Below are 494,725 nucleotides of genomic sequence, written 5' to 3' on the forward strand. Positions count from 1 at the left end.
CACCGATAATCTGCAGCAAAGTACAATACAGGTAAATGAGTTTCTACAACACATTTTCCTAATATATATATTTTTTCAATTCCTCACCAATTTCAAAATCTTAGATTTTAATCTGTAAATGGAAATAATTCTGTATAAGCCAAGTACTTATCATTGTTAAAGGGTAACTAAACTTTTAATTTTTTTTCGACATGTCAGAAGTTTTGATCGGTGGGGGTCCGAGTACTGAGACCCCCACCGGTTGCTAAAACAAAGCGTCAAACGCTTGGGTGATCACTGTGCCGCTTCGTTTCTGAGGAACGCCCGAGCGGTGTACAGACTCAGACGGTCTTTTTAACCCATACGCTGCTCCAAGGAAAGCCAATCAAAAACGAAGCGGCACAGTTCTGATCTAAATGCGCTTCTGACGCTTCGTTTTATCGATCGGTAGGTGTCTGAGCTAGGACCCCCACCAATCAAAACTTCTGACATGTCAGAGGTCTTACTTTTCTTTTATTCTCTGCATTTATTTAGCAACTGATGCATGCAAAATAGACAGCACTGATGTCGACCGTGTGCGGTCTGGTTTTTTCACGTACCCATAAAATTCAATGTGTGAGTCTGACCTCAAAAACGGAGCAGACTAGGACATACGCAACTGACACACGCTTCATGAAAAAACACGGTGTGACTAGCCCTATTGAATAGCATTGATTAGCGTGCAGTCACTTATTTAAATGGACAGCACAAAGGTGTGAAATACGTGCGTGTAAATAAGACCTAAGAGCAGGTTTTCAGCTTTCAAAAATAATGTTTTTTTTCCTGACAGCAAGGAATGAAAACCGAAATAATAGAAAGTTGCATAGCTTTCCATTACTCAATGACTCATTTTTATGTACGGACTGACAGCTTTTTTCCAGTGAACATACAATGCTTACATTTTTATTTTTATGTTATACCTGATATTTGACCAAACTACAATGACCCGCTATAAAATCACACGGCAGACACAAACGACGGTACATTTTATTTTTCAAGGACGAGACAATACTTAGAGAGTTAAGGCCACATTCTGTCTTTCCTCAGGGTGGCTGCAGTTGCAGTATAAAGTAAATTATGACCTGAATCATTGCCAAATGTAATTCAAGGGTAATGTCAAATCACAGGAGACATATTCTAAAGAACCGCACAAGCTAATAATTATTAAAGATGACAAACTACTGTATGACGGTTTCCAGAAATAATGCAAAAGTCAGACGATTCAGACCATTGTACACAGCCAATCCGGGGCAATTATTGGCTTTAGCAAGTCGCAACTAAGCCGGATACAAAAAAACTATCTTATTCTCAGTGGGATATGTTATCTGGAGGAGAAAGAGTCTTTGCAGAGTTGCATATAAGATGAGTTTTAATGTTCTACTCTGCACACAGGAATCGTTCAACATTATGATGACTAAAAACACACACGGCCAATAACAAATCGTATACAACTAGTTCAGCTGTCTTACTGCAATGGTGTGCATTTCCCTTCCTCAAGCACAGGGATTCCAGCAAGCTTGCAGTATTTAATATTATAATACCTTTAGTGTAACACACTGCACCAGTCACAAATTGCAATAAATATCTAAAAACACAATATTATTCTTATTTAAAAAAAAAAAAAAGGCTCTGTACTATGACTTACTAAATGTTTCTTAGCGAACAAAACAGACTTTTTTTTGTTATGTGCTAAATACACTAATCCCTTCTTCTAATACTCTCACCGGGCAGCTGCTGGTAGGGAAGTGCAATTTTAATTTGCTGCTGAGTTACAAATGACAGAAGAGCAAGTCACGCATACTAACATTCTGCAGAATTATTAGCAAGGTACCAGACTGCAGTATACACAATCTTTTTTAACTATTCAACTTGCAGCAGACTAACACAGTCAATCCATACCAATTACCTGTGAGCCCTTATTGGTCAGAATATTTTTTGCACTGTAATGTTATGCGAGATGGATTTTTAGGTTGCATTTAAAGGGGATGTCCGGCATTAAATAGGAAATTTCACTGTTAAATCAGTTAATACAATTTTTTTTTTAGATATATATATATATATGGATCAGTCTAAAAATGTTTCCTGTTTCTACACTAGATACTGCGGTTATATAATTCTTATGGCACCCCCTAGTGTCCTTTTGACTCCTTTTTAGAATGTCTACCTAATGTGTCCAGTGCAGGCGGAAACACATGCCCAGTAGCTCAGTCCCAACCCTCTTGTGCATGGATGGCAGTGATTTCTGCGACTATGCTGTTAAGAAACGGCACACTGAAAGCAGCTTTTTTAACTAGCACTTGACACATTAGGTAGACGTTCTGAGAAAGGAGTCAAAAGAACAAGAGCGCCGTAGCAAGTAACAGTCATATCAAAACAAAGGACCATTTTTTAAAAAAAATGATTCCAATGGAAAAAAATTGTTATGTCTTCTTGAGTTAACAGACATTCAATATTCAATAGTGGTACAACCACTTTAAAAGATTGAAGTACAGTACGACCTGTGTCAGCAAATCCCAGAGTACAGCACAGAATGCAGGATGTGTTTAGCCTCATATTTTGATATTAATAAAGGGGTATACAAATATGCCTGTTTAGTGATCGCAGACAGCCAATAGGGTAATTGACATAGTTGAGAAGGTTGAAAACAGACTGAACGGGTGCGAAGCAGCGGAATAGTACGCCATAATGGTGTTTTAGTAGTGCGTTCAGAATACAATGGCATATGCAAGCATTTAGCACAGGTAAGGAACAATAGGAAATGTTTTTACATGTGGCACTGCCCTATGTTTCTCCACAGAACCAGTTCTGGGAAGAAAAAATATTTACTGGGTAATAAAGGACAACTATTATTATTTTCCTATGTGGCAATGCTTTTGCACCATACAGAACTTCAAACAAACATACAAGGAGAAAAGAACCTTTTAGTAACCTTAATAATGCTAAAAAGAATCTTAATCTTACTTCTATGCTGAGTGATGAAGTTACAGGTCAAAAGCCTGAAGACAGAATCTAATGACAACTTTTTATTTTCTAATATCTGTCATGTGCAACGTGGTCATGGATTCAAATCACCAACTATAATATCATCAACTCCCTCCTGGTTTAACCCCTTGATACCGAAGGTATTTTAAACCTTAATGACCAAGCCATTATTTAAGTTTTTCCATCGTCGCATTCAAAGAGCCGTAGCTTTTTTTATTTTTGCATCGACATAGCTGTAGAAGGACTTTTGCGGGACAAGTTGTATTTTTTTTAATAGCACCATTTTGGGATACATATAATTTATTGATTAAAACTTTTTATTGACTTTATTAGTGGGGTAGTGTAAAAAAACCAGAAACTTCACCATTCTTGAGTCTTAAATTTACGCCGTTTACCGTGTGGTATAAATACCATAATAACTTTATTCAGCGGGTCGTTACGATTACGGCGATACCATATTTATATAGTTTTTTTTTATGTTTTACTACTTTTACACAGTAAAACCAACCACTTTTTCAAAATTATTTGTTTTTGTGTCGCCATATTTTAGGAGTCATAACTTTTTTATATTTCCGCTGATGCAGCTGTATGAGGGCTTTTATTTTGCGGGACGACTTGTAGATTTTATTGGTACCATTTTGGAGTACAGGCAACTTTTTGATCACTTTTTATTAAAAAAAAAATACTGGCATAGTTTTTTATTTTATTTTTTTACGGCGTTCACCGTGCGGGTTAAATAATGTCATTATATTAACACCTTAATAAGAAATCACACATGAACCATTATTAGCGAAAAAGAGACAATATTTTATTGAAAGACAATATAATTAAAAAGAAGTACATTGGCAGTAACATTACCCATAGAAAAAGGATCCCCACATAGGTCGGGTCCCACAGCAGAAAGGTACAATTAAGGAGGCAGACAGACCAGAACTATGGGTTGATCTGATCTGTCTGCCTCCTTAATTGTACCGTTCTGCTGTCTGGTTTTTTATATTACTTTGCTTTGGATGGTTCCTATCCATATTCATCGTATTACTTATGTACCAGTCTTTGCATGCACTATATGCACTTTACTATAGAGGCTGTGGGACCCGACCTATGTGGGGATCCTTTTTCTATGGGTAAAGTTACTGCCAATGTACTTCTTTTTAATTATATTGTCTTTCAATAAAATATTGTCTCTTTTTTGCTAATAATGGTTCATGTGCGAGTTCACTTGAGTTGCTATATGCATGTATTAGCCCAACTTAGTCGGTGTAATGTAATTATATTATAGGTGGGGTCATTACGGATGCGGCAATACCAAATATGTGTGACTATTTTTTAAGGGGAAAAAGTGGATTCTTAACTTTTTTTTTGCTTGAGACATTTATTTACTTATTTCAAACCTTTGCAACTTTTTTTTTTTTTAGTCCCACTAGGAGACTTTACTGTATGATCTTTTGATCGATTTTATTATACACTGCAATACTCTTGTATTGCATTGTATTATTGCCTGACAGTGTAAAACAGACAGGCATCTGTTAGGCCATGCCTCTGGCATGACCGGACATGCATTTATTAAAGGCAGGCCTGGGGGCCTTTGTTAGGCCCCCGGCTGCCATAGAAACCATTGACACACCGCGATTGCATCGCAGGATGCCAGTGGGGTGAAAGAGGGAACCCCTCTTTCTAAAACCACTCAGATGTGGCGCTCGTTATTGGGCGCCACATCTGAGGGGTTAAATATGATCGGAGATCGTTGCCCTGAAGCCCGAGGCTATTCGCAGCAGCCCGGGTTTCAGGAGCTTCGCACCCGATGCGGGAAAAGTTCTTCTGAAGTGCCGCCGTGATAAGGCAGCGCTTTAGAAGAACTGCCCCAAACGGCCGCCGTAAAAAGGCTATACGGCGGTCGTTAAAGGGTTAAAAAGTGGCAAAGATATGCATATTAATGGGCCTGTAAGTGATCATAGCTCATCGATTTTAAAATTTTTACATTATAGGGCATTTTTTTAATTTGTTATGATCAGTTCCCTTGAACCCTTTCATGATCAAGGGCCATTGATACCACTTTGAATATCACAACTATTTTTACTTAGTTTTTTTTTACAAGACTTATGAGGCTTTCATTTTCTAGATTAGTTTACGTGTGTGCGTGTACGTACGTACGTACGTACGTACGTACGTACGTACGTACGTACGTACACACTGTAGAGCTCTGAATCAATTAGTCCTCTTCTCTCTCAGTCACCCTGGATCGCTGTGAGGGGAGAGTGAAGAGGGTTATATACACACTAGCGTGAAAAAAATGGCAGTCAGCAACAAATCAACGGTCAGTATTTCATGGCTGTTTTGCATCTATGTGTCTCAAAATTTGAAATAGATTTCCCGGCCATCTGACCGTCTATTAACCGGCATTGACATTAGTTTTCCCATGGACGTTAAAAATATGGATGAATTTTATTCGTTAGGTTTTTTTTGTCCCAACCCTCTGAAAACACCACAGTGCCCATGTAGATAGTGACGCAATACTACTGTAGATAGTGCCGCATTGCCCACATAGATAGTACCAGTGCCCACAGATAGTGTCCACTGTAAATAGTGCCAGTGCCCACATAGTGCCACAGTTCTCGCTGTAGATAATACCTACATAGTGCCACACACAGGTAGCGCCACAATGTCCCCTGTAGATAGTTCCAATATAATGCCACAGTACCCATGAAGATCATGCCACACCCCCCTGTATATAGAACCCCCTGGAGATAGCACCACACCCCCTGTAAATAGCGTAACCGCCCCTGTAGATCGCAACATCCCCCCCCTGTGTTTAGCAATATCCCCGCTGCACATAGCACCACCCCCCCCCTACCGTAAATCACACCCCCTTTCTGTAACTAGCACCACTGTAGCTCCATGTGGGAGTGGAATCCCTCTGGCCGAAGATTCTGCTCCTACAGAAAGCCCCTGATGTCTCTGTCCATATAAGGACAGTGAAGTCAGGGGTTAACTCTAAAAGCGAAATCCCCTGCCAGGGCGGGGATTGCGCTCCAGGAGTAGCCCCTGACGTCACTGCCATATATGGATAGTGACACCAGGGGCTTCTCAAGTAGCGGAATCCCCGGCACAGAGCGATCTGACACCAGGGATTCCGCTCCTAGAGAGAACTGCTGACGTCGTTGTCCATATATGGATAGTGACACCAGGGGCTTCTCCAGTAACGAAATCCCCAGACAGAGCGTCGGCCGGGGATTCCGCTCCTAAAGAGAGCTACTAACGTCACTGTCCAAATGGAAAGTGACATCAGGGGCACTCTCTAGAAGTGGAATTCCCAGCCAGTGCAATCTGACACTGGGAATTCCGCTCCTAGAGTCAGTTCAGGTGGCGCTATCTACAGTGGGGGGTTGCGGTCTGCAGGGGGGCTGGCTCTATCTACAGCGGGGATGGAGAAACGGCGGGGGCTCGCTCTAGGAGGGGAATCCTTGGCCAGAGAGCTGTATGGGGATTCCAATGCTGGAGGGAGCTTAGGTGGCGCTATCTACGAAGGGTTTTGTGCTGCCTACAGGGGGTTGTGGGTGGCACCATCTACAGTGGGGGTTGTATTCCGGGGCCCTCATATCCCCGGCCGACATGTGAGTGCAGTGCTGCTCACACTGAAGCAGCACTGCACTCATTAAACCAGTTCCAACCTGTGAACGTTTATACACGTGCTAACTGCACGGGGCAGCGGAAGTTAGAACGTATATAGCCGTATGGCAGTCGTGAAGGGGTTAAAGTACAGAAGAATGGCAATTAAATTGTTACTTCCTTTTGATATGGCTGTTCCACTGAATATGCTTCCATTTAATTAGCTGTTATCAAAGGCAAAACCATAAAGTAAATTCACTTATGACAAAGTGAAAATAGAATGCTAGTAATCTTGTGAATTTATTAAAAAGGAAAAACTAAAATACTGAATTGACATAAGTATTCAGACCCTTTACTCGGTGCTTAGTTGAAGCACCTTTGGCAGCAATAACAGCCTCCAGTCTTCTTGTGTATGATGCCACAAGGACTGCAAACCTGGATTAGGGTATTTTCTGCCATTCTTCACTGCAGATCCTCTCAAGCTCTGGCAGGTTGGATGGGGACTGTCGGTAGGCAGACATTTTCAGGTCTATCCAGAGATATTCGATTGGGTTCGAGTCAGGGATCTGGCTAAGCCACTCAAGGACATTCACAGAGTTGTCCCTAAGCCACTCCTATGTTGTTTTTGCTGTGTGTTTAGGATCATGGTCTTGTTGGAAGGTGAACCTTCGGCCCAGTCTGATGTTCGAGCACTAAGGATTAAGATTTTGATCCACTCATCTTTCCCTCAACCCTGACCAGTCTCTCAATCCCACCTGCTGAAAAACACCCCCACTGTGAAGCTGCCACCACCATGCTTCACTGTAGGGATGATATTGAACAGGTGATGAGAAGTGCCTGGTTTCGTCTAGACAGGACGTTAGGAATTGAGGCCAAAAATGAAAATCTTGGGTTTCTTAAGACCATACAATCTTGTTTCTCAGTGTCTGAGAATCCTTTAGGTGCCCTCTTGCAAACTCCAGGTGGGCTTACATGTGTATTTTACTGAGGAGAGGCTTCTTTCTGGCCACTCTGCCATAAAGCCCAAATTCTGTTTTCACTTTGTTATTATGGGGTATTGAGTGCAGGATGATGGGGGAAAAACATGATTATTTTACTTTATTTTAGCACAAGGCCTCAACATAACAAAATGTGAAAAAAGTGAAAGGGTCGGAAGACATTCCGGATATCTATCTATCTATAGAGATATCTATCTAGAGAAAAAAACCAAGAAAAAGCAGCACCGTTCCTTCTGTATAGGGTGCAAAAAAATTCCCATTCGGACACTCGACCAGTGTCCCAAATAACCAGCACACTCCGAAATATGAGACAGCACTCCAGTTGTAGTGAAAAATAGGATCACTTTAATCACCCCTTGCGACGTTTCAGCCCTACTCCATGGGGCCTTTCTCAAGCAAGGGAAAGGCCCCATGGAGTAGGGCTGAAACGTCGCAAGGGGTGATTAAAGTGATCCTATTTTTCACTACAACTGGAGTGTTGTCTCGTATTTCAGAGTGTGCTATCTATATAGAGATATCTATCTATCTATCTATCTATATATATCTATATAAAAATATATATATACACAGTTTATATAAAAAGTCTACACAACCCTGTTAAAATGCCACAGTCCACTGAATAAAGTTATTGTCTTATTTATACCACACGGTAAAGAGCGTAAATTTAGGATGCAAAAAACTGTGGTGAAATTGCGGGGTTTTTTTTCTATTCCCTCCCAAAAAAAAGTTAATAAAAGTTAATCAATAAGATCTATGTACCCCAAAATTGTGCTATTAAAAATTACAACTTGTCCCGCAAAAAACAAAACCATATACAGCTATGTCGACGCAAAAGTAAAAAAAGTTCTAGCTCTCTGAATGAGACGATGGAAAAACTTAAAAAATGGCTTGGTCATTAAGGTCTAAAATAGGCTGGTCATTAAGGGGTTAAACTCATGTTAAATAGCAGTCAGTAAACACTTGTCATTATTTAAAGTGACTGAGTAACCCCATATAAAGTTCAGCTGTTCTATTAGGATTTTCCTGACATTTTCTTTGTTGCATGTGACAGCAAAAGCAGTGGTCCGTAAAGAGCTTACAACATATCAAAGTGATCTGATTGTGGAAAGGCATCAGTCAGGAGAAGGGTACCAAATAATTTCCAAGGCATTAGATATACCATGGAACACAGCGAAGACGGTCATCAAGAAGTGGATTAAATTTGGCACAACAGTGACATTACCAATAACTGGACATCCGCCAAAACTCAATGAAAAGACAAGATGAAAATTGGTCCGGGAGGCTACCAAGAGGCCTACCGCAACATTAAAGGAGCTGCAGGACTTTCTGGCAGGTACTGGTTGTGTAGTGCATCTGACAACAATCTCCCGCATTCTGCATATGTCTGTGCTGTGGGGTAGGATGGCAAGACGGTTGTCTTTTCTAACAAAGAAAAACATCCAAGCCCAGCTATGTTTTTCAAAGACCTACATCTAGTCTGCAAAATGCATGTGGGAAAAAGTGTTATGGTCTGATGAGATGAAGGTTGGACTTTTTGGCCATAATTCCAAAAGGTATGTTTGGGGCAAAGCCAACACTGCACATCACCAAAAGAAAACCATACCCACAGTGAAGCATGGTGGATGCAGCATTATGCTTTGGGGCTGTTTTTCTGCTGCTGGAACTGGGGCTTTACTCAAGGTCGAGGGAATTCTGAACAATTCCAAATACCAGTCAATATGGGCACAAAACCTGCAGGCCACTGCTAAAAAGGGCTGTACACAGGCGATGTCGTCGCTAAAAGACAGATTTGGAACGCTTTTGCAAGGAAGAGTGGGCAACAATTGCCAAGTCAAGATGTGCCATGCGGATAGACTTCTACCCAAAAAGCCTGAATGTTGTCATAAAGTCAAAGGGTAATTCAACAAAGTATTAGTTTAACCTCTTCCCGCTCCTGGACGTACTATTAGGTCATGGTAACTATAGCGTTCGCGCTCCCTGACCTAATAATACGTCGCGGGAGTAACGGCCGTTTCGGCCGTCCTCCCGACACATACAGGAGCTGTGACAGCTGCTGTCTTGTTCAGCAGCTGTCACAGCTCTTACAGCGGGGACCGATCGCTGTGTCCCCGCTGATTAACCCCTTAAAAGACGCGTTCTATAGAGAACGCAGCTTTTTAGGGGTTAAGCGGCCATCGCCGGCCTGCTACACGATAACGGCCGGCGATGGTGACTATGGCAACCGGACACCAAACAATGGCGTCCGGCTATGCCATAGACGGAAGCCTAGTGGGTCCTGACAACGTCAGGACCCACTATGCTTGCTGTCAGTGAGTAGCTGACAGTTCTAATACACTGCACTACGCATGTAGTGCAGTGTATTAGAATAGCGATCAGGGCCTCCTGCCCTCAAGTCCCCTAGTGGGACAAAGTGATAAAGTTAAAAAAAAGTCAAAAAAAAGGTGTAAAAATAAGAAAATAAAAGTTTTATAAGTATTAAAAGTAAAAATACCCCTTTTTACCTTATCAGTCATTTATTATTAATAAAAACATATAAACAAACAAATAAACTATACATAATAATGAGTATCGCCGCGTCCGTAACGGCCTGAACTACAAAATTATTTCGTTATTTATCCCGCACGGTGAACGCCGTAAAAGAAAATAATAAACCGTACCACAATCACAATTGTTTGGTCACTTCACCTCCCAAAAAATGGAATAGAGAGATCAAAAAGTCTTATGTACCGAAAAATGGTACTGATCGAAACTACAGTTTGTTACGCAAAAAATAAGTCCTCGCACGGCTTTATTGATTGAAAAATAAGAAAGTTCTGGCGCTTAGAATAAGGTAACACAAAAAGTGAATGATTTTTTACAAAACGTATTTTATTGTGCAAACGCCATAAGACATAAAAAAAAACTATAAACATCTGGTATCGCCGTAATCGTATCGCCCCGCAGAATAAAGTGAATGTGTCATTTATAGCGCACGGTGAACGCTGTAAAAAAAATAGAATAAAAAAACAATAGTAGAATTGCTGTCTTTTAGTCACCACGCCACCTAAAAATAGAATAAAAACTGATCAAAAAGCCGCATGCACCCCAAGAAAATAACAATGGATTCCTCAAGGGGTCTAGTTTCCAAATTGGGGTCACTATTTGGGGGTTTCCAATGTTTTGGCACCACAAGACCTCTTCAAACCGGACATGGTGCCTAATAAAAAAAGAGGCCTCAAAATCCACTAGGTGCTCCTTTGCTTCGGAGGCCGCTTCTTCAGTCCATTACCGCACTAGGGCCACATGTGGGATATTTCTCAAAACTGCAGAATCTGGGCAATACGTATTACGTTGCGTTTCTTTGATAAATCCTTTTGTGTTGTAAAAAAAATGGTATAAAGAGGATTTTCTGACAAAAAAAAAATGTCAACTTCACCTCTACTTTGCTCTAAATTTCTGTGAAACACCTAAAGGGTTCATAAACTTTCTAAATGCTGTTGTGAATACTTTGAGGGGTCTAGTTTCTAAAATGGGGTGTTTGATAGGGTTTTCTAATATATGGGCCCCTCAAAGCAACTTCAGAACTGAACTGTGACCTAAAAAAATTAATAAATTAGGCAATACTTCGCTTCTTACATTATACTGATAATGAGCCGTGCCCACCCCGAGATGACCCCAGTTTTGACCGTTTGTATAAACGGAGACCCCTATTAGAACATTTCAGTGCCCGGTTTTCCCAAGCATACACCCCTTGAGAAGTGTATTTCTATTGATGAGTCCCTAGTACATTTTAAAGGGAGGGTTCAATTCCGCGAGTACCTGCCGGGTAAGAGGGCAAGGTATGGCGTGAAGTTGTCTAAGCTGTGCGAGAGTGCATCAGGGTATACCTACAGGTTTAGGATATATGAAGGAAAGGCCACACCCAAACCAGACTGCATCCTGGACTACAATAGGTACATGGGAGGGATGGACTTGTAAGATCAAACCCTGAAGCCCTACAGCGCCATGCGGTGTGGTATAAGAAGCTGGCCGGGCACATCATACAGATGGCATTATACAATGCGTACGTGCTACGTTGATGTGCAGGCCAGACGGGAACTTTCCTGGAATTTCAAGAGGTGATTATCAAGAACCTAATCTTTAGGGACCAAGAAGGGGGGGCACCAAGTACTTCCAGGAGAAGTTCCCAAAACTGGCGAGAAGGGAAAAAGTCAAAAGAGGTGCAAAGTCTGCTATAAGAGGGCGATAAGGGATGACACAATATATCATATAATGTGACACGTGTCCCGAATAACCAGAGCTCTGTATGAAAGAGTGTTTTAAAATTTATCATACATCCCTTGGTTTATAATTTACCCCAATTTTACTTACCCTGATGCACTCCGCACAGCTTATCCCCCCTCGTCTTTCCCCTCTGAGCCCTGCTGTGTGCCCAGGCAGCTGATAACAGCCAAATGTAGGGTATTGCCATACCCGGGAGAACCCACATTACAGTTTATGGGGTGTAGGTCTGCGGTCAAAATGCTCACTACATCTCTAGATGAATGCCTTAAGGGTGTAGCTTTTAAAACGGGGTCACTTCTTGCGGGTTTCAACTGTACTGGTACCTCCGGTGCTTCTGCATACATGACTTCGCACGAGAAAATCCCCAGTGGGCCAAATGGTGGTCCTTTCCTTCTGAGCCCTCCCATGGGCCCAAACGGCAGTTTATCACCACAAATGGGGTATTGCCGCACTCATTACAAATTGCGCAACAGAATGGGGTATTTTGTTTCTTGTGAAAATAAGAAATTTTCACCCAAAACTACCTATTTGAAAAAAATAATTTTGTTTTCATTCCCAGCCCAATTCAAATAAGTTCTGTGAAGAAACTATGGGGTCTAAATAGTCACATTAACCATAAATGAATTCCTTGAGGGGTGTAGTTTCCAAAATGGGGTCACTTCTGGCGGGTTTCCATTGCTTTGATACCTCTGAGGCTCTTCAAATGCGACATGGCACGCGAAAACCAATCCAGCAAAATCTGGACTCCAACAAACACATAGCGCTCCTTTCCTTCTGAGCCCTCCCATGGGCCCAAACGGCAGTTTATCACCACAAATGTGGTATTGCCACACTAAGGACAAATTGGGCAACAAAATGGGGTATTTTGTTCCATGTGAAAATAAGAAATTTTGATCACAAATGACATTTTATTGGAAAAAATGACATTTTTTTCATTTCACAGCCCAATTCAAATACATGCTGTGAAAAAACTGTGTGGTCAAAATGGTAACAGCAACCATAAATGAATTCCTTGAGGGGTGTAGTTTCCAAAATGGGGTCACTATTGAGGGATTCCTACTGTTTTGGCACCTCAACACCTCTTCAAACCTGGCATGCTGCCTAAAATATATTCTAATAAAAAAAAGAGGACTCAAAATGCACTAGGTGCTTCTTTGCTTCTAGGGCTTGTGTTTTATTCCACGAGCGCAGTAGATACACATGTGGGACATTTCTAAAAACTGCAGAATCTGGACAATACATATTTTGTAGTGTTTCTCTGGTAAAACCTTCTTTCTTACAGAAAAAAAAAATGAATAAAATTTAAATTCAGCAAGAAAAATGAAATTTGCAAATTTCACCTCCACTTTGCTTTAATTCCTGTGAAATGCCTGAAGGGTTAAAAAACTTTCTAAATGCTGTTTTGAATACTTTGGGGGGTCTAGTTTTTAAAATGGGGTGTTTTATCAGGGTTTCTAATATATAGGCCCCTCAAAGCCACTTCAGAACTCAAGAGGTACCTTAAAAAAAGGCTTTTGAAATTTTCTTAAAAATATGAGAAATTGCTGTTTATGTTCTAAGCCTTGTAACGCCCAAGAAAAATAAAAGAATGTTCAAAAAACGATGCCAATCCAAAGTAGACATATGGGAAATGTGAACTAGTAACTATTTTGGGTGGTATAACCGTCTGTTTTACAAGCAGATGCATTTCAATTCTGAAAAATGCTATTTTTTCAAAATTTTCTCTAAATTTTGCAATTTTTCACCAATAAACACTGAATATATCGACCAAATTTTACCATGAACATGAAGCCCAATGTGTCAAGAGAAAACAATGTCAGAATCGCTTGGGTAGGTTTAAGCATTCCGACGTTATTACCACATAAAGTGAAATATGTCAGATTTGAAAAATGGGCTCTGAGCTTTAAGGCCAAAACTAGGCTGCGTCCTTAACCCCTTAAGGACGCAGCCTAGTTTTGGCCTTAAAGTTAATGTGTTGCCAGCAAAACATGTTTTCACATTTTTTTCACGAGTCAGGAAATATTATAAATTGGATTCAATTTATAATATTTCCCAGCACTGGTCACTAGATTGAGCAATTCCCAAAATTGCAGCATTGCATGTGGTAAAGCAACCGCATTGCTTTATGCTGCAAAATTGGGAAAAAATCCCTCGCTCTAGTGAGCTCTCAGATTCCCCCCTCCTTTATCCTGGCTAGTGCCGGGATAAACGAGGGGTTTGAACGGTCTAACCTCCTACACTGTGTCGCCATTTTTTGAGCTAACACACAGTGTAGAAGGTTTACATACACTAGTAAAACACACTGAAACACGAACATACATAGAAATCACTTACCTGCTCCAGTCGCCGCCGCTCCCTCCGGTTCGTCCGCTCCGTCTGCTGCCGCTGCTCCATGTGCACAAGTCCGGAAGCCGCGACCGGAAGTAGTAATTTTACTGCCCGGCTGCGACTTCCGGTCCACAGGAAAATGGCGCCGGACGGCGCGCATTTCAAATCGGACTGTGTGGGAGCGGCGCATGCGCCGTTCCCACACACACGGCGTACACCAAAGTGGATGGAACGGGCCCCGTTCGCAGTCCCTATGGGACTGGAGCTGCCGTATTCCAGGTCTGTATGTGTCGTTAATCGACACATACAGAAATGGGAAAAAAAATGGCAGCCCCCATAGGGAAGAAAAAGTGTAAAAATAGAAAAAGTAACACACAAACACACAAATAAATATAAACGTTAATAAAACCCTAACATACAACTGATATAAAAAAAAATAAAATGTTGGTGACACTGTTCCTTTAAGGCTCAGAGCCCATTTTTCAAATCTGACATATTTCACTTTATGTGGTAATAACGTCGCAATGCTTAAACCTACCCAAGCGATTCTGAGATTGTTTTCTCTTGACACATTGGGCTTCATGTTCGTGGTAAAATTTTGTCGATATATTCAGTGTTTATTGGTGAAAAATTGCAAAATTTAGAGAAAATTTTGAAAAAATAGCATTTTTCAGAATTGAAATGCATCTGCTTGTAAAACAGACGGTTATACCACCCAAAATAGTTACTAGTTCACATTTCCCATATTTCTACTTTGGATTGGCATCGTTTTTTGAACATTTTTATTTTTCTTGGAAGTTACAAGGCTTAGAACATAAACAGCAATTTCTCATATTTTTAAGAAAATTTCAAAAGCCTTTTTTTAAGGTACCTCTTGAGTTCTGAAGTGGCTTTGAGGGGCCTATATATTAGAAACCCTGATAAAACACCCCATTTTAAAAACTAGACCCCCCAAAGTATTCAAAACAGCATTCAGGCATACAGCTGTCAGGCAAACAGCATACAGCCTTCAGGCATTTCACAGGAATTAAAGCAAAGTGGAGGTGAAATTTGCAAATTTCATTTTTCTTGCTGAATTTCAATTTTATTCATTTTTTTTTCTGTAACACAGAAGGTTTTACCAGAGAAACACTACTAAATATGTATTGTCCAGATTCTGCAGTTTTTAGAAATGTCCCACATGTGGCTCTATTGTGCTCGTGGAATAAAACACAAGCCCTAGAAGCAAAGAAGCACCTAGTGCATTTTGAGTCCTCTTTTTTATTAGAATATATTTTAGGCAGCATGCCAGGTTTGAAAAGGTGTTGAGGTGCCAAAACAGTGGGAATCCCCCAAAAGTGACCCCATTTTGGAAACTACACCCCTCAAGGAATTCATTTATGGTTGTGGTTACCATTTTGACTACACAGTTTTTTCACAGCACGTATTTGAATTGGGCTGTGAAATGAAAAAAATGTCATTTTTTCCAATAAAATGTCATTTGTGATCAAAATTTCTTATTTTCACAGGGAACAAAATACCCCATTTTGTTGCCCAATTTGTCCTTAGTGCAGCAATACCCCATATGTGGTGATAAACTGCCGTTTGGGCTCATGGGAGGCCTCAGAAGGGAAGGAGCGCTGTGTGTTCTTGGGAGTGCAGATTTTGCTGGATTGGTTTTCGGGTGCCATGTCGCATTTGCAGAGCCCCAGAGTTATCAAAGCAATGGAAACCCACCAGAAGTGACCCCATTTTGGAAACTACACCCCTCAAGGAATTCATTTATGGGTAATGTGACCATTTAGACCCCATAGTTTCTTCACAGAACTTATTTGAATTGGGCTGGGAATGAAAAAAATATTTATTTTTTCCAATAATATGTCATTTTAGCGCAAAAATTCTTATTTTCACAAGAAATAAAATACTCCATTTTGTTGGCCAATTTGTCCTGAGTGCGGCAATACCCCATTTGTGGTGATAAACTGCCGTTTGGGCCCATGGGAGGGCTCTGAAGGAAAGGACCACCATTTGGCCTACTGGGGATTTTCTAGTGCGAAGTCATGTATGCAGAAGTCCCTGAGGTACCAGAACAGGTGAAACCCCCAAGATGTGACCCCGTTTTAAAAACTACACCCTTAAGGCATTCATCTAGAGGTGTAGTGAGCATTTTGACCGGAGACCTACACCCCATAAACTGTAATGTGGGTTCTCCCGGGTATGGCAATACCCTACATGTGGCTGTTATCAGCTGCCCGGGCACATAGCAGGGCTCAGAGGGGAAAGACGAGGGGGGATAAGCTGAGCGGAGTGCATCAGGGTAAGTAAAATTGGGGTAAAATATAAACCAAGGGATGTATGATAAATTTTAAAACACTTTCATACAGAGCTCTGGTTATTCGGGACACGTGTCACATTGATATATTGTGTCATCCCCTATAGCAGACTTTGCACCTCTTTTGACTTTTTCCCTTCTTGCCAGTTTGAGGAACTTCTCCTGGAAAGTGTTGCCGCCCTAGTACGATGCGTGTGGCCTCGCTTCCAGAAGTACTGGGTGCCCCCCCTTCTTGGTCCCTAAAGATTAGGTTCTTGATAATCACCTCTTGAAATTCCAGGAAAGTTCCCGTCTGGCCTGCACATCGATGTAGCACGTACGCAATGTACAATGCCATCTGTATGATGTGCCCGGCCAGCTTCTTATACCACACCGCATGGCGCTGTATGGCTTCAGGATTTGATCTGACAAGTCCATCCCTCCCATGTACCTATTGTAGTCCAGGATTGCAGTCTGGTTTGGGGGTGGCCTTTCCTTCATATATCCTAAATCTGTAGGTATACCCTGATGCACTCTCGCACAGCTTAGACAACTTCACGCCATACCTTGCCCTCTTACCCGGCAGGTACTGGCGGAATTGAACCCTCCCTTTATAATGTACCAGGGACTCATCAATAGAAATACACTTTTCGGGGGTGTATGCGTTGGAAAACCGGGCTCTGAAACGGTCTAATAGGGGTCTCCGTTTATACAAACGGTCAAAACTGGGGTCATCTCGGGGTGGGCACGGCTCATTATCAGTATAATGTAAGAAGCAAAGTATTGCCTCATTTATTTATTTTTTTAGGTCACAGTTCAGTTCTGAAGTTGCTTTGAGGGGCCCATATATTAGAAACCCCTATCAAACACCCCATTTTAGAATCTAGACCCCTCAAAGTATTCACAACAGCATGTAGAAAGTTTATGAACCCTTTAGGTGTTTCACAGAAATTTAGAGCAAAGTAGAGGTGAAGTTGACATTTTTTTTTTTGTCAGAAAATCCTCTTTATTCCATTTTTTTTTACAACACAATTGGATTTATCAGAGAAACGCAACTTAATACTTATTGCCCAGATTCTGCAGTTTTGAGAAATATCCCACATGTGGCCCTAGTGCAGTAATGGACTGAAGTATCGGCCTCCGAAGCAAAGGAGCACCTAGCGGATTTTGAGGTCTCTTTTTTATTAGGCACCATGTCCGGTTTGAAGAAGACTTGTGGTGCCAAAACATTGGAAACCCCCCAAAAGTGACCCCAATTTGGAAACTAGACCCATTGAGAAATCCATTACAGTTTCCTTGGGGTGCATGCGGCTTTTTGATCGGTTTTTATTCTATTTTTAGGTGGCGCGGTGACTAAAAAACAGCAATTCTACTATTGTTTTTTTATTCTATTTTTGTTACAGCGTTCACCATGCGCTATAAAATGACACATTCACTTTATTCTGCGGGGCGATACGATTACGGCGATACCAGATGTTTATAGTATTTTTTATGTCTTATGGTGTTTGCACAATAAAATAAGTTTTGTAAACAATCATTCACTTTTTGTGTTACCTTATTCTAAGAGCCAGAACTTTTTTATTTTTCAATCAATAAAGCCGTGCGAGGACTTATTTTTTGCGTAACGAACTGTAGTTTCAATCAGGACCATTTTTCGGTACATGCGACTTTTTGATCTCTTTTTTATTCCATTTTTTGGGAGGTGAAGTGACCAAACAATTGTGATTGTGGTACGGTTCATTATTATTTTTTTTTACAGCGTTCACCGTGCAGGACAAATAACGAAATAGTTTTGTAGTTCAGGTCGTTACGGACGCGGCGATACCAATTATGTATAGTTTATTTGTTTGTTTATATATTTTTATTAATAATAAAGGACTGATAAGGGAAAAAGGGGGATTTTTACTTTTAATACTTTTAAAACGTTTATTTTCTTATTTTTACACATTTTTTTACTGTATTACTTTGTCCCACTAGGGGACTTGGGGGCAGGAGGCCCTGATCGCTATTCTAATACACTGCACTACATGCGTAGTGCAGTGTATTAGAACGGTCAGCTAGTCACGGACAGCAAGCATAGTGGGTCCTGACGCTGTCAGGACCCACTAGGCTTCCGTCTATGGCATAGCCGGACGCCATTGTTTGGTGTCCGGTTGCCATAGTCACCATCGCCGGCCGCTATCGTGTAGCAGGCCGGCGATGGCAGCTTAACCCCTAAAAAGCCGCGATCTCTATAGAACGCGGCTTTTAAGGGGTTAATCAGCGGGGACATAGCGATCGGTCCCCGCTGTAGGAGCTGTGACAGCTGCTGAACAAGACAGCAGCTGTCACAGCTCCTGTATGTGTCGGGAGGATGGCCGAAACGGCCGTTACTCCCGAGACGTACTATTAGGTCATGGAGCGCGAACGATACAGCTGCCATGACGTAATAGTACGTCAAGGAGCGGGAAGGGGTTAAGGGGTTAAGAGTGTGCATATTTATGCAGACACATTATTTTTGTTCTTTATTTTCCCACCCTAAAAGATTTCCGTTTGTTTTTCAATACAATTGTACAGCTTAGAGGTGAAAAAAGTTCTGAAATGATTCATCTTGGACTGATTTTGTAACATGACAAAAACCTGGATTATAACAGGCTTTTGTAGACATATATGTATATAAATATACCTATATATATATATAAATATATATATATATATATATATATATATATATATATATATATATACACACACACACACACCTCAACATTGAAATTGCAATACCAAGGAAGAGTTTGGAATTGTGGAAATCACAGGCATGTTAATGATATGCAAATGATAAAAAAAAATGGAAACAAAGTATTCCAAACATCTTGATTTATTCAGTATCAAGTAGAAGTGCCACGCGCAGAAAGATTGGCTGCTGGAAGCTCAACTTGCAAATGCCGACCCGGATGTGCTTTATGGGAGACAAGTCCAGAGACACTGCATGCAATGGTAGCAAGTTTAGGCCACGCAGGCTGCTCAGAGTAGAAGGAGCAACATGCGGCCTGGGGTTATCCTGTTGAAAAACAGCTTCTGGGAAACTTTGGCGAAATGGCCGCACCACATGTTCCACGACCAAATCAATGTAACACCGAGCTGCTGGTGTACCTGAAATTAAAACTAGAGGGGTCCGGCTAACGAACATTATGTCACCCCACACCATAATCTCGGGAGTAGTACCGGTGTGACGGTCCCTTGTAAAGACCTTTTCATGGTGCTGCCCACGTGGTCTCCAGACCAATCTCTGGCTATCGTTGCGTCAGAGACAAAAGCGTGACCCATCGCTTAAAAGGATAACCCTGCATTCCAGCCTCCTTTGCTGTCTTGCTGTGCATTATGATAGCCTTTAAATGCGATGGCATATGGTCAATAGAAAACCCGTAGCTGGATGTCTGGCTTGTAGCATAATGTTGTGCAAATGCCTTTTGATAGTTTGTGTTGACACTGGTTGCCCTCCTAGGTTTGGGATAAGACATCCAATTTTACTTGTATTACGGAATGGATCATTATGCGCCATTCTTCCAATTAGACGATCCGTCCATGCAGAGGTTCGCCTCTGAGCACTTCTTGCTGTCATTTCTGTTTGTTGTTCACCCAACCTCCAGGACACGCAACGTTGAACATTGCGGTCATCTTGGCCTAGGTGGGTAGCGATCGGCCAGATTGATAAACCAAGGTCTCTCAGTTCAAGAATTCCGTCCCTCTCAGTTTGCGAAAAGTGGCGATAACTGTAACGTCAACGAAAAGGAGGCATCACACAATCATCCCACAACACTTGATCTGAATTTTGAGGTTTCATGAGGCTAAAAAAACATTGCTTTCAATCTGGCTTTTATGCCCCTCCCACATGCTACAGATTGGAGCTATGTGCTTGAAAATTTGATCCTTTACAGATCTTAGTGACCCCTGCTACTTCTTCGATTTGCATAACCTTACGGCTTGCCCTTCTTGGTGTTGCAACTTTAATGTTGAGGTATATATATATATATATATATATATATATATATATATATATATATATATATATATATATATCCCCTATACAGTGACGTGAAAACATAAGACATGCTTTAATTTGCAAATATTGAGGCCGAACGCAACATTGCAAGTCTGGAGGAATAAATAGAATCATGACAGTGATAAAGCATGAAAAGGCTTTATAATTTCATTAGCAGACAGCATTTTTTAAGATAATTTAATGCATCCTCGGCACATTCATATCATATACGAATTGTTAATTTCACATTTCAATGTAGCAATGACTTTTTAATTAATGTTCAATTATCATTTTTTATGTTACATGCTACTGCTGAGTGGAAGGTTCCATGCAGAAATAGGAAAGATAGAGATAGATGCCTATCCTATAATTTAATATCCCGAAAATTAATCCTATTGACCTGAAGCATTCAATCCATACAGAAATATAGCCATAGGCTGCTTGCTGACCTTCTTTACAGGATATCGGTCTTGTGTCATGTAAGGATAAGAATAAGCAGCATTTCATCTAAACATGGATTGACTATTGAAGTAAAAATGACCATTGAGTGAAATAATTTTATTAGCAAATGGCAGTCATCTGTGATAAGCTGCGAAATATGAGGATCTTATGATGAAATATGGGATTCCCTGCCTCATCTCAATGAAAAGGAATTGTCAAATGACAAGTCAAACCAATAAATGTATATATTATATTCCATAAAATTACAGAAAGAAAATAGATTTCAATCTAATGGTTTAAAGTAGAAATTGAATTTGCCTTTACATATCATAATGCATAAAGATATAGCAAAACAAATTCAATCTTATCTGTTTTCCAGGTTCTCTATTTTTATGTCACGGTCTTGGAAGAAATGGTCGAGATGTAATAAGAAATGTCTAGAGAAGACTTAGTGGAAGGTTTTTAAGACAAAAGTAGTAAAGCATGGAGAATTTGTTTTCTTCCTGAATATAGACCGCTGCCATGCAAACCCATGACGTCACATCCATCTGGAATGTTGCGTTAACACAGATCATGCCCTCTAAACTTCCTCCACCCCCTAGGGCAGTAAGTCTAAATAAGGTAAAATAAATATATAACTAAAAATAAAATAAAAAAATATATATATTTAAAAATTTAATTAAAAAATATAAGATTGAGAGGTTATGTATATACTTGGTCTCATGTATATATTAGGTCTTATAAAATGTGAATTTTAATATCAGGCAGGAAAACCTTGAGAAAGGATTATACAGCCTCTTACACAGATTTTCATCAGGTCTAAGAGATCTATTTAAAGAGGCTCTGTCACCAGATTTTGCAACCCCTATCTGCTATTGCAGCAGATCGGCGCTGCAATGTAGATTACAGTAACGTTTTTATTTTTTTAAAACGAGCATTTTTGGCCAAGTTATGACCATTTTTGTAGTTTTGAAAATGAGGCTTGCAAAAGTCCAAGTGGGTGTGTTTAAGGGTATGTTCACACGCTGAGAGGCAGTTACGTGTGAAAAGACAGACTGTTAACAGCTGCCTCGTTTCACACGTAAAAGCTCCTCCTCGTAATTTACGAGGCGTCTGAGACGCTCGTAAACCTTGAGCCGTGCTTCATTGATTTCAATGAAGAACGGCTCAAATTACGTGGCAAAGAAGTGCCCTGCACTTCTTTGCCGAGGCAGTATATTTACGCGTCGTCGTTTGACAGCTGTCAAACGACGACGCGTAAATTACAGGTCGTCTGCACAGTACGTCGGCAAACCCATTCAAATGAATGGGCAGATGTTTGCCGACGTATTGCAGCCCTATTTTCAGACGTAAAACGAGGCATTATACGCCTCGTATACGTCTGAAATTTGGCCGTGTGAACATACCCTAAAAGTAAAAAGTCCAAGTGGGCGTGTATTATGTGCGTACATCGGGGCGTTTTTACTACTTTTACTAGCTGGGCGTTCTGACGAGAAGTATCATCCACTTCTCTACACAACGCCCAGCTTCTGGCAGATCACGCTGTGACGTCACTCACAGGTCCTGCATCGTGTCAGACGAGCGAGGACACATCGGCACCAGAGGCTTCAGTTGATTCTGCAGCAGCATCGGCGTTAGCAGGTAAGTCGATGTAGCTACTTACCTGCAAACGCTGATGCTGCTGCAGAATCAACTGTAGCCTCTGGTGCCGGTGTCCTCGCTCGTCTGACACGATGCAGGACCTGTGAGTGACGTCACAGCGTGATCTGCCAGAAGCTGGGCGTTCTGAAGAGAAGTGGATGATACTTCTCGTCAGAACGCCCAGCTAGTAAAAGTAGTAAAAACGCCCCGATGTACGCACATAATACACGCCCACTTGGACTTTTAAACACACCCACTTGGACTTTTGCAAGCCTCATTTGCATAACTACAAAAATGGTCATAACTTGGCCAAAAATGCTCGTTTTTAAAAAATAAAAACGTTACTGTAATCTACATTGCAGCGCCTATCTGCTGCAATAGCAGATAGGGGTTGAAAAATCTGGTGACAGAGCCTCTTTAAGGGCTTATTCAGACGAACGGGATATACGTCCGTGCAACGCGCGTGATTTTCACGCACGTCGCACGGACCTATATTAGTCTATGGGGCCGTGTAGACATGTGCGTGATTTTTACGCAGCGTTGGTCCGCTGCGTAAAAGTCATGACATGTCCGTTCTTTGAGCGTTTTTCGCGCATCACGCACCCATTGAAGTCAATGGGTGCGTGAAAACCACGCATGCCACATGGAAGCACTTCCGTGCGAACAGCATGATTTGCGCAACAGCTGTGAAAAGGATGAATGTAAACAGAAAAGCACCACGTGCTTTTCGGTTTACAAACATCCAAACAGAGTGTCATAATGATGGCGGCTGCGCGAAAAGCACACAGCCGCGCATCATATGCTGAGGCCACACGGAGCTGTTAAGTGCCTTTTCCGCAGGCAAAACGCCGCGTTTTTTGCGTGCGCAAAAAGCACACGCTCGGGTGAACCCAGCCTAAGAATGTATGCAGTTTGTACTGTGAAATCTGGTGACAGAACCTCTATAAAGCGGCAGAAGTGCTTGGGTGAGCGATGAGCGGATTCGTTTCTGATCAGCTTTTTTCAGAAAGCCGGTGTACGGGTCCGTAGACTTTCTTTCTATTGAGTCCGTACACCAACTGCTCGACTTTCCAAGAACATTCGGTCAGAAACCAAGTGGGTAAGCGCTCACCTGAGCACTTCTGCCGCTTTACTCTAGTGAACAGTGGGGGTCTCAGTGCTCGGATCCCCACCAATCAAAACTTCTGTCATGTCACTTGACATGTCAGAAGTTTGTTGAAAGTTTAGTTACCCTTTAATTTTACTGCTAGTCACTCCGGTCGAGGCTGCCATTGGGTCACATGATCACCACTCTGACTCCCTGAATCCTACAGCACTTGCTGAAGGGACCTGAAGTCAGTCTCTCAATGCAAGCCTTTAAGAGCCTCAATGTGAGTCTGATAGACTTGCATTGAGAGACTGTCTTCCTGTTCTTAAAGAAGGTTCTGTAAGATTTTGGTGTTAAAAGTGGGCATCACGTGACAACGGCTGGCCAGAATGAAGCAGCTATCAACTAAAGTGCCCTGTACGCCAATACACCTCACTACCTTTCATTTCATCACAATTTCAAACAGGGGACAGGGGGTGGTTTAGACGTAGTGCTTTTTTAATTCTCTCCCTATTAGTTTTAAAGAGGCTCTGTCACCACATTATAAGTGCCCTATCTCCTACATAAGGAGATGGGCGCTGTAATGTAGGTGACAGTAATGCCTTTTATTTAACAAACCGATCTTTTTTCACAAAGTTAGGAGCGATTTTGGTTTATGCTAATGAGTTTCTTAATGCCCAAGTGGGCGTATTTTTACTTTCGACCAAGTGGGCGTTGTACAGAGGAGTGTATGACGCTAACCTATCAGCATCATGCACTCCTCTCCATTCATTTACACTGCACTAGCGATATAGTTATATCACTATGTGCAGCTACATACACAAACCCTAACATTACTACAGTGTCCTGATAATGAATACACATGACCATCCAGCCTGGACGTCATGTGTACTCAGAATCCTGACACTTCTGACTCTTTTCTTTGAGATTTCCAGCAATGGAAACGAAATCTCGCGAGATTACGGAGCTTAACGAGATTTCGTTTCCATTGCTGGAAATCTCAAAGAAAAGAGTCAGAAGTGTCAGGATTCTGAGTACACATGACGTCCAGGCTGGATTTCATGTGTATTCATTATCAGGACACTGTAGTAATGTTAGGGCTTGTGTATGTAGCTGCACATAGTGATATAACTATATCGCTAGTGCAATGTAAATGAATGGAGAGGAGTGCATGATGCTGATTGGTCATCATCATACACTCCTCTGTACAACGCCCACTTGGTCGAAAGTAAAAATATACGCCCACTTGGGCATTAAGCAACTCATTAGCATAAACCAAAATCGCTCCTAACGTTGTGAAAATAGATCGTTTTTTTAAATAAAAAGCATTACTGTCACCTACATTACAGCGCCGATCTCTTTATATAGGAGATAGGGCACTTATAATGTGGTGACAGTCTCTTTAAGCTTAAAGAGAACCTGTCACCTCTCCAGACCTTTATCCCTTATGAAATAATAATTGTAGAACATATATTTTCCTAAAACTCTGCGTTGTAACGGTCCTCTCGTATTCCTTCTAGAAATGTATGAATAAATTGACAACTGGGTGTTACTATTCCCCTTGTCAAAGGGGCATGTCCCTACACAGTCTAAGGGCTTATTCAGACGAACGGGATATACGTCCGTGCAACGCGCGTGATTTTCACGCGCGTCGCACGGACCTGTATTAGTCTATGGGGCCGTGCAGACATGTGCGTGATTTTTACGCACCGTTGGTCCGCTGCGTCAAAGTCACGACATGTCCGTTCTTTGAGCGTTTTTCGCGCATCACGCACGCATTGAAGTCAATGGTGCGTGAAAACCACACATGCCACACGGAAGCACTTCCATGCGACCAGCGTGATTAGCCCAACAGCTGTGAAAAGAATGAATGAAAACAGAAAAGCACCACGTGGGTCGGTTGTTATGAGGAATTTTAGCATAGGGAACAATAGCATTGTTGTATACCTTAGCATTAGGAGTTTCCGGTGCGGTTGTCACGGACTCTAGTGTGGTTTGGGGTCAAAACTATTGTTATGCCCATGTTTAAATGCCGATTCCGGATTGATATCTTTATAATATACTGAGTCATAGAGGGTTCACAACCGAATCAGGACTCAGTATTTATTGTTTAATACGCTTTTAATACACACGGTGGGGTTTTTCACGGTGGTGATTGTACCCCTGTTTTTAGAGAGTTATAAAATAAAGTTATATTTTACTCATTTATCACTTCAGTGAATCTGTTTACAAACATCCAAACGGAGTGTCAATGATGGCGGCTGCGCGAAAAGCACGCAGACGCGCATCATACGGGGCTGACACACGCAGCTGTCAAGTGCCTTTTGCGCGCGCAAACGCACACGCTCGTGTGAATCCGGCCTTAACTCTGTCAGCACTTATTGGCCATTTTGAGTCAATGAAGGGCCCCCACCCCACAACTGGTAACCCCCAATTATCACATTATTAATACATTTCTAGGAGGAATAACAGAGGAACGGCACAACAAGAAAATGTGCTCCAAAATTGCTATTTTATAGGGAATACAATTATTTACTTAAACAGACATATCAGGAGAGAAGACAGGCCTTAAAAAAAATTTTGCAACCCTTCTTTGGATTCGTTCTATTTTATCAATGTCTTTTTATACCGTCTCCAGAACTGAATATAGTATTCCAAATGTAGTTTTACTACAGCTCTATGTGGGGTAACAATTTCCCTCTTTCTGCTGGTTATTCATCTAGCTATGTTACGAAGCATTCTACTAGCTTTACCTACTGCCCGGCCACAATTTTGACTAATGTTACAGAAATTAGTACCCCTAAATCCTTCTATTCTAAAGATCTGGCTAACTATTGTTTTACCAGTTTTCCAGTAAAGCTAACTAATTTTCCGTGTTACCATACCTTACCTACCAGACCTTCTCCTAGGTCACTTACAAACAAATTAAAAATAATATGGCCTAGAACAGAGCCTTGTGGTACCCCACTTACAACTAGTCTCCCTTCAGAATGAACACTATTAACAACAAAATTCTTATAACAATCTTTTAGCCAACTGCTAATCCACTAAACTATCCAGTGATTAAAGTGGTTTGCCACTAAAGCCCTAAACTGTATTGTTGTTTACACATTTAAAATTTCAGACATTACACCAGCTACTCAGAAGAAGGCACCCCGCTGCCTGTGTATGGGCTATATCCACTCCAAAACCGCGGTTGTCGTGTCATTGGGTACAAGATGGCAGCATTCACATGACAGCTATCTTGGCCGTCTGTGGACACATTCTCATCTGCACATGTGCTGAACGGTTACTGAAAGCATTTAGCACATTCGCAGATGCATACAGCAGAATCTTCTGTATCTGCACATGCACTGAATGCTTTCAGTTGCCGTTAAAAGTCTACAAAGAAAAGGATGTGTTCAGGGACAGCAGAGAGAGCGATCAAATGGGTAAGTCACAGATACGGCGACTGTGTCTCTGGAGTGTTTACATAGTGCATACATGGGGAGCCTGGGGGCCTTCTGCTAAGCAGCTGGGGTAATTCTCATGAGGTCAACACTTGTATGTGCACAACAATACACTTTACGGTCTTTAAAAAAATATTTTTATAAAGTAGCCAACCCCTTTATGTCCAATTTTCAATAACTTAAGGTGCTTATGGGGAAGTGTAACAAAGGTTATACTGAAATCCAGACAGGCAATATCCACGGCGCCACTTTTATCCAACACTATTCTGACATAGTCAAAGAAATCAATGAGATTAGTTTGACATGATCTACCCTCAAGTAAAGCCTTGCTTTTTTGGGTTCAACAAGTGGTTAGCTTTTAGGTGGTCAATTATGAGCGTTTCCATTATTTTCACAACAGATGTTAAGCTAACTGGAATATAGTTAACTGGTTTCCTTTCTACTACTCCTCTTACCCATGGATACAACACATTCTCCAATCATCTGGAACATCATCTGTTAGATGGGACTGGTTAAACCAATCAGTAAGGGATATAGAAATCACAATTTGGGGTTCTAGAAGAACTCTGAGGTGGATGCCATATGGACCCATTTTCTTATTTAACCCGTTAGTGACCGCCCCATAATATTTTTACGGCGGCCACTAACGGGCTTTATTCCGATGCAGTAGCCTTTTTACGGTGCTGCATAGGAATAAATAAACAGAGCAGGGAGCCGTTAAATCTTCCTGCTCTCAGCAACCAGAGGTAGCTGAGGGCTGGGGGCATCCATGCTCTAATGGGTGAGATCGATATCAGTATTAATCTCACCCGTTTAACCCCTCAGATTCGGCGCTCAATAGCGAGCGCCGCATCTGAGTGGTTTTGGAGAGAGGGAGGGAGCTCCCTCTCTCCCACCGGCACCTGGCGATAAGATCGCCGAGTGTCTGTCTCTGATAGCAGCGGGGGGCCTAATAAAGGCCTTCAGGCCTGCCTGTAGTGTATGCCTAAAAAGTAAAAAAATAAAATAAACTGAAAATAAAAATGAAAAACCCACTTTAAAAAAAATAAAGTAAAAAAGTTACACATCTTTGGTATCGCTGCGTCAGTAACGACCCCAACTATAAAGATATTGAATCATTTAAGCCACACGGCGAACGTTGTAAAAAATTAAATTAAAAAAATGCAAAAATTGCAGTTTTCATTGAATCCTGCCTTAAAAAAAGTGTGATAAAATGTGATCAAAAAGTCGCATCTACTCCAAAATGGTACCAATAAAAACTACAAGTTGTCCTGCAAAAAAAAAGCCCTCATACAACTGCATCGGCGAAATAATTTTGAAGAATAGGTGTGTAAAAGTAGTAAAACATAAAAAAATCTATCTAAATTTGGTATTGTTGCAATCGCAACAACACGCAGAATAAAGTTAGTGTTATTTATATCACAGTAAACAGCGTAAATTTAGGACACAAAAAAGTGTGGAGAAATTGCAATTATTTTCTTCAGGTTTGAAGAGGTGTTGAGGTGCCAAAACAGTAGGAATCCCCCAAAAGTGACCTCATTTCGGAAACTATACACTATATTTTTTATGTTTTTCAATCGTCGCATTCCAAGAACTATAACTCTTTTATTTTTGCGTCGACATAGCTGTATAAGGTCTTGTTTTTTGCGGGACAAGTTGTATTTTTTAATAGAACCATTTTGAGGGACATATTTATTGATTAACTTTTATTAACTTTTTTTTGGGGGGGGGGGGAATAGAAAAAAATCTGAAATTTCGCCACTTTTTTGCGTCCTAAATATACGCCGTTTACCGTGTGGTATAAATAACAATACGTTTATTCAGCGGGTTGTTACGATTGCAACGATACCAAATTTGTATAGTTTTTGTATGTTTTACTACTTTTACACAGTAAAAACGCTTTTTTTTCAAAATTATTTGTTTTTGCGTCTCCATATTTGAAGAGCCATAACGTTTTTAACGACTTGTAGTTTTTCTTGGTACCATTTTGGAGTAGATGCGACTTTTTGATCACTTTTTAATCACATTTTTTTAAAGTCAGGATTCACAGAAAACAGCAATTTTTCTGTCGTTTTTTACGGCGTTCACCGCGCGGGTTAAGTAATGTAATAGATTTATAGTCGGGGTCGTTACGGACGCGGCAATACCAAATATGTGTAACTTTTTACTTTATTTTGGTTTTTTAATAGTAAAGCAGTTTGTAAGGGGAAAAAGTTGTTTTTTCATTTTTTTTCCACATTTTTTTTTTATTAACTTTATTAAACTTTTTTTAAACTTTTTTTTTTACTTTTTCACTAGTCCCACTAGGGGACTTTAATATGAGATTCTGCGATCGCTATTATAATACACTGCAATACTTCTGTATTGCAGTGTATTATGCCTGTCCGTTTAAAACGGACAGGCATCTGCTAGGTCATGCCTGCGGCATGATCTAGCAGGCATTCATTACTGGCAGACCTGGGGGCCTTTATTAGGCTGCCATTAGAGACACTGACACTCGGCGATCGTATCGCCGGGTGTCGGTGGGAGAGAGAGGGAGCTCCCTCCCTCTCTCCAAAACCACTCAGATGCAGTGCGCGCTATTGCGCACCGCATCTGAGGGGTTAAACGGGTGAGATCGATCTCACCCGGCAGAGCAGGGATGCCCACAGCCCTCAGCTGCCTCTAGCAGCTGAGAGCAGGGAGATTTGACAGCTCCCTGCTGTTTACTTATTCTGATGCCGAAACGTAAAAAGTCTATGGCATCGGAATAAGGCCCGTTAGTGACCGACGTAAAAACACCATGGGCCAGTCACTAACGGGTTAACTGTAGAAAAACCAAAACATGTGATGGCCGTGATACAAAAGGCTAGGAACATTCAGGACCATGAACAATTCAATCTTCATCTTGTCTCTTACACTAGACCTGACAGAGGCATTATTGCTATAACCACCTCAGGGTTTTAAAACCTAAACATGCAATAAGGCACCTGCATAATCCTTTTTATTAAATATCAGAGTCTTATTACAAAGTGCTTCTTAACTATTAGAGTAAATATTGCTTTCAGACCTAACATTTTACCAAAACTTCATTCAAATCAAGTTTTAATGATACAAATTTCCCTTCAGACAGCAATGTAAAGGTCAGAGCAAAAATCACTTACTTTTATCATTAAGGCCGTGTTTCTTTAACTACTAAAAGAAGCATTTGGGGAAATGGTTCATTTAGTTTGCGGTGCCAGCATTGTGCACTCATCTGTGGTTGGTGCAGTGAAAGTTATGTGCCATTTGTGCTCTTCAATTTAAATTGATGTGAAAAGAAAACCTAATAATATGACTGGGAGTTGAAAATAATCCATGCTTGTAAACAAGGGGTCTCTGGTTCTTTTAAATTGCAACTCACCAGCTGGATTGAAATTTGCCACAAAAAAACGCAATAAGGATGAATTCTTTAAAAAATATATAAAAGTCTCACGATTTCTTCAAGCTTAGAGGGAGAAGACCCCAAACCTTCTCACAGGAATGATGAGCCTATTAGAGTGTCCCCCACCCCCCAGTGTGGGAAGCAACTGGTTACTGAAATCAATGGGCAGTCTGTGTACAGCCAAATGCTGGTTCCTGTAGGAAAGCTGTGACTGTCTGCTCCGGAGAGTCCCAAATGGACATATGCTTTCAAAGGGTCTTTGGAAAGGAGTTGTGTAAAATAGACAAGCTTGGCCAATTTCTAATTAAAAATGCTCATATGCCATGAAAGGGGTTTTCCCACGAACCTTCGTAAAAAATAAAAAAAAAGCTATTACTTTGCTAACCGGATGAATATAATTTATAGGTACATATTTGCTACCATTACAGTCCCAGCCATGTGGATTTGAATAAATCTCATCCACATGCTGCTGAACATTTTCCAGGTGGAAATAAGAGCATGCTGTGAATATTTAAATCCGTATCATGTACATTCTGCTCTGTATGTTCACTGCGGATTTCACCCTTTTTAATGTAGGTGTGAAATTTGCACCAAAATCCGCACATAACACTTACAGATTTTGCTGCAGAAATATTGCGGAAATGGTGCGGAATATCTGCAGCATTTTCGTCCTGTGTCTATCCAGCCCGACGCTAACTTTTTATTGGTCCGGAAGATTAACTTTTTCTATTGGACTGTCAGACTAGGAAGAGTCGGAGTTGGCCGAGTGCTCTACTGCGCATGCACAGCTTTTACTATAAATTATTGCTAGTTCAAGGAAATGGCAAATGCACAAATTAATACAGTATGTTCAGGAGAAGAAAAGCCAGGCACTATTTGAATCTATGATCGGCCATAGATGTAATAGCGATTCATGGTTGTATCCAACCTACACAAAGAACTTTCCACACAAATAAGGTATGCTAATTGCTTTCAGATGCTACAATTTTTTTATTTATTTTACTTGAATAAATCATATTTGCATTGCCTACAAATTTAAATGGGACCATGTTCATGCGAGTACCCCTTTGGACAATTTTTTTTTGCCATTTACTAATAACATGTTTGTTTTAATTCTTCAGTTTTACTCACCTGGAAATAGCGCTGTGAGGAGAGAGAGAGAGCATGTAAACAGTGGCGGCTGCTGAAAATCTCCTCCCTCTCGCATCATGAAAGTAGCAGTAGCGTGATGTAAACACATGACCTCTACATCCAAAACTTCCCCTGCATGGGCAAGCGCAGTTACATAGCAGCGCTTACTTGGAGGACTTACTGCAAACATGTACTATATGTTCGACCAGTCATTTGAATGGGTGCCACGTAATACCACATTTCTTCAGTTGTGGCCATTTGCAGCTTTCACCTGCAATAAACGCAGATTGCCAGAAGGAATGACCCTTTAAACACGGTTTTTAACTAACATGTATGGATTCATATTTATTTATATCATAATAACTATTGTTAGTTTCGATAAGTGATAGAGAACAGTCAAGTGAATGTGACTGAGGCATAGCCGACTAAGGACGAGCTGTTGTGCCGGTGTAAATAATATAGGGGAGGCACCAGCCATGGCCCCTTAATTCTGCTCATCAGTGGAGGTCCGCCCCACCAATATTTAAGTCCCGCAAAAACCCTTTAAAATTCCTTTAGTGTGGAATTAGCAGGTTTAAGATATTGCAGAATAAGCAAGATTTTTCGGTTATTTAATTGGGCATAAAACTTAAAGTAAATATGACTAACCAAATACTACTTCACAAAGGTTTTCTGACATTTCATTTGAGTTTGAAACAAATGCTGAAAGTAGGTACATTTTGTGCAGGATTCATTTTTATGTATGTAACATTTTTGGTTAGTAGCAAATTCAGGGTTATCATTGCATTACTAGTAAAGCATATTAAATGTTGAAGGTTCCTGGTACATTTAGCTGTGTCTTACCTGGTCATATTTGCACCAATCAAGACTTAAAATCTCTGCTTGGTGACCGGGGATAACTAATTTAGATACAGGTGTTTTCACATCCCAGATCCTCACGGTCTGGTCTCCTAAAAGCAGAATGAGATCATAAGGTAAGATTTATAGTACAGTTTAAAACTTACAAGATTTAGGTCTCATGCACGCAGCCATATGACGGTTCCGTTTTGTATGAAGTCATAATTGACCTCCATAGGAGTTCACGGGGCAGTTATTGAACATCCTTATGCCTCCAATTCCTTAGACTTTTTTTTCTCATGGATTCATTAAGTATTCTCTAGCAGCATAGGTGAATATTAAAACATAACTTATATTAATCCTTTTCTAAAATATTGGACATATGAAAAAACTTACCAAAAAAGTAGTTCAAATAATCTACAAACCATCACGACAAAAATAGCACAAACCAAATCAGAATTATCTGTTTAATAATACCCACTGCTAAATATCTGGATCCATAGTATAAAATCAAATCAGTCACATGCATGTATATGAAGAGAATGGAATGGTTTTACCAAACTAGCTCCTACTGTGTACATGTCAACAAGGGCTCAGGTAACTCCTACTGGTAATCCAGTAAAGAGCACAGGTTACTCCTACTCATAAGGCCTAACCTCGTTAGGGACCTCCATAGCATATTCTGCTGGAAAGAATAGCGTAGCATTCTGCACTATTCTTTCCGGTAAATCCACGGATGACCCCGACAGAAACCAGATGTAACCCATTAAAGTCAATGGGTACCGCCGTGTGGAACCTGCGCTTCCAGCATTTTTGTTGTTCTGCTTCTCTGACAGACAAGAGCAACGGAATGCCGAACGCAGATATGAACAGGGCCTAATCCAAGTGGTGTGAGGACACGCCCACTGTCCATACCATGCCATATTGAAGTGGATGATCATGTCATGTATGCTTATATGTAGCTACCGCCACTACAAGAGCGACCCCGTACAAAACCTGCTCCTATCCTAATTGCGCATCAGGTATATTTTTGGAATTTTGATAACTGATCGTTATATCTGATGGTATGATGTATGCTTAGGATACATTTTTGTTGATGATCCTATCCTAATGTTAATCTGAACTGTCCATACTCATCCAAGCATTTGTTGCAGGACTCATCAGGGGACTCACAGAGTTAAAAGCAGTCCCAGCTGAAGAATCTTGGCTGAGTGGGTTACAACATTGTCGTTCCCACAGTATTTGGTTGGATGGTGCATGTTGTATGGAAGACTGGCACCCAACGATGCTTTGTCATTTTCTATTTTAGAAGAACCATTGTGACGCTTTATTCTCATGACGTGCATGCTGGAGCTTACACTGTGGATAGGCGATAAATGCTAATTGTGGGAAAACCCTTCAAGTATCACCTTTGTGGTTGCCCATTCTCTGGTAAGATTCAGAGATTGTTCTTTCTACATATTTAATACCACCTATGCAGGTTGCTTTATAGAGAACTCCTTGTGACCTACAGAATTCCACCCTTGAGGAACAGTTGTGGCGCAGCCTTAGGCATTGTCCCCATAAAATTCCCTTTTTGAGGGGGGCTGGTGTTCCATCTAAAGGGGAAATTCGTAGCGGTGGGTTTTCTGTAGACTTCTGTCTTAAATTCCCCAGAATCTGATGAGCCGATTAACACATCCAGGAACAGTAATGAATGATGAAACATCTCATATGTCAATTTCAGGCCAATTATGTTGCTTTTATGGTAGTTCTAGAACTGTTCAAATTCAGTCTTTGCGCCCTGCCAGAAGACAAAGATGTCATCTATGTACCGTGGCCACAGCTCCACCCTCTCCATCAAAGGTAAATGGGTCATTAGGAGTTACCTGAGCCCTTGCTGACCTGTACACAGTAGGAGCACATTTGGAGAAAAACATCCCATTCTTTTTATATACCTGCATGTGACTGGTCTCATCCTATAGAAAATTTTAATTCTGGTGATTGCAGTTAATTCATACCTCATTATCAGGGATATGCTGCATAATATGCTGCTATATATTCTATATGCATCCAACAGAAAACTGGCATTCTCTATTGCACACCTTGTGTACAGAGCTTTTTTTTTTTTGCTGTACAGTAGTACGGAAGCCCTTGTACATCAGTACGGAAGCCCTGTAGTACAAGTACAAACTAATGTTGCAGTTGATACACAATTTTTCACCACTTACAGCATTCAACAACGACCCAGAAAAAAAAAAATAGAGAATAAAGCTGCATAATGTTTTGCCAAAGGAATTGTGTAAAAAAGGTTGACATGAGGTCCTCGCTTTTAAAGTAAATAATAATGCCAATATAGTGTTCGATATATTCTCTTCAACTCAGCATCAAGCTGATTTTTTTTTTAGCAAGTTCAATAAATACCATATCAAGGTCCAGTTATGTTCAAAATTTTTCTAGTTTTTTCCAGAGACCCTCTTTGTAGCTGCCTTCCTCTCTTGATGAAAGAAGACCATCTTAAGAGTTACACCCTCTATCAACTCAGAATTTCCTAATAGTGTACTTAATTTTTTTTATATCTTATTTAAAGCTATTAACCCCTTAATGACCAGCCTATTTTAGGCCCTAATGACTAAGCAATTTTTTTTTTGTTTTTCTTTAGTCGCATTCAAAGAGCGATAACTTTTTTTTTTTTCCGTCTACATAGTTGTATGAGGACTTGTTATTTTGCGGGAGTAGTTGTACTTTTTAACGGCACCATTTTTGGGTACATATTTTATTATTAATTTTTATAAACTTTTTTTTGGGGGGGGGGAATAGAAAAAAAAACCCTGAAATTTCGTCATTGTTCTATGCGTTTTAAATTCACACCGTTCCATGTGCGGCGTAAATAACACGTAACCTTTATTCTATGGGTTGGTACGATTATGACGATACTACATATGTATAGTTTTTTTTTATATTTTGCACAATAAAAACACCTGAACTAAAATTATTTATTTTTGCATCGTCGCTTTCCAAGAGTCGTAATGTTTTTATTTTTCCGTCAATGTAGTGATATGAGGGCTTGTTTTATGCGGGATAAGACGTAGGTTTGATTGTTACCGTTTTGGGGGTACATGAGTTATTGATTAACTTTTATTATAACTTTTTGGGGGAGCAATGGAAAAAAATTGTATATTAGGGCATATGCGGGCCCTGGCTGCCATGGCACCCCATCGGGGGCCTGCAATTGAATTTGCGGGCCAGCGATGGGTGAAAGGAGCTCCAACCCTCTGTAAACAAGTTAAATGTTGCGGTCGTTATTGACAGCAGCATTTAACGGGCTAAATGGCCGATCGCGGTCGTTGGAGCAGGAGCCCGGCTGTCATTAGACAGCCGAGCCCCGGCTCCAGCCTGCACGGGACACCCGTGCAGGACTTACACTGGGCCGCAATGAAAAGGCGACAGCCTTGCCTAAGGCCACTTAGTGACCGACGTGAAAAGGCGTATTGGTGGTTACTAAGGGGTTAAGTGCTGGCTATCATGAACACAACGGTTTTAAAATAAAAGCAAATTTCCATTTCTAGTAAGATCCTGAGGCTGAAGAAGATCAAATAGTAGATTCTTATCTACATCTTGTGGCAGGATCTATAAAAATGATATAGACTTGTAGGATGATATTCTGATAAATTGGTGTTTCTGTGCGTTTAGAAAGATTTGAAGACCACAGGCGATATACAAGGAATATGAAAAACATTATGTCAAAAAATTACTCATATTAGAGAATCATTTTCAGGCACTGTTCATGCTGGCATCAAGGTTTCTGTTTCCCCTGATGAATAGATCAGCCTGGTTAGCTCCACTATTCTGCATTGTAAATCAATGTGAAGATCAACATCACTTTCACATATGAAATAACAGCAGAGAAGCACAAACTGTTAAGTCAATCACAGGCAGGACTTGCTCACAATTTCAAAACGATAAGATAGTTAAAAGATTGAAGAACATTTCAATATCTAATGGCTGGAGATTACTTTTGTATTAGGTCAGGGTATTTGTTATCTGAAGTGGTCTCTGAACAACATTCTTCAGATTCTGAGAAACTGATTTCTCAATCCAATTTACTTTGAAAGCCTTCTTAATTTGATGAAAGACTTATTCATCACATGAAAAACATGTTGTAAACAGAGAGAAATTCACCTGCAGCTGTATAAGAAAATAGACAATTATTTTCTCCATTTCAAAGAACAAATATTTATACACATAGATACATATATCTGTGTGCATACTAATCCTTCTCAATGAATTAGAATATAAAAAAAGTTAATTTCAGTAATTCAATTCAAAAAGTGAAACTCATATGTAATATAGATTCATTACACAGAAAGATCTATTTCCAGCATTTTTTTTTTATGTTGATGATTATGGCTAACAGTTATTGAAAACCCAAAATTTAGTGTCTCAGAAAATGTTAATATTAAATAAGCCTAATTTCACAAATGATTTTTAATACCGAAATGTTGGCCTACTGAAAAGTATGTCCAGTATATGCCCTCAATACTTGGTCAGGGCTCCTTTTGCATGAATTACTGCATCAATGCGGCATGGCATGGAGGCGATCAGCCTGGGGCGCTGCTGAGGTGTTATGGAAGCCCAGGTTGCTTTGGTAGCGGCCTTCAGCTAGTCTGCATTGTTGGGTCTGGTGTCCCTCATCTTCCTCTTGACAATACCCCATAGATTCTCTATGGGGTTTAGGTCAGACGCGTTTGCTGGCCAATCAAGCACAGTGATAATGTGGTTATTAAACAAGGTATTGGTACTTTTGGCAGTGTGGGCAGGTGCCAAGTCCCGCTGGAAAATTAAATCAGCATCTCCGTAAAGCTTGTCAGCAGAGGGAAGCATGAAGTGCTCTAAAATTTCCTGCTAGACGGCTGCGCTGACTCTGGACTTGATATAACACAGTGGACCAACACCAGCAGATGACATGGCTCCCCAAACCATCACTGACTGTGGAAACTTCACACTGGACCGCAAGCAACTTGGATTGATGCCTCTCCACTCTTCCTCCAGACTCTGGGACCGAGATTTCCAAATGAAATGCGAAATTTACATTCATCTGAAAACAGGACTTTGGACCACTGATAAGTGTGTTGGTCCATTGTGTTATATCAAGTCCAGAGTCAAGGCAGCGGTCTATCGGGAAATCATATTTCTGACAATGCGGAACCTGGACAACCCTTTTAAATGGTCTCTTCACTGGAACCCCTAGGAAAATGCTCATAATCCACATAGCATATCCCTCCTCCACCAAACTTTACAGTTATAATAATGCTGTCAAGCAGGTAACGTTCTCCTGGCATTCACCAAACTTCGACTCCATCAGACTAGATAGAGAAGCGTGATTCATCATTTTGCAGAACATGTTTCCACTGTCCCAGAGTCCAGTGGCAGTGATCTTTACACCACTCCTGATGCTTGGCATTGTGCTTGGTGATGTAAGGCTTGCATGCAGCTGCTCAGCCATAGAAACCCATGCCAAGAAGCTACCGGCGTAAAGTTTTTGTGCTAATGTTAATGCCAGACGAGGTTTGTAACTCTGCAGTTATTGTCCGAGCAAAGCGTTGGCGACTTTTATACACTATGCGCCTCATCACTCTCTAACATTACGTGGTCTGCCACCTTGTGGCTGTTCTGCTGTGGTTCTTAAATGCTGCCACTTAATAATATCACTCACAGTTGATCATGAAATATCTAGAAGGGAAGAACTGACTTGTTGCAATGGTGGAATCCTATTACAGTACCACACTCAAATTCAGTCAGCGCTTTAGAAAGCCCTATTCTTTCACAAATGTTTGTAAAGACAAACTGCATGGGTAGGTGGTTTATTTTATACACCTGTGGCAATGAACTGAATGAAACACCTGAATTCAATATTTAAGAAGTGTGTCCCAACACTTTTTTCCATATACTGTAGAAAGAAAAAAGGGTTTAAGTAGAATCAAAATGTGGCAAACTTGAGGTGCAAAGTCATGGGATCTGTCTCCTTCTTGGTATACAGTAGAAAAGGCAGAACTTACAGATAGCTGGAAACATTTTTTTATTCACTCGTGTTCCCATGCGACATTTCAGCCCACCAACTAGGGTCTTTTATACACATTCATACAATTAGCATCTATACATAAATTATGTAAAAAAGGAAAAAATGCAAACAGGCTCACCACGCTTTTCTTGTTGGACCTGTATTCCTTCAGACTCAGGAGTGCAGGGAAATAAGCTTGTCGGCCTCCAAGAACAATCCGTAAAGGTAAAAGAGTCATCCAGCACCTCTTTGTATAAATAGAATCCTCTATTTGCAAAGGAAGCAAAGGCATGGTCTTCTGACGCTTCCGCGTTTCAGACACAACTGTTCTTAAGCCTCATGCACACGACCGTAGCCATGTGCACGGCCATGATTTTCAGGTCAGCCGGCCGCAGAGTCACCCCCAAATCGCAGGCAGTGTACATGGCCGCATCTATTATTTTCTATAAGCCTGGACGTCATAAGACATGTCCGTTCTTTCTGCTGTCCAGGCTCCTGGGCCATGCACGGACCGCGGAAACCACGGTCATGTGAATGGGCCCATAGAAATTAATGGGGCCGCAATTCTCCCGTGGATTTTCGGGGGAATTGCAGCCGCAAAAGCACGTTCATGTGCATGGGGCCTAAGTCATAGCATACGTCAGTAAATAATCGTGCACAATTTAAAAAAACCAAAACGACCAATCCTGAGGACTTCTTATAACGTGTCTCTATATAAAGTACCAAAAACAATGACTGGCGCGCTTTCAACGTGCTTATACACATCATATAACATCAAATATAAGTTTCAATAAATATATAATAAATCACTCCTCCAATTCAAGCCTTTAGGAAATCTTGTGTCCAGTTCAACTATTCAGAATGCCTTCTTATTCAGGAGAGGTCTCCTCCTCTAAGCCATAGAAGCATAAATGTTCAATACTGCCATTGTGTACTTCTAGTAAGTGTTTGGAGAAAATAGAAGATGGCAACGACACTCCTCCAACTTCCTCTTTATAGTGCATGCCAGACCAGGAGAATGGTCCCAATCGTCCCCCAAATAGACAGTAGAAAAAAAAAAAGGTAGGCATTACTCAAAGGGTAAGGATAAATTACCAGTGGTTTAGTCCAGGGTGCGATGTTTGTGTTAAGCGTTTATCATGCTTGATAAAGGCTTAATACAAGCTGAAACGTGTTTGGCCGCACCCGATACATTTGTAGATTTTTTGTAGATATCTGAAATATGCGCTGCAATGCGTGTTTTGAGTTTGTGGATCGTAAATCCTGCATAGTTAATAAACGGCTCTATTTTTAATGTTTTACCACCAGAGGACTTGAAATTGTACGTGTTCCTTGCAAAATGACATGTGTTGTATCAGCTGACACGCATTTAAAAACGACTTTTAGAGAAAGTCAAAATTTATTCATAGAGACAGTGGTGAATAAACCAAGAGATAGCACGTCTCCCAGTGTTTTAACTCTCTTGGCAACTCAGCGGCAGTCATTACCTATTATTTGTGTTAGAATTGGTTTCTGCTGTAACATAGGTAAATACTTGTTAATAATAGTTTTTATTTCTTTGAAGATTTGACTAGGAGATGTTGAAAATAAGGGGAATATTGCCCTAGACATGTCATTATTGGTCATTTTATTATACAAAAAAAGATTTAGATTTTCTCTCTCTCACGTAGTTTGATCCTGTATTTAGCATCAATTGGTTCAAGTGCGGCCAAACACTTCCAAGAACAACATTGAACATTTATGCTTCTATGGCTTTAAGCTAGTAAAACGGCCGGGGCATATTGGATAGCCCAGCTGGAAATGAGGTTTGCAAAAGACAAACTAGATGAGTGATTATATATTTATTGAAACGTATATTTGATGTTATAGGATATGTGTATAAGCAGTTTGAAAGCACATCAGTCATTGTATTTTGTACTAATAAAGAGAAAAGCCCATTTGTTTTTTAAATTGTGCAGTAAGCTTTACTGACGTATGCTATAGCTAGCGTCAGAAGACTGCGCCGTTGCTTCCTCTATACTGTTAAATGAGTTGCCAATGAAGGATTCTATTTAAAACACGGGGACGCTGGATGACACTTTTTCTTTTACCTATATAGATAAACACGAGTGCTTAACCCCTTCCCGCCGCAGCCATTTTTCAGATTTTCATTTTAGTTTTTAACTCTCCACTTTCCAAAAGCCATAACTTTATAATTTTCCGTCTATATAGTCCTATGAGGGCTTGATTTTTGCGGGACGAGTTGTAGTTTTTTGTAGCCCCATTTATTGTGCCATATAATGTACTAGGAAATAGGAAAAAAAATCTTTGTGGGGTACAAAATGAAAAAAACTGTAGTTTTTACGGAATTCACGGTGCAATTAAAACATGTTAACTTTATTCTGTGGGTCAATACGATTACGGTGATACCAAATATATATAGGTTTTTCTATATTTTACTACTTTTACAAGTAAAAACCTAAGTGTAAAAAATAACATTTATTTTGTGTCGCCAAATTCTGAGCGCCACAACTTTTTTATTGCTTCGTCGATTAAGTGGTATGAGGGCTAATTCTTGCAGGATAAGCTGTGGTTTTTAATTATACCATTTTTTGGGGTACATGCAACATTTTGATCACTTATTTAATTTTTTGTGGGAGATTAGGTGATCACAAAATAGAGATTCTAGAGTTTATATATTTTTTTTTTACGGCGTTCACCGTGAAAGTTAAATAATTAAATATTGTAATAGTTCAGACTTTTATGGACGTGGCAATACCAATTGTTTTTTTATTATTTACTATGCTCTAGGGGGAAAATGGGAAAAGGGTTATTTTTTTTATTTATTTTTTTAACTTTTACATTAAAAAAACAAAAAACCTTTATTTTACTAATTTTGACTTTTTTTTTTTATTAGTCCCCCTAGGGCACTTCAACTAGCGATCGTTAGATCGCTTGCACAATATACTGCAATACTAATGTATTGCAGTACATCGTGAATCTGACAGGCATCTATTAAGACCAGGCAGCCATAGCAACCATCGCCTCCCCGCGATGAGGTGTTAGAGTGGGTCGCCCCCTCTTTCTAACGATTTAAATGCTGCGGTCGCTATTGACCACAGCATTTAAAGAGTGGGATCGCGCTGGAGCGCGATGCCGCTCGTTACTCTGAAGTGTTGGCTGTAACAAACAGCCGACAGCGGCAAAGTATGCACAGCAGCCCCAGTTACAGGGGAAATCAGCCCTCTCATAGTGACGATTGTCACTAATAGGGCTGTGCTGGGTCTAGTTAGACCCAGCAGCAGTCTGTCAGTAACGGCACCCTGCGATCATGTGACCAGTCACATGATCACCGGGAGGAATAGAGACAGCGGCGCAGCCACTGCCTCTATTCCTATACACAGCGTTCATTCAGAAGCTAAAGCGAAAGCTGCTTCTATCTTCTCCTCAGGGCCCCCGGCAGTCACTGACAGCCAGAGAAACGATATTCAGCTGCCCGATCGCTCGGGAGGCAAGTTAAAACCCGAGCCGTAAAACGTCTATGGCTCGGGTTTTAAAGACCCGGACCGCTGGCTGTGTTTTTACGGAAACCAGTTAAAGAGACTTGTCGACAGGTTTATGGTACCCTATCTGAGGGCTGCATAAAGTAGTGCTGGAGACACTGATTTCAGCTGTGTGCCACTTAATTTATAATATTCAGTATTTTTCATAAAATCCCTATTTATCTCCTGCAGCGCAAGCCGAGCCAGTCGTCCTCCCAATGAGTTGCTTGTGCTCAGGAGTCCTTGATATTCATGAGCAGAGGCTTCCTGATTCACAACTTTCTCCCTATGCAAAGTATGGGGAGAAAGCTGCCAATCTGCAGCAGGAGGGCCAGGGGAGCCGCAGGTCATGTAATCGTCTTTAACTGCAGGAGATAAACAGGAATTTTATAAAAAACCACTAATTACAAATTAAGTCACACACTGCTGGAATCAGGATCTCTGTCACTACAGTACTTTATGCTGCTCTCAGCTAGGGCAGCATAAACCTGGTGACCGATTCCATTTAAGTTCTAGATAGAGTGCAAATGAAGAAACATGATTGAATTTAAGTATTTAAAATAACTAGTTTAGGCTCCGTTCACATCTGCGTCGGAGGCGGTGTTATATTTGTCAGACAGACCGCATGCAGCGCTATTTTGTCCAGCACAAATACAGAAACTATGATGGACACTAAACAGAACCTATCAAATTCAATTGATTCCGTGCGGCGCCATTGGCTTTCGTCATGGATGCTGCACTTTTTTTCTGTTTCTATGACGGAACAGAAAAGCGAAAAAGAAGGGCAGATGTAACAGAGCATTAGGCTGCACTTCTGCATCCCACCCTTCAATTTTTTATTTTTGAAACAAAAAAACTGGTAAAACTAACTTAAATCCGCATGGTTTACCAGGCATCATAAATGGCACATTAAGAAATGTAGCAAAAATTTAATATCGTCGCCAGAAAAAAAAGTACATAGTAGCCATAGTAAAAGCAGAAGGAAAACATATTAGAGAAAACCAAACAGGAACCAGTATTCGATACTCACACTCTAATCAAGTTCTTTCTGGTAGACTACAGAGCATTGTCATCATTTAGAACTTTTGTCCACATTGCAGAGCTGGTTTCTTTAAGGGCTTTCTTTTGAACATGTCCTAGATTCCAGGTAAAGAAACTGTGACTGAAGTCACAAGTCAGAATGTGTATTACAAAGCACCATTACCGAATATATTTTATGTGCAATGTACACCTTCAAGTTTTCCGTTATACCTAGCACAAGCCAGTGTGTTTTTAGCACTGTACATGTTTATAGTCAAAAGCAGGAGTAGAGCTTACAGAGAGAAGAATATAATTAATAGCCTTATGGGTCTCTCCGTTTTTTGGATTCAATCCAAAAACTGCATCCAGATGCAATGTGTAAAGTAGCAAAAGGTGAAGTGACACGCATTTTACAATAACAATTGCTTGAGGAAACAGAGAAAAAAATAATAGGGGGAATAGAGCAAGCATAGAATGCCTTGGCTTGGAAGCGGAGGGAGCTAATTGTGCCTACTGAGTTCTAACTCATTATAGCCTACCATTGTCAAATATCCTGCTTACCATCCAGTGCAAGCTTGATCTCTCGCCCCTGTAACTATTGAGGGACCTTCTGGCTCCTGGACATTGCCACAGAGAAGATCAAGACGGGCTATCTCCAGCTTCTGCTGCTTCTCTGGGGCCGGGGCCGCCTTATTGGTCCTAGAGTAGCCCAGAATCACAGCGCTCGGCAGCCGGCGGGCTACAATTTCAGCCTGTATCCTATAGATGGTAAGATACTGTACGACCCACCCCCCGAGGTCCCTGTGATATAGCTGCTGAAGCGGTCAGAAGGCCTGATGACGCCCTACTGAGTGTGAATCTCATGTGACAAGACGTAATTTTCCCGTGCCTTGGGTGTTCTGCAATATAGCTCCAGCTGGAACAGCGCATCCCTGCAGACTAAGTAAAAGGCTGCAAAGACACTTTGCAACTCCCCTCAGTAGGCGTTGCCTCCTGCAAAACTGACGCTGTCCAATCAGAGCGGACAGCCTCGCAGTGATGCAGAAGATCTGTTCTGAGTAAGGGCAGGTATGTGGTTTTAAAAAAAAAAGCCACGACAGGTCCTCTTTAAACGGTCTCAGTTTTTCCGCGATTTAAGATCTCACAGGTTTAATGTTCAGGTATATTCACATATGAGATGCATATGAAGAGAGGCTTTGCTGGTTACGTAGACTCTGAATTGGTTTGGCTCATAACTTTACCTCTAATGCTAGAGGAATCTTTGTTTTCATGTAAAATTCTGTAGCATTTCAACCCATAGAAGTGGTCACTGGTAAGGTTGACCATTTTGTTATTATTTACGCACTTCTTCATGGTACTCCAATGATTATATTTGGTGCCTCCATGCCTCCCCCTTCCAATGTAGTCTCTTACAACTTTACGATGACATACTCCGGTGTAAATACGGTTTGGTTAGGTGATTTTAATGCCACCTAGGATAAGTTCTTTAATCGCATGTCTTCTGCCTCAGCTATATCGGCCCTCTCCAAGTCTACTCCGTCTCACACCTTTACAAGGGGTTTGGCATTGAAGAATGTGTGGAAACATCTAAAATCGAGACACTAACACTTACTTCAAATGACTCAATGTCTCGCATGTATTTATTCTTAGCAGGCCGTTCTATTCTCCCTCTGGCTACTGCTGCTTCTTACATATCCCATTCTATTTCGTATCATTCACCCAAACGGTGATGATTTCCTGGGGTACTCAGCCTCTTCATCTCACGCGGAAATTTAACACCTTCTGGCTCTCAGTTCTCCCTTCCCCCACCGTATTTTATAGATCAGTGGTCCTCCTTTTTCCTCAACAAAGGTCTAGATTGTCCTAAAGTGGACTGCTGGGATGCTTTCAGACCTTACACGATCTAAAAGAAGCCTGGCATGTAAGTAGGATACTTTAGAACATGGCACTTTGTAGACCGAACTGAATTACATAAAAGAGTGCAAACTGGCTTGGCAATCAAAGCGGAAGGCTTAAAGGCTTACTCCAATCGTATGGCTGATGAAGCTAAACGTAGCAAATTTTTCCTTATGCAGGAATACTATGAGCTCTGAGACCCGCGTGGCACGCTTTTAGCTCTCCTGTTAGCTCACAGAGTCCCCAGGATATACGCCTTCAAGACCATGGAGACATTGCAAAGTCATTTGGTGAATTTTAAAATTCCCTTTAAATGACCACCTCACAGAACACATCTCGTGACGCTTGGACATATTTGGATTCCCTCTCCTTACCTGCTGTTTCATAATAAGTGAGGTTTCTTTAGCTCTGTCCTCCCTACAAAAACCATAAGCCTCCAGGAACCGACTGATTATCGGATACGTTTTATAAAACCACCTCTTAGTCAGTCTGCGATGCTGGCTACCTCCTATTTTTCATGAATGAGGGCAGAATTGTAGTTATCCCTAAACCATTTAAAAGATCTCATTCAATATCTCCCTCGTACAAGTAGATTCTGGTAGGCGTGCTTGACAAAGACCCTATAGGGGTTGAAAAGTTGACCGTTTTTATGCTTGGTGAATAAATCTGCCTTTTTGGACATCTGAGTGCTGCAGTTTTTCTTTCTACTGCTGTAAAACAATAATACTGGGCTTCACAGCTATCTCACTTACCATGGTGCCTCCATCAGGAAAGAAATAGTACCTTGGAATTGCTCATTTACCCATACTCTGGAAGATATAACTGCCTGTCTCATCTCCTGTTCTGTGAATGACGGAGAAACAGTAGCTCCATTAAAGATCATCTTATCCTCATTTTCTCTGTGAACTGCTAAATCTCCCATTTGCCTCTAGATGGAAAGCTAAAGGGGTGTTCTTCATGAGAAATATTTTTGTGGGAGGGGTGTTTCAATTGTTCCAACAAGTCAATTAGAACTTTTTTTCACCAACAATTTTCATTCACGATATATCCAGCTTAGAAATGTGATCCAAACCCAATTCCCTGGGGACCAATTGGAGGAAGCCACCATTCCCATCCCCAGATATCTTGTAACGGCCCCTGGGCAATAAACAATTTCCATCATGTGACTCTCGCCTTAAGCGAGTCTCTCTTCTGGCTAGGTCTCGCTGGAAGACGGATGTTTAAAGTCTTACAGAAGAGTGGTCACTGTCCCCTGCTTCCCAAAAGCAGGTGTCCCCAGTGAGTGTATGTCGCAGATTCATATTCTGCACCAAGCCTATATGACCACTAGCAGGATTAGCAAATTTAGAGAGATCTCTGGCACCTCTTTCCATTTATTGTGGTTCAATCTTGTCCTCAGGGGGGTACTGGGAGACAATTTCTTCATGATGCAATGGGAGTCACAGTACAGGCTGACACCAAGATTTGTCTCTTGTTCACAGATTCTGATTTATTCCCTTCTTTTGCTGACCGTGTCTTCCTTTGTGAGACCTTAAACCACGCTAGTAAAATGGTGGCTACGTTCTGGAGACGCACACTCCCTGCTGTTAGTGACTGGATACATTCAATTAATCACACTTTAACGTAGATAGCATGTTTTCTTATTTCTTTTATTTCAAGCATAATGCACTACACAAAGTTGTTTGTTCGCTAGTTTTGTGGAGCACATATTAAGGCTGCAGTGAGTTTGACCCTGGTTTAATAGGACAGGGCACAAACTGCCAAGAATTATATCAAACTAATTGGATGTATGTTTTCCATATGACAAACTTTATTATCTCTGTAAATATTCTATGGACTTTAACGCTAACAGGCTGTGTGCAATCTATGTACCAACATCTTACTTTGTTTTAAAATTCAATAAACTTTTTGTTGATTTAAAAAAATAATTAAAAATATATAATCACAAAGGCCACTAATAGTGAGGCTGCACTGCAAAAAAAACCAAAAAAACAACTTGCTGAAAGCCATATGTAAGGCTGTGCTCACATCTGCGTCAAAAGCTCCGTTGGTGTCCGTCATGCAACATATCTGATGCTTCCGGTATTTTCGTTGTTCTATTCCTATGACGGAGCAGAACAGAAACCCTGACGCAGATGTGAACAGACTCTAATATATGTGGATTCTGTGACAGCTTTACCATGATTACAGTTTTCCAAAACCCTGACTGCAATTATTGAAACCACATATGAATAAATAAGAGGTTTTTGTTGTGGTTTTACAAAAGTGGTTTGTTGCAGTCTGGTAGTGGCGAGGCTCCCAGTCTACTAAATATACCATAAAGTTTGCCGCAGAGCCTCGTTGTGACACTGAAGGGGGATGTCCGATTGTACAATCTCTATTTGTTAATAGTGCCCACTGACAATAAGTTGATTGCAAAGTGTTCAATGCTGGCAACCCCAGCGGTCAGCTGTAATCTGTAGAAAAACCTGGCAGTAAGTGTTCCATTTTACTGCAGTGCCACCACGGGAGAAAGTAAACATTACAAAGCACCCATTCAAATCACTGGGTTGTCTGTGTAATGCAGGAAAGGTACTCCAGAGTGAGAGACTCTTTTTGTGACAGCTGTCTGCTCTGACTAATAGATGAGAATCCTGGCCAGGGCACCCTTTCTCTATGAAAGCAGCTCCGTCAGATCACCTATGCTACCGTGTCTGAGGGCAGAATACGATACAGGGGAAGAAGCTAAGCTCGGGAAATATCAGGTTATTTTTATTCCATTCAAATTTTTTTAACATAAAAAGATGTATACATACTGCCAGGACTCCTGGAGAAAGTCTGATTCCTGCTTCTGCCGCCCTCACATGCCCTTTGGTTAGATAGAGCTTTAAAAAATACACAAGACTCAAAGTTATGAGCCCGGAGTATTCATGAGGGGTGCCCCTCTTTGTGGGGACTGACAGGAGTGCGGTGTACACTTGTATACACAGCAGCCTGTCTATCACCAGCCTTAAAGAGGCTCTGTCACCAGATTCTCAAATCCCTATCTCCTATTGCATGTGATCGGCGCTGCAATGTAGATAACAGTAAAGTTTTTTTTTGTTTTTTTTTTAAACGTTCGTTTTTGGCAAAGTTATGAGCTATTTTATATATATATATATATATATATATATATATATATATATATATATATGCAAATGAGCTTTGAAATGGACAACTGGGCGCGTTTTTTTTCGTATGTCCAACTGGGCGTGTATTGTGTTTTTAACTGGGCGTGTTTACTTGTTTTACTAACTGGGCGTTGTGAATAGAAGTGTATGATGCTGACGAATCAGTGACCAATCAGCATCATACACTCCTCTCCATTCATTTACACAGCAGCATCACGTTCTTACTAGAACGATGTGCAGCCACATACACAAGTGTCCTGATAATGAATACACATGACCTCCAGCCTGGACGTCATGTGTACTCAGAATCCTGACACTTCTGAATCTTTTCTGTGAGATTATAGCAAGCCACGCGTAATCTCGCGAGATTACAAGGTAAACGAGATTTCGTTTCCCTTGCTGGAAATCTCACAGAAAAGATTCAGAAGTGTCAGGATTCTGAGTACACATGACGTCCAGGCTGGAGGTCATGTGTATTCATTATCAGGACACTTGTGTATGTGGCTGCACATCGTTCTAGTAAGAACGTGATGCTGCTGTGTAAATGAATGGAGAGGAGTGTATGATGCTGATTGGTCACTGATTCGTCAGCATCATACACTTCTATTCACAACGCCCAGTTAGTAAAACAAGTAAACACGCCCAGTTAAAAACACAATACACGCCCAGTTGGACATACGGAAAAAAACACGCCCAGTTGTCCATTTAAAACCTCATTTGCGCATATATATATATATATATATATATATATATATATATATATATAAATAAAATAGCTCATAACTTGGCCAAAAATGAACGTTTTTCAAAAAAACAAAAAAACTTTACTGTTATCTACATTGCCGCGCCGATCACATGCAGTAGGAGATAGGGATTTGAGAATCTGGTGACAGAGCCTCTTTAAGGACGTCATCATAGAGATAAATAATTCTGAATAAGAAATGTAGACCCAAAGCAGTAGATTTTTAATTTAGGTTTATTTGCAAAGTTTGTATGAATACTTATATGGAAATTTCCTAAAATGCAATTCCCTTATGAATAACGATTATTGGTATAGCTCTCTTTACAAGAAGTAGTTTTCGGATAACACAACAGATCTAGGGAATCCAAATTTCCCACTGCTGCCAAGAGAAGCAGAATATTGCAGTCTGTACTCTTCCTATCGAGCTGCAGACACAGGCTGTCATAAACCACCCATGTCTACGGACAAGCTAATTAACAAAATCATAGGGTACCTAATTTTACTGAAGCTTTCTTGCTCTATTATAATCAAACTTGTAACCAGAACAATTACGATAATAGAATTATATTAGGGAATTGTTATGCAGCTTCCATGTATTTTTATCGTATATTCCCCTATATTTCCCCAGAAAGAGAAGAACACATGCGCATGTCATGCGTTTATATATTTTTGACTTGAGATAACACAATGTCAAAGGTGGCAGAGGAAATCTCTTATTTTTATATCTACCAAAAAAAAAGGAAATATTTTGAATGTTCCATAATGAGCAGATGAAAGACTAATGGTAGACTCTTGTAAATGACTGTGAGTATTGTATAATGTCAACAACCACACTCATGCATATTTATCTATCCTTAAAACTTGATTGTTCTATTATTTCCACTGTGAAAATAATGTCTTGCTAATCATAACTTCTTTTCGCCCTGTTATTTTTGCATACGTTCACTGCAGCTGTTCAAGCACGCTTCTGAACAAAACGGTTTTGAATTACTCAAAGTGCGCCACACGGGTGGGTGGAAAAAAAAAAAAAAAAAAAAAAAAAAAGAGTGCTGGAGAGAAAAGAACGACAATCAGTAACTGAAACGTGTAGCTTGTTTTAGAAGGTGTGCAGGAATCTTTACAATATACATGAATTGCCACATTCAGCATTCACTAAATACCTGTGGTTACTTAAAGAGGCTCTGTCACCACATTATAAGTGCCCTATCTCCTATATAAGAAGATGGGCGCTATAATGTAGGTGACAGCAGTTCTTTTTATTTAGAAAAAACGATCTATTTTTACCAATTTAGGAGCGAATTTTAGCTTTATGCTAAGGAGTTTCTTGATGCCCAAGTGGGCGTGTTTTACTTTAGACCAAGTGGGCGTTGTACAGAGGAGTGTATGACGCTGACCAATCAGCGACATGAACTTCTCTACATTCATTTACACTGCACTAGCGATATAGTTATATCGTTATGTGCAGCCACATACACAAACACTAACATTACTGTAGTGTCCTGATAATGAATATACATTACCTCCAGCCAGGACGTGATGTGTATTCAGAATCCTGACACGTCTGAATCTTTTCTGTGAGATTTCCATCAAGGCAAACGTAAACTTGTTTACATCGTAATCTCGCAAGATTATGTTTGCCTTGCTGGAAATCTCACAGAGACGCTACAGAAGTGGTCAGGATTCTGAATACACATGACGTCCTGGCTGGAGGTAATGTATATTCATTATCAGGACACTGCAGTAATGTTATAGTGTGTTGTGTTTATGTGGCTGCACATAGCGATATAGCTATATCGCTAGTGCAGTGTAAATGAACGGAGAGAAGCGTATGACGCCGATTAGTCAGCGTCATATACTCCTCTGTACAACGCACACTTGGTCTAAAGTAAAAACACGCCCATTTGGGCATTAATAAACTCATTAGCATAAAGCTAAAAATCGCTCATAAAGTGGTAAAAATAGATCGTTTTTCTAAATAAAAAGCACTGCTGTCACCTACATTATAGCGCCCATCTCCTTATGTAGGAGATAAGGCACTTATAATGTGGTGACAGAGCCTCTTTAAGCTCCGGTCACAATGAAAATCGAGGTGATCGCTTGTTATCGCTGGGGAAAGCTGCAACCAACCATACATGTCTACAAATAATTAGCCATCCATATAATACATGGATAGTCGGTCCACCACAGCGGGAGCCATACTAAGTGGCTCCCTGCTCTAACTCATAGAAAGTGGTTCCGAACGTCCATATGCTTTAATAGGACATGTGTAAAGGGTTAGCAAAAAACTCATCTGCACTTTTTTCATCATCTTTCTTGCAGGTTAAAGCAGACCATTTATGACTTGCATAAAACCACACCTAAAAAGATGATAAATGTACTCCTGATCATTCCCATTCTAAAAAAAGTGGGAAATTAACAATAGACAAATATCCAGTAGACACATTACCGTGTTACTTGTGTGCTGTATAATATGGACGTTTTAAAAGTAAGTTTGCCAATTCAGATTTAACGTTTCATAGTACCATCTTGTACTAGCAGTAATTTTTCATATTATATTATAACAATGTACTGTACATGTTAGTGTAATAAATCCTAGTGTCTCCTTACATGCAGGTTGTTCTAGTGATGCTTATTTCCTGCATTCCAATAAATAACAGTCTTGATTTGAACTATTATAATTACTGCAGTCAAATGTTCCTAGTGTAACAAGTCCAGTCATTCATAAACTGCATATTTTAAATGACTACAACTTATTACCTTTTGATAACACAATTAACAGTATTATGGTTAACATACTGGATCGATCATATACAGTTCCAAGAAGAGAAAAAAAAAGTCATACTTATAGACAAACACAATATAACTAAACTAATAACACAAACAGTTGTGATGTTCGTGTCTTTTTTGAGCACATTGAGTAAGGATCCACAATGCAGGGAGAAAAAGTGAACCTTTATGTTAATGACTTCTCTAAGAACTAATTGGCAAAATGTGTTTTAGTTAAGGAGATGAGACTTAAGTACGTGTTTCATAGGTGCTTTGTCCATTAAATAAAGACACACAATGCCTGGTTACTGACAAATCTGTTCTTCTCAAGAAAGATTTGTTAGTATAAACCATGCCTCGAGGCAAACAACTTTCAGGAGACCTTAGAAGACGTGTTATAGAGATGCATGAAGCTGGGAAAGGCTACAAAAGCATTGATAAACGCCTGGGTATTGTCACAGCTGGGGGTTTAAACACCCACTAGGCCACTTCGCCGTAGCAGAGAAGCAGCTGGCCAAACAACAGTCAATAACAGTCTCTCAGATATGGGTACCTGGGTAGAAGTTCCGGCAGGTACTCTGAGTAGCAGACACGTGGTGAAGCAGGCACAGGTGATACTGGGCGTAGATGAAGTTGGACGTGGTAGAGGACACCAGACGCGGCACACACGACTCCCACAATAGGCTTAAACTCAGGAACAAACACAGCAACAGGATACGTGAAACAGGATACGGGAACACTAGGAGCAGGATACAACTAAGGGACCATTAACCGAACAAAGGAATACAAACAACGCTTAAGCAAGGTGAGGAAGGGCGGAGTCCTTTTTAAATTCTAGGGTGTTAATGGGTTGATTGGGAAACTTTAGACAGGTGCTCGCACACCCAACAGGACACGGGAGAGCACTGCAGCCATCTGTGTCGACGTCTTTGAGGGTGCCGCCAACATTTAGATACAGTCCTGCGGTCGCAGCTGCTGGCATGTGGGACATGCCGGCGGTCAGGGACCGCGGGCATAACAGGTATACATCAATACAGTGTTAGACAAATTGTCTACAAATTCAGTATTGTTCCTACTCTCCCTAGAAAGTGAATGAGGTGAGAAAGAAAGCAAGGGTAACAGCAAAAAGCTTACTGTAGACGCTACAAACTGCAAAAAAAAAAACTGTTTATATGTCCACTATTAGGAAATCACTCAAGAATGGCGTTCATGGAAGGACACCACGAAAGAAGCTGCTGCTGTGCAAAAAAAACATTGCGGGCACCTTCACAAGTTTGCCAGAGACCACCTAGATATTCCACATTGCTGCTGGGAAAACGTTCAATGAACTGATAAGACAAAAGTTAAACTTTTTAGCACAAATGCTAAATGCTATGTTTTGAGGAAAAAGAACATTGCACACCAACACTAAATCTCATCCCAACTGTGAAGCATGGTGGAGGTAACAATGGTTTTGGCCTGCTTTGTGGCCCCAGGGCCTTGTTGCCTTGCGATCATTGGGGGAAAAATTAATTCAAAGGTGTATCAAAACATTTTACAGGAGAACATAAAAGCGGCAGTCCATGACCTCAAGCTAAAGAGACATTGGGTGATGCAATAAGACAATAACCCAAAGCACACAAGTAAATCAACTAATGAATGGTTGAAAAAGAAGATTTGTGTTTTTAAATGGCTAAATCAGAGCCCTGACCTTAATCCTATTGAGATGATGTGGCATGACCCGAAGAGGACTGTGTACACACGGCATCCCAGAAATATTGATGAACTGAAACACATTTACAAGGAATGGTCCAAAATCCACCCTCAATGTTGTGGAAATCTTATTTGCAGCAACAGAAAAAGTTTGGTGAAGGTGATTTCTGCTAAAGAGGGATCTGCAGGTTATTAAATTAAAGTGTTATATTCAATAGGTGTGTTATTAGATTAGTTAGATTGTGTTAGTCTATAATTGAATGTTTCGTAGCAATCAGAGCACATTTTATTAGTAATTAATGCAGAAATCCGGGTAATTCCATAGGGTTCACTTACTTTTTCTGGCAACTATATGTGCTAATCAGCAGTTTTAAATAGATAATTTTGGTGAGGAACACAAGTGACAAAAGCATCCAGATTGGAAGTGTTTCGTTTACTGCCTCCAATTCTTCTTCACATTATTTAACTCAAGAAAGACTCCTGCCAGAGGCACAACACTAAGCATGCTGGAGATAGTACACCATTTGCTGATATTGTAACTTTAGATTAAAGTACCCTCAAGCCTACGGAGTGCTTAGACTACTAATATTGTAAGTGATGATGTGTAAAAGTGTAAAGAGGTGTCTGGCAGGGCAATTTCAATAGTCGCAATAATTAAAGAAGTAAATGGAGGAACAGCTCTTTCAGACGCTATAAAGTTGGATTCAATAGAATTTAATTACCTATGTATATTAATTTCATCAACATTTTACAACAATATTTTACGAACGTTAATACTCAAACATAATATACTCTTACATGGAGAAACTTTGTAACATTCGTGACAAAAACATTGAATCATCATAGATTGTCTACATTCTTGTCCTGTCCTCCATGTGAACATGAAATGCTTAGAGTATGCAAACCCAAACAGGCACTTCAAAGGTTAGTAGAATGATTTGCAGAATGTAGGCTAGCATTTGTTGAATAGATTGGCTGCAAAATTTTAATTTTTTAAAATCCACAGCATGCCCTGTCCTGTCTCTTGCTCATTTCATCACAATTTGTTCGCATTGACTTCAATGGGAAAAAAGCACATACATTTCCTCATTCAGTTTTTCATAGAAATAGTTCTAGTTACATTTCTTAAAGCCCTTTCGCATGAGCAGACGATCGGCCAAAGTCCTTTGTTAGGCCCCATGCACATGACCGTAGATTTTCGTCTGTAATTACGGACCCAATCTATTGTATGGCCGACGGATACCTTCCCATGTATTTACGGGCAGGTGTCTGAGCCATAGAAACCTTCTATAAAAAATAGGATGGGTCCTATTTTTTTAAAATTTTACACACAGTTATCCCAAACTTTATAAATCGGAGCATGGTTCGCATATGACTGTCCGCAGCCGGCCGTGTCCGTAATTACGGGCACAGTCGTACTCAACACACAGTTTTACCACTTTTTTTCTGATGCACTAGGGGCTTTCTTTTCTTTAACCCCTTAACACAGAAGGACGTATATAAGCAGCCCAAACAGGGGGCACTTCCAACACCAGGACATATGTCCTAGAAGGGCCGGCATCCGCACCCGGCAAACTTGGGCAAGTGCTAGGGCCCACTGATTTTTGTGGGGGCCCAGCCGGCCGCTGGGTGCTTTACATTGCCCAGGTGCAATTTTACTTTACATGGCGGTGGCGTACTGGCCCATCGGAGGACCGGCAGATCCTCTGGTGGGCCCAGGCGCCGAGCTGCATCGCCACTCAGACACCCAAGGGATATCAGCGTCCCGGTGCAGGTGACGTAATCACATCACCGTGACTGGATTATGTCACTGCGCCGGGTCACAGAAAGGAGACACAATTGGCTCATCGTGGGAATAGGTAAGGGGAGTTTTGGGGGTTTATCGGCGCAAAGGGGGTCTAGCTTCTATATGGGGGTATAAAGGGGGCCCAACTAATATATGGGGGCACAAACGACAACTACTATTCAGTGGGGTCAAAAAGAGGGAAATTGCAACTGTATGTGAGAAGATAGAATACTGTGTAAGGAGTACAAAGGGGGCACACTAAAACTGAAACAAAAAAAAATTCTTAAAAAGGTCACCCTTTTTAGTGTGTAGGTGCCCTGTAAGGAACAGTATAGGTGGTATAGGTAGAAGAAGTTTATCAACATCTCGTTTACCTAAAATACCTCCAGTAACTCGGTCAAGTCTACAGATACCAGGTCATCTGGAAATCACAACCTCCACGTAATAGCTACATCAAGATTCACACAGCGCAAAAAGTATTTTTCACACATACTAATTGAACATATAGTAGTTATGTCGCTTTTTCACATAGGGAGAGGTCACAATATAAAATAATCTTACAATGCCAATAAAATGATCACCCTTCAAAATACCCTTCTGGTGGAAATGTACCAGCATATTACAATAAAGGGCTCAGCTAGTAATGTTGCCAAACAGCATATAAATATGGTCTACTTTCCATCATATCTGTGAAGCAGGAACTTTACTACAAGTTACATCTGCTATAAAAACAACCACCACAATCATGAACACGTCATTAAGAAGCTTGAACAACCAAGCAGAAGATATGAGATTATGGAGAAACAGAATGGCTGCTGAAGAACACCATTTGTTAACACTGCTACAGGATAGAATGGCCTTTCCAATGCATTTCCATGAAATATCCTTCAGCCACATGTCTAATTATGCCAAATGGAAAGAGCATGAGGCAAGCAGAAGTTTACAAAAAACTACTGAAAGATTTGCGCCAACAATTTTGCTAGGAAGAACGATGGCGTGAAGTATTGTGATTACTAAAAGTGATTCGATGAACGGCTAAAAATAATCTGCCACTCAGAGGCTCATCGGATACCATATTCACAGAACATAATGGTATTTTTCTCCAGTTACTGTAACGGTTTTATGAATTTAATCTGGTTCTGAAGGAACACATGCTAAAGAAGGAACCAATATGCATTATCTGGGCAAGGATATGCAAAACAATTAAAAAAATAAATAAATAGACGGGAAAAGAGCTGACTGTTAAAATTCAGACACGGCCCTGCACCTAGTTTCTTTTTTTTTGGGCAATATATTTATATATGGCCTCAGATGATATAATTGCCCACAGGGTGCTCATCGACCAAAACAGCACAAATTCTTAAATATTCAAAAAGGTAAAAAATATTGAGGAACTCACCGAAATTAGCAAAAACGTTTATTAAACAATCATGAACTGTTCGATGTGAAACAAGCCTACAGCCGGTTTGCTAGGTCTCACTGTTTCTCAAAGATATGCAAAACAAGTTTCTATAATTGATCGCAGAGGGAGTGATTGAAATAATCATACAAAAGGTGAAACAAGCTAAACTGCACACCAGACATCTCCAAACAAGAGCAGTTGTCACTTGTGCGGTAATATGTGGACATTAATGATATTAGCAAAGCAGTAGAGGTCAAGGAAAGCTTTCTAGAATTTGTACATGTCACAGACACAACTGGAAGAAGTCCTGAAAGTGTTATTTTGGAAAGATTGACAGAAAAACAATTGATTATGTGTGTCAGACATTCGATGTTTGTGCTATGAGAAGGTTGCCAATATGAGGGGACAATACACAGGAGTGCAGGCCATGGTTTTGGAAAAAGGTCCCCATGCCTTCTTTGTACCATGTTCTCCACGTAATTGGAAACTTGTAATTGCCTATGCTGCAGAAAGTTCCAGCCAAGAAAAACATTTTTATGACCTTTTGAATCGCATTTATACATTTTTCTTTGGAGCAACTAAGAGGTGGGAAGTGCCCTCACATCATTTGTCACAACTGACACTAAAGGCTATGTCTCAGACACTTTGGTGTGCTAGTCTTGAATCAGTGAGAGCAATTTTATTACAGTTCCCCAAGCTTGTCGAAGCTTTAGAAGTATTTTTGAATGGTACTAAAGATTCCAGTGAAACATACAGCGAGGCAAAGATGATATTGGCTTCCATATGAACATTTCCTTTTGTTGTCTCGTTATGTGTATGGTATGATATTCTTCTGCAGGTTAACCAAATTAGCCTCGCTGTCCAAACAAAAACTATTAACCTTTGACGTTATTCCACTTGTTGAATCTGTTACTACTACTTTTACAGAATATTTCCTTTTTCAAACTAGCAGAAGGTAAATCTGCATGTAATTGTGAGAAGCTTGATTTAACAATTAAATAACCAATACACAGAATTAGAAAAAAAAAACTCGACAATGAAGTGATAAAGATTGTCAAGTGCCAGCAGGCAAGTGGATCATCATTTTTAAATGCAAGGACAGAATTTGAGGAGACCTTCTTCAATCTTCTGCTTAAAACCATACTTGAGGAAATAGAAACAAGATTAAGTTTTTTGCAAAGATTCAATGCCAAGTTTGGATTTCTACATGACCTCAAGAAAGCAGCCACTGGCTTGCTTGTACCAAAAACGAACAAAAAGGGAGCATATAGACTAGGATATATTTTGTATTATAGAATATATCCTATTTATTATAGACAAACTAAGATAAAAACACAATTTTAGAATGTATAAAAAAGAGGATATCAACATAGGGATGCACGATGCATCGAAACTTCGATACTGTGCATCCCCGAACGGTTCGATACCGTTATTTAATGTATTTCGATACTTAGCTGTGCGGCTGCACAGCTCTGTATAGTAAGACATGAATGTATGAGAGCGGGGCTGCGGCTGTGTAAAACAGTCATTGCCGCGCTCCTGAGTCCTGACAAGTGTGCGCCGTCAGGATGATGCGATGCGGCCAGCACTGCACTAATGAGCGGCTACACTTAAAACCGAACATGGCGGGCGCACTGCAAAACACCCCAATGTTCTGTCTTCAGTGCCTGAACCGCCACTCATTAGTGCAGCGCCGGCCGCATCACCTCTGCAGCCACGCTCTATAACGGCGAAGTTCAGAGAAACCTCATCTCCGCCGCTATTCCCCTGAATGCTGTGATCAAAGCGGACTGTAGCATTCAAGAGGAATGAGAAGTGGAATCCCTGAGACGCGATTGAGGGACATACTATATACGGGCAGACAGCCCAGGGTCCATTGAAGGACCCCAGGGCTGTCTTACCATATTTCCTGTTAGGGCATACTTTGGTATGTCCTAACAACTGCCTGTGTACTATCCGTACACAGGATAATGTACTAGCATATATCTGATATATGCCAGTACATTAAAGTTTAAAGATAAAGTAAAAACAAAGTAATATTAAAAAAAAAAAATACACTATTTTTACAATAAACATTAAAATAAGTCTCAATACATAAAATATACATATATCCGTTATTGGCGCGGCCGTAATAACAATTATTTTGCGTCATTTATGATGTGTACGCTTTTAAAAAAAAAAAAAAAAAAAAAACTGCTTTCTTTCACTTATTATTGTGAGGCACGAGATGTAATTAATTTAAAATCCATGTGCCTCACATTAATAGTAATTAACCCCATCATGTACCTTACACATTAACCCATTATGACTGAGAAACATGATGGGGTTAATTACTTTTAATGTGAGGCACATTCAAAAATTCAATAACACCTAGCGCCTCACATCAGAAAATGGATTTTATTTTTTTATTACTTTTGGCAAACGATCATTTTGGTATCAAAATCGCAATACTACACGAAGTATCGGTATCAAAGTCCAAATTCTGGTATCGTGACATCCCTATATCAACACCATATATATAGACAACGCCTGATTATTTCACGAATGAGTATACTAGTATGTATTACTATTTAACTACATTTCATGGAAATAGCATGGCAACAAAAAAGGGTGTTATGGATACATGTAAATGTGTGAAGCTTAATATATGCAACAGAAGAGATATATTGAATCAAGATCTGTGGATCAAATATGGATCCCAAATAGTAAGAAAGGTAAGGATATCAGGTATGAAAACCAATTAGAAAACATTTAGATGTAAATGTACACACATATAGGACCATATCCTTGCCAAAAGAAAAGTAAACTCTTACTCACATGAAAAGTAATGCAGTGACTGGCGCGTATATACACTAAATTCAGCAAAAAACCTATGGGATCAAAATGCTCACTATACCACTAGATAAATTATTTTTAGGGCTTTAATTTCCCAAATGGGGTCACTTCTGGGGGATATCCACTGATTTGGTCCCGCAGGGGCTTTGCAAATGACATCCGAAAACCAATCCCGCAAACTTGAGCTCCAAAAGCCAAATAGCGCTCCTTCCCTTCTGAGCCCTGCCGTGTGTCCAAACAGCCGTTTATTACCACATGTGGGGTATTGCCGTAATCAGGAGAAATTGCTTTACAAATCATGGGGTGCTTTTTCTTCTTTATTCCTTGTAAAAATAATAATTTCTAAGTTTTATTGGAAAAAAATTTAGATTTTCATTTTTACGGACGAATTCCACTAAATTCAGCAAAAAACATTTGCGGTTAAAATGCTCTACACCCCTTGATAAATTCCTTGAGGGGTGTAGTTTGTCAAATGGTGTCTTTTTAGGGATGTTTCCACTATTTTAGCCTCACAAGACCTCTTCAAACCGGACATGGTGCCTAAAATATATTCTAATAAAAAGGAGGCCCCGCTAGGTGCTTCTTTGCTTATGAGGCTTGTGCTTCAGTCCATTATCACACTAGGGCCACATGTGGGATATTTCTAAAAACTGCAGAATCTGGGCAATAAATATTGAGTTGTGTTTCTCTGGTAAAAACCTTTTGTGTTACAGAATTTTTTTTATTAAAATGGATTTTCTAACAAAAAAAGAAATTGGTCAATTTCCCCTCTACTTTGGTTTAATTCCTGTGAAACACCTAAAGGGTTAAGAAACTTTCTAAATGCTGTTTTGAAAACTTTGAGGGGTGCTGTTTTTAAAATTGGGTGACTTATGGGGGTTTTTAATATATAAGGCCCTCAAAGTCACTTCAGAAGTGAACTCGTCCCTATAAAAATAGGTTTTGGAAATTTTCTTGAAAATGTGAGAAATTGCTGCTAAAGTTCTAAGACTTGTAATGTCCTAGAAAAAAAAAAAAGGATGTTCAAAAAACTATGCCAACATAAAGTAGACATATGGGAAATGTTAATTCGTAACTATTTTGTGTAGTATTGCTATCCGTTTTACAAGCAGATACATTTAAATTTAGAAAAATGCTAATTTTTGCAAATTTTCTTTAAACTTTGGTGTTTTTCACAAACAAATACTGAACTTATTGATCAAATTTTTCCACTAACATAAAGTACAGTATGTCACGAGAAAAGAATCTCAGAATCGCTTGGATAGGTAAAAGCATTCCCAAGTTATTACCACATAAAGTGACACGTCAGATTTGAATAAATTGGCTGCGTCCACAAGGCCAAAACCGGCTCAGTCCTGAAGGGGTTAAACACGGCCACACTTGTCCATGGGTTATGTCTGGCATTGCAGCACAGCCTCATTCAAGTGAATGGAGATTAGCTGCAATACCAGACACAGCCAATGGTGAATGGCGGTATTTCTAGAAAAAAACAACACTTTTTTTCTACTCTTGGACAACCCCTTTAACACGATCTTGATTCTGTACCCATTTTCGCTCTTAATTCAACTCTAAAATGTTTGATTAAGTAAAAGTTTCAGTCAACTATCTTACAAAACCAAAATGAAACATTCTTCATAACTATACTAAAACTACTTATAAATCAAGAGAACCGGCAAAAATATTAAGGTATCCAAAAGATATGGATAAAATGTATATTTAAAATCTCTTATGCATATTGCATGGTATGCATTTACAGTGGTAAAGGAAATGAACGCGGAAGCGTGTTCTTGACTTTCTGCCACTTTGATTTTCAGGTAGTAAAGCGGGATACTGCACAAACAGCACAATGACTCACAGAATCCAGACATCAAGCCCCTGTTATTTATGTCATTTCTTTAATCACATTTTCCAGATGACCGGAGTTTCTTTGTTAGCTAGACATTGATCAGGTCCTCTACTGCTGAAACACATCCTCTCTGGCTCCTGGCTTATCTTATCAGCTCTGAAATTACCTGTGACATCAGTCTATGAATGGCTTCAAATAAAAAAAAATATTTAAGAAAAAACCCTCAACTAGCATTTCATAGTCTTTAATTACCTCAATAATAAAACTGGTATTAACCAACAAATGTGCCTAGTTAGAAAATGGATTTTCACAAAAGGTGCGAAACTTAAATGTTATATCTAAAATAACAGAAAGTAAAGAAAACTCTGTCCATGTTTATTAAAGAACATCTGCTACTTGTTTAAACATAGCACAATTGTAATTTGAAAATATCGTAGAGACCGAAAAGTATTAAGGCTCTGTTCGACTGCATTCGGCTTTTCGGTTTTTCTGCTCCGCTATAGGAGCAGAACAAAGAAATATTAGGGCCATTGGATCCATCACATGATGGAAACCCACGTCGCCCAATGGAACCTATTGACTTTGACTTTAAAGTCCAGTCCCTCGACAACATTTTAAATATGATGGTGTATATGGAGTAATAATATCTGATGCCCTCTAGTTGTGCCCCAATGCCGTGGATCGGCCGTTTTAGGGTTCCCTCTGAGATGTCCCAAAACGGCCACAGACTACAGGTCTAAGACACTCCCACTGTTTTCGGATTTGCCAGAGCTGCTCATAAGAGCAGTTCTGTTCACAGATTGGACAGAGGGAGTGTCTTAGAAGCACTGTGGCCATTTTGAGACAACACAGAGGGGATCCTAAAACTGTGGATCCATGGTAGAGGGGCACAACTAGAGGGCATCAGGTATGATATAAATATACCCCATCACATTTATAAGTTTGTGCTGAAACCTGAGAGGTTTCCGGCAATCTGTCCATCGTGGATGAAATCTGCGATGGAGGCCCCTAACGGCACAGAGGTAAACAAAGCCTAATTGGCTCTGAAACCCCAAAATGGCAATACAAAATTAAAAATAAAGACTAATATCATAATTTAATCTTAGATTACACTTGGGCAACATGCTTATTAAACAGTTTGTCTCATAAGGACACTGCCCTATTAGGGAAAATGGAGGTCAATAAAGGGGTGTCTCTGAGTCCGAACAAAAATTTGCTCTGTAAGAGTGGCTGCCGAATTTGGTGGACTCGACCTAGCCATCAATTGCCCAGCCCATCAATGTTACTTTATCCCTGCAGCAGAGGAAATGTTTGGCACATACATTTTCCCCCAGAAATTACAGGGGATTGCCATGGGTTAGAGGAGCCATACCAACAGAGATCATCTGGCATGAATTTGAAAAGGTGTTGTTCTTAATGAGACAGCCCACCAAGAAAATGAAGAAATAACTTAACTGCCATAGTTTACCAGAGATATTAATATTTCCCCTAGAACACCAGGGATAGTGATTATTAATCACTAAAATCACAAAACTACACTAGACCACCATGGTGATTAATAATTACCCTAAAAACACCTACCCTACACCATCAGGAATATTAATATCACAAGTAATGTTAATCACAACATGATCATAGACCAGCAGGGATATCAGTATGAATCCAAAAAACCACCCTAGATCACCAGTACAATTATGTCCCTAAATCCTTTTTGCCAACTAGTATTTGATAACCCCTAAAATTAAACCTTAAACCTCCAATAAACTTCATGAGGACAAATTAGCATACTTTGTTTTAATGGACATTTTTTCAACTTCCTATTGAAGCTGAATGAAAAAGTTCTAACTAAATCATAGAGCAGACCAGAGTTAACGCAGGGGCTATATGTGTAAGGTATATGTCGGATATTAGCCACGTTACAGAAAAAAATTATACCACACAATAAATTTTTTAAGCTGGCCCACTGTGTAGAAAAGTAGTCTACTGCGCTTTCCTATACAATAAAAGAAAAAAGGGGGGGGGGGTGCCGACGCATACCATCCTGATGAAGAAAAAAAAAACACTTTTGGCCGCCGTCGCGTAAATTGTGGCCTATGGCTACGTTTAGCGTCTGTGCCAGGAGCTTTTCTGGCATAGTACATGTTCAAATAGCGTGATGTAAACAGTCTTAACAGGAGTGAAGGTGGTAGAATAAAATAGGCCAGGATTTGTCGCTCTGTATGGTGACGGATTATTTGCTAATGGCTCCCCCGTTTGTTACCGTTGTGAAAAGGGTTCAGTTTGTTTGATTTTTGATGGAATCAATAGCGCAGTCGACTGCACTTTGATTCTGTCAAAAAAACTGAAACCTTTCCCAACGGTAACAAACGGAAACCATTAGCAAAGTATCAGTCACCTTTGAGATCAATGGTGAAGCAGGTTTCAGTTGAGGGGTTCCTCTGACGGAAAGCTCCGACAGAACCCCTCAACGGAAGCCAACACTGACGTGAATAGGCCCTAAATCTGTGGGTCTGGACTCCAGATTGATCTATTGTAGTAAGCGGTTAGACAAATTTGTGCAGCCGCTGCTGAGCATTGCCTAGACTGGATACAATTGTGTCCACTTTTCAATTTGCAGTCTATGAAAGTGCTTACTCATTCACTGGTAGCAAACATGTATCCTGAAAATGATGAGGAATTGGAACACAAAGTACATTAAAAAGTTGTAGAACTTTTCATTTATACAATAAAGGCTATGTAAAGATTTGAAGGAATTCTTTTTTTTTAAAAATCAATGTTTTATTGCATTTTAACCCCTTCCAGCCGCAGCCCTTTTTCAGATTTTCGTTTTTTCCTCCCCACCTTCCAAAAGCCATAACGTCTTTTTTTTCCCGTCGATATAGTCTTGATTTTTGCGGGACGAGTTGTAATTTTTCGTAGCACCATTTATTTTGCCATATAATGTACTAGGAAACGGGAAAAAACTTATTTGTGGGGTAGAAAATGAAAAAAACAGCGATTCCTCCATGGTTTTATGAGCGCCGTTTTTACATAATTCACTGTGCAATTAAAACAACATGTTAACTTTATTCTCTGGGTCAATACCATTACGGCGATACCAAATATATATATGTTTTTTTCTATATTTTACAAGTAAAAACCTAAGTGTAAAAAAGAAAATTTATTTTGTGTCGCCAAATTCCGAGAGCCATAACTTTTTTATTTTTTCGTCGATTAAGTGGTATAAGGGCTTATTTTTTGCGGGATAAGCTGTAGTTTTTAATAATACCATTTTGGTGTAAATGCGACGGTTTGATCACTTTTTATTTAATTTTTTGTGAGAGATGGTGACCAAAAAATAGAGATTCTGGCATTCACAATTTATTTTTTCTACGGCGTTCACCGTGCGGGTTAAATAATTATATATTGTAATAGTTCAGACTTTTACGGACACGGCGATACCAATTATGTCTATTTATTTTTTTACTATGCTCTTGGGGGAAAATGGGAAAAGGGGGGTTTTTTGAACTTTTAATATTTTTTTTTATACACAGAAGGCAGCTGAGGGCTGGGGGCATCCCTCCTCTGCCGTGGGAGATCGATATAAGTATCGATCTCACCCGTTTAACCCCTCAGATGCGGTGCTCAATAGCGTGCACCGCATCTGAGTGGTTTTGGAGAGAGGGAGGGAGCTCCCTCTCTCTCCCACCGACACCCGGCGATACGATCGCCGAGTGTCTGTGTCTCTAATGGCAGCCGGGGGCCTAATAAAGGCCCCCAGGTCTGCCTGGAGCGAATGCCTGCTAGATCATGCCGGAGGCATGACCTAGCAGATGCCTGTCCGTTTTAAACGGACAGGCAGCAATACACTGCAATACAAAAGTATTGCAGTGTATTATAAAAACGATCGGAGGATCGCATATTAAAGTCCCCTAGTGGTACTAGTAAAAAAAGTTAGAAAAAAAAGCTTAATAAAGTTAATTAAAAAATTTTTTTTTATGAAAAAAACATTTTCTCCCCTTACAAAGTGCTTTACTATTAAAAAAACAACAAAGTAAAAAAGTTAAACATATTAGGTATTCTCGCGTCCGTAACGACCCCAACTATAAAGCTATTACATAATTTAACCCGCTCGGTGAACGCCGTAAAAAAAATAAAAAACAATGGAAAAATTGCTGTTTTCTGTGAATCCTGCCTTAAAAAAAAATGTGATAAAAAGTGATCAAAAAGTCGCATCTACTCCAAAATGGTACGAATAAAAACTACAAGTCGTCCCGCAAAAAAAAAAGCCATCATACAACTGTATCGTCGGAAAAATAAAAAAATTATTGCTCTTCAAATATGGAGACACAAAAACAAATAATTTGGAAAAAAAAGTGTTTTTACTGTGTAAAAGTAGTAAAACATACAAAATCGATACAAATTTGGTATCGTTGCAATCGTAACAACTTGCGAAATAAAGTTAGTGTTATTTATACCACAAGGTAAACGATGTAGATTCAGGACACAAAAAAAAAAGTGCCGAAATTTCTGGGCTTTTTTCTATTCCCCCCCCCCCCAAAAAAGTTAATAAAAGTTGATCAATAAATTATACGCACCCCAAAATGGTGCTATTACAAAATACAACTTGTCCCGCAAAAAACAAGACCTTATACAGCTATGTCGACGCAAAAATACAAAAGTTATAGCTCTTGGAATGTGACGATGGAAAAACGAAAAAAAAAATACCGTAGCTTGGTCATGAAGGTTTCAAATAGGCTGGTCATTAAGGGGTTAAACGTGGTAAACACGGGAGATATCTGCTATATACACACCTTTGAGGACTTATTTTTAATATAATAATTAGATCAGTGTGCTTAGTTTAACTTCTTAATTACGGTAGTTTTTATTACAAATTAAATTGAACTTTGTTAGATACAGCTGTTCTGTATTCTCCATGCATAACAGGTGTATCTAGCACTAAACCCTGTACCGGTCAGGTCCGCGGACCTGATGGGTTCAGTGAGAGCGGGTCATAACTTAGATGTGATAGAGACACACAGACACTGAACCCGTCAAAGCCCACAAAGGTTTACATAGCCTTTAATGCCAAGTTAAACCTTTTATTTGCCACACATACAAATCCTGAAAATCTTATTAACATTCATTGTATGCTTTGTCCTGTCTCCTCTAACTGTGCGCTCTAGAACTCTCGGTCCGAAGGCAACAAACTCACCTTTATTCATGACTTATTACTTTCTAACTCTCAACCTCCTGGCTCTTACAGATTCATTGCTTCAACAGTCTGACCCAGCTTACCCTGCTGCCTAATCTTATGGTGGCTTCCACCTCTCTCATGCCCCCAGGCCTGAGATTAGGCAGAGTGGAGGAGTAGGCATACTTCATCCACAAGGTCATTCCAGGCACCCTCACTCACATCCCCTCCTTTGAAGTCCACAACCATTTTCCCTCTGAGTGGCAGTTGTCTTACACCCCCCCCCCCCCCACCCACTTGTTCACCAGTCAGTTCATGGATCACTTTGCTGCCTGGGTTCTACATTCTCATCCTCCAATACCCTTTGACATCTCGTTATGGGCGACTTTACCATCCCCATTGATAACCCAATCTCCTCATTTGCCTCACAGTGTCTACCTTTAACCTCCTCCCTAAGCCTGTCACAATTTACTAATTCGCCTACACATAAAAACAAAAATTCACTTGATCTGGTCTTCCTCCGGCTCTGCTCAGTTTCTGACTTTATAAACTTTACTCTCCCGCTCTCTGATCAGAATTTTCTATTTTTTGCTATCAAAAATTCTCTGCTTCCTCGGGACATGCCTTCCCATCAGACATACAGAAATCGACATGCTATCAACACTCGGCAACTCAGTCTGCAGTTGCCGCTCTCTTCCTTCTCTTGTCCCAATCTGACTGCCAAACATTGCAATGAAACGCTCAAAAATGCCTTTGGTGAAACAGCCCCCCCCGTACACGCCGAAACTCCTGACACAGACGACAACAACTTTGGCACACGCCTCAATCTCGCTTTCTTCAGCGGTGCTCCAGTAGTGACATATGTCTGTGGAGAAAATCGCGCATGTCAGCAGATTTTCTCCATTACAAATTAATGCTTAAAACTTACAACTCTGCCCTTCACCATGCCAGGCAAGCCTATTTAACCTCTCATATCTCCACACTATCTAATAATCCAAAATGACTGATAATTTTCACTCCTTCCTTAGTCCTGAAGTGCAGATGCCTATCATGGAGCTCAGTGCTGAAGACCTAGCCACTTATTTTAAAGACAAAATTGACAACGACCGGTATGAGATTATCTACCAATCTCCAAGCAGCATTGATTCCCTTCCCTCCCGCACTACTACATCTTCACTTTCAGCATTTGACCCAATAACAGAAGTAGTGGTCTTAAGGCTCCTTCTCGCCCTACTACCTGCATCATTGGTGCTATTCCGTCACACCTCTTCCAGTCTCTTTAAGCGGCTGTCACTAGTCACCTAACTAAAATAATTAACTTCTCTAGTTCTTCTGGGACCTTTCCCTTTTTTTTTTTTTTTTTTTTAAACATGCCATTATCATCCTTTGACCCGTCATGCGCGGAGACCCTTCATCTCTAAACTCCTGGAACGCTTGTTCTACTCTTGCCTAATCTGCTATAGCTCTGCTACCTCCCTTCTCGACCCCTTACAATCTGGTTTTCGCACTCTACACTCTACAGAGACTGCTCTTACTAAAGTCCCAAATGATCTACTGACGGCTAAATCTATTAGTAACTACTCTCTATTTTTCTGGATCTTTCTGCGGTGTTTGATACTGTAGACCACCAACTCCTACTCAAAATGCTTCGGTCTATAAGATCATTGCTCTCAGTTTTCTTCTTCTCGCTCTGACCGCTCATTTGGTGTATCATTTGCGGTTTCTACTTCCTCTTCCCATTGCTGTTGGGGTTCCTCAGGGATTAGTCCTAGATTCTCTCCCCTCTACACAGTCCCTATTGGACAAACAATCAGCAGATTTGGCTTCCAGTACCATCTCTACACCGATTGCCCGCTGTCTCTAACATCATGTCCTTTCTCGATCTGAAAACTGAATCTTTCAAAAACTATTGTTGTGTTTTCAACACCTACTAACCACCTTAACCTGATGTCTCCACTTCAGTGTGTCGTACTAGCATAACTCCAAGGCAGCTCGTACGCTGTCAGGGATTGTGTGTGACTCAGATCTTCCCTTTACTCCTTATATTCAATCACTTGAACACTTATTTAACCAGCACTTCAAAAAGATCTCAAGAGCCAAAACTGCTCGATGATTGGCTCGTGTAAAAGGGACTTTCGTTTTTGTGAGTAGGGACCGGACTCTTCTTGTTTGAATTGTTACTTTCTTCCCTATGTAATGTCTGATATTGTCTGTTCATGTTCTCTCTGAATTGTAAAGTGATGTGCAACATACTGGGTGTTTAAAAAACAAAAATTATTATTATTTTCATTTCAGGCTGCAATTGCTGGGCCCTATCACTTGTGTTGAGTGGAAAGTTCTGTGGACTTCTGTAATACTGGTCCACTAGGCAGCTGAACAGGGTGGTATAGGGTGAATGTGAAGAAGTAGCATTCTTTTTTCATAAAAATTATGTACATATTTTGTTTCCATCAGAGAGAAAAGAGACAAAAATATCCTGGTGTTAACAAAACATCTAAAAAGGCCCTACACACAGCCGTATTTATAAAAAGCAAACTATATTTCGGTTACAAAATCACTGAAGCATTATTGTCGCCTGAAACAAAAGTAGCAATTATCTATTAATTACAATATGCTGAGGCCGTGTCAAAGTGGTTTGTACCTTAGAAAGCCATAAAGATCAGTAACCTAGAAACAGACAACTTAAATTAGGGATTACATCCAATTAGTCCCCAAGTACTACAAAGAGATCTTGTCTGGGTGGCAGCATGCCTGCTCCCTGTGTGTTCATGCGCTACATTTTCAGTTCTACATAAAATACCACGTCCTCCTCTAGTCTTGTTTATTATTAGCACCGCCATCTAGATAAAAGCACAGTTCATGGTGGCGACCTTTTCACCAGTTTCTGTGTCTATGGTGAGAAGTGTAATTTTATTTAACAAGAATTGCCAGATGGCAACAAAGGCCCGTTTTTTCACCCAACTACCGAATTCAGGTACAACTTTGTAATAATCTTTATTAAATGAACCAAAAAGACGAACCACATATAAAGTTAAAATTACGATGTAATCCGGCAAAGTACGCTCAATACTACAACTATATCTTAGTATAGTGGTAGCCGTAGGCAGACAGATAATTACTGCTCAGTTTCGATTAAGGTGCATTTTATCTATCTATTAAGTCTGCCTTTCAACACCGACCGCCTGAGGATTGATTATATTGCACTAAAAATTTAGAGAAATCTAAGGCTTAATTCACATCTGCCTGGGGGCTCCGTTCATGGGTTCCGTCTGACCTTTTCCATCAGGGGAATCCATGAACGGAACCCAAACTGAAACGATAGCTTTCAATTTATCTTGCGCTAACGCTTGCGTATTCTGGCTAGTACAGAGGAAAATCTCACCAAAACCAGGAGCACGAAAACGCGCCGATTTACGCATCAAAACATAAAAACTGCACCGAAAAAAAGCGCTATCTGGTGCATTTTTTACCTGCGAAATGCCTGCGTATTGCTGTGGTTTTGGTGCGTATTTTTAGCAGCAAAATATGCAACGTGTGCACGTAGCTTAAAGAGGCTCTGTCACCAGATTATCAAATCCCTATCTCCTATTGCATGTGATCGGCGCTGCAATGTAGATAACAGTAACGTTTTTTTTTTTTTGTTTTTTTTTTAAACGATCATTTTTGGCCAAGTTATGAGCAATTTTATATTTATGCAAATGAGCCTTTCTAATGGACAACTGGGCGTGTATTGTGTTTGTAACATCTGGGCGTGTTTACTTGTTTTACTAGCTGGGCGTTGTGAATAGAAGTGGATGATGCTGACATAAGATGCTGACAAACACTTCTATTCACAACGCCCAGCTATCCTGGTGCCTTGGCAATTACAGTAGGGACTATGGACTGTTTGGTTTCGGAGTTTAGGGGTGCAGGCTTCTTTGTGTGAATGGCTGGTGCAGATTATTCCTCACTTTCTCTTGCATAAAAGGGTTTCAAACATTCTGCATTATTCGTTACATTAATGTAGATATTTTACAAGGAGATCTGCATTTCCAAGAATAGAAACCAAAAGTCTTTCCTCCACCTGTGGAAATTGAACAACCGTGCTCAATACAGTCCACCTATTTAACACTGTTGTTACCAAACATTGAATGACTATAAATCCAGGTTGCTACTGCAAGGCATCAATACTATATCAGCTACATTGCCAACATACATTATATGGCATAGCAGACATCACAGCGCGTCGTAATTTTCCCTGACATTCTAACATTGCCTTCATTTTCTTCCCTAACAAACCAGTCATTCCAATCGTTGTCTCCAATAGAAAATAAAGGCAAGTGACTAAATGTGGAGTCCCTAAGGAACGAATGGTGTATCAAAAAAGGCTTGCAGTTGTGGCAGTGACTACAAATGTCCTATGTATGAAGTCCCTTTGAGTGTCCCTGCCAACAGTATAGCTTTGACAAGAAAAAAATAAAAAACAAGAGATGGCAGAAGTAGGCTTTTTACACCGACACAATACCTCTCACAGTCACTACGTCCCTTATCAGTTCACATTATTTCCTTTTCAATCCTTCTACAATCTACAGCCTTATATCCCTTCCAATTTACTTATGCTACTGTATCATCCTATTTCTTTTTTGGTCCAACTTTTTTTTTAATTTTTTTACGCCACTTCTTCCCATGTAGGAAAGCTGAAAGTGTTAAAGATAATATAGGAAGTATTTAATGAAGGGAAAAAAAACACAAAACTGGCTTTTTGCACGACCTCGGAACTTGACAAAGTTCAAGTGAAGGTAAATCTCGATCCAGAGAGTGGGAAAGCATCAGTGAGAGTGTCTTTGTCAAGTTCCGAGGTCACGCAAGAGCCTGTTGTTTTTTCTGCATAAAATACTCCCTATGTTGTTTCCAGCTTGGATCCATCCAACAAACGGCTTTCCAGTGCACGCAGCAACTCTGGCAGCCATCAAATGGTTAATATAGCTGTTGTGAGCAGCTTTAACTCATCGATAATCTACCTTTTCCACTGTCTAGAAATATCATCCAAGGAAGTGCTCGGTCCTTTCTTCTTTTTTAGCATTTCATTACGGACATTATTAATAGTAATATTACCTTGCTGACAAGACCAGGGCAAGTTATATAGTACACCTTAGTACATTTATGTCATATTGTTAGGATGTTTTATATAGTACACCATTACCAGTCTGCAAATTGCTACAAGATTTGGTTTTACTAAAGTGAAAACTCTCTTCATTTAAAAATATAAGACTACCACCTGGTGGACAAATTTAATAATACACAGTGATCGAACGGGACAGAATTTTATGATGTTTCACTCCTTACAACTCTAAAGAAATTGTTGCTTGTGTGTAGAACTACGTTTATGAATGAACCACAATATATTCTACACCTACCTCAGCTTACCTGATGCAGATGCGAAACAGCCTGGTATATGAGGAGACCAGATTGTGCTGTACACTATATTTTCATGACCTAGGAAGGTGCACAGAGATTTTCCAACAGAAGGATCCCACTACAAGCAAAAATAATAAGAGCTTAGGCATAAAAAAGTAGGTAGCTTAGATACAAAAAGGCAGATGTGAAAGAGACAATAGTGGGTGAAGACTGTAAGGAGGTTGAAACCTTGTGGGTGGAATTACAAAGGGAGGTAAAAACTGAAAATATTACTTTTGGTGTAATCTATAGACCCCCCAATATAACTGAGGAGATAGAAGGTCAGCTATATAAACAGATGGAGCGGGCTGCATAGGTGGGTATTGTAGTGATAATGGGAGATTTGAATTACCGGGATATTTATTGGAGTCATGGTTCGGCTTCAACTGGAGACATTTCCTCCACATGTTGCAGGAATTTGGTAACCGTGATCACTATATAGTTACATTTTACCTATACTGTAAAAAACAAACACAGGCTGGGAGGGTTAAAAACACTTAATCTTAATTTTAAGAAAGCCAATTTCCCCAGGATGAGGGCTGCAATTCAGGATATAGACTGAGAAGAACTAATGTCAAATAATGGGACAAATGATAAATGGGAGATTTTCAAATCTACTTTGGGTAATTATAGTGCCAGATTTATTCCTATAGGTAACAAGTATAAACGACTAAAATGAAACCCCACATGGCTTACACCTTCTGTGAAAAGGGTAATACATGACAAAAAAAAAAAGTACAGCAGTAGCCTTTGTAAATTATAAAGAGCTTAATAAAATCTGTAAAAAGGTAATAAAATCAGCAAAAATACAAAATGAAAGGCAGGTGGCCAAGAATAGTAAAACAAATCCCCAAAAATTATTCAAGTATATAAAGGTTAAATACGCTCGTGTAAATAAGGCCTTCGTGTTTGGGCATCCACTTGGCAAATGAAGTTTAATGTAGATAAATGTAAAGTTATGCATCTGGGTACCAACAACCTGCATGCATCCTATGTCCTAGGGGGAGCTACACTGTGGGAGTCACTTGTTGAGAAGGATCTGGGTGTACTTGTAGATCATAAACTAAATTTCAGCATGCAATGTCAATCAGCTGCTTCAAAGGCCAGCAAGATATTGTCGTGTATTAAAAGAGGCATGGACTCACGGGACAGGGATGTAATATTACCACTTTACAAAGCATTAGTGAGGCCTCATCTAGAATATGCAGTTCAGTTCTGGGATCCAGTTCATAGAAAGGATGCCCTGGAGTTGGAAAAAATACAAAGAAGAGCATCGAAGCTAATAAGGGGCATGGAGAATCTAAGTTATGAGGAAAGATTAAAAGAATTAAACCTATTTAGCTTTGAGAAAAGACGACTAAGGGGGGACATGATTAACTTATATAAATATATTAATGGCACATACAAAAAATATGGTGAAATCCTGTTCCATGTAAAACCCCCTCAAAAAACAAGGGGGAAAAAAAGGTTCAACTTGCAGAGGTGACAAGCCTTCTTTACAGTGAGAACTGTGAATCTATGGAGTCTACCGCAGGAGCTGGTCACAGCAGGGACAGTAGATGGCTTTAAAAAAGGCTTAGATAATTTCCTAGAACAAAAAAATATTAGCTCCTATGTGTAGAAATGTTTACCTTCCCTTTTCCCATCCCTTGGTTGAACTTGGACATGTCTTTTTTCAACTGCACTAACTATGTAACTATGTGCTGCCGACAACAAGCGTTTGCACGTTCATCGGCTGATCGTTGCCCTGTTTACACAAAGCAATGATCAGGAAGGAGATTATAAACACAGACAGACAGACAGACAGACAGACAGACAGACAGACAGACAGACAGACAGAGACAGATAGGCAAGATAGATCTACACACATATTTAACTACTTCAAGCTTTAAATATTTTTTTAGTGTGTTTTAACATATTTTTCAGTAGAACTTGACATTACGCAGAAACCAATCACGTTGCAGTTTACTGTTCTATTTTTTGTGTCACTCAATTAAGGACATTGAGTTCATAATGGGTTTTCCCATATCGGAAAGTGATGGCATTTTACAAAGGCACCACTTTCTGGTCAGTTGTGGCCCGACTGCCGGAAACCCTCAACTATCCTGAGAATGAAGGGTCGGAGCACAGTTTCGGCTCCTTCAACGTTTTTCCCTGCACAACAGAGCGTCAAAACACCAACTGTGAAGGGAACTGCTGCACAGTACCATTCCTTAGCAAACACGCAAATGCAGGAGCAGCGGAAAAGAGCGATCATATTAAGGGAGGTTTTTAGTGAGACACACGTATGAAGACCCTGGTAGTTGGCGGGCAGAAACGAACACTAATATTATGCGATTGCCAAAAGGCAAAAAATTCCCTATTTTCCAGCTACCTGTTATATAGCAATGTTTTATTAAAATAAAACCTTTATTCAATAACAAACACCACACAATTGTTAAAAGGATCAATGTAAACTCGCAGAACGGTAACTTGCAGACACTAAATGTCTGATTAAAACTATGCCACCATAATTCACAGCGATTTTTATTACTGTCTAAATAAGCAGCTGCAGTCCGCTTTAACTGGTTGCCGACACAGGATGAGAATACTCGTCCTGAGTGGCGGGTGCTTGCCGCATTAGGACAAGCATTCTCATCCCGTGTGACAGCCAGTATCTCCGCACGCTCAGAAAATCCCTGTGTCATGATCGAGGCCCATACCTTACATGGCCAGACAACCCAGGGTCCATTGAAGTACCCCAGGGCTGTCTAACCATATCCCCTGTTAGGGCATACTGAGGTATACCCTAAGAACTGCCTGTGTACAATCAGTACACAGGCGAATGTACTGGCATATAGATGTATGCCAGTACTTTACAGCTTAAAAAAATTAAAATGAGAAATCCCCCTATGGGATTAAAAAACAAACAAACAGTAAAATTAATAAAATAAAAAAAGTAATGTTAAATACCAAAAATTTGTAAAAGAAATACACAGAAATACAAATTTTTTACAATTAATAAATTTTTCAAAATATAAGTCCCAAAACATGAAATATACACACGTATTTGGTATTGCCATAACTGTAACACCCTGTACAACAAATTTAGAACATTATTAATGCTGATCGGTGTATGGTGTAATAAAAAAATAAAAATGTAACTGCAGCGGAACTGCTATTTTTCTGCATTTTTGAGAAAATAAAAATTTATATAAATTAAACTATATTGTATTTGTACCAAAAAATGGTACCTACATAAAGTACAACTTGTCCCGCAAAAAACAAAGTCTCATACAGCTATGTCATACAAAATATAAAAAAAATTATGAGCATCGGGATGCAAAGAGGGAAATATAAATAAATTGTTCTGTACTCAAGCCCAAAATTGTCCATGTCCTTAAAGGGTTAACTAATAGTAACTTCTATATGACTGCTAGAGAATTGCATTGTATTTAAAAAATGGTTAGCCACGCGACATGTTTCGCTAAATAAGTAGCGTCTTCAGGGGTTTAGGGGCTATTAATCAGACATTTATTGTTTTCAAGTTACCGTTTTGCCAGTTTACATCGATACTTTTAACAAATCTGTGGTGTGTTATTGTTATTAAATAAAGGTTTTATTTTACTAAAACATTGCGGCCCTGTTCACACTGAGTTTTTTTGATGAGTTTTTTGGCACGGAAACCGCTCCGCAAAACTCGTCAAAAACCGCCCGAAAACACCTCCCATTGATTTCAATGGGAGGTGGACGAGGTTTTTTACTGTGAGTGGAAAAACCGCGCCGCCGTAAAAAGAAGCGACATGACCTATCTTAAGGCGGTTTCCGCCTCCAAAACCCCATTTCAATCAGTCAGAAACGGGGAAAAAAAATGCCTCGACTAGTGTTTTGACGAGTTTTTGGCAAACCAAACGTCTGGAGCAGTTCTTGCAGGAGGAATTTTCCTCCTGCAAAAGAAATCTGTGTGAACACAGCCTAACGGGTAGTTGGGAAATAGGGTTTTCTTTGCCTTTTTGCAATTAGATAATGTAAGGGTTTTTAGTGACAGGGAGCTGAATATTTCAGTGTGACAGCCCCATCCTACTGATGGCACTGTGAGCAATAGCTCACAGTGCCATCAAAGGCAGCACATAAAATAACGAGCTATGGCAACGGGCTATGGCAAAAGGCAGGAATGGGGTTAAGGTACACAAATTACATTTTGAAAAAATAAAAAATTAGAACAAAAGTAAATAATATAAAAGAAAAAAGACAAAACACAGCATTAAAAGTTATGTATTTAACCCTTTTATTGATGACGTATGTAAAATGTGCCACAACTAGTCAAATAATAACATTTCACATTTAGGCCTGATTTACACGAGCATGTGCGTTTTGCGCACGTAAAAAACGTGGCATTTTGCATGCGCAAAATGCACTTAACAGCTGCGTGTGTCATCAGTGTATGATGCGTGGCTGCGTGATTTTCGCGCAGCCGCCATTATGACACTCCGTTTGGATGTTTGTAAACAGAAAAGCACGTGGTGCTTTTCTGTTTACAGTCCGAGTTTGACAGCTGTTGCGCGAATCACGCAGTTCGCACGGAAGTCCTTCAGTGCGACCTGCGTGGTTTTCACGCACCCATTGACGTCAATAAGTGCGTGATGCGCCTAAAACGCTGAAATATAGAACATGTCGTGAGTTTTACGCAGCGCACTCACGCTGCGCAAAACCCACGGACTGTCTGCACTGCCCCATAGAGTAATATAGGTGCGTACGACACGCGTGAAAAGCACGCGCGTATATTACGCTCGTGTAAATGATGCCTTAGAGAGAGTGAGAAGAAAAGTTGCTCACATAAGCACCCTCTGCGTCTCATCATGGCAATCCTTGACTCAAATGCGTACAGGCAATTTAGTTGATTTAGACACGAACACATTTTACACTATCCTCTCAGTCTGTACATGATCTTTAGAATACAACACTTTGACCACTTTCCAGCGATATTAATTACACCATGCAGTCAGGGATAAATAAATTTTTGCTAGATAAGAATGTCTAACAAAAGTTCTGACCAATGAAACAGATTTTCAGCCATTCACTGTCAGGGTATGTTCACAAAGATTGTTTTCAGGCGTATTTCGGGGTGTTTACGCCTCGAAAAACGCCTGAAAAAATGGACGGAGAACGCATGAAAAAAACGTAAGGAGAACGCCTCCAAACATCTGCCCATTGATTTCAATGGGAAATACTGCGTGCTGTTCCGACGGGGCGTTTTTTTACGCCTCGTTTTCCAAAAATGCAACGTAAAAAGACACCCGCAAAAAAGAAGTGTATGTCACTTCTTGAGATGTTTTTGGAGCAGTTTTCATTGACTCTATAGAAAAACAGCTCCAAAAACGGCTGTAAAAAACGCTGCAAACATCACGAGTATGATTAAAAAACGACTGAAAATCAGAAGCTGCTTTCCTTTGAAAACAGCTCTGTATTTTGACGTTTTTAATTTTGTGTGTGCACATACCCTCAGCAGGAACATTTAATTCCAACTAGTTCCACAAAAAAAATCTGTATTAGTAAAAGAGGATCTGAAGAAAAAAAAGGTATGATCCAGCGTAGTTTGATGATAAAAAGGAATCGATGTTCCCACTTTTATTAACATAGAAAATTAAATAGTAAAAAGGAGCGCAGTATCGAGGTGGTGTCAGAGTGGCAAATCCCAAAAGCCTACGCGTTTCGTACACTATCTGTGTTCTTATTCATGGCAGATGTTCGTATGCAATGCGGGCCTCGTCAATATAAATTCCAGGTTTTAGTTTAGGGTAGTATAGTTAGAAAGTAACACCCACAGCAATCAGCAATGCATGTGAGAAAGTAACCCCTAAGGGTCCAAATCAGACCTGAGCATGCAAAACATATAGAGAGGGTTCCATGAGTAAATGTTGGAAACAAATACAATGCATAAATATGCCAGGTCCTATGGACGCATAGAAATGGATCCCGTAATAACATGAATGTAGCTGAATAGAAGGGATTGAATTTGGAAAGCAATGAGTAAAAAATTAATAAATTGGTATAGTGCCCATCCATAGTAGAGTATAGGAGCAAAGAGAAACTCGCAAGACATTGGATACAATTAAAATAGTAAATAAGAAAAAAAATCAAAGAAAAAATGAACGAATAGAAAGAAAAATAGGATTGTGACCCACCCATGCAAGGTGTGCACAGTCACTAAAATGACGAAAAAGTTCTATGATTCCAGTGGGGAAGCCAGCTTTCCAATAAAAACACATTAACTGTAATAGGAAATATGTCGTTTATATCATAGAGCGCACCAGTTGCAACCTAAAATATGTGGGCTGCACAACCAGAAAACTCAGTCAGAATTCTCGAACATTTGGGATACATCAGGAATCCAGCTATTGCCAATGTTTCAAACACGGCCAGGCATTTTGTATCTTACCCTAATAGATGTATCAATTCGTTTAAAACATACGCAATAGAAAAAGTTAAAAGCTCCACCAGAGGAGGTGATCTAAAACATAGGTTACTAAACAGAGAAGCCTTCTGGATTTACAATCTCAAAACGAGATTGAATTTTGGGAAGGAACTCATGTTCCATTACTAGGTTCACCAGATAATGCACATGACATACCACCACTACATGCCAGATACATATTTCACGTTACAGACAATTTATCTTATTTTTGGTACTCTCTGCATTAGTTGCATAAGTAATACATCTCATATAGGGTACATGCCCGATCAAAAATTAAGACAACACATGATACATATTGGCAGTTTTCATTTTACCTTTATATTATATACCACGTGATGTCATATTAATCTTAGTCGCACACTGTTCTGGCTCCGGTACTCTGTGCTATCACTATTCACAGGGTTTCTACGCATGCCCACTCTATCAATTAGTGTCCCAAACACTTGTTTCGTTGGTATTAAACTAAGTATGCTTTTGGATCTCATTCACACTTGTTCTTGCTGTATTGCGGTTTACCAAACATTATATAGGTGCAAAATAATGCATAGATTGCTAATACGGTGCCTGCAATTGTAGTTACTTACATGCTATTCTGTATACGCTCTCATCATTGTTTTTATATTACTATATACAAGAATTTTCTTTTCTTATGTTTCATTATATTTGAAATTATTTATTGTAATATTTTTTTTCACATCTTATTTGTAGCTAATATGTATCACAATCCTATTTTTTTCTATTCGTTCATTTTTTCTTTGTGATTTTTTATTATTTAGAATTTTAATTGTATCCAATGTCTTGCGAGTTTCTCTTTGCTCCTATACTCTACTATGGATGGGCACTATCCCAATTTATAAATTTTTTACTCATTGCTTTCCAAATTCCATCCCTTCTATTCAGCTACATTCATGTTATTACGGGATCCATTTCTATGCGTCCATAGGACCTGGCATATTTATGCATTGTATTTGTTTCCAACATTTACTCATGGAACCCTCTCTATATGTTTTGCATGCTCAGGTCTAATTTGGACCCTTAGGGGTTACTTTCTCACATGCATTGCCGATTGCTATGGGTGTTACTTTCTAACTATACTACCCTAAACTAAATCCTGGAATTTATATTGACGAGGCCCGCATTGCATACGAACATCTGCCATGAATAAGAACACAGATAGTGTTCGAAACGCGTAGGCTATTGGGATTTGCCACTGACACCACCTCAATACTGCGCTCCTTTTTACCATTTAATTTTCTATGTTAATAAAAGTGGGAACATAGATTCCCTTTTATCATCAAACTACACTGGATCATACCTTCTTTTTCTTCATGTTTTTTTACAGTGGGCCGTCGCGGAGATCCAAGCGAGGTTTGAGTGCAGGACGCAGAACTGGTGAGGTGGAGGTTTCCTCCCTTCTTTTCTCTAAACCAGGATCCGTCAAATATTCATGCTGCCCAGTCTAAGTAGTGACAGACACACTGATTTCAGTGGTCTGTCACATATTCAGTAATGTTCCGGCGCGTCCGTCAATGCAGGGCTAGAGTCCAGTGATGTTCGTACTCCCCCCACCCTCGAGCCGCTGATCGACATTTCATGCAAAGTTGGTTGACGGTGGGTATAAATATAAACAGAGATATTTTTTTTTTTTACACTGGTTATGTAGTCTGCTTTCTAAAAGTATGTTTTATGCTCTGTCAAAAATAGGGAGTTTTGCAAATACCCTCACTTTTTATGTTATATTAAGTGAGTGTTGGAACCAAAATGGTGTATACCACCAGTGTTCTACAAATTTATATTGGAGGAAAGGAAAAGTGGGACAAGAGTTATGGTTCCTTTAAAGAAATGTAAATAGTAAAAAATAAAAAAAACTTTATTATGAAATGTTACAAATTTTTATTTAAAAAAGTTATCCAATGTGGGTCTATTGTATTGCGGTGCAGATGACCCCTGTCATACACCATTGGGCAAAATTAGCCTTAGGAATAATTATCTATCATTTATTACTGTTATACACTAGTATAATCAGACTTGCTTTTTATGAGTATCTTACTCTATGACGAGCTGTATTGTATGCTCTAATGTAAGCTAAGTCTATTATATCAGAGTTTAGTAACCATAGGGCAGTAGTCTTTGTTCCCAGTGTGCCGTATTCACATATTCTCAATGTATCAATACTGTGCTGTACTTATATGCATTGAGTGTATCAATGCTAGCTGTGAGTTGATAGACACTGAGTAGGTGTCTTGACGTCCTCTCCATGTGAGAGATGACAGGCAAAAACACAGTAGATACAATGCTGGGAAGTTTGAATTCACCGCTATATGTCGATTACCAACGCTGCAATTTTTAACAGTGATGTAGCTGCCAGTGGTGAGGTGCACTTTGTGAAGTGCGCTTATAGTTGGATGCTTATAGTAAGTTAGACACCAAGTTAGTGTCATGTGCACCGCTAACCATCGCTAACACCTGCTTCTAGGACAGGCAGTATTGCAACAGTTCAAATTTAGGTATAATGCCCTGCGTTTCTACGCTTTAAGTTTGAAAACACTATGTCAGTGTCTAGAACGTTAGCACAGCAGAAATCGGAGATACGTAGGGCAGGATTGTGTAAAGTGTTTGGGCTGAGCAATCTCTATGTGCCGTTACGATGACACAGTGAACGCTAGCAGTGATTCCATCAGTCAGCGTTCGGCGAGATTACGGGCTGAGCTGTCTCTATATGCCGCTGTGAGGACTAAGCAGACGCTGTCAGTGAGTTAACTCGGCAGCGTTCGCCGAGAAGCACCGTCGTTCTCCCAGCTGGGAGAGGCAGGGAGAAGCAGCTGGGCTCAAAGTTGAATTGACTACTGGATTGTATTTCAGATATTATTGATAGATGCTAGACCTCATGCATTGGTATGGCTAGACACCCGACGCGCGTCCGGCTTCCTCTTGGGGTCTAAATTTGAACTGTTGCAATACTGCCTGCCTTTTAATTATTTTGACCCCACAGTTTTTTTTTGTAAGAATTCAGGCAAAGCAGGTGTAAAAAAAATCTAATTTAAATATTTTCACAAATGTTAATAATTTTAAAGACAGATTTCTTTGTTAAGCGAACATGAGAATTAAGAACCACAACCCAAAATCTATCACCCTGTTTCTCCCGTGTTCACCATTGTGGCCCTAATGTGCTGCCTGGACAAACGGCAGAGCACAAAAGGAAGAGAGCACCCAGTGAATTTCAGGACACACATTTTGCTAGAAAATGTTTTAGGCCCCACTGTACATTTGGAGAGGCTTTGAGCTGCCAGAACGATAGAAAATGCCCAGAAATGGCCCCATTTAGAAAACTAGAGCCCTTAAAGAGGCTCTGTCACCAGATTTTGCAACCCCTATCTCCTATTGCAGCAGATCGGCGCTGCAATGTAGATAAGAGTAACGTTTTGTTTTTTTTCAAACGAGCATTTTTGGCCCAGTTATGACCATTTTTATATTTATGCAAATGAGGCTTTCTAAAGTACAACTGGGCGTGTTTAAAGTTATGTACAAGTGGGCGTGTATTGTGTATGTACATCTGGGCGTTTTTACTTCTTTTACTAGCTGGGCGTTGTGACTAGAAGTGTATGATGCTGACGAATCGGCATCATCCACTTCTCTTCACAACGCCTAGCCTCTGGCAGTGCACAGACACACAGCGTGTTCTCGAGAGATCACGCTGTGACGTCACTTCTCCAGGTCCTGCATCGTGTCGGACGAGCGAGGACACATCGGCACCAGAGACTACATTTGATTCTGCAGCAGCATCTGCGTTTGCAGGTAAGTCGATGTAGCTACTTACCTGCAAACGCTGATGCTGCTGCTGAATCAACTGTAGCCTCTGGTGCCGATGTGTCCTCGCTCGCCCGACACGATGCAGGACCTGGGGCAGGTAGTGACGTCACAGCGTGATCTCTCGAGAACACGCTGTGTGTCTGTGCACTGCCAGAAGCTGGGCGTTGTGAAGAGAAGTGGATGATGCCGATTTGTCAGCATCATACACTTCTATTCACAACGCCCAGCTAGTAAAAGAAGTAAAAACGCCCAGATGTACATACACAATACACGCCCACTTGTACATAACTTTAAACACGCCCAGTTGTACTTTAGAAAGCCTTATTTGCATAAATATAAAAATGGTCATAACTTAGCCAAAAATGCTCGTTTAAAAAAAAACAAAAAAAAAAACGACGTTACTCTTATCTACATTGCAGCGCCGATCTGCTGCAATAGGAGATAGGGGTTGCTAAATCTGATGAGAGAGTCTCTTTAAGGTATTTATCTAGGGGTGTAGTGAGAATTTTGACCCCATACTTTTTTGCTAAATTTAATGCAAAGGTGGTGAAAAAAATAAAATTCCACATTTTCCACAAATGTATCATTTTAAAGACAGATTTCTTTGTGAAGCGAACATGAGAATTAAGAACCACAACCCAAAATCTATCACTCTGTTTTTCCTGTGTTCAAAAATACCCCCCATTGTGGCTTTAATGCTCTGCCTGGACACACAGCAGAGCCCAAAAGGAAGAGAGCACCCAGTGACTTTCAGGACACATTTTGCTTGAAAATGTTTTAGGCCCTACTGCACATTTGGAGAGGCTTTGAGCTGCCGGAACGATAGAAACTCCCCATAAATTACCCCATTTAGAAATATAGACTCCTTACGGCATTTATCTAGGGGTGTAGTGAGCACACGAAAGCAAAATAGGAGGATAATGGAAATTATCTCAGGAAGTATGGGTATATATTGTTTGCTTCAAAATTGTAGTACATTTTCACATGAAATGGGAAAAAAAAAAACAACTTTAAATCGGCTAATGTGTTAGACAAATGTTGCATCATCATCTTTGGGGGTCATAAAGAAGAAAAGCAACGCTACGTTCTTATAAGGGAGGCATGTACCCAAAAATTTGACTGTCAATATGACTATGTCTTGCTAACAAAGCAGTTGTCCGACTGTAGTGAAGGGCAATATTTTTTTAACATTTTTTAGGAAAATGCATCCAACTATGCGGCAAACTCGAGCTTATTCACAAAATGAAAAACAGCTATAGAGCTATAATGACAAGTTATTTTTCATAGTGACTGGTCATATAACGTCTCTTTAGCCCCATCAATCCATATATAAGGGACAAATATGCCAAGTGACATGGTACACCGTAACAGGCCCCTGCCCGGCAAGGTAGGAACCGCTATGTGCACAAAACAACCATTCACCTACTAAATATATAAAGGAACAGTGTCCAAAACCATCTATAGAACAGTAAAGGATCACTATTCCCCAAAATGATGTCAGTATTTCCAGAAGAATTGTCGTGTGCAAGAAGTCCTGCAAAAACCCGAATGTAGTAAAGCCCATAGTGTATTGATTAGGAACAGATCGATTATTAGTGGTCCTCCAAATAAATAAAGGCCATGCCCGTTTCACCATACAGAGATATTAAAAATAACAGTTTTGTTTGCCAGTACATAGTCAAAAAAAATTGGCTGAAAAAAAATAAAACCTACTAGATTTCCTCCCCACTTGGAAAGCCCACAAACTAAAATGAAAATATAAATTAAAATTGACTTCCTAAAAAGGCCCCCCTCCCCCATTTTGGCATTCCCTAAATAAAATGAAAAATTGTAAACTGTGTGGTACGTTTCAAAACAGGGGTAGTTGCAGAGTCCCTTGGTGGAAGGGACGGGGTGAAGAAAGTGGCGCTCTGCAAGTCTTCGCACATTGGAGTCAAATAGGAGACGCTCAATAACCTCCTCCTGGAACTGGAGGAAGGTGAGCGTTCCTTGATTTTTTATAAAATGCCAACCCATTATAGGTAGCAATCTGAATTAGGTAGATCGCTACCTTTTTATACCAGGCGATGGTCTTATGCTTCACCAAATAAGTTTGAAGCACCTGGTCCGACAGATCTACACCCCCCCATGAATTTATTGTAGTCTGTCACACAGACAGGCTTATGCTATTCCACGGTGGCCCCCTCTCTCTAACTACCACTGTGGTGTCTGGATGGAGAGTGGTAAACATATACCTATGTCCTTCTGGTCATTCCACTTTACTGCAAGTAACTGCTCGCTTGCCAGTGCAAATGACGCCCCCCTTTCCACACGTCTGGACACCAATTGCTTTGGGAATCCCACCCTGTATTATACGGACTGTCCAGTAGGCCCCTGTATTTGCAGCATGGAGGGATTTAAAAACGGGGAGACGGCTATAAAAATTATTTGTGTACACATGGTACCATTAGGTCCCACACAATTTTTGCCGGATGTGCCAATTCTCTCTAGGCAGCCTGGGGGAATAATTTGGTGGTCTTTGCCTTCATAGAGTAAGAAACCACAGGTGTACCCTGTTGTGCTCTCGCACACTTTATATAATTTAATGCCATATTTGGCACATTTGGTGAGGATGAACTGCCGGAATGAAAGACGGCCTTTATAGCTCACCAGGGATTCATGCACCGATAAATTTTGATCTGGGTGTAGGATTTAAAAAAAAGATTCTTGTAGGAGGGAAATTAAAGGTCTCCATTTATTAAGGCGATCGTAGTATGGGTCACTTCTTTGGGGGACTTGGGAGTTATCTGTAAAATGCATGAAACGCATTATGGATTCATATCGGTATCGGGACAAAACTGCTGCAAATACAGGGTTAGCGTGGACAGCTCTTGATGCCCAGTAGGTGCGGACAGTTGTTTTTTTAACCACCCCATATTTAGAGTTAGGTCTAAAAAAAAAATTAAGCTCAGGGACACTTGTGGGGGTCCATGAGTAGAGGGATGTGGGTTTCTGTGCAATAAATGGTCTTGCATAGATATTTGTCTGTTGGACAATTAACTCCAGGACTTGGTCACTGACAAATATATGGAAAAAGTCCAAAGGTGTATAATTAGCAACATCCACTTTTAATTCTGTGGTTTCTGACAGTTGCGGTACCTGCGGGTAAAATTAAATTGCGGGATCCGAGAACACGGGAGGGACTGCACCACTAGCCCGTTCACCACTAGGCCCTACACATGGGGATTCGACAGCAACGACTGATTCCACCATCATAGGGCTATGGGGTCCAGAGGTAGAAGTAGAACTTGCGACGTCAGGGTCTAAAAAAAAGTTCTACCTCTGAAGCAGAGTTGGTGTCAGTACCTGAACTGACGGAGCACAGCAAGGTGTACGCTTGCTTCGCAGTAAACATTCTCCAAGCCATTATTTAGGTAGAACTGTAACCATAACGCTAACAAACTTTTTTTTTTTAAGATTGTGTTTTTTTTTTCATTTTTGTTGTTTTTGTTTGTGGTGTACCCTGCCTATCACTAAGTAAATAAATAAATTCCTAAAATCAGCACAAAAAAACATTACGTAAAACTGGCTAACAACAGGTAATATAACCTGACGCTGCCAGAAAACTTACTGATCACTTGTGCTCACACAGGGGATGAGGGGGCACAAACGGGGTGATCAGGGGGCACAAAGCTGAAACGTTTGAGTTTCTTCACTTCACTTATACTGCTCAGGATTTGATTAGTGTCTCTCCTCTCACAGATCAACTACAGTGAGAGGAGAGGAAAACACAGCCCATGTCCTGGCTGTAATTTGTAAATATACGGACATAGATCACTGTGATAGGTATGACCATGTCAGCAGGGACCACTGAGATTGGTCGCTGGCTGATACTATTTGCCATATGTTGTCACAGGCCGCGTTGGCAATATGCAAACGGCGCATGCGTGTGCTATTTTGATTATCAGGGACAGGGGGTGATCGGGGGTCTGATAAGGAGTGCTGGCCCTTATTTTTACTATTTCTCACTCCTCTCACAATATATTCTGTGAGAGGAGAGTAAGAACTAACCACCGCTGTTTTGGCAGTGATCGCCGTTAACAGTGATCACGTGGCCGGGGACCAGATGAACCGGTCCATGGTCTGTGCTACGAGGCCTCAGCTACCTCCGTAGCTGAATACACAGAATTTAAGTGACCCCTGGGGACGCAATCTTATGCCAAAGTGCTGTGGTGAAAAGGCGGCGCTCTGGCATAAGTACCCTTAATGGCCACCGTGAAACCACATATAAGGCGGTCATCGTGACCAGCCTATTTTAGGCTTTTATGACCAAGCTATTTTTTACGTTTTTCAAACGTCTCATTTTTTTCGGGGGGGGAGGGGGGGGTAGAAAAAGAACAGCAGTTTCGCAAAAACTTTTTTTGCTTCCTAAATTTACGCTGCTTACCGTGTGGTATAAATAACACAACAACATTATTCAGCGGGTTGTTACGATTGCAACGATGCCTAATTTATATAGATTTTGTTTTACTACTTTTACAAATTAAAAACACTTTTTTCCAAATGTATTTGTTTTTGTGTCTCCATATTTCAAGAGCCATAACTTTTATTATTTTTCCACGCGATGCAGCAGTATGAGGGCTTTTTTTTTTGCGGAATAACTTGTCGTTTTTATTGGTACCATTTTGGAGTAGATGCGAGTTTTTGATCACTTTGTATCACATTTGTTATACGTGTAACTTTATTCTTGTTTTTTTTAATAAAAGCATTTTGTAATGCTTGTAAAGCATTTTCTTCACTTTTTTTTTTATTAACTTTATTAAAACTTTTTTTTTACTTTTTTACTAGTCCCACTACGGGACTTTACTATGCGCTAACACTTTTGTATTGCAGTGTATTAGTGTCTGTCCGTGTAAAACGGACAGGCATCTGCTAGGCCAGGGGTCTCAAACTCGGCCGGGTAAGTGGGCCGCATATAGAAAAAATGGGAAGTTGACGGGCCGCATTACTTTCAAATTTGATACAATACAAAATTATTGTTAATCAATTAGTTATTTGAACTACTATAACACTACATTACTATAATACCGCTAGGTTTAAAATTTGAGATGTTTCTCCATTTCAACAATCCAGCTTTCTAGTTTAAGTGTCGCTAAATGCAGTCCGGCGGCTCAGTTAGCACACATGTCAAGATTGGGCAGCCCCTTTTTAGATAAGGCCACCGTGCCCTCTGCAGATGCGGCCACCGTGCCCTCTGCAGATGCGGCCACCGTGCCCTCTGCAGATGCTGCCACCGTGCCCTCTGCAGATGCTGCCACCGTGCCCTCTGCAGATGCTGCCACCGTGCCCTCTGCAGATGCTGCCACCGTGCCCTCTGCAGATGCTGCCACCGTGCCCTCTGCAGATGCTGCCACCGTGCCCTCTGCAGATGCTGCCACCGTGCCCTCTGCAGATGCTGCCACCGTGCCCTCTGCAGATGCTGCCACCGTGCCCTCTGCAGATGCTGCCACCGTGCCCTCTGCAGATGCTGCCACCGTGCCCTCTGCAGATGCTGCCACCGTGCCCTCTGCAGATGCTGCCACCGTGCCCTCTGCAGATGCTGCCACCGTGCCCTCTGCAGATGCTGCCACCGTGCCCTCTGCAGATGCTGCCACCGTGCCCTCTGCAGATGCTGCCACCGTGCCCTCTGCAGATGCTGCCACCGTGCCCTCTGCAGATGCTGCCACCGTGCCCTCTGCAGATGCTGCCACCGTGCCCTCTGCAGATGCTGCCACCGTGCCCTCTGCAGATGCTGCCACAGTGCCCTCTGCAGATGCTGCCACAGTGCCCTCTGCAGATGCTGCCACAGTGCCCTCTGCAGATGCTGCCACAGTGCCCTCTGCAGATGCTGCCACAGTGCCCTCTGCAGATGCTGCCACAGTGCCCTCTGCAGATGCTGCCACAGTGCTGCCACAGTGCTGCCACAGTGCGCTAGTAGGCTCTTCCTGGGACTCCTGCTCTGGGGAAGCCACTGACACACTGTCCATATATGGGCAGCGATGTCAGGGAATTCCACAGAGTCCCGGAGCAGAGCCTGTACTAGCGCTCTGCCCGGGACTCCGGCTCTGGTGAAGCCCCAGACATCGCTGTTCATATGTGTACAGCGATGTCAGGGAATTCCAGAGTCTCGGAGCAGAGACGATACTAGCGGCTCTGTGTCCCGCGTGCTTGAGACCCCTGTGCTAGGCCATGCCTCTGACATAGCCTAGCAGGTATAACTAGTGGCAGACCTGGGGGCCGGGCGGGCTGCCATAGAAGACACCGACACCCTGCGATCTTACACAGGGTGCCGGTGGGGTTAGAGAGGGAGCTCCCTTACTATATCTAAAACCACTCAGATGCGGAGCTTGCTATTGAGCGCCGCATCTAAGGGGTTAAACGGCGAGATAGATACCGAGATCGATCTCAGTGGTTAGAGCAGGTCTGCTCACTGCTCTCAGTTACCTCTGGTAGCAGAAACAGGGAGATTTAATGGCTCCCTGCTCTATTTATTTATTCCGATGCAGCGCCGTAAAAAGGCTATTGCATCGGAATAAAGCCGCAAGTGGCCACGGTAAAAAACTAATGGGCGGTCACTAACGGGTTATGATAGTGGCAAAATTTGGTCGATACATTCAGTATTTAATTGTGAAAAACATCAAGATTAAGCGTAAAATTGTAAAAATTAGCATTTTTATAAATTTAAATGTATTTGCTCATAAGATAGTTATACCATACTAAATAGTTGCTAACTAAACATCCCCCATATGTCTACTTTAGATTGCCATCATTTTTTTTTTAAATACTTTTATTTTTCTAGGATTTTACAAGGCTTAGAACTTTAGCAGCAATATCTCACATTTTCAAGAAAATGTCAAAAGACTATTTTTACAGGGACCAGTTCAGTTGTGAAGCGGCTTTGAGGAGCCCATACAATATAAACCCCCATAAATCACCCCATTTAAAAAACTGGACCCCTCTAAGTGTTCAAAACAGCATTTAGGAAGTTTCTTAACGCTTTAGGCGTTTCACAAGAATTTTGGTATGTTCACACGCTTTACAAAAAAACGGCTGTAAATACAGGGCTGTTTTCAAGGGAAAACAGCCCCTGATTTTCAGCCGTTTTTTAAGCAACTTGCGTTTTTTGTGACTTTTTTTACGTCCATTTTTGGAGCTGTTTTTCTATTGAGTCAATGAAAAACGGCTACAAAAACGGCTCAAGAAGTTACATGCACTTAATTTTACGAGGCATTTTTTATGCGCCCATTTTTAAAAATGGCCGCGGGAAAAACGCCCTGTGGGAACGGAATGCCAGTATTCCCATTGAAATCAAAGGGCAGATGTTTGGAGGAGTTCAGCCCTCGCATTTTTAGCCATTTTTCGGTGCGTTTACAAAAATAGGTTGTTTATATGGACTGTCACGTAGGCCCCTGTATTTGCAGAATGGAGGGATTTAAAAAGGGGGACACTGCTATAAAAATGAACATGCCCTCATAGAGGTGAAATTGACCAATTTCATTTTTTTGCAGAAATTCATTTTTTTCTGTAACTCAATATTTATTGCCAAGATTCTGCAGTTTTTAGAAATGTCCCACATGTGGCCCTAGTGTACTAATGGACTGACTGAAGCACAGGCCTCAAGAGAAAAGGAGCACCTACTGGATTCTGGAGCCTTCTTTTTATTAGATTATATTTTAGGCACCATGTCGGGTTTGAAGAGGTCTTGTGATGCCAAAACAAAGGAAACACCCCAAAAAGACCCCATTTTGGAAACTACACCCCACAAGGAATTAATCTAGGGGTGTAGTGAGCATTTTGTCCGCACAGGTGTTTCATAGATTTTACTAGAATTTGGACGTGAAAATGAATTTTTTTCAATAAGATGTCGTGTTAGCTAAAAAAAAATACAAATATTTCCACAAGTAATAAAGAAGAAAAAGCCCCCAACATTTGTAAAGCAACTTCTCCAGAGTACGGAAATACCCCATGTGTGGTAATAAACTGCTGCTCAGGCACGCACAAGGAAGGCTCAGAAGGGAAGGAGTGCCATTTGGTTTTGGAGCGCAGATTTTGCTGGATTGGTTTCCTGACACCATGTCGCAGTTGCAAAGTTCCTGTGGGACCAGTACAGTGGAATCTCCCCAAAAGTGACTACATTTCGGAAGCTACACCCCAGGAGGAATTCATCTAGTGGTGTAGTTAGCATTTTGACGCCACAGGTGTTTCATAATTTTTATTAGAATTGGGCAGTGAGATAGATGGTGACACTCCTCAACCGCTCAGTTTCTGGGGTTTCCAATTAGATGCCCGAATAGGGCTGTTTTCCCTCTTGGCTCCATTCTGGGTTTGGGATTTTTGATATAACCTTTATTATTAACTATATTGTAGATTGCGTGGGACTGTTGTTCACTTTTTTGTATATAGTTGAATGTAATTTCGTGTCTTGGAGGCACTTGCCTCGAATGGTTTTGATAATTGTTGGCAGGGCCTGCATGCCCACATGTTATTTGCATTACTTGTCTTAGTAGATTGTATGCCGAGATTACTTGGCTTGCCAGATCTCATGTTTACATGTTTGATGTCTACTTATGTGCATAAATAGAAAGATTTGCAAAAAAAAAAAAATAGGGCAGTGAAAATAAATTATTTTTTTTTTTTTTTGATTTAGCTAAAAAGGTTTCATTTTCTCTACAAATAAAAGGAGAAAAAGCGCCCCAACATTTGTAAAGCAATTTCTATCCAGTACAGCAATTCCCCATATGTGGTCATAAACTGCTGTTTGTGCACAGGGTAGGGCTCAGAAGGTAAGGATTTTGCAGGATTCGTTTCTGGTCACTATGTCGCATTTGCAAAGCCCCTGTGGGACCAGAACAGTGGAAACCCCCCGGAAGAGACCTCATTTGGAAACTAGACCCCTCAAAGTATTTTTGCCTAGGGGTGTAGTGAGCATGTTAACCCTGCAGATATTTTCCAGAAATTAGTGTGCACTCGATGTTGCAGAGTAAAATTGCAATTTTTCCATAGGTATACCAATATTTGGTGCCCTGCATGAGCCACCATGAAAAGACAGCTGTGTATCCCGCTTTTAGAAACACCCTACACGGGGCCCTAATCTTTTGTCTGGACATTCGACAGGGCTCAGGAGTACCATGCGAAATTGAGGCCTAATTTGGCGACTTACAAAGTATTTGTTCACAATTGCAGGGCTCTGATGCGAAATAATAAGAAACCCCTGAGAAGTGACCCCATTTTGGAAACTACACCCCTCAAGGCATTTATTAAGGGCATTTTGACCCTACAGTTATTTTCCATAAATAATTGCGCTGCGGATGGTGCAAAGTAAAAATTCAATTTTCCACAGATGTGCCATTTCAGTGGAAAATAGGTTGTGCTCAGCTTTTGCCACTGGAGACACACACCCCAAAAATTGTTAAAAGGTGCAGTGCCATATAGGCATTGCAGGGCTCAAAACGGAGGCAGCGCCCTTTGCTTTTGGAGTGCGGATTTTGCTTGGTGGTAGCTTTGTTTGTAGTATTATTGGTCTTTCAGTTTATAATGTGGGTGTACATGTAATCTGTGAGTAGTACATCAGGGTATAATATGGTGGTATAATAATGGGGTAAAAACAATAAAATGCGGTTCCGGCGCTGGCGATGCAGGACGCGAGTGACTGAGCTCCCGCTCCCGTCCAGACTGTTTGATCGCAATAGTCGCTTCGGCGACGACAATCAGCGGTGAAGCCACCAGCCCTGCACACGGAAACATACCCGGTGGTGCCTGTATGGACAAGTACCTCCTCAGAAGCGCACAGAAGCCAGCCATGGAAGATTCAGCCGCGGCCGTGGTAAAGGGAGGTAAGATGGCGGCGCTTCCCGCCACTGCGACCCTGCTATACACACAGGAAGATGAGCTGCAACACCATCAGTCCCAGCTTCCAAGCCCAGCAGAACACATAATGTCCTCTCATCCTGCAGCCATTGATTATGTAGCCCTGGCCCGGGAAGTAGCCAAACAGAAAGCCCCAGAACTGCAAAAGGCGCTGGAAAAAACGGTGCAAGATTCCCTAAACCGCGTGCAGGCGGAGCTGGCACAAGTCACTACCAGAGCTGATGAGTTAGAACAGCGTATGACGCTGCTGGAGGATGAAAATGAGCATCTGCAATCCAAACTGAAAGGGGTGCTGTCTGTTACTACGCAGTTGGGGGACAAGGTGGAGGATCTGGAGAACCGCTCCAGGAGGAGCAACCTGCGACTGGTGGGGCTGAAGGAAGCGGTGATATCTTCTGATTTACAGCGACTATGTGAGAGGACATTGCCAGCAGCTTTAGGTCTTCCCCGTCCCTGCCGGGTGGAGAGGGCGCACAGAGTGGGGCCGGACCCCAGAAACCTCCCAGCAACAGATGACCACAGTTTGCTTCGTCCCAGACAAGTAATCTTTAAGCTGTTGGATTACAATGACAAGGTGGCACTCATGAAAGCTTTCCGCAGCAGATCGCGTCTTTTGGAAATAATGGGCATGAAAGTGCTACTTTTTGAGGATTTCTCTGCGGAGGTTGCAAAACGAAGGCGGGCCTTCAGCAAGATCTGCACCGCGCTGTTCCAAGCGAAAATACGCTTTAACCTGCAGTACCCAGCCATCTTACGGGTGTTTCAAGAGAACGGGCGGAGCAAGGTTTTCACCATGCCACAGGAAGCGGAGGACGCACTTACAGAGCTTTGCAGGCACAGACCCCAGCAAGAAGAGGAGCGTCACAGTCCAGCATACAGTCCAAATCGCAAGTAGAGAGAAGCCAACCGACAAAATATGGCGCGAACCTGGGCAGAAGCTTTAATGCCCACACCAGGAAGATCCCGGAGGGGGTCGAGCCGGAAACGGAGGGGACTCTCCGAAGCCGCAGAGGCGAACGCGGGACCGCACCCGATCTACGTCTCCTGATTGACGGACGAAGTACTTTTCAACACCATTTTATTTAAGCTGATGTGATGATGATTTTGTGGACGCTGTAGACCAATTGCAGATTCCGACCGGCTACAGATAAGTTTGCAGATAATTTGAAAGTTTTGAGGGCGATATTTGGCGGTCTTATACGGCACACAGCTGACCTAATGTTATAATGTTACAATGTTGAAATGTATGCATTTTTGATATTTCCCTGCATTCTCGCTACAGGAGATTAGTGAGGGAGTTAGATCAGGTTCTGAGATTTTTCCTTGTGGGCGGGATCGACCGGGAATGATACAATGCCTCCCCTACGCAAGGGATTAGTTATATCTGCCACAGATGGCATACTGGGGGAAGTTGCGGTAGGAGATCTGGGAAAAGGAGGCAGGGAAACCTAGAGGCGAAACAAGATTTATGTGAGGATATAATCCAAACGGACTCTAGGTTGTTAAACCGACGGTATGAGAATGTATAAATGTGTGCACAGGCGACAAAGGGGTAATGAGGTGGTAAGGGCAGGTGCTGATTCCTCATTGAAGGAGACATATATGCAGGTCTGGGGGGGAGGGAGGGGCGTGTTTTGACACAACAGAAAAAAGTGAAGTCACTTACACCAGTGGGTATTAAGGGGCTGATAACCCTTGCCGTAGGTGATTTTATGGTGTTGTTAGATAAAGGCCGGATGGCCTTGACATGGAGTTTGGTTCTGGTTTATAAGCCGGGTTTTGGTTATGTTATTAATGTTTATACATGGCTCTTGGATAAAGGCGGATCTGACTCCCCGAACATATCACGACTTTTAGGCATTTTAGCTCATCTTATGCACGGCCCAATAACATGAAAATAGTCTCTTGGAACGTTAAAGGGCTGAGATCCCAAAAAGAAACGGACCAAACTTTTGCGACACATGAAACGATTGCACCCAGATGTGGCCCTATTACAGGAAACTCACCTTACCGAGCCAGAGTTTAAGTATTTGCAAAAATTCTGGGTGGGTCAGGTTTTTGGCTCCTCGGCAAGGGAGGGTAAGGCGGAAGTTATAATTTTGATACATAAAAATTTTGCGTTTACGCTGGTGTCCCAGGAACGGGATGACGAGGGCCGTTGGATCCATCTAGTGATGGAGCATGCAGGGGAAACTATCAGTATTCATAATGTGTATGGCCCAAATACGATTAACGCAGGTTTTTTTGGTCATTTGGAAACCCAACTCCAGCAGGATCGCACTAGATTTTTGATTCTGGGGGGAGACCTTAACACTGTGAGGTCTTCAAGGGAAGATAGGAGCGCAGGGACTAGTTCGCAGAGAAATAGAGATAGGATCTTGCCCGAATTTTTAAGACACACGGCCCTAATAGATGCGTGGAGGAGTCTACACCCAGATGCGCGGGAATATACACATTTCTCCCATGTTCATCAGTCATGGTCGCGTATTGATTACTTGCTAGTTAATGACGCATTATCGCGACGATTACGTGAAGCGGCGATTGAAGATCTAGTTATTTCGGACCATGCCCCGGTTACCATTACCTTGGCCGACACAGTAGCTAGAGGAACGGATTTTATCTGGAGGTTTCCTGCCTTTCTGGCAAAGGATGAGGGCTTTATACAGAAGCTTAAGGGGTGGTGGATGGAATTTGATGGGGATAATGTATCGAATCGTTCGGAACCGTCAATGTATTGGCGTACAGCCAAAGTGGTAATAAGGGGGAAAGTTATGCAATTTATGTCTAATCTTAAACAACCGAAGGATACAAGGCAGCGAGCGACAGATTACGGTGTGCGTACACAGCATTTCTACATTCTCCATCACCGCCATTGGGGGAGAAATGGAGGGAAGCCAAGCGACAGTTTGATCAGTGGTTAGACAAAAGAGAGAGTATTTACCGGTCCCAATTTGATGCCGATCTAATGCGTTTCGGCAATAAAGCGGGCAAATTATTAGCGCGATTAGCGAAGGGGAGGTATGCACCGTCACACATTTCAACACTTAACGAATCTAATGGAACTTCTACCTCAGACCCAAAAAAAATCAACACCATATTAAGTAAATACTACCAAGCCCTTTACTCAGAGACACCCATAGATCTCCAAAAAGGGAGGGAATTTTTGGAGAAGGTGAAGTTGCCAGGGCTCACTCAGGAGCAGAACGGTCACTTGAGCGCAGAGATTACATTAGAGGAAGTTCGGAGCGCCATTAAGACCTTATCTAACGGAAAGGCCCCGGGTCCAGATGGATTCACAGGAGAGTTTTTTAAATCTCTGAGAGAAGAAATCAGCCCTACCTTGGTGGCATACTATAATATTTTACTAAGGACGAGTGCTTTACCAGCAGAGGCCAAAGTAGCGCATATAAAGGTGTTACCCAAGAAGGGGAAGAATCCTCTTGACCCGGGGTCGTACCGTCCCATTTCACTGATAGACCAAGATCAGAAATTGCTCACAAAAATTTTGGCCAATCGGCTGGCTATGTATCTACCCACACTGGTGGGAAAATCCCAAGTAGGATTTGTAAAGGGCAGGGCAGCAGTGACGAATCTACGCAAAGTGTTGACGGTGCTAGAAACAGTCAGGCACGGTCCCCAGCCAGGTACCAGGCCGGCACTATTAGCGTTAGACGCAGAGAAAGCCTTTGATAACATACAATGGGCATGGCTGGGGATGGTGCTGGACAAAATGAATGTTCAGGGAGACTTCCGGGTCTTCCTGAAGGGTGTCTACAATAACCCGTAGGCACGTGTTCACTCCTCAGGGTTCCTGTCGGATCCCTTCCAATTACATAAAGGAACACGACAGGGTTGCCCCCTGTCGCCCCTGTTATTCAATCTCGCATTGGAAGCGATGGCTAGATTTCTGGAGGAATCGGATATGTTCAGAGGCATTCAAGTAGGGTCTCAGGCAGTGAAGTTAGCCCTGTTTGCTGATGACGTTATACTTTTTATGTCAAATCCTCAAGAACATTTAATGACGGTTTTTCAATTTTTGCAGGAATTTGGGCAATCCTCGGGTATAAAGTCAACCTAGCTAAAAGCGAACTGCTGGAGTTGGGCAGGCCATTGCCTAAGACCTATTGGCAATCCTTGGGTTGTGGGATATCCCCAGTTGAACATTGCATTACTTATCTGGGTATCAGAATAGGGAGGGTGCCGGACACCATGTATGGCCTAAATTATCCCCCGTTAATTAAAAAAATACAAGCGGAACTCACTAGATGGGGCCAATTGCCGTTGTCCCTCCTGGGAAGGTGCCACCTGATTAAGATTGTTAGCTTCCCCAGATTGCTATACCCCTTCCAAACAATCCCTCTCTTGTTGAAGCATGGGGATGTCTCTAAACTGACGGCCTCATTCACTAAATTTATATGGGCAGGAAAAAGGCCTCGCATCGCACTTACCAAGCTCATGATGGGCAAACAAGAAGGGGGTGTGAACTTTCCGAATGTCAGGGGTTATAACGTGGCCTGTCTTTTTCGTCATGTAGTAGATTGGCTTCACGAAACGAGCAATTATTCCAACTTAGATCTGGAGGTGGAGTATGCCTCACCCTGGAACCTGAAAGCTTTGTTACATTGTAGAGTTGCTTCTCTTCCGTGCCATCTCAAAACCTCCATTGTATTGAGAGATACAGTCCTAGCTTGGAAAGTGGTACGTAAGCAGTTTGGGTTACCTCACCTGGTATCGAAATATATGCCGTTGAGCGGACACCAGGAATTTTTACCGGGAGTAGGCAAGGGGGACGGATTTGCCTCATGGGGGATGGTAGGCATTGACAACGCAGGGGATCTTATGCACATAGAGGAAAGGAGGTGGTTAACTGGGGAGGAAATTACCACTAAACTCAGACCCATAGAAGGTAGGGTCAATTTTTTTACAAATACTTCAGGTACGAGCATTTTGCACCTCCAGGCTCAGGGATTTGAGTAAGGAAGCTACCTCGCACACTCTAGATGAGTGTTATAAATGAGAGCTGGAGGGAAACCTATTTTAAGTTGATGCATTCAGCTATATATGGCTCTAATATTCTGCCTTCACAATCCTTCCCTGACCACATTACGTGTTGCCCCAAATGCAATACACCTCTGACGAATTTATGGCATGGAGTGTGGGGGTGCGTACATACGAAACGATTTTGGGGGATGGTACAAAAATATATTGAGGATCATTGGAAAGCGAACCTCCCACTGACGCCTCAAGCGCTACTATTCCATCAGGCGCGGCCGCCAGAGGAAGAGGGTGCTCGAGGAGTGAGATCACCTCCAGCGCTGGTGCACACGATTTTACTGGTAGCCTTGAGATGCCTGCTGAGTAAATGGTTGGAGGCAGACACGCCGGGGTTAGAACTGATTGTGTCACGGCTGAAACAGTTATTAGTTCTTGAAAGGGTGGAGGTGGAAAGGCGGAAGGAAACGGGAACCAAGAAGCTATTTGATAAGTGGCAAATATTCATAGAATCGCAATGTACAGCAGCCGAAATAGCGGAAATTGTTAAGCCTTTCCAGCACACAAAGTGGTACTGCACACAGCTCTTGGCAGGCACTTTAGGGGGGTTGCAACTTTGAACTAGTTGGGGGATAAATGATAAGTAGATACTCATTGATGACCTAAGTCGTGTCGGGGTTGGGGGAAGTCATGTTTTCGGTCCATATGAAGATCGACACTTATGCCATGTTTATATGTTATGTTGAATTTAATTCAAAGTTAATTCAATGACAGTTGAGTGCTGCGCACTCATGATGTAACTTTTACGTGAAATGTTTGTAAGAAAATGTGAAAATTGACAATAAAAAGGATATTTAAAAAAAAAACAAAAAAAAACAAACAATAAAATAATCCATAGATGTGTGTTACGCTGTGAAGCAATCCTTTAGGCACAGGCCAGTGATTGTTAAATGGTGTCCTATCTGATCACCATTTGGTCAACACTCCGCACCTTTGCAGTTTGGGGAATTTTGCTGGGAAAGTGTTGTCCTGGTAGAATACGGGCCCCACCCTTCCTGGTTCCATAACTTTAGGGCCTCGATAAATCACAGCTTGAAACAGAATAAATGTTCCCCTCTGGCCTGCCCAATTGCGTATTTTTTTCTTTCCTGACTTATTTGAGCCTTAACTTATTTTATTTTTCAGAGATGTAGTGAGTGGTATGAGGGCTGTTTTTTTGCGGGATGAGCTATAGTTTTTATTAGTACCATGTTGGGGTTTATGCGACTTTTTATCCTACTTTTTGGGAGGCAAGGTGATTAAAAAACAGCAATTCTGGCATATTTTTTTTATACAGTGTTCACCATGCGTTATAAATGACATGTTAACTTTATTCTGCGAGTCAGTACGATTCCGGCGATACCAAATTTATAGCACTTTGTTATGTTTTACAACTTTTGCACAATAAAATTACTTTTGTAAAAATAAGGTATTTTTTCTGTCGCTATGTTGTGAGAACAATGGCGTTTTAATTTTTTAGTCGACGGAGCTGTAAGGGGGCTTGTTTTTTGTGGGACGTGTTGAAATTTTTAAAGGTACCATTTTTGGATACATGCGACTATTTGATTACTTTTTATTCCAATACTTGGAAGGCAAGGCGACCAAAAAACAGCAATTCTGGCATTGTTTATTAGGTTTTTTTTTTGGTGTTTTTTTACGACGTTCATCACGCGGGATAAACAACAACATTTTTTTGTCGTTCAGTCCGCTATGGACGTGGCGATACCAAATATGTACGGTTTATTTTTTTCAACGACAAAAAGACCTTGATAAGTATGATTGTTTTATTTTATTACTTGAAACTTATTTTTTACACATTTTTTTTAGTCCCACTAAGGGACTTAAAGGTCCAACTGTATGATTTATGTTCTAATACATTGCACTAACTATGTAGTGCAATGTATTAGAACTGTCAGTTGTTCACGGATAGCAAGCAGATAAGGCTCCGAACCCGGGCGAGGCCTGATCGGTTTCGGTAATTGGCAGACAATAGGCCATTGTTAGGCCTCCTGTTGCCATAACAGCCTTCGGCCACTCCTGCGATCGCATTGCAGGGGCAAACCACTACGATACAGCGATCCCTTTTGATTGCTGCATTGAAGGGGTTAATGGCAGGGATCGGAGCTGTAACATACAACTAACACCTGCCGCTGGTGAGGCAGGTTTAGCCTTTGAGCCCGCACCATCTTACAGTCACTACCGGAAGCCTTTTATGCCCCACCTCCAGACGGGGCCTAGGAGGCTTCCGAATCCGGCAGCCTGGGATCAGGCCAGTATTAGGCATTCAGTGGCCATTGCAGCCAACAGCACCCCGGTGATCTCGTCGCTGGGGTGGCAATTGGCTACAATCTCTTTAAATGCGGCGGTCGCTTTTCGTCGGTGCATTTAAGGGGTTAATGGTGGGGATCGGAGCTAACTTTGGTCCCCGCCATTACAGCAGGGTGTCATCGGGGATGATGGCACAGACTTCGCTTCTGAGCCCGTGCAATACATTTGTCGTAAGTATACGACAAACTGCGGGAAGCACTGGCTTTCCATGACGTATACTTACGACAAATGTCGGGAAGGTGTTAAAGCACTTTTAAAGCTAAAATAGATTTAAGTAAATGAAACAATCAGCAAACTTTGGGGCTATAACTAATTTACGAATATATGACCTTATCAAATTCTAATCTAACAAAATAGGTAGACACAGACATACACATAAATCAACACAACAAGCAGAATATAAACATGTTTGAAATAAAGGATGGGGTAGTCTACACTGACTTACCAATTTTGCAGTATGATCCCAGGATCCAGATACCAAGAGTTGCTCTCCTCTTGTCTGACTCCAATCCACACTGTAAACCTGTGGGCATAACATATTTGAATTATTCCCAGGAAACTTGGACATGAGAAAAATCATTAAAAACAAAACAATAACGGATGCTTATATGGGTATCTTGGTTTAAGCAACACTGTTCCTGCAAACTTCATTGTTTAAAATCTAAAGGACCAGATCACAATGAAAAAAAAAACCTTATCACTGATGGAAAATGGAAGGTTTTAGTGTAAGGCTGGGTTCACACGAGCATGTCACGTCCGTAATGGACGAAACGTATTTCGGCCGCAAGTCCCGGACCGAACACACTGCAGGGAGCCCGGCTCCTAGCATCATAGTTATGTACGATGCTAGGAGTCGCTGCCTCGCTGCGGGACAACTGTCCCGTACTGTAATCATGTTTTCAGTACGGGACAGTAGTTCCACAGAGAGGCAGGGACTCCTAGCATCATACATGACTATGATGCTAGGAGCCCGGCTCCCTGCAGTGTGTTCGGTTCGGGACTTGCGGCCGAAATACGTTCCGTCCATTGCGGACGTAACATGCTCATGTGAACCCAGCCTAACTTTGGACTGTCAAACTCATGTAACCCCAAGAAGGTGCTAGGCCTGTGAATCGATTCCATCTATGTCCTAATAAAAGGTAGTAATAGTACTCAAAAATGAGAGGCCCTTTAATCATATATTTTAGTGATTAGGAAAAAATAAACCAAGATGAACCTAATTGTTAAATTGAGCTAATGCACCCTTTAACGCCTCATGCACACGACCCTGTGCGCCGGCCGAGTTCCGTCAGTGATCCGAGGAAAGATAGAATATGTCCTATCTTTCCTCGGATCGGAGACTCGGATCATTTTTCCCGGACCCAATTCACCCGCTAAAGTGAATGGGTCAGTGAAGACTATCAGGTGCCACTCGAAGGCCGTCAAAAACGGGCCGTGTGGCACAACGGTCGTGTGAATGAGGAGTAAGACCTCACTGGCAAACTGTTGTCTGCACACTGGTCCGTTTACCAGTACAATATATAGGAAGAGTTAAAAATGCAATACCTCACACTGCTCTAAAGAAACCTTCCTCTGTGTGTTACTTTTCCTAATTGCTTTGGCTATTAAAATTCATGTCTTCCCATTGCAGAGAAGGATTACCATAAAATAATTTTAATAAAAGAAAATACATTCTTCCAGCCTTAGAAAGCCAGTGTCATTATCTGCAGTCTGTGCAGCACCGCAACACGTATCTATTAAAACTTCAGAAGGACATTTGAAAATGGCTGCATCAAACTTTCAAGCTTATTCCACAAGGGTAATAAAGAAAAGTTCTTCATGAAGTCACACGGGAGTACTTTTCTATATTTCTTCATTTGTGTGCTACAGAATTTGTTCCAGAAGCTCGACTAATGTAAAAAGCCTATGCCTTTACCTATATCCAATATTTACTTACCTATTCACCAGACAATCTATTTCATTTTTTCGAATAGAACAATTCAAAAAGTGGGTATAGAAGAGCTGCTGCTAAAACTAGACAATGTTTGTTATGTCCCAATAAGAAAGTGGAATTGGAGCATCAACCAACAAGAATGATCACTACTTACCACACACAATGGTCCAATATGATCCAAATATTCAGAAAGCATTGACCAATTTTACTGGCCGATTCAGCTTTCAAAAATAGCTTATCCCCTCAACCAGAGATCACAGCAGGAGCTGAAAGCATCAGAGATCAGCTGGTCCGTAGTCATTATATACCTGAGAACGTCAACTACTGGGGCACTAAAGGGCCTAAGTGGGGATGCTTCCCTTGTGGGTATTGTAAAGCCTGTGGGAACATTGATCGTTTGAGGATGCCCATTATCAAAAAAACTTTTAAAATTACACAGTACATCTCATGTGGTTCTGTCTCGGTCATTTACTGTGCCACTTGCCTTTGTGGTAAAATGTATGTGGGACTCACCACTAGAGAATTCAGAGTGAGAGTGCGGGAACAGATCAGAGAGATTTTAAAAGCGGCAACACCAATCCAAACTTCTGACATGTCAGAAGTTTGCCAAACGTTTAGCTACACTTTAATCTCGGATCTAGGGGATGTAATTGGGGAAAAAGTCTGGCACAGTTAGAAAGCCAATGGAGATATCAGCTTGGAACCCTGGCTCACCTAGGGCTTAAAGTGTAGCTAAACGTTCGGCAAACATCTGACATGTCATAGCGACATGTATGGAGTCCGTACACAGAGATATTTGTTTGCCGCGTCCCACATCACTGTTCGTGTGATCGCACTCAGTCTCCCCCTGCCACGTGGTAGTCTTTATCACATTGCATTGCCACATCTCCATATATCTTGGGCTGGAATATTTCGATCTATACGCCTCCTGAGGAAAACAAAATTAGAAACACGCGTCGAGGCGAGGCGACCAGGCACACTAGTCACTTCCATCCAGGTGAGCTTTCAGTTTATTTTGCATAACACTGTTTGGCAGAATTATAGGTTATCATCTCGTTAGCTGCGTTATCTAGCTGGTTACAGCTTCCCACATAGGAATATGCAGATGGATACAAAACGAAGTTGCATTTATATTGAGTTCGGTTACATGCAGAATTGTTGGGGGATACACTACATACACTACTGTTCAAAAGTTTAGGGTCACTTAGAAATTTCCTTATTTTTGAAAGAAAAGCACAGTTTTTTTCAATGAAGATAACATTAAATTAATCAGAAATACACTCTATACATTATTAATGTGCTAAATGACTATTCTAGCTGCAAACGTCTGGTTTTTAATGCAATATCTACATAGAAAACAAGGGGAGAAGGTAGGATCCAGCGCTGAAGCGTTTAAAATGGAAAACGATTTTCCAAGTTTAAGGACACAGCGTTGTCCGAAACGCGTAGGCTTACAGAGGATACCCTCCCTCAAATTTCCTATACACCCTGGACTTCTTATCACTGAACTTCCTTTTAGAAATCTAACAATTAAACTTGGAAAATCGTTTTCCATTTTAAACGCTTCAGCGCTGGATCCTACCTTCTCCCCTTGTTTTCTACTTGATACTCCGTGTGCCGACACGAGGATCCGGGCGCTGTCAACGACACACAGGAGTGTGTCAGGTGAGCTGGAGGATTTTTTCTACTTTTTTTTGTGCCAATATCTACATAGATGTATAGAGGCCCATTTCCAGCAACCATCACTCGAGTGTTCTAATGGTACATTGTGTTTGCTAACTGTTAGAAGGCTAATGGATGATTAGAAAACACTTGAAAACCCTTGTGCAAATATGTTAGCACCGCTGTAAACAGTTTTGCTGTTTAGAGGAGCTATAAAACAGACCTTCCTTTGAGCTAGTTGAGAATCTGGAGCATTACATTTGTGGGTTCGATTAAACTCTCAAAATAGCTAGAAAGAGAGAGCTTTCATGTGAAACTCGACAGTCTATTCTTGTTCTTAGAAATGAAGGCTATTCCATGCGAGAAATTGCCAAGAAACTGAAGATTTCCTACAAAGGTGTGTACTGCTCCCTTCAGAGGACAGCACAAACCGGCTCTAACCGGAGTAGAAAGAGAAGTGGGAGGCACCGCTGCACAACTGAGCAACAAGACAAGTACATTAGTGTCTCTAGTTTGAGAAAGACACGCCTCACAAGTCCTCAACTGGCAGCTTCATTAAATAGTACCCGCAAAACGCCAGTGTCAACATCTACAGTGAAGAGGCGACTCCGGGATGCTGGACTTCAGGGCAGAGTGGCAAAGAAAAAGCCATATCTGAGACTGGCTAATAAAAGGAAAAGATTAATATGGGCAAAAGCACACAGACATTGGACAGAGGAAGATTGGAAAAAAGTGTTATGGATAGATGAATCGAAGTTTGAGGTGTTCGTATCACACAGAACAACATTTGTGAGACGCAGAACAACTGAAAAGATGCTGGAAGAGTGCCTGACGCCATCTGTCAAGCATGGTAGAGGTAATGTGATGGTCTGGGGTTGCTTTGGTGCTGGTAAAGTGGGAGATTTGTAGAAGGTAAAAGGGATTTTGAATAAGGAAGGCTATCACTCCATTTTGCAACGCCATGCCATACCCTGTGGACAGCGCTTGATTGAAGCCAATTTCATCCTACAACAGGACAATGACCCAAAGCACACCTCCAAATTATGCAAGAACTATTTAGGGAAGAAGCAGGTAGCTGGTATTCTATCTGTAATGGAGTGGCCAGCGCAGTCACCAGATCTCAACCCCATAGAGCTGTTGAGGGAGCAGCTTGACCGTATGGTACGCAAGAAGTGCCCATCAAGCCAATCCAACTTGTGAGAGGGGCTTCTGGAAGCATGGGGTGAAATTTCTCCCGATTACCTCAGCAAATTAACAGCTAGAATGCCAAAGGTCTGCAATGCTGTAATTGCTGCTAATGGAGCATTCTTTGACGAAAGCAAAGTTTGAAGGAGAAAATTATTTCAAATAAAAATCATTATTTCTAACTTCTAACCTTGTCAATGTCTTGACTATATTTTCTAGTCATTTTGCAACTCATTTGATAAATATAAGTGTGAATTTTCATGGAAAACACAAAATTGTCTGGGTGACCCCAAACTTTTGAACGGAAGTGTAATTTTCATATATTCAACTTGGTGGCTATTCAAATTCTTTTTTCAGTACATATTTCTTCCCGTGGTATCTGCACTTTGTCACATTATATATTAGCTCTCTATTTCATTGCGGTAACATTGCTCGTGTGCTTTCTGGTTGTATGGTTATCCATCACTTAATTTTATTCTTTTTTATCATGTGTAATATTTATTATGTATTTCAATAAAACATATATTGCATTTGTTAGAATAGTCATGTCTATAACTCCTTTTTTTCAATGTTAGTTGGCTGAGCGGCGTTTGAGCCACATTCTATTGTTTTAAGTATATACTGTTGTAATAAGTATTTCATCTAATGTGTTTATAAAAAAAAAAAAAAAAAAAAAAAGGCCCCTTATAGATCACAGTAATGTTCTATTAGGAACTGAATTAAATTTTCTGGTACTCAGTCAAAGTCTGGAAAGGTGTATATATTGGCTGCTGAAAACGATAAACCCCTCTCTTTTGCATCGCATGAGAGGATCGATAACAATAGGCATACTGATATATTGATAAATAACATATTTTGTTATATATAAGTAATTCATGTATATAAATTGAGCACGAACGAAGTTCAATTTGACTGAGAATGTATAGAATAAAAACATTTTAGCTCATTGAGGATATTCTAGACCAGGGGTTTCAAACTCGGCCGGGTAAGTGGGCCACATATAGAAAAAATGAAGCATTGCTTTCAAATTTGATACAATACAAAATTATTGTTAATCAGTTATTTGAACTACTAGAACACTTATTATAATAAATAATAATAATAATAATAATAATACCGCTAGGTTTAACCCCTTCAGGACTGAGCCACTTTTGGACCAAATGACAGAGCCTCATTTTTTAAATCTAACGTGTGTTACTTTATGTGGTAATAACGTTGGAATGCTTTTACCTATCCAAGCGATTCTGAGATTGTTTTCTCGTGACATATTGTACTTTATGTTAGTGAAAAAATTTGGTCGATATATTCAATATTTTTGTGTGAAAAACACCAAAATTTAGAGAAAATGTGCAAAAAATTAGCATTTTCTAAATTTAAATGTATCTGCTTGTAAGACAGATAGTTATACCACACAAAATAGTTACTAGCTAACATTTCCCATATGACTACTTTAGATTGGCATCATTTTTTGAACATGCTTTTATTTTTCTAGAACGTTACAAGGCTTATAAGTTCAGCAGCAATTTCTCACAAGTATTCAAAACAGCATTCACAAAGAATTTTTTTTTAACCCTTTAGGCGTTTCACAGGAATTAAAGCAAAGTAGTGGGGAAATTTACAAATTTCATTTTTTTTGCAGAAATTAAATTTTAATCCATTTTTCCTGTAATACTGAAGATTTATACCGGAGAATCACAAATGAATATTTATTGCCCTGATTCTGCAGTTTTTAGAAATATCCCACATGTGGCCCTAGTGCGCTACTGGACTGAAGCACCGGCCTCAGAAGCAAAGGAGCACCTAGAGGATTTTAGGGCCTTCCTTTTCTTAGATTATATTTCAGGCACCATGACAGGTTAGAAGTGGTCTTGTGGTGCCGAAACAAAGGAAACACCCCATAAAACACCCCATTTTGGAAACTAAACCCCTTGAGGAATTCATCTAGGGGTGTAGTGAGCATTTTGACCCCACAGGTGTTTCATAGATTTCATTAGAATTGGGCAGTGAAAATGAAAAATTACATTATTTTCCAATAAGATGTAGCTTTACCTAAAAAATTTTATTTTTTTCAACAAATAAATGATGAAAAGCACCCTAACCTTTGTAAAGCAACTTCTCCAGAGTACGGAAATACCCAACATGTGGTCATAAACTGCTGTTTGGGCAAGCAGCAGGACTCAGAAGGGAAGGCACGCCATTTAGCTTTTGAAGTAGAGATTTTGCTGGTTTGATTTCTCGGCACCATGTCGCATTTGTAAAGCTCCTAAGGTACCAGTACAGTGGAAACCCCGCAAAAGTGACTCCATTTGGGAAACTACACCCCTAGAGGAATTAATCTAGGGGTGTAGTGAGCATTTTGACCACCCAGGTGTTTCATAGATTTCATTAGAATTGGGCAGTAAACATGAAAAATTTCATTTTTTTCCACTGAGACGTAGCTTTAGGTAAAAATGTTTCATTTTCTCATCAAATAAAGGAGAAAAATCACCGTAACATTTGTAAAGCAACTTCTCCAGAGTACGGAAATACCCCATATGTGGTAATAAAGTACTGTAGGAATACACATCAGGGCTCAGAAGGGAAGGAGCGCCAATTGGCTTTTGGAGAGCAGAGTTTGCTGGATTGGTTTTTCTGCACTATGTCGCTTTTGCAAAGCCCCTTAGGTACCACTACAGTGGAAACTACCCAAAAGTGACTCCATTTGGCAAACTACACCCATTGAGGAATTCATCTAGGGGTGTATTGAGCATTTTGACCCCACAGGTGTCTCATATTTTATTAGAAATGGGCAGTGAAAGTGAAAAATTACATTATTTTCCAATAAGACGCAGCATTAGTTAAAAAATTGTCATTTTCTCAACAAATGTAGGAGAAAAAGCACCGTAACATTTGTAAAGCAACATCTTCAGAGTAGGGAAATACCCCACACGTGGTCATAAACTGCTATTTGGACACACAGCAAGGCTCTAAAGGGAAGGAGCGCCATTTAGTATTTGGAGTGGAGATTTTACAAGATTCGCTTTTTGACACCATGTTGCATTGAGCTATAGTACCAGTACAGTGGTACCCCCCGAAAAATTACCCCATTTTGGAAACTAGATCCTTCAAAGAATTGATCTAGGGGTGTAGTGAGCATTTTGACCGCACAAGTGTTTTGCAAAAATGAGTAAACAATAGATGTTGCAGATTGAAAATTGCTTTTTTTCCACAAATATGCCATTTCAGTGCCCAATGTGTTGTGCCCAGCTTGTACCACCGTAGACACACATCCCATAAATTGTTAAGCGGGTTCTCCAGAATACCCCATATGTGGTCATAAATTGCCGTTTGGGTACACTGCCAGGCTCACTTGGACCACCATTTGGCTTTTGAAGCGCAGATTTTGCTTGGTGTATTAGTGGTATTTCAGCTTATAATGTGGGGGCAAATGTAAGCTGCGCGGAGTACATCAGGGTATATGTAAGCTGGGCAGAGTACATCAGGGCATATGTAAGCTGGGCGGAGTACATCAGGGCATATGTAAGCTGGGCGGAGTACATCAGGGCATATGTAAACTGGGCGGAGTACATCAGGGCATATGTAAACTGGGCGGAGTACATCAGGGCATATGTAAACTGGGCGGAGTACATCAGGGCATATGTAAACTGGGCGGAGTACATCAGGGCATATGTAAGCTGTGCGGAGTACATCAGGGTATATGTAAGCTGTGCGGAGTACATCAGGGTATATGTAAGCTGTGCAGAGTACATCAGGGTATATGTAAGCTGTGCAGAGTACATCAGGGTATATGTAAGCTGGGCGGAGTACATCAGGGTATATGTAAGCTGGGCGGAGTACATCAGGGTATATGTAAGCTGGGCGGAGTACATCAGGGTATATGTAAGCTGGGCGGAGTACATCAGGGTATATGTAAGCTGGGCGGAGTACATCAGGATATATGTAATATGTGAGGAGTACATCAGGATATATGTAAGCTGTGCGGAGTACATCAGGATATATGTAAGCTGGGCAGAGTACATCAGGGTATATGTAAGCTGGGCGGAGTACATCAGGGTATATGTAATATGTGAGGAGTACATCAGGGTATATGTAAGCTGTGCGGAGTACATCAGGTTATATGTAAGCTGGCTGGAGTGCATCAGGGTATATGTAAGCTGTGCGGAGTACATCAGGGTATATGTAAGCTGGCCGGAGTGCAACAGGTCATACATAATAGGATGATGTAATAATGGGGAGAATGAATAATCCATGGATTGGTGGGGTGCGCTTTGAAACTTTCCTTTATATACAGGCCGGGTTTATTGGGTATTATACAAAATATCTGTGCTCCAGTGTTGCCTTATATTTGACTTCTTCCCTAGCCCTATAAGCCACACAAGGCCCTACAGTTTCCTCATCTCCGCTGCGTCTACAAGGTCCACCTGTGGGGTCCAGCAAATGACGATGTCGGGTATTTTGTGAAATTCTACTGGACCTAAAAATGAGTCTGGGCCGTCATTTAGAATCATTTTTCATCATTGCGTTTTGAGAGTCATAACGTGTTATTTTTCCTGTAACGGAGCTGTGTGTGGGCGCATTTTTTTGTGGAACGAGCTGTAATTTTCATTGGTTCCATTTAGGGGTAAATGCGATTTTTTTATCACTATTTATTCCATTTTTTGGGAGATGAGGAAACCAAAAAACAGCCATTCCAGCACGTTTCTTGCTTTTTTTTTCTTACAGTGTTCATCGTGCAGTATAAACAACATGTTAACTTTATTCTGCGGGGCGATACGATTACAGCGATACCAAATTTATATCGTTTTTTTACGTTCCCACAATAAAAATACTCTTTTCTAAAAAAATCATGTTTTAGTGTCGCCATTTTCTGTCAGCCATAACTTTTTTATTTTTTAGTTGATATCGCTGCGGGAGGGCTTGTTTTATGCGTGACGAACTGTAGTTTCTATTGGTACCATTTTGCATTACTTGCAACTTTTTGATCACTTTTTATTAAAAAAAATTTTGAGACAAAATGACCAAAAAATAAAATGCTGTCATTGTTTTTTATTTAAAAAATTTACGTTTACCGTGCGGTAAAAATAATGTGATATTTTTATAGATCAGGCCGTTCCGAACGCGGCGATACCTATTATGTATAGTTTTTTTTTCATATTTTCATTTTTTTTCTAATAATAAAGGAGTTGATCAGGGAAACAGGACAAGTGGTGTTTTTATTATTTATTAACTTTTATTTATTTTTCTTTCACATTTTTTACTTTTTCTTTTACACTGACCTGGGGACTTGAAGATCTGGTCTTCTGATCCCCGCTACGATGCACTGCACTACTTATGTAGTGCAGTGGATCGTAACTGTCATTTTTCATTTGACAGTTAGCCGATTAGGTCCTGCCTCGGGCAGGACCTAATAGGCTACCGTACCTGGGCTACCAGCAAGCCTAGTAACGGCTTCCTGGTCGCCATAGCAACAATCGCCACCCGCGATCCACCGCGGGGGGGGGGCACAGAGGTAGCTCCCTCCCTCTGTCAACCACTTCAATGCGGCGGACGTCATTGACAGCCGCATTGAAGGGGTTAAATGGCTGCGATCGCCGGTAACAGCCATCGCAGCCATTGCAGCGGCATGTCAGCTGTGTATAACAGCTGACAGCCGCTGAAGATAAAGCGCGCACAGCTCCTGTGCTCGCTTTATCTGCAGGGCGTAACTGTACGCCCGTCTGCGGGAAATCACTGATTTCGGACGTAGTTACGCCCAATCGCGGGAAGGGGTTAAAATTTGAGAGAATTCTCCACGTGCTTATTTCAACAATCCAGTTTAAGTGTCGCTAAATGCAGTCCGGCGGCTCAGGTGGCAGTGTTTGGCAGACACACGTCAAGATTGGGCAGCCCCTTTTTAGATAGTGCCACAGAGTCCTCTGTAGATAATGCCAGTGCCCTCCGCAGATGCAGCCACTGTGCCCTCCGCAGATGCAGCCACTGTGCCCTCCGCAGATGCAACACACACCCCAAGTAGATAGCTCCATTGGGGCTCCCTCTGCTGTTGGAGCCTTTGACGTCACTGTCCATACACAGTGACGTCAGGGGATCCTCTTGGACCAGAATGTGATATCAGGGACAACTCCAGAGTCGGTGTCCCGGAGCAGAGAACTAGTATAGGCTCTGCGCCGGAACTCTGGGGAAGCCACTGACATCTTTGTCCATACATGGACAGTGATGTCAGGGGCTTGCCCAGAGCTGGAGTCCCGGAGCAGAGCCGGTTCTAGAACTCTGCCTGGGATTCCAGCTCTGCTCCTGAGATCACTGTCCATATATGTACATGGATGTCAGGGGCAACCCCAGAGCTGGAGTCCCGCGCAGATCGCTAGTAGACTCTTCCTGGGACTCCAGCTGTGCTCCTGACATCACTCGGACTCCTGCTCTGGGAAGCCCCTAACATCACTATCGATGTATGGACAGCGATGTCAGAGGCTTGCCCAGAATACCGGAGCAGAGCCTATACTAGCGCTCTGCACGGGACTCCAGTTCTGGGGAAGTCCCAGACATCGCTGTCCATATGTAGACAGCGATGTCAGAAGATTCCACAGAGTCCCGGAGCAGAGCCTATACTAGTGCTCTGCCTGGGACTCCAGCTCTGGGGAAGCCCCAGACATCACTGTCCATATATGGACAGCGATGTCAGGGAATTCCACAGAGTCCCGGAGCAGAGCTGATACTAGCGACTCTGTGTCCCGCGGGCCGCAGATGAAAGGCCCAGGGGCCGCGTGCTTCAGACCCCTGTTCTAGACGGTACACAGTGCAGCCATGTGCGGTCTTAGGTCAATAGTGCCAGGGGAAGCTGAACGGAGTAGAATTTTCAGGACATATATAAGGAAGTGACTTTTTCCTCCAGCCTGCAGCTTCCCACACTTATTGTAGTAACCATGGTGTCTCAGAATAACCTTTTAATATAATTTTTGATTTAGCACTGCTCCTCTGCAAACATGAAGCTTCATGCAACTAGCTCTTCATTACACAGTCAAGTAAAGCTGCCCATACACATCCAAAATTCTATGTATGGCTCACTGACTATTTCTCAATGACAGACGTTGGGATAAACAAGGATTTTTAACTTGCCCAATTCCTTTGTTCCCCTGAAAGACAATCCGAAAAGATGGACTGAATGCTACAAACACACACACTAGGGCCAAATGTTTTACATAGTAGTACAGGGTCTGAGGGGGAAGTATATGACAGATATTTGAAGAAAATTAAAGAGAGCATCCATGTGTCACTCACCACCCCCCTACACTAGGCATATCACAGTGTATGTACACCTTTGATACCATTTTTTTATTCCTACATTGCATCTTTAATAGGATCTATCACATACTTATGTTGCCCTGTCATGAATATACTTGGACTCATGATTGCAGCGCCAGACGCGTGTCGCAAGTACTAAACTACAGAACATTAACTAATAAGTGACAGCACACTGAAATCAGCATGTCTGTCCCATCTTTATGCTGCCCTCAGAAAGGACAGCATAAATATGTGACAGACCCGCTTTAAATTAAAAAGGAAACAATCTTCATTAAAAATATACTACTGTTTTGTGCCTATTGCTGTTATGCAGATCTATGCGTCTTCCAAAGTAACAGACAAAAAACAAACCCTGAGTAGTCAGATCGGGCAGTCATATTCTCTTCTGTCTGTCCATTATTCTTTCTAATCTACCAGATTTATGTTAGAAGTAAGGGACAGATAGAAGGGAATAGGACTTCAGTTTCAGACTACTCAGGGTTTGTTATTATTGTATCACTTATCACATATATACGTTTTTATATATAATTTTTTTTATTTATTTTTTTCATCCTCACTTATCTACTTAATTATCACTATTTTTCTTTTACAAGTTTACTGGTTCTTCATTTAACAAAAATAAATATCCTTCTTAAAATATTTGTTCTGAGTCTGCTGTATTTGAGATTAAGTGGCTATATTGGTACCTAACTGCATATGGAGAATTATAAACCAAATCAATCTCCCATTCTAATCTATAGGCCATAGAAATGTACCAACATCAAAAATTGGTTTTCCTCTGAAATATATAATGTGTACAATTCGAAGAAGCAAGATAAGATTCCTGATTCGAAAAACCTTACACCGTCCCTCCCCCCCCCCCCTCTTTTCTCCAATTCTCACAACTTAGTCTGTATAAGTATATCCATATATTATACACTTGTTTTTATACTGTATTATGCCTCTCGGATGGGACGGATAGTCCCATCCTATTTCTCTAGCCCGCTTTCTCCCTCTCCCTCGTGCGAGTTTTAGGAGTGATGTGGCGGACGATGGGTGACATGTCCACGCAAATACTTTTTGTGTTTATTGATTTTTCATTATTAACCCCTTCCCGCACCTTGACGTAACTGCACGTCAATGTGTGCAGTAAGTTCGCGCACCTTGACGTGCAGTTACGTCTGTGCTTTAACAGTTAACCGCTGCGCGGCGCTAAACCGCAGCGGCGGTTAACTTTGTAGGGTGTCTGCCCTGCATTCCCCGTTGCCGATCAGCGGCCTATCGCCGCTGATTTTGTCAGTTAACACCTTAATTGCGGTGTTCGATTTGAACGCCACAATTAAGGTGTTTAGCGCTGATCGGCAGCCCCCATGCGAAATCACGGGGGCTGGCGAACGTACCCATGGCAACCGGACGCCAGACAATGGCTTCCGGGTTGCCATGTACAGAAGCCTATGAGGACCACCCCGAGGGTGGTCGTCGCAGGCTTCCTGTCAGTGTGACTGTTACGTCACAATGACAGTTGGAATGCATTACACTACGTGTGTAGTGTAATGTATTCCAGCAGCGATCAGAGCTGCAAGTCTAAGTGTCCCCTAGTGGGACAAGTGAAAAAAGTAAAAAAAAGAATAAAAATGTTTTAAAAAAAGTGTAAAAATAAAAAGTTATAAGTGACATGAACTGCTTTTTTTCCTATAATAAGTCTATTATATAGGAAAAAAATGAACAAGTAAAAAAAAAAGTACACATTTGGTATCACCGCGTTCGTAACGACCCCAACTATAAAACTATAGTATTATTTTTCCCGCACGGTAAACACCGCAAAAAAAATAAACTAAAAACAATGCCAGAATCACTATTTTTTGGTCACCACCCCTCCCAAAATATACAATAAAAAATGATCAAAAAGTCGCATGTACGCCAAAATAGTACCGATAAAAACTACAACCCGTCCCGCAAAAAAAAAGCCCTTACACAGCTTTTTTAACTGAAAAATAAAAAAGTTATGGCTCTCAGAATATGGTGACACAGAAAATAAATTATTTTCTAAATAAGTTATTTTATTGCGCAAACGCTGCAAAACATAAAAAACCCTATATACATCTGGTATCGCCGTAATCGTACCGACCTGCAGAATAAAATATAATGGTCATTTATAGCCCAGGGTGAAGGCTGCAAAAAATAAATAAAAATCATTGTCAGAATTGCTGGTTTTTGGTCACCTTGCTTGCTGAAAAATGGAATAAAAAGTGATCAACAAAATCGCATGTACCCCAAAATGGTACAAATGAAAATTACAGATTGTCTCGCAACAAATAAGCCCTCACGCAGCTCCGGTGGTGAAAAAATAAAAAAAGTTCCGGCTCCCAGATTATGGCGATGCAAAATGTGCAGAGCGTTCCAAAAGCGAATAAGATTGAGCGCCATTTATAATATAAGTGCAACACTGGCCACATATCTGCGGATTATTATTTATTTACCCCATTATTATACCCTCTTATTATGCCCCTGATGTACTCTGCCCAGTCTACATTTGCCCCCACATTATAAACTGAAATACCAGCAAAACGCCAGAGATACTAACCAAGCAAATTCTGCGCTCCAAAAGCCAAATGGTGTTCCTCCCTTCTGAGCCCTACAGCGTGCCCAAACAGCCATTTACGTCCACCGATATGGCATCACCATACCCGGGAGAACCCGGTTAATATTTTATTTGTGGTATTTGTGGCACAAACTGGGCACAACATATAGTGCACTAAAATGGCACATCAGTGGAAAATTGTAATTTTCACTTTCCACCATCGGCTGCGCATTAAACACTTCGCGCACCATGACTTAACATGTCGTGGTGTGGGGGGTGATATATGGAGCGTCTCACGCGCTGAGCCCGTGCCATACGCTGCGGGTGTCAGCTGTGTATTACAGCTGATACCCGGGACTAACTGACAGAAAAAGCGATCGCGCTGTTACAGGATCATGTAAAAATGACAATATACTGCAATACATTAGTATTGCAGTGTATTCTACCAGTGATCTAACGATTGCTGGTTCAAGTCTCCTATGGGGACTAATAAAATATGTAAAAACAAAAGTAAATAGTTATTAGTGGAAAAAACAAAATAAATATTTAAAGTCCAAAAAGAAACCATTTTCATATTTTTTCTCTAAAGTAATGTAAAAAAATAAAAATAAAAATATACAAAATTGGTATCGCTGCGTGCGTCCGTAAAAGTCCAAGCTATTACAATATACCATTATTGAACTCGCACGGTGAACGCCGTGAAAAATAAAGAATTTTAAATGGCAAAATCGCAGTTTTTTTGGTCACCTTCACTCTACCAAAAATTTTTATAAAAAGTGCTCAAAAAGTCTTCTGTACCAAAAAATGGTACCAATAAAAACTACAGCTCATCCCGCAAAAAAATAAGCCCCCACACCGCTCTATTGACGGAAAAATAAAGAAGTTGTGGCTCTCGGAAAGCGGGGAGGAAAAACGAAAAAGAAAAAGCAAAACATGGATCAGTCTGGAAAGGGTTAATTATTTTCCAATGAAAAAACATTTAGGACCACATGTGGGGTAATGCCATACTCGGGAGAAATTGCTTTACAAATGTTGGGGTGCATTTTCTCCTTTATCCTTTGTGAAATTGAAAAAAATTCAAAATTTTAGTGGAAATAAATGTTGATATTAATTTTCACGGCCTAATTCTAATAAATTCTGCAAAAGACGTTTGGGGCCTAAATGCTCACTATACCCCTAGATAGATTCCTTAAGTGGTGTAGTTTCCCAAATGGGGTTACTTTTGGGGGGCTTCCACTGTTTCGGTCTCTCAGGGGCTTTGCAAATTCGACATGACACCCAAAAACTATTCCAGCTAAATTTGAGCTCCAAAAGCCAAATGGTGCCCCTTCCCTTCTAAGCCCCGGTGTGGGTCCAAACAGCAGTTTATTACCACATATGGGGTATTTACGTAATTAGGAGAAATTGTTTTACAAATGCTGCGGTGCTTTTTCTCCTTTATTCCTTGTAAAAATTATACATTTCTGAGTTTTTACAGAAAAAAAGTCGATTTTTACCTTTACAGACTAATTGCCATGACTTCAGCAAAAAAACTGTGGGGTCAAAATGCGAACTTTACCCCTAGAAAAATTCCTTGAGGGGTGTAGTTTACAAAATGGGGTCACTATTAGGGGGTTTCCGCGGTTTTCATCCCTCCGGTGCATTGCAAACGTGACACGGCACTGAAAACTATTCCAGCAAAATCAGACAACCAAAATCCAAACGGTGCTCCTTCTCTTCGGAGGCCTGCTGTGGGTCCAAACAGCAGTTTATTACCACATATGGGGTATTGCTATAATCGTAAGAAATTGCTTTACATGTGTTGGGGTGTTTTTTCTACTTTATTCCTTGTAAAAATTTTAAATTGTTAAGTTTTTTTCACAAAAAAAGTAGATTTTCATCGTCACATACTAATTCAAATAAATTTAGCAAACAAACTGTGGGTTAAAAATGCGATCTATACCCATAAATTCCTTGAGGGGTATAGTTTCCAAAATGGGGTCACTTTTGGGGGGTCTTTACTGTTTTGGTACCACAAGACCTATTCAAACCTGACATGGTGCCTAAAATATATTCTAAAAAAAAAAAAGGAGGCCCCAAAATACACTAGCTGCTCCTTTGCTTCTGAGGCCTGTGTTTCAGTCCATTACCGCACTAGGACCACATGTGGGATATTTCTAAAAACTGCAGAATCTGTGCAATATATAGAGAGTTGCATTTCTTGGGTAAAACCTTCTGTGGTAGAGAAAAAATGTATTACAAATTAATTTTCGAAAAAAAAAAAATGAAATTTGTACATTTCACCCCTACTTTGCTTTCATTCCTGTGAAACGCCTAAAGGGTTAAAACACTCTCTGAATGCTGTTTTGAATACTTTGAGGGGTGCAGTTTTCAAAATGCAGTGATTTATGGGGACTTTCTTATAGAAGGCCCTCAAAGCCACTTCAGAACTGAACCCTGAAAAAATAGGCTTTTTGAAATTTTCTTGAAAATATGAGAAATTGCTGCTAAAGTTCTAAGCCTTGTAACGTCCTAGAAAAATAAAAGAATGTTAAAAAAACGATGCAAATATAAAGTAGACATATGGGAAATATAAACTAGTAACTATTTTGTGTGGTATTACTATCGGTTTTACAAGTAGATGCATTTAAATTTAGAAAAATGCAAATTTTTGCTAATTTTCTCTAAATCTTGGTGTCTTTTACAAATAAATATTGAATTTATCGACCAAATTTTTTCCCTAACATAAAATACAATATGTCACGAGAAAACAGAATCACTTGGATAGGCAAAAGCATCCCGGAGTTATTACCACATAGTGACACATGTCTGATTTGAAAAATCGGCTTCGTCCTGAAGGCCAAAACAGGCTCAGTCCTGAAGGGGTTAAAGAGGCTCTGTCACCACATTATAAGTGCCCTATCTCCTATATAAGAAGATCGGCGCTATAATGTAGATGACAGTAATGCTTTTTATTTAGAAAAACAATTTAAACCACTTTATGAGCGATCTGTTGAAAATGTACAATACAAAAATATTTGATTTAAAAAAAAAAAAAATAGGAACTACACTAAAACTTTTAATATGCCATAGAAACACAAAATATTTTAATCGATGGGGGTCCAGTTACCGAGACCCCACCTTTGCTGAAACGCATGTGCAGTAGCACTCAGCTGAGCGCTTTGCAACTTCGGCTGTAATCAGCGCTTATCGTCACCTTTTAGCGCCGTCTTCAGCTTGACAGGGAGCGCCAATTAAAGCCAAAAGGTGCAAAGCGCACAGCTGAGTGCTTCTGCACCTTCGTTTCAGCAACGGTGGGTGGATCTTTGAACCGGACCCCCACCGATCCAAACTTTTGATATGTCTATGACATATTAAAAGTTTAATAAAAGCGTAGTTACTCTTTTCTTTAAGTGTTCATTAATGATTTCAGTACCAAAGCCTTCAGATGCTCGAACGTCCTCAGAAAAATATCACCATACACACTGATTTGTGAAAGTAAATATTCTAAAACAAAAATGCTTATTAATTTGGCTATATACTTTTTATTTTCTTGCAGAACAGGTAGGGCTTTAACATGGTACAATAATACCGCCAGTACCTTTTATTTTTTTTAATTCTATGTAGGGAAAAATGGGCGAACAAGAAATTAATGCAAATTTCCCTTTATTTTTATCCATTGAAAATGTAATCTAATTACTTTATTAAAAGATCTTTATAACATAATCCTCCCTTTCTACTGTGTAAAACTATACCAAACGTGCACTTTGACCAACATGCATTGATACTATAAACACACTTGAGCAAAGGTCCAAATATTTATTGTAGATTGTTCCCCCATCCTTAGGGCCTTTTCACATCAGCGTTGTCTTTCCATTGAGAGTTTCCGTCGGAGGTTTCTGTCAGGGAAACCACTCAATGGAAAGGCAAACGGAAACCTTAGCATCCGTTTGCATCAACACTGATCTCAATGTTGACGGAAACTTTGCTAATGAATTCCGCTTGTCACCGTGACAGGCTTCAGTCGACTGCGCTATTGATTCAGTCAAAACAACGAAACCCTGTCACAACGGTGACAAACGGAAACTATTAGAAAAGATGCTGTCACCATTGAGATCAATTATGATGAAAACATAAGCTAAGGCTTCCGTTTGCCTTTCCCCGACGGAAACCTCCGACTGAACCCCTCATCGGAAAGTCAACGCTGATGTGAACACAGCTTAGGTGTATGGGATCTTTAACCCTTTGAGGACCAAGCTCATTTTGGCCTTGAGGACCAGACCCATTTTTTCAAATCTGACATGTGTCAATTTATGTGGTAATAACTAGGGAATGCTTTTACCTATCCATGCGATACGAAGATTGTTTTCTCGTGACATATTGTACTTTATGTTAGTGAAAATATATTGTCGATAAATTTATTGCTTATTTGTGAAAAACACCAAAAAGTAGAGAAAATTTGAAGAAATTATGATTTTTCCACTTTTAAATGTATCTGCTTGTAAAACAGATAGTAATACCACACAAAATAGTTACTAATTAACATTTCCCATATGTCTACTTTATGTTTGCATAGTTTTATGAACATCCTTTTATTTTTCTAGGACGTTACAAGGCTTAGAACTTTAGCAGCAATTTCTCACATTTTTAAGAAAATTTCAAAATGCAATTTTTTTCAGGGACGAGTTCAGTTCTGAAGTGGTTTTGAGGGCCATATATATTAGAAACCCCCATAAAACACCCCATTTTAAAAACTGCACCCCTCAAAGTATTCAAAACAGCATTCAGAAAGTGTTTCAACCCTTTAGGCGTTTTACAGGAATTGAAGGAAAGTAGAACTGAAATGTTCAAATTTCATATATTTTTTTTTAAAAATTCATTTGTAATACATTTTTTTCTGTACCACAGAAGATATTGCCTGAGAAACGCATCTCAATATTTATTGCCCAGGTTCTGCAGTTTTTAGAAATATCCCACATGTAGCCCTGGTGTGCTAATGCACTGAAAACACAGGCCTCAGAAGCAAAAAAAGCACCTAGAGGATTTTGGGGCCTCCTTAATTAGAATAGATTTTAGGCACCACGTCAGGTTTGAAGAGGTCTTGTGGTGCCAAAACAGTGGAAACCCTCAAAAGTGACCCCATTTTTTTAAACTACACCCCTCAGGGAATTTATCTAGGGGTATAGTTAGCATTTTGACCCCACAGGTATTTTGCTATATTTATTGGAGTTGGTCAGTGAAAATGAAAATCTACTTTTTTTCGGGAAAAACTTAGAAATTTCGAATTTTTGAAAGTAATAAAGGAGAAAAAGCACCCCAACATTTGTGAAGCATTTACGGAACTACCCCACATGTGGTAATAAACTACTGTTTGGACCCACAGCAGGGCTCAGAATGGAAGGAGCGCCATTTGGATTTTGCAGCGCTGATTTTACTGGAATGATTTTCGGTGCCGTTTCACGTTTGCAATGCCCTGGAGGGACCTAAACCGTGGAAACCCCCCAAAAGTGACCCCCTTTTGGAAACTTTACACCTCAAGGAATTTTTCAAGTGGTATACTTAGCATTTTAACTCCACACGTTTTTTCCTGAATTTATTGGAATTCATCTGTGAAGATGAAGTTTGTTTTTTTTGGGAAAAAAAAAAATAGAATTTTCTACATTTTATAAGGAATAAAGGAGAAAAAGCACCTCAACATTTGTAAAGCAACTTCTCCTGATTAAGGCATTACCCCAGATGTGGTAATAAACGGCTGTTTGGACCCACGGCAGGGCTCAGAAGGGACGGAGCACCATTTGGATCTTGCAGCGCAGATTTTGCTGAATTGGTATCTGGGGGCCATGTCGCATTTGCAGAGTCCCTGAAGTACCAGTACAGTAGAAATTCCCCAGGTGTGATCCAAATTTGGAGACTATACCCATGAAAGAATTAAATTAGAGGTGTAGTGAGCATTTTGAGCCCTCAGGTGTTTTATAGGTTTTATTAGAGTTGGGCCGTGAAAATGAAAAAAATTGTTTTTTCCCAATAACCTGTAGATTTAGCTCATAATTTTTTCATTTCCACAAGGAATACAGGAGAAAAGACACCCCAAAATGTGCTACACAATTTCTCCTGAGTAGGGAAATACCCCATATGTTGTTGTAAACTGCTATTTGGACATACAAGGGTCTAAACAGAAAAAGCGCAATTGTTTTTGGAGTGGAGATTTTACAAAATGTATTTTTGACGCCATGTTGCATTGCGCTGAGGTACTAGTACAGTGAAACTCCCGAGAAGCGACCCCATTTAGGAAACTACACCCGTCAAGGAATTCATCTAGAAGTGTAGTGAGCATTTTGACTCCAAAGATTTTGCAGAAATTAGTGCACAGTGGATGTTGCAGATTGAAAATTGCCATTTTCCACAGATATGCTATTTCAGTGCCCAATGTGCCGCGCCCAGCTTGTACCACCGGAGACACACACCCCATAAATTGTTAAGCGGTTCTCCAGAGTACGGTAATACCCCATATGTGTTCATAATATCCAAACATAATATATTAGCATCCCTGAATTCAGAATCATATTTCTCCAACAATATTGCAAAAAATACAACAAACTGGATGCGCCAAAAGAAAATACTTTGTTTTACTTTCTGTGCTGCTCTAGGGCTTTTTCAGCTACTTTCAGCACTCTGGACAGCGGGAGCCTTCACTGCTTTGCTATTCTGCTCTGACTGCTGTGCTGACTCTTTCAGCACTTTGGACAGCAACCTCTGCTCTGACAGCCTTTCTATTCCTTTCAGCACTTCAGACAGCAACCGCTGTTCCGATGCTATACTGTTGCTTAGCAACAAGACGGCTTGGCTCGGCTTTCTTTCGGCGCATCCAGTAGATTGTTGTATTTTTTGCAATATTGTTGGAGAAATATGATTCTGAATTCAGGGATACTAATATATTATGTTTGGATATTTTAGCATGGCCTGTTTGCTCCACATCACTGCATATGCCCATGACAGCGGCAGGCGGGGGGAGTAGCATTTTGCTCCCCGCCTATTGCGCGTGGTTAGGCTGCTGGAGGCGGAGGCTTTCATTATTGACCTATACGATGGGACGCTATCGTGGGTTGGCGGGAGGTATCGGCGGCTGTCAGTGGTGACCTCCGCCGAACACTCAGCCACCCGATGGGAAACAGCTGGTAGTTATAATCAAGTTTTGCTTCACCTGAAAGGAGGGACTTTCTAGGGCTGTGGTGGTGATTCGGACATCAACCCATGACAAAGCATCAGCGAAACACGCGTCGGGCGCAGCAGCGGTCCCCCCCTACTCCGGTCCTGATCTCCCGGCTTTCTTTGGATTTTGTAGGTATAGGTACACTGCCGTTTGTATGATATATATGTCAGTGATTGCACTTATATCTATTCATTTTCATTTACTAATCTGTGCAAAAGTACCATATCTAGCACTTGCTTCAAATTTACGACTTATGCACTTTAACAGTCTGGGCGATCTTTTGACCGGTTTTCTATCTGGGGGGCCATGCTGCTTTTATGTTCTGATTCCATCTTTTTACGAGGGCTTATTTTACTGTGTATAGTTTTGTCTATGCGCTTGTTTGTGTCTAATTTACTTTAATAAAGGTTTTGTTACTTTTTCTATTATCTGGTCGTGACTTGTTTCTCTTTTTGGTTTATACATTTAAATTTTGAAAAAAGCAAGTTTCTGCAAATTTTCTCAAAATGTTGTTGTTTTTCACGAATATTGAATTTATCGACCAAATTTTTCCACCATAATAAAGTACAATATGTCACGAGAAAATCTCAGAATCGCTTGGATAGGTAAAAGCATTCCGGAGTTATTACCACATAAAGTGACACGTCAGATTTGAAAAAAAATCGGCTGTGCCCCAAGGCCAAAATAGGCTGCGTCCAGAAGGGGTTAATGTCTGAAATGAAAGCATAGAAGAAATAAACAAGTGAAGATGAATAAAAATAATGGATTAAAGAGACTGTCACCACATTATAAGTGTCCTATCTCCTACATAAGGAGATGGGCGCTGTAATGTAGTTGACAGTAATGCTTTTTATTTAAAAAACCGATCTTTTTTCACAAGGTTAGGAGCAATTTTAGTTTATACTAATGAGCTTTCTTAACCCCTTAACGACCAAGGACGAAAATGAACGTCATGGTCGGCTGCTAGTTCCCGCACCATGATGTTCATTTTCGTCCGCATTTCCAACTGTCACTCTGTGTAAACACAGAGTGACAGACCCGCGCTGACAGCTGTCCTAGACAGCTGAGACATCAGCCTCGCCGGACAGCGGACCATCGCCGCTGCTTTCGGCAGTTAACCCCTTAAGTGCGGCGACGGATTGCCGTCGCCGCATTTAAGTGGTTTGAAGCACATCAGCAGCCCCCACGAAGTGATCGTGGGGGCTACCGATGCTTGTCACAGCGATCGGAGGTCAGATAATGACCTCCGGGTTGCTATGTACGGAAGCCTCGGAGGAACAGCCTCCGGCCGTTCCTCCTCTGCTTCCTGTCAGTGTGATAGTCACGTCACAATGACAGTTAGAGTACATTACACTACGTGTGTAGTGTAATGTACTCTAGCAGCGATCAAAGCTGCAAGACTAAGTGTCCCCTAGTGGGACAAGTAAAAAAAGTAAAAAAAAGTAATAAAAATGTTTTAAAAAAAGTGTAAACACAAAAGTTATAAGTTCTATAAACACTAAATGCTTTTTTCCCCTATAATAAGACTTTTATTATAGAAAAAAAATGAACACGTTAAAAAAGTACACATATTTGGTATCACCGCGTTCGTAACGACCCCAACTATAAAACCATAATGTTATTTTTCCCGCACGATGAACACCCCAAAAAAAATCTATAAAAAACGACAGAATCGCAATTTTTTTGGTCACCACCGCTCCCTAAATAAAGAATAAAAAGTGATCAAAAAGTCGCATGTACCCGAAAATAGTACCAATAAAAACTTCTATCTGTCCCGCAAAAAACAAGCCCTTACACAGCTTTGACTGAAAAATTAAAAATTACGGCTCTCAGAATATGGTGACACAGAATTATTTTTTTTTATAAATAAATCATTTTATTGTGCAAACGCTAAAAAAAAAGGACCAAACCTATATACATATGGTATCGCCGTAATCGTACCAACTCACAGAATAAAGTAAAAATGTAATTTATAGCGTATGGTGAGCGCCGCAAAAAGAAAACCTAAAAAACGGTGTCAGAATTCCTGTTTTTTGCTCAGGATTGCAAAAAAATTGAATAAAAAGTGATCAAAAAAAATCGCATGTACCCCAAAATGGTACCAATGAAAACGACAGATTGTCCCGCAACAAATAAGCCCTCACACAGCTCCGGTGGAGAAAAAATAAAAAAGTTCTGGCTTTCAGAATATGGCGATGCTAAATGTGCAGAGTGTTCCAAAAGCGGATAAGATCAGGCGCCATTTATCAGTGCGACACCAGTCACATATCTATGAAATATTATTTATTTACCCCATTATTATACCCTCTTATTATGCCCTGATGTTCTCCGCACAGATTACATATGCCCCCACATTATAAACTGAAATACCAGCGAAACCCAAAACAGAAAAACTACCAAGCAAAATCTCCGCTCCAAAAGCAAAATGGCGCTCCCTCCCTTCTGAGCCCTGCAGCGTGCCCAAGCAGCAGTTTGCGCCCACACGTATGGCATCGCCATACCTGAGAGAACCCGCTTAACGTTTTATGAGGTATTTGTCTTCTGTGGCACAAACTGGGCACAACATATTATGCACTAAAATGGCGTATCAGTGGAAAATTGCAATTTTCACTTTGAACCATCCGCTGCGCATTAACCCCTTTGCGCACTATGACTTAATTGCCCGTCATGATGCGGCGGTTGATGTATGGAGCCGGCTCACGTGCTGAGCCCGCTCCATACGCTGCGGGTGTCGGCTGTGTATTACAGCAGGCCCCCTCGGTACTAACGGACAGGAACAGCGATCGCTCTGTTACAGAAGCCTGTAAGAATAACAATATACTGCAATACATTAGTATTGCAGTATATTGTACCAGTGATCCAATGATCGCTGGATCAAGTCCCCTAAGGGGATTGACTAATAAAATGTGTAGAAGAATTATAGTTATTAGTAGTGAGAATGTTTTTTTTAAAGTTAAAAAAACAAAACACCTTTTCGCATTTTTCTTCTAAAGTAATGTAAAAAAATTAACAAAATTGGTATCGCTACGTCCGTAAAAGTCCGAACTATTACAATATACCATTATTTAATTTGCACAGTGAACACCTTAAAAAAATGTAATAATTGAAACCGCCAAAATCGCTATTTATTTTTTTTTGTTACCTTCGCTCTAAAAAAAAATGTAATACAACTTTTGAATCACTTTTTATGTACCAAAAAATGGTACCAATAAAAAACTGCAGCTCCTCCCGCAAGAAATAAGCCCTCACACCACTCTATTGATGGAAAAATAAAACCGTTATGGCTCTTGGAAAGCGGGGAGTGAAAATCTAAAATATGAAAGCAAAAAATGGATCAGTCCTGAAAGGGTTAATTCATTTCTAATGAAAAAAACTTTTGACCACATGTGGGGTATTTCCGTACTCGGGAGAAATTGCTTTATAAAAAATGGTTGTTTTTTTCCTCCTTCATCCCTTGTGAAAATGAGAAAATGCAACATTTTAGTGGAAAAAATGTTGATATTAATTTTCGCGCCCTAATTCCAATTAACGCTGCAAAAGACCCGTGGGGTGTAAATGCTCACTATACCCCTAGAAAAATTCCTTGAAGGTTTTTCCAAAATGGGGTCACTTTTGGGGGGTTTCCCCTGTTTTGGTCCCTCCAGTGCATTGCAAATGCGACATGGCACCGAAAACCATTCCAGCAAAATCGTAAATCCAAATGGCGCTCCTTCCCATCTGAGCCCTGCTGTGGGTCCAAACAGCAGTTTATTACCACATATGGGGTATTGTCGTAATCGGGAGACATTGCTTTACAAATGTTGGGGTGCATTTTCTTCGTTATTCCTTGTAAATAATAAAAATTTCTATGTTGTTTCAGAAAAAAAGTACATTTTAATTTTTACAGACTAATTCCAATATATTTAGCGAAAAACCTGTGTGGTCAAAATGCTAACTATACCCCTAGATAAATACCTTAAGGGGTCTAGTTTTCGAAATGGGGTCGTTTATGGGGAGTTTCTATCGTTCTGGCAGCTCAAAGCTTCTCCAAATGTACAGTGGGGCCTAAAACATTTTCAAGCAAAATATGAGTCCTGAAAGCCTCCGGGTGTTCCCTTCCTTTGGGGCCCTGCCGTGTGTCCAAACAACGCATTAGGGCCATAATGTGGGTATTTTTGAAAACAGGAGAAAGAGGGTGATAGATTTTGGGGTGTGTTTCTTCATTTTCATGTTCGGTTTACAAAGAAATCGGTCTTCAAACAAATACTTTTTTCATAAAAGTGAAATAATTTTTTTAACCTGATATGCATTAAATTTAGCAAAGAACTGTGGGGTCAAAATAATTACTATACCCCTAAATAAATACCTTATGGGGTCTAGTTTTCTAAATGGGGTAGTTTATGGGGAGTTTCTATCGTTCTCGCAGCTCAAAACCTCTCCAAATGTACAGTGGGGCCTAAAACATTTTCAAGCAAAATATGAGTCCTGAAAGCCTCCGGGTGTTCCCTTCCTTTTGGGTCCTGCCGTGTGTCCAGGCAGCACATTAGGGCCACAATGTGGGTATTTTTGAAAACAGGAGAAAGAGGGTGATAGATTTTGTGGTGTGTTTCTTCATTCTCATGGTCGCTTTACAAAGAAATTGGTCTTCAAACTGATACTTTTATGAAAAAAAGTGAAATATTTTTTTCTTTCACCTGCTATGTATTAAATTTAGCAAAAAACTGTGGGGTCAAAATACTTACTATACCATTAGGTAAATACCTTAAGGGGTCTAGTTTTCCAAATGGGGTCATTTGTGGGGGTTTCCATCATTCTAAGACCTATGAGCCTCTGAAAACCTGGCTTGGTGCAGGAAAACAAAATGTACTTCAAAATTTATAAAATTCTTATTCAATTTGTAAGTCCTCTAAATTGCTGAAAATATATATATTTTTTTTTAAAGTGCTGCCAAAATAGAGTAAAGAGATAGAAATATATATTTAATTAAAAAAATTGTACAGTATGTGTGTACATATGTGACATATTGCAGTTAAAAATAGGGGAAAAGGGTAATTTTTACAAAATTTCTTCCATTTTTCTATTTCTTTATTAATTTCCGCAAATCGTATCAGTCTACTTTTACCACTAAAATAAAGTACAACATGTGACGAAAAAACAATGTCAGAATTACTTGGATATTCAAAACTTTCACAGAGTTATTCTCTGATAAAGTCAGACATACCAGATTTGACAAATCTGGCTTGGTCATTAAGGTACAAACATGCCCGGTCATTAAGGGGTTAATGCCCAAGTGGGCGTACTTTTACTTTCGACCAAGTGGGCGTTGTACAGAGGAGTGCATGACGCTGACCAATCAGCATCATGCACTCCTCTCCTTTCATTTACACTGCACTAGCGATATAGATTTATCACTATGTGCAGCCTCATACACAAGCCCTAACATTACTACAGTGTCCTGATAATGAATACACATGACCATCCAGCCTGGACGTCATGTGTACTCAGAATCCTGACACTTCTGAATCTTTTCTGTGAGATTCCAGTAACGGATATGAAATCTCGCGAGATTACGAGGTAAACGAGATTTCGTATCCGTTGCTGTAAATCTCTCCTAACATTGTGAAAAAAGATCGTTTTTTTTAAATAAAAAGCATTACTGTCACCTACATTATAGCGCCGATCTCCTTATGTAAGAGATAGGGCACTTATAATGTGGTGACAGAGCCTCTTTAACTGTTTCAACAAATTAATTCTAGATTTTTGACTCTTCAAAGTAGTCACCTCTAGCAGATATAATAGCTTTACACACCTTTTGGACCATTTCACGTTATTTGCTGTACTAGAACTGTGTTGAGGTTAAAAATAACTGGAAAAATGTAGGTGTTCTAAAACTTTTTACTAGTAGTGAAAACATATTTTTTTTCAAGTCAGTCTTGCTTTCCTGGTACATGTCTGACATGTTTATGTTTTCCATGCAAAAACTCTGTTGGCAAATAGTCCTATTTTCCTATATGTGTATCCGATTATAGTTCTACCTTGTTGCGCTAATACTGCTGTATAGGAAGTGCCACTACATTTGTCAACCACCCCACTTTGTCTTACATGGTCCCAAACATACAAAAGTGGCAAAAATTGACACTGACTGCAACTTTTGTGAAGCACAACAAAGTCGAACAACAGTTGCACACCAATGGTAATATCAAATTCAGGACACCCACCCCTAAAATATTACCCGTAATTGGTGTCTCCATTTAATGCAAATCTGACAAGACTGGAATGCACATTTAACTTCAGATAAAAGTTGCATTGTGTGACTTGTGACCTATCTGCCCTGCATTGTATAGCCAAAGTCACTGACTAACCAGAACCTAACAGTTTGCTGTATGTCACATGGTACTAAGTCAGCAGCTTTTTGTCTTACAATGCCAGATTTGCATGCAAGTTTGCAAACTTCTTGCACTGCAGTAACATTTTACTAGTTTATGAGCTAGCAGACGATAGAAGCTGCAGTAAAATATAGTCAATAGTATAAGCCATCATAATATATTCAGAAAGCTTAATCGCAGTAATTACAGGGGCCTGTGTGTGTAGAGCTGCATCTGGATACTGCAAATACACATAAAAGTAAATGTAAGCATATTTTAAAATAGCACAGCTGAGAGGAACTCATGGAAGTACCTGTTGCTGTGACATTGCTTCTGTGTATCTGAAATTACTAAGTTAAAAATAAGCTATGGAAACCATGGAAATGGAAAAATATGTTTTTTATATATATGTTAGCGGTTACCTGGAGTTAAAGCGCTTTGATTACCTAACCTCAGGATAGGCCATCAATATCTGATTAGAGGGGTTTAGACTCTCGGCAAACCTGCCAATCTGTTTGAAAGGGGCCGTGGCGCTCGAGAGCGCGGCTTCCCCTTAATCGCTCACGCTGCTCAATACTGTCAAACGAAGATACACTTGTAGTGGTGGTTCACAGTATTACAGCATTCTCCCATTCAAAGGCTGCAATACTATGAATCGCCGCTACAAGCGTGTCTCCATTTGACAGTATTGACCGGCGTTGAGCGATGAAGGGGAAGCAGCGCACACACAAGTGCTAAGCAAGAATTATAGAATACATTGCCCCTCCAACATTCAGTGCCGGTCACAGGAAACTACATCCTGTCAGGGGGTCATGTGAGTGAACACATGCCATGCTGCTGCTGATTGCCTCTCCTCCTCCATGAGCTACCAGTCTTGGCTTTTGAAATGCTGTTCACAGCTTTTTGCCCTCCAGCTTGTTCTCGAGCTTATGATCGCATCAAGTGGGATTATGTTTGGGGTGTTCTACACAGGTTTGGCCAAAGGTTATATAATTTTTTTTATACATGAAATAGGGAAAACAGCTCCCAAGATAATTAAAGGGTTTGTACCGCATTAGAAAAACATGGCTGCTTTTCCAGAAACCGAGCCACACCTGTCCATGGATTGTGTCTGGTATTGCAGCTCAGCTCCATTGAAGTCAATAGGGCTAAGCTGCAAAACCACACACACAACCTGTGGACAGGTTATACCATAAATTTCAGACCGGTGCGGATCCCACCTCTGAGACGTGTATCTAGCTCTAGAACAGGCCCCCCTTGTAATGTGGATTTATTGATGATACACTGTAGGCAGACTAACAACCAATCAACTTTTTTATTAAAAAGCAGCATATAAGTTTTGACACAGCGGTCGATTACCAAGGTCGGGGAACTCTACCTCCGTGGGAGTTCCCACCTTGCTCGTTTGTGTCAAAGGAATCTGTGGACACACAGGTCCCGCCTTCTATAATGCTGCCACGGATCACAGAGGCGCCACTCTCTACCAAACGGCTTATCCCGATGTCTTTATTTACCTATGTCACCGGGTTGCACCAGATTCCTTTGTGGAGGACGCCCTCCTACCTCTGCTACACTTACGTGGGTCGTTGCGGAGGCACCGCTACCTTTCGCCCACGGACACCGTCGGCGGTACTCTGGCAACAGTCCGAGTACCTTAGGCACAATTATTTAAGGGGGTATTGTAAAGTAAGTAGATAGTCCATAGTCCATGCAAATCAGTCCATTGAATAAGATGATTACCGCACCTTTAAGGCTATGTTCACACAGTTTTTTGCAGGCGGAATTTCTGCCTCAAAGTTCCTTTTGTAAGTTTGAGGTAGATTTTCCTCTCACTGTACGCAGATTTTCGCCAGCAGCCATTGAGCGCAGCGGGCATTAAACGCCGCGATATACGCTTTCTCTGCCTCCCATTGATGTCAATGGGAGGTCAGAGGCGAAGATGCCTCAAGATGTCCCTTTCTCCCGCGAGCCAGTTATACCGCTCGCGGGAAAATGACGCCTACGCCTCCCATTGAAATCAATGGGAGGCATTTTCGGCCCGTTTTTTGACATTTTGTGGTGCGGTTTACGCGTAAAAAAAACTCAGTGTGAACATAGCCTAAGACCGCTTTGCACTGGCTATAACTTAAACATACCTTGCTTGTAACTTGTATATTTATAACAAGGAAATTACTTCAAAGATGACTGTTCACTCAAAATACCAAAAGGAGTGGAGGGACTTCCCTTGATAATTATAGTCTGGATATAATTTATGGAGTCAATATTCAGACCTTATTCTCAGGTCCCTCTGACTTGATGACACTTTGTGGTGTTAGATTCCTAGACACTGGGCCAGACTCATGTTCAGTTTCTTTCTACCTATTGTCATTCTAACTCCCTCCACTGTCATTACCTCAAACTTTCCCTCGTTTTTTTCTAACTCCACCCCTTCTCTCCCTCGAACGTCTCGCACCAATCACCTTGACCAGTGCACTAATCCAGGGCTCAACAGGAACCCCCCCCCTTAGTGCAGGGCTGCTGTGTCTCCTTAGTTGCTAGGAAAACCCAGCCTCACCCCCGCCCCTCTATCGGAAGACATAGCAAAACAGGAGGATACAAACAAGACAGACACCAGGGGGGGGACACACAAGAAAGTGAGAGAGCAAAACATGCAACCAATTACAATACCTGGTGGGAGACCAGGAAACACCCCCACACCTTAACCCCGGTCCTACCTTGTCCCAAGTAACAATGTTTCCACAACTTCTATCGATGTAAATGGTAGTTAAGAAGGCTTGTATAGCTGAATATTGGCCCATGTAAACAGGTCCGCAATTAGCCAAACGAGCACACGCTTGTTTATCCGCTGATCAGTTTATGCAGACTATATTATCATTGTTGTCGACAGCACATCTCTCCATGTAAACAGGGGATGTGCTTGAAGAAAACATTAGGGGAACAAACAATTTTATTAATGATCATTCATCCCTATACAGTATAGCATCAGCCCGTATAAAAGGGCCTGTTATCGAGTGCCGATTGTTATGGGCAGAAATCTGCCCACGTAAACCCAGCTTTAGTCAGCATTACAGTAGCTTAAATATCTAGAAATAGGAATTCTAAGACAGTTGGGGGCTTCTTAGGTTTATACCGGTTTCCACTTACTGTTTAAAGGAAATAAGGGGAAAGAAATGAAAGTATGGTTGTAAAGAAGAGTAAGAATAATCATTGATAAATTAAGAACACCGGTCAATAGGTGGGGGCATCATTGCCTAATTGCCTCCAAGCGCCGCAAAATGAGCAGGGATCGGTGCCGGAGGCAGAAGGCTCTGACCACTGTATAGTGGCCCTGCTGCAGCAGTGCTCCTAGTCAAGTAATTAGGAACAGAGCTGCAGTAACCCAGCATGGCCGCTATACAGTCATCTGAGCCTTCTGCTTCTGGCACCAATCCCTGCAAAGCTTTCGATGACCGGAGGCAGCCGGAAACTCACCGATGCGGGGCCTGGGTATTGAACCCCCACCGATCATATACTGATGACCTATCATGTGGATAGTTCATCAGTTTAATTACCAGCCTTCAACCTGGACAAGCCCTTTAATTATACTGTTAAATTTAGATTCCAATGCACCCAGTAAATGTTATTCTGGGTAACAAAATTGGGATTAGAGGTAAGAAAGGTAATATAACAGCGGGATTAAAGGCTTTAGCAAGAAGGCTGATAACCTATAATTGGAAGGATAAAATACCACCAAATTTGAATCCTGGGGCAGTGTATTTGTATATACAAAATGTGGAGAAAGGTCTAATGGCGATTAATAGGCAGTTGGTTGTTTTACACAGTCTGGTCTCCATGGTTAAATATACACTAATGGATTTATATAAAGTATTTTTTTCTTTTCTTTCTTATCCCCTCTTCTTCAGGTATGGAGGGATGGTTTAGGGGCGGAGATGGGCGGCTAATTAGACATTTTATGATATGCTTTTTTTTTTTAAACATTAGACATTTTTGTCAAAAAATTCAAAAGGAGGGGGGCGTGGTTTGGATGCCGAACAGAGCGGTCGCATCTCCTTGAGCTCCACTCTGAGATCTCTAAGCTACGACCTTAGCGCCGTTACATACCACCGGATTGTCAACCCTCTTACCTCCGAACAGCACGGTAACATGATGACCTGGACGAAGTCCTCAAAAACGGGACCCAAGCGTCTCACAGACTTCTTCTCCGCGAAGGAGAATAAGCATGGCGGCGAGGCATCCTCCGCGCCCAACGTCCCGCCAGCCTCTCCTCCCTTGCCTGAAGGAGACTGGGATGTCAACCCCTCCAAGACGACAGCCGAGGGTGAGTCTGTGCCCTGGGGGGACGGGGAAGCAGAATCGCCTAAAGTGGCATCCATGGGGAAGGGACGCTTTGCTGCACTAACAAATAGCCCCATATCTAAGATGGCGTCCTCACCTCGTGTATCAGAGGAGTCTCCTCCCCCCAGCCCTGCAGGACTTGCAACTGCACAAGCTCCCTGTGTGGAGGATATATTTCCACATTCTGTGGCCATAGAAGATATACCCTCATCGGATCAAGCAGCTTCAGAAGCTTTTATAAAAAATATGGTACTAGCCCTCAGAGGCTCCTTTCACAGCGATTTATTAGGATTCTCCACTATACTCTCTAACGCTATTGACGACTTGGGTGACCGAGTTGACCACGTGGAGACAAAAATGAGTGAACTCACTAATGCACATAACGATATAGTGGATGCTCATGTGTCTTTGGAGGAAGAAATGCAAGCTTTAAAATACAAGTTGGCTGATTTAGAGGATCGCAACACACGGAATAATGTCAAATTTAGAGGAATTCCAGAGTCCGTCCAACCTTCCAACCTCACCGCTTACTTACAGCAACTTATTAAAGATGTATTGCCTACTTCCAAACCTGCAGATCTTATCATAGATAGAGCCCATAGGCTCCCTAAACCTAAATCTATTGCTGCTGATTTGCCACGAGATGTGATAGCAAGGATTTACTTCTATAATACCAAGGAGTCCCTCATGTCTGCTTCACGAAGATTACCGGCTCTACCTGTACCTTATGAAAAGATACACATCTATGCGGATCTCTCCCAAACAACCCTGCAAACTAGGAGGAAATTTCTGCCTCTTACACTGGCGCTAAGGAAGAACGAAGTGGGATACAGATGGGGATTTCCTACCAAATTACTGGTGTATAGGAATGGAGTCCTGCACACCATGGCGGATGTAGAGGAAGGATTGGCCCTGCTTCATAAATGGAGACTTACACCTATTTTGCCCGATACAGTTTCTGCTAGAAGGTCCCCCTCGAGACTCTCACCGGAGTGGATTGGGAAATCTCGACCTTAAAAGTTCCGGGGTATTGGCTGCTAAATGGAGGTCGTGATGGTGTCCAAGTAGACTCTTTCCCCACTTGTCTTTGGTGACTCTCAGCCAGATATCTGGCGGAGTTACTTTCTCACTACGTGATGTTATTTTTGCTACAGTTTCCAAGTTTTTACTTTCCTTCCCTGTCCTCCTTCCTTAAAATTGCTGATCTACGATTATTGTCATATATACCAGACACGTTATGTTCTGATCCTATCCTAGCTCGAATATGGGTTTTAATTCATATGAAGCACTTTACATGTATTATTTATGGCGGTTAAATTTGTATCTCTGAACGCCAGGGGGCTTAATTCACCCTTTAAGAGAGCTTCGGTGTGGAGGGATGCTTTAGCTTCCAACTCTGATATAGTCTGTTTACAAGAGACACATTTTGCCAAAGCCCATTGTCCCAAATTTACTCATCAAAAATTTCCACTAATTTACCTTTCTAATGCTGATAAGAAAAGGTCGGGAGTGATGATAGCCTTTAAGGACACAGTATCCTTTCAAATGCAGTCTTCCATTATTGATGAGCGGGGGAGATTTTTGATCCTAGTAGGTCTGCTTAACAATTGTCCCATCACTATTGCTAATATTTATGCTCCTAATACGTCACAAATACGTTTCCTCAACAAGACTATGCACAAAATTCGCAAAATTATGCAAGGGAAGCTTATACTATGTGGAGATTTCAATATAATCCCGGACGCTAAATGGGACTCTACTAAACAGGGTAGGAGATCTCCCCCGACTCTAACTCCATGGTTACTTAAAGAGGCTCTGTCACCAGATTTTGCAACCCCTATCTGCTATTGCAGCAGATCGGCGCTGCAATGTAGATAAGAGTAACTTTTTTATTTTTAAAAATCGAGCATTTTTGGCCAAGTTATGACCATTTTTGTATTTATGCAAATGAGGCTTGCAAAAGTCCAAGTGGGCGTGTTTAAAGTAAAAGTCCAAGTGGGCGTGTATTATGTGCGTACATCGGGGCGTTTTTACTTTTTACTAGCTGGGCATTCTGACGAGAAGTATCATCCACTTCTCTTCGTTACCACCCAGCTTCTGGCAGTGCAGACACACAGCGTGTTCGAGAGATCACGCTGTGTCGTCACTCACTTCCTGCCCCAGGTCATGCATCGTGTCGGCCACATCGGCACCAGAGGCTACAGTTGATTCTGCAGCAGCATCGGCGTTTGCAGGTAAGTCGATGTAGCTACTTACCTGCAAACGCTGATGCTGCTGCAGAATCAACTGTAGCCTCTGGTGCCGATGTGGCCGACACGATGCAGGACCTGGGGCAGGAAGTGAGTGACGTCACAGCGTGATCTCTCGAGAACACGCTGTGTCTGCCCTGCCAGAAGCTGGGCGTTCTGAAGAGAAGTGGATGATACTTCTCGTCAGAGCGCCCAGCTAGTAAAAGTAGTAAAAACGCCCCGATGTACGCACATAATACACGCCCACTTGGACTTTTACTTTAAACACGCCCAGTTGTACTTTTGCAAGCCTCATTTGCATAAATACAAAAATGGTCATAACTTGGCCAAAAATGCTCGTTTTTTAAAAATAAAAACGTTACTCTTATCTACATTGCAGCGCCGATCTGCTGCAATAGCAGATAGGGGTTGCAAAATCTGGTGACAGAGCCTCTTTAAGGAAGATTTATATGACACGTTTAGATGTATGAATTCCTCTTCTAGAGAATTTACCTTTTATTCCACAAGACACCGCTCATTTTCTAGAATAGACCTTTTCTTGGTGGATAGGAATTCTATATCAGGGATTAAAGCTTCTGAGATAGGACAGATAACTTGGTCGGATCATGCTCCCTCATATCTCCTCTCTTTAGGGCCTGCCCCCTCCCCAAGATCCTCATGGCGAATCAATAATTTTCTTATCAGTCTTCCTAAATATAAGGAAAAAATCTCCTCTCAATTACAAGAATATTTTATTTTTAATGGTTCGCCGGACCTAAGCCCATTCACTCTATGGAATGCACATAAAGCGGTTATGAGGGGGTTCTTGATACAAGGGGCGCAATATAAAAAAATTGAAAATGGCTGCTCTGACATCCTTACTGTCGGATATGTGTTCTGCGGAACAAGAACTCCAACTAACTCCATCTGCCTCACTCCACAACAAACTCATGACCCTTAGAAGGAATCTGCAGGCCCTTCTTATAAACGAATTTGACAAAAAGATTGCTGCCTTAAGATTAAACTACTACATTTCTTACAATAAATCTAGTAAACGGATGGCGCGTAAAATGAAACGTCAGCTAAAAACTAAAATCTCTCACTTAGTCGAACCAGCAGAAGGGTCTAGGATTTCTAACCCCCAAAACATAGCAGATCAATTAAGCTCCTATTATTCTAAACTATACAACCTGAAGTCTGATCCCCAAACTCCACAACCCTCGGATAAGGATATACAAACCTTTTTAGAATCGGTTCGGTTACCTACTATATCTCCGGACCAACTATCCAGTTTAAACGCCCCTGTATCGCTTTTAGAGGTGTCTAAAATTATCAATTTATCTAAAACCAACAAATCCCCTGGTCCGGATGGGTTCTCCAACGAATACTACAGAACCTTTAACACCATTCTCGCCCCCCATCTAACTGCAGTTTTTAATAAAGCAATGTCAGAGGGAAGTATGCCCCAAGAAATGCTAGAAGCCACGATTGTGACGATCCCTAAACCTGGGAAATCCCCTACAACCCCGGCCAATTTCAGACCCATCTCCCTCCTTAACTGTGACACTAAATTATACGCTAAACTTATAGCCACCCGCTTAATAGACATCCTACCCACGATAGTACATTCCGATCAGGTGGGATTCACGAAGGGGAGGCAAGCTCCGGATGGAACTAGAAGGGTAATTGACGTTATAACTAAAGTAAGTCAATCTCGAGCGCCTTCTCTCCTCCTTACCCTGGATGCAGAGAAGGCATTCGATAGAATACACTGGGGGTTTGCATTTTCGACTTTGATGAAATTTGGATTCGAAGGGAACATATTTAAGGCTATTCAAGCACTATACACTCTACCTACTGCTAAAGTTCTCTCTAATGGTTTCCTGTCTACCCCCTTCAATATTACTAATGGTACTAGGCAGGGGTGCCCGCTGTCCCCCTTATTGTTTACACTAGTTATGGAACCTCTAGCAGAATCTATAAGATCTAACTTGCTGATTCGGGGAATCCCAGTGGGGTTTCGACAACACAAAATTGGATTATTCGCGGATGACATAATTTTGACCATTACTGACCCTTTAGCCTCCCTAAGGGAAATTTCTCAAATTATCTCTAAATTTGGATTAGTATCTTACTACAAAGTGAATGCATCTAAATCTCAAATTCTTGGGATTTTTATCTCCCCGTCCCTGAAACAATCTATAATAACCGAGTTCCCATATCAATGGGAAAATTTTTCCATTCCTTATCTGGGAATACAAATCAGCTATCCTTTGTCGCAACTTCCTAAAATAAATTTTGATCCTCTTCTAGCGTCCTTACAGAAGGAATTGGATCAAATTGCTTTGCATGAACCTTCATGGTTAGGACGCAACGTGTGCTATAAGATGTTCATACTACCCAAAATATTATACTACTTACGCACCCTGCCAATCCCTATACCACAAATTTGGATCTCTAAGTTCCAGAAGCAACTTCGGAACTTTCTGTGGGGAGGAAGAAGACCTCGGATAGCAACGTCCCTCTTGCTGAAGCGGAAACATAGAGGTGGGCTGGGTGTACCTAATCTCTTAGCTTACCATAGAACATTTGTAGTTAAACAATCAGAAAAATGGTTTACTTCCTCTTCTGGAGTTAGCTGGCCAACGATTGAACACCATTTGATAGGGGGTCAACCGTTATCTACAGTACTGATGGCCTATGCCTTGAGGCCTGACCTTCCCCTTCCCAATATCCCTACAATTAAAGTTGCAATACAATGTTGACTTCATTTCATAGCGCAACCCGCGGGGATTCCGGGGAGGGGCACGACTCAGATACCGATGGGGGTGCTTGAAACACTAATTCCCAACCTAGGAATCAAACATTGGCCGATGAACGGCATCCAATACGTTTCTGATCTATTTTTGGGGAAAGATTAAGTCCTTTAACAACATTCAGGAACAGTTTGGGATCTCGGATAGAGATACTTATAAATACACTCAGATTAAATCTTATTTGGCGTCTTCGCCTCTGACTGGGCTTCAGGCCCCCCAATCAACTATAGCACTTTCTCGATCTGGCTGGGGAGGCTGCAACCTTACGGCTAGAATATATGATGCAATGAATGGGGATGTGGAGACTTCTAGGCGAGCACACTTCTTGAACTGGGAGAGAGACATGGGGAAATCTTTCTCTATGGCACAATGGGAAACAGCGATTAAATGGACTTTGAAGTCCTCAGTTTGTATGAACCTCTTGGAAGTCTTCCATAAGGTTCTGTTGCGATGGTACTATACTCCACCAAATTGGCGAGGATATATCCTCAAACTTCTAACCTATGTTGGCGTAACTGTGGCCAAGAAGGCTCGTTATATCATATATTTTGGGGATGTCCCCACCTAGTGACTTTCTGGTCCAGCATTTTTCAATTACTCTCAGAGGTTTTGAGGATTCCTATTCTCCAGGAACCAGGGTTAGCATTATTTTCTCTGGAGATAGAAAAGTTCCCGCCGATTTATCGACGCTTAGTGTGCCATGTTTTGCTCACAGCGAAGTTACTGATAGCTAAGGCCTGGAAGTCTCCAACATCACCCACACGGGAGGAGGTGGTGGCCAGGGTGTCAACGCATTGTGTATATGAACGCATTTTTTACCTTAGACAACATAGGTATGCTTCTTATATTGCCTTTTGGAATCCCTGGATAATATATCATAAAGTGGATGTGGAGATAACACAGATTTCAGCAATTCCCCCCCCCCCCTCCTAACCTTTCCCCTGAACCTCCCCTTGTTTCTGGTTCTCTGTTAAAATGTTATGCGAACAAGTTGGACTACTTTTGACATCATTGATGTATACTTGTTTATGACGCACTTTATTTCTGTAACACATGTTGTTATTTGAAAAGCACAATAAAAATTAAATGTTGGAAAAAAAATAAAAAAAATTCAAAAGGATTTGTTGTCTGTAATATTACTTATTTTGGTGTCAACCCCTTAAGGACACAGTCTAGTTTGGGCCTTAAGGCTCAGAGCCCATTTTTCAAATCTGACATATTTCACTTTGTGTGGTAATAACGTCGGAATGCTTAAACCTATCCAAGCGATTCTGAGATTGTTTTCTCGTGACACATTGGGCTTCATGTTCGTGGTAAAATTTGGTCGATATATTCAGTGTTTATTGGTGAAAAATTGCAAAATTTAGAGAAAAAGTTGAAAAAAATAGCATTTTTCAGAATGTAAATGCATCTGCTTGTAAAACAGACGGTTATACCACCTAAAAAAGTTACTAGTTCACATTTCCCATATGTCTACTTTAGATTGGCATCGTTTTTTGAACATTCTTTTATTTTTCTTGGACGTTACAAGGCTTAGAACAGAAACAGCAATTTCTCATTTTTAGGAAAATTTCAAAAGCCTTTTTTTGAAGGTACATGTTCAGTTACAAAGTGGCTTTGAGGGGCCTATGTATTAGAAACCCCCATAAAACAACCCATTTTAAAAACTAGACCCCTCAAAGTATTCAAAACAGCATTTAGAAAGTTTATTTAACCCTTTAGGCATTTCACAGGAATTAAAGCAAAGTGGAGGTGAAATTTGCAAATTTCATTTTTCTTGCTGAATTTCAATTGTATAAATTTTTTTTCTGTAACACAGAAGATTATACCAGAGAAACACTACTAAATATGTATTGTCCAGATTCTGCAGTTTTTAGAAATGTCCCACGTGTCTCTAGTGCGCTCGTGGACTAAAACACAAGCCCCAGAAGAAAAGAAGCACTTAGTGCATTTTGAGGCCTCCGTTTTATTAGAATATATTTTAGGCAGCATGCCAAGTTTGAAGAGATGTTGAGGTGCCAAAACAGTAGGAATCCCCCAATGGTGACCCCATTTTGGAACCTACACCCCTCAAGGAATTAGTTTATGGTTGTTGTTACCATTTTGTTGCCCAATTTCTCCTGAATGCAGCAATACCCCATTTGTGGCAATAAACTGCCGTTTGGGCCCATGGGAGGCCTCAGAAGGGAAGGAGCGCTGTGTGTTCTTTGGAGTGCAGATTTTGCTGGATTGTTTTTTGGGTGCCATGTCGCATTTGCAGAGCCCCAGAGGTATCAAAGCAATGGAAACCCACCAGAAACGACCCCATTTTGAAAACTACACCCCTCAAGGAATTCATTTATGGGTAATGTGACCATTTAGACCCCAAAGTTTCTTCACAGAACTTATTTCAATTGGGCTGGGAATTAAAAAGAATAATAATTTTTCCAATAATATGTAGTTTTAGCTCAAAATGTCTTATTTTCAAAAGAAATAAAATACTCCATTTTGTTGCCCAATTTGTCCTGAGTGCAGCAATACCCCATTTGTGATGATAAACTGCTGTTTGGGCCCATGGGAGGCTCAGAAGGAAAGGACCACCATTTGGCCTACTGGGGATTTTCTGGTGCGAAGTCATGTATGCAGAAGCCCCTGAGGTACCAGTACAGTTGAAACCCCCCGAGAAGTGACCCCGTTTTAAAACTACACACCTTAAGGCATTCATCTAGAGGTGTAGTGAGCATTTTGACCGAAGACATAAACCCCATAAACTGTAATGTGGGTAATCCTGGGTATGGCAATACCCTACATGTGGCTGTTATCAGCTGCCTGGGGACACAGCAGGGCTCAGAAGGGAAAAATGAGGGGGGGTAAGCTGTGTGGAGTGCATCAGGGTAAGTAAAACTGGGGTAGATTAAAAATCAAGGGATGTATTATACATTTTAAAACACTCTTTCATACAGAGCCTTAGTTTTTCAGGACACGTGTCACATTGACATATTGTGTCCTTCCTTATCCCCCTCTTATAGCAGACTTTGCACCTCTTGACTTTTTCCCTTCTCGCCAGTTTTGGGAACTTCTCCTGGAAAGTGTTGCCGCCCTGGTACGATGCCTGTGGCCTCGCTTCCAGTAGTACTGGGAGCCCTCCCCTTCCTGGTCCCTAAAAATTATTAGTTTCTTGATAACCACCTCTTGAAATTCCAGGAAAGTTCCCCTCTGGCCTGTACATCGACGTAGCACGTACGCATTGTACGATGCCATCTGTATGATGTGCACGGCCAACTTCTTATACCACACCGCATGGCGCTGTATGGCTTCAGGACTTGATCTGACAAGTCCACCCCTCCCATGTACCTATTGTAGTCCAGGATGCAGTCTGGTTTGGGGGTCTCTGTACTGGTACCTCGTACGGGTACATGGGTACTGGTGTGGCTATGTATTGTCACAAGGATATCTCACTTGACCTTGTACTTGACACAAAATATGTTGCTGCTAGATTGTGCCCTGCTCTCACCGCTTGTTTGCCCAAGCAGAGTCCTAGGAAGGCCTCTCAGATGTCTGGGTACTTCTGGAAGCGAGGCAGTTGAAGAGTGGGACGCTGGTATAAAAATTATCCAGGTAGAGGTAGTAGGCCTGGTCCAGCAGTGGGTGCACCAAATCCCAAACAATTTTTGCATTAACTCCCAGTAAGGCATTCTGGGGGCTGAATACTGGTGTCCTTCCCTTCATAGATCCTAAATCTGTAGGTATACCCTGATGCACTCTCGCACAGCTTATACATCTTCACGCCATACCTTGCCCTCTTACTCGGCAGGTACTGGGGAATTGAAGCCTCCCTTTAAAATGTACCAAGGACTCATCAAAAGAAATACACTTCTCTGGGGTGAATGCTTGGGAAAACCGGGCATTGAAACTGTCTAATAGGGGTCTCCGTTGATACAAACTGTCAAAACTGGGGTCATCTCAGGGTCGGCACTGCTCATTATCAGTATAAAGTAAGAAGCGAAGAATTGCCTCATTTTTTTAAAAAAAATTTTAGGTTCCAGTTCAGTTCTGAAGTTGCTTTGAGGGGCCCATATATTAGAAACCCCTATCAAACACCTCATTTTAGAAACTAGACCCCTCAAAGTATCCACAACAGCATTTAGAAAGTTTATGAACCCTTTAGGTGTTTCACAGAAATTTCGAGCAAAGTAGAGGTGAAAATAGCAATTAGACCTACCGGTAATTGTATTTCCAGGAATCCATCATGACAGCACTACAGGAGGTTGCCCTATTGACCTCTGTAGGGACAGGAAGACAGAGAGGTTAAAAGGCCCCTCCCACCACCCCTTGCCAGTGTTTTTCAATTACTACACCAGGATGGATGCAACCCTATTTTATTTCTAGGGATAATAACTGACATGTTAATTGCACAAATCAGAATTCGATGAGGGAGGGAATGTAAGAGTGCTGTCATGATGGATTCCTGGAAATACAATTACCGGTAGGTCTAATTGCTATTTTCCAGTACATCCCTCATGACAGCACTACAGGAGCAATACCAGATTATAATGCTCAGGGCGGGACTACGGATTGAAGGACTTTCCGTCCAAAACTTAAATCCGTATCGGACAGAACATCGAGCCTATAATGTCGAGCCTATAATGTTTGCAAAACGTATGATGGTTTGACTAAGTGGCAGCTCTGCAGATTTGGTCCATAGAGGCTTGGCTTCTCTTTCTGCCCAGGATGCCGAAACTGCCCTCGTTGAATGGGCTCTGATGCCTTGTGGGGCACATAGTCCTTGGGACTTGTAGGCTTCTTGTAGGGTAGTTTTTACCCATCTCGCTAGAGAGCCTTTTGAGGCTTTCTTTCCTCTATTCTTTCCCCCAAACAGGACAAATAGATTTTTATCTGGTCTCCAGGAGGAGGTTCTATCCAGATACTGAAGAATTGTTCGCCTGACATCCAGGCAATGGAATTTTTCTTCTTGTTGGTTTTTTGGATCTGGATAAAAGGAAGGTAGAATTATTTCTTGTTCTCTATGGAAAGCAGTAGATACCTTTGGAATAAAGGAGGGATCCAGCTTTAGGATGATCTTATCCTCTTGTACTTTTAGGTACGGTTCTATGACCGAGAGAGATTGGATTTCTCCAATCCTTCTTGCTGAAGTAATAGCGACTAAGAATGCAGCTTTTAGAGTTAAAAAATGCATACTAATTGTGTCGAGCGGCTCAAAGGGGGGCTCACAAAGAGTCGTTAACACCACATTCAAATCCCAGGTAGGAACTGATTTCTTTAGGGAAGGTTTCAGTTTAGAGACCGCTTGAGTGAATCTTCTGATCCACCGATGTTCAGCCAGGGGAGTATTAAAAAATTTTCCTAAGGCTGAAATCTGTACTTTTAAGGTACTAGGACTACGCCCTTTTTTGAATCCCGATTGTAAAAAAATCTAGGATTTTCACGATGTTGGGAGAAAAGGGGTCTGGTCCTGGGTCTCCATACCAGGAACAGAATTTCTTCCAAATTTTGTGATAGATTTTTGAGGTAACTTCTTTATGACTTGATAAGATAGTTGAAATGACCTCATCTGACAGACCGTGGTTCCTCAAGATCTGCCTTTCAGGATCCAGGCTGACAACTTCAGAGTTTCTATTCCCTGAAAGAATAAGGGACCCTGGGAGAGAAGATTCTTTCTGACTGGGAGCATGATAGGGTCTTCCAACGCAAGGTATTCGACGATTGGAAACCAACTTCTTTTTGGCCAATAGGGAAGAATAATGATGAGCTTTGTCAAATCTTCCTGGATTTTCCTTAATACCATTGGTATTAGAGCAAACGGAGGAAAGGCATAGGCCAGATCCATGCCCCAGGGTTGGGACAATGCATCTACTCCCAATAGGTTGTCTCTGAGATTTAGGGAGAAGAATGTCTCTACCTGGGAGTTTTTCCTCGTGGCAAACAGGTCTATTTGTGGATAACCCCACCTTCGGGTTAAGGACAGAAAGACTTCCCTGTTTAGGGACCATTCTCCAGGGTCTATTTTTTCCTGACTCAGGAAATCTGCTGATAGGTTCTCTGAGCCTTTTAGGTGGACTGCAGAGACTGATAGGACATTTTCTTCTGCCCAACTGAAAATTTGTGCAGAGAGGGCCTGAAGAAGCGTGTGTCTTGTTCCCCCTTGATGGCGAAGAAAGGACACCGCTGTCGTGTTGTCCGATAAAATTCTTATATGCTTCCCTTTTATGATGGGTGAAGCTCTTATAAGTGTCTCCCATACGGCTTTTAGTTCTCTGAAGTTTGAGGACATCATCTTCATTTGAACAGGCCATGTGTCCTGAAAGTGCTGGTCTTGGATTACCGACCCCCAGCCGTGTTTGCTGGCATCTGTGGTAATCACTACATAAGGAGAAGTTCTCCAGGGGACTCCCTTGTCTATGTTGTTTGTGCAGAGCCACCACAGGAGGGATGATTTCACAGTCCCGGAAATTTGAATTCTTGAATTCAGGGAGTTCTGTTTTCGATCCCACTGGGACAAGATCAGATTCTGTAAGGGTCTGGAGTAAAATTGGCTCCATGGAATAGATTGGATGCAAGACATCATCATTCCCAACATCCGCATACATTCCCTTATGGAACAGGCGTCTTTCCCCCATAATTTCCTTACTTCTGCCAGTAGGAGTATTTGTTTCTCTCTTGGGAGGAAGGAATGTTGAAGGGAGGAGTCTAGCAGTACTCCTAAGACGACCTTCTGTTTTTGGGGAGGAAGACTCGACTTCTGAAAGTTGATTATCCATCCCAATTCCTGTAGTAGGGAAAGAACCTGTGACCGATGACTGTCTAAGATAGACGGAGTATCTGCCGTCAACAAAAAGTCGTCTAGATATGGTATAATTACTATACCCTGACTTCTTACGAATGCCATGATCTCTGCCATAATTTTTGTAAAAATTCTGGGGGAGGAGGAAATGCCGAAAGGGAGGCAGACGAACTGGAAGTGGAGAATGGAAGGACCGTCCTGAATTGCGAATCTGAGGAATCTCTGGTACGCGGGGTGGATAGGAACGTGATAATACGCATCCTTTAAATCGATCGTACACATTGATGCCCCTTCCCTTATTAGAGGAATAGTCGATCTCATAGACTCCATCTTGAATTTTCAATATATCACCCATTTGTTTAGGACCTTCAAGTTGATTATTGTCCTGTAGGAACCGTTTGGTTTTTTGACTAAGAAGATTTTTGAATAGTGGCCTTTACATATTTCGTTGTGGGGAACTGGAGAAATGGCTCTCAATTTGAGTCGTTTCTGGACGTCCTGGATAAGGATCTGATGAAGGTCTTTTGCTTGGTACTGGGTTATTAGAAATTTTTCTGGAGGAATGGAGGAAAATTCTATTTTGTACCCTTCTTCTATGATCTTTAGAACCCAGGGGTTCTGGGTTATTCTCGACCATTTGGGATAAAATTGTAGGAGTCTTCCTCCTATGCTCTTGGCGTCATTGCTTTGAGGGCTGGAATGAATTATTTGGGTTAAGGAGATATCCTCTACCCCTTTTCCCTTTGGGGTAACTCCAGCGACCGGACTTCCCTTTCCCGCTGTAGTTCTGTAAGGTAGGATCCCTCTGTTGGCGAAACCTCCCAAACTGAGAGGGTTTTTTGGTTTCTCTTCAGGAAACCCCTTTTTTCTACCTGCTGCATTCTCCAGCATGTTATCGAGGAGAGGACCGAACATCAGAGACCCTGTAAGCGGGATAGAACACAATTTGTTCTTGGACTTCGTATCTCCTGACCACATTTTGAGCCATAATGCTCTTCTAGCAGCATTCGAGAGCGCCCCATTCCTGGCAGCAAATCTAATAGATTCCGCTGAAGCGTCTATCAAGAACCCGGTTGCCATTTTTAGTAAGGGTAGAGATTCTAATAGATCTTGTCGTGATGTCTTCATCATCAAATGGGTCTCCAGCTGGTTTAACCATATAAACATTGCTCTTGCTACTGATGTGGCCGCGATATTAGTCGAGATCAAAGCAGAGGAAGATTCCCACGCTCTTTTCAGTAGCCCGTCTGCCTTTCGGTCCATGGCGTCCTTCAACTGAGAGGAATCTTCAAATGGGATTGCGTTTCTTTTTTAGCAACCCTGGCTACTGGGACATCTACTTTTGGGATCTCATCCCAAGGTTTAGTGTCTGGATCAAAGAGAGGTCTGTTTTTAAAATCTCTTGAAATGAAGAGCCTTTTTTCCAAATCTTCCCATTCAGTTGTCACCATTCTTTTGAGGTTTTCGTTTACCGGAAAAACCTTTGTTTTCTTTTCCGTTAGACCTCCAAACATCTCATCCTGGATGGTATGTGGTTGGTCTTCTTCGGGAATATCCATGGTTTCCCGTATTGCTTGAATTAAGGTATCAGACATCTCGGAAGAGAAGAAATTTTTTTTCTCTTGAGTGGAAGAAGTTGAAGGCAAGAGTTCCTCTCCTTCTAACTCACCCTCTGATAGGTAATAACACTCCTCCGAGTCAGACCCCTGAGAGGGGGGACAATATTTTTGATCCACTTCCAGCCGTGGTCTTTTTGCCCAGGAGTGGGAGGGAGTTTCTTGAGGAGGGGCGAGGGAGGCTACTGACTGACCCACTTCTTCACGAATCATAGTTTTAAGTTCGGACATGAACGTTAGTTGTTCCTCCTTTAGTATTTTTGCAATACAATCCTGACAATTGTTTCCTATGTGATTCTGGCAATTTTTTTGCGCTAGTCGCACATTTTATAAACTTCTTTTTATCCGAGAGGAATCTTTATCCTAGAGAAAACAGAAGATAGGTAAAGTATGGTGTACATACGTAAGGAGTCATAACCTTTACCCCAAGGGTGAGACTCACGTGACCCTGGGACATATCTGGAGTTCCATCAGGACGAGGAAGTTCCATACCGCGACAGGTAACAGGTAATGCAATATGCAATCCACGAAAATAATCCAAGTTAGAGTTATCAGCTCTAACTACATACCTGTGCGTGTCCCTTTAAATGCGGTCGTTTTGAATTTCCCGCCTTCCAAGATGGCTGCGGACCGGAAGTAGCCCGACGTCATTCCCGGTCGGCTATTCGTCTTTCCTTGTAGTGCAGCCGCCATAGCCGGCGACTGAGGCTTGCTATGCGGCGCAGCGAGGATCCCTGCCGATGCGTCCACGTCTATGGAGCTGCCGGTCCCCGCCTGGTCCGCGGCCAGGCAGAAGCCTGCTTGCGAATCCCCAGCCCCCACACACTACCCGAACCCTGCCTAGGATTCCTCCGGTAGGTGTCTCAGGGTGGGAGCTAAGGGACCCCTCGTTCGAGGGGTGTTAACCTGGGCTTTAGGGGGAAGAGAAGGGGGAGTGCACGGACCCCCCGATCTTGCCCCCTGCCCGAGTTTCTTTTCCTGCACAATACAGGAGCGACGTCTCTCTGCTCCTGACCCTGTGGGGACAGGAAGAACACTGGCAAGGGGTGGTGGGAGGGGCCTTTTAACCTCTTTGTCTTCCTGTCCGTACAGAGGTCAATAGGGCAACCTCCTGTAGTGCTGTCATGAGGGATGTAATGGAAATTCACATATTTATTTTTTTTGGGCAGAAAATCCTTTTTATATAATTTTTTTTTTATAACACAAAAGGTTTTACCATAGAAGTGCAACTCAATACTTATTGCCCAGATTCTGCAGTTTTGAGAAATATCCAAAATGTGGCCCTAGTGCGGTAATGGATCGAAGCACAGCCCTCCGAAACAAAGGAGCACCTACTGGGTTTGAGGACTGCTTTTTATTAGGCACCATGTCCGGTTTGAAGTAGTCTTGTGGTGCCAAAACAGTGGAAACCCCCCAAAAGTGACCCCATTTTGGAAACTAGACCCCTTGAGGAATTCATTGCAGTTTTCATGGGGTGCATGCAACTTTTAGATCCGTTTTTATCCTATTTTTAAGTGGCGTGGCACTTCCGTCGATGGCATAGCCGGACGCCATTGTTTGGTGTCCGGTTGCCATAGTCACCATCGCCGGCCGCTATCATGTAGCATGCCGGCGATGGTAGCTTAACCCCTAAAAAGCCTCGTTCGGTATTGAACGCGGCTTTTAAGGGGTTAATCAGCGGGGACACAGCGATCGGTCCCCGCTATAGGAGCTGCTGTACGAGACAGGAGCTGTCACAGTTCCTGCATGTGTCAGGAAGACGGCTGAAATGGACATTACTCCCACTACGTAATATTCCGTCGCTAAGCGCGAACGGCATGGTCAGCGTGACAGAATATTACGTCGCTGAGTGTTAAGGGGTTAAAGAGGATGTTCGGGTTTAATTATTTTTTTAAATCTTAGTATCCATAAATGGTCAGGTTACTAAAAATAAATTACATTTTTAATTCACTTGTATTTCTGATCCCTTTATGATTGATTAGTTTTGCTGGCAGTGGTTGCATGTAGAAATTGCAACCACAGCAAAAATCCAAAGTGCCCCGTCCCTCGCACCTTCAGGAAATTAACCACGGACATAGGTGTCTGACAGCGGCTTAATCCACCCCTCAGAGTACATACTTAGGCCTCATTTACATGAGCGTGATATAGGAGCGTGCGACGCGCGTGCTTTTCACGCATGTCGTACGCACCTATATTAGTCTATGGGGGCATGCAGACAGTCCGTGAGTTTTGCTCAGCGTGAGTCCGCTGAAAAAAAACCTCACGACATGTCCTATATTTGTGCGCTGTTCGCGCATCACGCACCCATTGAAGTCAATGGGTGCGTGAAAACCACGCATGCCGCATGGAAGCACTTCCGTGCGAACTGCGTGATTCGCGCAACAGCTGTCAAACTCTGAATGTAAACAGAAAAGCACATGGTGCTTTTCTGTTTACCAACATCCAAACAGAGTGTCATACTGATGGCGGCTGCGAGAAAATCTCGCAGCCGCGCATCATACGCTGATGACACACGGAGCTGTTAAGTGTCTTTTGCGCACGCAAAAGGCCGTGTTTTTTGCATGCGCAAAACGCACACGCTCGTGTAAATCAGGCCTTATGGGGAGTGAGGGTCGACCAACAGCTATGTTCAGTGTATGGCCAGCTTACGTTTGTACTTTCTATAGGATCGCTCAAGAAATAGAGAACATAAAAACTGCGGGTAAGGAGCTGTAATCAGCTAAATGATTCATAAGAGGGGAACACAAGCAGTCAGCTATGTAAAAAAGGGTTTTAAAACCCTCAAAGGAGGGAGCGAACCATTGCCCAAATGCCACGCCTCTTGTATTATATATAGCAATGGTAAATGCCATAAATTAGAGTGTTTTGACTGTAGCTAATTATTTGCATAAAATGTTTGGAGTTTATTTCTAAAAACAACGAAGAGAAAGATAGATGTTTTTGTTTTATATGAGCCTATAGAATGTACAGATGTGATTGCTACCTCTTGGGTGTGCTCTTTAAATACATGTACAGGTCCTTGTGGTTTGGAGATGTCCCATAGTTGCAGTGATCCATCTCCACTAGATGTTACCAGGATATTCTCACTAATTTCGCTCCACGTCACATCAAATAGTGCATCGCTCCACTCAAAGCTAGAAAAGGTAATATAAAATATTATGATTAAATAAAATAACTTACAGAGTACATACAAGCAGGATTAAGATAATCTCTTATGAAAGACATTAACAAAGGGTCTGTTTAGTCATAAAATACATTAAAAGTGGTTATCCCACCAAAACAACATATCTATCCACAGAATAGGTCATAAGTGTCTGATTGCTGTGGGTCCCACACCGATCCCGAGAATCGGGCCGAATCCCTTGTCAGGTCACACATGTGCGTGGCCGTTCAATTCATTTTCTAAGGTACTGCCGGAGATAGCCGTCTACAGCTTTGGCTATCTTCGGCAGTCCCATAGAGAATGAATGGAGCAGGAGCGCACATGCGTGACCTGCCACTCTGTTCGTACAGGGGATTAAGGCACCATTTTCTGGATCGGTGTGGGACCCACAGCGATTAAACACTTATCACCCAACCTGTGGAGTGTTAGTCCCCTTACTGTGCAAATGCTTCCAGTGATAAACATTTTTCGGCAGAGACTTCCAAGGGCTACCGTTAGAGAAACCAATGGATCGAACATTTTTCTGTCTAATACTTAGATATGCCCCAGTGATAAGCAGTGCCAGAGGTGCCATGCCAAGATACCGCTATCGACGCTTAAAGGGGTTATCCTATCTTAGATATTTATTACCTGTACCTAGGATATGCAATAAACGTCTGGTAGCTGGGGGGCCCCATACATATTGGGAGAACAGGTGATCCCTGGCCCCAATTCTGTAGACGAGGCAGCCATATCCAATCGGAGACTTGAAGGTATCTGAGATCTGGCACACAGCAACTTGGGTAGGTACAGAGCGCTGTCACTAAAAGGCGACAGGAGGTAGTAAAGAGTCTACGCCCAGGCAGGCCATACCTTTACCATAGACACTGGCTAATTCAGTTTGTACAGTAGCACTAGAAGAAAAAAAAATATATAAAAAAAAAACATGTCCACGGTTCCGGGAAAAAAAGTTTACAAACAGTCAGAACAATATGTGACGGGCCTGGAACAAACAAAAATAAGAGGACAAGATCTGATCCACCCAATGTATTTAATGAGAAATAACACCACCTAACACACAGATGCTTTTACTTGATATTTCTGTGTGTGTATATATATATATATATATATATATATATATATATATAGATATATATATATATATGGAGTTGATACTTATCAACTGAAGTATCACAGCGCCCAGCAGCATGTCCATCCAAGACACTCTGTGTTTGGTATTTAGTAAAGGTGTGCACAGAAGCTGAGGTAGCAGCCTTGCAATCCTTAGCAGCTGAAACTTGATGCCTGACCGCCCAGGAGGCACAAATAGCCCTTGTAAAATGAGCAGTACGCCGAAGGAGAGGAACTTTACAATTGGACCAATAGGTTTCCTGAAAATTAAACTGGATACAAAACACAATGGTGGCCTTGGATGCTGCCAAACACTTGCGGGCCCCCTTAGGAACACTAAAAAAGGAATCAGAGCACCGAAACAACTCCGTCGCAGCCAGATAGATTCAGACTACTCTTACCAAATCAAGACAATGCAAAGCCAGCTCCTCAAATGTGAGACTGGCAACAAAAAAATGCAGAACAATCTCTTCATTGATATGAAAGCCAGAGACTATATTCGGTAGGAAGGACGCACTTTATACGACACCTTCCAGGAAAAGAGACGCGATGAAATGTGTCTCAAAAATTCGAAAGGAGCCAGCTGAAAAGACCCAAGGACGAAATTAAGATCCCAAGGCTCAATGGTATGTCTTTGAACCGAGGGACCACATGAGCCACCCCTTGCAAAAAAGTCATCGCCTGAGAACAAAAATCCAAAGTTCTCTGAAAAGGAATGGAGAGAGCAGAGACCTTACCCCTCAGGGATGATAAGCCAAGTCCCTGTTAGGCTATGTTCACACGGAGTATTTTGGGGGAGGAATATCTGCCTCAAAATTCCATTTGGAACTTTGAGGCAGATTTTCCTCTCCCTGCACGCCGATTTCCGCGGCGATTTTCGCGCTGTTTTTCGCCCGCGGCCATTGAGCGCCGCGGGCATAAAACAGCGCGAAATACGCTTTCTCTGCCTCCCATTGAAGTCAATGGGAGGTCAGAGGCGGAAGCGCCCGAAGATAGGGCATGTCGCTTCTTTTTCCCGCGAGGCAGTTTTACTGCTCGCGGGAAAAAGACGCCGACGCCTCCCATTGAAATCAATGGGAGGCGTTCTCGGGCCGTTTTTGCCGAGTTTTGCGACGCGGTTTCCGCGTCAAAAATGTGAACATAGCCTTAAAGGTCTGGATGCAAGAAGGATAGAACTCTAGGTGTGGAACATTTCATAGGATGGATATTACTCTGATCACACTGTGGAAACAAGACTTCCACATACAATGGTACACCTGGTCTGACTGAGGTCTTCTGATAACAGGCTCAGAAAGAGTCCGAACCCTCAGAACCTCGGCTTCAACAGCCATGCCATTAAACTCACTAAAGTGGAGTTGAATAGCTGACTTGAGAAAGGAAGTCGGGTAGAAAAAAATTTGTTTCCTGAAATCCAGTAAAGCAAAATTCACCCGGAACATGGAAAACCACTTTAATGGAGAGGTGGCTGCGTACCTGCACAGCTCTCTCCATTCAAGTCTATGAGAAATACAATAACAGCTGTGTTCAAGATTGTTTCTCTGGTTTCGTAACTCCCAAAGTTTTAAATGGAGATAGCCATCAGATACTTATGCCATATTCAGTCGATATGACAAATATATATGATAGGAAACCCCCTTTGAAAGTGTGACTTTCATTTACTAGCACAGCGATTGACGGGCTTGCTCAACAAATCAGCGTTTTCATTTAGTGCAATAAAAAAAAGAACTACTGATTGCTTTCATTTAAAGAGGCTCTGTCACCAGATTTTGTAACCCCTATCTCCTATTGCAGCAGATCGGCGCTGCAATGGAGATAAGAGTAACGTTTCGTTTTTTGTTTTTTTAAACGAGCATTTATGGCCAAGTTATGACCATTTTTATATTTATGTAAATTAGGCTTTCTAAAGTACAACTGGGCGTGTTTACAGTAAAAGTACAACTGGGCGTGTATTATGTGTGTTACATCTGGGCGTTTTTACTTCTTTTACTAGCTGGGCGTTGTGAATAGAAGTATCATCCACTTCTCTTCACAATGCCCAGCTTCTGGCAGTGCAGACACAGCAGTGTTCTCGAGAGATCACGCTGTGACGTCACTCACTTCCTGCCCCAGGTCCTGCATCGTGTCGGACGAGCGAGGACACATCGGCACCAGAGGCTACAGTTGATTCTGTCGATGTAGCTACTTACCTGCAAACGCTGATGCTGCTGCAGAATCAACTGTAGCCTCTGGTGCCGACACGATGCAGGACCTGGGGCAGGAAGTGACGTCACAGCGTGATCTCTCGAGAACACGCTGTGTGTCTGTGCACTGCCAGAAGCTGGGCGTTGTGAAGACAAGTGGATGATACTATAAAATAAGTAAACACGCCCAGATGTTACACACACACAATACACGCCCAGTTGTAGTTTTGCAAGCCTCATTTACATAAATATAAAAATGGTCATAACTTGGCCAAAAATGCTCGTTTTTAAAAAAAACAAAAAACGTTACTCTTATGTCCATTGCAGCGCCGATCTGCTGCAATAGGAGATAGGGGTTGCAAAATCTGGTGACAGAGCCTCTTTAAGATGATTGTGTTTAATGATGGCGAACCAGCTGCTGAAAATATCCCCATAAATATCTATGAGACCACCGAGTAACTGCTTGCTTTCACTTGCACTGCACCCTAGCTGGAAGACTCCCCCTCCTACTCCTTATATCAGTGCTGATTATAATAATTTATGATAAAACATTACCTTTTAAAACAAAGCAGCCCAGCATCATTTTGGTCTAGCAAGAAAAGAGTGCCACAACCTAAGGAAACAAGCCAGAAACACAATATGTGTAAATTTGAGGCCAAAGTAATCAATAAAAAAAACTATTATACACTTTACCAAAATGAAGTCTTTTAAAAATTATTACCGATAATCTAAAAACAAACTATTGAAACAGAATTGAGGGGTTGGGCAAGGATGAAGATTAAGGGTATGTTCACAAGCAGTGCCCAAAAACATCTGAAGATACGCAGCGGTTTTCAGGCGAAAACAGCTCCTGATTTTCAGACATTTTGGTAACAACTAGCGTTTTTCACAGCGTATTTTACGGATGTTATTGGAGCTGTTTTTAATGGAGTCAATGAAAAACGGCTCCAAAAACGTCCCAAGAATTGACATGCACTTCTTTTTCGCAGGAGTCTTTTTATGCGCCGTATTTTGACAGCAATGCGTAAAATTACACCTTGTGGGAACATAACACCGTAAAACCCATTGCAAGCAATGGGCAGATGTTTGTAGGCGTAATTCAAGGTGTAAAACGCCTGAATTACGTCTGAAAACACTGCGTGTGAACATACCCTTAAGGTGACAACAGACAGAAGGATTTGCCCCCAGAATGGACAATCCTTGTTTCATATTTCAGACACCGATTTGTAAAGGGGTATACAGAAAGATAGATGAAACACTGGGAATTACTTTGATGTTAACAATGATTCCCACTGTTACAAATATCTTTCATGTTTACTGCTGAATATCAATGGTCCAAAAGCGGATTAATGATACAATTGTCATCTTTCTCAGAACAATTATGACAGATGATAAAAAAGTCCTATACTTCAAACAAATTTCCATTGGTGGGACCTGGTATTTTTAGTATGCTGTTGAAAGGAAAATTGCTTTTGAGCAACATTCAGCAGTAATAAAAATAATACTAAATAATTTCCTAACATTATTACCAATTCTCTGGCCACCAATACACCTTTTCACGGCGGCCCAGTCTAAGGCCTGCATGGGTGACAGCCGGGCTCCTGCTCCACCGGCCACGATCAAAGTTCACTTCGATTGCAGCCGTTTAAACCATTAAATGCCGCGGTCAATATCCAACCGCAGCATTTAAATAATTTGCAGAGGGATGGAACTCCCTCTCTCACCCATTGGCGGTAATCAGGGCCTCCGATGGGGTGTCATGGCAGCCAGGGGCCTGATAAAAGTCCCCAGGTCTGCCCTGGGCATATGCTTATTAAGACGTGCCTGAGGCACGTCCTAATAGATGCCTGTCAGATTTACACTGACAGGCAATAATGCTCCAGTATACAAAGTATACCAAAGCATTATAGCAGCGATCTGAAGATCGCATAGTAAAGTCTCCTAGTGAGACTAAAAAAAAAAGTGGTAATAAATGAAATCAATAATTACAGTAAAAAAAATAAAATTTTTCCCATAAAAAGTGGTTTTATTTAGTAAAAGTGTAAAAAAATAAATAAAACTACACATATATGGTATCGCCGCGACCATAATGACCCAAAGTTAAAAAGTAATTTAAACGGCAAGATGAACACCGTAAAAAAAAAAGCTGAATTTGCTATTTTTTTTATATTGCCCCCCCAAATAAGTCATAATAAAAGTTAATCAATAAGTCCCACGTACCCCAAAACAGTACCAATCAAAACTACATGTCGTCCCGCAAAAAACAAGCCCTCATATAACTACATTGACGGAAAAATAAAAAAATTACGGCTCTTGGAAAGACTATGCAAAAATAAATCATTTTAGTTCAAAAGTGTTTTTATTGTGCAAAAGCGGTAAAACCTAAAAAACCTCTACATATGTGGTATCGCCGTAATCGTACCGACCCATAGAATAAAGGTAACGTTTATGCCGCAGAGTGAACGGTGTAAATTTAAAATACATAGAACAATGGCGGAATTTCAGGGTTTTTTTCTATTTCCCCACAAAAAAACGTAATAAAAGTTAATCGAAAAATTATATCTACCCCAAAACGCTGCCATTAAAAAGTACAACTAATCCCGCAAAAAACAAGTCCCCATACAGCTATGACGACGGAAGAGCCTTTTCTTTTGTAATACTCATTTCTAATATTCAGTTGGGGGAATTCACATGCAGGTTTGTGGCAGACATCTCCGCAACTAACCCTGCTCCAGAAACAACTCCGTTCACACGAACGGGATGGATTTTCAGTTGAAGAAATTTCGGCAAGATATGCGTGAATCCCCACTTTATGCAAAAACTGGGTGGTAACCACTATGGCAGCTGAAATAGCAAATATACGGTTTGCCAGAGATTTCCAGGAAACAGCTGAAAATAACTAAATGGGGGGGTTATTACGATAAATGTCTACAAGCTTGATATGCCTAAAAATAACAACAGATCATATATTGACAGTTACTATCATCTCTGTTCTGGCACTTACAATGATAACAACCCGTCATGGGCATTCACTGGCATCAGCAGTTACCAGATAGGGATGTCATTGCTCCGTTCAACATAGTATTGTTGGTGTAGGAACCTAGGAACCGAGAGAGTTTAACCTGTTTGTGACCGCCAATACGCCTTTTTACGTTTGTCACTAACGGGCTTTATTCTGATGCATAAGCCTTTTTACGGCACTGCATCAGGATAAAGTAAACAGAGCAGGGAGCCGTCAAATCTCCCTGCTCTCAGCTGCCAGAGGTAGCTGAGGGCTGGGGGTGTCCCTGCTCTGCCAGGTGAGATCAATATTAGTATCGATCTCACCCGTTTAACCCCTCAGATGCGGTGCACAATAGCGCGTACCGCATCTGAGTGGTTTTGGAGCTCCCTCTCTCTCCCACCGACACGATCGCCGAGTGTCTGTGTCTCCAATGGCAGCCGTGGGCCTAATAAAGGCCCCGAGGTCTGCCTGTAGCGAATGCCTGCTAGATCATGCCGGAGGCATGACCTAGCAGATGCCTGTCCGTTTTAAACAGACAGGCAGTAATAAACTGCAATACAAAAGTATTGCAGTGTATTATAATAGCGATCGGAGGATCGCATATTAAAGTCCCCTAGTGGGACTAGTAAAAAAAAAGTTTCATAAAGTTAATTTAAAAAATAAATGTGAAAATAAATGAAAAACCCACCTTTTCCCCTTACAAAGTGCTTTACTATTAAAAAACCAAAATAAAGTAAAAAAGTTACGCATATTTGGTATCGCCGCGTCCGTAACGACACCGACTATAAAGCTATTACATTATTTAACCTGCACGGTGAACGCCGTAAAAAATGTAATAAAAAACTATGGAAAAATTGCTGTTTTCTGTGAATACTGACTTGAAAAAATGTGATAAAAAGTGATCAAAAAGTCGCATCTACTCCAAAATGGTACCAATAAAAACTACAAGTCTTCCCGCAAAAAAAAAACCCTCATACAACCGCATCGGCAAAAAAATAAAACCGTTACGGCTCTTCAAATATGGAGACACAAAAACAAATAATTTTGAAAAAAAAGCGATTTTACTGTGTAAAAGTATTAAAACATACAAAAACTATACAAATTTGGTATCGTTGCAATCGTAACAACCCGCTGAATAAAGTTAGTGTTATTTATATCACACGGTAAACGGCGTTGATTAAAGACGCGAAAAATAGTTCAGGTTTTTTTCTATTCCTCCCCCAAAAAAAAAGTTCATCAATAAATAATATGTCCCCCAAAATGGTGCTATTAAAAAATACAACTTGTCCCGCAAAAAACAAGACCTTATACAGCTATGTCGACGCAAAAATAAAAAGGTTATAGCTCTTGGAATGCGACGATGGAAAAACGTAAAAAATAGCTTGGTCATTAAGGTTTAAAATAGGCTGGTCATTAAGGGGTTAAAGGGCGAGTATATGATTTTTATTTTGAGGGTAATTTTTAGGTATATCCTGCCTGCAGATATATATTGCAATGACTGATGATCCAAAAAGCTATAGTTCAGAGTTTCTTCATGTTAGGGAGAAATGATCTTCAGGGTATAGATAAGAGGAACGATAAATCAAGGGAAACATTAATAGTCCTTTATTATTAGACGGGAAAATATTAATGGACATTTGTTGCTGGGGCATAGATTTAGATTTCTAGACTGTTACTATGGCAGTACATTTATTTCCATACAGTACAATCAAAATAATATTAAACTAGCAACCAAAGTCAATGTAAGCGGTCACTAGAAAAGTAATGGGCTCCTTCACCTGATATGCCATAGTTCTGGGAGGCAGCACATGCCAGACGAGTGGGGATATAAGGAGAGAACTCCACAGAATAACCGTGTCTAGCAGGGAGGCGGATCGCCCGGGTCACACCGCCAGCTGAAGCCATACCCTATGCTGCAGCTTCCAGGGCATAGCCCCCTATAACGTCGTCCCACCAGCAGCAGCGCCCGCTGTATAGTTTGGGAAATGAGGCGCTTCACTTCCCGGCGCACCGTACAAGACGCAGGAGAGCTGTCAGCAGCGCAGAGAGCAGTGGGCGGAGCATTCTGGGAGAAAATAAACCAAGCCTCGCTTTCACGCTGCCGGCAGTACTGAAGTCATGTGACTAACTTGTAAACCAATAAAGACAGTGTGGGGGGAAAAAGGCGGGAGTTAGAATTATACAGGTTAAATAACGTGCTAGCCGAATGCGACCTAACTTTAGGACACAGACTTTAGAGCGACATAGGGCCTTGTCACCTAAAGTGCTGTTTTTTTGTATGGTAAACAGTTGATAGCTACCCATTTTACGACTATATAATAAGATTATACATGTAGCAAACTCTGCCCAAAAAACCACCAAATTGTGGTACAGATTTTTTGGAGGAATCTCCACTGCGGAAACAAGTGAAAAAAACCACAAGTAAAGCCAATACTTACCACCGGACATTGTCATAGCAATACTTACCCTCTGTTCTCCGTGCAGCCCGACCTCTTGGGATGACGCTGCAGCTCATGTGATTGCTGCAGCCTGTGATTGGCTGCAGCAGTCACATGGGATGAAACATCATCCCAGAAGGGTTAGGCTGCACTTAGAACAGAGGAACGCATCGCTATGACAATGTCCGGGGGTAAGTATTGGCTTTTTTTATTCATTTTAATATAATAAAAAAAAGATTTCATTAGATGAAATAGGGCAATTCATTTAAGTTTAATGGGGAAAACCCGCAACAAACGAGCAACATTTCCACAGCATAAATTGACATGCTGCGGACTTAAAAAATACACAGCAGTTCAATTTATGAGTGTTTTCGCCGTGGATTTTTTTTTCAGCAGCGTGCATGAGATTTGTTCAAATCTCATCCACTTTACTGCTACTGTAAATGCTGCGAAACTCCCACACAGCGTTCCGTTACGGAAATTCCGCCGCGTTTACTCTACGTGGGAATCCAGCCTAAGACCATACAACTGAACTTTATTGACTCATGTTTGCAGCAGAATAAGCTTAACATTTCTCAATAGGAGAGGTACCGTCTCTTACAAGTGGCCGTCCTGGCTGGCGGTTAATGGATCGCTTACACTTGATGCGAACAGGGCCAAGGCACTCCTCCCTGAAACACACGTGGTCTGACAATTTCAGGCCTACTAGGTTGCTACCGGCTGGCAGACTTGCGGTTCCTGCCCACAGCTAGCACAAACTCTTGCACACTCCTGCTCCTAACCCAGGGAAGCTCCAGTGACGTAGCTTCCCCGGTCAGGCATAGCAGCTTAGGACTCAGGCTGCTTTAAAGTTCCTGCAGATGTGGGCAATATTGGGCCGTTGTGCGGTCTTCTTCCAGACGCACATATTTAACGGAGACCTTTGTTGGATGCCGCCCAAAAAAAGATATTCTCACATATACATAGTTGCCAACAGTCTCGAATTTGCCAGGGCTGTTCCAAATTTACAGAGACGGTCCCGGCAAATTACTGTCCCAGACTTGTATGGGCAACTGCCATATTTAATTGTATCTGCCTCCTCATGACGGAGATACAATTGAATACTATGGCAGAGCAGGACATTTTCTGCTCTCTGCTCTGCCATTCACTCCTCCTCGAAAGATATCCCGGGCAAGAGTATTGCCGACATATATGGACATTGACGACAGAGGCTCCTCCTGAAACGAAATGCCCGGCCAGAGACGCTCTAGACAGGGATTCTGCTCCTAGAGGGAATCCCTGACGTCACTGTCCATATATAGACAGGGACGTCTGGGGCTCCTCCAGGTGCTGAATCCCCGGTCAGAACGTTGTCGATGCTCTGGCCAGGCATTCGGCCCCTGTACATATATGGGTAGGAACGTCAGGGGCTCCTCCTGAAACGGAATCCCCGGCCAGAGCGACAGTGACGTCAGTGGCTCCTCCAGGAGCGAAATCCCCTGTCAGAACGTTGCCGACACTCTGGCCAGGGATTCGGCTCCTACAGGGAGAGCCTGGCATCCCTGTCCATATATGGACAGTGATGTCAGGGGCTCCTCCTGAATGGATAAAGTCAAAGAACACACACGGGTATGTATATGGCAAAAAGTCTATAGACACAAAGAATATATAATAAAGCATATAAATTTATTTACAAAAAATACTCCACAAACACGATAAAAACATTTAAAAAAGCAGATGGCTACTATCACTGGTTCAACTGGGAGATACTGCCCTGATAAGCAGCCCAATACTAACTCCCCCAGAAAAGAACCTACCTCAAATAACCCTCACGTAATGATGACAAAGATAAGGACACAGATAAAAATAATATTGCATCAGACCATGTGAATAAATGAGTCCTCAAGGCATAGTGACACACTTAACTCTTCCTTATCGCTGCCTATTGAAAAAAAACAAAACAACCCAATGGAGTAAACAGACCTCTGTCCATGCGCAGGAGACCGGCGCCATGTTATATGGACTCCATGTTATAGGGACTCTGCGCATTCCCAGTGCTGATTGAAATCTCCACACTGCCCGTACACGATGCGCATGCGCCAGGGCCGTGTGATCACAGACCCATACGCATGCCCAGAGCGACACACAGGGGAGAGACCCAATAACACGGCAACTGTACTCAGTGCACACACGCCGGGGCCGACACCATGCGCGGCTCCCCGCGCATGCACAGTAAGACGGGCACCGGGAGACGCAGGTCTAATTATAAATAGATGTATTGGTACTGAGAAAAATGAATGTATGTGATAGTGTGTATGTTATGAAAAGCATGTATGCTATTGATAATAAGTGATGATAATACCTTGTGCATAAAAAGTGTGTATAATAAAATGTGCCAATTTTATTAATAAAGAAGATAGAGATAAAATTCAATAACTGTCAGTGTGATATTAAAATGTGTGAAAAAAGAAAGATTATGGTGAGATAAAATGACTGTGAATACATATACATATAAATAAATGTGAAACTAAATATAAATATATAAATAAATATAAATATTAAATAAATAAATGTACAAGTGCTATAAATATATATAAACATATATAGATATATAAAATCAGCTATTTTTTAGGCAAGTATTTTTCACACACGGTATAGACCACGGCCAAAATTCATCTCCTTTCACATTCTTCCACTTCTCTCGTGCATGGGGATACCAAATATGTGTGCCTTATTCACTGTGCGGGCATGTGCCAGGGCTTGGCATAAAAGGAGGCTTTTTGGCCTTTTCGGTCCAGGAATTTAGCATTTGATTTTATAACCGCATACTGGTTTCTGGGGGGCGTAATGCTGCAGAAACATTAGAATCACCCCATAAATGACTTCATTCACACAACTAGACCCCACAAGGTTTCCTTCAAGGGGTTTATCATATTTTTAGCAAGTCCAGTTTTCTTCTGAAAGTTTCTTGAATAAGATGGAACAAAAAAAAAACAGCTATTTTTTAGCAAATGCGTCAGTTTAGGCTAGTATTTTTCACATGAAGAAAGGGAGAGAACCTCCAGCTCACCAGTGTGCGTCTCCAGACAGCGTCAGTCGGATCCCCGCGACGGCCCGCGGTGTAAGGCAATGAATGTAGAGAAGAATTGATCCAGCGCTGATGGTAAGTTAAAAGGGAAACCGGAGTCCCATGTTTATTGGAGAAAAAAGCATAAAACAGAAGGGAGACGCAGTCCCAAGGTGTGAGTAGTCAGGGCTTGAACCTGAGCCTACGCGTTTCGATCGCAGTCTGCGATCTTAGTCATGGCAAATGAGTAGAAGACCGTGTGTCTGAGATATCCTTATATGCTAATCAATCAGTAGGAAAGGCCAATATGCAAATGCTGGTAATTGGTAGATGCCAAGAATTAAGGAGTGGCTAGTAGTATGAGTAGATACGAACCAAAGCTAGTTGGAAGCCTGGCCCCAGGGCTGCCATCAGGAATTTCTGGGCCCCATACTGCCAATGAGTCTGGGCCCCGCCCCCCTCGTTATTAGGAGGGGGTGTGAAATGTAAAGGGGCGGGAGGTAGGGCACATTAAAAAGAAAACTCTTTGGAGGAGCAGGGCAGAGACAGGAGGTGGGTGTCGGAGGGCAAAGGGGAGAAACTAAGTGCCAGGGCTGGGAGAACTGAAGGTAGCAGTGGTAGCCAGGGGGGAGACGCAACCTCACAGGGGCTCTGTGGAGTGACAAGGAAGAGACAAGAGACAGCGGCTCTGTGGTGGGCAAAAAGGGAAAGTGAGTGTGTGTGTATGTGTGTGTGTGTGTGTGTGTGTGTGTGTGTGTGTATGTAGAATCTGTCAGGGTGTAGGAGGGCAATATAAACAAAAATCATTGCACTGAAGCCCTATACACAGCAGAGTCACTCACCAAAATGTAGTCCCTAAGATCTCCCACCGCCACGGGCATGTCTGGATGATGCTTTTGCATTCTCTTCACACGCTGCACACACGTTATCTGTGTGTAGCGCTATCTACAGGGGGCTGTGTGTGGCGCTATCTGCAGGGGTGGGTGAGGCGCTATCTACAGGGGGGGTGTGTGGCGCTATCTACAGGGTGGGTGTGGCGCTATCTACATGGGATTGTGTGGCGCTATCTACATGGGATTGTGTGGTGCTATCTACAGGGGGCAGTGTGTGACACTATCTACAGGGGAGTGTGTGTGTGGCGCTATCTACAGGGGGTATGTTCGGCGCTAACTACAGGGGAGTGTGTGGCACTCTCTACAGGGGATTCCAGTCCAGGAGGAGACCCTGACCTCACTGTCCATATATGGACAGTGACCTCAGGGGCTACCTTTAGGAGAGGAATCCCCGACCAGAGTGTCGGCAACTCTCTGGCCAGGGATTCCGCTCCTGGATGGGTGAATGGCAGAGAAGGAAGCTGATACTTTCCTGCTCTGCCATAGTATTCAATTGTATCTGCATCCTGTGGACGCAGATACAATTGAATATGGCAGTGGCTGAGACACGTCTGGGACAGTAATTTGCCGGGACTGCCTCTTTAGATTCAGGACAGTCCCTGCAAATTCAGGACTGTTGCTAACTATGCCTCCGGTATAAGCTTTCTCCCCCTACCCAGGTATACTCTCTCCTTCCTCTACCCCTCCCCATGTATAATTTCTCCCCTCCCTTCAGATATCATCACTTTTCACCCAATTATTACCCCCCCCCCCCATTGTATAATGCCTCCTCCAGTGGAGGGATGTCACGATACCAGAATTTGGACTTCGGTACCGATGCTTTGTGTAGTATTGCGATTTCGATAACAAAGCGATACTTTGCCAACAGTAATAAAAAAAAAAACAGTTCTTCCATTTCTTATGTGAGGCGCGAGGTGTGATGGTAAATTTAACCTCCATGTGCCTCACATTAATAGTAATTAACCCCATCATGTTCCTCAATTATAAAGGGTTAATGTGTAAGGTACATGATGGGGTTAATTACTATTAATGTGAGGCACATGGAGGTTCAAAATTCATAATACCTCGTGCCTCACATTAATAAGTGAAAGAAGTTTTTATTTTATTTTTTACAACGTACACATCATAAATGATGCAAAAAAATTGTTGTGCAGGTTATTACGGCCGCGCCAATACTGAATGTGAATATTTTATGTATTGAGACTTATTTTAATGTGTTTTGTAAAAAAGGTGTATGTGTATTTTTTTTAAATTTAACATTACTTTATGTTTTTACTTTCTTTTTGAAACTTTAATGTACTGGTATATATCTATATACGGATAGTACACAGGCAGTTGTTAGGACAGACCTGAGTATGCCCTAACAGGAAATATGGTAAGACAGCCCTGGGGTCCTTCATTGGACCTTGGGCTGTCTGCCCATATATGGTATGTCCCTCAATCGCGTCACAGGGATTCCTGTGACGTGATCCAAGGGGCATCCCCCCTTCTTATTTTCCCCTGAATGCTGCAGTCAGCTTTGATCGCAGCATTCAGGGGAATAGCGGCGGAGATGAGAGGTTTCTTTGATCTCTGCCTTTATAGAGTGGGACTGCGGCTGTGTAATACAACCATTGCCCCGCCCTGCACGCGGTCAGCACGAGGTGATGCGGGCGGCGCTGCACTAATGAGCGGCGGTTCAGGCACTGAAGACAGAACATGTGGGGGTGTTTTGTAGTGCGCCCGCCATGTTCTGTTTTCAGTGCCGCCGCTCATTAGTGCAGCGCTGGCCGCATCACATAATCCTGGCGGCGCGCACATGTCAGGACTCCGGGGCAGGGCCGTGACTGTATTACACAGCCGCAACTCCGCTCCCATACATTCATGTATTACAATATTGAGCTGTGCGGCCGCACAGCTTAGTATCGAAATACATGAAATAACGGTATTGAACCGTTTGGGGGTGCACGGTATCGAAACCATATCGAAGTTTTGATGCATCGTGCATCCCTACTCAAGTGCCATCCGCCCTCCATTATTGTCTCCTTCCCACTCTAGCATCATTTCCCTCCCTACCCAATGCCATCTCACTGCCCCATTATCATCTCCCTGCCCCCATTATCATCTCCCTGCCCCCATTATCATCTCCCTGCCCCCATTATCATCTCACTGCCCCATTATCATCTCCCTGCCCCCATTATCATCTCACTGCCCCATTATCATCTCCCTGCCCCCATTATCATCTCTCTGCCCCCTTATCATCTCCCTGCCCCCATTATCATCTCCCTGCCCCCATTATCATCTCCCTGCCCCCATTATCATCTCCCTGCCCCCATTATCATCTCCCTGCCCCCATTATCATCTCACTGCCCCATTATCATCTCCCTGCCCCCATTATCATCTCCCTGCCCCCATTATCATCTCCCTGCCCCCATTATCATCTCCCTGCCCCCATTATCATCTCCCTGCCCCCATTATCATCTCCCTGCCCCATTATCATCTCCCTGCCCCATTATCATCTCCCTGCCCCCATTATCATCTCCCTGCCCCCATTATCATCTCCCTGCCCCCATTATCATCTCCCTGCCCCATTATCATCTCCCTGCCCCATTATCATCTCCCTGCCCCCATTATCATCTCCCTGCCCCCATAATCATCTCCCTGCCCCATTATCATCTCCCTGCCCCATTATCATCTCCCTGCCCCCATTATCATCTCCCTGCCCCCATTATCATCTCCCTGCCCCCATTATCATCTCCCTGCCCCCATTATCATCTCCCTGCCCCCATTATCATCTCCCTGCCCCCATTATCATCTCCCTGCCCCATTATCATCTCCCTGCCCCCATTATCATCTCCCTGCCCCATTATCATCTCCCTGCCCCCATTATCATCTAACTCTACCCCCTCCCCATAGAAAGCACGTCTGTATTGGTTCACACTGCAGCATAGGATTGTATCATTCAGCTCCACGACGGCTCTTTTCTCCTGTCCTGTGTAAACAGAGGGAGAAGACAGGTTTATTGCACATGTTACACAGGACGGGAGATAAGAGCCGCAGAGCTGATACAATCCTATGCTGCGGTGTTAACATAATACAGCGGTGGGTAAGATATTTACTTTCTATGGGGGCAGGAGGAGATCTTTTCAGGAGGCTCCGGGCAGCAGCAGCCGGACACAGACATAACTTAGTACTCACTGTGTCTGAAGAAGAAGACGACGACTGCTGCTGCTGCTGGACGTATCCTCCGAGGCTGAGCTCATAACTCCCGCTGCTGTGATGTCTCCACCCCTTGTCTCCTCCCCACACGCTGTCACTCTGTTGTGGAGGAGGAGGGGCGGGCACATCTCACTCTCCAGCGGGCCCTTACGATTTTATTCTGATGTAATGAACGGCCCCTGCTTCGTGATGGGACCTGTTCCTTTCACCGAAATGAAATCGTAAGAGCCACACTGCCGTGAGTATATTAATTCCAGCGGCAGAGTGCGGGCCCCTTTTTTTAAAATTTATGCCCGGGCCCCTCACTGCAGTACCCCCAGTCCCCCCCTGATGGCGGCCCTGCCTGGCCCTCATATGTATATTAACAATGTCATATTGGTATAATATAATAGGAAAAATAATAAAAGTAACGGGTATAAGTGTAACAATATCGTTGATGATAGTAGATGGTAAACCCGTATATCTTAAATGAGTGCATACAAAAGAGACTGAGACACACGGCCTTATCAGTACTTATACATAAAAAGCAAACATGACATGTTGACAAATTGAAACATTGAAAAGTGTGAGAAAATATAAAGAGATTAAAAACAGAAATGAAGAAGAATCAAAATGCTGTAGTATTATAGAATGTAAATGGTCTATGGTAATTCAATTCACTTATGTCAATAGTTGTTCGAGACTACTGTCAGTCTAAAATAAATGCACATTATGTTAGGTAAAATGGTTAATATAGAATGGAAACGAATGGCTCAAAGATATAAACCCAAAAATACATCATATAACCTGTCGGATCACAGAGAAAAAACCCCTGTGGCCGAACAAACCGCAACGGATAAAGAGCTGATGAAAAAAAAGGGCTGATGAAAAAAATGCGCGTTAACAAAGCTCAGTGAGTGTGAATATGGACTTATATAGTATGCAAAACAAGCTGTGTTTGCTGATAGAAAGAGCATCGAGTAAGATCAGTTAAAGTCCGCTGATAGTTGATAATGGTAATAGACAGAACAACAGAGTTGGAGAATGAGAGGATGTGAGTATTCATAGAAAGGGACATTCAACGAGTTACGATGGTGTACCTTGATTGCGTTTTATAACTCATCAATGCAAGTCACATTATCATAAAATAGTGTAATAATAAATATAGTTGATTACATGCCTAAAAAACATATCAAAGAAGAGTCTATTATCTGCAACAGGTTAAAAGCAAGAGGCTACAAGAACTGGACCCTATCAAGGGCTAAAAACATAGTCGCTACCAAAAATAGAGATTCCCTTATATCAATGGATAATACTCAAACCATTTCAACCCAGAGTCAAAATATTCCAACTCTAGTTTTGCAATACAGTAAGCAGTTCAACACCATCAAAAATATGGTGTTGAAATACATCCCCTTACTGTACGACGATCCAACATTAGAAAACCTTTTAAAAAATGGATGCAGAATAGTATCTCATAGGGCACAAACCTTGGGCAATATATTGTCTCCATCATTACTGCCAACTAATAACCCTAAACCTTCATGGCTAACATATAAAGGATTTTATAGGTGTGGGATTAATCCCTGCAAAGTTTGCACTTTTGCTAAAATCAATAAACAATACTCCAACTCTTCAGAAACCACCACCTTTGCTATTAAAACATATATGAACTGTAACAGCGACCATGTAGTGTATATTATCGAATGCACAACATGCAATCTCAAATACGTCGGCTGCACTACCAGGAAATTTAAAATTCGCATATTAGAACATCTTAGTTATATACGCAATGCATCCATCGTCAATATTTCTAATGCAGCCAGGCATTTTGTGACTTGTCACAATAGAAATGTTAGCTCTTTTTCCACATATGCTATCGAAAAAGTAAGGGGTACAAAAAGAGGGGGTGATTTAAAACAGCGTTTACTTACCAGGGAGGCCTTTTGGATTTATAGTTTGGAGACTCGCTTCCCCAAAGGACTCAACCTTAGGAAGGATCTCATGTTTCATTATTGAAACATCGCAATTTATATGAACTAGACTATAGACTCCTACCCTGTTTGCTTGTGCCGGCAGGTACACATACCTTAATAAATCTTTCCAGTATGGCATTTACTGCAGTCCTGTTTTCTTAGTGCCATTTTATATTAAGTTTCCATACACAAGGTAAATACATACTTACATTTCGCCATATGTACTTAGGTCAATCCATTATAGCTACATATTAATGGGCCACTTTGGGTCATCATCATCAAGTACCTATGCTACTGTATTGATTGTATGTTTTTTCATGACGACCAAGATCACATACATACTCTTCACTGAATTATTGTCACACTTATCATGACTATTCAATGCTTAATTAATTATTTTCTCAGCATCATAAATTATCAAGCAAATTTGAACTAGCCCATTATACATTCAATGGTATCATAGGATCGCGCAGTATATTTTGTAAAGGAATTTATAGCCTACTCCTTGGGTTCCCAGATTTACAGTCTCTGATATTTGCCTACGTTTTTGCACATTATTATGATATTATTATGATATTATTATGATATTATTATGATATTATTACCAGCCATTGGTTGGTTTTATTCATTTCAAATTTATTTTCTAACATCAGTCTATACATATTAATACCATTTGCACATGGTTCTATACATTTTGAACTTATTTTCCAACATTAGTCTATGCACAACAATACCATCTGCATATGACTTTTCCTATGGTTATATATATAACTAGTGTTTAATTCATTTGTTAGGTTTTTTAGGCATGTAATCAACTATATTTATTATTACACTATTTTATGATAATGTGACTTGCATTGATGAGTTATAAAACGCAATCAAGGTACACCATCGTAACTCGTTGAATGTCCCTTTCTATGAATACTCACATCCTCTCATTCTCCAACTCTGTTGTTCTGTCTATTACCATTATCAACTATCAGCGGACTTTAACTGATCTTACTCGATGCTCTTTCTATCAGCAAACACAGCTTGTTTTGCATACTATAGAAGTCCATATTCACACTCACTGAGCTTTGTTAACGCGCATTTTTTTCATCAGCCCTTTTTTTTCATCAGCTCTTTATCCGTTGCGGTTTGTTCGGCCACAGGGGTTTTTTCTCTGTGATCCGACAGGTTATATAGGTTATATGATGTATTTTTGGGTTTATATCTTTGAGCCATTCGTTTCCATTCTATATTAACCATTTTACCTAACATAATGTGCATTTATTTTAGACTGACAGTAGTCTCGAACAACTATTGACATAAGTGAATTGAATTACCATAGACCATTTACATTCTATAATACTACAGCATTTTGATTCTTCTTCATTTCTGTTTTTAATCTCTTTATATTTTCTCACACTTTTCAATGTTTCAATTTGTCAACATGTCATGTTTGCTTTTTATGTATAAGTACTGATAAGGCCGTGTGTCTCAGTCTCTTTTGTATGTACTCATTTAAGATATACGGGTTTACCATCTACTATCATCAACGATATTGTTACACTTATACCCGTTACTTTTATTATTTTTCCTATTATATTATACCAATATGACATTGTTAATATACATATGAGGGCCAGGCTTCCAACTAGCTTTGGTTCGTATCTACTCATACTACTAGCCACTCCTTAATTCTTGGCATCTACCAATTACCAGCATTTGCATATTGGCCTTTCCTGCTGATTGATTAGCATATAAGGATATCTCAGACACACGGTCTTCTACTCATTTGCCATGACTAAGATCGCAGACTGCGATCGAAACGCGTAGGCTCAGGTTCAAGCCCTGACTACTCACACCTTGGGACTGCGTCTCCCTTCTGTTTTATGCTTTTTTCTCCAATAAACATGGGACTCCGGTTTCCCTTTTAACTTACCATCAGCGCTGGATCAATTCTTCTCTACATTCATAGTATTTTTCACACACGGTATAGACCACGGACAAAATTCATCTCCTTTCACATTCTTCCACTTCTCCCGTGCATGGGGATACCAAATATGTGTGCCTTATTCACTGTGCGGGCATGTGCCAGGGCTTGGCATAAAAGGAGGCTTTTTGTCCTTTTCGGTCCAGGAATTTAGCATTTGATTTTATAGCCGCATACTGTTTTCTGGGGGCGTAATGCTGCTGAAACATTAGAATCACCCCATAAATGACTTAATTCACACAAGTAGACCCCACAAGGTTTCCTTCAAGGGGTTTATCATATTTTTAGCAAGTCCAGTTTTCTTCTGAAAGTTTCTTGAATAAGATGGAACAAAAAAAAATCTGCTATTTTTTAGCAAATGCGTCAGTTTAGGCAAGTATTTTTCACACACGGTATAGACCACGGACAAAATTCATCTCCTTTCACATTCTTCCACTTCTCCCGTGCATGGGGATACCAAATATGTGTGCCTTATTCACTGTGCTGGCATGTGCCAGGGCTTGGCATAAAAGGAGGCTTTTTGGTCCAGGAATTCTGCATTTGATTTTATAGCAGCGTACTGTTTTCTTGGGGGCGTAATGCAAACATTAGAATCACCCCATAAATGACTTCATTCACACAAGTAGACCCCACAAGGTTTTCTTCAAGAGGTTTATCATATTTTTAAACAGTCCAGTTTTCTTCTGAAAGTTTCTTGAATAAGATGGATCAAAATAAAATTAGCAATTTTTTAGCAAATGCGTCAGTTTATACCAGCATTTTTCACACACGGCATAGACCACGGCCAAAATTCATCTCCTTTCACATTCTGCCACTTCTCCGGTGCATGGGGATACCAAATATGTGTGCCTTATTTATCACATAGAGAAGTAGGAGGGCGGAGGATAGAAGAAGATTATTTCACAAATCGCTTTTTTTCAAAGCTGGTTTTACAAAACTCAACAGAGTTTCTATAACACTTCCAAAATATCTGCTCTTGAAGCAGAAATCCCAAAATATTCATCTAGGGGTATAATGGGAATTTAATTTTTGGGGTTTTCTAAAATAAGAAATTGCAGGTTTATGCAAATGGAGCTCTCCAGCAGATGAACTTTAGAGAATATGCAAACATGACATCCACCCCCCACCCATTCCCTCCCTCACCCTTGGAGTAAAATCAGGGGAAAAATAAAAACGTAATGTAGGGCAAATATATTTTCAACGAATTAACTAAAATCTAATAATTCAGAACAGTGTGGTATTTTTTAAAACATGGCTCAATGCACAGGCCTGGTTGCGAGGGACATGAGGGACAGAAATATCGGGAATCTTTGCGGTGCCCGTCTTTTCTGCAGACGCGGCACTTTTTCTGGGGGTTGCTTCTGGTTGCTGTTGGGGGAATCCGACTGATGAAGTGTCTTTCAGTCAGTCGCGTGACATCCTCAGACTGGGGGCATTCTCGGGTGTCCTGAACATCAAAAATGAGGCCTTCTATAATTTTTTCCTGGAAATCCAGGTATGTGTCTCTGCCTCTGTTTTTTTTATAGAGCACAAATGAGTTGTGGATGGCCACCTGTAACAAATAAATGGCCACTTTTTTGTACCAGGTTTTAGTTTTGCGTTTTACTAAATAGGGCTGTAAAACCTGGTCGCTTAAATCCACCCCCCCCCCCATGTACTTTTTATATTCGGACACGCTCACTGGTTTGTGCTTGTCCGATGTTGCCCCTCTTTCCCTCACTGCCACTGTTCCTGCGGTATGAATCATGCTTAGCACATACACATCTTTGCGATCCCTGAACTTGACCGCCAGCAATTCTTCAGATGCATAAGGACAGGAGTCCCCCTTTACCATGCGCTTCCCCACTAATTGCTGTGGAAAACCAATTCTGTTTTTGCGCATGGTACCACATGCCCCAGTCCTTGCAGCATGCAAATGCCTAAACAGGGGCACACTGGAATAAAAATTATCACAGTACAGGTGGTGCCCCTTGTGAAGCAGAGGCTGCATTATCTCCCACACGATCTTACTGCTGGTGGAAAGATCAGGGGGGCATCCAGGAACATTTATTGTGCGGTCCCGCCCTTCATAAATCCTGAAGGCGGTGGTATATCCTGACCCGCTTTCGCACAATTTGTAGAGCTTAATGCCATATCTTGCCCTTTTGGAAGGTAGATATTGGCGAAAGCTAAGTCTGCCATGAAAGTTGAGGAGGGATTCGTCCACACTTACATTCTGCTCAGGGGTGTAGAGTTGCAGAAATAAATTATTCAGGGAATTTATTAGCGGTCTTATTTTGAACAACCGATCCCGGTTTGCATCGGTACTTGGGGGGCCTGTGCGTTGTCATTGAAGTGGAGGAACCTCATTATTGTCTCATAACGAGACCTGGGCATTACTGCAGAATATACTGGGGTGGCTTGGGCGGGTCTTGTTGACCAGTAAGACCTAATGGAGGGCTTTTTGACAATACCCATATTTAGGGTGAGCCCCAAAAAAAATTTTAATTCCTGCAAATTGGTGGGCGTCCAATCTCTGGCATGGGTAGATGAAGGTTTCTGCCTTATATATTGAGTGGCATATAAATTTGTTTCGTGGACAATCTGATTTAGGATGTCGTCCGTTATAAATAAATGGAAGTAATCCATTTGGACAAAATTTGTATTGTCCACGGTTATGCCAGGAGTGGCAGTAAATCCGTGGATTCTAGGCCCAAAAGATGGGGCAGGTGCCCATACAAGAGCCTGGACTGGAGGGACCAGGCTGTCCCGTGCTACAGCGCTACTTGGCCCTGCGCTTTCATGTTCTGCAGTTTCAACTGCATCAGGGACAACGTCCCCTGAAGATGAACCTGAAGTGACGCTGTCATCGTCACTACCTAAAACAGGTTCCATCTCGGACGCCATCTCTGATGCGGTCTCCGACTCAGACCACAGCATGGCATATGCCTCCTCGGCGCTAAACAACTTCCTCGCCATAACGTAACTAACACTAACACTAACTAAACAAATTTTTTTTTATTTTTTATAAAACACACAAACTAACTGCTATATATATCTACACTACCGCTAACAAAAAAATAAACCGCTATTGCTATATATATTATATATATATGGATATATATATATATAATTATATACTCCCTACCTGCCTATTCTAATAGAATAAAAGAAAGAAAGGTAGATAGATAGAAAAAAAGATAGATGGATAGATAGTATAGATAGATAGAAATCTATCTATACAGAGAATGTTTTAGAGTGTAACTGTATTTTTTTTTCACTGTAATCTTCTGGCAGCAATTCTCCCGAGTCTCTTCTTCTCCTCAAACTGAAACAATGTTTGAGGAGAAGAAAAGAGGCAGGAGATTTACTGCCAGAAAAGTCAAAATAAAACAAATGTGGTCGCTGTGATAGGTTTTCACAGCGACCACATGTTCAGGGACCATCAGATTGGTCCCTGATACTCTGCCCAGTGCCCAGAGCTGTTGGTAACAGCGTGGGCACAGGGCTGTGTGCACGCGATCGCGTGCACACTGTTTTATATGCAGAAATGCATGTGATCGCTGTGATTGGTTGTCACAGCGATCACATGTTCAGGGGCCAAAAGATTGGCCCTTGACATTCTGCCCAGTGCCCATGGCTGTTAGCCAGGGCATAGAGCTGTGTGCACGCGATCGCGCGTGCACAGTCTCTGAAGTGCCGCCGTAAATAGACTGTACGGCGGACTTCTGAGACCCTGACCGCTGGCCGTATAAATACGGCCAGCGGTCGGGAACCTGTTAAACTACCTAGGTAGTGTCATGAATTCTAGCAGCAATCAGAGCTGCAGGTAAAAAAAATAAAGTGTAAAAAGTAAAAAAAAGTTAATTAAAATGTTTTATAAAAGTGTAAAAATAAAAGTTTTTGTTTTCCTATAAGTCATTTATTATAGGAAAAAAATGAAAACATTAAAAAAAGTACACATATTTGGTATCACCGTGTTCGTAACGACCCAAACTATGAAACTATAATGTTATTTTTTCCGCACGGTGAACACCGCTAACAAAATAAATGGAAAACTATGTCAGCATCGCTATTTTTTGGTCACCACCCCTCCCAAGATCTAGAATAAAAAGTGATCAAAAAGTCGCATTTACCCCAAAATAGTACCAATAAAAACTACAACCTGTCCCGCAAAAAAACAAGACCTTCCACAGCTTGTTTGACTAAAAAATAAAAAAGTTACGGCTCAGAATATGGTGTCTCAGAAAATAAATTATTTTATAGAAACTTAAATTTATTGTGCAAACGCTGCAAAACGTAAAAAAAACTATATACATATGGTATCGCCGTAATTGTACCGACCCGCAGAATAAAGAAAAACTTAATTTATTGCTTACGGTGACCGCTTTAAGAAATAAAGAATTTATATACAGCTATCCCCCCGAAAAAAAAAAAGCCCCTAGGCTGCTCAATCGACCAAAAAATAAAAAAGTTCTGGATGTCAGAATGTGATGATACAAAACAATTATTTTTTTTTAACAAATAGTCTTTTCTTTGTAAAAGTAGTAAAATATAAAAAATAAACTATATAAATTTGGTATCACCGTAATCGTATTGAAATGCAAAATAAAACTAAAGTTGACATTTTTACCGCACGGTCAAAGACTTAAAAACAAAACCCCCAAAACAATGGAGGAATCGCAGTTTTTTCCAATTTCAGCCCGCAAATTAATTTTTTTCATTTTCCCAGTACATTTTATGGTATTTTAAATGGTGTTAACAGAAACTACAACTCTTCCCGCAAAAAATTAGCCCTCACACCGCTCTATTGACGGAAAGATTAAAAAAAATTAAAATTATGGCTCTTGGAAGGCGGGGAGTGAAAAACGAAAATGAAAAAGCAAAAAAGGATCAATTCCTGAAAGGGTTAATTAAGTTCTAATAAAAAAACATTTATGACCACATATGGGGTATTGCCGTAATCGGGAGAAATTGCTTTACAAATGCTCGGGTGCTTTTCCTCTTTAATCCCTTGTAAAGATTAAAAAATTCAACATTTTATTGGACAAAAATGTTGATATTCATTTTCACCGCCTAGTTCCACTAAATTCTCCAAAAAACCTGTGGGGTCAAAATGCTAACTATACCCCTAGAAAAATGCTTTGAGGGGTGTAGTTTCCAAAATAGGGTCAATTTTGGGGGGTTTCGACTGTTTAGGTACCACAAGACCTCTTCAAACCTGACATGGTGCCTAAAATATATTCCTAAAAAAAAGGAGGCCCCAAAATCCACTAGGTGCTCCTTTTCTTCTGAGGCCGGTGCTTGAGTCCATTAGGACACTAGGGTCACATGTTGGATATTTCTAAAAACTGCAGAATCTGGGCAATAAATATTGAGTTGCGATTCTCTGGTAAAACCTTCTGTGTTACAGATTTTTTTTTATTAGAAATGAATTTCGACAAAAAAATGAAATTTGTAAATTTCACCTCTACTTTGCCTTAATTCCTGTGAAACGCCTAAAGGGTTAAAATACTTTCTGAATGTGGTTTTGAATACTTTGCAGGGTGCAGTTTTCAAAATGGGGTGATTTTTGGGGACTTTCTAATATAGAAGGCCCTCAACGACACTTCAGAACTGAACTGATCCCTGAAAAAATAGCCTTTTGAAACTTTCTTGAAAATATGAGAAATTGCCGCTAAAGTTCTAAGCCTTGTAACGTCCTAGAAAAATAAAAGCACGTGAAAAAAATGATGCAAACATAAAGTAGACATATGAGGGATGTTAACTAGTAACTATTTTGCTTGGTATTACTATCTGTTTTACAAGCAAATACATTTAAATTTAGAAAAATGCAAATTTTTGCAAATTTTCGCTAAATTTTGCCGTTTTTCACAAATAAATATTGAATTTATCGACTACATTTTTTCACTAACATAAAGTACAATATGTCTCGAGAAAACAATTTCAGTATCGCTTGGATAGGTAAAAGCATTCCGGAGTTATTACCACATAAAGTGACACATCAGATTTGAAAAAATCATGTGTCCACAAGGCCAAAACAGGCTGTGTCCTAAAGGGGTTAAATGGACTTAATAAACATATTTATTTTATTGGATAAATAAATGTGTGAAAACAAAATAAGTGTTGACTAAATATATGTACACAGCATTCCAAATTATTATGCAAATTATATTTTTCGCTGATTTTCCTAAATAGTCGATGCAAATGACAGTCAGTATAATCTTCAAGCCATCAACCATTGGAGTATAATGCGAATTTTATTGAACAAATCTAATAACAGATTTTATTTTAGAAGTAAAAAACTCAAAATGCACTGTTTCAAATTATTATGCACAGCAGAGATCAAAACATTTTAAAGGTTGTAAAGAGAATTAAAATTGTAATTTGTTGAATTTGCAGCATCAGGAGGTCATATTTACAGAAATCAAAAGCTCTTTCAATCCAAAAAACTTAACAGGCCAAGTTACAAGTTAACATAGGACCCCTTCTTTGATATTACCTTCACAATTCTTGCATCCATTGAATTTGTGAGTATTTGGACAGTTTCTGCTTGAATATCTTTGCAGGATGTCAGAATAGCCTCCCAGAGCTTCTGTTTTGATGTGAACTGCCTCCCACCCTCATAGATATTTTGCTTGAGGATGCTCCAAAGGTTCTCAATAGGGTTGAGGTCAGGGGAACATGGGATCACACCATGAGTTTCTCTCTTTTTATGCCCATAGCAGCCAATGACACAGAGGTATTCTTTGAAGCATAAGATGGTGCATTGTCATGCATGAAGATAATTTTGCTACGGAAGGCACGGTTCTTCTTTTTGTACCACGGAAGAAAGTGGTCAGTCATAAACTCTACGTACTTTGCAGAGGTCATTTTCACACCGTCAGGGACCCTAAAGGGGCCTACCAGATCTCTCCCCATGATTCCAGCCCAAAACATGACTCCACCACCTCCTTGCTGACGTCGCAGCCTTGTTGGGACATGGTGGCCTTTCACCAACCATCCACTACTCCATCCATCTGGACCATCCAGGGTTGCACGGCACTCATCAGTAAACAACACGGTTTGAAAATTAGTCTTCATGTATTTCTGAGCCCACTGCAACTGTTTCTGTTTGTGAGCATTGTTTAGGGGTGGCCGAATAATAGCTTTATGCACACTTGCAAACCTCTGGAGGATCCTACACCTTGAGGTTCGCGGGACTCCAGAGGCACCAGAGACTTCAAATACCTGTTTGCTCCTTTGCAATGGCATTTTAGCAGCTGCTCTCCTAATCCTATTAATTTGTCTGGCAGAAACCTTCCTCATTATGCCTTTATCTGAACGAACCCGTCTGTGCTCTGAATCAGCCACAAATCTTTTCACAGTACTATTATCACGCTTAAGTTTTCTTGAAATATCCAATGTTTTCATACCTTGTCCAAGGTATTGCACTATTTCACGCTTTTCGGCAGCAGAGAGATCCTTTTTCTTTCCATATTGCTTTAAACCTGTGGCCTGCTTAATAATGTGGAACGTCCTTCTTAAGTAGTTTTCCTGTGATTGGGCACACCTGGCAAACTAATTATCACAGGTGTCTGAGATTGATTACAATGATCCAAAGAGCCCTAAGACACAATACCATCCATGAGTTTAATTGAAAAATAATAGTAATAATAATAATTACATGTTTATGGCACTTAAATCCAATGTGCATAATAATTTGGAACACGGTGTATCTACAGGGAGCAGTGCGTGGCAATATCTACTGGGGGCAGTGTGGAGCACCATCTACAAGGGGCACTGAATGTGGCACTATCTACGCTGGTTTTTACACTACCAGGAGTGGTCAGCACATATCGCTTCGCCCTAGTGATAAAGTGAGACATCACCTACCTGTATACAACCGGAAAACCAGAGAGTGATACTGTCTATCAAAATAGTTGTCCGCCAAATGTTTTCATACCTTGTCCAAGGTATTGCACTATTTCACGCTTTTCGGCAGCAGAGAGATCCTTTTTCTTTCCATATTGCTTTAAACCTGTGGCCTGCTTAATAATGTGGAACGTCCTTCTTAAAGAGGCTCTGTCACCAGATTTTGCAAGCCCTATCTGCTATTGCAGCAGATCGGCGCTGCAATGTAGATTACAGTAACGTTTTTATTTTTAAAAAACGAGCATTTTTGGCCAAGTTATGACCATTTTTGTAGTTATGCAAATGAGGCTTGCAAAAGTCCAAGTGGGTGTGTTTAAAAGTAAAAGTCCAAGTGGGCGTGTATTATGTGCGTACATCGGGGCGTTTTTAATACTTTTACTAGCTGTGCGCTCTGAAGAGAAGTAACATCCTCTTCTGTTCAGAACGCCCAGCTTCTGGCAGTGCAGATCTGTGACGTCACTCACAGGTCCTGCATCGTGTCGGCCACATCGGCACCAGAGGCTACAGTTGATTCTGCAGCAGCATCAGCGTTTGCAGGTAAGATCGACTTACCTGCAAACGCTGATGCTGCTGCAGAATCAACTATAGCCTCTGGTGCCGATGTGGCCGTCACGATGCAGGACCTGTGAGTGACGTCACAGATCTGCACTGTCAGAAGCTGGGCGTTCTGAACAGAAGAGGATGTTACTTCTCTTCAGAGCGCACAGCTAGTGAAAGTATTAAAAACGCCCCGATGTACGCACATAATACACGCCCACTTGGACTTTTACTTTTAAACACACCCACTTGGACTTTTGCAAGCCTCATTTGCATAACTACAAAAATGGTCATAACTTGGCCAAAAATGCTCGTTTTTTAAAAATAAAAACGTTACTGTAATCTACATTGCAGCGCCTATCTGCTGCAATAGCAGATAGGGGTTGCAAAATCTGGTGACAGAGCCTCTTTAAGTAGTTTTCCTGTGATTGGGCACACCTGGCAAACTAATTATCACAGGTGTCTGAGATTGATTACAATGATCCAAAGAGCCCTAAGACACAATACCATCCATGAGTTTAATTGAAAAACTAATAATTACATGTTTATGACACTTAAATCCAATGTGCATAATAATTTGGAACACGGTGTATCTACAGGGAGCAGTGCGTGGCAATATCTACTGGGGGCAGTGTGGAGCACCATCTACAAGGGGCACTGAATGTGGCACTATCTACGCGGGTTTTTACACTACCAGGAGTGGTCAGCACATATCGCTTCGCCCTAGTGATAAAGTGAGACATCACCTACCTGTATACAACCGGAAAACCAGAGTGATACTGTCTATCAAAATACTTATAAACATATGTCTCAACAGGAAAATGGTTATGAGGGCTAGGTCACCAGCATGTGCGGATTTAAACCTCCCTTTGTCAGAATAGAAACTCCAAGATAATTATGAAAAACACTAGAAACAGGAGTCATGCACTATTGTAATACAATTTGCCAATGGCATAGAAAAATAATTTTTATTAGACAATACAAAATACATAGAGTTAAAAAAGACTACAAATCTGAAGACTGTACACCTCCCAAGTGATGAGGATGAACCTAAAGGAACCGCTCCTTGTATGGCAGTTGCAGGAGGGAAGAGCTTAACTAACAGATAGCAAATACTAACTAGGACTAAGGCAGAGAATACAAAAAAGTAGTACTCGGTATAAAAGTTAGAGTATGCAAATGTAAGTAAGTACCAGCATACATACAGCCAGAGTCACAAAAGTAAACGAAGGTAAATATTGTGAATGGATTCCAAACTGAGCAATTATTTTTGTTAGTTTATTAGGGATTTATTTCTGTGCACTTTCAGCTTATTAATTTATTTATATGAAATGATAAATGTTTATTTATTTATTTGATTTCTATATTGTATTTGTTTATCACTGCGTTTATGGTTGTCACTTGTCACTATTCCCTTCCCCCCTCCGGGGGTTTTTGATATATTACATAGTCTTCCTTAATTTTTGTCCCACTAGAAATGTATATAACAGAGTATCTTTTATTTATTTTATTTATCTTTCCGGAGCATTAAAATCTGTTTCAATTTGGAACTTACCCTGGGTGTCTCATTCTATGAGTGTCTGTACCGGCCCTGCCTGTCAGGCGCGTCACCGCTGGCTTTAGCTCTGTCTGCCGTTTGTTCTCTTCTGCGCATGCGTGGTTTCCGGAGCCGCGCGTGCGCAGTGGGAGCTCGGCTCTCAGGTGCGTGAGTCTCGCGGTGTCTTAGCCTGACAGGCACGGCCGGGGAGATCCCATTGGTCAAATCCTAACAGCTGATCGGGTTGCTCAAGCATATTTAAAGTGGAAGGTTTTAGTTGAAGTTAGTATACCCCTTTTGAAAAAGCCATCCACGCGAAACGCGCGTCGGGGTCTCTCTATACTCTGGAAGATACTGAACTACAGGAACCATATGGGTTAGTAACACTCTATGCTGTGCTGTACATATTTACCTGCTCCTTTCTTGTGGCGATAATATTCTGGGAAGACTTTGTCTATTTTTGTGAGGATTCTTTGAGAGCACATACTGTTTTGCTCAGTTTGGAATCCATTCACAATATTTACCTTCGTTTACTTTTGTGACTCTGGCTGTATGTATGCTGGTACTTACTTACATTTGCATACTCTAACTTTTATACCGAGTACTACTTTTTTGTATTCTCTGCCTTAGTCCTAGTTAGTATTTGCTATCTGTTAGTTAAGCTCTTCCCTCCTGCAACTGCCATACAAGGAGCGGTTCCTTTAGGTTCATCCTCATCACTTGGGAGGTGTACAGTCTTCAGATTTGTAGTCTTTTTTAACTCTATGTATTTTGTATTGTCTAATAAAAATTATTTTTCTATGCCATTGGCAAATTGTATTACAATAGTGCATGACTCCTGTTTCTAGTGTTTTTCATGTCTATCAAAATAGTTGTCCGCCAAATAAGTGCAGACATTTTTGTTCCTTTATTTGTATGCAGAAATTCTGGAAAGCCACGCACCATCAGATAATTCATGCCCCCATAAGACGCACCTACCAAAGACGCCACACCCTAAGTGTCCCTGGAAAGAAAATTCAAATGTTGGCAACTATGCTATTATATTCAACTGCATCTGTATCCTGAGGTAGAGTTGAATACTGGATAATATCACAGGCCTACCGGGACAGCGGTACACAGAGTTCGGGACTATCCTGCCTGATCCGGGACGGTTGAAGGGCAAGCACAAGTGTGTATGAATACACCATGCATGACCGCAACACAATGACACAAAAGTACACACAATGTGAATTTAAAATGTTGTTTTATGTAGGCTTTGTGACCTCTAGTGGTGAATTACAGAAAATATACAATTTAGTGTTATAAAGGCTTTGTGCGCTTTTGCAACAGTTTATTTTTTTCTTTTGCTTTAAGGCAACTAAAATACAAAATAAAGTCACATTTTACAAATAGTCTTAATTAAAAAATATACTACCATTTTGTGTATACATCTCCTATGCAGAGCTACAAACTTCAAAATGTATGTAGTTTGATCCAGCAGTCAAGTGTTGCTTTCATATATCTGCCCCCTCTTCCACTGACTGTTGATTAGCAATTAGAATCTCTCGCTCAATATTAGGCCTCATTTACACGCGTGTCGTACGCACCTATATTACTCTATGGGGCAGTTTAGACGATGCGTGAATTTTGCGCAGCGTGAGTGCGTTGCGTAAAACTCACGACATGTTCTATACTCGTGCGTTTTTCACACAACACGCACCCATTGAAGTCAATGGGTGCGTGAAAACAACGCATGACACACGGACGCTCCTGCGTTGCATGCGCGAAAATCACGCAAGAGCTGTTATGTCCATGCAAAAGAGTCTATAAAGTTAGACAAAGCAAACCCAAACCAGGAAGTGCCTGCGTTTCCAGTGCGAGGGGGCAAGCCTAGCCAGTGCCTGGAGACTCTGTCAAGGTTGCTTTCAGCGTGTCATCGATTCTACTGCCATGCCGCGCGGGATGGATGTCGAGCGCCTCATCCTGTTTGTCCAGGACCATCCTGCAATATGGGACACCCGATCAGAGGAGTACCACAACAGGACGGTAAAGGAGGACGCATGGGAGTTGGTCGCCCAGAACCTGTTTGAGCAAGAGTGGGAGACTGGCCGAACCCGGGACCGCACTCGGTTGGGTGAGTACCACGCATTTTCTGTCAATGCCTGTCATCCCTATAGAAGACCTGGGGCCCTGTATGTGTAGTCCGCTCATTAGCACGCGAAACTTAGGTGGAGCAGGTGCATCCCCGTGTCCCACGTCATTGCCACTGCAGGGCCCTTCATTTAGAAGTGAGAGGTGATAGTTCTGATGGCGTGTTATGTTTTTGTTACATCCAACAGTCCAAGATATCAAGACACGGTGGCGGAGCTGCCGTGATCAATTTAGGCGAGAGATGGGTGACAAGGGTCGCAGCGGAGATGGGGCATCTCGCAAACGCCCATACATTTACACCAAGCAGCTCATGTTCTTGAAGGACATCATGGATATGCGCACGTAAGAGTTTATGCCTTTGCATGTGTCTAATGTGTGTTTGGCAATGTCCTGTTTGCCAACGTGTTGGTGTGGGCAATGTTCTATATTGTATTCTTACGTTTTTTTCTCATTGTAGAACCACCGACAATTTGGAGGACACCGCAGAGGAGACTGACGTGGGGGAGTCTCTGCACGAACCTCCTGCTCCCAATGTCCTGCCGCCCAGCCCGAGCCGACACCCCAGGAGCCCGCACCTTGCCAGTCTGCAGGGCCCATCGCCTCTCCTACACAGGAGCGCCCCGTGCGTGCCCGCAGTCGCCGTGTTCGTGCACCACAGCCCTCCACAGCTGCCCAGGTCAATACTAGGGTCCTCGACTATCTTAGGCGAGCCGCAGAAGAGGACGGGAATGATGCCTTCGGCCGCAGCATAGTCCCCCTCCTACGCCTGGTTCCCATGGATCGTATGGGCCGGATGCAGGCGTCGATAGTCACATTGATCGACGCTTGCAGACCGCCCCACAATCCAAACATCTGTTTCACGGCGATAGAGCAATGGCGCAGTGCATACATGCCGCCATCCATGCCCCAGGTGCCTGTCCAATTCCACCCTGTCCCCCAGATGGGCCGGCCGCATCCGTACATGCGCCCTATGGCTCCCCACTTCGCAGGGCCAACATTGCACCCACAACATCAGCACCACTATGCTGGCGAGGAACAACCTACCCAGCTCCAGGTCCAGCATAGTGGTGCTGAAATGCAGGCATATGCCTCCCCAGGACAACAATATCAACACCTCTGAGTGTGTTGGTGCCAATAGATTTGGACGCCACAGTTATGTGTGGTGCAGGCCTGGCCACGTTTGTTGTGGGCTCATGTTTTTGATTTGGATTACTTTACACCATGTTGGTGTCTATGCTTTGCTACTAAAAGTTTGTGTTTGGTCCTAAGACATAAATAAACTGTTTCATGGTTAATGGTTTGAATTCGTGTTGTTATTCATTTATACCACACAACACAAGGTTTGCAACACATTTCCTTTGCCTACACTCTCACACACTTCTGGCCTTTTGGGCCAATTCATGCCCACGTGATATGAGGTTTTAGTTAATCTCTCGGGGTTTGACATGGCTTGCAAGCGATGGCAAAGTTTAGGTCCTGCCATGGGCCCCGAAGCAAACTAAGTACACTTGCAATTGGACTTTCCTAACTGTAGTCAGCACAACAGGATATCTGGGAAAGTAAGTCGCAACTGTCTAAAGTCCTGCTCAAACCCCGAGAGATGTAAGCTCGCAACCCGCATCAAGGGTCCTCATGTTTTGCGAGTCCCTAACCCAACACCAACCCCAAAAAAACACAAAATTAAAACATGGTCACATGTGACGTGAGTAGGGAAGCCGCCAAACAACATACACCCCTTCAAAGGTCATCAGCCCCCCACGGTGCTGGTCCAGATGGGCACTCAAAATATGCCGCCAAAGTATCACGCACTCGAAGGCCGGAGGAGACAGATCGGCCAAGAGGAATCACCGGGACATTGTCAGTGGTGCCTGCATGTGTTAGGATATATTCTGCATCAAAGTTAGCATCATTAATGCGGCAGAAGTTATGCAGAACTACACCCGCTTGTATAACACGTGTGACATTCTGCATGGACAATTGCATTGTTGACAGAAAGACACGCCACCTGTTCGACATAATGCCAAAGGCACATTCCACACATCGCCGAGCTCGGCCCAGGCGGAGATTGAACATGCGCCGACGGTCATCCAAGCCCCTTCTTGCAAAGGGACGCATGACTTGCCTTGTGAGTGCAAACCCCTCATCCGCAACGATTACATACGGGATTGGGGGCCCGCTGGAGCCCGGGAGGATGGAGGGTTCCGGCACCGCCAGTCGCCTATTCACGAGTCGCTTCCCCATTCTTGATGTACGTGCATCTGCCGAGCTTCCATACGAGCCAATGTCAACAATAGTGAAACAATAATTAGTGTCCGCCAAGGCTAACAATACCATAGAAAAATACCGCTTGTAGTTATAGTATTGCGAGCCACTGCGTGGGGGCTTTCTCACACGAATGTGTTTGCTGTCAAGGGCACCAATGCAATTTGGAAATTCAGTAGCTCTAAGAAATCCCTCTGAAATACTTAGCCACTGTTCTGTCGTGGGCTGAGGCATGACCGTGCTCTTTAACCTCTGCCACAACACGACACAGGTGGATATGACAATTAAGGAAATGGTGGTGACTCCCAAAAGAAATTCAAAATGCAACGAATGATAACTATTGCCTGTGGCCAGAAATCTAGAAAAGAACGAGAAAGAAAAAGAAAGGCAGAACACATGTTAGTGGGGGGCTGGTGAAGCAGACAGCGGCATGGACTAAGTTCTAGCAGCTTCACACATACCTCAAGGTCACAAGCAGCCGTTCCTCGGCCGAAATGCAGCGTCTCATGTTGGTATTCTGGTAGGTGAGACCAGAGCGAGTTTGCTCAAGCAGAAGGTCAAATGTGGCCACAGACATGCGGCAGAAGGCTCGAAATTTGTCTGGATGCCGGCGTAAGTCCTCATACAGGGTATGGAAATGGCCTTTTATTGTACGTTGGGCTACAAGTGGATGAACCCAAATGCGACTTCTTCCAGGCGTCTGGTGCTGCAGCATGTGTCTGCGCTCGCCAAACCGACGTGAGATCATCCAGAGAAGAAGAACACGCGCCAGCGCTGGCGAAGCCATAATAGTTGGGTGTCAAGGCGATTCCAACGTGAAGGGAAAAACACACACTGTGGTTTCTGCAGAGGCGGAAATAAGGTTCTAAACAGACTTCTACCAACAAGCAGGGGTTGGGCCAGCTGGCCTATTTGTAGGCGGCCGTCCCACTAATCCCCTCTGCGTTTTTTACGCGCGATACAAACGCTAGGCGTGCGTGCGTTTAAAACGCACCAACGCTGCGTATACGCAGTGCATACGCAGGACAAACGCAGGCAAAACGCAGCGTTTTTTGCGCGCGCAAAACGCACACGCTCGTGTAAATCAGGCCTTAGGCCTGATTTACACGAGCATATTTAACGTCCGTGAAAATCACGCGCGTCGCACGGACCTATGTTAGGCAATGGGGACATTCAGACTGTCCGTGATTTTCACACAGTGTGTGTCCGCTCCGTAAAACCCACGACATGTCCTATACTTGGGCGTTTTTCGCGCATCATGCACCCGTTGAAGTCAATGGGTGTGTGAAAATCACGCGCAGCACACGGAAGCACTTCCGTGTGTCGCGCGTGATTCGCGCTACAGTTGTAAAATAAATAAATGAATGAAAACATAAAAGCACATCCTGCTTTTATGTTTGTAAACATAAAAACATTGTCATACCGATGCCATATGCGCGAAAATCACGCAGACACGCACCATTCACTGATGACACACGGACCTGCTACGCGCGCAAAACGCAGCATTTTTTGGGCGCGCAAAACGCACACGCTCGTGTGAATCTGGCCTTATAGTTACTTAGGTTGAAATAAGGGCACAGGTCCATCAAGATCAACCTTTCTCAATAAAGTACCTGTCATTCATTGCTAGATTAATTATAACCCTCATTTCTTTCGTCATTAAATAAGAATCTAACCCTTTCTAAATGCTGACATAGCATCTGCCATTACTACCTCTAAGGGCTTATTCAGACGAACGGGATATACATCCGTGCAACGCGTGTGATTTTCACGCGCGTCGCACGGACCTATATTAGTCTATGGGGCCGTGCAGACAGTTGCGTGATTTTTACGCAGCGTGAGTCCGCAACGAAAAACTGACGACATGTCTGTCCTTTGTGCGTATTTCGCGTATCACGCACCCATTGAAGTCAATGTGTGCGTGAAAATCACGCATGCCACACGGAAGCACTTCCGTGGGACGTGCGTGATTTGCGCAACAGCAGTGAAAAGTATGAATGAAAACAGAAAAGCACCATGTGCTTTTCTGTTTACAAACAGAGTGTCATAATGATGGCGGCCGCTCATCATACGGGGCTGACACACGGAGCTGTTAGGGCATAGCCCCACGTGGCGGTTTTCTTCCGCAACTGTCCGCATCAATGCCGCACAGAATCTGCGTTTCAGATTCTGTGGAGGATCTGCCCAAAATGTGCAGTAAATAGAAACTTCCCTTCTCTTTATCAGTGCAGGATAGAGAGAAGGGACAGCACTTTCCCTAGTGAAAGTAAACGAATTTCATACTTACCGGCCGTTGTCTTGGTGACGCGTCCCTCTTTCGGCATCCAGCCCGACCTCCCTGGATGACGCACCAGTCCATGTGACCGCTGCAGCCTGTGATTGGCTGCAGCCGTCACTTAGACTGAAACGTCATCCTGGGAAGCCGGACTGGAGAAAGAAGCAGGGAGTTCTCGGTAAGTATGAACTTCTATTTTTTTTACAGGTTGATGTATATTGTGATCGGTAGTCACTGTCCAGGGTGCTGAAACAGTTACTGCCGATCGCTTAACTCTTTCAGCACCCTGGACAGTGACTGTTTACTGACGTCGTCTAGCAACACTCCCATAATTACGGGTGCACACACGAAGTCACCCGTAATTATGGGTGCACACACGTAGTCACCCGTAATTATGGGTGCACACACGTAGTCACCCGTAATTACGGGAGCCCCATTGACTTCCTCAGTCTGGCTGTAGACCTAGAAATACACAGGTCCAGCCAGAATGAAGAAATGTCATGTTAAAAAACCAATACGCATCCGCAGCACACATAACATGTACATGACATCTGCGGACTTCATTGCGGAATTTTGAATCTCCATTGAAGTCAATGGAGAACTTCCGCAATGAGTCCGCAACCAGTCCGCCACTGGTCCGCAACATCCATTGTATGCTGCGGACACCAAATTCCGCACCGCAGCCTATGCTCCGCAGCGGAATTTTCAGCCTCGTTTAAACGAAGACTACTAAAAAGAAGTGGAAGGCAATGGAAAAACGGGTCCGCTGCGGATTAACGCTGCGGAGTGTCCGCAGCGGAATTCCAGAGCAATTCCGCCACGTGGGGCTTTGCCCTTAAGTGCCTTTTGCGCACGCAAAACGCCATGTTTTTTGAGTGTGGAAAACGCACATGCTCGTGTGAATCCAGCCTTAGGGTAAGCCATTTTATAGTTTAAAAAACAACTTAAAATCAGAGGCTCCGTATTTTACAGCAGTTTTTCATTTTGCGTGTGAACATACCCTCATGCAGTGACACACATAGTGCCTGCAGATCCGTAAGACATAATACTCCATGTGCCGCTGTATGGGTTTTGCTATGTGCATGAGCCCTGAGAGTGTGTATCAGAGCTGCTACACCAGTCTGTTAAACATTTAATGCCTTCCTTTCGTTTTATGTCGCCAAGTCCTTATCTACATTCATTTCTGTTAAACCCCAGTAAGGGCAATTCTTCTAGGGGAGAATACTGGATATGATGAAGTATGCCACAATTTGTTTTTTTCTGTCAGATCTGTACGTAATCCATCAGAATTAGGGACTCTGTTAGGGACAGTGTTTGTAAGGCCTTATTCACGCGAACGTGTGCGTTTTGCACACGCAAAAAACGCAGCGTTTTGCGCGCGTTGCAGTTCCGTGCGTCATCAGTGAAAGGTGCGTGGCTGCGTGATTTTCATGCATATGCCATCCTTATGACACGCGGTTTTGATGTTTAGAAAAAGAAAAGAAGGAAGTGCTTTTATTTTTTCCTTCATTTCTTTATCTACTGTTGTGCGAATCACGTGCGACACACAGAAGTGCTTTGGTGTGTCGTGCGCGATTTTTACGCACCCATTCACTTCAATGGGTGCATGATGCGCGAAAAACGGGCAAGTATAGGATATTCGTGAGTTTTACGCAGCTGACATACGCTGCGTTAAAATCACGGACTGTCTGAACGGCCCCATTGATTAACATAGGTCCGTGCGACGGACGTTAAACAAGGCCTAAGGGCGGGTTCACACGTGGCGGAATTTCACTTAAATTCCGCTGCGGACACTCCGCAGCGTTAATCCGCAGCGGTGCCGTTTGTCCATTGACTTACACTTTAATTTAGCAGTGTTCGTTTAGACGAGGCGTAAAATTCCGCTGCGGAGCATAGGCTGCGGAGCGGAATTTGGTGTCCGCAGCATGCTCTGTCTGTTGCGGAGCAGTGGCGGACTCATGGCGGAATTTCTCCATTGACTTCAATGGAGAGTCAAAATTCCGCAATGAAGTCCGCAGATCTTATGTGTGCTGCGGAGCGTATTGTTTTTACTACCATGACATTTCTTCATTCTGGCTGGACCTATGTATTTCTAGGTCTACAGCCAGACTGAGGAAGTCAATGGGGCTCCCGTAATGACGGGAGCGTTGCTAGGAGACGTCTGTAAATAGTCACTGTCCAGGGTGCTGAAAGAGTTAAGCGATCGGCAGTAACTGTTTCTGCACCCGGGACAGTGACTACCGATCTCAATATACATGTATCTGTAAAAAACATATAAGTTCATACTTACCGAGAACTCCCTGCGTCTGTCTCCAGTCCGGCCTCCCAGGATGACGTTTCAGTCTAAGTGACGGCTGCAGCCAATCACAGGCCAAGCACAGGCTGCAGCGGTCACATGGACTGGTGCGTCATCCAGGGAGGTCGGGCTGGATGCCGAAAGAGGGACGCGTCACCAAGACAACGGCCGGTAAGTATGAAATTCTTTTACTTTCCCTAGGGAAAGTGCTGTCCCTTCTCTCTATCCTGCACTGATAGGGAGAAGGGAAGCACTTTTCCCGCAGTCCGCAGCAGCTAGTCCGCATCAATTTTCTGCACATTTTGGGCAGATCCGCTGCAGAATCTGCAACGCAGATTCTGTGCGGCATTGATGCGGACAGTTGCGGAGGAAATCCGCTACGTGTGGTCATGCCCTTATAGTGAGAGTTAGGGTTTGTTCACACGCAGAGTCAAAAACTTCTCAAAATACGGAGCTGTTTTAAAAAAAAAACAGCTCCCGATATTCAGATATTTTTTGTGCCACTCGTGATTTTCGCTGCGTTTTTTACGGCCGTTTTTGGAGCTTTTTTCAATAGTCTATGGAAAACGGCTACTAAAACGTCCCAAGGAGTGTCCTGCACTTCTTTTTCGCAACCGTTTTTTTACATGTAAAATAGGCCGAAAATAGGTCATGTGAGCATACCCTTAGGGCATGCCCACACATGGCGGATTTCCTCCGCAACTGTCCGCATCAATGCCGCACAGAATCTGCGTTGCAGATTCTGCGGCGGATCTGCCCAAAATGTGCAGTAAATTGATGCGGACTAGCTGCTGCGGACTGCGGTAAAAGTGCTTCCCTTCTCTCTATCAGTGCAGGATAGAGAGAAGGGACAGCACTTTCCCTAGTGAAAGTAAACTAATTTCATACTTACCGGCCGTTGTCTTGGTGACACGTCCCTCTTTCGGCATCCAGCCTGACCTCCCTGGATGACGCGGCAGTCCATGTGACCGCTGCAGCCTGTGATTGGCTGCAGCCGTCACTTAGACTGAAACGTCATCCTGGGAAGCCGGACTGGAGACAGAAGCAGGGAGTTCTCGGTAAGTATGAACTTCTATTTTTTTTACAGGTTGCTGTATATTGGGATCGGTAGTCACTGTCCAGGGTGCAGAAACAGTTACTGCCGATCGCTTAACTCTTTCAGCACCCTGGACAGTGACTATTTACTGACGTCTCCTAGCAACGCTCCCGTAATTACGTGAGCCCCATTGACTTCCTCAGTCTGGCTGTAGACCTAGAAATACATAGGTCCAGCCAGAATGAAGAAATGTCATGTCAAAAAAGCAAGACGCATCCGCAGCACACATAACATGTGCATGACAGCTGCGGACTTCATTGCGGAAATTAGAATCTCCATTGAAGTCAATGGAGAAATTCCGCCATGAGTCCGCAACCAGTCCGCCACAACTCCGCAACATCCAGTGCATGCTGCGGACACCAAATTCCGCACCGCAGCCTATGCTCCGCAGCGGAATTTTCCGCTTCGTCTAAACGAACCCTACTAAATAGAAGTGGAAGTCAATGGAGAAACGGCTCCGCTGCGGATTAACGCTGCGGAGTGTCCGCAGCGGAATTCAAGAGCAATTCCGCCACGTGTGGCTTTGCCCTTACTAGTGTTAGTGGCAGTGTTCCGGGATAGATATGGGGTTAGCTAGAGTTAAGGTCAGCTTGTTGTCATCACCCATCATCTGTTTGTTCCATCATTCGTCTGACATTATCATCCCTGTCTTTAACCCATTCCCGCTTTGGCCACTTTTGACCTTCCTGACAGAGCCTTATTTATTCCCCCACAAGTGACCCCATTTTGGAAACTACACCCATTGAGGAAATTACCTAGGGGTATAGTGAGCGTTTTGACCCCACAGGTTTATTGCAGAAATTATTGGAAGTAGGCACTGAAAATTAAAATCTAAATTTTTTCTAAGAAAATGTAGGTTTAGCTAATTTTTTCTCATTTCCACAAGGACTGAAGGAGAAAAAGCACTGCAAAAATTGTACAGCAATTTCTGACGAGTAAAACAATACCCCATATTTGGTCATAAACTGCTATTTGGAGACACGACAGGGCTTAGAAGGGAAAGAGCGCTATTTTGGAGATCACATTTAGCAGGAATGGTTTGCGGAGGCCATGTCACATTTGCAAATCACCTAAGGGGACAAAACAATGAAAACGCCCAAAAAGTGACTCCATTTAGGAAACTACACCCCTTGAGGAATTCATCTAGGGGTGTAGTGAGCATTTTGACACCACAGGCGTTTCATACATTTTATTAGAATTGGGCAGTGAAAGTAAAAACAATCCTTTTTCTTCAATAAGACGTAGCTTTAGCTCAAAATGTTTCAATTTCTCAACAAATAAAGGAAAAAAAGAACCCAACATTTGTAAAGCAATTTCTCAAGATTACGGCAAATACCACATATGTGGTCATAAACTGCTGTTTAGGCACACGGCAAGGATCAGAAGGGAAGGAGCGGCATTTGGCTTTTGGAGTGCAGATTTTGCTGGATTGGTTTCTGGGCGCATGTGGGACCAAAGCTGTGAAGACCCCCTCAGAAGTAACCCCATTTTGGAAACTACACCCCTCAATGCATTCACCTAGGGGTGTAGTGAGCATGTTAACCCCGGTGTTTTTGTAGAAATTAGTGTGCACTCGATGTTGCAGAGTGAAGATGGGATTTTTTCCATAGATATGCCAATATGTGTTGCCCAGCTTGTGCCGCGATAACAAGACAGCTCTCTAATTATTATGCTGTGTTTCCAGGTTTTAGACACACCCTAAATGTGACCCTAATCTTTTGCCTGGACATTTGACAGGGCTCAGAAGTGAAAGTACCATGTAAAATTGAGGCCTAATTTGGCTATTTACAAAGTATTGGTTCTCAATTGCAGGACTCAGATGTGAAATAATAAAAAGAAAGTGACCCCATTTTGGAAACTACACCACTCAAGGCATTTATTAGGGGGTTTAATGAACATTTTCACCCCACAGGTCTTTTCCATAAATTACTGCGCTTCGGATGGTGCAAATTAAAAATTTTATATTTTTCCTTATATATGCCATTTCAGTGGCAAATATGCCATGCCCAGCTTGTGCCAGTGGAGACACACAACCCAAAAATTGTTAAAAGGGTTCTCCCGGGTATGGCGATGTCATATATGTGGAAGTAAACTGCTGTTTGGGCATGCTGCAGGGTTCAGAACGGAGGGAGCGCCATTTGGCTTTTGGAGGGCGGATTTTGCTTGGTAGTAGTTTTGTTTGAGTATTGCTGGTGTTTCCGTTTATAATGTGGTGGTATATTTAAGCTGGGCAGAGTATATCGGGCATAGGCAGGTGGTATAATAATGGGGTAAAAATACAATAAAATAATAAATAGATGTGTGTTACGCTGTGAAGCAATCCTTTCTGCACAGGCCGGTGTCGCACTGATAAATGTCCTTCCTTATCACCCTTTTGGTCGACACTCCGCACCTTTGCAGTTTGGGGAATTTTGCTGGGAAGTGTTGTCCTGGTATAATACGGGCACCCTCGCTTCTAGTAGATATGTTTGGGCCCTACCCTTCCTGGTTCCCTAATTTTAGGCCTTGATAAATCGCCTCTTGAAACAGAAGAAAATTTCCCCCCGGACATGTACAACTGCATATTTTTTATTTCCTGTCTTAGGGTATGTTCACACGGCCTATTTACGGACGTAAATCGGGCGTTTTTGCCCCGAATTACGCCCGAAAATAGCGCCTCAATAGCGTTGACAAACATCTGCCCATTGAAAGCAATGGGCAGACGTTTGTCTGTTCACACGAGGCGTATATTTACGCGCCACTGTCAAATGACGGCGCGTAAATAGACGCCCGCGTAGAAGAAGTGACCTGTCACTTCTTTGGCCGTAATTGGAGCCGCTATTCATTGACTCCAATGAATAGCAGCGCTAATTACGGCCGTAATTGACGCGGCGTTCAAGCGCCTGCACATGTCGGTACGGCTGAAATTACGGGGATGTTTTCAGGCTGAAACATCCCCGTAATTTCAGCCGTTACGGACCCCCGCCGTGTGAACATACCCTTATTGGAGCCTTAACTTATTTTGTTTTTTCATAGACGTAGTGGTATGAGGGATTTTGTTTGTGGGACGAGCTGTAGTTATTATTGGTACCATTTTGGGGTACATGCGACTTTTTGATCACTTTTTATCCTATTTTTTGGGAGGCAAGGTAACAAAAAAAACGAAATTCTGACAAAGTTTTCATAGGTTTTTTTTATACAACGTTCACCATGCGTTATAAATTACATGTTAACTTTATTCTGCGGGTCAGTCGGATTCCGGCGATACCAAATTTATGCCACTTTTTTATGTTTTACAACATTTTGCACAATAAAATTTGTAAAATTTCTTTTGTAAAAAGAATGTATTTTTTCTGTCGCCATGTTGTGAGAACCATAACTTTTTTACTTTTTCGTCGACGGAGCTGTATGAGGGCTTGTTTTTTGCGAGACGAGCTATAGTTTTTATAGGTACCATTTTTGGATACGTGTGACTTTTTGATCACTTTTTATTCCAATATTTGTAGGGCAAAGTAACCAAAAAACAAATTCTGGTACAGGTTTTTTTACAGGGTTTTTTTAAACTGTTCACCACGTGTAATAAATAATATAATATTTTTATAACTCATGCTGTTACGGTCGCGGCGATGCCAAATATGTATGGTTTATTATTTTTTTCAATTATAAAGGACTTATAAGGGAACAGGGCGATTGTGTTTTATTTTATTACTTGAAACTTTTATTATGTTTTCAAACTTTTACTTTTTTCACTCTTTTTACAGTCAGACTAGGGGACTTGAAGGTCCAACTGTCTGATTTTTTTCTAATACATTGCACTACCTACGCAGTGATCGGAGCTAGCATACAGCTGACATCCACCACTAATGACGCCGGCTCAGCTGCTGAGCAGGCGCCATCTTGCCGGCGGGTACGAAAGGCGTTCAGGCTCCGCCGCCGGGCGGGTCCTGAACGGCTTCCGTGATGGGCAGACCAGGAGGCCAATATTAGGCCTCCGGTTGCTATTGCAGCCACCGGAACCCCGGCAATTTCATTGCTGGGGTTCCGATGAGATGCAAACACGATCGCTGCATTTAAGGTGTTAATGGTGGGGATCGAAGCTAATTTTGGTCCCCACCATTACAGCCGGATGTCAGCTGTAAGATACCGCTGACATCCGGCGATGATGGCACTGACTGAGCCGATGCCATGCATTTGGCGTATGGATACGGTAAAATGCGGGAAGCACTAGCTTTCCATGGCGTACCCATATGTCAAATGTCGGGAAGGGGTTAATTAGTGTTTCTGTTTTCATGTATTCCTGTTGCCTGCTATAATTGTGACACGTGCTCCATATTTCCATTTCTTTGGTTTTCTGGTTGGCCCACAATTCGGCCGTACTGTAAGGCCTCATTTACACGAGCGTGTGTGTTTTGCGCACGCAAAAAAACGCAGCGTTTTGCATGCGCAAAAGGCACTTGACAGCTCCGTGTGTCATCAGTGTATGATGCGCGGCTGCGTGATTTTCGTGCAGCCGCCATCATAGAGATGAGGCTAGTCGACGTCAGTCACTGTCCAGGGTGCTGAAAGAGTTAACTGATCGGCAGTAACTCTTTCAGCACCCTCGACAGTGAATTCCGATCACAATATACAGCAACCTGTGAATAAAAAAAAGACGTTCATACTTACCAAGAACTTCCTGCTTCCTCCAGTCCGGTCTCCCGGCCGTTGCCTTGGTGACGCGTCCCTCTCTTGACATCCGGCCCCACCTCCCTGGATGACGCGGCAGTCCATGTGACCGCTGCAGCCTGTGATTGGCTGCAGCCTGTGCTTGGCCTGTGATTGGCTGCAGCCTGTGCTTGGCCTGTGATTGGCTGCAGCTGTCACTTGAACTGAATTGTCATCCCGGGAGGTCAGACTGGAGGAAGAAGCCGGGAGTTATCGGTAAGTCAGAACTTCTTTTTTTTTTAACACATTCATGTATATTGTGATCGGAAGTAACTTTCCAGTGTGCTGAACCAGTTTAACTCTTTCAGCACCCTGGACAGTGACTGTCTCCTGCCGGGTTCGGTCAAAACGAGTTCGGCCGAACCGGGTGAAGTTCGGTTCGCTCATCTCTAAGACACTCCGTTTGGATGTTTGTAAACAGAAAAGCACGTGGTGCTTTTCTGTTTACATTCAGAGTTTGACAGCTCTTGCTCGAATCACGCAGTTCGTACGCAGAATTTTAGAACATGTCGTGAGTTTTTTTCAGCGCACTCACGCTGCGCAAAACTCACGGACTGTCTGCATGCCCCCATAGACTTGTATAGGTCCGTGCGACCCGCGTGAAAAGCACGCAAGTCCCACGGACGTATATCACGTTCGTGTAAATGAGGCCTAAGTCCTGGGGATAACTTGGTACTGAGAGACACTTAGACCGAGTTCCCACGGGTCGGATATGCTGCGTAAAAACTGTGCAGCATATCTGACCTGGAACCCGCAGCACCTTCCACAGATGCAATTTTTTTTAACCCATGTTTTTTTTTCAACCCAGCGCTGCATTCCGCAGTGGAAATTCAGTTCGAAAAACTGCACCATGGTGTGATGCGGTTTTTTGGATGAAAGGTGCTGCGGATTTCAGGTCGGATACACTGCGCAGTTTTTACGCAGCATATCCGACCCATGGGAACCCGGCCCTACTCCCCGGGAAAGGAGATCACTTTAGGTATGGCTTACGTATACGGAAGCTATGGCAACAGCGGGTTCAGCTGTTTCTGTACTCCTGGCCACCTTGCCAAGAAGTCTCGTCTGGAATAGGTATACAGTGGCCAGCAAACCAGTCATGGATAGGTGTGGGTCCCAGAGATGGGACACATCTCTATCAGACATTTAATGGCATATCCTGTAAATATGCCATAAATGTCTTAGAAGGGAATACCTCTTTAATCTGAGTCTCCATACATAGAGCCAGCAGCAGTCACTGAGGAGAAAGCTGTGACAGGATTTACATCTACGACTGCTGCTTCTTCTAGCCTCCTTCTCCTCCCTCTGCGCTCTATAATACACAGGAATTCATTTTACATTGCTGCTAATACAAGTACCCTACCTCTCCAACCGTCCCGGATTTAGCAGTACTGTTCCGAATTCTGGGAAGTGTCCCGCTGTCCCGGGGCGGCTGGGGGTATATCCTTGTGTGAACTGTATCTGCGCTCTCAGGATGCAGATACGATTGAAACCAATGCTGAAGCAGGGAACCGTCATCTCAGTTCTTTAACATTATTACAGTGGACTCCACGGGCACAGCGCTACTTTAAGCGCTGAGCCCAGGGTAGCCCTTGACGTCACTGTCCTTATATGGACAGTGACGTCAGTGGCTCCTCCAGGAGCAGAATGCCCGGCCAGAGCGTTGCCGATGCTCTGGCCGGGGATTACGCACCTAGAGGGAACTGCTGACGTCCCTGTCCAGTGACTCCTTCTGTAGTGGAATTCCCGGCCAGAGCGTTGCTGATGCTCTGGCTGGGGATTCCGCACCTAGAGGGAATTTCTCACGTCACTGTCCATATATGGTCTTTTGCTTCAGTGGCTCCTCCTGGAGCCGAATCCACAGCCAGAGCGTGGTCGACGCTCTGGCCAGGGATTCCGTTCCTAGCGGGAACCCCTGGTAGAATTCCAAAAGGGCTATCTTACAGGGGGTAGCGCTATCTACAGGGGGTGGCACTATCCTCAAGGGGTGTGTGGAAGTATCTACATTGGGTTCACACATTGCAGTCAAAATTTGTTTTTTGCTGCTAATCACGGCAAAAATGTATTCGGACCTCGACGTGAAAACCCAGCCTTGGATGCTGATATAGCTGACAGTGGAAACCTCTGATATAACATTCATGGCAGAGCACTATTTTTTTAGGGTAATTGTTTGGGATCTGAGCTCATGAGCCTCCACTTATGTCACATATTTATGACATATCAGAAGATGATTTTAGCAGAACTTACCTTTAGGATATGTCAATACCTGTCAAAAATATATAGTAAAGCTCAAGTGAAGCCAGTAATGCTGTAAGAAAGTCTAGTTTTCTTGGATGTATTATTTTTGCTTCTTATTTATAGATAAAATATGTACTGAGAAAATATTATGATGCCTGTAGTTACTATCATCAACCATAGAGGGCAGCAGTGCTATAGAAACTAATGCAGCACCCTGTGTTGCCCTAATTGTTTCTACCACGAACACAGAACATGTCTCTAATTCATCCATAGTCTATTGATACAATTCTGGATTTAGCTACAAGTGCTTTACATTTTATTTCACTCTTCCTTTTGCTGTGTAAATTGTGAAAAGCTAAAAGCATTACATGTTCCAGTGATCAAGGCCACTGCTCTGTCACAACTGTTCCATTTTGTTTGCGTCTAGTTTAATCCTGCAAAAATATCCTTGTTAAAAAAAAGTAAATGGGATTGTATGACAATATATCAGCAAATGTGGATTAATCAAAAATACTGGATCGCCGACTAACCCCATTCGAAAACAAATTCAGCATAGCTGTTATCGCTTCATTATAATTGGAAGCCATGATGTTCGTGTGAACATATCCTAAAGGCCCTATTACACTGGCCAATAATTGGCCGGTGCAGCGAGCGCCGATCAATGAGACCTCATTGATTGGCGCTCGTTTGCTCCTGTCACACGGCGCTATGGATGGGGACGAACTGTCGTTACTCCGATCGCTCGTCCAAATACGTTATGTCGGCAGCGCATCTCCCTGTTTACATCCCTGGGAGATGTGCTGCCGACAACAATAATATTTTACATTTTTAAAACGATACGATCAGCAGATGAACGAGCAAACGTTCATCTGCTGATCGCTGCCCAGTTTATAGAGGGCAATTATCGGCAACGAGCGTTCTATGAACTCTTGTCTGCCCGATAATCACCCAGTGTAAAACCCCTTAACTCCACCTAAAATACATGATACGTGGTTATTTTCGTCGTTTATCTATCGTATTCATTATGCCCACAATGCCTAAAAACCAATTATATTGATTTATATATGAAAAGGAGAGATCACTAGATTTGTGTGGAGAGAAAAAATAGGACAGTCCTGCATAACAAGCCAACCCTTTAGAATATTTAATAAACTTCTGATTACTCCTTCCTGCCGAGAGCTCCATTGGGGTAAAATACTGTGTTGGAAACACTAATTTAACATTGGGTACGTATAACTACATTAGGAGAACATTTAATATGCTTTCTGTTCTTTTGATGGGAGGCATTTGATATTGAAAACCAAACTCGTAGTATGCCAAAGATACTATGACATTGTACCAGAAACCAATCCTGGTAATTCAAACACAAATACCATATCACACATTTTTATGAGATCGAAGAAAGGAACTGCAGCACTCAAGGTTGTAAGTGTTTTTATGCTTGGTGAATAAGTCAAATACACTTCATTGGATTATCTTGAGTGCTGCAGTTCCTTTCTTCGATTGCATATTGATTGTCTCCCTTGGACCTGGGATTCTTTAGTGTATGTGCACACAGCATATTTTCGTCAATTTTTCGGACCGTAAACGCCCTTAAATCGGCCGAAAAATCAGTAGCAGAATGCTTAAAAACATCTGCCCATTGATTTCAATGGGAAAAACGGCGTTCTGTTCTGACGGGGCATAAAAAAACGCAGCGTAAAACGCGAGTTGCTTAAAAAAAATGGCTGAAAATCAGGAGGTTTTCCCTTGAAAACAGCTCAGTATTTTCAGACGGTTTTTTGCTAAGCATGTGAACATAGCCTAACTGCGTGCACCACCCATGTTTGGGGAGTTGTCCTTTACCACTAAAACATTTTTTTATGGCTGTGCTGCTGTTTTCTTGAATATCTCATATTTGTGTGCAGCTTGACTGGAGTCCAACTGGCAAGTAATGTTAACCCTATGGAGACACGGCCAATTTCAGTTTTTTCATTTTCATTTTTTCCTCCCCCGCCTTCCAAAAGCCATAACCTCTTTGATTTTTTTTTGTCGACATAGCTGTAGGAGGGCTTGTTTTTCGTGGGACAAGTTGTAGATTGTCACGGCACCAGTGGCGTAAGTACCGCTATAGAAGCCGTAGCGGCTGCTACTGGGGGCCACAGCATGAGGGGGCCCGTGCCACCCGCTGGCATGGGCCCCCCCCATGGCCGGAAGCTCCACTAGCAGCTGCAATGGCTGCTACAGCTCGATGCCACTGAAGGGGTTGTTCCTACAAAAGGCATGCATCCCCTATCCACAGGATAGGGGATACATGTGTGATCGCCGGGACGCCCAGCGATAAGGAGAACGGGGGACCGAAAGACCCCCAAAGTTCTCCATGACAAACCTCGGACTTCCGGGGTCTGTCGGCAGCTCCATAGAAATGACTTGCGTACCGGTCGCGCTTGTGCGCATGCATGACCAGCGCTCCTTTTATTTTTATTGAACTGCGCAGACGCCGGAAGTCCGAGGTTTGTCATGGAGAACTTCAGGGGACTTTTCCCCCGTTCTCCTTATCGCTGCCAGTGATCACACATGTAGCCCCTATCCTATGGATAGGGGATACATCTCTTTTGTAGGACAAACTATAGGCCAATTTTTTGGGGGGGTGGGGCTATATGGCGTTATCTACAGGGGGGACTCTGTATGGCGTTATCTACAGGGGGGGCTCTGTATGGCATCATCTACAGGGGGGACTCTGTATGGCATCATCTACAGGGGGGACTCTGTATGGCATCATCTACAGGGGGGTCTGTATGGCGTTATCTACAGGGGGGGTCTGTATGGCGTTATCTACAGGGGGGGTCTGTATGGCGTTATCTACAGGGGGGTCTGTATGGTGTTATCTGCAGTGGGGGCTGAATGGCGTTATCTACAGGGGGCTGTATGGCGTTATCTACAGGGGGATTTGGGGCTGTAAGATGTTATCTACAGGGGGATGTATGGCGTTATCTGCAGGGGGATTTGGGGCTGTAAGATGTTATCTACAGGGGGTCTGTATGGCGTTATCTACAGGGGAGATTTGGGGCTGTAAGTTGTTATCTACAGGGGGGCTGTATGGCGTTATCTACAGGGGACTCTGTATGGCGTTATCTCCAGGGGGGCTGTATGGCGTTATCTACAGGGGGGCTGTATGGCGTTATCTACAGGGGGGCTGTATGGCGTTATCTACAGGGGGCTGTATGGCGTTATCTACAGGGGGCTGTATGGCGTTATCTACAGGGGGATTTGGGGCTGTAGGATGTTATCTACAGGGGGCTGTATGGCGTTATCTGCAGGGGGATTTGGGGCTGTAAGATGTTATCTACAGGGGGTCTGTATGGCATTATCTACCTGGGGGGTCTGTATGGCGTTATCTACAGGGGAGATTTGGGGCTGTAAGATGTTATCTACAGGGGGGCTGTATGGCGTTATCTACAGGGGACTCTGTATGGCGTTATCTCCAGGGGGGCTGTATGGCGTTATCTACAGGGGGCTGTATGGCGTTATCTACAGGGGGGCTGCATGGCGTTATCCACAGGGGGGCTGTATGGCGTTATCTACAGGGGGGCTGTATGGCGTTATCTACAGGGGGGCTGTATGGCGTTATCTACAGGGAGCTGTATGGCGTTATCTACAGGGGGGCTGTATGGCATTATCTACAGGGGGCTGTATGGCGTTATCTACAGGGGGCTGTATGGCGTTATCTACAGGGGAGCTGTATGGTATTATCTACAGGGGGCTGTATGGCGTTATCTACAGGGGGCTGTATGGCGTTATCTACAGGGGGGCTGTAAGGCGTTATCTACAGGGGGCTGTAAGGCGTTATCTACAGGGGGCTGTGTATGGTGCTATCTATAGGGGGCGCTGTGTGGTGGAATCTATAGGGAGGCACTATCTACAAGGGGGGTTGTGTGATACCCAGCGGAGGGGGGCCCCAGTCAAAAGTTTGCTATGGGGTCCAGTCTTTCCTAGTTACGCCCGTGCACAGCATCATTTATTGTACTACATAATGTACTGGGAAGCTGAAAAAAATTAATTTGTGGGATGAAATGGAAAAAAAAACGATTACGCCATTTTTATGGGGGTTTTGTTCTTACGGCATCCATCAGGCGGGAAAAACCACATTTGCACCTTATTCTACAGGTTGATACGATTATGGCGATACCAAATTTATATGTTTGTGTTTTATGTTTTACCACTTTTAAAAAAAAAATCTATTTTCTAAAAAAAAATGTTTTGTCGCCATGTTCTGAGAGCTATAACTTTTTTATTTTTCCATCAATTTAGCGATATGAGCTGTAGTTTTCACCGATACCATGGGGTATAGGTGACATTTTGATCAGTTTCTACTTCATTTTTTTGGAGAGTGAAGGTGACCAAAAAACAGCAATTTGCGAGTTTTATATATATACCGTGTTTCCCCGAAAGTAAGACAGTGTCTTACTTTCTTTTTATCCCCAAAAGCCCGACTATGTCTTACTTTCGGGGTATGTCTTATATTGTAAAAAAATTGTCGAATTTTTTTTTTTTTTTTTTTCACAAACTTTATTTAACTGTTTTACATTTTTTTTTTTAGTCCCACCAGGGGACTTCACTATGCGATGTGCCGATCGCATATATAATGCTTTGGTATACTTAGTATACCGAAGCATTATTGCCTGTCAGTGTAAAACTGACAGGCAACCTATTAGGTCATGCCTCCGGCATCGCCTAACAGGCAGATGCTGAAGGCAGACCTGGGGGTCTTTGTTAGACCCCCGGCTGTCATGGAAACCCGACGGCGACCCGCGATTTGTTTGCGGGGGCGCCGATCGGGTGACAGAGGGAGCTCCCCCCTCTGTCAAACACATTAAATGCCGCTGTCACTATTGACAGCGGCATTTAATGGGTTAAACTGCCGGAATCGGCGCGCGCTTCGATTCCGGCAGTTGCAGCAGGAGCCAGGCTGTGTATAACAGCCGTGCTCCTGCCGCTGATGGAGACGTATGGAGAGGGGGGCGGCGCGGAAGTGGGCAGGAGGCGGCAATACCCCCGTGTTTCCCCGAAAGTAAGACATATGTCTTACTTTCGGGGTACGGCTTATATTAGCCGACCCCCCTGAAACCCCCGATACGTCTTACAATCGGGGGTGTCTTACTATCGGGGAAACACGGTATTATTTTATGGCGTTCACAGAGTTGGTTAAACAACGCTTTATTGTGATAGTTCTGACTTTTACGGACGCGGTGATACCAGTTATGTTAACTTTTAGATTTTTTTTAACAATGATTTAGGGAAAAAATGAGAAAAGGTTTTTTTAACTTTTAATACTTTTTTTTTTTTTTGGAACATAAAAAAAAACATTATTGGGCTATGTTCACACGGAGTATTTTGGGGGAGGAATATCTGCCTCAAAATTCCGTTTGAACTTTGAGGCAGATTTTCCTCTCCCTGCACGCCGATTTTCGCGCCGTTTTTCGCCCGCGGCCATTGAGCGCCGCGGGCATAAAACAGCGCGAAATACGCTTTCTCAGCCTCCCATTGAAGTCAATGGGAGGTCAGAGGCGGAAGCGCCCGAAGATAGGGCATGTCGCTTCTTTTTCAGTTTTACTGCTCGCGGGAAAAAGACGCCTCCCATTGAAAACAATGGGAGGCGTTCTCGGGCCGTTTTTGCCGAGTTTTGCGACGCGGTTTCCGCGTCAAAAAACTCGGCAAAATACTCAGTGTGAACATCCCCTTTAACTGTTTTTTTTTTTTCCTAGGATCCTTGGATTGCTCGCATGTTATACTGCAATACTAATGTATTGCAGTACATTGTGATACTGACAGTCTCCTTTGAAGCCCTGCCAGGGCTTCAAAGGAGTACAAAGATGTCAGACCTGGGGGCCTTCATTGTCACCGGCCGATCGCGATGGCGTGCTTGAGGGGGCGCCCCCTGATTCTAACAATTTAAATGCTGCGGTCGCTATTTACCGCGGCATTTAAGGCGTTAAACAGACTTTGATTCCGCCGTTGGAGTGAGGTGTTGACTGTACAACACAGCCGTCACCCGCTGAGTATGGAATGCGCTCCATACTTCCCCTTGGCGACGTCTCAGTAATAGTACGTCGGATGTCGCCAAGGGGTTAACATATAGTGCATTGTATTGTTTCATTATAATGTGGAGACGGTGTGCTACCATGCGATTTAATATATTGTGTAGGTGCTTTCCATTTCTGATCACTGGAGAGCATCCTTGGGTTTCATTATGATTTGCCATGTAAATCAGGGTATGTTCACACGGCCTTTTTTCGGGCCGTAAATGGCCGAAAAATCTGAAGCAGAACGCCTCCAAACATCTGCCCATTGATTTCAATGGGAAAAACTGCGTTCTGTTCCGAAAAACGGCGGCGCGAAAAAGAAGTGCAGGTCACTTCTTGGGACTTTTTGGAGCCGTTTTTCATTGACTCTATAGAAAACAGCTCCAAAAAACGCCGCAAAAATCGCGAGTGGCTTAAAGTCTGAACATCAGGAGCTGTTTTCACTTGAAAACAGCTCCATATTTTCAGATGTTTTTGGTTAAGCGTGTGAACTTACCCTAAGGCTTTATTCAGACGAACGGGAAAAACGTCCGTGCAACGCGCGTGATTTGCACGCGCGTTGCACGGACCTATATTAGTCTATGGGGCCGTGCGGACATGTGCGTGATTTTTACTCAACATGAGTCCTCTGAAAAAAAGTCACGACATGTCCGTTCTTTCAGCGTTTTGCGCGAATCACGCACCCATTGAAGTCAATGGGTGCGTGAAAACCACGCAAGCCGCACGGAAGCACTTCCGTGCGAACTGCGTGATTCGCACAACAGCTGTCAGAAGAATGAATGTAAACAGAAAAGCACCACGTGCTTTTCTGTTTACAAACATCCAAATGGAGTGTCATAATGATGGCGGCTGCGCGTAAAGCACGCAGCCGCGCATCATATGCTGCTGCCACACGGAGCTGGTAAGTGGTTTTTGCGCAAAAACGCCACGCTCGTGTGAATCCAGCCTTACTGTAGAAGTCCTGCAAAACACACTGACTATTCTTTATATCTCCAAATTGTCCTATAAACAGTTGTATAGTCTGAGAGTTCAGTCACTGTCCCCCGGTTCTGTCTGCCCTCTGCAACATAAAGGCTATGTACACCTTTGAAAACTATTTTTAAAAACATAAATAACAATAAAACACTGTATCGGTGTGATTTGTGCATCTTTTTAATTACTTTTTTATTAAAAATTATTTTTATTTTTTGAGATGCAGCTACTTTGTATCCTGTATACAGAGCAGCTGTATCTTGCGCTGAGACCTGAATACGTCAGGTCCGCGGGACTGACAGGTTCAGTGTCAGCGGGTCCTGTGTGTCTCTGACACGCAGGATCCACCTGTTATTGATCACATCTAAGTTATGAACTTGGATGTGATCAATAACAGCTCGATACAGGATACAAAACAGCTGTATCTGAAAAAGTAAAAATTATTTTTAATAAAAAGTAATTAGAAAGTTGCATCAATCACACTGATACACTGTTTTATTAAATAAAGTAGTACATAGCCTTTTAAAACTTCGAGGAGAAATAGGGTATGTTCACACGGCATATTTATGGACGTAATTCGGGCGTTTTTGCCCCCGAATTACGTCTGAAAATAGCGCCTCAATAGCGCTGACAAACATCTGCCCATTGAAAGCAATGGGCAGACGTTTGTCTGTTCACACGAGGCGTAATTTACGCGCCGCTGTCAAATGACGGCGCGTAAATAGACGCCCGCGTCAAAGAAGTGACCTGTCACTTCTTTGGCCGTAATTGGAGCCGTTATTCATTGACTTCAATGAATAGCAGCGCCAATTACGTCCGTAATGGACGCGGCGTTCAAGCGCCTGCACATGCCGTTACGGCTGAAATTACGGGGATGTTTTCAGGCTGAAACATCCCCGTAATTTCAGCCGTAACGGACGCCCTCGTGTGAACATACCCATATAGTCACAAGAAACTAGTCTAAAGGTATGTTCACACACAAACTCAAAAACGTCTGAAAATACGGAGCTGTTTTCAAGGGAAAACAGCTCCTGATTTTCAGATGTTTTTTTAAACAACTCGTGTATTTCGCAGCGTTTTTTATGGCCATTTTTGGAGCTCTTTTTCAATAGTCAATGAAAAACTGCTCCAAAAACATCCCAAGAAATGACATGCACTTCTTTTTCGTGGACGTCTTTTTACGTGCCATTTTCAGAAAACGAGGTGTAAAAAAACGCCCCGTCGGAACAGAACACCGTATTTCCCATTGAAATCAATAGGCAGATGTTTGTAGGCATTCTGCTTCCGATTTTTCAGCCATTTTTCGGGATGTTTAAGAAAGGGTTGTCCCGATGTGACAGCCAGTCCCTAGCACTGCCTGCACCAACAGAGGATCCGCTACTAGGTGTGATATGGTAGCACCATCGAATTGTAAAAACTTGGCACGCCAAAGCACGTCTGAATGCCAGTCCCTCTTCCCTGTGGGCGTTAGGAAGTATATGTAACTATAAAATAAGTAATTACATTTGACATTTTTGAAGAAGTTGCAGCACATAGATAAGGGAAGTAGGGTGAAACGAGTAAAGGGCCGGGCTTGTGACCAGTTCCTTCCTCAGTCTTGTGTAAAAACTTCTTGTAAGCTTGTCTCCAGTGAGGTAACGTGTTTATCCCGCCCAGTGGGCAGTCGTGCATGCAGGCAATAGGGGCGATAGATACTAACATTGCAATCCCAAGTCTAGCAACGGGCTGCTTGTGCGAGGGCGCGTAGAGCTTCTAGTGTCTGCGCTATTCAGGGTGTAATAACTGAGGGAGACGTCGCGGACTGTCCGGCCGCAGAAGTATGAGGAGGTACTGGAGGTGACACCGTGCTCTCTCCAGGGTGGCGGGACCTGCACAGGTTACTTGAGTACGTGCTCGTTTTGGAGCTGCGCTGACACGCAGTTATACTGGGCAGCTCAGTGAGAGGAAGCTTTGGAACTTGCGTTTCCCCTTCCTCCTGATACTTTCTGTGCTGAGGAGGAGACATGAGTGACAGCAGTGAAGGCATTACATTCCCGGTGCCCGTATCCCTGCTGCCCCAGCCTGGGTTCTACTTGCATGAGGAAAAGCATGCACCCAAACTGCAAGGGGCAGCACCCTGTACTGGCGGTAGGCTCCCCGCAGCTGGCAGCTTCTGGCACGAGGATTACATACATGCCGCTGGCGGAGGAGGTGCTGCGGGTCGCTGTGCTAAAGGGTTCACAACTGCTGGGACCGCTGCGAACACCAGCCGCAGTATAACCGTGGTCTATGTGATCAATGAGTGCACCTCGGGGCTGCAGGCCTGTGAGAGCGCTGCCCTACACAGCCTACAGGAGGCGTGCGAGAGTCAGGGGGCAACACTAGAGACGCTGCACTTCGGCAAGCTCGATTTCGGGGAGACCACAGTGCTGGATCGCTTCTATAACGCAGGTGAGGACACTATAACTAGTACCTTGCATAATTGTCTTCCACCTCCGATGCCCGCTAAGCAGTGTCGCCAGCGTTTAATGGCTGTATTGCTGGCAAATGAAAATAAGAGCTGGAGTTTTCACAAAAAAAGTAGTGTATTGTGTAAATTGCAAATAAACCGTAACTTTTTTTTTCTTCACTGGATAGAACAGTGCAGTATGTATGCTGACAAATAGCAGCGGAAACGTGATGGTGAAGAAATGACAGAAGTGTGAACAGAGCTGTAATCCACAGTTCTGCATCTATTCCATTTACGTCTAGACCACTGACCTCTAAATTGAGGCCAAAAATGTGTAGAACTCAATGCTAAGTCAGATGACAAAAGTACAAGTTGTCCTTTTTAATCTCTCCATAGAAGTTTCTGGAAACGTTGCTCTACTGTCCTATTCCAGCTGCACAATCCCGGTCAGCTGCCTTTGTAGTTCAGGCTCTGTTCACACTACCATCAAATATCAGAGCATCCGATCCCATCAGATTTGAAGGATAGAGTAGTGCCTCAGCGCTATTTTTTTTATGGACATCACGCCAGGAAATTACGAACCCCATGGTAAGTCAACGGGCTCTGTCGGACGCTGTTGGTATTCGTCATTCTGTTATGAACGTAGCCTTTATGGGATAAAACTAGTGCATCAATCGTGGAAAGCCCAAAGCTGCAACTGCTGGTCACTATTGCCTCAGACCTAATTGTGTCCCACACGTTTGGTGACCGTACACTCCGTCTGAAAAATCGCACCACACTGGTGCGAATGGATTTTCTGCTGCGGAAAACAGCGGTAAAAACGCTCATACTTACTATGGCGACGCGTCCCTTCTGTGCAGTCCGGTCCGTCCTCCCGCGATGACGCTGCAGCCGGTGATTGGCTGCAGCGGTCATATGGGATGCAACGTCATCCCAGGAGGCCAGACTGGACGAAACAGACCTGGGTAAGTGTTTTTTTTTTTTTTTTTTTTTACTGCTTTTTCCGTAGTTGAGATCTTTGTGGCGTGATTGCTACGAATACGCTGTACAAGTCACAACACTTGGCTTTCTGTTGCGGGTTTTGCATTCCTATTAAATTCACTGGTGGAAAACCTGCAACGGAGAATCAACGAAAACGCAGCATAAATTGACATGCTGTGGATTTAAATTCCGCACTGCAGGTCAATTTATGAACGTTAACTTCATGCCCACACAGCGTATTCTTAAAGGGAGTCTGTCCCCAGAATGTCCGTATTAAACTAGTAACCGGGTATTGTAGAGGAGACTAACCTGTTTCTAGCAATTATTTAAACTTTCTTCTTACTGCCTCCTTTGTAGAGAAATCGGTTTTATTAACTGTGCTAATGAGCATTTAGGTGCAATCAGGGCTTCACCGTTGCTCCCAAATGCTCTGATGTCGCTCCCCAGTTCAAACCCCGCACCCTCCCTTAGATTTATTGACAGGGGCCAGGCAGCGTAATCGGCACGTCCATGCCTGGCCCCGCACTGTCTGTAACGCGCATGCGCCCTGCTCTTTACTCGGCGCATGCGCAGTGGTGCCGATTAGAACGGTGAAGCCCTGGTTGCCCTAAATGCTCATTTGCATAAAGTTAATAAAACTGATTTTCTCTACAAAGGAGACAGTAAGCAGAAAATGAAAATAATTGCTGGAAACCGGTTAGTCTCCTCTACAATACCCTGTTACTAGTTTAACTCAGACATTCTGGTGACGGACTCCCTTTAATCTCATCCACTATGCGGCTACTGTAAATGCTGTGGAATTTCCGCATCGAATTCCGTTGTGGAAATTCTTCAGTGTTTATGCTATGTGGGATCCCTGCCATAGGCCCTACCATACGCTGCGTAAATTATAAGTGGGGAAAAAAAAGCTCGGAAATTGACCCGCGGTGCTTTTTTTTTTATTTTTTTTTTATTTTTTTTTTTAATAGTCATCATGTTAATTGTATTTGTGTAGTCACTGCTTTTTTGTTGCAGGTTTATCTCATTGAATACACACTTGCATGTCAGCAGTATGAAGTTTAGGGGTAGAATAGAAATGTATTGTTCAAAGTACTCAACAGCTGTATCTTCTGCCACTCTTGGGGTATCTCGGGGTATGTTCACACTACAACGCAAAATGTGAAAACAGCTCGTGAATTTCATATGTTATTGCGTGTACTCGCGTTTTTCGTGGCGTCTTTTACGGACGTAATTGGAGCTGTTCTTCATTGGCGTCGATGAAAAACGGCTCCAAAAACGTCCCAAGAAGTGTCCTGCACTTTGACGTGGGCGTAATTTTACGTGCTGTCTTTTGACAGAGACGCATAAAATTACACCTCGTCTGAACAGAACATCGTAAGACCCATTGCAAGCAATGGGCAGATGTTTGCAGGCGTAATGGAGCCGTCTTTTCAGGCGTAATTCAAGGCGTAAAACGCCTGAATTACGTCTGAAAATAAGTCGTGTGCACATACCCTTGTACTGGGCATCACACAAGACAAGGCACTGTTTAGCCCTTTAGTCCTGTTTAGTCCTATGTAAATCAACAACTATAGCGGTACTGAACTCATTGCTGCTGTATTAATGTAGATAGCATTAACCTCTTTTTGTATAATGATAATCAACAGATGGGATATTGTAATGTTAATAAGCAGTCTTATAAATCTAATACTTCAAGTGATCACACTAAATGCATCCATATATTCTATGCTTCATGAGGGCAGAGCTTGGGATTGCAGCTAGACTACTGTATTTGTTTACATATAGCACATCTACTAATAAACACTGTTTATACCATTCATTCCATGTCCGTGGGTCTATCATTGTAAAGAAGCGCAGCTATGTCAAGATCTTAGTGGACATATTGCTTTCTGTGAATGTGGCTATGGACTGAATCCACTGCAGCCAATAAGCTTTTCCAGGGCCAAATCAATAAAACATGATGTTGCCCTTGTAAGTTGGTGACAGTTGGCAGCTTTGAGCTGTTGTTGACTCTGCGTACGGAAGCCTACTGCTAGTTTATGCTGGTAGTATATGCATTAATTTTTAATAGTTGTTGCAGAATAGGTTTTCCCAGTGCTGTTTTATGCGTAACCGTTCTAAAATGTTCTAGCAATATACTACAATGGAGCACATTTATAAAAGTTGTCTCGGTGTTAATGGCTCAATCAGGCTTGTTCCATACATTGAAATGAAGCACAGACATGCATAGATTTATTGCTTGTAGTAAATACTTTTGGAGAAATGTAATAAAAAAAAATTCAACACGATTCTGGCATTAAAACCTTGCAAATGATGGCGCACACCACATTTGTGCAATAAGTTGGGACTTTTTGCTTTTCTACGCTCTTCTCACCATTTATTAAAAGCGGAGCAAAAACAGGTGGGGTATAGCGGGAGGGCTGCCATTGGGCCAACGGTTTTATCAATATTTACGCTAGAAATTGTTGTAAAATATAGCGCAAATCTATTCCTGTGCTTAGGTGTATACTTTTTTTTTCATTGCTGGCGCATATACAGGCAGGGATGCCTCAAATTTGTTAAAATATAGATTAAATTAGTAATAGTACAGATTTTTAAAGCGCTGCAGGTCCAAGTAAATATGGTCTAGTTAAAAGTACTTTATTCAGGTACTACGCGCTTAGTCTCCAAACCGGAGCCTTCAACAGTTTAGGGCTGTTGGCTGGCCTAAAAATTGTTATGCATGGTTTATGGTTAATAGTATTTTGCATGAATATATATTATGTTACTGTATATGCATGCAATATTAAAATGTCTATGCTCCTCCTCATGCCTCTTTTGCCATCTGAGAAAAAGCCTCATAGTTCTCCTCCTTCCAATGTATACCAGTAAAATTATTCATTCATTTTGCACAAACTGTGACAAATCTAGATCTGAAAAACGTAAACATCATTTGTCACCTCTTCAAAAAAACTGCCTTTGATATCTGTCAGATTGCAGGCGCCTCACAGATTCTGATGTTTTTTTTCAACTAGCCCCCACCGTTCCTGAGATATCGGGGCCTTTAGTTCTAGTGTACAAAATGCAAATAAGGCCTTTGACTGTCAAGAGGGCGGGTAACAACTGTCACTTGATAAGGGGTAACCTTAGTCGTATGTATTTCCCAACGGTACTAATATTAACTACATAGAGCTATGACAGCAGAAAAATAAAGTTATGGCTCTTAAATCATTGCGACGCAAAAACCAATAATTTTGGAAAAAGTCTTTTCACCGTGTAAAAGTAGTAAAACACAAAAAAAATTATATAAATTTTGTATCGCCTCAATCGTAACAACCCGCTGAATAAAGTTATTGTGTTATTTATACCACACTGTAAATTTAAAGGGGTTGTCCAGGAATAAATTTTCTTTCAATTTTAACTTAATTAGACATCTTTAATAAAATTTCTAATAGAGTCTACTTACCTGTGCCAGCGGTACCCTGTTCTGATCTGCAGTCACGTGACTGCACCCAGGGTAAATTTTTATTTCCTGTGACGTACCGTGTCTTTGCCCATCTAGCACTTCGGGCGGATGTTTCATGAGCTCTTCAGAGCTCCGCCTCCTCTGGTCCCGCCGCCTGTAGACCTAGTTGATGACGCGCCGTGTCTTTACACAGCAGGAAGTGCAGGCTGAACAAAGACACGGAGCATTATCAATCATAGTACATGCCCCCTCCTCCTGTCTCGTCGTCCACGCCTCCTTCTCCTCCTCCTTCACACTTGGAGCTCTCGCACTGAAGTTCATGTGAGAAGAGCGGAATCCCTAATCCCCGGCCACAGCATTGCCGAAGCTGTGGCCGGGGATTACGCTCCAGGAGAAGTCCCTCACTTCTCTGTCCATAAACGCTTTCTCTGCCTCCGATTGATGTCAAAGGTAGGTCAGGAGTAAACGCCCGAAGATAGGGCATGGCGCTTCTTTTTCACGCAAGCCGGTTTTACTGCTCGTTGGAAAAAATGCCTCCGCCTCCCGTTGGAAAATGCGCCAAAAAATGTCAGAAAACGCCTCCTATTGATTTCAATGGGAGGCGGAGACGTTTTTTCCCTGCGGGCAGTTAAACCGGTTTGCGGGAAAAAGAAGCGACATGCCCCATCTTCGGGCGTTTACGTCTCTGACCTCCCATTGACATCAATAAGAGGCAGAGAAAGCGTTTTTGCCTGTGGCGCTCAATGGCCGCGGACAAAAAATGCGGCAAGTGGCGTGCAGGCTGGTCAAAATCTGCCTCAAAATTGAAGACAGAACAGGGCCTAATACAGGATATATTGGAACAGATCCAGCAGCAGGTGAGGAAAATGTGCTCATTGGATTGTGTGTACCAAGATGTCTCACATAGGTGGAGTGGGCAGACTTACATTTATCAAGCTGTGAAAGGGGCGGGGGAGGGAGACGGGTGCCTGTACTTAGATCAGGCATAGATGGAGACGCAAAGGATAATGATGATTATTCGTATGTAAGACCGTGTGCAGGGAGGGAGCTGCCTGGAATTAGAGCAGGGAAGGACCTGTGAACATAGAGGGGCGTGGCAGTATGCAAATAGCAGAGATGCTTTGGAGGAAGTGGGGGGATGCTAGCTGTCTCCTCAAATGCAGCAGGGGATCTTGGGTGTGGTGGGTTACAAGACCGGAAACAGACAGCAAGGGATGGAAACAAACAGAGCAGCAGTGGCGATGGAGATAAAACAGAAACTGGTTAGAAGTTTAATTAGTATTAGGGAAGGCAAACCAAGGCTGGGGGACACTTTTTCGAAAATCTTTTCCTGGACAACCCCTTTAGGCTGGGTTCACACGACCTATTTTCAGACGTAAACGAGGCGTATTATGCCTCGATTTACGCCTGAAAATACGGCTCCAATACGTCGGCAAACATCTGCCCATTCATTTGAATGGGTTTGCCGACGTACTGTGCCGACGACCTGTAATTTTACGCGTCGTCGTTTGACAGCTGTCAAAAGACGACGCGTAAAATTAGAGCCTCGTCAAAAGAAGTGCAGGACACTTCTTGGGACGTTTTTGGAGCTGTTTTCTCATAGACTCTATTGAAAACCGCTCGAAAAACGCCGCAAAAAACATGAGTTGCTCAAAAAACGTCTGAAAATCAGGTGCTGTTTTCCCTTGAAAACAGCTCTGTATTTTCAGACGTTTTTGGCTCAGCGTGTGAACATACCCTGAAGATGCAAAAAAGTATGGCGAAATGTCTTGTTTTTTTTTCCATTACCCCCATTAAAAAGGTTAATAAAAGTTAATAAATTATATGTACCCAAAAATGGTGGTAATAAAAAAAAATATACAACTTTCCCCGCAAAAAACAATTCCTTATACAGTCCTATACGTAGACAGAAAAATAAAAGATCTAGTTTATTAAATGTGACGATGGAAAGACGTGTAAAATTGCTTGGTCACTAACCCCTTCGCGCCATTTCACGTACAGTTACGTGATGGGAGATGGCCTTTTCGCGCATCTCCACGTAACTGTACGTGATGGAGATGAAGCTGGCTCAGGAGCTGAGCCAGCGACATCACCGCCGGGTGACAGCTGTATGTTACAGCTTGCACCCTGAGGTATCGGCCAGGACCGGAGCTAGCCTCCGATCCGACCGATTAACCCCTCACATGCTGCGTTCAATAGAGATCGCAGCATGTGAGGAGTTTATAGCCATCGGCACCCCAGCAACGTGATCACTGCTAAGGCGATCGGAGGGCTAATGCTTACCTCCCGATCAGCCTGTAACGGATTCCTCCTATGCCCCGTCGTCGGCGGGGCCCAGGAGGCTTCCGGTACCATCGGCAAGATGGCGCCGGCTCAGCTTCTGCATCAAAGTGGTTTGTATGCAATCGGCAGCCTTGCCATGCGATGGCAAGGCTGGCGACTGCTACTATGGCAACAGGATGCCTAACAATGGCTTCCTATCTGCCATTACGTTAGCCGATTAGGCCCCGCCCGGAGGCGGAGCCTGATCGGCTTGCTGTCAGTGAACTGACAGTTCTAATACATTGCACTACATAGGTAGTGCAATGTATTAGAACATCAAACAAACAGTTGGACCTTCAAGTCCCCTAGTGGGACTAAAGAAAAGTGTAAAAAAAGTAAAAATAAAAGTTGTAAAACATACAATAAAAGTTTCAAATAATAACACAAAACACAATCGCCCTTTTTCCTTTATCAAGTCATTTATTATTGAAAAAAATAATAAAGCCATACATATTTAGTATAGCTGCGACCGTAACGACCTGAACTATAAAAATATTATGTTATTTATTCCGCACAGTGAACACCGTAAAAAAAAACCCTAAAAAATACTGACAATTGCTATTTTTTGGTCACTTTGTCTTCCAAAAATTTTAATAAAAAGTGATAAAGTCGCATGTACCTAAAAATGGTGCCTATAAAAACTATAACTCGTCTCGCTAAAAATAAGCCCTCATACAGCTCCGTCGACGAAAAATTAAAACCGTTATGGCTCTCACAACATGGCGACAGAAAAAAATCCATTCTCTTTACAAAAGTTATTTTATTGTGCAAAAAGTTGTAAAACATAAAAAGTGCTATAAATTAGGTATCACCGGAATCGGACTGACCTGCAGAATAAAAGTAACATGTAATTTATAATGCGTGGTGAACGCTGTATAAAAAAAACTAAAAAAATATGCCAGAATTACTGTTTTTTGGTCACCTGGCCTCCCCAAAAAAAAAGGATAACAGGTGATCAAAATGTCACATGTACCCCAAAATGGTACCAATAAAAACTACAGCCCGTCCCGCAACAAACCAGCCGTCCTACCACTACGTCTATGAAAAAATAAAATTAGTCAAGGCACCAATAAATCAGGAAAGAAAAATATGTAGTTGTGCCGGCTCGAGGGGAACATTTCTTCTGTTTCAAGTGGCGAATTATCAAGGCCCCTAAAATTAGGGAACCAGGAAGGGGAGGGCCCAAACATATCTGCTGGAAGTGAGGGCGCCCGTATTATACCAGGACAACACTTTCCCAGCAAAATTCCCCAAACTTCAAAGGTGCCGAGTGTGGACCAAAAGGGCAATAAGTAAAGACCATTTATTAGTGCGACACCGGCCTGTGCAGAAAGGATTGTGTCACAGCATAACACACATCCATGGATTATTTTTTATTGTTTTTTTTTACCCCACTATACCACCTGACTATGCCCCTTATATACTCCGCCCGCCTTACATGTACCCCGACATTATAAACGGAAACAGCAGTAAGACTCAAAACAAAACTACTACAAGCAAAATCCACGCTCCAAAAGCCAAATGGCGCTACCTCCCTTCTGAGCCCTACAGTGTGCCCAAACAGCAGTTTACTTCCACATATATGGCATCGCCATACCCGGGAGAACCCTTTTAACAATTTTTGGGGTGTGTATCTCCAGTGGCACAAGCTGGGTGCCACATATTGGCATATCTATTGAAAAAACATTTTCACTCTGCAATATCGAGTGCACACCAATTTCTGCCAATCACCTGTGGGGTTAATATGCTCACTACAGCCCTAGGTGAATACCTTGAGGGGTGTAGTTTCCAAAATGGGGTCACTACTGGGGGGTTTCCACTGTTTTGGTCCCACAGGGACTTTGCAAATGCGACATAGCGCCCAGAAACCAATCCAGCAAAATCTGTACTCCAAAAGCCAAATGGCGCTCCTTCCCTTCTGAGCCCTACTCTGTGCCCAAACAGCAGTTTATGACCACATATGTGGTATTGCCGTACACAGGAGAAGTTGCTTTACAAGTGTTGGGGTGCTTTTTTTCATTTATTTGTTGAGAATATGAATCCTTTTCAGCTAAAACTACGTCTTATTGAAGAAAAAGGATTTTTTTTATTTTCACTGCCCAATTCTAATAAAATCTATGAAACACCTGTGGGGTAAAAATGCACTCACTACACCCCTAGATGAATTCCTCAAGGGGTGTAGTTTCGTGAATCGAGTCACTTTTGGGGAGTTTCCACTGTACTGGTACCTTAGGAGCTTTGCAAAAGTGACATGGTGTCAAGAAACCAATCCAGCAAAATCTGTGCTCCAAAAGCCAAACTGCACTCCTTCTCTTCTGATCCTTGCCGTATGCCCAAACAGCCGTTTATGACCACAAATTGGGTATTGCCGTACTCCAGAGAAGTTGCTTTACAAATGTTGGGGTTCTTTTATTCCTTTATTTGTTGAGAAAATGAAAAATTTTGAGCTAAAGCTACGTCTTATTGGAAAAAAATGTTTTTTTTTAATCTTCACTGCCCAATTCTAATAAAATCTATGAAACCCCTGTGGGTTCAAAATGCTCACTACACCCCTAGATGGATTCTTCAAGGGGTGTAGTTTCCTAAATGGAGTCACTTTTTTGGTGTTTTCACTGTTTTGTTCCCTTAGGGGCTTTGCAAATGCGACGTGGTCTCCGCAAACCATTCCTGCTAAATTTGATCTCCAAAAGACAAATGGCACTCTTTCCCTTCTAAGCTCCGCCGTGTGTCCAAACAGCCGTTTATGACCACATGCGGGGTATTGTTTTACTCGGGAGAAATTGCTTTACAAAAGTAGTGGTGCATTTTCTCCTTTTAGTCCTTGTGGAAATTAGAAAAAATTAGCTAAACCTAAATTTTCTTTGAAAGAATGTAGATTTTAATTTTCACGCCCTACTTCCAATAATTTCTGCAATAAACCTGCGTAGTCAAAATGCTAACTATACCCCTAGATAATTTCCTCAAGGGGTGTAGTTTCCAAAATGGGATCACTTTTGGGGGATTTCCACTGTTTTGGCGCCGCAAGAGCCTTTCAGACCCGACATGGAGCCTAAAATATTTTCTAATAAAAAGGAGGCCCCAAAATCCTCTAGGTGCTCCTTTGTTTCTGAGGACGGTGCTTCAGTCATTAAGTGCACTAGGGCCACATGTGGGGTATTTCTAAAAACTGCAGAATCTGGGCAATAGATATTGAGTTGCATTTCTCTGGTTAAAACTTTCTGTGTTACCAAAAAAATAGATGATAAAATGAATTTCTGCAAAAAAAAAAAAGAAATTTGAACATTTCACATCTACTTTGCCTTAATTCCTGTGAAACATCTAAAGGGTTAATAAACTTTCTAAATGCTGTTTTGAATACTTTGAGGGGTGAAGTTTTTAAAATGGGGTGACTTATCGAGGGTTTCTAATATATAAGGCCCTAAAATCCACTTCACAACTGAACTGGCCCCTGTAAAAATAGCCTTTTGACATTTTCTTTAAAATGTGAGAAATTGCTGCTAAAGTTCTAAGCCTTGTGAGGTCATAGAAAAATAAAAGGATGTTCAAAAAACTATGCCAATCTAAAGTAGACATATGGGTGATGTTAATTAGCAACAATTTTGTGTGGTATTACTATCTGTCTTACAAGCCGATACATATAAATTTAGAAAAATGCTAATTTTTGCAATTTTTCGCTAAATTTTGGTGTTTTTCACAATTAAACACTTTATGTTACTGGCAAAATTTGCTCGATACATTAAGTCCAATGTGTCACGAGAAAACAATCTCAGAATCGCTTGGATAGGTAAAAGCATTCTGGAGTTATTACCACATAAAGTGACACATGTCAGATTTGAAAAAATAGGCTGTGTCCTTAAGGCGGGATTCACACGACCGGGTCGGGTCCGAGCCCGAGTGCCGGCCGGTAAAATCGGCCATTCTGCCCGGCCGGTTTGCATAAAGTTATGCATCCGTGCCGGGCCGGGCAGATCCGGACAGTGACATCAGCGGCAGCTCCTGAAGGGGAATCCCCATGTGTTCGGGGATTCCGCTTCAGGAGTTTCCCCTGATGTCACTGCCCAGATATGGACAGAGACATCTAGCGGCGCCATCTAAGGTGTCGCCGAGCCAGGGTGCTTTTAACAAGCAGGGGAAGGGAGCCAGCGCAGCGCTCCCTCCACCTGCTGTACACCCCGGCCCTGCAACACAGTGTGCAGCGATGCCATTCGTCAGAATGGCATCAACTCCTCCTCCTCACATGCACTCTGCGCTGTGAGGAGGAGGAGATAGAGCGCAAGCGCCGGGAAACCCGGCCATCACTCGGAACACATTCCGGTGATGGCCGTGTAATACCCGGCCCCATAGACTTCTATGGGAGCCGGGCGGCCGGGTGCCCGGGCAAAGATAGAGCATGTCCTATTTTTTGACGGCCGGATTTTCCGTCCGTCAAAAAATCGGTCGTGTGAATAGCCCCATTAGGGGTCTATCATTCCTAATGCAGCCGGGTGCCGGCCGATTTATGAACGGCCGGCACCCGGACGGGAAACCCTGCCGTGTGAATGAGGCCTAAGGCCAAAACAGGCTCAGTCCTTAAGGGGTTAAGGCCCAAAATAGGCTGGTCACTAAGTGGTAATGGATATTTATCTGGATTAGGTTATATTTTGACTCTTCAATGGGTTTCAATTCTTCTTCCAGTCAGACTCTTACGTAATATTCCTTTTGCATCTGGACGACAAACCTGAGGGTTCTAAATTGTACGTGACTGAGTATTTTTAATTGCTTCTGGTTTCTCATGCTTTTGGACCATTTGATTCCTGCATCAGAAATTGAACAGTATCCATTTGTGTTAGAAATCTTTGAAATGTGCATCAAACTAGCACAAAGGTGCATAGTGGAACAGAATTTAGAAGCAAACCTATTATACAGTAGTTCAAAGTGGATCGGGTTGTTTCTACGTAACAACAGATTGCTGTGTAAGCTAGATTTTTTCTTTGGAATATAGTCTTTTAACCCTTTCATGACCAGGATCATTGACGCCCTTGTGTCCAGGTTAAATTTTCCATTTCTGATATGCACTTCTTTAACCCCTTAAGGACGCAGCCACTTTTGGACCATATCACAGCCTAATTTTTTAAATCTGACGTGTCACTTTATGTGGTAATAACTCCGGAATGCTTTTACCTATCCAAGCGATTCTGAGATTGTTTTCTCGTGACCTATTGTACTTTGTCAGTGAAAAAATTTGGCCGATAAATTCAACATTTTTTTTTGTGTGAAAAACACCAAAATTTAGAGAAAATTTGCAAAAATAAGACAGATAATTATACCACACAAAATAGTGACTTGTTAACATTTCCCATATGTCTACTTTATGTTTGCGTCATTTTTTGAACATCCTTTTATTTTTCTAGGACGTTACAAGGCTTATAAGTTTAGCAGCAATCTCTCACATTTTCAAGAAAATTTAGAAAGGCTATTTTTTTAGGGAACAGTTCAGATCTCAAGTAGCTTTGAGGGCCTTATATATTAGGAACCCCCACAAATCCCCCCCCCCCATTTTAAAAACTGCACCCCTTAAAGTATTCAAAACAGCATTTAGAAAGTTTCATAACCCTTTATACGTTTCACAGGAATTAAAGCAAAGTGGAAGGGAAATTTGCAACTTTCATTTTTTTTGCAGAAATTCCATTTTAATCCATTTTTCCCTGTAATACTGAAGGTTTTTTGTTTTTTACCAGAGAAACACAACTGAATATTTATTGCCCTGATTCTGCAGTTTTTCGAAATATCCCACATGTTGCCCTAGTGTGCTAGGGGCCTTAAACAAGGGCCCCAGAAGCAAAGGAGCACCTAGTGGATTTTTCGGCCTTCCTTTTCTTAAATTATATTTCAGGGACCATGTCAGGTTAGAAGAGGTCTTGTGGTGAAAAAACAAAGGAAACCCCCCCCCCCAAAAGTCACTCCATTTGGGAAACTACACCCCTAGACGAATTCAACTAGGGGTGTAGTGAGCATTTTGACCCCCCAGGTGTTTCATAGATTTCATTAGAATTGGGCAGTGAAAATGAAAAATTACATTATTTTCAAATAAGATGATGCTTTACCTCAGAATTTTTTTTATTTTTCCTACAAATAAATGAGGAAAAGCACCCTAACCTTTGTAAAGCACTTCTCCAGAGTACGGAAATAGCCCATATATGGTCATAAACTGCTGTTTGGGCGAGCGGCAGGACTCAGAAGGGAAGGCACGCCATTTAGCTTTTGGAGTACAGATTTTGCTGGTTTGATTTCTCTGCACCATGCCGCACTTGTAAAGCTCCTAAGGTACCAGTACAATGGAAACCCCCCCAAAAGTTACTCCATTTGGGAAACTACACCCCCTAGAGCAGGGGTCGGGAACCTATGGCTCGCGAGCCAGATATGGCTCTTTTGATGGCCGTATCTGGCTCGCAGACAGGGCTCCTACCTGTCTATGGGAGGGATGCACGTTGCAGCCGCACAGCTCAGTATAGTACACATGACTATGAGAGCGGGGCTGCGGCTGTGTAATTCAGCCACAGCCCCGCTCCTGAGTCCTGACATATGCGCGCGGGGTCAGCATCATGTGATGCGGCCGGCGCTGCACTAATGATCTGCGGCATTGAAGACAGAACATGGCGGGCGCGCTACAAAGCACCCCCATGTTGTCTTCAGTGCCTGAACTGCCGCTCATTAGTGCAGCGCCGGCCGCATCTCCTCATGCTGACCGCGCGCGCACTTCCTGTCAGGAGCGGGGCAATGGCTGTATTACACAGCCGCAGCCCCGCTCTATAACGCCGGAGATCAGAGAACCTCTCATCTCCGCCGTTATTCCCGTGAATGCTGCGATCACAGCTGACTGCAGCATTCAGGGGAAAGTGAGAAGGGGGGATGCCCCTGGATCGCATCACAGGGAATTCCTGTGACGCGATCGAGGGCCATACCATATATGGGCAGACAGCCCAGGGTCTATTGACGGACCCCAGGGCTGTCTGACCATATCTCTTGTTGTTAGGATATACCCAAGTATGTCCTAACAACAGCCTGTGTACTATCTGTCCACAGGCTAATGTACTGGCACATATCTGATATATGTCAGTACATTAAAGTTTAAAAATAAAGTAAAAACAAAGTATGGTTACATTTTTAAAAAAATATACACCTTCACCTTTTTTACAATAAACATTAAAATAAGTCTCAATACATAAAATACACACATTCAGTAATGGCGCGCACAACAATGTTTTTGCATCATTTATGATGTGTACGCTGTAAAAAAATGAAATAAACACGGCTTTCATTCACTTATTAATGTGAGGCGCGAGGTGCGATGAATTTACCCTCCATGTTCCTCACATTAATAGTAATTAACCCCATCATGTACCTCGCCTATCTGCGCATGCGCGAGTTCAAAGAGACAGAGAGTCCTGGGTCCTGCCGCCGATGGCCATAGTGAAGCGCTCCTGCACGAAATGGTGAGTATATCTTAAATTCTATATTTTAAGGGTAAAAGTTGGGGGTCGTCTTATACGCCCAGTCGTCTTATACGCCGACATATACGGTAGTTCTTTGATGGCCTGATAAGCATTGGCGGCAGTGGTGAGCGGCAGGGAGCATGGACTACATTTCCCATAACTCCCTGCATAGCCGCGCCGTCTGCAAGCACGCACCTGCGTCCCCTAGTGAAGCGGCATCTGCCTCCTCCCTTGTGTCTCCCTTGGACGTTCCAGAAACCCCTGGCTGTGCTGCTGCTTTGAAGGTGAACATTATAACATGGAAATTGTTACACAGCCTCATGGTCAGCAGCAGTGAGCTGCATCAATAAAGGGGCTGTGTAATACAGTGTGTCCCACCAACCCCCCCTTCCCACTTCACCCCTGAAAATAATCCCACATAATCCATAATATAGCCCCCCCCCCCAAAAAAAAAAAAAATATGGCCTTAAAAAACATATGCCACCCATATTACACTCTTGGGGGCTTTAAATTAATCTCTTGTGGGCATAAGAAACTGATTTAAAGGACCACTATCAGGGCAAAAATCTGTTCTGAGCGCTTTATTACAGCTCTGGAGGTCTCCCAGATGGGTCTGAGCCTCTCTTTTTTGTTCATTTTCTGTAAGACCAACACTTTTAAAAGGGCCACTGACAGATACAATTGCTCCAGCGGTCACTTAGTACACAAAGGAGTGTTCCTCTCTGCTGCACTAAGCCACCGCTGGACCTAAACAATAATTCGCTGTAAAATAATAAAATAGATAATTGACATAACTGACAATGCGTTGTGTGACATGTCCAACATTCCAGCTTCTTTCTTCTGCGAATGCCTCAAAGCTGGCATTCTCTCAACATCAGGTGGGAAGAATGCCAGCTTCCAGTCATGCGCAGGAAAAAGAAGAAGCCAGACTGCTGGACTGATGTCATGCATCGCAAGCTCACAATGTAAGTTATTTATTTAATTTTTTTACTGCTAATTACCATTGTTTCAGTCCAGTTGTGGCTTTATACAGCAGGGAGGAGCATTCCTTGCTGTACTAAGTGAACATTGGAGCGATTGATCTGTCAATGGCCCTTTAAACATATTGTACGGCTCTCGCGGAATTATATTTCAAAATATGTGGCGTTTACGGCTCTCTTAGCCAAAAAGGTTCCTGACCCCTGCCCTAGAGGAATTCAATTAGGGGTGTAGTGAGCATTTTGACCCCCCCAGGTGTTTCATAGATTTCATTAGAATTGGGCAGTAAAAATGAAAAATTACATTTTTTTTTCCACTAACATAGTTACATAGTTAGTACGGCTGAAAAAAGACACATGTCCATCAAGTTCAACCAAGGGAAGGGAAAAGGGAAGGAAAAATTTCTACACATAGGAGCTAATATTTTTTTGTTCTAGGAAATTATCTAACCCTTTTTTAAAGCCATCTACTGTCCCTGCTGTGACCAGCTCCTGCGGTAGACTATTCCATAGATTCACAGTTCTCAATGTAAAGAAGCCTTGTCGCCTCTGTAGCTTGAACCTTTTTTTCTCCAGACGGAGGGAGTGCCCCCTTGTTTTTTGAGGGGGTATTACAAGGAACAGGATTTCACCATATTTTTTGTATGCGCCATTAATATATTTATATAAGTTAATCATGTCCACCCTTAGTCGTCTTTTTTCAAGGCTAAATAGGTTTAATTCTTTCAATCTTTCCTCATAACTTAGATTCTCCATGCCCCTAATTAGCTTCGTTGCTCTTCTTTGTATTTTTTCCAACTCCAGGGCATCCTTTCTATGAACTGGAGCCCAGAACTGGACTGCATATTCTAGATGAGGCCTCACTAATGCTTTGTAAAGTGGTAATATTACATCCCTGTCCCGCGAGTCCATGCCTCTTTTAATACACCACAATATCGTGCTGGCCTTTGAAGCAGCTGATTGACACTGCATGCTGTTATTTAGTTTATGATCTACAAGTACACCCAGATCCTTCTCAACAAGTGAATCCGCCAGTGTAGCTCCCCCTAGGACATATGATGCATGCAGGTTGTTGGTACCCAGATGCATAACTTTACATTTATCTACATTAAACTTCATCTGCCAAGTGGACGCCCAAACACCTTAGTTTGTTTAAATCTGCCTGTAATTCATGAACATCTTCCATAGTCTGAACTATATTACATAGCTTGGTGTCATCTGCAAAAATAGAAATAGTGCTATTAATCCCTTCCTCTATATCATTAATAAATAAGTTGAATAATAGTGGTCCCAGCACTGAACCCTGGGGTACACCACTTATTACCGGGGACCATTCAGAGTAGGAATCATTGACCACAACTCTCTGGATACGGTCCTTGAGCCAATTCTCAATCCAATTACAAACTATATTTTCTAAACCTATAGTCCTTAATTTACCCATTAGGCGTCTATGGGGGACAGTGTCAAATGCCTTTGCAAAGTCCAAAAACACTAAATCCACAGCGGCCCCTCTGTCTAGACTTCTGCTCACCTCTTCATAAAAACAGATTAGGTCAGTTTGACAACTTCTGTCCTTAGTAAAACCGTGCTGGCTGTCACTTAGAATGCTATTTATTGTCACATAATCCTGTATATAGTCCCTCAATAGCCCCTCAAACATTTTCCCCACGATGGATGTTAAAGAGGCTCTGTCACCAGATTTTGCAACCCCTATCTGCTATTGCAGCAGATAGGCGCTGCAATGTAGATTACAGTAACGTTTTTATTTTAAAAAAACGAGCATTTTTGGCCAAGTTATGACCATTTTTGTAGTTATGCAAATGAGGCTTGCAAAAGTCCAAGTGGGTGTGTTTAAAAGTACAAGTCCAAGTGGGTGTGTATTAGGTGCGTACATCGGGGCGTTTTTAATACTTTTACTAGCTGGGCGCTCTGATGAGAAGTAACATCCTCTTCTCTTCAGAACGCCCAGCTTGTGACAGTGCAGATCTGTGACGTCACTCACAGGTCCTGCATCGTGACGGCCACATCGGCACCAGAGGCTACAGCTGATTCTGCAGCAGCATCAGCGTTTGCAGGTAAGTCGATCTTACCTGCAAACGCTGATGCTGCTGCAGAATCAACTGTAGCCTCTGCTGCCGATGTGGCCGTCACGATGCAGGACCTGTGAGTGACGTCACAGATCTGCACTGTCACAAGCTGGGCGTTCTGAAGAGAAGAGGATGTTACTTCTCTTCACAGCGCCCAGCTAGTAAAAGTATTAAAAACGCCCCGATGTACGCACCTAATACACGCCCACTTGGACTTGTACTTTTAAACACACCCACTTGGACTTTTGCAAGCCTCATTTGCATAATTACAAAAATGGTCATAACTTGGCCAAAAATGCTCGTTTTTTAAAAATAAAAACGTTACTGTAATCTACATTGCAGCGCCTATCTGCTGCAATAGCAGATAGGGGTTGCAAAATCTGGTGACAGAGCCTCTTTAAGCTTACTGGTCTATAATTACCTGGGGAAGACCTAGAGCCCTTTTTGAAAATAGGCACCACATTTGCCCTGCGCCAGTCCCTTGGCACTATACCAGTCACTAGAGATTCTCTGAATATTATGAAAAGGGGGACAGAAATAATGAACTAAGCTCTTTAAGAATTCTAGGGTGTAACCCATCTGGTCCCGGGGCCTTGTGCACATTTATTTTATTTAATATAGCTTGGACCATCTCTACATTCATCCAATTCAGTATATCAACTGATATATTAACAGCACTGGCACCGGCTACATCAGCTGCTCCTTCTTCAGTTGTATATACAGAGCTAAAGAACCCATTTAGTAACTCTGCCTTCTCTTGATCCCCTGTGATCAACTCCCCATTACCACTATCTAGGGGTCCTACATGTTCAGACCTGGGCTTTTTTGCATTTAAATGCTTGAAGAATTTTTTAGGATTTGTTTTACTATCCTTGGCCACCTGCCTTTCATTTTGTATTTTTGCTAATTTTATTACATTTTTACAGATTTTATTAAGCTCTTTATATTTTACAAAGGCTACAGCTGTACCCTCAGATTTGTATTTTTTAAATGCCCTTTTTTTGTCATGTATTGCCCCTTTCACAGAAGGTGTAAGCCATGTGGGGTTTAATTTGAGTCGTTTATACTTGTTCCCTATAGGAATACATTTTGCACTATAATAACTCAAAGTAGATTTGAAAATCTCCCATTTATCATTTGTTCCATTATTTGACATTAGTTCTTCCCAGTCTATATCCTGAATTGCCGCCCTCATCCTGGGGAAATTGGCTTTCTTAAAATTAAATGTTTTTGCCCTCCCAGCCTCCGTTTGTTTTTTACAGTATAGGTAAAATGTAACTATATTATGATCACTGTTACCGAGGTTTTCACGAACATTGACATTCCCAACAAGATCTGCATTATTAGAAATGACCAGATCCAACAGAGCTTCACCTCTAGTCGGGTCTTCCACAAACTGGCCCATAAAATTTTCCTGCAACAGGTTGAGGAAATGTCTCCCCTTTGCAGTTGAAGCCGAACCACTAAGACGTAGCTTTAGGTCAAAATGTTTAATTTTCTCATTAAATAAAGGACAAGCACCATAACATTTGTAAAGCAACTTCTCCAGAGTACGGAAATAGCCCATATGTGGTAATAAACCACTGTATGAATACACATCAGGGCTCAGAAGGGAAGGAGCGCCATTTGGCTTTTGGAGACCAGATTTTGCTGGATTGGTTTTTATGCACCATGTCTCTTTTGCAAAGCCCCTTAGGTACCAGTACGGTGGAAACTACCCAAAAGTGACTCCACTTGGTAAACCACACCCATTGAGGAATTCATCTAGGGGGGTAGTGAGCATTTTGACCCCACAGGTGTCTCATAGATTTTATTAGAAATGGGCAGTGAAAATGAAAAATTACATTATTTTTCAGTAAGACGTAGCATTAGTTCAAAATGTTTCATTTTCTCAATAAATAAAGGAGAAAAAGCACCGTAACATTTGTAAAGCAACTTCTTCAGAGTAGGGAAATACCCCACACGTTGTCATAAACTGCTATTTGGACACACAGCAAGGCTCTAAAGGGAAGGAGCGCCATTTAGTATTTGGAGTGGTGATTTTACAAGATTGGTTTTTTGACGCCGTGTTGCATTGAGCTATAGTACCAGTACAGTGGTACCCCCGAAAAATTACCCCATTTTGGAAACTAGATCCCTCAAAGAATTGATCTCGGGGTGTAGTGAGCATTTTAACCGCACAAGTGTTTTGCAAAAATGAGTAAACAATAGATGTTGCAGATTGAAAATTGCAGTTTTCCACAAATATGCCATTTCAGTGCCCAATGTGGTGTGCCCAGCCTTTGCCACCGTAGACACACATCCCATAAATTGTTAAGCGGGTTCTCCAGAATACAGTAATACCCCATATTTGGTCATAAATTGCCGTTTGGGCACACTGCCAGGCTCAGTTGGACCACCATTTGGCTTTTGAAGCACAGATTTTGCGTGGTGTTTTACTGGTATTTCAGCTTATAATGTGGGGGTATATGTAAGCTGGGCGGAGTACCTCAAGGTATATGTAAGCTGGGCGGAGTACCTCAAGGTATATGTAAGCTGGGCGGAGTACCTCAAGGTATATGTAAGCTGGGCGGAGTACCTCAAGGTATATGTAAGCTGGGCATAATAGGATGATGTAATAATGGGGTGAATGAATAATCCATTGATTGGTTTGGTACTCTTTGAACCAATCCTTTATGCACAGGCTGGGTTTATTGGCTATTATACAAAATATCTGCGCTCCAGTATTGCCTACGCTTTGACTTCTTCACTAGCCCTATAAGCAGCACAAGGCCCTAAAGTTTCCTCATCTCCGCTGTATCTACAGGGTCCACCTTTGGGGTCCAGCAAAGGACGATGTGGGGTTTCTAGTGAAATTCTACTGGACCTAAAAAATTAGTCTGGTCCTTCATTTTGCATCATTGCGTTTTGAGAGTCATAACGTGTTATTTTTCCGTTGACAGAGTTGTGTGAGGGCTTGTTTTTTGTGGAACGAGCTGTAATTTTCATTGGTTCCATTTTGGGGTACATGCGATCTTTTTTTTCTTTTTCTTTTTTTTATTACTATTTATTCCATTTTTTTGGGAGATGAGGAAACCAAAAAACAGCAATTCTAGCATGGTTTTATTTTTTACTTTTTATAGTGTTCACCGTGCAGTATGAGGCTGGGTTGACACGACCTATTTTCAGACGTAAACGAGGCGTTTTATGCCTCGTTTTACGACTGAAAATAAGGCTACAATACGTCGGCAAACATCTGCCCATTCATTTGAATGGGTTTGCCGACGTACTGTGCAGACAACCTGTCATTTACGCGTCGTCGTTTGACAGCTGTCAAACGACGACGCGTAAAAATACAGCCTCGTCAAAAGAAGTGCAGGACACTTCTTTCAGACGTAATTTGAGCCGTTCTTCATTGAACTCAATAAAGCACAGCTCAAAATTTACGGCTGTCAGAGAAGCCTCGCAAAATGCGAGGAGGAGCAATTACGGCTGAAACGAGGCAGCTGTTTTCTCCTGAAAACAGTCTGTCTTTTCAGACGTAAATGCCTGCTATCGTGTGAACATACCCTAAAGATCATGTTAACTTTTTATTCTGCAGGTCGATACGATTACAGCGACACCAAATTTATATAGTGTTTTTTTATGTTTCATTATGTTCCCACAATAGAAATACTCTTTTCTAAAAAAAAATCATGTTTTAGTGTCGCCATTTTCTGACAGCCATAACTTTTTTTTATTTTTTAGTTGATATCGCTGCGGGAGGGCTTGTTTTATGCGTGGCGAACCGTAGTTTCTATTGGTACCATTTTGCGTTACTTGCAACTTTTTGATCACTTTTTATTACATTTTTTTGAGACAAGATGACCAAAAAATAAATTGCTGTCATTGTTTTTTATTAAACTGACCTGGGGACTTGAAGATCTGGTCTTCTGATCCCCTGTGCAATACACTGCACTACAGTGTATACACAAAACACAACATACACTGCAGTGTATCGTAACTGTCATTCTTCATTTGACCGTTGGCCTATTACGTCATACCTCGGGCAGGACCTAATAGGCTACCGTACCTGGGCAACCAGGAAGCCCTGCAACGGCTTCCTGGTTGCCATAGCAACCATCGCCACCCGCGATCCATCGTGGGTGGGCCCGGGGGGGTACAGAGGGAGCTCCCTCCCTCTGTCAACCACTCTGACAGCCGCATTGAAGGGGTTAAATGGCTGCGATCGGCGTTAACTGCCATCGTAGCCATTGCAGCGGGATGTCAGCTGTGTATGACAGCTGATAGCCGCTGAAGATAAAGCGCGCACAGCTCCTGTGACGGATTTATCTACGGGGCGTCACTCCCAAAAGCGGGAAGGGGTTAAACGAATAATATCTTTGCAACCGCATTGTATATCGCAACTGTTTTTGGGGCCCGTTCAAATCAGCATCACTCTTCCGTTCATGGGCTCCGTTAGACCTTTCTGTTGGAGGAACCCCTGTACGGAAAGGCAAATAGAAACAATATCTTCGGTTTGTTTTGCCATTAATTTCAATGGTAGTGCTTCCGTTGCAAATGCTTTCCGTTCCGTAAGGCTAACTTTTTTTTGCGGAAACAATAGTGCAGTCGAATGCACTATTGTTTCCGTAAAAAAAGGCCTTTAAAAATAGATCAACTGGCAGATTTTTATGGCTGTTTTGCATCAGTGTGTCTCAGAATTTTAATGCATTTCCTGGCCGTCTCACCGTCTTTAATGACCAAGCTATTTTTTTATTTTTTATAGTCGCATTCAAAGAGCTATAATTTTTTTTTATTCTACCGTCGACATATCTGTATGAGGACTTGTTTTTTTGCGGGATTAGTTGTACTTTTTAATGGCACCATTTCGGGTAGATATCATTTTTCAATTAACTTTTATTAACTTTTTTTGGGGGGGAAATTCTGCCATTGTTCTATGTTTTAAATTGATGCCGTTCACTGTGCGATGTATTATATGGGTCGGTACGATTACGATGATGCCACATATGCATAGGTTTTTTTTATGTTTTACCGCTTTTGCACAATAAAAACATTTTTGAACTAAAATTTATTTTTGCATCTCTTTCCAAGAGCCGTAATTTTTTTTTATTTTTCTCTCAATTTAGTTATATGAGGGCTTGTTTTTTGCGGGACGAGATGTAATTTTGATTGGTACTGTTTTCGGGTACGTGGGTCTTATTGATGAACTTTTATTATGACTTTTTTGGGGGGCAATGGAAAAAAAAAAGCAGTTTCGGCAATTTTTTTTTTTTTTTTACGGTGTTCACTTTGCGGTTTAAATTACATATTAACTTTATTGTTTGGCTCATCCTGGTCGCGGCGATACCATATAATATGTGTAGTTTAATTTATTTTTTACACTTTTACTAAATAAAACCCCTTTTTTATGGGAAAAAGGTTTTTAATTTTTTTACTGTAATTTTTATTTAACATTTTTTTTCTTCTTTTTTAGTCCCACTAGGGGACTTTACTATGCGATCTTCAGATCGCTGCTATAATGCTTTGGTATATTTCGTGTACTGGAGCATTATTGCCGGTCAGTGTAAATCCGACAGGCTTCTATTAGGATGTGCCTCTGGCCAATCCTAATAGGCATATGCACAGGGCAGACTTGGGGGCTTTTATCAGGCCCCCGGCTGCCATGACACTCCATCGGAGGCGACTGCATTTGCGTGCCGCAGATGTGTGACAAAGGGGGCTCCCTCCCTCTGCAAATTATTTAAATGCCGTGGTCGGTATTTAAATGGGTTTAACGGCCACGATCGAAATAAACTTTGATCGTGGACGGTTCACCAGGAACCTGGCTTTCAGCCCCGTCTCCATCCTGCATGGGACACCTGTGCAGGGCTTAGACTGGGCCGCCGTCAAAGAGGTGGCGGCCTAGCATAAGGCCCCTTAGTGACCTCCGTGAAAAGGCGTACTGGTGGTCACTAGGTGGTTAACCGCTAAAAAAAAAAGAAAAATATGGATGAATTTTAGTCACTAGGGTTTTTTTGGCCAAACCCCCTGAAAACGCCAATGTGCCCATGTAGATAGTGCTATAATGCTCACTGTAGATCATGCCCATGTAGATAGCTCCCTCTAGGAGAGGAATCGCCGTTCAGATCGCTCTGGCTCGGGATTCTGCTACTAGAGGGAGCTCCTGACATCACTGTCCATATATGGACAGAGACATCAGGGGCTCCCTCTAGGAGTGGAATACCTGGCCAGAGTGCTCTGACTGGGGATTACGTGGTGCTATCTACAGGGGCGGGGGGGGGGGTATATTCCGGGCATCTCAAAGCCCCGGCAGACATGAAAGTACAGCCTGCTTACACTGAAGGGGTTATACAGAAGGACAGAAAAGAGCCATAAAGCCTATTCATATAAAAAGTAAACTTTTATTAAACATATATTGCATATCACAAACACCGTATAAAAAGTTAAATAAGAACAAGACCCTAGTATGAACAATGGAGCAATTGTTAACACTTGCAAGGTGGTGTCCACAGCTGTAAGGGCTATATAAATGAATTATGTGAATTGGGTACAGACCCCAAAAGAGGGGATTCTCCTATTATTCATCCAAAAATCCTATTAATATAATAAAAATAAGTAAAAGATAAGAGGGGAGGAAAAGATAGGATAAAGTACTGGTGCTTTAAAGTATCATTTATATTTAGCAGCCTTACCCATGACAGCAAGGAAAAGTAATAGTTGGTATTTGCTCCTTCACATAGACCCCAACGCGCGTTTCGCTACGGCTGTATGTCCTAATGTTGACAGCCCTTAAATAGTGTGTGGAGTGTCGCTCAGGCAGTGACTGCTGGCGCATCTCAAATGATGCGGCCGGAAACTAGGCCAGCCCCACTTCCGGTTCCAGGCACAGCAGCGCGTCCCCGGTTACCCGACGCGTACGGGAGTTCCGGACATGCGCAATGGGCCCTTGGAAACAGAGAGGGTAAAGGGTCGCCGCCAGCAGCCAACACAGACATGCGCACTTCACTGCCCGAGGGACTCCAGTATCGTAAGTAGGAAGATTTGTTTCAATAATATTGATGGCCTTATATGGCCTTATATACAAGAAGATCCCTTTTTCTTAAACAACTTTAACTGGTTGCCGACACAGGACGAGAATGCTCGTCCTGAGCGGCGAGTACTTTGCGCATTAGGACGAGCATTCTCGTCCTGTGTGACAGCCGTCCCTGCGCGCGATAAAGAGCGTGGCAACGGCTTTAATACACAGCGACGGCCCCGCTCTGACAGCGGAGAGGAGAGAAACATCTTCTCTTCGCCGTTAACCCCTTGAATGCCGTGATCAAAGCTGATCACGGCGTTCAAGGAGAGGGGACTGCACTTTGATTGCGTCACAGAAAATAACGTGATCAAAGCCCACAACTCAAATGGCCAGACAGCCCAGTGTCCATTGAAGGACCCCAGGGCTGTCTGAACATATTTCCTGTTGTTAGGGGATACTGAGGTATGCCCTAACAACTGCCTGTGTACAATCAGTTTGCAGTTACAAAATCAAAATCAAAATTATAAATCCCTTTATGGGATTAAAAAAAAAAAAGTTAAATGAATGTAAAAAAAAATTAATGATAGTAAATAAGTAAAAAGTTAAAAAAAATACACAAACACACATTTTTTTATAATAAATAAACTTTTTCAAATAGAAGTCCCAAAGCATGAAATAATATAGACCTATTTGGTATCGCCACGACCGTAACAACCTGTACAACAAATGTATACCATTATTTATGATGATCGGTGTATGGTGTATATGGTGTAAAAAAAAAAATTATATTAAAACTGCAGCGGAACTGCTTTTTTTTCTGCATTTTCGCCAAAATAAAAATTTATAGAAATTAAACGATAATGTATTTGTACCAAAAAATGGTACCTACATAAAGTACAACTCGTCCCTCAAAAAACAGTCTCATACAACTACGTCGTAGAAAAAAATAAGAGTTATGAGCGTCGGGATGCAAAGAGGGAAATCTAAAAAAATAGCTCTGTCCTCAAGGCCAAAATTGTCCATGTCCTTAAGGGGTTAAAGGCAAGTTATGTGTCAGTATATGCAAGGAATGGTATTATGTTTCTCAGTGGGGACCTCATTGACCTAGAAGAAAGCATGTAAACAATCTTGCATAATATGAATGCATAGTGAGTGTGAAGTGAAAATAATAAAGAAATTGCATAATCATGAATTACAACACAAAAAGGTGATAAATACAAAAAATTGCAATAAAAAGGCTAAAGTGGATACAAATGTCAAAGTGTGTAAATTCAGTGAAGATGAAACAAATCATCAGATAAATAAAATTAAAATAAAATAAAAAAGTTAAAATCAAAAAATGTATTGAAAAAATTTATTTTGAAATAGCATTGTAGCAATACGTGCATAAAAAATATGACATAATTAAATGACTTATTGTCACAATACACAACCGTGAAATAGTGTAATCATAAGAACATAAAAATATGTGTCAAGTGATCAGAATTGATATAACATAAAAAATCTTTGTTTAATCATCCTATTATTGCAAGAAAAAAATAAATGCTTAGGTTGTCTAACGTACGAAATAGGTAGTACATAATAACAAATGTTTACACGAAAATTACCAAGTGTATCGAGCAAACATAGTTGATTTATATCTTACATATATACTCAATTTCATATATATCTAGCAAAAATTCAGGTCATCATCATCTTAACTCAATCTAACAAGGTTAGAGCAAAAGATCCCCATCCTCCATCAATACCATTCTATAAGGACCAACAAATCGAAACATTTTTTAACAATGTCCCACTATATCGTAGAATACTGGATTTCTCCCCTTCCAGGTCTCGGGCATAGGGCGAGTAAATGCATCATACATAGACCTATTAAAACCATACAAGACAAAACACAAGTTAGTAAAAACACGATAAATGGTAGGGATTTACAAGACTGGAACAAAGCTTAACTTTTCATTCAGACCTTGAGGTGTCATGAATCCCAACATAACAATCCATTTACACTCTCTTTGTGCTAGAACTCTCTTCACATTGCCCCCCCTGATGCCACAATGTATCTTCTCTATACCACGTACTGATAAAGTTATAGGATTACAGTCGTGGTATAATTTAAAATGTCTAGGTAGAGTTTTCAGCATTGTTAAATCTTCAATTTCATTGGCTCCCACAATGTCACGCACATGTCTTGTCACGCTCCGTTCTCTGGAAGTGAGTCCAATGTATATTTTAGGACATCCACATGTGGCATAGTATACCACATGTGTGGTACTGCATGAAATATACTCCCTAATATCAAAATGCCTTGTTCCATCAGCTGAGGAAAAATTCACTGCTCGACAAATATTCGCGCACGCTCTACAGTCACCGCACGGGTAACATCCCTTTCTTGGACCCCGAGACCCAAAGGGACATACCTGACGTGGAATGTAGTGACTTCTGACCAGAAAATCTTTTACATTTTTAGATCTTCTGGCTGTCATCATTGGCCTTTCGGATAGACTTAGAGCCAGTTGTGGCTCAGATCTTAAAATGGGCCAGTGTTTTTGCAAGATTGCTCTCATTCCACTGTCCATTATATGTTGATATAAATCGTACACCTGGCTCGATCGACCGTTGTTGTTTGGGTCTTAAGAGGTCATCTCGTGGAGTGGTTCTTGCTCTTCTATAGCCTGATTTAATCATTCTATTGCTGCCACCCCTATCTCTGAATCGTGATCTCAGATCTTTGGATTGCTGTTCAAACAAAATATCAGATGAGCAAATCCGCATCATCCTGAGGAACTGGCCAATTGGGATGGCTTTAATGGGGGACAGAGTGTGGGCTGACGATGCATGAAGCAGAGCGTTGACTGATGTTGATTTTTGAAAAACGTCAGTATGCAGAAAGCCTAGACCATCTGTAAAGATCTGTATATCCAGGAATTCTACATACTGCTGATGATATTTATATGTGAGCTTAATGTTGAATGGATTATTATTTAACTGCTGCATGGAACTCGTCAGCCCAGACTCAGTACCTTGCCAAATAAATAAGATATCATCAATCTAACGTAGCTACAAATGCACCTGGTCCGCGGCGCCGCGCCCATTGCAGTACTCCCTCTCTGCAATTAATAACAGTCTTTAAATACAAAGAGGTTGTGGCTCAGGATGAATTGTAGTAATTCCAAAATAAATTCAGATAACTGGCCATCACAGCTGCCAGTCCCCAAGAAGAAGCGGACCGCCTTCACCCCATTATGATGTCTTATGCTCGTGTAGAGTGACTCTACATCTGCTGTCACCAAATACATATCCGATTCAATTTGGATCCCATTAATCCTCCCGAGCACGTCCGTCGTGTCCTTGACAAATGAAGGCAAGTCAGACACCAAGGTTTTCAAATAGTGGTCAATAAATTTACACACAGGATCACATAATCCATCAATACCGGACACGATCGGGCGTCCCGGGGGATCAATGGGATCCTTGTGAATCTTCGGCAGAAGATACAAAGTAGGGACCTTGGGATCATTGCTCACTAATCCCTCTTAAACTTTTTTAGGGATAATGCCCATATCGAGAGCTCTGTCTAGAATTCTCAATAAATTACACTGAAGCAGCACTGTACACATTAAACCCTATTCTAGGCTGCCAACGTTTGTATATGTGACAACTGCATGAGGCATCGGTAGTTGGAATGTTTATAGCTATATGGCTGTCGTGAAGGGGTTAAAGAGCAAGTCCATACAAATGAAAAATCCTAAAGGACAGCAGTTTCTTTAGGCTCATACCTGGTAAAATCTGCAGGGTTGCTAAAAAGCAACAATTGCTGACCTGAGCATGTGTGCACTAAGAATAGTTGTCACATTCTTTTTCTCAAGTGCCACTGAGTTCTCGGTGGACATTAAATCTAACTATATGCCGAAGTGGCACTTAGAGAGGTTTTCCGGTAAAAAAAAAAAAACATTGATGGCCTAGGCCTGCGCTCCACATCTGGAGAAACCAGTACACCAACTACTTGGACCCTGCATAACTGCCATCATGGATATATTGGAGGCAGAAAAAGTTTAGTATCCCTTCACTAATCACAAATTTATAATTGTCCTTGCACATTTTCTTAAACTGCGCTATAACTATTTTATTTTGCCAACGTTTGACACCAGATTCACATGTTTTTTTTTTTAGACTACACTTGTCATTTATGCAGTACTGGTGATAAAAATGATTTAAATATTATTTCACTCATTGCTGACCACCCGCTGGGAAGAGTTGAATAGACCGGCGGCCTAGCATGCACCTTTCCGCTCAATTCAACGACTGTGGGCACTGACTGAAATTGGCAAGTGCTGTACTCGTCCGTTTCCGTCACTGCCATAGAATTTGAATGGAGTGTCCGGGTGCATGTTCGGCTACCCGTCCATTCAACTCCTGCCAACGAGTGGTCTTGCTGCTGGGGGAACGAGGGACACGTGATTGGTGGGGGTGGATAGGTGAAGACTGGTAAAAATGCTTCACAACTGGAATACCCCTTTTTTTTTACTTCAGTGGTGTAAGTATTCAGTGTTCCAAAAATGCATAAAGTTAATTACGCAATTCAAGAAAGAATAGAGTTTACACTCCTGTTGGTGGGGACATAAACACACACATTTTTGTTTTGGCCCATTGATGTTGCCATGGTTACAACTTTAAAAGTGTAGTAAACAACTCACTGAACTCTGTGAAACATGAAACTCTATTTCACTTTTTTTTTTCTATTTCTTTGGCTTAACATAAATAGTGCGTGCAAGCTTGAATCAAATAACCAAGTCATATTTTCCAGGCAAAGTTTAAATTTTTTTATTTTTTTTTTCTCTGAGAGCTGCCTGCTCCAGCTGCTGTACCTTATGCAGAAGAAGTTGTTCTGTGTCTTTACAAGGTAATGGAGCTGAATGAGATATTTGAATTCTAGGAATTCTTTGCTGTTGGAGGAAGGGCGTTTGTCATGGAACAGAAAATTTCAAGGAAAGTTTCAAGACATCTGGCTGCTCCACTAATGGAGCCAGCGTTTTTTTATTTGTTATATAAAGTCTATTGGAGCAGTTTTGACGTTGCATAAAAATGTTCTGGGGCAATGTCTGCATTATATTTTTTGGATAAGTCACAATAAGTGCACCTAGTGCTCTAGGTTTGCTCTGTGTTAGCGCTGTACTTGCCTGTTTCCATTAGCCCCATAGACATTACATGGAGCGGCGGGAAGAAGGCGTGACCACCGCTCCAATAAAACTACTCATTCTGGTTGTGCAGTGTAGAGGAAAGGAGGGCTCAGGACCCTCATTCTAGTGATGGGTGGGGCCCCCCAGCGATCAGACATTTATTACCTTTTTTGTGGAAAAGTGATAAATGTCCTTTGTGGGACAACCCCTTTAATGTATTCTTCAGGAACTATTTAAACCACTCTAGGAGCCAAGTAGTTAAAACTTGGCATATATTCGGCCTGAAAAATACGAGGCTGTTTTAAAGAGAAAACAATAGCTTAAATCCATGCGTTTTTGTAGTTTTTCAAGGCATTTTTCATATTTTAAAGCGTATTTTAAGTGTATTTTGAGGCGAATTGTACTTTTTTTTTTTTAATTTTTATTTTAGCAGAAGCATTTTTTATTTAGGCAGTGTAAAAATACACATAGTATGAACTACACAATGTATTTCCCATGTAAATCAATACGAAGCTAATTCCAGTGTTATTTAAAGACTATTTTGTTGGGTAATGCAAGTATTTTTACGCTCCAAAATATACTTGAAAATATGCTGTGTGAACATGACCTTGGGTGTCAGCTGCAAGTTTCTATGTGCATTGGTTATCTGACTCCTAGAATTTGTAATTTCCTGTGTCTTCTACAGTTCCAACATGTTCTGCAGCACTGTACACATAATGTAATCGCTCATCAGCACCAGTCATCAGTGACTTTCTCAGACAGACACACACCAGGGCCGGTTTCAATGAAATAAAATAAAGGGAACTAGTTTGTATCTGAAAAAAATTATATTGTGTTGTCAAAAATGTTGCATTTTCTAGGGAAGTCACTAAATGTAGGGCTCATGCACACAGTCATGTTGAGGTTCTGTATTGTATGAATATGTAATACTGTGCCTTTAGCCTGCTGTGGGTACCGCAGTTTTTCAAAATCATGGCATGCTCAATCGCATGCTGCATTACAGAGGTCTTCTTACGTAGAATTATTATTTTCTGATAACAATACAGCACCCGAAGGGCTCCAAGAGAGTGTACTTTTTTGCCTCCGTTGGGCTGGTATAAGTCGGTAAACCCTTTTTTTTTTTTTTTTTTTTTTTTTTTTTTTTTTTTTTGAAGGATGGTTTAAAACGCTATTCCATCCTAAGGTATCCCGCAAATAAAAAGTTTTCCGTGCATCGGTCACAGGTATGCTGTAAGTTAATTGTATATATTTGGGAGCTTTCCCAGGGCTGGAACCCCCGGGAAGAGCATCAGATAGCGCTCGGCCTGGGATGTCAGGGGCTTTTTGGACAGTCAGGGCCTTTTTACTACGGAGTCCATGGCCAGAGCATCTGTAGCACTCTGGCTGAGGACTTTAGGACTAGAGAAGCCCCTGGCGTTACTGTCCATTTATGGACAGTGACATCAGGGGCTCCTCCAGTCCTGGAGTCCATGGCCGGGATGCTTCCGATGCTCTGGCCGGGGACTACGCAGTTTAAAGCCCCCAACATCACTGTCCATATATGGACAGTGACATCAGGGGCTCCCTCTAGGAGCGGAATCAACGGACATATACTTCCGACGGAAGGAAAAAGCGAGATGTAAACAGGGCCTAAGAGATGCAAATTTTGCTGGGGATTAGAAGCCACCACTGTAGAAAATATTTTACATTACGTGGGAGCATTCAACTGTATGACCTGTGATTTATTTATTTTTTTAAAGTTGCAATTTTATACTTCCAGATATTTCATTAAAGGTATTGTCCACAACCGGAAAACTCCTGACCTATCCACAGGATAGGTTATGAGTATATGATCGGTACGGTCGATTATTTTAAACGGTATTCAGTAGTTGGAGCCAGAAGCAGTTGGCTCTGACCACTGCATAGCGGGGGTTCTGCAGAACTGCATCTGTGCTCCTATTCAACTTGAATAGGAGCAGATCTGCAGTACGGCAGCTCGGTCACTGTTCAGTGACCGGAGCCAACGACTGCATACGTTCAAAGCAGCTGATAAATACGGGGTCCAGGTGTCGGACCCCCAACGATCATATACTAATAAGCTATCTGGTTGTCTGGTCGTGGACAACCCCTTTTAGGCCTCATGCACACGAACGTATTTTTGTCCTCCCGTAAATACTGGCGTAAATACGGGTCCTTGGTCACACGTATTCGACCCGTATTGCACCTGTATTTACGGGCACGTTTTCGCTGCAAAATTGCACTGCAGTAATCGGCAGCCCTTCTCTCGATCAGTGCAGGATAGAAAGAAGGGACAGCCCTTTCCGCAGTAAAAGTAAAAAAAAATTCATACTTACCCGGCCGTTGTCTTGGTGACGCATCACTCTTTCGACATCCAGCCCGACCTCCCTGTATGACGCGGCAGTCCATGAGACCGCTGCAGCCTGTGATTGGCTGCAGTGATCACATGGGCTGAAACGTCATCCCAGGAGGCCGGACTGGAGGAAGAAGCAGGGAGTTCTGGGTAAGTATGAACGTGTTTTTTTTTGTTTGTGTTTTTTTAAACACCGGTTGATCTATATTGTGATCGGACGTTTCTGTCCAGGGTGCTGAAAGAGTTTAACTCTTTCAGCACCTTGGACAGTGACTATACACTGACGTCACCTAGCAACGCTCCCGTAATTACAGGCGCACACACGTAGTCACCCGTAATTACGGGAGCCCCATAGACTTCTATGGGCCTGCCCGTGCCGTAATTACGGCCTGAAATAGGACATGTTCTATATTTTTCAATGGCACGGGCACCTTCCCGTAAGCATGCGGGGAGATACCCGTGGCCAATAGAAGTCCATGGGCCCGTAAGAACGTGCCGTAATTACGGGTGTTTTTACGTTCGTGTGCATGGGGCCTAAGTGCATGTTCTGTGGAAAATGTTTTTGTTGCATTTTTATGCTTGGGTTCCCACCTAGCATAAACGCTGCCGAATTTCCACAACGGAATTCTGTTCGGAAATTTCACGGCATTTACAGTAGCCGCAAAGTGAAGAAAATCTCAAATTATTGGCTGCATGGTTTCAATGTGCTTCATCTGTAATAACCGCGTGCATTTTTTGCAGTAATTAAAAAGCACATAACATTAGATGCAAAACTGCAGTGAAAACGCAATTAAAGCGCCCTGTGGAATCCCAGCCTTGGGCCCTGTTCACAGTTTTTTTTTTTTTGCAGGTATTTTGACCTGCCTGCACTTTCTTGCCCCTGTTTCTGCATAATTTTTCGCAGCGTTTTACGGCCACGGCCCTTGAGCTCTGCAGGCAAAAAAACACAGTGAAAAACGCTTTCTCTGCCTCCTGTTTATTTCAATGGAAGGCAAGATGCCAAACCGGGGCAAGAAAGACCTTTTCTCTCCTTTTTGCGGCTTCGGGGAAAAAATGGCTCTGCCTCCCATTAAAATTAATAGAAGGTTTCAGATGTTTTTGGCGTGGATTCAGACACTTTTTCCGCGTCAAAATCCGTGCAAAAAAAACTGGGGTAAACTATCCCGTACTGTAATAATGTTTTCAGTGCGGGACGTCTATGACGCTAGGACTCCCTGCCTCACTGAGGAAAGCTAACTATGACGATAGACGATAGGATCCTGGCTCCCTGCAGTGTGTTCAGTCCGGGAAATACTGCCGGCATATGGTCCGTATATCACGGACCAAACACGCTTGTGTGAATCCGTCCTCAGTGTTGTACATTTTATTGGTTTATTCTTGAAAACCTTTTCCATTCCCTGGAGCATGGTGTAAATTTCCCAGTTTGTTACCATAGTGAGGCAATGGAGTGACATGTGAATCACAAACCTGTTGAGCGTGTTTCAGAATTTGTAGATCGAACATAATTTTTCTTCTGGGGCTCTGTATCTTGTTACTTCTGACAGGTATCCGCTTACCAAAATTTCTGTGTTTCATCTGGCTAATGTCAGGTGGGTGTGGGCAATACTTGTTTGTATCATCTTGCCACAACGTCAGAAAAGTACACTGGCAGGCTTTGATGATATTGTATGTAATACAATATACATTAGCTTACATGTTTTAATCGAAGTTGGGAACAGATAAGGCTTTGTTCAAACCATGCAGTTTTTTTTGCCTCTATGTTCATGTGCTGTTAAATTCTCTCGGCGTACACATCTAATGTGCCATCATTTGGTCAGGACTTCAACCACACTTAAAGCATAGTTGAATATTCTCTTCAATGCATGTAAATACACTTCCTCCTCTTGTCTATACTAGGTTCACGAATACATTATATTCCATTTGTGAAGTTTAACCTCTTAACGCCGAAGGACGGATATATCCGTCCTCTGCAGCTGCTAGTTCGCGCAGGAGGACGGATATATCCGTCCTGTGATGGCGCGGGTACTGAGACTGTACCCACGCGATCAGCGGCAGGAGCACAGCTGTTATACACAGCCTGGCTCCTGCTGCAACTGCCGGAATCGAAGCGCGCTCCGATTCCGGCAGTTAAACCCATTAAATGCCGCTGTCAATAGTGACAGCGGCATCTAATGTGTTTGACAGAGGGAGAGAGCTCGCTCTGTCACCCCATCGGCGTGCCCGCAAACAAATCGCGGGTCGCCGTCGGGTTTCCATGGCAGCGGGGGGTCTAACAAAGACCCCCAGGTCTGCCTTCAGCATCTGCCTGTTAGGCGATGTCGGAGGCATCGCCTAACAGATTGCCTGTCCGTTTTACACTGACAGGCAATAATTCTTCGGTATACTAAGTATACCAAAGCATTATATATGCGATCGGCACATCGCATAGTGAAGTCCCCTGATGGGACTAAAAAAAAAAAATGTCAATCAGTTAAATAAAGTTGGTGAAAAAAAAAAAAACTTATTACAGTGAAAATAAAATAAAACGACTTTTTTTTTGCCCAAAAAGTGGTTTTATTTAGTAAAAGTGTCAAAACAAATCACACATACACATATATGGTATCCCCGCTATCGGAACGACTTGAACAATAAAATGAACACATTAATTAAACCGCCGGATGAACGGCGTCCAAAAAAAACGCAAAAAACAACAGCAAAATTCTCTCTTTTCTCCCATTCCCCCCCTTAAAAAATTAAATAAAAGTTAATCTATAAGTTCTATGTACCCCAAAATAGTACTAATGAAAACTACACATTGGCCCGCAAAAATCAAGCCCACATACGACCACATTGACAGAAAAATAAAAACTTTACGGCTCTTGGAATGCGGCGAAGCAAAAACAAGTAATTTTTTTTCTAAAAGGCTTTTTATTGTGCAAACGTAGGAAAACATATAAAACCTTTACATATTTGGTATCCCCGTAATCGTGCCGACCCATAGCTCTGTCTCTTTCTCTCTCTCTCGCGCGCGCTCTGTCTCTTTCTCTCGCGCGCGCTCTGTCTCTTTCTCTCGCGCGCGCTCTGTCTCTTTCTCTCGCGCGCGCTCTGTCTCTTTCTCTCGCGCGCGCTCTGTCTCTTTCTCTCGCGCGCGCTCTGTCTCTTTCTCTCGCGCGCGCTCTGTCTCTTTCTCTCGCGCGCGCTCTGTCTCTTTCTCTCGCGCGCGCTCTGTCTCTTTCTCTCGCGCGCGCTCTGTCTCTTTCTCTCGCGCGCGCTCTGTCTCTTTCTCTCGCGCGCGCTCTGTCTCTTTCTCTCGCGCGCGCTCTGTCTCTTTCTCTCGCGCGCGCTCTGTCTCTTTCTCTCGCGCGCGCTCTGTCTCTTTCTCTCGCGCGCGCTCTGTCTCTTTCTCTCGCGCGCGCTCTGTCTCTTTCTCTCGCGCGCGCTCTGTCTCTTTCTCTCGCGCGCGCTCTGTCTCTTTCTCTCGCGCGCGCTCTGTCTCTTTCTCTCGCGCGCGCTCTGTCTCTTTCTCTCGCGCGCGCTCTGTCTCTTTCTCTCGCGCGCGCTCTGTCTCTTTCTCTCGCGCGCGCTCTGTCTCTTTCTCTCGCGCGCGCTCTGTCTCTTTCTCTCGCGCGCGCTCTGTCTCTTTCTCTCGCGCGCGCTCTGTCTCTTTCTCTCGCGCGCGCTCTGTCTCTTTCTCTCGCGCGCGCTCTGTCTCTTTCTCTCGCGCGCGCTCTGTCTCTTTCTCTCGCGCGCGCTCTGTCTCTTTCTCTCGCGCGCGCTCTGTCTCTTTCTCTCGCGCGCGCTCTGTCTCTTTCTCTCGCGCGCGCTCTGTCTCTTTCTCTCGCGCGCGCTCTGTCTCTTTCTCTCGCGCGCGCTCTGTCTCTTTCTCTCGCGCGCGCTCTGTCTCTTTCTCTCGCGCGCGCTCTGTCTTTCTCTCGCGCGCGCTCTCTCTCTTTCTCTCTCTCGCGCGCGCTCTGTCTCTTTCTCTCTCTCGCGCGCGCTCTGTCTCTCTCTCGCGCGCGCTCTGTCCCTTTCTCTCTCGCGCGCGCTCTGTCTCTTTCTCTTTCTCTCTCTCGCGCGCTCTGTCTCTTTCTCTCTCTCGCGCGCGCTCTCTCTTTCTCTCTCGCGCGCGCTCTCTCTCGCGCGCGCTCTTTCTCTCTCTCGCGCGCGCTCTGTCTTTCTCTCTCTCGCGCGCGCTCTGTCTTTCTCTCTCGCGCGCTCTGTCTTTCTCTCTCGCGCGCGCGCTCTCTGTCTTTCTCTCTCGCTCGCGCGCTCTCTGTCTTTCTCTCTCGCTCGCGCGCTCTCTGTCTTTCTCTCTCGCTCGCGCGCTCTCTGTCTTTCTCTCTCGCGCGTGCGCTCTCTGTCTTTCTCTCTCGCGCGTGCGCTCTCTGTCTTTCTCTCTCGCGCTCTCTGTCTTTCTCTCTCGCGCTCTCTGTCTTTCTCTCGCGCGCTCTCTGTCTTTCTCTCGCGCGCTCTCTGTCTTTCTCTCGCGCGCTCTCTGTCTTTCTCTCGCGCGCTCTCTGTCTCTCTCTCGCGCGCTCTCTGTCTCTCTCTCGCGCGCTCTCTGTCTCTCTCTCGCGCGCTCTCTGTCTCTCTCTCGCGCGCTCTGTCTCTCTCTCGCGCGCTCTGTCTCTCTCTCTCGCGCGCTCTCTGTCTCTCTCTCTCTCGCGCGCTCTCTGTCTCTCTCTCTCGCGCGCTCTCTGTCTCTCTCTCTCGCGCGCTCTCTGTCTCTCTCTCTCGCGCGCTCTCTGTCTCTCTCTCGCGCGCTCTCTGTCTCTCTCTCTCGCGCGCTCTCTGTCTCTCTCTCTCGCGCGCTCTCTGTCTCTCTCTCTCGCGCGCTCTCTGTCTCTCTCTCTCGCGCGCTCTCTGTCTCTCTCTCTCGCGCGCTCTCTGTCTCTCTCTCTCGCGCGCTCTCTGTCTCTCTCTCTCGCGCGCGCTCTGTCTCTCTCTCTCGCGCGCGCTCTGTCTCTCTCTCTCGCGCGCTCTCTGTCTCTCTCTCTCGCGCGCTCTCTGTCTCTCTCTCTCGCGCGCTCTCTGTCTCTCTCTCTCGCGCGCTCTCTGTCTCTCTCTCTCGCGCGCTCTCTGTCTCTCTCTCTCGCGCGCTCTCTGTCTCTCTCTCTCGCGCGCTCTCTGTCTCTCTCTCTCGCGCGCTCTCTGTCTCTCTCTCTCGCGCGCTCTCTGTCTCTCTCTCTCGCGCGCTCTCTGTCTCTCTCTCTCGCGCGCTCTCTCTCTCGCGCGCTCTCTGTCTCGCGCGCTCTCTGTCTCGCGCGCTCTCTGTCTCGCGCGCTCTCTGTCTCGCGCGCTCTCTGTCTTTCTCTGTCTCGCGCGCTCTCTGTCTTTCTCTCTCTCGCGCGCTCTCTGTCTTTCTCTCTCTCGCGCGCTCTCTGTCTTTCTCTCTCTCGCGCGCTCTCTGTCTTTCTCTCTCTCGCGCGCTCTCTGTCTTTCTCTCTCTCGCGCGCTCTCTGTCTTTCTCTCTCTCGCGCGCTCTCTGTCTTTCTCTCTCTCGCGCGCTCTCTGTCTTTCTCTCTCTCGCGCGCTCTCTGTCTTTCTCTCTCTCGCGCGCTCTCTGTCTTTCTCTCTCTCGCGCGCTCTCTGTCTTTCTCTCTCTCGCGCGCTCTCTGTCTTTCTCTCTCTCGCGCGCTCTCTGTCTTTCTCTCTCTCGCGCGCTCTCTGTCTTTCTCTCTCTCGCGCGCTCTCTGTCTTTCTCTCTCTCGCGCGCTCTCTGTCTTTCTCTCTCTCGCGCGCTCTCTGTCTTTCTCTCTCTCGCGCGCTCTCTGTCTTTCTCTCTCTCGCGCGCTCTCTGTCTTTCTCTCTCTCGCGCGCTCTCTGTCTTTCTCTCTCTCGCGCGCTCTCTGTCTTTCTCTCTCTCGCGCGCTCTCTGTCTTTCTCTCTCTCGCGCGCTCTCTGTCTTTCTCTCTCTCGCGCGCTCTCTGTCTTTCTCTCTCTCGCGCGCTCTCTGTCTTTCTCTCTCTCGCGCGCTCTCTGTCTTTCTCTCTCTCGCGCGCTCTCTGTCTTTCTCTCTCTCGCGCGCTCTCTGTCTTTCTCTCTCTCGCGCGCTCTCTGTCTTTCTCTCTCTCGCGCGCTCTCTGTCTTTCTCTCTCTCGCGCGCTCTCTGTCTTTCTCTCTCTCGCGCGCTCTCTGTCTTTCTCTCTCTCGCGCGCTCTCTGTCTTTCTCTCTCTCGCGCGCTCTCTGTCTTTCTCTCTCTCGCGCGCTCTCTGTCTCTCTCCTCACAAAGTATGAATCGTTTCAATGTGGAGAGGGGAATAAGCAGCTGCCAGACACCTCTAGCAGTAGCAAAGGATTAGGTATGTTGAAATCCAAAATTACTTAATTTTTTATTTTTTCCCCGGGGGACAGTCAAGAGGCTTCCATACACATTAGATTGTCAGCCGATCCTGCCGAGTACCGTGAGCTTGGACTTTGATCTAATGTGTATGGCCACCTTGACCCTTTTGGAGAGCCTGTTACAGTAGTTGCTTCATAATTTTAGCAGACCTTGCAATTAATTTTTGCTTAAAAAGGCTCTGTCGCCACATTATAAGTGCCCTATCTCATACATAAGGAGATAGGCGTTATAATGTAGATTACAGCAGTGTTTTTTATTTAGAAAAACTATTTTTACCACGTAATTAGCGATTTTAGATTTATGCTAATGCCTTTCTTAATGCCCAACTGGGCGTGCTTTACTTTAGACCAAGTGGGCGTTGTACAGAGTCCTGACACTTCTGAATCTCTGTGAGATTACAGCAAGGCAAATGTAATCTCGCGAGATTACGATGTAACCTGTCATTTAAAACAAGATTACGTTTGCCTTGCTGTAATCTCACAGAAAAGATTCAGAAGTGTCAGGATTCTGAATAAACATCACGTCCTGGCTGGAAGTAATGTATATTTATTGTCCGGACACTGCAGTAATGTTATAGTGTGTGTATGAGGCTGCACATAGCGATATAGCTATATTGCTAGTGCTGTGTAAATGAACGGAGAGAAGTGTATGACGCTGATAGGTCAGCGTCATACACTCCTCTGTGCAACGCCTACTTGGTCACTTCTCAAAAATGCTAAGAGGAGTATTTTTACCCTTCTGTAAAATATATGTAGTGCGATCTCTGCCCATAACGTTTTTTGTTCCTTCCCTCTCCACTTCTACCATTATGATTCTTAGTATCTTAGTGATTCTTAAACAGTAGTAGAGCAATCACCATAGGGGGCCATCCTGTGGTCAACGAGCCTCCAAGAGAACCTGTAGGAAAGGGCAGATATTCGAAGCGCTCACAAACTAGACAAAGGAAACAAAATCTACAACATTCACATAGGATCAACACAACTGGAGAACCCCTTTTATATGACTTGTAGTTTCCTGCTGCTATCTTGTTCTGCTTTTGTGCCATCGTCTATAAATATTACGTCAAACGGATGTTATAACAAACAGCTCAGGCTTTCAGATGGCTGAGACGCTGAGTCATGGTCAAAGATCAGCCACGTGCTCTGATGACAAGGCTGCTTAATCATTAATGTTGAAAACCTATATACACAAAGTAATGTTACTATGTAGCCAGCGTTGTGCATTTTATTTTATAGAATGTAAATGTAGTTTAATCCTTCTAGTGATATGCAGGCTTTCCCTGCCCCCTGCTGCTGATTAACAGTTTTCTCTCTGCATAGTATGATTTAGGCCCCGTTCACACTTTGTTTTTTTTTACGTGGAAACTGTGTCCAAAAACGTGCCAAAAAACGTCCGTAAACGCTTTCAATTGATTTCAATGGGAGGCGGAGGTGTTTTTCCCGCGAGCGGTAAAAAGTGACATGCCCTATCTTCAGTCGTTTACGTCTCTGACGTCCCATTGACATTAACGGTAGGTAGAGAAAGCGTTTTTGTCCGCGGCGCTCAACGGCCGCGGGCGAAAAACACCGCAAACGCCGTGCAGGCAGATCAAAAGCCGAATTTTCAGCCTGCAAATAACTCTGTGTGAACATACCCTAATAGTACTACTTATTCCGCAAAGAAAAGCAGAGGATTTGCCACATTAAATGACAATGGAGCTAATCCTCATTCCGATCTGCTGCAGACCTGGAGCACATCCATGACAGAAATTCGAGGGTATGCCTCGGCTTTCTGTCGCTCAAATACATGACAGATTTTAATCGCTGTTTATTCTATAATACTTAGCTTGCTACTATTTTGTCTCCATCCATCTTTATATTTTTTGGTAAAAAGGTTAGATATTGTGTATAGGGTAAGATAAAAAAAAAAGTAAGATATTCTGTATAGGGTTGTCACAATCCCAGAATTTTTACTTCGATACCGATACTTCGTGTAATATTGCAATTCTCAATACCAAAACGATACTTTAGCACAGAAATTAGTATTTAATTTTTTTGGGCGATCAATAGGGGGGTCCCCCTACTCCTTTTTTTTTCTTTTGGATTCTGTGGTCAGATTTGATTGCGGCATTCAAGGGGATAACCACAGAGATTAGTGGCTTTTGTGTTGCCGTTGCCCCCTTCCTGATCGTGCGGGCATACTTGTTGCCCCCACGTGATCAGCATGATGTGATACGGCCGGCGCTGCACTAATGAGTAGCAGGCACTGAAGACAGAACATGGGGGTGCTTTGCAGTGCGCTCACCATGCTCTCGGTCTTCAGGGCAGGCGCCACCACTAATTAGTGCAGTGTCGGCCGCATCACATAATGCTAGTCACTAGATTCATTCATTACAATACTAAGCTGTGCGGCCATATTCACGGTATTGAACTGTTTGAGGGGGCACAGCATCAAAATAGTATTTCTATTTTGATGCATCATGCAAACCTAATTCTGTAGAACAAATCGCAAAAGTGGGGGGGCATGAATAGTGTCAAAGGATGCATGAATTTATAGCTGGGGTATAATTAGTGCAATGTCATTTTAAATAAACTTGGGCTGAAAATGTATAAAAAAACAAATGCAAAATAAAATTGGCACTCGCCATTTATTTCTTTTTTGTAATATAAAGAAAGTTTAGTTAGAGTAGGTTTTATATTATATAATTAGATGGACCTTCATTAGGCCATAGTTCACATCAAGCCAGCTCAATACGTCTGAGAGATACGTCAGCAGTATTAGGGTGGATTTAGACAAGCGTGTGCGTTTTGCGCAAGCAAAAAATGCAGCGTTTTGCGCAGGCAAAAGGCACTTAACATCTCCGTGTGGCATCACATAGGATGGGCGGCTGCGTGATTTTCATTACGACACTCTGTTTGGATGTTTGTAAACAGAAAAGCACGTGGCGCTTTTCTGTTTGCAAACATACTTTTGACTGCTGTTGCGCGAATCATGCGCGTCCCACGGAAGTGCTTTCGTGTGGTGCTCGTGATTTTCACGCACCCATTGACTTCAATGGGTGCGTGATGCGCAAAAAACGCAGAAATATAGGACCTGTTGTGAGGTTTACGCTGCGGACTCACGCTGCGCAAAAATCACTGACAGTCTGCACTGCCCCATAGACTAGCATAGGTCCGTGCGACGTGCGTGAAAAGCACGAGCGTTGCACGGACGTATTACACGTTCGTGTAAATCCGCCCTTAGTAGTACCTTAGTATAAGGCTCCTACCTATGCCACTTTATTAGCATACAGTGGCATATGTCACCTATTGACCACAATTTTAAAAAGAAAAAACACGTATATGTGCATAATATACGGACATTTTTTTTCCCTGCAGTGGCCCATCATAGGAAAGTGCAGTCTGTTGCGTTTTCCTATACAGGGAAGATAAAAAGGTATACCGACGCCTACCGCACCAATAGAGGCCCAATGCACACCTTTTTTTTATTTTATTTATTTTTTGCTTTGTTAAAGGTGGCCCTATGGCTACATTTGGCGTATGTGTCAGAGCTTATAAAGCGCATACTAAGAACATGTACACATAGACTGGATGTATTTATTTTCTTAGGTGAAATGTAGGAAATGTTGACTTTATGAACACTCAAATTCAGTGCGTGTACAGGTTTAAGGTTACCCCTTCAATTTATTTTCCAGCTGTTTTTTTAATTTTCTGTACTACTTGTGTCCTCGCTGGAAATGAATTAGCAAAGCAAACATCGGCACCAGAGGCTACAGATGATTCTGCAGCAGCATCGGCGTTTGCAGGTAAGTCGATGTAGCTACTTACCTGCAAACGCTGATGCTGCTGCAGAATCAACTGTAGCCTCTGGTGCTGATGTGTCCTCGCTCGTCTGACACGATGCAGGACCTGGGGAAGTGACGTCACAGCGTGATCTGGCAGAAGCTGGGCGTTCTGAAGAGAAGTGGATGATACTTCTCATCAGAACGCCCAGCTAGTAAAAGAAGTAAAAACGCCCCGATGTACGCACATAATACACGCCCACTTGTACTTTTACTTTTCAACACGCCCAGTTGTACTTTTTGCAAGCCTCATTTGCATAAATACAAAAATGGTCATAACTTGGCCAAAAATGCTCGTTTTTTAAAAATAAAAACGTTACTGTAATCTACATTGCAGCGCCGATCTGCTGCAATAGCAGATAGGGGTTGCAAAATCTGGTGACAGAGCCTCTTTAAATGGCATTTCTACATAGTAGCTCTTCTATAAACTTCAATAATATGCCAGTGCAATTGATCTTGGAAACATTCAATTACTTTGCTTGTAATGAGTCATTTTTGGTATTTGTTTTTCTTTTTACTCATGCGGCTTATCTGTATTATGTACTGGTGAGTAGACATTGAAGTAGGTGCAAACATCAATCTAGAAGGGTGGATTTATGCGCAGTGGCATTTGTTATAAGTCAACAGATAGCAACTACTCATGGTCACAACGGAACACATTATTGTAGTTTTTCCAAGTTCCTGACATCCCTGTGCTGAATACAGGAATTAAGCAAATATAACACGGTTCATCAAGTCATGGAATGGGACCAGGAGGGTTTTGAGAAGTTTATTTTTCTTCAGTGACCTACATGGGTTTCCAGCTGTTTACTCCATTGAGCATCTTTAAAGAGGACCTGTCGCTAGTTTCTGCAAAGTGAGTTGTTAGTATTACCTAATAGCCGCTGTGTCTGAGAGTCCAGTGGTGTTTGTCCTGTACTTGTGTGTCCCCTCTGTTGCTGAGCTATGGACCCTTTTTTATTTAGCAAGCAATGGGTGGATCTACCACTAAGCCTCTGATGCTGACCCATCTGCGTGAGGCTGTTTCCTCCAGATGCTCCTAGGCCAGCGTCTGGGCCGATTCTAGCTTCTCTGCTGCTGCTGAAAATTGAAATAGGGCCCCCCAGATTTTTTCCAACATTAATTTTTATTGGTTTTAAACACAGAAAAACATTGTTGTACATATGCATACAAAATGTACCATCAAGAAGATGATCAAAGAACAAAATAATACCATCCAGTACAACTGAATTAGGCAAACTGAAAACGCCATCTTGGAAGGGAAGGGGAGGGACAGGGAAACAAGGAAAGTTTTCATAGAACATTCTTATATCCTTTATTGTGTTCCACCAATATTAACCACCTCACCAACTATAGTCATTGTGGAAGCTCCAAATTATCTTCATCTGCCTCAACCTGGGAACATGTCAGTCCACCTTTGCCACTGGGCTTTAAACCTACTCATTCTGTTCTGATGGAGTGCAAATAATCTTTCATATACACAATGGGTTGAGACCTTCTCTATAATCTCTCTCAAGGACGGGACCGAGACTGACTTCCAGTTTTTTGCCACCAATAATTTAACTGATAGAGCCCTGGTTTGCCATATATGTCTATCTTCTGGTGGGATTATGCCCATATTTAGGGACAGAAGGGCTAAATCTGCGCTTGGTGTCAGCTGAACCCCCAACAATCTAGAAGCAAGATTGAACACTGAGACCCACACTGGAGCGATAATGGAGCATTCCCAAAAAATGTGATGTAGGGTCCCCACCCCTCCACACCCCCTCCAGCAACCAGAGCCAGCCCCGGGAAATATCTTGGATATTTGAAGGGGAGTATAATACCATCGCAACACAAGTTTGTGATAGACTTCCAGGAGGTTTGAGTTCATGGTAGACCTAAGCGTCCACTTAATGGCCCTGGACCATTCCTCTATGGTGTAAGTGGATCCTAAGTCCCTCTCCCACTGTACCATTTGTGGATTTTTGGCCATCATCGTATCCTCCAAAATCACTTCATAGAAGGACTTTGTTAAGTTAGACTCTATTACAGAGGCTTCGAATAGCAGATGGTATATCCTGGAGGGAATGCAGACCTGGGCGTGTGCCCGTGTCGGGAGGAGATGTCGAATCTGCAAGTACTTGAAAAACTCTGAGTGAGCAATGGCAATTTCCGCTCTTAATTCTGAGAAGGATTTAATACTGTCCTCCCTGTAAAGATCTTCCAGCGTCGCCACTCCCAACATAGCCCAATTACGCAGATTCAGATCAGGTATTAAAAGCTCAAGAGCCTCCAATGGTAAGAAGAGCTTGCACCCCAAAGTAGAGGAGGGTATCAATGTCAGAATATGTCTCCATGCTTGTAGCGAAACTCGTACTGTGGGAAATTTAGGAAGTACCTTTTAAGGAAATTTTGCATGGATTAAAAGTAGCGAGGTAAGAGGAACATCCCCCATTAGGTGTTGTTCAATCGTCGGCCAACTAGAGCCAGAGAATGTAGTGCACCAGTATCGCAATTGTCGTATCACTATGGCCTTATGATAAGCCTCTAAGCTCGTTACCCCCAGCCCTCCTCTCTGCCTATGTATGTAGAGGCGGTGCCTAGCTATCCGAGGTTTCTTATCTTTCCATATAAACCGCATCAGCTGATCCTGTAACTTTCGAAGGATAAAGGCCGGCAGAGGCGCCACCACTGTCCTAAAAACATAGAGTATCTTGGGGAGGATAAGCATTTTATACAGAATTACTCGGCCCATCCAGGATGGTTCTGTATCCGACAAGCGTTTTAATTAGTTTTGCAATTTATCGTGAAGAGGGAGAATATTAATATGGGCTAGTTTAGAGGTTGGCGAGCACAATTTTATGCCTAAATATGGAATCGACATCTCCTCCCAACCAAACGGAAACTCCCTCTGAATAGCTTGTCGCAGTGTCAATGGTATGGCCACTCCCAATATCTGAGACTTGGAGGCGTTTACTTTATAATAGGATACTTTGCCAAATTGTGTCAAAATCTCTGCGGAGAGAGGACAACGGTTCTGTAAGGGTCAGTATGACATCGTCCGCAAACAGTCCAATTTTATGCTGTCTATGTCCTACAGATATCCCTCGTACCCCCATATCTATCCGTATCCATTCTGCCATTGGCTCCATCACCATGGTAAAAAGCAAAGGAGACAATGGGCAACCCTGTCTTGTTCCATTGGTGATATTAAATGGCTCAGACAGCATCCCGTTAGCCAGCACCCGAGCGGAAGGTGTAGAGTACAGGGCCCCCAGTATGGCTCCTGAAAACCCAAATCGCTTCATGGTTTCAAAGGCAAATCCCCAGTGTATCCTATCGAACGCCTTTTCTGCGTCCAGAGTAAGGAGAACAGAGGGCGTCCGACCAGCCTCCACCCTAGAAATTAAATTTATAATGCGCCTTGTGCCATCTGGCGCCTGTCTCCCTTTAGTGAAACCTACTTGATCGTTATGAATTACTGTGGGAAGTATCGTCAAGAGACGTTGGGCCAATAATTTTGCATAAAGCTTCGTATCGCAATTTAGCAATGAGATGGGTCGGAAATTAGCCGGGAGAGTCGGAGGCTTCCCTTGTTTTGGGATCTTTACAATAGTAGCCTGCAACATCTCGGCCGGGAGGCTTCCCCTAGCTATGGCTACATTAAAAATATGAGGTAAGTAAGGGGCCAAAGTAAATTCGTTAAATTTGTAGTATTCAGATGAGAACCCATCCGGCCCCGGGGCCTTACCTGTTTTAGCTAGTCTTAGAACTTTGGACACCTTGTCCGGTAAGATAGGAGCGTTTAGTTGATCTAGTTGAAGAGAAGTTATTTTAGGCAGCTGAATCTGATCTAGGAATGAATCTATTGCCTCTGCCGTAGGCGGTACTATAATGGGGTCATCTTGTAAATTATACAATTTGGAGTAGAACTGGCTAAACCTGTCTGCAATCCCTTGGGGATTCGAGATCTTTGGCTCATTTCCTTCCGCTATCAAAAACGGTATCCTCGACTTCTGCCGTTTTTTGTTTAACTCTATTCGCCATATATTTACTCGCCTTATTGTGTGAGGTGTAGTATGTCATGCGAAGGGAGGTCAAACTTTTGTCAAAGTCTGCCATCAGTATTTCTCTCAATTCCCGTCTTCGTTTAGCCAGGGCGTCATGAACCGTGAGAGACGGGGAGGATTGCTGTTGCACCTCTAGGGTTTTGATCTGTGCTAGTATGCGATCTGTGTTCATCTATTTTTGTTTTTTATAATGGGAACTCTGTTGGATCAAGAGACCGCGCATCACCGCCTTATGGGCATTCCACAACACAAATGGGTCTGTGTCCGTGGAATCATTTAGGTCAAAGTAATCCTTTATCTGGGAGGAAATACGCCCTCTATATTGGGTCAAGGCCATCAAAAAAGTATTGTTCCTCCATGACCTATGCGGGCGAGTCCAGGGTGACAACGCCACCTGCATGGAGACCGGGGCATGGTCCGACCAAGTAATTTCTCCCACGTCAGCTTTTATCACTGAATTCAGCAACCACTTATCTACCAGAAATAGGTCTATCCTAGAGAAGGTGTGGTGACAAGGCGAGTAAAAGGAAAATTCTCTTGTCGAAGCATTGTGACATCTAAATACGTCGTATATTTCCTGTTGCTGAACCCACGTCGACAAATTAGGGAGAGACCTCTTGCTCCTACTGGTGGAGTCTAAAATTCTGTCTGGAATGATATTGAAATCTCCGCATAAAATAAGCTGCCCCTGCTGGATTTTGCGAACTTTCCGTATAGTTTTGTTTAGAAATCTAATCTGAGAAACATTAGGAGCATATATATTGACTAGTGTGATTAGGGTATCGTTAATGGAGCATATCAGAGCAAGAATTCTCCCCCCCCCCCACATCTACCCGGGAGTCCACTAATTTAAAATCTATCGTATCCCTGATGGCTATCAAGACCCCCGCCTTTTTCCGTTCAGCATTAGACATAAAAACATGGGGAAATCTAGCATTTGCGACGGTCGGACATTTCAATTGCTGAAAATGTGTTTCTTGCAGACACATAATATCCGCCCCAGACTTCAGAGCCTCCTTCCAGGCCGACGACCTCTTAAAAGGACTATTTAGACCCTTAACATTAAGGGACATTATCTTAACCGCCATAATCCCTATTACCGAGCTGCAATATAACATAGGTAAGGCACTGTATCAATTTTACATTGCATACTTGGACAATACTGAAAAGGATATTCTTGAAAAAGCTGTTTGGATAAAACAACCGGGAAAAACAGAAACACAAAAAACTGTATTCGTATTGGAAAAACAACATTCTCCGAAACCAGGAACAGTTCCAGTAGGATCCCATCAACCTTGGCGATCCCGTAAAGGTTTCGGGGGTGAAAGTTCGACCAGATGAGACTCGACCTCACGTTTAGCCAATAAAGCCAGTCTTTCAACGAGATTCAGTATTCCTTGACCATTCTGGGGAGATCCTCGCTGGTCCCTTAGGAGATACTTTCCGCTGTGGGCCAGAGAGCAGGAAACCCCAGTCCGACATCAATTTATCCCCATCAGCAGGCTTGATCAGGACATGGGTACGATCGTCTTTCCTTATCAACAGCTTAGTAGGGAAGCCCCACTTATAGGGTATTTTATGATTCCGTAGCAACAGGGTTACCGGAGAGAAGGCCCTCCTTGTAACGTAGCCTGCGAGAGATCCGCATATAGATGGACGCCAACATATGGATCTGGTAAGGGCTGCCTTTTCCGCGCAGCGAACATCAAGGCCTCTTTCACATGATAAAAATGAATGCGGGAAATCACGTCCCGTGGTATGTCAGCCGGCAGAGCTTTGGGTTTAGGCAAACGGTGAGCATGATCAATAATCCAATCCGGAGGGTGGGTGTCGGGCAATAGGGTTTTAATCAGCTTCTGGAGATACCCCTGAAGATCCGCTTGTGCCACTGATTCAGGAATGCCCCGAAACGTAACATTGTTCCGCCTGTTTCGATCCTCAATATCCGCCATTTTGTTTTTCATAGCTTCCACCTCCTCCTCTAACACATAATGCGCATCAACCAGATCATTATGGGCCTGTGTGAAATCTCCCATCTTGTTCTCTACATGATCCACTCTAGTACCCAGATCTTCTATGGAAGTATTTAGCTTGGCAGTGATTTTGGCCATATCCTGTTGCAAAGATCCTCTGAGCGCCATTACAATGCCTTTTAATAAACGTTTCTGACGCCACCTGGTCTGTGGTGGGCAGATTAGATATGGGGTCTCCTTCCCTTGCAGCATCTTCCTCCGAGGACCCTGGGCTCTGTCTATCAGGGTTTGCTATAGTCCCTTCTTCCTCCCTCTCCAGCCTCTGTTCCTCTGCCCTGTCAGCTTGGGGTGTTTGCAAAGGGCTAGCTGCATATAGCGCTTCTCCCTCTCTCTCCTTGGATCCCTGTCTGGGGCACACCGGAGTGTGTGAAGACTCACCCAGAGAGGCTGCAGGAGACGCTGGTCCGGAGCTCCTGCCACGAGCGCCGGAATCTCCTGGGGAGTTCAAGCCGGCGCCATCTTGGATGCCGTCCCGCCTCATGCTGCGGGTAGAGAAGAAGTCTGTCAGGCGCTTCGGGCCGGTTTTGTTGCCTCTCTTCCTGGTCATCTCGCCTGCATTCCGGGAATCCGGAAAATGCCAGGTAAGTCGGCTTTCGGTCGCTTATTTACCGTCGCTTCGAGGTCTGAGGACGGCGCTCCGAGTTAAGCGTCCGCCACAGTCAGCATCCAGGCCACGCTCCCCGGGCCCCCCAGATTTTGATTGACATCCCCGTGGCTGCTCTACTTCACTACCAGCCTTCTCCAACTCTTGCGGATGTGCCATCGCCTTGTACTGGCATGCGCGGTGCAGCCGGGCAGATTACACCTCGCTGCACAGTGCGTGCCCATGTTGTACAAGGTAATGGCTCATCCGAGAAAGTTGGAGGAGACTGGTACTGATGTTTAACCGCCAGGGGGATGTCAATCAAGCATGGAAAGGTGGGTTTGGAGGCAGGGCTATGTGACTCTTCAGGATAGCAGCACCGCCCCATGACCCTTTAATGAGTAATTAGCATATAGTGGGTGCCGTTTTAAAAGTTGGTTTTATAGATTTTGCTGCATCTGAAAAAAACATACATGGGAATGTTTGGAAATATTGTCAGGTCATGTATTACCGCATGATGGCGGTTCAAGGGGACCAGACAGGTTCCCATTAAATATACAATGAATTGAAAACAACTCCATCTGCCCTGCAATTTTGTTATTCTAAATATATCCTATATAATTACAGCTCCAGAACCGAGCTCTGTGCGTAGACGCAGCGCCAGAACCGAGCTCTGTGCGTAGACGCAGCGCCAGAACCGAGCTCTGTGCGTAGACGCAGCGCCAGAACCGAGCTCTGTGCGTAGACGCAGCGCCAGAACCGAGCTCTGTGCGTAGACGCAGCGCCAGAACCGAGCTCTGTGCGTAGACGCAGCGCCAGAACCGAGCACTGTGCGTAGACGCAGCGCCAGAACCGAGCTCTGTGCGTAGACGCAGCGCCAGAACAGAGCTCTGTGCGTAGACGCAGCGCCAGAACCGAGCTCTGTGCGTAGACGCAGCGCCACAACAGAGCTCTGTATATAAATACAGCACCAGCACAAATAAAGCTCAATTTAGTGCAACCCCTGCCATGTAGGTTTGTACGGCGTAAAACTACAACTCCCAGCATGGCCCGAACAATGGTAAGGATATTCTGGGAGTTGCTGTTTCACAAAAAAAAAAATCATACCACCCATCATCTCGCTGCAGATCATACAGAGACTACAGTACTGATTTCGAGGCAGGATAAACATAAACATTAAGTGACTCACCAGTGACAGCTTTTCAGATTCTAGTTGTTCGTTTTTCTCTTCTCCAGACCTCTGACGACTTCTCCTTGCTACAGCCCACTCCTGCGGTTTTGCCGCTCGCCACTCAGATGTCTTCAGCTTCACTTTTCAAACATTTCTGCACCTATAAATGAAAATTAATTTCTCATGGTGCCACACACTACACCCCTAGATATAGTTGTTCCATACACTGTACCTCTAACTATAATAGTGCCATACACTGTCCCTGATTATAAAAGCACCATACATATAGCTCCCTGTAAATCGTGCCTCCATAGTTCCCTCTGTTGATGGTGCCCTACATAGATCCCCCTGTGGGTAGTGGCCCACATACGGCCCCCCTGTAGATAGTGCCCTAACATATAATGCCACTCATACTTTTAAGTGAAACAAAAAACAACTTTACGTACTCCCCTTGATTTTCGTTCCCACGCCTTCCTGTGTCAATGCAGGCCTGCTCTCTTCTGAGCAGGTCTGCTGGAGTTGGACGATGCAAGCGGCGCGATGACGCCATCGCGCCTCTTGCATCGTTGAAAAGTGCTGACTGGTGGAGCAAGTCATTCTGCCCTGCCAATCAGTGCTTTTCAACAACGGAAGCGGTGCGATGACGTTATCGTGTCGCTAGCGTCCTTGAGAGGTGCTGATTGTTGGGGCAAGTCATTCCCTGCCAATCTGCATCATTGTAAGGAACCTATAGACGCAGGTACGATCAGTGCAGGAGGGTGTGGCGGCGGCAGGTTTCAGTGGCGCCGCTACCCCCTCAGAGGCAGCAGGCTCATGGACGGTGCTGACCTAGGATTGTCTGATGGAAACAGCCTCACGCCAATAGGTCAGCGTCAGAGGCTCAGTGATGGCTCCACCCATTAAGAATCGCTGGCGGCCAAACCCACTTGGCTAGACAGCGAGTCATTTCCATATTGGTTGCTAAATAAAGAGGGGTCCATAGCTCCGCAACGGGGGGACGCACAAGTACAAACACAGCGGCTATTAGGTAAGACTGCTAAGGCTGGATTCACACGAGCATGTTAGGTCCGTAAAGGACGGAACGTATTTCGGCCGTAAGTCCCGGACGAACACACTGCAGGGAGCCGGGCTCCTAGCATCATAGTTATGTACGATGCTAGGAGTCCCTGCCTCTCCGTGGAACTACTGTCCCGTACTGAAAACATGATTACAGTACGAGACAGTTGTCCCGCAGCGAGGCAGGGACTCCTAGTGTCGTACATAACTATGATGCTAGGAGCCCGGCTCCCTGCAGTGTGTTGGGTCCGGGACTTGCGGCCGGAATATATTCCGTCCTTGACGGACCGAACATGCTCGTGTGAATCCAGCCTCACTCACTCTGTAAGATTTAGTGACAGGTCCTCTTTAAAGCTGACCTGTCACTAACTCATATATAAATTGTACTGATTTACTAACGTGAAAAGCCATTTCTCACTGATTCCGGCTCAGGTTTCTTTTTTTCTTTTTCACGGCTCAATTTGTTCAGTTTTCTCGGCTGGAATTCCCTGCAGCACCCAGGGCAGATACGCTGTGTGCTTTTGTGCAGTGTATCCACCCTGTGTGAACATAGCCTTTGGGAGATATATAACTAGGTAAAAGGAATAGTAGAGTACGTGTGATACAAAACATTTGACTGAAGACATAGATGACGTACGTCTGCATGGGGCAGCACTTGTGTGACAAAAATCAGCTGATGTACGCTATATTATCTGTTCCAAACTATCCTAAATAGAATCAAGTATCCTGGCTATGTCTGCTGCTGAATACAATACAATCCTTCGCTCAGCTGAGGGCAAGGTGGGAAAGAATTAAAGGGGATATTCAGGCTTTATAAAAAAAAAATGCACTGTTAACTGTATATGCCATAATTTAATTTTAAAACTGTATTCCCCTGCGACTCTGGCGATGCCGATAGACAGTTAAAGAGGCTCTGTCACCAGATTTTGCAACCCCTATCTCCTATTGCAGCAGATCGGCGCTGCAATGGAGATAAGAGTAACGTTTTTGTTTTTTTTTTAAACGAGCATTTTTGGCCAAGTTATGACCGTTTTTATATTTATGTAAATGAGGCTTTATAAAGTACAACTGGGCGTGTATTGTGTTCGTTACATCAGGCGTTTTTACTTTTACTAGCTGGGCGTTGTGTATAGAAGTATCATCCACTTCTCTACACAACGCCCAGCTTCTGGCAGTTCAGACACAGCGTGTTCTCAAGAGATCACACTGACGTCACTCACTTCCTTCCTCAGGTCCTGCATCGTGTCGGACCAGCGAGGACACATCGGCACCAGAGGCTACAGTTGATTCTGCAGCAGCATCGGCGTTTGCAGGTAAGTCGATGTAGCTACTTACCTGCAAACGCCGATGCTGCTGCAGAATCAAATGTAGCCTCTGGTGCCGATGTGTCCTCGCTCGTCCGACACGATGCAGGACCTGAGGAAGGAAGTGAGTGACGTCACAGTGTGATCTCTTGAGCACACGCTGTGTCTGCACTGCCAGAAGCTGGGCGTTGTGTAGAGAAGTGGATGATACTTCTATACACAACGCCCAGCTAGTAAAAGAAGTAAAAACGCCCCGATGCTGGACCTGGGGCAGGAAGGGAGTGACGTCACAGCGTGATCTCTCGAACACGCTGTGTGTCTGCACTGCCAGAAGCTGGGCGTTGTGAAGAGAAGTGGATGATACTTCTCGTCAGAACGCCCAGCTAGTAAAAGTAGTAAAAACGCCCCGATGTACGCACATCATACACGCCCAGTTGGACTTTTACTTTAAACACTCCCACTTGGACTTTTGCAAGGCTCATTTGCATAAATACAAAAATGGTCATAACTTGGCCAAAAATGCTCGTTTTTTAAAAATAAAAACACTGTAATCTACATTGCAGCGCCTATCTGCTGCAATAGCAGATAGGGGTTGCAAAATTTGGTGACAGAGCCTCTTTAACACCACCTCTTTGTGCAAGCATTAACAAATGGGTGTTAGGATTCCCCTTGTCAAAGGGCTGTATCCATACATAGTGACAGTATGACACTGTGCAGGGACACATCCTCCTGACCAGGGCAAATGGTAACATGCATTTTTCGATCAGTCCTGGACTTCACACAGACTCTTTGTGAAATACAAGGATTTCCTATAATAAACATGTCAAGAGAGGTGTCAGATTCTGTATAAATATAGTGATTCACAGGTGACGACTTCTCAAATTCTAGTAGTTTTACCAGCCATGACCCATTTCTGCAGAATTTGCCACTCAGATGTTTTCAGCTCCTCACTTTTCCAACATTTCCATACCTATAAACGAAGATAAAATTATCATGGTGCCACACACTAAAGCCCTTAAATTTAATAGCACCATACACTGCGCCCCTGAATATCATTGTCTCGCACTGTAAAGTAAAGCACCGCATACACACAGCCCCTGTAAATTGCGACACACATATCCTCCTGTAGATAGGGCCACACACATCCTCCTGTAGATAGGGCCACACACAGCCCCCAGCCCTGTGGATGGCGCCGCACACAGCCCCCAGCCCTGTGGATGGCGCCGCACACAGCCCCTTGCCCTGTGGATGGCGCCGCACACATCCCCCCCCCCAGCCCTGTGGATGGCGCCGCGCACAAGCCCCCCTGTGTTAACAGGGGAAAGATCAGCAGATGAACGAGCAAACGCTCAATCATCTGTTGGTCATATAGTTTTTTAAAAAAAAGTAAAAGATTATCGTGGTCGGCAGGATAGAAACGAGGTGACAGGAGAAAACGAGCACCGATCAACTGCACCGGTCGCATATCGCTCGGTGTAAAAGGGCCTTTAGTGTCCGTGAGCTATATATAGAGAGTGCTGTGAAACTTTTTGCTTTTTTCTTTTTTTTTTTGTCTTACTGGAATGTTTCAGTTTATCAAAATGCTGTTCAACCCTACATGGTTCTTTGTGAAAAAGTAATTGCCTCCTGAGCTACTAAATCAACCACTTACCAATTTAATTTGACAATTAGGTTAAATTTCACTAGTCACACCCGGGCATGATTACTGCAGGCTAGAATATCTCAAACAGCAGCTCCTGATGCCACGTTCCAAAGGGATTCAAATACAGATGCCAAACAAAGTCATTGAAATCTACCAGTCAGGTAAGGGTTAAAAAGCCATTGCTAATGCTCTGGGACTTTAGCGACTCGCAGTGAAAGCCATTATTCACTATTCATTAATCGGTAAGACTTGGAACAGTGGTGAAACTTCCCAGCATTGACCGACCTACCAATATTTTTAGAGCGCATCGATGAATATCTAAAGAACAGCAGTCCTTATTTGCTTCATTTAAAGGATAATTAAACGTTCAGACAACTTCTGACATGCCACCTATGACCTGTCAGAAGTTTTCTGAAAGTTTAGTTATCCTTTAAGATCAATGGTTCACAATAAAAAAGACACACAGCAAAAAGGGCATCCATGAGAGAGTTGCAAGACGCAAACCACTGCTGACCAAAAAGACCACAGAAGCTCGTCTCGCATTTGCCCAAAAAAATCTTGATGATACCCACAAAACGTTTGGGATAATATTCTTTGTACTGATGAGTCAAAGGTGAACATTTTTGGAAGACCTAGGTCTCGTTACATCTGGCATAAAACTAAGACCACATTCCACCATAAAAACATCGTAGCAACAGTCAAACGTGATGGTAGTTTGATGGTAAGGGGCTACTTTTCTTCCTCGGGACCTGGACGACTTGTCATAATTGATTAAACCATGAATTCTGCTCCCTGTCAAAGAATCCTGAAGGACAATGTCTGCCCGTCAGTTCATAACATAAAGCTGAAGCGCATTTGGGTTATGCAGCAGAACAATGATCCGAAGCACACAAGCAAGTCCACATCTGAATGGCTCAAAAGAAAGAAAATGAAGGTTTTAGAGTGGCCGAGTCAAAGTCCTGACTTGAATCCTATTGGGATTATGTGGCAAGACCTTAAACGGGCAGTTCATGGTCTCAAACCATCCAATGTAGCCGAATTAAAACAATTCTGCAAAGAGTGGGCCAGAATTCCTCCACAGCGATGTAAAAGTCTCATCGCAAGTTATTGGAAATGTTTGCAGTTGTTACTGCCAAGGCTTGCACAAACCGTTTAGGGGGGCAATTACTTTATCACATGGGTGGTACAGGTTTTGAATAAATCTTTTATTCTCAATAAATGGCATTATTTAAAAACTGCATTTTATGTTTACGCGTGTTATCTTTTCGTTTGTTAAAATTAGTTGTTTGGTCTGAAACATTAAAATGTGACAAATTAGCGAATACCTTTTCTCCCTGCTATCTATATAAATGATTAGGTTTATGAAAGAATACTGTGAATCAATTAGTTAATGTAAAAGTAGAAATGCAGAGGTAGTAGTTCCTAAAAAGTTCTCTGCTCAGGTCTCTGGTATGCTAACCTTTTTGGAATATCTGAAAATCTTTGGCCTTTTCTGGCAAAACAAGGAAATTATGAAACAACATTAGACATCTGTCTTAATTATTTCCGAAGTATGACTCCTGAGAGTATATGTGGTGCTCGACGAAAAAAAGCTTCATTTTTGGCCTGACCCTCCCCCATTCTACAAATATGTCTATTACTTGGTTGGAATTGCATGTAAACTACCGGTGTAAATGATGACTCATAGGTGAGATATATTAGGACTGGTGTTTCATACATCAGCCTTCATATAAAGATAGCTGGAATAAGACTCCCTTATAAATTTGGTGCATCTATGTCTGTCCATATGCCTGAAAGGGAAATCTATGGCAGCTACGAGCAGCAGGCAAGATTTTCGCTCGAATTTTCACTAATTTCTGGGGTAAATGAAAGCAACTTTGTCGGGTAGAGGCAGACCACACCCCTTTTGATAAATCTTACCCACTTTTGAGGAAAGTGCTGTGTGCGGTGTAAATGCATCACAAGTCAATCCCCCCCCCCCCCCATAGTTTACAGCAGATATTTTAGCAATAGCACTAGTAAGGGTATGTTCACATGCTTAGCGAAAAACATCTGAAAATACAGAGCTGATTTCAAGGGAAAACCGCTCCTGATTTTCAGACTTTTTTCAATTAACTATCGTTTTTCACAACGTTTTTTACAGCCGTTTTTGGAGCTGTGTTTCTATAGTCAATGAAAAACTGCTCCAAAAACGGCTCAAGAACTGACGTGCACTTCTTTTTCATGGGCGTTTATTTACGGGACCGTTTTTCAAAACGGCCGTGTAAAAAAATGCCCCGTCGGAACAGTACGCCGTTTTTCCAATTGAAATCAATGGGCAGATGTTTGGAGGCGTTCTGCTTCAGATTTTTCGGCCGTTTACGACCCAAAAAACGGCTGAAAATAAGCCTTCTGAATATACCCTGAAGGTTTGAGACACAGGTTGTGCTTTTAAGCTTCTTCTTTCTAGATCCTTTTATTTAAAATTTATATAAATACGCAACTGTTATTTTATTTCCATCCTGATTTTTTTATTTTATTTGATTTTAAATGCTGTTTATAAACCTGTTTCAGATGGCTATAATTCTTCAGTAGAGGTGCTGGTGGTCCAGATATTGCGGTCAGGAACCGGCCTTAGGTAAAATATATAATATTTCACTCTATAAGGCCTCATGCACATGAACATATTTTTGTCCTCCCGTAAATACGGGTCCTTGGTCAAACGTATTCGACCCATATTGCACCAGTATTTACGGACCTGTGCCCGTAAATACGGGTCCGGTGTCACCAGTATTCCACCCGTATTTACGGGCGTGTTTTCAATGCAAAATTGCACAGCTCTAATCGGCAGCCCTTCTCTCTATCAGTACAGGATAGAGCGAAGGGACCACTCTTTCCGCAGCAAAAGTAAATGAAGTCTATGGGGCACCCGTAATTACGGGTGGCTACGTGTGCACCCGTAATTACGGGAGCGTTGCTAGGCGATGTCAGGGGATAGTCACTGTCCAGGGTGCTGAAAGAGTTAACTGATCAGCAGTAACTCTCAGCACCCGGGAGAGTGACTACTGCTGGAGTTCATAGTATTAAAAGTTAACTTACCCAGAACTCCTTCTTCTTCTTCCTCCTCCTCCAGTCCGGCCTCCCGGGATGACGTTTCATCCCGTGTGACCGCTGCAGCCAATCACAGGCCAATCACTGGCTGCAGCGGTCACATGGACTGCCGCGTCATCCAGGGAGGTCGGCCTGGATGTCAAGAGAGTGATCCGTCACCAAGACAACGGCCGGGTAAGTATGAATTTCTTTTACTTTTACTGCGGAAAGGGCTGTTCCTTCTCTCTATCCTGCACTGGTAGAGAGAAGGGGCTGCCGATTAGTGCAGTGCAATTTTGCAGTGAAAACGTGCCCGTAAATACGGGTGGAATACTGGTGACACCAGACCCGTATTTACGGGCACGGGTCCGTAAATACTGCTGCAATACGGGTCAAATACGTGTGAGCAAGGACCCGTATTTACGGTAGGACAAAAATACGTTCGTGTGCATGAGGCCTTATACATTTTTTTTTTAATTTTTTTTTTTTTTAACTAAAACAAAGTTTTTACAAGTTTGTTTTTTTTGCATCATTTTTGGCTTGGCAGGAAGTGTTATTCATAATCATATTGTTCTTTGAATAGAATGGGGCTTTCTGCAAGTTTCTGAATGTCACAGTTCAGCTATTCTTGAATACAGCTTTGTTTTACTCCCCACTATAAGAGGGAAAAAAAAAAAAAGCAAATCGGGTTAATTCTGTGTTTAAACTAAAACATCAGCACATGTTGAAAAATTATTATTTCTAGGTTGTTATATTAATCACATACTAAAATGTAGCAGTACTTGAGTACAATGTGGGAATAGTTTCAGTTCATAGTAGCAACTTTTTATTTGTGCACATCCTTGTGGTCATTCATCGTCATTTGGACAGGTATGATCATTCTTAGTTTGTGCATTTTAGATGGAGGGTTTTAAGGTTAATGTAAATAAAGAGGAATCCTTATATTCCGTTTTATGCAACTTCTTAAAATACTTTTGTGTTTTAGTTCATCAACCAGGAGGCCAAAATGTTTAGTTTAAAATGAATTGCCTACACTCGATACAAAGGGGGTTTCAGTCTCTGGATGTAAATAAGAATCTTTCCGTTCAATAACCTCAAGTAGACATCATGTAAATGGTAGAGAAATTGAAACAAGTCTATCAGGAAGTTGCTGAACTTTTTATTATACAGCGCTTCCGACGGTCAGGCTAGGGGCTCCGGCATTTTAGCTCCTGACATCACTGTCTATATATGGATCGTGACGTCAGTGGCTTCTCCAGAGCTGGAATCCCCAGGAAGAACGCTTCCGACGCTCTCGCCAGGACTGTAGCTCTGAACATCACTGTCCATATATGTAGTGATAGCAATAAATAGTACCTTCCCGTAAAAAAAGAAATAAAAATGCGCACTTCTCCGAACCCCTATGCGCCAATTTTAGACATTCCGTGTAACACAAACGCGTTTTGCAAAGGACGTCCGCTGCTCCGGCATCAATTTTGTTCCTGTCGAGCAAAAAAATTTCTTTGCTTGGATGATTATCATCCATGTACAGATGCTGCGTCTACAGCTAAGGGAGGGTAGTTAAAGTTGTTCTTGATGCTATTTCAATGTTATATATTACATAATGTACACATTTTTGACATTGCTATGTGTGGGTGAATTAGGGAATTTTTGGGGTAAATTTTATTCATACAATTACCTACAAAGCATTAAAAAAAGGGGTAAAAACAGTACCTTGTTTTCCGGTTTCTGACAATTTTTGTCCTGTAAAAAAACAAAAAAAACCCTACAAAATAAATTTATATTATCTCCAATTTTTCATTATAAGAAAGCCCTATATGTCTTCAGGTTATTACAGTCGTGTAGATACCTAACATGCATAGGTTTTTTGTTTTTATTTAGTGTAGGGGCAATAAAATGTATTTTATGCAAAATAAAGACTCTTTTTGGGACTTTTTTATTTATTTGTTTTTGTTATTTTTTTTTTTTTTTTAATCCCATCAAGGGATAACTTTATTTTTTACTTTTAATGTATTAGCATACTCCTGTAGGCTAATACATTACACTGTGTCACTATGACACAGGCTGCTGATCGGGCAGCACATAGTGTGCCCGAACAGCAGGCACATGGAACAGACAGCCCTGGGGTCCTTTGTAGGTCCCCAGGGCTGACTGCAGAGGGATTCCCCGGTGTTTGATCGCATCACTGGAATCCCGGTGATGCGATCAAAGAGGGGAATTCCCTTTGATCTTGCCGCGGTCCCGGACCGCGGTAATCAAAGAGTTAAACAGCTGGGGTTGGAATGTTTGCCGACCCCAGCTGTGTTCAGGAGGCTGCTCTAAGATCAGGAGCTGTTAGTAACAGCTCCTGCTTAGAGGACGAGCGCTCATCAGCCTCATCTGCAGCGACGCCAAAAGACGTCTCTGTAGATTAAGCACCCGCACCGCCTGACGTCAAAAGACAGTGGGCGGTCGGGAAGGTGTTAATTGGGTCAACAACTGGCTCAGTGATAGACAACAAGGTGGTTATTAATGGTACATCCTCAGTGGGTCACAGTTACCAGTGGGGTTCCACAGGGGTCAGTATTGGGCTCTCTTCTTTTTAATATGTTTATTAATGACCCTGTAGAGTGTTTACAGAGTATAATTTCAGTATTTGCAGATGATACTAAGCTCTGTGAAGTAATCAACATAGAGAAGGATAATGTAATACTACAGAGGGATTTATGGAAGCTGGAGGTTTGGGCAGAGAAACCTAGATTATAGGTTGGACCTGATGGATGTGTGTCTTTTCTTTCAACCTTATCAACTATGTAAGGCCCCATGGACACGACCGTAGAATTCGTCCGTAATTACGGACCCATTCACTTCTATTGCCCACAGACACCTTCCCGTATATTTAGAAAGGCACTGCAAAATATACGTAGGACATGTCCTATTTTTTTTTTTGCTTTTTACAGACTGTGCTCCCATACTTTATATGGGAGCACGGCCCGCAAATGCGGGTGGCTGTCAGTGGCCAGTCTGGCACGGGATTACGGGCACAGTCGTGTGCATGGGGCCTAACTATGTAATTCTGAGGTGGAAATGCAACATAAATGTACATGCTGTGGATTTTAAAACACGCATCACAGGTCATTTTACGTTTGGAAAGATTCTGCAACGTGTGGATGAGATTACTTGATATCTCATTTAGTTTGCTGGTACTGTATTACGCTGTGGATTTGCTGCAGGAAATCAGCACGTAATACGCATTGTGTGAATTTGGCCTTATAATAATGCCCCCCCCCCAGTCCTCTATTTTCAAGGCTATATAAATTGAATTCTTCCCTCATAATGAAGATTCCCCATTCTTCTTTAGTTGCCACTATTAGTTTAGTTGCTCTTCTTTGCATTTATTCCAACTCCAGGGCATCCTTTCTATGAACTGAAGCCCAGAATGGATCTGCGTATTCTAAATGGAGCCGCACTAATGCTTTGTAAAGATGTTATATTATGTCCTCTGTCCTGCAAGTCCATGCCTCTTTTAAAATCTGACCGTATCCTGCTGGCATTAGAATCAGCTGATTGACATTGCATGCTGTTATTTAGTTTATGATCTACATGTACACCCAGATCCTTCTCAACAAGGGACTCTCTCAGTATAGCTCCCCCTAGGACATATAATGCATGCAGAGTGTTGGTACCCAGATGCCTAACATTACATTTATCCACATTGAACCTCATTTGCCAAGTTGATGGCCAAGCATTCGGTGTGTCCAAGTCGGCTTGTAATTTATGAACATCTTTAAAGGGGTTTTCCACTTTCTGAAAACTGATGACCTATCCACTGGATAGGTCATCAGTATATGATCAGTACGTGTCCGACACCCGGACCCCGCACCAATCTGGATGCTGTCGGACAATGTTTCTGGAAGCACATGGCTCTGGTCAAAGAATAGCGGCAGAGCTGCAGTTCCGCTGAATGGTTGCTATGCAGTGGTCGGAGCCATCTACTTCCGGCTCCAACTACTGCATCCCGTTGTAAACATCCGCTGCACGGAGGCAGCCAGAGTTGCAGATCGGTGCGGGGTCCGGATGTCGGACACGCACCGATCATATACTGATGATCTATCCGGTGAAAGTGGACAACCACTTTAATACACTGAACTAGTCTAATACTTCGCTTGGTGTACTACATAGCTTTGTAGCCCACCTCCTGAATTCTGTGTTTTGATAAATTTATAGATTATCGATAAGTAATTTTTAACCAGTGTGATTACATATTTCATTACTTTTAATATTCATCTTTATCAGTGGGGGTATTTTACTTGACTTTTTAAATAGTATTATTATTAATTTCTTAGAAACATGTCACACTAATATGGCCAGTGGATCTTTTGTATTTCAGTCTGTTCTGTTTTCTATCCCATTGTGGAAGCAATGCATACAACTGAGAGTTGCATGTTCCCCATTGAAAGTTTGTATGAGATTATTTCCCTTTAGCAGAAAAGTATTATAATACATTTTTCCATGTATACCCATTAAAACATTATCCCCTCTGGATTTGGGATTACTGCACTGGCTCTTAATAGTTAGCATTATGCTGTGCAAGTGATTTTATTCCTCAGACTAGCAGTATTGCTTGATGAATTTATTTTTCTTAGTTTACTCAATGTTGCTTTATTTTGACAATGAATATATCAAAGACTTGCCAAAAGTGCTGTTCCTGCTTAGCAAATAGGTAAAAAAATTACAGTTGGGATGTTTTGTTTACACATTAACTTATTATACAAACCTCTTCTTAAAAGTAAAGAAGTGCATTTCACCTTTTGTTACTAATCTTTCTTTGCTCCAATACGGTATATTTTAGTATATAAAGTACTTACCTTGCTTTTTCTGTGTATTGCAGATATTGCAGTGGTAGAAATGACTGATGCTTTTCGCCAGCCTTCTCTATTCTACCATCTGGGCGTTCGAGAAAGTTTTAGCATGGCCAATAATATCATCCTATACTGTGATACAAATGCTGACACTCTGCAGTCTCTCAAGGTAAGACAAAGCAAACAAATTGTGCTGGCACATTATGTACAGTAGGTCTAGTAAATTATCATCATTGTTTGCTTTACCTAAATAATCAAGATGATTGGACTTGTGTGCCCTGTGCAGGCTGGAGCAGGTGCTCGGCTGTCTGACAGCCGGGCTCCTGCTCCTATAGTAGCGATCAAAGTTTTCTTCGACCACGACCGTTTAACTCCTTAAATGCTGCGGTCAATAGTGACCGTAGCATTTAAGTCGTTTACAGAGGGAGGGACCGCCCCAGTCACCAATCGGCGGCCCACAGATGCGATCGCGGGCCTCCGGTGGGGTGCCATGGCAGCCGGAGGCCTAATAAAGGCCCCCAGGCCTGCCCTGACTATATGCCTATTAGGCTGTGACAGAGGCACGGCCTAATAGATTACCTGTCCGTTTTACACGTACAGGCAATAATGCTTTGGTATACTAAGAATACCAAAGTATTATATCTGCGATCAAAAGATCACATAGTGAAGTCTCCTAGTGGGACTGAAAAAATAAGTAATAAATGTTAAATAAAAAATATTTAATAAAGTTTACAGTTAAAAAATTAATATATTTTTTCCATTAAAAAGTGGTTTTATTTAGTAAAGTGTAAAAAAGAAACAAAAGTACACTTATAGTATCGCCATGACCCAAAAATAAAATTAACATGTAATTTAAACCGCAAGGTGAACGCCGTAAAAAAAAAACCTGCAAAAAACGATGGCAGAAATGCAATCTTTTTCCATTGCCCCCCCAAAAAGTCATAATTACAGTTAATCAAGTCCAACAAACCCCAAAAAGTAACAATTAAAACTACATCTCCTCCTGCAAAAAACAATATCACTACATTAACAAAAAAATATAAAAGTTATGGCTCTTGGAAAGCGACGATGCAAAAACAAATAATAGTTCAAAAGTGTTTTTATTGTGCAAAAGTAGTAAAACATAAAAAACCTATGCATACGTGGTATCATCGTAATCGTACCCACCCACAGAATAAAAGTAACGTGTTATTTACGCCGCACGGCGAACAGCGTAAACTTAAAACGCATAGAACAATGGCGGAATTGCTGATTTTTTATTTTTTTTTTATCTATTCCCCCCCCCCAAAAAAAAAAGTTTCACGCTAAATAGTAGTTAACTATTATGTGTAGGTTTTTGTTTTTATGTAATGTATGAGCAATAAAATGTATTTTATGCTAAAAAAAAAGCTTCGTTCACCCCTGCGTTGCGGTCCCGTTCTGACGTTCTGTCAGAGCTTTCCGTCAGAGCGGGATCCTGAGCAGACCAAACTGACACGACTACGCTATTGCTTCCGGCAAAACGACGGGTCCGGTGCACAACAACAACCAGGGCTGATTGCAGAGGTTTCCCTCAGTCTCCGATCACGTCACCGGTGACACGATAGGGGGAGTCACCTTTTGATCATGCCGCGGCTACGGACCATGGCGATCAAAGGGTTTAACAGCTGGATTCTGAATTTTTACGATCCCAGCCATACTCAGAAGGCTTCTCTAAGTTCAGCAGCTGTTAGTAACAGCTGCTGCTTAGAGAATGAGTGCTCCCAGGAGCACTCATGCATTTTCTGCAACCATGGCAAAAGGCGTTAAGGGATTAAAGAGTGTTCCTATTCAAACCGTAAAGTTGGCAATATATTAGTTAATAACAAGTTAGAGCAGTAGCTCAATTTTGCTATTTATGTTTAACTTAGATATTGGCTTTTTTCTGTTGGGCTACAGCATCCATTTAAAAAAGTGACAACCGCAAGTGCAGCCAGATTGGTTGCGGCTTTTAGATTGGCTTCAGTCACTAATGAAAAACATTTTCAGCAAATTTATTAAAGTGACAGTTTTACCATCAACCAATATTTCTGCAGTTCCTGTTTCACTTTTGCATCCGAGTTGAAGAATACGGAGAAACTTTGGCTCCTGATTTACTGATATATGGCCATTTAGACTTCCTATTGAGCCTGTTCTCCGATACATTGATTTCCAGAAATAGCCGAGCACAAATGAAGCGGCCGAGTGCTCCCACGAGCACTTCTGCCGCTTCGTTTTAGCGATTGGTGGGGGTCTCAGTGCTCAGACCCCCTCCAATCAAAACTTCTGACATGTCATTAGTTTGTCGAATGTTTAGTTCCTCCCGTAGATTGTGAGAATTTTATGAATTCGGTAGCTTAAAGCGTAACTAAACATTCGACAAACTCCTGACATGTCATAGTGACATGTCAGAAGTTTTGATTGGAAGGGGTCTGAGCACGGAGACCCCCACCAATCGCTAAAATGAAGCGGCAGAAGTGCTCGTGGGAGCACTCGGCCGCTTCGTTTGTGTTCGGCTATTTTCGGCAATCAATGTATCGGAGTACGGGCTCAATAGGAAGTCTGAGCCCGTACTGCGATACATTGATTTCCGGAAAAAGCCCAACAGAAACCAAGCGGCTGAGTGCTCCCACGAATGCTTCAGCAGCTTCATTTTTGGCGATTGGTGGGGGTCTCAGCGCTCAGACCCTCACCAATCAAAACTTCTGACATGTCACGAGTTTGTTGAATGTTTAGTTACTCTTTAAGCTACTGCATTCATAAAATTCTCACAATCTACTGGAGTAACATAGAAAAGTGTTTGGCATACTTAACTTACAGCGGATGGAACTCTCTAGCTGCAGTTTTGTTTCCAAAGATTTCATGCTTCATTTTCTCTGGGTACCGGAATTGTTCTGAATGTTGTAATAATAGCCGCATCACTCGGCAGAACTGCTCTTTATTATTTAGAATAGTTTACTGTTTCCTTGCAAAGAAAATAATACAAATTTGGGAAAAGAGTGGATGGAACTTTCTAGATTTTTTTTCTTTTTTACCCATTCTACAAAAGCTAATATAAATCTACATTTTACAGACATGGTAGTGATATGTTTTGTTGTCCAGATGAAAATGTTTTGATCTTTTTCTTACATAGGCCATAGGTGTAAATGTTTCTAGGCCACTGTCAGCTATAACTGAAAATCAAATATAAATTGTTTACAGGCAAATGACAGCATATTTAGTTAATAAACATGTCTGTTATAACAATAGGTACATTTTAAATATTATAGGACTGTACTGATAAATGTCATAGTATGTCTTTTTATAATAGTTGAAGTTCTTGGGGTTGTTTTTGTTGCATGGCTCTAAACCCCCTGCTTCCCTTCACAAAGTCATGAAGTTAAATTATAAACTTCTGTTTGTCTGCAGCCACCACAATGGGGGGCTTATTATATACAGATCCTATTGAGCTTAAGGCCCTTTTATATGGCCAATGATTGGGCAAACCAGCATTTATTAAAAAAAACACTCGCTCCCGATCGTTTCCCTGTGTGCAAATGCTCATTCATCGGCTGTTTGTATAATTAATGCAGCACTAAATATTATTATTATCTACTGAACGTAGTAACGAGCGCTGCTCCAAATACATCACCAATCTTTACTCCTTGTGAAATGAGCAAACGAGCACCGATCAATGCGCTGTCTTGTTGATCGGCACTAGTCTTTACTGCCATATTGGCCCGTGTATAAGAGCCCTGAGTACTAGCTGTATCTATCCCTAGTGGTAGTGGCAGGCAAAAATAATATTTTAATTTAACTCTATGGTTATGTGGCTGTCTCTCCCAAGCCATGTTCACTAGAGACCTCTTTGTGACTTTTACTCAGACTTTAGCTTTTTGTCTTCAATTACCAATGTAATGGTGCCTGTTTTAATTATATTATTTTTCTTCCATTTAGGATATTATTTGTCAAAAGAATAATGTGAGTATTGTTAAAATATGTGTTTTAAATATAGATGACAATCTTTAGACCTCATTTAGATTAAAGAAGGCTTCCCTCCATTAACTTTGATGGTTTATATTGATAAGAATACGTTTTATTTAAAAAAACTTGCCGCCTTTTAATATTATCAAAACATAACCATATATGCAATATACATAAAATGAAAGTCAATACATAAATACTTATACTCCGCACAAACCAACAGACAATTTTATATATACAGATGTCAGATTTATGGGTGCCAACCACTAGGACCCCCACCGATGGCTAGAACAAAGGGACTGTAGAGCACAGTAAAATGCAGCGCCCTCTTTAGCTTGTGTGTGAAGCAATGGTTTTCCCAACCCAGTATTTGTTTCTTACACTTAGGGCTCATTCAGATGAGCGTGTATCTCGTCCGTGTGATGGCCAATAAAACAACGGCCGTCACACGGACTCATGTATTTTAATGTGGCTGTCCACACCACCGTTGTTTCATAGCAGCGTGTGAAGGGTCCGTGAAAGAATAGGACATGTCCTATTTTACTTTGTGTCACGCATCCCTCCATAGACTCTAGTCTATGGGGGAACCGTGGCAACGCGTCCCGCATGAGTGCACCTTGGACGTGAAAAACTTAAGTGCCGCTGCCCCTTTAAACATCTAATCGGGGGGGGGGGGCAAGAGTTGGACCCCTACTGATCTAATATGGATGGCCTATCCTATTCTTAGGATAAGCCATGAATTTTCCTGACCCAGATAACCCTTTTAGCATATACAAATATTACTTGTTCATGGTTACTAGTTCTCCTATTCTGTTAATAAGAGAGCCTCTACTTTGTGGATAATCCATTATGCACTTTCACTTCGTTTTTATACATGAGCAAATCATAAACGCACAAAATAATTTGAATTACTACTTGTTTGCTGAACGTAATGGGGGAATTTATTAACCCCCTTCCCGCCGCAGCCATTTTTTCAGATTTTAAATTTTCGCCTTTCCACCCCATCTTCCAAAAGTCATAACTTTTTTTCTATTTTTCTGTCTATAAAGCCATGGCTTGTTTTTTGCAGGACAAAATGTAGTTTTTCATGGCACCATTTATTGTACCATATAATGTAGTGGGATAAAAACTGTGATTCCTCCATTGTTTTTTTGAGGTTCGTTTTTGTCATTCACTGTTCAATGAAAACTAATATCATATGTTTACGGAGATACAATTTATTTTTTTATGTTTAACTTTTTTTTACACGGAAAAAACTAATTGTTTAAAAAAAATGGTTTTGTCGCCATATTCGGAGAACCGTAACTTTTTTTTTTTTTCCATCGATTGAGCGGTGTGAGGGCTTATTTTTTGCAGGGCAAGCTGTAGTTTCTATTGGTACAATTTTGGCGTACATTAGACCTTGATCATTTTATATTCCATTTTTTGTGGAAGATGAGGAGACAAAAAAACAGCGCTTTTGGGGTTTTAAATTTTATTTTTCTTCGGCGCTCACCGTGCAGGTTATATTGGAATAGTTCAGACTTTTACGGACGTGGAGATACCAATTATGTTAATTTTTTATTTCTTTTTTTACATTGCTTTAGGGGCAAAATTGGCTTTTTTTTAACTTTGAATATTTTTTTGTACATACAAAAGCTTAAATAAACTTTTTTAATTAGTCCACCTAGGGGACTAAAACCAGCAACCGTTGGAACGCTTGCTCGATCTACTGCAACAGTAATGTATTAAAGTATATCGTATTTCTGACAGGCTCCCATTAAGCCCTGCTGGAGGCAGCGCTTAATAATAGTACAAAGATGCTAGACCTGGGGACCTTTTAGGCCCCTAAGCTGCCATGATAACGATCGGCACCCCATGATGGCATCAAAGGAGGCCGCCACATTTCTAATGGCTTAGATGACAGGATTGCTATTGACCGTGGCATCTAAGGGGTTAAATGAGCAGGATACGGCTTGTTACATTGAAGTGTCCATAACCGCGTAGTATGGATTGAACTCTGCCCGTGAGCCCGCTCCATACTCCTGTTCCCGGCTATAACGTCAGTATACATCAAATAAGAGCGCTGGATTACAATGTGCCTAATTTTAACAGGTGTGCATCTCTGGCTGTCCGTGCACCACAGAATTAAATCTACGGCAGCTAGGAGTTGGTGCAGATTTCAGCTATAATTTATACTAGTTTCCGGCATAAATTATAGTAAATGTGTTGGGCTGCGGGTGGCCCCCGCCTCCTTCCACCAAGCTCGGTCCACTTTTTAGAAAAGTGCAGTGAGCACCAGAAACGTCAATATTTATTATGACTTTTATGATGATTGCAACCTTTTTGCTGCTTATGCAAATTGTGACTTTTATGTTTGTGGAGCTGGATGAAGTGTTGTTCCAGGTGCTCTAATCCTGTTTGGTCCACCCGTTTTAGCGAATGCTGAAGAAAAACAAAATCCTACTGATGGCAAAGTATTTTTATGATGTTAAGGTGTATTCACACTACGTTTGCAGTGTACATCTAATTGCTGATGTATGCCTCCAAAGAAAGCCCCCAATGAATGATACTCTACAGGCTCACACGAAAAAAACAAAGGCCTCTCAATGGAATAAAGTAGGCTATTCCATACAGTTCAAAAGGCGGTATACTGACACAGGGTGAGGGGTGTGGTAGCTACGTGAGCGGATGTGTGTAGGTCTGCTCTAGCTCCATGTAGCCTGAGATACAGGGCACCATGTGACAGTGATCATGTGATACTCCACGGGACACTCCCTGTTAGCATTTCTGGTTCTGATGCCGGCTTAGCAGCCTTGCTACCTGTGCTACTACTGCAAGATTCTGGTTCTCCCATCCTTGGATTTCTTTGGATTCTACACTGCTTATCCCTCTGCCACTCCCTTTGGGCTGCTTCTTTGGGAAAGAATATTTTAGTCCTGGAGCTGTTGGCACTATTGAGTATTACTACTGGAGTTGCTGGTTCAAGTGAGCATTATGTATTGAGTACCGTTTATTGTCTGTTGCTGGATGCCCCTCAGATGACCGTCTGTTGTCTATTTTGACTACAATTGATCACCCTTGGTCGCAGGAGGTCACAGAAGGAGGCTGGATGGGACGCTGTGACTGTTACTGCTGCTATATTGCCATTGCTTTTGCTACATGTGTAGTAGCTTCTCGCTACATAAGGATTTTGGATTCAGTCTGAAAAAACTCTGAAATTGCTAAACCAAGGGGAAAAAAAAGTGGTGGTTCGTGTTTTTACAGCTAAAGCTATGTATTAAATAAAAAAAAAAAATATCTTTAATCTTTTATATTGTGGTTCGTTGGTGGCAGCGGTATACAACAAATACACAGACTGAGATAAAGTAAAGCTGGGAGAAGTGAATATGAGACGGCAGACCGCGACTAGGCAGGGTAAATCGTCCATGCCTACTCCAGTCACTACCCCAGTCACCACGCCTGTAATGGCTAGAAGAGTGCATAAAGTTAAGAGGCGGCTGCCGCAAAACTGGGTAGATTTACATTGGTATCCCCAGCTGCGGTTCTAAAACGAAAAGGGGGCTTTGAAGGAGGCAGAAGGGAGAGCTCAGGATAAGACTTTGGGAGAGTCAAGCAGTAGTAAAAAATAAATGGCTTGTGTAATGGCAGATATGAGTGCTGAATTGGAAGATAGGAACGCTGATGGAGTGGTATCTCTGGAGGTTATCTCCCTAGTTTGACGGCTATCTTAACGGCTGTTAACCAATGTAACGCGTCAATAAGTTTGGTTGTTGCCCCTGTGTGTACACTGGGGGAGCAGGTGAACTTTTTAAGGAACAATATGTTCAAGTATAAAGATCATATGGAAAATGTGGAAGCTAGAACTTCCCAGCGGAATATACAGTAGATGTGTTACAAAAAGAAATGAAATCGCTAAAAGGAAGTAATAAAGACATGAAGCTGAAAATTATAGACTTGTAGAATAGGTCTAAAATAGCTAATTTGAGGTTTCTAGGTTTGGCAGAGGTGGCAGAAGGCTCTGACATTATTTACTTTTTGAAAAGGCGGATTACAGACAGAATGGGAGAAGAGGAATTTTCTATTTCCAATTTTATAGAGCGAGCACAAAAAGTAAAAAATAAAAAGTTGCATGGAGTTAGTGAAAATGAGTCTGTTTAGTGATTCTTGGTACTGTACTAGATGGGCTATGTAGGGGTTATGGTAAGGGTGGGAGCTTTGTGTTTTGTTGTGTTTTTTATATATATATATATATATATATATAGATATACAGGGTGGGCCATTTATATGGATACACCTAAATAAAATGGGAATGGTTGGTGATATTAACTTCCTGTTTGTGGCACATTAGTATATGGGAGGGGGAATCTTTTCAAGCTGGGTGTTGACCATGGCGGCCATTTTGAAGTCAGCTATTTTGTATCCAACTTTAGTTTTTTCAATGGGAAGAGGGTCATGTGACACATCAAACTTATCGAGAATTTCACAAGAAAAACAAGGGTGGGCTTGGTTTTAACGTTACTTTATTCTTTCATGAGTTATTTACAAGTTTGTGACCACTTCTAAAATGTGTTCAAAGTGCTGCCCATTGTGTTGGATTGTCAATGCAACCCTCTTCTCCCACTCTTCACACACTGATAGCAACACCGCAGAAGAAATGCTAGCACAGGCTTCCAATATCCGTAGTTTCAGTTGCTGCATATCTTGTATCTTCACAGCATAGACAATTGCCTTCAGATGACCACAAAGATAAAAGTCTAAGGGGGTCAGATCGGGAGGCATTTCTTCTGCGGTGTTGCTATCAGTGTGTGAAGAGTGGGAGAAGAGGGTTGCATTGACAATCCAACACAATGGGCAGCACTTTGAACACATTTTAGAAGTGGTCACAAACTTGTAAATAACTCATGAAAGAATAAAGTAACGTTAAAACCAAGCACACCCTTGTTTTTCTTGTGAAATTCTCGATAAGTTTGATGTGTCACATGACCCTCTTCCCATTGAAAAAACTAAAGTTGGATACAAAATAGCTGACTTCAAAATGGCCGCCATGGTCAACACCCAGCTTGAAAAGTTTCCCCCCTCCCATATACTAATGTGCCACAAACAGGAAGTTAATATCACCAACCATTCCCATTTTATTTAGGTGTATCCATATAAATGGCCTACCCTGTATGATTTGTCTCCACTGATTTCTCCTTCCCCTATTCTGCTTGTCCTCCCGATAATAGGTAGTGTCTATGCTTAAATGGTGCAGGCAAATTGGATAAGGATTCTCTCTTGGAATATTAGAGGTATGGTCTCTAGATTAAAAAGGGTTGCTATAGTTGATTTTAGGAATTTTCTCCCTGCCATAGTTTGTCTTCAGGAGACCCATCTTGATAACTCCCTTCATGTAATAGAAAAAAAATGGGCACAGAAATCTTTCCACTCCAGTATTTTCCCCTCATTCAAGAAGTGTATCAATTTTGATGCATAAAGATATTTGATTGGAGATTATCTCCGTTAAGAATTCACTGCTTTATTTAAATATCTTTGTTAGTTTTCCCCAGAGTATGTACTTATTTTATCACTGATTGCGATCTTTTAGGGATATAGTGTTTATTCAAATATCGATGTTACTGTATATTGGTTAGTAAGTGATCTCTGCATATATTGATAGATGATGCAGATGTGATAATATTTGTTACTAGTGCATTGTGCACTTACATTGTCACTATCACCTCGGTAATATAATGGTCGAGATATATGTACAGAGTCTGCCTATTATTGCTCTAGTCTCTATATATTTGTGATATCTGATGTGATATTATTTTATATTGTTTTTATTTTTATTTATGTTTGTATTTTTATTTTATATATTTTTTATGTTAACTATTTTTAATAAATATTTTTAATAAATATGATATTTTATTATTTCATTATCCACATCAAATATGTTTAGGCAGTTACGTTTCCAAATGTCACCCCCTCACACCCAAGTATAAAGCAGGCTCCTACGGCAACTGCACTATCAAGTGTGCTGTAGGAAACTCCTTTTAGACAGAGAGAACTTCAGCACAACAACCTGGAAATCGCACCACCGACCGTGCTAAACAGCAAATATCAATTCACCTGCAACTAATGCAGCACGGCTATCTGGGGTTGCTGAATGAACACATTTGCTCAGCTCTCAGGTTATAAATGACAGTGCATGGGGTAAAATTCCTCTATGCACTTTGAACTTGAAAACAAACTTATAAACGAGGGGATGACATTTGGAAACGAAACTGCCTAAACATATTTGATGTGGATAATGAAATAATAAAATATCATATTTATTAAAAATATTTATTAAAAATAGTTAACATAAAAAATATATAAAATAAAAATACAAACATAAATAAAAATAAAAACAATATAAAATAATATCACATCAGATATCACAAATATATAGAGACTAGAGCAATAATAGGCAGACTCTGTACATATATCTCGACCATTATATTACCGAGGTAATAGTGACAATGTAAGTGCACAATGCACTAGTAACAAATATTATCACATCTGCATCATCTATCAATATATGCAGAGATCACTTACTAACCAATATACGGTAACATCGATATTTGAATAAACACTATATCCCTAAAAGATCGCAATCAGTGATAAAATTATCTCCGTTAAGAAAGACTCAGGGAAGATTTGTGATCTTGCATTGTTCTTTGCTTGACGAACATTGGGTGTTTGTTAATATTTATAACCCACCACCATTCACGATGGAAGTGTTGATAAAAATCAATGAAATTATGATAGATAAGATGCACTGTGCATTTTTGATAGTAGATGTCAACAGGGTTATTGATGCATCCCTGGATAGAATTAATTTATTAAATAGACACTATAAACAGGATAGAAAGGGTTTGGGAAATGTACTAGAGGAATTTGGGTGGATCGATGCTTCGCGTAGTAGAAACCCGGTGCGTAGTGTATATTCTTGTTACACAAAATCGCACAACATATCACGAATTGATATGGCTATATGTAATAAAAAAGCACTTCAAGATATTGTTAAAGTTAAATATGAAGCACGTGGAATTTCAGGCCATTCACCTTTGACAGTGGTATTAAGAAAAGGGGATAATTATGGGGGTAGGAGATTGAGTAAACAATAATTGGTTTGTTATGGTGGATCATTGTAAAATTAAAGATGAACTTATCTGGGTTTTTTTTAAGGAAAATGAGGAGTCGGCATTTCCTGGGATGGTTTGGGATACTGCAAAGGCAGTGATGCGAGGCTTAATATTGAAAGGGATTTCTGAGGTCAACAGAAAATTAGTAAAGGTGGAGCGGGACGCTGTAGAGGGGATAATAGTGGAAGAAAGAGCTTTGCTGCTGGATCGGTCTGAGGTAAATAGAGATAGTTGGGGAAAAGCCCAGACTCTGTATAAAGATATCTTGAATGCCAAGGCAAATAGATATATATTGCAACAAGATCAAAAATATTTCTCGGAATCCCATCTACCAGGTAAGCTCTTGGCATCAATGGTCCAGGCTCAACAAAGTCAAAAAAGTGTGGGGGTAATTGAAAAATCCAGGGGGGCTTGGTTAAGGACCCAAAATTGATAGTTGAGGAATTTGCTTGTTATTATGCCAATATCTATAAAACAAGAAATTTGGAGGAGATAAGTGAGTTTCTAGAGACTATTCCATTGTCAAGACTTAAACCAGAACAAATGGATATGTTGGATGCCCCAATCACCATGATGGAATTGGATGTGGTTATTAAGAACGCCCCTGGAGGTAAGTCCCCTGGTTTGCATGGGTTGCCCTTTAAGGGTTACGCACAATATAGTGAGGCATTAGGGGCTAGACTTATCCCCTTTGCTCTTCTCTTTGATTATGAAACCCCTGGAAGTAATCACACATGAAGATAGGAGTATAGTTGGCTTTGCGTATTGGCGACGTTATCAAAAAAATATCTCTCTACGAGGATGATGTTTTATATATGGGTTCTTCCCACTCACAAATAGTTATTGAGATATTTGAATGGTATGGATCATTTTCAGCGTTAAAAAGGAATTGGGACAAATCTGCCAGTTTGATAAAATGGATAATTTGTCTGCTGTTCGATATGACCAACATATAAAATATTTGGGGATTTATTTCACTAAAAACTTATTGGATTTTATGAAATTAAATATTGAACCTCTTTTTAATAAAATCAAGAGACTGATCCAGGTGTGGAAGAAAATTGATTTTTCTATTCCTGGGAGAATTGCCCTGATTAAAGAGGCTCTGTCACCATATTATAAGTCCAGGATCTCCCTTACCTCGAATACATCAGAAGGACCGCTGGGAGCAACTGTGGAACTAGAAGTCTTGCTGTGGTTCAGGACCACTGGTTTCAGGAGGGACACATGGAAGGAGTTAGGGATTCTGAGGGTAGGAGGCATCCGCAGCTTATAAGAGACGGGGTTTATCTGTTGCAGAATCTCGAAAGGACCAATGAACCTGGGAGCCAGCTTGTATGAGGGTACCTTCAAGCGAATGTTCCGACAGGACAGCCAGACTTTGGTACCTGGAAGATACTGAGGTGGCTCTCTTCTCTTTGTGTCTGCCTTTCGCTTCATGCGATCCACTGCCAGCAATATAGAGGATCGGGTCTGTTGCCAGATTTGCAGAAAGTCCCCAAATGCAGAGTCCACAGCGGGTACCTGAGATGAAGTCGACACAGGAATAGGGACTCTAGGATGTTGACTGTATACAATGTGAAATGGAGTGGAAGTGGTGGACTCACTTGTGTGGCTGTTGTATGAGAACTCGGCCCATGGCAGAAGCTGTACCCAGTTATCGTGCTGTGAAGAGATGAAATGGCGGAGATAATTCTCCATGATCTGGTTGATCCTCTCAGCTTGCCCAATGGACTGGGGGTGATAGGCTGAGGAAAAGTCCAATCTCACATCCAGGAGTTTACAGAGGGCTCTCCAGAACTTGGAGGTAAACTGAACCCCCCGGTCGGACACAATGTGAAGAGGCAAGCCATGCAAGTGAAAGATTCGTTGAATGAAGAGATTCGCCAGTCGGGGAGCAGAAGGTAGGCCGGTCAGCGGGATAAAATCTGCCATCTTAGAGAAACGGTCCACCACCACCCAGACAGTGTTACATCCTGCTGAGGGGGGAAGGTCTGTGACAAAGGCCATTGCAATGTGCTGCCAAGGGGCATTGGGTACAGGCAGAGGTTGAAGCAGGCCGGTCGGCTTGGATTGAGTAACTTTGTTAGAAGCACACACCAGAACATCTTTAGGTAGCGTGGGCCACCAGAAGTGACAACCAATCAGGTCTCGGGTTATGGACACGAGCGTGCACAGCTAGTTTAGTACTGTGTCCTCTGCGGAGAATTCTTCCCCTGTCTGCCAACCGAACAAAAGTCCTCCCCGGAGGGATGTCTCTAATGTACAGAGTATTAGCAGTGACAATGCAAGACGGGTATATGATAGTCTGAAGGGACTCCACCGTGTCTTCCATCTCAAACGATCTGGACAGGGCATCGGCCCTCGTTCTTGTCAGCGGGACGGTAGTTGAGCACAAATTGGAAACGGGTGAATAACAGCGACCACCTGGCTTGATGAGGATTCAGTCTTTGAGCGGACTGAAGGTAGGTAAGGTTCTTGTGGTCGGTGAAGATCAGGATGGGGTGAGCTGCGCCTTCTAGAAGATGTCTCCACTCCTCTAGAGCCAATTTTATGGCCAGTAGCTCCCGATCTCCAATAGAGTAATTGCGCTCAGCAGAAGTTGTCACATACTACTGCCTTTCCTTTGGAGCTCCTCTGGAACAGAAGTGCACCTGCACCAACAGAGGATGCGTCCACCTCCGATGAGAACTGTTGAGATACGTCAGGGTGATGGAGGATCGAAGCTGAAGTGAAGGCTTTCTTGAGGCTAATCAATGCGGACTCTGCCTCTGGAGTCCATACCTTGGCGTTCACACCCTTCTTGGTAAGGGTAGAAATGGGAGCCGTCAAGAGATGAAAAGTTTGGAATAAACGGCCGGTAGAAATTGGCGAATCCCAGGAACCGTTGTATGGCCCCCAGGCCTTGAGGATGTGGCCACTCCAGGACAGACTTTAATTTCTCAGGGTCCATCTTAAGACCTTGATCCGAGATGACGTAGCCCAGGAAGGGCAAAGACTTCTTTTCAAAGATGCACTTCTCCAACTTGGCATATAAGCGATTCTTTCTTAGTCGCAGAAGAACTTGACGGACATGCCTCCGATGGGTCATCAGATCTGGGGAGAAAATCAAAATTTCATTGAGATAAACTACAACTCACATATAGAGGAGATCTCTGAAAATATCTACTACGGGAGCGTTACAGTCTGAAGGGCATCACTAAATATTCATAGTGCCCACCGCGGGTGTTAAATGCCGTCTTCCATTCATCACCCCGGCGAATCCAGATTAGTTTATAAGCCCCCCGCAGATCTAGCTTAGAAAATTTTTGGGCTCCTCGTATGCGATCAAACAGCTCGTATGTAAGTGCCAACGGGTATTTGTTCTTGAACGTGATCTGGTTGAGACCACGGTAGTCAATGCAGGGTCGAAGAGATCCATCTCTCTTCTTAACGAAGAAGAAGCCTGCCCCAGCCGGTGAGGAATGTTTTTGAATAAAACCCCTTAAACGCCAAATTCTCCTTGATATAGGCTGACATAGATAAAGTCTCTGGCAAGTGGAGAGGATATACTCGTCCACGGGGAAGAGAAGCATTAGGAACCAGTTCAATGGGACAGTCATAATTCCGATGTGGAGGCAACGTCTCAGCCTCTCATTTGCAGAAGACATCCGCAAAACTGGCATACTGAGATGGTAGACCGGAGAGTAATTGAGGCAGAGGGGGCATAACAGGATGGACTTGTGACAGGCAATGGCTATGGCATCTGGAACCCCATTGAAGAACTTCTCCGGAACTCCAGTCAAGTACCGGGGCGTGTAGGCGGAGCCATTGCAGACCCAGCAGGATAGGATTGATAGCCTTAGATAGTACCAGGAAGGTGATCTGTTCTGAGTGAAGAGCTCCGACCCGTAGTGTCAACACCTCCGTGATGAGCATAATAGGATCGGGCAATGGTAGACCATCCACAGAGGCAACAGCCAGGGGTCTCTCCAGACGGACTGTCGGTAGATTTAAACTATCCACTAGATCCTGCTGGATGAAATTAGCAGCCGCTCCAGAGTCAAGAAAGGCGTAGGAAGGATGTGACGTCTTTCCAGACATTATGGCCACAGGAATCGATCATTTGGGAGAGCTTTTAACGTTTGGAGACGTTCCACCTAGAGTTACCTCTCCAACCAACCCTAGGTACTGGAGTTTCCCGGTTTCTGTGGGCATTGGCGCACAAGATGACCATTGAGGCCACAATACATACATAGTCCAGAGGAGCGTCTGCGCTGCTTGTCCTGTTCAGATAACCGGACTACCTGTCTACCTGCATGGGTTCTTCAGGTAGCGCACTAGGGGAAGGCAATAGTGGTCTCTGGACCGAGCGTGCTGGTCTGTGGAGCCGGCTCTCCTGTCAAACCTCTTGAGTGCGCTCCCAGATTCTCATATCAACCCGGGTGGCTAACAGGATGAGGGCATCCAAGGTAGAAGGAAGGTCGCGGGCTGCCAGTTCCCTCCTTGATGTGAGAGGACAGTCCCTGCAACAAGGTCCCCACCCATGCCTCATTGTTCCATGCCAGCTCGGCTGCTAGGGTACGGAAGGAGATAGCATACTCCCCTACTGTGGAGCCCTCTTGCTTGAGGGTCAACAGAGTGGCTGCAGCAGAGGATGTTCGACCCGGCTCCTCGAACACTTCACGAAAGGACTGCAGGAACAAGGCTAGGACCGAGGATACAGGTCCTTGTTGCTCCAAGATTGGATTCGCCATGTGAGGGCCTTGCCAGTGAGGAGGGAGATAATAAACGCCACTTTGGCCTCCTCTGAGGGGAAGAGATGAGCCCGTAGGCTAAAATGAACCGTGCATTGGTTAAAAAATCCTCTACATGCTCTGGGATCACCGTCGTAGCGAGGAGGAAGAGGCAGAGGAACTGTGGATCCGGAACAAACAGGAGGAGCAACGGGCAGTGGCACAGCAGCAGTCTCAGGAGGAAGAACCCGGGGTGGAACAGTGAGTAAATCCAGACGGACCAGGAAAGAATTCACAGCCTCAAGGAGTTGATCCTGATGTGTGTGTAGGTCATGCATCTCTGTCTGTATCTTCTGGACTGCGGTCTTGGGCTGGCTAGCGGGTTCAATGGCCTGAGCGTAATGTCACGATCACAGGGTATGTGGACCCACTAGGCCGCTCCGCCATAGAGGAGCGACAGCTGACCATATGAAAGTAGATAGTAACGCTTGGGTACCTGAACTAGTCCAGACGATGTCTGTGGCTTCTGCACGGATGGAGGCCGGTGCAGCAGGTAGCGCCAGACATGGCGGGCAATATCCGACGTGGCAGACGACGCTGGACGTGGCAGACGACGCTGGACGTGGCAGACGACAGCAGGTGCAGTAGACACGACTCCAACACTGGTAGGCACAGGAACAGGGAACAGGGCACGGGTAACAACTGGAACGGGAAACACTAAGAGACCATTTGCAAGACAGACTGGGATAAACGAACAACGCTCAGGCAAGGATCAGAAGGCCTGGGGCCTTCTTATAGACCAGGAAATCATGGCAGTTGATGACTACGACTTCCTTTGTGCGCACGCACCCTACGGGAAACAGCAGAACGGAGCGGAAGTGAGCGCTGGCGTCTCCTAGGAAGGAGATGGGGGCCAGCGCTCACGGATCCATGGCTGCGGGCATCGGGAGGTGGGTAAACCCGACTGCCCGTGGCCATGGACGCTACACCTATCTTCTACATAATGTGATTGGTGCTGTAATGTAGATTACAGCAGTATTTTTATTTATTTAGAAAAACGATCATTTTTGACGGAGTTACGACCTATTTTAGCTTTATGCTAATGACTTTCTTAATGTTTTTTTTACTTTTTTTTACTTTTTTTACTTTTTGACAACCAAGAGGGGAAGACAACCAAGAATAAAATTTTAATATTTGCATTATCCTATCCCATATGGAGGATTGGCTGTTCCGGATATCCGTGGATATTAACAGCTTGTTGAGATGAACAGGGATATTGGAAATAGGGAGAAGCTAGGGGGAGCGGTTAAGGTGGGCTGTGGGTTTAGTCTGTTTCAAATGCTGGAGATGGGAATATTCGGAAAGACCCCTTTAGGAACTGCCCGACTATGGTAATGCTGGACAAGTTCTGGTGGGAAATTAAAATTAAATGGAATGTAAAAGGAAGATATGGATTTAGCCCAGTATGGGGGAATATCTATCTTCCAGAATTCAATAAAATCCTGAATATTAAATACTGGGAAAGAGGCATTTTATTTCTTGAGCAATTAGTAGAGAATGGAGTTCTGTTGGACTTTGAGACTCTTGATAAGAAATTTGGATTAGGTAAAGGAGGTTGGTTCTATTTCAGGCAGCTGTATCAAGCCTTTATGTCAGATGATCATTGAGCAATCAGGGTTGTGGAGGTTGCAGAATTTATTAAATTAATGATGAATTCACTTTCTAATAAGGGGCTGTCGTCTAAATTCTATAAATCCTATATGAGAGCGGAGGTTGGTAAGGAATCCAGGAAGTACTGGGAAGAGGTTCTAGGTACTAGGGATGGTAGAGAATGGCCTCTGGTATTAAGGGATCTCAAAAAAGTGTCAACCAGCCCGGCCCATAGGATATCACAATTTTTTATTGTTCACAATCTACATTTCTCTCCGGCCAAGATAGCTAAATTCTATGGGCATCAGGAAGCCAGGTGCCCTAAATGTCAGTCTAGAAGCTGATAACCTGCATCTACTATGGATGTGCCCAAAAATAAATATGTTCTGGGAAGAGATATGTAATGATATTTTAGGGATTATTCAAGTAAGAATATCTCTAGACCCTTGGATTCGTTTATTGGGAGCTCTGGAGGTGGAAGAGGGGTCTGCGGGGAGAACTCTGGCAGTGGGAAAATTACTTTATTATGCTAGGAAATGTATTTTATTGAATTGGAAGAGTAAAAGCCCTCCATCGGTAGATAAATGGGTTAAATATACCAATAGAATTATAATGTTGGAAAATTATGATTTTAGAAAGAAGGGGAAGATCTCTTTTTTTTTTTTTTTTTTTTTTTTAGGTTGGGCCCCTTGGATTCAGTGACGGTTTGAGGCACTGGAAAGGTAAGTATCAGAGGCGATGTAGCGGAAGGGGGAGGAGAAGTGGTTTGGAGAGATATTATTATTTATTATTTCAATTATTATTTTTATTTTTTCTAGTTTGGGATGGGGGTTTATAATGTTTCATAACTGCTATGATGTTTTGTCAAGAAACATAGTGGTTCATAGTTTTAACTCTGCACAAAAAAACTATCTAGTGATCTGCTCTGTTTTTTATAGGCGTTCTAGAGTATGTTTTCAGTAGGGTCGTGGTAAGAAAGTGGAACTATTATATATGGGCCATTTGTTTCTATGGTACTAGTGCATAGAAATGAGCACAATGAATGTAGGTTGTTGGTTTCAGATCATGTTGCTAATAGTTATTGTTGTATACAGGGTATATGCGATATGTACAGTTTGTTTTTGTATTTGAAATTTGTCTTAAAAATAAAAGACTTGAGAAAAAAAAAAAAGCAGTATAATGACATTTACTGGCTTGGTACCCTCTTTTGGCATTTTGTCCCGTAAACAGAAGAAATATATAAAGGAAGGCCTCCTAGATTTTGGCTCCTGGATCCTGGATTTTTGGCTTAAAAATTATGAAATTCTGCAGCAAACCTGCACTGTGGGAACAAGGCCTTTATAATTTGAAATGTAGTTTAGACGACCTAAGCTGTCTTGCGTTTTCAACCAATTTGGTTTGCCAAATAACTTGCTTAAACTATGAATTTTCTACAAAACCATAACCCAATATTTCTGATATTTAAGGCATTTTTTAGAGTTAATTTATATAACACATTTCTTAACCCCCTTCCCACTGCAGTCTTCTTTTCAGATTTTTATTTTCGCTTTTTTCCTCCCCACTTTCCCAAAGCCATAACTTTTTTTTTTTTTTTTCGTCGGTAAAGCTGTATGAGGGCTTGATTTTTGCGGGACAAGTTGTGTGCATCATTTATTATACCTATAATGTACTAGCAAACTGGGAAAAATTATTTGTCTGCTTGAACGGGGTTTGTGGGGTTTCGTTTTTACGGCATTGACCGTTCGGGGGAAAATTACATGTTGGCTTTATTCTAAGGTCAATATTATCACGGCGGTACCAAACTTTTTATTTTTTTTCCTTTACCACAAGGAAAAACGAATTGTCAAAAATAAAAGAATTTTGCCATATTTTTTCCATCAATTGAGAGGTATGAGGGCTTATTTTTTGCAGGGTGTGCTATAGTTTCTATTGAAACCATTTTGGGGTACATGAGCCTTTTTTATCACTTTTTATTCCTTTTTTTTTGTGGGAGATGATGGGACCAAAAAACTGTTTTCATTTAGTTTTTTTTATAGCGTTAACTGTGTGGGTTAAATAATGTTGTCTTGTGATAGTTTTGAACTTTTACAGACGTGGTGATACCATTTTAGGTTCATTTTAATTTAGTTTTTTACGTTGCTTTTGTGGGAAAATGTATTTTTTTTTGCACCCTTGATGGTTTTATTCTATATCACACAAAAAAATGGCGACAGCACACTGCGAACACCAATATCACCTAAACCGCTAAAAATAAATAAATGAGCATTACGTGCTAAATCTACTTACAATAGGGAGGTTCTTAGCGCACATTTTGATTAAATTGTGTTTACCCACCTGCCACAACAAGGCGTCCTCCACAGGTGGGGACCTACTCTGTAGATACAACCAGAACTGGGGCTAAGCCTACATATATCTGGGGATGGTAGGAATAATAAATCTATATATATATTTACTCCTTTTTTTTTTTTAACCATTCCCCTATGGGACATGAAGCAGCGATCGTTGGATTGCATACACTATGTGCTGCGATGCTAATGTATTGCAGTACATGGTGATTCGAAAAGTATGCCCCACCTGATCGCTTTTCCCCTTTTTGTAACTGCTTAGATGCTGCAGTTGCTACTGACTATGGCATCTAAGGGGTTAAACCAGCGGGATCCCGCTAGTTACACTGAAGTGTCGGCTGCCGACACGCTCCATCTATGGAACGGGCTCCGCCTGTGAGCCTGCTCCATACTCCCCTACCCGACCTCCGCCGTATATATACGGGGGATGTGCAGAAGAGGTTAAAGGCCACCTGATGGAGTACTAATGGGCTGCATAGAGCCCCTGGACCTGTTTCGCATCAGTTAAATAGGACTCCTTACCAGAATAAACCAGTTATAAAATAAATCTAGCATACACATCTTTATATGGGAGCATGATACTAGCTCAAAATGTTTTTTTCAATATTGATACGATGAACTGCTAAGAAATCGTTCCATAAGATTGTGGGCTGCCCATGGACTTCACTGGCAGTTCTTATAGCTCTTTAATGAAGTCGTTACATTTTTAACTTGGTTTGCAAAATGTGGGTTAAAAGGTTGATTTTTTTCTTATTCAGAATAGCTTTCATAAAATGTTTGCAAAACATTTATTGGTTATATTTTAACAAAACCTACATAATAATTTAAGATTTGCCACTTCAAATTGCTGGTAGCGTCTCTTGTTATAGTATATATAAGTTCCTTAGACCAGAGTTTCTTACCCCCAGGACCAAGATCATATTTTGTGTTGTACCTATCAAAGCACTGCATGAGGATAGTGCAAGTACCCCCTGGAGACATGCCTTGTCTGCCCTAAGGTACATGTACCACATGTTAAGAACCTAGACTTTAGACATCCATGCTCCTCATGTTAACTATATTGCTATCTTTGGTTCTTCTCTTCTACTCGTAGTAGTTTTAATTTTTTTCCCCTGTCCTCTCTTTCTGTGGTTATACAAGTATCATTAGTTTTTATTTTTTTTAAAAAAATTTTTGATAAACTCTGCCTGTTCTGTTTATATGTGCTCACTTGACAACAGTCAAAATGGCTATGTAAACTAAGACATATGTCCAATTATAGTAAGTATTGTCAAAGGGGTTTTCTGAAATGTTAGGCTAAATTCACACCACATCTGTGGTACACTGTTGGCTAAGGCTGTGCGATTATGACCGAAATCAAAATCATGATTGAACATGTAACCTGGATTATTGTACAATTTAGGCAACACCCCTTTTTGCATGTCATGCTCCCGATTTGCATGCCATTTCATTGAATTCATATTTATCCCGAGCCTGCTGTATGCTACTGTACATAATATATCCCCTGACACTGCCCCCACACAGTATATTGCCCTTACAGTGCTCCCCACACAGTATATTGCTCTTACAATGCTCCCCACACCGTATAATATCCCATAGTTACCTCCACATATAATAATGCCCCTATGACTGCCCTCCACATAGTATATTGACCCTATAACTGCCCCCAGTTAGTGTGTGTATATGTGTGTGTGTGTGTGTGTGTGTATATATATATATGTGTGTGTGTATTATTTTTTTTGTTGTTTCTGAACTCCAGGACTACTATTTTGTTATTTGAAGAGTGTTCGATTGGAGGCCACAGAGAAGGATGGTGCAGTAGTTTAGACGGGAGAATAATGGGGGCATGTACTAGCATTTTTGTCAAGTAGAGGAAAAATAAATGTTTTTGAGATAAAGGTGGTAAGGGCTTAGGTGTGCTGCAGAAGCGTGGAATCTAAGGGTATGTGCACACGACCTCTTTTCAGACGTAATGGAGGCGTTTTACGCCTCAAATTACGCCTGGAAAAATGCCCCTAATACGCCTACAAACATCTGCCCATTGCTTTCAATGGGAATTAAGACGTTCTGTTCCCACGAGCCTTTATTTTCCGCTTCGCTGTAAAAAAACGGCGCGTAAAAAGAAGTAGCATGTCACTTCTTGAGGCTTTTTTGGAGCTGATTTTCCATTGAACACTATGAAAAACGCCTCAAAAGAAGCTCCAAATTTCATTCTCCGCTACAAAAACACCTGAAACTCAGAGGCTGTTTTCTCTGAAATCAGCTCCGTATTTTTCAGACGTTTTTTGTTAAGCGTGTGAACATACCCTAAGGATATCCAAAGGCAGCAGACTTTTGAGACAGAGGAAAAGTGCAGAACCATTTACTGTAATTGATTGCTCTGGTAAGGGGGTTGAGTAAGATGGGTGGAAAGATGATGAATTACGTTTTTCTTCATGTTGAGTTTAAGGAAGATGGAGGAAAAGGATAGCTGTTAAACACTCTGGAACTATGGATAGCAGAGAGGTGACATTTGGGCTAGAGAGGATCTTGTGTCGCCAGCATAGAAGTGGTAATGAAAGCCATTGGATTTTATGAGCTGACCCAGGCCAAAGGTGTAGATATAGAAAAGCAAAAGTCCCAGGACAGATCCATGAAGAGCTCTGCCAAAAAGAGGACGAGTTAAAGAGATGGTGCATGAGTGGGAGATACTAAATGTTCGGTTGTTGATTTATGCAGAGATCCAGGAGATGGCCAGGTCTGTGATACCAAGAGATGAGAGAATATGTAACAGGAGGAAGTGATCGACAGTTTCGAAGACAGAAGATGGGGCTAGAAGAAGGAGCACAGTGTAATTTTGTTAGGCTTTGGCAGTTAAAAGACCATTGGTCACTTTGGTTAGAGACGTTTCGGTAGGATGGCAGGGTTGTTAGCCAGATAATTGAAAGGAGAGTTGGATGATAGGTGAGAGGACAGTTCAAGGTAGACATCTGTTCAAGCATTTCTGAGCAAATGGGAGTAGTGAGATGGAGCGATAGTTGGTCAAAGATGAAGAATAGAGTGATGGCTTCTTAAGGATTGGTGTGATGGTTGCTTGTTTGAATGAAGAAGGGAAGATGCCAGTGGATATTGATAGATTAAAGAGATGGGTTAGGGCTTGAAAAACACAGTAATAATGTTAGGGATGGAATTAGGTCAAGTTCACATGTAGTGAGGGGTGATTTGGAGATTAGGATGGAGAGCTTTCCATCAGTAATGGTGGAGAAGCAGGTTATGGGTGTTATGTAAATGCAAGTGGACTGATACCTCAAGGCTGCTGGAGTCTGCTGGGAGAGAGCATGCACGTAAACCCGCAAACTCTAACCCGTAACCACTCCGGTCGACAGAGTCTAAGGCTACTCTAAGGCATTTGCCAGAGCTGACTGCAAGGTGAGATGGACTTTGCTGCTTAGAACCAAGGTTGTCTTAACAGAGTGTAGTTTTGGAAAAGAGGTGCAAAGCAGGCAAACCTGAGCTGGAAACCAGACAGCCAGTAGGTTAACTGAAAGTCCAGAAACGGAGTAGAGGTAATCAGACGAGCCACGGTCAAAACCAGTCGGGAGCGGATAGTCTGAATCGGTAGGCAGAGGGTTAACGAGACACAAGCCGAGGTCAGTATACACGAGGTCCAGAAATCCGAAATACAGGAGCAGTCAGGAGCTTGATCAGGAAATAGGAAGATTGACAAGCAAAGAAATGGCAGAAGGACAGAGAAGAGAGAGAGGCTCAAAGCAAAAGCAGAACCGCCCAGAAGCTAGATAGGTTGTCATGGCGACCTTAAGGGAACAGGTGTATTCCTAAGTGTGTGTGTGTGTGTGTGTGTGTGTGTGTGTGTGTGTGTGTGTGTGTGACAGTAATGCTTTTTATTTTGAAGAACAATCTATTTTAAACCACTTTATGAGCGATTTTTAGGTTTATGCTAATGAGTTTCTTAATGCCCAAGTGGGCGTGTTTTACTTTAGACCAAGTGGGCGTTGTACAGAGGAGTGTATGACGCTGACTAATCAGCGTCATGCACTTCTCTCAATTCATTTACACTGCACTAGCGATATAGTTATAGTTATATTGCTATGTGCATCCACATACACAAACACTAACATTACTGCAGTGTCCTGATAATGAATATACATTACTACCAGCCTGGATGTGATGTTTATTCAGAATCTTGACACTAATGAATCTTTTCTGTGAGATTCCAGCAAGGCAAGCGTAATCTCGTTTGAAATGACAGGTTACATCGTAATCTCGCGATATTACGTTTGCCTTGCTGTAAATCTCATAGACACGCTACAGATCTGTCAGGATTCTGAATAAACATCACGTCCAGGCCGGTAGTGATGTATATTCATTATCAGGACACTGCAGTAATGTTAGTGTGTGTGTATGTGGCTTCACATAGCGATATAACTATCGCTAGTGCAGTGTAAATGAATGGAGAGAAGTGTATGACGCCAATTGGTCAGCGTCATACACTCCTCTGTACAATGCCCACTTGGTCTAAAGTAAAAACATGCCCACTTGGGCATTAAGAAACTCAAAGTGGTTTAAAATACATAATTTTTCTAAATAAAAAGCATTACTGTCACCTACATTACAGCGCTGATCTCCTTATATAGGAGATAGGGCACTTATAATGTGGTGACAGAGCCTCTTTAACTGTCAGTTACATTCTTGTTTAGAAATGTTTCTAACATCTTATACATTTTTATTCAATGTATTTTATTTTATTTTTTGCAGATGTGCACTGCTAGCTACACATTTGTTCCTTACATGATCACACCCCATAATAAAGTGTTCTGCTGCGAAGGTAGCTTCATGAAAGGATTGACGGAATTTATGCAACCGAACTTCGAATTGCTTCTTGGACCTATTTGTTTGCCCTTGGTGGATCGATTTATTCAGGTCTTGAAGATGGCACAGGCTAGCTCATGGTAAGGTCTCTACAGCAGGATGGTGGAATAATGTAAACGAAATTAAGTTTAAAGGGAATCGGTCACCAGCATTTCACCTATTAAACCAGCAGTACTTGGTGGAAGTGGGTAAAAAAATTTTTTTTTTATATAACCTATAGTTCTCTTCTAAGTAGGCTCTGTACCTTTTTAGTATTCTATATTTTTTTTAGTGTTCCTGAGCCTTTTCGAGTTTACCCGGACCTCGTTACTATTAAATTGACAGTTCTTCGCCTCCCACGAGCACACACGAAATCCAGCGCTTGCGCATCGATGTCCTGTTCTGGTGCGATCACACAATGGGACACCATAGCGGCGGCCCAGACAAAGCCGGGAAGGTTATCGGACCATACATGACGGGCGCATGTACACAATCTCAGACGAGATTTTGGAGTTCAGGGCGGGCCAGTTTTTCGGCGGTGGGCGAACATAATAATCCTGGATTAATACCATAAAAGGCGCAAAATGTTTGCAGACCGTTATTTACTGTCGGAGGAGGAGTTTAGGAGAGGGGATAACGGCAATGGACTTTTGACAGCAGCCAGCGAGGGGGGGTGAGTAGAGTTCAATAGGTGAAATGCTGGTGACATGTTCACTTTAAAGGACAAGATTTTAGAGTAGGAGAAGGTTTCATAACTTAACCCCTTCCCGCTCCTTGACGTACTATTACGTCATGGCAGCTGTATCGTTCGCGCTCCATGCCGTAATAGTACGTCTCGGGAGTAACGGCCGTTTCGGCCGTCCTCCCGACACATACAGGAGCTGTGACGCTGCTGTCTTGTTCAGCAGCTGTCACAGCTCCTACAGCGGGGACCGATCGCTGTGTCCCCGCTGATTAACCCCTTAAAAGCCGCGTTCTATAGAGATCGCGGCTTTTTAGGGGTTAAGCTGCCATCGCCGGCCTGCTACGCGATAGCGGCCGGCGATGGTGACTATGGCAACCGGACACCAAACAATGGCGTCCGGCTATGCCATAGACGGAAGCCTAGTGGGTCCTGACAACGTCAGGACCCACTATGCTTGCTGTCAGTGAGTAGCTGACAGTTCTAATACACTGCACTACGCATGTAGTGCAGTGTATTAGAATAGCGATCAGGGCCTCCTGCCCTCAAGTCCCCTAGTGGGACAAAGTAATAAAGTTAAAAAAAAGTTAAAAAAAGATGTGTAAAAATAAGAAAATAAAAGTTTTAAAAGTAATAAAAGTAAAAGTCCCACTTTTTCCCTTATCAGTCCTTTATTATTAATAAAAATATATAAACAAACAAATAAACTATACATAATTGGTATCGCCGCGTCCGTAACGGCCTGAACTACAAAATTATTTTGTTATTTATCCCGCACGGTGAACGCCGTAAAAAAAAATATTAATAAACCGTACCACAATCACAATTGTTTGGTCACTTCACCTCCCAAAAAATGGAATAAAAAGAGATCAAAAAGTCGCATGTACCTAAAAATGGTACTGATGGAAAATACAGTTCGTTACGCAAAAAATAAGTCCTCGCACGGCTTTATTGATTGAAAAATAAAAACGTTATGGCTCTTAGAATAAGGTAACACAAAAAGTGAATGATTGTTTACAAAACGTATTTTATTGTGCAAACGCCATAAGACATAAAAAAAAACTATAAACATCTGGTATCGCCATAATCAGATCGCCCCGCAGAATAAAGTGAATATGTCATTTATAGCGCACGGTGAACGCTGTAAAAAAAAAAGTATACAAAAACAATAGTAGAATTGCTGTTTATTAGTCACCACGCCACCTAAAAATGGAATAAAAACTGATCAAAAAGCCGCATGCACCCCATGAAAACTGCAATGGATTCCTCAAGGGGTCTAGTTTCCAAATTGGGGTCACTTTTGGGGGGTTTCCAATGTTTTGGCACCACAAGACCTCTTCAAACCGGACATGGTGCCTAATAAAAAAGAGGGCTCAAAATCCGCTAGGTGCTCCTTTGCTTCGGAGGCCGGTGCTTCAGTCCATTACCGCCCGAGGGCCACATGTGGGATATTTCTCTAAACTGCAGAATCTGGACAATACGTATTAATTTGTGTTTCTCTGATAAATCCTTTTGTGTTATAAAAAAAATGGTATAAAAAGAGTAAATTTCACCTCTACTTTGCTCTAAATTTCTGTGAAACACCTAAAGGGTTCATAAACTTTCTAAATGCTGTTGTGAATACTTTGAGGGGTCTAGTTTCTAAAATGGGGTGTTTGATAGGGGTTTCTAATATATGGGCCCCTCAAAGCAACTTCAGAAATGAACTGGAACCTAAAAAAAATAAAAAATGAGGCAATACTTCGCTTCTTACATTATACGGATAATGAGCCGTGCCCACTCCGAGATGACCCCAGTTTTGACCGTTTGTATAAACGGAGACCCCTATTAGACCGTTCCAGTGCCCGGTTTTCCCAAGCATACACCCCCGAGAAGTGTATTTCTATTGATGAGTCCCTGGTACATTTTAAAGGGAGGGTTCAATTCCGCCAGTACCTGCCAGGTAAGAGGGCAAGGTATGGCGTGAAGATGTATAAGCTGTGCGAGAGTGCATCAGGGTATACCTACAGGTTTAGGATATATGAAGGAAAGGCCACCCCCAAACCAGACTGCATCCTGGAGTACAATAGGTACATGGGAGGGATGGACTTGTCAAATCAAGTCCTGAAGCCCTACAGCGCCATGCGGTGTGGTATAAGAAGCTGGCCGGGCACATCATACAGATGGCTTTGTACAATGCGTATGTGCTACGTCGATGTGCAGGCCAGAGGGGAACTTTCCTGGAATTTCAAGATCTAATCTTTAGGGACCAGGAAGGGGGGGCACCCAGTACTTCTGGAAGCGAGGCCACACGCATCGTACCAGGGCAACACTTTCCAGGAGAAGGTCCCCAAACCGGTGGAAAGGGAAAGAGTCAAAAGAGGTGCAGAGTCTGCTATAAGAGGGGGATAAGGAAGAACACAATATACCAATGTGACACGTGTCCCGAAAAACCAGGGCTCTGTATAAAAGATTGTTTTAAAATGTATCATACATCCCTTGATTTTTAATTTACCCTGATGCACTCCGCACAGCTTACCCCCCTCATCTTTCCCTTCTGAGCCCTGCCGTATGCCCAGGCAGCTGATAACAGCCACATGTAGGGTATTGTCGTACCCAGGAGAACCCACATTACAATTTAAGGGGTGTATATCTCCCGTGGCGCATGCTGGGCACACTATATTGGACACTGAAATGGCATATACATATATAAAATTGCAAATCTCACACTGCACCATCTGCTGCGCATTATCTTTTACACAGTACCTGTGGGGTCAAAATGCTCACTACACCTCTAGATGAATGTCTTAAGGGGTGTAGTTTTTAAAATGGGGTCACTTCTCGGGGGTTTCAACTGTACTGGTACCTCAGGGGCTTCTGCACACATGACTTAGCACCAGAAAAGCTCCAGTAGGCCAAATGGTGGTCCTTTCCTTCTGAGCCCTCCCATGGGCCCAAAGGGCAGTTTATCACCACAAATGGGGTATTGCCGCACTAAGGACAAATTTGGCAACAAAATGGGGTATGTTGTTCCTTGTGAAAATAAGAAATTTTGATCAAAAATGACATCTTATTGGAAAAAATATCATTTTTTTCATTTCACAGCCCAATTCAAATAGGTGCTGTGAAAAACCTGTGCGGTCAAAATGATAACAAAAACCATAAATGAATTCCTTGAGGGGTGTAGTTTCCAAAATGGGGTCACTTCTGGTGGGTTTCCATTGCTTTGATACCTCTGGGGCTCTGCAAATGCGACATGGCACCCGAAAACCAATCCAGCAAAATCTGGACTCCAACAAACACATAGCGCTCCTTTCCTTCTGAGCCCTCCCATGGGCCCAAACGGCAGTTTATCACCACAAATGGGGTATTGCCGCACTAAGGACAAATTGGGCAACAAAATGGGGTATGTTGTTCCCTGTGAAAATAAGAAAATTTGATCAAAAATGACATTTTATTGGAAAAAATATCATTTTTTTCATTTCACAGCCCAATTCAAATAGGTGCTGTGAAAAAACTGTGCGGTCAAAATGATAACAAAAACCATAAATGAATTCCTTGAGGGGTGTAATTTCCAAAATGGGGTCACTTCTGGTGGGTTTCCATTGTTTTGATACCTCAACGCCTCTTCAAACCTGGCATGCTGCCTAAAATATATTCTAATAAAAAAGAGGCCTCAAAATGCACTAGGTGCTTCTTTGCTTCTAGGGCTTGTGTTTTAGTCCACGAGCGCAGTAGGGCCACATGTGGGACATTTCTAAAAACTGCAGAATCTGGACAATACATATTTAGTAGTGTTTCTCTGGTAAAACCTTCTCTGTTACTAAAAAAAAATTGAATAAAATTGAAATTCAGCAGAAAAAATGAAATTTGCAAATTTCATTTCCAATTTGCTTTAATTCCTGTGAAATGCCTGAAGGGTTAAAAAACTTTCTATATGCTGTTTTGAATACTTTGAGGGGTCTAGTTTTTAAAATGGGGTGTTTTATGGGGGTTTCTAATACATAGGCCCCTCAAATCCACTTCAGAACTGAACTGGCACCTTCAAAAAAAGGCTTTTGAAATTTTCTTAAGAATATGAGAAATTGCTGTTTATGTTCTAAACCTTGTAACGTCCAAGAAAAATAAAATAATGTTCAAAAAACGATGCCAATCTAAAGTAGACATATGGGAAATGCGAACTAGTAACTATTTTGGGTGGTATAATCGTCTGTTTTTCAAGCAGATGCATTTAAATTCTGAAAAATGCTATTTTTTGTAAATTTTCTCTAAATTTTGCAATTTTTCACAAATAAAGACTGAATATATCGACCAAATTTTACCACGAACATGAAGCCCAAAGTGTCACGAGAAAACAATCTCAGAATCGCTTGGATAGGTTTAAGCATTCCGACGTTATTACCACATAAAGTGAAATATGTCAGATTTGAAAAATGGGCTCTGAGCCTTAAGGCCCAAACTAGGCTGCGTCCTTAAGGGGTTAAGTTATTTGAAATAAAATTTTGGATTGAAAATGATTGTCAAGTGCTTCCCCCTAAGGCCCCATGCACACGACCATAGTTTTTCATCCATAAATACGGATTCATAATTACGGATGAAATTGCAGACCCATTCGTTTCTATTGGCCACGGATACATTTCCGTATATTTCCGTATAGTTCTTGCAAATTACTTTCAATAATATTAGGAAATTATTGGGAATTTACATACATTTTATTATTTATGGCATTTTGAAATACTAACTTCTAAGTTCCCCTTTTTTTCTCATAGATCATGTTAGTAAGCTACAGATGTGTCCTCACCTGACTTATCTCTATTTTATTTTTTATTTTTTTTAACAAGGGTTTTCTTTACCGGATTGCTGTGACTGAGGCTCCCTTGTTGAAAAAAATAAAAAATTATATATATATATATAATATATATACATACATACATACATACATACATACATACATACATGCATTTTTATACAAGATGCGCAAGATTGTATTAAATTGGTATCCTGATTAATTGTGTAACTTAGAGGGGTTGTCCGGTTTATGCAAAAAAAAGTTTGTTTTTATAATTAAAAGTTACACAATTTTACAAAAAACTAAATTAAATCTTCACGGTCTACGAGATAACTCCTTATTATTTAGGAGGAAACATCATTGTTTACTTCCAATGGATAATGTTCAATCCTTGGTGATGTGATCACACAGGTGTACGGCTCATTAGAAGACAAAGCTCTGACACACATACTGTAAGTGTAACGTACTGTGTGTCCATCACCTGACCATGGACAGAATTTCCTTCACTGGAAGTAAACATTGAAGATTCCTACTGGATAACTACAAGCAGAGATCTTGAAAATTGTGAGGAATTAATGCAAAAAGGATATGGGGAAATTGTATAACTTTTAAATATACAAAAAATAACATGAATTTGATAAAACCGGACAACACATTTTAATGCGATTTTAAGAAAAGATAAGAGGAAGAATTGCATTACATTTGAATCCACTTCCGGCCTTGGCTAAAAAAAACAATGTATGAAAAGCGGCCTAAAAAAACTTTTTTTTCCAGAAAATGCGGTGTGTGAAACCTCCCTAAAGCAAATCATTGCTGCTTACAGCTCAGAGCAGCAAGATGGCTGCCCACATAATCCTGTACCAAAAATAAATAATTTGAAACAAATGTGGGCCTTATTCACACGACAGTGAAAAATGGCCATGTGACAGTCACACGGCCGTTTTCAGAACACTGCTGTTTTTTTAATGGCCGTCCAAAAATAGGACATGTCCTATTTTTGGCCGTTTTCACGGCCTGACGGTCCCCATAGAAGTCAATGGATCAGTTTTTAATGGCTGTCAATACATCAACCGTTAAAAACTGATCTGTGACATGGGGATTGGCAAGGAAACTACTAGTTCCCTTGCTGGCTATCGGCGATGCGATGACACCGATGCAGCGCCGACCTCTTCATGTGTTGTCTCTCGTCTTCCCGGGTTCTGCGAAGGCAACGCAATGACGTCATCATGCCGCCTTCGCAGATCCCGTAAAGACGAGAGACCACGCGTGAAGACGAGCTGCATCGGTGAGTGTTATCGCGTCGCCGCAGGTCCCGTGAAGACAGCGCTGCATTGGTGGGGCATTCATGTTGGGCTGTGTGGCATATACAGGGAGGAGTGTGGCATCCTATACAGGGGGGTGTGTGGCATCCTATACAGGGGTATGTGTGGCATCCTATACAGGGGTATGTGTGGCATCCTATACAGGGGGGTGTGTGGCATCCTATACAGGGGGGTGTGTGGCATCCTATACAGGGGGGTGTGTGGCATCCTATACAGGGGGGTGTGTGGCATCCTATACAGGGGGGTGTGTGGCATCCTATACAGGGGGGTGTGTGGCATCCTATACAGGGGGGTGTGTGGCATCCTATACAGGGGGGTGTGTGGCATCCTATACAGGGGGGTGTGTGGCATCCTATACAGGGAGGTGTGTGGCATCCTATACAGGGAGGTGTGTGGCATCCTATACAGAGAGGCTGTAAATAGTGTCTAGGTAAACATGTAACCTTCATTTGGGTGTTTTCAGGAGGCTGGGACAAAACAAAGCCTGACCAATGAAATTCATCAGTTTTTTTTAATGGCCGTGAAAAACTGATGCAAAACGGATGTCAAACGGCCATTAAAAACAGACAGACGGACTGGAAATGGAAGAAATTTGGATGCAAAATGGCCATCAAAAACTGACAGTTGATCAGTTTTTAATGGACATTGTTTTTTTCACTGTTGTGTGAATATAGCCTTACAATCCCAAAATAAAAAAACATTTGACATTAGATTTTTAATTCAATATTTTAATTAGTAAAAAAAAATAAGTTGATCGTCCCTTATAAGATGTACTCGCATTATTTTTGTTTTATATCAGGAAATTTTAATGCAGATAATGTGTGAAGTACCTCAAAACCAGTGGTGACATACATTTTCATAGGTCTATTGTACTTAACCCCTTCCTGACATCCGCCGTATATATACGGCGCACGCCGGGTGGGGGAATATGGAGCGGGCTCACGGGCTGAGTCCGCTCCATAGAGCGAGTGTGTCGGCTGTGTGTTACAGCCGACACTTCCGGGTTACAAGCGGGATCGCGCTTTAGCGCGATCCCGCTTGTTTAACCCGTTAAATGCTGCGTTCAATAGAGATCGCGGCATTTAAATTACTAAAAACAGGGGGCGACCCCCTGTAACGTCTCAACGGCCCCCCCCCCGCGGCGAGATCGGGGGGAGCCGTTGGTTCACACGGCTGCCTGGGGGTCTGACGAAGTCCCCCATCTTGGTACTCCTATGAAGCTCTGCCTCTGGCAGGGCTTCATAGGAGACTGCAGAATCACGATATACTACAATACATTAGTATTGCAGTATATCGTGCAAGCGATCTAACGATCGCTGGTTGAAGTCCCCTAGGGGGACTAATAAAAAATGTAAAAATGAGTTAAATAAAGTTGTTTTTTTTGTATAAAAAAAATAAAAATATTAAAAGTTCAAAAAAACCCCCCTTTTCCCCCTAGAGCATAGTAAAAAATTAAATAAATAAACATAATTGGTATCGCCGCGTCCGTAAAAGTCTGAACTATCACAATATATCATTATTTAACCCGCACGGTGAACGCCGTAAAAAAAATAAAATTGTAAACGCCAGGATCTCTATTTTTTGTTCACCTAATCTCCCACAAAAATTAAATTAAATAAGTGATCAAACCGTCACATTTACACCAAAATGGTATTATTAAAAACTACAGCTTATCCCGCAAAAAAATAAGCCCTCATACCACTTAATCAACGGAAAAATAAAGACGTTATGGCTCTTGGAATTTGGCGAAACAAAATAAATTTTCTTTTTTACACTTAGGTTTTTAATTGTAAAAGTATTAAAATATAGAAAAACCTACACATATTTGGTATCGGCGTAATCGTATTGACCCATAGAGTAAAATGAATATGTTGTTTTAATTGTACAGTGAATTCCGTAAAAATGGCGCGCAAAAAACCATGGCGGAATCGCAGGTTTTTTCATTTTCTACCCCACAAATAATTTTTTTCCCGTTTCCTAGTACATTATACGGCAAAATAAATGGTGCTACGAAAAACTACAACTTGTCCTGCAAAAATCGAGCCCTCATAGTATATCGACGGAAAAATAAAGGCGTTATGGCCTTTGGAAGGTGGGGAGGGAAAAACTAAAATGAAAATCTGAAAAAGGGCTGTGGCGTGAAAGGGTTAAAATTTGTAAACTTGAATTTGATCCTGAATCTACACTACCGTTCAAAAGTTTGCGGTCACCCAGACAATTTTGTGTTTTCCATGAAAACTCACACTTTTATTTATCAAATGAGTTGCAAAATGACTAGAAAATATAGTCAAGACATTGACAAGGTTAGAAATAATGATTCATCAAAGAATGCTCCATTTGCCACGATTACAGCATTGCAGACCTTTGGCATTCTAGCTGTTAATTTGCTGAGGTAATCGGGAGAAATTTCACCCCATGCTTCCAGAAGCCCCTCCCACAAGTTGGATTGGCTTGATGGGCACTTCTTGCGTACCATACGGTCAAGCTGCTCCCACAACAGCTCTATGGGGTTGAGATCTGGTGACTGCGCTGGCCACTCCATTACAGATAGAATACCAGCTGCCTGCTTCTTCCCTAAATAGTTCTTGCATAATTTGGAGGTGTGCTTTGGGTCATTGTCCTGTTGTAGGATGAAATTGGCTCCAATCAAGCGCTGCCCACAGGGTATGGCATGGCGTTGCAAAATGGAGTGATAGCCTTCCTTATTCAAAATCCCTTTTACCTTGTACAAATCTCCCACTTTACCAGCACCAAAGCAACCCCAGACCATCACATTACCTCCACCATGCTTGACAGATGGCGTCGGACACTCTTCCAGCATCTTTTCAGTTGTTCTGCGTCTCTCAAATGTTCTTCTGTGTGATCCAAACACCTCAAACTTCGATTCGTCTGTCCATAACACTTTTTTCCAATCTTCCTCTGTCCAATGTTTGTGTGCTTTTGCCCATATTAATCTTTTCCTTTTATTAGCCAGTCTCAGATATGGCTTTTTCTTTGCCACGCTGCCCTGAAGGCCAGCATCCCGGAGTCGCCTCTTCACTGTAGACGTTGACACTGGCGTTTTGCGGGTACTATTTAATGAAGCTGCCAGTTGAGGACCTGAGAAGCGTCTATTTCTCAAACTAGAGACTCTACTGTACTTGGCTTGTTGCTCAGTTGTGCAGCGGGGCCTCCCACTTCTCTTTCTACTCTGGTTAGAGCCTGTTTGTGCTGTCCTCTGAAGGGAGTAGTACACACCGTTATAGGAAATCTTCAGTTTCTTGGCAATTTCTCACATGAAATAGCCTTCATTTCTTTTTTTTTTTAAATATCCTTTTTATTGTCAGTTTTCACATTTTCTTACAAACATTTCACGTAAGAGTTACATCATGAGTGCGCAGCACTCAACTGTCATGGGATTAACTTTTGATTTAGATTCAACATAACATATAAACACACCAACATAGAAACATGGCATAATTGTCGATCTTCAGATGGACCAAACAAACATGACTCCCCCAACTCCAACACCACCTAGATCATCAATGAGTTTCCACTCATCCTTTCTCCCCCAGCTGGCTCACAGTTGCATCCTCCCTAAACCGCCTGCCAAGAGCTGCGTGCAGTACCACTTTGTGTACTGGAAAGGCCTAACAATTTCCGCTATTTCGGCTGTTGTACATTGCGTTTCTATAAATACTTGCCACTTATCAAATAGCTTCTTGGTTCCCGTTTCCTTCCGCCTTTCCACCTCCACCCTCTCAAGAACCAATAACTGTTTCAGCCGTGACACAATCATTTCTAACCCCGGCGTGTCTGCCTCTAACCAGTGACTCAGGAGGCATCTCAAAGCTACCAGTAGAATCGTGTGCACCAACACGGGAGGTGATCTTACTCCTCGAGCACCCTCTTCCTCCGGCGGCCGCGCTTGATGGAATAGTAGCGCTTGAGGCGTCATTGGGAGATTCGTTTTCCAATGGTCCTTAATATATTTCTGTACCATCCCCCAAAATCGTTTCGTGTGTACACACCCCCACACTCCATGCCACAAATTCGTCAGTGGTGTATTGCACTTGGGACAACTTGTAATGCGATCAGGGAAAGATTGTGAGGGCAAGATATTAAAACCATATATAGCTGCATGCATCAACTTGAAATAGGTTTCCCTCCAGCTCTCATTTATCACACTCTTCCGTACCGTCTCCCAACCTCCCAGTATGGTCTCTCCTATATCTGGATCCTGAGTCCACCGTTCCCAGCTTTTAAAACTAATCCTTAATTGCGGACGAACAAAACCCTCTCTCAATGCTCTATACATTCCTGAAATGGTCGCCCGCCCAGTTGTTGGACCTATGACCTCGTCCAGAGTGTGCGTAGTAGCTTCCTTACTCAAATCCCTGAGCCTGGAGGTACAAAATGTTCGTACCTGAAGTACTTGCAAAAAATTGACTCTATATATGGGTCTGAGTTTAGCGGTGATTTCCTCCCCAGTTAACCACCTCTTTTCCTCTGTATGCATGAGATCCCCTGCGCTACCAATGCCTACCCTCCCCCATGAGGCAATTCCGTCCCCCTTGTCCATTCCCGGTAAAAACTCCGGGTGGCCGCTCAACGGCATATACTTCGATAACAGGTGGGGTAACCCAAACTGCTTACGTACCACTTTCCAAGCTAGAACTGTATCTCTCAATACAATGGAGGTTTTGAGACGGCACGGAAGAGAAGCGATTCTACAATGTAACAAAGCTTTCAGGTTCCAAGGTGAGGCATACTCCCCTTCCAGATCTAAATTGGAATAATTACTTGTTTCATGAAGCCAATCTACTACATGACGCATAAGACAGACCACGTTATAACCCCTGACATTCGGAAAGTTCACACCCCCTTCTTGTTTGCCCATCATGAACTTGGTGAGTGCTATGCGCGGCCTTTTTCCTGCCCATATAAATTTAGTGAATGAAGCCGTCAATTTCGAGACATCCACATGCTTCAATAAGAGAGGTAGCGTTTGAAAGGGGTATAGCATTCTAGGAAAACTAACCATCTTGATCAGATGACATCTTCCCAAGAGGGACAACGGCAATTGGCCCCATCTAGTGAGTTCCGCTTGTATTTTTTTAATTAACGGGGGATAATTTAGGCCATACAGAGTGTCTGGTACCCTCCCTATTTTGATACCCAGATAGGTAATGCAGTGTTCCACCGGTGATATCCCGCAACCCAAGGATTGCCAAAAGGTCTTTGGCAATGGCCTGCCCAACTCCAGCAGTTCGCTCTTAGCTATATTGACTTTGTATCCCGAGCACTGCCCAAATTCCTTCAAAAATTGAAAAACCTTCCCTAAATGCTCCTGAGGGTTTGACATAAAAAGTATGACATCATCAGCGAACAGGGCTAATTTCACTGCACAAGATCCCACTTGAATGCCTCTGAACATATCCGATTCCTCCAAGAATCTGGCCATAGGTTCCAGTGCTAGATTGAATAGCAGGGGCGACAAGGGGCAACCCTGCCGTGTTCCTTTATGTAATTGGAAGGGATCTGATAGGAACCCCGAGGAGTGAACACGTGCTTGCGGGCTATTGTAGACTCCCTTCAGGAAGACCCGGAAATCTCCCTGAATGTTCATTTTGTCTAGCACCATCCCCAGCCATTCCCATTGTATGTTATCAAAGGCTTTCTCTGCGTCTAGCGCTAAAAGTGCCGGCCTGGTACCTGGCTGGGGATCGTGCCTGACTGTTTCTAGCACCGTCAATACCTTACGTAAATTTGTCACTGCAGCCCTGCCCTTTACAAAGCCTACCTGAGATTTTCCCACCAGTATGGGTAGATACATAGCCAGTCGATTGGCCAAAATTTTTGTGAGCAATTTCTGATCTTGATCTATCAGCGAGATGGGGCGGTACGACCCCGGGTCAAGAGGATTCTTCCCCTTCTTGGGTAGCACCTTTTATATGCGCTACCTTGGCCTCTGCTGGTAGAGCTCCCGTTCCTAGTAAAGTATTATAATATGCCACCAAGGTAGGGCTGATTTCTTCTCTCAGAGATTTGAAAAACTCCCCTGTGAATCCATCCGGACCCGGGGCCTTTCCGTTAGATAATGTTTTAATGGCGCTCCAAACTTCCTCTAGTGTAATCTCCGCGCTCAAATGACCATTCTGCTCCTGGGTAAGCCCTGGCAACTTCACCTTCTCCAAAAATTCCCTCCCTTTTTGGAGATCTATGGGTGTTTCTGAGTAAAGGGCTTGGTAATATTTACTTAATATGGTATTGATTTTTTTTGGGTCCGAGGTAGGAGTTCCGTTTGATTCTTTAAGTGTTGAAATGTGTGACGGTGCATACCTCCCCTTTGCTAACCGCGCTAATAATTTGCCCGCCTTATTGCCGAAACGCATTAAATCAGCATCAAATTGGGACCGGTAAATACTCTCTCTTTTGTCTAACCATTGATCAAACTGTCGCTTGGCTTCCTTCCATTCCTCCCCCAATAGCATTGATGGCGAATGTAGGAATGCTGTGTACGCACGCCGTAATCTGTCGCTCGCTGCCTTGTATCCTTCGGTCGTCCTACGTTTAAGATTAGACATATACTGCATGATTTTCCCTCTTATTACCGCCTTGGCTGTACGCCAATACAATGACGGTTCCGAGCGATGCGCTACATTATCCCCATCGAATTCCATCCACCACCCCTTAAGCTTCTGTGTAAAGCCCTCATCCTTTGCCAGAAAAGCGGGAAACCTCCAGATAAAATCCGTTCCTCTAGCTACTGTGTCGGCCAAGGTAATGGTAACCGGAGCATGGTCCGAAATAACTAAATCTTCAATTGTCGCTTCACGTAAACGTCGCGACATTGCGTCACTAACTAACAAATAATCAATACGCGACCATGACTGATGAACATGAGAGAAATGTGTATATTCCCGCGCATCTGGGTGTAAACTCCTCCACGCATCTATTAGGGCCGTGTGTCTTAAAAAGTCGGGCAAGATCTTATCTCTATTTCTCTGCGAACTAGTCCCTGCGCTCCTATCCTCCTTTGAAGACCTTACAGTGTTAAGGTCTCCCCCTAAAATCAAAAACCTAGTGCGATCCTGCTGGAGTTGGGTTTCCAAGTGACCAAAAAAACCAGTGTTAACCGTATTTGGGCCATACACATTATAAATACTGATGGTTTCCCCTGCATGCTCCATCACTAGATGGATCCAACGGCCCTCGTCATCCCGTTCCTGGGACACCAGCGTAAACGCAAAGTTTTTATGTACCAGAATTATAACTCCCGCCTTACCCTCCCTTGCCGACGAGCCAAAAACCTGACCCACCCAGAACTTTTGCAAATACTTAAACTCCGGCTCGGTTAGGTGAGTTTCCTGCAATAGGGCCACATCAGGATGCAATCGTTTCATGTGCCTTAAAAGTTTGGTCCGTTTCTGTGGGGATCTCAGCCCTTTAACGTTCCAAGAAACTATTTTCATGTTATTGGACCGTGTTTAAGATGAGCTAAAGTGCCTAAAAGTCGTGTGGAGTCCAGGGAGTCAGATCCGTCTTTTCCCAAGAGCCATGTACACACATTAACATTAACATCATAACCAAACCCTGGCTTGTAAGCCAGAACCAACAATGCCAACCATCCCTTACCTAACAAAATCATAAAATCACCTGCGGCAAGGGTTAGCATTCCCTTAATACCCACTGGTGTATGTGACTTCACTTTTTTCTGTTATGCCAGAACGCGCCCCTCCCTCCCCCTCCCCCCCAGCCTGCCTATATGGCTCCTTCCATGAGGAAGTAACACCTGCCCTTGCCCCCTCAGTACCTCTTTGTCACCTGCGCACCCTTATGTACCTTCCCTTATCATTACTTTAACAGCCTAGAGTCCGTTAGGATTGCATCCTCACATTTCCCTATGAACCTTGCTTCGCTTCAAGGTTTCCCTACCTCCGTGCCCCCTATCTCCTACCACAATGTCCCTCAGTCTGTCATTGTAACAGATAACACTAATCCCTTGCGTGGGGGAGGCATTGTATAGCCTTCATTTCTAAGAACAAGAATAGACTGTCGAGTTTCACATGAAAGCTCTCTTTTTCTAGCCATTTTGAGAGTTTAATCGAACCCACAAATGTAATGCTCCAGATTCTCAACTAGCTCAAAGGAAGGTCCGTTTTATAGCTCCTCTAAACAGCAAAACTGTTTACGGCGGTTCTAACATAATTGCACAAGGGGTTTCAAGTGTTTTCTAATCATCCATTAGCCTTCTAACACAGTTAGCAAACACATTGTACCATTCGAACACTGAAGTGATGGTTGCTGGAAATGGGCCTCTATACACCTATGTAGATATTGCATTAAAAACCAGACGTTTGCAGCTAGAATAGTCATTTAGCACATTAACAATGTATAGAGTGTATTTCTGATTAATTTAATGTTCTCTTCATTGAAAAAAACTGTGCTTTTCTTTCAAAAATAAGGAAATTTCTAAGTGACCCTAAACTTTTGAACGGTAGTGTATATGTGCAGAAACTGCAAATGTCCCCTGCAGACTGAGCTGTATGCTTTATACTCCTGCAGGCTTACTTTCTCTCCCTAAGGCTGGGTTCACACAACCTATTTTCAGACGTAAACGAGGCGTATTATACCTCGTTTTACGTCTGAAAATAGGGCTACAATACGTCGGCAAACATCTGCCCATTCATTTGAATGGGTTTGCCAACGTACTGTGCAGACGACATGTCATTTACGCGTCGTCGTTTGACATCTGTCAGACGACGCGTAAAATGACTGCCTCGGCAAAGAAGTGCAGGACACTTCTTTGCAACGTAATTTGAGCCGTTCTTCATTGAAGTCAATGAAGAGCAGCTCAAGATTACAAACGTCAAAGACGCCTCGCATATTGCGAGGAGGAGCTTTTACGTCTGAAATGAGGCAGCCGTTTTCTCCTGAAAACTGTCTGTCTTTTCAGACATAAAAGACAGTTCACGTGTGCACATACCCTAAGGGTATGTTCACACACACTAATTACGGTTGTAAATCGGGCGTTTTTGTCCCGAATTACGTCCGAAAAATGCGCCTTGATAGCGTTGACAAACATCTGCCCATTGAAAGCAATAGGCTGACGTTTGTCTGTTCACACGAGGCGTATATTTACGCGCCGCTGTCAAATGACGGTGCGTAAATAGACGCCGCGTCAAAGAAGTGACTTGTCACTTCTTTGGGCGTAATTGGAGCAGTTATTCATTGACTCCAATGAATAGCAGCGCCAATTACGTCCGTAATTGACGCGGCGTTCAAGCGCCTGCACATGCCGTTACGGCTGAAATTACGGGGATGTTTCCTCCTGAAAACATCCCCGTAATTTCAGCCGTTACGGACGCTGTCGTGTGAACATACCCTAAGACTGAATTTGTCAGCCAAACTTGTTCTAATGGGTTTAGGGATTATTTTGTTTACTTTTAGAAATCAATATAGCTTGCAGCCTGCGGCATAGCTTCATTATATAAATAACAAAACAAATGCGTCGGATTTTAATACAAATAATGTTGTTAACCCGTTGCGTACCTTCGCCGTAATAGTACGTCGCTGGCCGCTTATGCCAGCGTACCTTCGACGTACTATTACGGCGCAGGAATAAACTGTCACTATGTGAAATCACATAGTGACAGAACAGCGGCGGCAGCTGTCATTGACAGCTAACCGTCTCTGCTACCGGCCTGGGGACCAATTAGCAGTCCCCAATGCCGGCGATTGCTGTGATTGGTCAGTCTCTGAAGACTGACCAATCACAGCCGTCTGTGACGTCGTCTGCAGGAGAAAGCTCCTGTCACTTTCTCTGATCTCCTCACTTCTGTGAGATACGTGAGGAGATCAGAGAAAGCGGTGTAACAAAACACTATTTTTATTAACCCCTTCCCGAAAATGGGCGTATAGTAACGCCCTGAGGATGAAGCGGGCACAGGAGCTGTGCTCGCTCCATCTTCATCGGATGTCGGCTGTAATATACAGCCGACATCCCACTGCAACTACAGCGATCACTGTCCTCTCCGATCGCTGTAGTTTAACCCCTTAAATGCCGCTGTCAATAGCGACAGCGGCATTTAAGTGATTGATACAGAGGGAGGGGGCTCCCTCTGCACCCCATTGCCCCCTCCCGCGAAAAATCGCGGGGTTCTGATGGTTGCAATGGCAACCAGGAAGCCTAGCAACGGCTTCCTGGTTGCCAGGTACGGGAGCCTATTAGGTCCTGCCCAATGCAGGACGTAATAGGCTCAACTGTCAGTTGTAACGTGACAGTTACAATACACTGCACTACATCAGTACATACAGAAGTAGTGCAATGTATTGTGCAGGGGATCAGAAGATCAGATCTTCCAGTCCCCTAGTATGTGTAAAATAAAAAGTGGAAAAAAAGTAAAAAAAAAAAGTTTTAAATAAATAAATACAAGTTTTTCGTAATAAAAACAATAATCGCCTTGTTTCCCTGATCAAGCCTTTTATAATTAGAAAAAAAATGAAAAAAAAGACAAAAACTAGACATAATCGGTATCGCCGCGTTCGTATTGGCCTGACCTAAAAAAAATATCATATTATTTATCCCGCACGGTGAACACCGTAAAAAAAATACCATAAAAAACAATGGCAGAATTTCCTTTTTTGGTCACGTTGTTTCCAAAAAAATGGAATAAAAAGTGATCAAAAAGTCTCGCGTAGCCAAACATGGTACCAATAAAAACTACAGTGTGTCACGCAAAAAACAAGCCCTCACAAAGCTCCGTCGACAAAAAAAATAAAAAAGTTATGGCTCTCAGGACATGGTGACACTAAAACATTTTATTTAGAACAAAGGGTTTTTCTTTTGTAAAAGTAGTAAAACATATAAAAACTATATAAATTTGGTATTGCCATAATCGTATCAAACCGTAGAATAAAGTAAACATGTGGATTATACTGCACAGAGAACGCCGGTAAAAAATTATAAAAAAAATAGTGAAAGAATTTCTGGTATTTGGTCTCCTCACCTCACAAAAAATGGAATAAAAACTGATCAAATTATCGCATGTACCCCAAAATGATACTAATAAAAACGACAGCTCGTCCCATGAAAATCAAGCACTCACACAGCTCGTCAACGGAAAAATAAAAAGTTCTGACTCTTGGAACGCAATAATGCAAAACGACGGCCCAGACTAATTTATATGTGCAGCAGTTCTTCACCTAAAACCCCACGTCCTCATTTGCAGCCCCCATTGGTAGACCCTGTAAATGCAGCGAAAACGATGACGTTTTGGGGTCTGTGCTACATATGGGGCTAGTGAAGAAGTCAAAGATTAGGTAATACTGGAGTGCGGATATTTTGTACAACACCACAGACACCCTTTAGAGGTGCGACTCCTGCACCCAATAATCCGGCCTGTGCATGAAGGATTGGTTCAAAGCGTACGTCACTATCCAGGGATAATTAATTTTATTATTCATTCTCCCCATTATTACATCATCCTATTATGACCTGATGTACTCCGCCCAGCTTACATATACCCTGATGTACTCCGCACAGTTTTCATATACCCTGATACACTCCGCCCAGCAAACATATACCCTGATGAACTCCGCCCAGCTTACATATACCCTGATGTACTTCGCCCAACTTACATATACCCTGATGTACTCCGCCCAGCTTACATATACCCTGATGTACTCTGCACAGCTTACATATACCCTGATGTACTCCACCCAGCTTACATATACCCTGATATACTCCGCACAGCTAACATATACCCTGATGTACTCCTCACATATTACATATATCCTGATGTACTCTGCCCAACTTACATATACCCTGATGTACTCCGCACAGATTACATATGCCCCCACATTATAAACTGAAACACCAGTAAAACACTAAACAAAACTACTACCAAGCAAAATCTGCGCTCCAAAAGCCAAATGGAGCTGCTTCTGGGCCTGGCCGTGTGCCCAAACAGCGGTTTATGACCACATATGTGGTATTACCGTACTCTGGAGAACCGCTTAACAATTTATGGGGCGTATGTCTCCAGTGGTACAAGCTGGGCCCAACGCATTGGGCACTGAAATATCATATATGTGGAAAATGTCAATTTTCAATCTGCAACATCTATTGTGCACTAATTTCTGCAAAACCTTTGGGGGTCAAAATGCTCACTAGATGAATTCCTTGAGGGGTGTAGTTTCCTAAATGGGGTCACTTCTCGGGAGTTTTCACTGTACTGGTACCTCAGCGCAATGCAACATGGCGTCAAAAACAAATTTTGTAAAATCTCCACTCCAAAAACGAAATTGCACTTTTTCCGTTTAGACCCTTGCCGTATGTCCAAATAGCCGTTTACAACCACATATGGGGTATTTCCGTAATGAGGAGAAATTGTGTAACACATTTTGGGGTGTCTTTTCTCCTGTATTCCTTGTGGAAATGAAAAATTCTGAGCTAAAGCTACAGGTTATTGGAAAAAAAAAATGTTTTCATTTTCACGGACCAATTCTAATAAAATCTATAAAACACCTGAGGGCTCAAAATGCTCACTACACCTCTAATTTAATTCTTTCAGGGGTATAGTCTCCAAATTGGGATCACATCTGGGTAATTTCTACTGTACTGGTACTTCAGGGACTCTGCAAATGCGACATGGCCCCCGGAAACCAATTCAGCAAAATCTGAGCTGCAAAATCCAAATGGTGCTCTGTCCCTTCTGAGCCCTGCCATGGGTCCAAACAGCAGTTTATTATAATGTTGAGGTGCTTTTTCTCCTTTATTCCTTATAAAAATTAGAAAATTCTGTTTTTTCCAAAAAAAAGTCTCTTTTCATCTTCACAGACGAATTCCAATAAATTCAGCAAAAAACCTGTGGGGTCAAAATGCTAACTATACCACTAGAAAAATTCCTTGAGGGGTATAGTTTCCAAAATGGGGTCACTTTTGGGGGGATTCCACTGTTTAGGTCCCTCCAGGGCGTTGCAAACGTGACACAGCACTGAAAACCATTCCAGTAAAATCAGAGCTCCAAAATCCAAATGGGGGTCCTTCCCTTCTGAGCCCTGCTGTGGGTCCAAACAGCAGTTTATTACCACATATGGGGTATTTCCGTAATCGCGAGAAATTGCTTTACAAATGTTGGGGTGCTTTCTCTCCTTTATTTCTTGCAAAAATTAGAAATTTTTACGTTTTTCCAGAAAAAAAGTAGATTTTCATTTTCACAGACTAACTCCAGAAAATATAGCAAAATACCTGTGGGGTCAAAATGCTAACTATACCCATAGATAAATTCCCTGAGGGGTGTAGTTTAAAAAATGGGGGTCACTTTTGGAGGTTTCCACTGTTTTGGCACCACAAGACCTCTTCAAACCTGACATGGTGCCTAAAATATATTCTGAAAAAAGGAGGCCCCAAAATCCAAGAGGTGCTCCTTTGCTTCTGAGGCCGGTGTTTCAGTCCATTAGCGCCCTAGGGCCACATGTGGGATATTTCTAAAAACTGCAGAATCTGGGCAATAAATATTGAGTTGCGTTTCTCAGGTAAAACCTTCTGTGGTACAGAAGAAAATGTATTACATATGAATTTTGTAAAAAAAAATGAAATTTGAAAATTTCAGCTCTACTTTCCTTCAATTCCTGTAAAACGCCTAAAGGGTTGAAACACTTTCTGAATGCTGTTTTGAATACTTTGAGGGGTGCAGTTTTAAAAATGGGGTGTTTTATGGGGGTTTCTAATATATAGGGCACTCAAAACCACTTCAGAACTGAACTCGTCCCTGAAAAAATCGCTTTTTGAAATTTTCTTAAAAATATGAGAAAATGCTGCTAAAGTTCTAAGTCTTGTGAGGTTATAGAAAAATAAAAGGATGTTCAAAAAACGATGCAAACATAAAGTAGACATATGGGAGATGTTAATTGGTAACTATTTTGTGTGGTATTACTATCTGTTTTACAAGCAGATACATTTAAAATTGGAAAAATCATAATTGCTTCATATTTTCGCTAAATGTTGGTATTTTTCACAAATAAGCAATGAATTTATCGACCAAATTTTTGCACTAACCTAAAGTACAATATGTCACGAGAAAACAATCTCAGAATCAATTGGATAGGTAAAAGCATTCCGGAGTTATTACCACATAAAGTGATACATGTCAGATTTGAAAAAATGGGTCTGGTCCTCAAGGCCAAAATGAGCTGGGTACTCAAGGGGTTAAACACTAACTTTTCAAATAATTTAGTATACCTTATATACTGTATATCAACTCTATAGTTTTACTTAATGTTAAACTGTAGGTTTTTTTAATCAATGCAAATTCCATGTGCAGTTACTGCACCTAGGTGTCTCCCTTACTGTAATCTGCTGTCCACCCCCTGTTGTCAATCAAAATCAGTCTCTAGTTACAGAGCAGGGAAGACTGACTGCAGGAAGTGTGGTGTGTCTCTTCACTGCCTGCCCATGGGAGGCTATGGATGGGGGAGCAGGTGCAGAGAAATAGACACACGCTACCCATAGAAGTCTATAGAGGGGGAGTAGAGAAAGACACGCTGCGCATAGAAGCCTATAGATGGGGAAGGAGCAGAGTGAGAGAGACCGACCGCTTCCTAGTAAAATGTATGTCACAACAATGCTGAATTCTCAGATACACTGCTCTTTACTGCAGTACAATCTCCATGCTGCATCGGCTTTATATTTATATAATATATAATGCTGTCTATATAGGCTACACATATACGAGAACAGGATTCCCCTATTCTATCATTGCTATCGATATCAATGATGGATGTGGAGAAGCCTGCTCTTCTGTTTGTGCAGTGTTTAGAAGACATGATGGCAGCAGTTAGACTCCGCCCACTAGCTCAGACAACTGAGAAATAGAGAGAGCCTGCAGAGGGGAAAACTGCTAAAAAATGCAGAATACAAGTCCTAATGGAAAGAGATCATGTTATTCCTCATGTACACAAATATGAACGCTTATTCTGCAAAGTCCCCTAAAGTTAGGTATACATTAACCTTTTTATAACACATCCCAGGACTCAAACCTCTGAACGTTTTTTTGGTTCAAATTACACCTCCACGCTGCAGATTCTTGGCTTGCTGCAGAAACCACCCCATTCGCATCAACGGACCCTAAATTTCTGCAATAAAGCGTGCAGGCCCCGGGGCCTAAAGGTGTAATTTGAACAAAAAAACTGTTCACAGTTTTTAGTTTTATCCATTCTTTTGCCATTTTGTATTTAATGGGGACATATATTGTATTTATCTTTCCAAAGTGCATAACGTTACATTTATGTGTTTCAGAGCTCAAAATATCCAGATCCATTTGTTAAAAAAATACTGTCCTCCTTTGTGTTAAGTACTTTACACAATTTAGTATCATCTACAAAAATTAGAATTTTATTGTGCAGTCCCTCCTACAAGGTCATCAATAAATATATAAGACAGTATATGTTATTATCCCTGTGGTACTTAGATTAGTCGCCATTACTAGTGAGTATTTATTTACCTTTAATAACCACCCACTGTTTTCTATCACTGAGCCGTTACTTACCCACTTACATACATTTTCCCTCAATCCCAGTTAATTTTTTGTAGCAAGGTTTTATGAGGCACATTATCAAATGCTTAAAGAGGCTCTGTCACCAGATTTTCAAATCCCTATCTCCTATTGCAGGTGATCGGCGCTGCAATGTAGATAACTGTAACGGTTTTCTTTTTCAAAAACTAGCATTTTTGGCTAAGTTATGAGCATTTTTATATTTATGCAAATGAGCCTTTCTTATGGACAACTGGGCGTGTATTGTGTTCGTTACATCTGGGTGTGTTTACTTGTTTTACTAGCTGAGCGTTGTGAATGGAAGTGTATGATGCTGACGAATCAGCATCATCCACTTCTCCGTTACCACCCAGCTTCTGGCAGTGCACAGACACACAGCGTGTCCTCCCGAGATCACGCTGTGACGTCACTCACTTCCTCTCACAGGAACTTCATCGCGTCGGACGAGCGAGGACACGCTGTGTGTCTGAACTGCCAGAATCTGGGTGGTAACGAAGAGAAGTGGATGATGCTGATTTGTCAGCATCATACACTTCCATTCACAACGCCCAGCTAGTAAAACAAGTAAACACACCCAGATGTAACGAACACATTACACGCCCAGTTGTCCATAAGAAAGGCTCATTTGCATAAATATAAAAATGCTCATAACTTGGCCAAAAATGCTCGTTTTTTAAAAAGAAAATGTTTACTGTTATCTACATTGCAGCGCCGATCACCTGCAATAGGAGATAGGGGTTTGAAAATCTGGTGACAGAGCCTCTTTAAGATAAATTAATATATATGACATCTAATGACTCAGCCCTGTCCAGCGTAGGGCTAACTTCTTCATAGAAGCTGATCAGAATAGTTTGACAGGACCGATCACCCATAAACCCATTCTGATATGGAGTTATACCTTTATTCTCATTGAGATACTCCAGGATAGAATCCCATAGAAAAACATCAACCATTTTACCCACAATGGAAGTCTAACTTACAGGTCTATAGTTTCCGGGCTCAATTTTGACCCTTTTTGTTTTTCTTTCATTTTTACACAACAATTGGTGTGCCAGTCCTATATCAAAAATAACGGTCTGTCTATTACTGTATCTGAAATCTCATTTACTTTTCTAATACGGTATTACCCTGCTGATTTGCCACGTGAAAATCTGCAATATCCCTTTATCCCCTACCTGACGTGCGCCATAGAGTAACGGTGCTGGCATGAAGTGCTTCCCACAAACTGCTATATATCTACCTTCCACTGACCACTTTCTCCCTATACTGTGCATAGGGAAAGAGCTGCCAATCAGCGGCGGGTGGGTGGGGCTAGCAGCAGCTAATAAATGAGTTGCAAGAGAAAATGGGATTTTTACAAAAACTACGCATCACAAATAAGTAAGTGGTGGAATCAGGGTTTCTGGTACTACTTTATGCTGCCCTCAGATGGGGCAGCATAAACCTGGTGACAGATTGCCTTTAAGTAAAACATGCCTTTTAGCAGTAAAGCGATTGTCTGTATAGTATAACACATTATTTTAAATAAAAAAGCAACTTTTCTTCTCATTTGACAATTTTTTTTTCCATTGTTAATGTAGCCAGTATTTCAGAGAAGCCATCCTCAATGACATTAGACGCGCACGCAGCCAATACACTGGAGAGGAGTTATCGGCTGAGCTGACAAGGATACGACAACGTGTAGATAACATTGAAGTTTTGTCTCCTGACATCATTATAAATTTGCTCTTGTCATATAGGGACATCCAGGTATTGAAAGCCATTTGTGAAATTTAACTTGGTGGCTTAATTTATGTTTAGTTTAAAGCGGTGTGATTTCATGCTTTTGTTACTTTGTGTGTACTGGTACTACTTGGTAATTTATTATATATATATATATATATATATATATATATATATATATATATTATAAATAAGGTAAATTAACACAGAGTATTTAGAAAAATACAGAATGACAAGACTGGTTAAAAAATGAAGCATACTGTGCAATATAAAGGTGTCTTTACAAGGCTGGGAGCATATGGGTATAGCATGAGGTGTGATACATAAACCACAAAGAAACAGAGTCAGGATACATACATTGTAATTGTGGGCAAAATCCCCATGTGTGTATTTTAACTAGTCCAAAATAGTATACAATTTGTTGTCAAAAATATTTCAAACAAGAGAAAGATTAAAACTCTGTGTTAATTGACCTTATTTATAGCCTATATTGATAATATAATAGGTCAGTACACCAAGCTTCTACTTGGTTATATGTTTAATCTTTCATTACGGATATGTGTAAGATTTTTCTCCCTGGATGTACAGATAGGCTATATTTGGTCATTTATATGCAAGATGGTTGTGAACCCCAAAAAATTGCCAAGAATTACCAAGTTTTGTTCAGAAACCCAGTAGCCTACTGTCAGGTTAATGTTATCATTATTGCCAGTCTAGTGCAAGTAAAACAATTGTACTGTGTACTTAAAGAGGCTCTGTCACCAGATTATAAATGCCCTATCTCCTACATAATCTGATCGGCGATGTAATGTAGATAACAGCAGTGTTTTTTATTTTGAAAAACTCATTTTTGAGCAAGTTATGAGCAATTTTAGATTTAGTTTCTTAACCCCTTAATGACCGCCGATACGCCTTTTTACGGCGGTCATTAGTGGGCTTTATTCTAGAGCGCCGCTATTCTACGGCGCTGCTGTAGAATAAAGTAAACAGAGCAGGGAGTGTCAAATCTCCCTGCTCTCAGCTGCTAGAGGCAGCTGAGGGCTGGGGGCATCCCTGCTCTGCCGGGTGAGATCGATATTAGTATCGATCTCACCCGTTTAACCCTTCAGATGCGGTGCACAATAGCGAGCACCGCATCTGAATGGTTTTGGAGAGAGGGAGGAAGCTCCCTCTCTCTCCACCGACACCCGGCGATAAAATCGCTGAGTGTCTGTGTCTTCTATGGCAGCCGGGGGTCTAATAAAGACCCCCAGGTCTGCCTGGAGCGAATGCCTGCTAGATCATGCCTCAGGCATGACCTAGCAGATGCCTGTCTGTTTTAAAAGGACAGGCAGTAAATACACTGCAATACAAAAGTATTGCAGTGTATTATAATAGCGATCGGAGGATAGTGAAGTCCCCTAGTGGGACTAGTAAAAAAGTAAAAAAGTTTAATAAAGTTAATAAAAAAAAAAAAGTGAAACAAAAAAAAATGAAAAACCCACTTTTTCCCCTTACAAACTGCTTTACTATTAAAAAAAACTACAATAAAGCAAAAAAGTTACACACATTTGGTATCGCCGCGTCCATAACGACCCCGACTATAAATCTATAACATTATTTAACCCGCACTGTGAACGCCGTAAAAAATAAAATAAAAAACAATGGAAAAATTGCTTTTTTCTGTTAATCCTGACTTAAAAAAATGTGATAAAAAGTGATCAAAAAGTCGCATCTACTCTCAAATGGTACCAATAAAAACTGCAAGTCGTCCCGCAAAAAACAAGAACTTATACAGCTATGCCGACGCCAAAATAAAAAAGTTACAGCTCTTCGAATGTGACAATGTAAAAAATGGCTTGGACATTAGGGCCCAGAATGCAAGCAGGGGGAAGGGGTTAAAGACCAACTGGGCGTGTTTTTACTTTTGACCAAGTGGGTGTTGTAAAGAAGTGTATGAGGCCGACCAATCGGTGACCAATCAGTGTCCTGCACTACTCATTGTTCCAGCCCAGCATGATCCACAGCACAGTGAGATTGTGCAGTGAAAGAAGCTGGGCTGGAACAATGAGAAGTGCAGGACACTGATTGGTCACTGATTGGTCAGCCTCATACACTTCTTTACAACACCCACTTGGTCAAAAGTAAAAACACGCCCAGTTGGTCTTTAAGAAACTAAATCTAAAATTGCTCATAACTTGCTCAAAAATGATAGTTTTTCAAAATAAAATCCACTGCTGTTATCTACATTCCAGCGCCGATCAGATTATGTAGGAGATAGGGCACTTCTAATCTGGTGACAAAGCCTCTTTAAATGAAATTAGACTGCAGACTACTTCTCGTAGGGGAAGCTGAAGTATGAAAAGGACCTGCCCAAACTGGACAACCCTTTCAATCCGCAGTAGTTCATATTGTTTTTATTTTATACACTTTACGACCAAATATGTGCAGAAACAAAATCCTTAACGTGCACAATGGTATCAATAAGTGATACCGTACATGCAGTGCCATTCTTCCCTGTCAAAGCCCAGAAGTTAGCATTGACTAGTTGTTCCTGGATACTTTGCCATTGTCCTCTATGAAGGACAGCATAACTGATGCATTATTCACTGATAACGGACTACACAATGTTTGACATTAGTGTATCTAGATCCTGAAGTGAAGCTACAATTGTACATCCTTACAATTGCACATACAGTATATGTTAATTCACATGTGTGCAAGTTATAGAGCGTAGCATCTTGACAAATGTGTCCACTTCACAAAATTGCATATCCTTACAAACTATTTAGACCACTCCAAAAGCTAATATTTCAGTATCCTGCAAAAAGAACAGTCACACACTTTGGTAGAAAAATCAACTCAAAATGTTAGGCAGCTAAAGAAAGTTTCTAGCACATTGACCATGTGGCTTCTGGCATTTACCCAGCCCTGTATCATATATTTGTGCATTATGTATTTGTGCACATACATACAGTAGATACAGTACATATATATTATATTTATATACATATATTTATACAGCAATCTAAATAAGATACGCCTGTCCCCATTATAAATGCAATCATTTTTTTCTCCTTCTATTATGAATGGCTCACCTGGAAAGGAATATGATTCCATTGTAAAGCTAGTGGAGACGCTGGAAAGACTGCCAACTTTTGATTTGTCTTCACATCTCCATGTGAAGTTTCATTACGCGTTTGCGCTAAACAGGTGAGAATACTACTTATAAAACTGTCAAATTTACCAGATTACCAATCAGTGCTATTGTTTGTCCTTAATTTAGTTTATCCCTATTCTGAATTGAACATGTAAAAATTAACAATTCTTTAATGGTGATCTGCTTCATAATTTTTTTTAATCCACAGCATGTCAATATGTTGCAGTTTTTCCCCATTGAGTTTAATGGAGAGGTAAAATCCGCAACTAATAGCAAATGTTGTGATTTTTGTGGCGAAAAAGCAGCGATTCCGGCACAAAAATCACAAATCTGAAAAAATAAACCCTTGTTTAAATTGAATTAAAAAGTCTATACTTACCTCTCTGACGTTGTCATAGCTCCTTATTCCCCCAGTTGTTCTCTATGCAGCCTGGCCTCCTCGCCAATCCTGAGCTGTAGCGGTCACATGTGCTGCTCTGCCAACACAGGAGGCTGGGCTGCACAAAAAACAGAGGGACACGTCGCTATGGCAATGCCAGTGAAGGTAAGTATCGGCGCTTTTCTTTCTGCAATGGCAATTTTGCAAATTTGCGCCACAATTTTGCCAGCAGACTCTACAGGTTCTAGATCGGTTACACTGCGTACTTTTACACACCCTTACTGTCCGTTTCTGAAAATGTAATTCAAAAGTGACCAGGAATATGGCTGCACTTCTTGTTGACAATATCTCTAAGTGAAGAAACCATTATTTACAAACTTTGGCTGCTGCTCTATCATTTGAACTAATATAAGGACAATCTTACATTTTGGTTGGAAATCCTCTTAGACTATGTTCACACGGAGTATTTTGCAGGAGGAATATCTGCCTCAAAATTCCGTTTGGAAGTTTGAGGCAGATTTTCCTCTCCCTGCACGCCGATTTTCGCGGCGTTATTCGCCCGCGGCCATTGAGCGCCGCGGGCATAAAACACCGCGAAATACGCTTTCTCTGCCTCCCATTTAAGTCAATGGGAGGTCAGAGGTGGAAACGCCCGAAGATAGGGCATGTCGCTTCTTTTTCCCGCGAGGCAGTTTTACTGCTCGCGGGAAAAGACGCCGACGCCTCCCGATGAAATCAATGGGAGGCATTTTCGGGCCGTTTTTGCCGAGTTTTGCGACGCGATTTCCGCGTAAAAAAACTCATCAAAATACTCCGTGTGAACATAGCCTAAGGCTGGGTTCACACAGAGTTTTTTGCAGGAGGAAAATCTGCCTCAAAATTCAGTTTGGAATAAGCTTTCTCTGCCTCCCATTGATGTCAGAGGCGTAAACGCCCGAAGATGAGGAACATGCCCTATTTTTCCTGCTCGTGGGAAAAAAACTCCTCCGCATCCCATTGAAATCAGTGGGAGGCATTTTCAGCCCTTTTTTGGAGCGTTTTGTGGCGCGATTTCTAAGTCAAGAAACTCGTCAAAAAAACTCAGTGTGAACTCCCCCTAATGATTAGAGCTAGCTTTTACAACTTATACCTCTAAATTTTAGGTGTGTGGATTCCTGCAGTAGTTTATTTTAGAACTTTAGTAGGTGGATGACATAAGTCTTAAAGTGTAATTAAACTTTAATAAAACCTTTTGACATGTCATAGTGACAAGTCAGAAGGTTTGATGAGTGGGGGTACGAGCACAAACTCCCCTTAATCACTAAAACAAAGCGGCAGAAGCGCTCAGGTGAGCGCTGTGCACTTTTTTTTTTCTGATACTCTGCTTTTCTCGGAACTCGTACGGACTCAGACCTTCTACTGTGCCTATGCACCACTCGTTCGCCTTTCTGAGGAGAGCCGAGCAAAGCCAATAATAAACGAAGGGATACAGCGCTCACCCCCACTGAACTTCTGTCACAACATTATATGTCAAGCTAGCCATAGAGATGTGATCGACCAGCAATTACCTAAAATCTATAAATTGCTTTAGTTCAGTTGGAATCTCCCCTGTCCATAAGGGCCATTGTATTATATTAAAGCTAACCTTTCAGACAGGTACATAACAGTTCAAGGACCAAAAATTAAATTATTAACTAAATAAAAACTGATATCCGTCAAGGTATAGTACAGTTTTCAGGAATCTGTGACCTGCAAGCGTTTTTTTTCCTCTAGGGGAATAGGACAGCCATCTAGCAACAGCTGTTGGGTTAAGAAATTGTCAGAGGCTGTGAGTTAGCTACACCTCAAGAGAATCGTGGGGTTGTCGCCCATTTGTCAAGTATAGGCTCATTTGCATATTTAGAAAAAAAAGCTAATAACTTAATAATAATTATAAACATTTTGGGACACCATTTTCACTAGCGTTATCAGTGTGACCGCGCGTATTAGATTAGATAGATGATAGGGCATTACTAAACTAGTGACAGATCCTCTTTAACACAATATGAAAGCCTCCATGGGTTCTAGAAAGCCAGGGTTCATGAACGTGAACTATAGTGAGATCTGAAACTATTGCTGCCGTAGCCAGTGCCAATAAGCGAGACCACTTAATACCCATCCCCCTCATAGGAGAATCTGTGAGTCAGAAGGTACGAAGGAAACTTAACAAGGGTTCTACGTCCCAAGTTTCCAAATACTGAAAATCTACAATTTTTTTCTGAAAAAATATAATGTAATTTTTACAAGGAATAAAAACCACCCCCAAAACTTGTAAAGCTATTTCTCCCGATTACGGCAATACCCCATTTGTGGTAATACACTGCTGTTTGGACCCACGGCAGAGCTCAGAACGGAAGGAGCGCCATTTTGCTTTTGGAGCGCAGATTTTGCTTGGTAATAGTTCTGTTTGGGGTTTTGCTGGTATTTCAGTTTATAATGTTGGGGTATATGTAAGCGAGGCAGAGAACATCAGGGCATAATAAGGGGGTAAATAAATAATTCATAGATGTGTGGCCGGTGTCGCACTGATAAATGGTGCCCAATCTTATCCGCTTTTGGACACTCTGCACAATTTCTGTCGCTATATTCTGAGCGCCAGAACTTTTTATTTTTTCTCCACCGGAGCCGTGCGAGGGCTTATTTGTTACGTTACAATCTGTAGTTTTCATTGGTACCATTTTAGGGTACATGTGATTTTTTTGATCACTTTTTATTCGATTTTTTTTTGGCAAGCAAAGTGACAAAAAAAAACATACATTTTGACAATGTTTTTGTCCTTGTTTTACAATAATCAATGTGCGCTATCAATGACATTTTAATTTATTCTGCAGGTCGGTACGATTACGGCGATACCATATGTTTAGCGTTTTTTTATGTTTTGTGGCATTTGCGCAATAAAATCACTTTTCTATAAAATTATTTATTTTCTGTCACCATATTCTGAGAGCCGTAATTTTTTTTTATTTTTCAGTCAAAAAAAGCTGTGTAAGGGCTTGTTTTTTGCGGGACGGGTTGTAGTTTTTATTGGTATTATTTTGGGGTACATGCGAATTTTTGATCACTTTTTATTATATATTTTGGGAGGGGTGATTGACAAAAAAAAGTGATGCTAGTATTGTTTTTTTATTATTTTTTGCGGTGTTCACCGTGCTGGGAAAAAAATATTATAGTTTTATAGTTGGGTGCGTTCCGAACGTGTTTATACCAAATATGTGTACTTTTTTAACGGTATATTTTTTTTCCTATAATAAGAGACTTATTATAGGAAAAAACAGCATTTTTTGTTTTTGTAGCTTATAACTTGTTTTTACACTTGTATAAAACATTTTTATTTTTTTTATTTTTTTTACTTCAAGACCTGCAGCACTGATGGCTGCTATAATACATTACACTACCTAGGTTGTGTAACGTATTATAAACTGTCAGTGTGACGCTGACAGTCACACTGACAGGAAGCCTATGAGGACCAGCTGGTCCTCATAAACTTCCGTGAATGGCAGACCAGAGGCTGATGTATGGCTTCCGGTTTTACCATGCAACTGACGGCAGCACCCGCAATCGGTCCTCGGGAAAGTTTTGTTTCCAGTTTGTTGCTACAACAAACTTTCCCTGTGATCACATGATCGGGACCTGAACCAATCAGGTCCCGGTCATGTCTCCGGGACCAGAGGCAGGGGTTAACAGCGAGATCCAAGTGTCAGCACTGCTCTGAGACACCCGGATCGCGCTTTTAACACCCACTGTGAATTCACATCGGCGCTGCACAGAGCCCAGCAAGCGCCGACGTGAATTTACAGTGGGCGGTCAGGAAGCGGTTAATACCGGTGATCATATTCTCTGCAGCCGAACCAATCAGTTCGGCTGTTGAACAGGTTTCTAGGGAGCCGCAGACACTGACACAGCCGGTGTCCGAGCGCTTTTCACAGCGCTATGCCGGCTGGAACTGTGATTGTATATTCACGCCCTGGCCGCACGGGGTATGTGCGAAAAGGACGTGAATATACAGATTGTCGGCATGAAAGGGTTAAAAGGGTTTTCCAGCAAGAAAAAATTGATGGACTATCCTCAGGCTATGTCATCAATATCTAATCCTGAAGATCTGACTCTCGATACACCCGCCAATCATCTGTTTTGAAGAGAACACGACGCTCATGCAAGCACTGCTTCCTCTTCCTTTCTTACCTGCTCCATACTGTGAATCGCCGAAACACTTGTAGAGGGGGTTCACAGTATTACAGCCTTTTTGCTTTCAAGTTAATGGGAGAAGGCTGTAATACCGTGAACCGCCACTACAAGTGTGTTGGTGATTCACTGTACGGAGCAGTGACCGGAATGAAGTCGAAGCAGCCCCTCCACGATCAGATATTGATGGCCCATCTTGAGGATAGGCCATCAATTCTTCTTGCTGGAAAACTCCTTTAACTTTTACGGTATGTGCACACGATAACTGGCTTTTACGTCTGAAAAGACAGACTGTTTTTAGGAGAAAACAGCTGCCTCGTTTCAGACGTAAAAGCTCCTCCTCGCACTTTGCGAGGCTTTTTGGACAGCCATAAATTTTGAGCTGTGCTTCATTGAGTTCAATGAAGAACGGCTCAAATTACGTCTGAAAGAAGTGTCCTGCACTTCTTTTGACGAGGCTGTATTTTTACGCGTCGTCGTTTGACAGCTGTCAAACGACGACGCCTAAATGACAGGTCGTCAGCACAGTACGTCGGCAAACCCATTCAAATGAATGGGCAGATGTTTGCCGACGTATTGTAGCCCTATTTTCAGACGTAAAACGAGGCATAATACGCCTCGTTTACGTCTTAAAATAGGTCGTGTGAATCCAGCCTTAGGTTTACAATTTTAGAACATCCCTATAAATCATTACAATTAAAAATAGGCGGCAGTTATCCTTCCGTATTTTGTTTTATACTTTATTCTATTAAAATGCAATGTGCTACAAAAACTTCTGCAATCCTTTTTGTGGTTTCACTTTTTTGCTTGTCTAGGAGGAGGCTATCTGGGGATAGAGAGAAAGCTCTTGAGATAATGTTACCCATGGTGCAACACGAAGACCAGGTTGCCTCTGACATGTACTGTCTGGTGGGAAGAATCTACAAAGATATGTTTTTGGATTCTAACTTCACTGATGAGGAGAGTCGGGACAAAGGCATATACTGGTCAGTATGTAATGAAGTCCGTTGTGTGGTCTGCCTGTGTTTACTGTTTGATAGGCCTACTTATGGTTAACATGCATCTTGGTGTGACCATCTAATGCTTCTAGCTTTCTGTTAGGATAATATGGAGCATATGTGACTTCAGGAAAATAATCTTCTGCCTTAAAACAATTGTCCTCCAGGAGTAGACAAATGTTCTAAAAAAAACTGTTTCAATGTCAGATAGTGGGTATATATTCTGCTGTAGAAAACTGTTTTCTACATATTCTTCATCAGAAATGGCACCGTGCTATCTTTATATTGCAATTTTGAGTAATTCTATTAGGTATGGTTTATTTATAACCAGATCTTGTTTTGTATATATTCTGCTGTCCTGATTTTTTGGAGAAGTCTTGAAAAGTAGTAGTTGTCTGTTTCATTAAAGGAACAGTGTCACGAAAAAAATTTTTTTACATCAGTTTGATTTTAGTGTTTTATTAAAAACTTTTATATTTATTTGTGTGTTTTACGCTTTTTTTTATTTTTGAACTTTTTCTTCCCTATGGGGGCTGCCATTTTTTTTTCCATTTCTGTATGCGTCGATTAACGACACATACAGACATGGAATACGGCAGCTACAGTCCCATAGTGAATGCGAATGGGGCCCGTTCCATTCACTATGCTGTACGGCGTCTGTGTGGGAACGGCGCATGCGCCGCTCCCACACAATCCAAGTTGAACTGAGCGCCATCCGGCGCCATTTTCCTGTAGACCGGAAGTCGCAGCCGGACAGTAAGATTACTACTTCCGGTCGCGGCTTCCGGACTTGTGCACTTGGAGCGGCGGTAGCAGACGGAGCGGACGGCCCGGAGGGAGCGGCGGCGACTGGAGCAGGTAAGTTATTTCTATGTATGTTCGTGTTTTACTGTGTGTTTACTAGTGTATGTTAACCTACTACACTGTGTGTTAGCTCAAAAAATGGCGACACACAGTGTAGGAGGTTTGACCGTTCAATCCCCTCGTTTCTCCCGGCACTAGCCAGGATAAAGGAGGGGGGGATTCTGAGAGCTCACTAGAGCGAGTGAGTTTTCCCAAATTTTGCAGCATAAAGCAATGTGGCTGCTTTACCACATGCAATGCTGCAATTTTGGGAATTGATCCCTCTAGTGACCAGCACTGGGAAGTGTTATAAATTAGAATCGAATTTATAATATTTCCTGACTAGTGAAAAAAAGTAAAAAATTAGAACAATGTTTAATCATTTTTACACTAACTGTTCAATTAAAAAAAACACTTGCAACACATTCCCTTTAAGGTGTCTATAGACGAGGAGAAAAAAACAAAAAACACCCGGCGCACATCGTGCATCATCTCTTGTTTAAAGTGACAAAGGGTCTGGGGTAAGCGGTTGTGCTTACCTTGTGGTGTTGTGCTAGGAGTGTTGTGCTAGGTGTATGGTCTCAAAGGACTGCAGCTGGTAAATCCGGTCAGGGGCTGTGAGGGCTCCCTCAGTAGATCGAGATAAATGGAGAAAAAAAGGAGGATAAAATTCTCCAGCAGTGTCCAAATGTTGTGGAATTGAAGGATTCAATCCAAGGCAAGAAGTTTAAATAAGATCTATGTTTAATGGATAAGAATGCTACGTCTTACGAGATCGGACCGATCTCTTAATCAGGCAAAGAAACCTATAGCTAGCTGTATGTTTCTTTGCCTGATGACGAGATCGGTCCGATCTCGTAACGCGTAGCATTCTTATCCATTAAACATAGATCTTATTTAAACTTCCTGCCTTGGATTGAATCCTTCAATTTCCACATTTGGACAGCGCTGGAGAATTGTATCCTCCTTTTTTTTTCTCCATTTATCTCATTAAGGTGTCTGTCATATTTTCCTTATGCTATCCACATTAACATTGCTTTACTTATTACAGTACCTGAATTTTACAGTGACCTGTAAACCTAACCCACAAACATCACTACATGTCAATTTTCATACATGTAGTAATTGTATTATGATCTTCCATAACAAGGAGACAATAGGTGACACATTCAGTAGTGGATTTGGCAATGCAACATTGGATTAATATTCCAGCTGTCTTAATCACAGTCTTAAAAATCCTGGATACATTTGTGGTTTATACATATTTAATTGATTTGAATAATCCTGTTTTATTAACGTTTTGCAGTTAACGTTCCAATGTAGGGCTACAGCAGCAGACGGGAGGAGAGCAGTTGAACATTAATATATACCCATGTACAGCATTGATGCAGTTTTTTCACTAGATACATTAGTCTAAGTGAAATATTTATTACTTTGCATCTTTTTTTTTATAATAAAATGTTTCTACATTTGCTGTACAGTATTTCCCTGAAAAGGGAAGGGGTTTATACAACTTTTGAGTATTGTGCAGCTGCAAGCACTGGAATCATCGTGTAAGCCAACAATCTAAAACACATCTTTGGTCAAGTGGATTTACGAAAACTACTGCTGATGCCCGGCATATATTTCCTCTGCTTCACTCCTCTCGCTATGTTTTCTTTCCTGACGTCTGTAGCAGGCAGTAAGGGAGAACTGTAATGAAGTTGCAATTTCTTTTTTTTTTTATTTTTTTTCAATTATCAAATGCAGTGATACATGCAAATGACAGAAATCTGATTTTATCACTGTACCCACCCATCCTCGACCCGGTCTTGGATATTACCTAAATATTTAAGGAGGTAGGAAAAACTTCTGTATAAAGGTTTCATTTACTGTGTGATCTAGTACACCAATGAGTTCAATTGTCGATTCCACTCGGTGATTGAGGGGATTTTGTCCGATATCCAATGTCTAACGATCCGCAATTTAGCGGTAAAAAGCGTTTAAGCAACCCTGTTGTTTTCCCTTCCGATAAGGGTACTCTTACATCATCTCCCAGTAAAACTAAATTTAATTTCAGGATGGAATAGTCTCGACACGTTCTCAAAGATTTTTTCCCAATATTCCAAGATTTTCGGCCAATTCCACATTAAATGCAATAAATCTGCACCGTCAGAACATACATTTGGGACATCTGTCTGTTCTCACTATACATTTTGTTAAGGGAATGGGGTGTATATTATATCCTGTGAACTGTATTAAACTGGATTAATTGATGATTTGTTTTAGCACCACCTTTCAAATGTTATAGATTTTTGCCCAATGATGTTCATCCAGGTGTCCTAGTTCTTTTCCCCAGTGTTTTTCGGTATTAAACTTTGTTTTATTTAGTTTATATTATATTAAACCTTTATATATATTTGCCAAAAACCCCTTTCTTAAGATTTGGGTCTACTAACAACTTGTATGCTCCTTGAACAGGGGCTATTTGGAACAGCTCCCTATCCACTGATTTATCAATCGTGTATTTAAAGAGGCTCTGTCACCAGATTCTCAAATCCCTATCTCCTATTGCATGTGATCGGCGCTGCAATGTAGATAACAGTAACGTGTTTTTTTTTTTTTGAAAAACGTTCATTTTTGGCCAAGTTATGAGCTATTTTATATATATGCAAATGAGCTTTGAAATGGACAACTGGGCGTGTTTTTTTTCGTATGTCCAACTGGGCGTGTATTGTGTTTTTAACTGGGCGTTGTGAATAGAAGTGTATGATGCTGACCAATCAGTGACCAATTAGCATCATGCACTCCTCTCCATTCATTTACACAGCAGCATCGTTCTTACTAGAACGATGTGCAGCCACATACACAAGTGTCCTGATAATGAATACACATGACCTCCAGCCTGGCCGTCATGTGTACTCAGAATCCTGACACTTCTGAATCCTTTCTGTGAGATTTCCAGCAAGGGAAACAAAATCTCGTTTACCTCGTAATCTCGTGAGATTACGCGCGGCTTGCTGGAAATCTCACAGAAAAGATTCAGAAGTGTCAGGATTCTGAATACACGTGACGTCCAGGCTGGAGGTAATGTGTATTCATTATCAGGACACTTGTGTATGTGGCTGCACATCGTTCTAGTAAGAAAGATGCTGCTGTGTAAATGAATGGAGAGGAGTGCATGATGCTGATTGGTCACAGATTCGTCAGCATCATACACTTCTCTCCACAATGCCCAGTTAGTAAAACAAGTAAACACGCCCAGTTAAAAACACAATACACGCCCAGTTGGATATACGAATAAAAACAAGCTCAGTTGTCCATTTCAAAGCTCATTTGCATATATATAAAATAGCTCATAACTTGGCCAAAAATGAAAGTTAAAAAAAACAAAAAAATATGTTACTGTTCTCTACATTGCAGCGCCGATCACATGCAATAGGGGATAGGGATTTGAGAATCTGGTGACAGAGCCTCTTTAAGTTGGAAATATGCACATCTTTCTTTTTTTCCTAATCCATTGTACCTTACCATAGTATCCCAGGTTTTCATTTTCGTGTTCTCAAAAATATCACAATTTTTTCCCTAAATGATTGTATTCCGACAGGGAATATAGTTCAGGTAAGTTTATATTGAACCATAAGGGTGTAAACCTAAATGCTCCCGGACTGTTAGCGATCTTACCCAACAGTTTCCAACTCTTATTTAGTTGAGTTACTGTGGGGAGTTTTCCAAGTTTCCAAGAGCTGCATTGATCAGATTCAAGAGTCTCTAGTATACCTGAGAAATGTCGTCGTCCCCCCTTTCTATATCAAGTATTGCAAAAAATCTGTACTCTCCCATTCCTGGCTGTATTGGAGCTGGGTAGCTAAAAAGTACAATGAATATCTGGAAATTATAAACCACCTCTATATTTGGGCATACATAAAAAAAATTTGTTCGGACTCTTTTACCCTTACCCTTTCACCTATGACTGCACCCCTGGAGAGACATCCCATTTGCTGGACAGGAACCCTGATTATATAAAAAAAAAAAAAAAGGACACACCCAGTCAGGTTTCCTGTCCTCTGGATGGGATTGTCCAGCAGGTACTCACCTGTGTTCCTGGAGGTATTCTGAAGGTGTAAGTCTCTAAGGGAGAAGCCTTAATCCTTGGTCTGGTATCCCTCCTCCTCTCCTGGTCACCACTTCCCTGTACGTAGGTGGTACGCTCTCGCCGTGGGTGGGGTCTCCTTTGGGGGGGGGGGAAAGCTTCTCCTGGAGTCAGGCGTGGCTCCAGTTTACAGAGAGGGAGCCAGGACTCGTGGCCTAGCGTTCGGCCGCTTCTGGCTCACTGCAGTGACCACTTCCGGTCGCTGCGCACGTCACTTCCGGCAGGAGTGACTCGCGGACGTCCCAGGAAGCGGTGTTCCGGTGGCCAGTTGGGGAGGACGGGCTACAGCGTGTCATAGCCTGGGAGTCTCCCCAGCCATTCCTAGGCCTATTTTAGTCTTGAACCAAGATGGCTTCTTCTCCAACCAAGCAACCAGTATGGAAGCTCCAAGAGAAGCAGCAGGATGAGCTGAACGACCTGAGCGATCAGACCCAGCAAGATCCTCCAGTCCGGTGCTTTAAAAGGCATGGGATCTTCTAGGAAGCATGGTAGGACAAACCTTTTTTTCATTTATTAATTTTGTCCTTCCTTGTATATTACATGTTTCCTAGGTCAGAGAGGGTCCCAGGAAAAGATTGGACAAGGCTCGCAACAGAGAATGTGCTATGTGTTGTAGGAAGCTAGCAGCCTCCAGCTGAGGATGTGGACCAACTTCTTAAAGCAGTCCGGGCCACTATAAATATTGATGGCCCCAAGGAAACCCGGTCCATCCAGGACATTATGTTTGAGGGCCTGGGTCCTAGGAAACAGAGGACTTTTCCTATTCTCAAAAATATGGCCAGCCTCATTAGAAGGAAATGGAAGAACCCTGACAAAGTTAGGCGTTCCCAAAATTTGGAAAAGAAAATATCCCATTTGAGGATGAATTAAGGACTGGGTTATTTTCCCAGACTGGATGCCCCAGTATCTAAGATATCCAGGGAAAATGCCTTACCTTTTGAAAATCTGGGTTCCCTCCCCGATCCTATGGATAGGAAGGCGGACTATTACTTAAAGAGTAAACCTAAAGGAAAAAAAAGGGTACACAGCGCCACATGGTGCAAGATAAACCTGATGGAAAAGGTTGAAAAGAGTAAAAATAGGTGACCGCGCTCACCTTAACAAGTTGTACAAATCAGGTACAACACTGATGTGAGCATGTAAGAATGAAACAAATAGCTGCTGCTCCCCAATCCAGATGCCGGTATCATGGAAGCGTGGTACCGCAATGTAATAGTAAAATAGGAAAAAATGTATGGATATACAGGGGAGCGCTACTAATAAGTAAACGGGTAACAGTGGTAAATTCCTTGATTTATTAAATATAGGCAACGCGTTTCAACACAGGACATGTGTCTTCGTCAGGCCAAGGAAGAACAAATAGTGCAAAGAGACATCTTAAATAATAAGCCAAACATGATTAAAAAATCCACAGCAGCCTGAAAAAACCGCGAAAGCAAAGCTCATGGAGAGAGCTGTCAGTGACGTCATATAAACAGATGTTAAATGCGGGACTCGCAATCAAGCCAAAAAACAACAAACAACATCACTAAGTGATCCTGCAATTAATACTGCATCATTTTGTTGATGCATGTAAAATGTCAGAACAAAGTCAAAATAAAAACGGGATACGCAATATTACATTATGCGCTGTGAAAATAAAAAAGCAGAGGAACACATTTAAAAGACAGCAGGAGAAACAATAAAGAGTTAAAATAACTCCGTAATATCTACGTGTGTCCTGGCTGAGTCCACAGGAGAAGCGCAGGCAGTGGAGGAATAAATCAAGCTGTTAGCGAACGGCACGAAAGAGTTCCATGTAGTTATGGCAACGGAGCAGAGACGGAGGCCGCAGAGGGCCAAAAAGAAAAAAAGAGCAAAACGAGGTAAACAGAACAAGATCTCCAGAGGGAGAAAAGAGTTGGAGGGACGGGAAAAGGATGGGTGAGTGAGCAAGGACATATAGGGGAGTTACAGATACCATGTAAATAGATAAGAGCACATATTAAAAAAGGATTAAATAGTTGAATAAAACAGTCGCAAGGATGTTGTAAAAGGCTGATAAGTTATAAAATATGGCAAAATAAATTAAATACAATTTAGGAATGAAACACAGAATGAAAAACAAAAAAAAAAAAAACAAAAACAAACATTTCGTTCAATTAATGAATAAAATAAATGTGCAATTAATAAATAAAAATAATAAATTGATGATAATAATAATAATGCATTGATAATACATAGTTGGATTTATGAAACATAGTTTGTCTCGTCACTACATCACAGTGCACAATAGTGATTTCAGCAATATCCTAGTCACCCCAATAGAATATATCCCCCCCTCATATGGCGATAGATTTACTAGATTGAAACAGAGAGAAAATTTCTGGATATTCAAGCTCTCCTGTTTACAACCCAGTGGCCTCAATGATTTATCGGAATCCTCACTGGATTAAACCCACTACACATCATATTGTTCTGTTTACATATGTTGAAGTATTTTTACTTCCCTATGTAATTTTTTGGCATTTTTTGTAATATTTATGAACTATGTATTATCAATGCATTATTATTATTATCATCAATTTATTATTTTTATTTATTAATTGCACATTTATTTTATTCATTAATTGAACGAAATGTTTGTTTTTGTTTTTTTTTTCATTCTGTGTTTCATTCCTAAATTGTATTTAATTTATTTTGCCATATTTTATAACTTATCAGCCTTTTACAATATCCTTGCGACTGTTTTATTCAACTATTTAATCCTTTTTTAATATGTGCTCTTATCTATTTACATGGTATCTGTAACTCCCCTATATGTCCTTGCTCACTCACCCATCCTTTTCCCGTCCCTCCAACTCTTTTCTCCCTCTGGAGATCTTGTTCTGTTTACCTCGTTTTGCTCTTTTTTTCTTTTTGGCCCTCTGCGGCCTCCGTCTCTGCTCCGTTGCCATAACTACATGGAACTCTTTCGTGCCGTTCGCTAACAGCTTGATTTATTCCTCCACTGCCTGCGCTTCTCCTGTGGACTCAGCCAGGACACACGTAGATATTACGGAGTTATTTTAACTCTTTATTGTTTCTCCTGCTGTCTTTTAAATGTGTTCCTCTGCTTTTTTATTTTCACAGCGCATAATGTAATATTGCGTATCCCGTTTTTATTTTGACTTTGTTCTGACATTTTACATGCATCAACAAAATGATGCAGTATTAATTGCAGGATCACTTAGTGATGTTGTTTGTTGTTTTTTGGCTGGATTGCGAGTCCCGCATTTAACATCTGTTTATATGACGTCACTGACAGCTCTCTCCATGAGCTTTGCTTTCGCGGTTTTTTCAGGCTGCTGTGGATTTTTTAATCATGTTTGGCTTATTATTTAAGATGTCTCTTTGCACTATTTGTTCTTCCTTGGCCTGACGAAGACACATGTCCTGTGTTGAAACGCGTTGCCTATATTTAATAAATCAAGGAATTTACCACTGTTACCCGTTTACTTATTAGTAGCGCTCCCCTGTATATCCATACATTTTTTCCTATTTTACTATTACTTAAAGAGGACCTGGAAAGCCTCTGCAGGGGCCTTTAAACCTGGTATTGCGGCCACTTGTGTAGCCAGGTCACTTAATATCTGGATAGCTCAACTGGAGCTTCATCTCAGAGACAAAACTCCTAGGGATCAGATACTGGTTTCCCTCTCGGTTTTATCTAAAGCCGCAGACTTTTTTGCTGTGGACTCAGTCTGTCAGCTAGATCTTCAGCCCTATCCAACTCAGCCAGAACAGCTATAGGGCTGAAGACATGGAAGGGAGATGCAGGCTCAAAGGGGAAACTTTGTTCTATCCCTTGTTCAGGAGATTTTTTGTTTGGTCCTCTACTGGATGATCTCCTGGAAAAAGCATCTGACAGAAGGAAAGAGTTTCCTACCCAGAACAAACCAGACTCCTTTCATCCCAGGAAGTTTAATTTAAAAAAAAGCAGTCACAAGGGACAGGAATTTAAATCCTCTAAATTCCCTAAGAAGAACAGGGGCTTCTTGTTTAGGCCTCAGAATGATCCCAAGAATAAGGATCACCAACAATGACGCCAGAAGGAGTAGGGTAGGAGGTCGCTTATCCCTATTCTTCCAAGAATGGCAAAAGAGCTAATCAAGCCAGTGGGTTCTAGATATTTTAAAGACCGGATACAAACTAGGATTCATGACCCCTCCTTCAGACAGATTCCTCCCCACAATGAGGCAGAAAGATTCAGAGATTCTTTCTCTTATCAGCAAGGGGGTTCTAGTACCAGTACAGAAACAAGAGATGGGGAAGGGCTACTATTCCCCCCCCCCCTCTTTTTCTAGTAAAGAAACCGGGAAGCAGATTCAGGTTTATAATAAACCTAAAACAACTGCACTCCTTCCTAGTTTACAAGAGATATCAGATGGAGAGTATCCCCTCTACTGTAAATCTCCTCTTCAGGAATTGTATGATGGCATCAATAGATCTGGAGGATGCTTATTACCATGTCCCTGGCTGCATCACTCACGAAAAGTATCTGAGGGTGGCAGTAGTGCTGAACGACTCCCTAATCCACATCCAATACAGGGCCCTCCCGTTTGGCATCGCTCAGGCTCCGAGGGCCTTTACCCAATTTATTGCAGAAATGACATCATATATATGAACGAAGGACTTTCTTATCATTCCCTACCTAGACTGCTTTTTAATAGTGATGGACACAGCCAAAAATTTGACACCATCTACAGTCAGTACAATTGACTTTAATAGATTTAAAACCGTCGAACAGATGCATTTTTTTGGGGAATCCTTTTAGACTGATCCAAACAGATGTATTTTTTCCCTCAGGGAACGATCCAGCCTTTGATAGAGAGGGTCTCGGGCCTCTTTTTGGATCACTTAACTACTTTCAGAAGGGCTATATCCGTCCTGGGTCTTTTAACCTCCTGTATCCTGGCCATAATGTGGGCACAGTTCAGGTCCAGACCTCTAGAAAAGGACATATAGGAGAATGGGGCAAGAGCAAATTCACACTAGATCACTTCCTACACTTTTTTCCTCTGTAGCCAGACTATCTCTCAGGTGGTGGTGGATGAAGGTAGAAAATCTCATGAAGGGTGTTTCATGGGAAATGTCTCCAACCCTGAATATTACAACAGATGCCAGCCCTTGGGTGTGGGGAGCCCATGGCGAATGCTTCTGCCTTCAGAGTCAGTTGGATCCACAAACTTCCATAAAATCTTCCAACTACAGAGAGCTGGAGGCAGTACTTCAGGCTATAAAATGCACTATTCCTATACTTTCAGGAAAGAGGGTAAAAATTCTTTCAGACAATATGACAACAGTGGCGTACATAAATCATCGGGGAGGTACAAGATCGGGACTTCTGATGAATTTAGCCACAGAGATTTTTTTTCCCTAGCAGAGCTGCATACATTGTCCCTTTCAGCTGTCCATCGAAGGGGGAGGGACAATCAGGTAGCAGACCACTTAAGCAGAAGATAGTTGCTACAATCAGAATGGTCCCTAAACCAGTAAGTCTTCCGGATGATTGTGGCCAGGTGGGGCAATCCTTCCATAGATCTGTTCGCTACCAGGGAGAACAGGAAAGTGCCCAGATTCTTCTCCCTAGATTCCAGGGAATATCTAGTAGCTGTCACGAAGGGTATGTGGACCCACTGGCAGTCCCGCCTTGGCGGTAAGGCAGCTGGCCAACAGGGAGCAGGTGAATGTCTATAGTTCGTATAGGTACCTGTGGCAGCTTGGACTAGGCAGCAGGTAGACATGAGACGAGGTGAAGCAGGTCATACGTAGATACAGCACGAAACGACTTTGGCACAGCACAGTGCTCGACCAGGATGGAATGAAAATGCCAGGTACAGGAACAGGTACAGGAACTGGAACAGGTACAGGAACTGGAACAGATGCAGGAACAGGAAACACACTAGGAGGCCATCACATAGACAAACTAGGGAACACAACAACGCTCAGGCATAGAACTAGAGGGCTGGACCCCTCTTATAGTCCAGGGTACTCACGGGATCCGGCTGAGGTGAGGGCGCGAGCGCTGGCGTTACCTGAGGAGTAGGCTGGGGCCAGCGCTTGCCGACTCGTGGCTGCGGCGGTCAGGAGGGGAACAGAGCTGAGAGCCCACGGACATTACAGTAGCAGTAGATGCCCTCTCCCAGTGTTGGCGCCAGGAACAGGATTATGCCTCCCCCTCCCTTTGTCTACTTCCTAGAGTTCTAAAAAAGATCAGGGTAGAAAGGGCCTCGGTAATCTTAATTGCTCCATTTTGGCCAAAAAGACCATGGTTCACTTGGTTGAGGAAGCTGTCCTTAGCCCAACCATGGATTCTTCCAGACAGGCCAGATATCCTGTCTCAAGGCCCAGTAGTTCATCCAGACATCACCAGGCTTCATCTTAAAGCATGGAGATGGAGAGGATGATCCTCTGAAAAAGAGGTATCTCAGAATCTTTCTTCTCTACTTTATTGGCAAATAGGAAACCGGTTACCTCTAAAATATATTTATGGGTCTGGAAAGCCTTTCTTACCTTTTCAGGAATTGAGATAGATCCATTAACAGTTCCAGATATACCCCTGATTTTAGACTTTCTCCTGGCAAGGCTAGACAAGAACTTCAAGCCTAGTATATTAAAGGTACAGATTTCTGCCCTGAGCTCCTTTTATGATTCCAGGTTAGCAGAACACCCCTGGATTAGAAGGTTCCTGATTGCGACCTCCAGGATGAGACCTCAAATAAGATAATTCAGTTCCACCCAGGGATTTAAACTTAGTCCTTACTTACGCTTGCTGTGCTGTAGTGTCGGGATTGTGTTAGCGAAGTGTCAGGATTCTGAATACACATCACTTCCTGGCTGGAGGTAATGTATATTCATTGTCGGGACACTGCAGTAACGTTGTAGTGTGTAGCTATATCGCTATATGCTCTGTAAATGAATGGGGAGAAGTGTATGATGCTGATTGGTCAGCGTCATACACTCCTCTCCACAACGCCCACTTGGTCAAAAAGTAAAACACACCCAGTTGTCCATTAAGAAACTCATTAGCATAAAGCTAATATAGGTCATAACTTCGTCAAAATTAATCGTTTTTCTAAATAAAAAATCACTGCTGTAATCCACATTACAGCGCCGATCACATCATGTACAATAGAGGCCACTTATAATGTGGTGACAGAGCCTCTTTAACATGTGTGCTCGCTGGCCCTTTAAGGCCGGGACCGAGCGCGCGCACAATAACACTCAGAGCAGGGCCAGACGGCCGCGAGTTCTGGCGTTTCCTAGGGGGGAGACGCTGGAGGGATGCCAACAGTCTGTGGTCGCGGCCATCGCTAGGTAAAGAACAGCGGCGGTCTGCGACCATGGCCGTGACCACTATAGATCTAGTCAAATGTGTGGACAGATACAAGGGCTTTTTCTTTATTTTTAACATTTTACAAATAATAATGTCTTTTTAAAACTATCCAATAACACAGATGGAGTTTTTTTTTTTACTGACCATGAAATATAAAATAGTTTTCATTTAACATTTTAAATGCTTTTTAAAGTAGTCTCCCTTGCTTAATTACAGATATGCACACTATCTTGGCATTCTTACCTCTTAACTAAATGATCTTTCCAGGTATTCAGGCTTCGCTTTGCCCCAGTTTCCAATAGAAAGAGGTACTAGACAGGGTTGTCCCATTTCACCCATTTTATTTATTTTATCTATTAATCCCCTGACTATGCTGCTCTATGCCGATCCCAATATAAAAGTAGTTGAGGTGACAGAGGTGCAACATATATTGAATCTCTTTGCGGAAGATTTTTTTACATTTACCCAACCACATACCTCCCTAACCAATCTCGGACGGCTTGTTTCACCTCAATCTTTGCTCTCCCCATTAAACACTACAAATCCCTCGCACAACACAAACTCTCCCTCTTAAAATCAAATTACCCATTAATATGGGCGACCTCTCGCCTGTTCTTTTTTGGTATTAAACGCACGGTCTCCTATTCCGACCTCTACTCTACCAATTATGGTCCAACCATACGCTCTCTACTGGCTCTGATGGACTCTTGGAGGACTTACCCCCGATCTTGGTTTAGTCTACATGACTTCCAAATTTGCTATATCTTTTTAGATTCATCCAAGTCTATCCCTGCCTACATGCTTCGTAATCTCCAAAGAAAGGATTATCTCCTTCAGCTGGGGCTCTGACGGACCCAAAATAGCTAAACACACACTGCACGCACATATGATTAAGGGCAGACTTGGGGTACCTGTTCTACAAAAATATTACCAGGCAGCTGGGATAACTCAACTTACACTCCTACACTCAACCACATCAGCTCCTCTTTGGGTCTTTTTAGATATTCTGAATGTAGACCCAACGCCAATACTCGGTGAGGTAAGCTATCTCCCTGATCCCGCCTCTCCTCACTTAGTCCTCATATGTGGCACTCAATTTCTGTATGGGACATCAAATACTCCAGTAGACTTCTCAACACCCATGCCTATGACTCATATCTGGGGCAACCGTAGCTTTCTGTCAGGTTCCACATCCGTCTTGGTGGCGGCGCATGAATGGATTTCTCAAGTTACATACATCTCCTAAAAGACTCGGGAATTATAACCTTTCCTGTGTTACGTATGTCTCATGATATCCCACATTCCGAGCTCTTTCGTTGTATTCAACTCCAACATTGCGCTGCCACCTATGTACGCAGTGAGGAAGACTTAAAAAATGTTACCTTCTATGAAAGAATCTATTCCTCACACCTCCTGTCTAATCTCATTTATATACAGTTACCTCAACAATTCCACATCCTGCACAAAATGCATATGTGCATGCTTGTGGAAGGGATCTGGCATTGAATAAAGTCACCTAGATTATTAAAAAATTGTCCAATCTGTGTCTAAAATAATCTAAGTGCAGAGGACCCCTATTACTGCGCTATTGAAGGACACAATTGGCCTTGCAAAATAATTACTAACCAACAGGACTGACAAGCTGTGGTAATAATGACAGTGCCTGTCACCGCTGCTGCAAACCGTTTTAATTTCAGTGTTCCTATTCGCATAAGTGGTGCAAGGGGTTTGCAATGAATAAGCCAAAATATCACCTTGTCATAATTGTCTATGATGGAAAGTTGCTCAAGAGTATTGTAAATGCCTGTGGTCCTTGTCATATATTAATAGGACATGAATGGTCATTGCTGTGACCAGAGGCTGAGTGCTCTCTGGCAAGAGAGCTATACCATCAGCGTGGTCAGCTAGTGTCCGTGCGGATAGCTAGAGCAAGGTACTTGCGATCTCTCAATACCTCTTAATGCTAATTGCCGGACGTTGAGAAATGTGTTACTGTCTATCGCCCACACTGCTCTGGGGCAGAGGAAGCGGCAGTCAGCGAGACCGTGGAGCTCACTGGCTAATCTAACCTCCGTGAGCCGCTGTAAGGACTCTGAGCCGCTTGTGGTGTGTATGGAAGTACCGTCTGTCAGTGATGTATGATCACCTGACATTTTGTACTGATGTGGTTCCTCTCGCTGACCCCGCTGTAAATAGGGCAATTAATGAATCAATATATTTATTGCTTTAGCACATTTTTATGTATGTCTGCGTTATTTGGTGTTTGCTATGGTATGAGCTGATGTGTTTTACTGTACACTTTGAAAACGATTATAAAGTTGTATACTTGTTTTTTTTGTCTACTTTTAAAAAAACTTTGAAATAGAAAGGAGCAAAAGAGCGCCGACCAACACATTTGGACTTTCAGCGCTCCTTGTGGTGAACAAGGGCAGATATCTGCCCATATAAAACCACCTTATATAAAACAAACTCACCAAGAAGTTCGTGAATGTTGAGATTTATTTCCCTTACAGCAAACATAGAAATTTTGATAGAATAATTATAAACTGCAAGCAACTAAACCACTAGTGAGTTTAGACTGTCAGGTAACTTCCTCACATATACAAAACTAAATGAGCCAGGTAAAATAAGTAGTGACTGATGGAATATTATGCAATTTCAGGAAATGCTGGGTGTTCTGTGTATAAAGCTATTTAAATATGTCTGTTTTCTTTTATAGGTACAGGAGAGGATTTGAGTCTGAGCCAACTCTTCAGTCTGGAATTAATTATGCGGTTCTCCTTTTGGCAGCCGGGCATCAGTTCGATACTTCCTTTGAACTTCGTAAAATCGGTAAGTTGACTCATCATTTTCCTATCCCAACTTCCTGTGCTAATGCTTTACAATAAACAAGACTTCGTACATAGACTTATACGTTATGAACATTACATTAGAAAGTACGAACTCCTTTCTGACTGCATATTGTCAGGTGTAAGGATTACTGACGTGCGTGTATTGTACGTATTTTACGAATTAGTGCAATTTTGTGGAACGAGGTACAAATCTGTTTCTTAAAGAGAGTGACCGGGATCCCCTAAACACAGGGAGATTTATTCATAATGATTCAGGGTCAAGTACCGGCTCTGTACCAACTGTGTTAAGTGAATAACCTTTATCATACATGTATTAAAATGTTGCATGGTTTATAGTAAATGTTGTAATAGACTATTATAAAATAGGCACTAGAGGAGTATTGCTGAGCAGGAATGTTAGTTTTACATTTTAGATTCTAGTACAGCAGAAAACTCCACCAAAACCACACAAAAAAAGCAGTATTTTTTTTAATGTATTTTTTCTAATAAAATTGGTGGGTAAGGGCTTTGTTAAAAATTAAATATTAGGAAATGTTCCTAAAAGTGATTCTGTGGAGAACTGTGACTTATGGTACCACATGTAAAAACCACAATCAAACTTTTTTTAAATGCAGTTTTCAATGACCAGGTTCCCCAGCAAATTTAGGCTGTGTTCACATCGACGTTGCTTTCCGTTGAGGGATTCCATCTGAGCTTTCAGTAAGGGGAACCCCTCAGCGGAAAGGCAAACTGAAACCTTAGCTTCAGTTTGCATCACCATTGATCTCAATGGTGACGGAAACTTTGCTAAAGGTTTCTGTTTGCCTTTCCGCTGAGGGGTTCCCCTGACTGAAAGCTCAGATGGAATCCCTCAATGGAAAGCAACGCTGATGTGCACAGGTTCTAATCTGATACGTTTTTTTTTTTTTTCTCTTTATGGTTTTCAAATGCAAAATGTGAATGAGAATTTTCATATTTCTCAAATTCTCATTGCAGCATCTGAACACTGCAATTTTTCCACTGCAAGACAAAATAATTCAAAACATTGCAGCAAAATGCAAAGGGAATACTCACGTTTTCCAGCTGTGACCAGTTGATAAATCTGCTGCATTGCTTGTGAAACTTAAATAGACTGGATCAGATATGATTTCACTATCTTTTCCTGTGTGACTTCTTCTTTTATCCACTACTATGCATTACTGAGTAGAGTTCACAAGTTACAAATGCGTTCATATTTTGTTGGCTTCAAATCTATTATGAGAAGGAAATGTGTTATTGGCACTCCTAGCAGTAAGCTGTGCCAGACAAGAATTACAAAGGCATTTACTACTGTGCAGATGAACAGCATAACTGGATTTAGAGTTTGGTTATCCCAGCAGACACTAACAAGTCTATTTACTTCAACAAAAGAAGAAAATATAGATCAGTTCTATGCCAGAACATTATTGTGATGCTGCAAAATAATACAACATGGAACAGGCTTCTTTTCACTCCGTATTAACTTTTAACCTCTGAGGAGACGTGAAGTTGAAATCTTGACAGTATACGGACATTGTTCTGTTTTGCTTGGATACATTGAAATTATTTCAGAGACCACCCTTGAAGTCAACAATAGCTTTGCCACTAAAGGTTTAAACACTGCTTCTGGTCACTACCGTACCATCATGTTCAATTACCTTTTTGTTTTACATGAGTTGATACATAAATAAGATGTAGAAGTACTGAGCTTTAGATACAGCAGATTTGAGATTTAGCTCGAGATTTGTCACGACTCATCAACCCATTTCTGTAATTGCTTGTTGATCGTGAAACATTCAATCTGTTTTGTCTTTAAACAGGCGTGAAAATCAGCAGTTTACTGGGTAAAAAGGGAAACATGGAGAAACTTCAGAGTTACTGGGATGTTGGATATTATATGGGAGCTAGTGTATTAGCAAATGACCACACAAAAGTTATCCAGGCCGCAGAAAAACTTTTTAAGATGAAGACACCTGCATGGTAAGTTACTGTTTTTGTAGTGTTGTGTTATTTTAATTGGTTTCAGACCACCTTGTAAATTGGAACTATACCCATGTATCTCTAATGTGGTGCTTATGGACCCTGTTGTGTGGCACACACTACGGTTATGTATTATAAACCTATCGGCACTCCATCTAGTGTAGAACACTGCTATAATACAGCATTCAATGCTGCATAGCATTATTTTTTTTGTTTCAGTGTGAGGAGAAAAAAGAGAATCCCTGCCAGAAAAGTAGTGCTGCAAAAAATAGTGTTACACCTAAACTACCTTTTTTTTTGTATAACTCTATGTTTTTACTAGATTACTTAGAATAGGCAGGTTTAAAAAAAAAAAAAAAAAAAAAAATATATATATATATTTTATTTATTTATTTAGGAAATAATTTTGGCTTGTTAGTGTTTGTCACTATATATTATTTTGTTCAGTATGGAACCACAGTTCCGTGGGTAGGCAGGGACTCCTAGCATCATAAAATGTCTGATGCCAGGAGTCCCGTTCACCTCTACCGTGGTCGGGCTGGGAAATCCAGCCGACACTCGGACTGCTTTTCACTGCCCGATCTCAGTCGTTTGCAGGAGCACTAACAAAGGCATTTTATTAGTCCTATTCTCCCAACATCAACTAGAAGCAACCCCAGAAAAAGTGCTGTGTCTGCAGAAAAGATGGGCGCCACAAAGGTTCTTGATACTTTTGTCCCTTATGTCCCGCACAACCAGACCTGTGCTTTCATCCATGTTTTAAGAAATTCCATACTGTTCTGAATTATTAGATATTTTTTTGACTGTCAAATATCTTCGCCCTAGTTTTACACTTTTATTTTTTCCTTTATTATACTCCAAGCGTGCGGAAGGGAATGGGTGGGGGAAGATGTCATGTTTACTTATTTTCTAATGTTCGACTGCCGGAAAGCCCCTTCATTTGCATAAACCTGCAATTTATTATTTTAGGAAACCAAAATAAAATTTCCATTATACCCCTAGATGAATACTTTTGGGATCTTTGCTTCAAAAATAGCGGAGTTTCTAGAACATTTTCAAAATAAAAGTTGATTTGAGAAATAATCTTCTATTGTGAGCCCTCCTACATCTCTGTGATAAATAAGGCACACATATTTGGTATCTTCATGCACGGGAGAATTAGTAGAATCTGAAGTGAGATTAAATTTATATGTTTTCAATACTGTGTGTGAAAAATGCTCGTGTAAAATGACACATTTGCCAAAACAATTCTAATTTTATCAGACCCCTGCGCACGCCTATGCCCAGACGCCTTGCCCAACAGCCCCCACAGTATAATGCTCCCATAGCTGGCCCCACACAGTATAATGCCCCATACAGTATAATGGCCCCCATAACAGCCCCATACCGTATAATGCTCCTCATATCAGCCCCCACAGTATAATGCCCCACATAGCTGCCCCCATACAGTATAATGCCCCCCATATGAGCTTCCCATACAATATAATGCCCCCCATATCAGCTCCCCATACAGTATAATGCCCCCATATGAGCTCCCCATAGAGTATAATGCCCCCCATATCAGCCCCCATACAGTATAATGCCCCCATATCAGCTCCCCATACAGTATAATGCCCCTCCATATCAGCCCCCCGTACAGTATAATGCCCCCATATCAGCCCCCCATGCAGTATAATGCCCCCACCCATATCAGTCCCCATGCAGTATAATGCCCCCACCCATATCAACCCCCCATACAGTATAATGCCCCCATATGTGAATAATAGAAAAATAGCCTAATTACTTACCTATCCCCGTTCCTTTGCCTCCTCCGGTGTGTGCTATGAGTGACTCGGAGCAGACAGGCGTGATGATGGCGCTACATCCCACCTGCCTGTGTCGAGCCGCTCAGGGCACAGTGAATGCTGGAGCAAGGAGACGTCAGCTCCTTGCTCCAGCATTGAATGGAACAGGGACCTCGGTGAGTGACTCGCGACCCGCCGGAGGTCTTCACACGTCCAGTGGGACGTGATCCACAGTTTGTAATATATTGTGTTGGATTGTGCTGTTTGCGGTGGGGAGAGGACGGGGGGCTGTAATTTAACGGCCCCCACTCCACCGCAAACAGCCCAATACAACACATTACAACACAATACATTACAAGGCAACACAATACAACACAACACAATACATTACAATACAGACTCTGCAGCTCACCTGGATTCCTCCGCGCCGACTCTTCAACTGCACTGGCGTGTCACGTGACAACAGGGTCACATGGTACACTAAGTGTACCATGCGACCGTAACCAGGAAGTGCCGGCTTCACGGCACAGAAAATTTATTTAACAAGCATGCTGTATGGCAACGGGGGCCCGTGAAACCCCCAGGCTTAGGGGCCCGGTCGCAACTGAGACCGCTGCGACCCCTATAGCTACGCCACTGGGTCCATACTATATGTGATCATGGTTTGCAAAGAAGGACCCATTCTTGAATTTTTTTCCAATATTGCACAAAACAAAAATTATGTCAACTGACAAATACCACTAAAACAAAGCCCTATCTGTCCTTTAAAAATAGTGTAAAATTTAAAGATAAGCTTCATTCACCTGCAGAGTTATATTCATCTAGGGTAGCCCATAGCAAAACTGTGAAATTTTCTCTGGTCATTTAGATGTAAAACAGCCTAGTCCTTAACCGGTCAAACTTTAAGTCACTGTTGATTTACAGACTGACTTTTCAAGCATTGAAAATAAGGTGCTCTTGTAAATAAGTTGTTTGTACTCTAACAGCGACATATGAGTTCTCTCAGGATACCAAACCTGTTATAGGACCGACTGTAGAATTTTTATTGCATATTAAATAAAATTCACAATCTAACTAATGGTAATAATCACATCTATCAGTTTTGGCATTTTTATCTCAATGCATGTTTTACTTCCAATCAATTTGGTAAGTTAGTTATGATATTGATTTTATTAATAAATGTATGTATTACTATTTTAGGTACTTGAACTCTGTGGTGGAGACCATTCTGATTTATCAAAAATTTAAAAAACCAAACTTGGAGAAACATGTATCCAAACAAGAGCTTGTTGATTTTTGGATGGATTTTCTAGTTGAATCTACAAATACAGATGTGTCTGTGGTACGATTTCCAGTAAGTATATGTTGCATATAGTGTGATGGAACAAATCTTAATATTATTTTTTTTAACACCAAGAACAATTTATTCGCCTTCACTTTAGATTTAAAGCTTATGTTCTATAGGTTTTTTAATTATACTGTTTTTAATAATTTTCCATTTCTAACTGTATTAACCCCTTCCCCTCGTAAACAACTTTCAGATTTTAATTTTAGTTTTTTCCTCCCCACATTCCAAAAGCAATAACGTCTTTATTTTTCCATCGATATAGTACTATGAGAGCTTGATTTTTGTGGGTCGAGTTGTAGTTTTTCTTAGCACCATTTATTTTGCCGTATAATGTACTAGGAAACGGGAAAACAATTATTAGTGGGGTAGAAAATGAAAAAAACAGCGATTCCTCCATGGTTTTTTGCTCGCCGTTTTTACAGAATTCACTGTGCAATTAAAACAACATGTTAACTTTTTTCTGTGGGTCAATACGATTACGGCGATACCAAATATATATTGTTTTTTCTATATTTTACTACTTTTACAAGTAAAAACCTAGGAGTAAAAAAGAAAATTAATTTTGTGTCGCCAAATTCCTAGAGCCATAACTTTTGTATTTTTCCGTCAATTAAGTGGTATGAGGGCTTATTTTTTTTCGGGATAAGCTGTAGATTTTAATAATACCATTTTGGTGTACATGCGACGGTTTATCACTTTTTAATTCATTTTTTGTGGGAGATTAGGTGACCAAAAAATAGAGATTCTGGCATTTTACAATATATTTATTTTTTACGGCGTTCACCGTGCGGGTTAAATAATGATATATTGTAATAGTTCAGACTTTTATGGTCTCAAATATTTTAAGTATGTGATACAATAGCTATATGGGGCTATTTAAGTTGACATACAGGATTGTTGGTAGTAACACCATTTTTACTAGCACTATGGCCATATTTACCATGCACACTACCCTAGATCTTTTGATTTAATGTTTTCATATAAGTCACTTGACTATTGACTATCCCATGGTACTTAAAAAAGGTTAGGCTGAATTATTTGAAGGTTAGTAATGTACCATCAAGTGGCATTATTCTGGACTTCCCTCAGTTTAATTTCAGCCAAGAATATATCCCAAATGCTGCCACTATGTCGAAGACCCTCTTGATTGACTGACAGGTGTGAATTAAAAAATATATATATTCATCAGCATATAGTGCTGTTCTTTCACACCTATTCCCATACCTAGATCTCTATTGTTAAATCTTCTGTAATCAAAGCTTCTAATGGCTCTATTCCTAGTAAAAACAACGGAGGGGACAAGGGTCAGCCCTGCTTGGTTGCCTTGCCAATCGAGAAGGCTTTCAACGCCAATCCATTAACTGGATCGATATACAATAATTTAGTCCAGTTTAAGAAAACTGGCCCAAACCACATCGGTTCCATCACTAACCACATATATACCCACTCAACTGGTTTGAAGGCCTTGGCTGCATTTAGCAATTTTATCATCCTCGTACCGGGATTATTAGGGTGAAACTGTATATTCGTGAGAAACTTTCTTATGTTACCAGAGGTAGATTTTCCCCTTCCTAAAATCTGTCTGGTTGTCATGTACTATACTTGCCATTACTTTTACCAATCATTTTGCTAGAACTTTAGCCAATCTCTTTGCATCCGTATTAAATTCAAATCAAATTCCGTGGATCTTTCTCATATTTTTACAATTGCCTCAACTCCAACTAGTGCCCCTCTCAGATCAAGGGAGGTTCCCTAACCAATACAATTTATCCAGTGCTTTGTAACGTTGGAACAGTAGCTCTTCCTGAAATGTTCTTAATATAATCTAATCACGGTGATCATTCAAACATGGACGCAGCAAAGGCCTTGCCCTACTGTAATTGAAGCATCTAAAATCTTTGTTTAATTGTAAATTTAGCCAATTTTATCCCAAATTTGATGTGCAGAGCAACTCAATTTGGACAGATAAAGGTTCTGATAGAACAGTAAAAAATTTTATTTAGTATAAGTTTCACATTAGTTTACCCTTTACCGGGCCATTTAACCCCTTAGATGCCACAGTTAAAAGCGAATGTGTTATCTCAGGAGTTAAACGGCGGGAGGGGGCTCCCTCTGTTTCCCTATCGGCACCCCGTGATTGCCAGGCTTGCCATTTCTTTATGCCTATTAGACAAAGGCTTGGCCTAATAGATTGACTGTTCGTTTTCAGACCAGCAATAATGGTACGACATACTAAGTATACCAAAGCATTATAGAAGTGATCAGAAGATGCCATTGTTAAGCTTCCTAGGGGGACTTTAAAAAAATAAAAAAATAAATAAAAAAATTTTTTTAAATACAATGTTTCCATTTTTTTTTTAACAAAAATGTTAACGTATATGTGTATTGTATTTTTTTAAAAATTGCCGCCACAGTCATAACAACCCATATAATAATGTTACTTCAAGCGCAGTTAAACTGTGGTAAAATGAAAACACAAACTACGGTCGCCTTGCTTTTTTTTTTATTTTTTCCATACCCGACTAAAAAATAAGAAATGTTAATCAATAATTTATATGTACCCTAAAAGGGTTCTGTTAAAAATATAATTTGTTCAGCAAAAAATAAACTGACATATGGCTACAATGACAGAAAAATAAGTTATGTCTCTTAAAATGCGGTCACATAAAAACAACATTTTTTTCAACAAAATTTTACTATTATTGTTAAATAGTAGTAAAACCTTAAAAAAAAAACAAACAAAAAAAAAACATATTTTGTATAGCCGTAATAGTACCAATTATAACCTATATAAATATATTTCTTGCTAGTTCATTATACGCAAGATACCACAATATTCACATTTATTAAACCAAAAAAGAGATCTTGATATCATGCAATTATATTCGTCAAAATACAATTTTATTAAATAAATTTACAATTTATTACACATCAGTACAAGAATACAGAAATAACCCCCCTCCCAAGTATATACTATAGACATTTAAAATATATTAAAAGAAAGCCAGGTGACTCCTAATATGTCATGAGTAGTGGTAACTCCTCACAAAACACACATACCCCTCAGGTGAAAATCGAACTAGATACCATGTGTGTTACTGTTGACACAGAATGCAGAACACGATCTATTAGAACAAATAGAATATCAAATCTTATAGAAATAGCGTGACCATGCTAGTGATCCTGTTTCAAAACGGTGTAAGAAAAAAGGATAACATTACAATTGGTAACACATAAGGATTTAAAGTTACTAGTGGTGATAATTCGGCATACCTGAGGAGGACATGATGAGTGTGATACGGCACCTGGACACCGAGCACCTCGACGCGCGTTTCACAACCTTCGTCAGTAGTAGTGATTGCTACTCTGACAATTCCAGTTTAAATACAGTGTAGGAAAACCCCAATGACCAATGGTGTGTCGCACACCACTCACGCCCACCGACGTCTCACCGTCAGCGTCATGACGAGCACCACTAAATGCGAAGCATCAGCAATGTCCGTCATTATCCTGACTACTTCCGGTCTGAGAGCGGTGAGTGCCGCAGCGCGCAAGCTCACCACCATCAGGCATAATTATTATACAAATGCATCATTAATAGGGTAATATCAACCTTATATCTCCAAGGGATTATAAATCAAACATTGACATGGAAATGTTTAAGTTTTTAAATATATACCAGTGCATCCCATACAATGCAATCATCAGTATGCATCACTAGTCACGTAATGCATATAGATAGATTGCAAAGGATATCATTGGAACTGGATATAAGACCATATTGTATCAATATACGACACACAGTTGGTAGTTAATGAGTGAATAAGTTGATTACTTGTGCCAAAGAAAATATATGTATATAAATCATGTATCTGCATATATAAATAGAAAAATAATAATAAAGACTATTTAATCATAATTAAATAAGTAATTAAATGAATAAAAAAACAAAAAATAGTGAACAAAGTATAATGAATCATATGTATAAAAAATGTGATACTACACAATTATATACACAATATCATTGTGTTATGTAAATCGGCTATATATAATATAACCAATTTAAATTAATAACTTGTGTATGAATATATATATATATATAATTTAATAAATGTGAAAATATGAATATGCAATAATTTCATGGTGAGACAGCAAATGCTGCAGCAAGAGCCATGAAAGTCCCACAAGGGGCGGACACCCGGGATACCCACCAAGCGGGGGCCCTCCGCTCAGGAATATACACCGGGACCAACCCCATGCCAGACAGCCAAGCCATCGCCGAAACAATCAAATACAAATCAAGAAAAAATACATATTATATATATATATATATATAATATATATATAATATTTTATATTCCTGTGTTAAGTGAAAATGTGCACCAAACAATACATACATAAAATTACAACATATGGTTGTGCATAATCCAAGCGCATACCATACACATATACCACTGTGAAATTAATTCAAATGTATTTTCACAATTTACATAATCAATATACATTATTAATTAAAACAAAATAACACCCACAGAAATTATATATTATGTATAATAAATACCCACACATATATACGCATATTTTAGGCACAAAAACCAAATTGATATTACAAAAATATATATACACCATTCATATACAATGATACGTACAAAAATCTAAATATAAATAATAACATTACAAGCACAATATACAAATACATTATAAACAAATACAGCATAGTATCATTAACCCCTTCCCTCTTTGGCCGCTTTTGACCTTCCTGACAGAGCCTCATTTTTCAAATCTGACATGTTTCACTTTATATGGTAATAACTCCGGAATGCTTTTACCTATCCAAGTGATTCTGAGATTGTTTTCTCGTGACACATTGGACTTTATGTTACTGGCAAAATTTGCCCGATACATTCAGTATTTAATTGTGAAAAACACCAAAATTTAGCGAAAAATTGCAAAAATTTGCATTTTTCTCAATTTAAATGTATCTGCTTGTAAGACAGGCAGTTATACCACACAAAAATGTTGCTAACTAACATCCCCCATATGTCTACTTTAGATTGGCATCGTTTTTTGAACATCATTTTATTTTTCTAGGACGTTACAAGGCTTAGAACTTTAGCAGCAATTTCTCACATTTTCAAGAAAATTTCAAAATGCTATTTTTACAGGGGCCAGTTCAGTTGTGAAGCGGCTTTGAGGTCCTTCGATATTAGAAACCCCCAATAAGTCACCCCATTTTAAAAACTGCACCCCTCAAAGTATTCAAAACAGCATTTAGAAAGTTTCTTAACCCATTAGACATTGCACAGGAATTAAGGCAAAGTAGAGGTGAAATTTACAAAGTTCATTATTTTTTTCCAGAAATTCATTTTGAATCCATTTTTTTTGTACCACAGAATGTTTTACCCAAGAAATGCAACTCAATATTTATTGCCCAGGTTCTGCAGTTTTAGGAAATATCCCACATGTGGTTCTAGTGTGCTACTGGACTGAAGCACCGGCCTCAGAAGCAAAGGAGCACCTGGTGGTCTCCTTTTTATTAGAATATATTTTAGGCACCATGTCAGCTTTGAACAGGTCTTGTGGAACTAAAACAGTGGAAACCCCCCAAAAGTGACCCCATTTGGGAAACTACACCCCTCGAGGAATTTATCTAGGGGTGTAGCAAGCATTTTGACCGGCCAGTTTTTTTGCAAAAATTTTTGGAACTAGGCCATGAAAATGAAAATCTAAATTTTTTCAAATAAAATGTAGGTTTAGCTAATTTTTTTTCATTTCCAAAAGAACTAAAGTAGAAAAAGCACCACAACATTTGTAGAGCAATTTCTCCCGAGTAAAACAAATACCCCACATGTCGTAATAAATGGTTGTTTGGACACACGGCAGGGCTTAGAATGGAAAGAGCGCCATTTGGCTCTTGGAGCTCAAATTTAGCAGGAATGGTTTGCGGAGGCCATGTCGCATTTGCAAAGCCCCCTAGGGGACAAAACAGTGGAAACCCCCAACAAGTGAACCCATTTTGGAAACTATACCCCTCAAGGAATTTATCTAGGGGTGTAGCAAGCATTTTGACCGGCCAGTTTTTTTGCAAAAATTTTTGGAACTAGGCCATGAAAATGAAAATCTACATTTTTTTCAAATAAAATGTAGGTTTAGCTAATTTTTTTTCATTTCCACAAGGACTAAAGGAGAAAAAGCACCATAAAATTTGTAAAGAAATTTCTCCCGAGTAAAACAATACCCCACATGTGGTAATAAACGGTTGTTTGGACACGCGGCAGGGCTTAGAAGGGAAAGAGTGCCATTTGGCTCTTGGAGCTCAAATTTAGCAGGAATGGTTTGCGGAGGCCATGTCACATTTGCAAAGCCCCTAAGGTGACAAAACAGTGGAAACCCCCAACAAGTGACCCCATTTTGGAAACTACACCCCATGAGGAAATTATCTAGGAGTATAGTGAGCAGTTTGACCCCACAGGTGTTTTACAGAACTTATTGGAAGTAGGCCGTAAAAATGAAAATCTACATTTTTTCAAATAAAATGTAGGTTTAGGTATTTTTTTTTCATTTCCACAAGGACTGAAGGAGAAAAAGCACCATAAAATTAGTAAAGCAACTTCTCCCGAGTAAAACAATACCCCACATGTGGTCATAAACGGCTGTTTGGACACACGGTAGGGCTCAGAATGGAACTAGCACCATTTGGATTTTGGATAGTGTCTGGGCGCAATGTCACATTTGCTGAGCCCCTGTAGTACTAGTACAGTGGAAACACCCCAAAAGTGACTCCATTTGGGAAACTGCACCCCCTGAGGAATCATCTAGGGGTATAGTGAAAATTTTGATCCCAAAGGTTTTTTGCTGAATTAATTAGAATTAAGCTATGAAAATGAAAAATATATATTTTTTCCAACAAGATGTAGTTTTAGATCAACATTTTTCATTTTTACAAGGAATAGAGAAGAAAAAGCACCCCAACATTTGTAAAGTAATTTCTCCCGAGTACGGTAACACCCCATATGTGGTTATAATAGGCTATTTACGTATATGGGAGCATTCAGAAGAAAAGGAGCGGTACTTATCTTTTGGAGCGTAGATTTTGCTGGAATGGTTTGCGGACGCCATGTTGCATTTGCAAAACCCCTGATGTACGAAACAAAAGTGACCCCGTTTTAGAAACTACACCCCTAAAGGCATTTATCAAGGGGTGTAGTGAGAATTTAGACATCATAGGTGTTTTTCAGAAATGAATACGCAGTGGATGGTGCAAAGTGAAAATTGCCTATTCACCGCACAATATGTTGTGCCCCTAGAGAATCTTACCCCATAAATTGTTAAGCGGGTTCTCCCGGGTATGGTAATGCCTTACTTGTGGCCATAAATTGCTGTTTGGGCACACTGTAGGGCTAAGAAGGAATAGACCGCCATTTTGAGCATGGATTTTGCTTGGTAACAGTTCTGTTTGGGGTTTTGCTGGTATTTCAGTTTATAATGTGGGGGTATATGTAATCTGTGCGGAGTACATCAGGGGCATATGTAATCTGTGCGGAGAACATCAGGGTATATGTAATCTGTGCGGAGTACATCAGGGCATAATAAGAGGGTATACTAATGGGGTAAATAATAAAATTCTCCATAGATGTGGGTTACGCTGTGAAGCGATCCGTTATGCGCAGGCCCCCTTCTGTAACGCTCTGCACCTTTTGGGGACTTTTTCTCTTTCGTAGTTTGGGAAATATTACTGGGAAAGTTTTGCGCTGGTATAATACGGACACCCTCGCTTCCATCGGATGTGCTATGTCCCTCCCTTTCCTAGTTCCTAAATACTAGGGCCCTGAAACTGAAGGAATGTTCCCCTCCGGCCTGCGCATTGAGATGTTATTTCATCACCGCATTACTAGTGCCGTAACTTTTTTGTTTTTCAGTTGATTGAGCGGTGTGCGGGCTTGTTTTTTGCGAGACGGGCTGTAGATTTTATTGGTATCATTTTAGAACACATACGACTTTTTGATCACTTTTATTTCATTTTTTGGTAAAGGAAATTACCAAAAACAAGCAATTCTGGAATCGTTTTTTACTGTTTTTTTAATCGGCATCCACAGTGTGCCCTAAATTACATGTTAGCTTTATTCTGCGAGTCGATACGATTACGGCGATACCAAATTTATATAGTTTTTTTTATGTATTGCAGCTTTTGCACAATAAAATCACTTTTTTTATAAAATCATTTGTTTTCTGTGTCGCCATTCTAAGACCCATAACTTTTTTATTTTTGCGTGCACGAAACGGTGTCAGGGATTATTTTTTGCGGGACGGATTGTTGTTTTTATTAGTACTATTTTGGAGTAAATGTGACTTTTTGATCACTTTTTATAGCATTTTTTGAAAGGAGATGTGACCTAAAAACAAAGATTCTGGCGTTGTTTTTCATGTTTTGTTTTTTTACGGCGTTCACCGTGCGGGATAAATTACATAATAGTTTTGTAGTTTGGGGCGTTACGGACGCGGCGATACCAATTATGTATAGTTTTTTTAATTTTTACGGTCTTCCCCATAATAAAAGACTAACTATGGGAAAAAAGTCAGTTTAGCTTTATTTTTATTTGAAATGTGTGTGTTTTTATTGTTTTACCACATTTTTATTATCTTTTTTTTACTTTTCTGACTTGTCCCACTACGGGACATGAGGGCCTGATGCCCCGATCGCTACTCTAATACACTGCACTACATACGTAGTGCAGTGTATTTGCGCTGTCAGTTATTCACTGACAGCAAGCCTATGAGGACACGCCGCAGGCGGGTCCTCATCGGCTCCCGTACAAGGCAGACTCGGACGCCATTTTCTGGCGTCCAATTGCCACAGCAACCCAGCGATTGCATCACTGGGTTGCCGATCGGGTGAAAACCTATCAGATGCTGCGCTCTATTGAGCGCAGCATCTGAGGGGTTAATCTGCCGGGTCGGAGAATAGCTCCGGTCCTGGCAGTTACAGGAGGGTGCCAGCTGTATAATACAGCTGTCACCCCGCGGTGATGGTGCCGGCTCTGCTTCTGAGCCCGCACAATCACTGCGCCGTACATGTACGGCGCTTTGCGGGAAGCACCTCCCGACAGCGCCGTACATGTACAGCGCATGTCGGGAAGGGGTTAAGGTGAATACATGTGACAGCCAATTGCCAATCCAGTACAACACTTTATGCAGTAGATGTTACAAATAACAAAACAGGTATCAACCCTGTCAAAAAACAGGTACCATACGTAGATTAAATTGCATTACGACAGGCTTATGGTGTAACTTCATGGTAGTAATTCTTCCATCATCCATTTTATCTTCCATCGTAGTCACATAGTTGTATAGGTTATCGGTAACTGAATTCATGACCGAATCAGTCAAACGGGATCTAATCAGAGTAGCTGGAATATATCAATTAAAAAACACAAATATAACACAATACTTACAAGAAGGATGCAAAACTTTGAGATTCGTTAAGGCCTTTAGGAGACATAGTATCCAAGATCACAATCCATTTAGTCTCCTTCCGCAAAAGGTCCCTAAAGACATCACCCCCACGATTCCCCTGATAGATCCGATCAATCCACTTAATTTTGAGCGGTCTCCAATTCCTATCATGATGGTCCCTAAAGTGCCTAGCTAATGGCTTATTTTGATCCCCAAAACCTTCATCAAATTCTCCATTGGCAATTCCCTTAATGTCCCGAATGTGCTCCATCACGCGCACTTTTAACTCCCTCGTGGTCATCCCCACATAGATTTTATTGCACGGATATTGTGCGTGATAGATCACATTACGCACATTACAATTTATAAAATGTACTATACTAAAGGATCGTCCAGGATCTGACCCCAAAAAGGAGTTAGTTCTCTTATTGGGCAAGCACCACAAGATCCACAAGGCACATTGCCCCATCTCGGTCCCCTAGATCCAAATAAATATTTGTTCATAGGAGGGACATAATGACTCCGAACCAACATATCCCGTAAATTAGGGCTTCGACGCGGTGTCATCGCTGGACTATCAGTCAGTATCCTACCTAATCTTTTGTCCGTGAGTAATATGGACCAATGTTTCTGAAAGATATTACGAATAGAGTTCCAATTTTTATTAAACCTGGAGATAAATCTCACAGTGGTATCATTCAGTTGTTTTTTTGTTGTTGTTTTGGGTTTCAAAAGGTCATTTCTTTTCAGGGTCCTTGCATACGCATATTCCCGTTTGACATGAGTGTTATCATAACCTCTTTTGAGGAATCTTTCAGTTAAGTCTTTGGATCTATTCTCAAAACATGTGTCCGAGGAACAAATATGTCTTGCACGTATAAATTGTCCCCTTGGAATAGCTTTAATAACATCTTTTGGATGTGAGGAGTCAGCCTTCAAATAAGAGTTTACGGAGGTGTCTTTTCTAAATATATCAGTCACCACCCAACCATCTGATTCAATCAGAATTTTAAGATCCAAGAATTCTATTTCAGTTTGACTATACTTACTGACAAGTTTGACATTCATGTGCTTATCATTCAAATAGTCAAGAAATTATGTCAAGTCCCGCTCGCAGCCCTGCCATGCGAACAAAACATCATCTATAAACCGCCTCCATGAAATAACAGTGGATTCATACGGGTCATGCTATTTCTATAAGATTTGATATTCTATTTGTTCTAATAGATCGTGTTCTGCATTCTGTGTCCACAGTAACACACATGGTATCTAGTTCGATTTTCACCTGAGGGGTATGTGTATTTTGTGAGAAGTTACCACTACTCATGATTCATGATATCATATTAGGAGTCACCTGGCTTTCTTTTAATATATTTTAAATGTCTATAGTATATACTTGGGAGGGGGGTTATTTTTGTATTCTTGTACTGATGTGTAAAAAATTGTAAATTTATTTAATAAAATTGTATTTTGACGAATATAATTGCATGATATCAAGATCTCTTTTTTGGTTTAGTAATAGTACCAAACCTTATAATAAAGGTGACGTTATGTTATTTATGATGCACGGTCAATGGCATAAGTCTGAAACCCAAAAAAAACTGAATAGCTTTTTTTTTCCACCCCCCGACTTAAAAAAAAAAGCTGACAAAAGTTAATCAATCTTTTATGTATCCTAAAGTGGTTCTATTAAAAAATGACTCGTCCTGCCAAAAATTTGCCCTCATACAGTTACATACGGAAAAATAAAAAAAAGTTGTGGCTCATGAAATGCCAGAATGTCAAAGCGAAATAAGATGCTTTACCCTACAGACCTAAAATAGGCCAGTCCTAAAGGGGTTAAAGATCCTTTTATATCAAGCTGCTTACATCCTACACTTATTACGAGCGACAGGTCTATTCCCGCAGGCTAGTCATCTGCAAGCTTTAAATCAGCAGCTGAGGTATTTGCTTATGACAAGTTTTCTACAGTTTATTCATCAGTGCAGGTCTGATGACCAGACTGATGTGAGACACTGAGGCTCGTTTAGAGAGAATGACCTGGTCTCTATGCCTGGCTCCAGCGGTATGGTGCCGGTGATGGCATATGCTATTTGTGTTTAGAGTATAGAGAAATACAAGCCAGTGTGTTACCAGCCTAGTCTTCTGTTTTTCCAGCTCTGTCTTGTGTTTCCCCAGTCTTTGTTTGCTTAAGTGTTTCTGGTCTGGTTTAGTTGTTCAGTTTATTTGGTCTCTATTGTTCTCCTTTCTGCCTAGCATGGTTTCACTGGGTTGTGGATCTATTTCGTTTTTGTTTTCATTGCCTCGGTTTACTAATGTTTTTCCGGGGTTTGTATTACAAACCGTGTCTGCAGATCCGGGAAAGTGTTTGGGACAGTGAGGGTTAGTTCGGTCTGGTGTTAGGGTCAGTGTTTAGAGAGAGATCCTGGAATAGCTATAGGGTTAGTCATCTTGTCATCACCAATCATCTATTTTTAAAAAAAAAAATTTTTTTACCATTATCCGACTGTTATCACACGTAATCCGTTTGTTCCATCATCTGTCTGAGATCATTATCTTGTTACCATCCACGTCTTCAATCTGTGAGGTATTGTTTTCATGTATTCCTGTTCCCTTCTAGAAGTATGTGCTCCATATTTCCCTTCGAATGAGTGGTTGGCTCACAATTCCAACTTACTGTAAATCTTGGGGATAACTGGGAGACAGTTTGTCTCCAGGAAAGGGGATTTCAGTAGGTGAAGTCTTGTTCTGCACTTCTGCTATCTTGTGGCCAGCCAGCGTTGTTACATTATCCTGGTTTCCGCTTCTCCTACCCCACTCATTACTTTACCCACATGATCTTTTCTTAAAGACTATTCCAATTTAAATAGAGCATAGATGTATCCAAACATCTTCTAATTTTCTACTGTCCAAAGCATTGGGCTATTCTTCTTCTGATTTCTAAACCGTAAATGCCACTACTACTATATTTTTTGTATTTTTTTTCAGGCCCTAGGTTTTTTTTTTTTGTATTTTTAAATGTTGTGAAGAATGTTCACTTGAGGCGCTGAGTGGATATCCGAGTAATCCTAGGTCAGTGGCAATTATAGGTCCATCTATCAAGGGAACAAGAGCACCAGTAGGCTTCATGCAGAAGGCAAGGTCAAAAGACCAGAGTCTCCACCGTCGACCACACCGGTAACATCGATGTCAGAGGAATTCGTGATAACTGGGGCAGCAGGGGACAGGGCCGGATCAATATAGAGCAAGATTATGGGGATTTTTCAGATCTTATGTTCTGTTGACGGCAGCCAAATTAGTGTGAGATGTTTCCAATGCTCATTTTTTTCTTAATATGTTATGTTTCTAAAATCCAATCTAGAAAGCTTCTATTTACAAAGTTAAAATTAAATGGAAATCAAAATCTCAACCCCCAGTTTTTTATTTTTAGATGATCCAATGATTTTGGCTGATAGCCAGAACGTATAGATGGGGGGCATGTTTAGTGTTTCTCCCGTCCAGAGCTCTGAAAATCACTTAAAAGAGGTAGACTTCATATTTGAACTAAGCGATTTTATCAAAACCAAAAAGCATCAGATATGCACTGCATTGGTGTTTTTTGTTTTTTTCTTTAGATGTGTCTGGGAACCATCAGACTGTCCATTATTGGTTTAAAGAATTTGTCCAGTTTTGAAATGTTTTTTTGTTTAAATGGTGCCCAATGATTAGGTGATATCAGAGAGTGTTCTGCTGATGGGACTCAAACCCCCCCCCCCCAAATCCCAAATCGATTTGTTTTCATTGAGGAAAGCAATCGGTGTCTAATAATTTCCTCTGAATAACATAAAGGATTGGGCTGTCCTTGTAATGCACTGATGTGACAGGTCCTCTGTATGGAGAATTGCTCTGAGTAGAGGCTCTCCGCTATAGCGGATATAGAGCAGTGTCCCAAATGGGGCCACCTTCTAGTAACTTCGAAATAGGACCTGTTATACATGTTTCTAAAGTTTTTGTTTTTTTGTTCTTAATTTTGACTAGGTCTTGATCCTGGAACCTACAAAGATCTATCAGCCATCCTATCTATCAATCAATAGCGAAGCTGATGAGAAAACTATTTCTATTTGGCATGTTCTTCCTGATGATAAGGTAATTTATATGGAATAACCATAAAATAAGATGGCATATCAATGTAATCGAAAATATAATCAGTATCAATTGTGTATAATGTCATATAAAAAAGGACATATGACAATAAATTCTAAGTAATGCTCTATGAATAATCTGATACTTGATGAAGCGTTAGTAAGAATAATACAAAAACACACCTAACCACTTTTTTCTACGCATTTTTCAGAAAGGATTTCATGAGTGGAATTTCAGTTCTTCTACCATAAGAGGTGTAAGGTATGTTTTAAGTGTGAGTGCATGAAAGAACCCTTCTGTTAAATGGAATGATGCAACTGATAACCAAAGCATATGCCCACTTTTTACTAAAATTCATAGTTTAAATCTTTAATACATGCTAAATAACATTTATTTCTTTAACTTGTACTGATTTTGCGTTTCTACTCTGTTCACATCTAAAACTGAATTAAAAGGGTATTCTAGCCGATAACCTGTATCTGTTAGATTTGTGGGGGTCTGACTGCTGGAACCTCCACAGATTGCTAGATCTCCAGTAAGCTGGACTTTTTATGGAGAAGGGGTTGATCACGCAAGCTGCCTCTCCATACAACTCTGTAGGAGTTATGGAAAGAAAATGATTGATCACAGTAATCTGTTTCCGTAACTCCAATAGAGTTGTAAGGCCCCATGCACACGACAGCAAACAACCTCAGTTTTTGCGGATCGCAATTGCGGTCCGCAAAAACGGAGCCATTCACTTTCATTGAACACTGACACCTTTCCGTAGCACTACGGAAGGGTGTCAGTGCCGTGGAAATGTTCCGGGAATTATGGAACATGTCCGTTCTTTCGCATTTTGCGGGCCGTGCTCCCATACATTGTATAGGAGCACGGCCCGAAAATGCGGCTGTCAGTCAGCGGCCGGCCGTGCCCGCAATCGCGGGCCGTGATTGCGGGCACGGTTGTGTGCATGGGGCCTTAGGCATCTCATTTCTCATGCTGTGATGACAGATGTCTTCCATTCTAGGGAGCATGGCATGGGGGTCCCAGTGGTCAATAATTTATCTACTATCAATTTGATAGGTGATAAATATCTATCGACTGAATTACACCTTTAAAGTATATTCCTACTTGTAGGCACTTAAAAGGGTTAAATAGGATTATTAAAACATGGCTGCTTTTCCAGAAACAGCGCCTCACCTGTCCCCACGCTTTTTGGCTGGTATTGCAGATCACTAGAACAATTAAATAGATGTATGAGGGATTATTTTTAAAGAATAAACATTTACATTCAGTGACTCACAGATGACTTCTGCCCTGATTTGAGTCGTCGTTCTTCCTTTTCTTCGCCATCTGATCCAGACCTCTATGATGACTACCAGTGGCATAACTAAGAAACATTGGGCCCACCTCCCTACTCTTTGGTGTCACACACAGACGCCTCTCGTAGATAATGCCCCCCTGTAGATTCTGCATTACAGCTGCCCCCTGTAGGTTTTGCTATACAGCCCCCCTATAGATTCTTCCATACAGCTCCCCCATTGTAGATTCTGCCATACAGCCCCCTGCAGATTCTGCCATACAGCCCTCCCTTGTACACAGCGCCCCCCAAACAAATAAAACAAAAAATATATATTCTTACCGTGGAATGGAACTGCTCCACAACGCCGACGTGATCCTTCCGTAGGCCAGCGTGATCCAGTGCTGTACGGCCTGTAGCCTAGTAAATGTCAGAGCAGGGAGCGAACTTCCTGCTCTGCCCAGCTCTTTCACACGACCGAGCCCAGTCCGTGCGTTAGACGGATTTCCCTGCCCGACCACAGTAGAGGTGAACGGCACTCCTGGAATCATAGACGTTTATGATACTAGGAATCCCTGCCTCCCCACGTAACTGCTATTCTGTACTGTATCATTTTGTTCAGTACGGAACAGCAGTTCCGTGGGAGGCAGGGACTCCTAGCAACATAAATGTCTATGATGCCAGGAGTCCCGTCCACCAGTACCGCGGTCTGGCCGGGAAATCCGTTTTTCACGGGCCGATCTCGGACGTGTGCAAGAACTGATAGTGTTCAATAGTATCTACATCCTAAGGATGCAGATACTATTCAATATAGCATCGCTACCACTGTAGCAGCTGCTCGCTGCGCCACCGGGCATGGGGGGACCTGTGCCGGCGTGTGGCACGGACCTCTAATGCCGCGGGCCGCTATGGCGGTAGTTATGCCACTGATAACTACTCCAAGCCACTACGCATATCTGCAGCGTTTTCTGGTCAGGTGTCTTCGGCTCCTCGCTTTTTCCAACATATCCGCACCTATATATTAACACAAAATCCTCCTGATGCCACACGCTTTGCCCCTGAATATCATAGCGCCTTACATTGTGCCCCCTGAATTCAATTGTGTAATACACTGTGCTCCCAGAAAATAAAACGCCACACATTCTGCCCCTGTAGAAGAGTGCTACAAACATACTCACCTGTCCCAGTTTACATGCTGTCATCCAGCGATGCAAGCTTGGCCTCTTCTGCTCAAGTCGAATGAGGCAGGCAGTGCCATGACGTCATTGCGCTGCCTGCATCACAGAAAGTGCCGAATGGTGGGGCAGGGAAATGATGGCTCTCTTGCCCCGCCAGCACCATTAACCCCTTAAGGACGCAGCCTTGTTTTGGCCTTAAGACTCAGAGCCCATTTTTTAAATCGGACATTAATGTGGTAATAACTTCGGAATGCTTAAAAGTATCCAAGCGATTCTGAGATTTTTTTCTCGTGACACATTGGGCTTTGTTAGTGGTAAAATTTGTTCGATATATTAAGTGTTTATTTGTGAAAAACCGCACAATTTTGAAAAAAATAGAATTTTTCTGAATTTTAAATGCATCTGCTTGTAAGACAGATGGTTATACCACCCAAAATAGTTACTAGTTCACATTTCCCATATGTCTACTTTAGATTGGCATCATTTTTGAACATTCCTTTATTTTTCTTGGACGTTACAAGGCTTAGAACATAAACAGCAATTTCTTATATTTTTAAGAAAATTTCAAAAGCCTTTTTTTGAAGGTACATGTTCAGTTCTGAAGTGGCTTTGAGGGGCCTATGTATTAGAAACCCCCATAAAACACCCCATTTTAAAAACTAGACCCCTCAAAGTATTCAAAACAGCATTTAGAAAGTTTTTTTTAACCCTTTAAGCATTTCACAGGAATTAAAGCAATGTGAAGGTGAAATTTGCAAATTTCATTTTTCTTGCTGAATTTCAATTTCATTCCATTTTTTTTTTCTATAACACAGAAGGTTTTACCAGAGGAACACTACTAAATACGCATTGTCCAGATTCTGCAGTTTTTAGAAATGTCCCACAAGTGTGCTCGTGGACTAAAACACAAGGCCCAGAAGCAAAGAAGCACCTAGTGCATTTTGGGGCTTCTTTTTTTTTTTTTTTTTTCTTTTTTTTTTTTTTTTTTATTAGAATATATTTTAGGCAGCATGCCAAGTTTGAAGAGGTGTTGAGGTTCCAAAAGTGACCCCACTTTGGAAACTACACCCCTCAAGGAATTCATGTATGGTTGTTGTTAATGTCAGGTCCGTATATCAGGGAAGCTCCTTTCTCCCTGTCATTTCACACCGAATAACCACCTCTGTAAATTGAAAGCTGAAGGCATGCCTGGAAAGAAGTGAACCAGTCAGAAATGTTTGCTACACAACTTTCCCTTCATCAGAAAAGAGGAGAACTGAACTTTATTCAGAACAAAGAAACAGACAGAGGAGACACATGCCCCTCCCTCGAGATGTGGGACTTGCTTAAGTCCCATTGGCTCCTCTGCTGTAAGTTTTCCTGTACATTCTTCTGCACACTCCTCTTTGCATTCCAGGGGGCGGTGTCTTCCATAGGCGTGTTATGCAGGCTCTTTTTGCTCCATGAATCCAATCTCTTTGTGTAATATACTGAATATATATATATATATAGACAAAAGCATAGAACACAGCAACGGCACCAGGACTTCAGAGTAGATGAAAGCAAAAAGTGGATTTAATTCACCTCAATACAGCAACGTTTCGGTTCAACAGGAACCTTTCTCAAGCCATGGCTGTTGAACCGAAACGTTGCTGTATTGAGGTGAATTAAATCCACTTTTTGCTTTCATCTACTCTGAAGTCCTGGTGCCGTTGCTGTGTTCTATGCTTTTGTCTATCTCTTTGGGGAATTGATTCAACCCCAGGTAACGAGCACATGGCCTGATTTCCTGGAAACCATTGGAGTGCTGTGTTCATCTACCTTTGGACTGTATATATATATATATATATATATATATATATGTAAGGATAATATTTTTCAAACAATATACATAGTAATGATCCCTGACATTACTATTTTGACCACACAGTTTTTTCACAGCACGTATTTGAATTGGGCTGTGAAATTACAAAAATTTTCACAAGAAATAAAACACCCCATTTTGTTGCCCAATTTGTCCTGAGTGCGGCAATACCCGATTTGTGGTGATAAACTGCCGTTTGGGCCCATGGGAAGGCTTAGAAGGAAAGGAGCGCTATGTGTTCTTTGGAGTCCAGATTTTGCTGGATTCGTTTTTGGGTGCCATGTCGAATTTGCAGAGCCCCAGAGGTATCAAAGCAATGAAAACTCACCAGAAGAGACCCAATTTTGGAAATCACACCCCTTAAGGCATTCATCTAGAGGTGTAGTGAGCATTTTGATCCCACAGGTATTGTCTAAAAGGTAATGCGCAGCAGATGGTGCATTAAGGGATGTATGATAAATTTGAAAACATTTTCATACAGAGCCCTGGTTTTTCGGGACACGTGTCACATTGATATATTGTGTCATTCCTTATCCCCCTCTTATAGCAGACTTTGCACCTCTTTTGACTTTTTCCCTTTTTAGCAGTTTGGGGAACTTCTCCTGGAAAGTGTTGCCCTGGTACGATGCCTGTGGCCTCGCTTCCAGAAGTACTGGGTGCCCCCCCTTCTTGGTTGCTAAAGATTAGGTTCTTGATAACCACCTCTTGAAATTCCAGGAAAGTTCCCGTCTGGCCTGCACATCGATGTAGCACGTACGCATTGTACAATGCCATCTGTATGATGTGCACGGCCAGCTTCTTATACCACACCGCATGGCGTTGTAGGGCTTCAGGACTTGATCTGACAAGTCCACCCCTCCCATGTACCTATTGTTGTCCAGGATGCAGTCTGGTTTTGGGGTCTCTGTACTGGTACCTCGTACGGTACGTGGGTACTGGTGTGGGCATGTATTGTTGTCAATTGAAGGACATCACTCTTGTCTTGTACGTGACACACAATATGTTGCTGCGAGATTGTGCCCTGCTCTCACCCCTTCTGAGTGTTTGCCCAAGCAGAGACTTAGGGAGGCCTCTCAGATTTCTTCTAGCAGTGCCGCATGCTGCAGAACTTCTGGAAGTGAGGCACTTGAAGAGTGGGATGCCGGTATAAAAATTATCCAGGTAGATGTGGTAACCCTGGTCCAGCAGTGGGTGCACCAAATCCCACACAATTTTTGCATTAACTCCCAGTAAGGGGGGGGGGGCATTCCGGGGGCTGAATACTGTTGTCCTTCCCTTCATATACCCTAAATTTGTAGGTATACCCTGATGCACTCTCGCACAGCTTATATATCTTCACACCATACCTTGCCCTCTTACTCGGCAGATACTGGCGGAATTGAAGCCTCCCTTTAAAATGGCCTCATAGGGGTCTCCGTTTATACAAACGGTCAAAACTGGGGTCATCTCGGGTGGGCGCTGCTCATTATCAGTATAATGTAAGAAGCGAAGTATTGCCAAATTTTTTTTTTAGGTTCCAGTTCAGTTCTGAAGTTGCGTTGAGGGGCCTATATATTAGACACCCCCATCAAACACCCCATTTTAGAAACTAGACCCCTCAAAGTATTCACAACATTTAGAAAGTTTATTAACCCTTCAGGTGTTTCACAGGAATTTAAAGGAAAGTAGAGGTGAAATTGACATATCTTTTTTTTCTTTTTTTTTGTCAGAAAATCCTTTTTGTTCAATTTTTTTCTGTAAAACAGAAGGTTTTACCAGATATTCGCAACTCAATACTTATTGCCCAGGTTCTTCAGTTTTGAGAAATATCCCACATATGGCCCTAGTGTCGTAAAGGTACCATGTCCGGTTTGAAGAGGTCTTGTGGTGCCAAAACAGTGGAAACCCTCAAAAAGTGACCCTATTTTGGAAACTAGACCCCTTGAGGAATTCATTGTAGTTTTCATGGGGTGCCTGCAACGTTTTGATCAGTTTTTATTCTATTTTTAAGAGGCATGGTGACTATAAAAAACATCAATTCTACTATTGTTTTTTGTTCATTTTTTTTGTTTTGCAGCGTGCGCTATAAATGACTTTCACTTTTTATTTTGCGGGTCGATGAGATTACGGAGATACCATATGTTTATAGTTTTTTTTAATGTCTTATGGCGTTTGCACAATAAAATACTTTTTGTAAAATATCATTTACTTGTGTTGCCTTATTCTAAGAGCCATAACTTTTTTCTTTTTCTATCAAGAAAGCCGTGCGAGGTTGTTTTTTGCGTAACAAACTGTAGTTTCGATCAGCACCATGTTTAGGTACATGCGACTTTTTGATCTCTGTTTATTCCATTTTTTGGGAGGTGAAGCGACAAAAAAATTGTGATTCTGGAATGGTTTATTGTTGTTTTCTTTTATGGCGTTCAATGCGCGGTATAAATAACAAAATAATTTTGTAGTTCAGGCCGGTATGGACTCGGCGATACGAATTATGTATAGTTTTATTTGTTTCGATATTTTTATTAATAATAAAAGACTGATCAGGGAAAATGGGGGATTTTTACTTTTAAAACTTTTTTATTTTCTTATTTTTACACAATTTTTATTTATTTTTTTAACTTTATTACTTTGTCCCACTAGGAGACTTGAGGACAGGAGGCCCTGATCGCTATTCTAATACACTGCACTACATGCGTAGTGCAGTGTATTAGAGCTGTCCGCTACTTACTGACACCAAGCATAGTGGGTCCTGACTTTGTAAGGACCCCCTAGGCTTCTGTAGATGGCGTAGCCGGAGTCCATTGTTAGGCGTCCGGTCGACATAGCCACCATCGCCGGCCGCTATCGGTTTAACCCTAAAAAGCCGCTATTGAACGCGGCTTTTAAGGGGCTAATCAGCGGGGATACAGCGATCGGTCCCCGCTGTAGGAGCTGCGGCAACTGCTGCACGAGACAGCAGCTGTCACCGCTCCTGTATGTGTCGGGAAGACGGCCGAAATGGCCGTTACTCCCGTGACGTACTATTAGGTCATGGAGCGCGAACGATACAGTTACCATGACCTAATAGTACGTCTAGGAGCGGGAAGAGTTTAAGGCTACTCAATTGCATCTACATCTTAGAACCCCTTCCCGACCAACTCACGTAGGTTAACGGGCTGCAGCAGTGGTCCTTGTGCGTGCAGCCCGTTAATCTACATGTGCTCCTAACAGCACACAGGCACTTCCCGTAGCCCGACATCTCCCAGTACAGGCTGCTTCTAGCAGCCTTAGTACTGGGGGAAAACAGCCGTGATCCCCGCCGATCAACCGCTTAAATGCGGCGGTCAATAGCAACCGCCGCATTTAAGTTGTTATAACAACATCGGCACGATGCGGCGCGATTGCAGGGATCGATTGTTGCTATGGCAACCGGAAGCCTAACAAAGGTATCTGGTCTGCCACCTATGGAAGGAGATTAGGTCCTGCCGGAGGCAGGACCTAATATGCCCCCTGTCCGTGTGAAACTGACAGGTATTATACCCTGCAATGCATAAGTATTGCAGGGTATTATAACAACGATCCAACAATTGGATCTGCAAGTCCCCAGTGGGACTAAAAAAATTTAAAAAAATAGAAAGTTACAAACAAATTTATAGAAGTAAAATCTCAAAATAGTAAAATTAAAAATCGCCCTTTTTCACCTTTTATAAAGTCCTTTATTATCAGAAAAAAATAAAATAAACGGTGAACGCCATAAAAAAACTATACCGGAATCACTATTTTTAGTTCAGCTCCCAAAAAATGTAATAAATAGGGATCAAAATGTCGCATGTACCCACAAATGGTACCCTCACACAGCTTTCTTTGTGGAAAAATAAAAAAAGTTGTGGCTCTTTAGAATATGGCGACATAAAAACTAAAGTTTTTTTAAAACCGTGATTTTACACACCGTAAAACAAAAACTATATATACATATGATATCATGGCAATCACATCGACCCACAGAATAAATTAAATGTCATTTATAATGCACGGTGAACGCCGTAACAAAAAATAATAAAAAACAATAGAGGCTTTCACGGCCTAATTACACTAAATTCAGCAAATAACCTATGGGATCAAAATGCTCACTATACTCCTAGATAAATTCTTTTTAGGGCTGTAGTTTCCCAAATGGGGTCACTTCTGGGGGGTGTCCACTGTTTTGGTCCCTCAGGGGCTTTGCAAATGCGACATGACACCCGAAAAACAATCCAGCAAACTTGAGCTCCAAAAGCCAATTTGCGCTCCTTCCCTTCTGAGCCCTGCCATGTTTTCAAACAGCCATTTATTACTGCATATGGGGTATTCCCGAAATCAGGAGAAATTGCCTTACGGATCTTGGTGTGTTTATTCCTTGTAAAAATTGAAATTTAAGTTTTATTGGAAAAAATTTAGATTTTCATTTTTACGGACTAATTCCACTAAATTCAGCAAAAAACCTGTGGTGTTAAAATGCTCACTATACCCCTTGATAAATTCCTTGAGGGGTGTAGTTTGCCAAATGGTGTTTTTTGGGAGTGTTTCCACTATTTTGGCCCCACGAGACCTCTTCAAACCTGACATGGTGCCTAATATATTTCCTAATAGAAAGGAGGCCCCAAAATTCTCTAGGTGCTCCTTTGCTACTGAGGCCTGTGCTTCAGTCCATTAGCACACTAGGGCCACATGTGGGATATTTCTCGCGAGATCACGCTGTACTGTCAGATACTCCCACATTACCTTTACCAAAGTGTCTTGAGAGTGAATAGACATTGCCTCCAGCCAGGACGCGATGTCTATTCACAATCCCGACACTTAGGTAAAGTTTCTGTGAATGACAGCACAGCGTGATCTCGTGAGACAGAAACTTTACCGAATCGTCGGGAGCGTCATGCACTTCTCTTTACAACACCCAGTTGGTAAAAAAAGTAAAAACACGCCCAGTTGTCTATTAAAAAAGTAATTAGCATAAATCTAAAATTGCTCAAAATTGATCGTTTTTCAAAATAAAAAACATGGTTATCTACATTACAGCGCCGATCACGTTATGTAGGAGATAGGGCACTTATAATCTGGTGACCGAGCCTCTTTAAACGCTTCCCGACCGCCCACAGTAAATTCACGTCGGCATTTGCTGGGCTCTGTGCAGCGCCGACGTGAATTCACGGTGTGTGTTAAAAGCGCGATCCGGGTGTCTGAGTAGCGCTGTTAACCCCTGCCTCAAGTCCTGGAGACATGACCGGGACCTAATTGGTTCAGGTCCTGGTCATGTGATCGCAGGGAAAGTTTGTTGTAGCAACGAAATGGAAAGTTTGTTACTACAACAAACTGGAAAGTTTGTTGCTACAACAAACTTTCCCGGGGACCGATTGCAGGTGCTGCAGTCGGTTATAAGGCAGAACCGGAGGCCATACAAGGGCCCCCGGGTCTGCCATGCACAGCAGCCTATGAGAACCAGCCGGAGGCCGGTCCGCATAAGCTTCCTGTCAGTGTGACTCTCAGCGTCACACTGACAGTTTATAATACGTTACATTACCTAGGTAGTGTAATGTATTATAGCAGACATCAGTGCTGCCAGTCTTCGAGTAAAAAGTAAAAAATAAAGTAATAAAAATGTTTCATAAAAGTGTAAAAACAAGTTATAAAAGTTACAAAAACAAAAAATGCTTTTTTTCCTATAATAAGTCTTTTATTATAGGGAAAAAATGAAAATGTTAAAAATAAGTACACATATTTGGTATGACCGCGTTCACAACGACCTAAACTATAAAACTATAATATTATTTTTCCCGCACGGTGAACAGCGTAAAAAAAATAATTAAAAAACAATGTCAGAATCACTATTTTTTTGGTCATCAACCCTCCAAAAATATAGAATAAAAAGTGATTAAAAAGTCGCATGTACCCTAAAATGGTACCAATAAAAACGACAACCCGTCCTGCAAAAAACAAGCCCTTACACAGCTTTTTTGACTGAAAAAGAAAAAAGTTATGGCTCTCAGAATATGGTGACACAAAAAATAAATTTATTGAAAAGTGATTTTATTGCGCAAATGCCACAAAACATAAAAAAAACTATATACGTCTGGTATCGCCGTAATCGTATCGACCTGCAGAATAAAGTAAAATGTCATTTATAGCGCACGGTGAAAAGTGTAAAAAGAAAAAAAAGACAAAAAACATTGTCAGAATTTGTTTTTTTGTCACTTTGCTTGCCAAAAAATTCTAATAAGTGATAAAAAAAAATCACATGTACCCTAAAATGGTACCAATGAAAACGACAGATTGTCCCGCAACAAATAAGCCCTCGCATGGCTCCGGTGAAGAACAAAGTTCTGGCTCTCAGAATATAGCGACAGAAATTGTGCAGTGTCCAAAAGCTGATAAGATCGGGCGCCATTTATCAGTGCGACATTGGCCACATATCTGCGGATTATTATTTATTTACCAAATTATTATACCCTCTTATTATGTCCTGATGTACTCTGCCCAATTTACACATATCCCCACATCATAAACTGAAATACCAGCAAAACCCCAAACAGAACAGTTACCAAGCAAACTCTGCGCTCCAAAAGCCAAATGGCGCTCCCTCCACAGCGTGCCCCCACAGCGTGCCCAAACACAAGCTTACGTCCACATATATGATATTTTATATCCGGGAGAACCCGCTCAACCTTGTATGAGGTATTTGTCTTCAGTGGCACAAACTGGGCACAACATATTGTGCATTAAAATGGCATATCCGTGGAAAATGTGAATTTTCACTTTGCACCATCAGCTGCGCATTAACGTCTTCGCACACCACGACTTAATAGCATGTCGTGGTGCCGGGAGTTATATATGGAGCGGGCTCATGCACTGCGCCCGCTCCATATTCTGCAGGTGTCCGCTGTGTATTACAGCTGACACCCGGGACTAATGGACAGGAACAGCGATCACGCTGTTACAGGAGCCTGTAAAAATATTATACTGCAATACATTAGTACTGCAGTGTATTGTACCAGCGACCTAATTATCGCTCGTTCAGGTCCCCTAAAGGGACTTTTGGGAGGTTTCCACTGTTTTGGTACCTCAGGGGCTTTGCAAATGCGACATGACACCAGAAAACCATTCCAGCTAAATTTGAGCTCCAAAAGCCAAATATTATTCCTTCCCTTCTGAGTCTTGCCGTGGGTCCAAACAGCAGTTTATTACCACATATGGCGTATTGCTGTAATCAGGACAAATTGCTTTACAAATTTTGGGGTGATTTTTCTCCTTTATTCATTGTAAAAATTAAACATTTCTATGTTTTTCCAGAAAAAAGTAGATTTTCATTTTCACGGCCTAATTCCACTAAATTCAGCAAAAAAACTGTGTGGTCAAAATGCTATCTATACCCCTAGAAAAATTCCTTGAGGGGTGTAGTCTACAAAATGGGGTCAGTTTTGGGGGGTTTCCACCGTTTTGCTCCCTCCAGGGCGTTGCAAACGCAACATGGCACTGAAAACCAATCCAGCAAAATCTGCGCTTCAAAATCCAAATGGCGCTCCTTCCCTTCTGAGCTCTGCCGAGGGTCCAAACAGCAGTTTAGTACCACATATGGGGTATTGCTGTAATCGGGAGAAGTAGCTTTACAAGTTTTGGGGTGCTTTTTATTCTTTATTCCTTGCAAATCTTATTTTTTTTAAAATATTTTTCAGAAAAAAAGTAGATTTTCACTTTCACAGGCAAACTCCAATAAACATAGCAGAAGACCTGTAGGGTCAAGATGCGAACTATACCCCTAGATAAATTCCTTGAGGGGTGCAGTTTCCAAAACCGTGTCACTTTTGGGGGATTTCCACTGTTTTGGCACTACAAGACCTCTTCAAACCCGACATGGTGCCTAAAATATATTCTAAAAAAAGGCCACAAAATCCACTAGGTGGTCCTTTGCTTCTGAGGCCGGTATTTCAGTCCATTATCACACTAGGGCCACGTGGGATATTTCTAAAAACTGCAGAATCTGGGCAATAAATATTGTGTTGCGTTTCTCTGGTAAAACCTTCTGTGTTACAGAAAAAAATGTATTACAAATGAATTGCAGCAAAAAAAAAAAAAATTTGTCAATTTCCCCTCTACATTGCTTTAATTCCTGTGAAACGCCTAAAGGGTTAAGAAACTTTCTGAATGCTGTTTTGAATACTTTGAGGGGTGCAGTTTTTAATATGGGGTGATTTTATGGGTCTATCTAGTACATAAGGCCCTCAAAGCCGCTTTAGAACTGAACTGGTCCCTGTCAAAATCGCCTTTTGAAATTTTCTTGAAAATGTGAGAAATTGCTGGTAAAGTACTAAGCCTTGTAACGTCCTGGAAAAATAAAATGTTCAAATAACTATGCAAATATAAAGTAGACATATGGAATATGTGAAATAGTAACAATTTTGTGTGGTATTACTATCTGTTTTACAAGCAGATACATTTAAAATTAGAAAAATCATAATTTTTGCAAATTTTCTCTAAATTTTGGTGTTTTTCACAAATAAGCAATGAATTTATTGACCAAATTTTTCCACTAATATAAAGTACAATATGTCACGAGAAAACAATCTCAATCGCTTGGATAGGCAAAAGCATTCCAGAGTTATTACCACATAAAGTGACACATGTCAGATTTGAAAAAATGGGGCTGGTCCTGAAGGCCAAAATGAGCTCGGTCTTGAAAGGGTTAAGGACACAGATACAATTGAGTTCAGGGAGATCGGGCTCTTGATTCTACTGTCATTGTCCCTCTTCTCTCCATCCTATTTGCACCTTGGGCACATGCACCACCTACCCCTTTTCCTATCTGCACACCTGCAGAAGCAGTATGATCAGAAATCAGGGCATCTATGAGGAATTAAATTCTTCATAGCTCCCGGTCAAATGGTCAACAGACTGTAGACTGTTGTTTTGGACAAGGTTGACTACTTTTTATTAACTGAATAGCTTGATTTTTGCTTGAATGTATGCCATTGTTGAAATTTCATTGCTTGGGTTGCGTCTATGTAAAATGGCTCATAACTGAACATAATTTATGTAAATCTAAAACTGGTTTCTAACATCCTTTCTCTCTCCCTCTCCCTCTCAGCATCTCGAAGTTTGAAGAAAGGTGCTGCTTTCTGTATGTGCTGCACAACTCCGATGACTTCCAGATCTACTTCTGTTCAGAACTTCACTGTAAAAAGTATGTTTACTATTTCCTTGGGAAGTTAAAACTTTCCTGTTAATCATCGAGGGACACATCGTAGGAGGTGACACTAGGTAGGAAAGAGTCTTGGGTCGCCCAGGCAAGCCATAACCTTCCCACAGACACTGGTTAATTCCGTTTTTAGCCTAATGTTGTAGGAGGCAGACATGACCTGAAACTCTAGTCTGCTGTTTTTTGTTTTGTTTGTTTTTTCGTTTCATTTCTTCTTCTTCTTTTTTTCTCAGTTTCAGGCTGTTTACAGTGCTATCGGGAAGCCAGGCAGCACTCTGCCTGTTTCTTCCTCTTTGCTGGTCACCTTACGTATATCTTCTGCTTCCGCAGACTCCTTTGCAGTACCCCACTTTATGTGCGAGGTTACTGAATAGGTGACCCTGCGTGCACCTGAACAAGTCTGTGGGTAATTATGTTCCCATACCCCTCTATTTCTCCATCTGTCTGGGGAAGTGCTATGAGACTCTACTCTAAGGGCTGTTTTTTATTGGGAAGGGATTTCTTTTCTACGGGTTTAACTCTGAAACTTTGTTTCTGGTTCTTTTGCGGGTTAATCACCGTTCTCGCTGCTCTTCCCGCCATCACTACGTCCTGGCTTTCTAATCTAGCCCCCGTCTTCGGTCTGCCTTGGCCACGTTTTTGTGATCTGTTTTGCCTCTGCCGCCCACCTGTCATTTGTTCCTTTTCACTCTATTGCCTCCCTCATCGTGTCTGCTTTTGATTGGAGGAAGACCTTTTCGGAAGACTGGGATGAGAGTGCGGGGCTTAGGTCTCTGGAAACTGCTCCATTTTCTAAACCAACTTAAAGACTTTAGCTCTGCAGTAACTCGTTTTCTGGTGTCGTACTTCTCCGGTCTTCATTCACAAAGGAACAAAGGTCTGGTAGGCCTACATTTGAATGTATTGTTTTTTTTTTTTTTGTTTCTTGTGCTTTCCCGGGGGGGGGGGGGGTTCAGTTTCTTCTCCAGACATTACTGTTAGCTTATTTCTTTTCCCCCCTCTGTCATGTCTTCTCTTTGGGAGGATGTTACCAAGCAGCCAATAATGTTAGGCAAGGCTATTTTTTATGCCTGTGGTGGTTGTGATGTAAAGTACTTACTAAGATCCCCCCCCCCCCCCCGAGGCTATGGCACCAGCTGAATGGGCATTGTCTTTTGTTCAGGCCCTAGAGGACATTTTTAGACTATCCCGTTGCAGTCTTCAAAGATCAGGTTGCCTCCAATGTGGATCCGCTTCTTTCCATACTGGTGTCCTCTGATTTAGAGTCAGAACAGGGATCGCAGTTGTCAGCTGCTATGCAGGCATTAATATGTGCTGTAAGAGACACTTTGCATGCGATGACCCCGTCTTGGACAGCGGTTCAAGCTTCCAAGAAGGCCCTGGTTGTACTTCCCTTTTGTAGGTTTCAGACTCTTTGGTAAACATCTGGATGAGAATATTTCTGAAGCTACAAGCGGTAACAGTTCTTTGATCTCAGGACCCCCCTCCCCGTACGAGGCCTTCTATTTGGTCTGAAAGGAATTGATATCATGTGACCAAACAGGAAGACGAAGCAGACTATTGACTCCATAGGCCATCTTTCAAGCCTAGAACGGCTGAGCAGCCATGGCTAAGGCCCCAGAGGCACCTATTTAATAAGACACCTTCAGCATGAAGGTGTCTCCCCACTCGCAACAGATGTCCGAGTGGAGGGATGACTTCTTTCCTTTCAGGAGATGTTTGAGTTCAAGAGTTGGTGTCTACTGGGGATACAAGATAGTAATTAAAGCCTACCCCTGGATGATTATTTCTCTCTCTACTCCACCTCGCGTTCTGGCTCGAGCTTTTGCTTTTTCCCAGGCAGTTCGTTCACTTCTCCTGCGGAAAGTTGTTGTCCCAGTTCCTCAGCTGGAACGATATCCAAAGTTGTACTTGAAAGTTCTTACAGTTCCCAAGAAGGACGGCTCTCTTTGACCTATCCTGGGTGACTTTCATGGCGCTTCTCCCCATTAGGAAAGTAACTTTCATCCCTTACCTGGATGACCTCTTGGAGAAGGGACCCTCCAGAGAGGACAATCTTCAGACTCCAGAAGGTTTGGATGGTACATCAACTAGGAAAATTCCTCATTGGTCTCAACTCAGAGCATGACGTTTTTGGAAACGGTACTCATTACCAGGACAGTATGGGTCTTCCTTCTGGTGGACAGGTAGCTTCCATTCCAACCGAGGTGGCTCTTCTTCGCCAGGGTACTCCTTTTATCTATCTGTTTTTTCATGCGAGTACTGGGCAGAATGCTGTCGACCATTCCATATGCACAGTTCCACTCCTGGTCTCTGCAGAGGGCAATCCTTTCACGCTGGGACAAGTCTCAGGACTCTGGAGAAATTGATTTATTTTGCTATCTCGTGTCCATAAGGTCTCAATGGGTCAGTTTCCTCCCCTCCAGTGGCTAGTCCTTTCAACGGATGCCAGTCTGGATCATAGTGGGGTGTAGTTTTCGTTTCTATCACAGTTCAGGGAACTTGGTCGAAGGAAGAAGGGTTATTGCAGTTCAACCTGTTGGAAATGAGGGCACTCTACTGGCCCTCTCTTACTGGACTCTTCTTTTTCTTCAGAGTCTGCCGGACAAAATCCAGACCGACAACCCTATGACGGTTGCTTATCTGAACCATCAGAGTGACACCAGAGTCGGGCAACTCTGGTGAAAGTTTCTTGGACTCTACTGTAGGCAGAGCAACCTATTCCATTTATCATGCAATTGAATGTAAATACTGCAGCAACTGTAAATCTCATGCAGCTATATAAGGGCCTGTAAACGTTGCATCCCATATATCTAAAATCATTCAACATGTAAAATAACGGGACAAAGCTCTACAGTAAGAAAAAATATAGAAAAGACTTTATTACAATATGAAACACATTTAAAATGGATAAGCGACCTCACTGGACTAGAATATTCAGAACTGACATACAATTCATTCGAAATATCTACAGACCCTTTTAATTTTTTCACATTTTGATATTTTAAGGCCTTGTATTTCCCCATCATTTTGTGCTCAATACCCCATAATGACAAAGTGAAAACTTTGGATAGGGGTGTGTCTTTCCAAATCCTTTCCGATCAAATAAATTACCCTCATGTGGACTCCAATCAGGGTGTAGAAACATTTCAAAAATTATCTAGACAAATGGCAGGCCCCACAGCTAAATTTTAAGTATAATTTGAAGGGCCTGAATACTTCTGTCCATGCGAAATTTGAGTTTTTCATTTTTAATAAATTTGCAAAAATTTCAAAAATTCTATTTTCACATTGTCATTATGGCGTATTGAGTGCAGAATGATGGGGATTTTTTTTTATTTTAGCACAAGGCCTCAACATAAAATTCGAAAAAAGTGAAAGGGTCTGAAGACTTTCCGAATGCAATGTATGTCCAAGATAACCAATAAACATATATCATAGATACGTATGGATAAAGTGCTACGTGCTTTGTGAAGTTGCATAGGAACACATGGTGTATAAAAAGTAGGCACAAAAATATGAAAATGTGTATGTATACATAAGCGGCAGCGTGTAATAACATGTGTCGAAGAATAATATAAAATGCCTTAGTACGTACCCATCTGTATGTCTTAGACCGGGCTGGCGCCAAACAGTCGCGCGTTTTGCCACATCCTTCCTCTGGGGACGTAGTCGTCTCACAGGGGCGGTAATATATGATTCAGTGACCAATCAAAAGGTTGTCCGTCTTTCCAGTAAGATATCTGAAAACTTACATGGCGTAATGAGCCGCAATGCTGGCTATCTCCCTGTATCGGGCTACTGCGTCTCCCAGCGTCTGACGTCATGGACGTAAATCACATCACGCCGTCACTTGACATACATAGTGTGTGACGTCAGAATACAGAGACTGAGTAGGGTTGTGTATGCTGGCGCATGCAGACACTTCAGATTGGTTGGGAAAGACAACCGAAAAATAGACGGTATAAACAGTTCAAATACAGTATGTACAATAAACAGTATATTAGGAACAAAGAAATACATAATATAAGGTACAATGACATCCAGTTATGTGATATACAGAGTAATAATGTAAAGGACACATGGACAATGTGCTATCAACGGTTATAGCCAAAAAGGCAATTCATGTGTGTAAATAGTACATAGTAATGCATAATAAGTAATATTTTATAACAAAAAGCATCCAAACAATCATAGTAGATCTATGGTGCAGCAGGTAATGTGGTAAAAGGGGAAGAGAAGCTAGATTTGAGTACTTGGTGGCCGGGCTGAAGAGTATGTATGAGACATGTGAATGAGTGGTGTACGGAAAAATATGAATGCACAGGAAAAAGTGCGCATAAGCAACTAAAGGTTGCGTTGCTTATAAGTGAGAAAACTAAAATTAAATGTGTGCATGGCACAGAACAATGTGTAACCAGACAAAAAAATAAATCCATATATAATGGAGCATAAACCCACATCTATAAGTAATATTTATAGAAAATCACGTAACCAAAACAATGTATACCCCAGCCCTATAGATACATACCAGAATGTTGTATTAAACATATAGGAGTAAAAATTGTGTGTCACGGTTATGTTGGTGAGACAAAAATGAAATGTGTCCACAGAACGAGCAGGAACACCACCAAATGTGGGCGTACCTGCTCTCTAGACACAGAGCAATGAGCCAAAAACGTAATCACAAAAAGAGCCAAGTAGAGAGAAGCAAACTCAAATATCTTGAGTGCTAGTCATATAAATGCAATCGGGAAGCCATTCTCCCCTTACAACACCTATGTCACTGGATGTTGGTACCAAATAAGTATATATGTGATTGCACTGCAACCTGTTTAAATGAAAACAATAAAAAAATGAGACATAAAAATTTAAAATAACCAGATTAAAAACAAGGAGAGGTTCCTAAAGTGTATCAGCAGTCAAGGAAAGGAGAGAAACCCAAAGTCCCATTTGGCGCATCGTTTTAAATCACCAAATCCATTTATTTTCGCACCTTGTAAAAAGTGTGGTGTTGTCGCCGTCCCCCCCCGAGTCCCAAGGATGATCTGGTCAATACCTCGAACTGTTAGGAGTATTGGTTCACAGTTGTGATTTTGAGTCTTAAAGTGTCTTGGAATGGTATGAGATTATGAGATTCTCAAGAGATTTTTTCCCCCTAGCAGATCTAATATCTCTTGCATGCTCACGGAATTGAATTCTAAATTCTCTCGGTCAGCCCACATAAATTATGGGACATGGGCAGGTTGCATAGTAAACAACTGCCTTGTTTGAACAGGTGATGTGTTGTGTTATGACATATCTTTTGTTGCCCAAAGAATCGCAAATTGTCATAGGACCTTACAATATTGGGACAAGCAATGCATTGTCCACAAGGGGTACAACCCCATCTTGGCCCCTTAGTGCCAAAGACACTTGGTTTGGGTTCCGAATGACTCCTAATCAAGTGATCACGTTGGTTTTTTGACCACCTTGCCGTTATGTTGGGGCACCAGACAGAGATTTTTCCAGTATTGAATCGGCTAAAAGAATAGACCGGTATTTCTTCATACATTCTCTCATTTTGTTTCAACGATATTAATAACTGGTAATGAATCTCACCTTGTTAGAATGCATTTTTATGTAATTTGGATGAAGTAGATGTTGACGTGGTGTTCTTTCGCATATGCTTTTTTGATGGCGCTGTAGCTTTAACCATGGTCAAGAAATCATATTTTAAGATCAAGGGCCTGTTTTTCAAAGTGTTCATCAGTCAAACAGATTCCTCGCATGCAAAGAAAATCGGCAACCGCAATAGCCCGAGTGGTTTGAAGTGGATGACAGGAAGTAGCATGAAGAACTTAACAGATGTATTCTTGTGGAAGACATTTGTCTGAATATACCCGCAAACCTCGCGTATGAGTATTACATCCAAAAATTCTACTTCAACCCTGTCAGATCATGAATATATCATCCATGTACCGTGCCCAGAATAGAACACGGTCCATTGGTGCATCATTATTTGACAGGAACAGGTCCCGCTCCCACAACCCCAGGAACAAATGAATGTATGAATATGCGCAAGTGTGCCCTGGAGCTTTAGGCAGAAGGGCTCATTAAAAAAAAAAAAAAGTTATGAGTCAAAACATACTCAAGCAGTTTGATCACAAACTTCGTTAAACTGGGCTCAGTATTGCTAGCCTTCAGAAAGAAAGCCGCAATCTGTAGTCTATCAGGGTGTCTTATACTGATATACAGTGACTCTACGTCACACTTTACCAAGAGTGCGTCATTACCAAGATGTATACCATCTACTTTAGTAGGTAGATCAGAAGTGTCACGCAAATATGATTGGAGGCATTCATCAAGTTTTTTATTTTTAGATGTGAATCAATATATTTGCAAATGTTCCCAGTAAGCCCAACCCGCCCTGATATTATGGGTCTACCTGGTGGTATATTAGGATTCTTGTGGACCTTTGGTAAGAGGTAAAGGGTCGGGATGGTAGGTTCTTGTATTGTCAATGCATCCTGCAATTTTTTAGAAATGATGTCGTCCTCTCCTGCTTTCTCCAACATTTAAACTTTTTAGCTCATTGCTCTGTCTTCACTACATCCTGGTATCTATTTATGGGGCTGGGGTATACATGGTTAGGTGATTTTCTATAATATTACTTATAGATGTATTATGGAGTTTATGCCCCATTATATATAGATATTTTTTTATTTTTGATCTAGTTACACATTGTACTGTGCCATCTATACATTCATTTTAGTTTTTTCACTTGTAGACAAATTAACTTTTCATTGGTGGCATGCAATTTTTCCTGTGCATTCATATTTTGGCGTACGCCACTCATTCGCATTCACCGGTCTCATACTCACTCTTCAGCCTGGGCACAAAGTACTGCAATCTGATGCCACTCCCCCTTTTACCACATTACCTGCTGCACCGTAGATCTGCTATGATTGTTGGATGCTTTGTTATACAATATTACTTATGCATTACTATGTACTATTTACACATATGCATTACCTTTTTGGCTATAACCATTGACCGCACATTGTCTGTGTCCTTCACATTGTTACTCCGTATATCACATGGGAATGAACAAATACATAATATATGGTACAATGACATCCAGCTAACCTACTGTTTACTGTACATACTGTTTACCATGTCTTATTTTTCGGTTATATACCTTTCCCAACCGATCTGAAGTATGCGCATGCGCCGGCATACACAACCCCACTCGGTCTCTGTATCCTGACGTCAGGTGACGGTGTAATGATGTAATCATGTCTATGACATCAGACTCTGGGAGACGCAGTAGTCCAACACAGGGAGGTGGCCGGTATTGCGGCTCATGATTCCATGTAAGTTTTCGGATGTGTGGTGAGGAACAGACAACCTTTTGATTGGTCATTGTACCATATATTACTGCCCATGTGAGATGACGTCATCCCCAGACAAGGGCTGTGTTGGAACGCGCATCAGGGTTGGCGCCATCCCGGTCTGAGACATACAGATGAGTATGTATTAAAGAGACTGTCGCCACATTATAAGTGCCCTACATCCTACATAATTAGATCGGCGCTGTAATGTAGGTGACAGTAATGCTTTTTATTTAAAAAAACTATCTATTTTTACCACTTTATGAGCGATTTTTAGCTTTATTCTAATTAGTTTCTTAAAGGGAATGTGTCGCAAATTAAACCTTTTTTTTTAAGTGTCGTTACTTATTTCTATTATATTTTTTACGTTTTTTGCTTTATTTATTTATTTTTCCCGTATGGTGGAAAGTATTAAAAATTAAATAATAATTTGACATGTTTTCCAATGTTGGCCACCAGGGGGAGCACTTCCCATAATTATAGCAAGGTGAATAAGGCAAAGCAACCTGACTCACAGCTGCTGTAAATGTGGGAGGGAACCTCACCCCCCCTCTCACAAGCCAGGTAAAGGTGTCTTCAAATTGCTAAGCAGTGTCCGGCAGCCATGTTGGGTGTGATTCTGCTGCTGGAAGAAGTTATAGGACACACGCTTACTAAACAAAGGGAAAACCGCTCCTGATTTTCAGCCATTTTTTAATCAAACTCGCGTTTTTTAACGGCCGTTTTTGGAGCTTTTTTCTATAAAGTCAATGAAAAACGGCTCTAAAAACGTCCCAAGAAGTGATGTGCACTTCATTTTGGTCGGGCGTCTTTTTACGTGCTGTTTTTGGAAAACTACCACGTAAAAAACGCCCTGTCGGAACAGAACGCCGTATTTCCCATTGAAACCAATGGGCAGATGCTTGTAGGCGTTCTGCTTCCGATTGATCAGCTGAAAACATTGTGTGTGAACATACCCTTAGGGTATGTGCACACGCTAACTGCATTTACGTCTGAAATGACAGAGCTGTTTTCAGGAGAAAACAGCTCCGTCATTTCAGATGTAATTGCTCGTACTCGCGTTTTGCGAGGCGTCAATTACGGCCGTAATGGGCAGATGTTTGCCGACGTATTGGAGCCGTCTTTTAAGGCGTAAATCGAGGTGTAAAACGCCTCGTTTACGCCTGAAAATAGGTAGTGTGAACCCAGCCTTAGAATGATGAAAGTGAAGTGAATGACTTTTCAGTTGACCGGTTCACACGCCGTGTATTTGACATATTTTGTTTTGCACATTTTACGAAGCAAAAAAACACATAATAAACGCTTGATTACACTTGATTTTGCGTGTTTGGGGGATTTGTGTGTGTGTGTGTGTGTTTGGGGGGGGTGCTCGCCGCTGATTCTTCAAAACAGCTGATAAGCGGCTATGAAGTATCAGCAGCGCTCGTGCACACTCCGCTCTGCCACACACACACGGGAAAAGTCTTAAAGGGGTCGTCCAGTAAAACACGGCGCCGCACCTGTCCTCAGGTCGTGTGTGGTATTACAACTCTGTCCTATTCACTTCAATGGAGGTGAACTGCAATACCGGACACGACCTGAGGACAGGTGCGGCGCTGTGTGTCCAGTCCAGACACCCTTTTTGTCCTGAGATGACCCGACGGGGGAGGCGGGTGTCAGAGCCACCCACCGCCATCACTGCAGGCAGAACCACACAACTACGGCATGAGGGCAGGGCTTGTCCTGAGTGCACTGTCTCTTGTTATGGACAGATTTATAGTCACATGAACCCCGTCTGATGAACCGGTAACCTAGGTCCGATCACATGACAGAGGGGGTCACTAAAAACCCTGTGCACCACACTCCACTAGGAGGGGTAATGGTGGTCACGCAGCTTTCCCAGACCCTTGAACGGTAAATCTCTCTAGTTGTGCTGAGACTGTTTGGGAATGTGACTAATGAACCTCTCAGTCTCAGCACAACTAGAGAGATTTATCATTCAGGGGTCTGGGAAAGCTGGGTGACCACCATTACCCCTCCTAGTGGAGTGTGTTAGGGGATGTGACTAATGAACCTCTCACACTCCAGTAGGAGGGGTAATGGTGGTCACCCAGCTTTCCCAGACCCCTGAATGATAAATCTCTCTAATTGTGCTGAGTCTGAGAGGTTCATTAGTCACATCCCCAAACAGTCTCAGCACAACTAGAGATTTATCGATCAGGGCTTTCCCAGTACAGTTTCTTCATGTGTCCTTCACACAAGGGGGGGGCCGTTAGGGGGGGGGGGGTCGGGGGTCACCAGAGCGGCGGTCTGTGAGAGAGAGAGTGGGACATGCAGAGACGCACATCTTACCTGCAGTGCAGCTGGTCTTCAAGATGGCGCCTGCTCTCTCCCTGCAAACAGCTGCTCTGCTCTGTGTGACTCTGACCTGCGTCTGCGCAGTACAGAGCCATAGAGCAAAGTCAATGGAACGGGTCCCGTTCATTGACTCCTATGGACTGTAGCTGCCGTATTCCATGTCCGTATGTGTCGTTAATCGACACATACAGAGATGAAAAACAACATGGCAGCTCCCATAGTGAAGTAAAAGTTAGAAAAAAGAAAAAAGTAAAACACAAACACACACATAAATAAAAGATTTGATAAAACACTAAATGCAAATTGATATCAAATATATATTTTTTCGTGACACTGTTCCTTTAATGACCAAGTGGGCGTGTTTTTACTTTAGACTAAGTGGGCGTTGTACAGAGGAGTGTATGACGCTGACCAATTAGTGTCATACACTTCTCTCTGTTCATTTACACTGCACTAGCGATATAGCTATATCGCTATCTGCAGCCTCATACACACACACTAACATTACTGCAGTGTCCTGATAATGAATATACATTACCTCCAGCCAGGACGGGATGTGTATTCAGAATCCTGTCACGTCTAAATCTTTTCTGTGAGATTTCCAGCAAGGCAAACGTAATTTGTCAGCGTCATACACTCCTCTGTACAAGGCCCACTTGGTCTAAAGTAAAACCACGCCCACTTGGCCATTAAACTAATTAGCACAAAGCTAAAAATCGCTCTTAAAGATTTAAAAATAGATCGTTTTTCTAAATTAAAAGCATTACTGTCACCTACATTACAGCGCCGATCTCCTTATGTAGGAGATAGGGCACTTATAATGTGGTGACAGAGCCTCTTTAAGGCATTTTATTTTATATAATTAATTCTTCAATGTTATTCTTCAAATGTAATTACACGCTGCCGCTTATATATACACACCTGTTATATCGTATTGTTGTGCCTACTTTTTATACACATGTGTTCCTATGCAACTTCACAAAGCACATAGCACTTTATCCATGATATGTGTTTATGATAGGTTTATTGGTTGTCTTGGACATACAGTGCATTCGGAAAGTCTTCAGACCCTTTCACTTTTTTCAAATTTTAATATTGAGGCCTTGAGTTAAAAAAAACTTTTTTACATTTTTTTTTATTTTTTACATTTTTATTGGTTGCCTTGAATAATCCGTTCTGTATGATCTATTCTGGTGATGTCGCTTTATCCATTGTGGGTGTAAAGGATCTGCCAGGCACAGCTTTGGGGTTAACGCCCATAGATAATCAGTCTTCACCTGCTTCTATGTCTGTGAGACTGACTTCCTGGCCCTGCTGCAGCTTCTTGTATTTGTCCTTGCTTCATATTGACCCCGGCTTGCTGACTACTCTCCTGCTCTGCGTTTGGTACCTCGTACACTCCTGGTTTGACTCGGCTTGTTCACTTCTCTTGTTGCTCACGGTGTTGCCGTGGGCAACTGCCCCTTTCTCCCCCTAGCTCTGTGTACCCTTGTCTGTTCGTCTGTCGTGCACTTATTGAGCGTAGGGACCGTCGCCCAGTTGTACCCCGTCGCCTAGGGCGGGTCGTTTCAAGTAGGCAGGGACTGAGTGGCGGGTAGATTAGGGCTCACTTGTCTGTCTCCCCACCCCCGTCATTACAGTGGGACTCCATTTTTTATGTATTTCATATGTTAATTAAGATTTTTTTTAATATTTTATCTATTACTGTAGTGCTTTGTCCCATTATTTTGTAGGTTTATATTCCATCGCTCATACCAGCAGTCCACATACCAGAAGTGCACAATTGGGCCGGAGATTTTCTCAGCCGAGAGACTAGGAGAGTGGTCTCTTCATGCAAGGCTATTTTATGAACTGTGACATAGGTGGGGCTACCCAGATGTGGTCGATCTCTTTGCGTTCCATCTCAACCACAAGATTTCAGCTTACGTGGCCAGGGCACAAGATCCCAAGGCCATCGCAGTTGACATGCTAGCTACTCCATGGGGAGCGTTCTCTCTCCTGTATCTCTTCCCTCCACTTCCACTCTTGCCTAGAGTACTCAAGATGGAGGGCATTCCTGCGATTCTGGTAACTCCGGAATGGCCTTTCCGGTCCTGGTATACAGATCTAATTTATCTTCTCGCAGATGCACCATGACAGTTTCTGCTCTTTCCAACCTCCTTTCCCAACAAAGTGGCTCTTGAACATGAGGGTCTAAAGGCTCTGGGATTTTCTGAGCCAGTCATCCAGATGATGTGAAGTGGCCAAAGTGTACGTGGTCGACTTTTATTTCCACTGGTGTGTACATAATAATTTCCATCCTATGAATGCTTCCACATCTAGAGTCCTGTCCTTCCTGCAATCAGGCCTTGAACAGGGACTTGGTTTATCTTCCCTGAGGGGGTTAGATTTCTGCTCTGTCTTTTTCAGAGAACTTTGGCTTTTTGCTTTCAGATAAAGACTTTTTTGCATAGGGTGGCTCATGCGGTACCTCCTTTTAGACATCCAATTGGGATCTTAATTTAGTTCACTTTGCTCCTCAGATGACTCGCTTCGAACCTTTGGGAGAAATTACATTGTGTCTACTTTTCTCACAGGTAGCTATTCTGGTGGCTTTCGCCTCCATCAGGTGGTTTTTAGACTTGTCCGGCAAGTCACCTTTATTGGTCATCTATAAGGATAGAGTGGTGTTTCGACCTGTTCCATCTTTTCTACTAAATGTAGTCTACATCTTCAATATTAATAAATACATTGTTCGCCTTTCCTTTAGCCCCTCCCCATCTCATCCAAGGTAATGGACTTTACGTTGTCTTGATTTGGCAAGAGCAGTCCAACTTTATCATCTTCCTTCTTTATTTTTTACTATTCTCTAGATGCCACGAAAGGGTTTTGCAGCATCCGAGGCTACTATTGGATGTTGGATCTGATCTGTGAAAACTATCGGTCCAAGGGTAAAGTACCTTCCCTTCGGGTTACTGCCCATTTTACAAAGGCTGTTGGTGCCTCCTGTGCAGTCATGCATCAAGCTTCAGTTGCTCAGGCTGCAAGGCCCTGAAAAGCACAGAAGCCCTGGCCTTCTGTGCACACTTTCACGTAGTTTCACCAAATTAATTATTTGGCTTCTGCTGATGCACGTCTGGATCACAGAGTATTGCAGGCATTTGTGTGTTTACAATGCATGGCTATACTTTGAATTCGTTTTTTCCTACCCTTTAGAGCTTCTTTAGGATGTCCCATAGTGCTGTGTCTCCCAATGATTAACCAGAAAAATTTGTTTTTTGTACTCTCCATAAAATCTATTTCTTGTTGTATGCATTGGGGACACAGTACACACCCTCTTATTTTTTTGATGTTTATCTCATCTCCGGGACTTGTAGCTCTGTTTGGTTTTCTCCCAGGACAGCAAAATGTTTGTATTTTTTTTTTTTCACAAACTGAATTGGCCAGTATTTGCGGGAAGGGTACGGCGTGCCTGGACGAAGCCAAGACTCTTTCCTATTTTGTGTTGCCTCCTAGTGACAGGAGCATATACCCATGGTGCTGTGACGTCCAATGGATTAAATGAGAAATGGATTTAACGATGAGCACAAAAATTTTGTTTTTGGTCCATTCTGTCTTCATTATTTTTATCTCAAAATGCTATGGTTTGTTAGTATCTCATGACTTTTTTTTGAAGATGTAGATTGATTCTTTTTATAAATAAAATAAATTTATATCTCATATCCCTCCCACCAATACCCAACCCTTACAAGGAGATACAAATGTCACATAGAGCAAGAATCCACATCCAGCCATGCGATAATCCCATAGTATTTACAGTTGTTTTAAGTAATAAGTGCATCAGTAGGCTTTGCAAAAAATACCTTGGCATATACTACATATTGAATAGTCATACAATCACATCAGCATCTGAGATGCATAAAATTGCCTGTGTGGCACTCCCCCTTATTTAGCAAAGGAACAACTAGCAGTCCATTATCCCCGTCAAAGCAGAATCAAACACCACAGAGCCTAAAGGAGGACACCATTCTATCCAGAAGCCTTTAAATGAGGCCCAGGCGGTACCTCACCAATTCCCTAGAGGCCAGACCAAGGGGCCCAAACTTCTTTACATTTTGACAGGGTCCCCTTCTTTTTAGAAGTACCTTTTTCTAGATACACTGAACAATATGTTTGATTGATTTTGACTTGCCCTCATGCTTCTCCTTTTTTAGGTTTTTTGATATGGTGAATAGCATAACTGAAGAACATGGAAAAAACACAGATGAAGTGGATTGCGATGGAGATTTTCTGGAAGTTAGTACACTACTATCTTGCTAAAACATGTTGTGATGCAATAGTAGAACTGTGTATGCGGGTTTGAGTTAGGCTATATTCACACGACCGTCATATGGCCGTTTTCAGAACTACGAAGTTCTATTTCTGTAGTCACGCTGCCGTCAGGGGCTCCCTCCAGGAGTGGGTTCCCCGCCAGAGCATTGACGAAGCTCTGGCCAGGGTTTCCGCGCCTGACTGAGCCCCTGACGTTACTGACACTATTTACAGTGGGCCCTGTGACACAATCTACTCGGGCACTGTGATGTTTTCAGGGGTTTTGGACAAAAAAAAACCCCAGACTAAAGAAATTCATCCATTTTTTAAACGGATGGCAGACGGATGAAAATGGATGAAAATGGATGAAATTTTAGGGACACGATGCAAAATAGCCATGAAAAACTCACTCTGATCTGTTTTTAATGGTTTGGTTTTTTTTCACTGTCGTGTGAATATAGCCTTAAACGTCCTGTAAACTGCCACATGTGGCTTTCTCCATTTTAACAGCTGAAAACCTGTCTTGAGTGTGTCCTGGCTCACACCGTTAAAAAGGCTTGTTTCAACTGCCTTGCTGTATGAACAGTACACAAGGCTAGATTTTCTGGGTATAAACTGAAATGTTTATATCCACTGATACAAGCAAATATCGAACATGTTGAGGAAATGAAACAAAGTACACTAGTTGCAGAGCTTCTAAGTATACGATAAATATGCTTCATTGGCATAAAACCAAAAGAACACACATTCTTTTTATTTCCTTCTAAGAAGCAGGAATTTATGATGTGCAGATTCCACAGTTTTATAGCCAATTTCTCTGGCTGCATGCACACGTTGCATAATTTGAAAACCCAGGTGTAAACAGATCATTCCGTAGGAAAAACAGACACTTCACACTGCGTTTTTCTGTGCATTTTTTACATATTGATGCGGAAATAGGTGTGGTTTTATTCTGTGTATTTTGTTGCATTTTTTTTTTTCTAGCTTGTCAGATACATTTCTGAAACGAAAATGCGAATTAAATTGACATGCTGCAGATTTTAAAATCCGCATCGCAGGTCAATTTATGTGCGGAAAAATTCTGCAATGTGTAGATGAGATTGCTTGGACTCTCCTTTAACCTTTTCACGCGCCGCAACTGTACATCCTGCAGAGGGTTTGCTTACCGCACCAGGTCGTACAGTTAGGGAGTAGTTCCTGGCGCACACTGTCTTAACAGACAGTGTCCGGGAACCCGGGAGGTCCGCTGTCCCTGACAGCTGACACTCCAGCCTTGCTGGTCAGCGGACCATCGCCGCTAATTTCGGCAATTAACCCCATAAATGCGGCAACAGATTGCATTTGCCGCATTTAAGGGGTTTGAAGCACATCGGCAGCCCCCACTAAGTGATTGTGGGGGCTGACGATACTTGTCGTGGCAATAGGAGGCCAGACAATGACATCCGGGTTTTCCATGTATGGAAGCCTCGGAGTAGCAGCCTCTGAGGCTTCCTGTCAGTGTGACTGTCACGTCACAATGACAGTTAGAATACATTACACTACGTAGGTAGTATAATGTACTCTAGCAGCGGTCAGTGCTGCAAGTCTAAATGTCCCCTAGTGGGACAAGTAAAAAAAAATATTTAAAAAAAAGTCTAAAAATAAAAGTTATAAGTTCTATAAACAAAAAATGTTTTTTTTCTCCTATAAGACTTTCATTATAGGAAAAAAATGAACACATTAAAAAAAAGTACACATATTTGGTATTGCCGCGTTCGTAACGACCCAAACTATAATGTTATTTTTCCTGCACGAACACCCCAAAAAAAAATCAATAACTTACTACACCAGAATTGCTATTTTTTGGTCACCACCTCTCCCAAAATAGGGAATAAAAAGTGATCAAAAAGTCGGATGTACCCGAAAATAGTACCGAAAAAAACTACAACCTGTCCCGCAAAAAACAAGCCCTTACACAGCTTTTCGAGAATAAAAAATAAAAACGTTACGGCTCTCAGAATATGGTGACACAGAAAATAAATTTTATAAAAAAGTGATTTTGTTGCGCAAATGCTGCAAAACTGAAAAAAAAACTATATACATATGGTATCGCCGTAATTGTACCGACCCGCAAAATAAAGTAAAACAGTCATTTATAGCACACGGTGAACTCTGCAAAAAATAAACTAACAAACATTGTCAGAATTGCTTGTTTTTGGTCACCCGGCTTGCAAAAAAATAGAATTAAAAGTGATCAAAAAAATCGCTTGTACCCCAAAATGATACCAATGAAAACGACCGATTGTCCTGCAACAAATTAGCCCTCACGCAGCTCCGGTGGTGAGCTTCTGGCTCTTAGAATATGGCGATGCAAAATGTGCAGTGTTCCAAAAGCGGATAAGATTGGGTGCCATTTATCAATGTGACACCGGCAACATATATATGAATTATTATTTATTTACCGCATTATTATACCCTCTTATTATGCCCTGATGTACCCGCACAGATTACATATGCCCCCACATTATAAACTGAAATACCAGCAAAACCCCAAACAGAACTATTACCAAGCAAAATCTGCGCTCCAAAGGCAAAATGGGGTCCCTCCCTTCTGAGTCCTGCAGCGTGCCAAAACAACAGTTTGCGCCCACATATATGGCATCGCCATACCCCAGAGAACCCGCTTATGAGGTATTTGTCTTCAGTGCACAAACTTGGCACGACATATTATGCACTAAAATGGCATATCCGTGGAAAATTGCAATATTCACACCATCCACTGTGCATTAACCCCTTTGCGCACTATGACTTAATAGCACGTCATGGTGCGGGGGTTGATGTATGGAGCGGGCTCACATGCTGAGCCCGCTCCATACGCTGCGGGTGTCAGCTGTGTATTACAGCTGACACCCAGGACTAACTGACAGGAACAGCGATCGTGCGGTTACAGAAGCCTGTAAAAATAACAATGATCGCTGCTTCAAGTTCCCGAAGGGGACTAATAAAATGTGTAGAATAATTAAAGAGGCTCTGTCACCAGATTATAAGTGCTCTATCTCCTACATAATCTGATCGGCGCTGGAATGTAAATAACAGCAGTGGTTTTTATTTTGAAAAACGATCATTTTTGAGCAAGTTATGAGCAATTTTAGATTTAGTTTCTTAATGCCCAACTGGGCGTGTTTTTACTTTTGACCAAGTGGGTGTTGTAAAGAAGTGTATGAGACTGACCAATCAGTGACATACACTTCTCATTGTTCCAGCCCAGCATGATCCACAGCACTGTGAGATTGTGCAGTGAAAGAAGCTGGGCTGGAACAATGAGAAGTGTATGTCACTGGTCACTGATTGGTCAGCCTCATACACTTCTTTACAACACCCACTTGGTCAAAAGTAAAAACACGCCCAGTTGGGCATTAAGAAACTAAATCTAAAATTGCTCATAACTTGCTCAAAAATGATCGTTTTTCAAAATAAAAACCACTGCTGTTATTTACATTCCAGCGCCGATCAGATTATGTAGGAGATAGGGCACTTATAATCTGGTGACAGAGCCTCTTTAAACTTTTTTCTCTTTCTCACTACTAATAACTTTAAAGTAAAAAAAAAAAACCTTTTCCCATTTTTCTTCTAAAGTAATGTAAAAAAAATAAACAAAATTGGTATCTCTACGTCCATAAAAGGCCGAACTATTACAATATACAATTATTTAACTCGCACGGTGAACACCGCAAAAAACAATTTACACCTTAAAAATCGCTGTTTTTTGTCACCTTAGCTCTCAAAAAAGAATGAAATACTTTTTGGACACTTTTTATGTACCAAAAAATGTTACCAATAAAATCTACAGCTCGTCCCGCAAAAAATAAGACCTCCCACTGCTCAATCAACCGAAAAATAAAGTTACGGCTCTCAGAATGTGGTGAAACAAAACAATTTTTATTTTAACAATTAGATTTTCTTTGAAAAAGTAGTATAATATCAAAAAAACTATATAAATTTGGTATCACCGTAATTGTATTGAGCCGCAGAATAAAGTAGAGTTTTCGTTTTTTACCGCACAGCGAAAGCTGTAAAAACGAAAACCCCAAAAATTGGAATCAGATTTTTTTTCCAATTACAGCCCGCAAAGATTTTTTTTTCAGTTTCCCAGTACATTTTATGGCACTTTAAATTCTGTCAATAGAAACAACAACTCCTCTTGCAAGAAATAAGCCCTCACACCACTCTACTGACGGAAAAATAAAAAAGTTATGGCTCTAAGAACGTGGGGAGTGAAAAACGAAAATAAGAAAGCAAAAAATGGATCAGTCCTGAAAGGGTTAATTAATTTCTAATGAAAAAAATGTATGACCCCCATGTGGGGTATTTCCGTACTCTGGAGAAATTGCTTTACAAAAATTGTTTGTTTTTTTTTTCTCCTTTATCACTTGAGAAAATGAGAAAATGCAACATTTTAGTGGAAAAAAAATTTGATATTCATTTTTGCGGCCTAATTCTAATAAATTCTGCAAAAGACCCGTGGGGTGTAAATGCTCACTATACCCCTAGAAAAATTCCTTGAGGGGTGTTTCCAAAATTGGGTAACTTCTGAGCCCTGCTGTGGGTCCAATCAGCAGTTTATTACCACATATGGGGTATTGTCGTAATCGGGAGACATTGCTTTACAAATGTTGGGGTGCATTTTCTTCGATATTCCTTGTAAATGTTAAAATTTCTTTTTTTTTTTTTCAGAAAAACAGATTTTCATTTTTACAGACTAATTCCAATATATTTAGCGAAAAACTTGTGTGGTCAAAATGCTAACTATACCCCTAGATAAATTCCTTGAGAGGTGTAGTTTCCCAAATGGGGTCACTTTTGGGGGGTTTCCACTGTTTTGGCACCACAAGACCTCTTCAAACCTGACATGGTGCCTAAAATATATTCTAAAAAGGAGGCCCAAAATCCACTGGGTGTTCCTTTGCTTCTGAGGCCTGTGTTTCAGTCCATTAGGACACTAGGGCCACATGTGGGATATTTCTAAAAACTGCAGAATCTGGGTAATAAAATATTGATTTGCATTTCTCGGGTAAAACCCTCTGTGTTACAAAAAAAGAAAATTATTAGAAATGCGTTTCAGCAAAAAAAATAATTTGTACCTCTACTTTGCTTTAATTCCTGTGAAACGCCTAAAGGGTTAAAACACTTTGTGAATGCTGATTGGAATTCCTTGAGGGGTGCAGTTTTCAAAATAGGGTGACTTCTGGGGGTTTTCTAAAATATAAGGCCCTCAAAGCCACTTCAGAATTGAAGTGGTCCCTGAAAAAATAGCCTTTTGAAATTTTATTTAAAATATGAGAAATTGCTGCTAAAGTTCTAAGCCTTGTAACGTCCTAGAAAAATAGTAACAATTTTGTGTGGTATAACTATCTGTTTTACAAGCAGATACGTTTAAATTTAGAAAAATGCTAATTTTTGCACATTTTTCTAAATGTTGGTGTTTTTCAGAAATAAATACCGAAATTATCGACCAAAGTTTTTTCACTAACATAAAGCACAAAATGTCACGAGAAAACCATCTCAGAATCGCTTGGATAGGTAAAAGCTTTCAGATGTTGTTACCACATAAATTAACACATGTCAGATTTAAAAAAATCGGCTGTGTCCTGAAGGCCAAAACAGGCTGGGTCCTGAAAGGGTTAATTTGTTGGTATTGTGTTATTCTATGGATTTGCACGTAATACGAGTCGTTTGCATGTGGGTGATAAGCAGCATAGTTGTCACCAATATAAATTTATTTCAATCATTGAGTACAAAACACATGTAGAAGGGAATTTATTTAAATTGGCTAATTATTTAAATATTTGTATTTTATTAAGCATTATAACATGGCATAATTTTTTTTTTCTCCATAGTTTGATTACGAATATGATGAAAATGGCGACAGAGTGGTGTTGGGTAAAGGTACACATGGAGTGGTTTATGCAGGACGAGACCTCAGTAACCAAGTCAGGATAGCTATAAAAGAGGTGCCTGAGAGGGATAGCAGGTACAGTGCCTACTGTGTAGGAAAAAACAAATCTTATTTTAAGAATCATGCTTCTCCAATATAATATATAGTTTGATTGCAGTACAAAAAGTAGGAAAAACATAATATTAGTCTCTGAGTGTAAATTGTCCTTCTCCTGTCTCTTTTACTTGTGCGCACATCAGTATTTGTTTTAGCTTTCTGGCAAATATTTTTCTTTTAGGCTTGGTTCACAGTTTTCCGTTGTTCTGCTCTGTTATTAGAGTAGAATCAAGAAAACAAACCACAACAGAAGTGCTAGATCTGTCACATGACTGACACCAGTGGAGCCCGACGGAACTCATTGATAGGTTCCGTCAGGTTTCCGTCGTAGTGTCTGTCGTTTAATGAAATTATGGACACAAGTTTTCAACTGTGAACAGAGCCTTATACATCGAATCGATCATTAGAGTATGGTGTCCTATTTATAAGGAAAGTGTCATCAGAGAATTACTGATGGTTTAAATCAAGTTTCTAAGTTCAAATATTTTTTAAGAATTTTTTTCGTGATTTTATTTTTATTTTTTCCATGTTATTATCTACGATTTTGCAGTTTTCAATCTGGCCACTGAGCCTCATGACATACTGACATTTCCTGTTCTGTAAAGATCACTTTTCAGCAGTCATCACATTATCATCACAGGCAGGATTACAATGAAAGGTAACCCCTCTATTATATAGCTGAAGGAAGATAACCCAGGATCCACCATTGACAATAGGTGATGGTCACAACTCACCACCTTCTCCTCCCTGTGCAATGACCTTTAATCGTGTACAGAAAATAGAATGAAAAAAAATCTACAGAAATCTGAAAATAAAGACTAGAAAAACAATATGTAGAAGTATCTGATTTTATTACTACAATAAATATTGGTGATACGTTCTCTTTAGGCCTTACTGACGAGCATATTTCACGTCCGTGTGACAGCACATTGACCAATTTCAGTAGGAACAATATAAAGTTTGACTAACTATAATAACACAAGGGTATTAGGTACGTGCTAAATGAGACTCTTTCTACGTCTCAAAACAATTTAGCGTTTGGCTTCTATGGTTCGTTTACATGGACTTCACGTGGGGAAGATAGATGGGCATCTTACTAGGCCTGGTGTGACGTTCTGGGGGTTACTTGAGAAAGGGGTCAGACCCCTGAAACTTCGCACCAGGCGTAGAAGATGCCAATCTATCCTCCATGTGAAGTTTTTAATGGGGTTATTCACACGTCCATGGTTTTTCATGGAACATGTGTCCATTGCATGAAACTGCGCTTGTCCTATTCTGGTCCGTTTCTGTGGATCACGTTTCCAATTGAAGTCAGGGTGTGTGAAAACAAGGGACCGCACACGGACGTGAAATATGCTTTTGTCAAGAAGGCCTAAAGGGAAGGTATTATTAATATTTTTTTTTTACTAATTAATACCAGATACTTATACATATCCCATACGGATGACTCTTTTGGAAGGTAATGAAAAAAATACAGAAATATAACCATTGTTTTTGGCATTTTAAATTTACATAGTTTAACGTGTGTTGACACAATCCTGGCCAAAATATATTCGACTGAAGGTTTAGGTGGGTGTGTTAACGGACACCCGTCAGTACGCTTATCCAGATCCAAATCCATTAGTTATATCCATATATCAGAGAGAAGTAAGACACAAAGAGACAAGCTTTGTATACCCAAATACCCTTCTCTGCTTTATTGATAGAAATGCAATTACAATAATAACTTTCAAAAGAGGCGTAGGCTTGAGCTCAGCCAATTACTTACAATGGGACGTTGGCTCTAACTCAGCCAATTGCATAGAATGGGGAGTTGATTGGGCTGACCAATCACGAGCAAGAAAGGCTCTGGATTGGCTCATAACGACCCCACAGCTGCGATATCACCGGTCTATTCCTTATAACAAAATGTGTTCCCAATCGGTATGAAGCGTCTGACTCGTTTCTCATAGTAAAGAACTGGTAAATATTTAGCTAGATTCTCCATAACAAGGAAGCCTACATTTAGCTAAGAAACAAAAACATATAATTGTTCAGACAATCCCAGCATGAATTTACTTATTTTAAAGAAACAGACGATTCGTCAAAATACAAAATGGATACTCCATGCAAGATGGAGTAACTTAGCCATTCTTACAAAATGAAATCACATAAACACATTTTACTCACTTTCACATTTCCCTCCTTTTGTTTATTTGAGGACATTTTGTATCCAAGCCAGGTACTTAACCCCTTCCCTTCTTGTATTCTGGGCCCTAATGACCAAGCCATTTTTTAAGTTTTTCCATCGTCACATTCGAAGAGCTATAACTTTTTTATTTTTGCGTCGACATAGCTGTATAAGGTCTTGTTTTTTGCGGGACAAGTTGTACTTTTTAATAGCACCATTTTGCGGTACATATAATTTATTGATTAACTTTTATTAACTTTTTTTGGGGGGGAATAGAAGAAAACCTGAAATTTCACCACTCTTTTTTTGCGCCCTAGATCTACATCGTTTACCGTGTGGTATAAATAACAAAATAACTTTATTCGGCGGGTTGTTACAATTGCAAAGATACCAAATTTTGTATAGATTTTGTATGTTTTACTACTCACACAGTAAAAACACTTTTCAAAATTATTTGTTCTTGCGTCTCCATATTTGAAGAGTCATAACTATTTTATTGTTCCGCCGATGCAGTTGTATGAGGGCTTCTTTTTTGCGGGACAAATTGTCGTTTTTATTGGTACCATTTGAGAGTAGATGCGACTTTTTGATCACTTTTTACAGCGTTCACCGTGCGGGTTAAATAATGTAACCGCTTTATAGTCGGGGTCGTTACGGACGTGGCGATATCAAATATGTGTAACTTTTTTGCTTTATTGTGTTTTTTTAATAGTAAAGCATTTTGTAAGGGGAAAAAGTGGGTTTTTCATTTTTTATTTTTTTTTATTAACTTTATTAAACTTTTTTTTTTTACTTGTCCTACTAGGGGACTTTAATATGCGATCATACGATCGCTTTTATAATACACTGCAATACTTTTGTATTGCCGTATATTACTGCCTGTTTAAAACGGACAGGAATCTGCTAGGTCAAGCCTCCGGCATAGCCTAGCAGGCATTCATTACAGGCAGACCTGGGCCTTTATTAGGCCCCTGGCTGCCATCGGAGACAGACACTCAGCGATCTTATCGCCGGGTCTCAGTGGGAAAAGAGGGAGCTCCCTCCCTCTCTCCAAAACCACTCAGATGCGGTGCACGCTATTGAGCACCGCATCTGAAGGGTTAAACGGGTGAGATCTCACCCGGTCGAGCAGGGACGTCCCCAGCCCTCAGCTACATCTGGCAGCTGAGATCAGGGAGATTTGACGCTCCCTGCTCTGTTTACTTTATTCTAATGCAGCGCCGTGGAATGGCGGCGCTGTAGAATAAAGCCCATTAATGACCGCCGTTAAAAGGCTAATCGGCGGTCATTAAGGGGTTAAAGGAGGGCTTATCCCCATACCAGTTTCATTCATGGGTACACCCAATTAAAGGATCTAGGATGGTGGGTAATCATTTTAGCCTTTGCTGCGAAGCGTTGCAAAAGTTTTGGCAAGCCCCAAAATATGAGGTGCAGAAGCAAATATAACGCAATACATAATGAAACAACCTGCAGGACACTCTTGAGCAAAACCATTATCCTTCCCCCAATACCCTTAAACCAGTTAGAGGGGTTTAGCCATGACAACCAATCTGGCCACTCCAGGTTCCATGTTTGGAATTCGCTTTCGTGAACTTCCATTATTTTCTTAGCTTGAACTATGTCCTGCATGACATGCATGATGCTAGAAGGGTCTATATAATGGCAACATGCTGGACCAACTTCTACACATAACTTCAGGGCTCTCATTGCTGCCAGACACTTCTTACGTATGAGTGACAACAACTAGTAACCTCCACCTCTTAAAGGAAAGGTGTGATGATTTTTTTTTTTGTTTTTATTAATGTGTTTTTATTTAATACAATTTTATATGTACTTCATTTATTTTTTCACATGAAATGTTTTTTTTTATTAATACCTTTTTCATTTACTGGGGGCTGCCATGTTTTATTTAATCTGTGTATGTGTCTCTTAACGACACATATACAAATGGAATACGGCAGCTACAGGGCATAGGACATAACGAACGGGACCCGTTCATTGCAACCTCTGCCGTCTCGCTCTATTTCTGCGCATGCCGCCGGAGCAGATCTGGGGGGGGGGGTTTGTGTGTGGCGCTCAATGGAGCAGCGGTGTTTGCAGCTGTTCTTTCAAAACAGCTGATTGGCGGCTATGACGGATCAGCGGCACAGGAGCGCCGCTGATCCTTCAAAGCCACTTATCAGCTGTTTTGGAGCATCAGCGGCGAGCACCGCTGCTCCGCCGAGCAACCCCCCCCCCAAACATACAAGCCACCCCAAACATGCAGGTAAGTTGTGAGGGAGGGGGTTTGTGTGTGTCGGGGTCTGTGTTTGGCACGGTCGCATGTTTAGGGGTGTGCGACACGGAGTAGCGGGGCTCGCTGTTCCTACAAAACAGCTGATTGGCGGCTATGAAGGATCAGCAAGTCAGCCGCTAATCAGCAGCGCGCACCGCTGCTTTGTCGAGTACCCCCCCCCCCCCCCCCACAAACCCTCCCAAACATGCAGGTAAGGTGTGTGGGGGTCTGTGTGTGGCGCGGTTACATGTTTGGTGTGGTTAGTGTGCGTGTGGGGTGCACTGGACGGAGCTGCGGTACTTGCCGCTGTCCCTTCAAAACAGCTGATTGGCAGCTGTTTTGAAGGATCAGCGGCTAGCACCGCTGCTCAGTCGTTGCTTGATCCTACTGTGAACCGCTGTGTAACTACATGGTGATTCACAGTAGTAGCAAGGAATGAAGAGGCAATGGCATATTACTAACTTTAAAAAAAAAAAAATGAATAAATTGAGGAAAACTACATGGGGTCCACCCATTGTCATAACCAGCCAGATAAAATAGTACAGCCGCAGCGTAGCATTACCAGGGTGGGAAGGGCCACTGTTTTTGGCCCTTCGCTGCCTAATAATACTAGCCGGCGACCGCCCCAGTGCCTGACCATCACTACGGATGGTCAGGTACTGGATTGTACCCGGTTCTTCCCAAAACCCCTGGTGGCGGTGGATACCAGGGTAATAATGGAGGGTTAGTTGCAACCTTTTTACTGGCTAACACTAAGCACCGTCTTAGTAATGGACGTCGTCAAACAGACAACTGCCCTTACTAAGGTGGTAATAAAGTATTAAAAAAACAGATATAACTCCCTGTTCACACAGAGCTTGCTGGCTCTGATTTTGATGTGGGAATCACGTCTGAATCAGCGCCTTAAAACCTCTGAAATCTACCTGCATTGATTTCAATGGGAGGCAGAGGTGTTTTTTTTTCCATAACATGCTGTTTAGCTGCAGCCAGCTATAATGCCCACTTTAGTGGAAGCTTTTGGCCGCCAGCTTGTTATCTTTTAACTCTATGAATATGTTGGTGATTTATAACTCTATCAGTAAAAAAAAACACTTTAACGGATTTAAAGATGTATTAACAAGCTATAACAGAATTTTGGACCTAAAAACGGCCTGATGATAGGTCTTCACTTAAAAGGACATTTCTAATAATTGTTTATTTTCCCCTATGTTTTGCTGTAAATTGTATATTTGTTATTTTAGAAATAGATATTTATTTATCTGTCTTTTGTTTGTATTTGCTAGGTACTCACAGCCACTGCATGAAGAGATTGCACTTCACAAACACCTCAAACACAAGAACATTGTCCAATATTTGGGTTCATTCAGTGAAAATCACTTTATTAAAATTTTTATGGAGCAGGTACCAGGAGGTAAGGCATCATTTACAGTCTTCATGTAGGTATGTTTTCATTATTTGGGACACTACATCTTAGGGTGTATGCTCTCGGCCGTATTATGGCTCTGTTTTGGTCTGTGAAGGGGGAGACTGTATTGTGCTGTTAGTCTATGTGGCTTCCCTTAAATGGTGATTTGTGGTTTCATCAAATACAGGTTACGCAATTTTGCAATATGCACTTGTGTGTCCATCACGTGACCAGGATAGACTTCCTTTGGAAGTAAATGAGGGTTCCTATTAAATGACTCCAAGAAGACTCAGCGGAATTGATACAGAAAGTATATTAGGAAGTCCTTGATATTCATAAGCTGTGGCTAGCCCCGCCCACCCGCCACTGATTAGCAGCTTTCTTCCCAATCACAGTATGGAGAGAAAGCTGTCAATCAGCAGCCGGTGGGTGGTGTTAGTCACAGCTCACTAACCTCTTCCCGACATACTCCGTATATATACGGCGCACGTCGGGTGAGGGAACATGGAGCGGGCTCGCGATCCGAACCCACTCTATAGAATGAGCATGTCGTCACTTCAGGGTTCATAGCGAGGCCCCCCAGATCTGCCATCTTTGTACTCCTATGCCTCCGACAGGGCTTCATGGGAGTGTGTCAGTATCCTGATCTGCAGCAATACAGTAGTATTTTAGCATATCATTCAAGGGATCCATCGTTGGTCCAAGTCCCCTAGGGGGGACAAGTAAAAAATAAAATGTAAAAGTAAAAAAAAACATGAACCTTTTCCCTCAAGCACAATGTAGAAAAAAAATTAACACAAATGGTATAGTAGTGTCCGTAAAAGTCTGAACTATTACAATATATCATGGTGAACGCCATAAAAAATTAACACCAGAATCACTGTTTTTTGGTCAGTTCATCTCCCCTAAAAAGTGATCAAAAAGTCTCATGTACCCCAAAAGAGTACCAATACAAATGTACAGCTAGCCCCGCAAAAAATAAGCCTTCATACCACTCAATCGACAGAAAAATAAAAAAGTTATGGCTCTCAGAATATGGCGACAAAACTCTTAATTTTATTTTTATCAATAATTTTTTTTTTCTTGTAAAAGTGGTGCAACAAAAAAATAGCTATATATAAATTTGGAATCGCTGTAATCATATTGACCTGCAAAATAAAGTTAACATGCAGTATTTGCCGCGCGGTGAACTCTGTAAAAACAAATCCCCCAAAAGTATTGAAGAATCGCTGTTTTCCCATTCCACCCCACAAATATTTTTTTTCCAGTTACCTACTACATTATATGGTACAATAAATGATGCTATAAAAATCTACAACTTGTCCCGCAAAAAACAAGCCCCATACGGCAATATGGATGGATAAATAATGGATGCATAAAACATAAAAACTAAAACTAGTCCGGCAAAAAACAAGCCATCATATGACTATGTCAACGGAAAAATAATAGTTATGGCTTTTCAGAATGCGGCAGCACAAAAAACATATTTTTTTCATAGAATTTTCTTTTGTCTTGCGACATTTCTAGAACGTAAAAAATTATATACATTTGGTATCATTGTATTTGTAACAATCCGTAGAATAAAGTTAACTTTGTTATTTATACCACACGGTAAACACTGTTAAAAAAATAATAATAATGCATGCAACAAAAAACAAGCCATCATATAGCTTTGTGAACGGAAAAATAAAAGCATTATTGCTCTTGGAATGTGGCAATGAAAAAATGTAAAAGAAATTGCTTGGTCCTGAGTAGTAAAGGCTTTAAATTCTAGAATTACTGCATCCTTAAGGTGTTGAATTTACTTTAATGCACAAGTCTTTGCTTAACCCCTTAAAGGGAATGTGTTGCCAGAAAAACATGTTTTTTTTAAAAAAATTAAACATTTAGTGTGTGGGTGATTAAACATTGTTCAAATTTTTTTAATTTTTTTGCACGAGTCCATGTAATATTATAAATTATTTCTAATTTATAATACTACCCATTTTTGGTCACTAGATGGAGCTGTTCCCAAAATTGCAGCATTGCAACATTGGGTTAAAAGCCCTCGCTCTAGTGAGCTCTCAGCACCCCCCCCTCCTTTATCCTGGCTAGTGCCGGGATAAACGAGGGGTTTGAAAGGTTTAACCTCCTACACTGTGTGTCGCCATTTTTTGAGGTAACCCACAGTGTAGTAGGTTTACATACAGTAGTAAACACACACAAACACTAACATACATTGAAATCTCTTACCTGCTCCTGCCGCCGCGGCTCCCTCCGGCCCGTCCGCTCCCTTTGCTGCCGCTGTTCCATGTGCACAAGTCCGGAAGCCGCGACCGGAAGTAGTAATATTACTGTCCGGCCGCGACTTCCGGTCCACAGGAAAATGGCGCCGGACGGCGCCAATTTCGAATAGGACTGTGTGGGAGCGGCGCATGCGCAGTTCCCACACAGACGCCGTACACGGCAGTCAATGGGACGGGAGCCGTTCGCAGTCCCTATGGGACTGTGGCTGCCGTATTCCATGTCTGTGTGTGTCAATCGACACACACAGAAATGGAACAAAAAATGGCAGCCCCCATAGGGAAGAAAAAGTGTAAAAATAAGAAACCGTAAAACACAAACACACAAATGAAAATAAACGTTTTTATTAAAGCACTAACATCTTTAACATATAAAAAAATTATTTGTGATGACACTGTTCCTTTAAGGACACAGCCTGTTTTGGCCTTGTGGACGCAGCCAAGTTTTTCAAATCTGACATGTCCCACTTTGTGGTAATTTGGGAATACTGTTACCTATCCAAGCGATTCTGAGACTGTTTTCTCGTGACATATTGTACTTGATGTTCGTGAAAAAATTTGCTAAATATAAGAATTAATTTGTGAAAAATAAGGAATCTCCTGGTCAGAAGTGCCATCTCACCACCATCAGAGACTGGCACTTTTCCTTGCAACAGTAGAAAATGCAAGACCTGTACCAACATCTTGTCATCAAACACCATCCAGATACCAAACACGCAACAGGACTATAAAATCACTGCCACGTTCTCCTGTACATCCTCCAATGTAGTTTACATGATCCTGTGTACAAGGTGCATAGATAAAGGAATCTACATTGGAGAAACAATACAAAAACTACAAACCAGGATGAATCTTCACAGACATACAATAAAACAGGAGGTGGATACACCCGTGGGAAAACACTTCTCTGGACCTGATCACAGTTTGGCAGATTTAAAGGTACTAATTCTGAAGGGTCATTTTAAAAACAACAGAGAAAGAAAAATTTGGGAATTCAAGATGATGATAAAATTCCAGTCATTGACACAAGGCCTCAATCTAACGCCTGGATTTATGAGCCACTACATGGACACACGACACATCCCCCATCAGACTGACTCCAGATGCCTTAAAGAGGCTCTGTCACCAGATTTTGCAACCCCTATCTGCTATTGCAGCAGATCGGCGCTGCAATGTAGATAACAGTTTTTAAAAAACGAGCATTTTTGGCCAAGTTATGACCATTTTCGTATTTATGCAAATGAGGCTTGCAAAAGTACAACTGGGCGTGTTGAAAAGAAAAAGTACAACTGGGCGTGTATTATGTGCGTACATCGGGGCGTGTTTACTACTTTTACTAGCTGGGCGTTCTGATGAGAAGTATCATCCACTTCTCTTCAGAACGCCCAGCTTCTGGCAGTGCAGATCTGTGTTGTCACTCACAGGTCCTGCATCGTGTCGGCACCAGAGGCTACAGTTGATTCTGCAGCAGCATCAGCGTTTGCAGGTAAGTAGCTACATCGACTTACCTGCAAACGCCGATGCTGCTGCAGAATCATCTGTAGCCTCTGGTGCCGATGTGTCCTCGCTCGTCTGACACGATGCAGGACCTGTGAATGACGACACAGCGTGATCTCTGGAGAACACGGCTGTGTCTGCACTGCCAGAAGCTGGGCGTTGTGAAGAGAAGTGGATGATACTTCTATACACAACGCCCAGCTAGTAAAAGTAGTAAACACGCCCCGATGTACGCACATAATACACGCCCACTTGGACTTTTACTTTTCAACACGCCCAGTTGTACTTTTGCAAGCCTCATTTTCATAAATACGAAAATGGTCATAACTTGGCCAAAAATGCTCGTTTTTTAAAAATAAAAACGTTACTCTTATCTACATTGCAGCGCCGATCTGCTGCAATAGCAGATAGGGGTTGCAAAATCTGGTGACAGACCCTCTTTAACTCCTAAGTCATCACCCCTATAACCTCAGTTTTATTGCCCCGGCTTATCTTAATGATATATGACTTCATGTACTAATTGTCTTTGTGTAACATCTAAATGTTGTGCTTTTTTCTAAGTCATTCATTTGTAAACTGCCTGAAGAAGGATCCTGTGTGCTCTGAAAGCTTGCATATAGAACTTTTATGGTTAGCCAATAAAGGTATCATACCTATTATACTTTTGTCTTTTTTGACACAAAAGTATTTAACATTTCATATTGTCTCTGGCTAACACGGTACTACACTATTTTTTAGTGAAAATACCAAAATTTAGAGAAAATGTGAATTTTTCTAAATTTAAATGTATCTGCTTGTAAAACAGATAGTAATACCACACAAAATAGTTACTAATTAACATTTCCCACATGTCTACTTTATGTTGGCATTGTTTTTTGAACGTCCTTTTATTTTTTCCAGGACTTTACAAGGCTTAGAACTTTAGCAGCAATTTCTTAAATTTCCAAGAAAATTTCCAAAACCTATTTTTTTTGAGTACCAGTTCAGGTCTGAAGTGGCTTTAAGGGCCTTATATATTCGAAACCCCCATAAGTCACCCAATTTTAGAATCTGCACCCCTCAAAGTTTTCAAAACCGAATTTAGAAAGTTTGTTAACCCTTTAGGTGTTTCACAGGAATTAAAGCAAAGTGGAGGTGAAATTTGCAGAAAAAAAAATGGATTAAATTATTATTTTTTTTTTTTATATAACACTGAACTTTTTACCAGAGAGACGCAAATCAATATCACATATTCTGCAGTTTTTAGAAATACCCCACATGTGGCCCTAGTGTGCTAATGGACTGAAACACCAGCCTCAGAAGCAAAGGAGCCCCTTTGGATTTTGGGGCCTCCTTTTCATTAGAATATATTTTAGGCACTATGTCAGGTTTGGAAAAGTCTTGTCGGGCCAAAACAGTGGAAACCCCACCAAAAGACACCATTTGGCAAACTACACCCCTCAAGGAATTTATAGAGAGGTATAGTGAGCATTTTGACCTCACAGGTTTTTTTTTGCAGAACTTAGACCGTGAAAATTAAAGTCTACATTTTTTCCAATAAAACTTAGAAATTATCAGTTTTTAGAAAGGCATAAAGAAGAAAAAGCACCCCAAGAATTGAAAAGCAATTTCTCCTGATTATGTCAATACCCCATATGTGGTAATGGCTGTGTGGACACACGACAGGGCTCAGAAGGGAACAAGCGTAATTTGACTTTTGGAGCTCAAGTTTGCTGGATTGGTTTTTGGGTGCCATGTTGCATTTGCAAAGCCCCTGAGGGACCAGAACGAACCCCCCCCCCCATATCCAAACGTGACCCTATTTGGGAAACTACACCCATTATGGAATTTATCTAGGGGTATAGTGAGCATGATCCCACAGGTTTTATGCTGAATTTAGTGGAATTAAGCCATGAAAACTTCTATTGTTTGTTTGGGTTTTTTTTCTACGGTGTTCACCCTGCACTATAAATTACGTCTTTAATTTATTCTGTGTATCGATGTGATTACGGCAATACCATATGTATATAGTTTTTTTTTACGTCTTGCAGTGTTTGCACAATATAATCATGGTTTAAAAAAATAAATAATCGTTTTTGTGTTTCCATATTCTTAGAGCCATAACTTTTTACATTTTTCCCATCAACAAATCCGTGTGGCCTGTTTTTTGTTGTTTGTACCATTTTTGGGGACATGCGACTTTTTGATCCCTATTTTTTAAATTTTTTTGGAAGCTGAAGTGACTAAAAATAGCGATTCCAGTGTTTTTTATTTTTTTTACGGCGTTCACCATGCGGGATAAATAACATCATATTTTTATAATTCAGGCCATTACGGATGCGGAGATACTAATTATGCATAGTTTTATTTTTATTTTTTAATTTTAAATTTTATTACTTGGAACTTTTACTTTTTTATATTTTGCACAACATATTTTTTTTTTCCCCACTAGGGACTTTGAAGAGCCAACTATTGGGTCGTTGTTATAATACCCTGCTATACTTATGTATTGCAGGGTATTTCACCCTGATAGGCAGCATATTCGGTCCTGCCTCTGGTAAGACCTAATCGCCTTCCGTCGATGGCAGACCCAGAGGCCTTTGTTAAGACTCTGATTGCCATAGCAACCATCATCACCCCGCAATCGTGTCGCCGGGTGCTGATGTTTTTGTAACTACTAAAATGCGGCAGTCGCTATTGACCACCACATTTAAGTGGTTAATCGGGGATCACGGCTGTGATCCCACCCGATGTCTTCCCTCAGTACTAAGGTTCTCAGTAGCAGCCAGCACTGAGAGATGCCGTGCTGCGGGGAATGCCTGTGTGTTACGTTTGGAGCACACGTAGATTAACAGGCTGCAGGCACAAGGAACAGCACTGCAGACCGTTACTCTACGTGGACTGGTCGGTAGGGGGTTAAAGGGTTTTTCGAAACTTTGAAAAAAATAAATAAATGCAACTCTTCTCTATTAATGTATTAGTGCACTGTGAATATAGTTTTCTTGTTTAAAAATGTTTCTGGTAACATTACGCCCTATTGTTTACCTTTTTGGAGGTTTGTTTACCACAGTATGTTCGTTCCCCTTCTCTTCCTGTGTTTCTCCTCCTTGCATACGCTGCTTTTGTCCCAGCGTGCAATGTGCCGGCAGCAGGGACTTACTCCGGCTACTACAACCAGCTCTATCAGATAACAGAGCATGCGTGTTGGATGCGGGGTGTGTGTCAACCACGCATGCTCTAAATAGGATGAGGAAATTGTACTACACAAACACGTGGTACAGTTACGTCATTTGTGATGTGACCGTACACTCTGAGAACAGGAAACCGGAACTTAACTAATAGACGAATCTGGGGAGGAAGTTGCATTTCGGGTTAGCAAGTGGTCATGTGACTGAGGATGGGATACGCCGCTACAAACATTGGATCCAAGCTAAGTCTATTGCAAAATTAATTATTTTGCACTGTTTCATTTAACTAAAAAGGATTGTTTGTTTCCGGAAAACCCCTTTAAGCTCTAATCATTTGCCTATTACCTAAGCAACAATACTTATACAATCCTATACTTATTCAAATAGATAATAAAGCTTTGAAAGTTACAAAGTTACAATGTAAGGCTAGATTTACATGAACGAGTGTAAGCTCGGACGTAAAAAACTTCAGTTTTTCACGTCAGAGTTGCGCCTGTGCAGGTCCCATTTTTCACGGATTCCAATAGACTTGAGTCTATCGAGGGATCCAAGAAAATCGGACATGTTCTATTCTTCAACGGACCATTGACACGGTCCGTTGAAACAATGGCCGTGTGAACGGCCCCATTAAAATACATGCGTCCGTGTGACAGCCGTTGTTTTAACGGCCGTATACTAGGGTTGTCTGAATTCGGCGTGTGAACACCAGGAGACAGAACAAAACAGGGAAAAACATTGTTTTCCTGGCACCTCCACAACGGCACTTATAGGAGGATTTCCTGTCCCTCTGGGAAGCATGGACGTCTACTTTCATTGAGGAAAGGAAAATATTCGCCCAGTCTTGTCTATGCCCAGCCCTTACGAATGTGAGGTCCGGAGGACTGGTGCAATGAGCAGGGTCGTGGGTGGCTTGCAGGCTTCCCTCTCGCTCGATGGCAAAAGTCCTCCGCTGGAGGCAGCCCTGGGCATGGTTCCTTCTGTGGGCCTGGATTGGTACTGAGGCACCTGGTGGACGGGGATTCCTTTGGCATGGAATCCCATTTCTCCTCCTGGATCTCAGCATCTCCGGTCACATGTTAACCTGTGACGCGGACCAGGAACAGCCAGCAGGCAGAGCCTAAAGGAAATTGGCGTCCGATTCTAAATAAGACTGCTGGTAAGTGATTCCAGCATCTCCCAAGCCATGTCGGTCTCCTCTCATGTGGTGGATCCCCGCAAGTCTGCAGTTCCTGTGGTTGCCTCTGGCCCGGTATATCCCTCCTCCTCCTCCTCCTTCTTCTTGTATGCTTCACCTTCCGTTCTTAAACTAAGTTTGGGGCTGACGTTATTTTACTTTGTGACTTCTTCCTTTCTCCTAAAAGTTTTACCTTAATGTGACATTATTTAAGGAAACTGCTCAGCCTAAACAGCCTATAAAGAAATGTGGCGTCTGTAAGAAGTCACTGTTCTCATCATATACGAAAGCATTATGCTCAAAATGCATTCAGAAATTAGTGGTCGATGAAACACCGTTATACCATCTAGCTCCTGGCACTCCCAGAGTGGATATTATCATTTCCTCCTTACCAATGCTAAGGAAAGCTTCTAATTAGCTAGCAGATGCCTCAACAGATATAGTTAAGCTTTCAGCTAGATCCGCTGCCTTATCCAAAGCAGCAAGAAGATCTACTTTGTTAGGGATCTGGTCGGGAGATCCTCATTCTAAGAACAAGCTGGTAGGCATTCCTTGCGAGGGAGACCGGCTGTTTGGATCCGGATTAGATGACATCCTAGAAATAGCTGCCGATAAAGAAAAAGAAGTTCCCTGTGGGACAGGATTACAGGAGGAAGCAGGAGTCCTCAAAATTCCAGCCGTATAAAGGCAAGGGGAAAAAATTCCTGTTCAACAGGGACAATCAATCCCGCCAACCTCCACAGTGATGCCAGAGGTCCGGTAGGGGGCAGGTTAAAGAAATTTTTGGCGGCCAGGAAGAACATCTCACCCCTGGATCCCAGATATTCTACATCATGGCTACCAACTAGAATTTCTTGCCTTCTCTCCACAAAGATTCCAATCCATGGACCGTCTTTCTGCAAAATGTCAGATATCCTAGGAGAAGGAGATTCTACTTCTTCAGAAGCAAGTTATTGTTGAGCTGCAAACATCCCAAGAAGGTCAAGGGTTCTATTCTCCAGTATTTCTGGTTAAAAAAAAAAGAAAAAAGACGCCTCGGCAAGGGCCATAATAAATTTGAAAGCCCTCAACTGTTACATTCAAGATGGAGATCATAAAATCGACAGTAAATCTTCTATCTTCAAACTGTCATATAGTTACCCTCGATCTAACAGATGCCTATTACCACATTCCAATTCATCCAGAATATCAGATGTTCTTGAGGACCGTTCTGTTTTTCCAAAACAAACTTCATCATTTTCAGTTTCAAGCTCTCCCTTTCGGGCCCCAAGAAATTTTAGGAAAGTAATGGCGGAATTTACATCCTTTCTGCATCTAAATGGTGTCTGGATATTTCATTATTTAGATTCCTTCCTTATTTCAGCCCCATCCGCTTCTCAAATGCTTCTAGATCTAAAACTAGTCCTTCAGGTTTTCGGCTGGTTAATAAATCACCAGAAATCAGACCTCTTTCCTAATCAGAAGAAAGGTTTCCTGGGAGTCCTCCTCAACTCTCTGAAAATGACCTCTTCCAGAATAAAAACAGATTTCCATGCCATTAAAAATGTCTCTCTTCTGCAGAAACAGATACCACTCCATCCGAAAGATTATGACGATCTTAGGTCTCCTAACATCAACGATCCCAGCAGTCTTCTGGGCACAAGCGCATTTAAGACCCCTACAGCAGTTTCTCCTCTCTGTGTGGGACAAAGTCTAAGCTTCCCTAGACTTAAGGGTAAAAGTGCCGTCGGTGGTGAGGATATCGCTACACTGGTAGCTAATATGAAGCCGTCTCCAGAAAGGAGTCCCTTGGAGACCGAACCCTCGGCTAGTCATCACGACGGATGCAATAGTGAAGGCTGGGGAGCACACACATCCTCTTCTCTGGCCTGGGGCTGATGGTATCCTCTCATTTGCAAAAGCGTCTTTCAATCTGAGGGAACTGTCGGTAGTAAAAGAGGCGCTTTGGGCTCTTGAATCCTCTCCGCATGGAAAACATTTAAAGGTCATTTCAGACAATATAACCGCCATGACATACCTGAACAAACAGGGAGGAACTAGAAGCAAGAACCCGTACCGAGTAGCAGCTCAAATGTAGATGTGGGCAGAGAAAAACATCCTCTCCTTGTCCGCAGTCAATGTAAGAGGCAAAGAGAATATAGCAGCAGATTTTCTCAGCAGTGTCTCTTTGAGGGAGGGAGAGTGGAAATTAAATCCTTGTATCTTCAGTTAAATCGCCCAATGATGGGGGATGCCAGATCTAGATCGGTTTGCTTTAAGGGAGAACAATTAAGTCCCAGGCTTGTATTCCCTTTCACACAAGGACGATCGATTGAAGGTAGATTCTCTGTCTCAGAGTTGGCCGAAAACTCTCCTCTATGCCTTTCCTCCATTCTCCTTGATACCGAGGGTGTTGGCAAAGATCCAAGAAGAGAATGCCAGAGTAATTTTGATTGCTCCTCATTGGGTCAGAAGATCTTGGCTCCCTCTTCTCCTCCCAGCTGGCAGCAGGGAATTACTGGTCTCTCCATCCCTTATTGGACCTTCTATCTTAGGGACCAGTCTTTCATCCAAACATTCTTCAACTTCGTTCACATGAGGTCATTACGTCCGTAATTGGCGGACGTATTTCGGCCGCAAGTACCAGACCAAACACAGTGCAGGGAGCTGGGCTCCTAGCATCCTAGTTATGTACGACGCTAGGAGTCCCTGCCTCGCTGCCGGACAACTGTCCCGTACTGTAATCATGTTTTCAGTACGGGACTGTTGTCCGGCAGCGAGGCAGGGACTCCTAGCGTCGTACATAAGTATCATGCTAGGAGCCCGGCTCCCTGCACTGTGTTCGGTCCGGTACTTGCGGCCGAAATACGTCCGCCAATTACGGTCGTAATGACCTCGTGTGAACATACCCTTAGGAATATGGAATTTTCTGATGCTGTGATTTCAAATAGCCGAAAAAGTAACTTCCAAGATATATCTGAGTATCCTTTTTTCCCAGCACAAATGGGACACTTCATCTAGACCGAACATTGCATTGATATTAGACTTTTTACAAAACGGTCTAAAGGCCTAAAAACCAGCACACGAAGGGTGCATATACCAGCTCCGAATGCCTTTTTAGACTGTAAGTTAGCTGAGAATTATTTTGTTAAAAAGATTTTTAATGGGTTGTGAATGTCTAAATCCAGTAATCCATTCCACAGTCGTCGTCCGCCCTGGGTCCTAAACCTAGTACTATCCGTACGGTCTACTGCTCCCTTTGAACCAATATCTAATATCTCTCTCAGGCTACTAATATTTAAAACCATTTTTCTCCTAGTGATTGCAACAGCCAGAAGAATTGGTGAATTACAGGCTTTTTCCTATAAAACTCCATACTTTACAGTTTTCCCTGACAGAATCATTCTGAGACACCAACCTTCCTTTCTTCCAAAGGTTGTATCAAAGTTCCACTGCCAACAGGAAGTTTCATTACCATCTTTTTTCCCCAATACATCTTCTAGCAAAGAGCAGGAATACCATCACTTAGATGTCAGAAGATGTATTCTTGGCTACCTAGAAAGAGTCGCTGACTTTAGGAAGACCAACCATCTACTTGTCCAATTTAAGGGAAAGAACAAAGGAAAGGCAACAAGTAAAGCCACTATTTCCCGATACCAAAACATAAATGCTTCACCCCCAGTAGGTCTAAAAGCACATTCTACTCGAGCAGTTTCCAATTCATAAGCTGAAGGGCCTTCCACTCCTATTGAGCAGATTTGTCGGGCAGCTACCTGGGCTAACCCCTTAACCTCCTTCAAACATTAAAAATTGGATGTTTTGTCAGACAGGGACTTGTCCTTTGGGCATAAAGTCCTTTCGGCAGTTCTCTCTCTCTAAATTCAAAATCCTCTGTTATTCCTCCTATGAGTGCCGGTGCCGTTGTGGACGTGCCAAAAAAAGATGAAAATTACTCTTACCGGTAATTTTCCATAAACCTCCACAACAGCACGGGACCCCCCCCCCCCCCCATAGGTTTGTTATTTTACACCTAAATATTGAATTATTGTATGGAGGTACTCTGTTATTACTGGATAAAGTATGGAGGAGGGGCATTTTATTTCCGTGTCCATGTTATTTCCTGTCCCTCGATTGGCGGGGAATCTTCCTATGAGTGCCATTGTGGAGGTTTACGGAAAATCTAATTACCGGTAAGAGTAATTTTCATCTTTTCCTAAGGCCATTTTCACATCTGCATTATGGGTTTTATTGTTCTGCTCTGTCATAGAAGCAGAATATCGAGAATACAGAAATCGCCAGGTCCATCGCATGATTTAGAACCAATGATGCCTGACGGAACCTATTGACTTTAATGGGTTCCATCAGGTTTTCTTAATTTTGCCAGACAAATTAGCGCTATGTTTTACAGCAAAAGCCTGCTAAGCAGATATGACAGAGCCTCTGACGCAGATGTGAACTGAGCCTTATTATGTTTCTCCCATTTCTGTTACTACTTTTGGGCCATTAGGCCATAATCACGTGTGGTACTTTTGCTGCGTTTTTTGCCTTCTGGTAAATTATGCAGGTTTTGTACTGTAGTGTATGGGGTTTAATAATATTCGTACACATGATTGTGCCAGTTCTCCCCATTGAAGTGCTTTCTGAAGATATTTTGTCAGTATCTCTGCCCCAAAGGTAGTAGATTATAATGCTATTTATTTACAGTTCTCATGACCGCAGAGAGATAAATGAATGGATATTCCTGTGAATTATTTATTTTTATTTTTTCCCCACTGCTCATTCAACTATTAAGCATACAAAATAGTGGCAGAGCCATCAGATTCTTCTAGTTTTCAACAATTAAAGCAAGAAGTGTAGTTAAGTCAGATACTGATCTGCTTAAAGAGGCTCTGTCACCAGATTATAAATGCGCTATCTCCTACATAATCTGATTGGCGCTGTAATGTAGATAACAGCAGTGGTTTTTATTTTGAAAAACGATCATTTTTGAGCAAGTTATAAGCTAGTTTAGATTTATGCTAATGAGTTTCTCAATGTACAACTGGGCGTGTTTTTACTTTTTACCAACTGGGTGTTGTACATAGGAGTGTATGAGGCTGACCAATCAGTGACTAATCAGTGTTCTACACTTCTCATTATTCCAGCCCAGCATGATCCACAGCACAGTGTGATTGTGCAGTGAAACAAGTAAACACACCCAGATGTTACAAACACAATACACGCCCAGTTGGAAATAAGGGAAAACACGCCCAGTTGTCCATTAGAAAGGCTCATTTGCATAAATATAAAATTGCTCATAAATGATAGTTTTAAAAAAAAACAAACTCGTTCCTGTTATCTACATTGCAGCGCCGATCACATGCAATAGGATATAGGGATTTGATAATCTGGTGACAGAGCCTCTTTAAGTGAGCTATTGAAAAAATAAAATCATAAGCATACCGCCCAACATTTGAATCCCCATTCATGGGACATTTTAAGAACCTATCACCAATAGGGTACCTATTTAGTATTTTATTTTTTTAAATACAGCACCTTAACGACATCCAACGTACTAGTACGTTGTTGTCAAGGGCTTAACACAACACAATGTACTGATACGCTATGTTGCCGATTCGGGCTCAGAAGCTGAGCCCGCACCATCGCCAGCGGGTTTCAGGTGTATATTACAGCTGACACCCTGGGGCAAGACCAGGACCAGAGCTAGTCTCCGATCCGGCCGATTAACCCCTTAGATGCATCGCTCAAAAGCAAGTGTTGCATCTATGGTGTTTTCTAGCAGATCGGAACCCCGCAATGCAAATCGCAGGGTTCCGATGGCTGTTCTAGCAGACCGGAGGCCAAACAATGGCCTCCTGTCTGCCAAGTACGGAAGCCTGCTAGGTCCCGTCAGGAGGCGGGGCCTAAAAGGCTACCAGCCGCAAAAGAAAGATGGCTCAGGAGTTAAGCCTGCAAAATCAGCCGCCGGTGTCGGCTGTATGTTACACAGCTGTATATTAACCCCTTAGATGCAGCGATCAAAAGCGATCGTGGCATCTTAGGGGTTTGTAGAGATTGGCATCGACACGATGTGATTGTGAGGATGCCAATCGTTACTATGGCAACAGGAGGCCTAACAATGGCCTCCTGGTCTGCCACATACAATAGCCTATTAGGCCCCGTCCAGAGACGGGACCTAATAGGCTTTCTGTCGGTGAATGACTGACAGCTCTAATTCATTGCACTACGTGGGTAGTGCAATGCATTAGAGTAAAGGTCAGAGGTGCAGGCCCAAAAGTCCCCTAGTGGGACAAAAAGAAAAAGAAAAGTTTCAAGTTAATAAAAACAAACACTGCCTTTTTTCCTATAATAAGTCTTTTATTATAGGAAAAAAAAGAAAAGGTTAAAAAAAAGTACACATATTTGGTATCGCCGCGTCTGTAATAGACCCAATCTATAAAACTATAATATTATTTTTCCCGCACGATGAACACCGCAAACATTTTTTAAAAATAGAGATTGTCATTGATTTTTATTTATCACCACCTCTCCAAAAACATGGAATAAAAAGTGATCAAAAAGTCCAAAACAGTACCAATAAAAACTACAACCGGTCCCGCAAAAAAAAAAGCCCTTACACCGCTTTTTATTGTGCAAACGCTGAAAAACTTCAACTATACATATTTGGTATCGCTGTAATCGTATCGACCATCAGAATAAAGAAACATTTTCATTTATAGCCCATGGTGAGCACTGTAAAAAAAACAAAAAACCTGTCAATTGCTGGTTTTTGGTAAACTTGCTTGCCAAAAAATGGAATAAAAAGTGATAAAAAAAATTGTGTGTACGCCAAAATGGTACAAATGAAAACTACAGATTGTCAGGCAACAAATAAGCACTCACACAGCCCTGGTGGAGAAAAAATAAAAAAGTTCTGGTTCTCAGAATATGACAACACAAAATGTGCAGATCGTTCCAAAAGCAGATCAGATTGGGCACCATTTATCAGTGCGACACTGGCCACACATCTGCGGATTACTATTTATTTACCGCATTATTATACCCTCTTATTATGCCCTGATGTACTCCGAACAGCTTACATATTCCTCACACATTATAAACTGAAATACCAGTAAAACCCCAAACAGAACTACTACCAAGCAAAATCTGCACTCCAATTGCCAAATGGCGCTCCCTCACTTATGAACCCTACAGCGTGCCCAAACAGCAGTTTGCGTCCACATGTATGGCATCGCCATACCCGGGAGAACCCGCTTAACCGTTTATTAGGTATTTGTCTTCGGTGGCACAAACTGGGCACAACATATTGTGCACTAAAATGGCATATCAGTGGAAAATTGCAGTTTTCACTTCGCACCATCCGCTGCGCATTAATTTCTAATGAAAAAACACGTGGGGTGAAAATGCTCACTACACCCCTTAAAATGCCTTAGAGGAGGCGCATGCGCGAAGCTCAAGGGACAGGACACACCTGATGTGAACTCCGCTCCGGCAGCACTGATTAAGTGGTATTAGCGCTGTCTTTCACAGCTCCTTAGCAGCCAAACAGTCCGGTAAGGTGCAGCATGACCCGGACCAACAAATCCAAGCCTTTGAGGACCGGTGACTCCAGCCCCTTCTCAAACTATACCGGAGATCTTCCGCATCACGAGGCAATCCATCATGGCCGACCCGGCCGCCGCTCAGGTCAGTGAGAGTCTGTCATCGGTGGACGCTTCCCCACCACCCTCACCTCCAGCAGCTATAACCCACACACACTGATGATTTATTCAGGAATATCGCAGCATTGTTCCGAACGGAATTATCATAGGCGGTGGCTGAGTTTTCCCGCCAAATTCAGGAAATAGGTCAAAGTCTCTGACATGGAGACTATAGCGGACGACATTGCGGATGCATTAGAGACAGACCGCAGGGATATCGATTCCCATGCAGCTCAGTTGGAGGCACTGGAATTTAAATTGGAGGATCTGGAGAACCGGTCCCAGAAAGGGAATCTGCGGGTCAGAGGCCTGCCGGAGACCATTACGGACTTGGAACCCACTCTCACCACGCTTTTTCGTACCCTTGTGATCCAAGATGACATTGCTTTATTTCGTATGGATAGGGCTCATAGAGCCCTGACAAGACCACGCAATCCGGATTTACCGCGTGATGTGATATTGAAATTTCATTATCCGGAAGCTAGGGATAAAATCCTTATGGCGGCACGGAATCATTCACCTTTACCAGGAATGCAACCCTCTGTCCATTTATATGCGGATTTAGCACCCTCCACACTCCAACGTAGGAGGGATATGCGGGACATCACTCAAGCTCTACAGACGGCTCGGGTCCGTTACCGCTGGGGATTCCCCTTTTCGCTTAACTTCCAGACGCACAACAGAACCTATGTGGTTAAATCGCCGGCAGAGGGCCGAGATGCCCTACGTTGTGCTGGAATCTCAGTGGTTCCTGCTTCAGCCCTCCCGCCCCGACCTCAACGACCGGCTAGGAACTGGACACCCGGGCCGAGAAACTCGAACACTCCTATCAGACAGCCCGACCCTCGTGGGCCCTGAGGACACATACTACAAGGATCCTCTTCTCTTGGCATTCAGATGAGTATCATACCCTATATTTATATTATTTCTGTATGTTACACCTCATCTAAGCCTACTATGCCATTTCTTGTTCCGGTGGACTGTACGGCTAGATCTTGTAACTAGGCTTCGTGTTGTCGGCCACCATGCTGGCCTTATCTATGAGAATTGCTGAAACAGAGATGTGTACCCCGGGAGGCACTATCTGTTTGCGGAATACTCCTCAGATTTTTTTGGACATTTGTTCATTGTTATTTGTTCATTAAGTTTCCCCTGTCATATATGAGCCTATATGTGAAAAGTATAAGTCACTTATTCATACTTTACTGTATGCCTAGTATCTCTCTTCTCTGTGTAATTGCCGGGCGTATGCCACTTCTTTACTGGTATTATGTGTAGAGTACGAAGTCATAATGTAAGGGGATTCAACTCCCCGCAGAAGAGGAGAAAAGCATTTCTCTCCTATGTTAAGCACAACCCGATGTTATTTGTTTGCAGGAATCTCATTTCACGCCCACATCTCATCCTAAATTCTTTCATCCCCGGTATACTACCTTTTACTCCTCTAACCTTCCCTCTAAATCACGGGGAGTGATCACCTTAATTAAGAATAATTTCCCTATTCATGTCACTGAAACTAGAATAGACCCTCAGGGCAGGTTTGTGATCATACTCGGCCTGTTATATGACAAAGTCTTATGTATTGTGAATTCATACGCTCCGAATGATGATCCGCTTCTCTTTTTTGAATGTTTGCATGATAGCTTACTCTACTGTACCAACATTTAATATGGAGTGGAGATTTTAATTTTGTACTAAACACTACACTAGACCGTTCCTCACCTGCTCCTTGCAGGCGTACGCGTAGTCAGGCAGCTTTGATCACTAGGATCCTGAGCTCGCTCTACTGCGGATACGTGGAGAGAACATAATGGGGGTATACGTACTTCTCCCCGGCCCATCGTCTATATACCCGTATTGATATGATTCTTGCCTCCACTAACTCCCTCCCCTTATTGGCCTATTCTAGACATGTCCTGTCAGTCTGGTCTGATCATGATATAGTTCTAGCTGAATTTGATTTCTCCAAACGAGGTACCATGCCTTTCTCCTGGAGGCTCAACGAGTCGCTTTTATCTAACTCCAATGTTCAGTCACAGTTCCAGACTGAGCTCTCTCAATACTTTACGGATAATGCCACTCCTGATGTTAATTTACATACTGTGTGGCTTGCCCATAAAGCATTTATAAAGGGTAGGATAATGGCATTGGCTTCTCAATGTAAAAAAGAACGGTCCCAGGCCCAGAATGCTCTTGAAGCTGAACTTGTCCGCCTAGTGGCGGCCAATCAACGAAGTCCTTCATTTTATCTTATTCGTGCTATTAAAGATACCAAGCTTGACATGTTATTAACCCACAAGACGGAAAAGGCCCTTAGATGGACTCAGTCAAAATACTATAAATGGGCTAATAAGCCGGATAAACTTATGGCCCAGCAGCTTAAAGGCACAGTGTCACGAAAAAATTTTTTTTTACATCAGTTTGATTTTAGTGTTTTATTAAAAACTTTTATATTTATTTGTGTGTTTGTGTTTTACTTTTTTTTATTTTTTAACTTTTTCTTCCCTATGGGGGCTGCCATTTTTTTTTCCATTTCTGTATGTGTCGATTAACGACACATACAGACATGGAATACGGCAGCTACAGTCCCATAGTGAATGCGAATGGGGCCCTTTCCATCCACTATGCTGTACGCCGTCTGTGTGGGAACGGCGCATGCGCCGCTCCCACACAGTCCAAGTTGAACTGTCCGGCGCCATTTTCCTGTAGACCGGAAGTCGCGGCCGGACAGTAAGATTACTACTTCCGGTCGCGGCTTCCGGACTTGTGCACTTGGTGCGGCGGTAGCAGACGGAGCGGACGGACCAGAGGGAGCGGCGGCGACTGGAGCAGGTAAGTTATTTCTGTGTATGTAATTGTTTTACTGTGTGTTTACTAGTGTATGTAAACCTACTACACTGTGTGTTAGCTCAAAAAATGGCGACACACAGTGTAGGAGGTTTGACCGTTCAATCCCCTCGTTTCTCCCGGCACTAGCCAGGATAAAGGAGGGGGGGATTCTGAGAACTCACTAGAGCGAGTGAGTTTTCTCAAATTTTGCAGCATAAAGCAATGTGGTTGCTTTACCACATGCAAAGCTGCAATTTTGGGAATTGCTCCATCTAGTGACCAGCACTGGGAAATATTATAAATTAGAATCTAATTTATAATATTTCCTGACTCGTGAAAAAAATTAAAATTAGAACAATGTTTAATCACCTATACACTAATTGTTTAACTAAAAAAAAATTCATTTTTTCTAGCGTCACATTCCCTTTAAGGCTCGTCAGCGAATCAACCAGGTATTTCGTATCCAATCATGCCCAGGGCAGACCACCTCTAACCCAGACCATATTCATGCTGCCTTTACCACTTTTTACCAATCTTTATTATGCCAACTCCTCTCCCCTTTCTGAGACTGCGGTGAGGGACTTTTTAGCTTCTGTCAATATCCCTTAACTTCCCCAAACGGCTATTGATTTTTTGAATGCTGAGATTTCGAGCGATGAGCTGGAGGCCACAATTAAAGAATTTAAACTGGGGAAGGCCCCGGGACCTGATGGATTCACAGCCGTATATTACAAAAAATTCTCCCAACAATTAGTCCCCATATTTTAAATTTTTGTACGGATCTGATGAGGGGTCGGCACATGCCCACTGAATTCCTCTCCGGAATGATAACGGTTATTCCCAAACCCAACAGGGACCCCTTGATGACTGGTAACTATAGACCGATCTCTCTACTTAACCTAGATACTAAAATATTTACCTCAATTTTAGCCAGACGGTTGAACAAGTTTTATGTCTCATTTAATTCATAGAGATCAAGTCGGATTGATTCCGGGACGGGAAGCACCTGATAATGTTAGGAAAATACTTAATACTATCCATTCAGCTAATATTTCTAAATCCCAGATGGTCCTTCTCGCCTTAGATATCGAAAAAGCTTTCGATTAGCCTTTCCTGGGAATACCTATTTAAAGTACTGGAAAAGGTCTGTATCGGGGACCCTGAGGCGCACCTTAAGTTACCAGCTACCACACTTCATCCCATACCTATTCGGAGAGGCACTAGGCAGGGATGTCCCCTCTCACCAGCCTTATTTGCATTTGCTATGGAGCCCTTAGCGGAAATCATTAGATGCAATCCAGATAGAACGGGTCATCATGTTGGAAACAAGGAACAAAAGTTAAGTCTCTCGGCTGACGATCTCATCCTCACTCTCACTAAACCACTGACTTCCCTCCCAAATCTGATGGCGGCCCTCAGCTCCTTCTCCGCAGTCTCAGGTCTTCGTGTGAATCAATCCAAGTCGGAGGCCCTATATTGTAACGTCCCACCTCCCCTGCAAAAACTAGTGGAGCTGAATTTTGGCTTTCACGCTCAAACACATTATCTTCCCTATTTGGGCATAGCTCTGACCCCCTCCCTTGATACACTCTATAAACATAATTACCCCCAGTTGTTTAAGGCCATTAGGGCTGATATGGCTAAGTGGACTAAATTACCGATCTCATGGGTGGGTAGAATTAATACTATCAAAATGGTTACCCTCCCCCGATTGCTTTATTTATTTAGAACCCTCCCTATCCCCCTTCAGAAGGGTGATCTACAACTCCTCCAGAAAGACATTTTTAAATTCATTTGGAATAAGCGTCCTAGGATAACGACACGTATCATGATGTACCATAAAAGAATTGGGGGTCTCTCCGTCCCTAACCTGCTGCACTACTACAAGGCGGCTAGGGTGGCTCAATTATTATTGACACATCTCCCACCAGATAGGGAGCCGGTATGGGTTTCCTTAGAGGTGGCTCAGTTGGCACCATATTCTTGGGGCGCACTGATGTGGATGATATCGCCCCTGCCGGCCACATTAAAGAATATCTCTCTACTTTCCTACCATTCCCTACTCCTATGGCGCTCCGTTCGATTCAGACATGGTTTGCAATCCCGATACTCCCGCTGATTTCTGTGTTTGGGAATCCGGGGTTTCCCTCGGGTCTCCAGTGCTCAAATTTTCACTGGTGGTGCTCTAAACATTTAACCAAAGTTCATGATTTCATTAGGGAGGAACGTTTGATCTCATACGTGCAATTCACTGAAGCCCATACCCCACCTGCACCTGAGTACTACCAGGCTATCCAGCTGTTCTCTTTTTTTACACAAGTTAATTCCTGCCCAAGTTAGTCTGTCATACACCCCTATGTAAAAAATGTTACTTTACTCACCCTCTCGACTGGGTTTGTTGTCTATAGTATATGGTATCTTTAATACTCCACATCCGGACACCAAATTGCCATATATGTTGAAGTGGGAGAGGGACATGGGTGCCACGCTCTCGCCTGCACAGTGGAGACAATGCTGTGACACAATAAGTAACGGTAGCTGGCAGGTATCATTGGTTGAGACGTCCACGAAAGTGCTCCATAGAGCTTACTATGTTCCAGCAATGCTTCACACCATCTACCCTACGGTTTCGGCCGGTTGCTTTAGAGGATGTAGCCTAGATGGTACTATGTATCATATTTGGTGGTCTTGCCCTCGAGTGTCGATTTTTTTTTTTTTTTTTAAACTCGTTTTATTGAAGGAGATACATAAACACCATGATACAAGACATTTCTGGGCCCCCGCACAGCGGACATGCCCTACATTAAATACAAAAGTGCGTGTTACAATATCATATCAGCAATGCATGGCATTACAATCTCTTTCAAATTTAAACAGGTAATAAACTAAAACATAGTATACAAAAAACCTTTTCACAATCGTTCATAGTGCATGGTGCTCCATATTTTAGAAGCAATAATATATCACCATATGCAGAAGACAGAGATCTCACAAATCTCGATTCCATCTAAGCGATCTAGGGTACCTATAATATCGCATCTCATCTTAAAGCTTATACATTACCCAAACAGATAGGAGAGGCAACCTCCTCCCTTCCCTTTACAACACACATTAAGTGGGGGCTGCTTCAAGAGCCCTAGATAAAGCATTGTTGGAATAGGATGTGAGTTCAGAATTACACCACTGATCCCACACCCTATGAAATTTATCCGGACATCTTCTATTAACATACACAATTCGTTCATAAGGTATCATGGAATTAATCATTTCTATCCACATAGATTTAGTGGGAGTACGAGGATTCATCCACCTAATAGCAATAGCCTTCCTAGCTATAAATAACGTCTCTCGAAGGCACGTACGTGTTGTATGAGCATACATCCCATCCTCCACCAATCCAAATAGACAAACTCCTGGTTCCAGTCTAACTGGAACTTCCAATACCCGGGATAACAGGTCAGTAACTTCAGTCCAGAAAACCTGAAGCAGAGGACATTCCCATATCATGTGATGAAAATCCGCAGGTTCATAAGGACACCTATGACAACTGGGGTTAGGCCGTCTACCCATTTTAAAAAGACTGACCGGGGTAAGATAGCTCTGGTGTATGATGTAGAGCTGTATAAGCTTGTTGTTAATAGCAGGAGAGACGAATCTATGTGACTCTAGTAGATCCAATCTAGAATCCTCATCTAGGGATGGGATCAAGGTCTGCCACCTGCCCATTGCTGGGAGATCCGCTTTATTTGCCTTCGCATGTATAAGGTAAGAATAGATAGATGAGATTAATCCTCCAGGTCCCTGTGATCTAATAACCCCAATCAAGGGATAGGTGGAAATAGGTGTTTCTCTTCCCCTATACTGGGTCAGTAGTGAATGGCGCAATTGTAAATACTTATAGAAAGCTCTTCTCGGAGCTTGATAGGTTTCCTCAACTTGAGTAAAGGACAGCATCACATTATTCACAAATAGATCTCCCACCGTATTTACCCCTAGTGTCGACCAAAATGTATCATCCTGTGAGGAGAGTAACTGATCTAGTGCCTCATTCTGCCATAGGGGTGTTTCCGCTATTATTTGGTCTTCTCCTGAGATCTTAAGTGCCGCCGACCAGACATTACGAGCCACCCTATGTATCGGTAAAGATTTCCTACTAAGGGGAAGTGAGGGTTCTAATACAGGCCAGAGTTTAGGAATATCTAAGTATTTTGCCAGACATAGTTCCAATCCTTCCGGTACTTCAGGTGACACCCAGGCAGCCATATACTTGAGCTGACCCGCCAGGTAGTATAAATATAAATCAGAGAGGGCCATTCCCCCTAGATCTCTGGGTCGTTGCAATTTTGCTAGCTGTAGCTTAGATCTAGAAGATCCCCATATGAATTTAATTAGTTGCGAGTCTATTTCTTGGAAAAATGCCCTTGGGATATATACAAATATGTGTTGCAGAATATAAAGACATTTAGGCTGAACCACCATTTTGATAAGATTGATACGTCCTGCTACGGAAAGAGGTAATCCTGACCAAATCTTAAATTTGTCTCGAAACATCGGTATTAGGGGAGCAACATTTGCCTGTATCATGTCAGCATCCAATCTCGTGATTTGAATTCCCAAATACTTAAAACTAGGAACCACCCTCAAACCCCCTACCAATGATCCCACCATACCATTTCTGCGCGGGGAAAAGTACATCAGACACGACTTGCCCCAGTTAATGGACAGTCCAGAAAAATCTCCAAACCTATCAATTATGGTCATTGCTTCATCTAGGGACTCATCAGGAGATGACATAAATAGCAACAGGTCGTCAGCATATAATGCCACTCGGTGTTCCGCAGAGTCTAGGGGTATACCCCGGTAAACCACATCCGATCTAAGTCGAATAGCTAAGGGTTCTACAGCGATTGCAAATAATAAAGGTGAAAGCGGACACCCCTGTCTGGTACCACGAGCCAAATCAAAGTATGGGGAGAGCTGTCCGTTTAAGAACACCGCTGCTCTGGGATGAAGATACAATAAGGAGACCCAATGACAGAACACAGGGCCAAATCCAAACCTCCGCAGAACTTGAAGTAGATATGGCCATTCAATAGAGTCAAAGGCCTTTGCTGCATCCAAAGATGCCAAGGCCCAGTCCGCACCCTGCCGCGATGCAATCTGAGAAACAATTTGGACTCTGCGTAGGTTGTCCGACGTACTTCTCCCCTGTATAAACCCGGCCTGATCAGGATGGATAATAGAGGGCATAATACCATTAAGTCTATTTGCCAATACCTTAGTTTAAATTTTATAATCTACGTTAAGTAATGCTATAGGCCGATAGGAAGAACAGTCCAAGGGATCTTTATCTGGTTTAAGTATCACCACTACTGTGGCTTCATAGAAGGAGTCGGGCAGGGACCCCGCTAACAAGGATTTATGGTAGGTCTGAAGGAGTTCTGGGAGTAACTGCTCTTGGTATTTCAAATAAACTTCTAAAGGTATTCCATCCGGTCCCGAGGCTTTCCCCTTAGACATATCAGTCACTGCCTCATTCAGCTCTTCTATCGTGATCATACTATCAAGTAGGAGACTCTGTTCATTAGTTATAGAGGGGCAGGGGACAGATTCACAATATACCTGCAACTCTTCTGCCGTTTCCGTAGTTCTAGAGACATATAAGTCTTTGTAAAAATCAGAAAATGCAGAAAGTATATCTGACGTAGCAGTGAGAATAACCCCATTAGGGCTTCTAATTTTCAAGATAGCTGGGGAGGAAGTATTCTGATGGATGAGGTGTGCTAACAGGCTGCTGGATTGGTTTCCCTGTTCAAAATACTTCTGGTTTGCAAAGAACATTTTACGCTTGCTTTTTTCCGTCAAATACAGCAAATATTGTCTTCCCGCTTTTAACCAGCTGACCCTATTGTTCTCCGATGGGTCCGAGACATAAGTGGCCTCTAGTACCTTGCAGAAGTTAGCTAGTTCCTGTTCCCTTTTAACCGATTCCTTTTTAATATAAGAAATGGAGGACTGGAGACAGCCCCTCAAATAGGCTTTTAATGCATCCCAGTAAGCTGAGTGATTTGTACCATTTCCGTTGCCCTGTGTGTAAATATGAATTTGATCGGGAATGCGATCCTGCTGGGTAAATTGAGTTAACCAAAATGGATGTATTTTCCTACAGATATGGCTCCTTCTCTGGGACGTAACCAATTTAACCATCATAGGGGAGTGGTCAGAAAACACCCGGGGTAAATGTTCTACAGATGAGAGCATCGAACATGCTCGTACATTACCGCAAATGTAGTCAATCCGGGACAATGCATTTCTCCCCGGGGTATAACAAGTATATTCTAGAACATCCGGCCACATATACCTCCATATATCATGCCATCCCACCTCTTCCAGAAATAGCAATAAAGAAGGGGGTCTAGCTATACCGGGGGGATCTGTCCCCACATCCGGACGAAATCTGTCCAATGTAGGATTTGCTACAGTATTATAGTCTCCCATGCAGAGGACCGTAGCTTGGGGATACTCTGATGCAAATTTGGCTGCCTCATATAGTACCGCTAGGGATTGTGTCGGGGGAATATAAATACCCAGTATGACAAAAGGATGACTCTCTATCCAGGCATGTACAAAAATATATCTCCCATCTGGGTCTTTTTGCATAACTCCTGGCTCCCACCTTAGGGACTTGTGAATTAACAAGGAGACCCCCCTGGAATATGAGGAGTGCGTGGAGTGAGCTGACCATTGTATCCATGGCTTCCTCATAAATTTAATAGTGTCTGACATTAAGTGCGTTTCTTGCAAACATATTATTTGCGGGCCTCTTGCTCTGATCTGTGAGAAGATTTGATTGCGTTTACGTGGCTCTCCCAGTCCCCGCACATTCCAAGACATAACACTTAGAAACATCATGCACCGCTAAATGAACGATCCTTAAAATACAAAAGTAGAAGATTTAACAAAACAACAATAGTAGGAGGGTGAACTCAGTCGCCCTATCAAGAAAATCTTCCGAACTAGGGGAATATATCCCTTCTGAATCACGGGGGTAGCCTGTGTGAGACTGGAAACTCCACACAGACTATTACTCCAACTTCCCTCCTCCAGCGTCTCCAACCCACATAAGACAGGTATACAACCCGTCACATTAGAACCCGCAATAATATGGAGTATCTAGTCGCCTCAGATCGGTCTAGCAACCCATTCATGGACAATCCCAATCCAATATCAACAATATAAGCAAAAGTAAAATACAGTGGTTAGAGAGAGCATACATTCAATGAAAACGTATCAGATATGCATATATTATACCACAACGCAGCAACCTGGATCAACGTCAAGAGAAGAGGATAATAAAAGTTCCCGGAGCAGTCCTCAGCTCCACAAAAGTCCCAGAGTCTCCGTGTCCACGATTCTAGGTGTCGGATAGTAAAACCACAATCATGGTCTGGGGCCTAGGTTATTTCGGCTGTTCAGCCATTCGTCAGCCTCTCCCGGAGTATTGAAAAAGATAGATTTATCATGATGTACAACTCTGAGCCGTGCTGGGAAGACCATGGAGTATTGAATCTGAAGATCTCTCAACCGTCGTTTAATGCCGACAAATGTAGCTCGAGCTTTCTGGAGTGCTGCAGAGAAATCTGGAAAAATCGTGACCGTAGCGGCGTTGTGTGTGATCTGGCCTTTTTGGCGCGCAGCTCTCAAAATGGCGTCTCTATCTTTGCTGCTGAGTAAGCGAACCAACATAGGCCTAGGCATGGCCCCTGGCGGTGGTGGTCTGGCGGGAACGCGATGTGCTCGTTCAACCGCATAGGCCGCAGACAGTGTAGCATCAGGCAGCGTATCTTTGAGCCATTGCTCCATAAATGTCCCTGGATCTCTGCCTTCAGCACGCTCTGGCAGGCCCAGGATACGAACATTATTCCTGCGCATCCTATTCTCAAGATCATCCGATCTTTGCGCCCATGCTTCTGCAGCCCTTTCCAAGGCCCCGATTTGCCGCGCCACAGGAGCAGAATCATCCTCTATTTGCGAGATCCGAGTTTCGGTATCACGAACCCGGTCTCTTAGCTTCTGGAGATCCTGACGCATCAATCCAAGGTCCACCTTAACCTCATCTATTTTCCCAGTAAGAGAAGTAGTAGACTCACGTATAGCAGTCAGGAGCTGTGCTGTGACTTGTTTCAGTGATGGTTCCGGATCCTCATCTCCCTGAGGGTCCGCCTCGTCATGCTGCTGTCCAGGAGTAACGGCGCCATGATGGCTACTTGCTCTGGCGAACTCTTTAAGGCGGTCCGCGGCCGCCGAATTGCGTGTCTTGCTCATTTTGAGCTCTCCTCTACTGTGCCTGCGATTGCCCCACGTTCAAGAAGTTTTTGCGGGAAGTTTTACAGCAGGATTAATGCAGAAACACCGGAGCCGGGACGGAGCTCTCACAGCATGCGACTGCTCGCGGCGGAAGTCAGCCACGCCCCCCGAGTGTCGATTTTTTTATTTATTTTTTTTTTGGTCAGATGTCTGTACTTTAATCTCCAATATCTGCCAGTTTACCATGCCAAAACGGCTACCTACGTGTCTATTGGGAGCTATTTCTCCCAGAATGCCTAACTCTAAATTTAAGCTTGCCCAGTTTATATTCCTGGCTGCTCGAATTTATATAGCTTCCAAGTGGCGTACAGCTGATCTTGATTTCTCTATGGTTATTAATAGAGTTAATCGTATCGCTATTTTTGAAAAATTGGAGGCTGTGAGAACTGACTCACTCCACCTCTATCGTGCGGTGTGGGACCCATGGCTTTCCTCCCCTCATTCACCCGATTTTCGGTATACTATTACCTTATAATGTGTAATCCTCCTCAGTGATACTCTGTGCGCTCTGCATTTCTGTGAAAAATATATGCAATTTTATGTTATGACTCAGTTGTTTGGTTTCTATTTATCCGCCCTATGTCCCTCTTTCCCTATATGGTCTCCCTATTTGATACAAGTACTTCTCCTTATATCCTCCTGCGTGGGGACTGTTTTCGATTCACTTTACCCTTACCATAATTGTTTTATCCAATTTCTAACCTAATATACCAATAAATGTCTTTTGAAACTAAAATGCCTTAGAGGTGTAGTTTTCAAAATAGGGGTCACTACTTGGGGATTTGTTTTACTATTTACTATTTTACTATTTAGTATTTGACAATTGCAGGCCAATGCTGTGAAAATCACCAAAATATACCTCAAATGCGCATATTGCTCTTCACTTCTGAGCCCTGTCATATGTCCAGGCAAATGATAAATGCCTTGAAGGGTGAAGTTTCCAAAATGGAGTCACGTCTTGGGGGCTTCAACTACACTCTGGTACCACAGGGTTCTGCAAATGCAACATGTCGCCCAAAAACCAAGCCAGCAAAACCTGTATGCAAAATAGCGCTTCTTTCTGAGCTCTGCCCTGTGTCCAAACCGCCGTTTATGAGCCCATATGGGATACTGCTGTAATCAGAAGAAAATGCTTTTCAAATGTTGTTGTGCTTTTTCTTCTTTATTCCTTGTAAAAAAAAATGTAAAATTACCACGTTTTGTGAGGAGAAAAAAATTTAATTTTCTATTTCACAGCATAAATCTACTAAATTCAGAAAAAAGCCTGTGGGGTTAAAAATGCTCACTATACCCCTTGATAAATTCCCTTAGGGGTGTAGTTTCCCAAATGGGGTCACTTTTGGGGGGTTTCCACTGATTTGGTCAGGCAGGGGCTTTGCAAATGTGACATGGCACCCAAAAACCATTCCAGCAAAATCTGCATGCCAAGTAGCGTCCTGCCTTTCTGAGCCCTGCCGTGTATCCAAACAGCAGTTTATTACCACATATGGGGTATTTCCGTACTCGGGAGAGATTGCTTTACAAATGTTGGGTTGCTTTTTCTCCTTTAACCCTTGTAGAAATTAAAAATGTCAACATTTTTGTGGAAAAAACTTAGATTTTCATTTTCACGGCCTAATTCCACTAAATTCAGCAAAAAACCTGTGGAGTAAAAATGCTTACTATACCCCTCGATAAATTCATTCAGGGTTATAGTTTCCCAAATGGGGTCATTTTTGGATGGTTTCCACTGATTTGGTCCCGCAGGGGCTTTGCAAATGTGACACAGCACCCGAAAACGATTCCAGCAAAACTTGAGCTCCAAAAGCCAAATGGTTGAGCCCTGCCGTGGGTCCAAACAGCAGTTTATCACCACGTGTGGGGTATTGCCATAATCGGGAGAAATTGCTTTTCAAATGTTGGGGTGGTGTTTCTCCTTTGTCTTGTCAATATTGAAGATTTCTACATTTTATTGGAAAAAATTTAGATTTTCATTTTTACATCCTAATTCCACTAAATTCAGCAAAAAAAACTTTTTCAAATGTTGTTGTGCTTTTTCTTCTTTATTTCTTGTAAAAATGTAAAATTACCACGTTTTGTGAGACGTTTTGTCGTCAGGCAACAGCCTAGGTACGACTGCAGTCCCTGCACCACCTGATAGTTACTCCCCAGATTTTCATCCAAAAAAAAATAATATTGCACTTTGGTATTTTTTGCTTTCTGCAATAATACTATTGTGTATCTGGCCCTGACTTGAACCAGGAGAAGTGTGAATTAATTTAGTAGATTCTTAAATCATGTATCTTGTCCTTCAAACAGGCTATTAATGAGCAATCTCTTTATTAATGAATACTATTGAAACATTTATAGTCCTATTGTGAAATATTGTTCGTAATAACCACGCTTTACGTGTATATAACTTATAATGTGACATTTTATTTTATTACAGGAAGCCTTTCTGCTCTTCTGCGATCAAAATGGGGACCTTTGAAAGACAATGAACAAACAATTGGATTTTACACCAAACAGATCCTTGAAGGCTTGAAATATCTTCATGATAATCAGATAGCACATAGAGACATAAAGGTCTGTGTTCTTACAGCACTATGTTTTTGTTTTGAGAGTGTACATTGTTTAGTTCATGTTGTGTCGTAATGTGCACCATTGTGTGGCGCTGAGCCAGGAATAGAGCATAAAATGGTCGAAAAATGCTACAGATCTTTGAAGCAAAAAGTATGCTTGTACATAAACTTGTACAAAACAAGCATGTTATAAACACCGTTTACTCTTTAGACCAAAAAAGACAAAAAGATGCAAAACGCAATTGTAATGTATCAAATATAAGATTTTTTTTTTATTGCAAATACTAAAAATAGAGCATATAAAAAGGTCTACAGACGCACTAACAGAAAGACGACCATCAAAAAACTCCTGCAAAAGAGTACTCAACAATGTATACATGAGTCAGAGAATGAGGTATAGCGTACACAGACAGACCAAGTACAAACCAAAAACTTCAGATTAATGTATGGATACATGTTCAACAATGGTCTGTATAGGAGGAAAATACTGAAGAAAGAGTAACCATACTGACCCATTTAACTAAACTGTATTCTTATTTTTTTGAGTTAAAATAGGCAACAGAACAGACTGACTAAAGCCTCATTCACACGACCGGGTCCGAGCGTTGGCCAATAAAAACTGACGTTTTTCCCGGCCGGTTTGCATCCGTTTTGAATCCGTTCCGGGCCGTGTTGCCGTTTTTACTGGCCGATTTTGAGCCGTTTTGCATCCGTTTTTTTCCCTGTCCATTTTAAAATCGGATGAATTTCATTTAAATTTGTTGCCACACACAGCCCTCTGTAGATAATGCCACAGCCCCCCTGGTAGGTAATGCCACACAGCCCCCTGGTAGGTAATGCCACACAGCCCCCGGTAGGAAATGCCACCCAGCCCCCGGTAGGAAATGCCACCCAGCCCCCGGTAGGAAATGCCACCCTGCCCCCTGCAGGTAATGCCACCCTGCCCCCTGCAGGTAATGCCACCCTGCCCCCTGCAGGTAATGCCACCCTGCCCCCAGCAGGTAATGCCACCCAGCCCCCTGTAGGTAATGCACCCATCCCCCCTTCCAGGAGAAGTCACTGACTTCAATTTCCATATATGGACAGTTTGATCACTCACTTCTTCTGTAGCGGAATCCCCGGCCACATGGTCGGTGATTCCGCTTCAGAAGTGAGTGACATCGCTGTGTCCATATATGGACAGCAGTGTAGTCACTCACTTCTGTAGCGGAATCCCCAATCCCCGGCCGGGGATTGGGGATTCCAACTCCTACAGGGAGCAAAAAAAGCACCTCCTCCTCCTCACATGCACTCTGCACTGTGAGGAGGAGGAGAGAGTGCAAGCGACGGAATACATGGCCCTCACTCGGGACACATTCCGGTGATGGCCGTGTATTACCCGGCCCCATAGACTTCTATGGGGGCCGGGTAAACGGCCGAAAATAGGGCATGTCCCATTTTTTGACAGCCAGGTTTCCCGGGCCGTCAAAAAATTGGTCGTGTGAATAGCCCCATTAGGGGTCTATTGTTCCTAATGCAGACGTGTGACGGCCGATTTTGAACGGCCGTCACCCGGCCGGGAAACCCTGTCGTGTGAATAAGGGCTAAAGTCTAACTACAGTTGCAAATATCACTTTTCTGTAATCTAGTAAAATAAACTTGCCGCTGTGCAACTTCCACCTGAATACTCTATTCTGCATATTCTGATTTACTCTTCCTATTCACAGCTGTCAGTAATTTCTTAATTGGTGACCACACTCTGTCTCTCTCTATACATGTAAGGGTATGTGCACACACACTAATTACGTCCGTAATTGACGGACGTATTTCGGCCGCAAGTATTTAGTGTGTGTGCACATACCCTAAGGGTATGTTCACACGCTTAATAAAAAACATCTGAAAATACGGAGCTGTTTTCAAGGGACAGCGGCTCCTGATTTTCAGTCCTTTTTTAAATCAAACTCATGCTTTTCACTGCATTTTTTACGGACGTTTTGGGAGCTGTTTTCCTATAGAGTCAATTAAAAACGGCTACAAAAATGTCTCAAGAAGTGATATGCACTTCTTTTTCGCAGGCGTTTTTTAACACGGCCATTTTTCAAAACAGGCGCGTAAAAAAAAGGCCCGTCGTAACAGAACGACGTTTTTCCCATTGAAATCAATGGACAGATGTTTGGAGGTGTTCTGCTTTTGATTTTACGGCCCGAAAAACGGACGAAAATAAGCCATGTGAACATACCGTAAGAGTCACAAATATAATTGGTTACTGCCAGTTATTTTGTGCAGAACACATGATACAGACCGGAAGACCCATAATGGTGTCCTAGTGCTGCATGCCTTTCTGTTCATACTTTGTAAACTACAATTAGTGTTTGTGCCCGGAAAAGCTCTCTGTGAATACGCCGAACTTATCCATAGTATGATTTCTGTCACCAGAATAGACAATAAAAACTGCATACACTAGTAAATAGATCTCCTAGACCGGATAAAGCTGGTGTGCTTACTTTGAAAATCAGAATGTCAGAATGGCCGTATAACCCTTTTTCAAAGTTTTCGTGATATTAAAATTAGCATTTTATGAGTCTTTTTTTAAACACTCCGTATAGAGTTAGAGTGGGATAAACATTGATGGCTTATTAGGATATACCATCAATGTTTGATTGGAGGGGTTTGACCAAAAATACTTGAATAGTGCTGATCAGCAGTACCCTATTTAAAAAGGCTCCTTCACTGATGATGCCAGGGTGTAGTTTCCCACTAGTCACACATTGATAGCCTATTCTAAGGATACATTCATTTAACTAAGACAGTGCTGTACTGAAGTTCTTAAGTCACCGTTCACCTCAGTCCCGGTCACCAATAGGGTTCACAAACTAATTTCCCCATCACACACACACGTCATTTTCATAGGGCGCCATTTACCCGATCAGTGTGTTTTTCGAGTGTGGGAGGAACCAAGAGGAAACACACACAAACACGCCGGGGACATACAAACTCCAGGCAGATGTTGTTGGATTTAAACTACCTAATGTTCAGCACTGTGCCTCGTAAACTATGAAGTGAGCGCAGTGGCCCACTTCACTCAGCTGATCAGTAGGGGTGCTGGCCCAAACCGATGTAAGGATAAGCCATCAATATCAAAGTCCTGGAAAACCTCTTTAATCACTGCATGAATGAGATCCGATAAGTTACAAATCTCTTCTTTACTTTAGGGTGATAATGTCTTAATAAACACCTATAGTGGTGTGCTGAAAATCTCTGATTTTGGTACGTCAAAGAGGCTTGCTGGTATCAACCCAAATACGGAGACATTCACTGGTAAGACTATTCTGCATTCTCAATAAAACATTTATTTTTTTCTAGCATACCTGCCATCACTGTTTTTCCCTGCAAGAAAAAGATTTGTTTCCACTATACATTTTTATTCATGATCAATGATCGTGGAGCTGAAAAATTTACTGCATTAAGTGGATATATGAAAACTGTCAATGTAGAGTAACAGCAGACACACCAATAAAAGGACTACAGTGTGCACATATGTGCCGGTCAAGGAGCTTTAGCAACAAGTAATATTATAGTTCATGCCTAGTGCCACAATTGCTTGTTATGTTACCTGGGCCTGTTTGTGTAGGTAATAAATAAACCTATGCACTTTTGTTAAACATTCTTAAAGCGGTTACGCGCGCAGCCCTTTCATAAAATTCTTTGCTCCTAATGCTATTCTTCATGCTCATCGCATATTAGTTACATATTAGCTCAGAAATGCTACAGCACAAATTAATTTGTTTATTGAAGTGTATTTGCCTTTAAAACCTTTTAAAATATTAATGAATAAGAGCATTAGAAATTCTCTCAATCACAATTATTATCAGAAATGCTTCACCACAGGAGTACGTCATACATCAATTTAAAGCACCTGATTTTTTTTCCCAACGAAATTTGTGGAGATATCATTTGACATCTGTGGTAGAGATGAAAAGAGCGGGGAGACCTTTATAATGTAGATCATCGTTATTAATGCCATTGGAAGTATAAGTTATGAACCTCCACTCCATGTATCACTTATTTTATATGACAAAGCTCCATAAATTAAAGGAAAACTAAACATAGAAAATACACAGAAAAATGACAACAAGTCCAGCAATACCTTCTCTAATTTCCTGCTTTCCTTTTGATCCTATTTTGTCTCAGATAGCAATTAAACCTGAGAAATATATGAAGAATTCTTCTTTATTTGTCCCAGGAGATCAGCCTTTTTCCCTTTCTTACAATCTTGTGACTAGCTGTGAGACAACTGGCTGTAGAAGGAGCCTCACCCCCACTGCTCTTACTGCAGTAGGATACAAAGATAGCAGAGGGAAGTTTCTTAAAGAGGCTCCGTCACCACATTATAAGTGGCCTATATTGTACATGATGTGATCGGCGCTGTAATGTAGATTACAGCAGTGTTTTTTATTTAGAAAAACAATCATTTTTGATGGAGTTATGACCTACATTCGCTTTATGCTAATGAGTTTCTTAATGGACAACTGGGCGTGTTTTACTTTTTGACCAAGTGGGTGTTGTACAGTATGTGTATGACACTGACCAATCAGTAACCAATCAGCGTCATACACTTCTCCCCATTCATTTACACAGCACATAGCGATATAGCTATATCGCTATGTGCAGCCACATAAACACACAATAATGTTACTGCAGTGACATGACAATGAATATACATTACCTCCAGCCAGGACGTGATGTGTATTCAGAATCCTGACATTTCTGTAGCATATGTGTGATATTTACAGCAAGGCAAGCATAATCTCGTTTGAAATTACATCGTAATTTCGCGAGATTACGCTTGCTTTGCTGTAAATCTCACAGAGACGCTACAGAAGTGACAGGATTCTGAATACACATCACGTCCTGGCTGGAGGTAATGTATATTCATTGTCATGACACTGCAGTAACGTTATTGTGTGTTTATGTGGCTGCACATAGCGATATAGCTATATCGCTATGTGCTGTGTAAATGAATGGGGAGAAGTGTATGACGCTGATTGGTTACTGATTGGTCAGTGTCATACACTTCTCTCCACAACGCCCACTTGGCCAAAAAGTAAAACACATACAGTTGTTCATTAAGAAACTCATTAGCATAAAGCTAATATAGGTCATAACTCGAAATAAAAAACACTGCTGTAATCTATATTACAGCGCCGATCACATCATGTACAATATAGGGCACTTATAATGTGGTGACAGAGCCTCTTTAACTAAGTCCCCTCCATAGCCGTTCAGCAGCCGAAGAATGGAACAGATCAGTAGGAAATTAACCCCTGTGTTCTCTGCAGGATTTCTGCAAGATGGTTTCAGGAAAATCATGCAGACAGACAAACCGTGTGAGCAAGTTAACGCCTGTTTACTTTTATCATTAAAGGAGCACTCCCAACAATTTTTTTTTTTTTATTCTCTGGCCCATTAGAGAAGCACATTATGTAAATTGTGATAAAGGTATTCTTCTTACCAGTGGCCATATTTGTGCGTTATCGACTCCCTTCTGGTCCTCAGCTGTGTCATGTGACCAGCAATAGGACTCTCCAACTGCCACAGTGTCTCATGTGTGGACAGAAATTCAGTTTCTCGAATAATTACGATGACAGCCTCGATGTGAGTCGTATAGAAATTAATGGAGAATCTTACTTCCAGTCCACACATAAAAGAGGCTGTGGCAGTTGGAGAGTCCTATTGCTGGTCACATGACACAGCTGAGGAGCAGAAGGGAGTGGGTAGCTCACAAATTTAGCCACTGGTAAGAATTACCTTCACCACTATATACATAATGTGCCTTTCCAACAGGCCAGAGAATAAAAATTTTGTTGGAGTGCTTATTTAAATTCTAGGTTTAATGTTCCGTTAAGTAACTGTAAGAAATTAGTATCCCTTTCTTCACTTTATTGCTATATACAGAAAACCTACAATTTTACTTTTCTGAGTGCCCTGTAAAGTGAGAGACACGTACAGAAGAATTTGGACGATTTTGACTACATGATAAAAGAAGCTTTAATGTGGAACTTGTAGGAAACAGTGATATATAACTTTGAACAGAAGAATGTAGCGTGTAGTAACAATTTAAGAATAACCCTGTCTTCAGCGGCCTGCCTGTGGGGAGGGAGTCCTACTCTCCTCCCACACGTAGTCTCCAAGGGAAACAATCTACTAAATATCCCGCACAGCAACGAGCTAGGAACTGGTTGCAACTTATGGGGTCTCTGAACAACTGATTAACAACTACTTTAGGTCATCACAATGATGCTGTATTTTTCGCATCTGAGTACTATTCTGCAATTGCTTATTCCCCTGGGAATGGCTCCGCTCACCAACTGTTGTCTCTGCGCACGTGTCACTATGGCTGCCGGCCTTCACGTGCCACTCTCATTGTTTCCTGTTGATCCGAGATCTGCACTGTACGTGTTGCCTGCCGGTACTTGACACAGCCAGTGAACAAGCAGGGGGATTTCCTAATCCCACTTTTCCCTGTGCCTGTGGCCTGCTTCACTGGCAGTTCAGAAACAGCTCTTTTCACGTCCTCCTCCTCTGCTGATTTAAATCCAATTGCCTCCAACTGCACATGACTACATCTCCTTTCAACATTATATTCTTGCTAAAACAACAAGAACAAATTCTTGACATCAATTAAATAATAAAACTCCCCAAATTCGGAGAAATTATTCAATGGGTTTATTATCTTATTAATAGTAAACAGTATTTGTTTAGGACTTAGAGGCTTTATATTCAACATGAACCATTCCTTTCATTCACCATGTGTAAATAAATCAATGTTGTTTTTCAGGCACTCTTCAGTACATGGCTCCAGAAATAATAGATAAAGGTCCAAGGGGATATGGGAAGCCTGCAGACATTTGGTCCTTGGGCTGCACAGTAATAGAAATGGCTACAGGGAAACCTCCTTTTTATGAACTGGGGGAGCCACAAGCTGCCATGTTCAAAGTAAGTGTCATTTACATTTTTGATTGTATACAAATTTGATTAACATATTCTAAACATTTTTTTTAAGTAATGTTTTTTATTATGAAATAAGTAATTGCGTTACAAGCCTTGTTTTTGTTTTGCACCATTTCTAGGCGTCTGTATGGAGGTTTCCATTCTGGTTCTCTTTTGTATTTCTTCTGTTTAATATTTTGACCAGGAGCTAAACACATCTAGTTTAGACTAGACTAAACATACTTATTTATATCTTTCATGGAAAGATACACCTCGTACATAAGTGCCCCAGAATAATAACGTCCATTGTGTGCTGCTTCTTTCAGATGCACTTTATAAAAAAAAAAAAGGTTCATAGTACAAAGTAAAACTGTTATTTAAAACCTAATAATGTAATCCAACTGTAACATAAATATTGCTGCATGATTTTTACAGCCTTACTAGCCACCAACTCGCAGACCGCAATAGTTTGACAACAAATTTGTGCAACAGACACATCCATAGGTACGCACATTGCGTGCGATGCATCTGCAACAGTAAGGCCTAGTTTACACTGAGTTTTTTGCAGGCGGAAAAATTTTCAGGAATTTGGAGGCAGATTTTGACCTGCCGGCAGAACACTTGCCGTGTTTTTCGCTGCGTTTTTTGGCCGCGGCCATTAAGCGTTGCGGGCAAAAACCACTTTCTCTGCCTCCCATTGATGTCAATAGGAGGTCAGAGACGGAAACACCTGAAGGGTATGACGCTTATTTATTGAAATCAATGGGAGGTGTTTTTGGCGCGGTTTCCATGTCAAAAACAGCTAAAAAGAAAATCTCCGTGTGAACATAAGATGCATAAAGGGGCGTATTTTGTGCAACGTTGGTAGGACTTGCAATAGTCACCTTGCAACAGAAAGGACAGTTTTCCCCATTCTCTATTGTGGATTTACTAAAGCTGGGAAAAGCTGCATCACTAAAATCACACAACAGTATTTGTCAGAGAATGTACAACTAAAGTAGTTATTTACCTCTGGCCTTATACATAACCATTTTGCTTGAGGACTTAAAGTTGACATTTGTATTTGAATATTATAAGATTTCGAGTGAAGTTTACACCCATTAAAAGTGAATGTGGAGGTAAAACCGTAAGATCTGCGATATGGGCGGTTTTAAACGATTTATTGTTAGAAGGGGAATCTATAGAGGTTTGATTGTTAGGAGTATCTATGAAGGTTTGATTATTAAAAGGGACGTCCATGGAGGCTTGTTAGAAGGGGCATTTTTGGAGGCTTGATTGTCATAGGGAGCATCTGTGGAGGCTTGATTAACCCCTTCATGTCTGCCATACGGCTACATACGTTCGAACTGCCGATACCTCGTGCAGTTGTCACGTATATAAACGTTGGAATCCTGGAACGGGGTTTAATGAGTGCAGTGCTGCTTCAGTGTGAGCAGTGCTACACTCTCACGTCTGCCCGAGCATTGAGAGCCCCGGAATACAGCCCCACTGTAGATGGCGCCACACACAGCCCCCTGTAGATAACGCAAAGCCCCCTGTAGATAGCGCCACCTAAACTCCCTCTAGGAGCAGAATCCCTGGTGTCAGGTCAGGGATTCTGCTTCTAGGGAGGGGCTCTCTCTGGGAGCGGAATCCCCGGCCGACACTCTAGCCGAGGATTCCGCTACTAGAGCAGAATCCCCGGTCAGAGCGCTGCCGACGCTATGGCAGGGGATTCCGCTTTTATAGTTGGCCTCTAACATCACTGTCCATATGACAGAGGCATCAGGAGCTCCCTTTAAGAGCGGAATCCCTGGCCAGGGGGATTCCGCTCCTACACGGAGCTACAGTGGTGCTATCTACAGGAATAGGGTGCCATTTACGGGGGTGGCGCTATCTACAGGGGGGATGTTGCCACCCCCCCTGTAGATAGCAACATGCCCCGCCTGTAGATAGTGCCACCTTCCTGTAGATTACAACATCCCCCTGTAGATAAAACCACAACCCATGCAGATAGCGCTATCTACGGGGGGGCACTAACTACAGGCGTTGGGGCACTATCTGCTTGGGCACTGTGGCATTACATGGTCACTACCTACAGGGGACACTGTGTGGTGCTATGTGGGCACTATCTTCAGTGGGCACTGTGGCACTATACTACAGTGGTACTACATCACTATCTACATAGGCACTATGGTGTTTTCAGGTGGCTGGTTACAAAAAAATCTAACTAATAAAATTCATCAATATTATTTTTTTTTAACGTCCATGAAAAACTGATGTCAAATGGCAGTTAAAAACGGTCAGACGGCCGGGAAATGGATTCAAATTTTTAGACACAATGCAAAACAATCTACCCCTAGCAGCATCAACTTGGTTAAAATGATCCTCCTTCCTATAGGCCTATAACTCCTTCAACATATTGTGGGTCCTATTACTAAATCCTTATTTTCCAAATTGCAGTCTACTTTAACTTCCTTCATATTTGGGAGCTTTAGACATAAATTGAGTGTGAGTATTTTGCAAGCACTTGCCCTGATAGAGCAGAGTACTATTTAGCCTTTTATCTACAATAGCAACTGGAGCATTATGGCCAGTTCTGGCCAAGCCGACTCTTCTACTGCTGCCTGTTGTTACTTTAAAGAGGCTCTGTCACCAGTTTAAAACTTCCCTATGACCTACCTAATCTAATAAACGCTTTGATGTAGAGAACTACTGTTTTTTTTGTTTTGTTTTTAAAAAACGTATATTATTGACAAAGTTCTGAATTTTAGATTTATGCAATTTTTTTCTAAATGCCCAACTGGGTGTTTTTTTTAGTTTCACGAAGTGGGTGTTGTAAAGAAAAGTGTATGATGCTGACCAATCAGCGTCCTACACTTCTTCTCTTCATTCATGCCTAGCTTTATTCACAGCACAGCGTAATCTCGCGGGATCACGCTGTGACATCCTTTACTCCTGCAGTTACTTCACCGGAGCGACGGGAGAATGACCAGACATCGGCCATGCCAGGACTGCTGCTAAGGAGGATAACCATCCTGGCACGGCTGGAGCCGATGTCTGGTCATCCTTCACCGGAGCGACGGGAGAAAGTACGGGAGGTAGTCTTGTCACAGCGTGATCTCGTGAGATCATGCTGTGCTGTGAATAAAGATGGGCATGAATGAAGAGAAGTGTATGACGCTGATTGGTCAGCATCAAACACTTTTCTTTACAACGCTCACTTGGTGAACCTAAAAAGCACGCCCAGTTGGGCATTTAGAGAAAATTAGCATAAATCTAAAAATGATGAGAACTTTGTCAATGATAAACGTTTTTTTAAAAAAAAACTAAAAGTAGTTACCTACTACAAAGCGTTTATTAGATTAGGTAGGAGATAGGGAAGTATTAAACTGGTGACAGAGCCTCTTCAATAAACAAGCCTTACAGGAGTGGAGGTCCAACATAGAGGTATCTCCGTACTGTGAAATATGTAATGGTAGAGCAACTTCAGAACAAAAGCTCAAACTAACTAGACAAAACGGAGTCCTGTACCCCAGCTGTAAAGAAATTGGTTAGCAATGTGGTTTGTCTCGGAGCTGCATGCAATAATGAACAAATATTACAAAAAAAAACTCTGAAAAAATCTGCACTGCTTGTTAATAGTTACTTTTTAGCAGCCATATGAATGCTGCTATAGCGTCCTGTCCAGTACAATTCGCCCTCCTTTGTCAACTGATTTCTCACCGCTTCGGCATTTCTGTCAGAAGCGCACGCTCTCCTTCATCCAGCTTTGTGGATAGTGCTGTTGTTCAAACTTCCTCCTAATTTGAAGACTGAAGGACAAACTGCTGATCCTGGGATCCTCTGGGAAGCTGATAGATGGTTTCTTTTCTCCAAACTAATTTGCAGTGAGAGAAAAGCGAAAAAACACACTGGGTGGAAACAGATTAACCAGTTACATGCCCTGCATTTATTTTAAAACTTAGAAAATGAATTCTTGAATAAAGCATATCAGCCTGACTTGCAGGCTACATCAATTGATCGTCAGCGTATACGTCCGACTATTTTCGCCCATTTGGGACATAATACTGAGTACACCTTATTCCTTTATGTATTTGTTCATTATTGCATGCAGCTCCGAGACAAACCACATTGCTAACCACTTTCGTCTCAGTACCATGACCTTCCCCCATGGTTCCCCTCTGGTGTAACTCTGTTTTCTTATCTCCTACTTGGAAGAGGTTATGTTTTGGACCTCATACAATGTTTTAGTCTTAAGTGATTTGTACAGTGATGGGGCTCTTAGATCCTTTGCACAAATGAAGGAAGTTTTCCAGCTGCCGCACACCACATTCTATAGATCCCTGCAGCTGCGACATGCCCCCTGGAGTCCGTTCCCGGACACTACATGCCCCACATCAGATTATCCCTTAGTCACAGTTTTTGTCTCCCAGGGACATAGGGGAATCATCTCCGCTTTATATACTCGACTTTTGGTGGCTAAATTGGAATTCTCACAACTTAGAAGATAATTGTAGGTCACTTCTTCCTAGTTTGCCTTCAGAGGATTGGGAAGAAGCCCTCGAATCTACATTATATGTTTCCCCTATAGTACACAACCGTATGACTCGGCCGTATTTTTTGCATACTAATGCAACTCTGATTATTTTGTTTGATGAACATATTGTATTACATTGAAAGTTCAATAAAACAAGTTTACATTAAAAAAACAAATCTGATCTGTATTTATTGCATTTTATTATTTTGTACTTTCATAGGTCGGGATGTTTAAAATCCATCCAGAAATCCCAGAATCTATGTCAGCAGAGGCCAAAGCCTTCCTTTTGAGGTGTTTTGAGCCTGATCCTGCAAAACGTGCTACTGCCCCTGAGTTACTTATGGATGAATTCTTGAGAGTTTCAAGTAAAAAACGAAAGACCAATCTTAAACTTTCAGGTAATCTTCACAACTCATAAAATACATGAAGAAGAAGAAGATTCTTTCTCTGATCAGCAAATCAATGCAATAATCCTAAATCATTTAGTTTAAAATTGAAGTGGCGGAGCTGGGTTTAGTGCAGCAGTCGCGCACATCAGTGACTACTCCCGGGGGAGGCATTTCTTCCTTTTGAATCTCTAAGAATTTATGAATGTCAATTTGTCAGTCACCTGCAGCATTATATTAACTGCTCTGATGCCACCAATGTGTTTTTAAAGGTGTTTATTAATACGAATACTTAGCCTTATTAAACCAGCTCCCTTTTTCTGTCATCAGTCATGTCTTATAACATGGTTATATGATAAAAGGTGGAGTCAAGTTTAGATGGTTGCTAAAAGACACCCTACATGTTCATCTGCATGGATATATTATTATGGCCAAAGGAGTATTCCAGTTTTAGCTAATTTTGTATACTCTCAGGAGATAAAAATTTGTCCCGGTCATGTGATGGACACACAGGTGCAGTTATAGGTATCAGAGCCGTGTTTTTTTTTTTTAGCAGACTTTGCGTCTAGTGGCCGTCTCGCCAGGCAGTATGGGGGTCAGGTACGAGAGCCAGACATGGGACATTTATGGCATATCCCGTAGATATGCCAAAAATGTCTTGGGTAATACTTCTTTTACTTGCCATATACTGATTTGCAATTGCGGTTATGGTTATGTACCCTATGTTTTATTATTTATTGCTGAAAATGTATATACGGCTAAACTTATATATAGTATGCCTGTTGATAGCTACTTGGTATATATTTTCTTTATTATAAGTACTGGATGCACAGGATGTCTTTAAGGGGCTGTTCACATCTGCGTTGGAAGCTCCGTTGGGGTCCTCTGTTGCAGATCCGGCAGAAATTACCAGAAACAATAGCACACAATGCTGCGCTATTGTTTCCAGTAAAACGTCGGACACCCCGACGAAACCTATTAAATTCAATGGGTTCCGTCGGCTGCCGGTGGTGTTCGTGTTGCAATGGGACTGTTGCGTCCGGCATTCCCTGTTTTGCTCTGACCGAGGAAGATTTACAAGAGATTTTTGATCTCTGAATATTATTGATTTATGTAAATTAATTATTTCAAATTAATTCTCTTACAAATGTTCATATTTAATTTTTTTTCTCTCGTTACAGTCCTTTCATCTGGAGTGAATGGTAAGACTCCGGTTTATCACCCTTCTAACCACTGTGAATAATTTATGAAAATTAACACTGTTGTTATTTAATAGTAACATAGATGGTGCCAGGCATGGTGCAAGAAGATTTAGTGCCCAAGTTGCCCACCTTTTCAAATTTTCAAAAAAATAGAGAAATACCCTAGTAGTTAGCAGGCAAAAAACTAAAAAAGGCAATAGGGACCCATTTTTTTCCCAACTACTTGATATCTGATAAACAAACTGAATTATATGAAATAACGTTTTATTAATTACTAAATAAAGACAAACAAAAAAATTTAAATTACAATGTCTGCTGGCAGGTACAGTATATGCACCAACACTCCTATCGAGCATGAGAGATGGGTGTAACCCAATACCAGTGTATTTTCACAAGGTGTCAGCGCTAGATTCTAAAGTAGTCTAAGACATAATTTGCCAGCTCCAGCAACATTGACCTGAAACAGGATTATGGCCCCCCCCCCCCACATGTTTCGCAGTGTTTTCAGGGGTTTAGAGGCTACTAGCGGCGCACTCCGAAAAAGACAGCCTCTTTATAAATGTCTAATCATGGAGAAAAAGGTATGTCAGTAATCTGACCAATCCCAGACACCGGTATGTGACAAGCCCTATTCCCTCCTTGGACAGGCCGAGCGACCAATGAGACACCAATATAGTGTGGCCAGTCAATGGCGGGCGCTTGCACACTTAAACCATAAGTGCGCATCAGGACTAAGTGAAAAAAAGGTCTCAGTGCGCATGTCAAAAGACTTAGAAAAAAATGTAAGTATAAATGAAAGAAAAAGTATACAGCGCATAGCATGCGAGGACACTTAGGATCCAGCGCAAAGGGAAGCAATGTTAAACCTGGTATGTAACAGTGCAACATGTGCGCTGGAGACCAATGGATTTAAATAAAGCTGTCAATAAAAGGGTAGGGAAAGGGAAAGATTATAATATGGTTATATTAGAAGGGCAAATTTGATAAAGGTACTTCTAATAAGGTGGAAAAGGATTTTCCTACACAAATCAATGTGATAATTAAAAAAACATATAATGCTCCTACGCCTATAGGACTCCATTACCTGGGCTGGTATACGTCAGTATATCTGTTTTTTTGTTTTTTTTTTAAGAATGGAATAGCCTATAAGACTACACTCTTCCATCCTGCCGTATCCCACAAAAAACATACTGCGCAGTATATGGTTTTTTTTTATCATGGGCGCCTATAAGTGACATATGCCGCTGTATGGCATACATCATGGGCTTTTCAATAGCCTTTCATGACCTAACCGTTAAATGGTTACCATTATAGTCTATGGGCAATGGATACGTTAAACGTATACCTATAGACTATAATGGTTTTCGCTTAAAAGATACATCATGAACTCTCGACCCCAGTTCACAACGTGTCAGTTTAACTGATAACATTAAAGTCTAAGGTGAATTATACCACTGTTAGGCATCCGTCACAGTCTATGTTCAATATATATGTTAGGAGTTTATTCCCGATGTATATGTTAAATGCGGGCAAAAAAAAACCTGATGTGATCATTGCCGAAGCGTATAAGGGCTTGTTATTTGCGTGATGAGTTTTTTTTTTTTTTTTTTTTTTAATGCCACCGTTTTAGGGTACATACACCGCTCATAAAAATTTAGGGAACACTTAAATCACACATCCGATCTCAATGAACGAAAGATTCAAGTTGAAAATCTTCATTGATATAAATTGTGTAATTTGTTGAGAACAAAATGACGTATTAACGGTCAATGCAAACCAAAGTCCTCAACCAATTAGCTGGATTCCAAATCGCCCTGAAAATCGAAGTAAAAAATTTAAATCGCAGGCGGATCCAATCTGTATGAATTTTATCACGGAAACTCATATTGTGACTCAGTCGTGTGTATTGCCCCCACGTGACTGTACTCCTGACAACGTCTGGGCATGACCCAGTTGAGACTGCGGATGATGTCCTGGGGGATCTCATACCAGACCTGGATGAGGGCATCTGCGAACTTCTGGACAGTTTGTTGCGCTACTTGGTGGCATCCAATGCACTGATATAATGTTCAAGAGGTTAATTGGTTCAAGTCTGTGGAACATGAGGGCCAGTCAATGGCATTAATGTCTTTGTCACCCATGAAATGCCTACACATTCGGGCCACATGAGGACATTGTCTTGCACCAGGACTAACCCACGGCCAACTGCACTAGTGTAAAGTCTGACAATGGCTGTGAGGATTTCATCTGGTACCTAACCGCAATCCCGTTACCGTTGGCTATCATGTGGAGGTTTGTACAACCCCACAAGTATATTCCTCCCTAGACCATCACTAACCCACCGCCAAACCGGTCATGCTGGCAGCATATCATTCACCACGGCTTCTACAGACTCTTTCACGACTGTCACATTTGCTCAGTGTGAACCTGCATTCATCTGTGAAGAGAATGGGGTGCCAATGGTGGACCTCCCATTTTTGGTGTTTTCTGGCGAATGCAAATCGAGCTGCACGGTGCTGGGCTGTAAGAACAGGACGTTGGGCCCTTCTGTCATGCTCATGGAGTCTGATTCTGACTCAGAGACGTGCACTCCAGTAGCCTGCTGGAGGTAATTTTGTATGGCTCTGTCAGTGTTCCTCCTTGCACAAAGTAGCAGAGGTCGGTCCTGCTGATGGGTTGATGCCCTTCTATGGCTCTCCTCGTGCAATGGCTCGTGTCCTGGTATCTGCTCTATGCTCTTGAGACTATGCAGGGAGATACAGAAAACCATTCTGGAGGAGCTTGCCCGGTTGTGCTACTTGAATGGGCTGAAGGTACTGCCGCATGCTACCAGTAGTGACAAGGACACTAGCAAAATGCAAAACTAAAGAAGAATCCGTCAGGAAGGACAAAGATAGAGGTATTGTCTGTGGCCACCACCTGCAAAACTATTCCCATTTTTAGGGCTTGTCTTGGTGATGCCTCTCCAGTTGTCGCTTTCATTTGCACCAAAACAGGTGAAATTGATTCACAATCGCTTATACTTTACAACTGGACAGATTAATATCCTTGAAGTTTAATTGACTTAGGGTTATACTGTGATGCTTAAGTGTTTCCTTAAGTTTTTTGAGCAGTGTGTAGTGTATTTTATTACTTTTTTTTAGCAATTTTATTTATTTATTCTTTTTTTTGGGGGGGGGGGGTATTGAAAAAAAAAACACGGCATTTCCTGAATTGTTTTGGGGTTTTGTCTTTCTACTTTTTTGTATTAGATTTTTCTATATTTCGTTTTTTGGGGGGGCCGGGATGAACAACAAGGCTACACTGCCATAAAAAGATGACAGCCCAGCCTGAAGCTTTTTAGAGACTATCGTAAAAAGGCATATTGGCGGGCACTAAGGGTTTCATGGTTTGGCCAAGTTGGATTTTCAGTCAGTTTTCATTGCCTAGCCTGCCCCCATCTGGGCAGAAGTGCAAATATCCAACGTGTATATATACAGTGAAGTAAGAGTATCTTGTGGAGCGCTCTCACACTTGAATAGTGTTGTCGACCTGATGTTTAAATAAAACTTCAATGTGGGTTCACAAAACATTTCCTTCATTTGTGAAATCATGTAATGTATTAGTGGCATCAACGATCAGTAGTTTGAAAAATTGTTTCCATCAGTACAGTCATTGTTCATATGCTGCCATTTTCAGATGCAAGTTTAATCATAGAGGAATATGCATTAGAAATGTAAATGGCAGACGGGAAACATTTACAGATACCACTAACCATCATTCGTATGTTGGCATGAACAATTCTTGATGAATAATAAATAATATTTTAATAATTAATCTTTTTGTGCAATTAGGCTGGGCAATAAGCATTAGGATGTTTCCAATTCTAACAATATGTCTGTTATAAAGACTTTATTGTATATTCTATGTCAGTGGCATCTTTCTCATAGAAGTACAGTAATATGCCCATATTGGTAAAGTTTTAAGTGTACTTGTCCTTACTGTGCAGAATATTTGCGGAGTATATCATTGCCTGTACCAGTGATGGTGGAAGATACAAGTAGTAGCAGTGAATATGGATCAGTATCGCCGGATACAGACTTAAGATCAGAGCCTTTCACCTTTACCTCAAGAACAAAATCCTGTGTTGAAAAAGAGGAAAAAATCAAAAGAGGATTTTTCCTTGGGTGAGTTTTTGGTTCCAGTGTTACCTTTTTTGCCTTTATTTGATTTCCCAGACACCTGAGATTTGTTTTTCATATTTTAGGAGGTGTTATGTATGTGTAAAGGTTAAAACCAAAACCCAAAGTAACAGCTTATGAGGTTAAAATAGTTACTGGACCACATTTTTGTCACCCAAAATGTATTAAAGACTATTTTAGTAAATCAAAAGTTAGATCAGCAGCTAAAGTTCAGTAATTATGTTAATTTTTCTTCTGGATTGTTGTAGTGCCCATTTTTGTAAATGGGACTGGAAGTGCAGCCATATTGGCTGTATTTTTTTTAATCCGTTTTTTCAGAAAAGTCTAGTAAACAGTCACAATGTTATCTATAGAACCAGCAGAGATTACTGTAAACAATAGCGCAGCATGCTGCACTATTGTTTCCAGTAAAACCATGTAAAGCTGATGGAACCCATTAAAGTCAATGGGGGCCGTCGCCGCCTGTGTTGTCCATGGTGCAATGGAACCGTTGCGTCCGCCATTCCCTTGTTCTGCTCCTCTTGATGGAGCAGAACAATGGAATGCCCTCGACGTAGATGTGAACAGGGCCTTAGTTATGAACAACATTAGTTTATGAGGTAATGCAACAAGTGGCTGCAATTATTGTTGTCACTTTTGAAAAGCTGTCAGCTGAAACAAGTCCTAAAAATGTCAATCTCTGTAAATAAAACCTAATTGCCAAACTTTGGCTACTACTCTAGCTTCTTTATATATGGCTGCTTTAATGTTTTGAGTGGAAATGTATAGTGTATTAGGATGTATGAGCACCCAATATATATACTTGTAGAACCATTTCATCCCGTTTAATCTATTAACCTGAAACCACCAATAATCAAAGTAATGAAAGACTAAAGGTAACAATGCTGGGGCGGACAGAGACAGCCGAGGCCCCATGTGCAAGAGCAGTATATAGACCTCTAATAACTCATCATAGAGCACCTCCCTTTTGTCTGTCTAACAATCTACCAATAGAAAGCTTTAATTAAAATATTAGTGGGCTCCCTTACCTATTAGGCCACTTTGCAGCTGCATATGTTGCACATATGGTATGTCTGCAAACCTTGTGCGAAAGCCTCTATCCTATTTCACACAGGGAAGATCCGGTGGACATCCCATACCAGTGATATCTACGAACAGCGACCGTTACAAAGGCCGAGGTTCGGCCGAAACGTCTTTACCAAGTCGCTTACTACCTCAACTTTACCTACTTTTGTTGCAATAAAACTTAAATTTGTTTGCATCTGGATCTCTTGTGTACCTCCTGTGTGTGCTGGGGTTATATATTTCCAATATTGTGGGATTCTCGTCCCTACCTTACTAGCACCACGCCAATAGATTGAGGAGTGCATCCCAATATCTATTTTTTAAGTGAATGAATGCCATGACTAAGAGCACCAGCCGTGCTTGAAACGCGTAGGCCCATTACACCTACCGAATACTGCCTTGACGCCAAGCCTGTTATTTGACATTTTAACAAGTCTTTTTTGATACCAATAAAAGTGGGAATACGTTCCCTTTTAAAGAACATCACTGCAGCGCTGGATCAAATCCTTCCTTTTTGATCTATTTTTGACCTCTATCTTATTTCAGACATTTATGTTTCTATGTATTTCTATTTCTATCTCCTCTGAATAATGTGAACTTAAAATTAGAATTCCAGATGAGCTGTTTGAAGATCACAGTGCTCCTCCCTCACCAGAAGAAAGAGACTCTGGATTCTTCATGTTGAAGAAGGACAGTGAACGAAGAGCTACACTGCATCGCATACTGACTGAAGATCAAGACACTGTTGTCAAAAACCTGATGAAAGCACTCGGTCAGGTAAAGTGATGATTAGTTATTCCTAGGAGTCCACATCTTCTTGAGAGTTACAGCTCATAAGCAAGAACCGAGAAGGCACTGATCATGGATTGTCTGTAAAGTTGAAGTTGTATATTATTTGTACTTGTATGGCGAAGGCATTAAAAAAATATCTCACACACCCACATATCCATCCTTTTTACTCAAGCCATAGGTGTCCAGCAACTCTCATGTATTCATTCATACCCACTGTGTACGCTTGCTTTTCAGTGACAGCACGGAAAGAAAAGGTTCTATATAGCTGCCGTAATTTATCAATGATTTTGACAAATGTCCGTTTCCCTATTCTCTAAGCAGATCACTATGTAGTCAACAGTTGTAATCTAGAGCTTGTAATTTACTTTATAGGGATGTTGTGCTAGAGTGCACTAAAAGTGTGTTTCTGTTTTAGGGAACAGAGGAAACCAAATTAAAGTGCGAACATATTACAACCCTGGTGAAAAGCTTACGCGAGTTTGTGAGATCCACTGACCGAAAGATAATTGCTTCTACTCTTTCAAAACTTAAACTAGAGCTTGACTTTGATAGTCATGCTATTAGTCAAGTCCAAGTGGTGCTGTTTGGTTTTCAAGATGCGGTAAGTGGAAATATAATGATCATGGAGATGGCTCACTTTATCCTTATGTATGGCTGGGGCTAGACCTAGACATTTGTTTGTTGTGAGAGATAAAGTGGTGGTCTGGATTTATGTAACTAATGCTTGAAGAGAACAGGTCACTTGCTTTTAGGGCAGTAAACCACTAGCTTGTCGTTATACTGCTGGGCTTTAGCATCCTAAACATGCCCCTCTCAAAGTTGTCAGTTTGAGTATTTTGCCCAAAAAAGTTATACTACAACGTTCGCTGTATGTAAATTATCAGAGAAGAGTCATGAGAGGAGTCGAGATCTACGGGCCTCTCAGCTTTATCTGAGCATGCACAAGATACCATTGGACTCATGTCAAGACTCTTCTCCGATAATTTACATTCAGCGCACACTGGATTATAACTTCTTTTTAGACAAAATGCTAAAGCAGACCTTTTTGAGAAGGGCATGTATAGGATGCTAAACCCCAATAGTATAATGACATGCTGGTGATCATACGCCAGTCTGAACAGAAAAAAAGTTGGCGTTTGATGCAACACATTCCATAAAATAAAAATCCTACTCGCCTCTTCTTCTGACTGGGTCCCCTCAGCATGCCGCACGGCTCATACAAGGTCCTGATGTCATCAGTGCTGCGTCACATACAAGGTCCTGACGCTACCCGGCACCAGTACGTTGTAAGAGCTATGTCATGCTGAAGGGGACCCAAAGGGGAGGAAATTAATTTAAAAAAAAAAATTGAGAAAAAAAAAAAGAAATTGGGTAGTTGGGGGTAGCCAGATTGGGGGGGGCACGGTACCTTGCTACTCCCCACATCTAAGAGCTGGCATAGAATTCCACTATAATTTCCAACAGTTTCCTGGCGTTCATTATAATAATGTTTTTGGGCTTCTGTGGCCTCATCCCCTTTTGTGAAGCCTTGCCTCTTTTCCACAGAAGTGACGAGGGCCCTTTTGCGATTTTTCAATGCCAGAAGACTCGCGTAGAAATGTTGATAAATTCCCCCCTTTGTGTTTCAATTCCACATCTTTTTGAAAATATGTTTGCTGTTAGTGAATGAGAACCATGTAATCTAAATACATCAGGGTTAAACTCTGTTTACATATGCGTCCACTTTTCAGAAAAACGAAAATATCGGAAGTCAAGGATCTTTTACATTGCAGACACAGACAGCGCGGACATTCATTCTATGCTATTATGTCCTTGATCTATGATGAAATCTGACACGGAGGCTCCTAAAGAAGCCTGCTGAGCAGATGTGAACACTGCCTTATATCTATCTGGTAGTTTACTACAATGTATTAGTCTGTTAAAGAGGCTTTGTCACCAGATTATAAGTGCCGTATCTCCTACATAATGTGATCGGCGCTGTAATGTAGATAACAGTGGTTTTTATTTTGAAAAACGATAAATTTTGAGCAAGTTATGTGCAATTTTCGATTTATTCTAATTAGCTTCTCAATGACCAACTGGGCGTGTTTTTACTTTTTACCAACTGGGTGTTGTACAGAGGAGTGTAGGACGCTGACCAATCAGCTTCATACACATCCCATTGGTCCAGCGTAATTGTGCAGTGAAAGAAGCTGGTCAAAGCATAGTCTAAACAAGGTACAATTGCATCCCGAGAGCAGGACTAGGTCTGTACAGGTTTGCAGTCTCTCGATGTAAATTAGAGTGTTCTCATTCACGGACAGCAAACACGTATCTGCTGAAGAAAGGAAAAACACAAAATATGTTAGCAAAAGTGTACAGTGATTAAAGCGTACCTAGCTTTTTAGGTGACTTTTTTTTTTTTTTTAAGAATAAGCTGTCATGTGTGTATATGAGGAATAACACTATTTCTGGCTATTGTTTGACTTGTATATGCCATTTTTTAGCAGTTTTCCCCTTTGCAGTCTCTATATCTTACATAGTACATAGTTAGTACGGCTGAAAAAAGACACATGTCCATCAAGTTCAACCAAGGGAAGGGAAAAGGGAAGGAAAAATTTCTACACATAGGAGCTAATATTTTTTTTGTTCAAGGAAATTATCTAACCCTTTTTTAAAGCCATCTACTGTCCCTGCTGTGACCAGCTCCTGCGGTAGGCTATTCCATAAATTCACCGTTCTTACTGTAAAGAAGCCTTGTCGCCTCTGCAGCTTGAACCTTTTCTTCTCCAGACGGAGGGAGTGCCCCCTTGTTTTTTGAGGGGGTTTTACAAGGAACAGGATTTCACCATATTTTTTGTATGTGCCATTAATATATTTATATAAGTTAATCATGTCCCCCCTTAGTCGTCTTTTTTCAAGGCTAAATAGGTTTAATTCTTTCAATCTTTCCTCATAACTTAAATTCTCCATGCCCCTAATTAGCTTAGTTGCTCTTCTTTGTATTTTTTCCAACTCCAGGGCATCCTTTCTATGAACTGGAGCCCAGAACTGAACTGCATATTCTAGATGAGGCCTCACTAATGCTTTGTAAAGTGGCATTATTACATCCCTGTCCCGCGAGTCCATGCCTCTTTTAATACACGACAATATCCTGCTGGCCTTTGAAGCAGCTGATTGACACTGCATGCTGTTATTGAGTTTATGATTTACAAGTACACCCAGATCCTTCTCAACAAGTGAATCCGCCAGTGTAGCTCCCCCTAGGACATATGATGCATGCAGGTTGTTGGTACCCAGATGCATAACTTTACATTTATCTACATTAAACTTCATTTGCCAAGTGGACGCCCAAACACTTAGTTTGTTTAAATCTGCCTGTAATTCATGAACATCTTCCATAGTCTGAACTATATTACATAGCTTGGTGTCATCTGCAAAAATAGAAATAGTGCTATTAATCCCTTCCTCTATATCATTAATAAATAAGTTGAATAATAGTGGTCCCAGCACTGAACCCTGGGGTACACCACTTATAACCGGTGACCATTCAGAGAAGGAATCATTGACCACAACTCTCTGGATACGGTCCTTGAGCCAATTCTCAATCCAATTACAAACTATATTTTCTAAACCTATAGTCCTTAATTTACCCATTAGGCGTCTATGGGGGACAGTGTCAAATGCCTTTGCAAAGTCCAAAAAACACTAAATCCACAGCGGCCCCTCTGTCTAGACTTCTGCTCACCTCTTCATAAAAACAGATTAGGTTAGTTTGACAACTTCTGTCCTTAGTAAAACCGTGCTGGCTGTCACTTATAATGCTATTTATTGTCACATAATCCTGTATATAGTCCCTCAATAGCCCCTCAAACATTTTCCCCACGATGGATGTTAAGCTTACTGGTCTATAATTACCTGGGGAAGACCTAGAGCCCTTTTTGAAAATAGGCACCACATTTGCCCTGCGCCAGTCCCTTGGCACTATACCAGTCACTAGAGATTCTCTGAATATTATGAAAAGGGGGACAGAAATAACTGAACTAAGCTCTTTAAGAATTCTAGGGTGTAACCCATCTGGTCCCGGAGCCTTGTGCACATTTATTTTATTTAATTTAGCTTGGACCATCTCTACATTCATCCAATTCAGTATATCAACTGATATATTAACAGCACTGGCACCGGCTACATCAGCTGCTCTTTCTTCTGTTGTATATACAGAGCTAAAGAACCCATTTAGTAACTCTGCCTTCTCTTGATCCCCTGTGATCAACTCCCCATTACCATTATCTAGGGGTCCTACATGTTCAGACCTTGGCTTTTTTGCATTTATATGCTTGAAGAATTTTTTAGGATTTGTTTTACTATCCTTGGCCACCTGCCTTTCATTTTGTATTTTTGCTAATTTTATTACATTTTTACAGATTTTATTAAGCTCTTTATATTTTAGAAAGGCTTCAGATGTACCCTCAGATTTGTATTTTTTAAATGCCCTTTTTTTGTCATGTATTGCCCCTTTCACAGAAGGTGTAAGCCATGTGGGGTTTAATTTGAGTCGTTTATACTTATTACCTGTAGGAATAAATTTTGCACTGTAATAACTCAAAGTAGATTTGAAAATCTCCCATTTATCATTTGTCCCATTATTTGACATTAGTTCTTCCCAGTCCATACCCTGAATTGCAGCCCTCATCCTGGGGAAATTGGCTTTCTTAAAATTAAATGTTTTTGCCCTCCCAGCCTGCGTTTGTTTTTTACAGTATAGGTAAAATGTAACTATATTGTGATCACTGTTACCGAGGTTTTCACGAACATTGACATTCCCAACAAGATCTGCATTATTAGAAATGACCAGATCCAACAGAGCTTCACCTCTAGTCGGGTCTTCCACAAACTGGCCCATAAAATTTTCCTGCAACAGGTTGAGGAAATGTCTCCCCTTTGCAGTTGAAGCCGAACCATGACACCAATTAATATCCCGGAAATTAAAATCTCCCATTATCACTACAGTACCCGCCTGTGCAGCCCGCTCCATCTGTTTATATAGCTGACCTTCCATCTCCTCAGTTATATTGGGGGGTCTATAGATTACACCAAAAGTAATTTTTTCAGTGTTTACCTCCCTTTCTAGTTCCACCCACAAGGTTTCAACCTCCTCACAGTATTCACCCACTATTGTCTCTTTCACACTCGCCTTCATATCGCTTCTCACATACAGACATACACCACCACCTTTCCTATTTGTCCTGTCTTTACGAAAAAGTGTAAAACCCTGTAGATTTACAGCCCAGTCATGTGAAGAGTCCAGCCATGTTTCAGCAACACCAACTATATCTATATTTTCTTCCAGTATCAAGGCCTCCAGCTCCCCCATTTTGCTTGCTAGACTTCTGGCATTTGTGAACATACACTTTAACTTGCCTGTCAGTTTTTCACTTTTATTATCAGAAATGTGATTTGCCATTAATCGGTCCTTTTTATTTACACTGATGTTTTGTAACGAAAGGATCTCCTTATCTTGTTGTCTAGTCCTCTCCCCACATTCTGTTTCTCCCCCCACCAATATAGTCTGACCCCTCTCTAACCTGGCTACCCCTTTTTTTTCTACATTGACCTCCCTCCTCAGCCCTAGTTTAAATACTCCGCCACCCCAGCTAGAATTCTCTCCCCCAGCACAGCGGACCCCCTTCCATTTAGGTGCAAATCATCTGCAGAATACAGTTTGTACCCCAATGAAAAGTCAGCCCAGTGCTCTAGGAACCCAAATCCTTCTCCTCTACACCAAGACTTCAGCCATGCATTTAACTCCCTAAGCTCCCGCTGTCTTTCCTGTGATGCGCATGGCACAGGCAGTATTCCTGAGAATACAACCTTGGAGGTCCTTCCCTTCAGCTTGTAGCCTAGTTCTTTAAAATTATTCTTAAGGCTCCTCCACCTACCATTTATTCTGTCGTTGGTACCGACATGGACCACGACAGCTGGATCATCACCAGCCCCTCCCAGCAATTTGTCCACCCGTTCCACCACATGCCGAACCCTGGCACCAGGGAGACAGCAAACCATTCGGTTGAGGTGGTCTTGGCGACAAATAATTCTATCCGTCTTCCTGATTATAGAATCCCCTACGACTATCAATTGTCTTGGCTTACCTGCATTACCATCCCGCCGACTACTAGCTGGGCTGTTCTCCCGGCTGTTAGGGAGATCAGTATCCACTAGGGCTGCCATTTCTGAGACTGACACCCTCGCATCATCACCCAACTTGGCAATTTTGCCTGGAATGTCAGAAACCGGATCGGCCTTCCTTGTCTTTGACCCCTTTCTACTGCCCCTAACTACATTAACCCAGCTACTTACCTGATCCTGCTCACCCATGTCTTCACCCTCCAGTTGTAACCCACTAACTGCATGCTCTGTGAGCAGCAAGCTCCGTTCAAAATTGTCTATCCTCCTCAGTGTTGCATTCTGCTCCTCCAGATCTCTAATGCGAGCTTCCAGGTGAACAATATGCTCACATCTGCCACAGAGATATTCACCCTGGAACTCCGGCTCCAGTCGTGCATACATATGGCAAACTGTGCACTGAAGAAAACCTCCAATCTTGCTGTCCATTATCCCAGTTACAAAAAAAACAGCGAACAGGTGTTAATCCAAAAGATAAAGAAGTAGAAGAGCACTTACTTGGGCTTTAACTCCTCTTTTGAACTCCGGTTTTTGGAACTCCACTTAATATACAAACCACTTGCTATTCAAGACACAGAGCCTTGGTTTTCTCTGAGCTAGAGGGCGGAGCCTAACTGCTATTATGTCTTTTTTACATTGCACACACAGAGAAGAAAAGACTCCTGCTACCCTATCGCTATCTATCATGTGTGTGTATGTATGTGTGTGTGTATATATGTATATGTATATATATATATGTGTGTGTATGTATATATATATATATATATACTGCAGCAGCATGACAAACATTATACAGTAGTAATGAGCAGTGTAGCAGAGAATCCTCCACAGGCCTCTCGACAAAGTGAACCCAAAACGTCATCATTGGATTTGGTTTAGGGCTAAACTTCCGTGGAATCTAAGATATTTTTATTTTTTATTTTTTTTTTGGGTCTTTTTTTTTAATTTTTTTTAAACCTTCAAAGACGCCTTATGGGAGTATGGACTTTACAATCATAGAACAAACGAGATCGCACGAACTGCATATAGAAAATAGATTTTTCCTTTATAATTATAGTACAAAAATCTTGACAGTACAAAAGATGCAATTTTCATCATGCATATGGAAGTCCTAGCAATGGCAATTATTTCCAGATTTCACATGGGATCCTAATTTAAAGAGACGCTTTTGGAGGAGAACAGGCACTTCTTGAGACCTAAACTTACAGAAACACACAAACGGCAGTTTTCATCTTTTAACCCTTTTGGTCTCAAAGAATCTATCGTGTATATATATCCAATAGACCTCCCTCTGAAGCAATCGTATTTTTATCTTTTCCTTCTATCTCTTTTAGAATAAACCATCTGAGGTCAAAGACCTTGTGGCCCATCTGAAAATAATGACTAGCTACTGTCGTTTTAGTTTACCATCTTCATCCTCTTTTTATTTTTTATTTTTTTTATCCTTCATTTTAGCCCTCATTTTTTGTTCAGAAGTTTTAATAGCTTATCGATGCTCGTTTAACCACAACTTGGTAAGCCGCATAGTCTGCCAAACGTACACCTTCCCACATGGGCATCTCAACATATATATAACATTTTTAGAATTGCATGAAAAGCATCCTTTTTATTGAAATCTGATTGCCTTTCATCGGATGGCAAAAACTGCCACTCCTAACACTTAATGCACAATTTTGACATGCCAAACAAGTATTCAAGAATGTCTGCTTTAAAACCACCTTCTTAGGCTGGATTCACACGAGCGTGTGCGTTTTGCGCGTGCAAAAGGTCCGTGTGTCATCAGCATATGATGCATGGCTGTGTAATTTTCGCGCAGCCGGCATCATTATGACACTCTGTTTTTATGTTTTTAAACAGAAAAACACATGGTGCTTTTGTTTTCATTCATTTTACTACTGTTGCGCGAATCGCGCGCGGCCCCCGAAAGTGCTTCCGTGTGCCGAGCGCGATTTGCACGCACCCATTGACTTCAATGGGTGCGTGTAGCGAGTAACACAGCCAAATATAGGACATGTCGTGAGTTTTACACAGCGGACATACGCTGCGTGAAAATCACGGACTGTTTGAACTGCCCCATTGACTAACATAGGTCCGTGCGACCCGAGTGAAAATTACGCGCGTAGCACGGACGTATTATACGTTCATCTGAATAAGCCCTTAGGCTTCCAATCAGCTTATACTATTTGATTAGTCTTAGACGTTCCTTTTTTGTAAACAAATTGTGGACGTTCACGAAACATGGCCCCATATTTAGGATCTCGTTTTAACATATCCCAATATTTACATACAACATTTTTGATTATATCTGAATCGGCGTCATAAGTGGAAGCATACATGGACTTATTGTTTTTTCAACTTCTTTGTAGCTGGCTTCCTACTTCCTAGCTTGCTCACGAGAAGCACAACCTACTTCCTGTCCTATTCTCTCTACATCTTCTCTAGGATAACACCTACTAAACTAGTTGGGCTAATACCTGCATATAGCAACTCAAATGAACTGTGTGATCTACGAATATAAACGTGTATATATAAGAAATCACACATGAACCATTATTAGCGAAAAATAGACAATATTTTATTGAAAGACAAAGTCATTAAAAATAAGTATAGTTCTGATCTGTCTGCCTCCTTAATTGTACCGTTCTGCTGTCTGGTTTTTTATATTACTTTGCTTTGGATGGTTTTTATCCATATTCATCGTATTACTTATGTACCAGTCTTTGCATGCACTATTTGCACTTTACTATAGAGGCTGTGGGACCCGACCTATGTGGGGATCCTTTTTCTATGGGTAAAGTTACTGCCAATGTACTTATTTTGAATGATTTTGTCTTTCAATAAAATATTGTCTATTTTTTCGCTAATAATGGTTCATGTGTGATTTCTTATAGGTTCATGTGTTCATCTTCTCTAGGATAGCCACGGTCCTAAAATTTCTCAACCAATTTTTTCATATTTGAAAAACATTCAAATTATCACTACAGATTCTTCGAGTCCGAAAAAACTGCCCCCTAGGTATTCCTTTAAAAGTTTAAGGGAAATTAAAACTCTCCCTTCTTAACACATTCTTTCAGTTGGCTTAGAGAATAACTTGGTACACAATTGTGTCCCCCTTCATTCTTACCTCAATGTCTAAATAATGTATGACTTCTTAATTTATTTCCAATGTAAATTTAATCCGCTCACGCCTGCCATTCAGATAAGATACAAAATTATTCAACACCTCTTTAATGCCACCCCACAGCAAGAAGACATCGTCCACATAGCTGAGCCACAACTCAACATAATCCCGCTATTGACAATCCTTCACAAATTGATCCTCAAAAGACATAAAAATGTTTGCCTAACTTGGAGCTGCAGAGGACCCCATGGAAGTCCACTGCAGCTGCAAGTAAAACTCAGAACCAAAACGAAAATAATTATTGGCCAATACAAAATAGAGTAAGGTCATCAAAAACCTGATTTTTATTATTAGCCAGAGTGGCATCCTTAGGTTTACGTTTAAACAAGTTTAAGTAAATCCGTCTAGAAATAATTCACTTGTAATTACATATTGGCTAATTTGTATAGATGTGAAGTATGATTTGTTTTTTGTGTAACCAGGTCAACAAAGTTCTTCGCAACCACAATATCAAGCCCCACTGGATGTTTGCTCTTGACAGTATCATTCGTAAGGCAGTGCAGACCGCGATTACCACATTAGTACCAGGTAATCCAGATTTATACTCCCAATTTGTCTAAACTCTGTGTTGTTGTTTTGGTTTTTTTGACCGATCTGTCAAACCTTTTTTGTGTGTATTCGTTTTTATGGTTTTAGTGTTGGTGTGGCATTTCTGTAAAGGACATGCACCCTCACAACGCAGAGGAACACACATTTACTACCTAAAAATACACACACGTGAACACTCGCTACTTCGATACGCACACATTAAAAATAGTCAAATATCATACCTATGTACACGCTATACACTTACATAATTCTGCATACATATTTACACTGACAAGCAGTCCTATAATGAGTCTTTACCTTTTTTTCGAATGGTGGAAGAGGGAATGGGCACTGGAAAGTTGTTTTTTGTGGGTTTTTTTTGTAAAATCCAGTAGCATAAGTTAGATAAGCAGAGGCAACGGGTGTGTAGTAAATGCAGACCTGTTTGCATACCATACAGAGCGCAGAAAATTTGGGACTGATGGGCAGTAGAATTATGTCATACACAGCCACTCATTAACTGTGACGTATAATACTACTGACAAGTGGTACGGAATTCCTGCGCTCTGTATACTGTGTAAATCTAGGAACAGTGTTACCTCACCTCCGCTGCATCTGCTTACCCTTGGGTGTCGATTGTCACATCAATAAATAATAGATTGGTGGTGGCAGTATAGAAGACAGTGGTAGTGGCAATAGCAGCTCCTATTAAAGAGAAATAAATAAAAGATATTACTTTAATATTAAGTGTCACCCCCTTTTGATTTTCCGATTCTGAAAGAATTAGAATCGTGGCGCGTTGAAAGGACTAATTAATTCAATAAATTTGGTTAATCACCCAACCCTAATCATAAAATACGCCAGTTTCTGGTTTAGCAATATAATTGATTCTTTTTCTGCTCATTTTAATGTTCTACTAGATTTAGTAGACCAATAAGTCAAATTGAGCAATAATTTTAATTTTGGCATAGACTTCGACTACTGGTGGTGAGGTGCTGGCATCACCATGTTCTGACTGGTGATCCTCCAGTAGAAAAAGTTTAGGAACCCTGGAATAAAGTATAGTTGAGTGTTCAAAGGGGCTGTGCTTAATTTTTCTTGGTGTCTGTTGCAGTCAGAGCAGAAGTAGGAGGAGGTTTCTATTCCCTCCCACCCAGAGACATAGCAGTCTAAGACCTCCTTCACATTGTGTAGTTACCTTCTATCTGAGGAATACATCGGAACAGTGATGTCAGGAGATTCCCCATGGCCATAGACTCTGGGCAAGGCGCTTCCTAATGCTTTGTCTGCCTGGGGATACCGGCTCTGGGGGAGGCGGGGTTACCTGCGGCCCTGTGCAGGAAGCTCCAGTGACATTACTGTCTATACTGTATATAGACAGTTATGGCACTGGAGCTATATACCCGTGACAGATGCCTTACAGTGGCATCCGTCACCCATTGGCTCTCATGTTAAGTAAAACTTATAGCTTGCGGTATACTTTTTTTTGCAAAATCCCACAGGATGGAATAGTGTAGTATACTGACATATATCAGCCCGACTAAGGCAAAAAGGACACTGTTTTGACCTTTGTCGACCGATTGGAGTCCAATGGACACATTTATGGTGTACGTCGGGAGATTTCCGAATGTACACAATAAACGTAGGGTATGAACGAGATCTAAAGGGGGTCTTAAACGGACCATAACTGAGATGTTTGTTGGTGGATCCCACCAAAGTCTGATTTCTGTGCAGGCTAGCACACCTTCCCCAACATCTGTCATAACTCAAAACAAGAATAAGGTATTTCAACTCCTTAGGTCCTATTATTTTTTCTCTGTAAATCCTGTAAGCTGTGCTTTTGTATTATTTTAGTTAGGCTACATTCACACAACCGTAATAAAAAAAATGCCCATTAAAAACTGATCAACTGTCAGTTTTTCATGGCCATTTTGCATCAGTGTGTCTCCAAATTTTCATCCATTTCCATTCAGTCTCTCAGTTCTTAATGGCCGTTTGGCATCCGTTATTCATAGCCGTTAGTGCCACAGTGCCCACATACAAAGTGTCAGAGCCCAAATAGTTCCACAGTGCCCATGTAGATGGTACCAGTGTCCCCTGTAGATAGTGCCACAGTGCTCATGTAGTGACGCCACCCCTGTAAATAGCACCACCCTCATGTAGATAGCTCCCCTTCCGTGTAAATAGCACCCTCCTTTTCTTGTAGATAGCACCCTCCCTATAGATAGTGCCACTGTAACTCCCTGTAGGAGCAGAATCCCTCTGACCAGGGATTCCGCTCATAAACTGAGAACCTGACGTCTCTGTCCATATATGGACAGTGACGTCAGGGGCTTCCCCCTAAGAGCGGAATCCCCTGCCATTGGCAGCGCTCTGGCCAGGGATTCCACTCCAGGAGTATCCCCTTGACGTCACTGTCCATATATGGATAGTGACGCCGGGGGCTTCTCCAGGAGCAGAATCCCTGGCCGCCGGGGATTCCACTCCAGGGATGCGATCTACACGGGGTGGTCAGAGGGAGCCCCTGATGCCACAGTCCATATATGAACAGTGACGTCAAGGGCTTTCCCAAGACGAGAGTCCCTGGCCAGAGATGTTGTGTTTCTCTGGTCAGGGAGTTCAAAGCCATGACTTCACTGTCCATATATGGACAGTGCTGTTAGGGGCTACCCGGGCTCAGCGCTCAAAGTAGTGCTGTGTGTGGGGAGTCCTCGACCAGGATCAGTTCTTACCTGCCGTTACAAGGATTGATTCCTGTAAAACGGTTTTAAAGATTTCTACCTTTAACCTTTTACTGAAATTTGACGCACATCTACGTCACAGTCAGTTGGGGGGGGGGCTGAGCCCGCTCCATGTGCTGCGGGTGTCTGCTGTGCCACCTCCACGATCACTGCGTTTGATCACTGTACAAACCGATTAGTCACAGCACCTGCAACTGTTTTAAAGTAACGATTACCGATCTTCCCGCCTCATTCTGGACAGGAATGGCGAGCAGATCAGTTGTGATACCCCGCTGTAGTGTGCTGACCTGTGAAATAGTGAGATCTGCATCGATCTTCATCTATGATCTGTTTCTGCCCCAGCAGCATTACCACCTCTACAAGGAATATGTCTATACCAGCATACCACTTTTTAACTCTTTAAGGACACTTGTTTGGCCTGTTTTGGCCTTATGGACCAGGCCAAGTATTTCAAATCTGACATGCCACTGTATCTGGTAATAACTTATGGAATTCTTTTATTTTTTTCAATCGATTTCTGAGAATTTCTTCTGACACATTGTACTTTATGTTAGTGGTAAAATTTGTTTGATACATTGTGTTAGTGAAAAAAAACAAATTTTGAGAAAATTTGCAAAAATAATAATTTTTCTAATTTTAAATGTATCTGCTTGCTTGTAAGATAGATAGTAAAACCATACAAATTAGTTACCAATTAACATTTCCCATATGTCTAACTAATGTTAGCATAATTTTTTGAATGTCCTTTTATTTTTCTAGGACGTTACAAGGCTTATAACTTTAGCAGCAATTTCTCACATTTTCAAGAAAATTTCCAAAATCAATTTTTTTAGGGAAGAGTTAAGTTCTGAAGTGGCTTTGAGGGCCTTATATATTAGAAACCCCCCACAAATAGCCCCATTTTAAAAACTGCACCCCTAGAAGTATTCAAAACAGCATTTATAAAGTTTTTTTAACCCTTTAGGCTGGGTTCACTCGACCTATTTTCAGACGTATACGAGGTGTTTTTTGCCTCGTTTTACGTCTGAAAATACGTCTCAAATACGTTGTCAAACATCTGCCCATTACTTTCTATGGGTATAACGCTGTATTGTTCCCACGACGCGTAATTTTACGCGTCGTACGGCAATTACGACGCGTAAAATTACGTCTCGTAAAAAGAAGTGCAGGACACTTCTTTGGACGTTTTTGGAGCTGTTTTATCATAGACTCATATGAAAACAGCTCCAAAAACGGACGTAAAAAACGCCGCGAAAAATGCGAGTTGCGCAAAAAACGTCTGAAAATCAGGGGCTGTTTTCCCTTGAAAACAGCTCTTTATTTTCAGACGTTTTTGGTCACTACGTTTTTGGTCACTACGTGTGTCACTACGTGTGCACATACCCTTAGGCGTTCCACAGGAATTAAAGCAAAGTAGAGGTGAAATGTACAAAAATTTTGTTTTTGCCAATATTTCATTTTAATCTATTTTTTTTTTCTGTAACACAGAAGGTTTTACCACAGAAACTAAACTCTATATTTATTGCCCAGATTCTGTTTTTAGAAATATCCCACATGTGGCCTTAGTGTGCTACTGGACTGAAACACAGGCCTCAGAAGCAAATTTTAGTTTTGCTGGTAATTTTTTATTTTCACAAGGGGTAATAGGAGAAAGAAAACCACACAAGTTACTCAATTTCTCTCGATTATGGCAATACCTCATATGTGGCCCTAAACTGCTTTTTGGAAACATGGCAGAGCTCAAATTAAAAGGAGCGCCATTTGGCCTTTAGAGCGCAGATTTTACTGGATAGGTGTTTGCAGAGCTCCCTTAGGTACCGGAGTACAATGGAAACCACCGAGAAGTGACCCCATTTTGGAAACTACACCCCTCAAGGCATTTATCATTTGCCTGAACATATAACAGGGCTTAAGAGTGAAAGAGCACCATGCGCATTTGACGCCTATTTTGGTTATTTTCGCAGTATTGGCCCACAATTTCAGGGCTCTGAGGTAAAATAGTAAAACAAATCTCCAAAAAGTGACTACCATTTTGAAAACTATACCCTTTAAGGCAATTTTTAAGGGGTGTAGTGAGAATTTTGACCCCATAGGTGTTTTTTTATTACAAATTAATGCGCAGCGGATGGTGCAAAGTGAAAATTGACATTTTCCACTGATATGCCATTTTAGTTTGTGCCACTACAGACAAATACCTCACGAACTGTTACGCAGGTTCTCTAAGGTAGGGGAATGCCATATATGTGGATGTAAACTTCTGTTTGGGCACACAGTAGGGCTCAGAATAGAGGGAGCACGCGACATTTGGCTTTTGGATCGCGGATTTTGCTTGGTAGTAGTCCTATTTGAGCATTACTGGTATTTCCGTTTATAATGTGGGGGCATATGTATGCTTGGCAGAGTACATCAGGGCATAATAAGGTGGTATAATAATGTGGTAAATAAATAATAATTCATAGATGTGTGGCCAGTGTCGCCCTGATAAATTATCGCTTTTGACCGCTGTATCTAAGGGGTTAAGGCTAGCTCCTATCCTGGCAGTTACAGCAGGGTGTCAGGTGTAACATACAGCTGACACCCGCGGCTAATGACGCAGGCTAAGCTTCTGGGCCTGCGCAATTTTCTTGGTGCTGACAGTAGCCTCCGGGTGGGGCCTAAAAGGCTTCCCTCCTTAGCAGATCAAGAGACCATTGACCACACCGCGATTGCGTAGAAACCACTCATATGCAGCGGTCGCTTTTAACCGCTGCATTTAAGGGTTTAATCGGCCGGATCGGAGGCTAGCTCCGGCCGTTCAGCGGGTTATCAGCTGTAATATACAGCTGGCAGGGCCGGACTGCCCATCTGGCAATTCTGGTAAATGCCCGATGGACTGTTGTCTGCAGTTGGCCGCTCTCCTCTCCATCCCCGACAAGCTTCTGTATCTTCTGCCCCCCACTCTGACCTATCTCTGCATGCTGCAAAGTCAGTCACTCAACAATACAGTCTCCTCTTCCTCTGACCTCTCTGTGCATCAGCGGCAGACATACCGCCAATGCAGCAGGTGCACAGGAGCACCAAGGAATAGGTGGTGCCTCTCTACCACAGTTCGATTAAGGAGCAGAAGAGAAGTTGGCAAGGGACTGAAGTTTTGATTTTTTAGACAGTTGCGATGTCTGGAGGGGGTGGCTTAATTGCAAAGTGGACAGGGCAAACCTGTCTCTAGGACAAGGTTTTGTTGCAGCTTGTAGGTGTTCTACCACGGTTTACCAATTAGAAAAAAAGAGACCTGGTAAGTTTGATGTGTAATGAAAGTGGTATGTGTGTGTCCTTTGTATGTGAGATGTGTGCGTGGCGCTCATGCGTCATGTGTGCTGTCTAAACGGTGCATGTGTCCTATGTGTGTGTGGCTTGTGTCCAGCGTGTGAGTGATTGGTAAATTACGCTTTTGCGTTCTATGTGTGAGTGGTGCATGTGTGTTCTGTTTCCTATTGAGTGGTGCATGTGCGTCATTTGTGCTAAATGTAAGTGGTGCATATACAGCATGTGTCCTGGTTATGGGTGGCACATGTGCAGCATGGGTCCAGGGTGTGGGTGGCGTTTCTTCAGCATGTGGGTGGCACATGTGCATTCTTTAATAATATACATATATTTTATATATAAAAAAATGTCTTATTGCGGTTTTGTTGGCATTGAAGAGGGGATGAACTTCTTGCACAGGGTAGTATTGTCTGTTTTTGCTCCTGCTCTGCATCCTGCATCGTCCGCACAAGGAAGGAGTGTTCTGTGCCTGCAGAGACAAGAGATAGTCATATGCAGCAGCCTGAAATCCATCCCTAGCGCTGCCAAGCTACTGATGTATGGTCACACTGGCAGACTGAGTAGGAGGGCAGACTTCAGAATTCATCAGTCCTAGGATAGGGAGCCTTGCTGTTCTGCTCCACTGTGTATTTATTTATTGGTTATGTTGGGATTTGTAGTTCCTTACTGTTCCACTGTATATCAATTTATTAATAGGTTATTCTGTGATTTATAGTGCTACTGTTATCCACTGAGTATTCATTACTAGGTTATGCTGGGACTTCTAGTACCTCAGTATTCCAGTATGTAATTATTCATAATTCCGGTTTCCGGAACTCCCATTCACTTCTATGGAAGTTACAGAAACCGCATAGCTCGGCGAGTTTGGCTGTTCCCGGAATTACTGGCCACCTCTTCACTGATTCTCCGCTGGGATGTGGCAGTCAGCAACCACCTCAACAGATGGGACAGGTTTGGGGGACCCCTGTTCAGGAGATTGGTGTGTGTCCCTGAGGTCATATGTAAAGTAACTGGCAGAACACTCGTCTTGACAACAATGATATACCACATAGAAGTGGCAAATCATACTCTGTGTGAAGCCATGTCCCCCAAACCACACTTCTTTTTCATCCAGCCGATGTTTCTGAATGAACAATGGGGTAAGTGGACCTGTGTGCTTTCGAATACCAGGGCTGAATTTCAGTCCAGCCCTGCCTGCTGGTGATTGGTGCAGGCTCAGCTTCTGAGCCTGCTCCATCAGCGCCACATACAGTTACGTGCTGTTGTGTTAAGTACCTAACTGCAACGACATAACTGTACGAGGCATGTCGTTAAGGGGTTAAGTACCCTTCTACCAGAAGTACTGCAGCATGCTGCACCATGCGCAAAAAACATAGGCCTGCCTAAAACACTGCTTGGCCATAGACACAGAAGAGGTGAGAGCAGGGCACTATGCAGCGAGAACATGTTGGTCAAGTATAAGGCCTCATGCACACGACCGTAGCCGTGTGCACGGCCGTGATTTTGGGGTCGGGCGGCTGCGGACTGTCAGCCGCGGGCCGCCCGCAAATCGTACGACATGCACATGGCCGCCATCATTGTTTTCAATGAGCCCGGACCGCAGAAGATGTCCGTAATAGGACATGCCCGTTCTTTCTGCAGTGCGGGTTCCCGGGCCATGCACGGACCGTAAAAACTACGGTCGTGTGCATGGCCCCATAGAAAAGAATGGGTGGATTTTCGGGGGAATTGCGGCCGCAAAAACACGTTCGTGTGCATGGGGCCTAAGAGGGATGTTTTTTTATTGACCACAATACACTGTAATGGCAGCACCCCTTTCCTGTACGAGTTATTACTACAGTCACCACCAAGCCAGATTGCATCCTGGGCTATAGTAAGTACATGGGAACGGTTATAGGCTATGTACACCTTTTTGGAGGGCAATTTTTTTTGTTTATAATAATAATAGAAAGGTTAGTCCGTGCGATGAGTGCAACTTTCTAAATAGTTTGAGATACAGCTGCTCTGGAGTCTTTTTATTTATTTTTGGGAGGCAAGGTGATCAAACCGCAAATCTGGAATGGTTTATTTTTTTATATTTAGTTTGGCATTCAGTGTATAAAGGACATGTTTACTTTATTCTGTGGATCAGTACGATTACGGGGATAACCTATTTATATATTTTTTTTTTAGATTTTACTACTTTTACACAAAACACTTTTTTAAAATAAAAATAAGGTTTTTGTCGTATTCTGAGAGTTATAACTTTTTTATTCCTCTGTTAACTGAGCTGTGTTAACCACGTGGGACAAATAACATAATTTTATAGTTCGGGTAGTTACGAATGCAGCAATGGCAATTATGTATATTTTTTTCCTTTTTTATTTCAATAATAAAGTACTTGATAAGGGAAAAAAGGTAATATACATTTTTTGGATTTTAAACTTTATTTTTTCGTCCCACATGGGGACTTAAAGATCTAAATATCTGATCGCTGGTATAATACACTGCTCTACTTAATGCAAAGCAGTGTATCATGCCTGTAATTTTTATACTGACTGGCAGCCTACTAGCAGGGCAGCCTGATAGGCTGTCGTACATTGCAGGCCAGAAGGCCATTTTTAGGCCTCTCGTTGCCATTGCATGATCATATTGCCGGGGGCCTGAGGTGGAACAAAATACTTAGATGCTGCGGTTGCTATTGACCGTTTTAAAAGAAAACATGATTTCTCAGACCAGGCCTCCTCCTATTGCTCCGTTGTCCAGTTTTGATGCTCACATGCCCATTGTAGGCTTTTTTGCTGGTACACATGGGTCAGCCTGGTCCGCACGTAGGCAGCCCCAAATGCAGCAAGCTGCGATACACTTTTGTGTTCTGACACCTTGATATCATTAACTTTTTTAGCAATTTGTACTACCGTTGCTCTTCTGTGCAATTGGACTAGATGGACGCATACCAGAAACACCTCAAGACCTTGTTTTTGGAGATGCTCTGACCCAGTCATCACAATTTGGCCCTTGTCAAGCTCGCTTAGAGCTTACACTTGCCTATTTTTCCTGCTTCTAACACATCAACTTAAAGAACTGACTGTTCACTTGTTATCCAACCACTTTACAGGTGCTATTGTAACAAGATCATCCAATGTCATACATTTTACCTGTCAGTGGTTTTGGGGTGTGGTCCCAAGTAGCAGACATGCAGTAAACCATGACAGCATGCAATGGCCGCAAGATTGTGCCAGTAATACCTTGCAAAATCGTGCGGCCGTTGGCCACTGTAAGTGAGCTGGACTTCGGCCGAATGCACTCTCGGCTACGTGAAACTGTACCCTTTGATTTGGCTGAACAGTGTTTGTTTCCATTTTCACCCAAAAATACATTCTATAGGCTCTGAACCATGCCATTACTTTGCCAGGTACTGGAAGATGCCATTAAAAATTGCTCAGAAGGCATTTTTCTCACCTAAGGCCTTGTTCACAACTTCATTGTAGACTCCCTTAGGGGCCTCCATCGCAGATCTGGTCGAGATTACCAGAAGCAAAAGCGCAATAAATAAAACCACGGACACCACGACAGAACCCCTTAAAGTCAATGTGTTTCGTCGGCTGCCGGTGGTATCTGTGGTGCAACAGCACAGTCTATTCTGGTTTTTCCTTGTTCTGCTCCTCTGGCTGAGCAGAACGGAAATTCATGACGCAGATGTGAACATAGCCTTAATACATACAGCTTTTAGGATTAGTAATCGTACTACTATACATACTATTTAGATGAACTAGGTGAAGGCTGTATTGCTAAAAGAAAAAAACAAAAGCTAAAAATCTCTACTAGACAAATCCATTCACTTATTCAAGCAACACTTCGCTCCAGCTGTCCTCCTAAATTGTTCTCTTTCCTCCCTATAGCAAAAAATAATCTCTGGTCGTGGCCTACTAGAAATGTTGGGACACTCGGAGTGTAGTAAATCACCCAGACACATCACTACTGGGTTAAGTAAAGGCTTAATCCTGACTGCCAATATGAGAAAATGGCTGTATCTCTTTAACCTCACCATTGTTGCTTATCCTATAATTTGTATACCGTGTGAGTAGCTATAGTATAAACTAATAACGCCCTCTGACTCTCTAGAACTGCGGCCACATTTTAGCATCACTTCTGAAAGTGATCCAGCAGACCAAGAGGACCTTGAGGTGGAGGACGACCCTAATGCACGCATTACACAACAGGCCAGCGAGGTGTCTCATACAGTGAATGAGGATAACGTTCATACCTCTGGAGTGAGCACCCTCAGTTCCACTGTGTCCCATGACTCTCAGAATGCACACCGATCACTTAATATGCAACTGGGGAGACTCAAAATTGAGTCCAACAGGTAAGAAATTATAGAAAATCACCAAAGTCCACGCTTTCATATTTATACTGTAAATATTTAGTTTTTTATATATGTACACCATACGGTTTATAATGTACACAGTAAGGCCCCATGCACACGACCGAAAAAACCTCAGTTTTTGCGGACCGCAATTGCGGTCCGCAAAAACGGACCCATTCACTTTCATTGAATGCTGACACCTTTCCGTAGCACTACGGAAGGGTGTCCGTGCCGTGGAAATGTTCCGGGAATTATGGAACATGTCCGTTCTTTTGCATTTTGTGGGCCGTGCTCCCATACTTTGTATGTGAGCACGGCCCGAAAATGCGGCTGTCAGTCGGTGGCCGGCCGTGCCTGCAATCGCGGGCCGTGTGCATGGGGCCTAAGCTTTAGGCAGTTCTGGAAAAATGCTGCAAAGTAAGAATGCTTTCAAAAGCGGAAAGTTTGTTTTTTTTTTGTTTTTTTTTAATCAATTCACAAAATGCAAAATGAAACCGAAGAGAAATCTAAATCAAATCTATACTTGGTGTGACTACCCCTTGCCTTCAAAACAGCATCAATTCTTCTAGGTACACTTGTACAAAGTCATGGATTTTTTAGGATTATAGTCCGGTGTATGATTAACCAATTATACCAAACAGGTGATAATGATCAATATTTTCATATGTAGGTTTAACCACTTCCTGACCAGAGACTTTACCCCCCTTCCTGAGCAGGCCCATTTTCAAGTTTTAGCCATGTGCCAATTTGAAAGCAAATTGTTCTTCTATTACTATTCCAACCTACATGTATTTAGTCTTGTTTTTCTCAGAACATATTGGGCTTCCATATTGTATAAAAAAAATAGATATATTTTACTTTATAATAAAATGTAAAAGGAAAAACGGAAAATAAAAAATATAAATATGTGCATATGTAATCTTCTGCCGTCTTTAACAATACCAAATATGTGTGTGCGTCTTACACGCTGGGCGCGAGGCTGAGCTTACAATGAATGGTGCGCAAACTGGCTTTTGAAGAGCAAATATTCGAAAGCTGGTTCCATAGCGATCTTTGTGTATGCGACCAGTGTCGTGGCAAAGTCGCCATGTAGCCCCAGCCTAAAAATGTACAATACATCTATACATATGATATGAAAGATATAGATAAAGAGATAGGTAGATAGAAATAATAATAATCTTTATTCGTATAACACAAAAAATAAATAAATTGCAATTTAGATCTATCAATCAATGTCATATCTATCTGTCATATCTATCTCTATCTATCTGTGTGTGTATGTATCTATCAGATAGATAGATATTAGATAGTGTCTATGTAATATCTATCTATCTCTGTAATATTTATCTATCTATATCTATCTACCTGTCTAATATCTATCTATCTCTATCTATCTATCATCTATCTAACTAATAGATAGATATGATCTATAGATATGATCTATAGATATGATGGATAGATATGAGAGCGATAGATATGATGGATAGATAAAGAGATAGATAGATATGAGAGAGATAGATATGACAATTAGAAGATGGATAGATATGACAATTAGAAGATATATATGGCAATTAGAAGATAGATAGATAGATATGACAATTAGAAGATGGATAGATATGACCATTAGAAGATATATATGGCAATTAGAAGATAGATCGATAGATACTGTAGATAGAAATATATTTATTTTTTTATTATACACTGTTCTCCCTCTCCTGACAGCCTGCCAGGAGAGGGAGAAGTTAGAGGGGGGTGCCACGAGGGGGAGGGGTGTGCCATGAGTGGCAGGGTGAGGTGGAGGGGGGCGGGGGATCGCCGCGATGGGGGGCTGGGTTGCCGCGATGATGGAGAAGGTATAGTGATCATTGTGACAGTTGTCACAATGATCACATGCCCAGAGACCTCACTGATTGTCTAGAGACAGCTGTATCATTGAGGTAAATGCCGCTTCAGACCGTCAAACAGGCTATCTCTGCAGGACGTTCTGGAACGGCTATGCAGAGTTAATTAAGGACCGGCCGGACATTTATAGTCAATGGGCGGTCCGGAAGTGGTTAAACAGTCATTAACTGTAAGGCTGGGTTCACACGACCTATTTTCAGGCGTAAACGAGGCGTATTATGCCTCGTTTTACGCCTGAAAATAGGGCTACAATACGTCGGCAAACATCTGCCCATTCATTTGAATGGGTTTGCCGACGTACTGTGCAGACGACCTGTCATTTACGCGTCGTTGTTTGACAGCTGGACACTTCTTTGCAACGTAATTTAAGCCGTTCTTCATTGAACTCAATGAAGAGCAGCTCAAGATATACGAGCGTCACAGACGCCTCGTATATTACGAGGAGAAGCATTTACGGCTGAAACGTCGCAGCTGTTTTCTTCTGAAAACAGGCTGTCATTTCAGCCGTAAAAGCCAGCTAGCGTGTGAACATACCCTAACCGAAACATTTGTGTGGGAGGCTTAACACTTCGTGTAGACCAGCCAAACTCTGATACAAAGATGGGGTTGTGGAAGACCGTTTCATGTCACAGGTCCACCATGGCAAGACTGAGCACAGCAACAAAATACAAGATAGCTATACTGCATCAGCAAGGTCTCTCCCAGGCCAAGCAGACTGTGGTTTCAAGCTCTTTTGAAGAAGTACAAAGAAACAGGCAACTTTGACGACCGTAGATCCAGTGGTCGGCCAAGGAAACTTTGTGCAGAAGATCAGACACATCATGCTTATTTCCCTTCGAAATCGGAAGATGTCCAGAAGTGCCATCAGCCCAGAACTGGCAGAAACTAGTGGGACCCAGGTACACCCGTCTACTGTTCAGAGAAGTCTGGCCAGAAGTAGTCTTCATGGAAGAATTGCGGCCAAAAAGCCATACACACCTGGAAACGAGGCCAAGTGATTCAACTATGCACGAAAACATAGGACCTTGGATGCAGAAAAATGGCAAGCAGGTGCTCTCGACTGACTAGTCAAAATGTAAAATATTTAGCTGTAACAGAAGGCAGTTTGTTCGCCGAAGGGCTGGAGATTGGTACAATAATGAGTGTCTGCAGGCAACGGTGAAGCAGGGTGGAGGTTCCTTGCAAGTTTGGAGATGCATTTCAACAAATGGAGTTAGGGACTTGGTCAGGATTAATGGTGTCCTCCATGCTGAGGAATACAGGCAGATAATTATCTATCAGGCAATACCATCAGGGCGGAATCTGATTGGCTCCAAATTCATTCTGCAGCAGGACAACGACCTCAAACATACAGCCAATGTCATTAAGAACTATCTTCAGCGTAAAGAAGAACAAGGGGTCCTGGAAGTGATGATTTGGCCCCCACAGAGCCCTGATCTTAACGTAGAGTTTGTCTAGGATTATGTGAAGAGACAGAAGGATTTGAGGAAGCCTACATCCGCAGAAGATCTATGGTTAATTCTCCAAGATATTTGGCACAACCTCCCTGCTGAATTCCTTCAAATACTGTGTGCAGGTGTACCTAGAAAAACTGATGCTGTTTTGAAGGCAAAGAGTGGTCACACCAAATATTGATTTGATTTAGATTTCTCTTCTGCTCATTCACTTTGTATTTTGTTAATTGATAAAAAAAATAATTAACTATTTTAAAGCATTCTTACTTTGCAGCATTTTTCCACAACTTCCTAAAACTTTTGCAATGGTGTGTGTGTACACACATTATGAAGAAGGTGAAACCCCAGCACACATAAAAGTATCCAGATGCAAAAGTATTTGAGTTCTATTGCGACATAAATGGCAATAGTATAATCGTGAGCGACTTGATAGGACATTTCGGCCGATCCACGGCCTTTGTCACTGTCGCTGATTGTAAAGTATCACTTGTAAGGGATGTCCGCCGAATCTGCCCTGTGTATATATAAATAATGTGTGTGTATGTATATGTGTGTATATATATATATATATATATATATATATATATATATAGTATATCCAAAAATAGACAGCACTCCGATTCAAAAGTGAAAAATTAGTTTTTTTTATTTACCCTTCACTTTTGAATCGGAGTGCTATCTATTTTTGGATATATTAGAAACTCTGGAACCAAGGATCGGGTTCCTAAGGCGTGCACCCACCTGTTATTCAAGCTGGTGCTGCTGGGCGGTGGACATATATATATATATATATATATATATATATATATATATATATATATATATTATAATGAGAGACTACATTTCTGTAATCACTTTTTAAACTATATATTGAAACTTAATGTCTATACAATATGATATAGGCTTCTAGAGGAACTGTTACAGAAAGAGAGGGAATTCCAAGTATTACTACGTCAGGCTATTGAAGGAAAGGATCAAGAGATCAAACGGCTTCAGCACCGGTCACAGCCAATAAGTAAGAAAAAGCAGAGTATGTTCTTATAATTATGTATAGATGTGATGTAAAAGCAGGGAATATGTAATTTTTATTTGCTGTACACTGTATAAGTGTAATTCTTAAGCATGAATTCGATTGTCTACATTGTTTACTATGGGGTTTTTTTCTGGTCCCTATGAGCAACTATAATTTATAATAGAATGGAGTAAAATACAAGAGCCAGTTGGTCAAAGCTAAAGGGTGGATTTACACAGTGTGAAAATTACGCTGTTGATCCGGGCTAAGAATCAGCACAAAAATCCACAATTAAATATGCATCAGTTAGGCCCCATGCACACAACCGTATTTTTGTCCACCCGTAAATACTGGCGTAAATACAGGTCCTTGGTCACACGTATTCGACCCGTATTGCACCAGTATTTATGGACCCGTGCCCATAAATACGGGTCCGGTGTCACCCGTATTCCACCCGTATTTACGGGCACGTTTTTGGCTGCAAAATTACACTGCACTAATCGGCAGCCCCTTCTCTCTATCAGTGTAGGATAGAGAGAAGGGACAGCTCTTTCTGTAATAAAAGTAAAAGAAATTCATACTTACCCGGCCGTTGTCTTGGTGACGCGTCCCTCTCTTGACATCCTGTCCGACCTCCCTGGATGACGCGGCAGTCCATGTGACCGCTGCAGCCAGTGATTGGCTGCAGCGGTCACATGGGCTGTAACGTCATCCCAGGAGGCCGGACTGGAGGAAGAAGCAGGGAGTTCTGGGTAAGTATGAAGGTCTTTCTTTTTTTTTTTTTTTTTACAGCTTTATCTATATTCTGATCGGTAGCCACTGGCCAGGGTGCTGAAACAGTTACTGCCGATCGCTTAAAGAGGCTCTGTCACCAGATTTTGCAGCCCCTATCTGCTATTGCAGCAGATCGGTGCTGCAATGTAGATTACAGTAACGTTTTTATTTTTAAAAAACGAGCATTTTTGGCCAAGTTATGACCATTTTCGTATTTATGCAAATGAGGCTTGCAAAAGTACAACTGGGCGTGTTGAAAAGTAAAAGTACAACTGGGCGTGTATTATGTGCGTACATCGGGGCGTGTTTACAACTTTTACTAGCTGGGCTTTCTGACGAGAAGTATCATCCACTTCTCTTCAGAACGCCCAGCTTCTGGCAGTGCAGATCTGTGACGTCACTCACAGGTCCTGCATCGTGTCGGCACCAGAGGCTACAGATGATTCTGCAGCAGCATCAGCGTTTGCAGGTAAGTAGCTACATCGACTTACCTGCAAACGCTGATGCTGCTGCAGAATCATCTGGTGCCGACACGATGCAGGACCTGTGAGTGACGTCACAGATCTGCACTGCCAGAAGCTGGGCGTTCTGAAGAGAAGTGGATGATACTTCTATACACAACGCCCAGCTAGTAAAAGTAGTAAACACGCCCCGATGTACGCACATAATACACGCCCAGTTGTACTTTTACTTTTCAACACGCCCAGTTGTACTTTTGCAAGCCTCATTTGCATAAATACGAAAATGGTCATAACTTGGCCAAAAATGCTCGTTTTTTAAAAATAAAAACGTTACTGTTATCTACATTGCAGCGCCGATCTGCTGCAATAGCAGATAGGGGTTGCAAAATCTGGTGACAGAGCCTCTTTAACTCTTTCAGCATCCTGGACAGTGACTATTTACTGACGTCTCCTAGCAACGCTCCCGTAATTACGGGTGCACACACGTAGTCACCCGTAATTACGGGAGCCCCATAGACTTCTATAGAGGTACCCGTGGCCAATAGAAGTCTATGGGCCCGTGATTACGGGCCGTAATTGCAGGAGTTTTTATGGTCGTGTGCATGGGGCCTAACACATGGATTTAGTTGCGGATGTAGCCTTAGATTTCACTCTTTACATAATGAATGAAATCCGCTGTCAAAATAAGCAGCATTTCCACAACAGATAGGGTATGCAGCACTACTACGGGAGTTACGGAAACCGCATAGCTCAACGAGTCACGCTGTTTACTTAACTCCCGACCATATAACCAGGAAGTGGCCGGGAGTCAGCGAGATAAGACAGCGCTAGAAAGGGGTTTAGAGTGCCCCGTTCTAGAGATAGGTGAGACCCGCAACTATCTGACATTTATGACATATCCTGTTATATATAACCGATAAAAACACAGGGACATATACAAAGACACCGAAAAAGGCCATACTTACAAATGGACACAGCCAGGCCAGAAATGCTGATGAAAGGGCGAGCAGGTGCTTTAAATAATAATAGCCACTCCCACTAGTCTTGAGGGGAGTGGTGTGTGGTGCATGGGATGTGTAGTAAGAAATAATAAATGAATAGTGTGTGTGCAAGTGTAATACTATAAGTGAAATATAGGGGGCAGTAATAAATGAAGTGCCTCAATAGAAATAAATGGATAATGGGGTGCAAGTGAGTGAAACATGGAGGGATAGTGTGTACGTCATGAGGCACGACGTGTATAGCCAGGTAGAAGCCTATTTGTGACGCCTTGATAATTCATAGAGCGGGCTACCCTGCTTGCTATGCCAAACAACAACACACCATGCTCTCCCAGCATCAAAGACCCGGCTGTGTCAAAAAGAAGCGAATATAAGTAATAATGAAAAATACCTGGGTATTGGTAATCATTTTGGCCAAAAGGACGCAAGCTCGCAATCCACGACAAGGATCCCCAGACTTGCGAGTCCCTAAATCCTAAACTGGAACAGAACGTTCCTGATGCACAAACAGAACCGATAAAAACACAGGGACATATCCTGTTATATGTCATAAATGTCTCTCATAGGAAAACACCTTTAATAGTGCGTTTTAGGTGCAGATTTTTAATTTTGATGCGAAAGTAGGTGCAGATTTAATGCTGCAGATTTTTTTTTTGGATTTTTTTAAATTCTTTTAGATACAATTCTGAGACAGACACGCAAGATAAATTAACGTGCTGCAGATTTAAAAATACGCACCGCAGGTCATTTTATGTAGTGTTTAGTTGAATCTCATTTACTTTCCTGGTACTGTAATACACTGCGGCAAATCCACACGTAATATGCATCATGTGCATGTGGCCTAATTCAAAGATTTGTACTACTTCCGTGTTTTGGCTTACAAATACTGATTCAAAATACTGCGGCCTTAGGGACTGTTCACATCAGCGTTGTCTTTCCATTGAGGGGTTCCGTCTGAGCTTTCCGTCGGGGGAACCCCTCAACGGAAAGGCAAATGGAAACCATAGCTTCCGTTTGCATCACCATTGATCTCAATGGTGATGGATACTTTGCTAAGGGTTTCCAATTGTCACCGTTGTGAATGGGTTCAGTTTTTTTTACTGAATCAATAGTGCAGTCGGCATACGCGCTTAAAACAGCAGACACGCACCGTACACGAATGCCACACGGAACTGTAACGCAAGAAAAATGCTGCATTTTTTACGTGCGCAGACCTGACGCGTTCGTGTGAATCTAGCCTTAGGGAGATAATTTTTTCAGATTTTCGATGTGTGACATTTTAACTACAATGAAGAACAAGAAAAATGATTACCAAGCGGTCTATTTCATTTCTGGTACAGATATCCCTGGTATTTCAGTGTCCCACATAAGAGCCCCCAATACGTGCAGTGAAGACCTGGAACTCATCTACTGGCTGCAGCAACATCAAGTGGATGAGGATACAACAAACAAGGTATGTAATGCTTATGCTTGATTTATAGTTTGAATTGACATTGACGGGATCTTGTGAATGTGAACTAATGTATAATAATGTTTTTATAGAGGATTCATATAAAATATAGCATAAAAGTTATAAGAACCCCCTAAATAGCTACACATAGCCTAAACAACACAGTCAAAAGCTGTGTGACCATACACTCAATGTTAAGCATCAGACCAAATGTCCTCTCTTTCTGGTATTATGTTGTGTACAATGAGGTGTAAGGGTATGTTCACACGCTTAACAAAAAACGTCTGAAAAATACGGAGCTGATTTCAGAGAAAACAGCCTCTGATTTTCAGGCGTTTTTGAAGCTGAGAATTAAATTTGGAGCTTCTTTTCAGACGTTTTTTGAGGCGTTTTTCATAGTGTTCAATGGAAAATCTGCTCCCAAAAACGCCTCAAGAAGTTACATGCTACGGCTGGGTTCACACGACCTATTTTCAGACGTAAACGAGGCGTATTATGCCTCGTTTTACGCCTGAAAATAGGGCTACAATACGTACTGTGCAGACGACCTGTCATTTACGCGTCGTCGTTTGACAGCTGTCAAACGACGACGCGTAAAATTACTGCCTCGGCAAAGAAGTGCAGGACACTTCTTTGCAACGTATTTTGAGGCGTTCTTCATTGAAGTCAATGAAGAGCAGCTCAAGATTTACGAGCGTCAAAGACGCCTCGCATAATGCAAGGAGGAGCTTTTACGTCTGAAACGACGCAGCTGTTTTCTCCTGAAAACAGTGTCTTTTCAGACGTAAAAGGTAGCTAGCCTGTGCACATACCCTACTTCTTTTTACGGAGCATCTTTTTTACTCTCTGTTTTTTTGTCAGTGAAGCATAAAATAAAGCCTTTCTTGGAACAGAACATCGTAATTCCCATTGAAAGCAATGGGCAGATGTTTGTAGGCGTATTAGGGGCGTTTTTTCAGGCGTAATTCGAGGCGTAAAACGCCCGAATTACGTCTGAAACCACTGCGTCTGAACATACCCTTATAATGCAGACTTCACACCTGTGCCAGCAGTGTCCGTTTTTTAGTATGTGTTCACTGCTCTAGGATGTTTTTTTTTCAATATGCGGCACCCAGTACCACATTATGGTTCTGTGGTACATACTAAAGGGCACACTCGTCCATGACGCCTTTATGCATTTTGCTTAGAGGTGATACCTGCTGCCTAAGCTTCACTCGGTGTCCCAGTGTGAACTCATTTGTTTTATTCTTCGGCTCTTGCCTTGCTGTGGTCTTTATTAGGGCTTATTTGCACGAACGTGTTTCACGTCTGTGATACGTGCGTTAAAATCACGCGCGTCGCACGGACCTATGTAAGTCAATGGGGCCATTCAGACATTCCGTGTTTTTCGCGCAGCGTGTGTCCGCTGCGTGAAACTCACTGCATGTCCTATACTTGAGCGTTTTTTGCGCATCACGCACCCATTGAAGTCAATGGGTGCGTGAAAATCACAGAAAGCACACAGATGCACATCCGTATGCTGTGAGTGATTCACGCAACAGTTAAAGAAATGAAGAGAAAATGAAAACCACCTCCTTCATTTCATTTTGCATACGACAAAATCACGTGACATAAGGATGTCATTTGCGGTAAAATAAGGCAGACACACACCAAACAGTGATGACGCACGGAACTGAAAACGCGCGCAAAACGCACACGTTTGTGTAAATAAGGACTAAATGTAATTTTATAGCAGTTGTAAGGAGTGTTTCTAGGAAGTTCCTATCGCACGATAGAGCCCTGTTCACACTGAGTTTTTTTGCAGGCAGAAGAAATCTGCCTCAGAACTCCTTCAGAAATTTTGAGGCAGATTTTGAACTGCTGGCCCATTTTAGCTGTGTTTTTTGCCCACGGCCATTGAAGCTAATGCAAGGACCGACGGCAAAAAACGCCACAAAAACTGCTCAAACTAGCGCCGTGGGTTTTTTCTGCCTCCCACTGATTTCAATTGGAGGTCAGGGTCGGAAACTGTGGCAAGAAAGGACATGCCGCTTTTTCCGCCGCAAGCGGCCAAATGCCACCCGGGGAAAAAAAACTTCTCTGCCTCCCATTGAAATCAACGGGGGGCGATATAGAATGTTTTTTGGCACCGATTTTAGACACAGTTTCCAAGTCAAAATCCACGCCCAAAAACTCAGTGAACTGTGACCCTAAGTTCACACAGTTTTTTTACGCGGAAACGGCGCAAAAAAAAAACTCCTCAAAAACTGCCCGAAAATGCCTCCCATTGATTTCAATGTGAGTTGGACGAGTTTTTTTAACGCGAGTAAAAAAAACGCATCGCGGTAAAAAGAAGCGTCATGACCCATCTTGAGGCGGTTTCCGCCTCCAAAACCCCATTTCAATCAGTCAGAAAGAGGAAAAAAAAACCTCGACGAGTGTTTTGACGAGTTTTTGTCAAACCACTGTGCAAAAACCTACTGGAGCAGTTTTTGCAGGAGGAATTTTCCTCCTGCAAAAAACTCTGTGTTAACACAGCCATTAGAGATGTCTGAGTTTGACAATTTGCTACATATTATAATCTCTAAAAAAAAATAGCATTAATGTAGGAAAAAAATGTGTATGACCATTAAAACATCAGTAAACAGCGCAATTAAGTATTAGTGCCACGTTGTATGCAATCAATCTGTTTATATAGCATTGCGCTGGCAACATTTATTACTCATTTGGGGAGATTTATCAATGGTGGTATAATTCACTCGGCATGTTTTAAATTTTTCTGTTCTTTATGTCACCTCATGACTGGCATACATTTACTTCAATATATTTTTTTCAAATGTAACATGCGATTTTTATGGTGTTTTTGTGGCGTTTTTCATTTAGTGTAATTTTGTACATGTGGTTTTTTTTTCGCAATTTTGAAGTCCTACAGACAGAGAAACATGGGAAAAACGGCTGAAAAATGCCATACCTAGAGCATGCTGCATTTTTAACAAATACGCACACTGACCTCATAATTGCCTCAAAAACGCCACAAACCAAAACGCAGTGTCTGTAGTGGATTTGATATGTTACTACAGACGTTAATGTAACATCTGTCCGCACTAAAAAAAAAACACCATGAAAAACGCACAAACACCGCAAAACGCGGTGTTCGAATCCAGACTTACACATAATACATTAGCATTACTTGTATTGTAATCTTTTTACATGCTAATTGAGCCATATTCAAAATATATAATAATTTAGTGTTCTGAATGTTTTCATGAAAAAAGTACGTAACTTTTAAAGGTATTTATGATTTTGCATTGATTATCAGTATAACATCCTGTAAAGCCCTTTAAAGTTAACCTGTTAATGAGAAAATAAGTAATATCCTTTCACTACTTTAAAATCATGTTCCCTTTGTTTAAGTTTCTGGCAGAAGACTATACACTTGAGGATATACTGTGGCATGTTCAACGAGATGATTTAAAATCCATGAATCTAAGGTAAATTGTACTACATGTGCTTGTACTATCTTAAAAAAAAAAAAAAGTTTCTCAATCATTGGGGTACACAGCCCCATGGGTACATGCTCCTGCCATTAGGATGCAACACTAAGTAGGAAAGAGTCTTGGCTCCCCCCAGGCAGGCCATTACCTTCCCGCAGACACTGGCTAATTCAGTTATGTTGTAGGAGGCAGACATGACCTGATTCTCAGGTCTGCTGCAATTTTTGATTTTAGTTTTATTTATTTACTTTCCTTAGACTGTAAACAGGCTGTAAACCCACCTGTAGCTATGTCACCCCCCTGTGGGTGTTGGGAAACCAGGCAGTCCTATGCTCTTTCTCCCTCCCGCTGGTCACTTATCTCTTATATTCTCTGCTTCCGCCATTAAACCAACTATATGAGCAAAGTTGCTAAGTAGGTGACCTGCGTGCACCTGAAGAAGTCTGAGAGGGAAGTATGTTCCCATTCCCCCTCTAGGGGCTGTATTTTTGATTTGGGAAGGGATTCCTTTTCTATGGTTTTTTTTTTCTTTCCTACTTTCTCACCTTTGCGGGACAAGAACTGCATTTGCCATTTTCGCTGTTCGTTCCATTCATTCCGCCATCGCTGCGGCATGGCTTTCTAGTCTAGCCCCCAGCTTGTGTCTAGCCTGTTCCACATTTGTTTCCGCTTAGGTCCCGGCCTGTCAGGTGTCTCTTTTCAGCCTGGTTTCTGCTCTTGATTAGAGGAAGACTATCCAAAAGGTGGGGTTTGGGGACGGGGTTTATGTCTTTAGAACACCAGCGTCCTCTCCTGACTGGCGCCATTTTCAAAATGGACTTGAGGACTTATGCTCTGCTTCAACTCATTTTCTTGGGCCATCCTTCTACTGTCTTCATCCACAGGGGTACACAGCGCCAAGGGTCTGGTAGGCCAGCCTTTTTGGCTGAAATGTTTATTTCTTGTACTTCCCCAGGGATTAATTTTCATCTTCAGACATTGTTTCTCATTTATTTTCTGTTCCCCTTTCTGTCATGTCGTCTCCTTAGGATGATGTTACCATGCAGCCTATACAGGTGGGCAAGGCTACTTTTATACCTGTGGCGGTTGTGATATGAAGTTTACCCATGGCCAGCCTGCCACTTTCTACCTGGAGTGCTTGCTATTCAGGGCCTCTTGGATGTCTCTCCCTCCTGAGGATGTGGCTCCTACTGAATTAACATTGTATTTTGCTAAGGCCCTAGGGGACATTTCCACACTATTCCAGTCCATGGCTCAATCTTTGAAGCGTTTGCCATTTCAGATTGCGGCTGAGTTCAGGAGCTCTCCTTCCTTTTTTTTTGGACAATACTCAGTCTACTTTTTGCAGTAGATTCCATAAAAGGCATAGGTGTGCCTTGGAAGGGTCTCTTTCCTCGTCAAGCTTTTTGGAAGGGGATCCTGCTGCAGTCTTCACTGATGATGATGCCTCTAACGTTTATCAGTCTCTTTCCTTACATTGATCAGAAATTGCAGTTGTCAACTGGTATGCTAATATATGCTGTCAGACACCTTTCGTGTAAAGGATAACCACATCTCGCCTTCTCAAGAGGACCCGCTCATACAGCGCCAGCGTTGTAACGAGAGAGATTTCCCAAGCCATAGCGAATTTGAGAAATTAACAACTAAGGAGTGGAAACCTGCGGACAGACATCTTGTTGTTTCTAAGTGCACAGATACTATTGGAACTCACTGCCTTGTCATACAAAGGTAGTCCCAGACTTTCATATCAATGAAGCATATGTTTCCCTTCTTTTTGCCTCTTCACTATCTTATCCGAGGGATCGTGCATTACACTGCCTTGATTTGGTAAAAGCTGTCCAAATCTGTCTGATTGCAATGGAGTAGTTCCGGAGCTTTGATTCTTTTGTTATTCCATAAGTCATGCAAGGGTTTGGCAGCATCCAAGCCCACAATTGTGTTTTGGTTCCAATCTGTCATTTTTGAAACCTATCGGTCCAAGGGTAAAGTGCCTTCCCTACGGGTTAGTGCCTTCTGGGTGGTCAGGAATCAAGCTTCAGTCTACAAAGTGGCTACAAGGACTTCTGCACACAATTTTCCAAATTCATTCTTTGGCATCTGCAATACTATGTGGCCCAGACTGGAATCAGCAGACAGTTGTACTTTTAACGTTTTTTCCCACCCTCTGGAACTGCTTCCCATGGTGATGTGTCCCCCAATGATAAACGAGAAAATAAGATTTTTGTACTGACCGTAAAATCTATTTCTCTTTGAATCCATTGGTGGACACAGACCCCGCCCTCGTTTTCTCCCAGGACCGTGAACATGTTTGTTTTCTTTCCTACTGCTTTTGTACAAACTGACAGCCAGTGTCTGTGGGAAGAGTATGACCTGCCTTGGCGGAGCCAAGACTCTGCCTCCTGGCGTCACCTCCTAGTGACAGAAGCATATACCTATGGTGTTTTGTCCCCCAATGCATTCAACGAGAAATTGATTTTAAAGTGATCTTACAACTGGCTCGGTTCTTCTGATGGGTCTGGTTAAAATCACCTCCACCAGAACAATAATCCTATTAGAGTTAAGAAAATATGCAGTGAGATGCTTAAAGAGATTATCCAGTTGAATAACACTTTTCTGGTTCAGTAGCGTGAAACAGAATCTTTAGTTTGAATGCTTAGTTAAAAAGTACTAGTGCAATACAGTGGTCCTTTAAGTTTTTATTTGTTCTGGGAAGGCCAATGTAACTTGTAAATATTGTGACTTAAGACCACAACCCAAAATTTCTAATTTTTGCTTTACTTGCCTGAAAATAATTTACAGATGATTTGCCAGTAAATTGCCCCTGCTGATTGGCTCCATAAATGAAACACACCGCAGATCAGCATCTGTGGCATTGTATGTTAACTATTGTTTTAAGGTACGATGACCCAGGGAAGTCCATTGCATGTTGAAAACATTGTAAGCTAAAGGCCCTGTACACACTGCGTGTATTTGACTGACTTGTATTTTGGCACGTTTTATGCAACCGAAATACACGTCAAAATACGCTTGATTAAGCTTTCCATTCAAATCAATGGGAAAGTGCCCCATTAGTAAGTACAATTTGTTTTTTTTACGTGAGCGTATTTAAAAAACGCGTTCCGTAGAAAAAAAAGTTGAAGGTCAATTTTTTGCCGGGGAAAAAACTTCGAATGTTCCCATAGTCAATGGGTTCCTAATTATGCATCAAAAAACGCACAGAAAGCACACACAAAAGCCTGTATTTTAAAAAGCGCTTTACAAAAATGCTAGCGTATTTGACACTCTTGCGCCTCTTGAGCGCCGTGTGAACATGCCCTAAGAGGATTGCATGTGTTAAAGGGAATGTGTCGCGAACTAAAACTATTTTTTGAAGTCGATTACTTATTTTTATTAGGTTTTTTTTAAAAAATTTGCTGTATTTTCTCTTTTTTTTTCTTCCACAAGGTGGAAAGTATTAGGCCTCATGCACACGACCGTAGCCATGTGCACGGCTGTGATTTTCGGGTCTGACAGCCGCGGAGTGTCACCCACGCGCTGCCCGCAAATCACGGGCCGTGCACATGGCCGCGTGCATTCATTTCAACCACGGTTGTGTGCATGGGCCCATAGAATGGGACCTCAATTCACCCGTGGATTTTCGGGGGAATTGCGGCCACAAAAGCACGTTCGTGTGCATGGGGCTTTAAAAATTAAATCATAATTTGACATGTTTTCCTATGTTGGCCACCAGAGGGAGCACTTCCCAGAATGACCGCAAAGTCAATCAGGCAAAGCAGCCTGACTTACAGCTGATGTAAATGTGGGAGTGAGACTCACCCCCTCCCTATTTTTGTCTACAAGCCAGGAAAAGGTGTTTTCAAATTGCTAAGCATTGTCCAGATCCTTTTTGGTGAGTGTTTTTACAATGGCAGCTAGTAAAAGGCTAAGAATGATGAAAGTCAAGAGGGAAGACCCTGTGGTGAATGACTTTTCAGTTGACCGGTTCACACGGCATGTATTTGCCGCCGTTTTTGGGGCATTTTACGTGCCGAAAAACATGTCAAATGCTTGATTTAAGCTTCCCATTTACATCCATGGGAAAGAGCGCCGTTAGAACATACAACATTGTTATTTACGTGAGCGTTTTTAAAAAAACGCGTTGAGGAAAAAAAAGTCTTGTCAATTCTTTGGCACGTAAAGTGCGCCAAATGTTCCCATAGTCAATGAGAGTAATACTTACGCGCCAAAAACATGCCAAAAACACGCGCAAAATGTGTGAAAAGCCTCTTGAAAGACACATAAAAAACCACTTGATTAAACTTCCTATTTACGTCCATAGGAAAGCGCGCCGTTAGTACATAAGACACGATTTTTTACACGTGTTTTTAAAAGACGCGTTGCGGGAAAAAAAGTGTCTTGTCAATTCTTTGGCAGGTAAAGCACGTCAAATGTTCCCATAGTCAATGGGAGTCCTAATTACGTTCCCAGAAACGTGCAAAAAGTACGCACAAAGTGTCAAAAAACACGTAAAACCCGCCTGTATTTTAAAAGGCGCTTCACAAAAAACAGTGTATTTTACATATCTACACGTTGTTTTTTGAGTGGCGTGTGAACATGCCCTAGGGGAATTATTTTTCATTGGCATCTAGTTTCTATTGCGGGGCAGGTAGAAGACCGAAGTTGCTGTAGGTGGGAAGATTTTTCTTTTTATATTACAAACTTCATTTTTTTATCTTGCCGTTTGGACTACATCGTAGATAAGCTGGAATACGTCGATCTCCATGTAAAAAAAATAAAATGGTTAACGAGGTTTGTGCGGGGGAGTTTTTTATTTGAATAAAAAAATATTTTCTTAGGGTGTATTCACACGGTGTGGTTTTGCGGCGTTATTTCCACGCAGACAAAAACCGCATCGAAAAAATTGTGGTAAAAACGCATGCGCTATTCGATGTGGTTTTTGGCCGTGTTTTATTGTAACTGGCTCGTTATGAAAATGGGTGAACCCCATGTTGGTTTCCTCAATTATTATTTTTTTTTAAAAAACGACATGAGGTCCCTTCCATCTTCATAACCAGCCAGATACAATAAAACAGCTGCAGCCTAGCATTACCAGTGCCCTTCCCAGCTTAATAATACCAGCCTGCAGCCGCCCCAATGCCCTACCATTACTACAGATAGTCGGGTACTGGATCGTATTACTAAGGCACTAATAAAGTATTAAAAAACACGGAGACATAAGAAAATATTTTTTTTATTGAAATAAAATCTACCCCACACAACCCTCTTTCCCCATTTTATTTAAGAAAAAAAGGAGATCATCACAGTAGTCCAATGAATCGATGACATAGTCCAAATAGTCCAGTGGAACCTGCAAAAAAAATGTAATATGCCGCTGCTTCTTCATTCCTTGTTCCTACTGTGAATTGTCATGTAGTTACCCCGCAGTTCACAGTAGGAGCAAGGAACGACTGAGCTGCGGTGCTCGCTGCTAATCCTTCAAAACAGCTGATAAGCGGCTTTGAAGGATCATTGGTGCTCGTGTGCCGCTGATCCTTCATAGCCACCAATCAGCTGTTTTAAATGAACAGCGGCGTGCACTACCGCTCTGTCGTTACTTGCTCCTACTATGAATGCCTCTCATATTCAAGTTAATAGGAGAAAGCTGTAATACTGTGAACCGTCGCTAGAGGTCGATTCACAGTAGGAGCAATAAACGATGGAGCAGCGGCTTTGAAGGATCAACGGTGCTCGTGTGACACTGATCCTTCAGTCGCCAATCAGCTGTTTTGAAGGAACTGTGGCAAGTACCCCCCCCCCATCCACAAAATGGCGACGGCTTTACCCCTACAAATCAGCTTCTATGCTTGGTCCCTCTGAAATGCGCCTACCGAGTATAGAGCGAGATGGAAGAAGCGCAGAATGTAACGAACGGGTCCCATTCGTTATGTCCTATGCCCTGTGACTGCCATATTCCATCTGTGTATGTGTTGTTAAGACACACACAGATTAAATAAAACATGGCAGCCCCCAGTAGTGTAAAAGTATTAATAGAAAACAAAACATTATGTGAAAAAAGGAACGCATAAAATTTATTAAATAAAAACACAAATGAAAAAAAAAAAAATCATGACCCTTTTTCTTCAAGTAATTGTTACATGCTCATAAAATTGTTTTTAAAGTGATGAACGGTCACACGCTAGGCCTGATACAAAGCTTCCACTTAAAAATGTAATGTACAGTGCCTTCTGAAAGACTTCAGACATTTTCACTTTTTTCACATTTTATGTTAAGGCCTTGTGCTAAAATAAATAAAAATAAAACAAGTTTTTCACCATCATTCTGCACTCAATACCCCATAATGACAAAGTGAGAACCAGAATGTTAGAAATTTCACAAATTTTGTAAAAATAAAACAAACTCAAATTTCGCATGGACATAAATATTCAGATCCTTTGCTATGACACTTGACATTTATCTCTGGGGGTCTCCCATTTCTCTAGATTCTCTGAAAGGTTTCTACACCTTGATTGGAGTCCACCTGTGGTAAATTCATTGGACATGGTTTGGAAAGACACATTCAAGTCTATATAAAAGGTCTCACAGCTGACAATGCATATCAGACCAAAAACCAATCCATGAGGAGGAAAGAACTGCCTGTAGAGCTATGAGCCAGGATCGTGTAGAGGCACAGATCTAGTGAAGGGTACAAAAATAATTTGTGCTGCACTGGAAGTTCCCAAAAGAACAGTGGCCTCCATAACTCTTTAATCGAAGAAGTTTGGAACAACCGGGACTCTTCCTACAGCTAGCCGCCCCACCAAACTAAATCGGGTGAAAAGGGCATTGATAAGAGGGTTGACTAAGAACCTAATGGTCACTTTGGCTGAGCTCCAAAGATCCTGTGTGCAGATGGAAGAAACTTCCAGAAGGTCAACCATCACTGCAGCACTTTACCAATGTGGGTTTTATGGCAGAGTGGACAGAAAGAAGCCTCTCCTCAGTAAAAGACACACGAAAGCCCGCCTAGAGTTTGCAAAAGAGTATCTATAGGACTGACGATAAGAAACAAGATTCTGTGCTCTGATGAAACCAAGATGTAACTTTTTGGCCTCTATTCTAAGCGTCATGTCTGGAGGTAACCAGGCTACTCCTCGCCTGCCCAATACCATTCCTACAGTGAAGCATGGTGGTGGCAGCATCATGCTGTGGGGGTATTTTTCAGTGGTTGGGACAGGGAGACTGCTCCATTCAGCTTTCCCGCAACCCTGACCCAAGTACAAATATATTCTTAATGAAAACCTGATCCAGTGTGCTCTGAACCTCATACTGGGCTGAAGGTCCACCTTCCAAAAAGACAATGACCCTAAGCACACCGCCAAGGCAACACAGGGGTGGCTTAGGGACGACTCTGTGAATGTCCTTGAGTGGCCCAGCCAGAGCCCTGACTTGAACCCAATCAAACATCTCTGGAGAGACCTGAAAATGTCTGTCCATCGATTTCACCCCCCCCCCCCCATTCCAACCTGACAGAGCTTGAGAGGATCTGCAGTGAAGAATGGCAGAAAATCCCAAAATCCAAGTGTGCAAACCTTGTGGCGTGATACCCAAGAAAACTGTAGGCTGTTATCGCTGCCAAAGGTGCTTCAACTAAGTACTGAGTAAAGGGTCTGAATATTTATGTCAATGCAATATTTTTAGTTTTTCCTTTTCAATAAATTAGCAAATATTACTAACATTCTGTTTTCACTTGGTCATTATGGGGTATTGAATGCAGAATGATGAGGAAAAACTTAATTTTTATTTTTTGTATTTTAGCACAAGGCCGCAACATAACAAAATGTCATAGGGTCTGAAGACTTTCCGAATGCATTGTATATTGATGAATGTTTTTCTCAGTGTTCTCTAGATACTCCTTTTCTGTCAGCATAATAGAAATTAGATAGAATGCATCATTGTATAGATTCATGTTTAAATGAGAATTCTTACACTTTAAGAATGTTTGGTCTTACAGATCTTCATATTTATGTACATTTTTCTCATCATTTGGAGTTTCTGTAAATTATTTCCATTTATTTTTAAATCCTGAGGTCGCCATAATGATTGTCTCTGTTCACAGGGGAGGAACCTTATGTGCAATCTGGAAGGCTGTTGAGGACTTCAGAGAAAAGCAGTCTTCTTGACAAATGTTACCTAAAACCGATTTCCTGGTAGAGCCGCTGCTACACTTTATCCCAGTGGTTGTTCACAAATGTGAAATAGTTGCATAATCCCAAATACTATATGTCCTGCTGCCTATTAATAGGATACATGGGTCTGTGAAAGGACACAATATGATGTCTTAATATTTCAAGATGTAAATACAGTACTTCCGTTTTACTGTAAAGTGTGACTGCAGGTTACAATGAATGATGAAGGGTATCAGACATTTTTTAGTTTTCAAATATTTTATTGAATTTTTTTCAATAAGTTAAACTGGCAAGAAGCCAGAACAGATGCTTCTGCATTGTAGAAACTATGCAAAAGGAATAACAAATCAAATATTAACTTTAGACATTACAGCGCATGCACCGTTTCATCTTGTGAAAAAAACTATATGACCAAAACAGTATAACAAATTGCACTAACAAGAGTGCGTCAAAGAGGTAGGAGGTATCAGACATTTTTAAAATTTGTCAGTTCTTTGAAATGAGTTGTAATGATAATGTATTTTTTTTTCTTTTTTCGGGTTTCCCTAAAAAAAATATGTATGCTCTGTGTTGGTGGGACACTGGGAATATTTTACTAGATCATAGTGACATTTAGCTTTTTCATTATTCTGTGGATTGTTTTTATTGGTGTTTTTAGGCTGAAAGGGGATGCCAGGTTATTATTCTTTGATAAATGTGCATTTGTTTTTCATTTCAACAATATCAAACTGTACCAGTTCAACATACTGTATGCATTGAACCCACATTGGCTTGTTCTAAAGCTATTGTGACATTAGTCTCACTAATAAATCTTTGACAAACGCTGTTTTCTCATTCATTTTAACATATATTTCAAATAAACATACATTGTTATAAGAAACCATCTTATAACAAAATAGATCATGTAAGAAATATACAAATGCAAAATTCCACTGATAAAATGTGAATAAACTGGATTATGAGGGAAAGTAACATTATTAAACAGGCACCACCAATAGTTGGAAAATATAGTGGATATTAGTAGTGTATAAACATGAGGTCAATGAATATGAGCAAGCCTACATTATATATATATATATATATATATATATATATATATATATATATGTAAGGTATAGAAGGTACACCAATAAAAAGTGGAATTACCAAGTTAAATTCTGACATAAGCAAGATGGGGAAGGTTTTTAACCCCTTCCCGCTCAGCTCAGTACTATTACGTCGTGCTGAGCGCATCGTTCGCGCTCAGCTCAGTAATATTACTGACCTGAGTTAACATGGTGCCATCTTTCCCTGGTGCGTGTTTGAGCTGTGATACCTGCTGTTTCCGACAGCAGGCTATCACAGCTCAGTGTGCAGGGATCGATCGCGGCGGTCCCCACCGATTAACCCCTTAGAAGCCGCGTTCAATACCGATCGCGGCTTCTTAGGGGTTAAGCCACAATCGACGGCCCGCTGAACGATAGCGGCCGGAGATGGCTACTATGGCAACCAGAGTACTAACAATGGACTCTGGCTACGCCATCGACTCAAGTCCAGTGGGTCCTGACAAAGTCAGGACCCACTATGCTTGCTGTCAGCGAATAGCAGTGTATTAGAATAGCGATCAGGGCCTACTGCCCTCAAGTCCCCTAGTGGGACAAAGTAAAAAAGTAAAAAAAAAGTTGTCAATATAATAAAATAAAAATTTCAAGAAGTGATGAAAGTAAAAATCCCCCTTTTTCCCTCATCAGCACTTTATTATTAACAAAAATATATAAATAAACAAACTATACATAATTTGTATCGCCGCGTCCGTAACGGCCTGAACTACAAAATGATGTCGTTATTTATCCCGCGCGGTGAACGCCATAAAAGAAAATAATAATAAACCGTACCAGAATCACAATTGTTTGGACACTTCATCTCCCAAAAAATGGAATAAAAAGAGATCAAAAAGTCGCACGTACCTAAAAATGGTCGAAACTACAGTTCGTTACGCAAAAAACAAGTCCTCACACGGTTTTCCTGCTGGAAAAATAAAACTGTTCTGGCTCCTAGAATAAGGTAACACAAAAAGAAAATAATGTTTTACAAAATGTGTTTTATTGTGCAAATGCCATAAGACATAAAAAAAACTATAAATATCTGGTATCGCCGTAATCGTATCGCCCCGCAGAATAAAGTGAATATGTCATTTATAGTAAAATTGCAGTTTTTTAGTCACCACGCCACTTAAAAATAGAATAAAAACTGATCAAAAAGTCGCATGCACCCCATGAAAACTACAATGAATTCCTCAAGGGGTCTAGTTTTCAAAATAGGGTCACTTTGGAGGGGTTTTCACTGTTTTGGCACCACAAGACCTCTTCAAACTGGACATGGTGCCTAATAAATTTAATTAAATTTCACCTCTACTTTGCTCTAAATTCCCGTGAAACACCTAAAGAGTTAATAAACTTTCTAAATGCTGTTGTGAATACTTTGAGGGGTCTAGTTTCTAAAATGGGGTGTTTGATAGGGGTTTCTAATATATAGGCCCCTCAAAGCAACTTCAGAACTGAACTGGAACCTAAAAAAAAAAAAAAAAATGAGGCAATACTTCACTTCTTACATTACACTGATAATGAGCCGTGCCCACCCCGAGATGAGCCCAGTTTTGACCGTTTGTATAAACGGAGACCCCTATTAGACCGTTTCAGTTCCCGGTTTTCCCAATCATACACCCCTGAGAAGTGTATTTCTATTGATGAGTCCTTGGTACATTTTAAAGGGAGGCTTTAATTCCGCCAGTACCTGCCGGGTAAGAGGGCAAGGTATGGCGTGAAGATGTATAAGCTGTGCGAGAGTGCATCAGGGTATACCTACAAATTTAGGATATATGAAGGGAAGGACAGCAGTATTCAGCCCCCAGAATGCCCCCCCCCCCCTTACTGGGAATTAATGCAAAAATTGTGTGGGATTTGGTGCACCCACTGCTGGACCAGGGTTACCACCTCTACCTGGATAATTTTTATACCAGCGTCCCACTCTTCAGGTGCTTCGCTTCCAGAAGTACTGCGGCATTCGGCACTTCTAGATGAAATCTGAGAGGCCTCCCTAAGACTCTGCTTGGGCAAACAAGAAGGGGTGAGAGCAGGGCACATTCTAGCAGCAACATATTGGGTGTCACGTACAAGACTGCCTCAATCTTGGAATAAAGAGAAATTTCTTGCAAATGGTGAGTGCCGTGCTGTCTCCTTTTCTACATGTTGTCATTTACAAGACAAGAGAGATGTCACACCAGTACCCATGTACTGTACGAGGTAGCAGTACAGACACCCCCAAACCAGACTGCATCCTGGACTACAATAGGTACATGGGAGTGGTGGACTTGTCAGATCAAGTCCTGAAGCCCTGCAGCGCCATGCGGTGTGGTATAAGAAGCTGGCCGTGCACATCATACAGATGGCATTGTACAATGCGTACGTGCTACATCGATGTGCAGGCCAGACGGGAACTTTCCTGGAATTTGAATAGGTGGTTATCAAGAACCTAATCTTTAGGGACCAAGAAGGTGGGACACCCAGTACTTCTGGAAGCGAGGCCATACGCATAGTACCAGGGCAACACTTTCCAGGAGAAGTTCCCCAAACTGGCAAGAAGGGAAAAAGTCAAGAGGTGCAAAGTCTGCTATAAGAGGGGGATAAGGAAGGACACAATATGTCAATGTGACACGTGTCCCGAAAAACCAGGGCTCTGTATGAAAGTGTTTTAAAATTTATCATCCATCCCTTTATTTTTAATTTACCCCCGTTTTATTTACCCTGATGCACTCCGCACAGCTTATCCCCCTCATCTTTCCCCTGCTGTGTGCCCAGGCAGCTGTTAATAGCCACATGTAGGGTATTGCCATACCCAGGAGAACCCACATTACAGTTTATGGGGTGTATATCTCTGGTGGCACATGCTTGGCACAATATATCGGACACTGAATTGGCATATATGTATAGAAAATTGCAAATCTCTCTGCACCATCTGCTGCGCATTATCTTTTACACAGTACCTGTAGGGTCAAAATGCTCACTACACCTCTAGAAGAATGCCTTAAGGGGTGTAGATTTTAAAACAGGGTCACTTCTTTGGAGTTTCAACTGTACTGGTACCTCATGGGCTTCTGCATACATGACCGCACCAGACAAGCTCCAGTAGGCCAAATGGTGGTCCTTTCCTTCTGAGCCCTGCCGTGTGCCCAGGCAGCTAATAACAGCCACATGTAGGGTATTGCCGTACCCGGGAGAACCCACATTACAATTTATGGGGTGTATATCTCCGGTGGCACATGCTGGGCACAATATATCGGACATTGACATGGCATATATATATATATATATATATATAATTGCAAATCTCGCTCTGCACCATCTGCTGCGCATTATCTTTTACACAGTACCTGTGGGGTCAAAATGCTCACTACACCTCTAGAAGAATGCCTTAAGGGGTGTAGATTTTAAAACCGGGTCACTTCTCGGGAGTTTCAACTGTACTGGTACCTCAGGGGCTTCTGCATACATGACTTGGCACCAGAAAATCCCCAGTAGGCCAAATGGTGGTCCTTTACTTCTGAGCCCTCCCATGGGCCAAAACTGTAGTTCATCACCACAAATGGGATATTGCTGCACTCGGGAAAAATTGGGCAACAAAATTGGGTATTTTATTCCTTGTGAAAATAAGAAATTGAGCCAAAACTACATCTTATTGGAAAGAATTAAAAAATGTTTTAATTCACAGCCCAATTCAAATAAATTCTGTGAAAAAACTGTTGGGTCTAAATGGTCACAACACCCATAAATTAATTCCTTGAGGGGTGTAGTTTCCAAAATGGGATCACTTTTGGTGGGTTTCCATTGCTTTGATACCTCTCGGGCTCTGCAAATGCGACATGGCACCCGAAAAGCAATCCAGCAAAATCTGGACTCCTAAGAACACATAGCGCTCCTTTCCTTCTGAGCCCTCCCATGGGCCCAAACAGCAGTTTATCACCACAAATGGGGTATTGCTGCACTCAGGACAAAATTGGGCATTTTGTTCCCTGTGAAAAGAAGAAATTTTTATCAAAAATGACATCTTATTGGAAAAAATGACATTTTTTTAATTTCACAGCCCAATTCAAATACGCGCTGTGAAAAAACGATGGGGTCAAAATGGTAACAATAACCATAAATGAATTCCTTGAGGGGTGTAGTTTCCAAAATGGGGTCACTTTTGGGGGATTCCTACTGTTTTGGCACCTCAACACCTCTTCAAACCTGGCATGCTGCCTAAAATATATTCTAATAAAGAGGCCCCAAAATGCACTAGGTGCTTCTTTGCTTCTGGGGCTTGTGTTTTAGTCCACGAGCACACTGGAGCCACATGTGGGACATTTCTAAAAACTGCAGAATCTGAACAATACATATTTAGTAGTGTTTCTCTGGTAAAACCTTCTGTGTTACAGAAAAAAAATAGAATAAAATTGAAATTCCGCAAGAAAAATGAAATTTGCAAATTTCACCTCCATTTTGTTTTAATTCCTGTGAGATGCCTCAAGGGTTAAAAAAAACTTTCTAAATGCTGTTTTGAATACTTTGAGGGGTCTAGTTTTTAAAATGGGCAGTTTTAGGGGGGTTTCTAATACATAGGCCCCTCAAAGCCCCTTCAGAACTGAACAGGTACCTTAAAAAAATGGCTTTTGAAATTTTCTTAAAAATATGAGAAATTGCAGTTTATGTTCTAAGCCTTGTAACGTCCAAGAAAAATAAAATAATGCGTAAAAAAAAATGCCGATCTAAAGTAGACTAATGGGAAATGTGAACTAGTAACTATTTTGGGTGGTATAACCATCTGTTTTACAAGCAGATGCATTTAAATTCAGAAAAATGCTATTTTTTCAAATTTTTCCCTACATTTTGCAATTTTTCACAAATAAACACTGAATATATAACAAATTTTACCACTAACATAAAGCCCAATGTCTCACGAGAAAACAATGTCTCACGAGAAAACAATCTCAGAATCGCTTGGATAGGTTTAAGCATTTCGACATTATTACCACACAAAGTGAAATATGTCAGATTTTAAAAATGGGCTATGAGCCTTAAGGCCCAAACTAGGCTGCGTCCTTAAGGGGTTAAAGAAGAAATACCAGTATAATGTGTCAAGTGGGAATATCCAGCATATAACTCCTCAAAATTAGTTTTATCTCGAATATATTGAAGGATAACGAAGGATGGAGATATAAGGCATAACAGAAAAAACTCAAGTTTCATATTAATATTTTTCTTAGAGTATGTGGTGCATATACCATTACCTGATCATCTTAACAGTACTTATTTTGTAGCTCACAACCACCTGCTATGTGGCTCGCCATAAGAACCCGGAGTAATAACCATATGTTCTTGCTACAATATGATATCCACATTAACAATATTATAGACATATCCTATTCCAAGAAAAGTGCCAATTTTGGTGGCTGAATAAGTGTGGTAAATTTCAAACTAAAGTATTTACCTGTAAATTGAAATTTCATGATTTTGTGTTTCTCTACATTTAACATGTTTTACATAAATGTGGCTCCCGGCCATCACTCAAAATTGAATGTGGTTAACAAGATATAAAAGCTACATATGAAGAGAAAATAAAAAAAGGTATGACTGCTGAAATTGTATTTGTCCTTAAGACTAAAATGAGTTACATCACTAAGGGGTTAAAATGCAGTTAAGGCACCTGAGTTATTCACCAAATCTATTTGCTTGAGTCAAATTCAAAATCTTCAATAAAAATAATTTGAGGGCTTCTTGTGTCACACAACCGTCACGGACACTGTTACATTTATAGGTTTTTTGGATTTTTCGTAATCAACTAACATAATCCACAATATTAAATTTGGTAGGGTTAAATAGTACAGTATAATCTAATTTAAAGCATACCTCCAGTTATATAATAAAATTATTGTGCAAAATAACAGGTTTTTTTTTTTAATCCATTTTTATCAGATAAACAAAATGGAAGCATGGCACAATTTGACAGTGTCACCACACAGGGCGAGAAGAATGGTAGAAAATATCAAAAGCCATTGGCTACTGGCTGATTTTATGGATGTAGTAGGAGTCGGTAAGGCTGCGGCGTGTTTGACACGAGCGTGTTTGGTCTGGACTGAACACCATTTCCCGGACTGAACACCGTGCAGGGAGCCGGGCTCCTAACATCATGGTTACCTATGACGCTAGGTGTCTCTGCCTCCCCGTGGACACGATCGTGTGAATCTGGCCTTAGGGAGCCAGAACTGTAGAATGTAACGTAGGTCTGTAAAAATTAGACCCTTATTCTAGGCCGCTGCCTTTTCATGGAGACCTAATCTAAGTCCTGCATGGGTGTCCCATGCAGGCTGGAGCAGGTGCTCAGCTGTCTGAGGACAGCCGTGCTCCCTCTCCAATGGTATTGATGGAAGTTTCCTTCGATCGTGACCATTTAACCCTTCACATGCCGCGGTCATTAGCGACCGCTGCATCTGAGTATGAGGGCTCCCTCTGTCATCCATCGGCAGCCCGCAAGTGCAATCACGGGCCGCTGACGTGTTGCCATAGCAGCCGGGGGCCTAACAGGCCCAACAATGTGTGTGCGTGTGAATCGTTCAATCACCAGAACTATTGATTTGGCCACTCCTAACATTTGTGCTCTCTCTGATGGATTTTTTTTTTCTTTTTCAGCCTAACGATGGTTTGTTTAATTGAGAGCTCCTTTGACCTCATGTTGTGGGTTCATAGCAACAACTTTCAAATGCAAATGCCACACCTGGAATCAACTCCAGACGTTTTACCTTCTTAACCCCTTCCTGACATATGACATACAGTTATGTCATAGCCGGGAAGGGGAAGTATCATACGATGCCGGTGTCGGCTGTATGTTACAGCCGACACTTAAGAGTAACTAGCGGCATCGCGCTCGAGCGCGATCCCGCTAGTTTAACTAGTTAAATGACGCGGTCAATACCGACCGCAGCATTTCAAACGTGAGAAAGAGGGGGCGACCCCCTCCAACAGCTCATCGCGCCCCCCGCAACGCAATCTCGGGGGGGGGGGCGATGGTTGCTATGGCTGCCTGGGGGCCTAATGAAGACCCCCAGGTCCGCCATCTTTGTACACCTATTAAGCCCTGCCTCTGGCAGGGCTTAATAGATGCCTGTCAGAATCACTATATACTGCAATACATTAGTATTGCAGTATATCGCGCAAGTGATCTAACGATCGCTGGTTGAAGTCCCCTAGGGGGACTAATAAAAAAAAAAGTTAAAATGAGTTAAATAAAGTTGTTTTTTTTGTGTAAAAAAAAATTACAATTTAAAAAAACTCCCATTTTCCCCCTAGAGCATAGTAAATAAATAAACATGATTGGTATTGCCGCGTCCGTAAAAGTCTGAACTATTACAATATATCATTATTTAACCCGCACTGTGAACGCCGTAAAAAATAAATAAATTGTAAACGCCAGAATCTCAATTTTTTTTTGTCACCTAATCTCCAACAAAAAATGAAATAAAAAGTGATCAAACCGTCGCATGTACACCAAAATGGTATTATTAAAACGTACAGCTTATCCCGCAAAAAATAAGCCCTCCTACCACTTAATCGACGGAAAAATAAAAAAGTTATAGCTCTCGGAATTTGGCGACGCAAAAATAAATTTTCTTTTTTACACTTAGGGTTTTACTTGTAAAAGTAGTAAAATATAGAAAAAACGATACATATTTAGTATCGTCAAAATCGTATTGACCCGCAGAATAAAGTAAACATGTTGTTTTAATTGCACAGCCAATTCCGTAAAAACGGCGCGCAAAAAAACATGGAGGAATCGCAGTTTTTTTCATTTTCTACACCACAAATAATTTTTTCCCGTTTCCTAGTACATTATACAGCAAAATAAATGGTGCTACGAAAAACTACAACTCGTCCCGCAAAAATCAAGCTCTCATAGTACTATATCGACGGAAAAATAAAGACGCTATGGCTTCTGGAATGTGGGGAGGAAAAAACGAAAATGAAAATCTGAAAGTTGTTTACGATGGGAAGGGGTTAATTAATGATAGATTGACGAGGGAATAGCACGTGCAGACCATTAAACAGCTATTGAG

General features: G+C 41.9%; 2 protein-coding genes across 10 annotated transcripts in view; one reads left to right on the top strand and one right to left on the bottom strand.

Annotated features, from left to right (window-relative positions):
• PEX7 (peroxisomal biogenesis factor 7) overlaps nucleotides 1-164,283 on the bottom strand; it is a 320,745-nt gene extending 156,462 nt beyond the window's left edge. For 3 of the 8 annotated variants that reach the window (XM_075862470.1, XM_075862469.1, XM_075862471.1), the window contains exons 1-6: nucleotides 156,491-156,769; nucleotides 152,264-152,321; nucleotides 148,239-148,389; nucleotides 99,753-99,830; nucleotides 71,770-71,878; nucleotides 32,502-32,608 (exon numbers count right to left, since the gene is read on the bottom strand). In XM_075862470.1, coding sequence (XP_075718585.1) covers nucleotides 32,502-32,608; nucleotides 71,770-71,878; nucleotides 99,753-99,830; nucleotides 148,239-148,389; nucleotides 152,264-152,321; nucleotides 156,491-156,617 — 630 coding nt within the window. In that variant the 5' untranslated portion in view covers nucleotides 156,618-156,769. Of the gene's footprint in view, nucleotides 1-32,501; nucleotides 32,609-71,769; nucleotides 71,879-99,752; nucleotides 99,831-148,238; nucleotides 148,390-149,048; nucleotides 149,312-152,263; nucleotides 152,322-156,490; nucleotides 156,770-157,178; nucleotides 157,231-164,266 lie in introns of those variants that run through there. The other 5 variants (XM_075862474.1, XM_075862475.1, XM_075862473.1 and 2 more) reach the window with 5 other exon arrangements.
• Nucleotides 164,284-203,908: 39,625 nt separating this feature from the next.
• On the top strand, nucleotides 203,909-486,426 carry MAP3K5 (mitogen-activated protein kinase kinase kinase 5). Of its 2 annotated transcripts, XM_075862477.1 has the most exons (30): nucleotides 203,909-204,625; nucleotides 266,358-266,497; nucleotides 270,262-270,285; nucleotides 290,902-291,095; nucleotides 314,886-315,054; nucleotides 318,113-318,219; nucleotides 323,561-323,731; nucleotides 338,795-338,907; nucleotides 340,745-340,904; nucleotides 343,889-344,042; nucleotides 357,507-357,614; nucleotides 357,823-357,872; nucleotides 370,988-371,083; nucleotides 385,002-385,083; nucleotides 390,975-391,108; nucleotides 396,858-396,985; nucleotides 426,403-426,539; nucleotides 429,727-429,832; nucleotides 433,353-433,510; nucleotides 438,244-438,421; nucleotides 439,591-439,611; nucleotides 443,600-443,777; nucleotides 445,466-445,634; nucleotides 446,065-446,250; nucleotides 455,415-455,520; nucleotides 465,666-465,909; nucleotides 470,168-470,280; nucleotides 473,854-473,966; nucleotides 477,357-477,433; nucleotides 485,532-486,426. In XM_075862477.1, the coding sequence occupies exons 1-30, from the start codon at nucleotides 204,199-204,201 to the stop codon at nucleotides 485,593-485,595; spliced, it is 4,107 nt and encodes a 1,368-aa protein (XP_075718592.1). In that variant the 5' UTR covers nucleotides 203,909-204,198; the 3' UTR covers nucleotides 485,596-486,426. The 2 variants fall into 2 exon arrangements, with proteins under 2 accessions (XP_075718592.1, XP_075718593.1); XM_075862478.1 differs by lacking the exon at nucleotides 485,532-486,426 and having other exon boundaries at nucleotides 477,357-477,437.
• Nucleotides 486,427-494,725: the final 8,299 nt, after the last annotated feature.

The sequence above is a fragment of the Rhinoderma darwinii genome, chromosome 4 (genome assembly GCF_050947455.1).
Source record: "Rhinoderma darwinii isolate aRhiDar2 chromosome 4, aRhiDar2.hap1, whole genome shotgun sequence".
Classification (NCBI taxonomy): domain Eukaryota; kingdom Metazoa; phylum Chordata; class Amphibia; order Anura; family Rhinodermatidae; genus Rhinoderma; species Rhinoderma darwinii.

What these genes read in the sequence shown, in the direction of transcription:
- MAP3K5 (XM_075862477.1), top strand. Translation starts at nt 204,199, where the DNA reads ATGAGTGACAGCAGTGAAGGCATTACATTCCCGGTGCCCGTATCCCTG. An exon ending in CGGGACAAAGGCATATACTG is followed by an intron (nt 323,732 to 338,794) that starts GTCAGTATGTAA and finishes TTTCTTTTATAG; the next exon opens with GTACAGGAGAGGATTTGAGT. An exon ending in GATTACCACATTAGTACCAG is followed by an intron (nt 455,521 to 465,665) that starts GTAATCCAGATT and finishes CTGACTCTCTAG; the next exon opens with AACTGCGGCCACATTTTAGC.